Source organism: Phycodurus eques, chromosome 20 (genome assembly GCF_024500275.1).
Source record: "Phycodurus eques isolate BA_2022a chromosome 20, UOR_Pequ_1.1, whole genome shotgun sequence".
Taxonomy (NCBI): domain Eukaryota; kingdom Metazoa; phylum Chordata; class Actinopteri; order Syngnathiformes; family Syngnathidae; genus Phycodurus; species Phycodurus eques.
The window spans coordinates 8,115,164-8,691,879 of record NC_084544.1 but is presented as its reverse complement, the minus strand read 5'-3'; the positions used below and the strand labels follow the sequence as shown (position 1 = coordinate 8,691,879).

The window sequence follows — 576,716 nt, the reverse complement described above, 5'->3', positions numbered from 1 at the left end:
TTCATTGGATGTTTCTGTTATTTTCCGCCAACTTTCCAAGCATTGTATGGAATTAAATGATTTTTGTCTGTGTGTGTTTGTGTGTGCTGTCTGTCAATGTATGTGTGAGTTTGTGTGTGTGTGTGTGTGTGTTTATGACCAGGTATTTCTCTCTGCTGGAACTGCTTGTTAAACCATTTTTGAAAAACAGGTGCAGTTTGTCTGAATGACTTCTCTGTTTTCCGCACCACTCACCCCCTTAAACCTGTGTGTGTTTGTGTGCGTGCGTGTGTGTGTGCGAGCGCGTGTATGTGCTTGTGCGCAAGCTTCTAATGAGCACAACCTCAGCCGTCATGTCTGACAGCCGGCTTCCTGACAACACACCTAAGAAAACACGCACTGGTGCAACACATATGTGTTGGCGCATGCAGTCTCTTACACAGAAACACACAAGTATATACGCACACATGCATTTTTAGAGGTGCACGAGTGTGTGTGTTTGTACGAGTAAACACTCTCTTTGGAAAACGACACAGCTCACGCCGCTGACAGATGAAAACATGACATCTCCAAAGTGTCAACATTTTAGTGGCTGCCCTCCTCTGATTGATTGTCGTGTTTGGCGAAGTGACGGAATGAGGCGATGGAAGCTCAAAGTGCAAGATAAAGACCCCTTTCACGCTTTAAGTTTCCACATGTAAACAGGCAACAGGAACACAGTACTTTGTCTGGTTAAGCGCAGATTCGATGTGAAGACTGCTGTTCCCAGATGAGAGCTAATATTCGCAATGCAACGAGTATTTGTGATCACTTTATGCCTGGGTTGACACAGGTTGATGAGGTTGTTTTCTTTAGCTTGCGATCATTGTGTTTGTCACGGTCAAGAGGTTCTAGGTTCGAATCTCAGCTTGTTTGCTTGCATGTTTGTTTTTTTCGGATACCCCTCCCAAATCATTGAAGAATAAATGGTCAATGGGTGTGAATCTGAGTGGTTGTTTTATGGTTTGTCTATACATACAGTATAGACTTTAAACTGTATGTATCCTGTGACAGGCTCCAGCACACCCACGGCCCTAGGAGGACATACACTGTATAAAATGATCAGATTCTAGGCAAAATTGTATCGTATTGTATCCTTACCCCCCAAAAACAATATCAACTTGACAGATACACAATTAATGGTCGGTACACTGTTTGCTTGACACTTTGGGCCGAAAGGCAATGCTGCATCGCACACAAGGACTGGGAGAATTGCCAGGAACAGGAAGTCACTCACTAAGGAAACTTTATCTGCTCATACATTTGGTGAATTGGTTGAATTGGACGCCGCACCCTTCACTGTCAGGTAGTATAACCATGCGACGGCAAACCTCGATTTTCCTTTTTCAGCCTGTTTGTAAGCATTCAGTAACCCCCGCCTCGTCGTGGTTTGCGATTCTCAAATTGACCTAGTCATCATCTTTATGGGGAACGTGCTCCTGAGCTATTTGTTGAAAAACTCCCCTCTTCACCTTTTCTATCTTTTGGAACAAGATGGCAATGCAACATAGCGATAAAGCCCTGGCTAATAGGAAAGTAGTAATTGGTGTCAAGGAAGTATGTTGAAGAGGTGCATCTCCACTGGGAATCCAAAATCTTTGTATAAATGATTGTGGGATGCTTTGTGAAACTGTAAAAGGCGAATGCTGGTCTGTTAAAGGCTCTAAATTGTTCTCTCAGTGAAAGAAGCTACAGGTTGAAATTACAATAGGCCGGTTAAAAAAGGGTTAAAAAATGTGCAAGGATCCCTGATATTCCGGATTGTCTCATTGTGAATTTAAAAGAAAAAAAAATAATTCAAATTAATATATCACACAGATGGGAAACGACAGGGCCCGTTCGATTAGAACTGCCCATCTGTTTGGAGTTGAACAAATAAAGGGCAAAACCAAATAAAACAATCCTCACACGCTGATGCTATGCGTAATGCGTGTGTGTATGATGGAAGCGGAATTCAAACAGACAAGCGGCCATTGTTGCTCGGCTGAGAGAAAACAGCCATTTTAAAAATAACACGCGTGTATTTATTTGGAAGCAGAAGTACACTGTCAATATTTTGCCGAGCTGCCTGATTTACAAGGCGTGCACCCCTGCTCCAACAATAATTAATAATCGCCGCCATGCGACAACACTGTACTGGGTACGCCTCCATAAAACTAACGCAGCATCATACAACAGGCCCGGCAGTAAATCCTCCCTGATGTCCTTCATAATGCGCCATTTCTTTTGAAAATGAGATGACGATTTATTTCAGAGGATGCTTTTTTGAAAAAAAATATTTTTTAAATAGTTTTTTTTTTTTTTTTAGGAAGTGGTTGCGCGGACCCTCGATGTAAAATTTTTTTCAGCCACGATAAATTAGAGCAGAAAAGCGTCTGTCAGTCAACCCACTGGAACACAATGGGACATCCTGGTCCATGGCCAATTCCCATAAGGTTAAACGATGCTGATCACAATAACAAATGATAAATGTCCTGTTCACATAATTTATTTGATACCGTACCTGACATAAATTGAAATGGAATTGATTTGTTTACTGACGGAAACAAGTTGAAGAAGATGAGAGGCTGTTTTAATCATTGTATAATTAATTCATTACGTATCATTTTATTGTGTCTGACCCTAGTGGTTTCCCAATGGATGTAATAATGTTGATCTGTACAAAGAGCTGGATTATTCAGAATCCGAATTCATCTTTATTTTGCCAAGTATGTCCAAAAAACACACAAGGAATTTGTCTCCGGTAGTTGGAGCTGCTCTAGTACGACAACAGACATGGAACATCGTTTGAGAGTATATTATATCCCATGTCCAGCTCAGATAGACGGTATGATCCCCCCCCCCCCCGAAATAAACGCCCTACCCCATTAAGGAGACATGCATCCATCCATTTTCTCGACTGCTTATCCTCATTTCGCCCCACTGACTTTGGCGAAGAGGCAGGGTACACCCGGGACTGGTCGCCAGTCAACCGCAGGGCACAAATAGAAAATCATTCACACTCATATTCACACATTGTGAACAATTTAGATTCTTCAGTTAACCCAAGAAACATGCTTTTAGAGTGTGGGAGGAAGCCCGAGTACCGGTAGAAAACCCATGCAAGCAAGGATTCGAACACTTGTTTGTTATTGTGTGGATCTGCGCATGCAGCAGACAAATTGCCAAACCCAAATGGACTGCTATCGTGTTGACAACTTCACCAAGAAAGCAAGCATGTGCTCCTAATCTAATATTTCTAATATTAGTGGAAGTTAGTTAGTTAGTCCTCACCGCATATCCGTGCACTTTCAGTGCATCATTCTCCGAAATCACATCATTGGGGAGCAAGTTTATTTTTAAGGGTAATGTTGTAAAATTAGTTTCAAATTATTTTAAAGTTTTTTGGGGTCTTAGGTTGTGGTATAGGGTGTTTACGGTTTAAACTGCTGTGTTAATATAGGCAATTGTAAATGTTTTTATATGGGGTGTTCCTGTGTATCTTATTTTAGTTTTATTATACTGTACTCTACAGTGTTGAACATCTATATATACTCAATTGATATTAGTTTTTAGCCATTTTATGTGGTAGGAGTTGATATACTTAATTGTTTCCTACTCATTGGAGCTCATCACTGGTTACCACGGTTACCACATCTCCCTCACTTGTAGTGCTAGAGCTTCTTGTTACTTTTAGAGACTCACTCAGCAGTCCATCAATGCATTAAAAACCTCGGGAAGCATTGCATTTTTATTCCATTTTAATGCAGCGTATTTGTCACCCGCATCCACAAAAAGGTGACACTTGCCAGGTCATATTGCTTTTTTAAATGTTTTTTCTTTTTACTACATCTTCTCTTGTATTTACCCGCCAGTTGTTGAATTGTCTCATGATAATAGGAAATTCCGGAGCACTTTCTGCGGCAGGCGATGGGGGAAACACATCTGCTGTTTATCAAGAAGCAGGGAAAAAAAAAAATGTCACCATTCACACACACAAAATGCCAAGAAATGCTCCCAGCTCCATCTATATTGCAAAATATGCTGAGCCAAGCTCCCTGTGTTCAGATTATAAACTGCTGCACTGAATGTGTGTGTGTGTGTGTGTGTGTGTGTGTGTGTGTGTGTGTGCGTACTTCATACCTGACCTCAATTGAGCTGCTGCTCGCGTCTGAATGGTGGGTTTATTTGTCCTTCACTTGTTTACATTCACAAAAGTGACACAACAACTACTACTCTTCCTTTTTACTAAACAGCACATCTTATCATAGCAATTGGCCTTTTCTGGAAAGTGTCAGTTATTGTTTATTTGTTTTGGGGTTTTTTTCCGGGTACCAGTCGGTTTCTGTTTTTGTCGCCATTACTGTTGAGTGACGATACAGACTGGTACATTAGCTTCTTGCGCTAGCCAATTGATAGGTCCGTTTAGGTTTAAAATCAAATTTTTGAAGGGGGGGTTTAATAATAATAATCATAATTATCATAATAATCATCATAATAACTTTAAGTTGTCTTTTTTTACCTTTTATGACTACCTCCTACTGGCCTGCAAAGAAATGTCATCATTTCTTTTTTTATGAAGACAATTTTTACTTTGTATCATGTGTTTTATATTAATAATAATTATTATATAATTTATATCTGTGTGAGATAGACAGATAAATATTTAGACCATTACAAACTGTTATTTGTATACTATATTTTATGTATTATAAAAAACATAAAAAATATTAAAAAGATGTGTTAAATATTTAATTAAGTTATGATGTGCATCATAATTTAGATATTTAACAAATATTTAAAAAATGGAAATAGATATAGATGAAATACGAAACACATGACCTTTGTGTTATTATTTACATTACACCATGAAAAATATAATTAGATTAATTTGATGAAATAAATAATAAAATGATTAAACATGACAAAATAATGACACATTTAATTTGTTTGTTTTTCATAGGAAATCGGACATTTTTTTTTTTTTTTTACTTTTAAAAAATTATTGTTCGAACAGTATAAGAGGAGATGACAACACATCCTTCTGACTGGTCGCTTGCTACAGATGTCTGGATTGTGCACTTTTTAAAACATATTTGTACTTGCAAATAGAACGTATTGTTTGTCTTTTTTTACTTTACTTGCAAACCCCCCAAAAGGCTCCCAGTAAGTAAGAATAATGCACGGAAACATTTTAATGATTTAATGGCGTCACGCCGTCCAACTTTTAGTCAAAAGTGTAATGAGTCAATGTGTTGAGTGTGTCTGTATCTCACCAGGCTGCCTTGGCTGCCAACTTCTGCCTGTGGCACCCAATTTAATCATTGTCCCACTTCACATGGCCTGCTGCGAGTTTGCGTGCGTGTGTGTGGAGCAGAGCAGAGTAATTGTGTTTTTATTGTTTAGGTGTCAACAATTCATGGTGGGCTTCATATTTGCATATTGTTAATTTCTCCCTCTCACTGGGGCCTGCTGTCTATCTCTGCATGGGAGTGTGTGAGTCACAGAGTCTCACACACTGTGTGTGAGTAAGATTGTGTGTACGTGTAGGTGTGTGTGTGTGTGTGTGTGCGTGTGCATGTGTGTCTGTGCGTGATATTAAAGAGAGCTGGGCCAATTTGGACTCTTGCTAACCAAAACAGCAGCACTTAAACAGTCTCTCAGATCTCTCAGATCGTGTGGAGTCACTGTAAACAACTTCAAGATGACCTCACGTTGTGTGTACATTGTCTTGAATGACAATTACAATCTTAAATGCTGTGTGTAGTCCTGAGAATGCTGTTCCTCAGCTGTCCTTATCAGACCTCCATGACTGAACGGGAACCGTCTGGCGTCATTCCCAAGGCGCTTTGACTTGGACCTCCGCGTCCGCTGTAGAGGCAATTAGCCGGCGACTCGTTGCGAGTAAATGTCACCCTGTCTGCTACTGGCCTCATTAAATAAAACCTTAATTCAGACTCCGCACTGTGCACTTATTGCTGGGGACTTAGGCTGGATTGACAGTATACTGCAGTTCCAATTTAGTGTCGATATCAGAATTAACGGGTAAAACTGCAATATGTCCATTTCGCCACCAGATATGGCAAAGGACTCCTCTGTTGATGACTTTCCGGACATACGTTTTGAGGTTGTAGAAATAGCATGTGAATGCTGCGGCGTAAGAACTGAAATGCTGTAAAATGAAGTGAAATGTCAGAAATGTTGTACTAATATCATAAGAAATGTTAGTCAGTTGAGGATTTTGCATCTTGCCCCATATTTACAGCATGTGCTATTTCTATTGAGAATTGGTGAAATGCTAACATGCTACAAGCGATTATGCTAACATAGCAAAACAGTCACCTGAATTTGGCAAACAAATGGCCTGAATGAGCTGGACAATTTGAAGTTGAAATGGTTTGTACAGGTGGAGAAATGTGGAAGGTTCAGGTAAATTTGTCAAAATTCTCTTTTTTCCCCCACAATAACTTGGCACTTACTTGAAATTTAAAACTAGCCTGTTATTTGTGTGTGTGTGTGTGGGGGGGCGGTGCTGAAGCACCCCTACAATTTGAGGATCCCCAAATTTTTTTTCAACTTTGTCATTTTTAAACAGCCTAAAAATGTACAATACCACACAGTACTTGGTTGAAATGTAATAATTTAACAACAAAAATACAGCACCACCCCTGTTACTTAAAAGTGGTTTGCTGTACCTAAACAGAGAAATATGCTTTCTTCCAGTGATATTGTGTAAGTACGTTGATTAAACCAGCATATGTGGCACATTTCTTAACTTCAACCACACAATACCAACACATTATTATCATTAACAGTATTCATTTTAGCTGCATTTAATCGTAGGCCACTGTTGATGTTGTTAGGTAGGAGTTAGCTGACATTTGTTCTCGCTTGGAAACGTTCAAGATGGTCAGACAGTACGACGGTTCTCTGTTTGAATTGGAATGAGTGAAGTTTATGGAGTCCCGGACATGATGTGAAAAATAATAAGCCCATTAACATCATTGCTCCTTTTAGGGCAGAGAGAAAGGAGCAAAGAGAGGATTTCACAAATTAGTATTCAAAGTATTTATACGAAACTCAATTTCTATTAATCTGTTTTACATGTTGTGCATTGTGTTTAAAACAAACAAACAAAAATGTCCTCAAATAAGTCCAAGGTCCAATTTTGGTACTCGCTATAGGGGGCTGTTTTACTCTCGAAAAAAAAAAGAAATACTGTACTGTCAAAATGTACTTAGAGGTGCTGCTGTATCAAACTGAGTTGTCTCCCCCAGAAATTAGGATTACAATATTCTTATTTTAGGTTTCCAATTCATTCCTCTATTGCTGGGGCTGAACATTAAAATAACAAAAAGTGTTTGAGCTTTTTTTTTTTCTTTCGGAAATGTGGGAATGAAATTGTGTTTAAATGTACAAAACAGTAACATTGATATTACCTTGCCTAAACCTCTGATCCTAGAATCACCTCTGACTTGAAGATTAAGACTTGCGACTTAATTATAACTTGCACTTATGTGACTGACTCCCACTTCTGGCGACTAATATCGCCCACAGAAAATGAAAACAATACCCCGCGAGGTGCGTTGCTGTCACCGACTGCCATAATATTTGGGCCGACAACAAACCCGACATATCGTCGTCATTCCACCGATATTTTAACGCGCTTCCTTTGTATGTACGCATGAGTGTGTGTGTGCGTGTGCTCTTTTTGGCTAAATATGTTTCATAAAGTTTGTTCATAAACTACATTATTCACAAGCGAGCCACAAACACACGCACACACACACACACACACGCACGCACACACACACACACACACACACACACACACACGAGGGAGACAAGGATGAGGAGGAAAAATCTTATCTTCAAACACTGTAGCTTCCAATCCTATGAGATTCTTGTGGTGCGTGTGTGTCTGTGCGTGTGTGTGTGTTCTTTCAGATGTGGTTTTGTCGGAACAGAACAACAAGCCTTTTTAAGTTCCATACAGAAACTCTTCAAATCCCCAAATGGATTGATAATTACAAACAGGATACAAATTATATACTCTATATGTATATGAATGCGTGTATGTGAGGGGTGTGTATATGTGTCATGGGACTTGAGCTGAACATATTTGATGAATTTAGAAGGAGAAATAATTACAAAGGGCCCATAGATATAGTCAGATTTGCATCGTGGGGATGTGAAAAACATGAAAGATGTGAAGAAGAGCAGCGAGATGCTCAAATATTCTTGGAAAGGGAACAAATCAACAACATGAATATGTTCACAGATTGAAAGGGAAATATGATGGGCGTGGGGGGCAGGATAGTTGCGTTTCGAGGCCCACCCGGCTTGAATGGGCCTGTAACACAATGATGAATTGCTTTTCCTGTTCATATCAAATGTGTTGCCACAAGAATTTAGTAGGAAATGTTGCACAAAAAAAATGGCACAAAACCACATCGGGATGTGACTATTGACCAGAAAACTGAGTGTCACTTCGCCTGAGCGACCCCCCGCACTGTAGAAAATCAACTCCACGCCAGCTTCAACAAATGTGGCCCATGGCTGGCATGTCACAATGGAAATGTTACATTTCACCTCAAATTCGCTGTAGTCATTTGTCAGAAATTATAATTGGGTTAGGAGTTATTTATTTACTGTGCAAAAACAAGGCCATTAGAAATAACTTGGAATGTCACAACCGACTGTTTTTTTGTACAAAACCATGCTAAATTCTTACGTTTAATGTCACTTATTTGGATAGTTGTCCTTGTTGTCCTTTTAATCTTTACTGTACTTGACATCCAAAAACAGAAAAAAAATGACAAAATGATGCACAAGTAAAAAGGTCTAAAAATGTTGCAATGTACATGGCAGGTCAGTAGTTGGCATTGTCATAAGAACCAGACTTATTTTAATCTAGAACAGCTATGAAAGAATTGTTTTATTTGGTGAAAAAGTAGTAAAATTAGGTTGATATTTGTCCTATTAGGATTACTATCATTTGTTGTCCCTTGAATTTAAGCGTGCGTGTACGCCATGATAACAAAATTAAACCTTTTTTTTTTTGTCAAAGCAATCTCCGTTCCAACAGTTTTGTTTTTTTTTTTTTACTTGAAGTTTACTGTAAATTTGAAACTTAAAAAAAGACAATTTAACATTGTATAAACACAAAAATGTTCAACCAAACCACATAATTTCATCAAATAAAAGTCCGCTAGCTTAAAGTGAACATTTGTGAAACACAATAGACAGACTAATGGAAAATAACTGATGTCACAGCAATTATAATCCTTCAAACAACTGCTACTTTAACGCACACAGAGCAGCAACACATACAAACAGGGCATCCAACAATACTCACTGGCATGTATTCTCTCTGCTCTGTGGGAACAATAACAACTACTGGAGTTAAGTTGGGGACCTTCTCTCCTTCTTCTTGCTTCTTAATTACGCTGCATCTCTCTAACCAATATAATTTACTAATACACTGCTTTCAAGTGACATTAAAAGGTAATGTGTAATTTATTACATTTTGGACTTCACCCTGTAAATTAATTTGGGAGATTGTGGAGGTTCCACCTTTCTGCGCTGGGGGCAGCAGGTGTATGCGCACACGCGCACACACACACACACACACACACGCACGCACACACACACACACACACACACACATACACTTGTCCTCTCTCCCTCTTGTACACAGCACAAAGACATCCATCTCGTGTGTGCGGGGTCCTTAAGGCCTTAACTTGTTTGCTGTGATGGAGTGTTGCACACCTCTGTGACTTTCTCGTTTTTTTTCTGTCTCTCTTCTTTATGTTCTCCCTCGCCGCTCTGTTCATCACACACTTCCTCTCCACTTCTCGCTTTCTCTCTCTCTCCTTCCGTCCTGCCACAGGCACTCATACTTATATCACGGTTGCAGCATGATGCTGGGAGGTTGTAATCATGCGCCTTCTTCCTCAAATAAATGCCACCAAATGTCAAGCAACTGTGATTATCACTGACAAAAGATTCAACTGTTGATAAAAAAACAGCAGCACCTACAGAGTAAGTCTGATAAAGTGTAGAGTCTTACCGGGTGTTGCCACCAAGTTCCCTGCGCAGTAAAATTCTTGCCGTTTTTGCTGACAATTTTTACTGTCGGAATATAATTTGTCCTTATATAAGTGTGTTTTAAAATGGACTTTAAAATATAAAAATACAGTTTTTATGCACACAAACTAAAATTTTAGCTATGTATTATTTAATCAAGTTTTTATATTTGTTACCTTTCATTTATACCTATGTCTGGACTCATTAGATAGATAGGTACCGTAATTTCCCGTGTGTAATGCGCATCCGCCCCCCCCAAAAAAAAATTGTCAAAAGTCAATAGTGCGCATTATACATAGGTATAGGGGCAAAGGGAAAACATTTTCACATTTTATAAATGTATGCTACCATCTAGTGGTTATGAAAAAGCTGTACACTTTCATTCCAAAATGCCACAGCCACCTAGTGGTTATGAGAGAAGTTTACACTTTCATTCTAATACGCTACCGCCACCTAGTGGTTATAAAAAAAGTGTAGCATACACTTTCATTCCAATATGACAGGGGTAGTATAACTGCATATATGTACTGTTGTGCTCATAAGTTTATATACCCAGGCAGAATTTGTGAAATATTGTTGTTTTTTTAAACACGACTGATGACTGAACAACAACCATCATTAATTTCTTTATGGTTATGTTTTGTTTAATGATGATGCTTTTCTGAAATGCTTGACCGTTAAATTTGCATCCCATTAAAATAAAATTAAATGTGTTTCACCTGGTCCTTCATGTTTTCTTTAAATAATTGTAGCCATCTTACAAATTCTGCGTGGGTAATCAAATATAGGAGCATGACTGTGTTTTCTAATTTACTAAATAAAAGTAGGGTTGTGAATTTCAAAATAAGAGCAAGTAAATAAAAAAAAAAGTATTACGTGTTCAAATAAAGTGCTTAACTTCAGAATAATTCTTTGGAAAAAACTAACAAAATACAGATAATGGATAGATATATATCAATACAGATGCATTATACATAGGTAGAAGGTTTTTCCAGAATTCTGATCAACTTTGGGGATGGGTATTATACATGGGTGCGCATTATGCATTATGCACAAGAAATTATGGTAAATAGATACGATCCGGCATCTCCCCCTAGTGGTATGCCAAAGAATCACCGACTAAGTACAGTTCAGTTGTATTTAACTTTTAAGTTCAATCCACTTTCATTTAATCTTTTAGAACTATTTGGTTTTAAATATTTATGTAGGTACAATTTTTATTTAACTTTTATGTGCAAAACATTTGAATAAAAAAAACTGTACTTAAATAATGATTTTATTGCCCAGTGCAGTTTTAATGTTCAAACTGTGCATAATTTTATGATGGCTTACATTGATTTTAAATATACTTTTTGGAATGAAACCTCTTTCTTTCTCTTTTCTTGATGAACACCTAGGACTACTGCACTATGGCTTTTTTAATGTACTTTGATGGTACTTGGAGAGCAGAAGTATTTGTTTGGTGGTAATTGTTGTAAAAAGTTGTAGTTAGATAGGTAGATGGATAGATATTTTTATGCAACTTTATTGTTAGATCCCATTTAAGCTTTAATATTGTGTTGATTGACATTCCATTTGTTCAAGTGTCACTCATTGTTGAAGATTTCTTCATCATTTAAAATATTTCTTTAAGACATCACAAATAGATGTGATCTTAGATGTTGATCTTAATGGCAATATCCTTGTGAAAATTTATCCATCAAGTTATTATATGAAAATCTTTAAGCCAACCGAAAACACCAACATAAAAACATGCACAAACATTGTTAAGATAGAGAACACTTGCGCTCACCCTAATTAAGTGAAAGAAGACTGAATATTGTTGTAAAAACAACAAGTTTGTTTACAGTTGAAGGGGGTTTCATTGCAATTGTGTGTTTGTACTTTGCTGGAGGCCGTGTTGCAATGCTCTGATTTACATTGTTTGTGTATATGTGTTGCGAGAGAAAATTGAAACCATTTAAATTGGAGACAGCGTATTGACGATATGTAGAAGGCGCAGAGGGAAACAGTTTCTTTTGCAGCAGCAGAGAGCTTTAAAAGAGTCAAAACGCATTGACCACCCAGCACTCGCTGTCTTTCAATACTTCTTTTTGCCTCCTGTGTTGTTTTAATTCTGTTCCCCTTCTCTTTAAATCCACCCCGTTTCACCCTCTTGTCATCTAAAGCACGCTTCTAAATCCTTTTTCTATGTCTGCCTTGGGTTCTTTATGTTGCCACGTTATCCTAAAGCCACATCATCAAACTGGTATGTAAATGAAAATAGATTTTGTTTTTTTTTTCTGGGCCGGAAGCAAGATTTCCCTGCCACTCTTTTCTATGCTGTATCAGCACAAAAATAAAAATCCTCACGGCCGGTGTGTGTGACACCATTGGACGCAAGTGGGCAATAAATAAAAATATGCACAGAAAGCATCTGCACAATTGTATTTAAATTAAAATGCATATTACACGTGACAACTGTAAGGGGCACCCTGGAGTATTAAAACAATACCCTACAAAATGTATTTAACAAGTCACAAATATTTTCCCTTATGACAGTGAAAAAGAAACTGAATTAAAACAGATTTTGTTTTCAAATTACAAAGGCTGCCTTAAATGTCACTTTCAACTACACATTTATAATAAAATATATTTTAAAAGGTACATGTATTTGCATACCAGACACTAGCATAAAATAAATATAATTTAAAAAATAATAAAACATGTAAAAAAAATCTATTATTAACATATTGCCTATCATAATGGATAAAGAGAGGAAAAAACATTTTCCCAAATTCTTAAATAAATTATTTTAAAATGCTGAAGAATTTGCCCCATGACACTTCTATAGAACATTGAAAATGAGTATTAAATTACATTAATGTGCATTTGACAATGGATAGCTTAAATGCCAGTTACACTTCACAACTATAGAGGGAACCCTGTGGCAAAAAGATTTATATATATATATATATATATATAGATAGATAGATAGATAGATAGATAGATATGTGTGTGTTGTCACCCCCCTTATGTCACTGTAATACAAGTTAAACCTACTTACATTTTGGCATAAAAATGAAATGAAATTAAAGTGCATGTTATGATGTTACACTGTAGAAGGAGTTGGGGAGGGGAAAAATATACATACTATTCTAAATATTCTTCCATTTATAATCAGCTGTATTTAAAAAGTTTGCCCTTATGAAACTGGAATGATGTAATTAAGTCAAAGTATTTTATTAATAATGCAATGTCAAATTAAAATATGGGTTAAAACAAATAAAAACCTAATACAATTATAACATTAGTACATTTTCCTTGTAGATGAATTAAGTGTTCATCTCTATCCATCCATCCATCCATCCATCCATCCATTTATGCATCCATTCATCCACCTATCCACCTACCTACCTATCTAATGAAATTCAAACAATTGCACAGCCATGACACTTGAATATAGGTTACGAAAAAGAAAAAAATAGAGGAAAAATAATAGCCTTTCTACTTATTAATAATTTAAAAATACTTCAATGTTACTGGTTTTTGTGTGTGCCCATAGTGTAAGGCCACTGGCATGTCTTTTTGCTCTGATCCGCCCATCAAGGAGAGCCTGGTGGAAAATCCATCTGGATCACACGGAACTCACACAGGCACACACACACACACACACACACACACACACACACACACACACACACACACGCACGCACACACAGTGTGAAGAAATTTTTTTGTTGTTTGGAATTAGTGCTAAATGGGCGTTAAAATCGACACAAGACCACAAACGCAATGAACTGAGGGAGGGGAAGAATATAAAGTGGAAGAACACTATACATACGTATACGCACACACACACAATCGCACACACTCACGCGCACACACAAACAGCCACCCTTTGATTGGCAAATCTAGAGCTAGAAAGATCATTGAGACACAACTAATGTACTATATGTGAGTATACACTGTATATGTGTGTGCGTGAGTGTGTGTGAGACCAGGGTTTGGGGTGTGTCTTTTTGAATGGTGTGTAAGTGGTGGTGGGGGGTTGGAAGGATCTGGCATGGCGTGCTAGTCATTTCCCTTCTAGACTCAACATCACACACTTGCGCACGCATGCACACACACACACAAACACACGCACACACACTGACTACAAGCGTTGGAATATCATTACGGTAAGAGCTGCAGTAAGCGGGCCCCTGACACAAGTGGCCCTTTGTTCCAATGTAGACACACACACACAAACGCACGCACCCATACACAAAGTCAGGCCTTCCATATCGCCAATATATAATTGCAGCTATTACAAGTGACTCAAATATAACTTTACATGTCTTCTTTTTTCCCCCACCTCTTCCTGTCCAAGTGCTCCGTGTTGAACAAGAAGCATTTGAAAGTTTGTGTGCCATGGCATAATGCTGTATAAACATTACCTCAACTAACGAGCGGTAACTGCTCGCCTATGTAAGTGTGTGAGAATGTGTGTATCGGTGTGCGTGTGCGTCTTTAACGTCACTATTTGTACAGACGGCCTTTTGTTCACATGACTTTCGCTTCAGACTCTTAGTGATGTTGTTATATTCCTGTTTTAATATCTTTAAATGTCATCGTCTATTGATAAAAAAAACATCCATATTTCCACAAATAGTGGTCGGGGGTGTTTATTTACTCAACTGTAGATGTCGGGAAGCGTCTATATGGGAGACTTACAGTTTTATGCATTTATTTAATAATAGTAAACGATGTCGCTGGTACATTACAATGAATGTCATGTGAAACTGGAGTTTGAAACAAGTTAAAAAGAGCGACGAGGCATCCTTTGCTTAACTAAAAAGTTCTGTAGCTCCCAGTAACATAATCATGGACGCACGTGACATTGCGAAGTGACCACGTATCAGACTCGAACACTAAACATTGTTAAGGATGTCGTCTCTACATAACGTCATTAATAATGTGCAGGGAACAGCAGGGTATAATACGGACGAAGTAATACTCCACTTTGATTCAGTGTATAGCTAACTGGTTGTACATCAACTCACTGCGAACAAACAAATCAACAAATTAGCTAAAAAAAAAAAAAAAATTCAGAACCCTAAAAAATGAACACGTTTATCAACTGCCAACAAATTAACAATCATACTAATTGTGAATAAAAGAAGTAACAAATGAACTGAGAATAAAATAACACAAATGAACAAATAAGTTAAATAATTGCAAACAAACAAATGAACGAACTAGCCAATTTATGAGCTATGGACAAATGGACAAATACATTAGCTAACAGTGAACAAACATATTAACAAACAGCGAACAAACGAACAGATTCACCAATTACATACAAACAAACAAATGAACTGTGAACAAACAAAATATTTAACTCACTGCAAACAAATGAGCAATTTAGATAACTGGCTGGGGACAAATGACCAAACTGATTAACTATGAATAAGCTGAAAAAACATGTAAACGACTTACCTACCTAAGTAGCTAGAGACAAACAAACAAACATATTAAAGCAAACAAACACATGAGCAAACAAACAAAATAATGAAGTAAATGCGCATGAGCAAACGACCAAAGTCACTAACTCTGAACAAACAGTAATCCAACAAATACATGAATTAATAACAGTGAGCAAACTAATGAACACATTATATAAACTAGCAAAGGACAGCGTAAAGAATAGAAGTGAACAACACCTCATTACTAAACGTCAATCACCGTCTGTCTTGAGGAGTGTCTTTGCCAACTGGTAGCTGCGATGTGTGACGCTTTCCTCCATGCTGACACACACGTGTATGTTATTATGTCAAACATGGTTGCACTTTTGTCTGCAACATGATCCTGTGTGTGTGCGTGTGTATAACACCATTCTCTCGCTCGTTGCGTTCCTCCTCGGCCAGTCTGCGTGACAATGCTTAACACAGACAGCAAAGTCACATGGATTAAATACTGTATGTACAGAGCTAGGAAGGCCCTTGGTAGAGCCGAGACCTCCACCTCGGCCAAACAAGCGTTATGTTTGATCGAGAAAACAAATCATGATGCAGTGTAATGTAGTTCCGCTCCAGTCCTGTAGGTGTTGCTAATGCTCTTAAGTGCAAAGTGCTGGATTTGGTGGATAACTGGCCCCATGTAGTCGCCATAAAAGTGAAAATACATTTCTCAAATTGCACATTAATCCAGATCTGCACCAAAATCCAATGGCTTCTTCCTCTTCTTGTGACACCACTTTCCAAATTTTTGTTATTTAAAAAACAAATACTGAGGGAACAAACAACAAAAGGAACAAAGGAATGAACAAACAAAGACACAAAGGGTTGAACTAAGGAACAGACGACCGAAAGAACAAATAAAAAACTACTGTGAACAAACTGATGCTTGAACACTAACAAGCTAACTTGTTTGGTAAGCAGCTACTATAGTCAACTAGCTGCGGACAAATTAACAAAGCATCAAATAAAATAACAATCTTTTTTTTTGCTGCAAAAGAATGACTTAATAAGCTACCTAGCTAGCTGCAAACAAAAAAAAAACAACCCAAAAAACTAACAAGCAAATTAATCTTATAACTAACTCGCTGGAAACAAAACAAAATGAACAATGAATGGAATAGCATTATATGTAAGCATTTAACCAAGCAGACTTTTGGTATTATATGGTTTGGTTGAACATTTTGATGATGAATGTTAAATTCTCTTTTGTTTTATGTGTCAGTTTTATCTTGAACTTCAAATAGGAGTGACAAATGAACAGCTTGAAGCATGCACACTGCCTCTTATTTGGAGAGCTGTGCCAGCAAAAGAGTCTTCTTTTTGTTTCCTCAAAGTGATATTATACGATGCTCTATTTTTTGACAGCAAGCCAGTGAGAACAGGTGTTAAGGAATACATTAAAATGTGTGTTTCTTCGTGTGAAGCTCGATATCACAGATTTTAACCCATTGTGGGGAGGTCTGGTACGTATCTCTCGCGATAAACAGGGTTTCACTGTAGCTAACTGGCTACGGACGAATGAACAAAGTAGCAAACTAAATTACAAACTAACCAGCTTCAAACAAACAAATGAATGAAAGAACTCACTAACTATACACCTAGATACAATTTTAAAAAACTACCCAACGACCTCCAAAAATGAACAGAGACGAATGAACAAGTTAACTAAATATGTAACAAACAAAAAAATAGCTTTGAATAATAAATGAATAAACTCGCAAACTACCTGAGAACAAAGAGAAAAATAAGGAGTTAATTTGCTGCAAATGAACAAAACAGTAATTTAACAAATGATTTAATGAAAAAAATTTACTGACCAACTAACAGTAAAGAAACTAGCAAACATAGTAAATGACAAATGCGCTCCTGTTAGTGTTTGAATGCACACAACAAGTCTACGGAAGACAAAGTGACTCGTATTATGTTCACTGTTGATTAGTTAAGTGTTTGAAATGTCTCTTTTATTTTAGCTGTGACTTTATGGAGTGGATATCATTGCTAACTATGCTAGATAAATTGTCTCAGGAGTGCTTTTTACTTCTTATTACACAACACACTGCACTCCCATTTAATATCCGGAAAGTGACAACCCTGATGAATTTGTTTTATGCAAGTATGTGTGTTTGTGTGTGTGTGTGTGTGTTTGTGTGTATGTGTGTCTGTAGTTGACATAAGAAAATGTTTAGAAATATTTAATAATAATTTAAACAATTATAAAGGTATATTACATATACTGTATACATAATATACTTTAATATTACTATTACTATTTATTTAATATACTTGATATGTAGTCAATATAAATAATATATAAAAGTAAAAAAGTACAGTATACATTTATTATATATAATATATACATTCCTACTGTATTTGTTTGAATTAATTTTCAGTATTTTATATTGAAAATAATACAACAAATAAAAAGTAATAAAATAAAAAAAGATTTAAAATAAACATTGAAAAAATAAGGTAAAATAAGTAAAATATAAAAAATGTTAAATATATAATATTTAAATTAAAAAAATATTCAGATCAAGAAGATCAAAATCTGTTGTTAGAAATTGTATAAATGTCTAAATAATGTTATGTTCCTATGTATTTTCCAGCCATAAGATTTTAAAATAAGTCTGTTTTTACTGTAATTACAACCCAAAAAAATTCTTGTGTGAACATGCTTGTTTATTTTGCCTTTTTTTTTTTTTTTTTTTTTGGTTACAATTGTGCTGTCAGATGAGGTGATTTAAGGCCATAGTTTAATTTTGCGTCTGCTTAAATCATCCCTCTCGTATCATGGTGTCAGTAGCAAACAGGCGGACTCGTTCAAAATAAATAAAAGCATTTAAAAAAAAAGAACAAATGCAGCCTCGGAGACACAATTAACCTAATAGCCCTTCCCTTTATTTGTCATTCCCTGAACAAGATGTTCTGCTTTACTTCCTGTGTCTGCTTCTTCGCGGTGGAACATAGCACAGAAACACGACGTGTGACATTACTTTACTTCACATAACATCAAACATTCATGTTATTAATACTGTACTTTTTTTTAAGATTGCACTTACTGAGAAATTATTTTGTTCTTTTACCAGGACCCAGAATCTTCCCGGTTCAATGCAAGCTCTGGATGAAGCTATGCAGTTGTCCGCATAGTCGGCTGAATCCCGGAAAAATTAACACCACCTCAGTCTTCGGCTAGGTAAGCATTGTAGGCTATTTGTACTGTATAACTACAGCAGTGATTTCCAACCTTTGTGGAGCCAAGGCACACATTTTACAATTGAAAAATCTCACGGCACACCAACAAACAAATATGTCACAAAAAGTGGATACATTAATTACCGTATGTACCAGGCCATCTAATAGAATAGCATTTATTTGTTCTGTCTGTCACTATGCCTTACTGGAATAAATAGATGAAGAAGATACATTCTTTTTTGTAAATAAATAATTTTTTGAGCAATTACATAACATTTTATAATTTCCCACGGCACACATGAAGAGCACTCATGTGCCCTCCCGGCACACTGGTTGAGAATCACTGAACTACAGTATATACAGTAAGTGGATGAGTTACTATTCGCAGCACTAGCAAGCATAGCCAGCTAAATGTGTCACTCTCTAATATTGTCGCCCTCTAACTAATTAACTAATTAGCTAAGTAACTAGCTGCAAACTCACACGCCGAATGAAAGGATTGGCTAACTAACTGCCAACAAAAAGATGAACAAACGAACTAGCTATCTAACAGGCTAACTAACTCCCTGAATGTACGAGATAACCAATTAGCTTAGCTGCTAACAAACAGACAAATAAGCGAACTAGCCATGTCACAACCTAACTAACCGCAAAGAAACAAACTAGGTAGCTAACTACTAATTAGCTCACTAGCTGCAACCAAACAAAATCAGAATCAGAATCATCTTTATTTGCCAAGTATGTCCAAAAAACACAAGGAATTTGTCTCCGGTAGTTGGAGCCGCTCTCGTACGACAACAGACAGTCAATTGACAGAGAACACTTTTGAGACATAAAGACATTGAGAAAAACAGTCACTGAGCAATAAAGGGTTGCTCGTTATCTGGTAATGCCGGTACAAATTTATTATTATAATTTTTTTGACAATTGTGCAAAAAGCCTCAAGCACTTAGAGCAGTTCGAATGACTAATCTCGCAATAGTCCGGTGCATTGACCATTGTGCAAAGGGCGCCGAGACTTCAAGGAGTGTATGCAGTTTAAAGTGACGAGTAGCGCGATAATCTGGGACAATGTCGATTGTGCAAATGTTGCAGATACTCCTCAGTTAGTGTCCAGATGCTACTCTGGCATGAGTGGCCAGTATTGGTCAACAACAGATATGCAAATAGTGCAGCGTGGCGAGACTACTACAGTGTGTGCACGAGTTTTTGTAAAGGGCACATTTTTCAATTAACTTTCCTGAGATAATGCTGGTGTACAAAATTGTAGCCGTTGAGTGTACGTAGCCGAACGTACATTTTTTCCCGTGTGTGTGAAAGTGATCACACTGATCTTATACAAGCTTTCCGGGACGAATGAAAATGAAGGTTGAGCGTGCTCATACATAATGGCTCATTTCCATCAATAATAATTCTCCGTGGTGGCCGTCTGCATGTTGCTGATCGTATCCAGTGCTTGTGATGGAAGATCCGACTGTATTACATTGCCACTGCACATCCGGCATGCTAACAAGCACTAACATGTAAGTACCTGTCTATTCAATTTTGTCTTGAGCGCTTTTGGGTTTAAAAGAGGCCGAATAAGGAGCATTTAAAGTGACTTGCTCACATTGGTGCAACACTTCAACATGCAAGAGAAAGGACATTCACAGGAGAGTTTTAACACTAGAAAACCCAGGGTTTTCTTACTCCTGCTGCAATGCCTAGAGGACAGCCCAAAGGCTCTGTGGTTTAAAATGAACAACTCAACGGCCTACAATAAGCCACCTTTATTTTGATTAGATTAGCGGTACACAGACGTAACACGCGTAAAGAGCTTGACTGATTGTCCAAAGGCCTCTTTACACTCCCGCGGTCGCACGTCCGACAACGGCCGCATTGCATCACGTGAGCGCCGAATTGCCTCGAATTGCCAAACCCTCTGCGTAGTTTGACGCGCGCGCGGCAAATATTGTTGCTGCGCATCGAACGCCGCGGAGATCATCTCTCGTGATGGGTCCGTTTTAGTCACATGCTGTGATGACGTAGTCAGCGTGCCCCTTGGTTCTACATACCATCTACGCCGCCGCCTTCTCGATCGATTTTGCAGCATAATTAAACGTATCATCTGGTCATCTTGGTCCATTTGTTCTAGCAGACACTGTTGCACGGTCACCATTGTTGTTTTGTTCCTTGTTACTGAAAGGAAAGTAAAAACGGCTACCGGAAATGGCCCCAAAAAAATGCAGAGGAAACTCCACCCTGTGGTGTCCTAGCCGATACCAGGCGTAGCGACACCCCCGACTTGGAGTTGAACTGCAGCTTGGAAAAGGAAAGGTTTATCAAAAAAAGTTTTGGTCAACACCACTTTGTGTCATGGGTGTGTGTTCCGGTTGTTGTCTTCCCCCTGTCTCGTACACACCTGCTCCTGAGAGCTCGTCACCACCTGTGCCTCGTTCACCCTAATTACCCCTTGCATTTAACCTCGTATCTCATTCTTTCTCGTCGCCAGTTCGTTGTACCTTCCAGCATTCCTTGTTTCCACGTCACAGACTCACAGTAAGACTAGACCCCTTTCCGATTATCGACCTCGCCTTTTTGCCTCACGTTTTTGGAGACTGTTGCCTTTTTTGATTGCCTGCCTGTGATTCGACCTTTGCCGTATATTAAACCTCTCTTTTTTTAAACTGTCCATTTGTTTTGGAGTTGTGCATTTCTGGGTCCTATTCTCTGTTCCGTTCATGACACCTTGTATGATATTGAAAATAGCATAGGCAAGTTGATGATTATTTTTCATAAAATAATGTCGAAACAGTCAACAGGCCTCCCTCCTATTTCTTCCGTAATCCATATTCAAGTGGCCTTGTGCAAAACTGCCAATGACATTTTGATTTTCCAATATGGTTTTATTTAATTTATTTTGAAGTGCTTCATTGCGGTACGCTTTTTATATTTTTCTTGATAGCACTACATTCATGTGTATATGAATGGTATGGTTTATATATATATATATATATATATATATATATATTTTTTTTTTTTTTTTTTTTTTTCCATAACCATGCAGCACTTTGTGCGACTGTGGACATTGTAAGTGTGCTATATAAATAAACACAGAAAATCCTGGTGAAAACTACAAAATAAGAAAATACGTTAAAAAAATAGATATAAACATTGATGGAAAATGTAAAAGCAGGCCTACTGAGTGTGGTGTGGCGGAAGGGTCGGTTTCGGCGTGAACGATGACTGAACAATAGACCCCAGATGGATAAATAACTTTCTTACGGCACATAGTAGTTTACTTACTCAGTCAACTAGAAAACGAAGATGCAGAAAGTCTACAGCACTCAGCAGGCTTTGGATTTGATCCTGAACCAAGTCAACCCTTGTGACTCTGATGGAGAAGACCTTGCCCTTGAGCTGAGTTCAGACTCAGACATTTCTGCTGGTAAGGTTTCCTCAACATCCTATTTTCATTTGCTGATTATGGCAGTTGTGTTTTAGGAAAAGATGAAAACAATGCTATGCTAAATCAATACAGAGGAAGCATACTTTTCGAATTAGAATTCAAATGCTATCTTTGTGTAGATTTCTAACCTTGGTTTTGGTTTTTCTAGCTCACATCATATTTCATTGCTCACAATCTAAAAAATATGATCACCCTACAGATGAGGAGACTTCACTACCACCAGAAAAGAGGTCGACTGGAGACACACACCGGGCCAACAGAGAAGGCAAAAGACGGCACAGTGTGGCGCGAAGATAAAGTCGGAAGGCATCTCTATCACAGCCCAATTGAATCTTACGCTGCAGATGGAGAGCCAACTGTGTTGGTCAGAAGAACAGTGTCGAGTCTTGGCATGCTTCGAAAAACCTTCGGTGCAAGAACAGTCACGTCACTGCGCTCTGAGTTGATTGCTACAAGTACACATGTGGCAAATGCAGAAAGGAGATGGCGTGGCAGCGCCAAGTATGTTCAGACAATGTAGAGGGTTGAAGAGCTCACTCCACATGCTGCACAGATTTGTGTTTGTATATTTCATTGCAGTAATTTATAAGTAAAGAAGTCTTGTTTTAATCTTGTGCATCAGCAATAAATCCCAACAAGAAATGAAAAACAAACTGTCGACCTCTTAGAAGGGAGAGGAAAATATTTTTTTTTGTGATCACAAAAGTGGAATTATTAAAAATTGTAGCTCGTTGAACACAATGCTGTGAGAAACTATTGTACAGTAGTTCTATACTGCTACCTCTTTCTCGTTACATTACAACACACTGATTTTGATAGAAATTACTGGCTGCACACTTACACAACACTGCATACTTTTTGTTTGATACATCTAATTACAGGTACATGCCCAAATCTCCTTATAAACATATAGTTGCATAACACTTGGTCACACGGACACAACAAACGCACAAAATATCACCACGGTACATTCGGAAATCCAGTCCGACGCTCTCACCGTTCCCCGAGATTGTGTTTCTCAGAGACAGAGTGAGCTCCGTTTTCTCTATCTTTACTCATGAACGTGTTGGCTATAGGCAGGGATACGTCAGTAACTATAAACTATATGTTTATAAAAAGGTCTGGGTGTGTATCTGTAATGGGATGTATCGAACAAAAGTGTATGCAGTGTTGTGTCAGCATAAAGCCAGTAAGCCCGCCTGTGTGGAGTTTGCATGTTCTCCCCGTGCCTGCTTGGGTTTTCTCCAGGCACTCCGGTTTCCTCCCACATCCCAAAAACATGCATGGTAGGTTAAATGACAACTCTAAATTGCCCGTAGGTGTGAATGTGAGTGCGAATGGTTGTTTGTTTGTATGTGCCCTGCGATTGGCTGGCAACCAGTTTGGGGTGGACCCCGCCTCCTGCCCAAAGAAAGCTGGGATAGGTTCCAGCACGCCCGCGACCCTAGTGAGGAGAAGCGGCTCAGAAAATGGATGGATGGATGGAGGTATATGGCACACTGACCTTCGGTTGGGTAAACCTGGTCTGACCCAACCTATCAATACCTACCAATCATAAAAGGAAAAATGGTTTGTCCCAATACTTATTTACATTAGGTGCACATTACTTCATCGATGTTTATAACTCACCAATTAGTGATCATGCGCATTATGGTGTGTTCGCGCCGGTGAACACACGCCTGAAGGCTCTCGAATTAATTTACCAACTTTGCATCCATCTAGGTTGTTGACATGGCAACAAACACAACAAGGTATCCTGAAACACTGATCAATTGGTCCCTCATCCAACAATGGATGAAAATAAGCAGTTCTGTAAGTCCAATGGTAAATTAAATTTGCAAGCAGTGGTGATTAGGCCCTCACGCCCCCGTTTTTCTGGCGAACCCTCAAAATGTTTTTGATCCCAAGCTCCGCCCACATTAGAAGTCATAGGCTAAACATTGGCCGAATTCTGTCGTCGGAGTTCACCTGAAATGGCTGTTTCAAGCCAAAATGACCAACTTCCTGTTTGGTTTTGAGCATGGGTCCTTGAGACATTTTGCTGCATCCTCCTATGATAGACGTGCACTAAATTTCGTGTTAGAGACTGATTTTTTTCTAACTTTCCAGGAGGTGCGAATGAGTGACTTTTTGGGGGGTCGTGTTGTGGACACCTAAAATCCCTACATTTTCCCCAGGATACAGGTAAATGGAGATTTTCAAACGTGATGAGCACCCCCAAAAGGAATGGAACTCCATTCAGACAAGGGCTGTAATTCGTGATAAGTAATCATTGCGCTCCTGTTATTTAGGATAAAGAGCCTCTGCTTGTAATTAGCCCATCTCTACCAAATACCCCAGCACCCCCCTCCATTGCACTCCCGCTTGTTCACTACTCTTCACTCATCATCATCATCATCACCATCAAACATTAGGATTCTGCTCAGCACTGCACTAAGAGAAACGTCCGTGGAAAGTCCATTAGCGGCGCATAAAAGCACTCTGCCTAATTAGGAATACACATCCGCTAATGTTCCGCCGTGGTGAATTGGGATGGACGGACGGGGAGTTGTTTTTATAAAGCCGTCTTGGAGTTAATGCAACAATTTTTTTCTAACAATAATAAAAAAAACAAGGTGAAAGTAAAATATTTCTCAAATATGATGTTAAGTAATGGTTGCCATTTAGTTTGGTTTGACGGATAATAACAGATTGTATTACTTCAAAGTTAGAAAAACGCGCCCTTCCAAAAGTATTGGAACAAATCCTTTTTTGTTGTAGACTGAAAAAAATGGCAACCATTTGAAAAATAAGAACTTTGTTGTATTCTTTTTGCCTTTTTCATTTTAACAGTGTTCCACTTTTTTTTTACACCTGCATGCCAGCTAAGAACAGAATATTTCCATTATTTCTTACGGTAAAATGGTTTCAAAATCCCAGTGTTTGACATCTGGAGGTCTGACATTGGATGGTCCCTGGAAATGGAATATGAATTGAAAAATAATAAAGAAGGGAACAGTCTTATCTAATCCAATTAGTTATTATTCAGTATTTCTTACCTCGGAGCCTTTCATCCTTCTGCTTCTCATGGCTCTTACGTCTCTCTCCTCATCTCTCTATTATCCAATCATGCATTTGTGTGAACCTCTTAACCCTCTGGAAGAAGGCACAAAGGCTAGAATACTGGCTTTCTGCAGCTAATTGGATAGACAATTGCCTTTTTTTTCTTCCACCTCCTGGTTTTATTGGTGCCTCATATGGATGTATTCCATTTCTTTTTCCATGATTATTCTTGTTTTGTAAATTCCAACATACTGAATACTCATTACCTAAAGGTGTTCTTTTCACAATTTTCAACAATGACTTTAGTTAAAATGTTCTCGTAAACCCATTTCCGAATGAGTTCCAATTGCCTCGTAACAGAAAATTGGATATTCCTGAGGTTACGAGGTCGGCTCGTGATTTGTTTGACATTTAGCTCAATTACTGAAACTGGGTCTCGGTCCAGAGTCGGCTCTGGACGCCGCCTACATCCACCCAAAAACTGGCAGCGAAAGCCATTGGCCTTTTTTGACATTGTGCGGTTGAAAGAAGTCAAAACTTGTGGCAGCAGTCTGGTGCCAGACACGGCTGTAATGGGAACAAATTTTCCCTGAGAAAGAGACCATTAATCACTGTTTACACAGAACATCTGAAATTATGAGATGTGGAATTTTGAAGAAAGCTTAGTTCAAGCTATCTACACCGCTTTCTTTCTTTCTTAGTGACTATATTATTAAACTAAATACACTGTCAAACAGGGAATGGGTATCTTGCCAAAGCACCCCGCCTGCTCACTTCATCATTTTGTGAGTTTAATTAGCAGTGGTGTTGGTGACGTTTTCAAACCAAAAACAAACATATTTTTAGTCATTGTGTAATCATATGAGGACAAAATAACTTCAGTTCTAGAAAGAATCACTCGCGGCCTTTAAGTTGAAGTGAGTTTCGACGCGGTTTGTTGCAGATAGATATTTGAGTAAATTAAGTGATTGGTGATCTGAAAAGTAATCTTGGATCACAGTGACAAAAATAAGCACAGATCTAGAAAGCCTTCATCTAGGGCTTTAATTTGATGTTCCGAATGTCTTGTGTGTTTTGTTCCAAGGTTTTTGATCCTTATATGGGAGTTTGATCATCGTGATTGGTGACATTACGTCGTCAAATGAGGACATAAATCCAAAATAAGTGCATCTAGAAAATCTCAATCACAGGTTTTAATTTCATGTGTGACTCAATGTGGTTTGTTGCAAATACTTTTTTTTTTTTTTTTAACCTTAACCCTGATTAGATTTGACCTAGGCGGTCCCCTGAAAGTCAAGGTCAGTCACCAAACAGCAACTAAGTATCTAGCGTCCTACAATTTTTACACCAAGTTTGGAGATGAGCAGATTAGAATTGCAGAGAAATTGAGGAATTTTGTGTTTGACATATTTGACCTTGGTGTGACCATTTACTTGGTCCTTAACCTTGATGCTTTGGCCCGTGAAAACCGCTGAAACCAAATAAACTGTAAGGAGAATATCGATCTTTAGTTGTTGATTTTTGACCATGCAAGAGTGAAATAAAAAGCAGTGTTTCTCAAAAATACTGTGTTATGGTGGAGGGAATCCATTAAAATTATCATTTGACCATCTGTGCCCGACATAAATCCTTGTTATGGTCACCCTGCAATTTCATTATAACTCTTATGTGAGGCTGTCAATGCCTTTCGGGAGGAAGAGTAGTGGTTGGGAGGGACGCAGGAGAAAAAAGAAAATGCAAAGTCATGACAGGGCTATAAAGAACGGTAGCGGCAGTCAATGATCCATGGTGTGCCATGACTCAGCGGTATCAATCACGACTCAGCGGTTCAGCAAAGTACGATGTCGCATGCGAATGGACACACAGGACTAAAGGTTAGAGTGTAAGTAACTCCGAAAAAAGCTACAGACAGCAAGATGAAGAAGCAAGGAGTTTGTGACTTAGCAAAACTGTGATTAAAACACATACTAGAAGGTTACCAGGGCAACCAGACCACCAAACAGTCAAGTTCAGTGGTTCTGTACTTTTTTTAAGCTTACGTTAGCAAAAACCTGTTGTGACCCAATGTCCTTAATTTGGACTAAACGGTGAAAAGGTGTTATGTTAGGTGAGCCCTTGGAAATTGTAACAGTCCGACAGTTTCAAGGAAAACCATGTCCGGAGTCCTAATTGATGAAAAATTTATATAATCATAGGTTGATTTTTGTATATTCTTCCATAACATTATGCGTGTCTCACACTTGTTACTTGCTTAAAACTGGCTATCTATTGAGTATGTTTGTGATTGGGGCATTGTTCCTGTTTGATTAAATCAGAGGATGCTGAAGTCAGAGAGGACCTTCTTTCTGGGACGTGAGAAGAAAATGGTAGTCAGATAGAGCAGCGGCCTCCAAGCTTTTTTTGTGCCACGGACCAGTTTCACGTGAAGGCCTATTTTGACGGACCGACGTAAAAACTAATTACATAAATTGTTACATAAAACTCACTGTTACGCTGAATGTAGTTTTAGTAATTAGTGGGTCTCTCTATAACGAGCCGGTCCCATTTGGGGGTAATCTTTTTTTCTTTCAGTAAATTCTACAGGCTTGTCCGTTCGTGCCGAGTCTATGTGCCGAAGCAGTTTTGATGCCTTTATTACCTCATATGTGAGTCTGTTGCCACATATTACAATGAGCGGCTTGCGCGTGCAAAGTTAACTAGCAATAAACCTGAACCATAAGTAGGACTACTGATATTGTCTGTTCAACAGCTTCCTTTTTCTTTGCAGGCTCTTCTGTCTTATTATCTAACGTGTTCCCCTTTTCAAAGAAGCTCTCCAAAGATGTTTGTTTTTTACTCCTTTGGCTAGCTAGCTTGTGGACTTACTTTATTCCTGTCTCGCGTTACTGAGATGAGTTTTGACAGAGGCGCAGGTGATTTTCAAAAAGATAACTTCTTTTTGACCCTAGTTTCAACCCTAACTCCAACTCCAACCCCTGACCGTAAAGGCTCTTTTAGACTGCACTTGGTTTTCACGGCATGCACCATGGGTTAGGGTACAGAGACGACTTGCATGCCTGTATTTGACGCCGGTTGTTCAATGAAGTAACTTGGTGCCTTTTCCCACTGATCTGGACATACATTAGGCCGCAGCTCGGCATTATGGATTTGTCATTGTTACAACAGAAAGCCCTGGCAATACTTACAATGAGGAGGAGACAAGTAACAGCTAAAAAAGGAAATGGGTCCATCTGATTCTAATGGCACAGCAAGATCTGGGGCAGTTTCGGCTCGTTGGTGTGCTTCAGCTCATGAAGACCGCTTAAGCATGAACTTCAGGTTGTGCAGGGAGCAGTTTCTTTATTACCGCATCACGGGATGACATTTGTCTTGAGTCGCAGAATTCGGGAGACCGGGACACTGCATTTCATGTGACACTAACCCAAACATAACCTTCTAACCATAACCCCTAACCAAAGCTACAATCCTAACCCCAAACAAGGAACCATAACCCCTAAAACCTAAACTCTTAACTCCAGAGCCCCAAACACTAACCTTAACCCCAACTAAAACCCTTACCCTAACGCCTTCAAAAGTGTTTAACGCAGACTATTTTTTCTTAGTGGCTGGCGTCACCTTTAAAAACAACCACTCACCCCACTTCATCTTCTTTATTGTTTTTTTCTTCCGATATGAACTCGTCTTCTCTGGCATCCCACTCACACTGTGTTGTCCGTCTTGCTGCAACTTCTTTTCTTTTTCAGTTTCCGCGGGGAAACAAACCTCGAATAATATCTTACATTTTTCATTCCTCATCTCGGCTGCTCTTTTTTCCTTTTTCTTTTTACCCTCAATTTGATGCCTGGAGCCAAAGAACATCACGGGATTCATGAAACGTGCACACACCGCGGAATGTGCGATTACAGCCACTCCCTTCTCGCGGCTTGGGAATCGACAGATGCGATCGTACCTCCGTCTCTGCAGAAAAACCCTTTGTCATTTTTTTTGGGGGGGGGGGCAAATTTTACCATCTCGCTCATATTTCTGTGTTTCCTCTCGCTTGTCTCATTTGGTGTTATCACTCCCTCCCTCCTCGTGTCACCGTCGTTCTTTCCAGGCCTCCTTCTTCTTTTCTATTTCCCTCCCCGGATGCTCAGAGGAAATTCTCTCCTCTCCTCTCCCGAGTCTTATTCATCATTGTCGGTGTCTTTCAACTCGAGAATGCACAGTGAGACTGCAGACTAAAAAACGAAAATTCAAGAAGCAAAATGTGTGTAAAGTTTTTTTTTTTTTTTTTAATAATTACCATTTTTGGGTAAAGATTTGCCTCAAACGTGCAACAAAGGATTGACTCCACAAGTGTGTTTTGGTTTTGCTTTGGCTCATTTGTTTGACAGACAGGCACACTTATATCCAGAAATATCTATACAGTGCTGCAAGGTGAAATATCACTCTGAAAACACCTTCCTGTTCCCTCGCCATCTTCAAAGCGTGAGTAGGTTTGCTTTATGGCCTAACCGTGAACCCAAATCTCTAACCATAAACCTAAACCTTAACCATGAACTCAAATTTGTAACACTAACCCTGAAACCTTAACTCTTGCCCGTACCATTTACCCTATCCCGGAACCATAACCAAGTACCCTAACCCTTAACTCAAACTATGAACTGAAACTCCCTTACCATAAACCCAAACTTCTAACCCTTACCATGAACAATGAACCACAAGCCTAATCGTGAACGTCATAGATGGGCTAACAAAACTCACATCAATGATATTGTAATTATAAACCTTTAAACAACTTATATTTGAACACAAGCAGTAGCAACACATGCACACAGGCGTAAATTCTTTCTCGTATGCAAACAACTCTTTTTACAACATAGTTGCAGTCTTTTCTGTGTTTCACCATCAAATATTAGTATGTCTTTCTGTATTATACTGCCCCAGGTGGCTAAGGTGTGCTCACCAGAATGAGCAGCACAATCCTCATGATGAATCCTCATGATGCAGAAATGGTTTAATTTTTTACATTCAATTTAACTTTATTATGATGTTTTTTTTTCAAGTGCAATACTGTAGAGTGCTATTTGTCTGTGTAAAATACATGTTATGTGGGCTGGAACGGATTCATTAATTTTCCATTCATTTCACTTAGGAAACATGATTTGCGATTTGATTTTTGAGTTACGAGTGTGCTCATGGAACAAATCAATCTCGTAAGTTATGGCACCACTGCATTATGCAACTTCTGTTTACACTTGCATGACAGTTTTACTTTAACTCAAAAACCTCTGAGAGCAGAAATGGCCAGACAGCAATGAGACAGGAAGAATGTAGAGTACAGCGCTCTCCGGGCGGGGAGGATTGATAAATGGACTTCATGCATCGTCAGATGAGCTAAGATGATGGATGGCCATGGTTTACAAGACAGCAACATGTGTGGAACACACCAGTCAACTTTGGTGTGCCTTTGCCATGAAAACCAGCCAACATGAAGGGTTTTAGCTGTCTTTAATCCAGATACCCGTATTGCATTGTAAGAGAGAAAGAAAAGTGTATATATATATATATATATATATATCTCTATGCTATCATCTTTCTTCAAAGTGTGGGATGATTCATAACCACTAATATGACATTGCAGTCTGGGTTTTAGTATGCATGACAATATCACATCATCACAGATGTGTGGCATTCAAGCAGAATGGATTCATTTGATGTGTAATCAGAACGATTTTTATTGCAAAAGCGCAGCCGCTAAACAACGTAATTTAAACCAATCTTTTGTCTCCTCAGTGAGCACAGAAGGATACCTTCGGGGGCAAAATGCCAGGACTGAGACAGACAGCTTTGGGATTGGCAAGTCTTTTTCTTTTGCAGATAATTCAATGAATCCGGGAATGGCCTGTGTATCTTGTCTGGGTCTCAAACTCCTTGACATTGTCGTTGGTGTAACGGTCAATGATGCTACAAGAGGGTGTACAGTATGGTTCTTATGGATTCTTAGTGTAACGTCTCAACAAAGGTTTATTTTCTATTGAAGCAGCTCTAAATAGACATTTCTGCCTATTGTGATAATAAAGGATTGTGATACTCCCTAGATGAACGCATTTCTTGTTGACACATCCTACAGAATCTTTTTTTAAAAACCTTTTGAGGTAATGCACCAGATTACCATATTTGGGTATTTCTGTATGCTCTAATTAGCATTGGGAGTGTGCGTCTTCCACTCATGAAACAAACTCCTCCCTCAAACAGACACTTCCCCTTTTGCATCAGAAAAAAACTGTAATTATTCATTCATAAATATGTTGTTCTCACTCGAACATAAAACAGTTTACTTCTGAGCCCATTGCTAACCAAAACAGCAGCACATACCAAAGCATATAGACAGTGCCTCGGTTCAATTGGAGTGGAAAGGCGTATGAGTGGCCTCTGTAGCATTACAGATAATATTGTGTTATGCAGAGACTGCATCTTTAAAGACGATTCACCAGTAGACTCTGACGTGGTCACCCCACTATGTTGTGTGCGTCCAAATTTATGCTGTTGGGAGCAACGCAACTTATTTGTTTCACCTTGTCTGCCTCTTTCTTGACATTTCGCTGAATTTATCCCCAAGTTGGGGGACTCTAGTCACTCGAGTCAGACTCAGTTCACCAATTTTAGAACTTGGGACTTGCCGGGCTAAAACTTATGAAAGTCTCATCTTGACTTTGACTTGATGCTCAAATTAAACATTAACAACACGACTTGACAAATCTTGTCTCGTTACATTTGAAAATCTGCATTTTCAAGATAGTGTACCATTCGTTTTGGCTTTGAAATCACTTTTTAGTATGTATTGTCCTGAGTGTGAACCGAGCGACCAACCAGTATGTTGGGATGCAGCGTGCAGATGCCAAGCTCATTAAGCAAGTATCATGGAGGGAGCACTAAAGATGAGTACATTAAAGTGATGTTTTTCAAGAAATCGAGAAAAAGAATGGCTGCAAGCAATGCTGGTAACTCAAATACAGTATAACAGATACAACAACAACGTCGTCTAACTTCATCCGTCACTGTAAAACGCTCAAAGACAGGTAAGACACGTTAACTTCACAGTTTAGCTCACCGATACCTGGTCAATCATGAACTAAGTTTCATGTCAGTTATGCGTTTAATTGAGAACACAATAAAGTAATTGACCATACGGAAAATGTGATTGTGAGTGTATTGTTAGAGCCGACAATCGCAAGTAGACAACCTGAGTGTCTCGTGTGAATCTATGTTGTCATTGAGCGAGATTTTATGACTGATGACTTGCTTAAACCAAATCATGACTTGATTTGCTTTAAATTTAGTGGAGGATTAGCTTGATTTTTTTCACAGTAAATTGGGACATCAAGGTTAGGACTTACGGTACATATGACGTACAAATACAGTATGTGACTTGCTCCCACCTCCGGTTGCCTTCAAGTAAGACACCAACAGGCCGTTAGAAATAAAAAGATCAACTTTGCGGACAAGACCAAAAGACAATATAAGCCTTGTCCGGGAACTGAATCATATTGTTAAGTTCTAATTGAGGAAAATGTGACGCCGCCGTCATTGCGTAAGCTGTCGCGCACACCGAGACGAGCTGGGTTGGCAAGTTCTACTCTTGAGGGCGGTTTATAACCCTTTGCTGATCGGGCCACTGGATTGGATTCCCACTGCCGCGGCTTTGATAGCAGCATGTAAAAAAAGGAGGCGGGCGGTGGCGTGTAGACATTTGGCACCAGCACGACGACAGAAGAGCATGTCGGAGCGGGAGACATTGTGGTTTTTCTCTTCTCATGGATATATAATCACTTTAAAGAGGATGTTTTTTCCCCCTGCAGTTTTGGCTTTGATGCGCAATCAGATTTGGGGCTGCACTGTAATTCCGCGTCTTTGTGTGTCCCACTAAAGTCTCCCTGTCACCCGCGTTTGATGTGGCGGCACACTGGCACATTGTTCCAGCTATTGTGCCAAGCAGAGGGGCGGAGGCTGGGGACGGAGATAGATGAAGGGCAGGCTTGATGTGGCACGGAGGCCCCAGTCAAGTTGGGGCAATCTGGTTGTAATTGACATCCACACTGGCAGATCTGGAATTGTCATTAGAACAAAAGAGGGGCACCCGGGGTCTGACGATATTCCGGAATGACCTCCAAAACTTTGAGATAGGTGTACAGAGAACCTCCACCTACTGTATTTGCTGTTCAATGTTCACAAATTATTATTTTTTTCCTTTTTTTTCCTGTGGAACCTATCCTCACCCATTTATTTTTTTGCTCTTTCTGCATTGCCCACAGATGCTACAAGTCCTGGATAATAGGAAAGTAGTATTATTGTCAAGAACGTTTTGTTGAAGTAATACATCACGACTGATAGACTACGATACTTTGTATGTTGGGGATGAGCCAAGTTAAGCCTGGGTTGTTAGTGGAAGTTACAGAGAGTCTTCCCTTTATATGGATATAAACGCCCACTTTCAGTACATTCAGAAGGTAGACTCCAGCTTGGTTTTGCGCCTGTTGGTGCCCTAAATCCTCACTGTCTTCGACCAGCTGCCTCCTTTCCAGCTAGCCAGATGGCTACTTAGTCGGATGGCTACATAGCCACGCTGTGTTGGATCAACTTTCTCCTATTCGTTCTGCAGAGGTCGCCGTCCACCTCGGCGATGGCTCCTTTTAGGATTCGGTTGTGACGCTGCCAGGAGTATCCAAGGAGCTTCTCGGGCTAGACTAATGGACGCCTCCTTGCGCAGAGCTCTCGGTGGAGGGTTCCAAGCTACAGCTGCGTACATGTGCAGAAACTATGCGCACGCATTGGCCATATACAAAGGCGAAAAGTCGTAATTTTATTATTTTTTTTAAAGTAAATGCGGCATGGCAGAAGTTGCAGCTCTTGTCAGAATGAAGTAAGTAGTATAATATTCTTTTTGTTGTGATTTGAATCTGAAAATTCTGATTCAGTGTTTTTTTTCGGCAAACTTGAATGCCAATTTGAGTCACCACCGATTCGTGAACATCCCTGGTAATTACGGGACAAGCCAAAAGTCACAACACAACAACTGTTGTGTTGTATGTGTGCATCTGCTATTCCTTGACCACATGCGAGGGCATTACAGTACCTTAATTGCTCCATTTTTTTTCCACTTCACTCGAGATGCACCATATCTGAAGCTCTCTCGTAAATAATATGATGGCTTGTAGCATTGCCAAAAATCGACCAAGCAACGGCTCCTAACTTGATAAACTCAAACTGGGACAGTGTTAAAAAAAGCTAGCTGTTTTATCTGTGCTGTGTCGTCATCAGAAATACCATACGTTCATGTTTCTAATTATTAATTTTTTTTTTTCGATTCCATTGCGCTCACGTTATCTCGTCTCTGCCTGTTTATCTTCAGCAGTGACTGAAGCTCCTCAGGGAGCACTATGGATAAAAAAATTTTTGGGATGACATTCAGTGATGAGCTCACTGTTATTATCAGTTGAAGTGGAGCAGGCAGCAAAAACAAGCAGGTCAGCCTATCACGTTTCTAATAGTATAACTGGAAATGCATGGTGGCAGACAACCACATTGCATTCTGCAGTGCATCTTTTGGATTTTCTCACGCATCCCAAGTGAATTAAAACAGCGTTAGAGGAAGGAGTGTTGCTGAACCTAGTGGGGAAATTGCTGGATTGCAGTTTAAGGGACTTCTCAGATGTGACCCAACATTTCAGAATTCGTCAAAATTGAAACACGCCCTATCAGATTTTGCCCATGTTGAAATCTCAAGTGCTATAATGGGTGAATATGTACAGATTAAAATTGCAACGTGTCTCACACAAAAAACATTGACAGATGATCAACTTCAAATTAAATAAGCAAAATTACCATAACTATTTTTGCAGTATGAATGCCACAACATTTTGCATGTCATTAGTCTGTAATCTTTCAGTCCTGCTGTTGCTGTGCAGATTTTTCTGAAACTGTGAAATTCGCTGTTATTTTTATTGTTTCTGATTTAGTTAAATTCCATTTTAAAAACTGTAGCAAGATTTTATTTAATATACAAGACTGAAAAACCTTTACAATCCTCATTTTATTCTTATTTAATTTTGCGTTTATTGTTGTTGTGTTTAATGTTTATTTGTTTAGTTAGTTAATTAGTTTAATTAATTTCATGAATATTTTTTTAACATTTTACAAATTTAAAAAATTTAACATTTATGTTTCATTGAATTATTTCATTACATTTTTAAAAAGTTTAAAACATTTTAAAAATCTAAAACTATTTTCATGCAAGGTATTTCATTATTTAATTTGATATCGAATTGTCCATTTTTTAAAATTTAGGTCAATGGAATTTTTTTTGAAATTTGTTTTATTTACTTGTTTAATTACTTTCATGTTTTATTTTTAAAATGTAAATGTAAACATTGTCATGTCATTGTCTTGTCAATGCAATTAAAACAATCATAATCGAATTTGTTTATGTAAATTTGTTGTTTTATTAATGTTTTCAATTAGGAAACAATGATCAGAACATGTTGAGGACATTTTAAAAAGTAACTTGCTTGTGAATCGAACTGGCGCCCTTCAAAGTACTGGGCACGCACTTGAACCCTGAGGAGTGTGTCATTACAGCTGGGATGCATATTGAAAGTGCTAAAAGTGAGGAAAATGGTGACTGTTTTTTCCCCCCCCTTGACAGTTGAAAATAAGATGGTGCCGGCACATGCTTGATGTCTCATAGAAAGTCAAAGCATTGGGAAAATGTCACCTGTAACAATCAGCCATGAGTGTGCCGTGCGTGTGTGTGTGCGCGCGTGTGTGTGGGATCCAATGGTTCAATGGAACGTTGAAAATAGAAAGTCGCGAACGTGTGGCACGGAGATAAAAGACGATGACGAGGCGGTGAAAAAGGAAGTGCAACAGCTATGACGGCCAAACACAAAGAGCATAAATGAGCCAAAATGGAGAGAGGGAGAGATATAGAGCGCAGGAGAAAGAAGGTACGAAAGAAAGAAAGCGGTGAGGAGATTGATGGAGCCAAAAAGCCGATTTCTTGCTTCATCTGCTCTGCATTACTCTGCAATCAGCACACACACACACACACACACACACACACACAAACACACACACACATTGCAATTAACACACACGCACACACACACACACCCACTGCAATTCAGGTGCAGGTTACTGATCAGACGCTGTCATCAGCTACACGCTCTGCATACTTGTGTGTGTGTGTGCGCGCACACACGATTTGATAGGGTGAAAGGAGCTCATCCTTGCATTTTTCTTGAAAAATAGAAACTTTTTCCAGTGATTTAAATAGGATGTCAAGTTACAGTATGTGCCACCCAAAGGAAGAAAACCCTTCCCACACACATGCACACACACAGTACAATGGAGGTGAAGGAGGTCATCCTGGCATTTTCTTGAAATGTAGAAAACATTTCCCGATGATGAAGATTACATGTTATGTACCATACGATAAGAACACAAACATACTCTAATTGGGATGAAGGAGCTCATCCCAACATTTTACTGAAAAAAATAAATAAATAAATATCATCGCAATTAAGGTTAGATGTCAGGTAATGTGTCACACAAGGATAGAAAGACAAGGAAAAAAAAGACACTCTCTAATGGGTTGAAAGGATCTCATCCTTACTGGAAAATCTTAATAATGTCTCAGCGAATGAGGTGGGTTGTTACATTGTGTGCCACACTGACAAAAAAAAGACCGGAATAAATGCACACACACACACACACACACACAGTTAAATGGGGTGACATCTTGTCTTAGCATTTTTCTTGAAATATTAAAACTTCCTCACGATTAAGTTATGCGCCGCATAAAGACAGAAAGACAAGAAAACACACACACACTGTGGCACATCATTTAAAGGAAGATCTATGAAGGTGGACAGCATTTCTTACATCCTCAAATGAGGATAGAAATGGAAAATGACACTCTACATTTGTTTTCTTTTAACTTTTGATAATAATTCAACCTTAATCAATAAGTGTATTTTGAAGGCACCTCCCAGTAAGAGTACACTCCTCCCTAAATGGCCTCACACGACTCCCATAACAACATCTACACTATGCGCATGTTAATGCTCTCAAGGAGTTGATGTTATTGATGCAATCAGCAGTAGTGTCTCCCACACAAATGAAGCGTCATTCATAAGTGCCGCCAATCAGCCAGTTGACTTCATAAGCCAGCAAGGCATCAAAGAGGCTTTCAAACGCCTCATGAAAACAGCCGGCATTGCTTGAAAAAATATATACAAAAATTGGATGTGAGCGTAATGGCAGTCGCGGACATTATTAGGCCTCGCAGGATTTTTTTATTTCATAGGACAGAATGATTGTTTTTGTTCCAGTGTGACAAAGAAGCCATTTAGTTAATGCCAAGCTTCGTGTGAAAATAAGACGTTTAGGTTTTTGGCATGGCTTCTGATGGGAAAAACATCTCTTTGCTCCCAAATATTTTCCCACCCACAAGTTGGGACGAGCCAGACGTTGACCCGTAGTTGAGTGTTTTTCACTGTTTAGACTGAACGCCAACGCCAGCGTTTTGAAAAACATCCACTTTCACACCTGTTTTCAAAATTAGCAAAACGGCGTCATATAAACAGGAGACCAGAATGACACATCCTGTTTTCAGGGTTGACTGACCCTTAAAGGAGACATAATGCCTTCTTTTGTTTCAATTCATACCAGTTTCCTGGTGTCTTTCCTTCCCACACACATTTCTATCTTGCGAAATGAGCCTGTTTTGAGAGTGCGGCTTCGTGTCATGCAAGTGAGCGATTGTACAACACCGCCCCTCAACTGCTAAGCCAATGGCGAGTATGGCTTTTGTCGACATGAAAACCTGGGTCGAGCTATGTGATTCAGCAACGACAAGCGAGCCCAGAGTGTGGGGGGCTGGGGGGAAGCAAGCACCCTTAAAGACAATACAAGCATTTTCACTCGTGGAGGCAGCACTTCATACACTACACTGTGTACACATCACCAACGACCTCATTACCTCACCCACCGCAACCCACCACGTCATCTTTTGAGCAATAATTATATGCCTGTTATTGGAAGCTATTAACTAATGCTTAGCTGTGCACCCAGCAAAACTCAATGCAGCTCTGCTTTTGGCTTTGACATGAAACAGATCCCTCAATTAGATTATGTCCGGTGTGACAAATAAAATACTTGCCGGACAACAGCAATTGCTTTCAACACAAAAGACGCCTCTGTTCCGGCTCTGCCGCTACCTTCGAATCGTGTGCGTTTACAACACTGGTCCTAGTACAGAGTGACTGAAGAAAAAATATTTTAATTGATCATCAGTGTCAGAAAGAAATTTTGATTTGAAAATCAGGTGCAGCCGCCTGTGCCTCTGTACACAAGTCAAATGGCACGTGTAATTTGTAAAAAAAAAAACTAAACAAATGTAATTGGAGAGCTTCTTCAGAAACGGTCAAATTATGAGACAGAGGAAGAGCATACCCGTTTCCAAGAAGAAGGAATCTATATTTAAGAGATCATATCAGCAGTCCTACTTTAAATATGGGCTTGCAAATGAGGCAATAAAGCCTACAAAACTGGTAAACAAAAGTACAAAATACCTTGCTTCCATTTCCAACATCCTATCTTTGTGAAGAGGGATTTTCTGCAGTGACAAAACAAAAATACGGAGTAGACTGTCATTACCTCCCGTTACCCAAAGATGGGACTGGCTCGTTGAAGGGAAACAACCAGCACCCCCACTAATTTCGACAACCACATTCAACATAATGGTGAGTTTCATTTTGGATAATTAATTTTTTTTGTTTTTTGTTACTATGATCCAATTGGAAAATTTTGCTTGCGTGAAATCAGTCTGTGGCGCAAGATAGGTCTGGGACCCCCGGTTTACAGGCTGTGTCTAGTCTAGTCTATTTCAGGTGAGGCAGTGTTGCCTTTCGTCAGATGTGAACGATGAAAAATCAATGACAATTCGACATGGCTGATCGTTTAACAAGGAACAGGTGGCAGGACGTGATTGCAGGCGAGGAGCTGATTGGTTTCGGGGCACAAAACGCGAGCGAGATGACAAGGACTGATGCAGCACAGGTGCAGGGGGAGGGGGTAGAAAAACAGTGCAGGGTTAAATAGACTACAGCTGTGTCTTGATTTAGGGGGTGCGCCCTTCGAATGAAGGTTACGTGGTACATGTAGGAAAACCATGTCTTTGTGAGATGTTCTTCATTGAGTCACATGCGCCCACCATTACCTATATACCTCACAATGCTAGCTTGCTACATGTTAGCAGTGCAAACATAAATTGTAGGGCTTTAAGGTCCCCTGAAGAAGCAGTGCCTCCATAAAACAAGAAGGCTGACCTGAAGGCCGTTTATGACATTATCATCCTTCAAATCCAGGCTCCAAGAGGCTGCCAAGAATAGAAGCGATATGTCCTCCAAAAAGCTGCATTTGAAAGAGTATGTGAATACAGGCCTTCACACTGTATTATTACTTCATCTGCCTGCATTTGTGGCCTCCGGTGGTTCAATGGGTGTTGACGAAGGATTGTAGCAGGATTTGGGCTGCATTTGAAGGAGCCTTTGAATCAGGGGTCACCAACAGCGCATGGTCGCCCGCGAGGACCACTTAAGGTGTCCGCGAGGCATGTTCTAAAAATAGCACTGGTCACGAAATGTTTTTTTTTTTTGTGTGCTTAAAATTTGGAATCAGAATTGCTTACATTAATGTAATTTTTAAAATAACGTCGTATAATATAAAAAATTTAAAAAAATATATTTTATGTATAACGAACTCTGACCGCAAGTCAAAGTTGATGTGTGCGTGCGGTCACCTCACCGCTTACCTGATACAGTCCAGTTACTCTTTGTCTTTTAAAGAAAAATGTTTGTGTCTTATTTGCGGGACGACTGTTGTAATACCAAAACGGCACAATGTGTAGAGATACTTCAAAACTTGTCACGAAAGCTTCAATGCGAACTACCTACCCGGCAGCGCGTTACGGACAGAAAAGGTCCGTTTGTTAAAGGCAGCTTTAGACAAACAACAGACTTTTTTCACGAGACCGGTAAAAAAAAAATCACAGAAAGCAACTGAAGCCTCGTTCAGAACTTCACATTTTTAGATAAAGAACAAGAAAGCCTTTTCGGATGGGGAGGTTTTCAAAGAAGCTATGATGATTGTTGCTAACACAATGTTCAAATATGAGAAGCATGGTCCCAACTTGGAGCAAGTACAATGGCTAGACGAGTGTCATCTATGTCGTAGAACGTAACAGAGCAACTGGACCAGGATCTCACGACATGCAGGTGGTTTAGCATTCAGTGTGACGAGTCGGTGGACAGCGCCAGCACAGCTCGGTTAATGATATTTATCCGAATGGTGTTTGATGATTATTCTACAAAAGAAGAACTCCTGGCACTTCTGCCACTTAAGACAACAACAACAAGGAGAATTGACATCTACAGTGTGGTGAAAAGTTTCTTCGTGGAGAAAAAGGTGCCATTAGAGAAGCTGGTGTCGGTGACAACAGACGGACGGGGCCTCAGCCATGACAGGCCGGCATGCCAGCTTTATTGCGCAATGCAAAGGTGATCCAGACTTCCCGAAGTTTCTCCACTACCCCTGCATCATTCACCAGCAGGCGATATGCGCAAAAGTGACCGGCTTTGATCATGTGATGACCCCTGTCGTGAAGATAATAAAACCGCTCCAAATCCAAACAACACAGGATGTTTCGTGTGCTATTGGAGGAGTTGTCCGCAGAATATGGTGACCTGTTACTTCACACAGAAATCCGATGGCTCAGCAAGGAACGAATTCCGCAGCGTTTTTTGTCACTTCTGAGTGAAATCAAATCGTCCATGCAGTCCAAGGGGGAAGACGCATTGCTGCTTGAGGACATAGAATGGACACTCGCGTTTTTAACAGATTTGACTAAGAAACTGAACCATTTGAATCGTGAGCTGCAAGGTAAATGTAAGACCGTCGCTCACATGATAAGTGCAGTAAATGCATTTAAAGCAAAAGATGAAACTTTTTTCGGGGCATTTACAGAGCAAAGAAATGCTGCACTTTCCCTCTCTGCGGTCAGTGTGAGATGACAATGCTTCTGCACGTGCAGCTTTGGATTAAGCAGTAAAGAAGTACTCCCAAGTCATAAACAGACAAGGAGAGGAATTTGAAGACAGGTTTTGTGACTATGATCAACTTGAACCATGTGTGTCATTCATTACAAATCCCTTCATGCAAGTAGACATGACAACCACTGCTGAGCAGCTAGGTGCTTTGTTGAACTTGGACGTTGGGCAGATAGAGATAAAAATCCTAACTCTACAAAATGACCTCCACCTCAAAGCCCATCGGTTTGGTGCAGACTGAAACCTTTGGTGCCTTGTGGACAAAGAAAAGTACAGTTGTGTATGCACAGCAGCTATGAAAATTGCCTGCTTTTTTTTGGTTCAACCTATCTATGTGAATCAGCCTTTTCCAACATGAACTTTATCAAGAACAAACACAGAACACACCTGACTGATGCACAGTTACAAGACTCACTCAGAGTTGCAGTGTCAAATTATACACCAGATTACAACACACTGGTGAACAGAATGCAGTGCCAGGCCTCCCACCAACATAAATGAGCAGACAAATCACGAAAACATCATATCAATAGTGCATTACGAATATTGCACAAAATGTTGCCACATGTTCAGAATGGACTTTATAACTTGTGACAAGAAGATGGATGATGTCTTTGTCCTAAAGATTTGATAGATAGATAAATGTTTCTTGTTTAAACATGTTTTTCTTACCATTATTGTGGAAAAAATTACCATTGATATGTGAGCAGTCTCTTCACATAGTGTTACTACTACTGCTATTCTTTTTATTAATTATTACGACTATAAAGTGATCCGTGCAGTTTTGTTATATATAAGTTTGCCGTAAACAGGTCATATAGCCCTTCACACTGCTGCTCACGACGTAGCCCACAGCCTTCTCCCAGCACTACGAGTCTTCTGCCTTCAAATGGTGCCTCTGAAATAAAACGCAGCAAGCAAAGACTCTTGCAGTGTGTCATGAACGGAACAGAGGCTAGGACCCAAAAATGCACGAGACCGAAACAAATGGACTGTTTCAAAAAGAAAGGTTTAATATACGGGCAGAAGTCGGTACACAGGCAGGCAATCCAAAAAAGGCAACCGTATCCAAAAACGTGAGGCAAAAAGGCAAGGTCGATAATCGGAACAGGGTCTCGTCTTACTGTGAGTCTGTGACGTGGAAACATGGAATGCTTGAACGCGACGACAAGGTACAACGAACTGGCGACGAGAGAATGAGACACGAGGTTAAATGCGAGGGGTAATTAGGGTGAACGAGGCACAGGTGGTGAAGATGCTCTCAGGAGCAGGTGTGTACGAGACAGGGGGAAAACAACAACCGCAACACAGAGTGTGGGTGACCGGTCAGGATAGTAGTGGTGTCCTCCAAAAAGCTACATTTGAAGAACATTAGTACTTTATGCCTTCAAGTGCATGTTCAGTGGGTGTCTGTGCAGGATAGTCTCGGTGTGTCATGAAAACTGCAGTTGAAGATGCCTTCGACAATGAATTATTGCATCATTGCCTTCAAATGTGGCCTCCATTGGGTTGGTGGTTGCCTGAAAAGATCCAAAGTTCCAGTGAATCCTCCTAATTCAAAACTGCATTTGGGCTGCTGCTGATGGCACCCAGAGTTATGACATTTGCCTTCAAATACGGCCTCCAAAGGATACAGCACGAAGAATCTTGGGACATGGATGACCATAATGTATTGTTGCAGTGTTACTCCCAAAAAGAATTATTTGAAGTATTTGAAGAGCCTTCAAATTAGGCCTTCACTCGGAATTATTTCGTCTTCTGCCATTAAATGTGGCCTCTGGCGGGTTGACGGATGGCCACGAAGGATAACAACAGTATATCCTCCAAAAAATTAATTTTGGTAGCCCTCCAAAGGCTGCAGCAACAAGCAAAGAATACTAGGATATGGGGAGCCTTTGAATTAGGCCTACACACTTATATATAACATCTTCCTTCAAATGTGGCCTCCAAAAGGATGCAGCACCAAAAATCTGGTATGGTGGTCGTGAAATATAGTAGCCGTCTTCTTGTCATCGGAAGGACCCTTCATATAAGGCCTTCACACAGAATAATGGCAATGTCCGCCTTCAAATGTGGCCGCTCCCTCTAATTGGAACAGCCTTTCTTTATTGTCCTTGAAATGCAACCTCTAAAGGATGCGGCCCTGGAATTAGGACACAGCTTATTTTTTTTGTACAGCTGCACAAGATCACTCAATTTAGTCCCAGATGTTTATTTCCAGCTTGAGTACTTCAGTGTTGCCTCTGCTCGTCATCCTTTGTGAACATACCCCAAAAAATATCCCCCACGCAAACTCTTCTTCCACTTGTTTACCAAAAAACTAGAAGTCATCTGATCAGGGTTTTCTGTCATTATCGGAGCTGAAATCCCCACAGCGGAAGCGAACAACATTGCCTGACCTCGGCGTGTACAGTTCAACCGGAGCTAAAGCAAAAGAACAACAGCAACTTATGCAAGACAAAATGTGTTTCAATTCTCAAGAGGCTCAAGTACTATACCTGTAAAAACAAACAAAAAAAGGCAGGGGGCAGTCTTTAGGGGTCAGTGTGGTTCGTTGTGGCATTGGGGAGGAAAGAGACAAAAACAAACAAAATCGAGGGGCACACAGTCAAAGAAAACAGAATAGAGACAAACTTTAAAGCGGTTTTATGAAGACAGAATGTGGTGGAGGGAGGCAAGAAAAAAGCAGGAGAAACCTTTACCACAGGGTCATCCATGTTTACCGTAATTTCTAATTATGTTTTGTTTAATGATAATGCTTTTCGGAAATGCCTGACAGTTTAATTTGAATCCCATTAAAATAAAATTAAATGTGTTTCGCCTGGTCTTTCATGTTTTCTTTAAATACTTTTACACATCTTACAAATTTTGCCTGGGTAATCAAACATATGAGCACAACTGTGTGTTTTCTCATTTACAAATGAAAAGTAGGGCTGTGAATTTCAAATTAAGAGCAAATAAACAAAAATAAAGTATTATGTGTTCAAATGAAGTGCTTAACTTCAGAATAATTCTTTGAAAAAATTAAGAAAATACAGGTAATACTTCATGTTTTGATCATATGGGTAGAAGCAAAATCATGCATTGTAAAAAGGCATTATACACGGGTAGAAGGGATTTCCAGAATTTTGAGGCCAACTTTCGGGGTGCGTATTATACATGGGTGCGCATGATACACGAGAAGTTACGGTACATCTTTTAATGTCTGGTCAAAAGAACACACATGCACGCACACACACGAATAATAATAACGATAATACAGTAATGCATTAACAAAAACTGTTATTGTAAAAGATGTAAAAGACATCAACAGGCTGCAAAATTACAAAATTTTGGTGAGGTCAAAAAGCTTAGTATTGGCACCAATGTGACGAAAGACACCCACAGGCTGAAAAGACCCTGCTCTCATCAGAATTTAGTATGATTTTGCACAAAAAGTACACAAATGACGTTTGTATTTATTTCACACAAATTTTCATAGTCATACATGTCTATTGTCAAAAAAACAAAAACTTACCGTTCCCCTTTTCAGATTTCTTGTTCTTGTGAAAATGTAGTACAAGTTTGCACAAAAAGTTAAAGAAAAAAATAATAATAATAATTTTGGTCGCTTCAAAAAGCTTACAATTCAAACTGATAAGAGTAAAGACATCCACGGGCTGCAAACAAACCTGTTCTCATGAGAATTTCGCACAAAAAGTAAAAAATAGAATTAAAAAAAAAATAATAATAATCACTTAAAAAACTCTACTATTGACACTTACAGTATATGACTAATAAGACATCAACCGGTGAGAATGAGCCGTTTGATTTTGTTTAATATCGTGCTGAACATTTCTTGCAGTGTCCTACTGTTGCAGCAAAAATGTTAAAGAAAATAAATAAAAACAAATATTTGAGACATTGAAATATTATTTTTTATTGTTTAAAATTCATATATTTCATGAATAATTCTTAAAAAAACGTACCTGTTTTTGTACTAAATTATGTGTCTACCGTATGTATTATTATTGTTTCTATTTAAATGTCCGTCATAAAATTGTGTGGAAAAGAAGGGGTTCTGGGTGAATGTACAGTAAAAAGAAACAGTATTAAGCAGAAACTATTTCTTCATGATTTGAAAAAATAATTTTCTGAGTCCATATCCATCAATAGATCCACAATTAACTTTTACTTTTACCGCAAACATGTTGGTTCCATTTCCTGTTCTGCATGCCGTGTGCACTGTGTGCCTCTAAACTCAATCATGGTTCTAATAGTTTGGAGAGACGGGCTTAGATTTAGAATGAATAAAAACAGAGGCCCCGAGAAAACATGTTTACATTTGTGGATGGTTCCCGAATTGAATGTGACACGTGTGGCATGAGGTTACATTGTTGTCAATTTAATTCACAAATGAATTTCTCTGGGGAGAAAACAAGAGGGTCATTTTGAAGTTTGGGGAGGTTAAATCAACGTTGCACGGGTATATTGAAAATGCTTCTTATTGAACATTGGACCACTTTGGTATTTCTTTTTTCATTGTTATTATTTTTTTAACTTCATTTTGTATTCTGTAAGCTGTCCACTGACGGTGCAGTTTCTCACAATTGAGAATGCGTTTGGGCTAACTCAATTTTTGTCATTTTTAAGTTAAGTGCAGAAATGAATAGAGAAAAAGGCATATCTGTCAGATGAATTCATACATTTTGACATACAGGGGGGCAGTCCTTTATTGCACTCAGCACTTTTCGTGATTCATTAGTATAACACTGGGGCAACTCCCATTTCCAGGATGGCCACACCCATGAAACCAGGCTTTACCAGTTTCAGGTATTGTTAAAACAATCTGAAAGTAAGTAGTGCTTTTGCTTGGGTGCCAGCGCATCTGCATGCTAGTATCAGTCAATTTTATCATGTCATGAAATATTGATGGATTTAAAATATTTTATGTTCAGTGCAACAGTGGTCTACGTCCAAACCAAAGAAACTATCCAATCTATGAAACCTCATATGATGACAGTACCTCAGTTGTTGATAAAGGTGCAAGCAATATAATATATCCAAAACAGGATTTCAAGCCAGAGTTCCGGGTTAGCAAGGAGATTTTCAAGCCAGGTTTACGGATTCAATTTCGGGCTTCAAGCCAGGGTTGGGGTTTCAAGTTAGGGTTTCAAATTTGGGTTCAAGCCAGGGTGAGGATTTAACGGTAGGGTTTCAAAGTAGCATTCTAGCTATGGTGTCAAATTGGGTTTTATGCAAGGGTTGGGTTTTCAAAGAAGCATTTCAAGCCAGGATTTGGGTTTCAAGGACTGTGTGGTGCGTTTGAGTCCATCTATTTATGCAGTTTGACTAGAAGGAGCACCTGAATGAAGATCTAGACTTCTACATTTGCTTCTCACGCTTGCTGTGCACATGCTTGTAAATGTTACAGATTTTCATCCTACCACAATATCGTAACACGATAATTTTATCAGCGTTTCTATGAAAAATATAGTTTTCATGGGAAAAAAAGCAAAGGAGAATTTCTTGTTCTCGTTGGTGTGTGTAGACAACCTCAGCTAAACGTAGGCAAAACTGTTTCCTGTGTGTGCAACCACACTGCGAGTGTGAAAATGGAAGGGTTGCAGGGTACACACATCATTTAGCAATTACAGTCGAATACCCCCCCCCCCATTTGTATTTTGATCGGCAATTACAATGTCAGGTATCATTTACGCTGCACACTATACAGTGCAGGCAGCGTTTTTTCACACACTCGATACTATATCTAATTGCGTGTTGTCGTGGGAGGTTAATTATATACTTGAGATAGGCTGCATTTTTTTGTGTGTGTGGGGGGGGGGGGATTAAAGGCTTGGTGAGGTTTTAGCATATTATGTCTGTGTCGTGTGATGTGCAAACCCAAGCAGGTCCAGTTGGATGTGATGCTGTCTGAACACAGAACGATCAAGTCAAACACACTGAGCAGATTTCCGCACAATGCTTCAAAAGAGAATTTAGTAGGAAAAAACAACAACAAAGTGTCTGGCCATATTTCTGGGGTGAACTTTTGTAATTATTCTTTAACTAAATACTATAATAATTATATACATTTGTAATTATGCCCTTAGATATGTCATTTTTTTCTATTACAGTGCATTACCTTTCCTACGAAATACCACTAAATTATCATGAAATGAAAAGATCTGGCAAAAATCCCCATTTTTTTCAATATTTTCTCTTGAATTGGGTGCAAAAGAAATTAGGTAGTAGTCCATTTTCTACTAAAAGAATGCATTACTTTTTCTACAAAAGCCTAATAAATTCTCAAAAGCCACAATTTCAAATGATCAGGCAAGGAAGTGTTTAGTCATTACAAAGTAGTAATCCCCAAAATAGATATAATTTTTCTAATCATTACAATGTATTACACTCCGTACAGAATCCTACTTAATTATGAGGAGTGCAAAAGATCCGGCAAGGATTTTCTCCTGAGAATTGTGGGCAACAAGAATTTTGTGGACAGATGTACAAAAATGCTGAGTGCTATAACCGGTTTATGAATTATAGTTTATTTTGGCATCTGTGGAGTGTCTGCAGAGCAGAAAACTCTGTATTTACATTTGCATTTTTAAACGTTACGGCTTTGGTTAAGTCAAAGTAAAAAGGAGTAACCATAGAAATCTGTATGTTTTCTACTAATTACTCTTCATAAAAGTATTCATGACAGCAAAAGCTCAAGTTGGATGAAAAATTTTAAGTAGTAATCAAATATGCATTAATGTTTACATGTTTGTAAATTTGCTGCAAAACACTCCACAAAGATGGTGGACAGAATACAGTAATGAAAAGTGACTACATATGTATTACTGGACTTGAAAAGATGAATGCTGAAAAACACCCCACAAAGATTACGGGCGTGCTTTGCAAAAATATGTTTGTCCATGAAAACACATTGATTAAAATTTGTAGCAAAAAAAAAAAAAGAAATAAAATAAATGCTTATTGAGATCACCCCAAATATGTCAATTTTCTACTAATTAAAGTTATTATAATAAATAAAGTTAAAATATAAATTTTTACATTTCTGTCAATCTGTCAAAAATGTTTAATTTCATCAATCATCATCAAAAGTTTGTCATCACAGATACATAAAGGCCATTTCAAAATTGCTCCAAACTCTCAGATTTGTGTGTCTGATGCATTGAGGTGTGCTGTCGAAGAGAAAACGTAATCATGTACAAAATTGTCTTGGTCGGCTGGCGCGCTGCTCGTGTCCATCCGCCCGATCGCCCGCCGTGGCGCGGAGACTATCGTCTGCATCAGCGTTGCCGCCGACCACGCTACCTCTTCGGGGTCTTGTGCGGTTCCGCCGGCTGAGCTCCATTTCGCCAGGCACAGATTCAAAGTGCCAATTTATGAACGTAATTTGTTCTGCGTGCACATTTTCCATAGTGTGCCGGCTGTGTTTGGATGTGTGAGGTCTGCGTATGCATGTGAACCTCTACTTGCTATTCATGCTATTGTCCCCCCTCATCATACTTGACTTGCACTGTATGCCAGAGTCTATTAATCCTCTACAATTTCAGTTTAGCCTCTCGGAACACTGGCCTACTATATTATATGAAATTATTATATGATTCTATACTACAACCCCAATTCCAATGAAGTTGGGACGTTGTGTTAAACATAAATAAAAACAGAATACAGTGATTTGCAAATAATGTTCGACCTGTATTTAATTGAATACACTACAAAGACAAGATATTTCATGTCCAAACTGATAAACTTTATTTTTTTTTAGCAAATAATCATTAACTTCGAATTTTATGCCTGCAACACGTTCCAAAAAAGCTGCGACAGGTGGCAAAAAAGACTGAGAAAGTTGAGGAATGCTCATCAAACACCTGTTTGGAACATCCCACAGGTGAACAGGCTAATTGGGAACAGGTGGGTGCCGTGATTGGGTAGAAAAGGAGCTTCCCTGAATTGCTCAGTCATTCACAAGCAAAGATGGGGCGAGGTTCACCTCTTTGTGAACAAGTGCGTGAGGAAATAGTCGAACAGTTGTAGGACAAAGTTCCTCAATGTACAATTGCAAGGAATTTAGGGATTTCATCATCTACGGTCCATAATATCATCAAAAGGGTCAGAGAATCTGGAGAAGACACTGCATGTAAGCGGCAAGGCCGAAAACCAACATTGAATGCCCGTGACCTTTGATCACTCAGCGGCACCGCATCAAAAACCGACATTCATGTGCAAAGGATATCACCACATGGGTTCAGGAACACTTCAGAAAATCCAGCAAAAGCCATTTATCAACAACACCCAGAAACGCCGCCGGCTTCTCTGGGCCCGAGCTCATCTAAGATGGACTGATGCAAGGTGGAAAAGTGTCCTGTGGTCCGACGAGTCCACATTTCGAATTGTTTTTGGAAACTGTGGACGTCGTTTCCTCCGGGCCAAAGAGGAAAAGAACCATCCGGACTGTTATGGACGTAAAGTTCAAAAGCCAGCATCTGTGATGGTATGGAGCTGTGTTAGTGCCAATGGCATGGGTAACTTACACATCTGTGAAGGCACCATTAATGCTGAAAGGTACATACAGGTTTTGGAGAAACATATGCTTGTTTATTGGCCTGGTGTCTTGATGTGCCTTTAGGGGGCGTGGTCTAATGAGTGATGTCAGGAGCTGGAGTCAGAGTTAGTCAATTATTTCAGTCTCAGCATCAGGTCCTTGTGAATGTTCTCCTTTTTGTTTGTGTGTTTAACTGCAAGTCAGTAAAATAATTATCTGAAACTGCTTCAGTGACTGTGGCTCTTCTTGCCCACATGCGAGGGCATTATGGTACCTTAATTGCTCCTTTCTTATTCACTTAACTCAGCTGTATCTGAAGTTTGCTCGTGATTGAAATTTTGGCCAGCAACACAAAGCAAAAATGAACCAAGCGACAGCTCGTAACTGGAAAAACTCATTTATTGGGGCACTTGTAAATCAACGTAACACTGTATACAAAAATAATTATTAACAGTAACAGTTTGAACAGTCTGAATTGTTTTGCTGTAAAAAGACCAGTTTAGCAGCTGTAAATTGCGTTTGCACCACTCTAGTTTTAAAATTCACGTTCGCATGATGCTGCCACACAGCCTAATTTGTTATGGAGCAGTAAGCGCAAAAGAGTGCATAAAAAACAGAGAATGTCCAAAGTTTGGAATAATTTCAAACTTAGAAAAAGAAGTGCAGTGTGTCTACTGCAAAGCAGAACTGTCTTACACGACTGCATGTTTATGGTAAAGTAAACATCATTAGCTAATTTAATACACCCGACCACCACTAGGAATTCTAATCTCTAATAGGTGATGAAAGATAGATGCAGCCGCAGATGCACTTTCAATTATTTTATTGAACGAACGGGAACAAAATAAACATGTAACAAGCACATTCACACACTAGCTGGACGCCCAAAACTAATGCTCGCCCAGAGGTACTCAACCTGAGCCAACAACAGCCAACTCTACACTCTCATTCGCTGACTCCCATATCACTTAACAGGCCAAGCCCCACCTTTAAAAGCTACACACATCCAAAGTCATAGATACTACAGTGTAAACAAAGGGATGGTGACCCAAAGTGGACAAAAATGATACCTGCACCTCACATGCATATTTTATATCGGTATTATGCATAAAGCCATATCATCGCTACTGAGTGGATTTTCATCTATCGCAGATAATAAACGGGGGACTAATTTAGTACCAAAAGCATATTGTTAGCCAGAGGCTGTGCTGCACTGTATTTGTTTACGGAGTAAAGATGTGGCGAGAGCTTGTGGCAGTTCCACTTCCACTGACAAACGTTACGGAATGTCCGTATCTTGTTACAAAAATCACAAACGCTGACTTGTTGTGGCAGTAACACCGATTGTTCCGGTTATTGGGGTGGTAAAAATGTCATATTTGAATTTCATACATTAATTAGATGAAATAAACACTCCCCCCCCCAAAAAAGAGAGGAAAAAAAGGTGCTGGGGCAAGCTATTTTATTACTCCCCCCGGCTGCCGAGCCGTGGAGGCAAAAATTCTGTTTGCGTCCGGGGTCAACGCATTGTAGGTCACTAATCATTGTGTACATGCTAGCGTATAAACTCACCAAGGAGTGGGTAGGAAACAAAGGAAAAGCATGATGCTAATTGCGAAACTATCGTGTCATGAAGTCGCAAAACACCAAAATAAGTGATTGGGGGATACAGTACACTTGTCACATACAGTAGGTGTGTCTGGAACCGCATTATAGCAGAGAGTAAGTTTGAACAACAAAATAACAAGCCAATTAATACGCGTCTGGAGATATATATATATAATAATTCATCGCCTCTGAACAGGAAATGCATTAATATGTCACTGGAGACGTCATCTGAGAACGGGGTCACGTTAAAAGTATAGTATTATTAATAATAAATATTTATAATATAGCCTCCCATAATTGGGAAATTTCCATCATATCAGTAGCAATAGTGGACATAGTAAATCTAAGTATATATTATAAATAGCATGCAAGAGAAGACATCTATACAAGTACATTCACAAACTTAAAAAACTATTGTCTAATTCAATCTATTAGCAAATAATTTGTTTGTTTGCAAAATACTGCTGTTTTAATTGACTTTTGAGATCTGATTAATCTGATTTACTCGACTTTTTTTTTAAACCAAGGTTGAAAACAGAATTAATAAAGGCGAATTAATCCATCGGCACAGATATTTTTGACGATGGCACGTCGACATCCCATATACAGTACTACGATTCAGGCTGCAACTGCATCCGCCATTACAACGTTGACGCAATAAAAACATTAACACAACAAAGATTGAAGCCATAATTTGTCAACGATTACGATTAGAGAGTGATGATTATGTTGTTCAATTGAACAGTATGCAGAATTATTTTAAATCCTATTACATAATAAAATATGGAAAATTCAACGGCGGCACTGTCGCCGACTGGTTAGCACATCTGCCTCAAAGTTCTGAGGACCGGGGTTCAAATCCCAGCCCCGCCTGTGTGTGGTTTGCATGTTCTCTCGGTGCCAGCGTGGGTTTTCTCCAGGCACTCCGGTTTCCTCCCACATCCCAAAAACATGCATGCTAGGTTGATTGAAGACTCCAAATTGCCCGTAGGTGTGAATGTGTGCACGAATGGCTGTTTGTTTGTATGTGCCCTGCGATTGGCTGGCGACCAGTTCAGGGTGTACCCCGCCTCCCACACGAAGATAGCTGGGATAGCCGCCAGCACGCCCGCGACCCTTGTGAGGATAGAGCGGTACGGAAAATGGATGGATGGAAATTCAATTTGAACAAATTGTTCTGGAAGTGAATTTCTGTAGGTCGGCAGCTCTGTTTTTGCCTTGACCTTCTTTTATTCAAAGTAAATAACCAAAAAGCAGGATATCCAAGGAGAGAAAAGGCATTAGAAGCCCTCATTAACACAAAATAAATGCGCACGTTGCCGAAAAAAAGTGGAGATCATTATTCCCACTGAGCGATCCCTCTTCTCAGTAATCACCCCGTCATAAAAGCTGTTGGATTTTGGGCTGTCAGACTTAGCGTGATAATTAGCGAGCGTGCGTGGAGCGGAGTCGCAGTCACAAATGACGCATCGCATGCGCAATTTCAAGCTCTCGAACACAATTGGCGTGACACGCCGTAAGCATGTTGCTCTGATTAAGCGTGTTTGTTTTTCGAAATGAGGCCGCGAGGGCCAACGGGACGATGTCAAACAAGCCGTGACTGATTACTTACACAATAGAACTTACACTTGAGCGCGTCCAATAGTCATCCGTGAACGCAAACACATCTGGAAAAATGTGCAGGAATAACAAAAAAAAAGAAAAAAGAAAGACCAATTACCGTAAGTGCATTGAGTTTTCCAGATTTGAGTATAACAAACTATGACACAGACTCAAAATGTCTGCAGTGTAATTCTGTTGGCAGCGTATTGCAATACAGTACAGTTCTGTACATTAAATTCACCTCAATTCAGCTTTTCATTCCAAAGTCAATGTTCTTTTAACTGAACAACATAATGTAACATAATATGTAAGTCATTTAAAAAAAATTATATATGCTGCATACACACACACACGTATATGCCGTATATATTTACTGTACTATACTGTGTGTATAGTGGACCCAGAATATTCAGAATTCGGCATTCGTGGATTCAACGACTTGTAATTGCGTAATTGTTTTTGCGGTATCTATCCCCGTTATTCGCAGAAACCCCCGCTTATTTGCGGTATTTGTATTTTTCCGATCCGCCTGCTTATTCATGTTTTTAAAAAATTTTTTTACACGAGACCCCCCATCCCCTGTATTTTTTCTTTTTTTTTTACGCCCAGGGTGGGTGGGGCGGAGGTGGGCGGGGGGTATACAGTGGGAGGCCACTTTACACATAAAGAAATAGAAAGATGTTGAGTATCCGTTCAAATGAACAAAACAGCTTAGGACAATGAACAAAGTAAAATTAAATCAAATCAATATGTATCCCGTATCAAATTAATATGTAAAATATACAAAAAAATAATAAGTAACCATTTGACGCTTGAAAAACAAACAACTAAATAATGAAGTAAAAAAAATTAACTAACTGAAAAATCCGGACCATAACTAGCAGTATCCATTCTAAATTATGTAAATAATTTTGCATCCATCATTTCACCAAGTGACATTCTGTTTTTAATACAATGAAATATATACAAAAAATATGATCAACCCAGGATGCCTTTTTTTAAATACAGAACATCTGAGATTTAGTATGTACTTTTGCATCCTTCATTTCTGTAATTGACATTTTATTTTTAATACATAAAATAATATATTCTGTAAAACAATACTTAATCAACCCAAGGATGCTTTTTAAAAAGTAAGGAAAGTAAATGAAAAGGTACAGTAAAAAAATAAACAGCCATCCTGAAATTTTGTGAAAACAGTACTTTTGCATACTTTATTTAACCTGGTAATTAAAATAATAATAATAATTAAAGTACTTTTAACCAGTCCAGGGTGTACCCCGCCTCCTGCCCGATGACAGCTGGGATAGGCTCCAACACGCCCGCGACCCTCGTGAGGAGAAGCGGCTCAGAAAATGGATGGATGGATGGATGGAAAGTACTTTTATATATCGAAACACAACCAAGCCAATGACACTTAAAAAGTGACAAAAAATAAAGTTGAAAAAAAAAGGAACAAAACTAAAAATGAAGGTAAAAAGCCATCATTTCACCAAGTTCTAAAACAAATGCAAAACAACAAAATGACAGACTTGGTGAAGCAGCATGTGGTTGATTACACAAGAAATTCACACGTTGCTACACTCTGTTCCAAGTAACTGTCAACAATGATGTTATAGTTATGGTCAGGAGTTGGCTCGTGTTTAGTTGAATTGTGACAGCAGCTGACGTGTTTTTCAGGAGGACTTGTGTGCTGCATTCCATGCATCTGCTCTGTACCATTTAGGTTTAGGAAAGTAAATGCGTTACTGTCCTTACACTGCTGTCAGATCCGACAAAGTTTTTCCTCCCTAACAGTAGCTCTTCCTTTTTTTCTCTTCCCATCCTTTCACACCCCCCCCCCCCCCCACCCCCCTCACTTTATGAGATAGCTCCTAAACCCTTAAAGCTACTTTTCCGTAAAAATTCCCTTTTATTAGAAGTGTTCCGGGCAGAGAAAGTAGTAAGAGAAGCGCAGAGATAGCTGTAAAATAACAAGAAGAAAAAAATCAGGATTTTGTGTGTTTTTGGTTTTGACTGTGGTTTCAAATTTTTAGATACTCTCCAGGACGTGTTTAATTTGATCTGTCTGCCGTGATGGATGAGTTGGAAATTGAAACGTCATTGCAGCATTTGTCACAAGAGACAATATGTGTGACTAAATTCACGTTCCTCTGGGGCGACAAGAGAGACAGAAAAAAAAAAGATCATAATCTCATCGACATAAATATTGGATTATTTGCCAAGGCTATAAAAGTACTCCCCCTTTTTTTATAAGCAAAATTTGCTCATAACGCACCATGGTTTTCCTAAGAATGTCTAATGAAGAATGAACTGAGAAGTAATATGAAACAGACAGAGTGTTTCCCATTTGTGACATTTTGTTATTGTTTGAACTGTTAAGTTCCAAATACAAAGGACTGTATTGTATAAACATCACAAGAGAATGTAAAGAAATAAACTGATTTTAAACATGATAATAACTTTGCATCATAAATGTTGGATTTGTGCCTTTAAGGGGCGTGGCCTAGTGAATGATGTCAGGCTCTGGAGTCTGTTTGGCCAGTTACTCGTTCAATGTGAGTGTCTGGCCGTTAGTTGTGGCCTACATCAGCTTGTTGCGACTGTTTTCATGTTTTATTTGTGTGTTTGACTGTTTGTCCCTTTCAATAAAAGGCCGAAAGTGGAGCGGTGACTGGGGCTCTCTTTGCCCACATGCGAGGGCATTACACCACCTTAATTGCTCCAATTTGTTTTACTACACTTGAGCAGCAATGTATCTGAAGCTTGAAACAAAAATTTTAGCTCGAAACACAAAGCAAAAAAAATCATCCAAGCGATGGCTCGGAATTCGGAAAACTCACTCTTAAGTCAGGGTGCCATTGTGATTCTAATTCTTATATTAAACATAGATGCACATGGTGATCACAAATGTGTTTACTTGGAATGTTAAAAAATAACCTTGCGTAATGAGCCACATGCTGCTTCACAAAGACAAACATGCTATTTACTGATCATATAAGTAACCTCAAACTAAATCGCAATGACTTTGCAAAATGACAAGCATTGAAGTCTATTGATGTATTTTCTCACAAATGATAATGACACGAAGGACGCGAAATACTTCGCTTTGCTGTGGTCTACCGCAGAGAAGAAAAAAAAGGTCCTAATTATTCCTTCTGATACCACATGTTCCATGTTGTCTTGTAGCTGGTATAACAACAACATCAATGCCTTAATTATCATGCGAGAAAGAAAAAAAACAAATCCTTTATTCATTCGCCTTGTTTTGCAATCAGATCTTCTAACAGTATGGCAACCATCTCACCAGAGGCATTACATAATGCCAGGGCTGCTTCTAATGGCCGAGGCCATTAAAGCAGACGCCTCCCCGCGGTGCTAAAGGCCCTGCTCTAAACACACACACACACACACACACACACACACACGTAGATGCACACACACGGTAGTGTTATGAACAAAAACATGTTAAAAACCTTCCATGATCTCACCAGTCATCCCCCGCAGAGTTAAAAGCTTGTGGAGGAAAGTTTTTTAAATCCTTCCTTCCTTCCTTCCTTCCTTCCTTCCTTCCACCCCACTTTCCAACCTTCCATCCTTTATTACTTTCTTCCTTAAATAAGTTGATTTAAAAAGTGCGTTGCAACTTTTGGCCCACCCTGTTACTCTATAATAGTGTTGACTTTGTCATACTGGATTGATGTGCCAGCACAGAGGCACCGTGTCCCAAATGACCAACCCTGTGGCTCATCAGCATAGGAGACCAAGCCAACTCAAGTGTTGTTTGATTGCAGGGAGATGCTCTGGTTTGTATTAAATTAAAATACATTATTATTGACTTTGCCATCTTCTACTGAGCTGCCTGCATAGAGAGACGCATGCACCGCTTTTGACACTATGCTACCACTTTGTCCAAAGTTCGGATTGCAGTGCTATGGTCATGTCATTTTGCCCTTCTGGGGTGGCATCACAAACAAACAAACAAACAAACAAACAAACAAAAACAAAAACTAACTAAAATGTCACAAAACTGTAATTTTTTTCTCAAAACTTTGACCATTTTCTAAATTCGTCAGGGGGTTTGAACTATTGAGGATGCGCTGCACGCTCACAGCGTGAGAAAGTGTTTTTTTTTTTTTTTAATGCCCAGTTTACAAAAAGAGAAAGTAAAACAACTTAGGGTGGCGTCTCATTGTGTCATGCATGGGCCACTCCTGTGTCTAAAAATTTCCCTACAAGACGTGAGCAATTAAAGATTGTCTGAACAAATAACAGTTGGCATGCCTTAAAGTACCACTAAGAACAACACTAGCCCATTAAAATATTCCATCCACTTCCTTCTATTTTCTGCTGCTCGAGTTTCCGTAAATTCAGAAAAAGGCTGTATAATGATGGTATTGTGTATCTTATGGTATTAGGTATCCTATGTTGTTGAAAATATTTTTAGATAGGAATTGTGGGATAAGGTAAAACGTTGCGCACTGGGGGAGCTTCACAAAACATAAATCATTTCGAACCGAATCAATTGGGTTCGATGCAAACCGTGAGTCAGGTGCCTTTTCCTCCGTAGTCCATCGGGAGCCCTGCATGGCAGCTGAGTGGTTGCCATGTTGTCATGAGTGTGTCTCTTTAAGAGATTGCATTAGGCTAGAAGTGATTTGGTATGACCTTTAACAATACATTTATGTTACTTTAAGAGTTAGTTTTTATTGTAGTGGTTTTGAAATAGTTTTATTTGTATCATGAGTTTCTGAGTGTGTGTCTAAGATTGTCTTTATCGTTTAAACAATACATTTGGTAGGAGTGTTTGTCACTTTAAGAGTCAGTCTTCATTGTGTTGGCCTTGAAGTGATTTAGTATGAGTTTATCATGAGCTTGTCACTTTAATATTCAGCAGGTGGCAAAAGTACTCACTCCATACTGAAGAAGTACAAATATTTGTGCAAAATAAGTGTTTAAAAGTAGAAGTACTAATTCAACTCAATTAGTAATGTTAAAGTAAAAAAAAGAACAGACTCTAAAATGAATTTTAATACAGAGATATTTTTTTTCCTGTCAGTTATGTACAATACACATTTACATAGATGATTTGGCACAAGGAAGAAAAAACTGCACACAAAATAGTTTCCCCTCTTTTATTAATTTTTTTAGCGCTTGTACTGAGAAGACAAAACAGAGACTGGACACGCCATCAAAACAAGGTGTTCCCATAGCGTTGCTAACATTGTGAAATGACAACAAAAAGCTAAATTAGCAAATACCAATATAAATGTACTGTATATTACCAATATATAAAATAGACCTCACTGGTATGGTTTATTTTCAGATTTCAGAAGATGGAGAATTCTTCAAAGCTACAAGCTAGAGGTTTTTCGGCGAGCACATGACACAAAACATTCGCCACAAATCATTATAAATCGCATATCCGTTGCGTCATCGTTTTTAATGCTCCGTGGTACACCTTCAGCTTTATAAGTCTCCACGATCTCACGCAATCAATCGGTCAATCAATCAAAATCTTAACCGTGGTTGACTTTGCTTTCCTCTATTTTACATCTTTTTTACATCCCGTCGTCATCTGCAGACGTTGACAATAGTAACAAGCCTATTTTGTCAAAATAACGAGTAGAAACAAAATGTAAGAAGTAAAAGTAAAAGGAAAAATACGTTCTCAACTAGGGTACCATTATGTTATCAATCTACTTAAGTACAGAAACAAATAATTTGTACTTCATTGCTTCCCACTACTGAGAGTCAGACAATAGTTTTAAATAGTAAAGGCAATTTGGGGATAGCATACATAGTTTTCCATTTGAGAGACCCCACAACATATAATTTCAATCAAAATCAATAGGGTTTATCCAAACCGTGTGTCAGGTGCCTTTTCCTCTGTAGTCCATCCAAAGCCTTGCACCACAGCAGAGTGGTTGCCTGCAAGGCATGCCCTTTGTTAATAGCAACGAAAAGCAGCATTTGAAAAATGTCCCGAAAAATCTAAATATGCCATGCTACATTTCTATTAAAGTCACATTAGGAGACACATGATTGAATAGCTGGTGTTGATAGAGTTCTAACAGTGTTATCTTCTCTTGTAGTCATTGATCCATGCTTAAATCCATTTACAGATGAATATTTTCATCACGCCGGCACATTTGCCCTGTGGCTATGTGCTTAGTGATACCAGATAAGAGTTATTAATATGTATGCTGTCTGCTCTCTGATCAGTGTTTGCTGGGAAACCGTGTTTGGCTCCAATTATACACACTTTTATAAAGTTATATTGCCTGAGGTTGAGATTTAAAGGGTGAAATTATCCTGTTGTACTTTTTACATGATTTTACCTTGTGTTTTGATGAGACAATTTTGCATGTGGCTTTATTGAATATATTTCTTATCTTTTACTTTTCTGGGAGATAATCCTGTTCAGCAATTTACTGAGTCTCTCTCAAAGGTATTTGAAATAGTCCAAAATTAAACTACAATACATTGCATCAAGTTAGATTAGTAATGTATCGGTGTGCAAAATTAGTGTTTCGTTGAGTCAGTCTTTGGTTTAGTAAGTTTTATTAAGTTGTATGCATCTTTCCTTCAGAGTCAATCGTCAATGCGCTCTCTTAAGAATCAGTCTTCTTTTAGCCTTGCTGTGATTTAGTTGGGACTTTTTTTTTTTTTTTTTACTTAGTGTTTGTCACTTTAATAGTCCGTCTTTATTTTTGTGGTTTTGAACTAGAGTAATTTGAGTTATCACTGAGTTTATGTGTGTCTGTTCAAGAGTCAGTCTTTATTGTATTTGCCTTGAAGTGATTTAGTAGAAGCTCTATGAATGAGCTTTTCATGATTGTGTGCCACTATGAGTCAGTCTTTATTGTAGTCTTGAAGAGATTTATCACGAGTGTCTCTTTAAGAGTCAGTCTTTGAAGTATGTCAGGTTGAGTTGTACTGATAAGGTATTTTTTTTTCCAGTTCATTTTTTAAAAATTTTCATTTCATTTTGACAAGTACAGTTTATGGCAAATGCTACTTGGGTAAATGTAGCGGAGTAAATGTAGCGCATTACTACCCACCTCTGACTGTGGCTGTGAACAATGAGTTTGTCATGGATGCCTGTCTCTTTAAGAGTCATTATTTAATGTATTAGCCTTGATGTGATTTATTATGACCTTTAACAGGGACTTTTGTCATGGGTTTGTGTCTCTGTCAGCCTAGTTTTTTTGTTTGAGCTGTATCATTGAGTTTGATATTTGGGCAGTGCAGTGAGCAGCTGTGGCCCAATGGTTAAGATCATCACCTGCCACGGTGGGGGACCAAGGTTCAAGACCCTGACCGGACCATCCCCTGGACTCATGGCTGTGGTGTCCTTGAGCAAGACACTGCTCCCTGGGTGCTTCAGCTCCCCCCTGTCCCAGTGTGTTCCACTAGCAAGTATGTGTGTTCACTGTGATGGGTAAAATGCAGAGAACACATTTTTCAATAAAGGTGATTCTTTCTTTCATTTAAAGAATAATTCTATTGACGAATAGCTAACATGTATGATATGTTTTGCCTCTCAGGGCAGAAACTTCACCGGGTGCGCGCCACTTGCGCTATGTGCTGAGGGCAGAAATTCAGGTTGCTAATCAAAATGCATCTTTTGTTTCACATGATTTCAAGATGGCAGTTCACAGTGAAGTTTTCAGTGATTACTTCTTAGAGGATAAATTGGTCGATAAGTGGCCAGACTTTTCCTCGTCCAATTTCATGAATAAAACTGATACCACTGACAAAATAATATTACTTATTCATTTATTTTTCTATCTCTTGGAATACCTGCTGGCGATGATCCGTTTTTTTAAATCAGAAGATGTTACGTCATTTAAGTAGTTATAATCTGGCCACATATCGACCCATTTATCCACCAAGATGTCGATGCTAACTACTTCGCTGGGGGCCGCAAGCTTGATATCATGTGAATGGAGTCTGCGTTTTGATTGGCCACCTGAAATTCTGCCCAAAGCATTTAGCTCAAGTAGCGCGCACATGATGAGTTAATATCAATACATGCTAGATGTTTGTTTTAAGGCCTCCTGAGGCAGAGTATTTACCGAAAACTCCACACACATGGCGAGCTATCTGCTTTTTTTTTAACCAGATAGCGCCAATGTGTGGCAGACTTGAGAGTCAGTTTTTATTTTAGTCATTTGAGTTGTATCCTTGAGTTTTTTCGTTTGCGTTTGTGATTTCGTGTGGACCTGAACAAAATGATTGTCCTGGGTGCCTCTCACTATTTAACTCATTCACTGTTGTGGACGTTTAGATTTAGCAACTGGAATCCAAACTTTTACTGTCATCAATGTATGTACTTGTCAGGTACGTTTTTCAGCAGGTCGGTGTGGAAGAGGGTCTCCACCAGCTTGTTTGTGAAATTCAGGGCTGTAAACCACTGTACTGACTAACAGATCCTTGTAAATGGCAGGGTTGCATCACTTTGGGTTTGAGATCCGCACAGCTTTTGAGTAGAAGATAAAGATTTAAGGGTGAATATCGGCCTGTCACGTGGATTATGAGGGAGAAAAATGCTAACGGGGAAGTCTGACAAGTTAAGGCACCTTAAAGTCGAACAGTGTATATGTATGATATAATCTGAGTATGTGTCGCGGTCGGTAGTAAAAAGTGTGTTCCAATCATGAAAAAAAGATGACACATTTCATTGAGTGAATGATAAACTCGAGCAATGCAGTAAATCAGCTTCGCTCATGTCGCGTTTTATAGAATGTTGTTCTCTTGTTCGCTGTTATGAATTTATTATTTTGCCATCGAATGCCCTCTGTTTTGTTTTTGTTCATTTATAATTTGAGGTGTCACAAAAACAAAAAAAATATTAGTGTAAAACTTACGTTTTCGCAAAAAGCTTGTTTTTGCCAAAACCAATGCTTTGGTCAAACAAAAAATGCTATAAACAATTTTTTTTTTTTGCTCGGTGAAGTATAGTCTAATCTCTCTTTTGGTCGTTTCGGTGTTTTTGTTGTCACAGAATACAATATTCTGTGGGTCTTGAAAGATCAGTCACAATGCTCTGAAACAGATGCCAATATGGGGGACGCTGCTTTGAAAACGACCGGCAGTGAATGAGATGATGTATTAATGACTTATTATGAATTTCAACTAGTAGTAGTTAGTAGTTTTTCATTAATTTCTTGAAACTGTATTGATGAGTTTGTAATCAGTGCATGTCTAAGAGTCCGTCTTCAGTCTATTAGAAGTTATTTAAGTTTTTAAAAATTATTATTATTATTATTTTTAATACTTACGTGTGTGTCACTTTAAGACCCAGCCTGGTTGGAGCTGTTGCTTGACTTCATCAGTTGGTGTCACTTTAAGAATCAGAATGTATGGCCTGATCTGATTTAGGTGGACTTAGAACAATCAGTTTATCGTGGGTGCTTGTCACTTTGCTTTTCATTGTCCAGGCCTGTCGTGGTGATTTCGCGTGGACGTGAACAATAAATTGTGCGTGTCACTTTAAGAGTCCGTCTTCGGATGACTCCTTGTTGATATTAATAGAGCTGCAGCTGTGTCTTCCTCGTGTGACGTCATGACTCCGGCGAAAACGGCAGAGCTGTCCTGTCACAGCAAAAGCGACAACATCGCCATTCCGACCTAAAAATAACAACAACAACACGGTAGCTGCTCCTCTTTTGTCGGGTCGAGTTAACAGGGGATACGGAACGAGAGACCCCCCCCCCCCCCCATCCCGCTTGGCGTGTTCCACCGCGTTCAAACTCTTCATTAAAAAAGCAAGAAAAAAAAAACAACGAATCACCCTGCACGACATCATCAAACAACATAAAAACCTACAAAGAAAGAGACTAAGCAGCCTTTTTTTCCTTCGTCGCTAGCCCCCGCAGCTAGCCTCCATCTTTAGCACGGAGCTAAAAAGAAGCTAATGTTCTTGTTTTCCGGATCAACAGGTAAGAAACGCACTCAAAACTGTCGCAATGGCGTAAAAAAAATGCAATTAGGCGGCGGGGAGCCGCCGAACTGCCGGTCCGGACCGGGACAGCTGTGTTCGCCGCTTTTATGACAACCGGCGGCCGCTGGGCGACTTATGTAACTAACGGCGAGCCGCTGGATGAGGGAGGGAAGGAAAAAGAGAGAGAGAGGAGGAGGGAGGGAGGAAAGGAAGAGCTTTGAATTCACATGGCAGCTCACATTTTAGCTCGGGACAGCAATACAAAGTGCGCGAGCGAAGGGGGCTTCTGGTTCGGGAGGAGGGGGTACGACTCGGGCTACTACCGCTTGGCCGCTAAAGTGAGCCGGGGAGCCCGCGGCGAGACCAGACGAGACACGGCGCTCGGACAGAGGCGGTTGCGGTCGCCTCATAAGTAGTAGGTTTTTTGTTATCTATCTCCTGTTTACTTTTAGGGGACTTGTTAGCATTTATTTTTTCCTCCCAGTCCGCTTCGTTGTTTACTTTGCGTTCATTGATAACTTTCTGTGTGCGTAAACTGGATGAAAAGTGTTGGAAATGGTGCGTTCACGGATCAAAGCACTTGTTTTGCACCGCTTTCATTGTTAGGGGGCGCATGTTAGTTGACCCCCCCCCCCGTACCCCTTATCAGCTTGTGTGAAACTTAGTACATCCTGATAATGTTTGCTGCAACTTTGGATGGTGGATCGCGAGAAGCCTCTTGTTGCAATCAACTTTGCCCAAGCCCCCCCGCTAATACCACCTTCACTAACCTAAGCGCCCCCCCCCCTTCTTTCCCCCCTTGTGGTAAGGAAGTGTGATGTTCCTTTGAGATAAGGGAGCCCGGGGTAGGCATGACAACTCTCTGGGGAGAGCCGAGTATGCGAGGCCAGCACAATGAAGCACACACTGCGAGGAAGGCTTTTTTTTAACACAGTCCTTCCACAGTTCTCCAGCCCCCGCTTCACCCCCTTTAAAAAAAATTAAAAAAAAAAGTAATACAGAATTGCTCGTGTGCGCGCCTACTTTTATGCATAGATAACCTTCAAGAGTTTTTTCAAGAGCTTACTGTACCTCACAGTGACCCTACAGTTGGAGGAAAAGCAAGGGCTTGGCGTCACAGTGTGAATGAAAAGCATGTTTTAACACATTTTGTGATTGTATCTGAAATATAAAGAAAAAACAATTTGCGTTGTTTTTTGTCTTTTCATTGAACAGTGACAATACGCATCCACAGGGTAACCCATCTTTGTGGAGCTGGAAAAAGTTTTGACCTAAGTTTCAGAAGCTTTAAATCCTGAAAAATACAACCTTAATGTCAAAAGAAAAGCATGTATTTCCACATTTTGTGAGCTTTAATTTGGATCAGAATCACAAATAAAATACATTTTTGGTGGTTTCCATTGGATAGTGATGATCTGCATTTGTGGGTTAACCCTGTTGTTTGGGGGAAAAAAAAAAATTGGTTCAGTAACTTAAATCCTGGAAAATTAGTGCTAAAATGCATGCAAATCATTTATGATGTGTACATTTTGTGAATTTCATGTTGTCATTGGAAACTCAGACAGGCCATTTTTTTTCATTACATAACGATGCACATCTGCATGTTAACCCTGTTGAATTGAAGTTTTCAAGTAAAGGAAAAAAAGTGTTAACTACCTTAATTTCTGGAAAAAGTTGTACGAAGAACCATAGTTTGATGAAAATCATATATAACCACATTTTATGAGCTTTGTTTTTATACAAAACAAAAGTCAGAATTGTTTTTTTTATTTTTAATTTTTTTTAATTAGGCAGCGAAAAAATGTGTCCGTGGGTTAATAACCTTGTACAGTAATCATGGAAAATTAGTACCCAAAAAACAATAGTCCAATGAAAAGCATGTATTTCCACGTTTTGTTTGCTTTTAGTTTTGATCTGTCAGTCAGTTTTATTCTTCATTGGAGAGTGACAATACACTGTGTAGGTCAACTTTGTGGAGTTGAGAAAAAGTTATGTTATGTTTCAGCAACTTAAATCCTTAACAGACGCATAGTGTCCAATAACAAGCATGGCTCTCCACATTTTGTGATTTTCTTTGTCTGAAATGCAAAAGGAAAGTCATATCTTGGTAGTATTTTTCTTTTTATCTGACATTGGCAATGAGCTTCCATGGATTACCCCTGTGGAGTTGGAAAGAAAGTTGTCAAGTATGTTTCAGCATCTTTTAATTCTCAAAAATGAGTTGTAAAAGACATAGTGGTGAATGAAAATATGTCAGGATTCAAGAAAAACATTTTTTGGTAGTTTTATCTTTTCACTTGAGAGCATTTGTGGGTTAACCTTTTAGAGTTGGAAACACACTACGTAACTTAAATGCTGAATTATTAGCAGTAAAAAACGGCTGGTCCGATGAAAAGCATGGATGTCCACTTTCTGGACGCTTTCTCTTTCTGTCTGAGATGTAAAGAAAAGTCACATTTGTGTTTTTCTTTTCATTTGGACAGCGATGGCGCGCATCCACAGATCGATGTGGTGGCGAAAAAGTATTTTCAAGTATTTTTCAGCATATTTTAATTCTGGAAATATTGTACTACAAAACATAGTGTCCAATGAAAAGTACATTTCTACATTTTGTGAGCTTTTTGCTATCATCAGAAATGCATAGAACAAGATTTTCTGTTGTTGATTTAATAAGACGACAATGGTACACAGTGGGTTTACACTGCAGAGTTGAAGAAAAATTTGATTCAGTATCTTAAATCTTTGCAGATTAATACTAAAAACCATGTCCAGTGTGTCCAATGAAAAGCGTGTGAGATTTTTGTTTGTATCTGAAGTGCACATAAAAGCCAGTGTTGATTGTTTTTCGTTGGAAAGCAATGGTACACATTTGTGGGTTCACCCTGTGGAGTTGAAAAAAGCTATAAAGGGTGTTTGAGCAATGTTTGCACTATAAAACACATTTTCAAATGAAAAGCATGTATCTCTGCATTTTGCGAGTTTTATGTTTTTTGTCCAAATTAAAGAAAAGCTAATTTTGGTTGTTTTTCCTCTGGACCGTGATGATAAGCATCTTTTGGCTATCCTGGTACAGCTGAAAAAACGTTTGGTCCAGCAACTTAAATCATGAAAATGTAGTGCAAAAAAAAGACAGTGTCAAATAAAAAGGATGTATCTGTACATATTGAGTTTTCTGTTGTTATCCGAGTTGTAGACAAAAGCCAATTATGGTTCTTTTTGGTTGAACCGCAAGGATACATAGTTTAAAAGTAGGTTTCATCAACTTAAATCCTGGAAAAATTAATACTAAAAAACATAGTTTCCCATGAAAAGAATGTATGCCCCCAATGTATCCCCACATTTGGAGAGTTTCTCTTTGTGTCCAACCTCAAGAAACGTGAGATTTGTGTTGTTTTTCTTTTCATTGGACAGCAGCGATATGGAGTCTAAAAAAGTTATAAAGGGTGCTTCAGAAACTTAAATACTGGCTTAATTAGTACTAAAAATTAAAGTGTCCAATGAAAATAATTGTATTTAAATATTCATATTTTTCTTTCTCTATTCGAGACGTAGAAAAATCATCAGTTAGCTCAGATTACACATTTTTTTGCTTGATTAAAACTATTCTTTTTAAGCAATTTACTATATTTGTTTTATTTGCCTACAGTTTGTAGGCTGATATCTCAAACACAAAATAGCTTTTACACTAATTCTTATGAAAGCAAAAAATGACTTGCATTGTCCTGAAACCTAAACTCAGCTATTTTGTATATTTATTTTAAATAATAAATTGTGGGTACATCTCCCCAAAACCTTTTCATGTTCTGTGTAAAAATACCTACATGCTCTTCATAGGACACAATGTTGTAACGTTATTGATATAATCAATCAAAAATCTTTTTAGATTGAAATACCACCAGATTGACTTAGTCATAGCTCCTCAGGGTCCTTTGCTCAGTCAGCTTTTTTTTTTTTTTTTTTTTTTAAATAGACTTCGTCAACTGTAGCTTAACTGTTTTGCACGTTTCACAGTGTCCCGGTGAAAATCCACCACCCTTAAAGTATCTCTGTATGTAAAATATTACTCCCCATCCTCTTAGACACTGGATATTATTGTCTCACGGCCTTGTTCGAAGCCACTATTAAACCTCAAACTAGTTGACGACCTCTTAAATAGAACGTCTGCTTATAAAACTCTTTCCCGTATGTGTGGGAGAGAACACAGCACTTTTGTGTGTGTGTGTGTGTGTTTGTATGTATGTGTGTGTGCGTGCGTTATGGAGACAACCACGGATTACTCATATGGCTGCAAGATGTGAAGCCTCTGCGGTACAACTCGGCTGAGGAGAAAGTTTTCTGGTCGCGTGGGAGAAAAGAGCGAGGGCCTCGGACTCTGGAGCGAGGAGGGGAAGTCGCAAGCGCTGGAAATGTATCTCGCCGTCGTTTTATTGATGGTTTGACGTGCTGTACGACACGGAGGAACAACTTTAGTGATTTTGCGGGCTGCCGCGCGTTTGTCTTTTGGTCGCTTCTGAGCAGCTCGGCGTTACGGGGGGAGGACGATGGGGAGCGAAAGTAGACATTACTCCTGGCCCGTGCACCATTTGAGGCTGAATGGTGGTGACCATGATCCCGTGGAGCTTCATGAAGTACGCCACTAGGTAATTCGCATCTGACAGTATGTATTTAAACAAGTTTGTCATTTATGTAGAAATTTTTTCAAACTTTCCAGCAGGGCTTTCCTAACTTTTTCAGCTCAATCGCCAAATCAGAGCTATAACAGAAGCACCGGCTTTGATCCGGCTGTGCCTTTCACACATAATTCAGAGAAGCGAGATACTACCACAACGGGTTGGGTTTCCATGCAGCGGTGTGGCATCTCGCATCAGATGATTCAGGTGTGATGTTACAAATGGAATTTTCACTTCAGGATTATACTATCTGAAATGATCCCAGTTACCTGTATTATCACAATATTGATAAAATCATTATTTTTTAAATTATTTGAATACGTTATTTGAATGCTAAAAATATACAATTCGAACTTGTAAACAGCAGCAACCATAAAACATTTTCATGGATCCAAGATGCCAGAAAATTGACTTAAAATAGCTAACATGATAATACTAAAATAATGACGTGCTTTGATGTACAGTTTTGGGTGGTCGCAGTCCTCTTTTCTGGTTTGCATCTTTTTGGTTACGGCAGGCGCCAGGTGGGAGAAGCCAAATAACAACTTCCACTCTGAGAAAAGCTAAAAACGGTAGTATTGATAATTGATTTGAAATGGTAATATTAACCGTCTGGTAGATAATCACAGTTAATCGGAAAACAGTTTTAATCCCTATATGACAAAATAATTGTCGGATGGCAACGATACAAAACAACAGGCAGGAGATGTGGGTGTCTGGTGCTAAACTTCACAGCCCCTAATACCCTTAATGCAGTCATCGTCCCAACTCTTGTTAATGCTCTGTTACTACATCCAAAGCCTGAAAACACTGCCTTTTACAAGAAATTTCAATGTTTGAGTAACACTATTCTCTAACAAAGTCCTGCTGCTGTTGATGATTCTGGTGAAGCTCCCTGAAAACCATCAGAAATACACTAAACTGCACATTTATTGTGACAGGCAAATGCGAATGACTGTGGTGTCCTGTTATTGTTTCTTATTTGAATTAGTGACTATTTTGTGGTGGTTCTTGTTGTGTATTTTGTTTCTTGGATACCAAACCGCCTCTGGGGGTCATTCTTAATTATTTAAAAAAAAATATGATTGAAATCCATTATGTACTATGAACATTTGTAGTTTGTTTAACAGTTATGTTATGTTCTAATAAATAAAATACTGAAGCCTTCTGTGGGTTCATTTTTTGAAAGTTTGTTGTGTTAGGTGTTCTGGATAATTTCACAGTTTAGTTGGGGGGGGTTTGGAAGCACATACCAACAAATCTGTCGAAAGACCAAACACAATGATTTATTGTAATCATCTTTTCTGGTGACGTGAAGCGCTCGTGCGCGAAAAATTGGAAACACCATTTGTTCTTTGATAGCACGATTCTGATATACAGGATATAGTCTATTATCTTTACAGTTGTCTGCTGACTATTCAGTCTTATTTTCCGCTAAGAAGTAAAGACGGTGGTTTATTAGAGCGATCATCTGATTGAACTTAGCACTGTGGCTCACATAAAGGAAAACACCGATTTGTCACGGCTAGTTTATTTTTAGAGGAAAAAAAGTTGTGAGGTGCATGGCTCTGTCGCACTCACACTTGGACTCAATTGTTTCAACATATTTTACGAGCTTCCCCCCCCCCCAATCTTATACTGTGTAGCATATTTGCTCATTATAATAAGTGCATGGATTCTAGGTTGTCTGGGTCCTAGCAGTCGTATTTTTTAGTTTTTGTTTTTTGTGGAATATGAGACAGTTTTTTTTTGCTCACGCTTTGATCTCAGAGACTAAATAATCCTCCTGTCACGACACCGAGGAAACTGATAAAAGTGGCGGCTGAGTGGATTTAGGCGTTTACAAGTGCCAGGTGATGGCAAATGGGTTACAAATGCCCTCCTTTTTGCTTCTGAACTGCTCTATAAAAGTCAGTCGCACGAGAAAGCTGGCATCTTATTGTGTGGACTGGTTTGTCTCCAATTTTCCTTTCTTTTGCCACAAAACGTTTTATTTTTTTTGTTTTGGGTGATCAATCACTCTATACCCACATTATTAGTTCACATAATATTTGTGTAAATCACATTCTTGCTCATATGAGCACCCACAGATTAAGGTGGTTGCATCATCAAACTGCTAAATCTGAAAGAATTTTCATGAGCTTTAAATTTGGATTTAAACCAATGACCAAGTTTAGTCAAAGTGTATAGATAAATAGAAAATGCTTAATTATTGTAAAAGTTTTTCTGAAATATTTATAAAGTGAATAAAATGATCAGGTTAAAACATGTTCTGCAAAAAAAAAAAAATGTAATAAAATCTCTCCCTTCACTTTTTCTGAATTCTTTCCTGGTATTAATCAATATATAACAACAATGGTATTGATATTATCAGTATTTGGATGCTCATCACTACTTGGACATGTACAAGTAAAAGCGAACTACATCAGAATCATGATCAGGAACTTAATTTATTACTTTCCATATTTAGCCCTCTTAAATACCTAAAAATAGAAACAAATATTTGTTATTATATTTTGTCTTATTTTGGGATTTTCCGGTAGATGTAATGATCTCAAATTCCATCCATCCATCCATTTTCTGAGTCGCTTCTCCTCACTAGGGTCGCAGGCGTGCTGGAGCCTATCCCAGCGATCATCGGGCAGGAGGCGGGGTACACCCTGAACTGGTTGCCAGCCAATCGCAGGGCACATACAAACAAACAACCATTCGCACTCACAATCACACCTACGGGCAATTTAGAGTCTCCAATTCATGCATGTTTTGAGGATGTGGGAGGAAACTGGAGTGCCCGGAAAAAACCCACGAGGCACGGGGAGAACATGCAAACTCCACACAGGCGGGTCGGGGATTGAACCCCGGTCCTCAGAACTGTGAGGCTGACGCTCTAACCAGTCGTCCACCGTGCCGCTATGATCTCAAATTATTAATTAAATTTGAAATAGAAAGATCCTTTCATCCCTTTTTAGATTCCCCCCCCCCATACTGTGGGTCAGGACCCAAAGTGGATCAAGTCAATTTTTACTCTGTTGGCAATTGACAGACTAAAGGGCTGCAAGTTATTTTATTGACTGTTAATCCGGCACACATTTCTTGGCAAATTCCTTTTTGACTCTTGGCTGTTGTAATACATTAGCGTGTGTTTTTATTCCTTCAAAGTGTAGGTCTCGTCTCGGGCTGAAAAAGCCAGCGCTGCGTAGCGTTAAACACTGCCGTCAATTAAAGCCATCATTGCACAATTAAGATGTTCATTTGGTGTTATGAGTCTGTATTACAGGACTCAACACTTTCCCATGAGCGCAGCCACCTGACGGTAATTTCCTTCGGTTTTTCCCACATTAAGCCATCAGACAGAGAGACACTGAAATTAGCTTGGAAAATGTGACCGAGGCGTAAGTGGCCTGGATGTGATCTAAGTTGTAGGTTTCTTTTTGTTGGAACCCGAAAAGCCTGATGGGGAAAGTACTGAGCTATTTTTCTCCTCAAGTGCTGCATTCTGCTCATTTATTTCAATTGAGGACGTATCTGTTTGCTTTAATGCAGGTACATCTGGCATGACATGTAGCAGCTTGCAGGATTAGGCGTTCACTTTCAAGAGCTGATAATTGGTCGTCTTTTGTTGTTTATCATTGGTTGAAAGCAGCTTTTTCTGCAGATATCTTTCTAGTCTGTGGTGCACTTCAGTTCAGCTAACAATGGCATGTTTTGGTCAACCCTTTTCTTGTCCCATCCTTGTCGCCAACATATCGATATTCTGATGTATAATATTGTGTTTGATACAGGATAGATACACAACTCTCAAAATTATTGCTAGTTCAAGTACTTTTTGACCAGGTTTAATCTCACTGCAAATGAGATTAAGCACTGAAAGCAGGTTTTGTTCTGTATTATACGCTTGCACTCAATAATGCAACGTACAACATCCAATGATGACTGTGAAAAAAAATTATGTATCAGCTTTATATCGGACTCAGTTTATCATATTGAATAATGTTATGTCTGCTTGACATGCAGGACGAGATGAAAATGTTAACCCTTTTTCAGACCCCTTTTCTTCCACTACATCGATTATCGCACTCATGATGTGCAGTATTTTTGTGATAATACCCCGCATTCCCACCCCAGCCCTTAGTGGTACTCCAACAATGGAAAAACAGAAAAAAAGTTGCGTATCATACTCAATTGATCTGGAGTGAATTTTGTCAGTACAAACAAGGATTTCCCAAACTTTCCTCTTCAGCATCCAAACTTCTAAAAACATACAATATATTTCACACAACAAAGAGCACAACTGATAATTTTTTATTTTTTTTTTTTACCTACAATGGTTGGGTCTGGAACGCTTCCCGCACGATGAATAGGGGTTCACTGTACATGGTTTCGAACTTTAAAGTTTACAGGTGGTCTCAGTGTTAGAATGGTACATGCTGAAGAAGGGGCCTCATTTCAGCTGCTTTTTAAATCATAGCTCAAACACACAATCACACACAAACGCTCAACTCCATTATAGCATTGTAGTCTGGATAAAAACATCTGGCGACTGTTTCAAAGTAGTATTCTCTCTGAAATGGGCAGGTCAACCATTCTGTCTACGAAACAAGGACCAGACGTTTTATGTTGTCCAGGCTAATTGTAGCTCCGATTTGTAACGACAGTGTTTTTTTTTTTTTCTTTTTTTTTTTTTTTTTTTTTTTTTAAATAGAGCTGAGCCGGCTGGTCGGATTTTCCCGGCTGGCGGCAGGAAGAGAGCCAAGGGATGCGAAACCCTCTCGGCTTGCCTCTGGTCCAGCTTGACATATTGACTGAGACCCTGAGAGAAAACCCAGAAAGGCAGAATCTAGGGGAAGTTGGAGCAGATGCCCTCAGGCCTTCTCTTCACGGAACATGAACTTTGGCGGAAGTTGGTGGCCCACTAACTTGACATCTAAAAGTAGATCCTTAGATTGCATTTTATACAATTATAAATTCTTCTGATGTAGCTTTTTCTTTTTTTTTTTCTTTTTTAATATAATTCCCCCAAATTCCTTTGTGTTTGGAGTGGACTGACATCAAAAGATCAATAGGACGGAAAATCCAATAATTATGCATTTATCTCCATCTGGGTTGGAAACACAACTCATAAAGATTTTTAGATGAGCCAAATAATTGGAGCAAGTAGAATTAAAATAGATGACAGTGAACAAGACTAATATTTAGTAACTGCGTCAAGCCTGTGAGCCACTGACATCACCAAACATTTGCTTTTCTGATATTTTGGCAGGCTTTTACCGCATCCTCTTTCACTTGTTCCATTTGGGGTGGGGAAGGTGGTATACTCCCTTCAGGACTCCTCTTTAGATTGTAAAAGGGATTATCGATATGGTTTAAGTCTGGAGTTAGATTTTGTCAACATCATGAAAAGCAGCACAATTTTAAAAGATAACCTTAAATTGTTCTCTAACGCTAAGCAACCAGTAGAAATGCAGAAAAATCTTGGATCTGTCAACTTCTATTTGCTGGGTAACGTCACACCAAGTTTAGTCCGGAACTCATTGCACATTTGTTAGTCACGAGGAAAATATTCAACAAATTGTTAAATTTACTCACATCTAAGTTAGGATGGGCATAATAACCGATTCATTGTTGATCGCAATTTTATTGTTTTTTAATTTACGTGTAGTTGATTAATCACAACTTGAAGCAACTGTGGCAAAATTGTCTGGCCTACTTGGTGAAACGAGCAGAGACACTTTTGATACAGTCTCTCAAGAGTTTACCGTCTCAAGATGAACGAACGTCTGCTATGGTCAGCAACTCTTCCTGACTGCTCAATGACTCTGGCATTGAAGTAGGAGTTCAGAACCTTCAGAGAGAGCCCATTAAAAAAAATATTCACGAGATTAATTGATCTTTAATGGCTATCCCAAGTGTAATTTGTAATTTATGTTGGCCCTTATACTGGCTGTTAATGGCATAAGGGAAGTGAAGTTTCTTGTTGACCTTCTGAAACTCTGATAATTTGTTTAAAAACAGTGTTTGCCAAAACTTTCCGACAGGACAGAAGGCAACCTTTCTTCTGCTCACCGAGAAGAACAGCTCCTAATGTGGCCAATTACCAATCACTCAGTTATGTAACCATTAGCTGCACTCAACACTAACAATGACCACAGCAACACTCATTGCTGTGTTGTGTGCTGTCTCCACTTAAGAGGAGTTTTAATATGTGCAGCAAACTCCTGCTTCGTGGAGGCGGTTTGTCGAAAAGAAAGAAGAACCGCAATGAAAACAAGCATTAACCACATTAACTATTGAACTGGCTGTGATGCTCAGGATGTGATTCAGACAACCGCGCATCAATGGACATTTTTTTATTAGCTGTCGATAATACGGCCTGAGCCTGTTCTCATGAGAATTTGGTAGGAATATGTACATTTTGACAAAAGTCTTATGAAAATAATACACACTAGTGCTACTCACTTTAGATTTATGGCAAAGTGTAGTGTTTTTGTTGCATACAGTGCAAAATGCAAGCTGCTTTATTGGTGTTTGGTCATGTTTGTGCTATGTGGTGTGCTAGTACACAAATTTCCTGAAAATATGTCTAGTTTTTCTACATGTTCCTCGTCATCCTACTAAATTAAACTGGCATTAAACCAGTTGTGTTGGGATAGTATTCCAAGCATTCATTGACATTCTTTTAAACTTTCAATAATCTGTGCCTGTTCTCATCAGAATTTAGTAGGAATTTGTATATGGTGAATAAGTCTCTAGCGCTGAGCACTTAGGGTGATGTTTTGTGTGTTTTTTATTTTCAGTTTGTCATTTTTGTGCAGCATATGGCAGCGGGACACAGATGGTTTCTGTAAATCTGTCGAGTTATGAGCACTTTTTTTTTTTTTTTTTTACCATTTTGTATTAAATTAAATTGCCATGTATTCAGACAACCCCTCATCAATCAACATTTTTAACTCTCAATAGTCTGAGCCATTCTCTTGAATTCTGTTGGAATTTGTACATTTTAACAAATTTAACAAATAACTCTCTAGTCTTAATATTCTCTTTTGCTAACCACTTGGAATTTACTGTCAAGTATATTATTTTTGTTACAAAATGTGGAAAATGTCAACTTTTCCCACTGTAGTTGGTCATATTTGAACAGTGTTTCGCAGCAGGACATAAAGTTGTTGGACATTTGTCACATTTCGAGGACTTTTTTGTGCAGTTCCTACTAAATTACAACAGTACTCTTGTCTTGCTTTTTGTTTTAATGAGTTTTACAGTGTGTGTTTGTGTTTGAAGTGGGTGCATCGATTGGATGTCAAGCGGGGTAAGGGGGGTGGTCCCCCCAACCCTTTTTTGAAATGGAAATGAAGTGGGGGGCACACATCTGGTGGTCTTTGTGGTAGGAAGACGAGGAGGGCGGTCAGGGTGCGAGGGATTGTTTGGCAAAAGAGGGAGTGATGAGGAAGGTTTCCTTTTTAGTAAGGAGGGTGTCAAGAAGTAAAAGAAAATGAAGGGAAAGCGGACATCCATGTTGGCTACTTGAGCGTGGACCTCCGGGAAGGACAACGTGTGGGTAACACAAACATTAAGACCATTAGGGGAAAAAAAGACAAATCTGAGGTAGGAAGAACGGAAGGGCAGATGGACCAGAAGGAGCTCATTAGCATAGACAGGAGTGAGAGGAGGAAAAAAAGAAGGGGGGGGTTACCACTTGCTATAGTCCAAAACTTTACAGCTGACAGTTAAATTTACTCGCGTGTGTGTGTGGGGGGGCGCGTTTGTTCTCCGACATGGCTTTTAGGATTTTTACTGTTTCACACACACAAAGTTGTCCTCTCGCTTGTCCGCTGAGGCCGATTTCACCTCACGTGACAATCACGCACTCTTTCTCCTCTTTTAAAACAAAAAAACAAAACAAACCATCATTTGAATGATTAGATTTGATTTAATTCATAAAAAGGAAATACTTTTACATCGGCGAGTCACGTTATTTGATATTTACTGCATTCAAGGGGACCGTTTACTGGGCTTAAGTAGATTTAAATAAAATCAAACGAGGCTATTGTGACGCAAGCTAATTCCTTGCGGTTTAGAGTTTCCCCCCCCCCAAAAAAAAATAAAAGTGAAGTTTGAACAAAGTGCAACGTACGGGGGAAAAAAGAGTTGATATTCCCGTGCTACATCTTTTTTTTTTCTTTTCTTTGTTCTTTTCATTTTATGGCAAATTACTGCACTGCAACTCGGGCAAAGTGTTTAATGTTCCACTGTTTTAATTTCTGAATACGAATGGAGAAAATGTGTCAAGGAAGTGTCGCGGGCAAGAGGAAACGGCGTTGGAGCGAGTCTAAACCATAGCGCCATTAGAAGTCTCTACAGATGATTATGCAAATGTAATCTCCTTAATAACCACATCCGATGAAGCATCCATTACAGTTATTTACAGCCCACTCTGCCTCCCAAAAATAATTTTGAATAGACCGAGCTTGCTTAAATTCAGTGCCGGGATGCTCAAATGGAATTAGTCGGGGTGGCGTAGCATAATATCCAATGGCAACTGCATGGACTGCACCTGGTTTGCGTTTTTTTGGCAATTTGTGGAAATAGTTACACTAGAAATGGAGGGAATGAGCATGCTTGTATAAAGTTCTGTCTGGTGTAGAAATGGGAGTAATAATTGATTAATTGATCCAGAATTTAACTTGAACGTTCAATTTAACTTGAACGTTGATTTAACCGGGTCTTGAAACATTTTTCCATCCATTTTTCGAAAGCACTTGGCTCAGTACACCGTGGACTGGTGGCCAACCAATCACAGTGGACTGCGGAATATCTGGTGCACCTTGGACTGGTTGCCAGCCAATTGCAGGGCTCATGCAGACAAACGTTCACATTGAAGGCCCGGTCATATTTTCCACTTTGTGTGTCTACAGCCCGCGTTGGACTCCACACGGACTGCAGATGCACACGCGGTTCCATTCATACTACATTTCGGGGTTCATGTCGGCACGTGTTCTACGCATGCCCATTGGTCCATGCATCCTCGCAACACACATACGCATGTAGAATCCAAATGCTGGCCCCGTGAAAGTGAAAAGAAACAGCTCCTGTGTTTGTTGTAACAGTTTGGGATTGTTCATGCCAGGAGTTTTGAGCCATCTGGCTATCTTTATTTTTCTTAAAATGTTAAACATAAAGACGGATATACCGGCAGATCTCTTCACGCAAGCATGTGGTGAAGCAGGCACCATTGTTGTTGTTGTTCATTACTCTGGTGCATGCGTGATCGGCACGCTTCATATGCATTCCGTCCGCGCGGTCACAAAAACTGGGCGGCACACGGTCCACCACAGAAGGGTCCACACAGGGGTGGATAACAATATTTACATCCAGCGATGCCGCTAAGGATTACAAAGTAACGCGTTACTCCAAAAATCCGCCATCTTGAGTATCGAGCAAAGTAACGCGTTACTTTCCCCGGGAAAGTAATTAGACTACAGTTACTTCTTTAATCCAACAATAGTTACTTTTGCATCATCACCAAACAGTAATTTGTAGCTGGTCATTCAAACAAAGAGCAGTCCAAGTGAACCGAGACGGGCCTTTTTTCCAACGAATAGAAGAAAGCGATTGGGAAGTGATTGTTGATTCAATGCACAGTGACAGTGCAGTACCATAAAAGTGCAAAGAAATGCACAATTTCACTGTCACCACACTATTTTTATTTTCCTTAGTAAAAAAGGTATTTGATTGTTTTTACTTTTTTAATTACACATAAAGAATACAGTTTTACTGGCGTGTTAACCGCTCAATGCATTGTGGGTTAATTATTCATACCGAGTGCACGAAGGACTGACTCACTGAAGGACTTACAATACTTATCTTAAATAATATTTACAATGAAAAGTGAGAACTCTCAACTTCGTCTGTGAGCTGGGAGAACGCGCTCCATGGCTGACGTCACGTAGTAGAAAAAAGGTTTTGTCGCTCTTCGCATCAAAATTAATGTAGTGGGAGCAATGATGTGTGTGTGTGTCACTCTCACGTTTACGTACACGCACGCACACACAGTTGCTTTCATGGCCCACAATCGGCAGTGTACTGCGAATGGTGTGCTTGTTTACATTTAGGAACTTACTGTATTGTGTTGGAATGTCAAGTTTGCACTAAGTTGCTGATTTAATGTGGCTTCAACTACACTAATATTTTAAGTTATTGCTTCATGGGGATGACATCATTCTGTAACTTGTGTGGTGTACATTACCAAGAAATGGGCACGGTTAAGCTAATGCTTTTTTTTGCACTGTGGATAAGTGATATTCCTGCCACTTGGCAGCTGCCGAAAGTAACAAAAATTTTACTTTTTTCTAACGTACTTACTTTTGAAATCAAGTAATCAGCAAAGTAACTGTTACTTTTAAGCTCAAGTAATCAGTAAAGTAACAAAGTTACTTTTTCAAGGTAACTGTGGTAACACTGTTTACATCACATGGATCAACGCGCACCCTGCAAACACACAGACGTGGAAAGTATGCATTGACCTTCACACTAATGGCCAGTTTGGGGTCTTCAATGGACCATATGCATGGCAACACATTAAAGGTCCCGTATTTTGGCTATTTAGACCTCCATAGAGTGACTCTCTAACATGGACTTAGTATAGAAGTGTCAATTTAATACAAAAAAAAAACACACCTCATACGAGTATCCAGAAAAGCCCCCTCTGACAGCTCCTTCTGTTCGTCCCAGTTTTGTATCTGCTTTGTCCATATTTGTCCTCTGATTGGTTGCCTCGGTGTAGAAAACCCACTTGTGAGAGCATGATGGCTTGGGAGGGGAAAGGGAAGGCAGAGATCTTCCCTTATGATGTAGATAAGGTTGAGAAATTCGAATGACCTGATTTCACTCCTCTTGGCAGAAAAACGTCTGGAACTTATAAAGGTATGCGTGGATGTCTTAAATTCATATTTCACATGTTTACTGAGGCGCCATAGAGACGATTACATTCCAAATATGAGAAAAAGTTGTTTCCCATGTTGTCACCATGTGTTTTTCTGGCGACCGGAAGTTATCACGCTGCTCTACCCCAGACACAGAAGTTATGTGTGCATAGAGTCAATAAACCTGATAAGAATGTTTTGGGAAGGTGCAAGAATGCATCCAGAGAAAACTCCTTAAATTTGGCCCGATTGTCGGTATGTGTTTGTACCCAGTTTTGGGTTTTACACTTACAATTTACAATCACTCAGAGAAATCTGTCAGACAATCACTCAGGATCTTTTTGAGACATCCAATAATTGGACCTTTTCTGACTTTGTCAAAATGCTCAAATTTGGCCCGTTTGCCAGTACATGTGTACCCCGGTTTAGTTGGGTGGCTTTAGAATTGGAACTCACAGCCCAAGACTCGAGACAGTGTGACAACTTCTGGCTCTTGAGCGAAGAAGCCCGGTCCCGAAATTGACATCACCGAAAAAAAAAAAAAAAAAAACACCCCCACCCCCGCTCCCGCTCCCGCTTCCCGATAGCGAAGAAACGGCGCTCCGTTCGCTCCTGCAAGGGAATATAAAAGTCAACATTGTGGCCCAGCAAACGTTCCGCTGCGTCTGCGCGTGTGCACGTTAAGTTTGTCCAGATACATTTCCCGTCAGTCGGAGAGGGTGGTGGTGGTGGGGGACTGCTTCTGCAGGAAATGTCCGCTTCTTCGGGAGTGGAAAAGTGTGCGTGTTTGTGTGTTTACACAGGCGGCAGAGTTGGGTCGGTGCATGTGCGCTACATGGCTGTCTTTCTTTCTTTCCCTTCTTTTTCTGTAGCCGGCTTGTGTGCGAGTGATGTCATATTGGAGCTTAGCCAGACAGACACAAATGCACGTGTGTATGTGGGTGCACTTCTAAAGCATCTTATATACCTGGTCGCCTTTGGCACGTGGACATCTTGTGTGTGTTCCTCTGGCATGACTTTAGTTTGTTTTCCATAATTTTTGGAGGGGAAAAAAAAGACAGACAAGGCACAAGAGTCAACAATCAACATGTTGATTTATGCCCGCTACGAGTTCCCTCCGTGACGCTTACAACTACTGCTAAAAAAGTTTGTTCTCTGTAATTTTTTTTTGAAACGTGAGTGTCTCAGCCATGTGGAGATACCTGTTGATTTATGCAGCCTGCCTGCATCGCCAAGGATGAATACACGCTCTGTCTGGCTGGGTCGCCTCAGCAGCCACTGGCACAACTAGACATTATTTGACTATTCTTGTTTGAGCAACGCTTTTCTTGAGCTCTGCCGGGGATATGTCTGCTTGTCTGCTAATATGCTCATATAATAGTATTCCATGACTTTAATTTGATTCATTATTATTATTATTTTTTTTGAGCAGGTTGCACTAACAGGCATGGCCAAAAACGGGGTCTTCGCTGTCTTTAGTTTGTGTTTTCACACTTGGGCTTAAATATAGTTATGAATGCTATTAATGGGGGCATATTGTGTAAAAATGACTTTTAATTGATTGTACACATAGATGGGTCCGTGGCGGCCATGTTAATCAGAATCAGAATAATCTTTATTTGCAAAGTATGTCCAAAAAACACACAAGGAATTTGTTTAATAATACATTAAACGCTTTATTGTCGTTCACCTCAAGATTAGACTTTACGCCAATCTGATCAGTGTTATCGGTATCGACCGATAATTAGCATTTTATGCTGATTGGCTTTCATGTCATAAGTCGCCCATCCGATCAATGACATCATCGATCGGCTCCGCACAAGACATTTAACTCCATGTCTTCGTCGCGTATGATTCCAAAAGCTAGTGTATTTTTAGCCTTGTCACGTGTCTTGTTGCGCAGTACTGTAACTATCTGACGGCCATTAAAGTTTTTTCAATCGTGTCGGTGAAAAAACACGTCGCCGGTGTGGGGCTATTTTGCGGCGTCTCAGACAAACAACACGTAGGTTATTTGCAGTCTGTGCACAACTGAAGTACGTTGTGCGGAACTTCATCTAAAAACACAACAAATTTGATCGAGGACCTGAAGAATGTACACAAGGAGCATGGGGAAAAAGCAACGCAGCATGGGGAAAAAAAATAAATACAAAAAAGTCAAACGGAATCAAACTCTGGACAACACCCGTCCATATAGCTGGGACAGTGAGAAAGTGTCATTAACAGTATTTATTAAAGTAATTTAATTGCAATAAAATAATTTAATTACATTAAGTTAGCACCCATTATTTCTGTCATGTAATGTTGATATGACCTAAACGTATGTCAGTGGCCAATCCTTGAATGCCCCCTAAAGGTCATTGGTGTTTTAACTTTTGTCTAAAATGCTAGAGAATAATTTGAGCTGAGACGGAATGCCTGCAACCCTTGTGAGAATAAGCTGTACAGAAAATGGATGGATGGATACAGTATACAGTACACAAGTATATACAATAAATGAACAAGTCATGTAAATAGACACATTGCTCCATCTTGTGGTCGGATCGGTGATCGGTTATCGTTTTTTTTTTAAACTTGCAGATTGGTAATCGGCCCCAAAAATCCTGATCGTGTAAAGCCTACTCAAGATATAATCCTTTTGATGTCAAGCATTCCTGAAGGAACTGGTCTTGTTAGTACACAATTTATAATCTATAGTGTGAAATTAGGCTCAACTTGTCAATTTGTCAGACGATTTTAACATTCTTTTGTCGAAGGCCGTGTTTCTACATCACACCAAATATATTGAATTGTAAACTACAGTTGTATATATCCACCTCTGGTTAACAGCGTATACTGTATTGGTTAAAAACAAAGCCTCCAACAATTAGCCAGAAAAGATTCACTTGTGACTCTCATTTATATAATAATACCAATCAGAAACGAATGAAATATTTGATGGTTCATATGTATGGGGAATGTACAACTAAAGAGTTTCATGTTGTTGTTTTTTGTTTGTTCTTTTTCAGAATCAGGATTGAAATCATTTGATATCCTTGGTTGACTAAGGGAAGAAATGAACAATCACTGAATTATTTCTAAATATTTTTTAGAGAAATGGGACTTTTGTCTGAATATTCTGAGATCCCGTTTTGACTACAGCTATATTGAGAAGAATAATGTTGCCTATTATGATGTAATAGTGTGGCTGTAGCTTAACTTCCCATAGCTGACATGTTGTCATTGTATTTTTCTTTAGACGTCAAAACAAAACAAGCTTAATTACTTCTTGTCCATAATTATCCATTTATTCTCTGTAGCGCTGTTTATCCCAGCTGACTAGGTGAGAAGCATAATGCACCCTGGACTGATCGCCAGCCAATCATAAGGCACATATAGACAAATAACCATCTATGGACAAGTTTGAGTCTTCAGTGAACCCAACAAGCATGTTGAATGTGAGAGAAAGCTGGAATCCTTGGGAGAGAACTCACAGGAAGGCCCAACCTGAGATTTGAACCCAGAACCTCAGAATTGTGAGGCAATTAATTGACACAACATCGTTTTAAATCTTACCGATCATTTACTCGATTTGTCCTCCCAATTTTTCTTATTTCGCCTTTTCCCTTTACTGGCTTCTGATTGGCTGTAATGGCCAACAATTTAAGAGTTGTTACCACCCCTTGTTTTTACATGGACTTGAAAGCCCGCTAATATTTTTTATTTTTGTGTTCTTTGGATGGGTAAAGACTACTGCTCCCTGCATTGTGGATGAAATATATTTTTTAATTCTGGGTTACATGTGGACTAGATTAGCACGTGCCAACTAAATGTTAAGGTGGTAACTGTACTTTTGGGATTATGTGTGTTGTGCACCTACACATGCCTTGATGCTTTTTTTGCACGCGTGAGCAGGGGTCCGCGGGCAAATGGGTGTTTGCATGTAATCGCATGCGTCAGGCCGTCATGAATGGTGCGTTTGAGACGGAGCGGAGTGTGGAGTTCCTCCGGGCCGGACCAAATTGGAAACTGAAAAACAAACAGCCCCCTCAAGTCAACCCCCCCAACCCCGTCTGCCGGCTAGTGGCGTGGCCCAACCTGTCTGGGACAATGTAGCGGCCTATAGTCGGACTGGACCACACACGGTTGTGGAGCACAGGAGGCAGTTAGCTGTACTGTGGTGGGAAGACATCTGTATGTATGTGTGTGTGTGTGTGTATGTCTGTGTCCTGGGCAATCATCACAAGTTGGAAAACGGAGCTCAGTGACGGATTGATGGGAAAGACAGTGATGGAAAGAGATTTGAAAAGTCGATGGAGGAACACGAGTGGAAAGGATGGAGATAAGTCACAGTGGAGAAGGCGGATAAGGAGAAAAACAGAGGCACTGTGATTGAGTAAATGAATGAGGGGCCGCGAGACCCAGTAAGGGCTCTGCGGGGAAAATATTCAGACTTTCAACGGGAAATAACCCCCCCCCCCCCTTCCCTTCATTTTTCCTGTTGTGAGTGCTGCAATTTTTCTTTTATAAAAGACACTAATGGCTAAAGCTATTTTGTGGTCAAGCTTGCAATAATTGGAAGCTTGTGTATTTGTATGAAACAGCGTCACACAGCAGCTCTTATAGTAGATAGGCTTGAAATAAATCTGACAAAACTCAGTGATAAGACAACAACGGAAAGGTCTAAAAATGTCATTTTCAGATCAATTTCTAGTTTCTGATTGACGGAAAGGCTTTAGCGAAATTTATACTGAGCTAATTGTATGCTTCTCCATACAATTAGCTCAGTTTGCCTTTAATTGTTGTTGCATCCTTTCCACATATGACGTTGCTCTAGATTGTCTAATTTTATTTTCGGTGAAGTTTTCTTCTTGAAATCTAATTGCATTTGCCTTAATTGCTATTGCACCAATAACATTCCACCTAAAACATATTCATAGTTCGGATGGGAAGGTCTGAAAATTACTGATTTTCAGCTTAGTTGTTATTTAGCCTTTCCCACGTGACTCTCTTCCAGTTTGTGATTGGCAAAGATTTTCTTTTTACGAGGTTGTCTTCTCCTTAATTTGTATTAACTGTTTTTTGCCTTTTCCACCTATGACTGTCATTTAGACTTTGAATGGCTAAAGTAAGTTTTCTTAAGATATAATTTTAAGTTTGTTTTTCTTCATTTTGCCGCAATTTAGCAACATGACAAGTGGCTTCAATCTTTGTGGAATTTTCTCAAAAATACAGAATGAGCTCTTCAAAGGCCTCTAAAATCCTCCATAACAAATGAATTCAAGAGATAACTATTGATTACTAAAGTACACAACCTATTATATTGCCCACACTGCATTTCTCACCAATTATGTTGGATTTGCGCCCAGTCGACTTTTTATGGCAAGTGACGTCCTTTGAAATGTCACAGTAATTGTGATGTGTGGACTTGGAGAACCCCTTGGAATTTCGGCCCGTACCAACATTTTGGTGAATATTTAGACTGAAACTTGTCAGCTAATCCGAGAAGCAGTTCCCGGAGTAGCAGAAAAGCACAAAGAGTCGAGAGGATATGTTGGAAAAATAACAATACTTTTTTAAATCTTAATTTGAAGGCATTTTTGACCAAATTCTCTATCGGCGGTATCACACAAAAACATTCCCCCAAAGGACACTTTTGCACTTTTGATTTCTAGCACGATTGTACAGGGCTCTGTCCCCACTTCTATAGGCATCATCATTAGCCTGGGGAAGTTGCTTTGGCAGTGAACCACAGCTTGTTGTTATTGAATGTGTGAAATTTCTTTGTAGGTACACACACATCTTCACAGAAACTGATATAGGATGTGACATTGTACGAATATTCAAGCAGTTTGCAAGTTGAACTTTCAAAGACTCTCGTCTGTGCAGTCTAAATCGTCATTGGTCCACTTCTTCACTGTTTTCAGCATAGGCTTCTCACATTTAAGTTTGTGCCTCTGCGTTGGTATTAAGTGAATTAAGCACTGATCAGACGAGCCCGGAGCTGCACGGGGGATAGCACGGTATGTGTCCTTTAGCGTGGTATAGCAATGGTTTAGACTGTTGTTTTCCCTGGTAGGACAGTCAATGTACTGCTTGTATGTATTTAAGGAGTTCGTGGTTGAGTTGAGCTTTGTTAGTGTCCAATAATAATGAGGTTGAAAGAAGCCAACTCCCGTGGCAAGTAGAATGGCTTACAGCTCAAAAACAGCGACTCCCCCAAGTCCGGGCTGCAGTGCGTGTATTGCTCAGAGATGACAGTACACCATTTTCCGTTGATATAGAAGCATATTGTGCCGCCTTTTGTTTTCCCCGATAGCTACGTGGCGCAGTCCGCTCTGTGTAGTTGGAAGCCCGGAAGCATTACGGCGCCATCGGGGAGGGCGTTCACATAGCTATGTCTCCGTGAACATCTTTACTGGTCATTGTGAGAAGAGAAGATGGAACTCGTCCATTTTATTGGGTAGAGAACGTAGATTTGCAAGGTGAATCGATGTGAGCGGCATTCGGAATCCTCTCTTCCGGAGCTTGACCTGCACTCCGGCTCGCTTTCCCCCTGTGGTGTCGCCTCCATGCGCCATAGATCACAGCTACTCCACCAATTAGTAACTCAGAGAAAGAATGTGTAAAAGTTGGTGAAAAAAAGTCCGGTGTAGACTCCATAATGTTTAGCAAGTCTTCCCTTGTGGAAATAAGTCACATAATGTCTCCGAAGATGAACAAAAAACTAGAGCGCTCGTTACCGAGGCGACCACACGGTTAGGGGCCATGACGTGTGATGTGTGGCTTTATTGTGAAGTTTATATAGTGTGCGTTCAATTTTGCCTGATCAGTTTGCCTGATAACAATAACACAATTATTGTGCCCACAACCTTCTACCAAAAACATTGAGGTATTCATAATTCAGATGGGAAGGTCTGAAAATTACTCATCCTTTTCAACTAGTTATTCCACCAATGACTTTCTTCCATCTTCTGATTGGCTAAACTGGCCTCTTTAGTTGTGACGTTTATACTTGAGATGTATTTGTATGCTTCTCTTTTTGCGCAAAAAAGTTGTTCTGTGGTTAAGCTTACAAAAACTGGAAGCATGTGGATTGTGTTTGTGTGTAACAGCAGCTCTTTCGGTGGACAGGTTTGAAACAAATCAGACAAAACAGAGCCTTGTGTTCTCACTGATATCTCAACTTCATAACCTTCCAGTGTCATTTTGTGGCCCGAAAACACACTCGCAGCGCTGCTTTGGCATGGGAAGGTCTGAAAATGACTCATAATTTCTGTAATGACTCATAATGCGCTTGACGTTTTTGCTGGCAATCTTCTGTTTCTCCTCCAAAACACTCCATATCCGTTTTCACATAATGACTCGCTTGCCGTCTTGAATGGGCGCTGCCCTCGTTTTCTATCTAGTCCAGTGATTCCCAACCAGTGTCAGCCACATTAGGCTCTTCAGGTGTGCTGTGGGAAATTATCAAATTTTACTTAATTGCTCAAAAAAGTCATTTATTTACAAGAAATAATGTATCTTTGTTCTTCTATTTATGGGAGTGAGGCATAGATGACAGATAGAACAGATGAATGCTCTTCTATTAGATGGCAGGAAGTACATACAGTAATTAATTAGGCTTTACATGATCAGGATTTTTGCGGCTGATTTGCGATCAACGAGTTGAAAAAAAAAACGAAAACCGATCACCAATCCGATCACAAGATGGAGCAATGTGTCTATTTAAATTACCTGTTCATTTACTGTATATACTTGTGTACTTAATTGCTCAAAAAATTATATTTACAATAAATAATGTATCTTTATTCATCTATTTATGCCAGTGAAGCATAGTGACAGACAGAACAAATGAATGGTCTTCTATTAGATGGCAGGAAGTACATACAGTAATTAATGTATCCATTTTTTTTGACATTTTTGTTTGTTGGTGTGCCGTGAGATTTTTAAATTGTAAAATATGTTCCTTGGCTCCTTAAAGTTTGGAAATCACTGCTCTCGTCAGATCGTGTATTCTAATCAGTCAGGTCAAACCAACATTATAACATGACAGAAATAATGGGTGCTAACTTACTGTAATTAAATTACTTTGTTGTAATTAAATTACTTCATCCACACCGAAACTTTACAGTATCATTCAACAGAACGGCGGCATGTTTACGTACAACCGTTAGCGCTAGCTTGCTAGGCTACATAATGTTTTTGTTGCCTACTCGCGAGCCGTATCGTATTAAAAGTATGAGAACATACCTCAAGCAAGCCTTAAATGAACGTCCTCTCCTGTCCTGAGCACCGGTGACCACCAACACACGTTTTTCCCCATTTTGTCCTTAGAATACAGTCGGCGCAATCCAGTCTTGTTGTCGTCGCAACGGTGACGAGTGTATCTGGTCGCATTTGAGTTGACAAGTTAAAGCCCAATGATCGTAAAAAACGGGATGAGGTGGTATCGGAATACCAGATTTTATTACAGTCGCAATCGTGAGAGCAAATTTATCTTGTCGTCTGATCGCGGGCATTACGTGTTGTCTGTCTCAGACATGTTGGCTGTCCCACACAGCCGGCATGATTTTATTTTTTTTTTTTAAATAACTTTATTGGCCGTCAGACTTTTACAGTACTGTACATTTTTGTCTAATTAATCAATAGACTAATCTGTAGAATAATCGATTCTAAAAATATTCAATAGCTGCTGCCCTTGTACAACACTTTTGGCATCATATTAAAAAGTACTTGAGGCTATATTGATAAGTATTGGGCAAAGGCTGTGAATGTGATTTTATTTTATTTATTTATTTATTTTTTTCCTCCAGTAAAGTTGTAAATATCCCCCCAAAATGTTTTTCATGTCGTCATTATTAGGTGTTGTGTGTCAAATTCTGAGTGAAAAAATATTAATGATCATAATATCTATTTCGACAAAAGCTGTTGTTTAGACACCTGGGAACTGTTTTAAATTGTGACAATGTCTCCTTTGAACTTGACAATGGGTTTTGGGATTGCCCTAGCCTATTTGTTTAAAGGAATGTAACCTTGGCATTACACCACTGAACGTGAGCAACTGTTTTCCTTATTTAATGGCTTGTGCACGAGCTGCCGTATTTAGGCCATCTATCGTAATAGTTTTGATTTACCTCGAATGTCACAGACTGCCATATTTTGATGGCGTCTGGCTCTCGTTTGTGGAATAGATTCGATCTATCCGTCTACGCTGCAGTCGCATTTTCACCGTGGCACAAAACTATTTTTCCTTACGTCGCACTGACGCTCAATTTGAGAGTCTTGGGGGAAATTGTTTCCCGTAAGATTTGGACAAGACGCCTGATGTAAAACACCACTGCATGTAAAACCTAAACCTATTTATTTTTCTTCCTTGTTCCAGGTGCTTAAGGTGGCCCTTTTTAAAAATAATTTTGATGAGGATCTAAACCAGAACTGAGACTGGACCGCCACCTGTTTTAAAACCTCTCCCGCGGATCTACAAAATGCTCCACCGAGCTACGACGTCTAACAGCAACAGCAGTGGCGGACCGGACCGAACGGATGCTTTGTGGAGTTTAAGACCCTTCTAAAGCCCCACCCAAAACAAAAAATAAAAATAAAGCTCAAGGTTTGGCCGCCATGGACCTGAGTGGAGTTATGTGGGCCTGCTGAGAAAGGAGCGCTTGGATTTTGTGTGAGCTCCACTCCTGCTTTTTTTTTTTTTTTTTTCTCTCTCCTGCTTCGTATTATCAGCGCGGAACCTCCGGGGCCCAACTGAGCCACTTGAACAGAACCGATGCACAGGCCCGGAATCAGGCATGTTGTTTTTATAACCTGATGACCAGCAGAGGTAAGAAATTTCCATGTATTTTTAAATACTCCTACAGTACCATAAATAGTAATCTGATGAATGATTGTTAAAAAAAAAACAGAAAAACAAATTCTCCATTACTCAAATTATATGAAAAATCCCTTTGTTTTTAATCCCGAAAAATATTTAATATACAAATAATCTGCTGTCTGCGTGTGTATGTATCTAATTAAAGTAGGGTCATTAATAATAACTGCAGTATGAATATTGATATTCAGCATTAACATTTCATAAACATGTCATAGAAATTAATTCTTTTTCCCAGTGAGTACATTGAAATTACATGCATATGAGTAATTTCTTAAATCTCATTATCACTGAAATTTATATTAATTTATTGTTGCAGCTTTTATATATATATATATATATATATATATATGATTTATGTTATAATAATACAATTAATAATACAATTATTATTATTAGTAGTAGTAGTCGTCGGAATTATTTTATTTTTACACATTTCATACCACTCAGAATTTTTACAATTTTTTTTCAGTTTTAATTTGGCATTCCTTAAAAGACCATTTCTTGAAATATCTGTTTTTTTTGGCTTATTTGTCAGTGCGTATCCACCCATCATATTGAATAGATAGTAACATCGCTCAATGTTATTACATTTTGGGATGAAAGTTAAAAACCTTGCTGGAGGTCTGCCCTAAAAGCAAAAAAACTAAACCAACTCAAAGCAAGACTTTTGATGACTTTTTCTGTCATTGTGTGTTTAGATAAATGATTAGGACAAGCCTGAACATATGGGATGGGATAGACACAAGGCCTTTTAAGCTCATGAGTGTGTGTCTGTGCGTGTGTGTTTGTATGTTTTTCATTATGTGGTATGGTGGCTTTTGCTCGGTGATGTTATTCAGCGGGGCGGGTTGCTTTTAACCGCTTGATGCTTTTAGCTGTGGTTTACGTCTGTAACTGTCTATGCATGTGCATATGTGCATGCGCGACATGCGCGTGCTCGCATGTGCGTGCCTGTGTGTTGTGGTACTGCGACAGCTTTGATGTTGCCCGCACGAGTCAGATTTGGAACATGTTTTTGTATCGTTCTCGAAAAAACAAAGGAATGCCAAGTGGAGGAAATTCAATGGAGTCTAAAAGTGAAGATGACCTATCATTCAAAACACACACATACGCAATCAAATACACGTTTCTGATGTAATGGGAAGGTGATATGATCAGTGCGTCATCTCTGTGGGACTCTTGGAGAATATTTGCGTGCTGCTTATTGTTTTTGCCTACATTACATCTCAGTAAAACACAACATAAATACAGAGTGGGACTGCAATTCGTTCCATCATGCACCGATTTAGCCGATTGGAGCTTCAGAGGTGCTTCAAAGAGGTATGTGCCAAACTGCCCCAAGATAACGTGTGCCAAGCTCATGGTATCATATTCACAAGACTAATTGCTGCCCAAGTTGCATCAAAGAAAGTATTAAGCAAAGTCTGTTAATACCTATGGACGTGATTTGTAATAAATTTGAAAAAAAATTACAGGATAAAAATGAATTTAATCCATTTTGGAATAAGGCCGTAACATAAAAGGTTACCTCACAAATGAGGTACCAAAAGATGGGTATCAGCCACAGTTGGATCTGAACAATTTAAAGAAAAAAAAAAATCTTTGTTCCCAAATTAGTCCCTTTCTCCCAGGCAACCTGCTCTGGCATACGGTAAACTTCACTCATTTCTTGTCTCATTATGTTGACACATTTCCGATCCTTATCTTGGTGTATACTATCTTTCTTTCTCAAAATGTAAGCTCACCCATCTGTGTCAATTAAAAGAGGGAGTGGATAGTCATCCAAAATGCCAATTTCAGTGAGTGTGTATTGCGTTCTATTAGGGGGGGAGAATGGATTTTATTGGAATTTAGCGTAAGTCACCAGGAAAAAAAAAAAAATTGTGATTACCTCGTCACCCTGACCACACAATTCCCTCTTGTTGCCTAAAATTCTGTGATTTATATAGGTTGTCTTCTCAGAGAAAAACTTTTGTCACATACAAGGTATTTTATACATTTTATTTCCCTTGGAGGAAAAGTCCATCAACTCTTCAAATGACCACGTTATTTTTTTGCTCTTTTCTCAACCAAAATTAAACATTTACACTTTTATACTTTATTTTAATTTTATTTAATTGATCTAGTTTAGGCGGCACGGTGGACGACTGGTTACCACATCCGCCTCACAGTTCTGAGGATCGGGGTTCAAAACCCGGCCCCACCTGTGTGGAGTTTCCATGGTCTCCCCGTCCCTGTGTGGGTTTTCTCTGGGTACTCTGGTTTCCTCCCACATCCCAAAAACATGCAGGATAGGTTAATTGAGGACTCTGTGTACGTAGGTGTGAATGTGAGTGCAAATGGTTGTTTGTTTATATGTGCCCTGCGATTGGCTGGCGACCAGTTCAGGCTGTACCCCGCCTCTCGCCCGAAGATACCTGGGATAGGTTCCAGCACGGCCGCGACCCTAGTGGGGATAAGCGGAACGGAAGATGAATGATCTAATTTAGTCAGTTTTCAACCAGTATAGAAAAATAGAATAATTATCTTCCTTAGCGCTTCCTCTACGCATGTTGCCATTTCGCTATAAGATAGCATACCAACTGTTAACATTTTAGAAACAGTTGTTCAAAATTGGACCTTTGAAAGACTTCCTATTTTGTTGAGGACAAAGTTAAAAACAGTTCTATTATGGCAAACCCAATTTATCATAATAAATCCTCACAAATGCAGGTTTTGCTCATGGAACAGTTTGCATGCCCAGTTAAAATTCCCGCGTAAATGTTTGCAGTTATAAATGTACCGCTGTGTTAGTGTAGCTTATTGATAGACTAAGGTGCATTCCAATGTACGTATAAAATTGGCTTCCCCACCACCACTGCGTTGACAAATATGTGCCACTTTTATTTACTTCCAACATTGCAGCTCTGCTTAGCATTCATTTTTGACAATGTCTCCGTCCGTGTTGTGCAGCTTTTGCTTGAAAATGTCTGATATTCACCCAGCCTAGCTTTAAAGTCATGAGCGGGGAAACGTTGCGGGGGGCGGTATTATGTAAATTATGCACACTCTTCACAATCCAGGTATATTCAAAACAGCTAAAGGATTAACTTTGTTGTATGATTTCCCACCTAATGGATGGGCAGGCACTCCAGGTACCCAACTATTTGTAAACAGGCTATTAAAGTCAATTTTCCATTAAATGTCCCCATTAAAGTGTTCGACTTTGGAGCGCCCACTGTAAGTTACCATTTGCCGTCAATATAGTGCAAAAAACAACCGTGTTTCTTCAGTGCTGCATAATGTGTGTATGGAAGAAGTGCCAATGCATCATTCTGTAGCAAGGCCATTAACCCTCACCACGCTCACCTCCACGCTCAATCTCTGAGTAAACTATTTTTTAAAATCTTTGTCCCAGAAACAACAATTATTTTCCTGACGGAGGCGTCTAAATTATACAGGCAAAGACGGATAAAGGCGTCGTCGCCAGACGTCACCGCAATTAATGACTTCATTTGTTAGTTTGCTTATGATCGACTTGTTTAAAGGACGTGGGAACAATCAAGCGCCGAGATGACAGATGTGCGTTTGGCGTATTGTGAAGTCTGCGTGTGATTTCATAATTGATGAAGTCACTCACATGGAGTGAGCACAGCGCAGTTGCATTGTGGTCACCATTACCGTGAGTTTTCCTTGGCCATTTGTGCAGTTTGTGGTTGGTGGGACATCTATCTTGTTGGTAATTAGGGGACAAGAGCTCATATAAAGCATTAGTTTACCTTTTTTTTTTTTTTTTTTTTTTTTTTTAAATGCAGCCAGTCCGACATGTTTGTGAAGTGTATGGAAATGTTTAGCTAGAAACGTGACCTTGTGATTAGCTGTTTGTTCGATGAGGCCATATAGCGTTATCAAGATTCTATTACCTTTTATTGTTTGGCAACCTGCAAAGCTCCTATTTTATGATTATTCTTTGAACATGCTCTCAAAACCACATCTACTATCCACTTGATGATATTCATCCTCAGCTGCAGCACAAACCAGAGGACAGTTATTAAATATATTCCTTTCTACTCCTAGCTTAAGCGCGGTACACACATACTGGTTTGTTAAAATTTTAAGTGATTTTTAAAACTTGAGAGAACCCACACAATGAAGAAAACAGTCTCCCTATGTTCCTACTGGTCTTATAGCGTGTGGTGTACTCGAGATGACCATCACACGACATCATACAAATTACCGTATCTCCGCACCCTCAATCGTCAATCTCCTCCCACCAAACCAGATGTCTTGTCGTATTACCAAGATAGACCTGTGAGAGGGCAGCATCGTCAGGTCGGTGAATATTGAACAGGTTTAACATTTACGATTGTCAAGCCTTACCGTTTTCTAAGCAGATGAGAGTGATTTTCGCCCACCCAACACATCCCTCACCATAGGATAATCGCTCAAGATAATCTTTCAGAGACATCTGAGAATCAGGCCTTTGTTGACTTTGATTTGAACAGAGGGGAAGTGCTCAAGTTTGGCCTTATTGTTGGTATGACTGTACCCTGAACCGAACAACCAAGTTTTTTTTGTTTCTTTACACAATTCAAAACTACCGTCCTGGCATGCATGTTGCAGTGTTTTCAAGTTTTACAGGTCTGCGCGTACAGTGAACCTCCGCTATTTGCAGGGGATAGGGACCAAGCCCGAACTTTCCATTTCATGAATAATTGACTGCTCTGCTTAAAGTGATCATTACCTATATTAATAGTTTAAACCATAAATATATGACAAACTATGATCCCAACATGATTTTAAACGTTTACAAACATCTTCAAACATTGCTGTACCCTTAGAAATACAGTGTAGTAAACAGCTTACAAGCTAAGCATACAATATAGTGGGGCAAAAAAGTATTTAGTCAGCCACCAATTGTGCAAGTTCTCCCACTTAAAAAGATGAGAGAGGCCTGTAATGTTCATCATAGGCATACCTCACCGATGAGAAAAAAAATCCTGAAAATCACATCTGATTTTTAAAGAATTTATAAACAAATTCATCCATCCATCCATCCATCCATTTTCTGAGCCGCTTCTCCTCACTAGGGTCGCGGGCGTGCTGGAGCCTATCCCAGCTATCATCGGGCAGGAGGCGGGGTACACCATGAACTGGTTGCCAGCCAATTGCAGGGCACACATAAACAAACAACCATTCGCACTCACAATTTAGAGTTGGCAATTTACCTACCTTGCATGTTTTTGGGATGTGGGAGGAAACCGGAGTGCCCGGAGAAAACCCACGCAGGCATGGGGAGAACATGCAAACGATTAGCAAATTATGGTGGAAAATAAGTAATTGGGAAATAACAAAAGTTCATCTCAATACTTTCGTAGCGGACATGCCACGCAAAAGATGCCACCCAGCACCCCAGCCTCGCACTACCGCCGCTCCCCGCCGAGGAGTCTCCAGTCACACGCAGACTCTAAACGGATCAAAACCATAAACTATCTTCAACAAGACACGGACATTTGCTTTCCCATGCCAACGCTAAGTGAATCACGGCTGACTGGCCCTTCAAAGCGGAGACCCATGGATGCTGAGTTTGCCCCCGGACGCTAAATTAACTCCCTACCAGTTGAAGGATTGCAACAATAAAGGTGCCTCCACCCTGCTGAGTAATGGCACTTGGGAGTTGGAACAGGCAACGACACCCACGGACGACGGAACGACACTACAGACATGGTTTCATAAGACAGTCTGTGACTCGACTGGGAGTTAATATTGTAAGAACTTTACATGAACGCCACTAGTGACTATTCCTGCAAGCTTGAATGTCTAACGTCGAATATGTTGTTAAATGAACCAGATGTAATGTTCTCCACACCACAAAAAATTTGAAACATTCATTACAGGTATGAAAGATGATGAGCGTGGAACAATGCAGGGTGAGGAGATGGTCTCGTTATCTTAAATTCAATAATGAATTTTTTATTCCACTGGTTTTTAATCACAAAATAATCCTAAAATGGAAAAATAACGCGAAAGGGTAGTTCAGCCCCTCGGTGTTCGCAAAGGTGGTAGAAAAGGAGGTGGGGGGTAAACCCTCCTTGTTGACCCGCTCCGGGCATAAAAGGGACCAGAGCTGGGATTAAAAAAAAAAAAAAAAAAAAAGCTTTTGGGAGTTTTGGTGGAGAAGTTTTCGTTTCCACCTCGCCGACGACTGGGCCAGGCAGGACGGCCACCTCACCCGAGGTGGCAAGGACACATTGGTTGATCCCCGGCTGCAGCTTCCTGCAAGCGCTCCGAGCCACCCTACTTGGGGGCCCGAACTCAGTCCGAGGGGACGGAGGCGGACGGCTCCAAACGTCTAGCAAAAAGAGACACCTGAGAGACGTCCTGCCTGGGAACTCGTTGGCCTCCTGCTTTTCCTCCTTGTTCCCTTCCGTCGAATCCACCTTTTCCCGGTACGGACCGGACCGGCCGAACACTCGGGAGCCTGACTCGCCTGCCTCAAACGTGTTCCAGACACTTAAGTCCAACATTGCGGTCTACTAAAAGTACGGATGAGTGCATATTTGGGTTTATATTAACGAGACCAGGAGTCCTCAGCCATACACATTCACTACACGCCCATTCTGCTCATTTCACATCACAAATCCCTTGCTTCGCCAATGTTCGTCTGTACCTTGTTTGTTTTATGTTTATCTGTTTTTATCCTGTAGAAACCCAATTTTTTAATTAAATTTTCTATTAAATTCACCACTTGCATTGATTATGTATGTGTTTGGGTTCGGAACGAAACCTCTAGAAAGTCTAGAACTCAACGTTTCTAAACTGTAGCCACCTTCCGATAAGAGACCAATTATAAAGGTTTGTCGTCATTTCGCCTCAAGTTAAACTTGTAAAAATATGACGTGGTGCCCCTCATATATATCAGATATCTTGATTTATAATGCTGTAATTTAAAATTACGATAACCCGGAAGTGACGCAGGCGCCGCTTCCAACTCATCGTTTCCTTCTAAATTAAGCACAATTCTTATGTCACCCCATACACGCTACATTTTGTTATATACCCTTTGTTGGCAATGACAGAGGTCAAATGTTTTGTGTAAGTCTTCATGAGATTTTCACACACTGTTGCTGGTATTTTGGTTCATTCCTCCTTGCAGATCTCCTCTAGAGCAGTGATGTTTTGTGGCTGTCGCTGGGCAACACAGACTTTTAACTGCCTCCAAAGATTTTATATGGGGTTGAGATCTGGAGACTGGCTAGGCCACTCCAGGACCTTGACATGCTTCTTACGAAGCCACTCCTTCGTTGCTCGGGCAATGTGTTTGGGATCATTGTCATGCTGAAAGACCCAGCCACGTTTCATTTTCAATGCCCTTGCTGATGGAAGGAAGTTTTCACTAAAAATCTCACAATACATGGCCCCATTCATTCTTTCCTTTACAGAGATCAGTCGCCCTTGTCCCTTTGCAGAAAAACAGCCCCAAAGCATGATGTTTCCACCCCATGCTTCACAGTAGATATGGTGTTCTTTGGATGCAACTCGGCATTGTTGCTCCTCCAAACATGACAATTTGAGTTTTTACCCAAAAGTTCTATTTTGGTTTCATCTGACCATATGGCATTCTCCCAATCCTCTACTGGATCATTCAAATGCTCGCTAACAAACTTCAGACGGGCCTAGACATGTACTGGCTTAAGCAGAGGGACAAGTCTGGCACTTCAGGATTTGAGACCCTGGCGGCGTAGTGTCTTACTGATGGTAGCCTTTGTTACTTTGGTCCCAGCTCTCTGCAGGTCATTCACTAGGTCCCCCCGTGTGGTTCTGGGATTTTTGCTCACCGTTCTTGTGATCATTTTGACCCCATGGGGTGAGATCTTGCGTGGAGCCCCAGATCGAGGGAGATTATCAGTGGTTTTGCATGTCTTCCATTTTCTAATAATTGCTCCCACAGTTGATTTCTTCACACCAAGCTGCTTAACTATTGCAGATTCAGTCTTCCCAGCCCGGTGGAGGTCTACAATTTTGTTTCTGGTGTCCTTTGACCGCTCTTTGGTCTTGGCCATAGTGGAGTTTGGAGTGTGACTGGTTGTGGTTGTGGACAGGTGTCTTTTATACTGATAACGAGTTCAAACAGGTGCCATTAATACAGGTAATGAGTGGAGGACAGAGGACCCTCTTGAAGAAGTTACAGGTCTGTGAGAGCCAGAGATCTTACTTGTTTCTAGGTGACCAAATAGTCATTTTCAAGCATAATTTGCTAATAAATTCTTTAAAAAAATCAGACGTGATTTTGTGGATGTTTTTGTTCTCATTTTGTCTCTCATAGCTGAGGTACACCTATGATGAAAATTACAGGCCTCTCTCATCTTTTTAAGTGGGAGAACTTGCAGAATTGGTGACTGACTAAATACTTCTTTTGCCCCACTGTATAAAGTAGCTGTACGTGCACGTCAATGAAGAATTACTGTAGAATTACTCATACTCATAAGCACAGGAGTTGTAACAATGGTGCCGACGCTCCTTGGGCCACCTGTGATGGTGGAAAACGGCACTGGTTTGTTGGCTGAGGTTGGTTTCGATGCCCGTGATTAGTTGTAGTTTGGCAAAATTACGTGAGCCAAAGCAGCTGCAGCAAACATGGGTGCCGCCATCTTATATAGCCGCTGACTGTCAGTCACAAATCTAACACAACTGCTGTTAGAGTTGGGATTGTGTGTGTGTGTATGTTTGTGTGTGTGTGTGTGTGTACGTGTACGTGTATACACCGCCTACACACACACAACAGCCTTCTGCTTTCTTGAGGCAAGTTTGGTTGAGTGGACAACTCGTTATTTTGGCTTGCGAAAGTAACTGTTCATTGTCTCAGTGAAAGAGACTCCAAATCAATAATTTACATCATGTATAATACATACAAAAAAGAAGCAAATAATTTTAACTTTTTTGCTACTGTACAGAAAACCACGAATTGGCGGGTTTTTCTGCAAATAATGGCGGATAGGTTTAAAAAAATAAATAAATCTGTGAATAGGTGAATTCGTACCACAAACAATCACAAATATGTGGTGGTCCACTGTACTCTTATTACTAGGTCTTTACCGTGTAAAAATAGTCAAAGTGATCACATATGACTGACACGTGTTGGCCGAGCTAATGTTGGTGAGATTTCTCCCTGACTCCCCTTTAGGAACATCCATTAATTGGATAAAAAAGGTAACAAGATGAAGCGGGGCCAGTGGGTCCAACCGAGATTTCCGAGGCCCGCTCCATTTGTCTCCGCCTGTTTCCAGCCGGGCTGGGCCTGAAATGCCTTAATCAGATTAGGCTCGAAACCAGCCACATAGCCAACGGGCGAACAAACCCGACTCATGGTTCAGCGTCAACTCTGCTCCCTTAGCCTGCTCTTGCATGCTGCGTTTGCCTCCCAAGCAATTACATTATGTGTTGCGACTCGCTTCCGTGATAAGCCGAGCTACACTCCCTCACCTGCTTGTATGTGTGCTGCCACGGGGTGTTTTGTCTTTTTTTATTTATTTATTTTTTCGCTTTCTGGCTACCGCCGCGTGCCGTGGCCAAGCGAACAAGTGTTAACAAGCTCCCCGCACCCTGTATTTATTTAATCCATATGCCAGTGAGCCATACAGCTGCTGCAAGCGCGTCTGGGAGGAAATTTTTGCAAAGTCAGCGCCACAGCGTTGCAGAGACTGTTGGTTTTCCTAAAGGAGTTAAACATTTAAGCCATATTAGTTACACATGAGCATTTTTTCATACCGTCTCCCCTTGTGTCCTGACATTATTGAAGGCGTTTGGCATAGAGCTTTCAAATACACGAGTGCTGTTGGGTTTTATTGCATATTTTTTTCATTTTCTCACTCTATTTGTTTTATTGGAGGCAGGGCCAGCCGAAAAATAAATAAATAAATGAATAAAATAAACAGGGATGCATGAGAGTCAAGGAAAGTTTGCAGGCATCACATACAATAAAAACGGTGGTGAAGGGATGGTGCTTCCATTAGCCGTGGTAAGCCGTCACCTAAAGTATCCAAACTTGTTTGAATGATAAAAACAGACAGGAGATACATTAATTTTTCTTTTATCCTCGTTAGGGTCGCAGGTGAGCCTCTCCCAGCTGACTTCAGGCGTGAGACGTGGTACAGCCTGGACTAGTTGCCAGGCTATCTCAAGGGACATAAAAGACAAACAACCATCACTCTCACATTCACACCTATGAACAATTAAGTCTTCAATGAGCTTAACATGCATTGTTTTTTTATGCGGGAGGAAACAGGAGTACACGGGAAAAAGCCAAAGAAACAGTTTTTTCTTCTATATAAATTTTGGCTTGTTTTTATCCACCCTAAACAAACAAACAAACAAACACAAAGTAAGTACCCAGGGATAGGCGTTGGATCTGATTTCCCGTATCGACTATGGTGGATCCATAAAATGATCAGCTAGTTATTTTTAATGAACACACTCTATCAAAAGTCAGTCCAGCAAATGTAATTATGGTTGAATACTGAAGAGATACTGACTTGGCAAGCCCGGGTAAATTCAATATATTCACTTTCTGTCAGCCTGTAAGGTTGGTAGAATCCTTGTGAATGTTCTAAACTCCTGTTTCCATGCCAGCGTTGTCTGCAGCAGAATAATGACGAGGTCTGTGTGGCTGTAGCACTTTGCTGTCATCATATTGTTGTTCTTTGGGTTACAAAACTAGCAGTGCAATCCATTTTGCCTCAAGACGCGATTAATCAATTCCACACGGTTCCTTAATCCGGGCGTCCAGCTACACAAATGACCGAACGCGTTGCCATGTTGTTGAATGTGGCGGCTGCGTACTCCCCGCTATTCCACTGCCTGCCAGAGCCGGGTGGTGGAAGTTACTGGAAGTTTGGATTGCTAGTTTGGAAAATAGCATGGAAACACATATCTGCTTTGAAGAGCCACACCACAGCCAGCCAGTCATTCACTGCGGATTTTAGTTTTTTATTACCTTACTCTGGTATATTAAAGATGTAATCATGCCAGTACAAGCTAAAGATCAGCTGTCTTTATGAGCGTGCGTATAGGCCTCTATTGGAATATTAAATTTGGTACCAATGGATAGTTGCCCTAGAATAACTAATGCAGAATGTGAGTGTGCGAGTGTGGTAATCTCTATGGCAGGTTCCTTGCCATTAGCGCACCACCGAACAAGGCAGCAATTCATTCAGCAGATTTTAACTGTGTGTGAGTGTGTGTGTGTGTGTGTGTGTGTGTGTGTGTGTGTGTGTGTGTGTATGTGTGGTTGTGTGTTTATCTGGATGACAGGTTTCTAAATGCAGTGTGTGTGTTGTTTTTGGAGAATTGTTTCCGTGCGCCTGTCTGCACCATATGGCCCTATGTGGAAAAAGGCCTCTTTAGGGGTTTGTGTGTGTGTGCGCGCGCGCACACAGCGGTTGGGTCTGCCCAGAGTTGAAGCTGTAAAAACAAAAACGTCTTGAGGAGGGGGGAAAAAAAAAAAAAAGCTGCACTCAGAGCGATGATGTCAGATGCTACCTCACTCACTTCCACTCACCACCTAAAGAAATCATAATGCTGGATTTCACACCGTCACTGTCACACCTCAGTTTTTTATACAGTCCACAACAGCAGAAGGAGAACTCGTTGATGATTTTGTTGTCCAATAGGAGTGCTACAAAATATTAGTCATATGATATGAACAGGGGCGGCACGGGGACAACTGCCGAGCACATCTGCCTCATAGTTCTCAGGACCGGGGTTCAAATCCCAGCCCCGCCTGTGTGGAGTTTGCATGTTCTCCCCGTGCCTGTGTGGGATTTCTCTAGATACTTTTCCACCCACATTCCAAAAACATGCATGGTAGGTTAATTGAAGACTCTAAATTGTCTGTAAGTATGAAAGTGAGTGCAAATGGTTGTTTGTTTATACCAGTTCAGGGTGTACCCCGCCTCTCGCACAGAGTCAACTGGGATAGCCTCCAGCACGCCTGTCACCCTGTGAGGATAAGCGGTATGGAAAATGAATGACTGAATGACGTGAATAAATATAATGTGCATTTCAGTACTTTCAATTCATCCCTGCTTAGATAAATGACAGATGAAAACCAATGTTTTAGTACGGCTTTCATAGGCAGTAACAGCCAGTTCCCCAATACCCAAGCGCGGCCAGTCCTAAGGAAGATCACCCACCATTGTAAAAACTATGCCAAACAAGCCATGCGTGTGACTGGCTGTGGTGACCGGGACAAGCCGGTTTATTTGCATGTTCTTCTTGTGCTTTCACAGCTTTTCTGCAGGTGCTCCGATTTGCTTCCACATCACAAAGATATGCAAGTTAGGTTCATTGAAGACTCTTATTGTCGATGGCTGTTGAGCAAGAATGGTTGTTTCTCAATGTATATTATTATTTTCTGTATTTACATTAGGACCCCCTCGAACACGATGTGCTGCATCTGAGGGGGCTATCCTAAATAAATTGAAATTGAAATATGTGGCCCTTGCAATTGGCTGGTGACCAGTCGATGGTGTACCCCGCCTCTCGCCCATTGTCAGCTTAGTAGGCTGCAGCCCACTTGTGACCCTAATGAAGACCAACGCAAAAGAAAGTGGATGGCTTTCTGGATACTTTTTTCGTGCTAGTGCAAAGTGTGACAATCTGCTAAAAGCATGATCGCTATCCATGCCATGGTGTCCACTAATCTGAGGCTAAACAGCACTGTTTCTTTATGGAGTAGCATATGGCAAGAGCAAAAGGGAGTTACACTTCTGTCCCTTACCTAATATATTCTGTGTGGGAACCCATACGCTCTCTGCCAGACAGACAGATCTGAATATATATACATGTACCATTACACCCATAGTGAGAATATTGATATCCTTGGCAACAATATCTAAATATCATCTCTCCAGTTACTTTGAAATTCCGACCCCTAATTTCCAACACTTGCTGAATATGTATTTTCAAGCCCAGTTTATCCAGCTTGATAGTCTTTCTTACTTGTTTTTGGCTTGTTCCGAAATTATCACTTTGGTACACCCCCCCCGCACATACTTTCCCCGTGTTTTCTTTGTGTCCATTTTCCTTGTGACTTTCGGTTTATTTTGGCGTAACAGTCGGGGCAGTGGTCGCTTTTCCCGAGACCTGTGAACAATCAACGTCTCACACATGCAGAATCACTTGAACGCATGCCTCGTTGATCGTCATGTGTTGACAGATATAAGCAGATCCATACACACCCACAAGAAACCTGTCTAACATTTACAAAGCCTTCTTAGAACTTTGATTCGTAAGACAAATAGTCCAAAAACCTGGTTTGCTTAATTGGTTCTTATTGCTTTGTCCGTAACATGTATAGAAGTCAAGATACCAGTCATAGATTTACTTCTTACTTGAGTGATTATCAAACTCAGACTATTAGGTCAAACAAAGGCACGCAAAAGCGGGTGTTTAGATGCAAAATCCTTACAGAAGTGGCTGACTAACTCAATTTGTATTGTAACAGCTCCAAGAAAGGCCTTTTTTGTTTCTAATGGCTGCTCGTTTTGGTCTAGTTTCAACATGTTCCATTTAATGTACAACATCTGTTGGGAGAACAACCTCTCGTTTTGGTGGCTCCATCAAGTTTCCGCAATGGACTGCACCCCTCACCCCCTTTAAAAAAAAAATACAAAAAAAAAAAATACAAAAAAAGTGGTTTTAGTCTTCAGGTTAACATGATCACAGAAGAAATTCTTTATTAGGCCCTTGGAGGGGGAACAATTATTAAACACTCTCATTACAAAATGAAAAGCATATATCTCCTGATTTTCCAAGCTTTTTATCCGGAAACAACAAAAAAGACTGTCGACTTGCACGAAGGGCTGCCCATTGCCTATGTTGCTGGGGATCCATTGCCTTGCTCAAGAGCTAAGGAACCAGCCCCAAGCACCAGTTAGCAAACACTGGTCCATAGGGATGCATGGAAATAAATGCAACACTAAAATCCTGCAGCCAACTAAGTCAAGTCAAATGATCTAGCGCCGCCTGTCGGATCAAGTCAGGTAAAGCCGTACAAGGCCTAGAGTTTCTCTGCGAACCCCCATGGACTTTAATTCACGCCTGGTTGTAACACATCTGATTGGATCTCCCATGCAAATGAAGAGCAAGGAGGCAGCAAGTCAATTGTGCTTATTGCCCGTTGATTAAAAAGGAGAAAACCGTAGCTGCGCTTCAGGCAAAACCCGATCGCCTGGGGCGTTTGATGCACTTGTAATACATCTTTCAGCCAAGTGTAAAAGTCAAATCAAACGTCGTGTTCATGGTTCAGCCAATAATCTTCTCCCGTTATGCCTCTGCATTCTAACAGCACACACATATGGGAAAACACTCTGTCTTGTGGCCAAAATAACCAGTGGTTCTCAAACCCTATTGGCCATAGTTTGGTGGTCAGCAAAATTTGTAATAAATTGCCATATCATTGAAAAAAAGTGCATACCTACATTTGAAGCCCAACCGTTCGTGGTACCATTAGCTTGCTCGACTACATAACGTTTTGTTGCCTGCTTGCGAGCTGTATCGTATTAAAAGTAGGGGAACATACCTCAAGCAAGCCTTAAACGAACATTCTCCTGTCCTGCGCACCGGTGACCACCAACACACGTTTCCTCCCATTTTGACCTTATAATACAAAGTCAGTGCGCTCCACTCGTGTTGTCATCGCCACGGTAACGAGTGTATCCGGTTGCATTTGAGCTGACAAGATAAAGCCCAATGATCGTAAAAAATGGGATGCGGTGGTATTGGGATACAAGATTTTATTGTAGTAGTCTGACATAGAGCAAATTTGTCTTGTAGTCTGATCTGGGCATCACGTGTTGTCTGTCCCACACTGCCGACATTTTTTTTTTTTTTTTTTTTTTTTTTTTTATTATTGGCCGTCAGATATTTCCAAAACTACGTCAAAAGACGCACGACAAGGCTAAAAATAAAGTAGCTTTTGGATTCAAATATACTGTGCACGATGGCGACGCGGAGTAAATGTCTTTTGCGGACGTCATTGATCGGATCGGCGAATTATGACATTACGCCGATCAGCATAAAGGTAAAATGCTAAATATCAGCCGATACTGATCAGCCCGATAAAATCGGTGTAAAGTCTAGTATGATATCCGTGAGCAAAAATATTGCATAATCACGGTATTGCAATTACAACTCTAAAATATATTATTTTGAAATGTTTGGGTAAGTAACAAACAACCTTTTTCAATTGAACATGAGCCGCAGTTACATTGGTAAATGTAAACGTAAAAAATCAAAAATGTGCTACAACAGTAAAATTACTCAGAAAATTAGTAACGACTTTTCGGCTCTTCTCTGCTTTGTAAAGTAATGTCAGAGCGGAAAGGACAGACAGTGTGATAGTTTTCAACCGCCATCTGTAATAACTGAAGAAAACTGATTTTTAATCATTTACTTCATTCCTCCTTTACTCTCCAGAAAAGTTTTTTTTTTCATACTGATAGCGGCATCGCTGTTTTTTTAATTTATTATTTTTATGTCATTAGGTTTTCACTTGATTTCCATTGTGCTACACAAAAGAGCAACATCCATCTCCTCTGACCTCGCCAAACTTGCACCATCCCCGCTTATACACTGTGGATTTTCGCGATAACAAATTCCTCAGGACTTGATTAACGAGAGGGATCCGACTGCGGCCTCCTGTGTCTTCTCCCGGCGTGAACTCTCATCTCATCTCTGGCTCTCTCTTTGCTCACAGCGGTATCTCAATGCAGTCCCGTGTTCTGCAGCCACGTCCAAACATTTACATTTCTACTTTCAAGTGCTGTTTATATATGGCCCTTATCTGCTAACTAGCACGCACCCGTGCACATTCAGATGGGGACAGCCGGTGAATCAAGCCTCTGTCGTACTGACATCAACACTGTTGCTATGTCCATAATAGGACAGAGGGAGTAAAAGAGAGTGCCACATAGACACAGGGAGGGGAGGCAGATCATTTGCCACCACAGTGTTTTGTGGTGAGGTGACGCATGGAACTTTGGGGACTTTAGCACTCAAGATTTCTTTTCTGTCTCGTCTGTGCTATAGAATAGCACCGCCTGGGAGATTATAGGTGCATGTAGGATAAAACCACACCATCAAGGTGGGGGGCTTCCACTTGCTGAAGCAGGAGACAATAGTAGATTGTGAAGAAAAAAATATTAGCATCCATAAAGAAATTCAAAGCATTGATTTGTATTTTCACTAGTGGAGGCAACACTTTATCACCGAGCTGCAGAATTCATTGCATTTGCGTATGTGCCACTTGTCAGATAATATACAGTAAATTGAATCTACACATCCAACAAAAATCAATGCCACTCTGCTCAATTTTCTTTAAGTCCCTTTAAAGTTAGGTGCTACACTAGTTCTGCTAAAATGCAGAGGTAGAAGTTGTAAAGCAGGAACATCGTATAATAAAACTGTAAATGTCAGCGGGTAGTGTAATTCTCTTTCCTCTTTGGAAGGTTTGCAGGCTGCACCCTCAGCCTCAGATTGAGGACTCGATTTGTCATCCTGACCCTACTCAGACGATCCTGACCCTTTGACATCCCCGTCCATCCAAAACGAGACAAAAAGGAGAACTCTGCTCCAGGGATCTGTGGAGTGTCACACCAGTGCGTGATGGGCCCGGAATTTGACACTCGCTATCTGCTTATCTGCCTGAGAGAGAAAGAGAGCAAGAGAAAGTCATGGGCCCTCGGTGTCCACGTGTAGTCTGATTGTTATCACACTGTTTGACTCCCATCTGCTTTTAAGGCAATGAATTCACATCTCCCCTTCCTTCTGTTGAATCTTTGTCTTCCCTGTCCCTTTTATCTGACTGTTTAATCTTCCGCTACTCTCACATGGCACAGTCATCTTCTGTGTTTTTTAGAGATTTTGTAATTAGCGGTGAGACACCAAATGCTGAAATGCAGGTTTGGTGAGTCTTATTTACAAGAGATTGTTACCTCCGTCAACAATGACTGTAAAACTCTGAACCATGATGGGAACCCTCAGGTGAAATGTTTTATTGTCTGTAAACCTGCAGCAAGGATGCATGTTTAGCTCCCTCCTTTCACCTGCACATCTGAACTGTTGCGGCTTGCTTTGCGGTTGCATGATGGCATGCAAACAAATCAGACGGCTAGCGAGTGATTGACAGCGGGATTAGTCGTGTTTTTTAAATTTTATTTATTTATTTCATTCTGCAATCGACACCCGTGTATATTAGAAACGATACAGCCAAGACTGTCGGGTGATGGCTTGCTCACCGATGACGCATCCGGTTGTCAGTTATCCAAAACATGACAAAAGGGGAAGCCTCAACCAGCACACCCATCTTATCATCTCATTTTTTGTGTGTGTGTGATTCATCAGCGGCATAAATCAGAGGAGGATCAGGGCGAGGAATAAAAGGCAGAGGGGAGAGGTTGTCAACAAAAGATAGTCGATGAAAAGATTAAGGGTGCAGTAACTGCTGATCTCAGCAGTGTAATCTTGTGCATTTGTGTGCCAGATCTGTGTGTGCGCGATTTTGTTTGTTCATATCTAAGGGCGTACCAGCAGTTAAGACGGGCGTGAGAACAACAGATTGCATTCCTTTTCCATCAAAGATTGCCTTACCTTTGTCTTCATTATGACTCCACACCTATTTTAAATGAGCAGGGAGGTAACATGATTCATCCAAGTGTCATTATACAAGGTGAGGAGATGTCCAGTCAGTCAGCTGGAGAGAATACATGAAATCATGCAAAATGTTGATGATGTGGTCCCCAGTTTATGGCCCTGTATTTGAAAGCCATTGCTGGGGGTTCTCTGTTTACAAGAGTTCCGTTACTATAGCAACGACGTAACTCAAATTTGTCTGAAGTCCTGCTGCATACCGAGCAAGGTGGTCGAACGTGACTTAAGTCGACCATCGTGAAAAAATGTACAGTTGACGACTTTTGCTGCACGGCAAACGATTGAGTACTGCAGATCTACCGACGCGGCGCAATGGTAAAACTGTGACCATGTATTGGGGTTAGAGGCTACATATGCAACATTCTGTACCGTATTATGTTTTATTGAACCACAAAAACGTGGTGGGATTGACAAGGTAGAAGCGAATTGACACAAAGACCAGATACGGACGACAGTAATGAGGGACTGGATATTTTGAGAGGCTGTTGGCAATGATCGATCACCCCATTCACTGACTGCACCTTTGTATTTTGGCCACAGACACTACTTGCTTTGCTTTATAGCCACAGGTACATATGAAATTATAAATATAGTTAATTGGGCAGCTGGGTCTCGCTTATGCTTAAAACCCGGCAACTTTTTTTGAGCGAAAGCTTGTGCATTTTTGATCGGCCGTTACATCTGCAACATTGCAACAGTGTTCACACTGTGGTCAGCCACACTTGAAAACTAATGCCTTTGTCAAATTCAGTAGTAAAGTCATAATTACAGTCAATATTTGTATGACGAACACTTCTATGCCATAAATATAAAACTATCAAATGATAAACAGTAAGTATGGCGGAAACTGAGAGTGTCTTGTGGTGCGTGACCTGTGCTGCGTGACCACCTGTTTCTACGCAAACTAGTTTATTGCGCGCCATTCGTAACCTTGGAATATCGTCTATCAGGAGGACCCCCAATTCTTACTGTAACATCTATGAGTAGTTAAGATTTTCCTATCCGAATAAACATAAAAACAAATAAAAACAAAATAAATGCTTACCCCTCGTCAAAGTTAACAAATCATTGACTAAAACAAGTGCACATCTGACAAAATGACCGAGGAAAATTAATTGCCGTTCCAGAAAAATGAAATGAACAGGAATTAAATTTTTTTTCACTCTTTGTCCTCAGATTTCGGGGTCAAAATCAGTCTCTTTTCTGTTCTGAAATGTATATAATATCGGTTATACAGTATCTTGTAACTTGCATGCATGCATTTTTTAAAAAGGACTTACACCATGTTTTTGTGTCTTGGATTGTCATAACTGTTACTATCATTGATTTTCATCACCTTATTTATTTATTCATTTTTACACCACGCTATCCGTGTGCTGTTTAGTTCCCGTAGGCGGGGTCAGAGTTCTTTATAATCATCAGCTCTTGGCGTGCATGCATGTCTGCATGTTTTTCAACATTTTTGCCGTTTTTTTATTGTTGTTTTTTTTTTTGGTGAAGGACAGAGGAAATGAAAGCTCAAACTTAGGCCTCCGGGGCTTTCTGAACTGTCTCTGTGTCCTTCTCATGCATTTTTGTATCCATGTGTTTGTTTGTATTCTACAAAACACATGTGCCAGGAAGTGATTGGACCTAAGTGCCACCACATCCTCTCTTCCTTTTGTATGTTTTGTGTACCTAGTGTTTCTTCTAGCCTTTTGTCACCCGAGTTGGGTCACTTTGAGGATTTAATCAAGTGGGATTGTGCTAAAATACTGTAAATTATTAGCAGCGAATAGGGGAAACTAATCCTTTCAATGTGGTCGTATCACAAAGGATTTAATCATTAATTGCAATCACACATACTCCAATGAGAGAAAATTATTCAGGCCTGATCGATCCCTATTGGATGATTGTGTGTGTGTTGCTTGTTGCAGGATTTGCAACCATGTTTACATGCTCCCAGTAGGTGTATTTCCCTTAAACTATGGCATCATTGCATTAATTTTTCTCTGTTTTACATAAATTTATTCTATTAGCGGGGTCAGAGCATGTTAAACCAACAGTTAATACATCCATGCATCCATCAATGGGAGTTTATGAGCTGCCTCAGTGGTTTTGAACCTCCACGTGTGTGTGTGTGTGTGTGTGTGTGTCTGTGTGTGTGTGTGTGTGTGTGCGTGTGTGTGAGAGAGAGAGAGTGGGGGAGAGAGATCCGTACAGGTGGTACTATTGCTTAGCCGTGGCAGCCTATTTAACTATAATTACATGCGCTCATTGTGTTAGTAAGCACTTTCCTCATAGTTACCTCGAAGGTTGAGTGCCCCAAAGGCGACATTATGCATTTTATTCACAATTTAAAATAGTTCCCATGTGTCTTAATGTCTTAGTAACATGTCATGTCTGTGACACACATTTGACAAAATTCCGCAAGGATTAGGAATTACAGCACAGTACTCTGCTATTTATTTATTTATTTTTGAGGCCTTGTTTGTAATCTGGCAGTCCTGTTTTATGCAACTGAGCCACTGCTCACCCACCCCCTAAAATGCAGGGCCAATGCCAAGTACGGCTTTCATTACTGTGTCACAAAGATGCGAGTGGCCACTACTAGCCCAGAGTGAGAAGAAAAAAGCGAACACCCATAAAGACAGTAAAATTATTTGTATTTTCTAGACTTTACACTGATCTGATCGGCCTGGTCGGTATCGGACGATAATTAGCATTTTATGCTGATCGGCTTTAATGTCATAATTCTCTGATCATTGATTGGCTCCGCGAAAGACATTTACTCCGCGTCGCCATTGTGTACAGTATATTTGAATCCAAAAGCTGGTTTATTTTTAGGCTTGTTGCATGTCTTTTGACGTAGTACTGTAAATATCTGACAGCCAATAAAGTTATAAAAAAATAAATAAATTGGTCTTTCACGATTGCACTACTGGAATAAAAGCTTGTATTCCGTTGCCACCGCATCCCGTCTTTTAAGATCGCTGGCTTTATCTTGTAAACTCAAACGCGACCGGATACACTCATTACCACGACAACAACAATCGATCGCGTTGTGTGTATTATAAGAACAAAATGGGGAAAAGCGTGTGCTGGTGGTCACCGGTGATCGGGAGAGGACTTTAATTCAAGGCTTGCTTGAGGTATGTTCACATACTTTTAATGCGCAAGCAGGCTACAAAACGTAATGTAGCCTAGCAAGCTAGTGCTACATTACGTTACATAAAGTTGTACCGGCGTTCTGTCGAATTATGCTCTAAAGTTTTGGTCTGTGTGAATTAATTTAATTACAATAAATTAATTTAATTACAGTAAGTTACAAGCACCTATTATTTCTGTCATGCTGTAATGTTGGTTTGACCTGACTGATTAGAATGCATGACCTGAATAGAGAATAAGTTTGTTGAAGATGCTTAGTATACAGTACACAAGTATAAACAGTAAATGAACAAGTCATTTAAATAGACTCAATGCTCCATCCTGTGATCGGATCGGTGATCAGTTATCGTTTTTTTCAACTCGTTGATCGGCCCCAAAAATCTTGATTGTGTATAGTCTAGTATTTTCACTTGTGCAGCCAGCACTTCATCACCAAGCCAATGAATGGCACTGGTCAATTTGTGTAGCAGAGTTTTCCGCAACCTTTTCGAAGCCAAAGTACATATTTTACATTAGAAACGTTGTACAGTACTACCCCAGACAAAAATGTCACAATCGGTATCCTGAAATACTGATAATCTTGTCTAATTGTACTCAAAATGGACGCTGTGAAATCTGGGCCTGTTTCATTGGAACACAAAGGTATTCTTATGTTCTAGGAATGGCATCAGGTGAATGGTTAAATAGTACCTTCTGCCATCCAGTGGAAGAGCATTTAATTGTTCTCCCTATCACTATACATTGCTGGCATAGATAGACGAACATACATATATTATTGTAGTTAATAAAATAATAATTTTGGGTTAATTTTAGTGAAACTGGATCATTTACAACACAATGGTTAGGAATCACTGGTGTAGCGGTTTCACTCACAAGCAAGTATGTGCTGCTGCTTAGAAGCTAGCACTGTTAGTGTTTGCTAAACACTACAGCTCTGCTTAGCCTTTGGTTTAGGGTTAGGGTTAACTTGAAATTTGGCACATCTTCCGCCCAGCCTAGCTGTCACTTGATAGGTGTCAGAAATTCTGTTGGGTGATATTTTGACTGGTAGGTCGCAATCCAACAAAATTCGAAATTATTCACTCTCATATATTTTCAGAAATAGGCTTAGACTATTGACTTTAATTGTCGTGTCAAGCTTTTGAGTCCATCTGTTTGACAAGAACGAGTATTGAGTGACCGTATAGACTGCTCCTTTAGACTCTCATGCTAACCACAAGAGAGATGCCTTTTAAGAAAAAAAGGGAGGTGACCACACATGCTATATTTGATCAAATTCACACATTCAGACAGCATATGCGCTAAAGACTCTAGTGGGGGGAGTGCTGTCTGTTTTTTAGTGGTTGTGTGTTCGTGTGTGTGTGTGTTTGTAAAGTCAAAATCCAGACAAGGGGCCAGGCTATTTAGTCTTATAAACACTCAGGTCACAGATTATTGAAATAACAGAAGAGATGCATTGTCTGGACTTTGTCTTCTGTTTCGTTATGTAACTGAAATACCGTATTTTCACGACCATAAAGCGCACCGCATTAAAAGGTGCAGTCTCAGTTACGGGGCCGATTTCTCTATTTAACACATACATAAGGTGCACCGTCTTATTGGGCGCAGGCATGGTAAAACATACGCTAGCTTAAAACATACGGTAGCATGCATGCACGCTAAAACAATGTTTTTAAAAAGGCAGCGGGAGCAAAACGGTTCGGTTGCACTTGATTGAAGTATTTAACAATGTACTCACATTATTTTTTTATCAATCCTCATCCACAAATCCATCAAAGTCCTCATCTTCTGTATCCGAAATGAACAGTTGGGCAAGTCCTCCATCAAATACGCCAGGTTCCTTCTCGTCATTGTCTGAGTCAGTCTCGTTGTCGTGCGGCTTCTCAGAAATGATGCCGGCTTTTCCGAAAGCTTGAACAACAGTGCAAGCAGACACGTTCGTTAGCCCAGGCATCCACGATCCATTCACAAATTGTGGCGTAACTCACCCGGCGCTGCCTCCTCGTCTTAGTAAATCTGTGTTCGCCATTTGTCATCCATCGCTTCCACGCCGCTCTCAACTTCACTTTGAACGCCCTGTTTACACGGATGTCCAGCGGTTGGAGTTCCTTCGTCAAGCCTCCCGGAATGATGGCAAGCTCCGAGTTATTGCACTCAGTCAAATGGTGACCGTAGAGACGCTTCTCCCGGCTGTTCTCTGCTCATTAATCCATTGCTCAAGTTGGTCTTCCAACTCGGGCCACCTCGCCTTGTTTCCGCGGAAACTCAGCTTCGTCTTCTTAACTTGGTGAAGCTCGTTTTCCTGCTTCCTTCACTTGCGAACCCTGGATTCGTTGATCTTGAATTCTCTCGCGGCTCCTCAATTCCCATGTTCCTCTGCGTAACTAATAGCTTGCAGTTTAAACTGTGCTTCGTAAGCGTGTCTCTGCGTAGGTGCCATTTTCGGGGGTCCTTAGCCAAACCGATGCATATACCGGAACTATATACCTACTGGGGGCGTGTCTTTAGCGTCCTCTGTCACGCGCACCCTTTACGTCCGCATGCTGTCCTCAGCCTTCCTCTATATTAGCAGCGTGTCGGCAGGAAATGCTCCCAGTCAGTCAAGCGGAGCACTCATTAAAGTCACACAACAACATTTACAGATTTTGGAGAAAATTTAAGACTTTTAAGTGCGCCTTATAGTCGTGAAAATATGGTACTCCCAACTCACTGAGGATAGCCATTGTTTGTGTGAGTGTTTATTGTGTACGCAGAGCAAACGGCGTATAACGCAGGCGTTGATGTGGTAGTCAAGTCATTTTAGATTATTTTTCTATTTGGGGAACCTAGGGGTCATATTGAAATTACAAGTCTCTTTTGCAAGGAGATCCCTCAAAATGGCCGCATCGGAACGGTAAGAGAACCCAATGAAGTTTGTGTATTGATGCTGGTCAACGGTGTGTATTGGTCTTGTGGCTTTCCTATTTTTAATGAAGTTGATCAATATTAAATTCTTTGAAGTCAGTATAGCCTCGTTGTAATTACACTAACTGGAAAAGTGCTTCAGGGATGACTAATAATGGTTAGATTTGATTAAAGTCCAACCAGAGTCCCCAAAAGAGTAGTCTTACCTCTACAACGCACTTACACACATACCGAGGTTTGCGTCAGGATAAGGCAGGAGCCCGAACGAGGTAAAAACGGCAGCACTATGGGCGGGATGAATGAGTGTGGGTTTGTATGATGGATTAATTGAGAGCGACGGATGAAAGATGGAGTGATACGGAGTGGGTGCGTTCACAAAAGAAGTAGGACTGGAAAGAGAGCAATTTAGTAGTCGAGTTTGATTTTTGAGTTTGATTTGCAATTTAGTAGTCGGGTTTGATTTGAGTTTGATTTGAAAGGTCCTGAAACCTCCTAATGAGTTAAGACATTTATGATGACACTTTTGTCATACTGTTACTCCACTACACGTTGAAATTGGCGGCGGAAAATAATCTTTGTGTGTGGTCTTCTGTGTTGAGACTGGAGCACACCATACACAATACGACCAAAACTGTTAAATGCTGTCTTTTTTATTTTTTTAATCCTCATGTGTGGGTTCTGTAGAAGATAATCTTTTAAGAATTTAAAAATCCTTGTGTGTGCACCAGGCCTGAGTTTATTTGGTTGGTTAACCATCATCAACTGAAAATTTTCAAAAACCTTAGTCCCCAAAATATAATCTCGGCCCAGATGCTGATTAACAGTATACTCTGACAAATCTCCAATGGCGGAAGATAATGAAGAACTCATATTTTCCAAACAATAGTATTTTTTTCCACAAAAAAACTACACTGCAACCAACGATATCCTTTTGTAACTTACTTGTTTTTCTAAAAACAGCACAGCTGAGACTCAGAGCTTAACCTCTTAAGCTAAATTTATAAAAGTAAAGTAACCCAAGCCTGTTGATTTCTTTTTGATAAAAGTCCAGATACAAACACTTGCCTCAAATAAAATGCAATTGCAGGGATGCAGAGGTAATGATGCACTGTCATTATTTGCTTTTAATTTGTTTTGCAACCAATTCAGGTGACAGAGTAGTTTGAAATCTATTGTGGTCATAGTTTAAAAATACTTCACTACTTTGCCTCATTGATTCAAACTCAACAATTGATCTTTAATTATCAATAAGTCACACCCAAACTTGGACAGAGTGCGATCCGTTCTCAAAATACAACCCTCCCTTGTCTACTCCTCCAGTAACCAGCGCTTGTGTCTGATTCCCATTACAGCTTGGCTCGAGTTCAGGAACGCATATGTTTTGTCTGTCTGGGAACAAAAGCATACGCATACATTCATATACTGCACTTTTATTAAACTTTTTACTTCAAAGAGTGCTAACTTGAAGTGTCAAGCCAATGTATCCATGAAGTCCCATCAGTAGGGCATCACGTAATCACGTGTGACAATGACGTCTAAATAACTGCTTTGTACTTTTTGAGTAAAGCCCGTTTTCCCCGGAAAACACAAGCCGTAGTAGTACCAGACGTGGGACTAGGCCTGTCTGCAAGGGTATTCTGCAATGTTGAAAGGGGTGTGTGTAGTTTTAACACCCGCTTTGTCCACCTTGTGTTAAAAGCAATTATTGCTGTCTGACAAGTATTATATTTGTCACACATTTAGTCCTGGGATTGGGATGCAATGCCGCTGTGTAAAAACTAGGCTTTACACGATCAGGATTTTTGGGGCCGATCAGTGAGTTTAAAAAAAAATAAAATATATAACCGATCACAACATGGAGCAATTTGGAGTCTATTTATATGACTTGTTCATTTACTGTATATACTTGTGTACTGTTTTCTGCGTATCTTGTCAGGTCATGTATTCTAATCAGTCAGGTCAAACCAACATTACAACATGACAGAAATAATGGGTGCTAACTTTATTGTAATTAAATTACTTCACACACACCGAAACTTTAGAGCATGATTCGACAGAACGCTGGTACAACCGTTAGTGCTAGCACTAGCTTGCTAAGGCTACATTACGTTTTGTTGCCTGCTTGCGAGCCGCATCGTATTAAATGTATGTGACTATGTGACTTTATTGGAGTAGTTTGACATAGTGCAATCGTGAAAGACCAAATTTGTTCAGTCTAATCCGGGCATTACGTGTTATCTGTCCCACACCGCCGACATGTTTATAAAAAACTAAACAAAACAAAAAAAAACTTCATTGGCTGTCAGATATTTATAGTACTACGTCAAAAGCCATGCGACAAGGCTAAAAATTAACCAGCTTTTGGATTCAAATATACTGTACACGATGGTGACGTGGAGTAAATGTCTTTTGTGGAGCCGATCAATGACGTAATTGATGGGATCGGCAAATTATGACATTAAAACTGATCAGCCGATCAGCATAAAATGCGAGTTATCGGCCGATACCGATCAGGTCGGTGTAAAGTCTAGTAAAAAGGCACTTAGCTGCAGCAGTATCTTGCATTGCTTTGTTGTTTGAAAGGCTATGGTGGATGAATGCCATGGCCTTCTGCTACTTGTCTGATTCGACAATTTTGTTTCAACTCTGTGTGAAAGAGGAGATGAGTTTAGCCTGGGTTGCTCGTGGAAGAAATTAGGAGAAAGCATGTGCATGGAAATGCGCTCTTGCAGTGCATTTGTTCAAAGCAAATCAACTGTAAGCCATTTATTTTTAAGAGTGATATAAGATGATTTTGAAAATAAAGCATTTTGGGATGATAGTTTGTGATATATTTACGGTTTAAACTATTAATATCGGGAATTAAATTTTTTTGCAGGTATATCAATTACTCACGGCGCGGCTTGGTCCCTATTAACTGTCGTTTTTTTTTTTTTTGAATAAAAAATTTAAATCCTGCATTTTACTTGATGGTGGCATCTTTTAAAATGAGTTCCGAGAAATCTTAAACATCACCTAGTCTTATTTATAAAAAAAAAAAAAAGAATTCTCACCATTTTTTTCTTCACCGACTTTGTCATTAAATGGGGAAGTTGTAACACTCATGTCAGCGTATCCCTCAGCGGTCATTATCATCCATTTTAGATAATAGTCCCATAGGCTAATTTACAATGATGGAAATAATGAAGCATTGCATTTATCCTACCTGTCATATCGCGGGGCCGCTTAGCGTTGTTTTTTTTTTCCGAGGGGGGGGGGTAATTGTAGCGAGCAGCAGTTGCTGATATGCAGTGAAGTCAGTATGTTGTGGTGGCTTGCACCTAATTGCAGTTGATAGTAATAGTTCCAACCTGTGCATACAGCCTGAAGCTGTCGATCGGTGGTCCTAAGTAGGTGGACGCCGGTCTGGATTTGAACACAGACATCATTCTTTAGGAACCTAGACCCATAAATTAATTATTGAGACCAATGCTACATAACGATTTGGGGAAATATGGTAGGCTAATTTAAACCAGTGCATCTTTTGTGGTCATTCGGGTTATAAATGGTAGCACACAGGAAGTAAACAAACCACATCACATGCTTTGTAGCTCCTCCCACATGACACGACTCAGCCAATCAGATATCTTCAGAGTGGCTTTGTGAGGCAAGCAAGAGGATATTTGTGAGGCAGGCAAACCGCTTGTCCTCGTTCACTGCAAACAAATAATTATGTATATGTCCTTTTAAAGTCGGGGGGGGGGGGATAATTTCTTCTGAAGGCTTATTTTTTTCACATTTATTTTGGGAATTATTTTTTTATTTTTATTTTTTTTTAAATTTTCCAATACCTCCCCATACATGGAATATTAAACCTTGGAGTGAAACAATAGGCAAAAATGGAAGCAGAAATTTCCATCATTTAAAATATCCTACACCTATTTTTCACATCACACCCATGCGCACACACATAATAAATGTCATTGGGATGCTACAGAATTGTATCTTTTTAAGGGTTTATTTGACAACCAGTCAAACTGATTTATAATTTGGCATCATGGTGAAGCAGTGGTTAGTCTGCCTCATAGTTTAGAAGTTCTCTGTTTGAATCTTGGCTCACTTCCATTGGTTTTCTCTCCGTACTCCATTTTCCTCCCACAAACATGCTTTTGTTAACCGAAGTCCCTAAATTGCCCGTAGGTGTGAATGTTGTTTTTCTGTATGTACGATTGACTGACGACCAGTCCAGAGTGCACTGTGCTTCTCGCCAAGCTAGCTGGCATTGGCTCCAGCAAACCCGTTGCCATATTGAGAACAAGCAGTATAGAAAATGACTGAATGGATTTTTGCAGTTACTGCTATACTTTGGCATAAATGCGTCTTCCTGTAATTGGCATGGAACATCAATGTTAGCAACCAATTGGGTCTGATTATATTCACAGTTTTATTACCCTCATCTTAACAAACGTCCGGCAGATGGAAACACAGTTTGGTCACTCGCAAGCTCCTTAAAGTCGAGACTTTTTGCGTCATTGCTTCACCACAACGAAGTCGTTTTCCACTTTGTGTGTGTGTGTGTGTGTGTGTGTGTGTGTGTGTGTGTGTGAGAGAGATGAATTCTGACTTGGGTGTGGTGAACATCAGATGAGATTTTCCTCTGCTCCCCACACTCTATCTCACACACACACACACACACACACACACAGTTAGTGCCAGGGCTGGTCGAGGCGTAGGCCCTGGCAGACATAAATTACTTTATTTTAATAGTTGCATGGCTAAGAGAGTAGGAAAGAGTGTTGTGGATTCCACAAAGTACAGTCTGTTTGTCCGTAACGCTTTTTCTGAATTTATCAACCCATTTTATATAACAAGCAGTACTGCTAGTTATACACTATTTAGCATATAGTCTATTCTTATGCATTTAATGTCTTGTTTGTTGTAACATGTAAACGTACTCACAAAGAGTGTGAGTCGACAGATTGACTTAGTCTACAACTCTACAAACTGAAAAGAATAACTGTAGTTTTCCTTGGTTACATAGATACTGTATTATGTAAGAGATTCCGAATGGCGATACCATTGGTAAAGTTGGCAAAATATCACTGGTATTGTAGCCCAAGTTTTCACTAGGCACATACAGTAGGTATCTGGATGTATACTAAATGATTTTCTTCTACTGATCCTGATCATCATGCAACTGCTATATAGTGATACGTTTTCTATCGTTGGTAAAATGCCGCTTTGATATCGTATTGTAAGTTTTCTTCTGTTAGAGATATCGTGATGTCTTCTTCCCAATATATCAGTTATGGGAGAAAGACTGTATCGTGGAACCGGTTACATTTCTGTCTTTGGCAGAATATTGGGAGGATATACAGTGGTACCTTGACATTAGGCTTTACGTGATCAGAATTTTTGGGGCCGATCAGCGAGTTTAAAAGCCAATAACCGATCACAAGATGGAGCCATTTGTCTATTTAAATGACCTGTTCATTTACTGTATATACTTGTGTACCTAACTGCTCCAAAAATTATATTTACAATAAATAATGTATCTTTGTTCATCTATTTATGCCAGTGAGGCATAGTAACACAGAACAAAAGAATGATCTTCTATGAGATGGTAGGAAATACATACAGTAATTAATATATCCACTTTTTGTGACATTTGTTTTTGTTGGTGGGCCGTGAGATTTATCATTTGTAAAATATGTTCCATGGCTCCATAAGGTTGGAAATAACTGCTCAAGTCAGATCGTGTATTTTTGTTGCCTTCTTGCGAGCTGTGTCGTATTAAAAGTCCGTGAACATACCTCAAGCAAGCCTTAAACGAACGTCCTCTCCTGTCCTGAGCACCGGTGACCACCAACACACGTTTTTCCCCATTTTGTCCTTAGAATACAGTCGGCGCAATCCACTCTTGTTGTCGTAGCCACAGTAACGAGTGTATCCGGTCGCATTTGAGTTGACAAGGTAACGCCAATGATCATAAAAAACGGGATGCGTTGGTATCGGAATACAAGATTTTATTGCAGTAGTCTGACATAGAGCAATCGTGAAAGAGCAAATTTGTCTCGTAGCATGATCCGGGCATTACATGTTGCCTGTCTCAGACGTGTCGCCTGTCCCACACCGCCGACATGTTTATTTATTTATTTTTTAACAACTTCATTGGCTGGCTTTACAGTACTACGTCAAAAGACACGCGACCAGGCTAAAGATAAACTACCTTTTGGATTCAAATACACTGTGCACGATGGCAACGCAGAGTAAATGTCTTTTCTGTCATTGATCGAATCGGCGAATTATGACATTAAACCCGATCAGCATAAAATGCTAATTATCGGCCGACACCGATCAAGCCGTGTAAAGACTACTTGACATACAGGTTTAATAAGTTCTGTAACCAAGGTTGTTCCAGGCCCCCAAAAACAAACTTTTTTAAATTAAATGTCTTTTTAAATAAAGAAAATAGCACTGTATTGTGAAATATAAAAACATAATAAAATAAAATGTGAAGAAATAAGTTTTAAAAAGTGGTACATTTGTGTGTTGATGTGCCTTTGATTGGCATGGCCTATTGAGAGATGTCAGGAAGTCTCCTGACAGTGTCAGTTAGGTTGTTGTTTCTCCATGCAAATGTTTTCATTTTGTATTTGAGTGTTTTACTGTTTTTTCATATACAGTAAACAGCTGACAGTTGCCAACTATGGCTGCCCCCCCCACCTCCACTTGAGCAGCAGTGTATCTGGAGCTTGCTCGTAAGTCAAATTTCGGCTCGCGTCATAAAGGAAAAAAAACGACCAAGTTTGTACCTCCGCAAACGTTTAAGTTGCACTATTCTATATTGACTCTCACAATCGCCTGCTCGTGATACCATTGGTATTGCTGGAAATTATCGCAATATCATATTGTGAGTTCCTCTGCAATTTACCACCCTTTGTGTCCATGTAGTCCACAAATAAAAATAACACACCACTTTCTCCATCTTCTCAGCGATGGTGAGGAAGAAGAATCCCCCTATCCGCAGTGTGGGAGGTGAGGAAGAGGAGGAGGAAGAGGGGAGGAGGCCAGTGGGTGAGGAGGAGGAGGACGGCGAGGAGGATGAGGGGCGTGTGGGAGCCGAGGCCGACCGAATAAGCCGCCCCTCCGAGCCTGAGGAGCGAGTCCGGGCTGATGAGGAGCCCGACGAGGAGGAGGAGGAGGAAGGAGAAAGTGAGTGCATTTCCTCGTCTCTCTCGCCCTCATCTGTCGGCAACGAGGAGCGAGGTGGGAGGAGGGGTGGAGGAGGTGGTGGAGGTAGGCCTTCACGAGGAGGATTGAAAGCGGCCGAGTCAGATCCCGCAGACAAGGCGGGAAAAGCCGTGCCCCCCGCGCCGGACGCAGGCAGGGAGGAGTCGGTCCCGGACACGCCGCCGCTCTCCTCCAGCCCTTCCCCCAAGCTGCAGGACTTCAAGTGCAACGTGTGCGGTTACGGTTACTACGGCAACGACCCCGCCGACCTGGTGAAGCACTTTAGGAAGTATCACCTAGGACTGCACAACCGCACACGGCAGGACGCTGCCCTCGACACACACATCCTGGCTCTCCACAACATGGTGCCCCCGCACACACCTCTAGGTAACTCCTAGCTTGGCTTGTTTTGCACCCTCTTTGTGTAAAGTGGTCGTAAACAACACAAAGTAGCAAGTAAGACAGTGTGTCCATGGGGTTTGTCAAAGGGTAGTTCATTGAAAATGCAAAAAAGGATGTGAACAGCCCCTTTCACACCACCTTCCTGCAAAATCAAAGGCATCATAGTAGAGCCTTAATTTATTCACTTTCAGAAAACTCTCCCAGAAACTGTGCCTTTCCCGTGTCGGCATGTTTGCGCATCTGTCTATCCTCTCTCCCTTACACATTTTTGTCTTTTTTTCTGAAGACCGTCTTACGACAATTTAGTAGGAGAGAGTTCAAAATGTTCACCTGCCACACTATATGGAATGAGCTACTGTAAGTGTAAAATTATGATGGAAATATTTCTGAATGGGTCATATACTGTAATCCCTTTAGCTAAGATAATTTGATTTAAGAAACAATATTTGTTTTTAATAATTAAAGACAGATCTTAAAAAGAAACTACACATTTCTGCACTTTATGGTGCAAAAGAGTTCAAACAAACACAAATAGTATTTCTAATATTATACATATATGATATACAGTACTATATATTAATATACTGTACGTTAGATGTTATCGGCATCTCCTGGCTGTCTTATGCGGTCACATACTGATTCATTTCCGGTTTTCGGACACGTGTGCTTGCTGTGTAGCTGTTGTATTATTTTCTCTCATGGCACTTAATTGATTTAATTTGCTTTTCATAGTTGATTACTCTGCTGTAATGCAGTTTCAGACAGATTTCTGTTGAAAGTGTACTGCATCGGCGAAGCACGTATTCTGGGATTTGACTATTTTACATTTCACTTTCGCTTACCAGTTACGATGGCCACTCCTTAAAACAAAACAAACAAAAAAAAAACATAACATCCAAACTATTTGGGATTTCGTTCTATTTTCAGAGGTTGAAGTGGGCATAGGTAGAGATGTTTTGGTGACGAATGGTGGTAGTTTCGTGACACTAAGCTACGATCAGCTGTTTCTGTCATGAGTGCATATGAAGAGGAAATCTCTTAATGTCCATAAAATAAAAATTTAAAAAATTAGGGATTTCGTTCCGATATTTTCAAATGGGGCAGGGGGCATAATTAGAGATGTCTGAATAAATTTTGGTCGCAATTCTGTAATATTAAGCAACAGTAACAGCAACTTTAACAGCAAAAGTTTTTACATTATGCGTAACCTGTCCCGACACGGGATTAAAAAAAACAACAGAATTACTTTAGCGCATGCCCACAAAGAAGAATATTTCTTTGAAAAACAAAAATACGAAATAAAATATTAATAATACTTAATGTTTTGAGGATATGGATAGCAGCAAATCAGTGTTGCTCTTCATACAACCCCAATTCCAATGAAGTTGGGACGTTGTGTTAAACATAAATAAAAACAGAATACAATGATTTGTAAATCATGTTCAACCTATATTTAATTGAATACACTACAAAGACAAGATATTTAATGTGCAAATTGATAAACTTTATTGTTTTTAGCAAATAATCATTAACTTGGAATTTTATGGCTGCAACATATTCCAAAAAAGCTGGGGCAGGGTCATGTTTACCACTGTGTTACATCACCTTTTCTTTTAACAACATTCAATAAAGGTTTGGGAACTGAGGACACTAATTGTTTAAGCTTTCTAGGTGGAATTCTTTCCCATTCTTGCTTGATGTACAGCTTCAGTTGTTCAACAGTCCGGGGTCTCAGTTGTCGTATTTTACGCTTCATAATGCGCCACGCATTTTCAATGGGAGACAAGTCTGGACTGCAGGCAGGCCAGTCTAGTACCCGCACTCTTTTACTACGAAGCCACGCTGTTGTAACACGTGCAGAATGTGGTTTGGCATTGTCTTGCTGAAATAAGCAGGGGCGTCCATGAAAAAGACGTTGCTTGGATGGCAGCATATGTTTCTCCAAAACCTGTATGTACCTTTCAGCATTAATGGTGCCTTCACAGATGTGTAAGTTACCCATGCCATTGGCACTAACACAGCCCCATACCATCGCAGATGCTGGCTTTTGAACTTTGTGTCCATATGAGTCCGGATGTTTCTTTTCCTCTTTGGCCCGGAGGACACGACGTCCACAATTTCCAAAAACAATTCGAAATGTGGACTCGTCGGACCACAGAACACTTTTCCACTTTGAATCAGTCCATCTTAGATGAGCCTGGGCCCAGAGAAGCCGGCAGCGTTTCTGGGCCTTTGCTTTGCATAGTAGAGTTTCAAGTTGCACTTACGGATGTAGCGCCGAACTGTATTTACTGACATTGGTTTTCGGAAGTGTTCCTGAGCCCATGTGGTGATATCCTTTACACATTGAGGTCGGCTTTTGATGCAGTGCCGCCTGAGGGATCGAAGGTCCCGGGCATTCAATGTTGGTTTTCGGCCTTGCCGTTTACATGCAGTGATTTCTCCAGATTCTCTGTACCTTTTGATGATATTACGACTGTAGATGATGAAATCCCTAAATTCCTTGCAATTGTACATTGAGGAAAATTGTGCTTAAACTGTTTGACTATTTCCTCACGCACTTGTTCACAAAGAGGGGAACCTCGCCCCAGCTTTGCTTGTGAATGACTGAACAATTCAGGGAAGCTCCTTTTATACCCAATCATGGCACCCACCTGTTCCCAATTAGCCTGTTCACCTGTGGGATGTTCCAAACAGGTGTTTGATGAGCATTCCTCAACTTTCTCAGTCTTTTTTGGCACCTGTCCCAGCTTTTTTGGAACGTGTTGCAGCCATAAAATTCCAAGTTAATGATTTGCTAAAAACAATGAAGTTTATCAGTTTGAACATTAAATATCTTGTCTTTGTAGTGTATTCAATAAAATATAGGTTGAACATGATTTGCAAATCATTGTATTCTGTTTTTATTTATGTTTAACACAATGTCCCAACTTCATTGGAATTGAGGTTGTACATAGGTTTTCCTGATTTAAAAATTATTATTATTTTTTTTTCGTATTTATTGGGGGGTTTTTTTAGGTCAATTTTGGGGGTGTGCATTATGCTCAAGAGGTATTATACATGGGAAATTATGGTAAATGCCCTTTCACGCCACCTTTCCTCCAAATCAGAGGCATATTGTTAGATTTATTGGCCTGTTCCTTTCAGACATAACTCACACGTCTGCATGTTCACAGAAATGTTGCAGCTTCACGCATGACATAATTATGTGCATATAGCGCCAATAGTTTTCCACACAAAGAGCCATGGGCAGTGCGTTTCGGGTGTCAAATGTCCCGCTATTCCCTTGCATACAGGTGGCGTTCCGCCTATGTAACACCTCTGATATATTCCACAGTCATTTCTGTTCTGTTGTAGTTACTATGTATTTTTAATCTGCAACCTTTCACTGATTTTGAGGATTATAAAACTGTTGCAATTCAATGTCAGGTTGGTTGTAAAAAATATTAAGGCATGGTTTTAAAGGTATGACATTTTAACTTTAAACAACATTAATCACAGCGTCGTATGGCATTTTCCACAAGTCACATTTTTGCTCGCAGCCGCCCTTTTGTGGTTGTGACCCGTCCGTCCATCCTTGTGTCTGTGTTTGCAGTCATGCAGGCAGGAGAAGGGCCCAGGAACCAAGCCAAAGAGTCCGGCAAGAGCAGGCCGGAGCTCCACCATCAGCAACACAGGACAGTGATGATGAATGGCACATATGACATCCAGGTGAGGATGACCCCCTGTATTACTTGAACCTGGTCTGCCTGGTTTCCAAGCATACTGACACCATACTGATCACCACCGCTGGTCATTCAATGGTCGTAATTGCATGTTAATGTTAGCTTACCCTGTTGTTGTGCCCGAGCTCTGGATGATGCAGGATTACACTTCAGTCTCAAATTTGCTGCAGCGCCTTTTCACTCCTTGAAATGCCTCTCCTTACTTGGGATCGACGACATAATCGAGTGGAATTGTGTCGATTGGATTGGAATTTATTGTTCATAAATTGTGTTGAGAAGCAATTGGCATCACAGCAAGCGTTGAACATTCAGAAATGCTTTTCCGTAGACAAATTCCTAATTTGTGTGCATCTCTTTTCAAGTGACCGATGTCACTATGTACATTGCTTAACGAATGTATCAGACTTCCACCTAATGCAAGCTTTATTCCAGAGCTGCTCTATATGGAAATTTCTCTTCCTTCTCTAATGGTTAATATACCAGTATATGGTATAATATTTAAATATAATTGTTAGTGTTTTTCATTAATTTTCAAAATTACTGTTGAACGGAAAAAAAAAAACCTTTCTTGAACAGTACTTCATGATGCTGATTGGTCACTTTATAACAGATGGTCTCATAAAGTTAAGCACTGTATGTATTCCTAGTTAATCAATTTTAACTGTAAAGCTACCTCTTTTCATAAGAATGGGGTCAACGATAAAGAGCATTGAGTGTACATTAACAATCGAGTTTTGTCTTAAAGGATTAGTCCACATGATCTCATGTTTGTGTTTGTGTGTCAAAATTCAAGGAGTTTCCTTTGATTTCACAGTAGTCTGCCGTCGCTAAGGACCCAAAGTCACGTCACTGGCACAAACGCGTACGCTCACAGAATCATAAATAGAAAATCCAGGCCTGTTTATGAAGAAAAGCGAAAGTTGTGCTTGGAAAAAAAAAAGGAATGAAAGGAGTCTCTATTCTCTTATTCCCTCACTCACTCTTTCTTGTTTTCTCTCCTGCTCGTGTTTGGAAAGTTCCATGCTGTCGTTTGCTAAAATGGGATTCCCGGTGAGCTTGTGAGATTTCAGCAGGAGGTGGGGGGCGGGGACACGACAGTAATTGGGGGAAAAATTTATAAAGATAAAGGGTTAGTGAATGAGGCGTCGAAGCAATGGTCAATGCAATGAAGCAGCTGCCAGACAAATTTGGCGCAGCTTTTACTTTAGTTTACCCATTACCAAACTTTTCAATTTGCGTTTCATCCAACTGTCTTAGTACTTTTCCCTCACCTTGTTTCGCCCTCTCACTTTCAATGTTTTCCCTGTCGATAAAGATTTGCAATATGGTGGCATTGATTGTTGATTCCAAGTAGTTTGCTGTCTAAAGTCCAAAACAGGTCTGTCTATGGGAAGTTGAGCTTCACCCATGCTGCTCATACCCTTAGAAATCGTCTGATGAATGAATGGCCTTTTGGGGGGCCTTAACATGCACAAGAACTCCCCCATTTTTTCAGTCATGGTGAAAATGTACACACATTGCCAAAAGTATTTGCTCACGTGCCATGACTCACATATGATTTTAAATGATATCCCATTCTAAATCCATGTGGCTTAATATGATGTTGAGCTACCCTTTGCAGCTATAACAGCTTCAACTCATATGGGAAGGCTTTCAACAAGGTTTAGGAGTGAGTTTATGGGATTTTTTTTTGCCCATTCTTCTCGGAGCTTATTTGTGAGGTCATACACTGATGCTGCACGAGAAGGCCTGTCCACTCGAAATCAACCCAAAGGTATTCTATCAGGTTGAGGGCTGGACTGGTGCAAACTTGTTCGTCTTTATGGACCTTGCTTTGTGCACCGGTGTACAGACACTTTTGGATGAATTAGAGCGTAGACTGAGAGCCAGGCCTTCTCGTCCAACATCAATGTGTAACCTCGCACATGCACTTCTGGAAAAATGGTCATACATTCCCATAAACACACTCCTAAACCTTGTGGAAAGCCTTTTCACAAGAGTTTAAGATGTTATAATTGCAGAGGGTGGTATGATGTCATGTTTCTGGTTTTAAATTCACAATTCTAACACTACATCTGGATTTTCCAAAAGTCTTTCTTTTTGCACTGACAAACTGCCGCCGCCGGACCGCCTACTGCCGCATGAGACCGCAGATCTGCTCGGAGATAAATCCACGTTGTACGGTAGTAATGTCATTGTAAGCCCCTGCGCTCCCGATCCAGCCAGCAGCAGCACGTTATAATCACCTACGGTCTACGGGGCCAGTCTAATAAAAAACAGATGGGCGTCAGGTTTCCTTGCCTCGCAACCGTGGCCTCATCCCATGGAAACCTGCCCTGGAATATATGTTAGGGGTTTGGTTAGTTAAGAGTTGCAGCAGCATTTAATTGCAACTACATACAGAGTGTGTACGCTTAAGTGCTAAGAGGCATTCATTTTTGTAGCGGCACAGTTGTGTTTGGCTCACAACATGCATCCTCAGAAAAACTGCCACATCAAATCTCTGTCATTCCGGTTAACAGGGTTGAAGGGGAATCGATATAATGGCAGGATGGAACGAAACGAGAAAATAACTTTAAACTGCAACTATTATTTTTTTATTTTTGCTATTGACGATCAGAATTTATCTAGAGAATGTTTCTTTCTGAGATACATTTCTATAGTCAATAAATAATTTTCGCAACAATTAAGTGAAATTGGATCATTTCCCACAGCACACCTGATGATCTCTCTCAACACACAAATGGTGGTTGGGAATCACTTTATTAGATCACCCGTCATAAAACCGAGAATAAACCTTTCAGCATCATGAAGTGCTTTAATGCAAACTCATTTTGAAGAGTAATGAGGATTATTTGTAAGCACTGTATGTTTTATTTTAGTTTTTTTTAAAACTAAACCAGGCTCTGGATAAAGTCACAGTCATTTGCATAGTCAATTGAATCTCCTCAACCTGCACCAGAATAAGCAATGTACTTTGATTAGCCGTAGAATAATGGGATGCTGTTCCTAGCTTGTTATGTAATATGTAACGCTAGCAGGCTTGGCTAGCCAACTACATGCGCGGTCCTGGTTGCAACTTTTGTATCGGCGTATTAAATGATTGTAATAGTAACGAGAGAGCGAGCCAGCTTTACAGGAACAGTCTTGTCTCCATCATTGGCAATATGCTTTAGCTTCCATGATTTCCTTGTGCCATTTTGATATGGTAGATGTAACCTTCAAAGGCAAATTGATGTCAGATATTTCCATTTTTTTTCCACCCAGAAATTTGATAAAATTTCTCCATGAATCCCAGACGGCTGAAGTGCCATGTTGTTTCCGAAAGTTTCACATTCTTAGCAACAGTATCGTAGTGGCAGGTTTAGCCAAAGGAGTACTTGATATTGATAGAAATTTTTCCATTCAACAGGTTACATTGAGTGGCGCACTTATCGGAATCGGCCGCAAGACCTCCGATTGCCAGGGCAACACAAAGTACTTCCGCTGCAAATTCTGCAACTTCACCTACATGGGCAGCAGTTCAGTAGAACTGGAGCAGCACTTCCTGTCCTTGCATCCCAACAAAGCCAAGACCCCGCCGGCCACGCTTCTTCTGACCAATGACAGCCAGGGCAAAGGGAGGAGTCAGATACTGGACGGGGCGGAGCGAGTGTCTGTTCGAGCGGAGGATGACTCCTTGGTAGGGTATTCCATCCCCATCCGGGCGGATTCATCGGGCTGGCCGGTGGAGGGTGCGCGGGCGTACTACTGGTGCAAGTTCTGCAGTTGGAGCTGCGAGTGGTCGGGAGGCTCGACCAAGCTTTTGGAACACCATGAGCAGCGGCACAGGATGAACACGACGAGCCCTAATGACACCAGAAGGGAAGGCGAAAGAGAACACGTGTTGTCCAAAAGTCGCAAGGATCTGTCATCCAGTGGTAACCAAGGTAATTTAAATGACATGAAACTTAATGAAATGCCCACCTGTAAGAGTCAGGGTATGTAAGTATGTATTTTGATATTGTAAATTTCCATGTTTGGGAAAAAAAAGGAAAATGAAAACTACTGTAATAATTTGTTACAAATATGGTTACGACTGTTCTCTTTCACAACATAAATTTAAGAATATCTAAAAAAGAAGCGAGAGAAGATAAACAGAAATAGAGGAATAGAGAGCGACAGAGAGAGACGGGACGAGGGAGCGAGAGAGAGAGAGAGAGAGCGAGAGCTCAATAAATCAGCGAGGCAAAATGCAAATCCATGGGAAACAGGTACAGGGTCATTAGAGTCACAAGGTACAGGGTCATTAGGTGTCACAAGAGAGAAGAGCCTATCCCAGCTGACCTTTGGACACTTTGGTGGCCAGTCAACATTTCTAAATAAGCCCAAACTTTTAGTATACTGTAAAAATAGAGAAATCTATCCATCCATCCATCCATCCATTTTCTATACTTCTTATCCTCACGCGGGTCATGGGCGTGCTGGAGCCTATCCCAGCTATCTTTGGCCGAGAGGTGGGCTACAGCCTGAACTGGTCGCCAGCCAATCGAAGGGCACATAGAAACAAACAAGCATTCACACTCCCATTCACACCTACGGACAATTTAGAGTCTTCAATCAACCTACCATGCATGTTTTTTGGGATGTGGGATGTGGGAGGAAACCGCAGTACCCGGAGAAAACATAGGCAGGCATGGGGAGAACATGCAAACTCCACACTATTTGAAACCCGGTCCTTAGAACTGTGAGGTAGATGTGCTAACCAGTCGGCCACTGTGCCGCCTATCGAAATCTATGTATACAAAAAAACCCAATAAGGACATTTCTAAGTGACCGCAAACCTTTGAACGCTAGTTTATATAAAATAGCATTTTACTCTAACAATGAGACAACATTCTTGGCCCCAGACCCTCAGATTGAAGAGTAAGAAAACGTCATAGTGTCTTACCATACCACCCAGAATAATCTTGGTATGTTTTGTTTTAGTTTTTTTAAACATGATACAAAATGTAATTTTGCAATATTTACTGTATTGTGAGAAACAAGTACATATAATGTCATCATTTGTACTTTAAAAGGGAGCGACTTAATAGCTACTGTTGGGTTGATTGTGTATGAGATAAAGCTTAATTCAAATAGTCATTACTATGAACTTATTTATTAACCCTGTTTTGATTCTACTTTGGAGTGCTTATTTTTTATCATGGAAAGTATTGGTCTTTGCAATTAGCCTATTGTTTTATTATTAATAAGTGGTCTCACAGTAACGTCACAATTCTGCATCAATTCAAGAGTCTAAATAATTGTAAATTGAATCGTCAATGTCTGAATCGTATTTGAATTAAACCATGACGTGGCAAAATATCTACGGGTATTATCATGTAACCCTTCTGTCTTGATGTTCTGCCGTTAGCCTCATGCCCTTCAAAAATCTCCAGCATTCTAATCCTGCCAACTGGATGACCTTTTTGCCGAACACGACATCTGTCTGGTTCCCAGGCGATCCGAACAATGGCGACACTGAGGCCGTGGTTACCAGCTACAACTGCCAGCTGTGCGACTTCCGATACTCCATGGCACACGCCTCTGATGTGATCGTGGTGGCGCCGTTGCTGCTGCACTACCAGCACAACCACTCCATCCACCGATGCTGCATCCAGCACTGCATGTACTGTCCGCAGGGCCTATGTCAGCCACACAAACACTTAGGAGAGGTGAGTTGTTTATTTCAGTTGTTCTCAAACTGGGGGGTAACTTGGGGGTTTGATATATATATATATCTATATCTATCCATCCATCCATTTTCTGAGCCGCTTCTCCTCACTAGGGTCGTGGACGTGCGGCGGGGTACACCCTGAACTGGTTGCCAGCCAATTGCAGGGCACATACAAACAAACAACCATTCACACTCACATTGACACCTACGGGCAATTTAGAGTCTTCAATCAACCTAGCATGCATATTTTTGGGATGTGGGAGGAAACCGGAGTCCCCGGAGAAAACCCACGCAGGCACGGGGAGAACATGCAAACTCCACACAGGCGGGGCCAGGGATTGAACCCCAGTCCTCAGAACAGTGAGGCGGACGATAAATATATATATATATATATATATATATATATATATATATGCGGCACGGTGGTCGACTGGTTAGAGCGTCTATATATATATATATATATATATATATATAAAATAATATTAAAAAACCTTTTTAGAACACACTTTTTAAAGTATTCCTTAGTGCTTGTTCTCACTGTCTTGTTTGCACAGTTCTCCAAATTAGAAGCAAAACATGCTTGCTTCAAAAAAAACATGCTTGCTTCAAGCATGTTTATCAAAATTTGGTATTCGCTTAAAAATAATAATTCGCTCGAGGGTTCAGAAAAGTTGCTGTGTTGGCAAGACCAACTGTGCTTTTGTAAACTAGCTCCTTTCTGTTCACAATCATGCGGTTAGTGGACGCTGTGCACGTCTGCTCGCGATGATGGATAAATATTGAATTTAATTCAATTGAATTTGTTGAACTTCCTTTCTATCTTCTTCTTCTTCTAATAGGTCATGAATATTTAGGTTGAAATGTTGCAGAAATTATTTCCATGGCGTTGTACATGGTAGTGATTTTTAATCTGCGTTAGAGTTAAAAGGGGGGCCTCAGAAATGAAAATTCTCCCCCATTAGGGATCCCTGGAGCCAAAAAGTTTGAGAAACTTAGTTTAATTCGTAAAGTTAAACAGACGCATCCGTCTTTCTTTGTCTCCCAGCAGCAACATTGGGGGTGGCATGCTTTAGATGATGATGCACATCGATGCGACTACTTCGATATTCCTTGCTTAAATGAAATATGCAACACAATGGGCATTCCAAAGTCTCACTGGAGATCACGATTCTTGCTTTTTTCCCCCTTCGTGAATAGGTGTCCCACCCTTTTGCGTGCCGGAAGCCCACCTGTCCAAAATGTTGTGCCAAGCAGCAACATTGGGGGTGGCATGATTTAAACGATGATGCACATCGATGCGACTACTTCGATATTCCTTGCTTAAATGAAATATGCAACACAACGGGCATTCCAAAGTCTCACTGGAGATCACATCATTCTTGCTTTTTTCCCCCCTTCGTGAATAGGTGTCCCACCCTTTTGCGTGCCGGAAGCCCACCTGTCCAAAATGTTGTGCCAAATTCCCCCCGTCCGCCAAACAGCAAGACACAGGCGGCTCGACGACTCCTCCTCATCCCAGAAGCGACCCTAGTGTGACATCTGCTTCGACCGTTCACCCCTCGAATCCTGTTGCCTCACAAGGTAATTAGTTTGAATGACCAGGGAGGACTTTATGATAATTCAATAAAATAGAATTGGTTTACAATAAAGTTTCAAGTGGGCAATACCAGCACACAAGAATAATATAGAAGAATAAAAAATATCTATGTACCAGACAATGAGAGCACCATTTTCTATAACTATATGCATATAATACATGCTGTATATGCAGAGGTGAATGGCAAACTGTACATGACTAAATATGCCATATACAGGATACAGATGTGAACGCTAACAACAGCAAGAATAGTCTTTACACAAATCAATAATATATACATGAGGCATGAATAACAAATTCAACACCAGCAGTGGATGAACACATTCTTACAGTGTACTATATATGTAAGTGAACAGCAGCAAGAGTAGTCAGCAGCATTTTATCACTTGCATCAATAAGTCTATAGCTAAGGGGTTGAGAATGACACTCGCAATGCTATCAGCATGAAGAATAAACAGGATACTGTAGTACACACAGAGATTTGAAAAGTAGTCAGTCGGTCAACATTGTATGTCAAAAAAGACGATACATATCATAATATAATGATGATGATATATGCAATAATATCAGTATGAATAACATACTACATTTTTGTCAAATTGAGCAGCAGCAATGTAGTTAAAACGATGCGTATCCACCAATGTAGACAAATTAGTAAAGCATTTGAGAATAAAATATGCAAAAGATAGACAAGACATTAATATTTTATGCATACAATAGTATATACAGTATCGCTGGTGTCAAGGCTAAACCACCCATGTCCAAATTCGGTGAATTAATTCTTTAAGAAATCTATATTACAGCTCAGTCCCCACGTGGAACTGTTATTTTTACAAATTACTTAAGTGTTGAAAATGGCTTTCTCTCTTTGACAATGAAATATTAATGGCTCCACATACATGCCATTTTTACATTAAAAAAATATATATTTTTTTTGTTTTCTGAAAAGTGATGGTTTTGGAGATGCGAGGATTCTGCCTGATGCCAGCGATACGCAGATGTCAGTGTGACTGGCAGCAAGAATAGTCAGTAGCATTGTATGTAGTGGAATGAATGTGATTGCGTGTTCTCAGGCGTCACCCACCTGTGCGACCAGTGCGCCTTTGCCACCGCCGACATCGACGTGCTGCTGCAGCACTACGACAGCTGCCACAGCCTGATCAACCTGAAGGGTGCGCCGGCGCATGTCAAGGCCGAAGAACAGGAGGGCGGCGGCAGCGGACCGGACAGGGAGATGGGCCGGGAGTACTCGTGCACCAAGTGCCACTTCATCACCGAGGTGGAGGAGGAGATCTTCAGACACTACAGGTCAGCTCATGTTGACGTTTTGGATGTGTTTGTAGTCCTTTGAATTGAAATTCAATACATTGTTACCTTGAGTTTCGGTGCCACAACTTTGATTGGTCCATTTAATCTGTGTTACGAGCCAAAATTAGAGTTTGGGCTCCAGATAGGCCGTCGCTACAGTGAAGTAAAAAAAAAAAAAAAAGATTGGTTTGTAGTAGTTGTAGCTGCTGTACCTGCTTTTAAGGGGTAGTTAGTCAGTCCGGCGCTAGTACTTAAGCATAAGCGCTCCCCACGGAAGTGGCCATTTTATGATTATTATACAGTGGTGCCTTGAGATAAGAGTTCAATTCAGTGACCACACTTGTATCTCAAAACACTATTATCTCAAATCATCTTTTCCCTTTGAAAAGAATGGAAATGCCATTAATCCGTTCCAGCCCCCCCAAAACATTTTTTTAAAATATATTTTTCCTTATTAACAAGGAAACAATACACTATAATCAAAAAAAGAAAAAAAACACGCTATAAAACTGTACTTTATGAGAACATAGATTAATAACTAAATAGAAATAATGTAACATAGTACTGCTACTTATACTACTACTGTGACTCAGTAATATACTTTGTTACAATTTTTTTGTAGAAGATAAAGAATATATGCTTGTGAGTATTGTTATATTATCTTTCTACATGTGTTGCTCCACTGTTTGTGTTCAAATATCCTTTGCTCAAAGGGCTGTGAAATGCAATTATCGATACTAACCGTTAACATGTCAATTACGTTTTAGTCAATTACATGTTAGCATTAAACTAGCGGGCCATTCTTAAGGCAAAAATATGTGTTTATTTGAAATCTACATGTAATTCTCTGTTTTATATTTCTTTTGACAGTAAACTTCAACTGGGAGTGGCATTAAACAGCATGAAGCCTCTTTATTGATGAATCGTTCACTAGTTCCCAAACTGCTGCTTATTGTGGAGTCAATGAGTTGGATTGACTTCACTGCCACCATACAGTATCTAAAATTTGCGCTCGCAAGTCAAAGCAAAACATTTGGCTGAATGACTGGTCACACGTAGCTCAAGGCACCATACTCCTAAGTTTCAAGGTGTTTTCTTTACTGTTTCTGTGCAGGCGTGTCCACGCGTGCTGTCGCTGTCGCCACTGTGACTTCACGGCTCCCGATTCGTCGGCGCTCCTCGACCATTTCAACTCGGCCCACTGTCACGATGCCACGCTGTCCTCACTGACGCCCTCCCTGACGCCGTCGGCCAACGGCTGCTCGGCGCCCTCCACCTTGGCCATCAAGGAGGAGAGCAAGGGGGATCTTCGCCTCCTCTACTCACTGGCGCCGCCTGAGGGACGCCTGGCCGAGGGGGGCCGCGAGGAGATTGTCAAGAGCGAGGGCAGCGAGGAGAAGGAGAGAGAGCGCGAGAAAGGCTGGGTCCTCGGGGAGACGAGAGGCGGCGAGCAGGCCCACGGTCTCCTTTGGGTGCCCAAGGAACGCATGGGACCCGAACCCACCCTGTTCCCCTCACCTCTGTCCGTGGCGTTCGTTTCCACGAACCACGAGACCTCGCAGCAGAAGCGGGGTGGTGGTGTGGCCTCACCCAGCATGGTCTACCTAGGAGATACCAAGTCCTTTTTGGGAGATGCCAAGCTGTACGGAGGAGGGGGGCGGCCGGGCGGAGGAGGAGCCGCCCCCAGCGGAGGGGAGAAAATGAGCCATATGACGTCTCAGCAATACACAGGCAGTGGAGGGAGTGGAGGGGTTCAGGAGGTGAAAGGAGGAGCTGCTAAAGAAGAGTCCCAGTCGCTGCTACGGGTAAGCTGGAACACGTACACAACACTCTTCCTCGAAACACTTTTGTCATCCTTTTATACTACTGTCAATCATGCCACACACTTTTCCCACTTCCACAGTTAGCTTTAGCTGTAGCGCGCTCACTTCATGGCTACACTGTCCGCATAGCAACACATCCAACCCGCTATTACCCCTTTACAAACACTACTTTTTGGTTACTTATTATATACAATCCGGAATATTAGATTATTACAACAATCTTATTACTAGTTATGTTTAATATTTGTATTATAGTGCTAAACTACATATGGTGTATATGTATGTGTATTGCTGAATTGTTGGCACTACACTTTTATTACTTAATGATAATTACAAAAAGTAATCATCTTGTCACATTTTTTTATTTATTGCCAAATAATTAATTTACTGGCTTTCACTGCGGTATTTGTATCAACTTTATAATTTTCTATTAAAATTATATCTGTCTTATATCTATGTCCATTGTTAGTATATTTTATTAATTTATCATATCAGTTTAATTATCATATTTTTGCCTCCAAATTGTATCTTTTATTACTACTATACATTATTATTTTCAGATTTCTAATAATATAATGGCATTTATTTTCTTTTTATTTAATTTAAATGTAAACACATTTTGCTAAATGTCTGAAATACTGGTGATACAGTAATACTTGGATTGTGTCTATATATATATTTTTAATTAATATATTACACATTAAGATTACTTATTGTAAGTCAAATAATACATAATAATAATGCCTGTTTGTTAGTGCAGTATAATACCAGATTTTTCATAATTTTTTGTCCCCAAAGTTAGCAGATATGCGTCCTCACCCAAAGAACAAAATTTCCTTCTTTCCGTCACCTGCAACGATTAACTTAGACCACCATATTTATTCACAGTGATCAAGTGGACAACGCCACGCGGTCGCCTTAGCGATGACGGAAAGGCAAACTTTGACAGTTCCCAGGGTAACCCACCCTTCAAGTTCCACTCTTGCGGGTGGGGGGTGGTGGTGGGGGTGGGGGGGGGCTTCTGAATTCTCAACTGATCTCATGGACTGGCAGGAGCGAGATTGCGGTCCGCCACGGTCGCAGAGCTTATTGGCTATGATCGCATTAAGTCAGCATAGGCCCACATGTGCTGTGTGTGTATGTATCTGTGTGTGGGTGGATATAGAGTCATGTCATATGGACATGGCTCCATGTAAGTGGTAAAACTGAGTGTGAGAATGAAGCTCATGGAGTGTCTGAGAACATATTGAATACACTGTACTGGCTGTTTTTTATTATGAAGTGTGTGTGTGTGTGTGTGTGTGTGTACGCACATGATGTGTTGGCAACCACTTGGCAGACAGGCAGGGTGTGTCAGAAAGGAGGTTTACTCATTTTCTCGGGTGGGGCAGAAAGAAAGGGAAGAACATTTAGATGAGAAGCAATGAGGCGAGTCGTTAAAAGAAAAATTAACCCATTCAGAGTCACTCCGTGATCATGTTTCCTTCGTTGTTACAATGGAACTGGCAAAACACCCCAAAAGTGCCACAATTTGGGGTGCAATTTGGAGAAATGTGCCTCAAAAGGTACAAGAAATTCACAGCTCAAACAATCATGTGTGACGGTCAATTCAGTGAACTTTGATGCTTGTCAAAGAGCCGGAAATGGATCTAATTACATGGGAAAGTGTCTGGCAGCACAACACACAATTCATTTGAATACATAGTGAAAGTGAATATACTTTAAAATAATTTACTGTATTTAGAAGGATTTTGTACAAAAAGTGATTGAAATGAGTAAAAAACTGATATTCTATTTTGCTTCCGATCCATGCATCCTTTTTCTGTTGCGCTTGTCCTCATTAAAGTCGTGGGTGAGCCTATCCCAACTGACTTTGGTTGGCAGCCAATTGCAGGGCACATATAGACAAACAACAATTCACCACTCATAAACACCTATTGACAATTTAGAGTTTTCAATGAACCTAAGATGCCTGTTTTTGGAATATGTGAGGAAGCGTTAGTTGTTTTATACAGTGGTTAGGTACCTTATCATTATACCTACGTGTAGAGCTGTTAGAAATGTTAAAATGTTGCTCAGTGAGCTTCTGAATGTGTTTTGGAAAGGTTTTGGGTGCTCAGTATAATATGATCAATACAATTCACCAAGAAGACGCTAATGTAAATAGCATGTATCTTCGAGCAGAATAATTCTCTTTATTTTCTTATTTTAAAAACAGTAAGGCTGTATATGGCTTCATATTTATGCATTTTGAAAAATGATATTCGTAAATCCAAAAACTGTGAAACTCAAGGTAGATGATTTTGATATTAGAAACAGCTCTCAGTATGATACAATGCAGTTTTACACCACTGCAAACCACAAAATTAAATATTGTTACTACCTCTCCTACGGTGTCAAACACAGCTTTTAGTAAGAAGTGTACTAGTTTGTTGGCATGTGTGTGAAGGTGAAGCAGAAACACTGCAAAGGTGACATTATTTCATCGCGCCATAAGTGATCACACTTGATTGCTTTATCTTCACTACAATATTTACTTTGTGTTTCCATGGCACACACAAACACATACAAAAGTATGTTTTACGCTCCATATGCACGCACGCATGCCGCTGCTGAGTCATCATTTTGCGTCATTGTCGTCGGGCAGGGCAAAGGACTGGCATGAATATTGCATCATTTGAGTTTTTTTGTCTCGGCTCAAATTTCCCCAAAAATATCACTTGCCATGGCAACAACCGAAAAACTAATACAAACCCTGACATAACTTTTTTGTCATGTGTTACTGTCAAGTGATGTGTTATTTCAGCGAGAGAGGGAGCCTTGGAGCAGGCTAAACTGTGAAGGAGGGAGGACAAGAATGATGCATGACGAGATTAAAAACAACAAATTGTATCTATTCGTGATTATTTTTCCCCCCTCCCTCTGTGCGTTTCATGCGTTATTCCCCAACCACCACATCGACCTGTCTCTGCCTGCCATTTCCCAACTCACCTGATTGAGCCAGATCAATAATCAGCCAAGACCAGGAGAGGAGAAGGTGTTTCTTCTTAAAGGGCCATATGGTCTTTCATTGGATTGTTGAGACATTGCACCTCCTATTGGCTTTTTTTGCGTGTTGATTTATTACGCTGATATCAACATTTGTGACTTTTTGTCTCTCTGACTAAATTAATGAGCTCAGGAGGTTCTTCATGCGTGTTTTGGACAAAAACACTTTTCCACTGCGCGGTACCAGCTCGGCTTACCTCAGTTTGAGGTGGTCTGGTTTCCTGCTTCCAAATTCAGCTAGAAACTGTAAAAACCACATTGCATTAAACACATCAGTCGGAACAAAACACCGTAGCACATCAAAAGAACAGAGCAGAACCTTGTTCTCCTGTACAGTGGATAGGGACCGGGCCCGACCACGAATAGTGAAAATCTGCGGATAATTATAATGGCATTGGAAAATAATAATAATTGTGAATAAATGGGTATATACCACCAATAAACATTTTCAGGGTTGCCCCGCCCCCAAAAATGGTTTGTTTTTTTTTTTAATGGAAAAAAGGTCCGCGAATAACTGAATCTGCGGGTGCCGAATCACGGGTGTGGAGGGGTCCACTATATATGCTTCGGGCCTGTGTTTTTATTTTGTGTTTGTAAGGAGACATGTTTTATTTGAGAGTAGACTAAGGGCAAAGTCCAGCTAAGTAGAGACGATGTACACATCAGTCATAAAAAGGCGGGCTAGCAAATAAACTCCTGTTAGTGTATTTGTTTCTGTGTATGTGAAGTTTTATTTGAGATGAGACTAAGGGCTTGAAAAAAAATGGACCACCGTAGCCAAGTGGAGACTGCGGAGTACAGCCTTTGAAACTGAAAAACACTGCATTGAACGTATCAGTCCGAACGAGACATACTAACGAACAACCACAATGGAGGAGATCAAGGTTCTGCTGTATTGGTTTCTCGGCTTTTCCTAATGAGACAAAGTGCTATGCAAAAGGAGACTGTGGAGTATACTGTGGCAGAGCAGTTCTACACTTCGAAGTATTACTGCCAAAAATTGAAGGAAAAAAAAAACACGAGAAAATTGAACTCTACAGCCAAGTGGAGACTGGAGTATGCTACTGCAGTGTCCAGAGTGACTCCATTTCTAAATAGTCCCGTGGGAAACTGCAAAAACCACGTTGCACTGAACACATCATACAGAAGTAGACATACAAGCAAATAACAAACAGTGAAGAGGATCTTATTTGAGAGAAGATTGATGGCAAAGTGCTGCAAAATGGAGACTGCGGTGGATAATACAAGCCAAATGTCTTTAGGATTCAGGATTTAGTTAAGTTACAGGGGCGAAATTGTAGATTCACTATGTTCAACACTGTTTATTTCTGCGAGAACCCCAAACTCCGGACCTCCCTCAGGGTTTCGCCAGCTTCCAGCATGGCTCAAAAGTACTGGGACGGGACATGCAACCAGATCAATGGCCGTGTATGCTTTCGGCATATCAGAGGAGAATTTCATCAAAGTTCTTTTCGTTTACATTTGTGCCTGATGGAAGTAATTATGTTTAAAAAAAAAAAAAAACGACACACACAGCTGTATTTTACATAAAGTTCTCATTACTTTGCGTTCCATTTCCCCTCGTCTGTCTTGCATAAATCCATGTGTGTGTATCCATCTGTGCAACTGAGCCCCCACTCTGCTTTTGTACTTAATTATGTGCGTTGTGTCCCCACATTTACATTCCATCTGAGCGTGTGTGTGTGTGTGTCTTTTGTAAGGAAATTAAAGCGTGAATTGAAGTTATTTTCCGTACTGATAATTTAACATCCCGTTATATCCGCTACAGGAAATTGTGGAGCTTATGTCTGTGTGTGTATGTGTTTAATGGTAAAACTAAAGTGATTTTTGCCACCAAATGAAGCGACTTCACTGTATAATTATTAAAATAAAGTAAAAAAACACTCACCCAATTAAAGAAAGCGAAAAGGAAGGTTTTTGCTGATAAATACTGGCACATAGTGCTGTTTTGAAGGCATTGCTGTAGCTGAACGAGTAATAGGGACCAAGACAGTCCTGTCGTGAGTAATTTAAATTAAAACATAATTGCTAATTTGGAATTGTGACTTGCACTATTATCCCAAAATAGTTTAGCAATTAAGTCATCTTACAACTTTCCCCTTAAAAATAAATGGCTTACCTATTATTGTATTTTGAGAAAATGCCCCCAGGTTCATATGTACATCCGGTGAAGACACTCTAACTGCTTCCACTAACAACCCAGGCTAAACTTAGCTCCTCTCCGACATACAAAGCTTGTCTCTAAGTCGAGGTTAATCACTTTAACACATTCACTGCCATTGACGGCTTTAGAAGTCAAATATCCATGTTAACTGGGAGGTCTGGCAGTGAATGAGTACAATTGTTCCTTGACACCAATGTCTACTTTCCTGTTACACGTGGCGTTGGTGCCATCTTGTGGCATCTTCGACGATTGCGGAAAGCGTAAAACAATGAGTGTAAATCCAATTTCCTGTTCTATGGTTGTCTTGAGTTTCCCTCTGTCATCACTGGTACCCCTCTGTGGTGCTTTCACAAAAAAAGCCAAAGAAGAAGTAAGACTTACTAACTTGCCCAAGTATTGAAGCTTTAATGTGTTTTGACATGTAGCATATATTGTTACAATGTTCAGACTGTTGTGGGACCAGTTGGCCAATTTTAGCTCAGAATGGCTCTCATCCAAAAAGGCAATCCTTGTGAAACACACACAAAAACACACACAGAGGTTTGTTGGACTGTTCTGTTTGTTGGTGCAAGACGGTCACATTTCCCAGGACGCACTCTCAAATAAACACGGTCAGGCTCAGAAGGAGAAGAAAAGTGTGCGTCTTGTCTGTGTGTGGCGGCTAGCTGGCTATATGTTAGCCTTTGAAACATCCCCTGCCTATGCCTAAGCATTGCAGCTTAAAAAGGAAAGGTAACCTGCGGTGCAACAAATAACTCTTTTGAAGACGAACATGTACCTGCCTAGCATTGTGACAAAAGGGTAAGGATGGAAACCTGTGGAATAACCTGGGAGTCTTTCAAAAGGCTAACATGTAGCCACCTAATCGAGGGACGTAAGGGTATAAACAATTTGCACCACCAGGAAGTCTTTCTAAGGCTAACATGTAGCCCCCTAGCATGGTGACGTAAGGGTACGGGAACTTACGGCTTCACCAGAAATCCTTCAAAGGCGAATATGTAGCCACGTAGCATGGTGACATAAGGGTATGTAAAACTGGCACAACCAGGAACTATTTCAAAGGCTAACATGTAGCCACCTTGCATCGTGATGTAAGAATTAGGAAACTGGAGGCGCAACCAGGAGATCTTCAGAGGCTATATCATATATCCACCTAGCATAGTAACATAAGGGTAAGGATTGATACGTGCGGCACAGCCATAAAATCTTTCGATGGCGACACCAAAGGTTTCCGGACGCTTGCATCACCATGTTAGGTGGCTATAGCTTAGTCTTGCCATCATGCTGGGTGGCTGTCCCTGGCTATGTCACATGTTAGACTCTGAAAGATTGAATGGTTGGTGTTTTTACCTTAATGTCACCGTGCTAGGTGTCTATACGTTGGCTTTGGAACCATGCTACATGGCAAAATGTTTGCTTTCAGAAAATGTTCTCGTTGCCCACAACTCATACCTTTAAATAACCATGCTAGTGGCTGTGTTAGCCGCTGGAATATCTCCTGGTTGGTTTTCTTGCTACGTGGCTACACGTTAGCATTACTCATATTTTAACAAATATTTATAGGTATTAAAGTCCCTGAAAGTTTGATTGAGGATGGTATTAATGCATCTTGCAAAACAATAGTGACAACCTTGGCTAGTCCTAAAGTGACACAGTTAATAACTTCATGTCAGTACTCTGTAATAAGTCTCAAACAAACGCTACCCATCCGTTTTATTTTATCGGCATAGAGAAGTACAATGTAAATTGACTTTAAAACTCTCGGGACGACGCTCTTGGCTTGTTTTATTCCCTGTCCCCGTTGCCTTGCTTCCTCCGACTGGTTGCTATGGTGATGTTGCCAGCTGAGGTCCAGCGTGAAAATTTCGTCCGTGCTTCTGGGGACTCCTTGAGCAAGTCCCCCATTTGCTGCAGGGCTGCTCGGAAATTAAGTTTACGTCACAATGCAAGGTGGCTACGTATTAGCCTTCCAAGGTTTTCCTTGTTGTGCCAAACATTTCCTTACACTTATGTCACCATGCTTGGTGGCTATGTTAGACTTTGAAGGATTCCCTGGTTGTGCTACCAGAGCACGGGGATGCAAGGGTAAGGGTGGAAATGTGTGACGCAGAAACAAAATCTTTCGAAAGGCTAAAATGTAACCACCAAGAATGGAAACCAGCAGGATTTTTTTTAAACGCTAACATATAGCCATGTAGCAAGGTGACATAGCCAGGAACAACCACCAAGCATAATTCCAAGCTTGTGGAATCTGCTAGGTCGCTAGCAGCATTAGCTTCCAAAAGCTAACCTGGCTGTGTTTCCTTATCCTTATGTCACTATGCTAAGTGGCTACACATTAGCTGTCAAATGATTTTTCTGGTTGGGTCATGGGTTTCCTTACCATCAGGTCATCATGCTAGATGGCTACATATTAGCTTTTGAAAAACTACCTTGTTCTGCCATACAGCATGTTGAAGTAAAAGTGGAACACTGCTATATGTTCGCTTTTGTACTGGTTGCACAAGAGGTTTCTGTACTATTACGTCCCTATGTTAGGTGATTATACGTTAGCCTCTGAAATACTTCCTGGTTGCCATAACAATGCTAGGTGGCTACATGTTAGCCTTTTAAAGGATTTCCTGGTTGCGCCACAGATTTACTTTTCCCTGCGTCAACATGCTAAGTCCTTCATTCCGGTAGTTCCTTGTTTGCTGCAGCGCTGCCGGGAATACCTCCTTTTGGGAAACAATTTAAACTTAGCATCTCTTTTGACTCGTCCTATTTATGAGGGAAAAAAACACAGTCACAGATCCGATCCAGCATCTAATTACCAAGCAGCGGTTCACGTCTCACAATATTGTATCATGCGACAGAACGAGTTTGACGTGCGCCTAACACCCATGTCACGTCGCTGCTGGCGCCCGGCCCGGGCCTCCGCCGTGGCTCTCGGGCCGGGCGCCATGACACAGATGTTCCACCCCGGCCGGCCAGGTGTTTTTCATCGGGTCACCACGGCAACACTCAAACACAGCGGTTACTTTAGCTTCTTGCTGTAATTTAGGCGTTTACATCAATTACTGTTAGAATCAGCTCCAGTGAACATGTGTTCTTTTAGTATGGCTTTTTCTGCTCCTTCGTCTCGGTGTTGTTCGTCCCTCGCTCTCTTTCTTTGTGTGTAAGGCAGGAGCGATTCACCACAGGCTCTGTGCGCTTGCTTGCGCGTGTGTGTGTGTGTGTGTGTGTGTGTGTCTGTTTGAGTGTGTTCACACATGGAACTAATATTGAGGCCAGATGTTCATTTTGCTACAACAAGACCTCTACACGCAATATTAGCAAGGTATACACACACTCACGCACACACACAAACACACACAGGCAGTACATAGCATCCTGGCAGCACTTGTGTAATTAGGAAGCTGATTGGTTAGATTAAATGTCCATCTGACCCCTGACCAATAGTTAATTTGACACCCCCTCCTGCCTTTTCACCATCTTTTCTCCGCTTCCTCCACCTCAACTCCTGACTTGACATCCTTTCACACAATCAACTGACAGTAAACGGTGTCTGACAATTGATTAATTTAATGTATTATCAGTAAGTGCTGGAATTTACATCATAGTAATCAGCTGCGTATTTGAGGTTCATCAATCCATCCATTTTCTGAGCCGCTTCTCCTCACTAGGGTCGCAGGCGTGCTGGAGCCCATCACAGCTATCATCGGGCAGGAGGCGGGGTACACCCTTAACTGGTTGCCAGCCAATCACTATTCACAAATTCACCGATTTACATTTTGTCTGTGTAAACTATTCCCAGCTTTTCACTGAAAAAAATCATCTTCAAGAGACAGGACCTCCCCCTGTCAAGACAAACAAGAGTTCAGGGAGGTGTGCTATAATTTTGATCTTGGAGTATTTTGACAAAAGTATGTCACAGACATTGTAATTGTTTGCAATAAAAATGCACAAGTCTCCTTTCAGCTGTTGCTGCTGCCTCATTCTTGTAAGAACCCCCATTTGCTGAGTCAGGAGCGAACTAAATTAACTTAATCCGTGAGCTGTTTGCTGTCAATCCCGAGTTTGGGGTACAGTGATAGGGAAATGATCCCTACTGTGTATAGTGAAAAACCACATTAATTATATTCCCAAAGCACATCACATTTCAACCAAATCTTATATTTCCCATAAAAAGAAATACCGTATTTTCACGACCATAAGGCGCACTTAAAAGTCTTACATTTTCTCCAAAAAGGACGGGGCGCCTTATAATGCCTTATGTGGGCACCGAGTTCCAACATTTATAAATGTTGTGTGATGAGCGCTCCGCTTGCCTTTTATTTTTTTTATAGCATTTCCTGCTGACACGCTGCTTACACAGAGGAAAAGCGGACGTGGCTGAGGACAGGGGAAGGGTGTGTGAAGTAGGATGCTAAAGCCACGCCCCCAGTAGGTATATAGCGCCGGAGTGTTTTTTACTGCTTGACTGACTGGGAGCATTTCCGGGGTGTGCATTGTGCAAAACAACATCCGTTTGGCTAAGGACCCCCGAAAATGTCACCTACGAAGAGACACGCTTACGAAGTACAGTTTAAACTGCAAGCTATCAGTTACGCGGAGGAACATTGGAATTGAGCAGCCGCGAGAGAATTCAAGATCAACGAATCCATGGTTCGCAAGTGGAGGAAGTAGGAAAACGAGCTTCGCCAAGTCAAGAAGATGAAGCTGAGTTTTCGCGGGAAAAAAAAGAAAAACAAAATGCGGAAACAAGGCGAGGTGGCCCGAGTTGGAAGACGAACTCGAGCAATGAATTAATGAGCAAAGAACAGCCGGGAGAAGCGTTTCTATAGTCACCATTCGACTGAGTGCAATAACTCGGAGCTTGCCATCATTCCGGGAGGCTTGACAAACCGCTGGACATCCGTGTAAACAGGGTATTCAACGTGAAGTTGCGAGCGGCGTGGAGGCATGGATGACAGATGGCGAACACAGCTTTACTAAGACAGGAAGGCAACGGCGGGCGAGTTACGCCACCATATGTGAATGGATTGTGGATGCTTGGGCTAAGGTATCTGCTTTGACTGTTGTCCGAGCTTTCGCGAAACCAGGCATCATTGCTGAACATCCCCCCGGCAACGAGACTAACTCTGACAATGACGAGAGGGAACCCGGCGTGTTTGTTGGAGAACTTGCCCAACTGTTCATTTCGGATACAGAAGATGAGGACTTTGATGGATTTGTGGATGAGGATTGATCAAAAAATAATGTGAGTACATTGTTAAATACTTCAATCAAGTGCAACCGAACCGTTTTGCTCCCGGTGCCTTTTTAAAAACATTGTTTTAGCGTCCATGCATGCTACTGTATGTTTTAAGATAGCATATGTTTTACCATGCCTGCGCCCAATAATACGGTGCGCCCTATGTATGTGTTAAATACAGAAATAGACCCCATAACTGAGACTGCGCCTTTTAATACAGTGCGTCGTATGGTCGTGAAAATACGGTAAATTGTTTACAGACGATTTGATAAAAAAAATAAAAGAAATGAAAAGCGTATCAACCCAGGCTAAATGTAACTCCTCCCCGACATATTGTACAAATTCTCTGTCAACATGTACTTCAACATACACCCTTGACACAATTACTACTTTCCTGCTAGCCCGTGCAACCATTGTGAAATGGTCGTCAAAATGTAGCAAAAAGACCTATTGTGCAAGGAATACCTCCAGTTCCTGGATTTGCATTGCTTGTCACGACACAAAAGCTGGAAAATAACTCAACCACAGAAAAAAAGCTATGTCAGCAACAAATGATCTGCCATCATGCACCCTGAAATTGTTTTGTCAGTCATATGGACAAATTCCTACGGATGGAAGAATTTTTTTATCAGCAAAATCTCTCTTTTTCCATTTTGCACAGACACACAGTGTCAAGCCATCATCGTGACATGCTAATCCACCTCTCTTCAGACACACCCTGCTCCCCCTCAAGAGCCCCGTGTGTGTTTGTGAGCAAGTGATACCATGGCAACCCTGGCCGTCCAAGGCCCTGTTGGCAAGGTTGCAACACTGCCCTGGTCACGCGCACGTGCCTCCACACTCTGCTTAAAAGTGTGGACGACAGAGTTTCACTCTAATGCACACTAAGAGGCGCACATGCTTGACAGGATGTGAAAGCTTTTTCTTCTCTCTGCATCTTCCCGAACTACTACTCCCCCTCATCCGCATCCCCTGTGAGGTCTTCACTCATTAGGAATGCTCGCCTGTGTGCAAAGTGGGTTTATGAATTCTGCTCCATGGGCGCGATGCAACTTGTATGCCCAGATTCTCCCCAAAGACTCCTTTTTTGTTCTCCCCCCTTCTCTTCAGCGCAACAAGATTGCACGTTTGAAAAAATATATATTGTTTCGCTCTTCTCTGGCATGTACAACGGGAATATATGAAGGATGGCTGCTTCTCGCCTTTAAAGGATTGATGAAAGCTGGAAAGATCCTTAAGTTATTCGAGGTGCACATGATGGTTAAAGCTGTTTGCTGACATGGGAAAATGATGATGGGCAAAGATGATTCCCAAGCAAAGCTAGGAAGCACAAGCGCATCAAATTAAAACAAACTGAATATGGCGAAGGTCAAACACAATCTGAACAAATTTAAATAATCATAAATCACCTTTTTAAGTAACATTTCCAACAACAAGTGTAAAAACAAGTCAACCACAGCATTGCTATACTTATTAATACATTAAAATTAAGGCAGTAACACCAGAAAACAGTGTTTGGTAATTAATTCAAGACTACCGTGACATCCACAAAAGTTTCACAGATCAAAATACTACTACCGTAAAACCCCCAGTAGTTGTCCAGGTCAAAAGAAGGCTACTGTAAACCCCACAAAAGTTTCACAGGTTAAAAAAAAAAAAAAAACGACTCGCTAATATTCTCATATTGAAATCAGATTTTCATAACTCTCTGGTTGCACCTGGATAAATCATGACTAAACAAAATAACCCCAAATTTCAGCAGGTAAAAATAAGATATACGATGAATAAATAATAATAAATAAGTATACCACCCTAAAGACTACTGTAACGTTCACAGAAGTTGCACAGGTTAAAATGACGAATGGCAAGTTTGAATGGTTAAAAAAAAGAGTGCTGTAAATCCCCCAAAGGTTGTGCAGATTTAAGTAAGAGTACTGTAAATCTTCCTAAAACTACAGAGGCTACCATAGGTTCTGCAAAGTTTGAACATGTTATCAATAAGACTACTAGAACGCACACAAAAGTTACACAGGTTAAAATCGGTTTTCTGTAACACTCACAAAAATTGCACAGGTTAAAATAAGGCTACCATAATTCTTCCAAATAAGAATATAAATCCCTCAAAAGTTGTGGATGTTATAAGAAGAAATCCCCCTAAATGTTTTGCCATTCAACATGGTGCGTAAATGCCTGAAAACGAGTTGTTGCAAAAGCCGTGTAATATGAGGCCTTCATACAGCAAAGATAAATACACCCGCTTGCATTTTGTGATCACTCGCAAATGTCATTTTGCTTTCACATGTGAATGATGACTTTACAAGCCCGGTTGAATGGAAAATGCATTTTCCAGCTCATTTGGATGACATTTTTTTTGTTGTTTTAATGAAAACATATTAGTGTATTTTAAATTGCTGCCTTCTGTGGGCTATGTGTGATTATGGTGTTAGTCTCCATCAATGCCGCCTTGGTTTGCGGCTGTTTTTGCGCCATTTTTCGATGCCGTGTCATCACTGCATATGTTTGGCGCTGCTACACACACACACACACACACACACACGCGATTATACAGACTTCACACAAACAGTCATGTGGTCAGGTCTCCAATCTCCATCTATCCTGGTCCTTAATGGCCTAGGTGCAGTGGAACAATGGCTAAATGCCCTTTACTGTGTGTGTGTATGTTTGTGTGTGTGTGTGTGTGTGTGAGTGAGTGAGTGAGTGAGTGAGTATTGTGAGTGAGAGAGAGAGAGAGATTCTAAACTACTGTGCTTACATGTCCTTGAGCATTTCTTTCAATTTCTCTTTAGAATCGTTGACTTTGCCTGTTAAAGTCCCCATTATTGGAATTTATAGCAATGCTTGACTATGCTTTCATTATTGCATTCAAAGAGCTTTGTCTTTCACTACTTGTCAAGATAAACCCGTTTTAAAAGACACAAACCCCCACCATAAGTAAAGCCGTGTTATTCCTTTAATCTAATGTGGCTCACTGATCAAGAACAACTCTCTCCTTAAGATTTGCATATGTCCAATGACAACCTACTATGTCACACACAGGAAGTATCTTTGAAGGACTGTATGTACTGGTGTTAAATTATTGGCATTATAAAATGTTACACAGGGTAAAATAAGACTGCTCTAAATGCCCAAAAGTTACAGGTAAAAACAAAAAAGGCCCTAAATGCCTAAAAGGTTCTGTAGGTTAAAATCCGACAACTGTAACTTCAACAAAAATTGCATAGCTTAAGATGAAGCTACTGTAAATTCCCCCAAATTTGTGCAGGTTAAAACAAGACTAAGGAAAAGTCCCCAAAGGTTGCTCTCTAAAACAAGACTACCATAAATACCACCAAAGTCACACTGGTTAAAATAAGACTACCATAAATCCTGAAAGTTTGGCAGGTTAAAATAAGGCTACCATAAATCTTTGAAAAGTAGTGCAGGTCAAATTCATACTACCGTAAATTCCCTACAAGTTGTACTGGTAAAAATGAGACAGCTCTTACTACCCCAATAGTTGGGCACGTAAAAATAAAAAAAAGAGAAAAAAGTTGCATAGGTTAATACTAGACTACCATAACTGCTACAAAAGTTGCACAGGCTAAAATTAAATGAGACCACATTAACATAAGTTCCAACGCACTGAAAATCCTCAATAAAGAGGGACTATATATTGTGTTGTAGTTTTACCACTCCTGCATGCTTTGAACACATTAAAGCTAGTTGAAACACACCCATAGTATTCTTTACCACCTGTTTTCACTCTCTGTGTCGAAATTGGAGTCTATCATATAGCATCACTTTGATGAAACGAAAATAAACTTCACACCCGCACAGTTCTCTAAAAGGCAGAGAACATATATGCCTTAAGCTGTTAATTTATCACTCCCAGTTGAAGTTTACTATGAAACTGACACATAAAACAATAGAGAATCGAACAGTGTATATTTAAATACCAAAATGTTCACTTGCATAACATATAATGCGCTAACGGACTAACGGAAATAAGCCTAGATGTTATGGTAAGTATACATCTTCAAATTACTGCTACTTTAACACACGGCGCAGCAACACATACAAACAGAGCATACAACAAAACTCACAGGCATACATTCTCTCTGCTCTGTGAGAACAACTAAAATTAAAACAGCAAAACATATTTATTACACTGAAGGGGTTTTATCTTCTTGTTGTTAATCATGCTGTATCTCTACTAGTAGACCTCAGAGCTGCCCCGCGTGTTGTGGTACTACAGTACACTGAAGTCGCGCAACCTGTATATTATAGCACGGCTTCACTGCATTTATGTACGTGTATGCCATCCCACTTTTTCTGTAGTTCATCAACTCCAATTCTGTAATAAGCTTGCATGTTTAGGTTCACAGTGGGCTCTTGGGGCTTATGAGCATGCCCTGCAAAGCACATGTGGAGGATCATCGTTATGTAAAGCCCTCTGTTTGCACCAGCGCCAGGATGCCAGTGTTCTATTACCCTGAGACCACCGCCAGTGAGATGGTAATCAAAGAGCGAGGGGGAAAGACAATAAAGACTGAAGGATGATGTGGGAGGGGGACATGAGGGAAGAGGGCATGGGGGGACAGGAAGACAGAGAGAGAGTTCGAAGCAGCTGCCAAGCTTTGAGTGGGGTTAAGCATCACCACAAGAACAACCTAATAAGGTCTGAAACACACGGGCTTGGCAAGTGTTCTCTTAGTAGCTCGCCTCTGCCCCCTGTGAGGCGACGCTTCGCTGCGAAATACTGCCGAGGAGTTTTTCCCCACCGTTTCGGCCTTTGATCACCAGCATTTGCAAATCACGACGACACCCCCCATGCAATCATCGCCCCATCGCTCCTCGCTAAGATGCTCCAGATGTGCGGCAGCATCACCTGGTGTGCTTCCAACTGGGATGCACAGATGCAAGCACACACACTGGACAAAACACCATGTATGAGGGAAAAGTTACATTTTGCCTGAAATTCAATGTGATTATGTATGGTCTATTTTGCCTTAAAAAAAAAAACATACTTCGGCTCCCATATTCCAAAAAACATGCATGTTAGGTTCATTGAAGACTATATGCTCAAGGCGTGAAAAAAGCTTGCTGCAATTTGTCCTTGACTTCTATTAGTTAATATGATGGGTCAATTATTGAATTGAATGGAAGTTATTTCAGTCAGCATAAGAAACTTGTCACACATTGTATAGTTAAAGAATACCTGCTCGAAAAGGGCTTTCTTCTGAAGCACAGCATATAAATACATAAACCCTTGTTAGATGGATAGTAACTTTATTCCTGTGAGAGAACTTAAAAGAGTTCCCACACAGAACTTATTAGGTAAGAGACAGACTACTCCGTAAACAAACACAGTGCAGCTTATCTTGTGGCTAGCGTGCATCGTGGCTTGTGATATACTTTTGGCAGAATGTTAAACTTGTTAACTGCTTTGAGCAAATGTAAATATCAGTGCAGCATGGGAAAAGGTGTAGCGCGGTACAAACACAATTTCCAAAATAGTACATTTGCATGACGACAGGCTCCCCGGTCTTGTTTATCTTGAAGAACAAAGCATCACTAATTCCATTTTGTGACATCACAATTCTGTCATTCAGTGTTATTTGCGCAGGGCTATAATTTCTAAACAGATTTAATCTAGTGAAATGCTTGAGTTGACGCGATGGCGTGGTTCCCTATTATGCCCTCCAATCTGTTTAACCATTATTAAGCCTTACATCTTGTACCTGTTAGGACTCGTAATAAGGTACAAATCACATTGTACTGGCTGGGCCAATAAGTCCTGATCTAGTTTTGGCACCCGCAATGTACGACTTCATTTATTTCTGTTTGTAATTGCGTTTTGTCACGTAAATGCCTCTGTGTCTGTCATGGCCATGTGTCAGAGTGTGTGTCCCTGTGTTTGTGTGTGTCTCCATTTGTCAGTGTGTGTGACAGTGTGTGTTTGACCATCCGTCCATGTGTGTATGTCCGTGTGCCTCCATGTGTCCATGTCTGTTTGTCTGTGTGTGTGCTTTTGCCTGTGTGTGTGTCAACATGTCTGTCCGTGTGTGTATTTGTGTCTGCATGTCCATGTATTTGCGCTTCCCCGTGTGTGTATCAATGCATTAGTGTTGGAGTCTGTGTTTGTTAATTTGTGTGTCTGTGTGTCTCTTTGTGTCCGTGTGTGTCTGCGTGTCAGTGTGTGTCCATGTGTGTCTTTGAGTTGTCTGCATGTACACGTCTGTGTGCCAATGTCAATGTTTGTGTGCTTCCATTTGTATCCGTGTGTGTGTGTGTGTGTGTGTGTGTGTGTGTGTCTGTGCGTTCGTGTGTCAATGCGTGTGTGTCTGTGTTGGCGTCCATGTGTGTGTCACTGTCTGTGTTCATTTGTGTGTCTGTGCATCAGTGTGTGTGTGTGTGTCTATTTGTCAGTGCGTGTCTCCATGCATCAGTGTTTGTGTCTGAATGTGTACCTGTGTCTGTATCTGTGTCAGTGTCTTTCCATGTGTGTGAGCCTGAGTGTCTATGTTAGTGTTTTGTCTGTGTGCGTGCGTGCGTCTCCATAGAGCAGTGATTTCCAACCTGTATGGAGCCAAGGCACACCAACAAACAAAAATGTCGCAAAAAGTGGATACATTAATTACTGTATGTACTTTCTGCCATGTAATAGAAGAGCATTTATTTGTTCTGTCTGGCACTATGCCTCACTGGCATGAATAGATGAACAAAGACACTTTATTTCTTGAAAATAATTTTTTTTTTGAGCAATTACGTACAATTTTATTATTTCCCACGGCAAGCCTGAAGAGCGCTCTCACAGCACACTAATGTGCCCCGGCGCAATGGTTGAGAATCACTGCTATAGAGTGACATTGTGGAGGCCATCTATTTTTAGTCTTTTCCCAGAGGCATTTCTTCTAAAATGCATTCTTTTTTTAATCAATTTTTTTGTAAGAAAGCCTAAAGAAACTAGCAGTGAAATAATCGCTTTTGAGCCATTGCAAGGCTAAGTGAGGAATGAAAGTGGACAATCCTGCCTGCTAAGTAACTAGAGAAGGAAAAAATGAAGCTTATCATTTTGCCACAGTATCCAGATAGTAAAAATTAAATGACACAAATAGTCTTCTGTCGCTTGACATGCAGCCCTGTGGAAAACCAAATGAATAATGGGTGATGGAGTTCCTCCCCGAGTGCCTCCGCTCGCTTTATCACCGGTTAAGACGATAGATGAAAAGCTGATAGGAGAATGGCAGAGACATGTTGGACTCTTGCCTTTTTTTCAATCCACCCCCTTTCTTTTTTTTTTTTCTTCTATTTGCCGACACTAACACGAGTCGCTCCTGATGTAAGACACATGTTCTGGCCTACGCAGCGTGTCCGCGGTTGTTCAAACCAACTTTATCGCTCCATCAGGTCGCAGACAAGGAACGATTCATTCAGTGGGCGGAGGAAGGGGGGGGGGGGGTCGCCTATGTGTGTGTGTGTGTGTTAATAAAACCTTTGGAATGTTGTAGATTAGATAAAATTGATGTAAAAGGTCTGCATTGATTTGCTATATGGAACTGCGTATTCCTTTAAAACAAACTTCTCATATTTCCTCAAAATAGTGTCTGTAATAGACACTGTGTCTCAGTAATTTGTCAGGTGGGTCATTTACTTAAGACCCGGGTTCGGCAAGTTTTCATGAGAGGCTCGGGTGAATGAAATTCAGGGTGTCCCAAAAATCACAAAATCCTTTGTATTTCATTTCAGGTATCATTTGGACTGACGTGAAACCATCAGCATTTGACACCTTAGACTTTGCAGTTTTTGTAAGCATTTTATTTCCTTGCTCATGGCTTTCCACTTGACATTGGAGCAACGTTACATTTCCACCTAGCGAGAAATTGTTTCTGTTCCTGACTGCAGTTCAGCGCTGGTTTGAGAAGCATTATGGCTATCACACTTCTGCAACACGTAGTACAGTTTACGCTTTTCATGGCAAGTTTCTCGAATTAGGATCTGTTCTTGACAAACCAGCAGAAGGACTGTTACTATCACTACTGATTAAACCACAGAGCAGGCGTTTGCACAAAGCCAGGGAACGTCGATCCGGAGGGCCGCACTGAAACGCATCAACAAAAGCTCGATTCAGCGGATGCTTCGGAGAGTGACAAAGCTTTGGCCGTTCCGATTTTAGTTGTTTAGCATCATCATCTTCATCACCTTTTGAAGCCTTTCTTTCGAGAAACTTGCCATGAACAGCGCAAATTGTACTACGCATTGGAGCAATGTGGCAGCCATCAAGCATTTCAACCTGGTGCTGAATTGTTGTCGAGGACAGAAAAACCACTTGCCAGGCGGCAATTTTCTAGTGTTACATGGTGAGCCATGGGCAAAAACTATAACTACTGTGTAGGTAGTTTTGGGGCACCCTGTAGCAGCCTCATTTTCCTTTCAGGAGTGAAAGTGGCAACTGTAATCATCTCAATTCACAGACACTATTTTAGTTCACCAACATAAATAGCTGAGTCCTTTTGAACTCAGCTCTTATCCAAAACAGCAGCTACTACTGTCTCGAAAGTCTCGGACAACATTACCTTGTCATAAAGTTTGACATGTTGCTCCACAAAGTTTGACATGTTGCTCCACAATGTTGGTTTATGTTCCTTAGTCTGAAAACTCCACTTTTACTTGAAATTGGAATAGACCTGTAACATTGTTTAATATGGTTGCAAATAAAGGCCTTCCTCCCTTAATAGATGCCTCCTTTCATCTGTGGTTGAATAAATGAGTGCCCCCGGCAGATGAAAATTAAATTTTATCCACACAATGGGAATTCATACAAAAACTCAAGCATTATGATGGGATTTTCACCAGGAACCAAAGATCTTTGATAGCAAAATTAGGTTATGGTTTGTTTATTGTCTCTTCCTGAAAATCAGGAATAAACTACAACAAATCCAAGATTTATTGGGATTTGACATTCCTGTTTATTGATGTTCTAAATATGGCTTTCTGAGCATTTTATTTATTATTATTATTTATTTTTTTTTCTAAGGGGCTCATGAAGAACACAGTGAGGAAGCTGCAGTACAGGAGAGTCATTGGACTATGTGATTGAGACTTGAAGCCTAATAAGTGTAGCTTTTGAGCATTATGTTATGTACCTACCAGTTTACCCTTGTCTCTTAAACCGCATTCAGTACTTTCAATGGGAAATTCAATATGACATCTTGTGGGAAAAACTCCCATGTCAAACCCTAGATTTTTTTTGAAAACATTCTGGAAAAATATATGTCAGTCGAACTGTCATTACGTGTGATGTCTACATTAATTTGAGCGACTTCAGTGTGCATTGTTTTTGTTTGTTTTTGTTTTACGTGTGAGAAGCTTATCGTGTTTGTTTTTGTTTTGCTTGTGAGAAGCTTATCGTCCAATTTTAATGCAATCTGTGCCCTAAACAAAAGGATTTTGATAGCATCTTAATAGTACAATAGTGGAACACTTGCATTGAACTAACATGGTTTTGTCAAGGTTCATCTTAAACACACAGAACACATCTCTATTTAGATTCTCCAGCCAGTGTGTGTGTGTGTGTGTGTGTTATTGATAGTATGTGCGTGCTGTCAGATGGACTTTTGGGAAATGAAAGCATTTTATTTATTGATACCATATGATTAAAAGGTATTTATAACCGTCTTCTGTATATGTGTGTTTGTGTGTGTGTTTGGTATAATGACAAATCGAATGGAGGGATCAGAGCAATCAGGTTTGAATGATTACTATGGGAGCGAGGGAGAGGCTTTGGACTTGGCTAATTCTAACATGGCGATACAATAACAAGAGTATTGCATCAGTTGTCTATCAGATCTTTTATTTATCATTCTTGAACTGCAGCGGCTCATTTCAGTCCATCCCCTCTCGCTCCATCATTTGCCGCCTCTCAATCTTGTCAGGACGGCCGCATCAGTGCCAATAATTACAGCCTTCGATTACGATACGGCCTTGACATCGTCCCCCCCCGCTCGACTGTTTCAACGCTCTGTTTTGTGATTCAGAAGAGACTTGGAGTCCCAGCCAGCAAAAACTTCATCGTTATTTAGGGCACCCTTTATGTTGTCAACACTTTTATAGACCTTCTTCGTCACTTACTGTAAGTGGAAGCATTTTTTTTTCACAGCGGTTTGACGGGATGTTATGTTGTAGTTTACTATAGTGGAAAGTGCTTTCATTAATAGTAGACTTTACACCGATTAGCATTTTATGCTGATCGGCTTTAATGTCATAATTCGCCAAGCCGATCAATGGCGTCATTGATCGGCTCTGCAAAAGACATTTACTCCGCGTCGCCATCATGCACAGTACATTTTAATCCAAAAGTTAGTTTATTTTTAGCCTTGTCGCGTGTCTTTTGGCGTAGTCCTGTAACTATCTGACGGCCAATAAAGTTATTTAAAAAAAAAAAAAAAAAAGAAAACACGTCGGTGATTGTATTCCGATACCACCGCATCCCAGGGCTTTATCTTGTCAAGTCAAATGCGACCGGATACACTCGTTACCGTGGCGACAACAGCAAGAGTGGATCGCGCCGACTATATTATGAGGATAAAATGGGGAAAAATGTGTGTTAAATAATGTTAATATAATATATATGTATGATATACTATCTGGGTGTAACTGTACAAATATTCATATTTGTATGTTTTGGTCCAGAGCATACTATTTGACTTATGAATTTAATTTGTTTTGTGACCAAGCTCATGATTAAATTTACTCATATAACAAATAAAATTTCCCCACTGAAATAAATTGAAATGCCATTTGTTCCAGGCTTCAAAAACACTTTTGTCACGTTTTTAATGAAGAAAAATAGCACTGTATTGTGAAAAAAAATATGAATATGAGAATATGAAGAAATACATTTATTATTTCAAAACTAGTATGTGTGTGTTGCATGTGTGCCTTGAAGGGGCGTGGCCCAGTGAGTGACGTCAGAAGGTGGAGTCATTTTGGTGGGTCATTTTAGTGTGAGTGTGTGCTCCTTGTGAGTTTTCTCATTTCACATTTGTGAGTTTTATTGTTTGTCCCGTTGAAGACGGAAAAGTGCATTGGCGAATGTGGCTCTCCTTACCCACATGTGAGGGCATGAGTATCTTAATTGCTCCAATTTTGGCTCACAACACCAAGCAAAAAAATTACCAAGTGACAGCTTGTAACACAAAAATGTTTTAAGTTGGGGCAGTAGGGGGAAGTAACTCAAGGAACCTCTGTATTAGGTAAGGGACAGTTTAGGGTTAAGCCCGGCCACTCTGTAAACAACTCCAGTGGCGAGCGATATACTACGTCAAACATGTTTGAAACAGCATCAGTATGATGACCGACATTTTATCTTTATATATATATATATATATATATATATATATATATATATATATATATATATATATATATATAGTGTATTAATTCAGACTGTTACTGTTGCACTAAACTGCAGCATTGTACATTTCCTAAAAAGAGCTGTCATATATTTTGAAATCGTTATAACAATTTGCCATTAGCATTTTGCAGTTTTTGTTTGTTATTTCACGTTTAAAATGTTCTCTTGTGGCTGTGAACGATATAGAGATGAAGTTAGATGAATTGCTAAGAAGGGGTTTGGCCATGCATTACTGTTTTCTGCCTAGGATGACACAGAATATTTGTTTTCTGTCAATGTCATAAATACACTTTTGATACTTCTCTCAAGGTCCCAGTTTACATGAATTTTGGTATTATTCGCTCTTGCTTTCAACACAGAGTGGTGGGAAAAGTGCTTGTTGGGTGTTAAACAACACAGGTCTCAGCTTTCTGCCATTCCATTTTCATACCACCAGGGACAAAGAAGTCATGTTTGAGGATAATGCAAAATAATAATAGATAATGCTTCCAACACAACAGGGCGAGAGAAGTGAGCGTCAAAACTTATCACCCTTGTCCTGTCACACCACTTTTCGACATTTACACAGGTGTCCTGTGTAAGGCAAATAAATCCTGACTTGAATAGGCTGCTGTCACAGTTAAAAAAAATAAAAATAAATAATAAAACAATCTCAATCGTAATTTTCCCTTTTAAAAAAAAAAAAAAAGAAAAAAAGTATGCTTGTCATTTTGACTGATTTGATCTGAGGTATTTTGGGGTTTGCAAGTGATTTTGCAACGGGACTCCCCAGAAGAGTGTCTCTGTGTGTGTGTGTGTGTGTGTTGTACAAAAAAACCGAGTGTCTACATATGTTCCAGCACAGATTCCAGCCTCATAAATCACTTCAACTGGTGTTCAACAGTCAATTTCTTTCTCTCTCGCGCTCTCTTTTTTTGTCGTTCTCGTTGCCAACAGGGAGATTTGTGCTCTGTGTCTCTGTTGTGCAGCATTAGCAAACAGACAAAGAGAACAGAAGGAAAGAATGAGGGAGGGAAGGAAATTAAGGAGGAGAAAGAGACAAAAACAAGATTCCCTGAAATCAGCCTCCTACCTCCATTTTGTGTGTGTGTGTTATCTGTTCCTGTGTGTCCGGATGTCGTCCAGATGTGCAGCGAGCTACACTTGGTCTGCAAGGCTGAAGTGGGTGTGTGTGTTTGTGTTGTGTGTAGTAGTCCAACAGTTTACTGCCTAGCTGCTTGAGAGCCAAAAAGCTATCGCTAAGCCGCTTGTCTGTCTTCATCCAGAATGGCGAGCTCCTCGTTTTTATACTCACACATTTGTGACGGCCCATTTTAAATAAACGTCAATCTCTCCCTCTTTTTTTTTTTTTTTCTATTTCAAAATCAAGAGTTGTCTTATAGCATTTCATGCAGGGCGAGTCACATTGGATGCTCCCTATATGGTTTGAGCCACTAGAGGGCACATTGTCATTGAGAAAGTAACATGTTGACTGTAGCCACTTTCATACTGCATGTAAAATCCATCAATTTTCAACCTTCAGAGGTAGTATCACAGCTGTAACAGAGGCTGCATGAGACCTGTGTATCAGTGTGGAAATGATATGGAGTTTGAAGTTTAAGCGGACTCTGACATTTCCCGCCAAGTTATGTTGAAAGCAATTGCTGCATGGATTTTACATGTCACACCTGACTATTAATTTGATTGTGGTTTGTGTGAAAGCAAAAAGCTGCAGTCATATCCCACTTCGCTGGGTACTGTGTAAAAGGCAAAGGCGGATGCCATGCGTTCCGTTACAACTCGACTGCGGCAATTTTGCAGGATGACTGTGTAAAGAGGCAAAGCCACACTTGCCGAATAGCGGAGGAAATTGAATGTGTTGTTTGCGTTTGTAGCTTCGTGTGGCTACTTTTAATATCGTCCCATCCGCCCTGTGTTGGGTTTCTGTGGCTCTGCTTGTGTTTGAAGTGATCAGTATCAGTTGTGTTTGCTCCTCTCCAACCTGCAGTGGCCCTCATTGTTTGTGTTTGTTTCCTCTGTGTGGTAGAGATGAGAGAGACGATATCACAGGGGGATAAAATAATGAAAGTAAAGTTTCAGAAATAAGGGGTGAATCACAGCTTTTTGACCCTCTCCAGGTGCAGCCACAGTCTCTCTTTATGTGGAGGAATTCGGAAATAGTCTCCCTTATTTATCATCTGGAAAATGAACAATCATTTTTCAGTAATTAGTTTTGCTTTATCCCACAAAGGGCATACTTTGCATTCACAGTCATCTGTCTATAGCCTCTTTCACACTGGCCAGCTCAGCCGGCATTTTCCCGGCCTGCTCTTCTGTGTGTCACCAGTCAGGGATTGAATTCGGCTACGCATTTGCCGTCTTCCGACGTTGTGTCAGAGGCGTAAGAGCAAAGGGTAGCCAAAGTGCGAAGTTTAACATCTCATCTGATGAGACATCAAGTTTAACATCTCATCTGTTGAACCGCTCCTTTGATTCGGAAGCAAGTATAGTTGTCACACAGATGTCTCTACGCATTTAGTAATGTTAATGCCGTAACCTGCCAAAGGTTTGAACTCAACCTTTACACGTTAAAATCTCTAAGTTTGAGCATGTCACAACGTGAAAGCAGCCTAAAGACAGTTCGTGTCGTAGCTGACTAAGGCACCAAAACTGAGTGAAGTCCGAGTTGAATGAGTGAACTTTGTTTTTACCGCAGACCGTTTAGGCACCAACATTGCTGGGTCACAATGATTTGCTGGCAGCCATCAATTAATGGAATAAATGCTGTATCATGGCCATCCCCGTATGACAACTAGCACCATAACTTCTGTTCAATGTCATGGTAACAACTCGACTGAGAACAATCTCTTTGAAGAGTCTTGGCGCTCATATGCGTGTGCTTGCATTTCATTATTACGAGAGCGTGTTTCCACTCTGTCGCATGATGTGAAGCCCTTACAACAAAATTGTACCTACCAGCAGTCATTTGTTCACTGCCTGTTCTGCACTCGCTCTCTCTCCATCAAGTTTACTCGGCGTTCTAGACGCATCTCGAGTCCTTTTTCTCGATTGATTGTTCCGGGCCGGAAGAGGAGACGCAGGGGAAGCAATGAGTGATTCACCGCAATTGATTTTTTTTTTCATTGTCTTGTTTTTAACGCAAGCGAACAGTCCAAGGTATACTCCGCCTCTTGCTGATAGTTTGCTGGCATAGGCTCCAGGTTACCAGCAATCTGAACGGGGACAAGCACTATAGACAATGGATAGATGAATGTTTCTAAACCAGTGAGTTTGACAATATTGGCAAAAAGATTGGACATTGTATTCAAAAAAACCATGTTCGGCGGAATGGGTTTGTTTGAATACAATGTCCTATTCGGATTTTTTGATGCCTCAGTGCCTTTTGTACAAACATTGAGTCTTATCTCTGCCAAATAAAATCAAATTTGCTTTTTGAGTAGTTCAGAAGCTCTCAATGCAGTCCTAATCTGATCTTGACTGCAGCTCTCTCGATTTCTTATGGTAAATCCAATTTTAACAGTTTAGGTTCTAATTTGTTCTATGTGTTCCCTATGGATCGATGGTTCCCCATATCCCAAAGAAAATTCTTGATGAAACTTTGATGGTTTCATGATTTTAAATATGTGACTTATCTTAGACACGCTGACTGTTCCAACCAGCTGTCATTATCTCCGAGTTCAGTTGTTGTGACTGGCACCGCAAAACAATTGCATGATCAAAGCCCATGAGAAGACATTCTGTAAATATCTGTTGATTTTATTAGATTTTTTTTTTTAAAAAGCTCCCGAGAGAGGAGGTCAGTGACAGAGCGAGTTAGCAGATTGCAGAGATGAGGGGACATTACAGAAACTGTCTTAAAGTAGCCCAGTTCCATCCTGCCAGTTTTTGTCTTTGATTGACGTGTTCGACGCGACGTCTTTGGAGGTGGCGGGGCCCTGCTTGAGGCGAGGCCAGGTTTGATGGTTGGATATGTTTGGCTCCGTGCCTCGCATGAAGACGCTCTCTCAAGTCCAATTAAGGCCTCAGACGCCAAAAGACTGCTTGTTCTCAGTGCCCGATTTGGACGCCCATTTATGTCAATGTGAAGTGCAGCGTGGACGATCTGTCAACATTCTCACAGCGTTGTCTGAGTAACATATCGGGTTATCACATGTGGCTGTCTGGTGTCAAAGGCACAAAGATGACACGTCGATTACGCACTCCAGACGCGCGTAAGCGATCCTCCGAGGCTAGCTGAACTGGTTGGTTTGTCGCGACAGCCAGCACATGACCGACAACAGCCCAATTGTGTGTGTTTGGGGGGGGGGGGCAAGAGTAATTCCAATATTGATGTATAAGGCTCCATCTCCACCCTGAGGCTCTTTAAAAGTGGAAAATGTCAGAAAAGCCCCCGGTGGGTCGCCCACTTAGTGTCAGTTGTGCTTGAGTGCTGACATCGACTAGGAGCTGCACTTATTTATGCGTTAAATATGCAAAGACTACGTATGCATTACAGCACAAGGACGGCTAAGCATTTATCACCTCTTACGACTTGGCAGTCAAGTATTTCCCAAAAATGTACCCCAAAAATAGTCACTTCATACAAAGCTTAAAAACATTTATTTGACCACCACCAATTATAAGGTTTAGTGGTTGAATGTTATGCTTGATTAATTTCAGACTACCTCAGGGAGCTGGCTCAAATTTAGGTCTAAAAAGGTGAATTGAGTTTGAAAGTCTTCTTTTGTGTTCATAATGGTTAAACAGCAACACCTCCCTGAAATTGAAAAAGTCCACTAAAAGCACTTTGTGATTCTCTTCTCATTCAGGTCATCTAATCTATTTGGTAAGAGCACATTGGGTTCCAAATTTACTATTTTTTCGCTCTGTGACAGACAAAAATGAAGAAACGGCACCAAATTTATATCATATAAATAATTAAACCTATAAATGATGATAAACAGGCCCTCACACCCCCTGTTTTATGCTTCGCCCTCAAAACAATTATCAAACATTTAACAGCGTAGACAAAAAAAAAAACCTTTGGAATTTAGCTTTACACACAGGTCTATTATACCTACCTCTGGTACAAACCTTGAATGTCACTCAAAAGGGCTTCTTCAAAACAAAATGGCAGACTCCCATTTCAAGTTTGTGCACGGGTTCTTGAGATTTTTTTTTTTTTTTTTTGCGTCCTGTGATGTTAGACATGTCCAGCAACTTTCATGTTTGTCTACTTTGTCTTCTAAGTTTGCAGGTGACTGCTACTGGGTGATTTATTTATTTTTATTTAATTTAATTTTTCTTTGGGGGGTGTTGGGGCATGTTGAGACCCCAAGCAAAGATGATTCATTCATGCTCTTTCTAAAATATAGTCCCATTTAATAGGGAATACTTTGCCTCTAAAACTACCATCTTGCATCTTGCTTGCCTGAGGCAGGCTTTCATTAAAACTGAAAATCAGAAGAAGCAATTTGAGATGGTCATCTCATCACGTGTGACCTTCGTAAACTACTCACATGCATTCCGAGTGATTGTCCATGTTCAGCGGTTTCTCCCGGCAACAAATCCGCACACCCTCTAATTCCCTCGCCATAAATAATAATACGACTTCATCCTGAGACCGGTACGCACACATCGCCACCTCGCTTTGCGCCTTCACACACGTACAACCCGAATACCTTGTTGATGATACAAAGCAGCATCTGTTCAACCAACCGAGTGACTGACCGACACAGCCTAGGGACGTTGTCAGCGCACAGTCAACACCTTTTGTCAATATTCAGACGATTCCACAATGCACTTGTGTTGAGGCTGGCGTGAAAACACAAGCGAACTGTCGCTTCCACAGTAATGCCGGTCAGAGGTCGGAGTCTTTCATTAATTTCAGGCGGTCTTTATAACTGAGGGGGATGTCGGTGGAGATGATTCCGTGATTCGGGACACTAATCAATTTTTAAAGTCACTTTGTTGTGTAGCCACTAAATCCTAACCATTTGAATTTGATAGCTGTTTCTTTCAAGCAAAAAAACCCCCCCAAAAAACGACTTAAGACTCAAGCTCATTATTGCACTGTTTTAATAAATCAAGTGCTGACAACGTTGGATACTGAACATAGAGATGTCAAAATATAGAATTGTGAAAAGATAATTTACAATATAGGTATTACTGTATTTTCCGGACTATTAAGTTGCTCCGGAGTAAAAGTCGCAGCAGCCAAAAAATGCATAATAAAGAAGGAAAAAACATCTGTCGCCTTGGAGTATAAATCGCATTTTTGGAGGGAAATTTATTGGATAAAATCCAACACCAAGAACAGACATTTCATCTTGAAAGGCAATTTAAAATAAAAATAGAATAGAGAACAACAGGCTGAGTAGGTGTACGGTATGCTAACGTAACACATTCAGCTAACGTTACATGACGCATAAACAACGAACTGAGAACCTGCCTGGTATGTTAACGTAACATATTAACAGTTCTTATGGTAACTATAGCATAAAGAACATGCTAACAAGTTTACCAAACCATCGGTGTCACTCCAAATCACTAAATCCAATAAAATCTTCATCCTCGGTGTCACTTCTAAACAGCTCCGCCAACTGCGGAGGTAGACGATGAGCCGTTTCCTCTTCTACGTCGCTTTCGTCAGACTCATTGTCAGTTGCAGGTACAGATACACAGGCCGAGAGCGCCCTCTTGCAGTTGTCAGTGTGACAATAACTTGTGATATTATATAATAATGTGTTAATAATTTCACATATAAATCGCTCTGGAGTATAAGTCGCACCTCCGGCCAAACTATGAAAAAAACTGCGACTTATAGTCCGAAAAATACGGTATATCCATGGACCGTTTGTGCGGTTTGTTTTAATCAACCAAGTGTTAGCTCCATTTTTATCAAAATACAGAATTATATCTGTGGTATTAAATCTATGAATGTTGTACAATCACTGAATCTTGACCGATTGTGCTAATTTCGTAGATGTTATTCATCAAGCAAAGAAAAGGCTTCTGAAGAAGGTTGACTTTTTTTTTTTTTTTAATAAACCACATGCTTATAACCTTGAAGAATGAACAGTGAACTGTGAAAAAAACTGATTTACATTTTAGGTATTAACTCCATGTGTTCGTTTGTGCTATTTTATCAAGTTTTCCAATTAGTTGTAACACTGAAGAATCTAAACAAAATCCTTAGCATTTGGACTAATTTTCATTGGCGTTCCTTTCAAGCAAAAAAATAAATAATAATAACAATATTATTATTTTCTCATGAAACTAGAAGTATAGAGCTGATTTTTGTAACTTTGTTTTAATAAATCTAGGGCTAACCTTGGATAATAAATGTGGAACTCTAAAAATATCTTTCGTTTTATATTGTGTTGTTTGTTACCCCATAATAAGCAGCAACCTGAGTCACAATCCCTGTTTCGTCATATTATCACTGGCAAAATATTGCAATAATATTGTATTTCCAGTTACTTAATCTGCTATCCATCCTAACGTCTCATAGTTACCACTAAATCGTGACTGTTGGTGCATCTTACATAGACGAGCAAAAAAAACATTGAGCTGATTCTTTAGTTTTTGCAAACCAGTGTTAACATCTTTGGAAAATCAACGCATAACTATGAAAAAATCTTTCAAAATACTGCATCATCAAAATCAAATTGTAACCACTAATCCTTTAAAGAGGGGGGAAAACATGTTCTCTCATTATACAGTTCAGAGTATTTTCCATTTGTTTTGTCAGGACTTTGATGAGTTGGCCCGAATGAGCTAGCTAGCCTTATCATTTGTCCTTTTGGCTTCAATTTGATGGAGCGCATTGATATTGGTGATACTTATTGGTCTGCACCAGCCCCGCTCATCTCCGGCGCTCACCCTGGCTTTTAAAATAAAAAAAATACATCAGATGGTTGAGTATTCTAGAACGTAGGGCATTTAAAAACACATGCAAATTAAGAATGGCTATACAAAGATGTTTCTGGAGTCGCAGTTGGGTTTGGTGTTGCTGTGGGTGCTGCTCACGCTCCACTTTCGCTGCGTCGTCGTCTGCTAATTATTCACCTTGACCTCCTTGCCCACTCACTGCGCTCATTTCCCGCTACCGTGACCTGTGGCACCATCACAGCCGCCCTCACACACTCGCAGTACGATCGGAAAATACACACTTTTTCACAGCACTGAGATAGGAAGAGACTATACTGTAAATGTATGGTTTAATTTTTTTACCTACTTGCGGAGGTTAAGGATGCCTTTTTTCCTTGATCATCCGTATCAACAACAGCAACTATGCATTACTATTTATGATTTTTAAAGGGATTTATTGAGGTGCAGCTCAATAAATTGCAATATCTTACAAAAGTAAATTTAAGCAGTTCATTTCAAAAAGTGAAACTAAAACGGCTTCATTAAACACTTAGGAAAAGCCTTTACTACCGACCTAATGTTTTTTTGAGATGGTGAATTCTGGTTTTAGCTGGAAGCTATAATCATCCATCCATTTACTATACTGCTTATCCTCATTAGGGTCGCGGGCTGATGGAGCCTATCCCAGGGTGGTACACCCTGAATCGGTCGCCAGCCAATGGCAGTGCACATAGAAACAAACAACCATTCGCATTCACATTCACACCGACGGGCAATTTAGAGTCTTCAAATAACCTACCGTGGGTGGCATCATCCTGGTTGTGTCCGCTGCTGGACGGGCTCGCTGGCTTGACACCCCCCTTGCGGGTGGAGGGTGCCAGGCCCACCCTTCCTCAATGTGCCGGCTCAGTTTATACTAACATGTCAACTCACAGGTTCTTATAGGTGTTTAGACACTAAAAAGAATCTCACCGCACCACTCATCAGTAGCACTGCCTTGCTCATTTCTCACATTTCTCACTGTCCTCTCTCATCTTGCTCTCTTGGTTTTTTTTTATTGCATGTCCTCACCGGATGTTCAGCCCCCCACAAATAAGAACACGATTTGACTGTCGTAACGTTACTTGTGCTCAAATATCTAGACTAACTATTGTTCTGCTAGTGGTTCGCACCCCTATTTCCCTTTATGTCCACTCTGTCCCTTTATTTGCACAATCTTCCAAAATGTCTGTGAAAACGTATTCAAAACAACAAATCTGGACTTTTCCAAGTGAAACCTCGATAAAATGGACACCGATATAACTGATTAATTTTGTTCCGTACAGTAATATAGGTGTATATGGGTAATTTGTGGGTTTTTAAGTTGGTCACAAATGTCAGCGTTCTGTTGTGATGCATCACTTCTTCCACGCTGTCCAGCCTCTTCGCACATCCTCTGTCTTGGTCATAGCATTAATTGGAGAGAGAGTCATTTGGTGAGGCATACAGTGCACTAGGTCATTTCGAAGTTTAATATTCTAAAGTGCCATACATTACACGCTTTTGGTCGCATCCCTCCTTCCTTCTCGTTGTTTCTGGCTTCTCTTCTTCTCAATCATTTTTATTTAACAACTTCACCCCTCCCGTTCCCATTTGCTTCACGTCCCTCGTTTGCACCGCAATTAGGCAAATCTTTGCTTGTCCAAGGACGTTTGGAAATGAAGACATACGACTGGCGGTGTGCGCACCTTGTTTAACGCGCCGCCGTGTCAAACAATTAGAGCCGCAGATGTTAGTGTCAGGCTGGCATGAGCTTACATGCTGGTGTTCACAGCAGTGTTAGTCTGTTTGTCAGGTCAGTTCTTGTTATTTTTTGACGTCTTCATTCCTGATATCACAGCCAATTTTTCCACAATACTATAGCAACAGTACAAGGGATCGCTTTTATAATCTGCGCATCCCTTCTCAACTGGGGTCCAAAAACTCTCGGAGGGCCACAAAATTATTTGCAATAAATTGTCGTATCATTTCAAAAAGAACAAAAAAACCTAATATATTTATGAACTATAATCACATAAATCAGACATTCCTGCATGAAATATATATATATATATATATATATATATATATATATTTTTTTTTGTTTTGTTTTGTTTTGTTTTGTTTTGTTTTGTTTTGTTTTGTTTTGTTTTTTGCAAAAGGCGTATTATTACAGGAAGTCTTATTTCTTTCGAGAACAGAAGTCTTATTTTTTTTAGACTATAGTCCTTATTTCTTTAGTGAATAGAGATATATTTTTCAGAATAAAAGGTGTAATATTAGAGTAAATTTATATGACAGCATTTCTAATCCTTTTTTGTTTTGGTCATTACTTGTAGCCTCAGCATGGCAATGAACTTGAATGACTATTAAATCTGAAACTCTAATCAACTCCACAAGGTCAGTCTTGTGATGAAGGCTCTGGTATGACTGCAAAAAGATAGATTTGCGTTGTTGTCTCTTGAATAATTGTTAGCTGAGAATCACTTCTTGCACTGGGCAAAAATCGATTATAATAGAACTAACGAGAGAAGCACATTTTTGTATGAAGGTACCATATTTCCTCAAGTGCTTCATCCACATAAAACAAATAAACTCCTCCCTCAAATATATGGCTCTCTTTAATGAGTAAATATCTGTCCATAGACAACATTGTTCACACAGGCTTTAAAAAGTTAGTTGCTGAGCCAATTCAAACTGTTGCTAACCAAAACAGCAGCCTCTATTGAGGAACACATACTGTCAGATTAATTTGTGTTGAGTTTTGCACAGCATTGAAGATGGTCTTGGGTAACATGGAGACACTTTTAACAGAAATTAGCATTCCAATCATCTCTTGACAGGTGGTCAATCCACAATGTTGTGTGCGTTTATGTTCCGGGGACCTAATTATACATTATGGCCAATCTGCCTTGGTCTTTATTTTGTTGTGAACTCCACCTTCACCGGACATTAATTGTAGCAAAAAGGTAAGAGTGTTTCATATGATTCCAGGCATGCGCTCCCAAATTAAATAAATGGCTCTCCACTAATTGACTCCTCACACCCATCTGAGATTTCCGTCACAATATCATCATACCGGCTTTTAACAGCATGTAGTAATGGCGTTTCCTGGACCCGAACGGGTCACCCGGGGGTCCGCAGTGTGGGAATCGACTCGAAGGTCCATTCTCAGATAAACAAGGAAAATAGAGACTCAGACAGTTAATTAGTTGTTTAATGCCAGTGGATCAGGCCGCAGGTAGTAAGGTTGTACATGGAATAACTTCCTCTGCTCATGTTCTTTCCCCTCTTGCTCGTTTTCCTTTAGGGGCTTGTACAGTAATGTGAGAAGGGGTTAAGGTTGCAATGTCCTGGATAAGTAAAGCGTGTTCATGTCAACCTAGCCTTCTTCCCAGGATGAAATATGCGCACTACATTTCTCACCAATCCGGACAGTTTGAAGTGGGTCACTGTTCTCTAGACAGCATTTTCAGAGAGAAGGGGTTAACATTTCAGACGCTGAGTAATATGTTCCTGACCACATGCAGAGACTCACTTGTAGTGGTCACCATAGGAACTGAACTCGTCGTTGTAAAGTGAGGAGCTTATGTCTCGAAATCCTAAACATAAGCTTTTCCCTTTTGTAGCATATTGTTGCCCCCTTTTTTGTTCATTTTTAAGCTTCATGACATCTAATCTAAAATCCATATGAGGGCATTTATGGCTTTTTGGAAATATGTCACTTCAACATTAGTAAAATGTCACATGCAGATTCCCCCTGAGGTTATCGCTTTAGTGCTCAGGTTTAAGGTGCTACCACTGGCTGCCATCCAACACACAAAAAAAAAAAACCATCAAGTGCGTTTGCTGATGTGCTCTTTTGAACCACTTCCCCCGCTCTAATGTCGAGCTCGCCCGGTGGTGGCCTCCTCGTCAACCGGCCTGGGCCTCGCTTTTGAAACTGTCTTACGTATATCGCCACACAGCCTTTATTGTTCTGCAATGAGATTTACTCTTAAGCTCCAAAGAGAGAAGGGTGGGGGGTTCTGAATGTGCTGCAGTGATAGCATTTGCGCTGCCAGTCCAAAGCCTGCTGGTGTGCTCTGGTAAGGCTTGCTTGTGTGTAATGGAGCGCAAGGTAAACGGGGGACAAACACCGGCCGTGTTCAATATAAAAAAAGAAAAACTCTTTCAAGCTCCACTCGCTTGTTTACAAGTTTGTTGTTGGACTAACCACCGCTTAATGGTCGCTGACACCAAACTTTATTTATTTTATTCTGAGGATTGTCCTTGATACAGATGCATACAAATACACTGTTATGTTATTTAATGGCTATTTATGTCTTCATGAAAGTTTGGAATAGCCATATCAAAACCCTTTAAATGATAAATGTGTTGTTTGAGACCTTGCTTTAGCCATGTCTTAGCCTGATCTAAAATCAACCTAAAATACTGTAATCCATTGATTCCTCACCACTGTTTCACTTAATTTGTTTGATTTTTGTAATTTATTTACAACAATTAAACTATTTGTTCATCTATATATGCCAGCGACATATTGTATAATGATAGGCACAACAATGAAATGATTTGCCACGACATGGCAGAAGGTCCAATTAACGTATCCACCATTTGCCATTAATTAGAAAAAATAATAATTGTGTTCAAATAAAGAGGCCCAGATTGAAGTAAATTTGTGAGTAAAATGAGACGATCATTGCAGTACAGTTGCCCATTTGCAAATTCCCACATTCGTAATTTGTTTTATTGGAACCTATCTATCCTCTTGTTGTTGTTTTTTTGCTGAAACGCTCACCTGCTCTGTGTCAAGGAACTACAACCCCAATTCCAATGAAGTTGGGACGTTGTGTTAAAAATAAATAAAATCAGAATACAATGATTTGCAAATCATGCTCAACCTATATTTAATTGAATACACTACAAAGACAAGATATTTAATGTTCAAACTGATAAACTTTATTGTTTTTAGCAAATAATCATTAACTTAGACTTATGGCTGCAACATGTTCCTAAAAAGCTGGGAGAGGTGGCCAAAAAGACTGAAAAAGTTGAGGAATGCTCATCAAACATCTGTTTGGATCATCCCACAGGTGAACAGGCTAATTGGGAACAGGTGGGTGCCATGATTGGGTATAAAAGGAGCTTTCCTGAATTGCTCAGTCATTCACAAGCAAAGATGGGGCGAGGTTCACCTCTTTGTGAACAGGTGCGTGAGAAACTAGTCAAACAGTTTAAGTACAATGTTCCTCAGCGTACAATTGGAAGGAATTTAGGGATTTCATCATCTACGGTCCATAATATCATCAAACGGTTCAGAGAATCTGGAGAAATCACTGCATATAAGCGGCAAGGCCGAAAACCAACATTGAATGGCCGTGACCTTCGATCCCTCAGGCGGCACTGCATCAAAAACCGACATCAATGTGTAAAGGATATCGCCACATGGGCTCAGGAACACTTCAGAAAACCAATGTCAGTAAATACAGTTCGGCGCTACATCCGGAAGTGCAACTTGAAACAAAGCCATTTATCAACAACACCCATTTATCAACAACACCCAGAAACGCTGCCGGCTTCTCTGGGCCGAGCTCATCAAAGATGGACTGATGCAAAGTGGAAAAATGTTCTGTGGTCCGACGAGTCCAAATTTCAAATTGTTTTTGGAAATCGTGGCCGTCGTGTCCTCCGGGCCAAAGAGGGAAAAGAACCATCCGGACTGTTATGGACACAAAGTTCAAAAGCCAGCATCTGTGATGGTATGGGGCTGTGTTAGTGCCAATGGCATGGGTAATTTACACATCTGTGAAGGCACCATTAATGCTGAAAGGTACATACAGGTTTTGGAGAAACATATGCTGCCATCCAAGCAACGTCTTTTTCATGGACGCCCCTGCTTATTTCAGCAAGACAATGCCAAACCACATTCTGCATGTGTTACAACAGCGTAGCTTCGTAGTAAAAGAGTACGGGTACTCGACTGGCCTGCCTGCAGTCCAGACCTGTCTCCCATTGAAAATGTGTGGCGCATCATGAAGCGGAAAATACGACAACGGAGAGTTAATGATTATTTGCTTAAAACAATAAAGTTTATCAGTTTGAACATTAAATATCTTGTCTTTGTAGTGTATTCAATTAAATACAGGTTGAACATGCTTTGCAAATTGTATTCTGTTTTTATTTATGTTTAACACAACGTTCCCAACTTCATTGGAATTGGGGTTGTATGTTGAATTTATTTGAAGCGCTTCGAGACAAACTTGCTTTTCTGGCATCTTGGTGCCAAGGAACAATGTTGAAGTGAGTTGTGGAGCTTCGTTTAGATTTAAGCTGTGCTTTTCCATCATATTGTGGCATTTAAACCATCAGAGAGGGCTGTCAATTACAAGCAGATTGTCGCAAATTTGTGAGGCTCGTTCACTATTCCCAGCGAATAGCGGGGGTTCACAGTAAATAAAATATATTATTTTGTGACATTTTTGTTATGTCTTGTGCTGTGACATGTTTTGAATGTAAAACGTGTGTTACCCCAGTAAGATTGGGGAAACATTGCTCTAATGAATACCGTGCCCCAATTTGTCACAGTCATCCACTTAAGAAAAATCATCTTCTCCCTGAAATAGACACCTCTCTTTTCACTTCATGAACAAAACATGTGAACTGTAATCATCTCACTTAAAAACACCCAGGGAAATTAAAATATTTAACTGCTGAGCCAGTTTGAATTCCATTTCCAACTAGAAACAGCAACACCTACTGAGGCACATAAAGCTGGGATACTCTCCAACTCACCCATGACCCCAATGGGGATAAGCGGTATAGAAAATGGATGGAGGAATTATTCTAACAATGCGTTAAAACAAATAATGGCCCATCTGCAGTTGAGTAAATTAAATTGCTGTTTATTTAATTATATTCCACTTGACAGCATGGATTTTGGCATGCACATTACTGTTATTAACAATAATTGAAACGTCAACCATGAATCATGGTTTCACTGCTACTTGTGACAAGTTTGAGTAAACCATTATCACGGTCCCCTGAAAAGCACGGTTGTCCAATTGTTGTGGGTGTTATTTGTTTAATATATATAAAAAAACCGATTATCAATAATTATTCACATAAGCAACACAAGTTTGCTACAAAACATCCTTTTGGCCTCATACAGTCAGTCATCTGTGATGCTCATGTTCAACTGACAAGATAACTGACAAGATAAGAGTGGTCCCTAAACATGGCCACATATGGCTTTTATGACACTGCAGAATACATTACGCTGACATTAATGCAGAATTCAGGCACAATTCTAATCCCGTCGGACATATAGCCAGACAGAAGTGACGGTTTCCCAAGAAAATTTGCATATAATGCCGAGGCCTTGTTACCAAGTGGGCTTTCTCTCAGGATTACACAATGGACAATTTTTATGAGGGTCTCCTTGAGCTCCATTCAACAAGGAAGCCATTACATTTTGGGACGTCCATAAATGCTCTTTGTAATGAGAATTATTGGGGGGGACAAAACAAAACACATTGTTGCCTTCATTTTTACACTGTATGTATTTTGAGCCGTTTTCTCTTGGTTTATTTATTTTACGGGGGTTGAATATTTGGCCATTTTGTCGCAAACCCGCATTTTCCACGTTTTTGCCCCATTTCCAATACCCCCACCAGGTTCCCTATATCCTGACCTTCAATGATGGCACAAAAAAGGCACTTTTTCTGTCTCAAGATTAATTGCCATGGCCATTTTTTGGCAGGGGGCAAGAGGTCCTGGAAGTCTTCACACAAAACTGTGGAGTTTTGTTCCCAAGTTTTTTTCATGGACCTTTTTTTGGGCCAAGTGGTCCAGGAAACCTTCCACATAAGGAGGCCCCAGCTGGACCCTAAAATGGGGGAAAAAAAACGTTTTCTGACTAAATGTTAATGTAAATTCTTTCCATCTCGGTTTATTCCTGGAGTGATGTCAGCCACGTTATTGATTCCAGAAGGCAATCACCACATGATGGTTGAGCGACATTTTATCTGTTCTTCCTTCTCCACGCCACACTAATAGTGTCATGTGTGTCGAGAACCTATCAGGGGAATTTATCGCCCGGCTGCTGTTGAGCCATGTCAGTTTTTTGTAGCGCAAGACCTGAGCTGTTTAAGTCCTTTTGCGATAGCAGCAGCTCTCGACATATAATATATACCGTATTTTCGCGACCGTAAGGCGCACCGTATTAAAAGGTGCAGTCTCAATTACGGGGCTTATTTCTGTATTTAACACATACATAAGGCGCACTGTATTATTGGGCGCAGGCCTGGTAAAACATACGCTAGCTTAAAACATACAGTAACATGAATTCACGCTAAAACATACGCTAGCATGCATGCAAAACTGAGTTCGGTTGTACTTTATTGAAGTATTTAACAATGTACTCACGTTATTTTTTTGATCAATCCTCATCCACAAATCCATCAAAGTCCTCGTCGTCTGTATCCGAAATGAACAGCGGGGCAAGTTCTCCATCAAACATGCCGGGTTCCCTCTTGTCATTGTCGGAGTCGGTCTCGTTGCCGGGGGGCTGTTCAGCAATGATGCCTTGCGTTTTCCCGCTTCCTCCACTTGCGAACCATGCATTCGTTGATCTTGAATTCTCCCGCGGCTGCTCGATTCCCATGTTCCTCCGCGTAACTGATAGCTTTCAGTTTAAACTGTGCTTCGTAACCATGTCTCTTCGTAGGTGGCATTTTTGGGAGTCCTTAGCCAAACCGATGTTGTTTTGCACAATGCACGTACCGGCACCCTTCCCCCTTTAACGTCCGCATGCTGTCCTCAGTCACGTCCGCCTTTCCTTTATAAAAGCATCGTGTCGGCAGGAAATGCTCCCAGTCAGTCAAACGGAGCGCTCATCAAAGTCACACAACAACATTTACAGATTTTGGAACTCGGTGCACACATAGGGCGGGCCCCATTATAAGGCGCCCCGTCCATTTTGGAGAAAATTTATGACTTTTAAGTGCGCCTTATGGTCTTGAAAATATGGTATGTATGGTACAGTATTTGTTGTGCTCTCTTGTCTCTTCTGACTTTTTCACAGTTATTAAACGGTCTGCTTTGCCATTTATTATTGAAGGTGGCTTTGTGCAACTTCTGGTTTTCCATCTGTCGTGTTTGTTCTTACCAGAGCCTGCGTTGGAAGTACAGTCACATCACCTTTACATCCATTCAACACCAACCTGATGATTCCATTAAGTATGCACAGTAGTCTTAAGAAGAAGCATATGCTGGACACACAAGCAGTTGATGGTTGGTAACACGTACTCTCAACGGTCGCGTGATAGATGGCTCCCAGATGCAGCTTGGTGCATGCTGGTAAATTAGTGTCTTGTTATCTACCAAGAGCCGCTGTTCCATGTGTGCAGTAAATAGACTGATCCAACGTATGGGATATTGGACTTGTCTTTACGGAATTTAGTTAATTCATCCAGCTAGTAGTTTTTGTGGCTGATTAAATAATGGCTGATTTAAAGCAAGGCGTTGTATGCTTGTGTATGCTCCAGAGAAGGCTTTACTTTCTCTCTAAGAAAATCAAATGTAATTTCATTCTGCAAGAAAAGCCTCTTTTTTCAAATCTATTGGAGACTGACAGGCGCACTGATCTCTTTTCTGTTGGAGAAAAATACTGGATTATTATTTTATGGACAAAAGAGCTCCATATTTTTATCATTGTGCTGTTACAGAACTATCGTCAGGAACTACATCGAAAAGTGAATGACTAAATTGTGTATTGCTGTGGCAAAAGTTAGGATAGGGGATATATTTTTGAAACGTGTAAACAAAACAATTTATTGCTGAGTTCAAATAACTCCAAGTGTCATGAACGGAACAAAGGACAGGACCCAAAATGCATGACTCCAATTCAAATGGACAGTTTCAAAAAGAGGATCCCCCCCGAAAAAATTGTTCTCTTATGTTAAAGGACTGCAATAATAAAAAAATAATAACATTGGAATTACATTATTATTATGATTAATGGCAATAAAGGACATCATAAAAAACATGACATACATATTCCTCAAAATTCATGTGATGAGCCAGCTTTTAAACTCCTAACATGTCGACATATATTGTCCATGCTATACGTTGTTGTCATAAAACTGCCAGCCAGAAAATACGTGTGCTTGGAAAAAGAAAACGTAAAGATCACTGACTGACTCTTTTTATTTGCCCTCTGACGCAGAGTTGATTGCATTCCATGCCCTTTGAGCCTCCTCGTCACGTCTTTTAATATATTAAATATGAGAGTTTTTCTCCTAATTGCTTTTTCAGAGTCAGATTAGGTATTTTCAACTAAGAATATTTTTTTAATACCAGGATGTTTGTAAAGAATGTAATTTCCTCCTTCAGGTTTTGTGTGTTAGGTGCAAATTGAAGGGCTGATAAATAAGTGTCGTTTACACCCTGAGAGCTAATTACAAGCTGAAGCAATTATATTAGTCAAGACAACGTTGGGGCACTGAAACCACACACACACACACACACACACACACACACTTGTGTTGCTGATGCACCCCAACATCTGTGAACAAGGCTGCGCTTGACTGTGGCGGGCACTGATGATTGCAATAGTGTGTATGTGTGCGTATGTGCATGCACGGAAATAACTTGACATCTAATTTTTATCGTGGGAATTTCTCTTTGTGGGGACATTTTGGCAGGTTGACACAAAAACAGCGTGTGCGTGCACACTTTTTATCTGGCACATAACTTGATAACATGATATTTGTGTGTGTTGGTGTGCATCTCTCTGTCTTTCAATCATTGTGTGTCAAAAACCATAATGTCCCTCATGCACTGGGGGGACGTTTTGGTTGGTGCACATGAGAACTATGCTAGGGTTTGTGTGTGTGTGTGTGTGGGGGGAGTGTAACACACAAAGATGGCTAGAGTGCTAGTAACAACGTGACAAGATTTCCCAAAAATGACAGTCTGAAAAAATGCTGAGTCTGGTTGTAATGGCCACTTCTACCTCAGTACAACGTACCAAGATTTTTCGAAGATCTGAGGATAGATTCCGGAGAAATCCAATGTTTTTGTGTCGAAAAAAAATGGCCTTTTTAAGCAACGTTTTTGTATAATATAGTTTATTGAAAATCTGGTCAAAAAACGCTTTCAACTTAGAATAAAACCGTATAACTTCACTGTTTCACAACATATCTCCTCGACTGTTTCGCTTCATCTGTGTGAATAGTGCCAAATGGAACATTTGTGAGAAGACCAGTGTGGGCAGTAGAATAGTTCATGTACTTTTCGTAATTGTTTTTTCGTGAAGTTATTTGTCATGGAGGCTTTTAGAAGCATTAGAATTAGAATTAATTTTAATTTTTATTTTAGAATAGTTTTTTTCACGTTGCGAGTACACACTGGAGTAACCAAAAATTGTACTCAAGAGGTCTGCCACTTTACAATAATATATAAAAATGAGTCCTCCAAATAATCACTTAAGTAAGAGTAAATAAGTATTCGGTGACCTACTGAGTAACTTTTTTTTTTTTTTTTTTTTTTTTTTTTATCAGAGCATGAATGTAAAGTGGACAAAACTATAAAATAGGAATGTGCAAATTCAGACGTTGACCAACAATTTCCCTTCAACGAAAGCAATAATAAATTAAGCCTTGATAAAGTAATGTGAATTGAGGCAAAATCAGTCACAAGAAATGGTCTGCAGTAACAGCACCCGAGGTGTAAATCTGACAAACCAGGGGACAGAACAATACTCGTGCGTGTTTGTGTACTCTTGCCTTTTTATTTTGGTTGGGCATATATTTGACAGCCCACCTTTACCATGACACTGACAGTTCCACACAAATAATGCCATGATTAACTGTGTTTCTGTGTGCGCACTGTTGTCTTTTTATGTTTGTGTGGCACAATATCTGATGTCCCACTTTTATTGTGTGGACATTTATCTTTATGAGGGCATTTTGGTTTCACTCAAGAACAATCCTTGTGTGTGCACGTGCATGCGAGGATAGTGTGTGTGTCCGTCCATGGTCCCATACGGAGGAGGGGCAGCTGCATGGCCATATGCAAGTAATTTGGCTTGCGCAGAGAGAAGCTAAATTCTGACGACAGACACATTGTTGGGCTTGCAGAGGACTACACAACCACACACACACAAACACACGCACTTTGTCTCACACACTCAGAGAGGAAGTGTACATCAGTCAATCACCTGGCTCCATCTCGCTACATGTGGTGACCGTATGGTGTGCGCACACACGTGCACACACACATTGAGAGCGTTGCCGGCGAGAGGATTTGGATCTGTGCGTGGTCCCATGTCAAAAAGCAACACATGTACCATAAAGAATCGCAATATTAGCCATGTGCTGTTTATTCCATACAACATGTTTGGAACAGGATGTTTAATCATCCCCACATTGACTCCGAGAAGGGTGGACGCAGGCTTTCCAGAATAAATAAACATCTTAGTTTGCAAATATTTGAACTGTCTGATATTTTGTCGGTGGAGACTTAAAAGTAGAATGAAGGAAAACACTTCAAATCTCCTCTGCTTGGCAAAAAGGTTCATGTCCTATTTTAAATCAATGTTGCTAAACAGTAGTAACATTCAACAAACAATTTGTGGCCGATTCATCGTCTTCAACATGCGACTGTCTAAGGGTATTTGCACACCAATCGAAATCTTTGCATAGTAATCGAAATGTACCAGAGCAGGCTGCTACATGTGATCAGATAGTCATGTCTTTTGACTCTGTAAAGCATCATGTGGCTTGTTCCCCAGGGTTTTTTTTGTTTTTTTTTGGTACGCTCTATTCCCAGTCACTATTAACAGTTAGTTGTTTTGACCAAGAGGTGGCTTGGGTCGCAGCAGATGCTGTTAATGTGAACACCTTGTATACTGCATTCCATCTCTACTTCATGCAAGTTCTCCCCTTTCTTGCGAGAAATAAACAAAGAATGTGCTTTTTGGTTTTTTTAGAGTTATAGTAATAATTACCACAATATGCTGTGAAGTGAGGTCTCAAAAGAAATATTTGTTTGTCAACAAACAGTCGTCCCTGCACAATTTTACCACATCCCAAATTAATTGTGCTTATTTATATATATTTGTTATTTTTTTAATTAAGCCCTAATTGTCAACTTTGTTATCCAACACATTAGCCTAAAATCCTTTATCAAAGGTATTTGCACAAGAATGGGCATTTCATTAAATTACCTTCATCGACCATTAGGAAAATTAACACTCAATTAATTGATTAATTGCATTATTTAAAAAATAAGTATATTTTTTGAAAGCCAGCCCAGAACTACTATATGCTTAGTCTGTCGTCTGTCATGCTGCCCAGTTCGTCAATTTTCCATGATGTTCCCTTTAAAAAAAAAAAAAAGAGGTTTTTTTTTTTTCCAGTAGCATGTAAATAAAATCTATGTAGATTTTAAATCTATTTGTTGACCAAACTGTATGAAATACTTAACTATACAGTGAATCCAAATCGACTACAGGCAGATTTGCCTTTTTTAAAATATATTTTTTTTGCCATCCCTACTTCATCATGAATAACAATAAATTTCCATGGGGGGAAAAAACTGAAAATGTTGTCGTGCTGTGGCCACTGGGCCCGTCTGCTTGGTAGCTGGCGGCCCCCCGAAAACAGATGCCTGTTGGAAGATCGGCTTGTGGCTCCATCTGCAACAGCTCGGAGAGTCCAGAAAGGTCCCGAGTGAAGTGAAGGCGCTTTTGTGAAAATGTTTTCGCACCGGCTGTGCCGAACCCACACCCCCCACCCCAAAAGTATGCTAAACTCTCCACTGTGTCGGGAACATAAAGATGGTGGTGTTGAAAGGAGAAGGTCCTGGCAGACAGTCAACAAGAAGAGAATGCCAAAGATGGCATGCAATACAAATTTAATTTTAGGCAGTTTATGGAAGTGAGAACATTATGAAGCTGTGCTTTTTCTTGGAAGAACTAAATAGACGTCGATGCCATACAGTACGTGGTAAGCTACAGCGGTGCGTTGACTTTCAAAAACGCAACTTTGCAACCACGGCTTGGTAATTTGTTTTGTTCATGTTGCGAGCCAAAATTTGAATTACAAGTGACCTTCGGACACAATGCAAAAAGTGAAGAAGAAAAAAACCCGCAACAAACTCCGAGGTACTTTCAGAATCATATTTAACGGGACAAACAGTCAAACACACGCAATGAAAACACTCGCAAGGAGCTTGGACAAGATAGAAAGACTGAAATTAACTCGTGTCACTCATTAGGCCACGCCCCTTACTGGCACACATCAACAGACGAATACTACAGTGCGTATGCAACTTTCAACTTAATAGAGCTGCTGAGAACTAGAGTGGGCAAATTCATTTTTAAGTGCAGAAATGTATAGAAAAAAATATATCTTTCAGGTGAGTACTACTAGTCTATATCGTTTAGTCACAATTTTGACATACCGAGCAGTCCATGATTGCGCTCAGCACTTTTCCTGATTCATCAGTGCAACAACTGAGCCAACTCCCTTTTCTAAGATGGCCGCATACATGAAACAAGGGATAAAGTGAGGATCAGAGATTGATAGAAGACTCTGAAAGCAGTGCATCTGCATGCTATTATAAGTGAATGTTGCTTATCATCTTTCATTAAATATTAATAGATTTGATGGAAGTTTGGAAAAAACTAAAATCTGAGGAAAACCACCATTTCTGTAAGAATGAGTTTCCAAAAGAAGTCATCATTGGTATATAAATCACCATGATATAAATTCCCCACATTGTTACTGCGCCATAAAACTTTAGATCAATCTCTTGCAAAATGTTAAAAATTTAGTTATCCCACTCTAGTTTTCTGTGAAACTTGCACTTCATTGAACCAATTTATTTCTTTATATGTACACTGCTATTTTTCTTTATTTAAAAAAAAAAAAAAAAAAAGAACATTGATTTGATATGTGAGTAAATTGAGTTCCAATCTTAGAACAAAGGAAACTTGTAAGCCAACATACCACAATATTTTCTATGAAGAAGAGTCAATGTAAAATGAAATTAGGAGTGGAGATTGATGAACTGGCATAAAAGCGAGTGACTTTGTTGGCGTCCTGGAGGAGAAAGGATGTGGCGCCGTCGTAAAGGTGGTGACCTGGGGGATCACAGACTTAACGGGATGGAGAAACGCTGTGATTGGCTCATTACTGTGATGAAGCACATTGCCATGGCGATTGGCCTGTTCACCTCACCCGCCACTTTTCGATGCACTGCGTTTGTGTACTAATATACTGTAATTAATGACCTGAAAAAAAATTTCAAACTCCTCGAACATCTTTAATTTTTATTCATCCGTGTCTATGTTCACCCTCTGACATTAATCTCGTTTTCTTTCCCTCATCTTCCAGCGGCGAAGAGGCAGCGGGGTCTTTTGCGCCAACTGTCTGACCACCAAGACGTCGCTGTGGAGGAAGAACGCCAACGGCGGCTACGTCTGCAACGCCTGCGGCCTCTATCAGAAGCTGCACTCGGTAAGTCTACTACAAATTGAATTAAATATTGATCTGTTTTTGCATGGGGGGATCCATCCATCCATCCATCTATCCATTTTCTACCGCCTAGCCGGGGTCGGGTCGCGGGGGCAGTAGCTTTAGCAGGGACGCCCAGACTTCCCTCCTCCCCAGCCACAACCCCAGGGATGTCAGATTTAATATTTTTGGACAATCCAGGGTGTGAGTGATTTTTGGGGGGTTTCTGTCTATCTAGCTATCGTGTTATCAGTTGATTGGGCGATAGAAAATCATCCATGGTACAAATGGTTCTTGCACTGGAAATTGGAGCACGAGAAATCAAATCCATACTGTTGGAGAACTGATCTGTACTGGACCACTTGGGAGAAATGCGGCTAAATTGCGTACTGTCCCCAGAGAACTATACTCCCTGGTGGAAATAGTTATCAGTGGTCTGAGGCTCCAATAGACTGTGCATCCGTTCATCTTTAGCATACCAAATAAACACTGCAAATTGCGCTCTCTTGAGGTCCGTTGCACTGCGAATCCTGCTCCGGAAACATAATATTGTGAAAAGTATATTTGATTTGGCTGCCGGGAAGTCGCAGACCTTAGTCAGCTTCCTCGGGAGCGCGAACCGTTCCGGCGTGATCCGAGCCGATCAGCCGTCTCCAGCCTGGGGAAAGACGATGGAAATCCCAAACTTAATTAGACGGCATGAATTACAGATGAGATAACGACACTCGGGTTCCGGAATCAGCCGGCTTTCGAGCGTGGATCACCTCAGACATGCTGTTGTGGAGTTTGGAGTCATTTCACGGATCAGTACGGGTTTGCATATTGACTTTTTAAGCTGCCCTTGTTCAACTGCAAGGTGCTTCCAGTGTAATAAATCGCATTGTTGATTTAATAAACGCGCGGCTTGCTTGACAATTACTGAATGTAGCTCATAGTGAAATCCAAAATGGGTCAGGAAGGGATTCTTATTGGGTCACTGATTGTCAGAGTAAAATTGGAGAAAATTGGACGAGATCCTTAAAAGCATAATAATAATTAAAAAATCCAATTATCATGAAAGTATGACAATATGATTCAATTGTATTGAATGTGCCATGAACAAAATAAACAAGGTTACTCTATTTTTTAAATTTATAATTAGTATTGTTGTGATGGTACGCCGAAAATCACAATTGGGTACGTACCTTGGAGTTTTAAGAGTGCAATAATAATGATCTTTTAACATTAAAATTTCCGTTTGATTGAAGATCTTTCACATACTGGTGTAGCAGCAATTACAGAAACAAAAAAATAGTTTGGTTATTCCTAATGCTGTTGATTGGAGTTTTTGTTTCTTTGTTAAGCCATGTTTATGAAAGAAAAATAGGGAAACGTCTTTAAACACTAAAAGCATTGGATCCTATCTGAAAAATGTATCAACATTTATTAGAATAGTGTCCGAATTGAGAGGTCTTCAAGTTTTTTATATCTGCCTTGTAAAGGATCTTAAATTTGACTTCCATAAACCTGGATATACCTACGAAAGCAAATTTTGGGGGGAACAAATGAAGGCCTTCTATTGTTTATCATGATTTTAATTTACAATCTATACAGTATGTAGCTATAATGGCAAAAGATGATCGATTCTAGTTAGTTTGGGTCCCACGGAGGATCTAGAAAAGTCTGTTAAATGCCCCTTGCGGATGCGCCAGGTTCAAAACTGCCACCGTCATCCCATTCAGGCTCTCCCTCCTGGCGGTTGCGGCGACGGCCATATTTTACATGGCACGATAAAGGTTTTATTTGCACAACACACATGGTTAGCGAGGATCGCTGCTAGTAAAAACGCCGGCGTAATGAAGGGAGAGTTATGAATATGGAGTCACGGGCGCGAGAGGGAACATGTCACCGTTTGTCTTCACTCTGTCAACCTTTTGTCGCCTCCGTTTGTTCACTTTTGAAATGGAAATGCTTTCTATTGACGCCGTGCATCACGTTTTGCTTCTCCTGTCTTTGCCCACTCAACACTGACGAGCTTCTTTTGACTCTCCATGCACTTTCATTAAGTTTACGTCTGGTTCATTGAAGATTCTAAATTGTCAATATGTGTGAATGAATGATTGTTTGTGTGCCCTGTGACTGACTGGCAGCCAGTGTAGGGTGTAGCCCGCTTCTCACCCAAAGGTCAGCTGGGATAGGCTCCAGCGCACCTGTTCCGCTAATGAGGATGTCCTGTAGGAAATTATTTTTTATTTTATTACATTAAACATACTGTAAGTGCATGGTTTGACAGTGACAAACCATATCTAAATGTCAGAGATATTGTTTTTTAATGCAATATTACTATTTTATGTCTCTCTACCTCTCTGACAGTTTTTAAAAAATATATTATTAGTTAGATTAAGTGTGTAGCATAATCACAGTCAATGTATTAGTTTGACAACTCTTGACAAAATTTACAGTCATCGTTATCAGATGTAATCACTCCCCCTTGTGGTCGGGGTAGGAACTATTCATTAATATATGCAAACATGAAGTTAGAATCTGGTAGGACACTGTGATAGTAGTGAGCACGTCTGGCCCACGGTTCAGAGATCCAGGTTCGACTCTAGGTTTTCACTGGGTGCAGCCGGCTTTTTCCCACATTCCAAAAATGTGTTAAGTTCCTTGAAGACTCTTAAATTCTCTGTAGGTGTGAGCATGAGTGTGAATGGTTGTGTATCGATATGTGCCCTGTGATTGGCTGGTAACCAGTTCAGGGTGAGCTGGGCTGGATGCAGAAAAAGCCGTCTTCGGTAGAAAATAGATGTCACGTTCTGACATTGTTTGTTGTGTGTTGCAGACGCCCAGACCTCTGAACATCATCAAGCAGAACAACGGCGAACAAATCATCCGCCGGCGCACCCGCAAACGCCTCAACCCGGACACGCTGCCGCCCGACAACCCCGCCCCAAAGCAACAGCGCGCCACCGGCGAGGAGCGCATCAACGGCGACGAGTCGGACAGGAGCTGCGCGTCGGTCAAGAGCCAGCAGCAGCCCTCGCCGCGCTCACGCTCGCCGCGCTCTACGCAGGCCTTCCTGGCTAACCAGACCCTGGAGATCCACCGCCGCATGCCGCCGCTGTTGCTCCCGTCGCACCCCGCCTCCTCAGAGGTGGCGGAGGTGCTGGCCAAAGTCGAAGCGGGGAAAGTCTGCTCCGGCGGCAGCTCGGAAAGAGGCAGTCCTATCGAGAAGTACATGCGGCCATCCAAACCCTCCAGTTACTCTCCTCCGGGCTCGCCGATAGAGAAGTACCAGTACCCCTTGTTCCCCGTGCCTCTTCCCCTCACGCTCTCGGCTGACTTGACGCCCGAGTCCGACTGGCTACGCTTCTGGACCAAGTACAAGATGGCCGCCGCCGCCTCCGGCATGAGCAACCTGGGGAGCGCGGCGGCTCTGGCCAACAATGCGCACTACCTGGGGGCCATGGTGGCCCCGGTGCAGCAGCACCACCCGCAGAGCTACGCGGTGCCTTACTGCGCCTCCCCATACTCGACGCTCCCGCCGCCGCCTGCCCCGGCCCAGTACCCGCCCCCGCCTCTCCACCCTCAAACCTCATCGTCGTCCATGGAGAGCGACGCGCCCTTGGACCTCGCCATACGGCAACGGGACGCCACCGATTGCGCAGAAAAGAGGAAGTGGGAGTCGCCGTCATCCGAAAACGGGAAAGGTGAGGACGAGGAAGGTGTCACCCGGCGGGAGGCGGAAGACGGCAAGTCGTCCGCCCGCGCCTCCGCGGACGTCGCCACGCAGGACGAGCCAAGCAACCGCTGCCTGCACTGCGCCATCTACTTCCTGGACGAGGTCATGTACGCTCTGCACCTGAGTTGCCATGGCGACCAGGGACCCTTCCAGTGTGGCTTCTGCCTGCACGTTTGCGCCGACCGCTACGACTTTACCACACACATACAGCGCGGCTTACACTGCTCCATGGACAAAAAGACGCTGGTGACGGATCAGAATGACGCCACCGTGGCGCCGGAGCATCTGGTTTTGGAGCCGGGACATCGAGCTTTGGAGCCAGAGCATCCGGATTTAACGGCCAAGAATTTGGATTTGACGCTGGAGCATCTGGATTTGACACCAGATTTGACCACAGGGGAAAAGGATGAAAGCGGTGACGGTGCAAAAGACGACGATTCCCTCAATGACGCCACAGATGGAAGTGAGGAAGGCAGCAAGATGGCGTCCGACGGCGGCGACGAGCCTGACAAGGAGAACACGGAGGCTCATTGATAACCCTTGGGAACATTGGCGCACGCTCCCGAAGGTGAGCCGGAGCGCACAACGGAGTTAAAAAAAACAACCAATAACAACAAATGCATCCCAATGCTGGAATAAAAATTCCCCTGCGAAGAGCTGCAGGGACGGGGGAAAACTTGCAGGCAACCAGAACCATTTTTGATGGTATCAGAGCTGCTTCACAGCTGTTACAGCGGTACAACTGGCACACATTCTGACTCTGCTGTGGAAAAACCAAATCTGATTTGGACTCGGTGGAAATGCGGTGTCAAAGTGGATCAGCCCGTCTTCTGCTGTTGGGCTTAAAAAACGGACTTCAAATAAATCTGCCTGGCAAGACTATTTGTTTCGGTGTGGACGTGGCTGCCTGAAACCAGTCGAAACTGGTGTAAAACCCAGAGCCGAAGTGTTCTCCATGTCCCGTGTGGTCAGAACCAAGTGACTTTATTTTCTACCTTCCTCCGTGCCATGATACTAGCTACGTGCCTGGCTGCCTTTGCCTGCCTGATAATAGAACAAAACAACAATCTATTAACCGCTTAACCATTTGTATCCAATAATAATAATAATAATAATGATACTAATAATAATGTTCTAGTACAAAAACATGCAATTTCATACACTTTTCTTACATGATATATTATTTTGTAAGGGCAAATGTTTTTTTTTCAGGACTTGGTACTACAAAATTAGTGTTTGTTTTTGTTGTTATGGAAATGGTACATGGAACATTGTGTGTATGAGAGTGTGTTTTTTGTCTGTGTGCGTGTGTGAGGGTCAAGGGCGCGTCCGTCCCCGATCTTGGATGTAAACAAAATTAAGGTTTGCTATTTCAGTCCTCAGGGGTCACGCGTGTTGCACACCAGCCCGCCTGCTTTTTATTTTCATTTGATTGTTGTTATGACTATTTTTGAACATGTACATTATGTAGCTGTCGTCATTATGTTCTCACGTATAGGGGGTCCTCGATTTACAACGGAGTTCCAATCTTACGGCGATGAAGTAACCCGAACTTTTTTTTCGCAGATTAGGACTTCGGTCAAGTACAATTAATTTTTTCTTGTAAAATTACGACTTTATTCACATGCAATTAGAAACTTTTCTCTCACAATAGTCCAATTTTATTCAGATGAAAAGACACCTTTATTTGTGGAAAAGTGTTATTCTTCTCTTGTAAAATTTACTTTAGGCTTCTAAAATCTTTCAAAAAATGTTACTTTACCTCTAGAACCATGTAAAAGCGTGACTTTCATAAAATTAGAGCTTTTGGAAATTTACACCATTTTCTTTAGAATTGAAATCTGATATCGTCTATCACTAGTGTTGTTATCGCAGTTGTGAAGTCATAATTACAGTCAATATTTGTAGGAAAAACACTTCAATATAAAACAGTCAAATGGAAAAACAGTAAATATGATTTCTTCTTCCACTATCTGTAACCTCTTCATGTATCGGGACCATCGTAAACCAGGGACCCCCACATAGTCCATGTTCTCTCTCTGTTTTTTTAGGTCACTTTTAAGTGTTTAACGTTTGGGTTATAATCAGTAGTCAATGTGCTACAGGTTACCTCCTCAGTAGTATTACTGATGCATTTTGTAGTGCAATCACTCCCCCCCCCCCCATTCCCACCTGCTTTATTTTTTCTGGCATCTATTAGATGCCTCTCAGTTATTTATCATCAGAATATTTTTCTACTTCTCAACTGTTTACATTCAGAGTTGTGACTTAACCAGGTTGGGGGAAAAAGAAAAACTTTACCTGCCTTGCTGCCTTAGTTACAAAAAAAAACAAAAAACAAAAAAATCACCATAAGACTAAAATGAAGGAAATAGAAGCCTTTGAAAGATATTTTTATATCCCTGAATGAAATCCCGCCTAGTGCCTGCTCACACTTTTTTCTACTCAACGTTTGTGTCTTTGACTGGATTTACGCCACAGGTCCAAGTGCCCAATTCCGATTGAATGCCAAAATCCACGCACATTTTAAGTGACGCATAGCCAATATGGCTGCGTTGATATTCACTGAACACATGAATCAACCCGTAGACACCAAAATTGCACATCGATAAGTCAACAACATAATACATAAATGATACAAATACTAAACACTGCATCGTGTTTAGTCGCCGTGGCCTGACTTTTCTCCCCCATTGATTTCAATGAGGGGAACCTCCACATTACTCCACAATATTTTGCTTATTTGGTGATGGACACACCTCCAATGTAGCACCTTTAGACCATATTGTGTTAAATGTAGTTTAGATTGGCATTTTTTCCCCCTCACCCATCTGGGTTCTATGATGGCCATTTGTGTCCACCTCGCTTCTTTTTAATGCACCATTTTAGCTGTGTTATCGCAAATGTAATGACGCTTTCCAAGGGTGGGGAATTTTGTCTGATTTGATCATTTTCAACATCAGCTCTTTAAATGTTAATAATGTACTGTTTACATCAAATTGTACTTTCAGTTCTTTAAATATGTTAATAATATACTGTTTACATCAAATTGAACCTTTTGCCTCTATCGTGGCCACTTTTGCCCGACTGAAAACCATGAAAACTTAAATTCTTGAAATTCTTATTTATTGGATTGAATCATGTAATTTAGACAATGTTAGTTTAATTCTAGACTAAATACTTGAAAATGTTTGTTTTTTGTGTTGTCTACCAGGTTACATAATTTATCCAGTTTTTGGACAATTTCATGTCATATTCTTAGTTTTTAAAAAAGAGGCGTTTAATGGCTTACTGCACTCCAACGGAGCAAATTAATCATGCAATTTTGATTGAAGAAATGGAAGCGCCCTCTGCTGGCTGTAGTAAATAAGGTGGTACTGCACTTTGAGGTGGTTGTACAAGCTGTACATTGTGCAGACAAACTGGAATTTGAATGGTTAAAAAAATTAATTGAATGGATATTTTATACTAATGACAAGAACAAATGGGGGGAAAAACTATGCAGTAAAAGAAACAAACACATTTAAAGGTTTGAATTACTGACTGTCTTTATGTGGCCAAAAATGGCCACAAACAAGATGAAGATGAAAGGATCATAAAATTGAACAAGGCCCAAGGGTGAATGTTTTTGTTTTTCTTGGTAAGAAAACTGATCTGTATATTAGCATGATTCACACTGACGAGGTATAGCCAATCTGCACATTTACACTGCACTCGCATTATCAGATGGATTTATCTTCTGATCTGAAGGTATCAGAGTCCCTGTTTTGCTGCCATGACTCGTTTCCCAACTGAGCAAAAAATTCCAAAATGTGTCACTTGAACCATGAAGCGTAAATCCAGCCTTTGCCTCAAAAAGGTATGTCAACAAAAAGAAATGCTAACCCATGCGATTTTAAGGAATATAACCATCTTTCTGTGGGGGCATTATATTTTCATATTCCAAAGGATCAAGTAGACTTGTTTTCAGAAATCAGCAGGGTTGATTTTCTGATCATTCTTATCTGGTCTTATTTTCACCTCAGTTAGCCATGATCTCAAACAAATGCTAGAGCCCTGAAAAAAATGTCGTGGCCAAGTATCCATTTTAGCACAGTGCCCACATGCTGATCATGGTGGAGGCGCAGCCAGGATGGCACCCATGTATTAAGTCAATCACACCTAAGCAGTCGTGAAGCCGACATCTGCTCAGCAAAAACAGATTTTGTTTGCTCAGCTGGAAGCCGAACGTGGTGATTACACACATTTAGCTGGTCACCACAATTTAGCAGGAAATGGTACAAAAAATAAAACAAATCACTTCAGCATTTAGGGCTTATTTGTTGCAACATTTATCATAATTGCAGTAGAAAAAAATATTCCAATTTTCAACTTTGAATTTTCCGATATTGAAAACATGCCTTACTTGAAATTGTTTGTTTTTACAGTTCAAAGCAATATTAACAATCAATTTAAAAAGTTGAGGCCTTTATGAAATTTCGAGTCCAAGAGAAGGTTCTGATGCCAAAATAATTCATCACAAATAAAAATCCATCCATATTTCCTTTAACTTGCTGTTAGCGGGTTTAGAAAAATGTTTTTCTCAATTTTTCATCAATCCGCTGCACCTGCACGGAAGTCTTCTAGTGCCCCACTAGGCTAAGTGCGGCTCACGTAGGATATTTTTTATAAAAAAGGGAAAATTCCTCCTTTCAGTCTTGATTCACTGATTGAAAATTGAGAAAATTCCCACTCTCACCCCGTCGAGAAGTTTCATGAAATTGGCACTAGTCGTGGAAAAGTCAACAACTTTACCATCGTTCTACTAGTGTGCTGAATTGTTTTACTAGTGAGCACAAAGAGTGTACTAGTAGATGGACCTTAAGCTGCATATCAAGGATATCAAATAAATACTCAAACAGCTTTCCATGTGAATGTGTTACTTTTTGGATGAAATCCTACTAAATTGTAAATACACCCGGTCAAGGTCGCACTTCGTTAGCTGCTTGAAAGTCACATGGTCTAAAAAAAAAATAGCTCGAATCCAAAGTTCGCCTTTAATTTTGCAAAAAAAAAAAAAAAAAGGAAAAAAAAAAATCCTACCATGTAAGAATGACAATAATTTCAACTGTGGAAAGTGAATGTGTAGCTCTTTTTTTTTTCTGCAGGCGGTCACAATGGTCATGTTTACAGTGCCGTGAAAACGTATTTGCCCCCTCTCAAATTCTAAATTATTTTGCATAATTTCCCCACTTTAAGATCGTCAAACAAATGTACATATTAGACAAAGAAACCCCAAATAAACATAACATACAGATTTTAAATTGTGATTTTAATTATTACGGGTTACCTGGACCTGTGTGAAACAGTAATTACCCCCCCCTTGTTAAATCATGAATTAACTGTGGCTAAATCACATTTAATTAAAAACTGTGTTCATTTTCACTGACTGAACCCAAGCCTGATTACTTCCAGACCTATTCAATCAAGAAATCACTTCAAATGACAAAATGATGGCGCCCAAAAGAGCTCAAAAAGCGGCAAGAAAATGCCACAGAAATTTAACAGATGAGAAATGAAGTAATTTACATCTATTAGTGTGGAAATGCTTACAAAGCCATTTCTGAAGCTTAAGGACTTCAACGAACCATGGTGAGTGCCATTATCAACAAATGGAGAAAAACATGGAACAGTGGCGAACCTTCCCAGGAGTGGCCAGCCTACAAAAATTACCCAAACGACTCATCCAGGAGGTCACAAAGGTACCCAGGAGAACATCTGAAGAACTGCAGGTCTTCCCTGTCGCAGTTAAGGTCGGTGTTCATGACTCAATAAGGAAGAGACTGGGCAAAAATGGCATCCATGGCAAGAGTTCCAAGGCGCAAAACCACTGCTGACCAAAAAGAACATAAAGGCTCATCATCTGCAAAAAAAAAATCAAAAATCTGATTCCCAAGACTTTTGGTAGAATATTCTATCGACTGACAAGACAAAAGTGGAACTTTTTGAAGGTGTGCGTCTCGTTAGTTATAGTGTAAATGTAACTAACACAGCATTTGAGAAAAAGAACCTAAGTCACTTGTGGTAGTGTGATGATCTGGGGCTGCTTAGTAAATGTAGGACCTGGATGACCTGCTGCGATTGATGGAACACTGAATTGTGCCCTTCACCAGCAAATCCTGAAGGAGAATGTTCGGCCATCAATTCGAGACTTCAAGCTGAAGCACACTTGGGTTCTTGCAGCAGGACAACGATTCAAAACACACTAGCAAGTCAACTTCTGAATGGCTTAAAAAATGAAGGTTTCAGAGTGGCCAGGTCAAAGTCCAGACTTTAAGCCGATTAAAAGGCTGTGGCATGACCTTAAAAAGGGTGTTCGTGCTTGTGGCTGAATTAAAATGACTGTGCAAGGAAGAGTGGGCCAACGTATTGCCAGTTATTCAAAGTGCTTGATTTCAGTTGTTGCTGCTGAGGGTGGCCAAAGCAGTCAGTAGGATGAGGGGGCCAATACTTTTTCACACAAGGGCCAGGTCGCTTTGAAAAGGTCTTTTTCCTTCATAAATACAATCAGCTTTAAAAACAGCATTTTATGTTTATTTGGGTTATCCTTGTCCGACATTTACATTTCATTGATGATCTTTATCAGTAAAGTGGAGAAACGAATTTGAGAAGGGGGCGAATACTTACTTACAGAACAGTACGTTTTGAAAATGTAGCAAAGAAATGAAGTGACAGGGAAAGACTGGAGGGCTTCTTTTAGGGCACCACAGTCCGACAGTGCTGTTGGTCTCTGACTCTGCCCACTTTGGTCCGTAAAGGAAGCCGTTGGGAGACGCGTCCAAGTACAAACAACTGGAATGAGTCGCAAAACTTTCGTGCGGGAACGCTTTCGAACCACCTCCAGATGTTGTCGTTTTCTTAATTTTTTTTCAGTCCGCGTCGATAAAATTCACATGGATGGCATTTCACATCAACGTTTACATTTAGGCCCTTGAGTGTTTTAGCTTTGTATGTCCATACAAAAGGTTGCGATTTCACTTTTCATTTCGTCGCGAAGGGACGACACAAACGTAGCTTAGCATGCAGCCAACGGTACGATCATGTCAAGAAGGGAGCTTAAAAAAAGGCCAGTTTGGTCGGAACCATGCATGGGCAAATGTACGTTTAATCAACTTTTGTTTTTTTTTGTTTTTTGGTAGAATTTTTGTGTATTCCTTTTTTAAATATAAAACGGGATCGTTTTTTTTTTTTTTTTTTTTTTTTTCAAGGTAGTTTTCTGTCATGTCTTATTTTATTCTGTTATCTTTCTGTAGGTATTTTTTAGGTTTGCAAAAAAAGGTATTTTAATGACATTTGGGTTTTTTGGGAGGAGGACAAGAAAAAGTTTGTTACGCAGATAAACTTGAAACAAATAATATTGATCATGATGATAATTAATAAAAGTAACAAATATACTGATGATGTCTTGTCGCCTCTTGATTTTCTTGCCATCTGTGCTTTTGTGTTAACTCTTAGCATATTTGATTCCAAATAATTTACCAAGACAAACTTCAGCGTTCCAAACCTTTATCATAGTACATGCTAAGCTAAGGTGGACACACAGAATAGTACTTTAATCTTTACTTGTATCAAGGCTGAACTGTTTAACAAAAGTGAAAGCAACGATAATGTTTGTGTTTTGTTAGTTTACCAGATTACTTGCTGCTGTCCGATACAAACGGATGGTGGCCATTCTCATGCAGGGGAAAGAAGACAACAAAATAGTTGCAATGTTGTTTTGCTCATGCTACATGCTAAGCTAAGGTCCACAATACAGCCCTCCATTTTCCGTACCGCTTCTCCTCACAAGGGCCGCGGGCATGCTGGCGCCCATCTCGGCCAACTCTGGCCGAGAGGCGGTGTACACCCCCGACTGGTCGCCGGCCAACCGCAGGTCCACAATACATATGTTGCAAAAACACTAAGTTAGCAAACAATAGTGCGCACATTTCTACTAAGGTTGAACTGTTACGATAAGTGGAAAAATACTTGGGATTTGTTGTTTTGGGAATGCCACACGCTAAGCTAACTGAAAAGAAAATACTTTTGTTGTCCTTATTTGTTTGGTTTGGCATTTTTAAGGTTCATGGAAGATTATTTACCAATGGATAAATGCCTATTTTGATTCTTTGTTTCTGCACCCTTATCGGAATCTTCACCAAAATGTAAGTGCTTCTTCCCTTTTAAGTCGTCGTTTGAAGTTGGGTAGTATTTCCATAATTAATCAAACAACCTCCTAATACAATTCTGTTAGACTTTCTAATTCTTTCTATGTACGTTTTCCATAATAAGTGCACTTCTATCTCAAGTGAGACCTTGCATAACCTCAATGTTCCTCACATTTGCTAAATAATTTTTGGTTTCCCGGCACGTATCGCCCCTGTGAGTCAGGAACTTTGACAATCAGTGTTGCTGGAGCCATCTTAATCTTATGTTTGGTATTATCAATTTATCGGTGTGTTTATTATATGAGCATTGATTAGATTTTATTAACTCGGCACCTAGAGTGAAATTAAGAGGCAGCAGGGTATCATTTGTGTGTGTGTGTGTGTGTGTGTGTAATGATGATTTAGCACAGATAGAGGTTGTCAGACTGGAATACTAAGCAGCCTGGTGTCTTTGCACAGAGGTCATCACAGACCGATGGATCTGCACATAACTATGAGCATGCTCAGCAAATTAATATGTAAGATAAATAAAAATTGGCTCTATCCTGCTAGAGCAAGTAAACGGTATCGGACTAACATGCAGTATATACTGTACACGCATGAGCAAAAATGTAAAAGGAAATTATTCAATGTGGACTTTTGGATTGAAAAATTAAAATGTAATTTGTATTAAAGCTGTTTTGAGTGCAGTTGTTTCCTGTCACCACTTAAAAAAAAGGAAATAATTAAAATGTAAGAAATTTAAAGAAATAAAAATATCTCATCCAGGATAAAATGTTTGTTGTATAATTACATGAAATACATACAGTATGTAATTTTCTCTAAAACAGTTTGCGTTCCCCTTAACTGCCAATTATAAATCAATTAAAAAAATCAAATCATTATTCGAATATTATTAATGATAACCAATACATCATATACTGTATTAACATATCACTGGTGTCGAGCAGAAACCTTGCATCTCCAAAACTGTCACTTTTCAGGGAGCCAAAAAAGGCAAGTTTGATGATTGTGAGTGCAAAACATTTTCAACAGTTTAGATTGGTCAGTAATTTGTAAAAATAACAGACCCTCGTGGCAACGGACTAATATAGTAGTATTGATTTGTGAAACAATATGAAATTGACCAAATTTGGACATAGGTGGTTTTGGCCCAACGCCAGCGATATGAAACCGTTCATTCTAAATGACCAAATTATTACGTAAAAATACATTTCATTTTCTTTTAAGACAGTTGATGCTTCAGAAAAGAATTCTAATTAAAAATACATAACTAATACATTGTTGCCTTTTATTCTGTGACCATGCTCTTGACTCAAAACCTTCTCAACTCATCTTCCCCCATTAAAATGAATGCTAATGCCATGAATCCGTTCCAGCCTGCCCCCAAACAACAAAAATGCTGCTTTGTATTAAGAAAAATAGCACTCTATATTATTGTACTTTATAAAATCATACAGTTATGACAGTTAAAAATACTGAAAAGAATGAAACAACTTTTGCCACATTTATTTATTTTTTGCTACAATAAAATGGACATTGTGCTGCTCCTTGTGGTGCCTTGGTCACCTGGGGGCAGTATAATACAGACAGATACACACATCAAGAAGAGTGGCACAACTGACTCCTTATGCCACTGTTGTGCCACTGTTGCTGTTTGAACTTCCTCAAAAATAAACGGTGTGCAAAAAAGTGCAACCCAGTGAGTATTTACAAAAATGTAAAAAAATCCAGCAAAAAGTGAAAAATACTACCGGTCATCTTTAGCGTTCAACTTGGCACGCGACGCAATGTACCTTTTCAAAACCCTTAGCCCCTCCCACTGGGCATCACATGGTACAGTGGAACATTTATCTATTTATTTTATATCTATATCTATTATATCATTTTAAGCATATTTAGTTCTCGATACAAATTCCCACATTGATCCCACAACAAAACCTCTGGTCACCTGACCTCCAAACCTGATTGAATGGGCTTGGCAACTACTTCCATATTTGGACGTCCTGCTTCCTGCCTGGCGCGAGCTGATTGTGTCGCGTCAACGGTGAGTGCAAATGTTTGTTTGCGTCAAAGTACGGCACAACAATGCAACTGAAACGGTTTCGTTTCCAGGTGACACTGCAGCCAAAAGGGAGAAATGAGTGTCTCAACGCAGCTCCTTCCCTCAGGTAGGCGCTACCGATCAATGCAAACTAGAACGAGCAGACATTCCAACCGCTTCTTCCCTCTTGCCGTCAACTTCTTAAACAGCTCACCTACAGTTCCATTCCTGTTGACTAAAGTAAAAGACAGACCTGTTTGTCGTGCGCGGAGCAACGTGGCTGCAGCGAAGGATATGACATCATTGAATGATTCTTATTTTTTTTAATGCCCTTTATCAACTCCGAGGCAGGGACTGTTAATAGTTTGAAGTTTGGATTTGTATTGAAGGACATTCTTCTTTTTGGGGGTTGCTTTGTTGTTGGCCTTTGAAAAAAAAGATTTCCATCAAAAAGAGAGGTCGTTGCAGATAGATAAATACAAGATGGAGAGACAGAAGAATTCATCTTATCTAGTTCAATAAAAAAACAACAAACAAATACCACTTTTGTCTTTTATCGCAAATTGGCTTTCTCGTGTTGTTAATATTAAAGTTTGTTTATTGCAGATTCAGTGTTTAAGCAAAACGTAAGATGATAAACTTCAACGCTACATTTCTGCAGAGAAGGGAAACATGCACATCGTAGTGATTTTTCATTAAGTATTGAGTTTGGCCCGCAACGTTGTCCCAATTTTATATTTTGGCCCACAGTGAATTTGTGTTTGACACCCCTGCTTTGGACCATTTCGGGGGGTGGGGGGTGGGGGGAATCTCAAGAAGCCTTGCAGTAAAAGACACACAGGAAGTCTGCCACTTTGGATTGAAGCAGCCATTTTAGAGTCATTTGTGTGCCATTTGCAAAATGTATTTGGTCCCAGAGAATTTGTCTGATTGCTGCCAAATTTGAGCCGCATACACTGGACGGAAGATAGTTTATAGCTTTTATTTCTCGAAAAGACAAAAAGTGGAATAATCTCTGTTTATTGACTGATGGATCCATCAGCGATCCCCTTCGAGACCACCGACCAGACAAGGGAGTGTCCATTTTGTTAGCACGGTGAGATAAGTCCAGCTCCTCTGCCCTAAAAAACAAATGTCCGCAGTCTCTGAGCTCAATGATGGGCGAACACATAATCGATCATCCTTTGGGCCATTTTCCACATGACAAACAAGCTCCAAAATGTTGATTTATTTACTTTTGTCCTGTCATAAACAACTTTTTTGCTGTAAATTTCCATTTATCTTCACCATTACTGTCTGCTGACTTCTGTCTGCATGCAAACAAAAACACACGATGAATTTATTTCCCGTCAGGCTACTTATTACCTGACAAGTCATTGTGAGAAGAGTACTTGGTTACTATGGCAACACACACCGTTGCTGTACCGAAGGGCTCAATGGTCGAAAATTGATGATTAGTGTGTGCGATGTTGTTTTGCTCAACAAACCACATGAGAGATAACACGAGTCCCATTGCATTGGATTAGTGTTTTATGTTTTGTGATATAATGTTGTGTTATATGATACAGTGGTGGCTTGAGATACAAGATTTAGGGGTTTTTCAAGATGCGAGCCGTCGTCGTATAGTGGCAGTGACTTCAACGCGCTTCACAACAGACAAAGACACTTTGAGCAACAGCTCAAAGTGTATTGCCACTCCCGATTGAAGCGAAATGTCAAACTAAAATACAAAAGAACAGAATTACATATTGTGTATTGAATACAATCACAGAACTTTACCTGCCACTAGCTTAATGCTAACACTTAATTTAAAATGCCACAGACAGGCATATTTCAACATTAGATTTTTTGGGGGAGGGCCTGGAACAAATTAATGGAATTCCCACCCATTTCAATGGGGAAAGATGAGTTCAGTGTTTTGAGTTACAAGCATGTTCACGGAATGAATTAAACTCTTATCTCAAGGCACCACCATATATATATATATATATATATATATATATTTATTTTTGTATTTTTTTTATTACTGTATTTTACTTAATATTTGATTGGTTCTTTTTTGTCATTGTAAACACATTTTATGATATATTAAATGTATGTTTTAAAGATTTAAATACTAAACATTTTATTTTTAATACATTTTTCATTCATTATTTTTGATCAACGCAACATTTGAATATTTAAAGCCGTAACCCTAACACACGCGCGCGCCTGCGCACACCCACAGGAACAAGTAACGCTGTCTATCTGTAGCAGCCTCATAACCTTTAAATATGAGCAAATAAGTCTGCAACACAAGGACACACACGCGGCGCCAACCTGTAATCAATGGCCATAAATCACAACACACACACACACGAACATGCCAGGTCTACTGCTATATATTCATAAACTACATATGAACCGACACACACAAACCACAAAGGTTACGTCTACACACACATCTGTCGTTTTCCATGATGATGTGATTGATGATTACGTTGACGTTGCGTACGGTTCATCGAACACACCGTATCGATTTGAAGTGTGTGTTTGGCTGTGTGTGTATGTATGTTGTCTGTGTTTGTATGTTTGACCTTTTGCCAGTGATTAGCATCAAGGCGTGCTGGGAATAATCATCGCGCTGTCAATCACCGGTGCAGCGGCATCAGCACGGATGTCGGAGACGTCTGAATGGCTGTGCCGTTTTCTTGTATTGGCACACGTCTTAGTGAGTTGTACACTTCTACTTCATGGAACTTTTCTTTCCCAAAATAAATTCTAATTACAAATTTCACGCTGTGTGTTTAAAACTACCACACAACTCTGACTTCTGCTAGTTTAGGCCTAACAAACAATGCAAAACGCCAGTGACATGCTAATTGTTAGCAGTGATAATCGCTGCGTTAGCACCCTTTGGCAATGGATATTTGACAACGATACTCCCAGGCATATTTGATTTAGCCTCTGCAAATACAACTATTACTGCATTTTACTCAGCCACTTCAAGTCGTTGTGAGTCTTTGTTTGTCTTCATGACTGTTTCATACTGCCCCCGCTGGCCAACTTGTATACACCAGGAGTCGGATTGAATTAATCATGATGCATGAGCTGTTTAATTAACATTCCATTTAATTATGTGATAACTGTTTTATAAAGTAAATACTATAGAGTTACATTTTCCTGATTTAAAACCACATGGGAGACTGGTTAGCACATCTGCCTCACAGTTCTGAGGACCCGGGATCAAATCCGGCCTCAATTGTGTGGAGTTTGTGTTCTCCCCATGCCTGCGTGGTACTACAGTAGAAAAATCCAGTACAACTACCTACCTTTATGAATATAATTTCTTTTCAGACAAAAGTTCACATTAAAAATGTCATTTTGTAAAAACCTTTTTGTATAATTTCCTACTGAATTGTTTGCGGTTAGAGCGTCTGGCTCACAGTTCTGAGGACCGGGGTTCGATCCCCGGCGCCGCCTGTGTGGAGTTTGCATGTTCTCCCCGTGCCCGCGTGGGTTTTCTCCGGGCACTCCCGTTTCCTCCCACATCCCAAAAACATGCATGCTCGGTTAATTAAAGACTCTAAATTGCCCGCAATTGCGAATGGTTGTTTGTTTATGTGTGCCCTGTGATTGGCTAGCGACCAGTTCAGCGTGTACCCCCACCTCTTGCCCGAAGATACCTGGGATAGGCTCCAGCGCGCACGAGGCCCTTGTGAGGATAAGCGGTACGGAAAACGGATGGATGGATATAGCGCAAACAATGAACAGCAATATAACGGGCGAAGACTTTCCTGGTAATAATGTTTAATAATATCCCAAACATTAGAAATGAACTCCTCCCCCCCATCTGCAGTTGAGTAATTGTTTCTATCATTTTGATTATTGGGGCACGTTATAGAACGAGGGGCTCATCTGGCTCTCGTTTGAGACCCGTAATGGAGCTCCTAATGTGTCACAAATTGAAAATCTATTTGCATTACCGACGTCATAAATATCAGATGCTGGAATGTGTGTGTGTATGCGTCAGTGTACTGTATAGCCGCATTACATTTATATTTTATAATTTATAGCCTCGCATTGCCATTGTGCTTGTTCCATAATTAATGCATAGCGGAGGATGTCACCATTATAGCTTTATTGAATGTTTGGGCCCCAGTGGAGCAGTAGCACTGGTTATGAGGGGGGGGTGCGTTTGTTTTGTTGCATCCAACCTCCCTCGGGGCTAATACACATTTCTCATTTCATGTGGCCATCAAAGGTAAACTTCAATAGACCACAGGCACACATTCAAGCACATACATGCCCGCTTTTCACCAGAACTTCAGGGCCATTCACTTGTGAGTCCAGCATGCTATTAGCATATCTTACAAAAGTCGACTAATTTACTAGAAAACCCCCCCAAAATTGACCACGTCTTTGTGGGTAACAAATTCTTCTTCTTTTTTGTGCTCAGGCCAAACGAAGTCTAATGTGAACATATTGCTTTGGCGCCATCTTGTGGCATCTATATGCAATTACAAACTTTTGCGGGTGGCAATTACTTGCAGATTTTTGCTATTCGCGGCAGGGCTCAGTCACTGTCCCTAGCAAATAGCTGAGAAACTCTTATTAAAAATTAGTCGGAAATCATCAAAAAATAAGGTAGACTATGTTAGAGGGGAATCTTACAAAAAAAAAACCCTAATTGAGCAGGAAAGTGTCGTAAAAAGTCAACTTATTTACTTGGATGACTTTAGAGAGTACTAATTTAAATAAAATCTTACAAAAATGTGGACTTATTTAGTAGGACAACTTACAAAAAAGTTGACTACTTTAAAGGGAAATGTAAAAACAAAGGGAACTAAATTGAAAGGAAATCTTAAAGACCAATTTAATAGGAAATTGACAAACTTAGAAAAAACTTTTTTTGACAAAGATGTTGACTAATTTAGGAGAAATCTTACAAAAAAAAAAAGTTGACTGTGGAACTCTAAAAGGAAAGTCTCGTCACATCAGTGAAACATCAGCACTACAGTACAAGCCAGTCATTAGCCTAGCACGCGTGCGAGAGCATGTGACCATGGCAACTAATTGGCAGTGATAAGCCACACACACACACACACGCTGTTTCCAAATCCCGAGTGTTCTTGGACTGACTAGCATCGTGAATCACTTGCTCTTGCTGACGCGGAGACTATTTACGCCGCTCCGTCGGCCACACCCGATTCTGCAAAACGAGTCACAACAGTGCGGCCGTTAGCCGACCATTCAAATGGCCTCATGGGCGTGACGCGGGGCACTTGACCCGTGTTTACTCGCCGATGCCCGTCACCTGCCAAAAAGCTCCTAAATGCCTGTGCTGTTTATTTTCAAGGCACCAAAGCGCACTCGACACTTTGATCTCGTCACACTAGTGGAAGAGCGGAAAAAAAGACGAGTCGGCAGAATTGCCTGCTTGGCTGCTTGCTGTTTGGCAGAATTCATTAAATAATAAATTGGCCAATGGCTGACAAGATTTGAATGCTCTCTTTTTGTCTTTTGGGGAAGAGTGATCCACTGCACCACATAACATAGAACAAGGTCCTGTTTTGCAGCCTTTGGTAAACTAGCTCCTCTCTGTTTTCTCTCGTCTTCATCGATTAATCACCCAGTCCGAGTTGCACCCTGACGCCCCTCCCTCCCCAAAAATGTAAAAAAAAAAATAAAAAATTTCTTCTTTTGTTTTTTTTCCATCTCCATCAGCTTTGGCTGATGCCATCGCTATTCATCGCAATTGGAAAAAACTATTGACATCTGAGATTGTCTCCACATATACATTTAAATACATCCGTTTTGCAATTGTAAAACTAGTCCATTGACAGTCTTTTTTGCATATTTTTGACAAGCATTTTTAAAATTTTAATATGTAAATATCAATTTAGTTTTTATTTTTAAAACCTTTTTACACCACTGCTCCATGTTTTCTTTGTAATGTTTTATTTTCTTTCATTTAGTTTTCTATATTTAATTTATATTTTATATTTGTTTGCATTAAATGGGTATTTTTAAATCTGATTAAAGGGCTACCTGAGCGATTTCCTTCATGCATTATTAAATATAATTAAAGAAATCCACACTTGTTCAATTTAACCATTTATTTTATTCTTATTCAAATTGTTTAAAATGTTTGTTTTATTTATTTTATTTATCACCCCAGCCAGCAGCACCTGCTGAATTCTGTCATACCAAAATGTTTAATTTTATTTAGATTTAAAATACAGCAATTCACAAATAGTCATCACACAACTGTGTATTGTAATTTTTTATGCATTTTGTAGTAAATTTTTTATTATTGTTTTCATTTGTTAATTTGATTAATTTAGTTTTTGTGTGCCATCTGCTGAATCGTGCCCTTTGTGGGAAATAGCACGTGTGATACCTCAAGTGAATTTGTCATTGGCAATAATAAACACATTAGTTGGCCCAACAATCAGGAAGTGCAGCCCCAACCCACAGCACCTCATATCCCCTGGAACTGATGCATAATCACAGGTGCACATACTGCCACTGCAACACATAAAAATCCCACTTTAATCATCTCCCCCGCCTCGCTCCTAAATGTAGAAAACAAGCACTGGCGGCCCACGTGGCCTTTTTCCTTCCCCTTTTCCCTGCCCTCATTCAATATGGAGCAATCAAGGGAGCCGTAACGCACCAGGACACGCCGCCCCTCGCCGACTTCCTTGTATATGTCATCCGGATTTAAGCGTCCTATGCTCTCGCGTTCCATGAAGGAATTTGCAGCACCCTGCGAATGTATCGTAACCAGACCCGCTTTCAAATAATTTCGACATGAAGGCGCAACAGTTTTTGAAATGAAATCCTCCATATGCCAACGGTGCGAGGTTTCGGCAGCAATGGAGGTCTCTGAGCAATTAAAATGGGCTTAAAGGGAAATATTAATTATGTCAGTGACTGGAGGCATATAGATTGGGCTTTTATTATTTTTTTTTAATTTAATTTTTTTTTTTTTTTTTTGCAGGCAGCAGAGATAATGAGGTCTGAAATTCACACGTGTCACGTGTTAGCGACGTGACACTTCTCAGCGATGAGAGACAGATTACGCAAGTGTTGCTGCAAAAAGTTGACTCATTTAGTAGGAAATCTTCCCAAAGAGTAGACTCATTTTGTAGAAAATTTCAGAAAAATGTCAAATTTTGTAAGAACTCCACCAAAATGTTGACTAATTTTGTAGAAAATATTACAAAAATGGCAACAAATGTTGTAACAAATCTAAATGTCGACTAATTTATGATTAGTTGACGACACCAATGTTTTGGAGCACATGCTGTTGCATCTGTCATAGTTTTTTTTTTTTTTTTTTTTTTTTTTTTTTTTTAAATCACCGATGATGATTGTCAATAGCATTTACTAGTAAATTATGCAACAACAAAAAAAAGTAGAATCATTTCAGGGGAAAGTAGGATAAGTTAGTCGGAAATCTTACAAAAAAAGTACCTGGAGATTCGTTCTGTGGGAAATCCTGCAAAAATGTTTACATAAATGTCGACTATTTTAGATTGATTACACCAGTGTTTTGGAGGATGTGCTGTTGCACCTTTCATAGTTGTTCAGTTTAAAAAATAATAAGAATTACCCCCCCCCAATCACCGATGATTTTTCGTAGTAAATTGTGCGAAAAAAAGAAAAAAAAAAAAAGGAAATCTTACAAAAAAATGTAGTTTAATCTTGTGGGAAATCCTGCAAAATACGTCATCTAATTTTGTGGGAAATGTTTAAAAAATGTTAACTAATTCAGATTTTTATTTTTTTCAATCACCGATAATGATTGTCAGGAGTATTTGGTAGTTACCTTAGCACAAAGAGAGTAGACTAAATCTAGAAATCTAGTTGGGTAACAAATCTTTTTTTCTTTTTCGGAAATGCAAGCGGAGGCATGGCTCTAACGGCCGCGTTGATTTCTCAAATCCAGTGTTGGCGGTCATGATGACGGATGACTGACGTGTTTGGACTGTTTAAATGTTTGACAATTTAACATGCGGTCCGAACTGATCATTTTAGAAAGTAGGAGTAATACAGATGGAGTTTTGAGCTCTGCCAAGGCCTGTAAAAGTTGGCATGTGCTCAGCTTTTTTTGAAAGGTAGATGTATAAACGGCACCGACACAGAATTGGTGGCATGTTGACCTGGCATTTTTATTTGTTTTACCTTCAGAGGGAATATCAGTATGTTGTGGCACAACGAATGCGCCGGTGGGCATCTCTAAATTCAGACTTGCTTCTAAACTGATTGCTTAAAAAGCCAAAGACAGATACCTGATACCGAACACGCGCGCGCGCACGCACGCACGCACGCACGCACACACACACACACCTCACTCCCTCCGAGGTCTCATTAATGTATAAAGTGTCCCCCCGGATGGTTGTCACCGTCCCTCTTAATTGACCAGCGCTCGTTAGCTCGTCTGAACCCGAGCCCTCCGTAGCGCCGTTTAACGAGGGGGGAGCGGAGGTTGGGGGTGTAGGAACAGAGAGGTGGTGTTTGGCGGGTCATGACCTGCGACACCGGAGTTCCTCCTTTGCAGGATGACACACACACACGCACCCACACACATCCAATTATTCAAGGGTCAAACTCTTAGAGGCGTAGAACTCTTTGTGTCAAGAGGTCAGATAAAAATCAGAGTGAGACTCCCACGCTTAGGTGCATCAAAGATCTTCTCTCTCTGGCTACAGCTTTTGGTTTTGGTTTTTAGCTTGAAAATAGTTTGTTGCTAACTACAATTGCCGAGAAGAAACAAACACAATTAGTCAACTCAATAGATACATTTACATTTTGGAGAAGAAAATGTCAAATATCAAATTAAAAAAGCAATAGCACAATTTTTTACAAGAGTAAAATGTGAAACACTAAACTCTGAAACATTTAGAGAGAAGAAAACAGAAATAACAACAAAAAATTACATTACAAATTGAAAGTTACAAAAGTAAAAGCACATTTACAAAGGCATTTAAAGTAATTAAGTAATTAGTAAGAAATTAAAGTAATAAAAACATTTTGGGTAGCAAAATTGGAAATCTTAAAGCAAAATCACATTATGAAATACAATTTACAAAAGTAAAAGCAATCTCTTATGGATGTAGTTTTTTCCCCCCAGTGTAAAAAATGTATGGATGGATATAAAAAAAAAAAAGCAGACTAATTCAGTCAAAACCCTAACAAAAAAAAGACTAATTTGCAAGAAATCTTTCCTAAAAAAAAACAAAAGTTATTTAAGGAGGAAAACTTACCAAAAGTAGACTCATTTTGTCAGAAATGATACTGAGAAGGTAAACTACCTTCGTAGGACATAGATTGAAAAATGTCGATGAATTTAGTTTAATCACATCACCGGAGCATCAGGCAGGACGAGCTACCTTTTAGCCTCGCACGCTACCAGGAAATCCTACAAAAACAAATTAAGAAATCTGACAAAGTTCACAAATTTAGTAGGAAATCGTGACAGTTGGTGTTTCACGTTCATGTCATTTCTTTGTCATTTTGTAAATGTGTCTTTACTTTTGTACAATTGTACAAAAGTAAAAACGAACATTTAGTTTTTTGCCAAAGGTAATCTCTCCGGTCATGTGACGAGATCAGACGCAGCCAATTTTAATTGCTTCCCAATTTGTCATTTTGGTTCCAAATACTAATATTCGAGTCAGATCTGAATGATGCATGCGTGTGCAGCGGAACTCACTGTGTGTTTGTGTGAGCGTGTGTGTGTGTGTGTGTGTGTGTGTGTGTGTGTCCTTGGAGGTTGTGTTTGTCTTTGGCTGTTAATCACTTTCACAGCTCAGGCTGCATCTGATTACTCGTATTTGTCTCACACGCCGAGACGCACATCATCATCATCATCGTCATCATCACGGGTGAACATTATCAGCATCCTGCTTCCATCTTTTCCATCTCTCTGGTTGTTTTGGGATAATCAGACCCACAGCATCCGACCCCCCGACCCCCCCAATCAAAATCAAGCCACGGGGATGAAACCCACGAATTGACTCCCATCTATGGAAAGTTATCTAAGCATTTATATGATATTCAGCGTAGGTTCCATGTACTAGTATGCTCTTTGTCCTCACTACTAGGAGAACTTTGGCGTACCAATAGGACAGCTGCATATTACGAGTGAGGCAACTCTACTGCAACTAGTAGGGTCCACGTGCCTATTAGTTGAGCCTAGTAGTGTTACTAGTGCAGCGCAGTAGCTTACTAGTAAGGTGCTGGATGTAGAAACGCAGCCTGAGAGCGTACCTGAGACTTCAAATGGGCTCAGCATTGATGACGGGCTCCTTTATTAATATTATTATAGTCTGTGCACATTTTGCTTTATTCCACTCACGGGTCTTGAGAAAGACACCCTGTGTCGAAAGTTCGAATGTCCATGTGTGAACAATAGCACCTCTCGACTGAGGTAATTGCACTTATTATCCTTGTTTTCTCATGAGAAAATTGAGACCATTTGACAATAGTGCATTTATCTAAAAGAAGAAATCTGAAATGAATCCAACTCGATGCCCCTTTTATGAAATTCCCAATGTGTGAAAACACACGAGCGATCCGCGGTGTCGTCACCTCATGTGGACTTAGCGACCTTCGCTATCACTGAGCGAGTAAATGGCGCTGAATGTGCATTCTGATAGCCTCGCTTACCTTTTAAATAAAAAGACTTTCTAACGGTTTTGGTCTTTGCCAAAGTAACTACACGCTCGGCTGCACAGTCACCATAAGCAGAAAATAGACGAGCGGGGGATGACGCGCCTACACACACGCGCACACACACACACACACACACACTAAAAGGACAGAAAAACAATTTCCAGACATTTCTGATGATGCAGCATAAACTTTAATTGAAATCTGGTTGGTGAGAAATGCGCGCACACAAACAATGAAATTCCCCAAATAGTATAAAGCCGAGGGCGTTTAGTTGCTCAACTGCAGGTTGGGGTGGGGTGGGGTGGCATCTAATAGCAAGGAGGTGTCTATTTGGAGGAGCGTCTTCACTTACATTTTTTGAAATAACATGAAAGAATATCAAGCTCCCGAGAGCACACGCATGGATGCACACAACATTGAGGAGTGTTCGCAAGATTGTGGAGGGTTCATAATGCTGCAGGGTGTTCACAACATTGTGAGCATTCACAACATTGTGTCTCCAGCTTGGAGTGAGGTCTTTATTTGTAGAAATGTATTTTTTTTTGTTAAAAAAAATAAATAAATAAAAAGCTCCCCAGAACATCAACATGGATGCCCACAACATTGTGGAACGTTTGGAACATTGGCGGATTCCCTATGTTGTGGACCGATCGCAACATTGCGGAGCGTTTCCAACGTAGTGGGGCGTTCACGATATTGTTGAGGATTCACAACATTACGGGGTGTTGACAACATTGTGGGGCGTTCACAATTTTGTGGAGGGTTTGCGACTTTGCGAAGGGTTCACAACGTTGCGGGCCGTTCGTAACACTTGATCGTTCTCAACGCCGTTGAGGGTTCACACCAGTGTGGCTCGTTCACAACGTTCCGGATCGTTGACAATATTATAAGTTAAGCTCATGTAAACAATGTATCCTCGAAAGACTGCTGAATATGTCTGGGCTGCTCTTTTGGTTGGCAACCGAATTCGAGTGGGCTCAAGCGGTAAGATTTTCATTGTCCGTGTGTGAACTGAGATCCGAACAGTTCGCTGCATGCTTCTACTGGAGGAAGGCATTTATTTTTCGGAAGCGGCCAGAGCAGCATGCGGAGGCTTTTGGTTGTTCCTCCAGCCCCCGAGGAGGCCGCCATATCGGTTGGAAACGTCCGTCTGAACATTTGCTAGATGGGCGTTCGCCGGGCGCAGTTTGTTGAATAATTCAGCGCGTCATTTGAGGGAACGATGCGCACGATATCCATTTGTTGCCGGCGCCGCATCATTATCACCTCATCTCCGCCGAGAGCTGAGCGATTCCGGCGCCCGGTCGGTCGTTGTTTGTTGTTTAATAGCGGCGTCGCGCTCGCACGCGTATGCACGAGGCCGCCACTGTTGTGCCGTTGGCCGCGTCTGCTGGATTTGCGCTCATTTTATCGTGTTCATTTTCTCATATGATTTGCATGAACTCTTACTTTACAATGAAATGTAGCATTTGTGGCATTTTAAGCCCTGCCTGTCATCCATTTTTGTGCAAGCGGGCACTTTTTTCCCCTTCAAACTCGAATTATAAAAAATACATTTGATGTGTGGATCGCTTTCAGATGATTACCATATTTTCACGACCATAAGGCGCGCCGTATTAAAAGGTGCAGTCTCAGTTACGGGGTCTATTTCTGTATTTAACACACACACACAAGGCGCATCGTATTATTGGGCGCAGGCCTGGTAAAACATACGCTAGCTTAAAACATACGGTAGCATGCACGCACGCTAAAGCAATGTTTTTAAAAAGGCAGCGGGAGCAAAACTGAGTTCGGTTGAAGTATTTAACAATGTACCCACGTTATCTTTTGATCAATCCTCATCCACAAATCCATCAAAGTCCTCATCTTCTGTATCCGAAATGAACAGCTGGGCAGTTCTCAATAAACACGCCAGGTTCCCTCTCGTCATTGTCGGAGTCGGTCTCGTTGCCGTGCGGCTCCTCAGAAATGATGCCGGCTTTTCCGAAAGCTCCAACAACAGTGCAAGCAGACACGTTAGCCCAAGCCTCTACAATCCATTCACAAATGGTGGCGTAACTGGCCCGCCGCTGCCTCCTCGTCTTAGTAAATCCGTGTTCGCCATTTGTCATCCATCGCTTCCACGCCGCTCGCAACTTCACTTTGAGCCTCCCGGAATGATGGCAAGCTCCGAGTTATTGCACTCAGTCGAATGGTGGCCGTAGAGACGCTTCTCCCGGTTGTTCTCTGCTCATTAATCCATTGCTCGAGTTGGTCTTCCAACTCGGCGGGCCACCTCGCCTTGTTTCCGCGGAAACTCAGCTTCGTCTTCTTGACTCGGCGAAGCTCGTTTTCCTGCTTCCTTCACTTGCGAACCACGGATTCGTTGATCTTGAATTCTCTCGCGGCTGCTCGATTCCCATGTTCCTCCGCGTAACTGACAGCTTTCAGTTTAAACTGTGCTTCGTAAGCGTGTCTCTTCGTAGGTGCCATTTTCGGGGGTCCTTCGCCAAACCGATGTTTTTTTTTTTTTTTTTTAAATCAATGCACATACGGGCACAATGCACATACGGGCGCTATATACCTACTGGGGGCGTGCCTTTAGCGTCCTCTGTCACGCGCACCCTTCCCCCTTTACGACCGCATGCTGTCCTCGGCCACGTCCGCCTTTCCTCTATATAAGCAGCGTGTCGGCAGGAAATGCTCCCAGTCAGTCAAGCGCAGCGCTCATCAAAGTCACACAACAACATTTACAGATGTTGGAACTCTGTGCACACATAAGGGCGCGCCGCATTATAAGGCGCCCCGTCCATTTTGGAGAAAATTTAAGACTTTTAAGTGCGCCGTAAAAGCGCACGGTGGATGACTGGTTAGAGCGTCGGCCTCACAGTTCTGAGGAACCGGGTTCAATCTCCGGCCCCGCCTGTGTGGAAGTTTGCATGTTCTCCCCGTGCCTGCGTGGTTTTCTCCGGGCACTCCGGTTTCCTCCCACATCCCAAAAACATGCATTAATTGGAGACTCTAAATTGCCCGTAGGTGTGAATGTGAGTGTGAATGGTTGTTTGTTTGTATGTGCCCTGCGATTGGCTGGCAACCAGTTCAGGGTGCACCCCGCCTCCTGCCCGATGACAGCTGGGATAGGCTCCAGCACGCCCGCGACCCTAGTGAGGAGAAGCGGCTCAGAAAATGGATGGATGGAAGTGCGCCTTATGGTTGTGAAAAATAGGGTAAATGTTGTAACCATAATTAATGTAACTTATATGTGATTTCATACTAAATTAGGGTGTTTCCTTTTTTTAGAATGTGCTATAACACTGATCGTACTCCAGTAGAAAAATCCAGTACAACTATCTACCTTTATGAATAGAATTTTTTTTTTAAAGACAAAAGTTCAAATTAAAAGAAAAATGTTATTTTGTAAAATCCTTTTGTATAATTTCCTACTGAATTATTTGCTTGCTTTTTTTCTTGAACGGTTTGTTGTTGTTGTTGATATGAAACTGATCCAGCCTTTTTTGTACAATTACAGTACATGCTAAATTATTTGCTTAAGTTTATTTTCTTGACATTTAAAAAAAGTAATATTTTTAAAATTGCTTAAATTATCCAAAGCCTCAAATCTTAAGACAACCTTAACATGAAGTTTTCTGGATTTTCAGTGGTCCATGTCAGCCATTTTTGAGTAGGGTATCACAGCAAGTTGCCTCATTTTAATTTGTATTTATTTTTAGAGGGTGTGCAGCGACTTTTACATTAATTAGACCCAAAACTACCAGTAATAAATAATAATAAGGGGATGTAGAGGCACTTTGTACATATGAGAAAGTAAAAACCCTAAAACTAACTAAACGTTTTGTAAGATCCGCGACTAAATTTAACGTGTTGCTGTCCAGCTGATGTATTGCCAATTGTTTATTTCTTTATTTACAAAAGACAAAAGCCTTGAGTTGTCGCTTTGCTAGCCAGAAGGATCATATTGCATCCCCACATCTCTGTGTGAATTATACATTTTGCTCCTAAAAGGAAATCGCAGTTCTCACACGACAGGTCACTCAAACTCGTCGCCGCGTTTAATAATACATATTCCCCCGCGCCGCCGATCCTGAGTAACTTTGTTGATTGTTTCGTCTGTGCGACGCAAGACGACAAGATGTCCTCACATGGCTTGTTTTGGCAAATGCGTAGAGGTGATTAAGGTACAAAGGAGGTTACCTTTGTGAGAGAGACACAAAATGCGTACTATTGGAGTAATGCACTTGCAAGGAATCGGCATTACGTAGCACACAAGTAACAGAATTCTGAACAATCAATTCATCGACTGGTAGTTTCAGTGGGATGGATCATCTCTCCTTGAATGTTCTGAACTCCTGTTTCGATGCCAGTTTAATGCTGACCCCAGGGGTTTTTGCCGTAGTGTGAATGCAGCCCAGGGGTGGGCAAAGTATACCCCGCGGGCTATACACGGTCTTTATTCCGGCCCACCGAGTATTTACATTACTGTAATATTTGTTGCATTATTCAGCCATTTTTCACCATAAAATGTAGTTATTCACTTGTAAGTAATTGGTTAATTGTTTTATTGTAAATAATAAAATAAAACAATAGCAGTAAAAAACAATTGGACATCATTTCTAAAAAGTAATTTGATCAAATAATTGGCTAATTATGATTATGATTCACACAATTAAAATTAGATTGCATTATTCTGCTATGAAAGGTTTGTCCGTATTCTACATACACGTGTATTAATTTTTCCATTTTTTACTTCATCTATGAATGACGTTGCTCTTGTCCCCCAACTTCCCTTAGCGTCCTTAGAAAACAGACTATTTGAGACCAGAGATGCAATTAATCCACCACGGCCATCGATCCATTCTAAACTATGGAATATTATTATATCCCAGTTTGTATGATTCAACCACAAAAATAAAATAAAACATGTGACTGCGGTGTCTCCCTCCACCCTTTAGGTACATTACCAACCTAACGCTGCCAAAAAGTCTTCCATTATAGATCACAATGTCGAATTAAAGCTAATTGCCTGGTGGAAAATGGGTTGGACGTACTCTATAAGAATAACAAAGAGAGGAAAATGTATCAAGTCATCACTTGAATTGTGAAGTAGTGCTTGTTTGTTCTGTATGTTTGCTCCTGTGGTGCACATGCCTCGTGAGTCATTGAAATACAATATGGCAGCATGTACCACTGACAAAAGGCTGACAAATGAGAATCACCAAGCCCCGATGTGCTTCTCGCATTCCTCCTATGTACTGCATTTGTGTGTTTGGTTGGTGTGTGTACACACACACAGTATATTGTCAAAAAGTCTCAGTGGAATACGTGCACATGGGTCATATGGAAATGTGCATGTTTGTGTCATCCCGAGGACCAAGAGGTCACTTCGGAGTCCACACGCTCGGGAAAGCAGCGGGTGTGCATCATTAAAAGCAACCTGACAGGAAGAGGAGGGAAAGGTCTGAGAACTCAAGAGCTGACCAAAACAGCAGCACCTACAGATGCATATAAAAAGACTCCCGGGTAACTTTTAGCGTGGAGATATTTTAAATGAGTTCCCTGCACAGTGTTAAAGATGATCTTACGTAATGCGGAGATGATTGGCATTTCTGTAGACTCCACAATCTTGTATGCGTCCATGTTTGTTACTTATTTGCCTCATTTCTTGCCATTTGTCTGGAATAATTTTGTTTAGAATTCCACTTTCACTTGTAATATTTCCCAACACATTAATCCACCACGTTTGCGGTTCATTATTCCTGAATTCACCCATTTCCATTTATTTTGTGTAACCAAGCAGTTTTTATGCTCTTTCTGAAATGACTTAAAATGTCTCAAGATACTTGCAAAGTATCTTGAGGCATTGGTGTCAAGGAAGTAACGTGACAGCATATAATGTTTCTCAACTGAGAATACAAGCTTTTGTGTCAAAGAGGAGATACGTTTAGTCCGGGTTGTAAAGGAGAGGTTATTGAGTGTATTTGCCGCATGTGGACGCACGCTTACTGTGCATTTTTTCAAAATCAAATCATATGTTAAGCCATTTTTTAAGAGTAATGTTGTAGTTGGTATCAAGGAAGTCGGTTGACGTCGTACATCTTGACTATGAGCTTAACATGACGGCTCGGAGCTCAATTTAGCTTGGAATGTTAGTGAATATGAGGAGAGTCTTGAGTGCTCACTCAAGACTCTCCTCGCCAGTGCATTTTTGTCCCCCTAATCAAGTTATTTATTTTTAAGGGTCATGTTGTAAGATTAGTTTGAAATGATATTAAACTGTTTTGGGATCAAATTGGGAGGTATAGTTACAGTTTAAACTAATTATATAGGCATCACTTACTAGTGTGTTTTCACTATTTGCGGCAGTGCCTGAAGGATTATATTTCGATGCAACTCTGCATAATGGTGCATATCTGGGAATTACTTTACATTTTGGGTCATTGTAGCCCACCAGGTCAAAGCGGATGAAAAGAAACTGAGTGGTTGTTGGCAGCCACTTTGTAATGCGGATTGCTGCCACCTACAGGACTGGAGTGGAAGAGTATCACCTGAAACCCTTGAGTTCTACGTGTCACCTGGGAGCCAAATTCATATTTCAAAAGCAAGAGCAATACTTCGATATGAATTCTGAGTCCGCTGTCTTTTCGGGATGCCTGCGTTCATCTTCCGCCTGCTCAGAAATTCCCAAAGACGTTTGTTTGAGTTCGCCTTTGAGCAAGGCGGGACTTCAAAACAAGCGCGTGGCAAAGTCGCCTTATGTCGTCGCTCGCAGAAACGCCATCCTTTGCCGTAGTGTGAAATTCAGATCTTGCGTTTAATATAATCTAATAATATTAATATAGTGCATTACTACCAAAATCATTGACCCTATTAACTCTGACATTGATCTGGATGGATTTGTCACATAATGTGATCATCAATGTGATCGTCTAGTTAGCCAAGGTCAAGCTACTACAAATTCTTGCTGCTATCAAGGTTTATCATCTATCAAAGCGAGACTCTCATTGATTTTTGTTTGATATCTGGTCACATGTTCCTGTGACATTCCGATTGTTGAACCGTTCGTCTTCGTGCTGGCAGGAACTAGCGCATTATTGATTTTGGAAGCCTATCTGATACAAGATGACTCATTTTTTGTCAAATTTCAACCAGGATCCTGAAAACCTTTGGGGATTGTTGATCTACGGTGCTTAACAAATTGATTCGACCACCACCTAATGTAAGGCAACAGCTGTCCTAAGTCAACAGCATTGCTAATTACTGTACTTAATAATTGTTCATGTTTCTGTAGAGGTTAATACAACAGTATATAGAAGCTCTTTAACTCAAGTTGTATTTTTAAAGCGAAAATCATTGACATCGACAGAGCAACTGGTCTCTGCTATTTTGTGTATTAAGTGTAATTCAGCGGCTTGGTCATGAAGTGCTGCCTCAATGAGTGAAAATCCAGTAAATTGTTTGTGATTATGGGTGCTCATTTTTTAAAAATTATCTTGACACTGGGATGCCGCTTGCCTCGTGAAAACCCCCCAGCGCCACCCAAAGTCATTATAAAAAGGGGGCGTGGCGAGTAGTGGCTGATTTGCTTGATTTGCAGAACTTTCAGCTCAAATTCCAAATTGTAATTCTTGATCCTTGGGATATTTATATGAAATCAAGTCACAGGCATGTTATTAAGACTTAGATTAAGATTTAACATTTTAAAAATGCACAATGTCTTTTAATGGCTAAAAACTGTGTCCCAACATTTTTGTCTCTATAGTGTATCAACAGAAGTGTGTTTTGCGTAGTTGTGTTTGGCGTCTGGAGGCAATCTTTGCACGAAGAGCTTCTTTCCCTGGGGGGGGGAAACATGGAGTCCAACTGCGCTGAAATGCAAGCGATCGTCACGGGACTCAAACAGGGAGATGAAAGCATGGCGGCACAAAAGGAAGCATGTTTGAACTTCTCGTGATTATTCCGCATGCAAAATTATTGGAACGGCTCATCATCCATGCATGCGTGCTGTATGTTAACAGAGCCTGGTGCTTTAGTAGGGCACTGCACGCATTGGATGGGAAACAAACCTAAAGATACAGAGAGGCTGTTCTTTTTGGATTGATGCTCAATTTATGTTTTTGCAATAAAGTTCATCTAAAGTTGTTTGGGAATAAAAAAAAAGAGAACTTCAACTGTGTATTTTATCAACTTAATGCAAGCCGTTTAACAAAGTAGTAATAGCGTCGGGTTCAGTTGAGACTGAAGAGGAAAACGGCGGGCCTCCTGCCGAATGGAACTCTGCCCTCCATCATGCTCTGATGTACTTTGATGTCATTTGACGTTACGTCCTGACTCCCGCAGGAATAATCGGGATATTCAAAAACCATCCCTCATCTTTTGTACGAGCAAATCAGTCTAGGATGAGGACGTTCAAACCGGTACGGAGTGCTCTGCAATACTCGTCCGAAATCTTAACGAGCGCATTTTGTGTTCCAGACTCATTAAAACATATTAGTGTCATGGGGAGACCCAAAGCGGACAAATTTAGTCTCTTAGTGTCGGCAGTCGGGTCGCCTCGGACATTCCAATGATTTTGACCCCCAATGTGAATATGTTGAGACCCTGATGCTCATTACATCACATTAGTCCCTCTGTCATGTTGGGGGAAAAGACAGTCAAAGCCAGTTTGGATCCTCACCTGTGGTTTCAGGGTATTATCACACCTGTGCAGTCAATTGCTGCCTATTCGCAGTTCCCTACTCTCAAATTGACCCATTTGTGTTTTTTTTCCCTCTCCATGGAGCCTATCCTCAGCTGTTTGCGCTCTTTCTATAATGCTCTAAGACACCACAAGATCGGGCCAAGGGCCTAGCTAATAGAAAAGTAGGAATTGGTGTCACGGAAGTATGTTGATGTCATACATCTTTTTTTCAGGGTAATGTTGTAAGATGAGTTTGTAATGTAATGATATTAAACCATTTTAAGATATTTTATGGTGGTCATAGTCCGTGAGATATGCTTCATTGGTTAATCGAACACTCGAAATCGTCCGTAAGTGTGAATTGTTGTTTGTGTATTTCTAACTTGCAATTGACTGCCAGCCAGTCCCGGGTTAACGCTGCCTCTCGGCCCGAGTCGGCTGGAAGAGCTACAGTAACATAGTGCCATAGTTGCCTGGGACCCTAATAGAGACAAGTGAGATGGATGGATGGAACATTTCTACTTTTTTTTTTTTTTTTTTTTTACAGAGAAAGATGAAAACCTTTTCTTAAAATGATCTCATTATCCACAGATTTGACGAAAGTGAGTAGTTGATTCACCTTTTTTAATGCACCAGTAAGCCCCAAAACATAAAGTGTGAAAAAAATGGAAACGTTCTCAGTGAAGAAAATGAGCGACTCTCAAAATCCTCTTAATAGCTTTTATTTGTATTAGGAACACTGGTGATTCTACAGAGGCCGAGTGACTAGGCAAGTGTTAATAAGGTGAGCCAATGTGTGTTTGGATATAAAATGTTTACTTCCTCATGATGTCTTACGAGATTCGGCAGTATCTCCTAGCTTTTTCCTCCTCATTGGACTAAATTCCTGCCACCAGTGATCCTGTGTCTAATTGTGCTGCCAAGAGGGGTTCACCTCAGATCATTGAGAAGTGGGATGATTATCTTTATCCCCCCACTCTTCTCTCACGATTTTCCATTTATTCGACACTCCTTTTTTCTGATTATTTTTGTCTTCTCTCTTCCTCTTTCATATATCGTTCTCCCTCGTTCTCTTCCTGGCCCCGTGCTTTGCCCACCCTCCCCTCCATCTTTCATTAATCACAATGTCATTCTCCTATAGAAAATGCAGTTAACAGACAGATGACTGCAATCAGCTCTGGTTCACACTTAGGTCACCCGGCACACACATAGAGTGTGTGGTGTGTCTGCGTGTGTGTCTGTGTGCGCACAATTGTGTCTTATAGTACGGCCGTGACTGACGTACGCTCTTTCATGAGAGATGTGCAATGCAGATTTTGTTTTTTATTATTAAATTCCACACTAGATTGGATGGCACATCATCTGCATAGGCCAGAAATATTATAAGGGCTCGTGTCCTGATGAATCCTCCTCTGCTCCGTACCATAATTGAAAGATGACTCGTGTTGCGCACGTAGTGGTCATAGAGCTAATGTATAAAAATCCAAGAATTCTGGACAAGGGGGAGGATAGAGCAATAAGTGGCCATAAACGTACAAAAAAAAAAAGAAATACAGTAAGGTTGAAAGAAGAAAGATTTGCATTCGTACACAAGGATTTAGTAGTTGTTCCATAGTTATGTTTTACACCCACAACTAATTTAATGTATTTATAGTGTTTACCCAGGCGGTGATTTTAAAACAAGCGTTTCAGGAACTAAAGAAGAAGGGAAAAAAAGCTGCGATATATTTGTGTGTAGGTGTTCCACAGGTCCACGCCCAATACAAATGTATTGTTTTAGAACGTATACCCAGATAGAGATTTTAAATGGAGTATTTCAGGAGCATGATGATCTCATCTTTTTACGAGTGACATTTGGTACAATGAAGTTCAAGATTCCAAATTCACGTTTTTGGATGCGAACATGCTAAATTGTTGAGATTAGATTCACGCTGCGCAATTCCGACTACAGGGTAAATGTAGTATGAGATGACGACGGGAAGAATGAATCAAGAGGCAGGCGATAATGTACGGAAAACAAGTATCACTCCAGTAGATCCGATGTGACGGATGGACGAGTGCAAGCAAAGAAACATGTAGATGAGGGGAGGCCAGATATAGAGATGAAAGGGGGTACAGGCTGGGGGTAGTGCAGGCAGACAAACAAGGAGAGAGGTTTGCAGCTGAAATGCGTGATGGGAAACTATCAGGGCGAATGTGGCCTATACGAGCAAAGATGAAGTCATTTCCGCCGCGCCACACAAATTGCTTCTTCGCGACAAGCGCTACAACACAAAGGGCCAGTGGACATATTGGGAAAGCAGGGATTTCATCGGCATCACCAACAAGTATCAAGACAATGGGATAGATGTATGTGGTTTGGTGTAATGGAGTCCCCATGCGAGCTTCACTGCTGAAGGAGTGGCAAAATGAGGCAGTCACAACATACAGTACAATGTTTTGCAATTCATTAGTTTGCACGGCGGTGTGAGAATACGTTGAAACATGGCACAGGAAGGCATATTCATTTACCAACATGCTGACTGATTTGTATTTGATTGTATTATGGCCTGGAAGTGTTTTAATTTACTGCAATTATGACTTTACTACTGTTAACACAGGTTAGTGATCGACTACGCCTAGATCAAACTTGTGGACAAATGTGTTACATCGCCGCCATAGAAGTGAAAGTCTGGTGCTATTTGGACAAGACTGACGACATTCTAAAGACAATTAGTAGGGACAGAGGACAGAGCCCTGTGGAGCACCTAAACACATCACAAAATTCAGCCACTGTGCTTATTGTGGTGTATTTAAATGAATGTTTGTTTTTTTTTTTGCTGATGTTGATTTAATGTGCATTGTCCTAATCAAATAAACAAAGAAACGCAAATAGACAACTGCTTCAGTTAAGCACATGAAAAAGAGAAGGTAACGTTCAATCAACTCAATATTTTTGTGTTGAATGAACAAACCACAAGAACCTGTTTGAGACAAAAATGTTTTCCCCTCCATTTCTTTGTTCATGTCTTGGATTTATAGTCGTTAAATTTGGCTTCCTTCAGCACCTTGTTATTGATCCGATTTTATGATGAGCATGAGTACTAAAAATGGGTGGCCTAGAGTCCTGAAGAGGAATAAATGAGAGAGCGGAAAAAGTAAGCTCGGAGTCGTGAGGTGAAAATGCACCGGAATCCGCACGTGACGAGAGAGGGGATGACATGACACATACTGTATGTCAGCGCCGTAATTGAAAGCTGCAGAGTCAAAATCTGGAACAGAAAGAAAGAGTGGATGGAAGAAGGAGGCACAAGGTCATACGTGCCGGGCTCGCTGGTGAAGGAAGGAAGGAAGGAAGGAAGGGTGATAGGAAGTGAGGGAAATGTCGCATTCAAATCCTGCATTGTAATACACCTTATTGAAAAGATCCGCCCAGGGATGGAGGGTGAATATGTTAAAAAAAATGCACTTGTTGAAAACATTGTGACATTTTTTAAAGAACTGGACAAGGGAGGAAAAAATGCTGAAGCTCAGTATAAATAGACTGTGAATCTATATATATTTATGTTTTTAGTGTGCTTGTCACAAGATATAAGTTGATATAAGGGGGAAATAAAGTTAAATGATATAGAATTGACTAAAAAAAGTCAGCTTTATGAAATATTTAACATCTACACCATGTCTTTGTGTTCTTTCCTTCATCCACTACTAATTTAATGTATTCAGAGTGTACACCTAGAGAGTGATTTTAAAGTGAGCAGTTCGTGATGTTCTGAAAAAAGAATCAGTTGTAATATTTTGAGATGAAGAAGTTTTTTTTGGATAAGAAGCAGGTCAGAAAATGACTTTACTATTATGTATTCTAGCTCAAACCAATTCAATATTTTTATAGCACAATCATTGCAACACTTGTACTTTTACATATTTCCCCATAGTATGATAAAAAACAAATATATTTTGCGTGTATGTCCATCCATCTATTTTCTGTACCGCTTATCCTCACTCGGGTGCCACGTGAGCTAGAGCCGATCCAAGCTGACTTTGGGCGAAAGGCAGGGGGACACCTTGAACAGGATTTACATGACAAAATAGTGTATAGAGGGCTTGTGAAATGTAATGTGATGGGACTCTGTATTCGTTTTGCAGGTGCTTACATTTTGTGTGTCAAATACTCATTGGGGCCGGAAACATTCTAGGCTAAGAAGTAATTTTATTTCATCGTCTAAGTTGCTTCGTTGCGTCTGCATTAATGAATAGGTTTTAGATATACCAAAAATACAGAATAACACAAAACTACAGGGCGACTAACTGTGTTCTTTCTCATCAATTCAATTTGTGTCAAATGACTTGAAGACACTATTAAGGAGGTGGTAATGTAGCTTCAGGTCACAGGGAGGACAAGGAGATGAAGAACAAACCCGCTCCACCCCAGTTTTCGTCTTTTCTTGGTCCCAGCCCCGTGATCCTCTTGGGCTCTCGCTCCTCTCATCGTCTGCATTAAATGTTAAACAACATACATTAGTAAAGATGGCTGAATGATCCTGAGCGTGATGAAGACGAGAGATCATGACCACTGGAGCCGCAAGGCACTTTTTTTGTGTGCGTGTGTGTGTGTGTGTGAATTAACTGTCAGTTTTAAATACTGAATACTACTTGGGTGAATTTTATGAAGTATTAATTCCATCTTATAGCTTACACTGCATCCAAGAATATTTGTCTTATTTCTTGTCAAAAGTCTCCACTAATCTGATTACACTTAGTATAAGACAAATCAACTAAAAAGGTAAATCGCTTTTACACAATCTTTACTTAAAATAAGTAGAAAAAGTATTGCTAGTGGATTTTCTTTTTTTAAACAAGTAAACATTTCTCTGCCTTCGATTTTCTGTGTGGAGTTTGTATGTTCCCTCCATTCTTACTCGGAATATAGAAGACTCTAAATTGTCCATAGGTGTGAATGTGAGTGCAAATAAAACTTATAAAAGCATGCTTTTCATTGGACGATGTATGTCGTACCTGCACGGAGGCCCCCAACATCAATGAACAAAAAGGAAACGCACTAAATCAAAGACACTGACCACAATATTGTCGAAGTCAGCGTTTATGGCATGCGCTTTATTTTCCGAAGCGGCTTGCTTAATATGGACATCAATCACCGAACATGCGGTTAAGCTGCTTAAATCCCCGTGAGCACGTGGCCCGTGAGCATCTCAGCGGAGCGAGTTCGATGACTTTGTCAAAGCTCGCGTGCATCCAATAAGCAACAAAGTGCACGCTTGCCTGATTGTTTGTCCTCCGGAATTCCTCCTTTGTTCCAAAGTTGAACTGACAAGACATGCGAGGGGAGCTTAGTGGGGGCTACATGCTGCTAATTATGAGGTTAAAGCTTTTAATTCGAGGGTTTTAGTGGCGGGGCTTTTAGTGATCAAAAGCGTTATTATCAAGCTTGTGCTGCCGAGTTGCTGCAGGGATTGTTAATTCTGTGCCAGAGAACATACAGTCACGACCTGCAAGCTGATTATTGCCGGAGTTATTTGAAGTGATGACATGAATTTACCTTTACTGTCACAAAACAACCTGTACACGGGTGCACATTCACAATGCCAACAGTCCTCATCAGTATCGCCCACTAACAAGTTTGTTGGGCCTGCACACACTAAATAATAAACAAATAATAAAGAGGAAACTCTGACATCGTCCATCCTTGTTTATATTCAGTGGACTTTTTTGTTTGTTTCCTTTTCTTTTTTTTAACTGCTTACATTGTTTACTATTCATTTGCCCCAAAATCAATGAATATAATGGCAGCAACTTAAAAATGTAATCAATTTAGCAAGGAGTATGTAAAACCAGGTTGAATCCAGATCTTGAATCAGATTTCTGCTTTCATTTCATTTTGATTGTTTCAGCCTTGGTGGAGGTCTCTTGTCCATTTCCCGCTTGTGTAACCGCCTGTAGGAATGCCACAATGGGAAACGAGTTGTGATAATTGAGACACCAACAGCAGTGTCATTACAGGGAAGTTCATGTGCAGCGGAATGCTAAAGCATAAGCCAACTCACACGACTGCGACTCCAAAAAGTCTTTTTTTTTCTTTTTTTTTTTAAATCTCATTTCAGAGCACTACACTGTATATGTGGCTGCTGCTGTTTTTTGTCCTGCTAGGTGGGATGTCAAAAATGATGTTATGAGCATGCTAGATCGCAGACACGCCCACACTACTTTGCTGAACGTGAGTCACTAAACTCATAGTCTGGTGATCTGCGATGTTAGGGTGCTACGACTGAAGTATTTCTGTTGTTTTTAGTTGTGTGCTGTCACCAGGGCGACCGGCCGGCCGGCTTGCCGTGGAGCGTTAAAGACCATTCCGTCCTCGCGGGAAAATAGATTGCCTTCCCGTCGGTTCACCTGTGTCTGCCTCGGTACACGGGGGCCTGCTGCAGACCTTTATTTGTCCTCCAGGGCCAATTCATTCTTCTCTCTTCGCAATAAAGACGGAGGCAGCAACAAGCACGCTTGGAGATGGTGGCGGGTGCAAAAGAATTGATTAGTTTTGACAGATGGTTGTCTGCGATGAGAAGCACATTGCAGGAACTTAAATTCAAAGTGCAAGAGATCATGCGTACTGTCAGATGGAATAATACTCAAGACAAGCGCCTCCCTTTTCCCCATCTAGAAATAAAACAACGCGTCGTACGTGTAATTCACTTCAAGAGAGCGAGAGTTAACTGCTGAGCTGTTGCTAACCAAAACTGCAGTGCCTACCGAAGCATGTGACCAGTCTCTCGGGTGATACAAATTGCATGTTTTCAACAAATTCCCTGTGCAGTATTAAAGATGTCATAGCAGACGACCAGCGTTGCAGTAGAATATGACGTGGTCGCTCCACAATCTTGTGAGTCCTTCTTTATATACTTCACAGGTTTCCTTTCCTCCTTGCATTTCTCCAGAAGTAATTTTTTCTTTTTTGTGTTGCAAATACTTCTTTCACTTGATGTGTTTGAATATCGGTGACATTGTTTAGAATAATCTAAAGCTGAATAAAGAAACACCCCACATACAGCATTGCTCCTATAAAAATGAACATCACTAATTCAAATGGCTGCGTTTTGGCTTTTGTGAGCATTACAGTGCGAGTCCACTCATTAAAACCCAATTTGGATAAAACTTTGTGGAGCGTTTGAGATGTAATAAAACTCCCTGAAATGATTAGGAATCATGAAAAACGGATTTTTAATTGCGCTGTCTATCCTTCGATGGCTAACGCAGATAGAACAGTTGTCTTTGAAATCCAGTCGGAACATAGACTTTATTCAAGTCCTGTGCTGGTTTTATATGAGTCAATATGAAGCGGTTAAGAAAGGGGAAAAATCCTGAAAGGAGCTGCCGTGAAAAACATCGAAATGTTTCTTAAAGGGGCAGTTAACCCGTAACGAAATCAAAATCAACAGATGCTAGAGAGTTTGCAACGCTTGCTGCCAAATTTGCCATTTATAAGATGAATGGGCAAGGCTAAATTGCAAGCTGCTGCTCCTCGTCCTTCTCAAGGCCTTGAAGTTGACAGTCAAAAAAAAAAAAATTATAAAATTGAATCTGAAAAACAGAAAGTTGACATTGAAAACGAGATTGAAAAAAACAAAACAAAAAACAAAAGCACTGACACCAAAGGAAGATGAACATAAATAGGAGAGCTGACGACTTAATGTGATGTGAGAAAACATCATCATGTAAAATTATTGGAATTTGTTTATGCTTCAACGGTTTACCCTGTCTGACTGCAGGATTTTAGCAATGTCACTGACTTTGCAAAATATGATTTTTCATATGACTCAAACTAATTGTAATGAAAATCCACTCAAGTGTAAAACTGGAGAAAATGATAGTTTTAGCCTTTGTGAAATGTCAAAGATCAACTCCACTCCATAATACGAAACTTATAAAACACATTTTTTATGGCTCCCCATCTATGAGACCGTAATTCTAGTCATCAGGACCTTCGCAGTAACCAGGAACAACGCATACACTTTGGTGGATTTTTTTGAAAGGCATGTTTTTATGGCTGCTTTTCATACGTGTACATGATGTTATTTATTTATATTTTTGCAAACACGTGTATCCTGGTGAAAATATACATACACATTTTATGGGTCTCCAGCACAACCCCCAACAACAACAAAAAAAACGGAAAGGAAAAAATCAGCCCGCGACACCATTTACTCAATCAACATAAAAGCCAGTGAAAATGTTTATCATAACATGAAACAAACGCGCCCCAAGTTAAATAGGAAGTTGGCCGTTTTGGGCAAATTGGTCATACTTTGACAGAAAAAAGTTCTGGCGACACCATTTCCAACAATCAACACAAACTTTATCCTCAAGTTGGCCGTTTTGGGGAAATTCCCACACTTGTACTTTTAGGAACTCCTGACCGAAAAGTTCCGTAAGTGAGCCCCAATCGAAAGCGGGTTTCATAAACGGATGGACGACGCTAAATGGCCAAGCTTTTTTTTTGACTGTGGCTTCTAATTTGGGTGTCCGTGTCAAAGTTGAATGATGATTTCGGCAATTTGCGTTGAAGAAGAGGCTACGAGGGCCGTTTTGATAAACGTATACATGAAGTGTGGTTATACGCCGTCCTCCCTCCTCCTCTCCCGCTGCCTGCTCCTGGCCTTGGTCTGCCTTTCACAGCTCCAACCTTGCGCGGATTAGGGCTGGCTGAGCGGTCATACCATGAGAAGTCTAATCCATCATTAAGAGACAAGAGAAGTTTGGCAGGATTTAAGAGAAGACGACCTGAAATGTAGCGTGACGTGCCGAGAGCGACATGCAAATGTGCCGCAATAGACGCAAATGGGAGTAGAGCCAAAACGTGTTCGGATATGATTAACCACTGCGCTCCTTGTATTATTACCCTTTTATGCTAAACGTAATACACCCGCGCAATCTCGCGCTTCAATACTATTTCTCAGGCAAAAATCATATACTGTAGGATAATTGTCAGTTTTGATTGAAGCGTTTATTTTTGTTCGAAAAAACTATGTCTTTGCACTGGTGTTTTCTACAGCATGTCAGTAGAATTGGTTCCTGTCTCTTTCCAATATCTGGCAGAGATGCTAACCACTACGCCACTGTACTGCCGTTATTTAAATATGTTGGTGTTTTATTCGTAACTCAAATCTTACCTACTGTCGATGATGGATGAATGCTAGTCTGCTTCCTAACTACTGTAAAGGTGCCCTTGAGCATCTTAATGTAACTCAAAAATATTGCAAAAATCGCCTCAAGGTCTAACTTCATCCACAACTACCCAGTAAAAAAACAAACAAAAAACAAATCATCTTTGGGAACATTTTGTCACCTGGAGCACCTGTACCTGTTATGACTATAATATCGAATGTCCAATTGCATTGTCATGTTTTATTGATGTAAACACAATGCTTTTAATTATTCAGCTGTGCCATTTACATTGGCCATTTCCATCCGTGCACCTATGTCTCTCTTCTGTTGTTCTCTCCATGTGTTGTCATTTTGAGTGAAACGCAGGCACCGTCAATAAACGATGTCTGGTGACAGTCCCGTTGTTGTAAAGAACATAAGTCTCACCCAAGGAAGAGCTGTTCTATTAGCCTTGTTTATAGGCATAATAAAGCACGGGGGTTGCCACTGTGGACTTGTTTATAGGCCGCAAACTTGACAAAGGTTAGAAGGATTTTGGAAGCCCCTTCTCCACCCCTGTGGCGTTGCGTTGCACGTGTGTGTGTGTGTGTGTGTGTGTGTCTTTTGGGCATCAGTGAGAGTATTGTGCATGTGAGCCGTGTCACAGTGTGGCCTTTAGAGAAAGGTCGGTCCGTTTGGAAGAGGAATAGAAAGATCACGCCACGGCAGACACACATGAAGCGGCCCCCGCGACATAGATCCAGCCTCTACGACAAAGAAAGGGGACATTGTTGACCTTTATCTATATGTGTACATCTATGTACCGTAAGTATGCTGCATGTCAGGGAAGCGCTATAATTGACAGTACTGCTATGTAAGGGGGCGGGGAAGAAGGGGTGAAACATCATCTGCTATTTTTGTGTCCTGTCTATTACTATGTGTGGCTCTTGCTGACCTAGGATCAGTTACTAGTGATAGCATTTTGACTGAATGGACCAGGGTCATCCAAACTTTTTTCTTCGAGGGCCACGTCCAGAAAAAATCTTAGGCTACTTTGTCATTCTTTGACTTTATTAAGCAAGCTAAAACCAATCCTTTTGGCAAATTATATACAGTATTAGTTATTTTGAAAATCTGCTGTATCACATCTTTTTTTTTTTTTTCCTCTTTCCTTTTTCAAAGATGATGAGGCCAATAGTTTGGGATTTCTCATGATTTCAGAGTGTCCCCCAGCCCTGCATCCCACCAGAATAGTTCCGGCCCTGCCCTGAGCAGCTTTCCGTATTCAGAACCTAACAATCATTCAAGCAGCGTTTTCATGAGGATCATAATTAATCGTTAACGTGATATGTTTACAAATTTACAATGTGACAGACAGAAAGTGAAGGAAAACATTTCTGCCTTTGAAATGTAATTATCTTTATTCCAGTGGAATTACAAATATAATTTGTTTCAGTTGTAAATAGTTTCTTTGCATGTCTAGAACAGCTATATAGAATATGAAACCAATTTATTATTGTTAGTAGTTGTAATGTGTGTCGCACCCACAGGGGACGTGGGCATCGCCACCCCAAACTCTGCGGATACAAGTGCATGAATGGACTGCTATTGCATATTTAGCAAGAGACAAATTCTTCAGAAAACATGTCAATCATGAAACTTCATTTCGGACACCTAACGGTAAAGACATTTTGGCATTAAAAGTTTGAAAAGTATTACTTTAGAATTATGTATTTATTTATTTATGTATTTTTTTCTGAGGAACAATTATGACCTTTTGATGCCAACTGCCAATAATTCAAATACTCACATCAGTAAAACAAATCGATTTTTCAAAGGAAATTCAGTGGGCTGTGTCTTTACCGTTATTGATCAAATGTTATGAAAATGAGCCATATCTCCTTTAAGGACGCCAGTAGCGCTGTGAGTGAAGGGCAACCTGGTGCACATCTTTGCTACTCATGTGAAAACTTTTTCCATGAAATTCCCCAGATTTACAGTCTAAAGCGGATTTGCAAATCGGGCTAGTCGACTAAGATAATATCCCTGTCCAGCTTCTTTTGTTGTCCGGAGATGAGGCCTGGTGTTGTCACTTGGATACATGCCAAAAATCCATTGCCTCCTCTCCCTCCCTCCATGCCTCCTCCATCCTGCTCCTTCCTCATTAATCGTCTCTGCTCTCCTTTGCCGCATCACTCCATTCCAGCTCATTTCTTAGTCAGATGGGGCTTTGTGAGGCAGAAGGTCACAGAATTATCACTCTTGCATACGCACAATCGTTCTCTCACTCACTCATGGATTCCCCCCCCCCCCCCCCCGTTTTTTATTTTTATTATTATTATTTTTTATTTTTAAACACTAACCCACATGCATACATTATTAAATATCCCTTTCCTTCTGACCTGTTGTCTCAACGACCGCTCTGTCCTGGATGCACTGCATATATTTTATTTTCTCTTTGATTTCATATTGGCTGGAGGAACACGCCGTGGTGCCTTTGAGCAAAGCATTTCACTCCGCATGTGTGCTCTCCGGCAGTCCGTTACAGTTGCATGACAGCTAACTTCGCATTTATTTCATGGACAAATCAATAGAAGTGGTGTAGGCTAACTGCCAGTGATGGGCTGCTCCTTAAAAGGGTCGCGCAAAGGTTTTATTGGACAGCAGGTGTCGCGGTTATTAAAAGGTTACGCAGATGCTAATACGATAGGAAGTTTTTGCACGGTTGGATGAGGGCTTCAAATATTCTTATTTTCTCGAGCGCTTTTCCTTGTTTGGGTCATAGGTGTGCTGGAGCCTGTTCTAACTGACGTAGTTGACAGTTGGTATGTTGAAATTGTTTCAAAATAATTTGTTACCTTTCCTGTTTTACTTTGGAATGCACTTCCTCCTCGTTGATTGCTTGCTTTCACCTGCTTGACTGGCATGGCCGCTAGTCGACAAAGTGAGTATTGTGCCCCCCTTTATTTCATCTCATCACTTTTGTGTTCAGAAGCAGCTGTTTAAATAGCACATTTTCTTTCCTCACAGTACCTTTCGTATCAAAGCTCACCTACAATAAATATGAATACACATTATGTTAACAACATACTGTCAAATAGGTCCTCGTTGATTTCGGATGAGCAGTGTTTGATGCCCACACTGTCTGTGATGTATAACTAAGTCATTCATCAATAATTATAAGATTTTTTTTATAAGTAATCTCAACTATGGTTTATGAATCGTGACCATATTTTGGTGTATAAACTCAACTGACAAACTTTATTTTATTTATTTATTTTTACCTCTTAACGCCCTACTTATCGTTCATATCCATCTAACTATATCTAACCTAGGCAGTACTACCGACCTACCTACCTTAATCTAACCTAACCTAATCTAGACAGCCTGCCTGAAATGTTTTTTTTTCCAGTGAAGTATTTAAGTGTATTTTATTTTTTGTATATTTTTTTTCATTTTTTTTTTTCATAAGAATTTCATAAATTATACTATAATACCGAATGAAAAATAACACGGACCCTGTTTGATGTGATGTGAAGAGTTCTATAATTAAATAACAGAATTTACATTCAAGATGAACTGTTTTAAATTGTGAAGGCAGGGATGGGCAATTCACAGCCCTGGAAAAAAGGCCACCAAAACGTTTGACCCAAATGATTGCATCATATGTTTTCATAAATTTAGTGTGGCCCTTGGACTTAGTTTCACACATATACTGTATGACGTTCTCGCCAGCTTTGTCTCTGGGGTTCTAAACCATGATTTCGATGCTACCAGTTGCAGACAATGAGTAAATAAATTTTCCGGTGATGCAATAAGCCGTGGGAGTCGTGTTTACTTCCTGGCTTCACTTTCCCTCCCTCGCGTGGTCATATCTGCAGCGGCCCGCCGCCTCCTCTGTAATTGAAAGCTGATTATTATAAGAAGTGAGGCCTCGTGACTTCCCAGTGCGCCTTTATACACAATAATGTTGTTTACTCTCCGCCGCCGCCGCCACCACTCGTTAGCAAACATTCCTGCCGCCGCCGCTTGTGGTCTTTCACAGGGGGTATCCGCCTGCTCGCTAACGGAACGTTATTGGCATAAAAGACTCAGACCCACCTCTGCCTCCTATTTATAGGATTACAATTTCCAACATGTATTGTTTTCACAATATAAAACTGTTCACAACATGTCAAGAATTACAGAAGACTTTTCAGTCTCTTTCTCAAGACCTCCCTTGACTGTGCAGTGCGGCCTTTGGTACCATGACAACTCGGGATGGCGTCTTGTCGGGCCCCTGAGTCTAAAAACCTGAGTTAAAGCATACAGAGAAGCCCAGTTTTTTTTTTTTTTTTTTTTTTTTTGCTGGGGATGCAGTGCAGTATGTTCCTGACCCACTTGCAATAGCAGGTACTGAATCTGTGATGCTGAGAGACTACATCAAAACATTTTGAAATAGTTTTACCGCTCCATCACATTTAAACTTATTACAACACTTTTCAAGTATTCCTTTGCCCCTGTTCTCACACTTACTTACACGGTTCTCCCGATAAGATGCAAAGCGTGTTTGCTTCAAGCTGTTTATTTGTCGGTCCCTATTGAAGTTTCCTGTAAAACTGACACATACAACAAAAAAAGAATCAAACATTGCATATCAACACCAATCCCTCAGAAGAGCGCATCACTTTTTGAATTAACTTTTTTTTGTTTTTGTTTTTTTGCAAAGTTTTTTAATTGATTATTTTTTGCTTAATTTGCCATTTTGTTGTCTCCATTGACGGAAGCTCACTGAGCTGCATTAGCTGATTTGCACCTGATGTTCACTTCGCTGTCACCGCCGTCCTAATCTCCATGGCGACAAGCGGCATCCGGCCACACGCCTTGATCAGACAACGGCCGCATTCTTCTATGTTTGCTGACACGGCCTATGTCGCCATTGTGTACTCTTTGACATGCGACACAATGTAATGCAAAGAAATCATCTGATAGTGCGGCTCATCCACCCATTTGGCATGCGGTAGCTAAATTATAGATAAAAGAATACGATAGCGGCGCTAGATGTTGTCTCAGCAAAGTGATAGGTCCTTCACGTCCTTGATCCGACTTCCAAGATTCAAAGACATTTTGAATAATTCATTTTATAATAATAATAAAAACAATCTAAAACAGTTTGCAAGGGTTGTAATAAGATTTCAATGACATAGATTTGTCAAAAATGATTATTAAAGAATTATTGCAGCAGCCCCATCGTCAAACACCTCCAATACCAATAATATATGTTGACCACTTCACTGAGCAATAAAGTGTGTGCTCGTTATCGCTAATCTTTGCATACAACAAAATTCAATGCAGCTCTGCTTACCGCTTATCTTTGACATGATTCTGCAAGTGTCGCCCAGATATCGTTTCAAAAAAATAAATAAAATGCGGATCTTCGTTCAGCCTAGCTGCCAAATGGTTTTGCAGAGAAAGCCTGTTTGGGGGCAGTATTATGTAAATTAGCAGACTTTGCAATGTTCCAATTTTTTTTAATTCATAATGCTCTGAGACACATTTTTAAAAATAGAAAACTCAAAAGATTTATTTGGTTGTTTGATTTCACATTTGATGGGTGGGCAGGCTTCCCAGAGTCTCTGCTATTTCTATACAAACAATAAAAAAGTCAGTTTTCCATGATATATGCCCAATACAAAAATAAACGTTTTCCTCATACGCCATTGATTGATTTTATGATATGCACACCTTAAGAACCCTTCTGATTTAGAATTTTAGAAAACTGTTTTGGCATCTTATATTCCATCTCTTTATCGGTCACCATTTTTTGCCACATTGTCTGACTGATGCGAAGTTTCATTAGTACTGGTTTCAATTGGACTCCATACTTGCCGTGCAGTTTAGCATTTTGTCATCTTCTCCAGCGTATCTTCCGACGAAGGCGATATGGAAGTAATTGCCGCAGTGGTGCCGAGACACAAGTGTTGCGTGCCGTTGCCTAGCAACAGGCAACCCTGCCATTTCCTTGCTACGCTCTCAAACTCTCTTTTTTCCCAGCGATAGCTTCTTAAATGTTGTCTCCTCACCAAAACAGCGGAATGCAAATCGCAGTGGCATATCATTTTGTGTGTGTGCGTGTGCGTGCGTTTGCGTGCGTGTGTTTTATCGGAGCAGCCGAGCAGCGACGCTAATTGGTTTCAGCTGAGAGAAGTAAGACAAGAGCTTGGGATACACACAAAAGGTGTCAGAAAGTTGCAAACAACCACACGGCATCCCTTAACATTGCGGCGTCGCTCGGCTGGGTCCAAACTATTACAATCGATGATATTATACACACAGAGGTGGGAATCTATTGTCAGCTCACGATTCTGTCTGCTACGATTCAATTCGTTTAATGATTATCGGTTAGCTCAATGTGCCTTGAATCGATGTGCTTTTTTTTTTTGCTCGTTTTCTTACTGTGCGACTCCTTCCTTTCAAAACGGTATTTTTTTTCTTGTGACCTGTTCCATTCGGGATCACCACAGTGAGTCTGTTGCGTAATTTGTTTGGCACTGTTTTTACACCGGATGCCCTTCCTGAAGCAACCACCTTTTTATAATCCTGGCTTGGCAAGCGGCAGCGGCTGGGTATTGGGGCGCTGGTTAGGAATCGAACTCACGCTGTGTGCACAAATGGCAGCAGCAGGCACAACTCCACTACCAGGCTGGTAGTGGAGTTGTGCCTTAAAACAGTACTTGTAATGACCCACATTCCCATGATTGTTTACTTCTGTAATCTTACAACAAAAAGGAAAGGGATGTGTCAATTACAGCCAACATTGGCCAACAAATTCTTCTCATTGCAATAACCCAACTATGATGTTTCAATTGTGTGTATTCCAATGATTGGCAATTTGTCAAAACTGATTTATTGTACCACAGTACTAGTCAAGCTTATGTCCACGGTTTACGATAGAGTTCAGTGCCTCTGGTGGCGACGTAAGCCGAATTTGTCATGCTGCAGTCTATCACTGACCTATGGGAACGCCACAGTGAAGTCATAATTACAGTAATATATATATATATATATATATTTTTTTTTAAAATAAAAAATACTTCCAGGCTAGAAATATTAAACAACAAAATGGAAAAAAAAAAAAACTTAAATTCAGCAGAAATGGATGATGTATTCTTATGCCGCTGTGCAAACCTTGAAACGTCGTACGTTAGGAACCTCGTAAACTGTGGACCGCTTGAAGTAATTGCTTTCGTCTCTATCACGGTCTGATCATGCACAAATCCATTCGCACATCAATAGTTTAGCTGGACTGGATTTTGCATCATGCGTCTCACTGACTTAAATATGTATTCATTGTGCTAGCAAGAGGAGTGATTTATGCAACGGTCTCTATCACATCAGACTTTTTATTCAACCAAAGGTGTTATAAGTGAGTTATTCATTTTGATGACTCAAATTGGTGCGGTGATTCCCATACGTAGTACTTATTTACTAGCAATACACTCATTTATTTCACAGACTCCCGGGTTCTTGAGTCATTTAATGAGGAAGTTCAGGTAAATCTACAAATAAAATGACAAAAGTATGACGCTCAGGAGAGATCTACTTGCTTCTTGATCGTGTCTGTGAAACTTTATTTGCGCTCACAATTTTCGTTGCACTCATTTTCACCCCTCAGTGTATTGTGTTTGGTTTGTGTTTGATAGGAGATGGTCTGCCTCATCTCTGTGAAATCAGGAGGCCGTGCTCAAGCACCTGTAGTCAGAATTCCACACACACACAAACCGCAGCCTCTCAGGCACTCTTTGCCGCGAGGCGGCGAAGGGGGAAGGAAGAGCGAGCGAGCAAGAAGGGAATTTGTAGTTGAAGTGTTTTTTTCTGGCTTTTCCTCCAGCGGGCTTCACTCTCCATCCCACACGGACACATTATACACACACACACACACACACACACACACAACACAGAGTTGTAAACAGTCTGCTTTTTCTCGCACAAACACACAGAAGTCATCGGCCGGAAACGACTTTGAGATTATCTTTCCACAACACTTTTACTGGCACAGAAAGCAAACATTTGTCAGGGGATCAAGACACAGTTAGGGTTCATTTATTGTACTTTGAACTCATTATTTTATGACAACCAATGAAAATCTAACAGTATAAACACTGGTGTCATTAGCTTGTGCTACAACCACCCATATGACACAAGATGTTCTTGATGAGATGTAAAAGGTCATTTATTTTGGCACCACAAAAAAAACAGTTTTGAAAAATACTGTACATATGGTGAAATCCATTGAACACAATCCGTTCTGGATTTGTTCAAATTTTACGATTAACGAGTCGACGCAGTGCCATAACAGTGCCATAACAATAAGTTGTCACACTAAGTTACCTGGCGTAACATGTCTATCATAACATGACTCATGAAAAATTCTCAAGGTACCATGCCCCAAATTGAACAGAAGGTTAGATATTTTGGGAGAAATACTTTACTCAGTTCGATAATTATTTTTAGGATTCGCCATGCGAAAGACTGTTTGTTATTTTTGTTCCTGTTTAATATTTGTGACTTTTCCGCAAATGACTTTTTTTCTGGAGTGGTTAAAAATGGCTTATGGTTTGGGCTTATAACACCACAATAATTATTATTACTTACCTATTAGTCGACACGTATAATTCCAGTTTGTCATTGTGCCTTGATTTTCATCAGGTTTCTGATGGGCTGAAATTATTGGGCTAGAGCGCCAGATGTTGCTGCATTTCGCTGTGTTGCTTACATTTGAAAATTGCTTGCATGCTATTCAACACGTGTATTAGTGTCTCGGCAAGATTAATTTCAATTGGCTGTCGGTGCGTGGTGTTGGTGCGCATACATAAAAGCAGCGTGCAAATGAACATTGAAGTAAAAACCGTGCTTGAGTCGGGGGGCCCCCAATTAACATTGACATTCATTGCACTGAGCCCGATAAACTTTGGGCATTGATCAGGGAAAACAGCCAGAAGACGAGACCGCTTCTCCAACCTGCAGGTTCAGGGCTAATCCCTCCATATAAATCTCCCAGACACGGACTTGGAAATCAGCGCTTGACCAGCCCGCTGTGGGGTCTTCACGGGGTAATATAGATGAGTGCATTCTGATCAGTGCTGAGTGTGGTTGGGTGTAGGGGACTGTAAAACTGGAGCTGTCCACTTTACTACATACCGGCCTGGTGGCATATACGGCAATGGGGTCCCTTGCTATGAACATGCAACCGCATTTAACGTCATGCACAGGTTAGTATTGAGCGGGGCACCTCACTTTTAATGCCCTAATACGAAGATAAAATGCAGCGTTATAATGGAAAGCCACAGTTTGCTGCAGCAGCACTCGGCGTGCCAGGCAGAAGCAGTTGAATCTGCTCTGACCTGACATTCAGATCTGCTTCCAGAATGACAAGTACACATTCATTTGAAAGGCGATGTTAAACCAATATACTGCCTGCAAGGTTGTGTATGTTTGTATGTATGTATGTATGTATATATATATATATATATATATATATATATATATATATATATATATATATATATACACACCTAAATCCTACAGAGATGGAAAAAACAAGGGGAGGATGGCGCTAGGGTGGGGTTGCGGTGATAGACGCAACAGTGGTGAAAGTGAAGATGAGAGAGAGGTGTTTTTAGCGAAATTAAATTGTTCCTCTGAGTGACTCGGGCTCTGGGCTCCAACCTAATGGTGATGGATGGTGCACGGCTGTGATAGAATGCAACGGCACTCGCAATGCACTCCTGAGGCCCGACAGATGGCTTTTAATGCACACTTTGTGATGATGGGAGTGGAGAGGGAGGAGCATGGTGATACAGTAATTCAAAGGAAGGAGCCTGTGTGTTTTAATGACCACCCAAATGAGACCAAATCTCTCTTGGTGCTTATTTTGTACATAGATTTTTATATTATTATAATTATTGTCATTGAATACCATAATAAGTACCCTGTTGAGTTGGAATAATAGCAAATCCAGGATACCATGCTTGAGGGAGCTTGTTGTTGTTCTCCATTAGAGAAGAATGAATCCCTCCGTCCGTCCATTTTCTATCGCGCTTGTCCTCATGAGGGTCGCACCTTGAACGTTTGCCTGTCAATTACATGTACACATTGACAAACAACACTGGCAAGGCCCAGGGGTCAGATCCGACCCACTGCATCACTCTACGTGGCCCACGAAAGCATCGAATGTCTACTTCATGTTTCTTGCTAATGCGTTTGTTCTTGTCATTTTGGCAGAAAATCCGCATGAAAATAGCAATTTTTCTTTACTTTTAACAGATATTATTTTTCAACAAATCCCTTAACGTAAATTGAATAATAGTAGTAAATTGAATAATATTTGTCACAAATGTCACAATTTTCCATGACTTCTGATTTCAAACTCAATTTGTTACCAACAATATAAACAACAAATACATGGGCAGTTGTGCATGCAATATGATGAGGTGACTACATTTATACAGATGGTAGTGGAACAGGTTGTGGTTACCAATTATACCAATTGAAATGCTGAACCATTGTAAACCCGACATCCCGTATGGCGATGAAGCGCATAGAGCTGAAAATGAAACTTTTTGCGACGTTGTAAACCGTGGACACACACGTGTCTTGGCTGCTCGGTACAATTTGGCAACAATACAAGAAGTAATGTACAGTGTGTTTCATCACTCTCTGCACGCACGTCGCCACTTGTCCAGCCAGTTACCTGCAAAGCCATTCTCTCTCTGTGTCTGGCTTTTTTATCTCCCTGTGTAATTCTCTCTCCCCAGTGCGACGTTTCTCCCTCAATCTTGCCCTCGTTTGCTCTCATCAGTACCTCAGACTCTCCTTGACATTTTTCCCATAATCCTTCACGGCCAGGAAGTTAAGCCCTGCGGGGGCTGGGCTGACATTTAGGAACTGCTTTCCGCGCTGGATAGCTGAACGCGAGATTTTCACGCAGACACATACACACACACACATGCAGTGCGCAGCATGTCTAGGTATAGACTTAATCCGCTGCTCAAATATGGACCCATGGCAGACTTGTGCTCGGAATGTAATTTTTTGAAAGACTTTGTGGAATATTAGCCATGCAAGCCTTTTCTGTGCAAAGGTATTGCTCTGTTGCACCACCTCTTGGCCATGGAATAGTTTACCGATCATGTGAGGAGAGCATTTTTCATCTATTCTTGATGTGTAACGAGACCTCACAGATGTGGTTTCCCGAAGCGAGGCATACACTGTGTAGTTCTAAAAGTTGTTTCTTAATTCCAACCCGCGCTGTAGGAGTTGATGAGTGAAATACTCACACTAGAAGTTCCGGTCTTCACATTTCCACTTAAATTTTGCCTATGGCAGTAGCAGCCTTTCAAATCATTGTCTACTGTCAAAACAAATCAAGAAGACGGCCGGTTGAACTGTCTGGCTACCACTGCGAATGCTAAAAAGAACTCTTCTACACACGACGATTTTGTCAATTTCTGCTACCAATCTGACTGTTTGTGGACAATTTTACCTCAAATTGTGATTGTATAGTATCATGAATGTAAAAAGAGCAGAAATAAATGTATTTTGATGGAAGGGGACCTTTTAAGCTTGTTTTAGACACTTTGATTTTAGCCATCTCCAGTCCAGTTTTGGCTGTTCATGTACAATTTTGTCTCAGTGGCTATATATTATGAAAAATTGGGGTTACGCTGTGGTCAGGTTAGCTTCTGAACACGAATGCTAACCATTTATGTTACGTGACTCACCTCCAGCTCCATTTCAAACACTGGCATGACATGTTCGCCAAACTTTCCTCTTCTCATTTATTTGAAAACATCACCATGACAAGCGCCAAATGTTGGCTCACCGTCGCCATGACAACAACCTGACCACTTAGAGCCCGTAGAGCACATTATATTCACGATTCAATGTACGTTCCATTCCAAAGCGTGAATAATTGTGAAAATCGATGATGGAGCCATCTGACGTCTTGCGTTGTGGTTTGCTTTCACCTTAAAAGACGGCAAAAGTTATCTTGTGTAGCCTCGGTCTGTTCAGAACAAGATTTCAATTGAGTGAAGTCTCCGTCGTAACTCTGCAAGGAGACCCGTTTTGCCTGAAACCATCTGATTGTTGTATGACCGACCGGTTGGGAGCTGCCAATCATTCCTTGTGCCTCCTCGTACACGGCACGACTGACAATCCACGGGGGGACTAGAAAAGTGAGTTTCAAGTTGTGCTTGATACGGGCTTAATTTGCAGTGCTAGCCCATCTTAATTAAAACCCAGGTTTTCAGCCTTTTGGGGTTGATGGATTCCCTTGTGTCTCACCTCTTTCTCTCTGCCTTACCTATTGATTCTTCCATCCTTCCGGAATCCCAACAGCTTTCTGGTTTTACTCGTAAAGGTTTATTGGAAGCCTTTCTGAGCGTGTGTGTTTGTGTGTTTCATCCCTGATTATCTCCCTGCCTATCTTCGTCCCTTCCCTGCTTCCCCCCTTGCTGATCACAGCCTGCGGTCATGAAAAGTTTTACAGATGTTAGTTGGCAGACCTTGTTGTTGGGGTTTCCGCATGTGTGTATGTATATATATATATATATATATATGTGTGTGTGTGCGCTCTGGCAGACCTTGAGACCCGTCAGCAAGTCAGAGTGTCAAAAGAGGACACTGGCATCCTGCCTAACCCCCTCTCCTCCATAGCCACACTTGCCTCTAATACATACAGAATTCGCAATGGCTGGCAAGCTAATTGGATGGTCTTATGTGGTTTCCACATAGCAGTCGGCCCACTCTTGCTGCACCTGTGCTGCCTTTTTGCCGGCGGTCATGCCCTGGATTGTTAGCCTGCGGAGTCACTCAGCTGGAGGCCCTTCTGTTTGCACACGCCATAGATGTCTGGAAACCACAAACTAGAGTCAGATGCTTAGACCTTAGGGCTTTTTAGTTGGTCAAACAGTGCCCTCCCATGCCATTTTGACATTTTTGGCTGGAAGGGCAGATGATGATTATACCCTGAAAGCGCTGCCAAGATTTGATTTGTTCTGGCATTTTTCAAAAAAAAAAAAAAAAAAAAACATCCCGGCCATGTTTTGTATGTGCATTTCATGTCTGGATTCACACTGCAGGTCCCCAAAGTACTGAGTTCTTATTTAGTGTGTGCGTGCGTGCTCGCGTGTGTGCGCGCGCGTGTGTGTGTGTGTGTATATATATATATATATATATATATATATATATATATATATATATATATCATTTTATATTTTAAAATGGTCACTGCATCCCAACAAATGTCACAAAAAGTATATTGTTTATGGATTGTTTCAATATATTCTAAAATAATAATGATCTCATCACAATTTCCTCCTAAATTTACGTGCTCCGGAAATCCGGGTCTGTTTAGTAGAACACAAAGCTGCTATACTGATATTTAATTGTTCTGCCTGTCAAAATATTTATTTGGAGCAAATAAAAAAATTTCGGACCAATTAAGTCAAGTTGTATAATTTCCCATGGCGCAAGTGATGATTTCTCACGCACGCTGTGCTCAAGCAGTGGTTGGGAATCATTGCGCTAATCTACTATATTTATACCATTTCTTAATGGTCTAAGCGTTCACAGTATCTTTGATTTACCACACAGAGCAATAAATCATACTACCACTTGAACCATGTAGTCCAAAACCAGCCAAAGGGACACAGTCCAATCAATATGAAATTCATCAACCCCCAAACACGATGCTTTGGTAAAAATCTATGATTAATTGGGGTCGTGTGAAATTAAAACAAAGCTGATCAGGTCTTCCTATTTTTACCCAATCATATCTTCCCAGCTTTCTAGGTTAGAGTGACATGAAAATGTCAGCTCGCCCTTCTTCTGGGCACCGAAAAATGCTCAGCACACATTGCTCCATCTCGTCATAACTGCTGCTTCAAGCCTTTTTTCTTGTCGCCCTCATCATCCACTATTCCCAAGTTGAAATTTGCTCCGCTGAAGAAACGGGACAAATGAAATGAGTTGTGCCGCTTTGAAGACAAGCCTGAGCTGCATTCTAAAAGGAATCATAATGGTCGATACAAGTTCACTTTAAGTTGATTTAAATCAAATCTGTTCGATGGTACTCATGAAATTGATTTCTTGGAAAGATAAAAAAGGGATGAGTGCGGCTAGGCTACCGTGCCAGCCGAGCAGCGCTTAAAATGCAGCAGCAGGAGTCTCGGAACCTTCACGAAAACTGATTTTGCAGCCGTTTCAAGTGGACTTTTAAACAACATTTGACATTCTCTCTAGTTTTGTCAAATACTGGATACCACCACTGCTGGATATTTTGGTTCCATGCCGTACCCTGCACAAAAACCGATTGTGCCTTGCAGCTCAAACCACCAGGGCATGAATGACTACGCCAGGAAGGCTCCCTTATTTTAGCACTAAAGATTGCTATACTGTACTCCACGACGCTGGTTGGCTTCCAAGTTTGTTTTATTTTAAAAGAAAACATGTTCAGTGAAGGAATTCATAAGAATACATTTTCACACGTCACAAAACGGGACTCTCACTTCCAGTTTTACTTACTCATTTTCATTGGATTGTTTAATATATCTGTCTATTTTTCATAGGCGTTTACATTACAGTAAATTTGACTACTGCATTAGCATAGGTTAGTTTTCAGACTTGTTTACAAATTCCGGTTATGTGGTCGCCATAGGAGAAGGACTCCACTGGAAACCAAAGACCCCCTTTGAGTTTTGTTAGTTTAACAAAACTAAAATAAACGATTCCATCTTTAAAGAGCCTTGATGTAAAGGAGTGGTAACAGGAAGATGTTTACCAAGCAATATGTTGCATTTGATCAGTATCACTGAAATGTATTCATGTTCTATGTGAGGCCATGCATGATGACTGTTCTACTTTGATCTATTCATCTGTCAGTGTTGTACTATACGTTTGCCTGATCCAGCTTTTTAAGAAAAATTAAAATCCCAAACGTGGATGACTTTATTCTTTATTTAAAACTGTGGCACACCCTTACTTTAAGTTAATGTGACATCTGCACGGTGATGTGACCTTCCTGTATGAATGAAACAATTTCCTCAGGGGGCAAAATGCAGTCATCACTGTCCCTTTTATAATGAATCACTTTTGTTTATGTCGCCCGCTTTCTCCTCATATACGTTTACGCAACCTGTTCTGTCACGTTTTTTCCACCGGTCGTCAAATTGCCCTCATTTGGCTGTCGGGAGAGCAGATGGCAGTGATCCATATAAACCTGGTTAACGCGGCAGATTCTTAATGAGGAAAGACGTATATGCACACTGAAAGAGAGAGACGTCGGCAAAGAGGGAAAAAGAGGCTCGATGCAAGAAAGAGGATTAGCAACATGGTCGCAGCGCTGTCGGACAACGTCTGCAAAGTTAATACCTCGGAGGAAATGTCTGGCTTTCAACATTCTCCTCTAAAATGTGCCCTTTAGATTTTGTAGCATATTGAAGACTTGGCAGGAGGCTGCGGTGTAGACACATACTGTATATACAGGTACATTAAGTTTCGCGCTGTCAAAAAGCCTACCGCAAGGCCTTGTGGAATGATATGCAGGACAAAGCACATAAGCAACAAGGTGCACGCTTGATATCGAAAGTCATTTAGTTGTATGACATAATCGTCCCGATTGCTAGCCTGTGCACGACAGCGCCGTCTCCCGAGTCGTTCTCCTGGTGTTTATCAACGTGCTGGAGTGACTGTAAAGGTCTGACAACAACAATGTGTAATGGGTTCTGGAACAGTCATTACTTTTATCTTCCATTAACTGACTGATAAGGTGAGAGAGACAATGTTTTTTCAATTTATTGTTGTGGCGCCCGTAAAACCAAAATAACTTCTCTCACTCTTTGCTTAAACAGACTCACAGGGATGTGGAACAAGCGTTTCATTCATGCAGCACCAAAACAAAACTGTACTGTAATTGTTGTATGGCTGGGATTAGGGCAACCAACTCCGGCATGGGCAACAATGGTTAAAACCAACTGTAGTATAAATGACAGGGAATATAACCAAATGTAAGTATTGGTTACAGTGAATAATATGAACTGCAATTTGCTTGATGGCTAAAACCAACTGAAATGAACTTCAGTATCGTTGAAACCAACTCTGGTGGTGATGGGTTTAACCAGCTACAGCATGAGCCACAATAGCTTAAACTAACAAAAAGTGTCAATTGCAATGAATACACCCTAATGTAATATTGGTGGTTATGGTTTAATTGTGTTATGGGTTGCAACTCGCAAAGAGAAAAAAAACCTTCAGTATGGGTGACATTTGGTGAAATTAACTTTGGTGGTGATGAGGGTAACCAACTCCAGTACTGGTCACAATTACTGTAGCCAACTGTAGTATCAATTGCAACGGATACAAACAACTCTAGTAGGGTGGAAATGGTTAAAGCAACATGAGTATGGGGCACGAGAAGTAAAACAAGCTAGTGATGTAATGTAAAACCAGTTCTGGTGTGGATGGTGATGGGTTTTAACCAACTCTGGGATGGGCCACGGTGCCTATCGTTGCATCGGTCATAATGAGTAAAACGGAAGTTAAACTGTTAAACTAAAAGTGTTTGCTGATGGGTTTAACCAGCTCCAGTGTGCGTTTCTCCACACTGCGCCGGTTGCACTGAGTAAAAGCACATCTGGTATGTGTGGTTATTAGAGTAACCTAGCTTTATTATGCGCTACAATGGGTAAAACCAACATTCTCAATAAGTATAACCAACTGCAGTATGACTGGTGATGGATGAAACCAACTGTAGTATGGCTGGTTATGAGTTAAACCAACAGGTAGGGGCCACAATGGCGAGAGCCAATAGCATTATTGGTCCGAAAGAGTCAAAGCACCTGTAGTAAGGGTATTCTTGTTGAAACCCACTTTAGCGCTGGTGGTAATGAGAGCAACTTTATTTTGGTCTTGGTGGGTAAAACCAACTGCAATATGGTTTACAATGACGAAAACAGATTTCAATGTATACAGTATACTCTAGAGTCTAGAATATACTCAGTATAAAGCTCTTTCGTGGTAGTAGGGGTAACCAACTCTAGTATGAGCACCCGTGGCCAACACCAGCTGTAGTATTCGTGATATCGGGTGAAGTAGTGAACTGCAGTATCAGTCACAACGGATAAAGATCAACTGTTGTATGGCTGGTTAAAATCCACTTTTGTACTGGTGGTAACGGGAATGACCAACTGCAGTATGGTTGCGTTTAACCAAGTTTAGTACTGCTGGTGATTGCTAAAAGTGACCATTGTATGAGTGAGCAGCGGTAATGGCGACAAACCAACTTGTGATGGACTCAACCAACCTTTGCATTCTTGAAGGACATTTTCTCTTAATATTGGAAACCAATCCAAGGTTTCCAAGCCCTGCAGTGGCTGTAGAGGAAAGTTGAAGATGAAGGCTAATTCTTTTACTATCCTCTAACTCCAAGTCATTGAAATAAAAATGTTGTTAATTGTACGAACAAAATGAGTGCAACGCATCTTTCGTTTTTTTCCTGTTCTCATTTGATTAAGGTGCTCTTGCTACGTTTTATAGTCTGAACGGAAAGCCCAAGGCATCCGCGGAATTGAGTTGATGGAACCCTAGTGTCTGAGATCTTTAATGCCCAGACTCTGCGGCTGGGATTTACAGTGCGGCCCCATGGGGAGTGAATAAATAAAGTCCCCCTTTGGATCTGGTATGTTGTACTGTCTGCTATTGTTTCCCTGGGATTTGGTTAAACTGCAGTGGCCATTATCGAATCAAAGCGCGACTCGATACTTTCATCATGAGATGAGACAGCGACTCTGTGTTCAAAAGGGGCTCGCCATGCTTTCTTGAGCAGTTGTTTTTACAAAAATAAGGATAACAATATAGTTTCCTTCATAGCGAATAGTTACATTATACAAGTTTAGTATCTCCAACAACTAGTTTGGGGGACTTGAAAGGTGACCCTCGCGTTCCAAACCCCAAGTCCTTACAGATGAGCTACTGCCCCACACCCCAATTCCACTAATAAATGTAAAACGCAGAAGATGACAGTATGTCTGTGCAATTGCCTCCCGTTCCCTCTCTGTTGAATACTTTTACTTTAGTTTAATTTAGTTGTAATATACAGTGGTTAACTTCACTTCACACAAGTATATTTGTAAGGAATGCTAAAATGTTACTTAATTCATTGCCTGTACTATTTAAAGAATTTACTGTACGATGGCAGCAGTTTTATCCTCGAACAAATACATTCACTTATTACATAATTTCCTATGGGACAATTAGTTTTTGACTTTTTTCAAAGTCAACCAGCGCCAGAGAATGTATTGTGTTCAACTTTTAGCAGCAAAAAGAATCATTTTGTTTTAACCCTACATTTAACACAGGAGCCAAACAACTCAAGCTCCTCGAGTCAATGGCTTTTCTTTTGTTTTCTGAAAATTGCTTCTTTAGCTTGGTAAATGCCAACTACTAAGTACTTCGCTCGCTGCCTGCAGCCTGTCTGTAAAGGGAAGGATGTGGGGGGTGAATTATTTATACAAAATATATCTCGACACTCTCCAATCTGGCACCCGCGAACGCTGCTGCTAATGTCGCAGCAGGAGGAGGCCACTGTAGGCAGGGCCAGGAGTTAAAGCCTGGCGGCGGCTTGACAGCGTTGTCACCAAAAGAAGGGTGAAGGACATCGACCTGCGCAGCAGAGAATTTTGCTAACGTTCTTTGCTCAAGCGCTGCCAGCAAAGTCCGGACTCAGTCCAAATTTTAGAGCTGCAGTACGGGCTGCGTTCAGGCTGCCATTTGTGAGCCGGTTTGATGCTGCCAGCCCTGCAGCAGACTGAGCGGTCACACAAAGAGGGAAAGGGGCTGCAACGACGTGATAGAACATTATTGCTCACGTAAATGCGCGAGAGCTGCCTTGCGACGACAAGCCTTTCCTTGAAACAGAACAGTGACTGCTTTAATCCATTTTCCTGCCCTTTACCTGCTCTCCTTTAGAAGTATACCCTTCACTTTTTATCCCCCCCAAAATGTTAATCTGGTCTGCACGCACACACACACACACACACACACACATTTAAAGAGAAAACTTTCAAGATAAGTGTGCCCCTTCTCCGAGAGCTGAAATTGCTCTCAGCTGGGAGCAGCTTACTCTGAGGATGTCGCATGTAGAGGGTGTGAAACCGATAAAAATCCATTCCATTGAATTCCCCTCCCAGCCCCTTTCTTTTTCCAACGGGAGTCACAAAACATGTTCTTCATTTCAAGCACTAATATTTGTCCACTCACCTTGTGTGCCAAACAGCAAGGCGAGGGATGATAAGGCGTCGATGAAAGCCCACGAACGACCGTGATGTCCTTGATGAGTCCAGCTGGGAGGTAGTCACAAATCTTTGCGTGAGCTTTAGCACCTCAGTCAAAAGTGTACATTTGTAAAGGACACTTTCTTTTCACTAATAGTATTTTCCAACCTTTATAGAGGCAATTCATATATTTCTCGTTCGAGAAATCTCACCACCAAACAAAAATGTCACTAAAAGGGTTTACAGTGAAGCCCAACATATTTGCGGTTCAGCATTCATCAATTTGCGTATTCACAGATTATTTTTGGAATTTATCCACTTATTCACTGCCGAACTTGTCTCTTCGCTTTTTTTTCCTTTTTTTGTGCCAAAGCATTTACAGTATTATGATGGCGCCATCTGGTGGGTTCCTGGCATTGTTGTTAGGTTTAATTCATTAATAGTGTTTTTATTTTTGTCTATGTTTGAGATGCTCTGTTTTGTTGACGGTCCTTAAATGCACCACATGTACAATAAAATATGTCCAAGAAATAGAAAATATAGGTGTTCTTGTTTGTTGTTTGGGTTTATGTGACTGTCCGCGTATGCAGGTGTGCACTTGTCGTATTTGTTCCTTTCTTTTTAGAGCTGAGTTTTTATTATTTATCTCTCTGTGGCTGCTTATGTGATGTTATATTATGTGATGATGAATTTGAGTGTCTTTTTAGTTTAATCATTGACTGTAAATTCTTGCTTCCATTCAGTGTTTACTTTGAGATTTTAAGTGCTTTGCCGCCATCTTGTGGCATCTATACGCAATGTGTCAAATAGTCGCGACTTTTCGCTATTCGCAGCAGGGCTCAGTCCTTATCTCCTGCGAATTACGGAGGAAGAATAATATGAAGCAGTATTACTGCGATACAACAGTCTCTGTGAAGCACAGTTTAAAACGTATAAATAAAAAGCAGCAAGCATCATCATAATATTAAAACGGGACGCTGGCAACATTATGGAGCGACCGCATGTCAGCCCATAGGAAAAATTTTTTTACACGTCCAATTATGGAAGATCATACGCTGTGCAGGGAATTCATTTACAACATGCAGTAATTCACCTCCCTTAAATTAATCTTGGGTGCTGCTGTTTCGCTCAGCAAAAGAGTGCAACTGGACTCGGCAGTTAACTGCTTAATTTCTGTGTGTGAAGAATAGTGTCTATGACTAAAATATATACTGTTACGACTTTTTCATTCATTATTTATTTATTTGTTTATTTTTTTTTTTTTCTTCCTGCTAGAAAACCTTAGGTGTCTATTTGGGGAAGGTGTAGTATTGGGTTTAAGTGGATGACACACCTGTCCATTTGGCCACTTTTAACTCAGGGAAATACAGGAAGTGTGTTGTGGAAATAACACTTGTGAAAGAAAGCTTTTGATCAATCGTAGTGGAGTCGACTCTGTAAAAACTACACTCAGTACACCATGATGTAAATCACAGATTTTGGGTTTGATACCCTAAAATAGGATCCATCCGTCCAACCAGTCGTCCATTTCCTATAGCGCTTTGTCATGAGAGTAAACATTGAACTTGTTGCCAGCCACGCGCAAGACACATTATCATGGCCCATTACAAAACAACCATTCACACCTATGAACAATTGATAGTCTTCTATGAAAGTAACATGCATGTTTTTGCAATTTGGGAAGAAGCCAGAGTAGCTAGAGAAAACCCGCGATACTGTATCCTGCTGCAAGAATGAGCACTGTTACTGATCGTGTATAGACAAAAGGATGTGATGCCTTTTATAACGACTAATTGAAAACCCTTCGTTTTCCCTGTGTCTGAATTCTTCCTCTTATCTAGACACTTTCACTGAGATGGATTTTTTTTTAAGTGTAATAAAAATACATTATGCTCGATTAAGATTACTTTACAGGTGTTTAAAACCCCCTAGTGAAGATGATTAGGTGTAATTGTCTCACATAGTGAAGACCGAGTCTTTGTGTATTACACTGTCCATCACCAAAACAAAGATGGCTCAATCTCTTAGGGACTCTCTTTCATTATTCTTATTTTTTTTATTTGTATTGAGTGCTTTGTTTGAAGCTGAGCTGCCGGACGACTGGTTAATTGAGTAGGCGGACGCCATCACTACATTACAAAGTGACTGGAATACATCTAAGGAGTTTTTAATGAGGCAAATTATCGCCGTCAATCGGGGGAATAATGAAGTGTGAACAGAGGGAATCTGCAGAATTTGTGTGAATCAATTGTATTGCAGTGGCACAAATGAATTTTAGTTAAATGGCACAGCTCCGTCTCAGTTGCACGGAAACAGAAACTGGGCAACGTGAATAAAAAGGATGGGCTCCATGTGAGGAAGGATGAATCAAATGGCGTGTGCAGGTAAGATAAGTAGGGCAAACTGAAACAATGGGTGGATATTAAGGCAGTTAGACATTAGCATGGGGCCAAGTAACTTGTACATGGTTACACCATCTATCCAGCCAATCAATAGTTTCATCCCCCAAACCACGAGTTTCAAGCGTGATCTCTTAGTAGCCAGATATACCTGCGAGAGCCAGCAACGTGACGCAGGGGAAATTAGCTATTAGCTTCCTCTGATTTTTACTGTGGTAATATACATTCCATTGCAACAAACACTTGCCATTCGCAAACTGTAGAATATATACTAACTGCGAAAAAAAAAAACCATGCCTATCTCATTATTTTGTGGTCTTTCGGTAGTGTCCTAAAAGGCTACGCAAAGGCACCATGCTCGCAGAGGCTGATGGCTGGCAGGCTTGACAGCGAACAGCAGCGTGATGGAAGATTCCAGTAGATGTCGCACAAGCAAACGATTCTTCTTGTGGAGTTGAGGCCCAAGAAAGCAGGGAGGTCAACTTCTCCAGAGAATCCATAGAAAGGCCCAGATAGCGATGGGCAGTGCTGGAAGTTAACATTTGATCAGCTGGTAACTGCTCAACTATAAAGATTGTCGTTTGTGATGATGTGAATTTAAAAGATGTCATTATCACTGACATCAGTGGCAGTCTAATTTTCTTTGGTGAAAGACCAACCATGACCTTGTCAATCTTAATGAACATTGGGAAAAAATAAACCTGCATGAATTGGAGAAAAAGTAATATGCTTCCTTTCTTTTAACATGTTTTCAGTGTAGTCTGCCTGGTAGAAAGTGCGTTACTTGTAGGAGTTTTATTCAAGAAGGTTTCTATTCCATTGTAAGTTAAAAGTAGATTTTAAAACAATAGTCAAACTGAGTATTTAGCTATAATACAGCAAAACTTGTTTAAAAGATGCAGTAAGACGTTGCACTTTAATTTTAACGTACACTTTGAATCTGAGAGTTTACATGCTTTCGTATGTGCTGTTGTTTTGGTTAGCAACAGAGTCCAAATTGGCTCACCAGTAAACTCCTGTCCGGATGTGTATGAATGGCTTCTGTGACTTGCCAAAATCTGTGCGTAGGTGTTTGAAGGAGCTGTTTGCTTTTCTTACTTGGAAAGATATGCTTCCCTTCTTTTGATATTATTATTCAGCATTTCTGCGGTTGCTTTGTCTGGTACAAAGTGTATTTCTTTGCAGGAAACTGACAAATAGAAATAAACCATTTCCATGTTGTTATTGGTGCCGCAGAAGGAGGACAATTTCTAAAACTGTCTCTCCTTCCAAATAATAAGAGTGATTGATTCTAGCACACACACATACACACACACACACACACACAAAATAAAAAAAAATTTTTTGAATGTGTATGAGACACACAAAGCAAGAGACGAGTAAATTATTTTTTCCGATGATAAGTATTGTATTTGGGGTTTGCCTTTAGGGATGTGAGCAGTCATCTACAATCAACATTTACAACTATAATCCAAACCTTTGTGTTTTGTGTGAAAACGGTACTTTTAGGTAAAGGAATGATTGGCCTGTGTTAGTTCACGAACCACCCATTTGTGTGCCTCGTGTACATATTTCATCCTCCTTTATGGCTTGTTGCACTCCCAGATTAAAAGTCAGGACCATTGTGCTGCAGAAGCCGTTAGATATGTGTACAATCAACTCCAATTGCCTCGCAGAGTTGCTGTTGCACACTTCATGTCCGCACAGGGCGGCAGTTTGCCACCGCCGCCTGCTGCCTGTCATCACTTTCAACATCTACATGGCCCATTACAAAAAATATTAAATTAAATAAAAAAAACTAAAAGGAAAAAGTCAATGGGCCGCAGGGCTTTCTGCACTTCTTGCATCTGGACCGCGCAGGTACACTTTTGCCGTATGTAATCTAATCCGCTTCCTGCATAGCAATGACACTATTTAAATTCAATGCACATTGATTTGGAGCAGCAGAATTGTTTGAAATAAAATGTTCCAAAGGGTGAAATGTTGGGTGGCAAAAAGCTTTCCTCTCATCTCGATGGGCTTTGAGGGATAAGGCAGGGGGGGAAAAAAATTCAGTTTGAGGGATAGTGAAAGCCTTATAATGTATGCTTAATTTTATGAAAATATATTTTCACTTACCAATGATGGTCACAGCAGCAAGAATGTAATGTACTAAACAGAAAAAAATATTAGACAACTTTAGCATATGTTATATGTAGATCTATATATATTTAACGCCTGTATGTTGAAGCGGACAATTCAATTTAAAGAGTCATTTATGTTCCTCTCAGATTATAACGTTGCGTAACAAGCTAAAACGACATTTCTACAGAGCTCACAATGCAGTCAAAGCATCGAGGCACTGAGATTTTATGTTAAAATCAGCATGATTCTGAGATAAAATGTCAATGTTAAACTCACAATATTGACCTTGCACACACAAAGCAGACTGTTCAGCGAAAATATACCTTGCATCTGCTCAAAAAGACCATCTATACTTGATTCATTAAAGCAAAGTGGAGCATCTGACAGTTCCTGGCAGAGAGGAACATTGACCACTTCGTACAGTAACTTGTCATCACCTCGGGTGTGTTTGTGTTGACAACCGGCCATGAGACAGGACTTCCAATCGATTTGCATCGTACACTCCCTCGCAGCCAATTCAAATTCCATTTCAAACCACAGCACGGACACACACAGCTTGTACATGCTTGGAAACTAAGCGATGTTTTATTCAGAACAATCCAGGAGCCAACAGAAAATGCAAATATAGATTGTTCCCGCCCCGCAGCCGAACACATCCTGCATACTGTGAGATGGATCGTTTTGTAATGTAACTTTGTAAGTGTGTGTCTTCCTCATTTTGCCTTTGCATGGCATTATTCAAATGAAGAATACTCAGTGGGTATTCAGGGCAACTTTGTTTTGATGGACTTAGCTGTAGGTGCATGGTGTTTATTTAGTCTCAAAATGTGTGCACGTTGGAAACCAGGCATGGCAGAGTCTTTCCGCCGCATGTATAAGAGTGGACTGCTTTAACACTATCCCTCATCGCATTGACTTTCCAAACCTTGAGGGCGGGTGGGCATCGATGCTTCTTTCAATAGCAACCATAAATTTTAATGGCTGCCGTTGATGCAGTCTGCAATCCGTCTGAGAACGTTTGTTTGGCATCCATGTTAGAGCACTGACGTTTCTGAGCCACGTTTACATAACAACAACCTCGTAAAATGGGGACTGTTGCCACCTGCAGAAATGTCTTAAAACCTCTCTGAATAACTAATATATGCAGTACATTTAGACTAAAGTGGTACAGTCATTGTATACCCTTGCTGAAGAAGCTTTATAAGCTTGAATGGCAGGGTTCTGCCATTGTTGTTAAGACTTTGGTACACCATTTTCAGTATTTACTGTAGTGCCATCTTTTTCCAAACCTTCAACTTTAAAACGCTTTTGCACATATTTGTTTTCAGTTTCCAAAGTTGTGACGTAAGTGAACGACCAAAACAACGCCAAATAGAAGTTTTACAACGTTTTCTAAGTCTTTGGTAGGCTACCTGCCCTAATTTGGACCACAATCTCCCAGTTGTTATGCTTAGCTTTAAGAAAGTAGACCATTTATGAATCATTAATAGCCGAGTGTGCACACATTTAAATCAACCAAGTTCATATTGCTACAATATTTGGACATCCTCCTGGAGAAGCAAACACGACAACAGCGCTATGTTCTCCCATTGTTGTTTCGACAAGCAAACATGCTCGCGCTGGTCCTCCACTTTTTTTCTTTTTTTTAAACAGTCAACCATTTTCAACGCATTGACGTAAACTGTAACGCCATCATTTTCAAAATACATGTTTTTTTTTCAGGTTACAAAAATGTGGTTATGTAATCAAGGTCATGACTTCTATGTCAAAATGAACAATTTTACAAAGGTTTCTTGGTCTTTGGTAGGCTACCTGAACTATTTTGGACCGCACACGTGCAGTTATTATGCTTAGTTTTTGAGACAGTAGATGATGTCTGAATCATTAACCGTCCAATAGTGCAACATGGCTCGGGACATTATTATTGGAATTCCTGTTTGTAGCAAACACATTAATTCTTTTGCATGAACACATTCAAAACCCAAACCAAACAAGCTCATCTTTCAATGTTTCTCCCATTCATTTAGTGATGGTGTACGGTTCATGTTGCAATGGAGCTAGACTGCAAGCCTGCTCATCGTGTTGCCTCCAGCTGTGTGCCTTTTGATTTGAATGGGCCCTGCTAAGAGTGGAATTTCAAAGTCAAATCTTGGTTTCTCCAAACTAGAGAATAATGCAAACACTCTTGTCTTGTCTCTTGTCTTTGTCCGTTTTGTACCGCACACAGTGTATTCTATTTTATTTCTCGGCCCAGTTTGTTATTACCTGCCAACAAGAAGTTAATGATTTTGGCGGCATTTGGTGCGTCTGTGAACATGAGAACGCTAAAGGTTTTCGATTTATCATTGTCATTTGTTGAAGTGGTAATTTATCATTCTCAGATCAGCTTTTTTCTCTTCTGAGTTAAAAATTGTCAAGGTCAAGGTTGCAATACCTCTTACTTTAAAGCCACAGGAATCAATGGAGGCCATTAGTGAAACCAACCACCGTCGCATTAGGCAGGAAATGAGCGACCTCGTCAAAGGTTTGCGCTCTACCTATACTTGTTAATGTATTAGCTAGATAAAACTAGCTAACTAGCTAATACATTAACACCTACCACATCTCATATTTGGCAAAGAGGCGGGGTTTGACAGAAACAGACGATCAATCAAGAACTTCACTCCTATGGAAAATTTAGAGCTTCCAATTAAATCAGCTCAGATGGTAAATTGACATTTTCTCAAGAGGAAAAAACAACAACAACATTGCAGTAGCCAACCCAAAATAACATCAAGAGTGAATTCTAGTTCAGGCGAGCGACTAAAGCCTGCTCACTTTCTCAGGTGTCAATCACAGCACCACTTCATGTCAACTGTCACAAGACATATTCATCAGTAAGCACAGCTGTGCATGAATTTAGAGAGGATTATTTCGACTGTATTTTACCTGCTGTCCACTGTGCTTGCTGAACTTCGAGTTGGAGCATCAGCTCTTATACTGTAGTTCGAGTTCTTGCGGTGTCACAATTTTGCCTGTGATCTAATTCTATGAATAAAGTCTTTTTTTTTTTTTGTTGTCGCCAAAATGCATTATCGAAGGACAAAATATAACTTTTTTCTCAGCTATGAATTTAAATGATTTTTGAAGACTGACGACAAATGAACTTCCTCCACCTTGAGGTCTCTGCTGGAAGTGAATCATCGTTTTTTTTTTTTAGCCATTTGTCATTTTGAAGGGGTACACTTTGTGTTTGGTGTGATTTAAAAAAAATAAAAAATCCTTTTGTTTCCACCGTTTCTGTGATGGCTGCAGCTCCATCACACATGCATCAGTGATTCTCAATACATCTCTGGTGTGACTACTCAGAACCATTCACGTTATAACAAATGGTGTCTGTCACAAGTGGAAAAGTAAACCTCGGGGTCTAACCCGGCCAAGTATACACTTAAGCCAGACCAAAGTCACGTGACTGTAATGTATCCATGAGCAATGCTGAGTGTCCGGCTTTAAAACCGCCTTAGTCCTTTCATCTAGCCTGATATGATCTTCCGAGCCAACAACTGAGCAGAAGAGCCGCTTGAACTGTTAGATTCAATGTCAGCCTCTATGGTGTACCAACCCATGCCCTCCCTTCAAGTACTGGCAACTGCTTTGTTCAGTCCAGTCAAGGCTGGTTCAGAGGTTCTTTGCGAGGGTTTAGCGGCAGAATAACGGTTCAAAAACAGCCACCCGGAGGAAGGAACAGTCGATAAAATCTCCTCTTTGTTGTGCAGATTTCTCAGTATAGTTTACCTGTGCGTCTTAAGTACAGCTCCCTTGACGCACTCCATCTTCGATTCTGACTAATCCATACCTTCCATTACTTGAGATCTTATTTTCACCATAAATCAAGGTAAAATCAATTTTCACATAGTTACCATCAAATGCTGTGGAAACAATAAAGGATCAACATACAGCTCATCACATAATGTATAAGTCTGAAAAACATTAGGGGTTGTTGGCCTCTGTTTTTTTGGGAATAACCTGAATTGATTGTTTTCATAGTCATTGCCTGGCACCACACTGACCAAGCGGTTAGCACGTCTACCTCACAGTTCTTGCTTTGCATCTCAGTACGAGCCTTCCTGTGTGGCGTCTGCATGTTTTTCCCATGCTTGCATGGGTTTTTCAGTTTACTCTGGCTTTCTCCCACCTCGCATCAACATACATGGTAGGTTCATTGAAAACTGTAAATTGTTTTCATCAGTGTGAATGTGAGTGTGAATGTTTTTTGGTCTATACTCTATGTGTCCCGCAATTACCCTGCCTCTTGCTCAAAGTCAGCTAGGATAGGCTTCAGCTCACCTGGAACCCTAATGAGGACAAGCGCTATAGAAAATGGACAGATGAGTTTCGTTAGTGTGTCTTCACGCATTTCCTTTTAAGACTAACTTGGCTTCCACTTTGGCCCAATCAGTGGCAAAATGTTACATATACTCTTCTCTTCAGTGTCTGGAATAGAGCAGGATAAGATGAATGGAAACCATGTTCTCTTGTTTGAATCAGTGCTGCAGACATTGATCTGAATATAGAACTGCTCCATGTTCTTTGGTTATGGATCAAATGAAGCAAGTTGATAGCAGTAATGAGGAAATAAAGTAACAACTCAATTGGAGCTGCATAATGGAAATTGTGTACGTTTGTAATATGTAGCTATAGAAATATAGATTGGCCTTCAGAATTGACAGTAGCGATCAGTTTCTGTGATTATGGCAGCTCAGTGAAAGGCCAGCATCTTGTCACAAAATGGCAAACTGTACTGTAAACAGTTCATACATGCCAACATTATCATTTACCTTCTTCACCCCTGTATTGTCTTCAATATTATGCCCGGTCAATTAGAATGGATTCTGGCTTTCAAGATTTACTTCTGAATTAGGTGATAGATGCAGTGTTACACCGACCTGGCAGCATAAGCGGAGAGGCGAGGACAAACTGTCAGTGTTTGCTCAGTTGGAACGGGATACAAAAGATTTGCAGCTAACACCGTACAAATATGTTTTTATTCTAAGATGAAAAGCTTCACGCCCCCCGAGGGAGGCCACAAAATGACGCACCCACTGGCTCGGACTGAAAAGGACCGACGCGACCCGACCACAAAGAGAGGCCAGCAGTTGGCGACCGGACACGAACAATCTGGACCGATCGGCCTGCCGACGCAACAGTCTTAGGCTCGGTTCCTGGTTCTCTGTTCTTTTTGGATGGACTACAATTGCAGGCCATTTTTATCAGTTACTGCTGGTCAAATCTTGCCCACTTTGTCTTCACTCTTTTAGCTGAGGTTCAACTTAGTTAAGATGTCATTCTCAGTTTGGTTTTCCCCAATCTGTTCTTGTAACACCGACTTCTTGATTCTTTCTGCCCACGGAGAGGAGTGAGGCCGTACTTTAAAAGCTTCAGATGAAGTTATAACTGCCTTTAAGTAGGAGTATGTCGACCGTGCCCTGCAAGTATGTGTGCATCTTGTTAATCCTGCACCTGCTGACCTTTACGTGCTGCTGATCCTCTTCCGTTCATTAAATGATTCGAGATATGGCTAAAAAACTGTTTTCTCGAAGGAGAAAAGATCTGTTGTATGACTCACTCAGTGGCACCGAAGCTACGAATTGTACGATCAATTAGCTTTATGTGCACATGATTCATCATCAGGATTCCCAGCTCGTTATGTTAATATTATCGTCTGCTCTTTGGCGGCGACACCGCTGTCGTCACAGCTAAATTTAATGCAGGCAAAATCTGTTGCTTATAATGTTCATTCGTTAACACTTTTCGAGCGGTATTTAAGTAACAATATATTTATTACTGATTGTAGCTTTCAGTGGCTTAGAACTGCGGGAGTTGTCTTCTCTCGCCCCCTTTTGATGATTTGGAATAATTGTGGCCTAATTGTTCTCTTCATTAAATTGAAAGTAATAAATTGGACCATCCCAAACACACGCACGCATGCACACACATAAACACACACACCCCAGCTGTAACCTCTCTACTCCCACATTCAAAAACGCTTCTTATTTATGAGGCTGCGACTGACAGTTTGTACATTGGAGCTGGATTAACGGCCCACTGCTACCAAAGGGGTGAGATGTAGATGAACTGCTACAAATTATTTCCCGGATTAACTGGTTGAACCTTTAGATTGGAAACCCCCCAAATCCGGTGGAGAGGGACTGCTCCTCCGTCTTTTCACTGTTATCTGGCCTCTTGCGATAGAGGATAAGGAAGATAAATAAATAAATACAAAAAAATACTTTACTCCTGCAGACAATATGTGAGATTTAAAAGTAAAGTGTGATAAACAGGATTGGAAAGGATAGACCAGAACTGAGAGAAACTCATAGAACGATAATAATTCAGTCTAGAATGGCGGCACAGAACATTTTATCACTCGTTTATTGGAAATTATGAGAAACACACTTACCTACACACGATGCTTCCATTTCCAAAAATACCCGAAGGATTGCTGTTGCTGATTTAATACAAATGCACATTTTGAAGACATAGGAAGCCTATGTATATCACTCATAACAAAATCAGTTAAACAACATGCTAATTATTTTAGACTTGTATTCAGCATTCGCATGTACATATGTATAAATGTATACGTATAAACACTCAATCCTTGCAAAGAAGTGTGCAGTGGACTCAGCCTTTTGAAACAATCTTAAATGCAGCACATTTTTCAGCTGAAGATATTTGTCAAGTTTCTTTTCTGGACCTTCAAGGTTCCTCCATTACTTGAAGGAGGTCTGACAGTGACAAAATATATTTGTCAGCAAAGCAGTCTCTGCTCACAAGACAATTTGTAGGATTTCATCTGAAATGTAATATTTTGTAGTTGGTGGTAATGGCCGTTATAGTAACCGTTCATAAGTTAACTGTAAGGTCGTGTCTGACTTGAGGGTGGCTAGTTGGAGTCCTGATAATATATTGCAGAGTCGTCTCTCAAATATCCATACGCTCTCCTTTATTTCTCTGCTGTTTGCTCTTTTTGTACAGGCAGGGCAATATGCTGCTTCCTTGACAACTGTTTGTGGTTCAATGAAAAAAAAAATAATAATAATACAGTACAGCATAAGTGGCGGCTGAAAACATTTCCCGATAACACCAAGGGTCAAGCGCCTGGTGTGCGGGTGTGAGTCAAAGGCCGTCATATGTTTGCGATTTTACAATGCAGTCGTGTGCGGCGTGCGTAATATACACGTGTATATTATCAGTAGATGTTTAACAACAGTATAGGTATAACACAATGCAGTAACTTTGAACAATTCCCTCCCAAGTTACAAGAAGAATATAACACTACAGACTTAAGATATTCAAGAAGAGTCGTGCAGTCATGGTACTTGCGGGACTCGACTCGACATGAACAGCACATAAATTTCTGCTCCCAAACGCTCCTCATATCATCCATGTATGAGTTTTACATTCTTGATATTGAACCCAATGACACCCCTCCCCCTCACCTCATCAAATGGTGTCTGTCTATATTTTTTTATCACGCTAGCCTGGGTGATTTTGTCTCGACGTGTGAAAGCAATCAGTCAAACCTGTGTGTGCGTGAGTGCGTGTGCGTGTGTGTTGGCGGTAGCCCCCGGCATCTTGTTGAATAGTCAATGACGTTGCCTCTCTTTGTGCAATGAGCCTCTCCACAGTGACAGATACACAATCATACACACAATCACACACACACACACACACACACCAACAATCTGTCTCTCGACGTACCCTCCCCGCAAGCGAAAATGGTTGTAAACAGCCAGCTGAGGACAAACAAATACTGTCTGCCTTGTTGTGTATGTTTGTTGGAGAGTGCGAGCGTGATTGTGCATGTTTACGAAATGGGAACCACAATTCCCGTTGACACCCCGCAGCCCCCAACCACCCCCCCATGCGTTGCAGCCTCTTGTCTATTAGCTCATCAGTGGCTGTCCCATTCGAGAACGGCGCTTCGCTTGAAAGTGATAGAAGACTTTGCTTCGCATTGGTTCGTTAGCATCAAAAAACATCCAGACAATAGGATTGCATGTCTGTTTAGTTCCAGTTCCAGACTGGACACGAACATGGAATGAGCTGGAATTTGAATAGTATCTCCAATACCACCCTCTTTTTCTGTTCTTACTTGCACCCAACCACAAATTGCTCTTTGCAAAAGAAAAACCTTTGTAATGACAGATAGTGTCGTGCGCTGAATCGTTTTGGTTTAAAGGCGACCCTTGATGCTTACCCTATCTTCTCTGAGCGTGTCTGAAAGCAGATTCATGGCTACAGATCTTTGCATGAAGCTGGTGTACCCATTGATATTGTTAGTGAGTTTAAAATGGTCTAGAAATGTGACTTTATGGGCTTTAGTTGTTGACCACTGCTCGGCAGCTGTGAGGTTGCAGGGCTGGTGCAGACAAGGACCCGTCAGCACCCTGCTGTGAACAAAGTTGATACCTTGCTCTTCCTCACTTGAAGGCAACCATGTCTATCACATATATGTTTTATATTTCACTAGAGTCTAGGATCGGCTAGCACAGTGGGTTGAAGGTTAGCACCTCTGCTTCGTAGCTCTATTTGAATCTCATCTCCGACCTCCCTGTGTGGAGTTTGCATGGTCTCCCCATGCTTGCGTGGGTATTCTGCGGCTACTCTGGGTCCTTCCCACGTTTCAAATACAAGCATGTTAGGTTAACTGAAGACTCTAGTTTGTCAATAGGTGTGAACACGAGTGGGTTGTTTGTCTGTGTCCTGCGATTGACTGACCAGTCCAGGTGTGACGTCAGCTGGGGTATGGTCAACCTCACCTGTGACCCTAATGAGGACAAAATGAAGAAAATGGATGGATGGCGAGAGTGCAGGTTCTTTTCATTTTTTTTAGCATTCACCAGCATGTAAAACCCACTGGAAGAGTCTTTGTCTCTCATATATTTAAAGCAACACTTGCTCGGGTGGGTGGAGAAGCGGGGACAGCGCTTACACCTGAAGCGCATCGTCTTTAACAGCTACGCTAACACGTCGGCGGCCTCTTTCTCCTCCCGCGTCACGACAATTTATGGAACGCTTGTTCAAAACAAGAAAACAACAGTCACTCCTACTCTGCGTCCACCAGCCGCCGGTTGTCAAGAGATACGGCAGGTTTTAAACACCTTCCACCGGCGCCATTTCACATTTGCGTTTGTCAACGGTCCAATGCCTCCGAGCAGCGAGTGTTCCTGCATGTGTTTGCTTACTCTCCTTAAGAATCACGTTTCACTTGTCTCCACGGTGGGAGTCTGCACCATGGCTTGGGCAACCATTTTCCCTTAGTACCAGGGATTCAAATCATTCTTACAACATTTTTCATTCAATAATCTTTGATTTTCTATTTGCCATCGTTTAAAATATGAACATCTGAGTAACTACATGTCCTAGGCAAACAACATTCAATAGATTTATTAAAATTCCAATAACATATTCAAACAGATTTCACAAAGACACTGATTCAATGTCAGCTGCAGTTTAGCTATGCAGAAGAAAATCAGTGGTAGCTAGTGTACTGTGATTTTATGTATTCACCCAGAACAAACATTACATTAAAAGTAAAAAAAAATTATCTTGAAATTTGAGATAATTTGACCCAGACTTGACTTTAAATCTTATTAAACCACGAAATTGTGTCAATATCTTTGCAACACCCTCTACTTAAGGTTGTGGAGTTGCTGAAGTCCATCGTAGTTGGACTTGTTCAACAGTCATTCGCAGGGTGAATGACGCTTTGCCAAGCCACTCAGAAATGCAAACTAACTGATCATGGTGTTGACCAGAATGGATGTCCACTTTTCCCCTGGTGATCCTCTGTCGAATTCAATTATATTATGTCTCCGAAGCCCAAAATATTTGATTGTACATAAAATGCGGAGACTGAAAGCCAGGCTTTTTCGCCCAAAATCATTGTATAACCTCAAAATGCGCATCTGGATGAATGGTCGAAAACAATGACTAAAAACAATCCTAAAGCTTGTAAAAGGCCTTCCCAGAATATACGGAAGGCCTTTTACAAGCCGTAGTTGGAGGTGTCATATCTGCAAAAGGTAGACCGTCATTTTAAACTCTGCGGATTAAGATTGGGATGTCACTTCGGTTCTGATCGCTGGTGGTGGGTGGAATCCTCTCGTCTCCAAAACCATTACTTCTTCACTTCACTGTATTCACTGTACATTTCACTGTATTATCTGTAAATAAATAGTATGCTGATGTTACATTTTGCTACTTACGTGAGGCCTTGTTACTATCCTTGGTGCTAACAATCTTACCTACCTACCGAGGTTAGCTACTTGCTCCTGATTGCAACTTTTTTCTGTATTAACGGATTGTGATCGTATAGAGAAAGCTAAATAGAGAGCTCGCAGCTTTAAGAGAACGAGTAAAACAATTGAGCGTTGATTTATGCTGTCCAATCTGTACATTAACTTCCATCTGTATTTGTTTTGATTCATTGCGGTCGATGGAACGTTCTAAGAAAAACTGGAAACCATTCTGATTGCTTCTTGCTGAAATGTACTTTTTCTAAAAAGATGGATTGTATTTCTCCGGACTGACTGTGCAAGCACCACGTTGGTTTCAAAATCTTGATGGACTTAACAATAACAGTGGTGTGGCAGCCTTAGAGACATGGTCAATTGTAAATGAACCTTAGACCGCGCACTGAGCTTGTCAGTTGCATGAAAGTCAGCTGAATCTACACACTACCCATGGCCCATGTACATCATTTTATGGTAGTGAAGTGACTAAAACATGCTCTTTCCTCAGCCTTGAGACTTCACCCGCTGCAGGCTTCACTTTTGCTAGGATTCCGTTCACAGACGCCGCAAATGGCATCGACTTTAAGGCAAGAACAAAATAAATGTTCCACCTTGACCGCTTACAAAGTCGAGGAGTTGTTTGACTCAAATGGGAACGCATCAAACCAAAGCTGATCGCTAGTACCGGGCAATTGCAACCGTAATGGCGGTAAATAAATGGGCTGTTGGAAGAGTAGAGTTCATAAATTTAAACTCATTTGACGCAGCGGTGTAGCACTCTGCAGGCTAACAGCTTCCGTCAGCAGCATCACTTTAAACAAGTTTGCAGCATCGGAGCACAAGCATATAATGCATTATATTATACCTTCCTCTCTTTTTTTGCCTCCTTCTCCCTTCGAATCCAAAACCCTCATGCCTGTCCACTCGCTCTCATTCTTCTTCCCCTCATTTTGTTTTAATTGGCTCATTCCTCCCTGCCTACCTCCTCCCATTCCTCGTCTCATCCGATATTCTTCACCCGATCTCAGCGTCTGCAACCTCCCAGCCCTCTCTTCTCGCCAATCCCCCTCCAGCGTCTCTCTGCTCTCCTCCCCGTCATCTTTTCTCCTCTCTTTCCCTCTCTTTATCTCTCTTTCTCTCTCTCTCCCTCTATCAGGACGGGAACCTCACACATGGCTTATTGATTTCTCCAAGCAAGAACGAGGAGCCGTTAGAGGGAGGCTGACAAAAGCTTCACACTCGAAAAAAACAAATTGTAGGTGAACATGTGTGCACTAGATCTGATTATTATTATTATTTTTTACATTTATATTTTTTTTTTTAACTATGCGGACGATAAAGCAAAGTGTTACGGCAAAGATGGTGCTAAGATCAGGTTGTTGCAGGCGAGGGTGGAGGGAGTGCTTCTGTAGATGGCGGAAGAGAGCTACATGAAGACAGCGCACGCACAAACACACACACACACACACACACACACACACACGATGGTTTACGTCCATTAATCTCCTTACATTTGCATCGATACACCTGTTTGGGTATTCCTTGATGAGATTCATTTGTTTAATTCAGCATAGCACGCATGCATAGATTATTCGGAACATGCATGCATTACTGCATAAATGAATGAATCAAAAGCAGCAGCATCAATATTTTATTCCCAAAATGATTACACCAGGGAGCGAAATCCACTGTTAACTTGATTGGTTTAACTTATGAAGCCTGCAAATATTCATTCTATCTGGTCATGTGTCTGATTACCTTTATGCTAACTGACCCACCTCTCGCTTCCTTTGTATATATGGTAGGCCTATGTACACTGTTACTGAAAAATCATTTGTGAACATTTTTGCAGAAGTTCTGAGTATCCAAATTAAGGCAATTCAATCATGTACAGGGGGTCCACGTTTCATGACTGAGTTCTATTCCTACGGCAGCGATGTAAACATAATTTGTATGTAAATTAAAAGGCACCACAATCTATCACTATATTTGTATAAAAAATACTTCTATATCATGAATATACATGTATGGTCTTTGAGCGCCGAAACGTTGTGTGTCAGGACTGTTGTAAACCAGCGTCTTTCATCCCTGTCATTAAAACTCACCTGATTACCCAAAGGCTCAGTTAACTCCACTCGGAGAATCCTTAATCACTCGACCGTGAGACCCAAAAAAAAATAAAAATAAAATAAACATGTCTGTACGACCTTGCAGAAGGAAACCGACCACATGCCATGCAACGAGTAACGGATGCTTGGCGATGGCTTCTGATGTGACAGCCTCCACGCGGGCTGAAATTCAAAATCGACACGTGCGCGAAAAACAGATACCCAAACAATGTTGCGTCATTTAAAAAAAAAAAATAAAATTACAAATCGTCTTAAAAGTTAGCCCTCGTGTCATGCAAGCAACAGACACATTGGATTTCCCCTATTCAACTTTTTGTGAAACTATTTTGGTTTTGAATTCTGACACGAAAAAGGTCTGAAAAGTTTTCTTGGGTCTGCTAAGGAACAGCCTATTATATTTTGTTACAGAGCTTGAGGACTTTTTTTTTTGTTCCCACATTTTAAGAAATATGACATTTTGTCTGTCATTTTATGTTTTCACTGCTGCTGAACTTATTTCTAGGAGCTTTATGGAAGGGTAGGCCGTGTACCAAAGAAGCACTCGTTCAATTTTGGTGCAGCTCTTCAGGAATATTTTTTCTTCGGACTTTTTAATGTTGCAGTATTTTTCTGCCACTTTTTGCAAATTACAATTGCCCAGGATGTTTCTTTTCATTGCTGCAGGATTATTTAATTAATTTTCTGATGAAGTGCTGCCTCCACGGGAGAAAATGCAATCCTGTCTTTAAAGGAGCTCGCTTTTTTCCTCTCTCTCTCTCTCTCTCCAGCCTTTAGGCTGGCACAAGTAGCCACTAGAAAGCCCCTTGCTCCGCCTCCGGTCGCCATGGTAACCCAGTCAGGGGATATGGTGAGCAGTGGGTTGATGACAGAGGACAGGACTGCCCCCTCCAAGCAGGCAGACTTCAGCTGGGCTTGAAAAAGAGTATTAAGTGTACTGTAATATATTGAAAAAAGAATGTAAAATATTAGAACACTTTTTTTTTGTCACTGCCATTTAGTCAGATTACTATAAAGTAATTCTACTGGTTTCTAGGATCTATGTGGAAACCCTCCCCTCCCCAAAAAACGTTCAAAATCGTAAAACTTCACTTTTGCACAAGGCAGAGAAATTTTCAGTCAATATACTGCGAAAGACACAGTAAAGTGTTGAATTGGCTCATGATAGGGATATCATTGTACACCTTAAGTCTTGAAATCCATTTCCAGTCCAATCCTTGTCCTGTTTGACTCTACATGCATGCAATGCTGCATCCCTTCCACGGCCAATCCCCTGACCAGTAGTCACACCCACGCACGTGGCTGGGGAGCTTAATTCGCCACCAACTCCCAAACTCCTTCCTCTATTGACTTCATTCCACAAGACGAGCAGCAGAGGAGGAGGAGGGCAGCGGAGTGATTCGTGCTAGCTCGATCCGTGCACACTGGTGTATTATTTTAATTTTTTTGTCTCCTTCCACCTCTCGCCGGAGCGGTTTTAATCACGGAGCTGCTCGAATCGCGTGCGACTGACGCGCCTGACTTACGACGCGGGAGCTTCCGTGGAGCACTTGAAGGCAACATCTCGCACCAGTCAGGCAGCCCGCCTCACATGCTGGAGGAAGACGTGGCAGAAGGATGGAGCGGGATACGGCTCCACTGCTTCTTGAGTAGAGGTTATTTTTTCCCCCTTTGGTTTTCAACCCTGGGGGACAACTTGAACATCAAACGTCACGGTCGATCAGATGATTTCATTTTTGGGGGGACCAAGAAAAGAGTGAGGCTGAATCTTTTGCGCCACATCAGGGAGCGGGATGCAACAATTCCCGTAACCTCCCTTGAAGAGGAAAGAGTAGAGAAGGCTGTGAGGGGGTTAAAAACACAGAAAAAGGATCTATTTATTCCTTCTTTTTTAGAAGCAGGGGGGGAATACCAACCATCAAGGGAGCTTGGATGCATCCCAGAGGAGGAAAAATGTGGATTTGACACACCAAGTCTTCCTCAACATTGATGGCCGATTTACAAGTCACTTCTCATCTCGGCGTCAAGCGCCATATGATGGATTTATTTAGTCTATGTTAAACGGAGGCGAAGGAGGAAGAAAAAACTCACGCAGCCCCCATCCTCACCCCCTATCCTCTCGCCTTTCCTGTCTCTCCATCCCTCCCTTTCCCCCCTCCTCCCCACCCTTCCCGTCTTCTGGATGTGAAGCAGCATGCGGCCCGGTGAGAGCTCAGAGGGCTCGCGCTCACCTCGCCGCGAAGGATGCGTCGGAGCCCGCACTAGCGGCAAGGAACGCCGTCTGACGGGAGGAGGAGGACGACGACGACGGATGAGCATGACGGACGGAGGGATGACGGCGCGCTGTCTCCTGTGGATCGTCGTCCTCGGCTCGCTGTGCACGCACGCGCAAGGTACGGATGGGATCGGGCGCACGCACGCACATGCAGGGTCGTGGCACTGGTTGAGCGCCCCCACCCACGCTTCTCCCACATCGACCTCATCCTCTTTGCTTTGCTGCTTCTTCAATATGTATGCATGGGCTGTTAAATGGGAATTGGTGAAGAGCTGTTGAACTGGAGCTTCTTCTTTTTCTTTGCCCATTTTCTGCTTCCCTTCCTCCAAGCCTTCGCCTCAATACAGCCATTGAGCTGGTAGCCAATAAATATTCTTGCGGTAGCTCTTGAGCTGTGGCGGTGTGAACGTGAGCTGATTATTCCAAATTCTGTGTGTGCGTGTGCAAGTGTGTGTGTGTGTGTTGTTTATAGCAATCATCTCCCAGCCTTCCTTACGCAGCACTTTCCTCCCATAGAGGCAGCTCAACCTATTTCAATGTAAATTTCTTATATAATGAACAGGGTGCACCCCCCCCCAACCCCCCCTATACTTTTTCCTTCTAGCCTTCTGCCCCCCACCTTCCTCTCCCAAGTGGAATCAAATGGTCCAATATTCAATGTGTGGCGTCACATCTTCCGGTTGTGATCACCCAAACTCATCCCGGCATTACAAGGAAGATGCGTAATGGTTGGGTGGATAGAAGAATGGACCGGCACCTTGGCCCGACTTTGAAAACTTGCCAGTAGAGGGTGAAAGAGGAGGAGGAGCTTGTACAGGAAGTTGGTAGCTAAACGCTGGATGGCGCTGAGGAGCGTTTGTCACTGTCACGGCCAAGGGGAGGGCGATGCCGTTTGGAGGCTCACTGAGGCAAAGAAACGAGAGAAAAATTTCCGCTCAGCAAAAGAGCAAAATTTGCACGCCCACAGGTGCTCGGAAGTCGTGAAAAGCCTCAACTGTTACTACCTGACTGAGTTTGTTCAATGACGAATTAAGACATGGGCTCCTTGAATGAGCAAATAGCATCATACCATATCTTGAAGCCCAGATATGGTATGATGCTATATTAAGAAGAATTTAAGGATACCATACCTTATTTTGATGTGATCGTTAATATTGAGGGTGCTCAAAGAATACAAGACTTTTGCTTGGAAGCCTGGAAATATCTAGACCAAGGTGAGGAACATGCGAGTGGTGGGCCATGTGCGGGCCAGCGAGAGTATTTGATCTGGCTCACCATGCGTGTCTATTAACAACTAAAACCTCAGGAACTGTGAAGCTTACCAAATGACACAACACATTAAGTCAGTAGTCTAGCTCCTGCATGACAAAGAAAATCAAATGCATGTATCTCCTTTCAAGGCTTTACACATTGGAGATAATTTCTGTGAAAATTGGCTGTTATTAGACTACAAAATGTTTGTTCAATTGTTGGAGAAGATTTTTTAAAATGAAAATCTTTAAAAGTATTTCTATATGAGACCGTTACAAAACCTGAAAAGATGCCTCAACCTAGTCTAGACTCTAGACTGGCAAGGCAGCGCAAAGACACTAAGGATAGGATTCCCTCGAACACGTGAGATCTAATTTGAAATGCTGCGTGGGCCAGCGAGCCCTGTCACTGTGCTCCTCGCGACCCCCCAAAGCCAACTGGAAGGAGGAAGGAAAAAAAAACATTCACATTCCAATTAAGATGAATAAAATGTCAAAGGTAAATGGAGAAGTTGGCAAAGCAGCCAAGCAAATAAAACCCATTAAAAACGCTGAGCAAAGAAAAGGTAAATAATAAAAGCGTTTAATCCTTGATGACATTGCCGACATTTTGGTGACATCATTGGCTTATCGTACAAAAGCCAGGAACAATTTTGGCAGGAGTGAATGAATGTAAGGGATAGGCAAATATACAGAGTTGCAATTCACTTTTGAACCACAATGGGGGCACTCATGCTGACCCTGCCCCAAGGCCAAACAATCCTAATTTGGATCAGAACCCAATTTTACACCTTTACATCGGGAACAACCTCCTGCCTGCCTGTATGGCTGGCTTTTGTTCTCAATAGTACACCGGAGTCACTTTGTAGAAAATTGGTTGAGTAGTTTTTGTATAGTCCTGACAGTCATGAAAACATTCTGGATGATGGTAATGCATTAAGGAAAACACTGAAAACGTGATGCTAGCAACTGTCATCAGAAAAAGAGTTGTTGAGCCAAACAAGTACTCAATTGGCCGATAAAACAGGACAAATGGAAAATGTCTGAAAGTTAACAAAAGTGAAATTCCTACGGATTTCTACCAAAATTGAAAGTGTTTTTACTTGGATTTTGCCACAAATTCTCAGAAGTGCAGAGAATCGTTTTCGCCCAATCTGATGAACACATTCAAGTTGTTCCTTTGGATCGCTCACAAACATTTATTGCTATGTTATGTCGTTGATAAACAAAGTAGCAGTTACAAAAACAAATTCATTTCTGACAAAATTTCTCATCATGAAATAAAACATATAACACGAATGACAGCAAACTGAAGTTCTTTTGGCTCTCCATGAAATGTTTGAATATTTTCCTTGGCCGATGCACTAACTCTCCATGAAGTGTCAAATAGATGTGGGTTAAATAGTTTTTGCCTAATCACAGTCACGAATAAAACGAGTAGTGATAAAAAAAAACACATCATAGTTGGTGATGGTAATAAAGAATACTGGCAAATAATCATTCATGTAACATTAACAAAAGTAAAAAGAAAATGTTTGTTCTGATCGCCACCCAAATTTAAACGTTTCTTTGGCCTTTGACCGCTGTCCAAAGGTAGTTTTTGCATAATTTGGGTTACAAATAAGATAGCCATGACGAAAACAAATGAATATTTCATCTTCCCCAATGTGATTTGAGACAGTTGCAGCATATTTTGTTAGTCATCCTGTTCTTTCTTTTTTTTTTGTAGAAGCATTTAGATTCAGATTATTCCGCCACAAGGTACATTCAAAATGTCTCCTCCATGTAAAAGTACCTCCGAATAGACAGGATTTTGTCATTTAAAAATGTATCTTTTTCCTCTCTGTTTGCCTTCTCTCTGCCCCCACACCCTCCAGAAGCTTAATTTTCAAGACGCTACATTGCACTTGCGCACCAAAAAGTCAACCCCCACATATCTTTCATCGTCTACACTCCTTCAACAGATTATCCACATGTCCAAAGCACCCAAAAGATGATTTAAAATAATAATAATAAATAAATAAATACATTTTAAAAAAGATCATTAAGCTTCGATTATTCGGCGATATTAAATCGGATATGTATCCGACGCAAGTGCTGTATGGACGCTCAATGGGCACGCGTCTGACCTGTACGTCATCAAAAAGGCGACAAACGTCACAATTGTTGGCCAAAGCAAACACGTAGACGAAGGAGCAGAAAACAGCCAGTGGCAAAAAGAAGATGCTTTCGCACTGATAAATATTTAAGAAAATGTTGGCTCAGGTTGCACGGAATCTTTGAAATGACCACAAATGCATCACGACGAGACCTATGCGACTTCCGTCAACACGACGTCTCGCGGCTGTGCGCACGCGCAGTGCGACGTCCAGTTTTGTGCGCAGGCGTGTGACGTCACGGATCCTGAGCAGAAGCCATATTTGTTTTTGTAATGTGAACGACTACATAAAAAGATTGAATTGAACAGAAAATGTGAATTGGGCATAATGCCCTGCCGTGTGAACGTAGCCTTAGTCCTGGCTACCTACCGACTGATTCGTGTCTGGCACGTGACCGAGCAATTAACCCACGTGGTTCAAAATTAGCATTTCCGTCCATATTGGCGAGGCGTGAAAATGTACGCTTTGTTCTTTGCGGACGTGGCTCGATTGAATCTTTTCTGTCATCCCAGGGCGGGTAATTGACCGCAGGTCCTCGCTGTTAAATTGGACGGGCTGTCATGTGTGGTGAAGCGCTACTGCGGGCCATCTTTTTTGTAAGCCATGGCTGGATATCGAAGATTGATTGGCGCCGGCGCATGCTTATGGATCATCGATTGATGTCGTCCATTAGCGTGCCGTTGCTAATCAATTACCTTTTTTATTTTATTTTATTGGTTTAGAGTCAAGCTTCTGGGTAATAACTTTGGTCGGTAATGGACTGATATTCTGCTGTGAAATGATGGCTTATGGGCGAAAAAAACGTGATCGTACGTTTGGACTTCTTGTGTACACAAAGACAAGCACATCGGCATACGCTGAATTCCGTGGCTTATGGCAACCCGCTCCGAGAGGAAGATCATATACTCTAAATAGTGCAGCCGTGCCGAGGAGGAAGAGACACATGGCGCAGAGAGGGGAATTGGGGGATAGTGAGGCAAGCGTGCCTGAGGAGGGCTGCGTAATATAAACTGGAGTGTGAATGTCGCGGCCAGTGAGGAGGCATTCGTGATATTAATGGCCGCCTCAGTGCTTGTGATGAATACTCTTGAAACATCGAGAGGGTGCACTTGCTTTTACACAGATGAATTATCCCTTTAAAGTCAAAAGTGAAAATGGTGGCTGAGCGACCCGTCATACCCTTTAAATTCCATCGGCTTCTTGACTCCACCCTGAAGAATTGGATTTCATTGGTACAGAGTTTAAAGATCCGTTGAAAATGTACTGATTTAATCCTTATACCTCAGCTTCATCACATGGCTTTCCATCACACTAAAAATCAAAGAGTTGTTCGGATGTACTCAAATTTTGGATTCTTGTCCACCCAAAAAGAATTAGATTCAATGAGTAACCTTTAGCATCCATAGTGTTCTTGATTTGACAAACAAATAAGTTCTGAAATTGATTGATTGCAGGAGATTGGATGAAAACTCACTGCAGGAGGGGTGACATGGACAGAATTTAATCATTTGACCTGAACAAAACCAATTCTGTCAGCCAATTAATGTACTGCACTCTCTGTAGTTACCGCGCCACTGCCGGGATGATGGCCAAAAGTGGTTTCTTCTGGCTCCCCTTTTGCTTTAAAAAATCTAACTTTCCTGAAATTAACTTGCTCTTTCTCAGCCTTACTTTCATGGATGTAACGTTGCTGATGGTGAACATTTTGCTAAATTGATATATTCCACATGAACACGTGCACACGTAATTTTCTCATTGGATTAAGATCTTCCCAGATACAGATCTAAATTCAATTAGCCCCCATATCCTTTCAAAAAAAAAAATCATATCTCCTCCGACTCTTTGGATGATGGCTTCCTTTGGTATTAGTGATGAGAGGGCATGCCACCTGGAGTCACTCCATTTGATTTCCATTAAAGTCACAGCACCTGTTTTCTCTCTCCTCATGTTGTGTGTTGTTTTTTTTTTCCTTTGGTCAGCTCCGAAGATGGATACTTACAAACCGGCCTTGTCTTGTTGCATGTTGCTTTGCCCTCCCCCTAAAAAACCCCCAAAACAAACAAAAAAAGCAGCTTATCACTGCAGGTTCTCTCCTTTATTTAAGAACTGAGGACCAGGTGGTGTCATGCCCTTTTGGAATCACTATTTGTTATTCTTCAATGAATTCATTACTTTTTGGAGGCAACAACATGCCTGAAAACCAACCAATTTTTGTAAGCCCATGTATCGTAGTAACAACGTATTTTGTCACTGATTGACGTGGAATTGAGTGCTTGTCTATTATAACAGGATGCATGAAAAAGGAACAACTCGAAAAGGAAGTTGCCCACGTTGGTTTGAAGCATGGTTGGAGTTTTGGGCAAATTCCAGGGCTTGTATTCTGAACTTTTATGAGGGAATTCACCCTCATGAGCCCCAATCTGAATGGGCTTCCGTAGGCAGATGGGGGGCGCTTAACTGCAAAGCTTTTTGTGCCGACGTCTCTCTTATGTGGGCATCAAAGTTTGATCATTTCAAAGATTCACCAAGAAATCCCATACCAAGTTAATTTTTTTTTTTAAGAGTCCTGAAATGTCCATCTCTCATCAGGAGCCGAGTTTTTGCATGTACAACCCCTATTCCAATGAAGTTGGGACATTGTGTTAAACATAAATAAAAATAGAATACATTGATTTGCAAATCATGTTCAACCTATATTTAATTGAATACACTACAAAGACAATATATTTAATGTTCAAACTGATAAACTTGATTGTTTTTAGCAAATAATCATTAACTTAGAATTTTATGGCTGCAACACGTTCCAAAAAAGCTGGGACAGGTGCCAAAAAAGACTGAGAAAGTTGAGAAATGCTCATCAAACACCTGTTTGGAACACCCCACAGGTGAACAGGCTAATTGGGAACAGGTGGGTGCCATGATTGGGTATAAAAGGAGCTTCCCTGAATTGCTCAGTCATTCACAAGCAAAGATGGGACGAGGTTCACCTCTTTGTGAACAAGTGCGTGAGAAAATAGTCCAACAGTTTAAGGACAATGTTCCTCAACGTACAATTGCAAGGAATTTAGGGATTTCATCATCTACGGTCCATAATATCATCAAAAGGTTCAGAGAATCTGGAGAAATCACTGCATGTGTAAGCGGCAAGGCCGAAAACCAACATTGAATGCCCGTGACCTTCGATCCCTTAGGCGGCACTGCATCAAAAACCGAGATCAATGTGTAAAGGATATCGCCACATGGGCTCAGGAACACTTCAGAAAACCAATGTCAGTAAATACAGTTTGGCAGCTACATCCGTAAGTGCAACTTGAAACTCTACTATGCAAAGCAAAAGCCATTTATCAACAACACCCAGAAACGCCGCCGGCTTCTCTGGGGCCGAGCTCATCTAAGATGGACTGATGCAAAATGGAAAAGTGTTCTGTGGTCCGACGAGTCCACATTTCAAATTGTTTTTGGAAATTGTGAACGTCGTGTCCTCCGGGCCAAAGAGGAAAAGTACCTTCCAGACTGTTATGGACGCAAAGTTCAAAAGCCAGCATCTGTGATGGTATGGGGCTGTGTTAGTGCCAATGGCATGGGTAACTTACACATCTGTGAATGCACCATTAATGATGAAAGGTACATACAGGTTTTGGAGCAACATATGCTGCCATCCAAGCAACGTCTTTTTCATGGACGCCCCTGCCTATTTCAGCAAGACAATGCCAAACCACATTCTGCACGTGTCACAACAGCGTGGCTTCGTAGGAAAAGACTGGAGTTATTAGACTGGCCTGCCTGCAGTCCAGACCAGTCTCCCATTGAAAATGTGTGGCGCATTATGAAGCATAAAATACGACAGCGGAGACCCCGGACTGTTGAACAGCTGAAGCTGTACATCCAGCGAGATTGGGAAAGAATTCCACCTACAAAGCTTCAACAATTAGTGTCCTCAGTTCCCAAACATTTATTGAATGTTGTGAAAAGAAAAGGTGATGTAACACAGTGGCAAACATGACCCTGTCCCAGCTTTTTTGGAACGTGTTGGAGCCATACAATTCTAAGTTAATGATTATTTGCTAAAAACAATCAAGTTTATCAGTTTGAACATTAAATATCTTGTCTTTGTAGTGTATTCAATTAAATATAGGTCAAACATGATTTTCTAATCGTTGTATTCTGTTTTTATTTATGTTTAACACAACGTCCCAACTTCATTGGAATTAGGGTTGTATGAGCGTGACACCAACTAGAGCCTTTGTATATTTTTAGCATACTTGGCCACTAATGATTGTTCTGATTCTGATGTGTGTCAAGGGTTTTAGGACTGCTGTGTCACAAAAGGTTTCAAACCCAAACTACAAATTTTCCCCTTCACTGTGGGCCAGCGTGTGCGAGAAGAAGCGAGAGTTGTGACAGGACATCTCTTGGTTCGTGACTTTCTCACAGTTCCCTGAATATCTGACAGTTCCCGGTCCAGAATAACATCACATTGCTGGAGCAACCTTCAGTACTCACCTTACCTGGCTCCTTGGGATCATTTTCCCTCTTTCCCAGGCTCAAGGGGATTGTTAAGGCCAGCCGTTTTGAAGACTTGGGCAACATCAAGATGACCAGTGACGAAGTTAGCTTTGGAGGAACCTGGAAGAATCCTTGTGGGTGTGCCAGAGTAGGCTTGGAGAGTGCATTAGACTCCAGGAGGAAGGGGAAAACTTGTCACCTGGATTTGAAATCTATTTTGTGACAATCCTAGAACTTTTCTGATACACTTCATACATAATTTATATCGTATGTGGGCACCTATGAATGTCTTGTCTCGTACTCGTGGTTCGAAATGGGAAGCACTGAAAACATCTGTTCGTTTTGGTAGGAGACAGCCCGCATGATTCTAAAATGGCTTCTTCAAACCAAGATGGCAGGCAAGGGCTCCCGAGAGTTTTTTTTTTTTTTTTTTTTTTTTTGGCGGTTCCTCTCAAGATAGACATGATGAACAAATTTCGTGTTGCAAAGTAAAACTGTTTGAATTTTTGGATCCACTCTCCAGTCCGTCGTTTGCACGTTTGCTGCTTTCCTCCATCCAAGGACGTGTTCTTTTTGTCACGCAGTGTTGTCATGAGTACAATTCGTGTAATGCTAATTCGTCTTAAGTGAATGCAAAAAGACAACAAGGCTTCCTGCAGGAGCCATCATGAAATATGGCAACGATTAAGAGTGACCAGGAACGGGGTGTCAGCGAGAGTCCACAGTATGAATCTTCACGTTCTCGCTTCAACCAAGTTAGTCGTGTTTTGTCTGTTTGAGTAGGATTGTGCAAAAACTTCTGATTTGCATTTCAGGGCCAAGACGTGCTCGGATTCACTTTTTTTCGGTAAGAAACCTGAAAAGGTTGAGGATACAGGTATTTGTTTTCGTTTTGCTAACACCGCAAGATGAGAGGCAAAACTTCATTTCTCATTCTTCATAAACATCTTTGCTGCAGATGGGGCCACACAGCGACAGCGGTTAGCATGGCTGACTCACAGTTCCGAGGTTACGTTATTCTCGTGCTTGCGTAGGTTTTAGTTGGGTCCTCCGGTTTCCTCCCACATTACAAAAACATGCAAGGTTAATTCGAGACAAATTTTTGTCCGTTAATATGAATCTGAATGTGAATGGTTGTTTGCCCATATGTGCCTTGCGATTGGCTGTTGTATAAATGACAACCGGGATGATAGACAGGGTTATTGTACCTTCTGCCCTCTAACGGGAGCATATGTCATTGTTTTGCCTGTCACTATACGTTGCTGGCATAGCTAAACGAAGACATACTGTAATTCTGATTAATAAATCGTAAATAACTGGAAAAGTAAGTGAAATTGAATAATTTCCCATGGCACACTCGTGTGTTGGAGTCACTGCTGTGGAGGGACCTGTGTAAGAGTTATCCTGTGTAAATTTATCTTGCGTTATCAGTGTTAACGCTTGTCCGCTTCATTTCAAGTATAAGTCAATATGGATAGACTAAATTCCTTAAAGTGGGTGAGATACTCTACGCACACACACATGCACGCCCACACGACCAATCTCTCCGTCCTCCATACCCTTGTCATTATTGCAAAAGAGGTAGACAAGACACGGACATGTTGTCTCTGCACGTGCCTACGCACACACACACATACATGTAAAATAATAAATGTACAAAAATATTCAGGTCACTTCAAAATAGCACATCCCCGAGGGCGTGACCGCAAATTTGCACGCATATGCATAGGGGACAGGAGACAAACACTGACTTTGTGATGGGAAATTAACATAGACAGACAGTTTCATATCCAGCTGGTGCCTCCTCTTTCTTTGTGTGTGTGTGTGTGTGTGTGTGTGTGTGTGTGTGCGCGCGCGCATTGTGGAGGTATTTTGGGTTCCTCACCAAGTTGAAACACAACTAGAATTGTGGAAGGTATTTGCTTGAAAGTGGCCATGCATGTAGAAAAGGAAGAGGAGAGACGGATGGACGCGTGAAGGGCAGCGTCGGTCAAAGGTTCGATGCCCGCTGACAGCTGGAGTCAGTCTCTGTCAGGGTGTCCTTGAGTTAAACACCCACTGCCTTAATGATGGTGTGCTTCCCGCTTCTCCAGCCCTCTTGGGAAAATACATGACAAGAATTTCTACAAGACAAAGTCCAGACTTTAAACTTTAATTCATTAAACAGGAGGAAAGGGTTAAATTACATATGACCGAATCCCACAAATATGCTTGTTTGCTCTGTTTGTTGTTTAATTAGCTTGTTAGTAAGCAGAACTACACAAAAACTATTCAATAGATCCAACTAACTTTTCAGAGCTTCCTCCAAGGCCCCACGGTCCTAAAATACAATATGGAGCCTGGAACACAAGAAATCAGTTATGTGGGGTCTCAATCTGACCACCAGGGTGCACTATGTACAAGGAGTACCGGTACATACAGTAGATAAGAGACGTAGAAGAAATAAGCGACGAACAACGTTTAATCTGGATATACGGTACACATAGGGTTCTATGTTACCTCCATGTGTTAACTACAAAACAAAGTGAGTAAAATGAAAGGCAAGACTGCTTTTTGAAAATACCACAAGTTCTCAAATAAAAGTGTGACAGGACACCTAAAGTGATACTTTATCACACCACGGCTTACTTCTCTTTATTTGGGGTCCGTGGCGGCCCGAGTGGAGTTTAGCATCCATTTTACAGAGCATAATTTGGAGTCTGCTAACAAATTGTCATCCGTGTGTACCCTAAAGTATCTCCACACGGCATGGCTCCTACTCCACCTGCTCGGACGTTACATATCAGGCTGGTGAAGTGGTCGCGGTGTGTTAGTTTCGGAGCATTTATTTCGAGTACAAGTAGGATTACAAACATATTGCGCATCGCTATCATTTCCTACTGAATCCTACTTACGACTCCATTTCCACACTGGATGAATGAACACCATCACAACCGCTGCTACCATTCTAACTAAGACACTTATAGTAAAAGCACACCCAGTGGTTTCCACAACAATTTCAACAAATCCCGTTTTTGCAGCAAGATGTTCCACAAATAATCCAAATCCTACAGTTAAAATTGTCCAAAAGCAATAAGTAAAGCCGACTGTGTGCGCAACGTATGCCGGTCATGCTTCCACCGACTTTGCTATCAGTCTCAGGAACGCTTCCTTCTGCGAGCGATGGTGTATTTCCTGACTGGCTTTTTCTTTATTCCGGCCTTTGGAGACATTTTGTGTTCTTATGCCATGTGTCTCTCTACGTGTGTGTCTGCGTGCGCTTCAGTCAGTTCCAGCGCACATTCACCCCCCCCCCCTCCAGGCCCTGTCAGGCTGTTTGGAGGTGCACTCAGCTCACAGCTTGAGGCTGCCGCTGTCACTTTCTTACCTAACATCCCCTCTGTCTTCTTTTGGATGGGATTGAACCCATCTGTGTCAGGACACAGGAATAAATACTTCTATCATAATTAGATTTGGACTACACTGTGAATAATGTTATTGGCAGTAGTTGAATGGTATTCATTTTGTATTTATTGTGGTTGTAGTTCGCATTGCTGCATCACATAATACCATGAATAGTTTTTTTTAAGTTAAATTTGGAGTTACATCTTGCATTGAATCCTATTAGATGTGCAGGTGTACCCAATATTTTGCATACTAACGTTCCCAAACGATTTAAAGACATGCAACCCCCGTTCAAAGTCCCGTCTTTGCGATTTGTCCTGTAAACATGATCAAAACGTGACAAAATAAGCTTGGCCTTCATAGCCAGATTTTCTTGCTGAAATGTATTTGTTGTTTTTTTTAATAAAATCTTACAGAGCTAATGGTGACGTTACACATTTTTATTACTTGAAAAACACAATATAAATGTGTCATTATCATAGCAGATGGCTATTACACTTTTAATGCCAATCACGATAGTTTAGGCATATCATTGGAGTATGAAAAATAAATATTACAACATCTGGCTGCAAAACAGGCTGAACTAACAACCAGAAGGTCAGACAACTATGTAATTAACATAAATGAACAGCTGCTTAATTATGCCCTAAATGGAATTCTTGGCGTTTGTGTGTTTGCATGAGCGTCCCGAAAGCTGCTCTCCAGCCCCACAGGCCCTTTTTCTTGTTTTTTTAAAATTTATTTTTAATTTTTTCACGTATGTTGTCACTCTTCACGCTCGCCATCCCCCTCACCTGCTTGGTTTTGTGGTTCAGCGGGTCAGACAGCGAGCAGATGCTTTCACGGCGTGACTACAGCCAATACTGCGACACGCTTACTCCCGTTTGCTCATTTCACACACAAGCAGTTTGTCCCAGCGCTTTTACATGGGAGTCGAAGCTAATTGTTTAACAGCACATTGTGGGCTTTTTTACATTGCAATTTGTGGCTCTGGGTTTGTTTCCTCGCGCAAACAATTGTAATCATTCAAATGTGTTTGTCGTTGGCAAAGCTTACCTCGCCATGCGCTTTTTCTTCATGTTCCTTTCAGTGCCAGTGTTCCTCCACGTTTGTTGGGATTGTGCGGGGGGGGGAAACATTTAAAAAGACTCTTTAGATTCGAATGCAAGCCAAAAGATTTCGTCTACCTTCTTTTTTTTATTAGAAGGTTATAACCAACCAGTGCCATTCTCTAGCCAGTTTCCTTTTTTATTTGGTAATTGGTACAGCAATTACAGTGATATTTCGAAGGTTTTCAGTCCAAACAAGAGTCCACAATGTCACCATCATAACAGCTTTGAATGTACAGTACAGGCAATTTTTATTTTTGTTGAGAAAAGGTCAATCAACACAGAGAGAACAGGAGCAAAATAAATAAAATCAAAAAAATGTAGCCACCTAACTGGTGGCTAACGTAGCAGCCTTTAGCTTCACTTCGGGTTTCTCCTTGGCAAACGGCACAAACAGATTGACTCAAATGCAGGAAATCAGTCACAGAAGTCACGAAATTAAAAGCCTTTTCTTCACAAACTGTTGCCGCGTCCTGTCAAGCCAATGGGAATGGGGACGGGGACAAAAACAGGAAGTACAAACCTACCAGATTAAAACCAGTAACCAACATTTTCTGCTCAGTTATCCACTATTAAAGTATTTGGGACACCTGGAATGTGAAACAATGTGTATTCTTGTGGATATTATTCTTCTCTTACTAGCCACAAAATCATTAATGGCATCTGCACGGATGCCTTAAAACGGGTGCCAAACTCATTTTTGTCACAGGCCACATTGTTGTTATGGCTTCCCACAGAAGGCTGTTATGACTGTGAACCCATATAAAATATTGTCTCATATAATGACATATACACAACAAATTGATGGATAACTAGTTTTAAAATCGGAAGTCAACAAAAAAAATGTCAACTATTATTACATTTATTTTAAAAAGGTGATTAGTAACATAAAATGCTTGCAATATCTCAACATTATACAAGACAACAATTTTGGTATTTTCACAAGAAACATGAAGTCGACACACATGATTTGCTTTTGCGGGCCATATAAAATGATGTTGTGGGCCGGATCTGGCCACCAGTTTGACACCTGTGCCTTAAAAGCTCCTGAAGTCTCCCCCCCAATAATAAAACAATTATTTTTTATTATTTATTTTTTTGGGTCAAGGTAAAATTGGTTGGCTTCGCTGCAAAAAAAGTAGATCATTCCACTTGTCGCATGTAATAGCCCAAATTCATCCCCGGATAAATCACGAAATACTAAATGTCAAAGCCACTTTGGCGCCGCTGCCACAATCTGCCGGAGGTAATTTACTGTATATTCTAAAACACAATAAAAAGGAAATAAAAAGGCTGCTGTGTTTGCTCGTCATTATCCCAAATACCTGGTAGCGGCTCAGCTCAAATGAGTTTACCCGATCAAAAGACGTTGGAGCGATAAGGAAGGGGGAAATAAAAAGGTTTTGAGTCGGACTCGGAATCAATTCAATTCGGCGCACCGGTCTCGGCGCGTGTCACCCGGGCCAAATCTTCTTCTACTTCTGTGTACTTTATCACCGCTCAGTGTTCATAAAACACTTTGGTGCTTTATCCCTTTTTTGTCCTCTCCATAAATCCACTCTCTTTTGCTTTTTGTGTGTGATTAGAATAAACAAAAAGAACAAAAAATTATTGAACGATTCCTAAAAGTCACTTAATCTTCCATAGCTGCCTCTTTTTTTTTTTTAAGCAATGAAAGTATTTGAATGTAATTCAGTCGCTAAAAGAAGCACAGGAACTGGCACCACCGAAAAACCTTTTAAAGGAGACATATTTAGCAATTTCCCCCCCACCCCCCCCCTCATAATTTTAAAGTTCCAAATGTCTTAATAACGTATCTGTGACTTCGTTCAAAATAACCCAAGCATAAAAAAATTACAACATATTTTAGACCGCTGCAGAAATTTTAATTGAGGCAATTGATCTCTTGGTTGTTTAAACATTTTACCTTAAATCCAAAAGGCTTCTGCAGTTCTTAATCTTATAGGTGTGAAGTCCACCTTGGACTATTTTCGGAATAAGGCAACTCACCAAACAGTTGGTTGCGTAATTTCACACAGTTTCTCAACTACTAGTAATCAGTAATCCATTTTCTGTAATATGTCCCCGCTTGACCCAAAATGGATTGATTCTCACAGTAATGACATCCCTACTGAATAGGTTCTTTTGTGAGGTACTTCATTGGTTTGATTGTCTGCCAGTGCTTTGGCTTAGAAGCAATTTCATTAAAGGTACTGCTCTATAGACCGCATGCTGGATTTCATTGTGTTCATCTCAACAGAAAACAATTTCGGGGACGTTTCCGTGAATGAAATGCTTCCTGTGTGCTTCCCAATTGCTGTAGTTGACTTCAATTAGGGGCCTGGATGCGAGTAGATACACCCGCAACCTCGCTGCCTGTGAAAAGTAGCGTGCGGTGAAGATTCTGCAAAAAAAAAAAAAAAAGTAATTGTAAAATGTGTCATTAGCAAGTCATCATTGAATATAATAGCTGGGAACGTGTTAATTGTTGCTCGGGGAATTCATTTAACTCACACTAACCGGTGGCTGTTGGCAAAATTGTGAATAAACACTACTGATTACAGAGGTGCCAAATCTTGTTGTGATGTCTACAGTACATAGTTTTTGTTTGTTTGTGTTTTGCATTTATTTGCCAAGGGGAATCAATGTTTACATTTTGACAGCTTGATGATTTTGTTGTGCTGTACAAATGATTAAGGGTTATTAAAACAGTACAGAAACATTGATTGTCTACAATCATTAATTTCTTGGTTTTCTATCAGGCTTGTTCTTTTGGTATCGTGGATAACTGGATCCTATCGCAGCCTGGACTGGTTTCCAGCCAATCACGGGGTACGTACATATAGACAAAGAGTTTTCCGCAATTATTTTCAAATCTGTACAGTATATTGCATTCAGAAACTGAACTCTGAATTTACTTTACAAGGTCGTAAGTACTTGAGGTAATCGGGAATAACAATGCGCAGGTGAGGATGTCACAATCAAGACAGGACACAGACAGACATGACACCTATAGACGTATCGTCTGACTGTGAAGGATGACTAATGTGCTGCTTAGTTTTTAACATCAATTAAATTGGACAATGTCACATTGTCTATGATATAAAACAGCCAATTATTTAATGTCTTCTATCTCATCTTCCAGTGGTGTGTTTTTATTCCAAACAGGTTTCACTATTGATTTTATGCAAAAAACTGCACGTGTGTTTAATTGGACGCATATGAACATGTGCCTCACTCTACTGGTTTATTTCAGTTTAGCAAGACAAGTGGTAAATCTCCCTGTAATTACAACCTGAGCAGCCCTGACAATTCTTTTTTTTTTTTTTTTCCTTTTTTTTTTTAACACCAGACTCCCACAGGTAAGTGCATGTATCCGTGTGTGTGACAGTTCTTTTGTCTTATGGGGATGAAACAGCTGGGTACGCCTTGCTAATTAACTCGAAAACCTCATGATCACCATTCGCTGGTGTGCTCGAGCTGACACAGGGAGGGAGAGTCAGGAAGGAGTGGCGAAGTGGGACACTTCGCATGGACAAATGTTTATTTACTGCTCATCCTATAATAGAACACACAAAAAAAAGCCTGGGTTTGTTAGTGTTCCGACTTCGCTAAACAATTACCTCCAAAACGCAGAATGGAGAATCACTGGGTAAATGCATTGAATTCAATTTTAAATTTTCATAATTTTTGTTTTCGTCTGTTTCCAAACCCTGAACCAATCTCTGTACTGTTGTTTGCTCCAAGGTAAGCAATGTACTTTGCAATGTACAGTGTACTTCCCAGCATAACGGTATCATGTTATGACCGTTAACCAAAATGCTAATGTTACGCTACCGACATGAGACCTAGTTACCATCCGTAGCCCTTTGCTAACTCTTTAGAGGGCACCAAAAGGTTAAATTGCGCATTTTGTTTGGCTTTTTGTCACTTTTTTTGCGACACTTATTCCAAAACAAGGATTAAGAACACCGTAAGAAGAATATACCATGGGAGTTTTGTGAACTAAGCAACATTGCATTCCATGCTAAAGGGTTACATGCATACCGATAATTGGGCCTAATTTGACTCTTCCCCCCTTCCGATCAAATTCAGCAACAGCCCGATTTTTGGGAGTCTCTCAAAGATTATCCTGAGCGATTGTCATATGGTGTGGGGTGTGATCAGCGTGATTATTATTATTATTATTTTTTTACAAGGGTTAGGGTTAGACAACGGGTACGGCAGGCAGTCGTTAATGTTCTTATGTTCAGTATTTATAATGGTAAATCATTTTGCGTATTCAACACCGAGTTGGGCCAAGCCACAGACTCTGTAATTGTGTCGTGAAAACGCAACGATAGCCAATCAGGAAACGACCAGAAGCTGGCACTGTTGCCAGACACAAATCGAGAAGCAACTGTTTATCTCGAGTGTTTGTATAACGTGTTTCACAAGTCATTCACTGCAATAAAAATGATGAGATGAGTTTACCACCGCAATGTAATTACCAGATAAGATAACAGTTACCCAAGCGTTTTCCCTCTTTTCTACTACTCCCTCTCACAGTTCAGTCTTTGTTCTGAGACCAGACTTCTGGTTTTGGGGAGCAGACTCATGATTGACAATGTAGATATTGTTGTGCGTTAACTCTCGTCTAAGACTCGAATGTCACCTTACCTGTCGTCACTTGTTATCAAAGTCAATTTAGGGTTTTTACATTTTGACAGTGTTTAGCTTTGTTCTGCACATGTGACCGTTAGAGATGTTAAAAGGTGAGGTGCATTGCCAACGTCCTTTTCCAAGACACTTCTATTATTGTGATAGTAACAGATTTTTACACTGGTAAATAAGAACCTAACCCTAATACAAGTTCATTAAAAGCATTATCTGTACAGATAAAGCTTTATGATGGTGACACCGTCAATTTTTTACATGACCAAACTTTAAGCCGTTTAATGTCTGTAAACTTAAGTGTGAATCATTTTTTTTTCCTCCTCCATTTCAAGCACCGTAGAGGATAGTTCATTGTTGAGACTCACGGACATAAATATGCAAGCTGTGGACCACGTATGGCTCTCAAGATAGATTATCGACGCCGCCAGTTCAGCTAGCGAGCATTTTCTCTCGTTCTTTCAACATCGTGCACAAAGAAGATGGATGAAACAAAGTGACAAATCCACACATGGAGCATAATTAAGACCAGTTGAGATGTTTGTTTTTCTGTAACTGACAATCCAATTATGTGCAGCAATTTTGTTGTGTCTCTCAAAGGCGGTACATAATGGGCAAAAAACCTTTCCGTCACAAAACAAAGACAGTCATTTCTGGCAACAAAATAACAAACGTAAGGCTGCCGAGCAAAAAGAAGAACACGACCACGGCGAATGCGTCGTCATATTTCCGCAGGCGAAAGGCCACCCCTGCCACGCCGCTACATCCAGTGTGCGTGCGCTCATGTACTCGTGTATGGGTGCTTCTGTGACAAACATGTAATGTCGGGTTTATCTGACTGGCTCGCCTTGGTTTTGACCTTACAAGCTTCTAGAAGTCTGCCTTCAAAGGTCACGTAATTCAGTGGGGATATGAACACACTGCATGACACATTTTATACCATGCTGTCCATATTGACTCTTAATTGTACTTTGGATTGCTATATACATTTTTTAAATTTTTCATTTGCACTCTCAGAAAAATGACCCATATTTCTCCCTCCCCACACAGCCCTTTTTGGGCCACTAATCTATTTTGTTGACAAGAATCAAAGTGGATTACTGTTGGGTTTTAACAGTAGCAGGACACTCCATTTAGATTAGCTACTTGAAAACTAGAAAGTAGTTCCTGGTCTCTCGGTCCATCCCCCCCGTAATTGTTGGATTTAACCCTTTAGAGGAAGTATATTATGGAAATTTACTTTTTTATTGCTTGTTTACCAATAGTCGGGTCTTTTGAGTGCCTGCCCCCCCCCCCCATCAAGTGCAAAATTACACAACCAAGTAAATGTAGTTATCTGCCCATTTCTGAAAGTCTCCGTAACCTATTATCAATTTTTTTGTTGAACTGTGATGCCACCAGCTGGCCAATGTACATCAGAACCACACCCTCATAATTATTCATCGCCCATGATGGGGCAGCTAAACTAAGCTAAAATCTGTAATTTCTAAGTAACAGCCAGACTACATGGAAGTACTATTATGTCAAAGTCAAGAACAAAGCAGAGCTGCAGTGTTAAGCGTTTCAGCTAACAGTGTTATTAGCATTAGCTAAGCATTAACCGGCACGTACCCGAATGTTTGGCAGTGTTGTCGACACTGCGACACGAATTGACAAGTTTGATTCAGTGGTTGCTTTGTGATGAAGTGCCGCCTCCGTGAGTGAAAATGCTTTTACCGACTCACCTTTTTTTCAACACGCTTTGGGATGGTAGTAGCTGTTCACCTCGTTGCAACCCCGTAGCACTCAACCCCCTGGTCGTCATGGTAACAAAACTCATTCACAGTTTCTCCCACAGTAGAAACGGACGGGGGTAAATACTGGCTCATTTCAATGAGAGAGAACCCACAAAACAAGCCAAGTTTAATGGGGTTAAAAAAAAAATCAGGGTGAAAAGAGGGGCATTGTGACAAAAGTATGTCCAGAGGTGGGTAGTAACGCGCTACATTTACTCCGTTACATTTACTGAAGTAACATTTTCCATGAACCGTACTTGTCAGAGTACTTTAAATGCACCGTACTTTTTACTTTTACTTGAGTATTTATGTGAAGAAGGATCAATACTTTTATGCCGTTACAGTGATTGACATGCCGTTCGATACTCTTATTTATTAATTCTTGCATGCGCGCGTCTATTTTTAGACTCCATCTTCGACTTCCCCATAGGGTGCCAGTTGCGCCAATCGTTATTGTTTGACTTCAATTCACCAATCAGACGACACAAGGCAGTCACATGACTGCGCACCTAGCCTTCGCGAGCCAATCAAAATGACATTTTTTTCACCAATCAGACAACACAAGGGAGTCACATGACCACGCTCGTAGCCTTCGCGAGCCAATCAAAATGACTCATTTTGGGAAAAAAAAAAAGATTCGCCCGACTGTTTATTTTACAGACTCCAAAAAACAGCTGCTTTATCATGCAGCTCTTAAATTGTGACTGCCCAAACTTGGATATTTCAGCCCACTTCTAACTTGAGAAAACACTTCGCAGTAAGTTGCAGATGTTTCTATTGTTGTTTTGGCAGTGGATATGGCAAAATTAGCACTATCCCATGGTGTCGCACAAGCACATACACACACAATCAATAAGTCTGTTCAGCAAACAGATTCTTCATGAAGTCATTTAAGCCAATAAAGCAAATAATGTTTCTGTAGCGCCCAAAGAATGTGTGGTTGGTTTTTGGGCAGTTAAAATTTGAAATGGTAGCAGGTGTGTTTCGACTCCCACATATTATTATGATTTTTTTAATTTTATTTGATGTTCATGTTCTGATTAAAAAAATAATAATAAGCTGAAGTTACTCACAAGTTACTCTTGAGTCGTTTTTTTCATTGAGTACTTTCTTACTCTTATTCAAGTAACTATTTGGATGACTACTTTTTACTTGAGTCATATTATTCTAAAGTAATAGTACTCTTACATGAGTACAATATTTGGCTACTTCTTCCACCTCTGAGTAGGTCACACTCATGTTGATACACCTGGAAACTTTTAAATAGTTTTAAAAATGCATAATGTTTCCTTTTAAGATTCTACATGTTTTGGTTGATGAGTTAGTTGGTGTAGTCCATCCATCCATCCATCCATTTTCTGAGCCGCTTCTCCTCACTAGGGTCGCGGGCGTGCCGGAGCCTATCCCAGCTATCATCGGGCAGGAGGCGGGGTACACCCTGAACTGGTCGCCAGCCAAACGCAGGGCACATAGAAACAAACAACCATTCGCACTCACAGTCATGCCTCCGGGCAATTTAGAGTCTCCAATTAATGCATGTTTTTGGGATGTGGGAGGAAACCGGAGTGCCCGGAGAAAACCCACGCAGACACGGGGAGAACATGCAAACTCCACACAGGCGGGGCCGGGGATTGAACCTGGGTCCTCAGAACTGTGAGGCTGACACTCTAACCAGTCGCCACCGTGCCGCCTAGTTGGTGTAGTGTTAGAATAAAAAAAAAAAAAAAATGCTGTGACTTGTTCCCTGATTATCGGCGTTGTTGGTCTCTTGCAGGATGTAGCCTGTCCCTCACTGCAAATAAGACGCAGCTCTATTACTAGCTCATGAATGTCAAGCTCATCGCATAATAACATTGAGTCATAAAGCCAATAAACCGCCTACAAATTCTTCCGTTGTTATGATTGAAAGAGAATAATCACCCTTGACGTGCTTGTGTGTGTTGTATTTTATTTATTTTTAGTCTGGAGTCGAAGCAGCTGGCTATTTATGCGTGTGTATAATGGTGTCGTCACAGCACGTTGCTTTTCGTGTCAGACAGCAGCGTTGTCCTTTTTTTTTGCCACTCAGTTACTCCACGTGCCCGCAGGGCGTCACGGCTGCGAAGGCTGAGTGGCTGTCGGGCAGCCTGAAGATTGCCAGTTTGATTCCCACAATCGTCCGAGTATCTCGGAGGAAATATTGAACTCCCCAGTTGCTCCCAGTGCCATGTCATCATTTTAAATCTCTTCGTTGTGGCTACACTCACTTATATATATATTTTTTTTCCTTCATTCTGTCCTGTCTTCCCTTGTGATTTCTGACCCTAGAACTGTTTTTGTAATTCCTTTCTTTCCCTTCCGCTCGAAAGCTGTTTAATTGCCACTTTGGCCCAAGTTTGACACAACACAATTGCTCACAATAACAATAACGTCAAGTCAATGAAAACCCATAAAATAAAAAAAAATACCACTGCTCCGCATCATTTTTCAATCTCGAGCAATGTCACTGGAGATTTAAGAAAACTGCTGAATTAGAGCTGATCCCCAACACAAACTAGCAAGTGTGTACAAAAGGCATAAATCATTTTTAAAAGGCATTTTCCACAGTGTCGAATAATCATTCAGAAAGCTTAATCAGTGTATGGGGGAAAAACAACAGCTTTTTGTGTCTTGGATAAATCAAGTAAAATTTCACTAAACAAAGGGAGTCAGGTATGATAGATGATATTAAATAATTTAAAAACCACTAAGAAATAATTGGTGCTGCTCTCCTGCTCCACCTGCAGATGTGGAGTGTTATTTCCATGTCAATGTGGTCACAATAATTCAACAGTGGTAAATGTGCATTTGTGAAATGGCATGGCCCCGCCATGGAAAATTACCAATGTAATTGTTTAATGGTGAAGCAGATGAGGTTCGTTGCACAAATGTTATTTACATTACATTGGTATATTTGTGTTCATGAGGTGGTATATTTTTAATGTAAGCGTGACAGTAGCTGCTATGTAAGTCTGAAGACCTTTTTACATTTGCTCTGTGCAATCGCTTCTCTTTCTTTGATACTTTTAGTTTAAGGTTAAATTCCTTGTAAGTTGGGACGCAACCACTTTATAGTTTGCTCACTATGGGCGGCACAACTGGGATTTGCCTCATGGGTGGCTTCCCCTTTGTTTTTGTTTTTTGCACTCTGATGCCTTTCAAAAGTTCAATCGGGATGAAAAACTTTTTCATGCCACTTTTATTTTCCCTTTACCCTTTATTGGCCTTGTCCGCTCCCAATCCACTTAGCGATCGCCTACACAGAATGCCTTTCAACAGTCCCCAGACACTGGGGGACCCTGCACTTTTATTCCGTTGAGGTTTGCGCATGTAGGAGGAGAGCTCAGGAAAGCTTTCTTTTGGTGGTCTAACGCGAAATACCTTCCACAAAGCAACAAGTCTCACGTTCACATGTTTACAGTAAATTGACCCGTTGTTCCGTATTCATCTCTGGAATGTTGACTTAAAACATTTTGCTGTTCACTGAATGTTGGATTATTTGGCCAGATTTACACAGCAGGTCAACGTGCCCAATTTCAATTTAGTGCCCATCACCATTTGCAGCTACGTGTTTCAATAATCAGCAGCGACAACATGGAGGTAAACCTAAGTAAATAATGTATTACATGTTCTGTTTTTTTATTTTATTTGCTCTGACACCTTACTTGTTTACATGCCTGTAACCTTGACATTACTCTACACCCGACTGCCATCAGAAATATGTTTTCTTATTGAATAATCCATATACCTAATTAACTATATTTACCCATGACTACATATGGGAACCACTGCGCCAAGCTGTCTGAGTAAATAACTCATGACTCAATAACTAATGAATAAAAACTGATATTAGGAGGAGCAGCGCGTAGCCAGAGGTGCTCCTCTCTCCAGTCCAATGAATACACGTTGAAGTCCGTTAAATTATAATCTATACATCGCTTCCATTTTCTTCAATAAAATATAATGAAAGTGTTTTGTTTATTCATTTGAATGTCATACAAATACTGTTTTAAAAGTAGTCACATGGGAATCGATTCTGATATCTGTCATCAAATCTAATAGGCCGATCGTAATCCAATTGAATTTTAGTTGGCAACAGATTCTCACCTGATTTCTGAGCCCTTTTTTCCCCCACATTTCAAAGACGCCTAATCGCAATCTGAAAACATTCGATTTCCAGCGTTTTCTTTCTTTACACTGCCATGACGAATATCTAAATTGTCAAAATTATCGCTCGAACGATGTTGAACCAAATCCAGTCTAAGTGGCCATGTCCGCTGAAAGCATGTTGTTATTCCTGTTAAACTCGGAGAGTCAACTGTTTTAGAGCGATACTGTAGAGAGCAGGGGTGTCAAACTCAAATTCACGGTGGGCCAAAATAAAAAAATTGGGACGTCGCGGGCCAACCTCAATATTGAATGAAAAATCACTGCGATGTGCATGTTTCCCTTCGCTGCAGAAATGTCGCGTTAAAGTTTATCATATGACAACAACCTTACATTTTGGTTAAAAGTTGAATCTGGAATAAACAAACTTTAATTTTATAAGCACATGAGGAATAAAATTTGCAATAAGACCTCAGTGGTATTTTGTTTTTTGTTTTGCCTTTAAATAGATAAATAGAAGCTAGAGAGACAGAATAATTCATGTTATCTATCTACAACTACCTTTCTTTTTGATGTCAATCTTTTTTCAAAAGCCAACAACAAAATACGCCAGAAAAATAAGAATGTCCTTCAATAAAAAAATCCAAACTTCAAACTATTTACAGGAGTTGATAAAGGGTTTTAAAAAAACAACAACACATTAATTAAATTATGTTATATCCTTTGTTCCAGCCACATTGCTCCACACGTGACAAACAGGTCTGTCTTTTACTTTAGTCAACAGATAATCTGCCTCCCACCTGTCTTGGAAGTTAACCGTTTTCCATCTTTCTTTTGGCCATTTTTGGGAAAGGGAAGTGTAAATTTGCTCGAGGAGACTGGTAGCATAGTTGCTAAGGACTGCAACAGAAAGGGAAGGGGCGCTCGCCGGTCTAGGCTGATGGGCCAACACACTAGCAAAGCATTCTGGGATTTGTAATATTAGTGGCGCATGTGCTACATACCGGCGGGCCAGCTCTAATACACATGATTGATATGGTCTTGCGGCCCAAATATAATTACATCGTGAGCCAAATTTGGCCCACGGGCCCGATTTTGACATATATGATATAGAGCCATAAGCACTTGACAAGGAATGGGTTTATAAAAATAGGAACATGGACTTATTAGAAACCTTTTTTTCTGTTTGTAGTAGTTGGAGTACTTGTAGTAAGATTTGGAAACCTCCCCAGCGATTGCTCGATTTCTGAAAGCTGCACCTGGACCCCGGTATCGGTGCACGGAGCACGGCTAATGTATAGTGATCCCTTGGTTAAGCCCTTTATCGCGGCAATTAGCGGGATGTCTCTTAACGGCCAGAGGAGAAAAGGCTTTAAGAAAGGCCTGTCACGGTTAGGTTATTTGAAGGCAAGGGAGGCAAGGCAAAAATGTGGAGGACCCAAGTGCAGGGAAGCAGGGAGGCAAGGCAGGAGTGCGGGAGTCTCAAAAAATAATATTTCATCTCCAAAAAAGGGGCGAACATGGATAAAGCAAATTATACAAAGTCCCACAACAGATAACCAAAGTAACAAAGAAACACTTGAATAAACCAAAAATGGAAAGAAAACATGACTGCTGAGTAAGACGTGGAACAGACCGGGACAATGATACCTGACAATGACAATGAACCGACAAGAACTGAACGAAACCAAGGAACTAAATACAAACAGATTGACGAGACAACGAGGCCTGGACAAGACACGAGTGGCTGGAGAGAGCTGATTGGTCGACACAAGGTAGAAGGTTGACGACAGCAGGTGGACACAATAACCAAATGAGCACACGACTAACATGGAACGCAGGAAAACATGGAACAAAACTAAACACAACCCAAGCCAAAACACAGACCATGACAGGGCGGTGTGAAGGAGAAGCTTGAATGAGGGAAAGTTGACGGCTGGTCGAATGAGTGACATGTGACGTAATAATAAATAATAAAGGCCCAACAGCAGATGTCAGGGATTTTGTGGCTTGGGTACTGGAAGCTACTCAACATGGGTTTAGCCAGACAGGTCAGATTTGTCTGATCCTGATGTCTTGTTTGAATGTGGATGTCATAACCTTATTTCGATGCAACACACATTTTAAGGTTACGACCGGTGTGCAGTACTGTAAGAATATCACAAGACTTTGACATTTTTTTTATGGCTTTGCAAGCCGATGTTATCACTGTATTTAATTCACAGTGGATAGCAATAATTCTGAGGTTCCAGTTTTGAATCTCAGCTATATGGAGTTTGCATGGTCTTGTGCTTGCATGGGTTTTCGACTTGTATTCCGGCTTCCTTCCTCACGCCCAAAACATGCATGTTAGTGAACTGAAGATTCTACATTGTTGAATTTCAGTATGAATGGTTGTTTCTCTATATTTGGCCTGCAATTGTCTGACGGCCAGTCCTGGATATATTCCACCTTTGGTCCAAACTGAGCTCGAGCTCACCTGTAAACCAAAGTAAGACAAATATTTATTGAAGAAAAACAGATGGATGGATTATTAGCAATAATTCTGGTGCAATGATGTTGGAAACCATTGAAATGTCATATATTTTGATCCACATAACTAGTTAAAAAAAAAAAAACATTTTTGAAAAAAATATATTGTTACTGTGACTGGAACACATACAAGGTTCCAAGGTTAGTACAACAATGTTAGTACAATACATCGTCTCAAAGCTTCATTCAGTAACTGCCATACTTGCTGTTTTTCATTTGATTGATTTGGATTTATGACTTTTAATTCCACCTCCACTGCTTCTTTAGCATATGTTAGTGAGATACTGCGGCGTGTTATGATTAAAGTCCAAATTCGGGTTAGCAACGTAACACCATTGTACACTCCACCCCGCGGCCTTTTGTTACCACAAGTAGACCCTTAAGTGGACCACACGGTCAAGCTCCTGCACTTTGTTTTTCACCATCCCCTCCCTCCTGACTGCGCTCATCAACTGTAGGGCAACGTGACTTTTTGTTGCTCGCTGCTTTGGAATCGCTAAGCACCCCCGGAGCTCTTTAGAAAAGACAGCTCTCGTCGTCAGAGAATGTTGTGGAGTTATTAAGCCCCGCCGTTCCAGTCGCACCTCAATCAGAGTCGCTCATGGTGGCGGTGCCAAAAAGTCCGCCGGGGCTTTCGGTGATTTTGCTCAAGGTCGTTTCGACGCGGTCAAACTGGTTACTGTCCATTTGCGAGATAGCTTCGCTGCCTCGTGAGCTGTGACGGGATGACAGTTTAACTGGTCCACCCAGGATCGCTGGCCGCCCGTGACCCCACTGCGATGATGACTCATGGGAGCGCAAACAGCTTTGAAGATGATGTGGATTCATTCATGTACTAACAGGACCGTTGTGCTGCGGTGGTGGATTCAGCCTGGGAGTCCGCATAGTTAAACTTAAACTCTTGCCAGCATGATACGTGCATTTGCATTTCATTTATACACGCAGTATCTCACAAAAGGGACGACACCCCTCACATTTTTGTAACTATTTTACAATACAATATAGTTTCAAATTTTGCTACAATTTACAGGTATGCATAACAGTGTAACTTTACTGTTCCCTTTAAAATAACTCATCAAAAAGCTATTCAGGCCTGAACTGCTGGCGGTGAGTACACCACTAAGTGAAAATGTCCAAATTGGGCCCAATTAGCCATATTTCCCTCCCGTGTCTTGTAAGTTGTTGCTCTTACAAGGGCTCTTGTGTGGATGGGAGCAAGTGTGAAATTTGGTGTTAGCGCTCTCACAATCTCTGTGGTATTTCTTCAGTCTTGTCCAATGAAAAGATGATATAAAATACAAAATTGTGAGAAATATATTCGTTTTTGTGACATATTACTGTATTTATCCTGAATTGGGTCAGAAGGGAACAATTTATTATTATTATTATTATTTCACTTAAACCGCTTAGTTGTTGGCCTTTTATCATACTCGTACTCGGTGAAACACAAAACAAGACGAGCTGCAAGTGGCTAAGAGACAGACAATGTTTGCAAAATAGGTACATCACATTGCTGTTAGCGCACATGCTAGGCTTCTTTCGGTGTGTAACTGTGATAAGAGTTCATAAGTGTGTTTACTCCTGATGTCACAAAGCTCTAATGCACCGTCTCCAAACTGACAGCGTCTATGCAAATTGTCCTAAGGGACGTGCTGTTTCGCTCTCACGCACACATAAACACACATTTGTTTTCACACGCCACTACTTGAACGCGAGTCACATTGAATGAAATGCTCAGCAGCATCGGAATGTGCACAATGGGACCAAAGCACCCCCATTAGGCTAAAAGATAAATCAAACTAATGAAAATTTTGTAGAAAAATCACACAAGCTTCATGTTATAAATACTCTGAAGGTGATTGCTTTCCAGCAGGCACCATGTCTCTTGTGAGAATTTAGTAGGAAAATATTAGAAAAGTCACTGTGTGTGACTACTTTTGAGTAAGCAATATATCCTAAGATATAAGAGTTTTTGTCGAAGATGGCATAAAATGAAAGTGTGGTAATTACTGTATACTGAATGGGATTCATTTCCAGCAGTCAACATGTCCTCATGTGAATTTAGGAGACAATTGTGCGAAATGACTAAATGTGAGCCCTTTCCGGCAGGCAATGTATCATCACGACAATGTAGTGTCAAAAGTGTCAAAACCTTTTTAACCGGTAACAAAATAGCGTGAAATGTCACAATATTTGACTACTTCGCAGCAGGGAATATGTCCTCATGTGAATTTAGGTGAAAATAACACAAAATGGAAGCATTATTTCACCGAATGGGACTGTTTTCCAGCAAGAAACTTGATGAAAATGTATTTATGTATATATAAATTTATGGAACAACTGGCCGACTGGTTAGTGCGTCAGCCTCACAGTTCTGAGGAACGGGGTTCCATCCTCTAAATTGCCCGTAGGTGTGAACGTGAGTGCGAATGGTTGTTTGTTTGTATGTGCAACCAGATCAAGGTGTACCCCGCCTCCTGCCCGATGATAGCTGGCATAGGCTCCAGCACGCCTACGACCCGAGTGAGGAGAACCGGCTCAGAAAATGGATGGATGGATTGATGGAACAACTTCATGATAAAAAAAAGTTTGCATGGTTTCAGACAAAAATGAATGCATTTTATGTTCAGTAGAAAATGCACACCATTTTTTTCAATTTTTTTTCAGATTCCTGTTTTTTTCCCCCCCAAATCTTTCACATACCACGTTTGCTATTTTTGTAGATTGTGTTGAGAGGACACTATTTTTTTCTCTTAGGGGCATTCCTGGAAAATCGATGGATGCGAATAAAATGCTTATATTTTAGTACGATTTAAAAAGAAAATCACAGATTTTCCATAAATGCTATAACTTTGTCAAAAAAATATGATAGGATTGTTTACTGGGTCTGTGTCAAGCTATTAGCTGACTATTGAATGACAAAAAAAAGTGTAACTTAATTTCAACTAAAGTTAAAGACACCATTTTGGCTCATGTTGAGATCTCAGGTACAGTTAAAAATTTTTTTTAACATGATCCAAAATTGCCTCTGTGCTCATAAACAAATCTGCAACGGACGGCCGTGAATCATTGGGAAGAAGGGAGACACATTGGATGGAGAGATGGTGAACAAGGGCCGTACATGAAAAGTAAGGGGAAACAGAGAACAAGCAAAAAAAGACAATAATAGAGAGGCAGGGGGAGACAACGGCCCTTATCAGTATGTTGCAGGAGGCCGAAAGACGCAACTGGGGAGTGTGTGTGTACATGTGTGTGAGTGTGTTATTGAAGTGACTTTGGTCAAGTTCAAAAAGTGGAAAGTCCATCGGAGAGACAGGCGTAGCGAGAGCCATCGTTGCCATCATCCTCCTCCTCATCAATATGTGTGTTTATACAGTGCAAATGCCAGGTGTATTTTACGTGGTCCCGCATTTGTCAACATCCGTTTGGCATGTTTGCGATGAAGATTGGGGGCCTGGAGGAGATTCAAAGTCTGACAGCCCAAGAAATCGATGTGGACTTATCTCTCAAGACTTCTGTTGCGCTTTGCATCAAATGAGCCAATGAAGCCAGTAGCTGTTGACCGCCTTGTCTAAGTTTCATATTATTTCATTGGACATACAGTATCCTCGGCTGTTGTGTGATGGTATCTGCTCTCCCAGTAGAAACTATGCTCTTAATAAACCCTACATGAAGGCTGTGAGCACGATTCATGCATTACTCATTGACAAAATACAGGAAAATGTTCTTTTGTCCCATGAAAACAAAAGTGGAGGAAAAAGTCCAGTACTTTACAAATTCTAACTCAACCTGTAGGTCTCTTGTATGTATTTATAGATTACGGTGCTATTTTTATGTGATTTGTTTTATTTAAAAACATAACAAAATAATGGCGTTGATTTTTGGGGGCTGGAACGTATTAAGGGCATTTGAATTGATTTCAAAGGGGAATATTAATTTGAAATATGACTGAGTTTGGTCACGGAACAAACGAAACTCAAGGTACCACTGTATAAGCGCCTGGTGGAGATATTTACTAGGATCGGGCATGGTGACAAATCAAGTCAATCAACATGAACAGGAGTTAGGGTCGTCCTCTTGCCTTCTCATCCAATTAAGACTGATTGAAAAAAACAGAAACTGTCAACTAACATCATTTGAATATCTGCGAGTGGGACAATCGCTACCAGACGCACCTCCAGTATTTCATAAATTTGCTGTGCCAAAAACCCTCTTGTCAATCATGACAAACATATCCCCAAGCTGAAAACAAGTGTGGGTGTGAGCTTGTTTCATTTTAATGACGTTATTTGGATTGACGGGGGACTTTTTAAAAATAAGTCTCAGGATGCCAATTGCATGCAATGCAAACAAGATGAGAGAACACCGCTTTGGGAATCTTCCATTTATAGAAGCGCGCACAGAGATGCAAAGATGGTGCCTTTATGATGATACTGTTTGATTTCTCTTACTACATATAGGGAAATTTCATTTGAAATCCATCCATCCAGAAATGGTGCTTACATTTCTACTAAATCCTTGTGAGGAACCATAGACGACTGGAAAATCTTAGACATGACCCATTCCTATAACGAGTGTGACATCACGTGTGGACGAGCCTATCTCCGCGTTTGAATATTGGTTGCCATGGAGAGAATAATGCAATTCTGTTGTCGGCGGCTTTATTTTCTCCGCGAAATGGTCTTACGAGCCAATAAAGTTAAAGTGCTGGTTTAAAACATTTTGCCGACTGCTGTTTCCCCCATGTTAGAAAAGGGCCGCCCGGTGACTCACCCACCGTCGATTTACACTAACACACAGTTGAGTTTGTCGAATCATAAAAGCACTTTCAGTCACAAACAAGAACATGAATGTCCATGTAATACATGGAGTACGTACTGTACTGCACTTCCACCTAACTGAGCCGGTCATTGCTAGCGCCATGTGCCTTATGGACATCAATATTGTCAGTGTGGGACTAGAAAGTGATGTCAATGGGGTTCATTCACACTCTCTTACCCACCGACAACTCGATTCATATCCCCTGCCTTTTGATGAGCTTACACATACACACACACACGCACATGCACGGAGCTAATTAAGCGGCATCATTATTGTCAGCTTATGTAGCATATTCACTACTATTAACTACATGCTTTTCTTTCTTTATTGGAGAAAACGCTAGCTTGACTTGCACTACCGTTTACAAGTATGTATGGGGTCAGAGGTTACACCTGGGGCGCGAATTCATTGAGCGATTGATGGCAAAAAAATCATAGTAGCGGTGATAATTGGAAAAGCTACTTCCCTCAAAGTGTCGACTGTCACGCTTTCCACTTCCCGACCTGTTGAACTCATTGACTGCTGTAGACCTCTATATTCATTCACTGAGATGCAGTCGTTTACTGCTACAGACATATACGTCAGGTATATTTTTCATCAGGTAGGTGTGGAAGGGCGTCTCACCCAGCTTGTCTGTGAAATTCAGATTTGTTAGCCACTGGCATGACAAACAGATCCCTGTAGGTCAGGGGTGTCAAACTAAATTTTTGTCACGGGCCACATTGTTAGTACAATGACCCTCAGAGGGCCATTATGACTTTGTAACCATATAAATGTTTCATTGCGTCATGAAATATCAGTGGACCCCCACATACTCATGGTTTTGCACTGCAGAGTTATATACTCGCTGATTATTGTTTTTTTTCCAATTGCTTAAAATTATTTTTCAATTCTTTAAAATGTTTAAATGTTTCTTTTTTCCCCCCCCCAAAATTGGCATCAGTTATCCGTGAAGTTTTGCTAGTCATAGTCTGGCCCGGTCCACACAACAAATTGATGGATGCTTCGATTATACATGGAATATCTCAACGTTGTTATTAAATCCAACAATTTGAAATGTTGGTACAGATTTTAGCAAGAATCATAGAAGTCGATTCAAATAATTTGGTTTCGCGGGCCACATAAAATGGTGTGGCGGGCCGGATGTGGCCCCCGGGCCTTGAGTTTGACGCATGCGCTGTAGATGGTGGCGTTGCATCGCTTCGGGTTTGAGATCAGTGCAGCTTTTGAGTAGAAGATAAATATTGGGAGGTAAATCACTGTGTGTCATGCTGGTATGGTGGCCCAAACAGGTCACAAAGGCTCAATAGACTCTTCGTACTGTCAAACTATGTTACACTGTTATATGATAGTAATGAAGAAGACCTAAACTGGATTTTGTCATGTTGAGGCTGATCTTTTTGCTTCTAAACTTTGCTACCCGCCTGCGTATGTTCTTGCGTAATGTGCTCGCATGACTGACTTTTTCTTCCCGTTTATAATAAACTTGGCTTGTTGCTGCCTATTTGCATCACCAGTCCAAAAGATCTTCACATCTCTCCTGCTGCTTTTGATCAAAAAAGTGCAATTACAATCAGTATCATAGGGGAAAGCTCGCCCCGTAGACCTCTCCTCAGATAAGACGACCTCTATACATGTAACGCTGAGTGATTTTTCTCACTGTGTTGGCTCACTACGTGGCTGGTAAAAGGGAAGTACTCAAGGTGTAGAGAAAAGAAGGTTGATACACGGCTACAGTGATTATTTACCTACCTTTGGGTGTGCCGTTGATGCCATAGGTTTCCTTTCTGTGAGTGCCTCACCGCTCATGGAGCTTAGTTAGACTCCAGCTCACTCAAAACCAGAAAGACGACAAGTGGGAAAGAAAATGGATGGATGTCACCATTGTGGAAGTTTGCAAAATACAAAAAAAAAAAAAAAAAACACGAGGGGCATCAGCTAATGCCGCTTTATCTTCAGTGTCAACCTGTTCTTACCATATTTTTGATTGAATTTTTTTCTGAGACCATGTCCTTTTGCCATTTCAAGCTAGTACTTTTACATTTGACAGTGTCTGAACGGGTCTAATTGTATTTTTTACAATTATTCCCAATCAAACATGGATGACTTTTGAAGTCACAAAATTTGTTGGAATCCAATAAGGTGTAGTATAGAACAACCTTTACAACAGCTAGCGATTCGGTCATATACATATTTTAACCCTATAGGAAATCCAGGCTGATGTATCCAAAACCGTAGACTGGAAGCCGCTAAAGGCTATAATTTATTCAGATTACAAATTCACCTATTAATCATCTGGTGGCTTTGTTGAGAAGGGAACCCCCCCACCCCTCCCGGGGAGTCAGCACTGATACAAGGCCATATGAGAATCATATTGGATGAGGGACCTCGGCAGCCCAGCTGGACCGATGATGCGTTTCCTTGCATCCATGTGTGCATGTGTTTCTGTTGAACCCTCAGGTATCGGCTAGCCTAGTTTTAGGTGACGCGTGCACACACTTGAGATAGCATCCACCTCCTGAGGGCCAATGTTTCGCTGACCACGAGTTGTTTTCCTTTCATGTAACGAGCCTGTGTCTTGGGCCTGAGCTATTTTCGGTGTGTTTGTATACACGTGTGTGTGGCTTCAATATAGCCACAAATACTGACTCGTAACGAAGAAAAATAGTCGCCGAGGCAATAAAGTTGGACTTTTCTTTTTTGCATTCAAACAAAAGTACTTTTCATCTTGGCATCACGTTTATTCTGTTGGCCTTTTGCTGCACTGTTTGTGTTTCCGCCGTTGTGCCTTCATAGTGAAACGCTGCCCCCTCTCTCATTATTTGTGAGCCTGTGTGCGTGTGTCTCTTTGTGTGTGTGTGTGTGTGTGTGTGTGTGCTTTAAGCAAAGAAATATGGCCGATGGGTCAATCCTGCTGACCTCATGCCGTTATGCCTCTTCTCAATTCTTTTTTTTCGGCAGAGCACAAACGCCGACACGTTGACGCCCACGCAAGCTCATCTTTGATTTAGTGAGAGCGCGATAAACCCCTCGGTAAATATTCATTAACTTTACTCTCAGATTTACATGGAGGGCTGGAGTTTGGGTGGTTATAGGAGGAAGCGCCGCGTGACTATTTGTCGACGCTTATCAGGCAGCACTCTCGACTTGTTTGTATTGTATTACCAACCTATCATCCCACTATCCAACCTGTCTATTCCCCAACCAAACCATCAATCCACCAGCATATCCTTGCCTCCATCAACCAATCCATTTGTCCCCTCAACCAAGTCCTCATTTCACAAACCATCTACGCCCTCAACCAATCCATCTATCCACCACTGCTTCTGTCCTGCAAACTATCCCATCCATCCCTTTAACCAACCACCCAAAGCAATCTATCTACTAACCATCCATCCCCCAGCAAATCAATCTATCCCCACAACTCATTTATCCCTTCACCAAACCAGCCAGTCCGCCGACGAGCCCGTCCTTCCACCCATCTGAGTTCATCCATCCATCCATCCATTTTCTGAGCCGCAACTGCATGTTTTTGGGATGTGGGAGGAAACCGGAGTGCCCGGAGAAAACCCACGCAGGCACGGGGAGAACATGCAAACTCCACACAGGCGGGGCCGGGGATTGAACCCCAGTCCTCAGAACTGTGAGGCAGACGCTCTAACCAGTCGAACACCGTGCTGCCATCTGAGTTCAAATACACAAAAACACAAGCCTGTTTTCTATTAGTTTCACTGTATTTCAACTCTTCAATATCTGTTTCTGTTGAGCTACACACAGCGTTTAAATTGTCAAAGGTGTTGCAACCAATAAGGATCTGTTGGTTTCGTCATCGACTTGTTTTGTTTTGCCACCACCCAAACGCAGCCAAATACACACCCCTTCCCGCTCGATTGCTCACCCTTCATTATGTTTTACTTTGTCCAATTACTGCAGTTGAGTTCCTGAATTCTTGTTCCCGCTATTTTCTGCCATTACCGCTTACCGGGGCTTGCGTTCACCAGCCTCGCTCTCCATGACCTCGATTCAAATTTCACCTCTCGTGCCCTCGCCTGCCAGGTGGCGCTCTTAGCACCTTGCAGCTAATGCATGTCGACTTACATGTTTCATGTGAGCATAATTGTGTGCATATCACCATGACTTCATGTTTGTATTGTGTGTGTGTGAGAGAGAGACCTTATGGCACCCCGCCTCTCTCTATCTTTCTCTTTGTCCTCAATTTCCAGGCAAACCATTTGCTGTTTCCTTTTTTTTTGTCTCCCCTTTCTCTTTTGTCTCTTCTTACCCCATATGTGCATCACTCTCACCAGGTGTATTTTGTTGCGCTTGAGGCTAGTGTGTGTGTGTGTGCGTGTGTGTGTGTGTGTGTGTGTGTGTGTGTGTGTGTGTGAGCGGTATAGAGAGAGCAAGAGAGAGAGAGAGTGAGGATGCCCTACTTCCAGCAGTAAAAACTACAGGAGGGGAATCAAATGAACTGCAATCAAGACAATTACAATAAAATCCTGATGCGGGAAACTGTAAAGAAAAGAAAAGAAAAGGTTGTGCACCTTTTGACTGTGCGTCATTGAGTGCGGTTGTAATCATAATCGTGAAGGACGAGCGCACCCCCTTCCTCCCTCCCTCCTTCCCTATATTCCTAAGGCGTCATCGACGCTGCTGCAGAATCACTTACAAGACAGCTAACGCTTTTACAGCTTTAGTCGTTCATCGTACGATACGGCGGTTACGATGCTCCATTCTCGACTGCACCCCTCTTCAACAGAAAAAAAAACTTTAAAATTCCCTCCAGCAGCCACATCAAACGCAGCAGTTCAAGAAGGAGCGAGCTGATCGCCTTTATCGTAATTCATTCATCACGCGTAGCGCAAAGGGGGCCGGTTTCCCCACATCCCAGCCCGAGGGAACGAGAAGCGGCCAATCGGCGAGAGTGTTAATTAAATAGTCGGCTTGTTGTCCAATCACCGGGGGTGTCGTTTGGCCTCGGCGGCGGCTTATGGATCGGTCGACTTGTGGTTACCTTGTAATGAACCAACAAAGAAAGAGATTAGCTCGAGCGTATTGCAAACACCACAAAAGGCAAGGCGGTAATAAGGAACATGCGAGCAGGAAGAGAGGGATTGTTGGTTGTTAGATTTCAAAATAGTTGCTCATAAATCCAGGTTTTGACGGAGCAAAAAGGTTATGATTTCATCATCATTCAGTTTTGGTGCCGAAATGCAGTTACTAAATAAGATTTGTTTAATTCTCATTGAATAGTGCACACATTTCGGTTGTTGGATGGAGTCAATGATTTGGTTAGGCTCTAAATTAGGATTACTTTAATTTTGGAGGTCTGTGATTGGCAACAATTTCCTTCATTTCTGAATAAATAATGCTATTAGATTCAGAAGTTTGAAAAATGCTCGACTTGGAGTCATTCTATTTGAAACAATATTCAGGTGTCATCAAAAACTAGATCAGAAAGGCTTCCATTTTATGAAATTAGCCGTCCGATCTGAAGATGAGGCTTTCCTAAGGTGCTATGTACCGTCTCCATTATGCTGCGTGATGTAACCCAGAGAAATAACAGTGATATGAGGAGAGCTCGCAATGCTCAGCATATCAACTTGTTTACTCCTCGCGTTCCTTCATCTCTACTTCCTCCTTCGCCATTTTCATCAGTTCGCCACCCTTTGCACCGCCTCTTGTTTCCAACTTGGAGCACACCTTGCAACGTCTACCCACCTTTTTAGTTCATTTATCTCCACCATCCCTTTTTGTTAGCCACCTCTTAAAGCTTTTCAATTTCTCTCCACATCATTACTTCTTCTCCTCGTCCTCCCGCCGCCACTCTTGTAGTTGGATGGGAGAGATTGAGAGGAAAATGAGATTGAAAAGCGGATTCAAACTCGGCAAAGGGTAGATCTAAGCCTTTGGGGGAGGAGGGGCATTAAAGAGCAGGAGAGTGGGGGACTGTGAGAAGACGATCTCGGGAAAGAGGACTCAGGAGAGTAGCTGAATTAAATAGGAGGATTCAATCGAATTAGCATTGAATGGAAACACAGAAAAAGACGGTGGGGTCCTCGATGGAGCATATGTGAATTGACTGGTTCATAAAAGTGAGTGTCTGCAGTCGACACTGACTACCATGGACTACTGTCACTCACGAGCCACAACAATATTGCATCACCTTCAAGTTCCCCAGTCCCAAAGTTGCAAAGTTTGGAGGAAAAATATTGAAAATATTTGGCATTCATAAGGGTTTTGCTTTTGTCACACAAGGATTAGTGGGAATAATATCCACTGGAAGTTACCATAGTGACTTAAATCACAGACTCGCGCAGTGTCCAATTACTTTTGAATGTTTCACTGCCCTGATCGCCAGTAGTCCTGTGGATAACAGCAGAAGTGTTGCTTCTGTAAAGCCATTTTTAGCGCCGTTACAGCTTTTATTTGGTAGGTTTTGTTCAGTAAGCCCTCGGCTTTGTATGACTCTCGAGCACAGCAGGTATTGAACAGCTTTTTGTGGTTTGGATCTTCTTCGACCGGTGTGGTGCATTTGAGTCCAACTGTTTGTGCTGTTTGACAAGAACGAGCGATGAGTGAAGATTTAGACTGCTTCTCGCTAACTAAATAACCACGCTTTTCACTTCCAGTGGTCAAAAAGTAGTTTTATGTGGTATGATTAAACACTTTACCTTAGTGTTTGATTTTATTTTATACGTGTGACAATATGAAAAAATTTGTCACGTTTATTACCCATTCTCATTAGTCATTAAAGTTAAGCAAGGTTTTTATTAACTTTAACTGGTTAATATGAGGCTCATTAATTTATGCTTGTATGAAAATTAATCACGCAAAAAGTTTACTTCAAACATTTCCTTTACAGCTAATGAAAGTGTTATCACGAAGACAGTTTGGGCTTCGGAACAAATTATTCCCGTGATCATGATCTCAATAGGAAAATTTCAATGATGGAAAATATTTGTGGTCTGTAGTACATGATAATATTTGAGCTAGTCAAGGCAGAATTTGTTATTGGATTGCTTTCAATTTATGCAGGTATTGTCGCCGATAAGTATATTTACCAAAACTACGTGAAAATCCACTCCTCTGTCCCTGCTTTCATAAACACAGCAGGTATCACTTCTTCAATCAGCAGACGATAATGCTGGCAAGAGCGCCCGTGTCACACAGATGCCACATTTCGCTTCATCCTTGTCGAGCTGTCGCACATCCCAAAATCATTGGCAGCTGCCGCGCCTTCGCCGGCCAAGTTTGCAATGCCGAGGTTGCTGGCAGAGCAACAGTAAAAACATTTTTTAAAAATGGTCGACGTTTGCCGAGCCTTTCTTTGGTGACGTCTGCGCATCCCTAAAACGCAACACTTTCGCTATCGACAAGTGGGTATTAATTAAGCGCACGGTGAGGGCCTCTACTTGATAATTTCGGGATTGACTGCACCTGCTCACTTTGTACTAAGAATTAGCAAAACAAAATATGTTCATGCAGTGACCATTGTTGATTTAGTCTCAACTTGTCTGCTGTCTGACGCACTTATTCCCAAACATTTTTTGGTCCGAATATTATTATTCAAGTTCTTCCCATGTCTTTCTTTAATTCCTGCAAGTGTATGATCTTTGTTTTTGTTTGGTAGTGTAAAATGAGATTTAAAATGTAGATGTGCACCTTGGCTCAAAGGCTGGGAACCACTAAAAGAACAACCCGGCGTATGAGAAATTGAAATCCATGCTTATAGCATGGATTTATAGCATGGACCAATGGTTAAGATCATCGCCTGCCACCGTGGGGGACCTAGGTTCAAGACCCCGACTGGACATCCGCCAACATCCCCCGGACTCATGGCTGTGGTGTCCTTGAGCAAGACACTGATACCCCGAAATGCTCCCCGGGCGCTTCAGCTGCCCCCTGCTCCAGTGTGTTCCACTAACATGTGTATGTCTTCACTGTGATGGGTTAAATGCAGAGAACAAATTTCGTGTGCATGCATGCATGTTCATGACAATAAAAGATGGTTCTTCTTCTTTATGGGCAGCATTAGTCTGCTCAATACAACATTAAAACGGGAGTTCAGAACATTCAGACATTGTCCTTTCCATAAAAACAGAGTTTTCAAATGCCCATTCCTACTTGTAATAGTAATAGTTGAAAGTCTGCTAATGACAACATAACAGTTGACAGATGTGGTAAAGAATAATATTCCATTCCAGTCCTATAGGTGGCAGTAATGCGGAGCTTATGGATGAAGTTTTGATGAAGGTTTTATTTCTTTATGGACGGATTCCTGACTCCAACGTTCCCTGAGTTGAGAAAACTTACCCCCCCCCCCCCACCCCCCATCAAATTACTACCCATACTTAGCTTCCGAGATCAGATGAGATTTTGCGTTCTGCGAGTAGTCCAGTAATTACATTTTCAGAACGAATGAGCCCCATGGTTCTTCACCAAGCCCACAGACAAAGTCGCTATTATCTGATCGAATGTTGCAGCCTGCTCTCTTAAGTTTGTTACAAATTGAATATTTACCAATGTGACTGCAGCAGAAACAGACAGATTGAATCCAGCCAGTCGATGCAAGACTGACACACACTGTTTCAGCTGTTCTGTACATGTAAACAATGATATTGCACACGTCCCTTAATAAGTGGCATACAGCCACTAAACTGGAACTGGAGATGCCGCTTTCTCTTAACAGACCTCACACCACATGATAATCAGTCAGGATAATCTCTGAGGCGTCTGACAATCAGTCCTTTGCTGACTTTGATCATAAAGGTGCATTCAGGCACAAATTAGGCTCCTTTATTGGTAGGTGTGTACCTCTCTTCAGGGCTAACTGGAAGTTGAACCAGTCATCCTGTGACCGGTCAGCCGTCATCTCCGCCGCAAGAATTTGCCGAACAAAGCGAAGGCATTCATCTCTCACGGCGAGCTCATTGGCAGCCAAAGGAAGAGCGACCTTTTGTACTGGCTGTCTCCCCAGGTGGCTGCACACGTGTGACTGAAAACAGTCTCCAATCTGAAGATGGCAACCACCTTGTAGATCTTGCTCTTCCCTCACTTGATGATTTTGGGGACCATTGGTACCTCCATGCATCAGATAGTTGTCTGCAATTGATATTCTGTACACTATGTGTGTGGAACATTAAGCCCAATCAGTCTGTATCTGTTTGTGACTCTGATGTTTTGATACGATTGGTGCTTTTCCAACCTCCTTTCCTAATTAAGCTTTTACAACAACTTCAACTGTACAAGAGTCCATTACTATTCATGAACGGCAAGACAGGGAATGGGCCTAAGAGGAAAGGGACAGGAAATAAGTGTAGTCGTGACGAGACGGGACCATCGACGGAAAAGAAGTCGACAGTTGGCTTTCGTGCAACATCCGCCCTAAAGCTAAGGCATCTAAATTAGACAAAAAAATGTCACAGGCTGTCTAGGGATCGCGTTGACAGTAGGTGAAACTTTTGGCTACATTTGGCATGATGGACTGACTCGACTGGGAAATGTCAGCAGGCTCGCCTGCGATAATTGGCAAGCGAATCGTAAAACACATCTTTAATGAACTGAGGCGGTGTTCGGAAGAAAAAAAATAATGCAAAAAGCTAGTTAGTAAATTAAGGCAGATCGCAGAAATGACCTATAGCGCAAACTATAGCTTGTCCCGGTACCAAATGGCATGCGGATAGGTGGTGGTTGGGGACCACTGATTTAGATCACTCTGATTGGACGCTTCATTAGTACCAGGACATCATTGCAGATTTTTTTTTTTTTTTTTACAATAATACTAATAGAATCTGAATGAGTAGCTCATTAGAATATGACCAAAATATGTCTATTTCAGCAAAGCCGCCGACTCAAATCATGTAACAAAGGCAAGCAGAGGACCACTCACACTTTGTTTGCTTAAAAGCCTTCACAGCGCCTTCCAATTAATGCCAAACTGCTCGTTATTTATTACATCGCTGACTGAATCGCTAATGAAATGGAGCTTGTTCTAAATTAGCCCACTCGCGGTCCCTGAACATATTTACAAAGACTTGTTTTTAAATGTTGTTGTTAAAATGTTCATCATTTTAATGTTCACCTTAACCTTTTGCATTACAGGCTATTTTTAGTCTCCATTAGAGGCTTTTTCACTTTAAACCATTTGGGGGGGAAAAAAGCCTCGAAACGAGGCAATAACCTCTCTTCAATTATTTCGGGTTTTAGATGTCTACTTTTAAATTTTAATTTTTTTATTTATTTTTTTTTCCATCCCCTGACCGTAGAATTGGCTATTTACTCAGTCAACATACATAATAGCATCTAGCATCCAGGGAAAATCTTCCTATCAAATAAACTCCTCACTTTGTCCCCTTGAGACTGACCAGCACCTCTCCCCACATTTTATTGCATAGGTAACAGCCTAGCCCAGCGTTTGCTAACCAAAACAGCAGCACCACAGATTAATTCAACAAATTCACTAAACAGCATCATAAATGATATTGCGTTATGTGGCTATTTTACGCTGATAAGCGTTAGTCACTTTCGTTGTGACGCCACAATATTGGTTGCCGGGCCCCACGCCATGATCATATATTAATATAATTTTGGACTAGGTATTAATTATTTAGGATAAATGATTAAGACATAGTTTAGGACTATCTGATTGGAGGCTATGTGGCATGGTGGTTGACTGGTTAGCACATCTGCCTCACAGTTCTGAGGACCCGGGTTCAAATCAGGCCTGCGCGGGTTTTCTCCGGGTTCTCCGATTTCCCCCCACATCCCCAAAACATGCTTGTTAGGTTAATTGAAGACTCTAATTTGCCCGTAGGTGCGAATGTGAGTGCGAATGGTTGTTTGTTTCTATGTGCCCTGCAATTGGCTGGCGGCCAGTTCTGGGTGTAGATAGGCTGCAGCACGCCCTCGACCCTGGTGAGGAGAAGCGGTACAGAAAATGGATGGATGGATGGATGACTGGACGCTGACTACGTGCTTATCCTAATCTGGATAATCGGTATAAAAAATGACTGCTGGTTCTTTCTGCAGTTTGAATGAATAAGAAAATACAATATACATTTTAAAAATGGCCCCAGGTCTAAAATCCGTGCTAAAAATAGATTTGGGCACCTCTGAAGACGTTGACTCGATGCTAACCCTTGACATTTATCCTTAAGAGTGACTCACACTGTTGAAAAAGACACACACGTACACACAGATGTGGGACACACACACACACAGAATTGCGTGGAAACACACAAACATGGTCTTTGCGAGACCTTGTGGTTTTAACGTGAGCTGTCAGCTCTGCCACATTGTTGTGACTCGTTACATGGGCTAGTGCCGCGAGCATGTCTCTTTGTGGCAAAAATAACACTTTTGTATACATGTTATATAGCATTGAGAGAGAGAGAGTGTATGTTTGTGTGTATTGTGCATATTTGACAGGACCAAACAACACAGATATGTTTTGGCAACAAATGTATGAAATCAAAACATATAGCGCATGCCTGTAAAAAAAAAAAAAAAGCAGTTTTGGCATTACCGTGTCTCAAAACACATACAGTAGAATACACACACTGATGCCCACAAGGCCGATTAAATCAGATTTGTTTCAAAGAGAATTTAAGTCAGCGTGCACAATCTCGAGAGGCGATCGCGCAAACGTTCCAGTAATCGGCCCCATCTTTGTCCTCCTCCGTGTTCCCTTTTCCCGCTTCCCGCCGTTTCTCCATCTGCGTGCTCCACAATCTGATCCAGGTCCTTTCCCGTGACCACCTCTTCTCTGCAGCACGGCGCTTCGGAATAAAACGGATAAATAAAATATCATCCACCCCCTCGGGGCGAGACGTCATCTGATGTGTGGTGATGCTTTTGTGGGCGACATGCTCACACAGATTCTTGAAGATGCTTGAGTTGTGATGTTGTGATTTCAAGCTTTCAAAAGTGCTTTAAAGTGCTTGACATTAGAACACGTTCGCCACAGAAATCCGACAGAGTCGTTCGCATATTCAGTAAATGGGCATATTATAGAAAAGAGACTTTGAATTGCTTGTATACAAATAGTTGGGGCTCTTGAGTGTGAAATGACACAACAAGTAATTTTTTTCTCAGAATGTGTTTGTAAGTAAGCCATTCAGATTTTTTAAATGTCCATAATACCACCTCCACATCGAGTTTTCCCACCTGTGACCTGACAGCTAGCCTGGGCAAAAATCTGCCATTTTATATAGGACCACACAGAGGCAGCATCATGTCAAAGTCAAGCCCGAAGCAGAGTTGCAGTGTTGTTGGATGCACATGTCAGTTAATAATCTTTTCCCCCCAAATGTCTCTAAAGCAAGCCATTCACAACTGCTCAACTGTTACATCACAGCTCGTCTAATTTCCATATTACTGCCCCAAACAATGTTTCTTGGCCTGTGATTTGACAGCGAGGCTGGGCAAAAATCAAACTTTTTCACGGAGGCACTATCATGTCAAATTGCATGAGACAGGACAGCCCCCTCAAAATATGTGCTCTCGACAGGGCTATTTAGACATGGTTATAATTCGGTTATTTATGTCGAGCCCACGATTCTCTGTCTATGTACTTAAACCACCAATGATAAAAAAAACATTGTTGATACCAGGTGTCTCTAAACGCTGCCAGAGCTGCCCTTCAGAACGCATGCTTCCTACATTCACTTTGTTTTGATGACACACAAAGCCGAAAGCCGATTGCAAATGATGAAAGTACATTTCATGATGATGCACGATCAACAATAAAGGATTTATTTATTTATTTATCCCCCCCCCCCCCCCCCCCCCCCCCCCCAATATCTGTCCAAGTGTTTTTTTGCACTGCCTGCAACTGTAAAAGCCAGCTTGCTTCTGCCTTCAGGATAATCAGTAAGGACAAGGTATGAAAGCGACATAGTTGTCTCATTAATATTCTGCCTTTAGAGGTAGTAGCAGAGCCAAGTGAGTTGTGGCATTGTCCCGCTTTGCTGAGTTCTTTATTAAATGCTGTGGAAATTCTGTGTGAAAGACTTTTTGGCGTACACCGATGAGGGCGGATGGGGGGTTGATTGCCTGCGAGCAAAAATGCTTGATCACCATTTTTTTTCCATATTGCACCATTGACAAGAAGAGAAGACTTAACCTGGGTCACCCATTCTTCTTTTGAGGAGATCTGAGGCAGCATTTAGACTCTTTGAGATGGCGGTAATGGATGCAGGCGTCCATATCGCTCACTGCCTGCCGTTCGGTCCGCCTCATGATGTCTCTGTGCTACTTTTGCTTTCGCTGACAGGCCTTAAAAAGTTCCGTCTTTAAACCGCTAATAGTCTGACACTCATCCTCATGTTCGCTTCTTTACCTCCAGCCCGACTATTCTCTCCATCAATTGCAGCCATTTACACGTCTAGCACCTCACGCCGCTGCGGGCGACGTAGCATGTGCTCTCCAGTGATGTCGCTACATGTGAAATGCGTGGGTGCGTGTGTGTATGTCAATGTGAAGAGTCTGAAATTAAAGCTGCTCATGTGAATCCAAACTCACCCTCTCACCCAATCTGATAATTGCATTAAGTCTCTATTTGAATATACGCTCATCACGCTGTGTAATTCTGCCTGTTCCGCCGTGTCCTCGCATGTAATTGAAATGAGTGCGTAATGAATGCATATATGAATAAGACTTGACTTTACTGGCATCGCCATAACAAACACTTGACCTCGAATAGAGCAAAACGTGGTGGAATGACATTTTTTTGATCATATTTGAATTTAATAGGTTTCAATACAAAAATGTTGCGCTATTAGTAAAAACAAAACAAAACAAATCCTACAGTTTTGCAGTTACTTCAAATCTGAGAAGAATAACAACCTCAAGAAAATATTTTCACAAAATGGGGATGATTACAATAATACAGGGAATTCTCAGTACGCTCAACTACTGCCGTACTTATTGTTTTTCATTTGATTGTTTTATATCCATAGCCGTAAAGTGTCGTTTTCCCCCCATATAAATATTAACTGTAATTATGACTTTACGACAGCGGTACTGTAGGTTAGTGATGAGACTACCGCGTGTTCCCACTTACCTACAAATTGGGGTCGCCGCCAAGGGAAGGAAACGTAGACCGGATATCCCATTTAAACAATAATTCTGGTGGTCACGGATGCTGTGATGATGTGATGCTGGGCAGAAATTGATTGTTGATTTGTCATTTCACAACGCAAACTAGAGTGTACTGCGTTTCACCATCAGAAACGCTGTCGATGCGCTCTCAACTCGTTTGCTCTCGAAAGAAGTGACCATTGTTGGTTAAAAAAAAAAAAAAAAAAACATCTATGGAAAAAAAGAGAAAAAGTATCACTCAACTATAAGAATATTTTTGGGGTTACTTAAATTTTAATGACATTCATGTACTAAATGAAAACAGCTTTTATTATTATTATTATTTTTTTTTTTACTAAGTAGAAGCAACATAGTCAATTAGTTGATTGCTAAGAATTCTGATGCGGATTTGACTGTGGATGTATCATGTCTTGAAATACTTGGTTTAGTGGACAAGCGCCGGCACTGTTGAGTCACTCAAGTGTATTGCTGTCTCAGGACGTGGAATTTCATTATTTTTTTTTTAAATTGTAATAAATAAAGTGATGATCTAGGCAAAATGTTGAGCAACCAGCAAACGCTGCAGATTCCGTCTCACCTGGTTTACTGTCTAAAGTATATGCATTAAAACAGTATTAGTAAACATATATTATATAAATCAATTATAATATAGTAATAATAGATAATACATTGTCTATTGGGAACACACTAATAAAACATAATAAAATAAATCATCTTTTATACTTGATCCCTTTGGTCCTTTATAAAAGTCATCACTGTAACAAATGATCCCATTGGCTCATTTTCCAAAGGTTTTGGCTAATTGGCATCAGTGGAAGGGTTGAGGGTTTTAATGAGAGACTTTTATTGGCACTAGTTCTTCAAAGGGGGGCACTTAGTGACACTCAGCCGATGTGGGAAAGTTATCTCATTAGTATTTGTGTTTTTTCTTTTTTAATTTTCACAGGTACCTTTTTACACTGGCTAAATGGTGCTTTTGTGTGGATATGTTTCAGAGGGCCATTTAGGCTTCAAACAAACAAGTCGAAATGGCTCCCAGCCAAAATGGGGGAGCTATTATTCCCACGTGTGTTTTTATTATAAGCTGCTACCCTGCATACTCACTTGTAGTACTTTTTAATGTTACTGCAGCTCAAATTGCCGCCCCTACTCATTTTGTTTTTTTTTGTTTTTTTGTTTTTTGACCAAGACAGCACTGTCATGGAAACAGGAGTTCAGAACACTAAGAAAAATTATTTCCAAAAATAGCTCAGATAGTGTAAATGCCTCCTCTCTAATTGACACCATTCCAGTAGATGTCTGCTTTGCGAAGTTGAGCACCATCCATGTAGACCAACTCTATGGCGCAACTCCTTTGGGCACCGTTATTTAACTTTAATTTTACTGTATTTTGCCCAATATGACACTGTCATGGAAACAGGAGTTCGGAATGGACATAAAAAAAAAATATTTAAAAAATTATTCATTGATGAATGAATTTTCCCCCTAGTCAATCAAGGAAATGTAATGCTGATACTATACTATGAGTACTTTGCTCGTTTCCTATTTTTCGACAGAGAATGCAGCTAAATCCCTCCGCAAAGTACCTTCCAGTGCTCTTGGAGGCTTTGTTTCCAGTTGAGCGAGCAACGTCTTGAGGGCCAACCCTCGGCCGGTTGCTCGGCGCACTCGGAACAGGTGTTCTCCGCAGGTGGGCATTCTGACGTGATTAAGTTAAGTATGCAAATTGGCTAATTAAACAAATAATCATTTCATCAGCCCATCCTGTAAGCCATCACGGTCAGCGCGCAGCGCCGTCCAAGTTCTCATCCGAGGAGTTTAAATGCGAGAGGAAGGAAGGAAGGAAGGAAGGATGCGGGAACAAAGTGGAGGGGAAAATGATGGATGGGAGCGAATGAAGGCTAGGAATGAACAGATGCGTGGATGCGGCTGAAGCTAACTTTTTGCAAATCCTCTTTTCAACTCTCCAAAAACCGGCGGCAGTTCTCACAAACTAACCTTTTGTCTTTCTCTGATGTGGCTCTTTGCCATTTTTCGGTTGATTAAAATGTCACAGGGGCTGAGAACAGCCTCCCCACTGATTCTACGCTTAAAGGAATAGCGATGTAGAATAGCCACAACCCACTTATCCATTTGTGAATAAAATGCTGAATGTTCTCTTGTTAATAAGATGTCACACAAATGTAAATAATCTAGAAATGGTCGCTTTGTTTCAGAAGCAGTCAGGAAGTTGAAATCTCGAGCAAAGTCAATCAAGAGATCTGTTTAAAAGTGAATCTTAAAATACTGCAAGTATACTAAACTATGTAGAAGTGCTAGCTCAGTCAAACAAACTAGTCTTGGTTGTTCACCAATGGTGGCCTTGTATTACCATTGTTTAAATTAAATTTAAACGATTGTTTTTGTTCAGTGTTGTGAAATTGACTCCAGATTGCTTAATGCAGAATGGTTATGTGTGTTTAAGTGACTTTAAGTGAGTTTAAGTGAAATCTTTAGAGATTTGTTTCAAAATACATCACACTTGTTAAAATGTATTGCTGAAACGTGCAAAGACTGAGCCCTATGCATTGCTCAGTTGTGGAGATATAGCATTAAACGGTTTTTCATCATTCCCGTTGTCCTGGGCGTGGCTAAAACAGGGCCCAGTGACGCTCCTCCGCCCCAGCATGAGTCGCCTCGCCCACACTATATAACAACTTAAGCACCTTCATTCACATCAGTGGTTAGTCGACACAATTGTGACTCACAATCGTGAGTCGTGGGTTTGACTGGGTCGGGAGGGGGGTCCCAGTTGGCTCAGGCGGTAGGGGCGATCGCTTGGCGTGTCGGGGGTCGCCGGATCGATCCCCCCTCGCTCGTCTTTTTCCCCCCTGGTGTGGTGAGTCGTGGGTTTGACCCACCACACTCCAGCGAGGGAAGACCCCAAAAACCCCAATAGTCCACTGGCGTGGCTGCTTTAGAGTGCCTCATTGTCGGCCCTGAGAGCTTGCACGTCATGCAGAGAAAGTCTAGAAGTGTAGAATGGAGATGTTGTTATGGCTCTAAAATGATAAATCAGGAATTGTTAGCTCTATGCTGAGGGAAATCTCTCCTGCTTGTTTCCTACATCACACGCCCACGACATACTTCTAGTTGTCGTGCGTTTCGGCTGTTTCATGTTATCAGTCGGCAACAAGTGTTACAACATGGTAATTAGCAACCAGGCGAGGCCTTCGCTTTAGTCTGCACGTTAGCATGCATGTTGAATCTTTCCACGCATTTGTCACTTTCCATAAATGTCTCTCCTCGTATCCCCTACTTGTTTCTCGGCCTCCCTCGGTCTCTCTTTAATACCATTATTGGAACCATCAGCCAGAGTGGTGGCATTTACTGGCCCTGAAGCTGGCCCACTCAGACAGCCTCACGCGCACATGCGCACGCACGCGCATACGGGCAGGCTGCCCACTGCATGCTAAGCTAATGAGATTGGCAAAACAGCACATTCCCAATATCAGCAGCGGCACCCCCCCCCCGCCATTACACTTTTCCTCCTTCTCAAATGTGCACAATGGGGAGATTTACGCCTTGAGACGAGAAATTGGAAACACCCAAAAGACGGGTGTCACACAAGGAGTACAAAAATAAGGATGTGTTGGAAGGGGAACATGGAAGCGGGCATAATGACCTGGCAACAGACTATGTAACCAGGGATGACTGAGTATTACACTAAATGACCGTGAAATTAGTTTGCTGCCTAAACGGGTTGCGGTAGACTATTGACTACTTTGAAACAGGAGTTCAGAACATTTAAAGACTAAGAACATTATTCAGGCAGCAAACACATTTAGTCAAATAGTCACCTGAGAAACCATTTTTACAACCCCAATTCCAATGAAGTTGGGACGTTGTGTAAAAACAGAATACAATGATTTGCAAATCATTTTCAACCTTTAATTGAATACACTACAAAGACGAGATATTTAATGTTCAAACTGATAAACTTGATTGTTTTTAGCAAATAATCACTAATTTAGAATTTTATGGCTGTAACACGTTCCCAAAAAGCTGGGACAAGGTCATGTTTACCACTGTGTTACGTCACCTTTTCTTTTCACAACATTCAATAAATGTTTGGGAACTGAGGACACTAATTGTTGAAGCTTCCTCGGTGGAATTCTTTGCCTCAGTCCATCTTAGATGAGCTCGGGCCCAGAGAAGCCGGCAGTATTTCTGGGTGTTGTTGGTAAATGGCTTTTGCTTTGCATAATCGAGTTTCAAGTTGCATTACGCATGTAGCGCCGAACTGTATTTACTGACATTGGTTTTCTGAAGTGTTCCTGAGCCCATGTGGCGATATCCTTTACACATTGATGTCGGTTTTTGATGCAGTGCCGCCTGAGGGATCGAAGGTCACGGGCATTCAATGTTGGTTTTCGGCCTTGCCGCTTACATTCAGTGATTTCTCCAGATTCTCTGAACCTTTTGATGATATTATAGACCGTAGATGATGAAATCCCGAAATTCCTTGCAATTGTACATTGAGGAACATTGTCCTTAAACTGGTGGACTATTTTCCCACGCATTTGTTCACAAAGAGGTGAACCTCGTCTCATCTTTGCTTGTGAATGACTGAGCAACTCAGGGAAGCTCCTTTTATACCCGATCATGGCACCCACCTGTTCCCAATGAGCCTGTTCACCTGCGGGATGTTCCAAACAGGTGTTTGATGAGCATTCCTCAACTTTCTCAGTCTTTTTTGCCACCTGTCCCAGCTTTTTTGGAACGTGTTGCAGCCATAAAATTCAAAGTTAATGATTATTTGCTAAAAACAATCAAGTTTATCAGTTTGAACATTAAATATCTTGTCTTTGTAGTGTATTCAATTAAATATAGGTTGAACATGATTTGCAAATCATTGTATTCTGTTTTTATTTATGTTTAACACAACGTCCCAACTTCATTGGATTTGGGGTTGTATTCTTGAATGGTCATTTGCCAAATTTTCAAATTTACTACTACCTACCGCAACCAATTTTAAGGTAGCAAACAAATGTAAGGTTGCTTTAGTTACGAGAACACTTTTAGTCTGCAATTGTAGGCCTGCAAACTTTGATATAAACTGACTCTTTCTACCAAAATCTGTTAGGCAACAAACTAATGTCTTTGCTGCCTGCTGCCTAGTAGAAAAAACAATGTTCACCTCCATAACATCGGAAACACAAAATTTAGTCCACGTGATCGAAAAATTTAATTTGCAATCTTATTCCAGCCTTGAACCCTAATTAAGCCTACTTCGTGTACATTCCCGTTGGATGAAGTCATTAGCAATTTCCTCCATTTAAAATTTATTTATTTTTTTTCCATTCCTGCAAGTCTGCTCCCAAAGAACTCTTGTTTCCTTCACTGTGCATGAAAGTATGAGTGCTTTAAATTGTTCATGAAGTGGCGGTGACCCACATGAAGCTGAAATTGTAATTGCGGGCGAAACACCGAAAACTGAAAACATCTGAATTAAACCTAATAGAAATGTTGCGGTCGGTCTTTGGCAGTTGATGTCTAAAAACAGGTCATCTCACACTCGTCTGTGCAGTAAAATATGGCCAAAGGAGTGAAAACAACCATGTTTCATTAACGTTTACAGGCTAGACTTGTTTCGCCAGCATGTGCCACTCCTTGCATGAATGATGAACAGCATCAATGTTTTACTGAGTGGCGTTTAAAGTGTGTGTGTGTGTGTGTGTGTGTGTGTGTGTGTGTGTATGTCTGTATATGTGTGCGTGTGGGTGGGTGGCAGGGGGTATGCCACAAAGCAACAGAGTATTGTTCTATTTGGGCTACGAACTGAGCGAAAGTGTCCCCACGTTTTAAAATGTGCATAAATTAATTTCCAGGAAGTGACGGCTTGGGATTTTCAAGGTTTCCTTGTTTTGATGGTTGTTTGCAATTGTTTATTATTACATGACTCGCAGTTCATTTGGTTCAACATTGTGCCAGAATAGTCGACGCTGTAGACTCAAGAGATGAAATGCGGTTGCTGTCCATAGTCCTGAAATGCATTCATTCCATGAAATAGAATGGTGCGAGGGCCAGTTCACTGCTGCTTGCAGGTTTTACTTCCATTGACATCAGAGTGATTCATAGTTCAGTCATTGTTTCTGAATACATACATTACATACTGCATGTTTGAAAATACTCGCTGATATGTTGAGAGACTGATACTTACAGTATGTAGTATTATTAATGGGAAGATAGCATTAAACTGTTTTTTGTTGTTGTTGGAGGGGGGGTATGGCTAAAACAAGGCCCAAGTGCATCACTGGGTGTCACCAAACACTGGTCGCCCCTCTCCTATTATATAAGAACTTGAGCGCTGTTGTTCCGGTCAGCAGTCATCTGGCACAATTGCAACGTACAGATACTGTAGGTAGTTAGCTATGCCTACACTTAGAAATTGCATCTTGCTTTTTCATAGTCCGCTGGAGTGACCGCTTTAGAAGGCGGAAAAGCGGGGTGGGATGGCGGGTGGTGGGTGGGGGGATGGCTATGTTGGATGTCCGACATGACATTCAAATTTGGTAGGGTTGTTAACAACGCTTCTCTCGCTGGTGTATCAAATTTAGAAGACGTTAATAGTCTCTTTGCGGGGATTTTAATTGCAACTTAAGCCACCCAATTTTCATTCCAATCAAACGGATTGTTTAGCTATACTTTTATTGTTTCAAAAGCAGAAAGTAAAAATAGAGTAAGAGAAATAAAGTGGAAATAAGATGCAATCAATGATCTGAAATCTAAAACATCACATGTGCTTTTCTCAACCTATAATTAGAACAAACACTTCCGCCTGCACATTCATTATTTCTAATTATATATTTATGTTGCAACCACTCCTAAGTCGATTAGCAAAAAAGCACCTCTCTGCGGTACTTTGAAACACGAGAGGCCTTCTCATGCACACAATAATCACTTTATTGCAACTATTTCTTAAATAAGACTCAAGCACACGATCGGCCACTTTGTGACGTGTGACAAAGGTTAAGCGTGCGCCAAATCCCTCATGTCCAAGCATGCCCTGATTTACGACTGTGTGATCCTGTTCATGCAGGACGTTTGCATGCTGAGGTGACATTTGTACCGACAGTAAGTCAAGCTACAATGTTGTACTTGACATTTCTCATGGTAACACGCCGCAATACTTGTAAATGCAAAACGGTGTGACCTTATACTGTAGTTATAGTTAAGACTTGTTGAATTCAGAACTGAAACACATTTTGTTTTAGTAAAGCTTGATTTATTTTCATTCATTGGTATGCGAATGAAAGAGTATGCTAACAAACTCTGAATGATCCCTGATCCAGAAAAACATTTTCCTGCAATTTCTTTCAATTTATAAACTTCTATCATCGTGCTAGCCAGTGAATGTTTAATTAGGTTGAACATGCGCTCTGAATAATCTCCTTTTTTTTTTTTTAACTTCACTGTGATTTAATATCTAGTTCTGCCGCCTGAAACTTTGGCAACTAGCTGCAAAGTAGATGAAAAAAAAGACTTAGCAATTGCTAGATTAGATCTTCACACAGTTAGGGTCGTTAAAATGGACTCAAAAGCACTCTAAAAACAAACATTTCATGTGTATTATTGTGATTTCCCATTGTTATTCTGTTTTTACCAGGCATTTACAGAATTTATATAAAATGCAGATTGAGGGAGCATCTGTGCCACTTTTTCTTTTTAATAATATAAACACATTTACCCATAATTAAGCAATATAACCCGAGAGGCAGTGATGTTGTACTCTATCACAGCTGGGAGTCGATATGTAGGCATAAGGCCGCAGGCCCGAGCTCGTGCTTTTATACATCAAGCGCCATTTATGTATTAGTTAACGGTAATAAGGGGCAACAAATTACGTTTTGCAACAATTTACATTTTGTTTGTTTATTTAATCATGTATTTGGCTCCGACAACACTAATAGTTCCACACAGTGGCTTTAGCTGAGTTAGCTGTTAGCATGACATGTTAACTAGCGTCAGCGTCAACATTGACAATAAAATTGTAAACAGTTGAAGCTTGTTTTGGTGTTTTCACTTTCATAGAGAGAGTTGGACAAGTAGTCAACTTCACGTCGTCACGTCACGCTATTACGTCATTTAGTGGGCGCTCCACCCTGGGGAAAATGCGATTTATGTACACTCGTTAGGCGCGTTAGCATGTTGGCCGAGTGTCCACTCCTTTTTGTACACTTATCATGTCATTAATCTGTCATTGAATCACATGAGCACACCTGGAGCTTTGCTGTGACATCTCCGGGCTTCTCTCCTTCTCATCTGACAAATATTTAAAATAACTTACAACAACTTTGAATCGAAAAGGTATTTTTGAAATTATGTCAGTCTTTGCAATGCTAAATTTAGAAATGTATATGTGTGTGTGTGTGTGTGTGTGTGTGTGTGTTTCAAAGATTGACGATATCCCCGATTCTAAATCCCTTAATCGTGCAAGGAAAAACCCAAAACAAAACTCACGGGAGAAAATAAACAACCGGGCGAAGCAACCACAGATGGAGGGTTGCCCTTTTAAGGATGAGCAGGCTGCAATAGTTGTCAAGTGGGCAACATTTATCACATGTGTGTGACAAGTAGCTTCTATGAACTATTTACAATTACTGTAATTTCTCCTCTATAATGCAGACCCCCAAAGTTGACCTCAAAATTCTGGAAAACCCTTCTACCTATGTATAAAGCATTTTTACAATGCATGATTTTGCTTCCACCCATTTGATCAAAACATCACGTATTATCTGTATTTTGTTTTTTTTTTCAAAGAATTATTCTGAAGTTAAGCACTTTCTTTTTATTTACTTGCTCTTATATTGAAATTCACACCCCTACTTTTATTTAATAAATGAGGAAACACACAGTTGTGCTCATATGTTTGGCAGAAGATGTGTACAGTTCTTTGAAGAAAACATGAAAGACCAGGCGAAAGACATTTAATTTAATTTTAATCGGATTCAAATTAAACTGTTAAGCATTTCGGCATTAAAAAAAAGCATTATCATTAAACAAAACATAACCATAAAGCAATTAATGATGGTTATTGTTCAGTCATCAGTCGTATTTAAAAAAATAACAAAAAAAAAATAAATAAATAAAAATAAAATTTCACAAATTCTGCCTGGGTATGTCAACTTATTAGCATAATTGTACATATATGCAGTCATATGTACCCCTGTCATATTGGAATGAAAGTGTAGTTTCCACCTTTTTCATAACCTCTAGGTGGCATACTAGAATGGATGTACACAACTTTTTCATAACCTCTAGGTGGCGGTGGCATAGTGGACGAAAAGTCTACAGCTTTTTCATAACCTCTAGATGGCGGCATACATTTATAAAATGTGAAAGACCTTTTCATTTTATCCTATACCTATGTATAATGCGCACTATTGACTTTTGACCATTTTTGGGAGTAAAGAATACGCATTATACACGAGAAATTACGGTAATACCCCGTTTTCTCCCTAATGACAAAATTTGGCTCTTTGAGGGAGGCATTTATTTGTCATAATATTGCATCTATTTGGGGGACAGCTACTATTTGTGAAAACGGTAATTACTCTACGCAACCTCATTCACTTTGGACTTTGATATCACACTGGACACTCTTCTCAACACAAGGCACAAGATGGATGAACTAGCTTCCCGGCATATAAGAAGGGACGCACACAACATGTTGGATAGACCACAAGTCAGTGTACGATGTCATCTCCACATAATCTAAGACGTCAGGCCACATGACGCAAGATTGTCTTCAGTACTGCCGTGGAAACTTGTGTTTACATTATCCGGTAAATCTTTACACTTTAATTCACTTGAGAGATTATTTATTTAGCTCGGTAGGTGGTGCTGTTTTGGTGAGCAACATAGTTCAAAAGCGCCCACCAGTTCGTTTTTTTAACCTCTGTGTGTGAACGATTGCATCAATGACCTGAAATAATTACACTACCCTTTTCTTCCTGGTGTCGAAAGGTAGGTTTCTAGTCTTAAATGGATGATGCACCCGGTGATCAATTTCCTCCAGCAATTGTGGACATTAACTGAAAAAAGAAAAAGAGAGGTTTAAAAATATGTAAGCTATGATAAATCAGCTATCCAAGTGTTTCTGGAGTCCAAAGTGTCTTGTGTCTTGCTTTAATTGGTGCGCCACTTTGACTACATTGGCAGCCATTGATTTATCAATACAGGCATGTGCACAATAGCGCACCGCTACAGTGACCGATCACCAAGTCGAGACCGGCAATGGATTCTTTAAAGGTGATGATTAATCCATAAGAAGCCAAGCCCCGAAGACAAGCGTCTCCCACCAATTAGTTATGACACGGACACACTTGATGAGTCAGCGGAGCGGTAATGAAAATGAACAATTTGCCGGACGGAATTGGATTGAGTTACCTCTGGCCGCCGGAAGCTCATTACACAGATGGGAGAAATCTTTGACGCTATTGATCTCGGACAGAAAATGAATTATGATTTTTAGCTCCAACAACTTCGGACTCAGTACACAAGCATTAAGTTAGGTTTGTTGAGTCTAAACCAGGGATTCCCACATTGTAGGCTGTGAAATGGTGACACTAACCTCAACAGTAATTAGCCTGCCAATATTTTGGCTATAAATCAACGATTTATTTATTTATTTTTTTTAAATAGGGTGCCGGCACGTTAGACAACTGGTTAGCACATCTGCCTCACAGTTCTGGGGATCGAGGTTCAAATCCCGGCCCCAGCTGTGTGGAGTTTGCATGTTCTCCCCGTGCCTGGGTGGGTTTTCTACGGGCACTCCGGTTTCCTCCCACATCCCCAAAACATGCGTGGTAGGGTAATTGGAGACTTTAAATTGCCCCGAGGTGTGAATGTGAGAGCGAATGGTTGGTTGTTTCTATATGCCCTGCGAATGGCTGGCGACTGGTTCAGGGTGTACCCCGCCTCCCGCCCGAAGATAGCTGGGTTAGGCTCCAGCAGCCCGCGACCCTAGTGAGGAGAAGTGGTAAAGAAAATGGATGGATGGATGGACTTTTATAGGGTGCTAAAGGTCCGTGGTTTAACAAGTTTGGGAAACGCCGATCTGTTATTGGTACCTGAATGTTTTTTTGGAACAACTATATAGATTCCCAAATGATTTTGTGTCAGATAACTACTCATTTCTTGGCTGTAAAGAGAGTAGATATTGATTTCTGTGTCAGGATCTGTAAACGAGTGCATTGCGTCAAACGTTGTCTGAAACATGAGGTATTAACGAGGGAACCCCAACTTTTTGTCCATCGCATCGCCGCTGTTTGACTTTTTCAGTTCTCCTGCATTTTCTGTTAAAGCCATACTTCCCATTTTGGAGAGAGTATTGGGTAAATTTATATGAAATGTAAAGTGCTAGACATATTTCTCGAGAACTGTGGAAATGGAGTCATGTTTGTGCCATTGCACACTTCTACACTCTAACAAATTGTCATCTGAGCATTAGATTGGAACTTCTTTGAGGGGGAAAATAAATCTCATATTGTCCTGTAAAGTGTTTTGTTTTAGGAGGTTTGCTTCCTTCCTGCTGAGCATAACCATGCATGCCGAGTGTGTGCGGGCGTATTTGACAGCAAGCTTTTTCCCCCTTTTTTATTCAAACGATAAAAGAAGAAAGCAAGAACAGAGACAGAATCCAATCATTTGTCCTGGAAGCTGTGCGCTCGAGAAATAGTTCTGTTTAGTTTTTCCACTAACAGTGAAATTGAATATTTTAGGGGTCCCACCGACTAGTCGATACATCAATTTAGCGCTCGGCAATGATGATTATAGTTTGAAGTTGATTAATCACTAACACTTTTGGCATTAACAACAACAAACTGAAATCAACAGGTGGTCGTTCAGTTAGCATGGGTGCCTCAAGCGCAATACTTTACTAAAAATGAGATCCGTAGTGCAGTCAACTGCAATCAATAAATCACAATCGATTTCGACTATCATCACCTGAGCCTCGACTTCAAATAATCTGAAGCCGTTCAACCCCTCACATTGCACCTGCAGATGTTATATGTCCGTCACCGAAACATTGTGTCCAGTTTTGGATTTGACATAAAAAATAATGACAAATAAAGACCTAGAATAAGCTGCGTCTGCGGATCTGGCGGGGCACTGCCCCACTTGGCCCCAATGCAAGTGGACGGTAGCAGTGAAAGCTTTCAGAGAAATTGGTTGTGTTGTGGTTGCTTAATCCAAACAAAACGTTTCACTTGGTGGGGACAAGAATAAAATCATAATGTAACGTGTATCCTGGAAATTTACGTGTGTTTCGCCACTTGTAATCAGATACCTTGTGAAGCAGCATGTGGCTCATTGCCTGAGATTATTGTTGCACCCCTCCACATCATTTTAAAGTTGGGGGATTCTTAACAGGCATTGGAGAAAAATCAAGTTACTTCCCATGAAAAAATGGAGAATGTACTTTAGGAAACAATGTGTTTGTGTGCCACCATGCATTTCTTGTTACTGCTCCAGCCCCCCCCCCACACACAAAATAAAAATACTGGATTCCATTGGAAAGAGGCTAAATCGTGCAATTGTTATAGAGGAAGCACTCGAAGTCACAGACAGATTTTGGGCTCCCAAAGTACACATTGGGAATTCCTGAGTGTGCTTTAGCCTAAAAAGAGATATCTTATCAAAAATTGTCTTGTTAAGTGCTTATATACAAATAGTTGGGTCTTTGTAGAGTTCCAGCACACTGATCAAGTGTGAAATTACACAACCAAGTCAATCTCTTGTGAGCTGTCTATTTCCCAAAATGTGTTTTATGGTGAGGAGTCCGCTGCATTCACCACATGCACTGATCTGCACATTAATTGACAGTGCAATTTGGTGGCTTGGTCATAAAGTGCTGCCTCCATGAGTGAAAATACAAATGCTGTTTTTTTACTGTAGTTACGGGGGCTCACTTTTCTCTTCAGATTCTGGGCCCGAGCTCTGCCACCAATCGTCATAACAAAACCAGAACTTGGCATTGACACACTACTACAGGGTCCCAACAACCGATGTGAATTTTAAGTGTGCTTTAATTCTCTATATTTTTAAAAATTATTATTCTTATTATTTTAACTGTTCTAAATTGTGAAAAAATATGCATGATTTGTCTTCTTGAAGCCATTGTACTCATAAAGGTACAACGATGTCCCCATCCTTGGAGCATTTCCGCTGACGTCTGTTAAGCTGATGGCTGTCTTAAAAAATTAACGGAGACAAAATGTGATTTTGAGTCATGGAATCATTAAATCCTTCCTGGTGGAAAATAGGGAAAAAAAATAAAAAATAAAAAAGATGACTTGGATCCAGCATATTTAGGGCAGCGGGATTGTTGTATTTCTAATGACTGTTCAGCTTCTAATGGAGCCTGTTTTTTTGGGTTTTTTTTCAAGCAAGGCTCTGTCTCCCAACAGCGTAATGAGAGCAACTGTATGTGTGTGTGTGTGTGTGAGTTTGAGTGATTAAAGGAGCTATGCCTGCCATAAAAAAAAGAGACACATGGGAAGGGATGATTGTGGTTTTTAATACCTTTGCTTTTTGAATGTGCACTTTTTGGGGGTAAATAACCACTTGGATGAACTGTACGCCAGCCTCCACTTGAAGCTCCCAGCGACGCCGAAGAAGGAACGCCCGCTAAACATGTCCTCCCTTGGCTGAGACAGATGTTAGGAGATTCCATATTAAGAAGCACAGTAAAAAGATTTTCTTGCTTTGATTGAGTTGCGCTTGTGTCCCAACATGGCACCATTTCGCTTGGCTAGCCCAATTTGCTTTGCTTTTAATTTTCAAGATGTTTTGAATGAAAATAAGTCAAATTTGCCAGAAAAGATAAAAAAAATTTTAAGGTTTTTGAAGTGTCATGTCTTAATAAATGGACACATTTGTTCCTTACGACAATAAAAGTTTTGAAAGTGCAGTTTTTTTTATTCCACATTTATCCATCCGTCCATTTTTTATACCATCTTTTCTTATTAGGGTCACGGGTGAGCGGAAGCCTGTCCCAGTTGACCTTGAGTACACCCTGGACTGCTTGCCAGCCAATCGCAGCCCACATTCATCTTAACATAAGCTAATACAACTTTATGTTAAAATTTCAATTTGAACTACAGTGCTCATGGGGAACAAGCTCTGCTATCCATCCATCCATTTTCTTTGCCGCTTCTCCTCACTAGGGTGCTGGAGCGTATCCCAGCTGTCATCGAGCAGGAGGCGGGGTACACCCTGAACTGGTTGCCAGCCAATCGCAGGGCGCATAGAAACAAACAACCATTTGCACTCACAGTCATGCCTACGGGCAATTTAGAGTCTCCAATTCATGCATGTTTTTGGGATGTGGGAGGAAACCGGAGTGAATCGGAGAAAACCCACGCAGGCACGGGCAGAACATGCAAACTCCACACAGGCGGGGCCGGGTCCTTAGAACTGTGAGGCTGACGCTCTAACCCATTTGCCCACCGTGCCGCCCAAGCTCTGCTACGAATAGCGAAAATATTGACACCCCCTCGAAAAGGCTTAAAATTGCCTATAGATGCCACAAGATGGCAGCGAGAAAGCACTCCTTTTGTCGAAATGAAACTCTTCAACTCACTTCTACGTAGTTCGATTGCACCAAAAGGGCGGCTAAGCACTACTTCTGTCTAAAAGTAGCTCGTCAATTCCCTTCAACATAGTTCCTTTCCACCATAACTCCACAAGCTGGCGGCAGATCACAACTTTTATCTGACGGAAGCTCCTCAAATCACTATAGTATAGTTAATTGGCACCACGATGGTGGCAAAGCACTACTTTTGTCTAAATCAAGCTCCTCAATTCATTTTAACATAGTGCCTTGGCACCAAGATGCCGAAAGATGGCAGCAAATACTACTTTTATATAAAAGTACATAAAAAATTACTCACTTCACTTCAACATTATTCTTTGCACCAAAATGGCGGCAAAACGCTACTTTTGTCGGAATGAAAATTTTCAAGTCACTTCAACATAGTACCTTGGCACCAAGATGCCAGTGTGCGAAGAGCTGGGGTTTATATAAAGTGACTCGAGAGTAAATGTTTAAACTCTCCCAAATATATTTTTACCGACGTGTTTAAAAAGATTTCTTAAGGGTTAAAGAGTGCTCGTTTGTGATTCAACCAAACGCTTTATACGACGCAGGGGGCTTTGTCTCGAATAATAGGTCATATGTTACCATGGTGACATACTTTCATCTGAGTTTCCCTGGTAACACGCACACAACATCTTACCGAAAGGACAAAAGAAAGAGGCTTGTCTGTGTTGTTTTCTGTGCACTGGCTCGGTGATGATTACAATTGAGTAATCAATAGCGCCCCCTTCAGATGACCTCTGCAACTCATTACTTCCACCTGCTGCCAATCACTAAGGTTTCACTGCACTTGTATCGGGGTGCATGGCAGAGGGTTTGACTGATGAAATTGTACAAGCAGATTGTACAATCACTCTCCTATATCACACCGCTTCTCTCTTTATGAAAACTAAATAGATTTTCCCTTAAGTCCTAAAAGAAATGTATGTTTTTGTTGGCCAAACGTACCGCTCATCTGACCCACTTTCAAAGAAAGCACTTTAAAAAATGTTCCTTACTAAAGTTAAGTAGTTAGCCACCCGCCATTACCATCAAGGCCAGCATGCTGATAAAAGCGCACATTATGGCTTATTATTATTCAAATAGTACATTTGCTCGATTTTTGTGCCTGTTGCTCATCAGCCCTAAATGGTAAATTTGACTCTATTAGGATATCTGTTCAGTACGATGATGTGTAATTAGACGCTATAAATAATAATAATATAATACGCCAATGAACTGATAAGAATTGGGTAAAACTCAAATGGACTACTATGGGCTCATATTTATCCACCAGATGGCGCTACTTTGTCGCCATTCAAAGCATGGTGCAAAATTTCACATTTGTTTTCTGCGAGGGCAAGGTGCCCTGCTGAAATGACATGCGTGTCGCATGCTTGAACAGAAGTTATAAATTGTGAATGGGTTTTGTCTTTGAATGAATTAGCACTATCACTAATCACTTGAAAGGTGCTATATGAATCCAAGCTATTATGATGATGACGATGATGATTAAAAAGTTAACGCTTACTAGTAACATTTTCAAGAAGGGTGTAAAAATGTTTCTTAACAGCCTTTGTTCAGGCTAACCCTTTTTGGGTAAAAGCACGTTGCCAAAAAAGAAAAAGAAAAAGCTCAACACGTACACGCCAATTCTTTGGCGTGAGCTACACTGCGGCTGCGGCATCGTTTTGATGCATTTTGTTTGACTTTACAGGCACTTTTTTCCTGCAAAATTTAAATCAAATTTTGAACATGTTGAAATTTGAATATCTCGTTTTTTACCACGTCAGCCATATGTTTCCTGGTGACATCGTTTTCTATACACCTTTCCGATTGCAATTGTGTTTCTCAGTTTCAGCGTTTCCGCATCAACATACTTTTTACCCCCACTGCATTCCGTGTACCGTTCTCTAGTTTTTTCCTCTCTCTTCACTTATACATTGTCCCTCATCTTTATTCACATCCCCTTTCCCCCGCTGGTGATTGACATCCTTAGAAATTGATTTTCCGCCCTGTGTGTTCCTTCTGTCTTACTCTCTCGAGACATTTCCCTTATTTATCCTCCACCATTCCAGGGTATAGTATAGACCACCGTCTAATTCTTGGTTTGACCAGCGCTCTGTGACAAGCCCCGGGGGGATGTTTCAAATGCGTTTGGTTGTTTGGTTTGTTTTCTTTCCCCCAGTTTGGCCTTTGACTGTTTCTCTTCTGCCTTTGTTCTGTCCTTCAGAAAATCCCAGAGAAACAGCGTGCTTTAGATTAACATTGCATCCATGCACACACACCTAATTTAGCCCCCGGAGTTTTCTCTGACCTGAACCCCAATTGGACGGACGGTGGTTCTGTGTGCGCCGTGATGTGACTGTTCAGTTTGCTCCGCTCGGGTAAAGCCATTCGTTAATCATGAATGAGAGACTGTGAGATTAGACAGAATAGCCCCTTAAAGTGAAGCTGCTAGTTGGATGAAAGAGACGGACAAACAGGAGGAGGAAGAGGACGTGAATGGATTGAATGTGACCGGCGGTGCTCCGGTGGTTGATCAAAAGCTTGGTTTCTTCACCAAATGAGCGTATTGATCACAGGATCCGTCCCCCCTTGTGGAAAATGACAGACCTGATAATTGATTTCCCTGCCGGCTGTGTATCCATTGTGACTGGTTTAACGCATGCTCCTTGCTTCGCCGTAATGTTTGTAATCACCGGCGCTAAGAGCTGGCGACGTTGTGTTAGCATGTAGCCGCGCGATGGCCTATGAACCGGGATGGCGGGTATTGCTCCTCTTCATCTTGGGAGAATTAAACCGAATAGTATTTGCATACTATTACCATTACGATTCCATTTCCAATAACTAATCCAGTGTATCTTTGCTTTACGATGAAGAGCATGTACACTGAATCCCTGCTGTGAGTGGGGGATAGTGACGAGGCCACATGCTTGTGGAATGGACAAATTAAAAAGCATATATATCGGAGTGCATTCTTTTCATATCAGAAAGAGTTTTTCTGATCAAAAGAAATGCAAAACACAAGATTTAAAGACACATTATTTTTGTCAAATAAAAATAATATATATGTTTAAGATTGATCGATACTTAATTTCTCCACAAAGGAAATTCTCAGTTGGAGTCATTCTTACTATCCAGTATGACTCGTGTATGAGAGGATCAATGGTTGTTTTTGATGAAAAGGTCCAAGAAAAGGTACTTTCAATATAGTGGCATGTAAGATTTTAGTCTACCGTTATAGAAATGCTGGAAATAAATCTCCTCTGCCAGCTCACTTGCTGAATCACTTTTCACTCTAATCTCAAGACAACCAACGTTGGCAGTCGCTTGCTCGTGCGTCAGGTACATTTTGAATCCTACACTCACGCATTTGATATTTTAATTCAGAAAACATTTTTCTCCAAGTCAGTGCTCTTAACTGTATGCGTTTATTCATCACTATCTGAGCTATTACGGATGACGTTCTTACTGTGGAGAAGTCATTTAATTCCCTCTATTCAACAGTAAGGTTTCCGTCTTCAAGCTTCTTTTTCGTCCTGGGTTTTTTTGCTGAGCAGACGTGCTATTTTCTGGCAAAACCCCACCATTACTCATGAACGCCGTTGCATATATTCGCACGTGCCTATCCGATTCCTTCCGCAAATCTCGGACAGTTTGCCAATTAGTGTCTTTGTGTAAATCCTCAGGACAAAACTAGTTTAGGCGCACACTGCAGTTACTTCTTAAGTCTTCTCAAAATAGTCAAGAAAGTTCACGTCAAATTGAACTCACCGAAAAAAACATTTTACATTTTGTAGCGTCTTTTGTGCATGCGTGTCCAGACTTCTGACACACCCTCCGTGCAAAACCAGGCAATGGACTGTGCAAACACCAAGGAGGCGTGAGTCATTGAATTCTTTAAAGTTGCCTGTAAATCATGAAGCATGGAGTTTTCCAAAGACTTCTGAATGTCATTGAAATGCTTGACAAAAATCTTGCGCATTTTAATTATGAAAATACCTTACGTAGCAGATGTGACGTCGGTCAGTCGGGACCAAAACTAATGTAATTATGACGGAACGTGTGTTTGGAGGTCAGTCAGTAAAAAAAAGCTTGTGTCTCTGGCATTCTATAGATTAGCGGCGCACAACCTTCCTTACGCCACTGACCGGGCGATTCACTTTATCATGTAGTTGATCTGAGGACAGGAATAAAAGCAAATAAAAGCAAATGATTAAATATCGAATTCACCATTGTGCCATTGCGTTGACTGTAATTGTAATAGTGGGAGGCCTACATGTTAAAAAAAAAAAAAACTGTAAAGGCTTGTCTTGTCATTTCGGCCGCCGGCACCCATGTTTGAAGTAGAATCGCTCGCGGCACTTAATATTCTTAGGTAGTTTCTTTCGCCAATAAGCGTCACGACTGAAACACTGTAATAGCCGACTCATAGAGCCTCTTTGATCAGCTCAATAGAAATATTTTGTTCTATCTCTCTTACATACATGTGATAGCTTTCTGGAAGTCGCTTACAATGTATTGTGATGTATGTTGTAACTGAATTCAAACTTGGAGTGCAATTTGATGTTTCACCTTCATGGGGCGCTGGACTTGCTACAGCTTATGACGCACGTAAGACGAGAAGTGCTCGAGTCGGCTGGAGAATGTGGCGAAAGCCAGATTTGACATATTTTTGGGTTGCTCCACCAAGAGTGCCTATGTGGCATGAAGGTGCGTAAATGAAAGACTTGAGTGGATGGGGAAATCTGTGTAGTCAGAAAAGCGTGCAACGCGAAAGATTGCAGACCCCACATAGCATTCGAGGACTGGAAAGTGCATGCCGAAGCGTTCTCAAACCCTCATGTACATCAGCAAGCGTATGTTGAAAAAGCAACAAAGAATGGACCTTAAGCAGTTCTCAGAATAAAATATCCATCCATCGATTTTCTGTAACGTTTGTTGCAGGTAAGCTGCAATTCCGCCTAAAAACATCCGGACCAAACGATCCTTTAGTATGATCTCGCTTAACCCTCTTCTCGAATGAGAAGAAACAAAGTAATGTAACGACATGACTAAATGACACATTGAACAGCGTCGCCACTCAACACCTGCTCGGTGCAGTGAACCAAGTCACATGGGTCACGCCAGCAGTTAACAATGTTGTTGTTGTTGGGTGAGGAAATGTGGTCAGTTGAGGTTAGCGATGGCGAAATGAAGAAATGACGCGATGAGTGATGGGTTCAAACGGTTGAGGGCACCCGGGAATGATTATACACTCTGTGTGGTTATTTGTAGCCGTGCTTGTGCGTCTTTTATTTTGGTTTGTACTGCTTGTGTGTGTGTGTGTGTTGCATGCGTGTGTTGAGGAGGGCTGTCAGTTTCGGTCTGGCAGTCAGCATAATTAGAAATCTCTTTTACCCCTGTGTCCTCTTCATTCTCTCTCTCTCTCTCTCTCTCTCTCTCGCTGGCTTTCTTTCGATATTTCTCCATCTTGCTTCACCCGACGTCCTCCCGACCTCCTTTTCGCTACCCACCTCTCCTCGCTCTGAATGATGACTTTCTAAATCATCTTTTTTTCCACTTTCTAACGCACTGACGAATGTCGGGGAGGGGGCAAGGAGTAGGGGGTGGGGGGGAAACGGTCCTTTTGTCTGTTTGCTCTGCAGTCCGTCTGTCCCCTTTTCATCCGCAGATCCAATTTAATGACTCCACTTCATCTCAGACCAAGTCATCCTCTAATCTATTAAGTTCAGATGAAGCCCTGATGGACTTGTCAGCGAATCTGCCCAAGCATTACGTTAAACACAGAGAGGGGGAAAAGGGAAAAAAAACAAAAACGAGCAGTCTGCTGCTGTCTGCTTTTTGATGTTATTCCGGCCCGAGCGCAAGACGGTTCAAAGGCCCTCTTGGAATTGTTGTTTATTTTTCTTCGGATGAACAAAACATTTTGAGGTGGGTGGGGGTGGGGGGGGCTCTATACATGCTCAAAATGGCACCAATTTTTACTAGCGTGTGTATTCCGGTGAACATGTAAATATTTACACAGTTTAAATTGTTTGTGAACTGTTTTTCTTTGAAACAAACCCCAAAGGAAATCACTTTTTTTCCCATTAAAAACAATGACAATTCTTACATTTGGACATAAATGTATTTTGTTTGTCTGATGAAAAAAAAGCTTTTTTTTTGTTCTCACTGAAACTCAAAGGGTATTATGTATAAAGTACAAAGTACAAAAATGTTTGGGAAATCTCGTACAGCGTACATTAACCCAACACTAAATGTATATAAAAATATATTCCAATGGGTTTCTGTTGTGTTGTACATGGCAGTATTGATGCTTGCACGTGTCTCACCATAAAAATCTCTGTTCCCAATCACAGCATACTCAACTAGCACACGTTAAACTTAACTTGTTCCTCTGGACCCTCTTGCAGGTTTTATCTACACTTGCGGCGGCACCTTGAAGGGCCGAAACGGCAGTGTCGAGTCGCCGGGTTTCCCCTACGGCTACCCCAACGGGGCCAACTGCACCTGGGTCATCGTCGGGGAGGAAGGCAGTCGCATCCAACTCATCTTCTTGTCGTTCGCCATCGAAGAGGAGTACGACTTCTTGTCCTTGTATGATGGACACCCGCACCCGGCCAACTTCAGGACCAGGTAGGCCAGCCGTCATTCATACTTGAAGTTTGTAGGTCTCCCCGCATTGAGAGAACAATTGTATGTACAATGAACCCTTCACTAGCTTATGGATGTGGTTCTCTCAACAAACCTGAGTCCAAAATCTGTGCAAGGCAGTATTGTGTTGTTTGACTCATGGGCTGGTGGGTTATATAACATGAACAAATTAACTTCCTCGGGATATTTACTGGCTGGTTCCTTTGATTTATTCGAACAATGATTAAAATCAAAGTCTCATTTCGGTGTTATAAGAAAAAAAATTAGTGCGGAGAAAGTCAGTTCAGCTCACTGAGTTATGCCATCCGATTTGCATTCAAATATTGAAATAATTTTGCCGCCTCTACTTTTTTCGGTGGTTTGATTCTCAAAATAAGAGTCATGGCCAGTAGTTTCACATAACTATACATGATTGGGCAGGGATGTTTTTTTTTAGAAGCGCATATTTAAAGCATGAATACATCTAGAAGTATTTGGACAGTAACATAGTTTTTAGGTATTGATGATTTCAAATACCATCACAATGGCTTTGAAATAGGGTAGACATACAGTGTAAACAAAACCGAATGTAGCATGATTAAAAAGTGTTGCTTCCTTACAAGGTTAACTTGGTCCCTGAAAATGTAAACAAAATGGCTTCCTACATACGTACTTTTGACCGGGAAAGTAAGAAGAAAGAAACAAGAAAATGCAACCAGTCAGAAACGAGTTTGCTTGCCATGACTTAAAGTTAGACAAATCAAGGTAAATCATTTCAATGCGTCACACTGGCTGACGTTTCTCTCAGCGAGGTGTTCGGCCATACAGTACTGATTTGGAGGTTTATCCTCCTCTGCCTTGAGAAGGATTATAGCAATCTTTGCAAAATAAACCTTACCCAAAAACTCAAATACAATGCACCCCTGCATATGTGCAGGGTTTTCTTTCAACATATCCTCCGTTATTAGCTGAAAAACACAGCTATTCCCTGTTTTTTTGCAATCAGGCCAAAGCAATGCAAATATTACTTTATCGCCATCTTTTTTTAACGCTGGCCACCCAGCAACAGAGCCCAGATACCAGCATTGTGTGTGACCTGGGAGGTACAAAGAATTGTGTTCCAAAAACCCCAGCAAGTTCGTTGGGAGGGTACGCCGACGTTAAAAACTACAGATGTATATCAGAGCATAATCCCAGACTTTTTTGTTTTTTTTCAACTTGGTAAAAAGTTGTTTCGCAAGGTTATACAAACACCCGTGCACCACACACGCAGGAAATAGGTCTGGAGTTGCACTGTCCACATGAGTCAGCAGAATCAGCAGTTGATGGGGTTCACGCAAAGGTCCGATTTATTTCATGAGATTAGGCAAGACGTGGTTCTGAGATGAGGGGAAGCGATTTAGGTCATCAAGAGATGCAAATGAGTCCTCCTGATATTTTCTGGAAAGCGGTTCTCTCACCATGGAACGCTTTGGCTCGCATCTGTTAGAAGCCTGACGCAATCGGCTTTCTCAATCAAAAACGCGTTTAATGTTCAGTACCATGTGAAGCTGCCAAAAAAGAAACGGTGAACGGGGGGTTTGGTTTTGTGATGCCCAGGGAAGAGATAAAGCAGTTAAAAGGAAAACAAAAGTCAAAGACGTCCTGGGTTGACTCGTATTTCCCTGCTTAACACAGCAATTGACTGCATGCAACTCGAGTGGTATTTTTCCTTCTTTTTTTTCCCCCACAGCTTGCAATTACGATGTGAAGTCGGTACTGATGTTTGTATGTTTTACTGTATGTATGATTTCTTCTGGGCCTAATTGGTCACTTCATGGAGTGGCTAATGTGAGCTGTGAGAGAAGAAAAAAGGAGAAGACGACAAAGCGGTCGCTGTATAAAGAAAATCCATTAAATGTCATTTAATTTCCACTCTGAAATGTATCACTTTTCAAATAACAAAGGCACATTGAGGAAACATTAGTGCAAAAGGCGCTCACGGGGCTCTGTATGAGGTATACAGGCGAGTGGTACTAGAATTCTCTCTCTTTGTAGCTTACACACATGCAGTCTACACGGTTTAGTAGAAGGTTGAACTAATTAAGCAAAAAAATGTCTTATCGACAGTAACAGACAGTTAGAATAAAGGATTTGAAGTACTGAGTATGTAATCCCCACTTGTTCATAAAACTCAAATAGAGAAGGGTAAACGTAAGTGCAACCACTATTTGTAAAGGTATCAAACACAACTTTAGTCAGAGACATAAAATGGAAGTAAGTCGCTGCATGTGTTGGGATTCTGATTGTTTCAGAACGGTACAGCACACAGAATATATTAGGGAATGGGCATGAAGTGTTACTGTCTTGCGCTATAAGGATTTTGTGTCAATAAATACAGTGCAGCTCTGCTTCTGGGTCTTGGAAGTCTTGGCTTGTGATGTTTTTGGCAGTCCATCAAACTCTCAGCCAAAGCAATAACAAATACCATCTGGGTTTTTATGGCATAATAATCGCGACTGTTATTTGTTCACTTGTCTGCATTTCCAAAAAGACAACTGATGTTGCACTTTCCTAAAAATAAAAGGAATTAAGTTGCTGTATGTACTTTAAAAATCAATCTCTCATTTTATTATGTGCGTTATTTTGTCTGTTTGATCATGAGGGCTGCAACTAACGATTGTTTTAATAATCAATTAATTTGTCGTTTATTTTTTGGATAAAGGGACAAATTAGATTTTAAAATAATACATTTAAAAATGTCCATCCCTCCATTTAAAAACAGGATATGATTTCAAATCAACAGTGCCGGAAATCCACAAACATAAATTGATTATGATTCAGTTACTGGTTTGGTCCGCAGCATGTCACTTTTCCAAAGTAAAAGTGTGAATGTGTTGCAAATGTCTTATTTTGATTAAGCACAAGGATAATCAGTCTGCTTTCATTGCGGACTACAGAACTCAATAAAAACAATATTTACTGCTGACAGGCTACAACCCTCAGGATTTGGAGAATTTTAAGTTAAACGTTGTCTCTAAACGATGAACCGATTATCAAATTAGTTGTCAATTCAACGACTAATGGTTGCACAACCCTTGATAATCTTTCATTGAGCGGAAAATGTCTTCCTTGCATTTATTATTATTATTATTATTATTACATCTCATTCATCTGTTCCTGTTGACAAAAAAGATAAGCAGCTTCATGTTTTGGATATTATTCCCACCTTGTATCCAATGTGAACCGAACTGTAACCTTAAAACCGAGACGTGCCAAATCTCAGTTACAGGAGAACGTGGCAATGAAAACAAAAATCTAGTAATGACTAATAAGTAATGACCCTTGTAGCCAACGTAACCAACTACTGTATAGTCTTCTCACGTTGCAAAACAAGCCAATGAAAAATCCAAACACAGGCAAATATGTTGATGTCATCCATGACGGCGGTTCCAAATTTTTCCAGTTTCTCATTTACAGTGCCGCCATGGAGGCAATTTAGTGTGCTACCCAAGGAAACTTCGACAGCGGACAGTCGCCAACCTTTGTCTTTTTTGCGGCTTTAGAGGCAGAATTTTCCCGGAAATGTTTAGAAAATGTTTCCCCCTGAGGGACACCAAGAAGTATATTGTATATACAATTCATTGCACATATTCATGAAACAAGTATACAACAGTTTGTTGAGTTGCTTTATTTATCATAGACACTGCAGTTTCCTAATCAGCGTTCCATCTATTTATGAGTTAACCACTTCAATCGCAACAATTTGTTCTAATTACAAGTTTTCATCATGAATTAAGGGGCACCTCGCTTGTGCCGCATGTTCCGGAGAGTAGTTCCAAGCTGGCCCGCTGACAGCCACTGGTGCTTTGCGAAAAGTCTGCTTGGCCCACAGCACGGCAACATTGAGCCACTTTGATGAAAAGGCAAATTCAAGGATGTGGCAATTCAGCCTCATTATGTTTTTGGTTATGTGCTGATTTGTGTGCGGAAGATGGAGAAGTTACGTCGACTTAGCCATGCATGTATTCATGCGACTCCGGGGAAAGTCGCACATACGAGCCTCTCATGGGATTGACAGACGGGACGGGACGCTGTTTCCGCTCAGCTTTCATGCTAATTCAAGCTGACACATTTGCATAAAGTTTGCTGCATTCTTTACCTCCTCTCGTCTATCTCTGACTTGTGTTCTGCAGTGAATGTCATCCCGGTTGTCATTCGATTTGACTGGTGACCTGTTATTTAACCGCACACTAAATAGCTTTGGTAGAGATTCGGTAGCAAAGTGATCGTAGGGGAGATTATTCAAATTTAAAGTGCAACTATTCTCTCCAAGCACTACAGTTTTGGCTTTCCCACTGTCTAAAAGTGGTGAAAAATGATCACTTTTTTGGCTTGGCGGTGTTGTTGTTTGGGGGGAAAAAAGTAACAAATCTTTAGTTTTGTACTATACTTCTGTATGTCTAATGCCACCGTTTTGTGAGTGTGATATGCAGCAGTTTGGGAAAATAATTAAGAAAATTAAACCCGGTCATGGTTCGGTTCGCATTTGGTACATTCAGGAAACAAAATACAAAACTGCTTATATGTGGTGGACAGAAACATATTTAAAGACATTTAAAATTGGAAATTAACAGCCTAGCTATAAATTCTCCAATAAATTAAATCTGGAGGAGTTAAGAACATTCAGTGAGAAATTCGTCCATCCCATTAAAACAGCAACAACAAAAGCAATCTTCATTGCTTTTTCTCCCCCCCTAATTGATTGAGGTCATTTGTCAAATCCATCCATTTTCTGAGCCGCTTCTCCTCAAAAGGGTCGCGGGAGTGCCGGAGCCTATCCCAGCTACACCCTGAACTGGTCGCAGGGCACGTGCAAACAAACAACCATCCGCACCCACATTCACACCTACGGGCAATTTAGAGTTTTCCATTAACCTACCATGCATGTTTCTGGGATGTGGGAGGAAACCGGAGTGTCCGTAGAAAACCCACCCAGGCATGCGAAAACCCTTTTAAATTCCAGATGTGTGACTGTTTCAACAATATGTGTGTCTTTGTGCGTGCGTGCTTTAAACACTGTTCGTATTTATTTTTGCGCTCGTACAAACGCAATACATAAGAGGCTACTCTCAGGGGCCTCAATGCAAACAGGTGGTTGTGTTTGGGCGTCTGATTGTCTTCGATCCGCCGCGTCTGGAATCTGGCTGGAATCTTTGGAAATGCGTTTACAGCATCTGTTGCATGAGTGTCGCACGTGCGGCGAGCGCTTTGCAAAGTCAGTAACGTGAGGTTTTCGGCAAACTGCAGCTGGTCAAAGGCTTGTGGAAAATGGAAGAGGCAAATAATATTCTCAATGGAATATATAACATTTTCGTTTTCAATATAAACTCAAAGGACATATGTACTGAGCCTTCACCCTTCGAGTGTGTGTCCCTGCGCGCGTGTGTGATAAGGGTTTTCTAAGGAAGAATAACCAAATACTGATTGATAAGTGAACCTAATAACAATACTCAAAGGAGAACACTTCCACATCATCTATGAAAAACGCTGTTAGTTTAGCAACGTTTACAGAGTTAACATACAGTAACCCTTCCTGTATTACGTACGCGCTCTTATTCTGAAAGACAAAAAGGACCACTTCCAGTCGCGGAAGTAGCTGACTTAGTGATTAGTACACACGGCGACTATGAGTAAAACACCCATAATGCATTTTGGTGCAACAAGTAATGGATGATGCACTGGAGAGAGGCACTTAAAGTATAGCCGTGTGTCGCTACTCACTTTGTCTTTGACGCACACAAGTGAAATAAAACCTACTGTATATTAATATCTGATACACACGCTACCGACTGAGTCGTATCCTCCGCTTTCAGCCATAGTGACGGCCCCGCCCACGCACAAGCCATGTGAATGGAACTACATAACAAAAATACAAATTAACACAAAAGTCATACATGTTTAAGGCACCTAAATTACAGAGGGTAACATATTTTCCCTTAAAATGGATGACTTTGAGGCCTATCTCCAGGCTTCCTGTGTTTCGTTGGAAAGGAGACAAGTTGCGGTATACGCGTGATGGACCAACTGAAGCACAAACTGAAGGAAAACATTTTTCAGTTTGGGAAATCAGGCAGCCACCTCGCCGCCAGCGTCACACATACGATGAATGGGTTGGTGGACTGCGCGCTGCACTGTACACAGCGGAGCGAAGCTTACGGTCATACGACTACTCTGACAACGCCCGAGATCATCTGATCTTGGAAAGGGCCTGAACAGCTTTGGGGCCACAAACAGGCAACCGAAACATCCAAAGACATGCATGCAAAGGTCATTGAAGACTAAGTAAAGAGTCCGTAGTTATTTCATCATAACCATGTAATTTAAAATGTACACCAAAATTGACACTTTTGTTCCTCGTGACCGGCTGAAAATTATTCAAAATGGCATTTTTGAACCTCATGTGTCTTGAGAGTATTTTCATTTTGGACTACTGGCTTTGGATTGTGAATCTTTATATCTGGATGTTGAATGGTGCTACTTTGTCCACATCGAAAGCGTGCAGCAAAATTGCACACCATGTACTGTTTATAGTGGTTAGCACGTGTGCCTTACAATAAGAAGATCTGTGTTTGAATCTACCTGCCTTTAATTAAATAAAATCTATACTATATCAAATTGCCAGCTATTATTGTCAAAATTATGGAAACACGCTTTGTTGTTCTAACAGCAGGGACGGATCTAAATCTTGTCTTGTCACCTGTAAGAAGTTTTTTTTTTCTTTAATAATATAATTGCTTAGTATATTTGCATTCTACATTTGTTTGGTTTCTGTAGTGGTGAAGAAAACGCCACATCCTTAAAAGTTTGTACACCTCTGGTTTAAAGTCTTGAAGCCGTCATGAAGCTGTTTGCTGATTAAGTGTAAAAGAAACAAATCTTTCTTTGCAAACAGTTCATCATTTACTTTAGTCAGGGCCTCCAAAAATCTGCTTTTTTTTAAATTCACCCTGACAATTTACTGTGAGAAGCATTTTGTTGTTGATTTAACTGTGTCGCCCGGTTTCGAAAGCTTTCTTTGTTAGTTTAGCACTTTTGTTTGTTGTCATCAACGAGGAGTACAGTTGAGGTCAGTGGGAAAAAAACAAAAAAACTGGAGGAACTTAGAATTTAGAAGCCCTTAGAAAACCAATGAATGCAAGGATATATATGATGGAGTGTCCGTCTTTAGATGGGTCAACAGGGTGAACGACAAGGTTACTGGGGGCTAAAGACGAGATTGTTGTAGAGGGGAGAGGGCGAGGAGGTGCCTGCACTCTCCTACTAAGTTAAAGATGTCGTGATGTGCGTCTTCAATTGCGTTGAGGTGGCTCTCCCTCCATTTTGGGAGGGGAGGGCGAACACAATAGAGTGAAGAAGCGGAGCTGAGTCTAATGTGATGTATTACGGGCATTTTCATTCAGTGGACTGGTAATGGGAATATAATGTTTGTGGTTTATTTTGATTTCGAGGGGCCGCATTTTTTGTGACGTCAACTCTCACAATCTAATGAGATCCAATACAAGCGCCAGACGAGCCCACCTTTGACTAAGATTATAATACTTTGTTTTTGTCCTGTTTTCCACTTTCATGTAACTAAAAACAATAGGAGTGCTACATCCAGCTCGGGCTGGCCGTTTACTACATGGTTGTTTAAATGTTAGTGTCTTTTCCTTGCAAGTGTTCTCATTTTGTATGTTTGACTGTTCATCCCTTTCAATAGCAGTATACAGTATAAGAGTATATCTGTGACCGATGCTCCCTTTATCTTTTTTTCCACTTCACTTGAGAAGCGGCGTGTATGACGCTTGCTTGTAAATACAATTTTGGATCGCAACGTAGAGCAAAACAATTAACCAGCGATGGATCATTACAATATTAGAATTGAATTAACGTGGCAAGCAGTGACGGACGTGTCCTCGCATCCACTTTTTCATGACGAATCATCGATATGGTCATCGAACTTTGATGCCATGCGCCACTCGCATTAGAAGGCGTTGGCAAAACAGATTTGCACTTCCGTGTAGCCCAACTGTCTAGGATACCTGCTTCTGACTGAAGCTCATTTGGGTGAATTCCGTAGTTCATCAGGGTACGTCAGAGCTAGGGATGGGAAGTGATAACAATTTAGAAAAACAGATTCCAAAAGAATATTTGACCTGGTTTTGCAAAATACCTAAATTATAGAAACCCACTTTTTAGAAACTGACGACCGGTTCTCAACATTTTGATTTTTTGTTTTCTTCTCCTCACCCTTCCGTCATTTTCCCCGCATCGTGAGCCAGATCAAAGCTGAGAAGGAGGCGCTTTCAGCGGTCTGACCAGCAGCCGGGTCCCCGGTCAAAGCTAACAAACGATTCCTAGAAATCGAATTACTGGGAACCACAATGAGGATCAGTTTTCGATTAGCGTCACTAAACAGGATGCGCGAAAAAGTATCAAGGACCCCACCTGAAATTGAACAGGGAGTCGGCCATTTTAGTTGAAAGCTGCCATTTCCATGGCTCCTACATTGACAAATCCCAATTTTGGAATTCGGCCTAATGAGTCCCAATCGGAAGCAAGTATGACCCGCTTTGTCAGGTGTCTTGTGCCTCTTTACACCTCAATAAGTTGCACTCTTATTTCTCTCTGCAGGAGGAAACAAGGAGGTCACTCGCATAGATGCAACATGGTACAACAATGTACAAAAATAAACTAAACACAAAATACACACATTCAAAGGGATAAACACAAGGTCATGAAAACACTTTTGATGTTGGCACAATACATTTTGGGGGAGAATGCGTGGGGTGTGTATATAGCTGTATACGAAATGTGTATGTGTGGAGTTCTAATGGAGGTGTGTTTACCCGCGATGTTGTCATATTTCATCTCCTGCTGCATCAGTTTTGCCCTGCAGGGGGGTAAGAGGTTTTTGTGTGTACACATGAGTGTGTGTGTGTGTGTGTGTGTGTGCAACTCTTTTTTGTTTGTGTATATGAGCTCAAAGATCCACATAACTTTGCCGATAGTTTACAAAGATGGAAGAGAAGAGATAACAGGCCGATTTTATTTTACGAGGCACTTATTTGACTAGCGTCTTCCATTTTGTCGAGAACCAAAAAACACACAAATGAAGTGTAGCGCATTATTGGGGGAAGAATGATATTTGGTGACGGTCAACAACATACGCTTTTTTTTTTTAAATAAAGGAGAGAACATCTAATAAGACATAAGGAGAAGGTAGGTTTAGATAAGCTAATAGTTGTAATAGTTAATTAATTGCTAATAGTCAATGACCTCCAAATAATAAAGAAATCTCTTTTAAAAAAGTTATTAGTTCTAGTAATGGAAAAAATAATATATATATATATATATATATATATATATATATTTTTATAATAGATAACATGAATAGAATACAATTAAAATTAAATAGATCCAAAATAAAATGGAGCCTCTTCTCGGCCAAAGTCGGTCAACATAAGCTCCAGCTTGCCCTGTAAATAAGGTAAGCAGACCACATGAATCGAAAAATGAAATCAAAACAAATTGTTGTAGAAATATCTAATATAATAGAATCATTGTCAGGGTCAATAATTCAGAATGTTATTAACTGCATGTTTTAAATGTTAAAATAAATTTGTTCAAGTTCTTAAATTTTACAATTCTGTATTTTAAATATTTCAATGAGTGCCTTTGTGATTGACATGTATTTTTTTAATATATAAAAATATTTACATATAAACACATTGCTAAAGTAAAATAAAATTGTAGAATAAATGTCAATGGTGAAGGACCACTGATTATTAAGATTTTTATGTATAAATAATTAATTCAATTTAATAATTATAATTAACAGGTGACCCAGATGCCACTACCTTGGCAATAATGTACTCAAGAAAGACATGTTTGTAAATAAAATGCACAATCAATGTACATGTAAAATGAGTATAATACTACAACCACAATAACCCATTTTATATTAGTGAGTGGAAGTTGAGACTGTTACAAGGCGAAGTGAGGATGTTTGGCTGTCTCTGTCTACATGTCAGTTGCTGTGTTGTAATTGTCAAGCAGGAAGATGCAAGCTGAGTTTGTTTAAGGGGAGAGGGGGAAAAAATATTACTTCAGCGACCCCGTCTGTTTCGACTCATTTTACCAACGTCATTTATTCGCCGCCGATAATCGGCTCGCTCTCCTTTCAGCCGCAGATTACAGTTGTAATCGTGAAAGAACATAGTGCTGCATTCAATGAATGAGTGCAAAATACATCTGCCGTCGAGTCATTGTGGTCCTTTTTGCCGTTTATCAAAAATTGACTCCGGGTTGGCATTGTCTGCAAGATGTTTTGTTCTCCTACTTTATTGCTATCAGTCCGAACTGTTACAATGGAGAGAATCACCTTTCAGTGCTTGACGAAGGCCTCGTTTCTAATTTGATGACCGCTGCATAGTGTTTTATCAAAAAAGTATTTTCAAAAGCTTGTTAGTGTGATTATTGCGAGAGATGGAGATTCGAGTCATTGAGACTCAGATTCCTTGTCGACTCGAGTCACTGTTTCTGACTTCCGACTTGACTTGACCAAAACTAAAAGACTTGAAACTTGACTTGGACTTCTGAATAACTTGACAGAGTTGATCAGAATCAGAATCATCTTTATTTGCCAAGTATGTCCAAAAAAACACCCAAGGAATTTGTCTCCGGTAGTCGGAGCCGCTCTAGTATGACAACAGACAGTCAATTGACAGAGAACACTTTGGAGACATAAAGACATTGAGAAAAACAGTCACTGAGCAATAAAGGGTTGCTCGTTATCTGGTAATGCCGGTACATTTTTTTTTTTGACAATTGTGCAAAAAGATGCAGAGTCCTCTAGCACTTAGAGCAGTTCGAATGACTAATCTCGCAATAGTCCGGTGCATTGACCATTGTGCAAAGGGCGCCGAGTCTTCAAGGAGTGTATGCAGTTTAAAGTGACGAGTAGCGCGATAATCTGGGACAATGTCGATTGTGCAAATGTTGCAGATACCCCTCAATCAGTGTGCAAATGGGGCAGATGCTACTCTGGCATGAGTGCCAGTATTGGTCAACAACAGATATGCAAATAGTGCAGCGTGGCGAGGCTACTACAGTGAGTGCACGAGTAATGTATAATTGGCCCGACAGAAATGTGACAACAAACTCAGACAAAAGAATTTGGCAGCATGTTGCAATGGAATTGTAAATTAGCTGTTTAAGAAGTTGGGAAGAAGCTGAAGAGGGAAGAAGCTGTTGGAATGTTGGAATGTCTGCTCGTTCTAGTTTGCATTGATCGGTAGCGCCTACCTGAGGGAAGGAGCTGGAAGAGCTGGAGGGTCCGAGAGGATTTTGCACTCTCTTGTCTTAGTTCTGTTTGGTTTTAGCATTTTTTTTTTTTGCTAGACAATCAGTGATGAAAGTCCCTGATGATTATTGAAGTGGTGTTGAATTGCAGTACATTATTTTGAGAGGTGTTAGATATACTATATTTACAGATAAGATGAATTTAATTTAAGTGATCAGAAAAAAGGTTTGTTATGCGCGAACCTCTGGAGGTACACCTACCCTTCACTGTGTTGTGATTTAAAAAATCCAGCGAAAAGGTTCCTCAGCATTGAATCAGGAATGGCGGCGCTTGGCATACCTTCGGAAGGACAAAGATAAGTACCCACTGTTCCAGTTTTCATAAATATTTATTGCTGACTTTACATAATGGTGCACGGAACGAGCAAACACTAATTGGGCACCTCGTTGTAGAATTATTACATGGCTATGACAGGAATGTATGAAGGTATCAAACAACGATGTCGGACTATCTTTGTGACAAGATCCCGACAGGATTGTCGTCTTAAATGGGATTGTTTTGGATCACGGGACACTGAGAGCCAGCGAGCCAATATGTCTTGGATGACTTTCCCCGTCTGGTAAATACACTCGCAAGTGTGTCTTTTTGTGCATGCGCGTGTGTGTGTGTGTCCGTGTGTGTGTGTGTTTCCGTGTGTGTGTGTGTAGTGTTCCAGTAATCCCAGCGGCTGAACTGGTAATCCCCTCAAGCTGCCCATTAGCCTCTTGAGGCACACAGCCTCCGTGCGGGTCGTCACCCAGGTGTCAGGCGCGCGTTTCCCCCGAGGAGGGATCACTTTGATGAGCCACAGAGCTGGCCTCTACCCCAGCCTTTGCCGAGCCTTCTGACTATTGCAGGCGGAACACAGAACCCAGTGAAGGTGGGATATTGCAGCAACTGTCACATAGTGGCATGGCATCCCGCAATCCGACAATTAGGTGACGCCAGTATCTGCTATGATATGACAATTGCCTTCAGCAAAACAGGACGAAAGAAACTTGCCACTCATCATACACCCTGACACACAGGGTCATCGTGCATGTTACAGCTCTGATACTATCTCTGAAGGCGAGGGATTGCCAGTTTCCCATTTGTTTTCCAAAGGGGCAACTTGGGAAACTGGAACGGTTTTCGTGGGCCATGCGAACCTCAAATGTCTTCCATATTATTTATATCCATCCATCCATTTTCCATCCATTTAGAGTCTTCAATTAACCTACCAAGCATGTTTTTGGGATGTGGGAGGAAACCGGAGTGCCCGAGAAAACCCAGGCAGGCACGGGGAGAACATGCAAACTCCACACAGGCGGGGCAGGGATTTGAACCCTGGTCCTCAGAATTGTGAGGCAGATGTACTAACCAGTCTTCCACCACCTAATTATTTATATAAAGCATTTCATTGTTTTGCTTTAATAAACCGCTTCTTGTGTAGATAAGATATATTAAGAAAGAATATTTACATACTGTATCACTATTTAACTAGCTTTCACAAAAATCCTGTCTCCAAAGTGCATAGTGCCGACATTTTGACCACCAACTGCTAACTCACCTTAGCCGATCCATGTCGGGACTTCCAGATCGATAGACAAATAGACCCGATAGCATTTTTGTAAGTCTCTTTTTCGAAAAATAGAGAGAAATTTTGCAAAAATGTTGCCAATTTGGCAACACTGCAGACACATAAACTATGCCCTAGCTCGCTGCCTCGCTGATCCCGTCCACACACGTGCACATCAAAGTCAAAGCACCCATTTCAAAATAAAAGCACTGCATATTCTATGTTTTATTTTGACTTCATGAACACTGCAAGGGACGGATGAGGCCCACAGACCCGATTTTGCTGAGATCTGGGCTAGACATTAGAAAGTGTGTTCATGACCGTATAATTTATGGCCAAGTAGCAGTAGCGGTGCAGGCGTCTCTGTCCAGGCTACGCTGTACAACATCTACCTCAGTATTACCACTGAAGGTGGAAAATTGCCTGGTTGACTTGTTCGCCCCATTTTGTGTTGGTGACCTACGTAAAAAATAGGTTTCTGCAGGCTGTGTGGAAGGTCAAAACTGTGACCATAGAACCAGAAAATAAACTAATGCTGACTGTAGCAGTGCGGCACGGTGGCCGACTGGTTAGATCGTCAGCCTCACAGTTCTCAGGACCCGGGTTCAATCCCCGGCCCCGCCTGTGTGGAGTTTGCATGTTCTCCCCCGTGCCTGCGTGGGTTTTCTCCGGGCACTCCGGTTTCCTCCCACATCCCAAAAACATGCATTAATTGGAGACTCTGAATTGCCCGTAGGTGTGACTGTGAGTGCGAATGGTTGTTTGTTTGTATGTGCCCTGCGATTGGCTGGCAACCAGTCCAGGGTGTACCCCGCCTCCTGCCCGATGACAGCTGGGATAGGGTCCAGCGGAGAAGGAGAAGCGGCTCAGAAAATGGATGGATGACTGTAGCAGTAGTGATCCAGGTGTCTCTGTCTATAAAGCGCAGGTCCAGTATTTATCTGCCTTTCCCACAGAACCCAGCGAAGGCGGGAAGTTTCCACAACTGTGTGCGATTTCACTTAGCGGCGCGGCATCCCACAATAAGATAATTACTGTACGTGTCATCTCTTTCAGCATAATGTTAGCATCTGATTTGAAATGACAATTGATTTGAAATGTGATTAGCTTTCACACTCCAATCCCAGCCTTACACACAGCCATCAGCCCGCCTCTGTTGCAGTTCTAATAATAAGGCAGAAAATTGCAGTATCAAGTCCGTCCCCCATTCAGTGTCTGTGCAAAAATAAGTTCATTTTATTTATGTAGTGCACAAGTCTCACAAAGTGCTTTATATGATTAAAATACAGAGTTACAAACATTATACAAAACTAATCAAAACAATCAAGTCCTACTGGAATGCCTGCCTAAACAAATTGGTTTTTAACAGCTTTTTAAAAATGTATCCGCAAGAGTTCAAATGGAAGTGCATTACACAATTTTGGGGCAATGGACTGCAAGGCTCTGTCACCATTCGTTTGTAATCGTGTTAAAAAGAGCAATGGCAGGAAAGTGGAAATAAAGATTTACCAAATTGTTTCATATGGAAGATGCATTTTTTTTCTTTCTCCATTCAGCGTTTCATTCGGTGTTCTTTTCTCGAGCCTCGCGCCCACCCGACTTCCCACTGGATGTTTAGCGGTGAGCCGCGTGGGCAGGGATCGACGCGCCTGTCTCGTTATTGAAAGACAACTGCGTTCAGGCCTGAGGTTCTCCCGCATTGATGTCGATGTAGAATTCTTTCCTCGGAGCGTGATTCGCAAACGCCGGGTGACTCAATCGTATGGAAATCTTGCGGCATCCTCGACTGTCCACCATCTTAATGAAGGAATCTATTCCATGGTTTTTGTTCTATTCTTTTGGATTTGGATGTTTGGGTTCGCTAAGAACACGTACCTTGTACTTTTGCTTCCAGAAAAAAAAAAAACAACAACCACAGAACCTCCACCTCAGCATCGCGTTTATTTATTTATTTTTTCCCTCACTTCTTTTTAATCACGGCAGATGCGATAATTCAAAAGGCACTGAAAGTGCCACTATCAATGTGACATTTTAGAAAAAGCGTCTGGCTGGTTCCGCCTCCACCTTTGTTATCATTTTTTTGACTTGACGTTTATGCTGATTTGATTTCAGTGGAACTTAATTGCATCATGTCGTCCTCTTTGAGTTTTATTGATGACTCCTTTTTTAGACCATTTTATATGTCTTTGCACACCGACGTTCCTCAAATAGCAGCGGTGTTACAAATAAACACCTTATCAGGAAATGCAGGAGTTGCAGTTAACTGCTAATACAATTTGAACTCCCTTGCTAACCAGAACAGCAGCATCCACCGAGGCTCGTCTGGTGAAGTCTTATTGTGTGTTGTACACGAGTTCTTTGCGCAGTGTTAAAGAAGATCTCACTGGGGACGGCGTACTTAACGATGATTTGTGATGACCCTTTGACTTGCAGGCAAACATTTGAGATATGAGCGCTGCTCCCAGTGGAAGTTTACTGTCCAACTAAACATAAAGAAAAAATAATTTGTGTATTTAAAACAACAACACAACTTTGCCTTAAAGTCAGTTAGCTTAATGCTGACTTATAACTGGAAAAGCCACAGACTAACGAAAGGGCTAACGAATAGAATTGGCGTTGCCGTGTTATAGCCCTTTAAGCGACGGCTATTTGAACACAGAGCAAAATATGTCGACAGATAATATAACAATACTCACAGGCATGGTATATTATTTATCCTATGTGAAGAACAACTAATATTACTGCGGCTTACTGTAGAGCCATGTCCATGTATATCCATATGTCTGTGTTATATTGCCCCCAGGTGGCCAAGGTGTGCACACCAAAAACCGTTACATTTCTTTATATTTGATTTATGTCATTATTGTATGTTTTTGTAATGTACAATACTCGGTTGCATGAATATTGAAAATGTATCCTTTATCACAAAATCGCAGTATTGTGATATTATTAGCGATCTCGTACCCAAAGTTGCTCAGCGAATTCCCTGCTCCTTTGCTGTCGATAAGGATGCGTGGATTATTGTATAATCGCTGAATCATGATATTATGGTGTTGGCAAATATTGCAATATTGTACTAGGTACCACAATATTCTGTCAATCACTTATTTAGTACATAATATCCTTAAAATGCTACTGAATCCTGCAAAGGCAAGAGGCTCCCTAATGCCACCCTCATTAACAGGAAGAGGTATTTAGTACAACACTGCTCTTAACGCATCGTTAATCGCTCAGGTGTGTGCACATATTTACGAGGACGAGCGTGTTTAAAGATTTTGTGTCAGCGGCCTAATGACGTTGAAACGCTGCCACGGCAGCGGAAACCAATAAAACAGACCTTGCGACTGAAAAAGGTTCAGTTGTTTTGCTCCAGTATCCTAGCAGACACAAATACAAGAATTCAATTTAAAAAGAACGTGTCGTGACCTTAACACGCGGACAAAGCACCTTTGTTGACGTATCAATTAATCACCGTCTGTCACATGACCATTATAGACTCTTTCGTTACTGGACCATGGCATCCTTTTGTGCTTTCCTGTGTTTGTGTGTGCTTTGTAATGACCATTGCCATCCCCCAAATCTTAAAATGTTGTTAGCGCCACACTAATAAGTCTGCTTGTGCTCTGTGTTGTGTGTTTGCGTGTGTATGATTAGTATGCAGCAGTCGATGCCAGCCTCGAATTTTTAAACCTTTAAACAAGATGACAGAATGTGGCCCGAATGCCTTGGCTAAAACAGAATGCTCAGTGCCTCAATGATACAAAATAAGCGCATAACAAATATTTTGGCAACCACTTAGTGCAAATATGGAACAGCAGAAAGTAGCATTAATGTTGTTTTTGTGCAGTAACAGGTCTGGGGGAGCTGATGACAACTATACAGAGTCTGAAGGAAATTAGATCGGAGTTATTAGGTTTAGATATTTCTGCCACCAGTGGGAAACCATGAATTTCAAAGGTGGGACCTTCATAATGCACACGAGATGTTTGGTCAAGCGCTGACCTTGTGGAGTTTCGTGTTTTCTGTCAAGGCACCATGTCTTTGCTTCGCCCACACACAGTGACGCAAACTCAAATCACAGTTTAGCGTCCTCCATCTGTCTAGTGCACATGTTCCAACTTTCCAGCCAACGCAAGGATTCTTGAGATTATTTTCAACAATTAGTGTCCTCAGTTCCCAAACGTTTATTGAATGTTGTGAAAAGAAAAGGCGGTGTAACACAGTGGTAAACATGACCCTGCCCCAGCTTTTTTGGAATGTGTTTCAGCCATAAAATTCTAAGTTAATGATCATTTGCTAAAAACAATCAAGTTCATCAGTTTGAACATTAAATATCTTGTCTTTGTAGTGTATTCAATTAAATATAGGTTGAACACATTTTGCAAATCATTGTATTCTGTTTTTATTTGTTTAACACAACGTCCCATCTTCATTGGAATTGGGCTTGTGTGTGTGTGTATATATATATATATATATATAAAACCAAGGCGAGGGGTTTTACATGTACAGAGGGATATTATTTAAAATAAATAATAGAGGGATATTATTTAAAATAACTGTTACCGGTCTGCGGCCCAGCAGTCTTTCCCGATCCTTTTAATCCCCTTTACGTAGTCCAAAGACATGTTGCATGTCCCTTGGCTTCAATTGGTAAGAACACTTTTCCAAGCAATATAGCCAGATTCAGCGCTGTGATGATAGCAGGCGTCCATCACATCTGTTCCCAATCCCCCAATAGGCGAGCGATCGGGCTGATATCACGGAAGGGTTACCGATGTCACTCTCGTAATCATCCGATCATCCGCTGACCCTTAGAGAGCGTTGCAGTTGTGGGACAGGAGCACGGCCATGCGTTTTATTCCTTTTAATTTGCCACCTGTCTGTCGGAGCACAGTGCGAATGTCACTGGTTTTATTTAATCGTCGTATTAATGGCGTGTTTCGCAAACAGCAAGCCCCACAGAGTAGGCTTGGCTGGCAGAGGTGACACAAGTGCTGAAATTGTGTCGTTAAGTAGAAATGCAGATACCTTTGTTTGTATTTTGACTTGAACACGACAAAACACATTGAGCACAAAGTGTTTTTGGTGTTGACAACATCAAATAATGCTGTATTATCCAATGCACACATAATATTTTGAAGAATATCCTCACAAATTATGAACCACATATCTTTTGAAAATGTCAATAGCCTGTCCTTGCTTTTGCAAATGCGGTGAAACACAGACAGTTCTCGGGATTGTTTAAAACTCATTTGTAAACTCTATCCCCATTGTCCTTCAAAAAAACACATATACATGACTTGGACTCTTTTACTGTTTCGAGATTCCCTCATGACGTCATGAGGTGCGTGTTTCTGCGGGAACCTGTGCCAATGTGAGAGGAACACAGACAGTTCTCGGGACTGTTTCAAGCTTCTCGATATTGTTACCACTGTCCCATAAGAAATGTACACATTTATGTCGTGTATACAGTTTTAAGATTCCCACAAGTCCCACCATTTGCCTTGATTTAACAGACACTGATAAATCTGCAATCCATTTTCGTAGACATGTATGAACGTTGATCCGGAACTGATTTTGGTGTATTTTGGGTCGTTTTCGGAAAAGACACGAAATTTTAGGCTGCAAGAATGACATTTAAGGTATTTTCTTTATTGCTGTCAAATACCAAATTTGACCCGAACATTATGGGTTAAATATGGCCGTGGATGGGGAATATCTTGCTTGTCCGAATCTGTTGCCGTCATCATTAATCCGCCCTGGTTCACGTTCCTCCATGTCGCTGCTGTCCCTGTTATTTCTACCTTATCAGACCCCGAGATCTCTATCAATCAACATCTCAACTACGGTTGACTTTATTTTTATCTATGTATGTCTTTTTTTTTACGTAGTCAACGAAGGTTAAAAAATAATAATAATAATGAAAAAAAGAATCCTGTTTGGTCAAAGTAGCGAGTAGTTAGTATAGTAATACAGTGATTGAATTTTGTTACTTTCCACCACTGCTGGGCTGGCTGGATTTTGCTTCCGTTGAAATTAATTCTTTATGTATTAAATAAGTGGTGCGTTTTGCCGATATATAGTAGGAGTGGAGGTAGCATTGGCGTGGCCATTCATCACACTGAATGTTGTAAAAGCGTCCACTCGCATTTGCTCCACTTTGCGCCTGAATCTGGACTTGGAAGGACATCCTAAGTAAAAGTGATTTATGATGCCAAGCCGGAGAATATATATATATATATATATATATATATATGGGCACCTTCCTGATGAAGTTATTTGCCATTTACAAGGTTGATGTTTACATTTCCATGCAGCATTTTAGATTGGAATGCTGTTTCCAACTTGGATTTAGTGTTTTGTTTTAAGACATCCTAGAATCCTCCAATATGTAACTCTATTGTTAGGGATGTACATCTGTGTCATATGAAGAGATTTGTGTGTGTGTGTGTGTGTGTGCGTGCTTGTGCGTATGCATGGGCGGGCCCGATGTTGAGTGCCTATGTGTTGTTGCCAACAAGTCAGAGGTAGTTATTACCGTAGGCGATCCGCACTTGACTGCCGACAGATGCGAGCACAAAAGATTACAAGGAGGACACGAGAGCATGACATTTTTTTCCCAAATGCGTTCATGTGGGAAGGCTCCAACGTGAAATTAACCTGAACGACTTGCAGCGATTGACGCAAAACTGAAAGAGACAACATCACATAGTTCAAATGGAGAGATGCTTTGACGATGAAGTAAAATCATTTACATATTCCTTATAAGAATAGTGATGGATTTGATGTGCAATATAATAGGTGGTGCTGTGACGCCTTGATTTAGGAGTGCCCCAGGGTGATTTTGCACCTTGTCTTGCAAGCAAGAATGTGAGAGACAAGTGTGCATCACATCCAATACCGCTTGAGTAAAGTTAAAAAAAAAAAAAAAAAAAAGGTATTGTAACGCCCTTGCATGTGGGCCACGGTCGCCAATGCACCTTCACCCATTTATTGAACAGGACTGAATAGTCAAACAGACAAATCCAAAATGAAAACACTTGCAAGGAGCTGCTGTGGGCCACAGCTCATACCTAGACGCTCACATGTTTTTATGCAATTCAGTGCTGGTATTCTTTGTTTACTGTGTTGCATTATACAGTATCAACTGTGTTTTTGGACCGTGTTACAACCTGTCGGCCATCTTTGAGGTGTACATTGTTGACCACCTTGTTTGTGAGCTCTTTTGTAATACAGTGGTGCCTTCAGATACATGTTTAATTTGTTCAATGGCCGCCGCCTTAACTCAAATCATCTTTCCCCGTTGAAATGAATATTAATGCCATGAATCCGTTCCAGCTTCCCAAAATATAAATTAATAAGAAAAAGAACACTGTAATAATGTCATTTATAAAAACATACAGTATTGGTATACAGTATTAAAATAACATGGTTTTTCAAGATCAAACATTTTTGCTTCAGTTCAATGAATATTGTGCTTCTCCTTCTGGTATGGACGCTTTGGCCACCTGGGGACAGTATAATGCATACATACAGATATATGTGCAGACGGTCACAGCTCTTCAGTAAGCCGTAGTCATTAGTCATTCTTTGCAGAGGATGAAGACAACATGCCTGTGAGTGTTCTTGTATTATGTGTCTACATGTGCTGCTCCACCATTTGTGTTGAAATATCTGTTGCTTAAATGGTTATAACACAGTGACAGCAATGCTTTTCATTAGCATGTCTATGGTGTTTCCATTGCTTGTTCGTATTGAGCTAAGCGGAAGCCACGTGTTTGTTTCGCATACACGTTTAATTCTCTTTATTTCATGTTTAGTTTGACAGCAAACTTCAAATGTGACTGGCAAAAACTTTGTGAAGAATTGTTAACTACCTGGCAGACTGCCGCTCGGTGTGAAGTGAGTTTAGTTGAGTTCCTTGCCACCATATCGCGTTCATATCTTGAATTCTTGCTCACAAGTCAAAGCAGACATTGGCTGGAACGACTGCTTATAGCTTGAAAAACTCGTAAGTCGGGTCACTCCGCGTCCACCGTATTTGTTAATTGTGTTACAACGGGTCGGCCATCTTGTGTATTGTGGTACGACCACCATATTTGTGCGTGTTTACAGCCTGTCCCAGCGCTCTTGATGGCAAACCTTTTGTCCAATTTCCTACTAAATTCTCATGAAGTATATGACAGTTTTTTACCACCATCGAGTTTCTGACCTCCCACGCGTGCCTGGCGTGCGCGGTTTAATCCCTCGCCATCATATTTCTCCTTTTACATGCTCCCTCTTTCTCTCAGCACCACATCTAATCTCCGCTTTCCTCCCCCCCTCCCCGGCTCATATATCTCTCTAACGACTGTACCTTTAAGTCGCTGTCAGCCCTGACACCTCCCCTTTGAATGCCAGCGGAGGCATGCAATCTGTCTCTGCCTATCTGCCCAATACAGGTGTGTGTGTGCACCAGGACGCACGTCCATTTGTGTTCGCCCCCGTTCCTGTGTGAGTCCCTTTCACGGCATGTGTCCTTCCCCATGCCCGTCAAGTGTAATAGTAAGTGATGGGATAGCCAGAAGCCTAAACAAGCTTTAGCTTGGGGAGTGGGGGGTCAGCAGTCACTATCTATCTAACTGTCTCAAAGAGAGCGAAAGGGAGAGCGCGGGTGTGAGAAGACGGAGGTATACAACATTTATTATTAAATAGTGCAGGGCCGCTGTTTATGGATATTGTTGAAAATACCACCAGGAAAATCCAGTTTGCTCACGGAGGCTTGTCACAACAGTCCGGTGGGGGGGGGGAGAAAGTAATTACACCTGTTGATACTGATGGTGCGAGGCCATTTTATTTCAGCAAGGCAAAAGAGCAAATGTATAAAAGTCAACGGGAGTGTCGTGCCGCAATAGGTCGCCGATTGTGCAGCATTGATGGAGAGGGCAAGTTTCCATGGGGAATATATGTGGACTCTCAAAAATCCATCCATGCATGTTCTCTCCCATGCTTGTGTTGGTTTTATTTTAATTTTTCAGCTTTCAAAATAGTGGTGCAGGTAATCCAAAGAATTGTTCATTTGACGATACAAGCATAGCATTGAGCAGAAATTCTCACTGCGGAGTAGACTTGTCTCGTCACCTGTTTTGTTTGCCATTACTTGAACTGGGAGAACTGTTTTGGCCTTATTCCAAAATGGCTGCCAAATCACTGTCTAATAGGCAAACTATACTAAGTTTAATAGTAGTGCTTTATACATATTCATCTATATACAGCAACTTGACTGTTATGACTCTTTGTAGGCATTTGTTCATAAATACTAGAAAAAAATTAGTTATAGTAACTGTCGCTAATGGTGTAGTGTTTCATTGGCCTGACTTGGGTTCAGTTCCTGTCAGGGTTTTGTGGTAATGGTGGAAAATGTGGAGGATCCCAGCACAGGGAAGCAGGGAGGCAAGGCAGGATCAATTAAACATATGTATATTTATTATCAAAAACACAAGAAGGCATCCAAGACGTAGTCTAATCCAAAATACTAAATTAACAAAGTCCCAAAAATCAAGGATCGAAGTAACAAAGATACACAAGGGAAAAAAAACAAAAACACTCACCTTGACAGGAAACGAGAAAACTAGAAACGTGACTTGGAGAACCAATGATCCGACACAGACGGGGAAAAAAGCAGGGAACTACAGTAAATACAAATTGACAACATAACGAGGCACACCTGGACGAGACACGAGTGGGGCGCTGATTGGCAGACAAGCGAGACAAGAACAAGTGGAGACGAAAACCGAATGATTTTAACAAGAGACAGGGAAGCAAGACATAACATGAAACGGAACTAAATCTATTTAAAAAATGCAAAAGTCCACAAACGAAGACAATGACAGTTCCCACTCAGTGACACTGCGAATGTGTAACAAAGCGCCATGCTAATAAGAAAGATGATATTAACACAATAGATGAATAAGCTCCACCCTGATCATATTAATGCAAATGTTAAATTCTTTTTCTTTGGACCAGATTTTTTTTCGCCGCTTGGGTGTTTAGCTTGCATCGCTACTTGTCAGTCTGAGTCACAGCGCGTTCCCCTCTGAACCTCTGGGGCTGACAACGAGGTTAATCTGCTGTTCGACCCCCCGTCGGAGTGCCTCGCTTCCTTGGTGGTGGGGTGGGAGGCGACGGGGGGGTCACTCTGGAGTCTGGTGAACAGTACAAATAAGAATGACTATTGGTGCTAATAGTTGGTGTAGCATGTCTGCCAATTATGCTGGTGCTGCAACAGTCCACCGTGTTTGTGGACTGTTGCAACAAGTCCGCCGTCTTTGGGGAGTTACTTGGAGCGTGTTTGTTTGTAGTGACATCACTTCTGCCATGTTTGTAGTTTATTTCTGCATTCCCACCATGTTTGTGGAAAATTTGGCTAATTGCCCACCATGTTTTTGGACTGCGTCACAACCAGTCCGCCATCTTGGAGGAGTGTATTGCAGCGTGTCCACCATGTTAGTGGAGAGCTCTACCTCGTGTACCTTGTTGTTGCGGTATCGCTGCCATCTTTGTGGAGCATTTTAATTTCCGCCATGTCTAGGGATAATTTTTACAACACGTCCGCTATTTTTGAGGTTGCAGCATGTCCACCAAAATGGAGGCCGAAGTATTCACAGCTTTACAGGTATCAGTGTCGCGTCATGGGAAGGGGGAAATAAATGTAAACAAAATTAAAATAAGAAAAACAGTGTTGATCGTTTGCATATGGTCATATCCAGTCAACGTACTGTTTGCGCATGGCGATGGCAAATGTTAAGTGAGCTGACTGCTTTTAAAATTTGCCTGAAATTTGCCGCTGAGACTGCAAAGTGCGAGAATTCATTCTCCACTCTGACGAAAGTGTTTTTAGACCACAGGTGCACATTGCTCCGTAAAATAAAAGGACCAGTTGGTTCAGCTGGCGTTCGAGAGACGTAACCTGAAAATGTGCAAACAAGTGGATGGACACTGTCCCATATGGAAAAATGCCCACACTGACTGACCACCTACAACTCTAAAGTAGTCTAAAGCTAAGCCAATGTGTTTCATGTACCTTACAGTGCCCGCCATGGCATATCTATATAAGGTGAGTGAGTGAGTGAGAACGTTTTGGTCGATAGATTAGCATATTAGTTGTTAAGCAAAAACGAATACAGTGTTTGACTGATTTTTTATTTTATTTTATTTTATTTTTTTGCTATCTTAATGCTAACACATAGTGGGAAACAACATAGAAGGGCTGGCAAATAGAATCCATATGGTGGTATTGTAACGCTTCAAGCAAACTGATATTTGAACACAAACACTGCAGCAACACGTAGACAGATAATATAACCGCACTCACGGGCACACCGGATATTCTTTATCCTCTGCAAAAAAACATGTCTGCCTCCCACTGGCTGAGTCGCACACACCAGAAGGAGCTCCAATCATTTCAATGAGAAAAGGTGACTTGAGATATGAGTGTTTTGTGTTATGAAGGGGGTTCATGTAACAAATTAAGGTCGTATTTTAAGGCACCACTGTGTTATTAATTATTTATTGAGCGACAGAATTTGCTCCCGACCCCCCACACCCTCCCGTACTGACCTAATGCCCCTCCTCCCAGATATGCTCTGATGCCGACACTGGCGTGTGTGTGTGTGTGTGTGTGCGTGTGCGTGTGTGTGTGTGTGTGTGTGTGTGTGTGTGTGTGTGTGCGTGTGTGTGTGCGTGCGTGTGTGTGAGAGACTAATTTAATGGATGGGTCAAGGACTCGGCGTGTACACACACACACACACACACACACTATACTTTTATACTGTACATGTCACTCAGACACGTGCTATTAATCAATCACATGACTCCAGACCATGAACTTTGGCCATCACTGGAGGAAATAAATCAAGATGCACAGAGAAGCAAGAGGATTGATAGTATGACATTTCCTTAAAAAAAAAAAAAGAAATTGTTAGTTTATAATTAGAAGAGATTCATCTCTTTTTCCTCAGTCCCTTGCACATAGAATAACATGAGAAAAAAGACATAATAAATGAACGTGCTTGCCCTTGACTCTCCAGCCAACCTGAACAATTATGACCTCTGGACCTCCCCTCCTCCTCAGTGTGTGACTGTGCGCTGAGCGCTGGTGTCAAACAGAGTTTATCTGACGATTATTTGAATGCTAACGAGATGCCGCATGATGAAAGGTGGCGAAATAACAGACGCAGACGTTTGTGAACTCAGATAAAAACACCATTAATGTCCTTAACAAACAAAGCGTGTGTTTGTGTGTGACGGTAGAGCTGGTAAATTATGTGAGGTGATTCGAAGCGATAGGAAAGATGTCTGAATGGAGTGAACGGTTGCGATAATCACATGGATAAAAATCAAATATGTCTTACACAATCGGGAGGAGATTAAAATGAGGCTTGATCTTTTTATTATTATTTTTATAAATAGCAGTTAACAGCATTACAGGTTGAATAGTAGTTGTCAATAAAAAATTGTTAATCTAATCCAGTTGTAAATACAGTATACTTGCATAAATATTTGTCACACCAAGTGCAGTAAAACCACCATGACCAACATTTGAATAGAGTAGTGTAGTAGGCCTAAGTGTTCATCAAATAATGAGGCATAGGTTTTATTCCTTAAAATACCACTATTGATATGTGGACCACACTTGGAGTCAATCAGATGTTGGATAATTAAAGTAGCGCCGTCATATACAGTGCGGGATATCGAAAATCTGCGCGGGTATACCCCCGGCAAAATAAAAGAATAAATAAATCAAAAGGAAAAAAATGATAACGATTGTAAAAAAGAGGGAATATGTGTGTCTGTGAGTGCCAAACTGCAAATATTTGGGGGTCCACTGTATACGAACATAATGAAAGACAATGTAAGGAGACAAACAGATTTTATAAAGTGTAATTATTGTACTTTGGGACAAGCTGAAAGTTTCTATCACTGTCAAGAACTGTCAAAACCTCGGATAGTTTGCGTGTGAGCGTCCGGCTGGATTTGTTTGCCTACTAGATATAGCTCCTTGCTAGAATTTGAAGAATTTGAATGGACTGTTACAAAATCTTAGCAAGTATTCTTAGAAGAGCGGAGGCTGCTTTCTCTCTCTTTTACTACCTGTCGGCGCCACGGCCGACACGTCACAATACAGCGCCCACAGTTGCGTTGCTTGCTCAAGGACACCACTTACTGTTGTGGCTCAGTCGTCATGGTTACTTTGTGAGAATGCTAACGAAACAGCCACATGAATACGGGGTGAAAAAAGAACATCCCACTTCCATCCGGACTGATTTATGTCCCCCATAGCGACCCTGCACGCCTGCCTCGCTGTAAACCTCCTGCTGATTAGACGGCGTATTCAATCACACTTGACAACCAGGCTGCGACTTACTGTGCTCTTATAGTTCTGACTAATCTCATTTAGATATAGTTTCAAGCACAAAAATCTCAAAAGAGAACATTATGATTATTGTTAAGACCGTGAACCCTGTTTATTGTGGGATTGTTTATTGTTTATTATTCCAAACCCACTCACGAAGATCCGCGATAGAGAGACCGTATAAAATGTTGTTGTTGTTTTTTTAAGATAGTTCGACCCTTCCCAAATTCTTTGAAGACAGTTAAACTTATTAAATCACACCTAAAGTTATTAAAAGGCACGTTTTAAAGTATTCCATAGCCGTTCTTGGTCTTTCGCTCATGTAGTTCTCCAAATAAGAAGCAACGCGTGCTTGCTTCAAGCTAGTTGGCATGCCCATTTACTGTTTACTGTAAAATTGGCACATATAACAAAAGTTAATTCATCATTCTATATTCAAACACCCAAATGTTCAACAGAAGTCTGCTGGCTTAATGGTAACTTGTTCTTCAAAATGCCATTGTTGGGCTAACGAAATGTAGCATAAATGTCACATTAATTGTAAACCTTCAAGCTAGTAAGTGCTACTTAGCAAACACTGAACTGTATTCCCTCAAATAACGGCCACACTTTAATAGACGCCGTGTCCCAATTAGTCGCAGGGAGGGTCATCCACTTAATACAAATACATCTTTTTTTTTTTTCGATCAGGAAAGAAAAATGAATAGCAACTCTTTTTTAATCTGTTTATAGACGCAATTGCTCACACATTAATACTCAATTTCCGTTGTTATTTTAATTTTGTTGCGCAATTAATAAAGCACCACCAAAGCATGTAAACGGTATATCAGAATATCTGAATTCTGAATTGTGACGTCTTGTAAACAAATTCCCTACTAAGTATTTTTTTTCTTCCCTGTGCAGTATTAAAGATGGTCGTTATGAGGATTAACGTTCCAGTAGATGTGGTCGCTCCACAATGTTGTGTGCGTGCGTGTTAGTATTCCATGGAACTCCACAACTGATTTGTTCTGCCTGGCCAATTGCTGCATTTCGAGAACATAGCAACTTTTAATTTCCATTTTTTCAAAAGACTGACATGTGATTGCTCCACATTGTTGTGTGCATCTGAGTTTATGTTCTGGGGAGCTACATGACTTATTTGTTCTGCCCCGTTGTTGGGTGCTTTTTTGTATTAATTAAAATTTTCTTTCAATCTTCAAAACACTCTGACATGATTGCTCCACAATGTTGTGTGCATCCATAGTTATGTTCTGGGAAGGTGTACAACTTATTTGTCCCGACCATTGGTTTGCAGAATTTCTCAAAAATATGTTTATGACTGTGACATGATCACTTCACAATATTTTGTGCGTCTATGTTTATGTTCCATTGAGCTACGTGACTTACTGTATTTGTAGTTGCTGTCTTTCTTGAAGAAAGTCATTTTTTTTTAAAATGTTGTTTTCAAAATTTTTAAGATAGTCTCTTGTAATTGCTCCACAACATTGTGTGTATCCACATTTGTTCCACCCAACATGCAGTCTCTCTGCATTTCACCATAAAAATCCTTTGTGTTTAGTGGCACTTTCGCTTGACAGATGCGACAAATGTACAAATAAAGGTCTCCCCTATAATAGATCCCTCCCCACATCGGGACACTTTTAATAGAGAAATAAGGTAATGTACTGACATTAGACTGTACCGCAAATGTAAAATCATAGAGAAGCAGGACAATTTGTCCGTTCTTACACACATCATCCCCGTGCAAACTGATTTACGTTTGCTCCGAGTGGGGTGGGGGGTGCGGTGGGGGGCAACGCAAGTGTGAGCCAGGCGGGCCGTGAAGCTGATTTGTTTTGCTTACAATTGTGAAAAGAAACCTTAACCCTCACGAGGAGGATGGGAAGAAAGTAAATGGCTTTTGAATTGATCCTGTTACTTGCTCTGAAGGGTGAAGTTCACTTGTGTTTTAAGTCTGTGGGGGTCCTACTTAATGTTTCTACGCCCACATTTCTTTGCCTTTGACATGTATTATGTTCACATTTCACATTATTAAAAAAAAAATTATAATAAATAAATTTTTCACACACCCACAATGGCTATGAAGTGACAATCAAATGCAAGTGAAAGAAAGAGAAAAGGAGGCTGACAATCGCATTAGTGGAACTGCATGCTTCCTTGTGTGTGTGTGTGTGTGTGTGTGTGTGTGTGTGTGTGTGTGTGTGTGTGTGTGTGTGTGTGCGTGTGTGCGTGTGTGTGCAGTGCATCGAGTGAAATCACATGAGCACATGAGCAAGGAAAGGACAGGCTACCAGTGGAGTGCTTCCCCGACCACACACAAAAGCACAATATATAAAATTTAAAGAGAGCTGGTCACACACGCCTCTCCCTTTATGAGAGTGATTCCCATCCATTCATCATCAGTTAATGATCTTTGTTGTTGCGCACAAAAATGTTATTTGTTCATTCTCATGGTACAAAAAAGCCACGTTTAGTACAACAGGATAACCACACCTGAATAACAACATAAACCTGTGAACATTTATGTTGTTATTCAATGAGAAACTAGATTGCTCCTCTCTGCATTATAACATAACGTAATGTAACATCGTTTAATGTAGCATAGCGTAACATTCCATAAAATTACATTGTACGAGTGCAAAGCATTACATAGGTAGTAGCGTAGCACCTTAACATAGCATAACATACAATGACATAATGTAACACAGCGTAGCCGATCAGGGTGGAAAGCACCGTGTAGCATAGGAGGACAAGAAATAGCAACAATACGTAACTTAGCATACACATAGCGTGGTATTGCGTAGTTTAACATCATAGCATATCTTCGCGGAATCCTAACATACTGTATGTACTGCATAACACCGTGACATATACAGTCCCCTCCAAAAGTATTGGAACTGCTAGGTCAATTACTTTGTTTTTGTTGTATCCTGAAGACATTTGGGTTTCAGATCAAAAGATGAATATGAGACAAAAGTTCAGAATTCCAGCTTTTATTTTATGGTATTTACAGTAGCACATCATAACACCATTTAAAACTAACACAACACAACATAAACGTAATTGGCACATTGTCGGATGACTAAATCCATATTTCAGTGATCCACATTGCACCTTTGTAATATTATTCCTAACTATAAAACTCTACCTGGCATTCCAATTTATTTTTTTCCATGTTGTTTTTGCAACAAAAAGGGAAGTCATTGCAACCTTTTTTTTTTTTTTTTTTTTTTTGGTCACCTTGACCAAGACTGCAGGATGACACAACCACTAATACTTTACAATATATAATCCGACGCGGCTTGAAAGCAAAGGCCTTAAAGTGTCCTGCAATGATAACTCTAAAATAAAGATAGAAAAGTGCCTTTACTTATAGCGCCAAAGATCATTTTGAATAATTAATTAATGTTCCTGGGGATAAACAACAACAACAAAAGTATACTGCATAGTTGGCTGCATCCTTCGAAGACCCTCTCAGAAAATCCAACAATTGCAGCGTTGCCTTTGTGCACCCTCCTTGTTGTTTGCCTGTTTATATATCAAACAACACTGTGGGTTCACATCTCTATTGGCTTTAATCTTGTGGCATGATTTATTTAAAAGCCCCCAATCCACTGGCAGCTTTTATTGCCATCTCAAACTACCCCCCCCCCCCCCCCCCCCCATCCTCTTTTAAAATTTAAATGTATTTTCAAATAATGGAGAGTTGTTTGTGTTGTACCTCGGAGGCTGGCATATGAGGAGCACACACATCTAGTGGTGTAATAAAACCAGTTGAGAATAATAGAAAAATGATTTCCTGGAAGCCAATTTATGTATGCCGTTATTGTTATTCCACACCACTTCTACTCTTGGTGTAGTTACCAATTTTCTACTGGTTAAGCAAAATATCTTTCAGAAAATGCTAGATTTGAATAGCATCGGTACATTATTTACCTGCTTTTTTCCGCTTAATATTAATATTATAGGTGTTGTCTACAGTGTTGTTATAGCTGTGGCTGTTGTGAAAGCACGATATGAGTACAGTGGAGAAATGTGAATTCAGAAAGAGAGAGAGCGAGAGACCAAGACAAAAACCTGAAACCATAAAAATGCAAATGTCATTTTTATTTTTTAGCAGCTTTTTTCATTATTTTGTTAAATCCCCACTTTTGTTAATGTATAGGGGGAATTTTTTAAATATATTTTTATAATATTGCACATGATTTCCCAGTCATGGGATTCTGAAGAATTTGGGAGTGATACAGAGAAAACTTAAAATGGCAAAAAAAAAAACAATAATAATAATAGAAACTATTAAATTGGTAAACCAGTATATTAGCGCAAAAGACCGTGTTAATTAAAACTGATAAACGACGAACTAAGTTGTGTTTTTATGAGTTTACTTCCATTACGAAGCCATGCAGAAATGATATGAGAGTGTTGTTGATGTCTCTGTTTATTTGTTTGTTTTTTTGACTCTGCAGACTAACAGGTTTCCAGGTGCCAGCTCCGGTCACTAGCACTGGGAATGTCTTCTCTTTGAGGCTGACGAGCGACTTCGCCGTCTCCGCACACGGCTTCAAGCTCATCTATGAAGGTCAGAACGTGTCAACACGTTGGCATGTGTGAGTGTGTGTGTCTATGTCTATGTGTGTGTGTGCGCGCGCGTGTGTCAGTGTTTACAGCATCACTGTGAGAGTTAAAAAAAAAACACACACGAGGCAGGGGTCACCCCTATCTGTACGAGCAAGGCCTTCCATGAAATGTTGCTCTTAGTCAAGTCAACATTGCATTGGCTCAAAAGATTGTTTCTGTGGTGATGTATTGGCTCCAATGTGCTCACAAGATCCCGAAGAAGAAGCACAGAGTGAAAACGTGACAGAGTATGATGGCAGTGTGCTACACAAAAGCGGGGGGGTGTGGGGGGGGGGGGGGGTAGCACAGAGTGACTGTGACAGCAGGATTCTACAAGAAAAGCCGGAAAAATAAACACAGAGTCAGTGAGTGACAATGTGTGATAGCTGTGTGCTGCACAAAAACCTGAAAAAGAAGCAAAGAGTGGCCCTGACAGCAGTGTGCCACACCCAAGTCTGAAAAAGCAGCACAGAGCGAGATTGTGATAAGGCCTAACAGAAGTGTGAAAAGTTTTAGAAAAACAAGCACAGCATGATAAGGCCTGAGAGCAGAGTTCAACACAAAATCCTGAAAAAGAAGCACAATATTAGTGAACAATATTATAGCAAAAAAAATAATAATTGCCCCGACATAGGCACTAAGCCAACTGGCATTGAGTTACGCATCCACAGCATCCCGAAAGGCATCGTGTTGATCTTCCACCATATCAAAATGAGGGCCTCCTATCTTTCTCTTTTATTCCCAGTTCAATTTCTTTGAACAACGTCAGAGAAAGTTCTCCCAGAATTAGACATGTTCAGTTTTCAGCTTGTCACGGGTGACACTTTAATTCCTTGCCCACAGCGAACGGCTGTCAAGACGGGCCGGCGTTGTGAGCGATCGAGTCGGGCGGTAAGAGGACCGCACTGTGACCCAAAAGTGGAGCATTTTCAAGATGAACCCACTTACTGTAATAAGGACTCTCTGTTTGAGACGTAGGAGAAAAAGAAGACAACATATTTTTCTTTCCTCCAAGCCTTCGTTTCGGAGTTTGTGAAAATGGTTGGTTTCACGGTTCCTGAAGCTGAGCATACAGTGTGAAAAATAAGTCTGTTTCAAGACCGATTCCCCAACGGGCGACGGACAGTTGAATCGATTTAAAGTCTGGTTGAGCTCCAAAATGATTGATTTCATGGGTGTCCATTTTTTACTTGGCCTGGACAATAATCCAGGTCGTGGCCTGTGCTTTTTTTTTTTTTTTTTTTTACCCTGCTCTGTTATCATATAATTGTCATTTTTGATGTAATACAAAAGCACCAACCACTTTAGTTTATTCAAATTGACTAAATAATAATAGTGGGCTCCTTTTTCCCATCGGTAATTACAATGATCTCATTGCATACATCAGAATCAGAATCATTTTGATTGTGTTCTCAAAGACTATCATTTACCACGTTTTATCTCTCTTTTTTTTTTAAAGACAATATATGCAAATGGTATAAAATGTATAAATAATATATGTCCCAACAGATACCAGAGGGTCCCTAAAATAAAAACAAAACAAGGGATAGATTAAGTAAATGTTTAGTGCAAGATGCAGCACAGCGGACTGCCTATTCGTAGTTCACTACCACAAATTCACAAGATGTTTTATTAAAAACTTGAGCCTCATGAATGTGTCGTGTAGGTAGCAGCCATTCTGTCTCCAACTGGGAACAGGTCCAAATGACTCGTGTGTATGTGCAACAGGAGGTGTCATCTGAGGATTCCCCGGTTGTTTATACATGCATCAGCCGCAGTTCGGCATATACAGCATCCCATAATATTCACAGAGGAGAGCTATACATGAGCGGAATGATCCAATGTGGATTATTTTTGGCAGGTCCAATGTGTAATCCCCCCCCTGTTATCCCCACACTGGACGTATTTCAGTTTTTTCGATTTTGACATGTATTGTCTGCAACACTTTGTGTTTCTAGCAAAGAAACGAGGACAAATATTTGTTTAGTCTTATTGGTTTAGTATTCAAACGAGATTTTAGCTGGGAGGATTTTCAGCATGTATTGTACACTTTAATTAAAAAATAGATATATTTCATGATGCTCATTGTTATGTAGTGCTTACGTTTTCTTATAATTTTCTAACTTGACATTGTTTTAATATGCACTTATTAAAATAGACAGACATTCTTCTGTGAAACTGTTGCAGTACACTATAATGAAAAAAAAAAGAAAAAGATATTCACTACCCTCAAAAAGTTTGAGGTATATTAGGCTGTCGAGTGAATGAAATTTCAGGATGAACCTTACATTTCCTGTACAGGTGAACTTAATTTGACCTTCTCTAAACCCATTGAATACAAGTCCACCTGTTGAAGATTTCAGTACTTTTTGCACAACCTGCTATACTCTACCTAGAAACTGAACGACAAAACATTTTGACATCAGGAGACGAAAACGCCATCTAGCAATGGTCTGAAACGGGAGTGTCCCAGATTAGAAGTGGCCACTGATCACCGAGTTTCATCAGCAGGTTGCAACAGAGATACAGAGAGACTGGAAGAGTTACAGAAAAACATAGTAGCGGATGTCCTTTGACCTGTATTGTTCGATACTACAACTGTTCCGTGTTCTCTGGCTTCCTCCTCCATTCCCAAAACATGCAGGTTAGGTTATTTGAAGACTCTAAATTGGTGTGAATGTGAGTGTGAATGATTGTTTGTCTATATGAGCTCAGGGTGTATCCCGCCTTTCACCCAAAGTCCGCTAGGTTCCAACTCACCCACAACCCTAATTTGGACAAACACTTTAGAAAATGAATGGATGGAAAAATGAATTCAGTGGGAGTGTATAATGAGGCCCAATCTCTGGTGTGCCAAGGTAAATTAGCCAATTTGACTTACCGTATTTTCGCGACCATAAGGTGCACCGTATTAAAAGGTGCAGTCTCAGTTACGTGGTCTATTTCTGTATTTAACGCATACATAAGGCGCACCGTATTATTGGGCGCATGCACGCTAAAACATACGCTAGCATGCATGCGAGCATATGTTTTCAAAAAGGCAGCGGGAGCAAAACTGAGTTTGGTTGTACTTTTTGTATTTAACAATGTACTCCCGTTATTTTTTTGATCAATCCTCATCCACAAATCCATCAAAGTCCTCATCTTCTGTATCCGAAATGAACAGCTGGGCAAGTTCTCCATCAAACATGCCGGGTTCCCTCTCGTCATTGTCGGAGTCGGTCTCGTTGCCGGGGGGCTGTTCAGCAATGATGCCGGCTTTCGCGAAATCTCGGACAACAGTCAAAGCAGATACCTTAGCCAAGGCATCCACAATCCATAAGCGTGTCTCTTCATAGGTGCCATTTTCGGGGGTCCTTTGCCAAACCGATGTTGATTTGCACAAAGCACACACCGGCACTATATACCTACTGGGGGTGTGCCTCTAGCATCCGCTGTCACGCGCACCCTTCCCCCTTTAACGTCCGCATGCTGTCACGTTCGCCTTTCCTCTATATAAGTAGCGTGTCGGCAGGAAATGCTCCCAGTCAGTCAAGCGGAGCGTTCATCAAAGTCACACAACAACATTTACAGATTTTGGAACTCGGCGCACACATAAGGCGCGCCGCATTATAAGGCGCCCTGTCCATTTTGGAGAAAATGTAAGACTTTTAAGTGCGCCTTATGGTCGTGAAAATACAGTAATTGGTCTGAAAATTATTTTGCATTTGCTACAAATTATACATCTTTGTTCATCTATCAACGGCAGTAATATACAGACACGCAGAACAATAAAATGTTGTAACACTAGATGGCAGAATGTACAATAACTCTGTTCATAGAACAGTAATAAAATGTTGTTCAACTCAACAGGTCCAGATTGTTTATTACATTGGGACGAGATCACCTTAATTTCAGTATGCATATTCTAGTGACATTTTTGTTTGGTGTTGTGCCGTGTGATTTTACTCATGTAAAATATGTACCTTGGCACAATAACATTTGGGAAACAGTAGTGTAGTGGTTTACATAATTGAATTTGGTGCAAGCGGCGCGGAATTGAGTCCCCTCACAGCCCCCATTCAGACCAGTGATCCGTTCACGTTGGTGGAGTCCAGCCATGTGACACAAAATGGATGGATGGAGCCCACCTGCTTGGAAATATCTCAGCATGAGGTGTTAAAATCACAATGCCGTCAAGCTGGCATGAATAAAAATGGAGCAGATGAGTTGAGAATGTGGTCAAAGAGCACATAGGGGGTTCGTATCCGACATGCCCCCGGTGCCGACACTGTCAGTAGAGGTTATGTGATTAGAGGGACTCCACTTCCCACCTGGTTCGGGAACGCCTCAGGCACCCCTTACCCCAGGGGGAGAGTCCGCCCACGTTGGCGTGGGGATGATTCCTCGATTCTCTCCTCCACTGCATAGATTCTTGGAGTTAGAATGATATCCCTCATTTCTTGCTTTGAAGTCATTGTGGGATATCTACACATCCATCCATCCCCCCCCCCCCCCCGCCACACACTTTTTTCCTGTGAAGCCCGCCACGCCATCACTAATTCATGGGGCAGCACACATACACATTGTATTTGTATGCATGTGTGTGAGAGGGAGAGAAAGGGAGTGATGTATTATTTAGCATCATGTCAGAGGCGGTTTGATATTGTGCTGATGAGAAAGAATCACAGATGATCACGGACACACGCACGCACGCGCACACACGCCATGTTGAGAAATCATTCTTTTTGTTTCCTCCGTCCTCCTTCACCTTGTTCACTTGCCTTAAGTCCATTTAAAATGACACTGGCCAGCCTACAGCCTGCGAGGGCACCATATTTGGTCATCATTGGATAAAATGTCAACTAATCTCGGAGCGTCTCAGAATGTTCTGAACTCCTGCTTCCGTGCCAGAGTCGTATTGAGCAAAATAAGGCTGAGGGGAGCCTCCGAAACGCCATAGACGGGCTAACGGAAATTAGCATAGATGTTTCAGTAACTATTAAACGACAAAAAACTGCTACTTTACCACACACAGAGCAGCAACACATACAAACAAAGCATACAACAATACTCACTGGCAAATATTCTCTCTCATCTGTGGGAACAATAACTGTCACTGGAGTTCAGTTCGGGGCTTTCTCTGCCTCTTCTTGCTTTTTAATTATTCTGCATGTCTTCTGATAAACCCCAGTGCTGTCTGGCATTATGGTGGCACAACATGCTACTACACTAAAGGTGTCAAATTGTTAACTCGGGACATGCAGAAGTATTAAAAGCATATACCTGTATAATATAATTTTGTTTTTGGTTCTGTTTGGACAGGATTCCACAGAGTCAAGCATCAAATCCACACTATAACATAATTATTTTAAGTTAAGTGGGAGGTAGATTGCGTGTGCCAGGATCGAATGGGTAGTGTGGGTAAAAACGTTTGTAAGAGCCCAACCTGAACTCTAAATACAACCAAGGTTTAAAAGCATACTCAGCGTGTATTTTTAAGTGCCGTGTCATGTTCCTCTTGCGAGGGTGATCAAATCGCGTTATCAGTTGTGGTGACAACACTTGAGTGCGTGCTGGCAAAGACACTCAGTCATGTAATGGATGTGTCCTTTTCACTGACAGGGAGGCACAAAAACAGCATAGACAACTCTTGTGTTTTTTTTTTCTTTTCTTTTCTTTTCAGACCAAAAAAGAATAAGCAAACATCTCTGATGTTGCCTTTTTGGACTTTTGCTCCTGGCGAACATTTTTGTTTGTTGAATATTCAATTTGGACTTCAACTCCACTTCTCAGTACAAATAAGCTTGTTTTCTTGAGATGAAACAAAACAGTCAGCCAAAAACATATTAATATTGGATCTTTTGATCAAAGAATTTGCATGCAACCTTGCTATGAATAAAACATAACCTGTGATGGCAACCCTGCTTTGCTGGCATCCTTGACCTTCTGTGTTAATTGTCAAATTTAATCGAGTAAATTTGATCAGATGCAGTTGATGGACAAAAGTGATGCACAGAATAGCATGCGACCCCATAAGATATCTTGTCTTCCATTATCAGATGCATTGGTTTGGTTTGGAACGTGATTTGTGGCCTTTAAAGTATGATTAGTGTTGGTATGGGCGTTCATGCTGTCATAAAACCTTAATTAACTCTTCAGACAATATTTTGATTATACGGCTGACATTTAAAAACTGTTATACAGGTACAGCATTACACAGCTGGGCTAGGCTCTAGCTCATCAACAACCCTAATGAGGATAAGCGTTATCGAAAATATTATAGATGAATGGCTGGAACACTCAAACCCCAAAAACTGAGCATTGACATTCACTTTTTGCTTGAATCATCAGTGGAATAGGATACACAATTTAATTTGGGCCAACACTTTTGCTCACATCGAAAATGTGTGATTTGCAGATGTAAATAACGGGAGATAAAAGCTGAAATGTTACTATTATGCGAGAAAGGGTGTTATTTATGTGGCAATCGTAGGCTACACATGATTGTGGTCTGCCATAACTGGAGGCTGACTCTTTGTCAATTCCTGTGTTTCCCACAGACGAAGTGACTGATCTCTTTCTTCACCGCAGCGACGTACATATCTCTCACTAGCTGTTTTAGCACACACATCTTGTTTTATTTATCCCCCCTCCTTTTTTCACGTGTTTCTTTCATCTCTTCTTTTATTGCACTGTTACATGCGGCACACCGGCAAACACGCATGAGGCTGTGCACATATACGCGGGTGCGGCTCGGGTCATGCATTTCAAATGAGGGAGAAAATGTCAGCGCTGTCCCTGGAGACAAAACTGGGGGTGTAAAGCCCTTGATGCAAATACGGAGGTGTGTGTCCGTAATGGGAATGTTTGTTCGCCACATATTGCGCCAGGCGGAAAGTACACTTTTAAGTTACATCACAAAAACACAATTTCCCATTGGATTAATGTAGTTGTGGAGTCTAAAGTTTCACCATCATAATACCTTTAATTGTACAGCCAATGTTTTAAGTAGACTTTTAAGATGATTTGCCATATAAGTATAAGCGGGGGTTAATCAATGGGATCTATTATTTCATTTTATACATGAAACATGACCACTCCCTTAAAACAGACTAATGTCAGAAAGGCAAAAAAAGGTGAAAGTGTACAGTAATTATTTGTCTTCACAGAGATTCAGTCACAGGTAAGCTGTTTTAAGGGGTTTTATAACGGACTGGTGTCCTAATGACAGAATGTCCATGTATCAGAGTGACAACATAATAATGTCATTACAGTAAATGGATCTTGCCTTGACAGGACACTGATGATGTCTCACGTCCAAAATCCAATTTGTGTAAGCCTGAGAAAAATGTCTGCAAAATGTACCAAAACATGGTTATCGGTGTGGCACCTTGGTATTTTAATTTAAGTGTAGCAGGCGGCACAAACCAGTTTGATGTGAGCCAGATGATAGATTGACCTCATCTGAATGATGTTCACTACCTTTTGTAAAGGAATCATAGCCAACTTGAAAATGATTTATTGATGCCAAATTCAAGCCTGTCAGATGCTGTCTGACAATATTACAGACTCATTTGGAACTTATGTGTCCGTCTGTCTTGTCCTGTCCTACTCTGGCATATCTTGGCCGGTCTAGTCCAGTTTTGTTTTGGGTCGAATTAGTGTAGTGCGATATGGATAAAATTTTATACACAGTACCAACGCAGTAATTTTCTTTCATTCCGACAACGATATGTAGTGCAATGTGCAATGTTGAACACATTCGTGCGCCTTCAGCAGTGCCGTAAACAAGTATTTGCAGGTGATATAGCTGCAGTTACAGCAACCTTCCTTAAATGTTCATACAATGTTAGTGTAGAGTCCAAGGTGTAGGGCGTCTCAAGTCAGTCTTGTCACACAAAAACTCAGGAACTCATTCTGTCTTGGAGCACATGTGACAGTGGTCATCCGGCAATAATTGGCATCCATTGCACGTGCACACTGCACAGACTTTATTTATTGGCTCAAAAGTGACCCGCGTAAAAAAAAGTTACAGTCGCCTCTGTAGCACGTCATCCCTGCGGCCCGCTCTCGAGGCGTGACTAATCGATTTACGATCAATCCAACTGTTACACTTTGAAACAGTTGGATTAAGCCTTTGTCCATTGGTCATGCCTGGACTGTGAGGCACAAGGATGATGTAATAGAAATGAAATAGAGTGTTATTGTGTTACCGTCTCCATTAGTCTAGCAACAGGGCTAATACTATACCCCACACATCAAAATAACAATTTCAACAATAGAGGTTAATGTCGTACGGTAGATTATTTTAAATTTCGTACAAGATATACATCGTATATCTTGGTGGAAACAAAAACATAACAATGTAGGAGAACAAGGAGTCTCCAGTATTTACTTTTCAATAAGGAGATAAATGTCTTATCCTATCCTCTTGCATTTACTTATGTAAATATAGGAGGATCGATCGCTGTGGAGTGAAGATCGAATAGATGGTTCCATATGAGTGAAGTGATGAAAAACGGATGAATATGTGATTGTTGGATTACGTTTTGATGCATGGATGGATGAGAATTCCCGGTAAGGAGACAAATGTCATCCGGAAGTAGAACTAAAGGCAAAACTCAGCAATGTGCAGACTGTGGAATATAGTATTTATAGCATAGTTATAGTATGTTAGCACGCTTAGTCGTTTCTCGCCACATATCCTCAAATCATGAATATGGATGAGGTCACCATTTTTGCTAGAACCAGCACCTGGTAGTCCAAGGTTTTGATGATGGTTAGATATATATGAATAATGGATGACTGAAGGAATTGATGGATGGGTCAAGTGACTGACTGATTGATGGACGTTGTCATAACTTGAATGTTTGCAAACATCAGTCGACTTTGGCTCGAGTCTATTTTTATGATCCCACTTAAATGTCGACATGTTGAGTCACTCTGTGCACCATTTACTTATTGTTACTTGCAGAAAAAAAGCTTCTCCATTCATAATATGGCCACAAAAATCACCCAAAAATACAGTAAGCTTGTAATTTTGACCTATGAATGTAATGTTTATAGGTTTTGGAGAATGTGTCCTTGCATGCGAGTGTGTATTTGTCACTCAGCTCTCCGGGGGCTTGCCGTGACGTTAGTTTTAATAAGTCACACTGCAGTAAGTCTGCCTATTGGATACCCCCGCACAGATTGACACGCACATACTGAAGCTAGCCAAGCAACGCATGCAACTGATGGTGTTAACGCACACACACACACACACATGTACCGCATTTAGTCCTGGCCCTTACTCCAATAGACAGTTACAAGATACTGTAGGTCTTATGTAAGTGTTTTTACCACAGCAAGACATCAGTAGTTTCAAGAAGAGGAAAGCATTACGTAAAGTCTTCTGACAACCACCGCAGCTGCTGTCACACTTATAATAAACATGAGCGCCCTCGATTAAAAACATACAATTGTTATTTGGAACAAAGAGTGTAAAACAAAATAAAAAATCCTTGAGCGATGAGCCACATGCTGCTTCACCAAGATATTAGCTGATCACGTTTCAAATTGCTTTGGTATAATTCCATTACAACTACGAACTGTAATTTTCTCCATTCAGCCACTATTCGCATAAAACCAGGACTTGAACTTTCGGTAAAGTATTCACCAGAGTTGAACAGACTTCTGCGGGGACACACACACGTGCTGGGCATGTCTCTGCAGTCTCTAATGTGTACATGGCATACTGCTTAATGATTTACACGTCACTTAGCAGCATTAACCTTGGAAAGGCCACCGCCCCGCTGTCAGCGCGCTTGCTGTCACTTTCTTTGAGGACAAGTCAAAGATCTATCTGAAGTGGCTGCTGAAGGGAAGGGGGAAAAAAAACACCCTCCGGCGACCCCTAGGGGCGTCAGTGTTCATTACCGCCTTCACATCAAGCAGAGGGACTCACTTCAAAGGTGACGGTTCTTGGCAGGTGAACTTCAGGAAGGGTTATAAAGTTGTACGTGTCTCTCGCAAGTCTGTAAAGATTCAAGAACAATAGCGACCACGGGTGGGAATCTTGAAGTTTTCCCAATGGTATAGGGGATACAAAATTTGTTCTTGGTCTGGGATACTATATTGTATAATGACACACAACCATTCACATCGACTGTAGGACAATTTCAATTCTTCAATGAACCTAATGTGGGATTTCAGATTGTGGGAGTAAGATGCAGTACCAGGAGACAACCCACGTAAGCATGGGGAGAACATGGAAACTCAACACAAAGAGCCAAGGCCAAGATTTGAACACTAAACGTCAGAACTGGGAGGCAGACCTGCAACCACTATGCTACCGTTCTGCCCAGATTCATAATCAAACGGCCAAATAAAGGAGATCTATTGGACTGCAATGGAATCATGATCCTGTCAGTGTGAAAAATTCCACCGGAGAGGATAAAAGAAGACGTTGAACCTAAACTCCGAGACCAGCAGGCAGCAATCCCGCAGAACAGATCCCGTGCTGACCAGCCTAAGAGCTCCCCCTGCTACATGCTTGACTAAAAGAAGGCCTTGAACTGTGGGTACAAAGAGACAATGTGAAAACGACCAGATGCAAGATAAGACCCCTCTGCCTGGAGAGAACATCAGTAGAGACAGGGCTTCTGATCAATACAAAGAAGACAGAGCTCATGAAGATCAACGCAATTGGCAACATAACAGTCACGCTCAGTGGCGAGCCCATCAGGCAGGCGGACTCATTTGTCTTCCTTGCAAGATGTGACAGAGACATCATAGTCAGGATTGGTGTGCTACAGGCAGCTTTCACCATGCTCTGGGCCACCAGAGAAATTACAACAACAACAAAACTATCTCTTCAGCTCTGCCACCAAGTCAGTTCTGCTGTATGGATGTGAATGTGAATGGATGTCAGCAGAGGACAACAAAATAATAATGCAGCACAATGTTCAGGGTTTTGGCGGACTTGTCACCAGAGGATGAGCTTGTTCAGCAGAGTTCTCGACATGGGGGCGATCGATCTTTTGGCAAATTTGTCGGGGTGTGACTTGTTTTGGCAGCGTTACAGACTGGGTGTGATCAGTTGTTTGCTAACTTGTCAATGGGAGATTGGCTCAGCAAATTTAACGCTGGTGGGGTGTGATTCTTTATTCTCTGAAGTTATCGACAGTGGCTATGATCAGTTATTCCACGAGCTTGTCAATGGGAGGGGAGTTGTTCAGCAGAGTTATTGACATGAGGGGATTGTTAGGCAAAGTTACCAACAGTGGGCACAATCATTCTTCAGTGGAGTTTTCATATTTTCCCCTTGCTTGCTTTGTTTTTTTCCTGGTACCCGGGCTTCCTCCTATCTTTCCAAAACGTGCATGTTAGGTTCATTGAAGACAACATTTTCCATAGGTCTAAATGTGATTGTGAATAGTTCTCTATATATGCACTGCTATTGGCTGCCAAACAGTCCATTTGAGGTTTGACGCGAGACCCGTTTTAAAGTTAAAAACTGGGGTTGTTCTGCAAAATTGTCAGTGGGCCGGTTTGTTCTGTGAAGATTGTGGGTTAGGATAGCTTTGTCATCCATGCAAAGGTGAATCATAAATGGCAAGGTTGTTTTGCAGGTTGTTCGTCAAACTGTTTGACAATTGTTGTTCTGCCAACTTGTTTACGGGAAGTCAAAGTTGGGGGGGGCTTGCTCTCTTTGTAATAGCTTGGTGCACTACCCGAAGGCTTTGCTCCCACGGGTCCTCATGTATTAGCTGATGTCATGTTGCTCTTTAGACAGCAAACTAATCAGCAGAATAAAGAGTACATCTGCTGGATGCAGCCAAGTGCTGCACTCTATTTTGCCTCCATTGCTTCCAGGGCTAAAGTTGCACACAAGCAAACAAATGGCCTTGCAAAGTATGACTTTTTTTGTTCCTATCCTAAAGAGAAGGTACTATGAGGCTAACTTGCGTCAAGGTTGAGCTGTAACACATCCTCTCCATGGGACTGAACATCATAGTGACAATGGCTGATGGAATTCTGACACTAAAGCGAGGAAGACATTGAAATAGGAAAAGAGTGTGTGTATCCGTGTGTATGTGTAGCGCACGAAGAAGTGCCTCGTGCTATTGTTCAGCTCACAAGGGCCGCATTCATTTACTCAGCTCTGTTCAATGTCACATATAGAATCAGATCTTTTGGAAATCTCTTTCTCTCAGCTTTGTGGTGTTCAGTCTCTTAATAAATATTGATTCAGTTTTAGGGACATACTGTAGCTTTCCATCTGCATTCGCTAACCTCATCTGCCTCTGCACTCTCACTTTCCAGATGACACGGGTTTCAAAGTGTGCATGTGTGTGCGTGCGTGTTTCGCACACACAGCGATTTGCCATTGGTTGCAGGCTCCCTCCCCCAATTATCATTCACACCTTTTAATTAATACTGGAGCCTGATATTCACAGGATTCGAACTCACGCCAAGGCGGGAAAGATATTATCACTTACGGAAAGTTGTTTGAGCATTTCCTTGATGTTCTTGATATCCAGCTAAAGGTCCTTAATATTAGCCTGCATATATATCTATTATAACAGGATACATGAAAAAGTCCCATGCACCAAATGCACCAGAAAATCAGTCGTTTTAGTTTCAGTTTGACAGAATTTCAAAAAGTTTCAGTTTTCATAGAAATTAGCCTGTGATACCAGTTTCATCAATCAGCAAAAAATTGGGTGGACATGTACAGGATAGAATAATACGACTCACAAAAACTGCTGTATGATCCATGCACGAATTGGAATAGGAAGTCATTCATTTTGTTTTGGAGCAGCCATTTCGGGGCAAATCCAGGGCTCATGTTTTGGCAAATGCTTACAAGGGAATTTCCGCAAATCACCGCAGCAAGGAGCAGTAAACACACACAAAGTGGAACACGCTTGTCTTGTACACACACACACACACCTACACACACGCACATACACACGGGCTCATTGCCTACATGCAAAGAAGCAAAGTGAAGGTGGACGGCCTCTAATTGGGCCTTTTCGTGCGGCCGTGTGAGCGGTCCGATGGCTGTCATTATGTGCTCATTCACTTACAGACACAAGGAGGGGGTAATCAAATGGAAGTCGGCGCGTTGGGCTAACAACACGGACAATCTCGCTCGCCGTAAATTAGCTAATTGTGTCGGACGGCACCTCCGTCTAAAAAACGATCGACCCATTTCCAGCCATCACTCACGTGTCACCAGATGGTTAAGCTGCAATGTGATTGGATGATTGGCTGTCACTCAGGCGCCATTATTTATTCGTGTCCAGATTTTTCAAACAGGTGGCATTATCTAGCGGCGAGCCTAGATGTATTTATTACAAATGGTGATGCGGTCTGGTATTTTTTTTTCTTTGGACTGCAACTATTATAATTTTGTTATAGTTTACATACATCTATGTATACAGTGCTATTGCTAGGGTTATTATTTTTATTGTATTATTTTGTTGTGAAATGAAATTTTAAATCAGTACAATATATTATCATTAGATTGTCGTTATTTTATCATAAGTATTATATAAATAAGTCACTGATGGTGTAGTGGTGCACTCGCCTGACTTTGGTGCAGGCAGCGGGGGTTCAGTTCCCACTCAGTGACGGTGTGAATGTGAGTGCGAATGGTTGTGCCCTGCGACTGACTGGCGACTAGTTCAGGGTGTAGTCCGCCTTTCGCCCGAAGTCGGCTGGGATAGGCTCCAGCATCCCGTGACCCTAACCAGGATAAGCGGTGTTGAAAATGGATGGATGGATTATATAAATATATCTACAATCATATAATATGTAATAATACTGCTAATATGGCATTTTTTACAGTTATGCTATTACTAATATTAGAAAGATTTTTTATTGTATACTTGGTCAACTATTAGTTGATAGTCCATCCATCCATCCATTTTCTGAGTCGCTTCTCCTCACTAGGGTCGCGTTCGTGCTGGAGCCTATCCCAGCTATCATCGGGCAGGAGGCGGGGTACACCCTGAACTGGTTGCCAGCCAATCGCAAGGCACATACAAACAAACAACCATTCACACTCACATTCACACCTACGGGCAATTTAGAGTGTTCAATTAACGTGCATGTTTTTGGGATGTGGGAGGAAACCGGAGTGCTCGGAGAAAACCCACGCAGGCACGGGGAGAACATGCAAACTCCACACAGGCGGGGCCGGGGATTCAACCCCGGTCCTCAGAACTGTGAGGCAGACGCTCTAACCAGTCGGGCACCGTGCCGCAATTCTGATACCTTAGTGTACTGTTACTTTTATTGGTATTTCTTACGATATATTATTTACTTTATTCTTTGATTTGATTTGCAACACAATATCTACAACGGTGTGGTGGTTAAAATAAAATTAGTAGTATGAATAGTATTTTAGCATTTATTTGATATGTATAACGTAGTCCAAAATTAAGATTTTCAAAATGAATGAGCCATAATAGCAAAATTCATTTATAATGTTTACCATTCATCATGTTGTATTATTTACTTTATATTTCATTTGCAGCACAGTAAATACAACAGAGTGTTGGCTTCATTAGAATGTGTATGATAAATAAATAAATAGATAGATAAATGGCATTAATTTGATATATCATATTCTACGCGGACATTGACATGGTGAGACATTAATAATGAATGAGTTGTAATGGCAAAATTATATATCATTATGAATCATTATATAACTGATTGTTTGGCCTTAGCGAGGTCTTCGAAAGACCAGAAAGTAGTTCAAATGAGTTGGCCTGATTGAAAAAAACAACCTGATACTTTTTTTTGTTTGTTTTGACGATTTTATGTAGCATGTCTTTTTGCAGTACATTTAAATACAGAAACGTGAACTTTAGCCTGTTCTTTATCTGGGCTAAAGTTGCCCGCATTTCTTACCAACTTCTCAAACAGCTAACCCTGTGACAAATTGTTCACACGGCGCGCATAAAACATCAAGTTATCAACATTATAAAGCCAGAGTCCTGGTCGCTGCAGGGATGAAGGTGCAGTTGCTGCGTAATAATAAAGTAAAGACCGTGCGAGATGTTCACAGCTTTTTGCCCCCCGGTCCTTTGTTTGATCTCATCGAGCATTAGCAACACGCTAGCATGGGTCCAAACACATCTTCACAGCTGCCAGATGTCGTCTGATACAACCTCTTTATCCTCCTCCCTTCTGTTGCTGCCCCCATAAATACTGATAATTGCGTTTAATTACACCAGCGCCGAGGTAACCACAATCGAAGCTTTATTAGAGATGTTCATCAACCTGTCTTTGTAAGATTGCACCGGGCCATTGTGTGAAAGTTATTTGCTGACAACGCGGGTTTTCGAAACGCTACTTTGACCTTTACACGCTAGCGTGGCGGGTTAAGTTTAGGCAGATTGGATCGTAACGCTTCGAAGCCAAATATGGATTCATGCAGCCAAAATGAAGGAATAATGCCAAAACAGGATGTTAAACTCAAGTTGATATTGTATTAACGCTGGTTCCAAATGAAAAATAATGCAACCATCATGATAAAATTGTGTAGTACAGCAAACCGAGATAATAAGTAATTGAGGCAATTAAATAACAGTGGTTGACCCCCCCCCCCCCCCCCCACGAAATTGTTTAGAGTTTCCTATATTAATAGTTTAAACTTTAAATACACTGCAAACTGTGATCCCAAAACACTTTTTTTGTAAGCTTCAAAACTAATGGGACTTCTGTCATTTGTTATCTTGCGCTTTTAATAGCCATACAGCACAGCAAAAAACATACACATGCGGCAGACTCCTCGTAACTTCCGCTAACAACCCAGGCTAAACTTAGCTCCCCTCTGACGTGTACATAAACGCCATTACCCAACATCAATAGCAACCCACAGTTATCATTTTTAAGCAGCAAGCCTTGCAGAAGCTATATATTGGTACAAAGTAGCTCCATTTGGTGGATATATCAGATACAAATTTGACAAACTCCAACTTGTCTGTCCTCCTTTTGTTTGACATTTTGTGATCATATTTAAATAGCGGGCTTGTAAGCTAACCCCTCTAAGGCTTTTGGTGGGAAATTTGTTGCATTTTTCTTTAAGCAGTGACTCGCTCGTCGCTGCATTTATCTTCTCATTTAAAAGCCACACATCCAATATGGCCGTTATCTCTTTGAGTGTGTGTATGTGTTTGTGTGTCTGTGTGTGTGTGTGTGTGTGTGTGTCTGTCTGTCTGTTTGTGTGTGTGTGTGTGAGTGAGTGAGTGAGTTCAGTTCATTGTGGGGCATTATAATAATTTGCTTTTGAGCACACATCTGAATGACAGCTCGGCGCATACTTTATTAAAAGTGAAGGGAGGCAGACGTACTCCCACTGTCAATACCGCTAATATATCACAAATATTAGAGCTGAAAGCACTAAATGTCACGTCTTCTGAAAGGAAAAAAATCATTACAAACTTTTGCCGACTGCTGAAAAGTTTTCCAGCGGAGCTTATCAATCTGTTTGAGATGGATGTGTATATTGATGCAAAAGATGTGTGACTAAACCCATCATCATTTCATGATCTCACAATACTCAATAATCAAAAAAGCAGCTACAAAAAAAATCTCTTTATATCTTTCTGAAACCACTTTTCCGAAACAAGTCTGCATTCATTTAAAAAAAAAAAAAAAAGTATTTGTATTGAAAACCGAAGAAAATGATTCACTTAGAATGGTTTTGAGAGATACTTTTAGGGATTGTGGCCATCCTGGAATTGGAAAGGGAGATGGCAGCTATGGAAACAGTTCTCCCGCAATCCCCCCGAGGCTTGGTTCTAGTTAAGCGGCAATGGATGCAACAGTACACGGTTCGTTACGTACCTTGAGTTTAAGTTGTAAGGTTATTTTTCGGTACACATTGAGTACAGTGAGGGAACAAAGTGCAGAACATAAGTGTGTTTATTTTGTGTAAACAGGAACACTCCTAATGACATTTAAAATGAGACAAACAACTGCAAACTGCTCGTCGTAAATTCTCCCCCCAAAATGAAGGAAGGATTCGCTAATGCAGTGATTCCACACCACTCCACAAAAAAACTAAATATCCAAGTCCACTTCATTGTCACCCGCCACTGTCTGAAATTAAAATCGCCGATCAGGACGTACGCTAGCCAAAGGCTAAGCTGCACTGTATTTGTTTGCAACACACCTCTGAACCATACCGAAAACATCTGAATGCTACCGTAATGTATTTGTACACCTCGGGTGAGGGAGCAGCTCTGAGAGGTAGGAAGGGGCCAGGCGGGTGTGGAAGCATTTGAAAGCGAGAAGGAGTACTTTGAACTTGATGCATGGTAGGATGAGAAGGCAGAGAAGGTTCTGGGGCAACGGGGGGGGGGGGGGGGGGGGGGGCATGCCTCTGCAGGGGAAATGTGTGCGTGAGTTGTGAATACATTGGAGTTCAGTGAGCACTTTTGGAGGATGAGCTTTAAACCTTTGACAACACCACAAAAATAAAAAATAAAACAGGAATAAGTATAGTAAATACTACTAACTTTTTAAAGAAGTACAAAACTCAAAGGTGAGGCAACATTGGATTTACTGTATTAGCTGCTTTTTAATTTCTTTTCATTTTTTTTTTTCATTTCCTAGCATGGAAATACCATGAATCCTACCTGTTAGTGTTGCTGTATGCTCTGTTGCTACTCTGTGCGTGGTAGAGTAGCCGTTGTTGGATGGTTTAGTCTGCATAACATTTACAGGAATATTTTTTAAATTTTAGTTTGGTAGTGTGCTTTGAGATTTTTCTAATAAGGCACGATAAAGGTTGAATTGAATAGGAAGGAGGATTGCATGTAAATTTATGGGGAAGTTTCCATTCAGGCAAACTAAACTCAATATTGTTAACCAGATATAGGCAACGTATCAGACGAGCTGCAATGGAAATCCAGTGAGACTGCACTTTAAAACAAAAAGCTAGTCATACATTTTGAAAAATATTAAATTAGAGTGAACTTCAGCAATTTATGAGTCTAACAGTCTCTTTTTTCCCCCTGTAAGATTATTGAAAGAACAGTTGAGGAAATGAACACCCCTAATTTGAATATTCCTCCAAATGTGATACATTTCACGGAAAATGCATTCGAACGGATTTTCTGCTGGATTCATCCGTCACGCGTGTTAAATGGATCTTGCATGCGTTCTTGCGCGTTTTCTTCACATATCTGTTCTGTTGAGGAAAAAAAAAAAACAAGTCGACTCATCCTTAATCCAAGTTGGTGCTGACGGAGGTGCAAAAACTTCTCAAGTCATTGAATCGCCTCTGCTCTTTTTCTTCACATCATCCATCTCACTAAAAGCTGGGGAAAGCATGGGCACCGTTCTTACTTTTCTTCCATCGTTCCTTTATTATTTTTGTTCCCGTAACTGTAATTGCTTATCTAGGGAGAAATACAAGTCCAGGTAAACACTTGCCTGAGTGTGTGCGGTGGGGGTTAGATGACTGCAGCCCGGACACTCCGTATCTATGTGCGTGTGACAAATGCAGATCGGTCTACAGATGGGCCATAAAAGCAGCAGCTTGTAATGAAGCGACTGAGACCGGAATGATGGTTGTGGTGGACTGGAGAGGAGTGCGGGGGGGGGGGTAAGGGGTGAGGAAGTGTGAGGCAGAGATGGAAAGATGGAGGGAGTAATTAGAGAGGAAGAAAAGGTGAAGATAAATAATTGAGGGCGCGCAGCAGTAAACCACCGAGAAAGAGTCTGGCATGGCTGCTGGCGACCGAATAAAGTGTCGTGATGGAACTATGAAATATCCACAATAAACTCACAGATCAAAGACAGATTTACTTTCACAACGTAATGATACAGTGAATCCCCACTTTATCCCAGTTGATGGTGTTCTATATAAAACTTTTTTTATTATTATTTTACTCGTCCCCTCGCTTTAAAGGCATTGCTATTAAAAAAAAAAAAAACACTTCAATTTATTGAAACACGCTTTAAACTACAGTGGAACACCGCATATTAGAAGTCAACATTTGTGAATTGACCTATTCACAGCCTATCCCACATTTTTTTGGGGAAACCCCTGCTGCTTCTTGTTTTTGTTTTCTTTGTAACCAATCCCCTGCTTATTCACAATTTTGTTCGGGGACCTGATCCTCTGCTTATTATAATTTTATCAAAATATAAAAAAATCATGGCAATTATAAAATGAATGTCAATTATTCGTGGATTTTTGCTATTCACCGTTCACTGATCCATATCCCCCACCGATAGCGGGCATCCACTGTATTTCTTTGTGCCTGTCCACACTCTCTCATGCTGTCAAGAAATGGGAGACTATCGTATAACATCACTTTGAGGAAACAAAAACAGTCTTTTGCACTGGTGTCCAAATTAGAACCAAAGTGTGCTTGCTTCAAGTTGTTTATTTGTCATTCCTGGTTGAAGTTTACTGTTAAACATTGCACAGTATATTTAAACGCATAACATTTTCAACCCAAAAACTATAATAACAAAAGGCAAAATTCCGTCAACATTAGCCTAGAAATTTGCGTAGATTTTACAGTAACTTTGCACCATCAAACAGTCAAACACGCAGGGAGCAGTAACACATACAGAGTACACTACAATACTCACAGGCATACTGTATATTCTCTCACTGGAGATGACATTTTTTCTTCTTGCTGCTGAACTCAAGGCATGCAACTCTAAATTTGAACTTGCCTATACAGTATAATGTGAACGCCTGGAAAAAAATATGCAATCTAACAGGGGCGTTGTAGATAAACCGCAATATAGCGGGGGTTCAATGTCTTGTAAGAGAATAGGAATGAGAGAGATCAAACAACTGGAATGAGGGAATGTCATTTCATGGAACCCCGAATGGAAAAAGTGATGAAAGAATGTGGCGATAGCTCGTGTGTGTGTGTGTGTGTGTGTGTGTGTGTGTGTGTGTGTGTGTGTGTGTGTGTGTGTGTGTGTGTGTGTGTGTGTGTGTGGTATTAAAGGTGTCTCTGATAGGACGACAAACCACCACTAGCATCCCAATGCTGCGGGGGTACAAAATCAATAGGCCAACAAGTCGCAACCCGACATCCAATCATCCAGGGGCAGCCACAATGATGGATGACCCTGCATGTCTGCGTTGAGATAAGGGGGTCAGCGAAGGGTCCACAGCGACGGCATTCCCGCTAAAAGACTCCACAGAGAAGCTCGAACTGAACTAATTACTGTCCATAAAAGTATGTAATTTCCTTTTTTCTTTTTTTTTTTTTTTTTTACGTTTTTTTTCTGCAGCCGAGACTCGTTTGGGGGGAAATTTATCCCGGCATTAAGTCAATTACGTCCTCCTTTTCTCCTTTCCAAAAAAGTTTTAAGTGCGGCGGCCCTCATTAGCGGAGTAATGGATGCTATTCATATCGAGGAAGCTTTTCGGGAAAGGATGAGGGACGTCTCGCGCGAGTGATGAGTGTCTCCCTGGCAACAATAGCGAGGCGTCTCGACGTTAAATGAGCGATCTAGAAGTCATTAATTTGCATGATGGCGATCAATCGTCGCCGCCCACTGGCTCCTCAGCGGGGGTGGGGGGTGGGGGGGGTGGTCCTGTACTTACATCTATTACCATGTAATTAAACAACTGTTACATAGTAATTAACCATTGACATGTACATTAATAGTGAAGAATAACACATGCTTTCGTTTATTAAAATCAAGCCCTCAATAGAATAGCTTACATCGAGTACTGAAACGCCATTAAAAAAGGTTCTTTCAATTTAAATAGACCATAAACTTGACTTATTTGTCTTTAAAATCAAATTTCCTCATTGAAATGAATTGAAATGCCATTAATCCATCCCAGCTTCCCCAAAAAGCACCACATTTTGGGAGGGGTTACGTTTAAATCGCTGAAAGTGAATCGGTGACTGTCGCTCTCCTCTTTTTTTTTTTTTATTATTATTTTTTTTTAGTCATTTCACTGTTCGTAACTGAAAAATACATAATTCTAAATTGGGCCATGAGTAAATTATGGTACTACTGTACATGCTAACCTTGCCCGTACTGGAATGACTGAGGCTAACGGCCATGCTCACTGCGGCATGTTTAGAATTAACAAGGTGATAGATGTGAAGTATTCCTGTAAACTAGAAATGGTTAAAAAAAAAAAAAGAAGAAGCTCAAAACAGTTCTCATGACACATCATTGGGCTTCTCTGCACGGTGTGTGCGGCAATCACAGGAACTGAGACAAACTGGCCTTGCTCGTAACAATACAAACGTCAGCATCAAAATGCATCTGTGAACTAGGAATTCTAAAAACAACGCTAACAACAAAGCTACGTGCTTTTCTTAACTGAACGGCTCAACCAAAATTACTGAGACACACTAGCCTTGCTTATATGACACTAATGTTAGCTCTGGTGTCCGTGCTCATTGCAACGTGTTTTGCATTAAGATTCCTCTCAAATCGGAATGCTTATAGTGCTAACAACACAAGTATGCCTCTATTAATGCTGTGTGCTCACCGTACATGCCACAACGGTGTCACTGTTCTACTTCTGTCCTATTGGTGTCTTTAAACTGTCAAAACAAATAAAGAACAAGGGATTTTCCACCATCTATGGATGAGGAAGGCTAATGCTAAAATTGTTCACAACACACAAGTCTGGCTCGAACTAGAAAAGATTGACACTAACGTTAGCCATGGTGTCCGTTCTCGCAGCAACACGTTTGCAATAAGGTGATGTGGTTGGTTTTGAGTGCTGTGGCGATAAGCACAAGCCTTAACCACTAATGCTCCCTCGCAAGAGAGCTTCAGAGATCACCCAGCATCCTCTTTTCTTTCCCCAAAACAACCCATCTGTCTCCCTCCCTGTTGCCCCCTCAATCATCCCCCCACTACACCCCTTCGGCGCCCCGCTGCCCAACCTCCCTAAATCCAATGTGTCTGCACACTTTCATCGTTGTATCAATCATGCTGAAACTGTAAGAGCGGCGCTGGTCCCTGTTCCCCCATCAGTCTCCTGCTTTATAGCTCGTAGCATCCTCCCTCTCTCTCTCTCTCTCTCTCTCTCTCTCTCTCTCTCTCTCTCTCTCTCTCCGATGCACATCTAGCCTACAGAAAGTGTGTATACAGTACGCATCTGCCAGCAACATATGCACCAGTAAATGCATCTTGAGGGAGAAACATTAACTTTAATCTCAGCGCAGCTCCATCTGATAATTTACATCTGATTTGGATACATTTTGAGTTTTGTGGAGTTTTGCAGTGGGGAATGTCATCTTTATACTGTATGGTGTATACAGTAAAAATACATACATACCCCCAGAAACTGCGTCTGTCCGGACTTTGACAATTCAGAACTTTATAATTCAGCTCCCAAAGCTAGCTTCACTTATCTATCCATCCATCCATCCATTATCTGAGCCGCTCCTCCTCACTGGGGTCGGATGCGTGCTGGAGCCTATCCCAGTCAATTAACCTACCATGCATGTTTTTGGGATGTGGGAGGAAACCGGAGTGCCCGGAAAAAACCCACGCAGGGACGGGGAGAACATGCAAAATCCACACAGACGGGGCCGGGGATTGAATCTTAGTCCTCAGAACTGTGAGGCAGACGCTCAGTTAACCTCCGTGCCGCCTAGTTTCACTTAGCGTCATAAAATTCAGTAGGTGTGATTAGACCTCCAAAAAAGTCTGAAGAACCCATACCTGGAAAGACACAGGAAGAATATACGGTACATATATACTCACGGAAAATGCTTTTACCAGGCACCTTTTGAATATTCATATCCCGAAGCCAGATCCATCTTGGAACATGAAACTTGGTAGTTGTCTATTATTAGTAGACCCATAAAAAAGTCCAAAAAGATACAGGAAATCTGCCATTTTGGTTTAAAAAAGACAATATGTCATGTTGGCCATTTTCTGGGTTACTTCAAAGATGGACTCCCTAAGAGAGATTTTGTCCGATTGCGACAAAATTGACCAAATCGCTACTATGTGAAACATTTTAAAAAATAAATAATAATAATTGCTCGTGGGCGGAGAATGGTGGCAAAGTTTGATGACTTTCCATAAATCATTTGAAAAGGAAGTCCCCCACTGCAGCCACTAGTTTCAGACCTACTTTTCCCTCCCCTTCCTATTTTCCCATCTTGATGACATCTGACATCTTTGACTTGCGCCGAGGGATTCTGCTTTTCATAATGGTGCCTGCTCTCAGAAGACCATTTGCATTCAACATATCCTGCACCTTGACAGTGCTGAAATACTTGTCAAGGAGGGGGAAGAAGAGTCAGTTCCGTCCCAGCGACTGCGCTTTCCTCGGCGACTGAATCTAAAAACTTCAATAACATTTCTTGGCATCCGGCCGCTACGACCGGAGAGCACACAAATGCCCTCGCAGGACGTGGTGGTCCGTGCTGGCAGAGACGGCGGGACATGACTGCGGCAAACATCTGCTCGTCTTCACGGGCCTTGACTCCTGTTGGCAGAGTGTGAAAGTCTCACTTCCCACAGGGCCTCATGCATGGCACTTATCAGAACAATCAAGATGAATTGCTAATTATCATTATAATCTTATGCTATACCACCAGGATACACTTGATTTATAACTGCTTCAATTGTAAACATGGTCCAAAAATGTTATTCATTTTTTACCAATTACATTGTAGCAGACATGACACAGTGGCTCCCCACGGTTTGATTAACTGCAGCCTTCGAAGCCGCCCTGCTGTGACACTCCCACAACAAGACGCTTTGGACCCTAAAATAATTAGCAGGTCCCCTCGAAATCTTGGTTTACAGTCATCAAAGAGTCTTTTCTTCGTTTGAACTCACAACAGGCCAAAAGGGACCTGATCGACGATGGGATGCAAATACAGAAACAAGCGATTTGCTTAATATCCAAACGTGCGCGCAAGGCGCCAGGGCGGATTCTCATTTGATGTTTAACCAAGGAAAAATGTCTGTTTTGATATTTCACGAACACTGCAGAATTATTCCAAATGTATGCCTTGATGTCTGTGTCACTGTGTCAACTTTACAAACGCAGCTGTGATATTTTGAGAATTGTTTGTCTTGATTTGACTTCCAGCAGCATGAAATGTGATTTGAATTGTAAGCCAGTTGATTTGCCAAAACTAAAGTATAAACATTCCATGTCCTTGACCTGTGAGTAGAGAGAGTACCGAATTGAGGTTATTTTATATTAATTTATGATTTTAAACCCATTTTATCAAATTTGTAGACAAGATTTAAGATGATGGGAGTGGTCTTCTCAGTCCCTCTTCGACACGCCCGTGGCGCTCGTGGGTTTTCCTGCTCTTGTGTTTTTTCTGTCCTCTTGTCTTGCTGGCAGCTCGCCAGCCGGGCTGACCTTCGGCCACCCCCCCGCCCGCCCTTTCTTTGTTCGGCCACGGCTCGGTAACCGCGGGCCTTGGGTATAGAGACTCGATTTCCCAGCCTCTCCGTGGGCCGCCACTAGGCGATCAGAACAGCTACTGCGAAGGTACGCTTCCAGCCAAGCGGGATAACTCTGAAACTGCTCACTAGCCACGCAAAAAAGGCAGGAAGAGAGATGGTCCTGTTCTCCCAAGAAGGCGTGACGCACAAGAATTTTTCTTCTTCCGCCTCTTTCCTTTTTGTTTGACTTTTCTACATATGTTTTTCTTCTGCAACTAAATATGTCGCCTTGCTTCCTGAGCTACTTCCAGAGAGAGACTACGACCCACCAGCTTGATCCTACGGTCGTGAGTAGACGCGGCAAAACATTTGCCAGACTACAATATTAGTGCCTAATCATTTTGGGGAAATTACTAGCTCCAGACAAAATCTCAACTTTGTCCTCTCTCACTCTCTCTCCCGTCCGCACTGGACGCAGCAAATGCTCACGTTTTACCATTATTAGTGTTATTTTCTTTCTTTAGTTAGAACCCTTTGTGCTTCCCTCTAGATCCCTTGTAGATATTAAATATACTATAACATTCAACTTGGTTGTATTTTGTGTGTGTTCTGAGTTTAAGTAGGCCTCTGTCATCTAGAACTCAAAATATCATAAAGTGTAGCAACCTTCAAATTACGAGACTGATAAAAAGGTTTCTCGTCACTTTCCCTACATTTTATCCACATAAAAAGTGACATGGAGCCCCTTTAATAGGTATCATTAGTTTCATTTTAACAATTTGACTTAAATTTGACTTACGGTAAACCGGATGTAACGCAAGTGTCGCGGCGATCTTATTTTTTTCTCCTAAATTAATTACATTTTTATTTGAATTATATACGCTACAACAATGAACCACCCTTTATTGCAGGGAATAGGTTACAGATAAGGGAACATCTGCAATATAGCAAGACTATGATTAATATTTTTAAACAGTACTTTTAACCCTCCCATATGCTTTAAACATTTAAATGTATTAAAACACACTCTAAATGATTCCTGGGCACTTCTTCTTATGTTCTCACTGTCAAAGAAAGGGAAATGTATAATGTATAACATCACTTTATGGAAATGTAATTGAGACGCTCTTGCTCACACAGATCTTCAAATAATAAGCGTTCTTACTTCAAGCTGTTCCCAGTTGAAATTTAACAATTGAACATTATAAAACACACCAATATCTAACCAAACCATATAATATCGCCTAATATTAGTCGGATAGCTTCATGCTAAGGTATAATGCAGAACTCAATAGATGGGGTAAAGGAAATTAGCATTGATGTATGTAACATTCTGGAAGCGCTGTTTCTCAAAACTGCTTCACATCTGTGTTGCATTGACTTGACCAACTTTTGGAAAGTCCTTTTTACCTCATTGAGTCAAAATGGAAGAGTCCCATCTCCACCAGACTCCAAGTAGTTGCATGTGGATGTGTAGTTGTATATGCAGTGTTTCCGAATACTGCTTCACATCTGTGTTGCACAAAGTGGAACTTTTCCTCGAGCCCAGGAACAATACTTTACAGATAAAAATGCCGGGATTTACTTAATCTATGCTCCTCCGAGTTCCATTCCAGTTGTCAACCACTTGTTAATTGAAATCTATAAACCCTCCAGCGGGATACATTGTCCACATCTATGACCATAAATTTGCAGATGCTCCGCCCGGCTAAACTAACTCCCTCTCTCGTCGTCTCTACCCGCAGAACTTCACAGTACGTCCTGCGGGAACCCCGGCGTCCCACCCAAAGCGGTGCTAAGCGGCGGCAGGCGTTTCGCTGTGGGGGACAGCGTGCGCTACAGCTGCGTGTCCGGCTACGTCCTGGACGGCCACGCCACGCTCACCTGCGTGCTCAATGCCGGGAACATAGCCGTGTGGGACTTCCCCGCTCCCGTCTGCCGAGGTACACGCCGCCGTCCAGCATGCTTGTGTATGCGTTCTTGCGGTTGTATTGAATGAATTGTGAGAAAGGCCGTTCACATGCACGTGTGTGTGCGTGTGTGTGTGTGTGTGTGTGTGTGTGTGTGTGTGTGTGTGTGTGTGTGCGCACGTGCGGGCAAGGGTATCTAGGATTGTTGTCTTTGTTCGTCATGCCACAACTAATTTTACCCATGTTTCATGACACCTTTCCACCAAATTCCATTTGCTTGGCAGCATACACCTTTTGAAGGCCAAAAAGTTGTACAATGTATTGTTTTGATCCAAGGAAAATAATTTTTATAAGAAGATCCTTATTTCTGACAATGGGTTAAATCACCAATAAATCAAGCAACTTTCTGAGGCTAGTCTCTTGCTTTGAACATTCTGAACTCCCGTATCATTGCCAATGTCGTATTGATGGCGTTGATGTAACTCAACTTCCTATAGCAGACTTTCTGCTCTTCTATAGAGAGGGAATCAACAGCACCTCTGCAGGTGACACTCAACCCTAAAATGTAATAATCCAAACCATAATAATAACCCATAATCCCCTAACCCCAAAAGTTTTATTGTAACCCACCTATTTCAACACACCCTAATCACAATCCTAACCACTAACTCCATTCCCTAACTCTAATTCCAACACAAACCCTTTCAACCTTGAATGTTAACTCCTAATCTCTAAATGTAACCCCATGTGCCCAACCCGTAGACCCTTAATACCTAATTTTAACCCAAACGTGTGACGTCAAAACCTAACTCCAATCCAAACCCTAATTCCTACTCCTTACCCCCAACTCTAAACCCTTCATATCAGCACCAACCCTAACCAACATTTACACTAATCCTAACTATAACTCCAAATCATATCCCTAACCCCTAATCATAACCCCATACAACCCAACCCCTAACTCTCACCCCAAACCCAATGATCGGTCAACCCTGATACCAATCACTAATTCCTAATCCTAAAAAACAACCCCTAATCTTTAACTCAAATCCTAACCCCAAATCTTCCAGCCCTGAACTTCACTGAACCCCAATCCCTAAATGTAAACCTATGATCCCCAATCCCTAATCTTTAAACCAAACCCATAACCCTACAGCACACAACCTGTTTGATACTGATCAAAACCTTTGCTAATGCTTGTTTACTGCACACTGTACTACTAAATAAAAGTAATAAAGTAACAGGCCAGTGTTATGTGAAATCATCCTTGCACACAAAGTATCTGCACATTCATTAGGTGTTATTTACATGAGTCAAATACATGAGTCTACAACTCAACAAAAAAAACTAGAAGGCTTCCTGGACTCCCGCTGTGCCACCTCACCACCGAGTTTTGCCAACACAAAATGACAGTCGCACACAAACACAACCTCAGTATAATGTGATTAAAAGTGACTAGTGATGACTGAGTGGTGTCAAACCAAATGCTCACGATGAGTCACCAGACAGCCCCTCAACATAACAGGACCCTAACATGGTTTTTGTGAGAGAATCTCAGCGTGAAACCGATTCCTGCTCTCGTTTATATCAACCCTCAAGACCCAGCTATCCTCGAAATGAGTCCATTAATTGCCCGCATTCATCCGAAGAACACAGTGGGTGTCGATCATCGAGACATGTTGCAAGTCCCGGTTTCACGCCAATAGCGGGGGGTCCGGTGCAGTTGCAGCACGGGGGGGGTGACAGAACCGCTTGAACTTGACAAACAAGTACAAATAGGAGCATTGCATGTTTCAATACATAGACGGTCTTCCCTCTTGTAATTGAAGAAACCTAGAAGTGGCTGAGGAGGGTAAAGTGTTCATTCGGGGTTTCGTCTAATCGGGAACATTCACAATCAATTATCTGTCCCTCTATTTTCTGTAGCACTTGTCATTCATAAGCTCAGTTCACTCATAAGCACCATGGGTGAGCTGGAGTCTATCCCAGCTGACTTTGGGCAAGACGCACGGCGTCCACCCTGGACTGTTTGCCAGTCATTTACAGGGCACATACTGTCAGTCAGACAACATTCACATGGACAATTTAGAGCAGCGGTGTCAAACCTATCATCTTCGCAGGCCACATACTAGTTACACGAAACCCCAAAATTCACCATCTCTAGAAACTAGAATATTACCTAACAAACAATCAAGAAACCATGAACATGATTTTAATGGATACATTAGTCAAGAATGTGCCCTCCGAAAAGTATTTTCCCAAGTGTTTAATATATATAATGTATGAGTACTGAAGTCAATGGCATTTCCTACCGTATTCTAATTTATTGACGTGTACCTGTATTCTTTGTCTCCGAAAAACAACGATTAGACAGTTTAGTGAGTTACTTGGTTGTCTTATAAGTGTAATAGCTATGTACAGTGTGTCTGTATTATATTACCCACTTGTGACCAATGTGCTCACACCAGAAGGAACCCAATGAAAAAGGGGATTGAAGCATGAAATGGTAATGCACAGTTTCATTTTTTATAGTTTATGTAATTGTTAGTTATGTATGTTTTTTTTATGTGTAGACTGTTATTTTTCTAAATTAAAAAACATGTGACACAAATTTCTGTTGGTGTTTTTGGTGGGGCTAGAACAGATTAATGACATTTCTATTCATTTCAATGGGGGAAGATGATCTGAATGTTTTGAGGTGAGCGTGTCATGGAATGTATCAAACTCGTAAGTCAAGGCACCACTGTGAATTTATAATCGCTTCATCAGTATTACGTATCGGTAATTGACCCTGCATTTCCTTACTGAATGTGTTTCTAAGAATATGTTTTTCCAGTGAATAACAGGATAGGTTTTAAAAAGAAATCCCAAAAAATAATGATTCCTTAAAATACTTAAAGCGTGAACATATTAGGTTGACTAACACCCGAGAATGTCTCACAGTACTTGGCTATTTGCAAACTCCAAGTTAATATAGTTTAATGTCGTATTGAAGACACATTATCTCAGTATTTATTTATACAACTGATAAAGGTATTAGTAAACCAATATACGTTCCACCGATGTCAAGTTTCTCTGCATGGCGACGGAAGGGAAAGTGGATGGGGGATGTTGGGAGGCAGGAAAAGCCACTTGTCATTGGCGGATTAGTAATGTCTCTGTCACTCTTGTCAGCGAGGCTAAGAGGGGTTAAGCTACCACCGTGAACACAGGCCAGCGGGCGGCATGCTTTTTTTTTTATACATTTGGTCATGCACTAAATTCAAGTTATGACCGGTACAACCCGGGTAATCTATTTTTAGAATAAATAAATCAAACATGTTTTTTGTGTGTGCTTGGAACACAAATCAGAATATTATTTGGATCATGATGGTGGCCAGATGTTTTGCCGTCGCCATCTAGCGACACCGCTGTATGACCGGCTTTTTCACTTGAAGCTGATTGTTTTGTTGAACTTTTGTGCTTAACTTATGTTCCGTTATTTGCTGAAAAACTTACCTATTCGCTGTATTTGTACTCAGGCCGTACTTTGGCGCCATCTTGAGGGGAGGAGCTTCATTCCATCAAGCCGAAGCCTTATCTAATAAAAAAAAGTTATTTGACGCCATCTTGTGGCATCGATAGTTACAAACCCTTTTTGTGTGGGCGTCCAATACTAGCGGGGAAAGTACTAAAAATTAAACATTGAAGCTAACTGTAAACATAAATGTCATTCTTTTATCTTTTTTTAACATCAGATATCTTTCCACTTCTGCTATTACTTCTACAGTATATGTCCTCAATATTCAATGCAAAAACATTTACATGGCTGTCCCGAATCCATTATATATGTAATAAATGTTTGGTTGAGTTCATTAGAATCAGTCACTATTATACTTATTCTGCAGTAGGGCTCCATTGCGTCTCATTAGTCACTTTCTACAGTACATAAAGGCCGGCTGCTCTGTACAGTCCCGGCTCTGGATATGGCTGCTGATGCTGTTGCCATGGCGGCATGTGCTAATGAGATGATGTGCGGCAGCTGGAATCCTCTCACACAACCTGTTCATCAAACAGAGGCTCGCAACCTGCAGCTGCTTCTGTATTTCTTTCCACCCTTCGTTTGAATTTGCACAATTTTGGCTTCAAAAGAAAAGAACACTTTGGGGTTATAACCCTTGTGCAGTAAAAGTCATCAAAAGGCCTGAATTTTGGATCGGAAAGATTAACCTGAGTTATTATCCTGTAGTGTGGGGTGTGTTATTATTCCTCCTCAATTTGCTGGAAATCAGTTTGGCTAACAATCGTACTACTCCCAAGCCACCTGGGAGACGTAGTCTCTCCAGCAGGTCCTGGGTCATCCCAGGGGTCTCCTCCCGGTGGGACGTACCCGGAACACCTCACCAGGGAGGCATCCAGGAGGCATCCTAATCAGATGCCCGAGCCACCTCATCTGGCTCCTCTCAATCTGCAGGAGTAGCGGCTCTACTCTGACCGAGCTGATGACCGAGCTTCTCGCCCTATCTCTAAGGGAGAGCCCGGACACCCTGCGGAGGAAACACATTTCAGCCGCTTATATTCAGGATCTTGTTCACGACCCACAGCTCCCGACCATAGGTCAGGGTAGGAACGTAGATCGATTGGTAAATTGAGAGCTTTGCCTTTCGGCTCAGCTCCTTCTTCACCACAACTGGCCGATACAAAGTCCGCATCACTGCAGACGCTGCACCGATCCGCCTGTCGATCTCCCGTTCCATTCTTCCCTCACTTGTGAACAAGACCCCAAGATACTTGAACTCCTCCACTTGGGGCAGGATCTCATCCCCGATCTGGAGAGGGCATGCCACCCTTTTCCAACTGAGGACCTTGGTCTCAGATTTGGAGGTGCTGATTCTCATCCCAACCGCTTCACACTCGGCTCTGAACTGCTCCAGTGAGAGTTGGAGATCACGGCTTGATGAAGTCAACAGAACCACATCGTCTTCAAAAAGCAGAGATGCAATACTGAGGCCACCAAACCTGACCCCCTCTACACCACGGCTCCGCCTAGAGATTCTGTCCATAAAGGTTATGAACAGAATCAGTGACAAAGGGCTGCCTTGGCGGAGTCCAACCCTCACTGGAAACGAAACGGACTTACTGCCGGCAATGCGGACCAAACTCTGACAGCGGTCGTATAAGGACCGAACAGCCTGTATCAGCGGGTTTGGTACCCCATACTCCCGAAGCACCCCCCACAGGACTCCCCGAGGGACACTGTCAAACACCTTCTCCAAGTCCACAAAACACATGGTTGGACGAACTCCCATGCACCTCGAGGACCCTACTGAGGGTGTAGAGCTGGTCTTCTGTTCCACGGCCAGGACGAAAACCATACTACTCCTCCTGAATCCAGGATTTGATTTTCTGATGGACCCTCCTCTCCAGCACCCCTGAATAGACCTTACCAGGGAGGCTGAGGAGTGTGATGCCCCTGTAGCTGGAACACACCCTCCGTTCCTCCCAATCTCGCCCTTCCAGGTCTCACTGTCATTGCCCACGTGAGCATTGAAGTCCCCCAGCAGAACAATGGAGTCCCCAGCACCCCCTCCAAGGACTCCAAAAAGGGTGGGTACTCTGAACTGCTGTTTGGTGCATACGCACAAACAACAGTCAGGACCCGTCCCCCCCACCCGAAGGCGGAGGGAGGCTACCCTCTCGTCCACCAGGCTGAACGCCAAACAAAACTAAACACAATTAAGCACAAACATGGCAATTTTTAACTCATCTTAGTTGGGGTCTCTCACGTAATAATAATTTAAAAAAACAACTGTGTAAAAACGTCAGTATGTGTTTAACCTGCTTTCGATGGTATGTGCGAAAGGGGCTTCTGACATGGCCATTATGTTCTGCTGAGCTATGCGATGTATTCGTTCAACCTCGTCTGCCTTGGTTCTTTTGGTTTTATTGCCTTTCTCCGTAAGAGTCCATTTTATCTGATTTTCAATTCCTGTTTAAGGTGATATCAATTATAATATCCTGGTCACATTGTTGAATATTAATAAAGGCCTCCCCCTAAATAGACACTTGACCGGCCACAGTTTGTAGAAATATGGCAATAACAATAGCTAATTCATTTATTTTAAGTGGATATTTTTGGAGTAAACAATTTTTAATTCTGACTCCTTTGCTCCCTTGCTAGGTGTTTGCAAATGGTTCTATTTATGTGGCAGGTAGATAGCGGGCCGTGTTCATTTATAAGAACAATTTAAGTGCATGCGGAATAGTGTTTAGAACTCCATTATTCACACAAATCACACTCCCTTCCTACCCTCCTGCCCCTCCTCTCCGTCTTCTTGCCTCGTCTCCCGCAGATCAATGTAGTGTCTTGTAGTGACACTTGAAGTGGTCTTATCTCTCCCCTCCAGACCTGCTCACTGTTTTCTACTCAACAACTACACACACCCACACACACATTCCACTTTTCCACATATTTTATTTCTTAGCTCACCCTTTCTAATGTTCTCGTCTCTCATTACTGGCACGGCGGATGCTGTCTTAACAATCGGAGGGAGGGACAAGGACGAAATTTAGCCCTCTGTATCACGTAAGTGTGTTGGACAACCTTGGAAGTCGAATAAATCAGTTCAACCTGCCATTCATTCGGACCTTTGAATTGACATTGCCCCAAAGTGCTAGATAATAGTAAAATAGTAATTGGTGTCAAGGATCTCATCAAACCCCACCCCAGTCACTATCGGTGTGCCCCAGGGCTCCATCATGGGACACCTGCTCTACATTATCTACCTCATTTTTTTTAAAACTCTATATTCACTTTCATTGCTTCGCAGATGACAGCCAGCTCTACCAATCCTACAAACCAAACACATCATTCCCACCCTCACCTCATGCATGTTGGAATTAAACTCCTGGTTCATTTCGAATATCCTCAAACTAAACACAAAACTATCCTAATTGACACCAGATTTACATTACCCGAAGTGGACAGTTTCTCCATCCCAACAGAGAGTTTTCCCCCTTCCCTTAAGTTAGGAGTCAGAGTGTCATTTTGACAATCCAGTATCATTCCATTTTCATATCAACAACATAACCCGGTCAGCACCAGAAAACTGCTTATAAATAAAGGGTATTATTATTATAATAATAATTATTATTATTATTCATTTGGGTTATTAGCGGACGAAGTTACAGAGAGTCTTCTGCTTGAGTATGTTTTTGCTGAGTCGCTATTAAAGAACTCAATGTAACAAATAACGGACATTTCATTACTTGAGAATTTATGTTTTAAACGCACACTTTGAGTGCGTTTTTTTTCTCAATCAAATAATCTGTAAGGCATTTATTTTTAAGCGTAATATTGTGTGACTTGACTTTTTTTTAACACAAATAATGACTTGACTGGATTTGTTTGAAATTTAGCGGCGACATCACTCGCTTGATCTTTGTCACTCTGACTTGGGATTTGCTTGAAACTTGTAGGTTAAAACTTGGGACTTTGCATGTTACTCACTCTGGCAAGGCTTATTATTAGAAACAAACACCCTTTTGCATAGTTCTCATCACACCTCTTTGTTTCATTTTCAAAACTTTGCACCCAAACATAATTTTTTTTTCATCACTTTGTATGTTTGCATTTGGTAAATGTTTTTTTAATGCAGGTCCCAAGGCTGTAATGATGTGAAATCCCCCCCCCAAAAAAAAGCCCCCAGTCCTTTAGTTGTATTCAATCAAAAATGTACAGCTTGGAAAACCCAATTTGTTTAAAAATGAAGATGTGCTTGATGGACATCAGTAAACGCATTTTGGCAATAAACACAATTACACAATTGTATGTCTTTTATACAGTAGCGACTGTTGGAGTTAAAGCTACAACCAATTAAGTATCTTTTAGCGTAATCGCACAGGAGCACAGGCTCTGCGAGTGCGTTCCGGCTAAAACGCTGTTCATTTATTGATACGACCCATTCGTTTGTTTATTTATGAAGATGCACGTGGCAACAAGCTTGTAAAAGCACCACAGTAATGGGAGTTGGCTCGTCTAGTTTAACTGGAACGCGGCGCCACCTGATGCTGCAGAAAGAGTAAAAATCACTGTTAGTTCAATATACATACATAGCAAATGCATTATATATCGTCACAGCTGGACCATTTTCAAGCAACATTTTCAGTGCACCACGAAAAAAAAATAATTACATAAAGTGAGTGAGCACATTACACAAAAAATATATTTTTACTACAACAAATATAGACATTTTGCATAGTTGCAATGGAAACAATGTCATTTGTAGGTCAAAATTTGAAAAAAAAAAAAAGATAACATATGCAATGCTTCTTAAATAATAAAAAAGGCCACAATTTCTACTAATCATGCATAGAATTAAGTGTAAAATTTTATTAATTTTGCTTAATATTCCCAAACTCTCTGAGATTTGTCACATAGAGTGCTCCCCACTATTTGCGGGGGACACAGACCGAGCCCTGCTGCCAATCGCGAAAATCAGTGAGTAATTGACGCCACCCTAAAACGATTTATAATTGTCTAGAGATGCACCCAAGTTGGAGGCAAAGAACTACTTTCCTATTAGACCAAGTTATGGCCTGACTAACTAACTCAATGCCGCACCAATTCAATATAGTTCCTTGGTAACAAGATGGCACCAAAGCTATTCCTTTCTATTACACAAAGGCTTTGCTCTGAGTATTTCTGGTTTTTATTTGTTTTGAAATACTTAATTCTGACATTTTATGTGAATGGTGTTTTTCTTTTTTTTGTGTGTTTTTTTTTCTTAACTAACTAAACTATATATAAATAATTGGATTAGTTGGATTAGTGGCTGGATTTAATCAAAAATAAACAAAGCATAATACGTAGAAATGTCTTGTACATTTTTGCAAAAGCTTTTATTGTGGCCCCTCATTTGTCAGAAATTATGCCAGCATTGTATCAGTAAAAAAATTTAATAAATAAAGAAAACATTTTTTTTAGTTTTCAGGTTGTCCCACTACCCTTTAAACATCGGTCGACTCCATTGTGCGGTGACGGAGGCGCGTGCAGAAGGCTTATGTCAGATGCGCTTTACTTAACTGTGATGTGATTGGATTAAAAATGTGTTTACCGCGATGGCTCCTTCCCCGCGTTGGGATGCTGACGCTGCAATGCGGGCACACAATGCGGACACACAAGACGCACACACAAAGTTTTTGCTCACACTCTAAGACACAAAATCACTCACATGCAATCTCAAGCAGAGGAGAGTAGCACTGCTGGAGTCCGCAGGGACTCATTAACCACTAAATGATTCAGGATGTTCGCTCTCGATGTGTGTCCTGTGTGAATACAGATGTGTGTATGCAGTCACATTGCAGGGACAACACGACGATGTAATGAGAATTATTACATTTTAAGGTGGGGACTTACTTTAAGGGGAACAATTGGGTTTAGGAGCAAGGAGTAGGGTTAAGACTCATTTTTAAGGTTAAGTTTGGTGTAAGTAAGTCAGTAAGGTTTACTATACAAGACAATTTTGATTATGGAAAGGACCGGGGGAAGGCAATTGATCTGGTCTTAGAATTTTAACCATAAGGACATGAAGGTTTATCTTTTATCTTCATGTTTTATTTGTTCATCAGCAGGCGCAAATACAACCCCAACCGCGACTCAAACCATAGAACGAAGCTAAACCCTAAATCAGGGCTCCAGACTTGCCCATAAATGCTTGCATTTTGCCCCTAAAATCTGAGAAAGTTTTCATCGACTCGCGCGTGTGCGACAAGTAAATTTGTTGCTTTTAAAATAGTTTATGAAATATTTTGTGAATGCTGACAAACTTCTGCTCCACACTTTCTACAACTCCAAAAGAAGAAGAAAGGAGACAAACACCAAAGACGAAGAAGGCAGGCCAAGCGTGTTCTGCTACCCTCTGGACTGTTCATAAACTATTCATCTATTCAGATCGCCACACTCAGGGAGTGGCGGAGCGCACTCTGACCGCTCTGCCTGGGGAGACAGCGCGTCAAGTAGGAGGACGGCAGATTTGAATGACCTCATTCAGCATCCATGTAACGTGGATTTAACTCAAATCGGTGTCGTTCATAAATTCAAAGAAATGGAGCACGCTCTGCATTTCGGAACACTCGCACTCTAGAGCAGTGTTAGGGCGTCAGATTGAATTTCCGAAAGCACCCAATGTGTGAGAGCGAGGGGGCGAATGACCACGGTGATTGTCTAGCGTGTGGAAAGGGAATCTTTAAGGCCAAATGAATCACCATTTTGAGTGACTCTTTTGCGCAACACGAATGTTTTGAAAATCCAGTCCCCGAAGCCAGTTTCATTTGGCAGAATAAAATTTGAAAGGCGTTTCTCTCATGAGTAGAACCACAAAAAAATCTCAAGCTGCCATGCTTGAAATCCTACAGGGAGTCAGCCATTTTGGTTTGGAGATCCGAGAGATTTTGGCCGATTGCCACCAAATTGTAACCACATATAATTCATATTATATAGCACAATTACCAAAATCTGGGGGGCACTGCAAGCTCAACAAAAAGTCCAGTTCCCTTGATTTAGTATTTACCATTACCATGACCTGGAGAAAAAAGGAACACAATTTATAGCAAGCAAACTGGTATTTTTGATTGATATTGTTACTAAAAAATGACTTGGGCAATTATGCTATTAGGTTAACGACTAGTCAGATGGGCGACGCTTAATTGCAAATCATTTAAATTTTCGTCATGGTGTTTGGGCGGAGCATGGTAGTGAATTTTGATGGCTCGCTGTTACACAAAACTCAGCTCGACAAGATCAGAACTTGACCAAACATCTTGTTTGTGGAGTGTCTGATTACTATCTTGTAATGCGGTCAATGAATCTTAAAGGACAGTAACTAGTAAGATATCATGCATTACATATTTGGAATTGACACTACTTTTTTTAGTCGCGACATGGCTGCCTCCCCCGCTTCACACCTCTGTTCCTTTTTAAAATGTGTGACAGTTTAATGCTCACTAAGCGTGTCTGGCCTGCCAGCATGCACGCACACACGCACGCGCACACGCACGCACACACGCACAGACAGTTTAATCTGACAATCAGAGGGAAGCGAGGTGAGGCAGGGAAAGAAGTTGTACATCGAAAGATGGAGGGAAGGGGATTGAGGGGAGAACAGGGGGCGGCGGGGCTAAAGGTTATGATCAGGATGTGTCTGTGGGGAGCACTGGCAGTGGAAAACTTTATCAGGCTTCCACTGTCGAGAGTTTTAGAAATACAGTATGTGGAACACAGTCCGTAATGCTGGAGGACTTCTAATTCAGTCATAAAACCTTTATTAACTGTACAGGTAAAGTTTCAAGTAACATTTTAATTATGAACTGTCATGTCTCGGTGAATTCTAATTCATTTATAATTATGAACCCTCATGCTTATTGGGCTCGGAGATTAATCGATTTTATCGATGAATTTACGTGTATTTGTCAGGACTAGAAGACACTTCACCATGACATCACATGTAATTGCGGCTGGCAAAAGGCAAAGCGATCTCCGGTGGCTCCACTGCTAAGTGCACTGTGAACAGGCTTCAAATAGCTTTAATGATGATTTCAGCCTTCTTCATCTGACACCTACTGTGTTATTAATTAGCATTATGAAACGGTCTATGTGTAGCCATTTTGTATCACTTAATGATGAACCTCCATGCGCTTCTGTGAGTGTGTAACGGTCTTCCTCGTGTTTGTTTAGCATGCAAACTTCACACCTCCCCTGGGGAGTGGGACCCCGGCTGACTGACAGCTCTATCCCCGGTTGTCATGACAATGATGATGGATGTGTGTGGTTTTTTTTGTGGTGAGTACTGCAGAAGCCATTGTTATGGTGCTTCATCTGCATGCATAATGGACTTTTAGCTTAAAGAGATGAGGTGACACGGTTAGACGAAATGTTGCTCATGTGCTTTACGGATGGCGATTCGATGGAAATGTCCTTTAGGTAGGACGCATCGAATGATAGATGGGAACTGTAGCCACCTTGCAGAAAGTGCGTGTGAAGTTGAAATGAAAGACGAATCAGTGAAAATTATTTTAAAGTCTTTTTGGAGTTGGAGTCAGAGGTGTCTTCAGAAATAAGGTTTAGGGTTGGGATTGGCCATTCCCTAAGGTATTTGTTTAAATTAGACGTTTAGCTAAACTAGGATAAACAAGCAACAATATGCCAAATGATATGATGTGACATGAATACAACAATACACACAGACACACACACACTGTTCCGGGTTAGTGTCTTCTTTTTTTATCGCGTGTCGTCAAGCATGAGTGGTTCTTCCAAAGTGAGGCAGGCAATCATGCTGTTCACCTATGCATGGCATAGAGATACGACTTATTGTATTTCCAGGAAATAGTCAGTGTGGAGAATTATCTATAAAGGGAAAATTCACAGCATCAAGACTGGAGAAGCCATGTTCATGTTTGATTTTATCGATATACATGCCAGTTCCTTTCGCTTGCTTTTTAGGTGAAGAAATCAACATTTCAGATTTTATTTCCACGTTATCACGTCTGGAATGAATACACAATTTAGAAGATAGCACTTTTTGTTTGACCCCACCCTTTTTTTCATGTGAGCAAATGTATTGGAACATGTGTAACCTATTACAATGATTATTAGTTGCTCAGTGCACTTAAAACACCTCCCAAAAAAAAAAGGGTTGTAACTGTAATGATCTAATTTCATAGAACCTATTGGTAACACACGGACATTAACTAGTTAACTAGTGAGCCCATTTCAACACAATAGCAGCACCAAAGCAGATTAAACAGATTCTTAAGTGTGGAGAGTTCCATCCCCATTAAAGATGATCTTATGATTGTGAGGAGAGGATGACATTTGTATTTGTTTTATACCCAATTTTATTTATATTATATTTAATGAATTGTAATATATGAGTGATATTCTTGAATGTTGTTATGAAAATAATTTGGATAATAAAGGCCTTTGCCCCATCTGCAGTTAAGTAAATACTGTATAAACCCCTCTGGCCACTAATTGCGAAAATGCTGTAGTTTTCCAACTCGTTAAATGCATGCTTTTGAGATTATATATTTATTACTTCATCAAACAGGGCTGCCTTGTGTCCATATCGCGGGACTTTAAAACATTTCAATTCCTTGTAGGCCATTAATATTTTAAACACACATGTATTGAATATTAGAAGTGTGAGTAGTGTTGCATTCCTAGCCCACCCCCAGCGGACCGCTTTGGCAACATCAATAATTCAAAACGCGCACTAACTCGCAGACGAGCACACCGGCCTAGCCGCTAACCCGTTAGCAGATCATGCGGGGTCAAAGTCGGTCCACACACCAAGTTGAAAATGTACCTTTTTTTCCCCCCGCATGACTGGCGAGGGAGCAAGGAAATGGAGATAAATTCAAAAAATGAAAAAGATGAATGCAATTGACCTTTCAGTCATGACTCAGCAACATGAACAGGAGATTGTGGGTCGGTTACAAGTGGGATAAAATGGAGCGAAAAAAGACAAAATAAAGCACTTAAGGATGGTTCTCTTTTTTTATGGGTCTTTTATAAGAGTTCCTCCTGGGTTATTATTATAGGTGTGGAATAGGCATTGGTTAATGGTTATATATGTGGTCACCATGTTGTTTGTTAGTTATATCACGCAAAATCTACTTTTCTTCCAAACTTTGTGGAGGACGCATTAATTTTTACTGCGCATACATTTCTTCCCAACATTTTTTACATTCATCTTTTGGAGTGGATCCATGTAATTTTTCCATGTCCTCCACCATCATTTTCTTACCCAGACAAATTTGTGTCGATCCATGAATTAATATCCCTTTTTTTGCATACGTTTTTGTGGATTCTTGTTTATTTATTCTTTTTACATAAACGTGTGTGGTTCCATCCAGGATTTATTTATTTATGTATTTGCTTTTGTTTTTCATTATGGGTCCAGGATCAATGTGGACCCATGTTTTATTTTCTTTTTACATTAAATTATTTAAAGATCCATCTGGGATTTGTTTTCCTTTTTTTGTTATTATTTTACATACAAATGTATGTAGATCCAGGAATTTATGTCCTTTTTTTTAACATAACATGTTGGTGTGGATCATGTTTCTTTTCCTTTTTACATGAAAATATTAATTTTTATTGTATTCATTGATTTATTTTCACTTTTTGTGTTTTTCCAAAATTCTATTCATACATTAAATATTGGTTGAAATTTGTTTTGACCTCTTTTCCACAAAAAATATATATATTTTGGAACCAAGATGAATTTTTGCCATTTTCTGACTCGATAAATCTCAGATTAAGGATTATTCTATTTAGCTTTTATTATTGTATTGCACTTTCCACATTTTATTTAATGTTTCCTTAAATAATACACTAATCTGAATTTCACTGATTGGCAGTGTAACTCCAATTTAAATTGTTCCTTGCCCCACAAACGTCATTTTCATCATCATTTTAAAAAAATTAAAATGTCAATAATATGTTCGTGTAAACTAAACTGTGCAGTTGTCTCGTTTGAGTTAAGTCGTCGCTTACTTAGGCAGACATCTTTATTCGCCTTTTCATCCGTTATGACAATTGCGGATTGTGAACAAGCATCCTGCAAGTAAACGACAAGGCAGCTCAGCACACACCATCTGGGATTCCTATCTTGAATTTCTCCCATCAAACAATCTTCTTTCTCATTGTGTCTATCTGCATCTATCAGTCTTCCCATCTCCCCTTTGTCTTCCCAATAATCCCCCCACTCCTCCATCACCATCTTGATCTTCTTCGTCTCTATCCAATATCCATCCGTCTTGCTTCCTCCTCAGCTTCAGGTGGTCCGCCCGCCCACCCGCTTCCACTGCGACTTCGATTTGATTTTGCCTTGCCTCAAGCCCCCCACTTTTTAAATCATCCATCATCATCCCCCGTTTTCTTTTTCTGTCATCTCGCGTCTCCCTCGCTCGTCAAAAGTTAGCTTCGAGGGGAGCCAGGTTGTGCCTTTGGCAGGTGACTTTGTTACCGGGCGGTCCTTGATTCGACAGATAGCAGAGCAAAAGGAACAAACAGAGCAACATAACAACATTAGGTCGGTCCTTGTTCGATTTTACTACAATCAGCTTGTTTGTGGTCATTTGCTCCATTGGATTGCAGCAAGCCATTAAAAAGTTATTTCGGAAACTAAGAATATTACATAAAATTGCTCCCTTATCCAAAAAAATGATAAATCCTGTAATCTGATGAAAACATTAAAAAAAACTAAGTCTATAATAAAACCTATTTTACCAAAATGTTATGAATCAATCCTATAAATAAGAAATATTTTTAAAATTTAGTTTTCATTGGTTTCAATTGGCCAAAGGGGGCCAAAATTAAGACAAAAGATACAATTTGACACTAAAAGTATGTTATTGATACATTTTGTCAAAATACGAGGCCTGGACTTGTGGCAAATGGTACGTGGCAAATTATGATAGACATGTCCACCAATGTGTGTGTCAAAGAGTGAAACCGGTATCCAGAGCAAATGTTTTTTCTAACTTTCCAGTGGGTACCACTTGGTGAGTTTTCAGAGCCCCTAAAATACATGAATTTTTACCACGATACACATGCTTGTCAATATTTTTATGTTTTCAGGAATGTTGAGGTCCCAAAAAGGCAATTAATTGGTAAAAAGAAGAACAAGAAACCGTGATTCCAGCCAGAATTACATAGGAGATGGATGTTATTGTATATTATACTGGAAAGACTACAGGGTGCATTGCATCGAGAACTTGACAGGCCAGAACAGGAGTCTGGTCCTCGAGTCCTTTTAAAAATAAATAAATGATCACAGCTTGTCTGATGCCTGACAGGTTGTTTAAAAAAAAAAATAATGATACAATATGAAAGCTAAAAGAAGTTTGTTTTCTTCCTGCCACGTAGAGCAGGTTCAATAAACTTGTCAACAACAAAAAATAAAGCCACACAATTTATTTGAAAGTGACAATATAGCTTTGGTTTGCTGTCACTTTCCCTGCTTTTTACTTCCACGGTACATGAACGATTTGATGAGACGTATTAAAGTTGACCTTTTTTTTTTTTTTTTTTTTTTAATTTTTTTATTTTTTTTTTTAGTCGCTGATCACACTTACTTCTGTCCGTCATCTGGTGGCATTTAAAACCAGTCTTGTCAGGATTACAAAATGGCCTCCTTGCATACCTTATATGAGATGCCACTAAAATACGACGTGCCTCATCATTCATGCCTTGGCAAAGGACTAGCGTAGGTGCTTAAGTGGAAAGTTGCTGGTTCTACTCCTGGTTATAAACCTTGCAGAGTCCTTGAAACATGTTCGTGTCCAATTTAAAGAAATTGACAGGAAGAACGGTCAACTTGCAGCAAGATAATGACCCAAAACATACTATCAAAATAAAAGTTCATTTTCTCCCTGTAGTGGTAATCCGTGTTTTGTTTTTAGTCGAAGTCTATGAAACGAAGTAAAAAACTGTTAATAATGTTACAGTGGCTAAAACATTTTTTTACCAGCATAGTACATTATTTGCTTTTTAAGAATTTTTTTTTCAAATACATCCATCCATTTTCTATACCACCATTTCTAACCAACCACAGATGAATGACCTCACATTGTGACTTTTATCTGCATCTTTTGGGATACATTGATCAAATAAATAGGGCCTTATATGCATGCTTGTTGTGTTTATAATGACACATTACATACACCCTTTATAAACCAAATAGCTATAGCCCCGAAGGAATTACGAGGATTTTGACAATTTAAAAAAATCTCCTTTTCCTTACGTTGCGAGACGTGTGGCATTTATCTATCAAATCCTTTCTGACAGCATCTTATTAAAGGCGGCTGTACGAGCTGACAGCAATCTGCTAACAATTCTCACGTCGGAAGCGCGAGTGGCACTTCCCGCAGCATGCAATCTTGAATTCTTCCGAAGCGCTTTCATGTCGTGCATGACCTTTTTTTGTAAACGACAGTCTTTCTTCTCCTTCACACGCGCTAAAAGTTAATGGGACCCCCGGGATGTTACTTGTGACAACACATAATGCATCATGTGGTGATTAAAGTTGTGTTCTGTGTGATTTCTCTTTTAATATAAACTTTACTCACTGAACACTTACACGTGCTATGTATGAATGGTAAATGGAAGGCACTTATATATTGCAGTGTCTTGCCCAAAGATACTTTGACAGTGGACAGACAGCGCCAGGATTCAAACCGGCAACCCTTCGGTTACTGGACTACCCACTCTATCAACTGAGCCACAGCCAGCCATTAAGTGATGCAATACTGTAGACCTGGGTCAAAAATTTAGGTTTCAACTCCTTTTACCACACAAAACAGAAGTAGAAAAATACAACTCAAAAGTACGATTGCTAAAATCAATTGAAAATGAATAGTAATTTAAAATGTTAAATATTAACCCAATGTCCTGGTAAATGTTATATGAGATGATAAGTGAATGATCAGGCAACAGAAGCAAGGAGAACGAGCCAGATGGGTTTTCATGGAAAGACAAGCCCATGCATGGCATGTACCACTGACAAATTGTAGAAGTGGCAATGAGAAAAACATACCTAATACATAACAACTAGCCCTAAAACACAAGATCAACAGGGGGCTAGTGGTCATCAGACAGGACCCCAAGTGCAGGCTGTGCAAAGAAACCCGAGAGACAGTGCAGCACATCACAGCAGGGCGTAAGATGCCGGCAGGCAGGGCATACATGGAGTGCCATAACCAGGTAGTTGGAATAGTGTACCGGAACATCTGTACCAAATATAGACATGAGATCCCAGAATCAAGATGGCAGTGACCATCAAAGTTCATTGTGAACAACCAGGCCAAGATCCTGTGGGACCTGCAGATTCAGACCGACAAACCAGCCTGACACAGTCGTGGTGGATAGACATCAGAAGATAGCGGTTGCGATAGATAAACAGTAGCAGTCCAGGGTGATAGCAACATCCTGAAGAACTAACACGGAAACCTCATGAAATACCAAAGACTGAAGGAGGAACTTTGAAGAAAATATGGATGCTGAAGGTAATAGTGGTGCCAGTAGTGATTGGGGCACCGGGGGCACTAACCCCCAAGTTGGGTGGATGGAAGTATGTCGTTGATACTGTCGTGGAGACAAGTGGACCATATCCCGTCGGGCGGCGATGCGTTCAACTCCCGGCACACTACTATTTGCTTAAGATGACGCAGATGACGTTTAACACTCACCGATGACGGGGGTCTCTATCTCATGTTGTTTCATCCCCCTCATACACGCACACACACACACACACACACACACACACCATTAGACAACTCTAAATAATAGCGAGGGAGATGTGCAGGACGAAGAGCGGTAGAGACAATAAATAACAACAGTTTGTCATCGGGCTCATTTAGAAACTCTTCACAAGACCCAAATGAGAAAACAGGGGGGTGCTTGATTCATTCATCTTGATCCCCCTCCGGAGTTAGACAGATGCCGTCTTGTCTCTTTTGCTTTGTTTACCCTTAACTTGTGCCCTGCCTCTTATCATTCTTGTTCGCTGAGCTAATCCCTAAAGCAGCGGGGGTGGCATTCGCTCAACGACGTGGAGATAAATGAAGCATTAGGACCCAAGCGAAATGATTGATTTTTTTCAATCGCAATCGCTATCGTCGGATCGTTTACTGTGCAGGGAACATGCCAGCTCGTAACAAAAAGGTTCCAACGAGGATGGTGTCTTGCTGTGAGGTGTTAATCACGGGCCTGGTTCATGCAGGGAACCGCTAAAAAGTGGAGAACATCCTTTGACTTTTACACACAACCTAGTCAAGTGGTGTACGGTGTTCTGCCACTACATCGGGGTTTATCCTATCACAGATTTTTAATACTCCTGATGAACATTTGCCTTACGAAGATTGCGAAGATATGAACACTTCCGTGTTAGTTAAAAATGTTTTTTAATATCTCTGCAAGTCCAAATTTAGAGTCGCATGCTGTCAGTGTAGTACCATGTTGTCCGCAACATGCCAGGCAACACTGAGGTCTACTGGAAGAGATCGAATGTCCTTAATAGTAAGAAGAATAGGCAGAGAAGGTCCCCAATATGTCATTTACTGCCATGGACATTTACATTATATTAATAAACTTGTTGAGTTGACAAAGATTAGTGGGTGAATTTTGGCTTGTCACATTGATTATGAGGGAAATAAATGCCAACACGTTGGATGTCGGACAAGTTTAGGCACCTCACATTCGAACAAATGTATATGCATGGTATATACAGAGTATGTGTTGTGATAATTAGTAGAAATTGTGTGATGAGCCACTGCATGGAGTGAATGGCAAACACGTAAAAAAGCCACACGATCCATGCGGTAAGTCAGTACTGCTCACGGCGCGTTTCTTCGTTGTATATATGTAAATGAATACTTTTTTTTCCATCGAATGCCCTTTCTTAGTCTTTTTTTGTTTAATAGTTTGAAGTGTCACTGTAGCAAAACAATATTAGCGTCAAAGTCACTCTTCTGCTTTACATGTTACTTAGCTAGCTAGAACTAGAAACCATCTTTTTTTTCTGGCAAAAGAACAGTCTACTCTTTCTTTTGGTAGGTTCGGTGTTTATCAACGTCACAGAAAATACTATTCTGTGGCTCTTGAACAGATCAGTTAAAATGCTCCAAAACGGCTTTGCTTTCTCAGTGAATGAGTTGAGCTCCAGTAATACTTGTTTCCACAGAGCAGAGAGAACATACACGTATGCCTGTGAATACAGTGGACCCATGGATTCACCTATTCGTAGATTATTTTTCAAATATTTTTTTCTTCTTTTTTTTTCTTTTTCTTTTCTTTTTTTTAGGGTGAACCAACTCCGCTTATTCAAGCATTTTTGGGTTTAAATTTTTTTATTTTTTTTTCCAATGCAATTATAATGGGTGTCAGTTACCCACATATTTTTGGTGATTTGCGATCTGGCCCAGTCTCTATCCCCCGTGAATACTGGGGGTCTACTGTATTGTTAAATGCTCTGTATATGCTGCCGTGTTTGTTAGAGTAGCTGTTGTTTGAGGTTTATAATTATCTTAACACCTACGCAAATGTTCGTTAGCCGCCAGTGTTTGGCATTTCAAATTAGATGTTAGCATTAAGCTAGCAAACATGTTTAAGATGAAATTACATGGTTTAGTGGAACATCTTGGTGTTTCAATATACAATGTTCAATTATCTTCAACTGAGATATAAAATAAACCAAAAACAAGCCAGGGAGCGCTCTTAGCCACTTGGCCATGGCTGCCCAGCCCCAGCCCCATTATAGCACAATGACCGCAGCTGAGGTACTTAAAATTTAAAATAAGAACTACCGCTTTCAGTTCATTGAGCTCTATAAATCAGGGGTTAAGCAATATCAATAGCGGGAGAGCAAACAGTAGCGGCGTAATGACATCCGGATTTTATCTGGCTTGGAAATTGAATGTAATCGGGGTCAAACACTTCTACTGTTGGAATTAAAAACGGCATCCATCATTCAAGTCGTCATGTGTCTCCTTTGTATGATGGAGCGTACCATCGCTCTTCTGCCCTAATTTCGCTAAACGTCGGGCACGTTAGTTGAGTGGCAGACAGCAGCTGCTCCTTGATTTGTGGACAGATGGTGGGCGGCGCTGAAGGTCACCGTGCCGACTCTGTTTATGCACCAATGTGGCAGAGACGCTGTCACTTTTTCCGATGAGATGTAGAGCTGCCGAGCGAGGGATGGCGACCGGCGTGCTTATTGACACGATAGAATGTGTGAAACATAAAACACTGACTGATAATAAGAGACTCTGTTCAAATAACTGCAGTTATTCATCAATGTCACCTGGTTACAGATGGACATAATTTACCGTGGGAATATGTTCCAGACCCACCTGCAATAGGTGAAAATCTGCGATGTATAGAGACCATATTAAAAACATTTTACAACTTTTACCACTCCGACATTGTTTAAACACATTTAAACTGAATGAAAGACACAACTGGAAATAAGTATTCCTTAGCACCAGTTCTCACTCTCACGCTGTCAAGAAATGGGAGACTCTCGTACCATTACCGCACACATGGAGCAGCAACAAATACAGACAACATACAACAAGTGTATTAAACATTGTGTATTTATACACCAAAATGTCATTTTGTCAAATGAAAGTCCATTCGCTTAACGCTAACATATTATGCAAAAATAAATGGATGGGTTAACATACATTAGCATCGATGTTTCGGTAATTATAAACCTTCCAAATAAAAAAAAAAATTAAAAAAATGGAATGGGTTCTTGAGTATTTTTTGTGGACCTAGTCATGATAGTCATTTTTGGGGCTGAATGTTGAAAAGATTCAATATCTGCCTATAATGCCGTAAAATGATGCATTTACACCAGTTGTCTATTTAATGATTAGGACATATGAGGATTTTTTGGTGGGTTGGGGTTTGTTAAGAGGAGGGTATAGGGGCAGATGGTGTCAGATGGCATCAGGTTGCACGCTCGGTGTCACTCCAACTGGAAATGAATTCCCCCCCAAAGGAGGAATGTGAGGCAGACATCTTTCCTGGAAGTCACAAAGGGCAACGTCAGAGGGCTTCAAGGAGCTGCTGTTGAAGAATAACCCAGTGAAGTGTTGTTGTTGAAAATGGAGGAAAGTAAAATGTCATTAAAAAATGTAAATAGTTTCTGGAGGCATCTGACGTATTTACTCACTTGCTGGGGGTGGGGGTGACCACTTACACTATAATTTGTCAGGTGAAGAACAAAAATAAAAAGGTTTATTATGGAGAAATTCAGGAAAATGGCAATTAAAATATCCCCGGCACATAAACATTGTTGATTGATTCATATCAATTGAGCTACAGTACATCTTTGTAAGTCAACAAGGATCTAAGTTTAGCTGGGGTTATTATGGAGAGTCTATACCGCATTTTATTTTTTGTTCTGCTAAGTGGCTGTTGAAAAGCTCAACATCTGTAAGCCGTAATATTGATAATATTGATTTTGGTAAGATGAGTTTCAAATGATATGAAAGTGTTTTGGGATCATAGTTTGTATTTTATTTACGAATAAAACTATTAGTATAGACAATTATAAACATTTTTAGGAGGGTGGCGTTAATTATTCGGGGCAATTGTGTTGGTTTTTTGTTTTTGTTTTGTTTTTTAGCTTTTTGCAACAGGGTCCCAGTTCCTATCCCCTGGGAATAGTGGGAGTATAGTGTCAATCTGTTTGTCTTAAGTGAACTGATATAACAGGCAACTATTTGGGGCACAGCTTCCATTGGCTGGACGGCCACTATTTGAGGAAATGGAGGCTCGTGTCTTACACATATGTAGTCTATTTAATTATTCCCAACAGGTAAACTGAGGTGCTGCTCTAGACTGTTTGATGCCTATACATGGAGCAGTACCACACAATATGGATGGAGAGGTTGATGGATGGAGTGGATGGACATAGATAAGAGGGCAGCCAGGGGGAGGATGGATGCAGCCCAAAGACTGGGAGGGGAGGAAAAAAAGCAGATGATGTAGACGGGCGGTAATCCCTTCACGCTGACAGCGGCTGATAGAGGCCGTTGTGTTTTTGGAATTTGTGTGCCGGGGGATCTGCGATTTCACCGTGTGAGCGTCGCAAACAAGAGAAGGAGTTATGGGGGTTGTGATGAGGAGTGGAGATGTAAAATGAAAAAGTATTAAAAGCAATCAGCAGCAAGAAGAGCAAAGAGGAGGAGATCTCCAGGAAGCGCGCAGAGAGACAGAGAGGGATAAAGAAGGAATACTCCGATGACTGGGATATTGATGACAGCGCAGTGGGGGGTTTATGGTAAACGCAGCCGGGGATAAGCAGGCTAAGAAGTGGGGATCAAACTCCCCAATGCCACGTGAGAGGGAATGGATGGGAAGAAAACACCTGTGTGGAGATTTCCACGAGGATTCATTGTTGTTCATTGGTCACCAGGTCCACATTTATTGTGGGTCAGGTGCCTGAGATACAAATTGAATTGGTTCCGTGCCCCTACTTGTAACGCAAAAGACTCGTATCTCAATGAATGGAAATGCAATCAATCCATTCCCGCCTCTCTCTTTGCAATGTGTTTTTAATAGGGAAAATAGCACTGAGATATCGTACTTTATAATCCATAGAATAATGACATAAATAAATATAATGTCAAGAAATTAAACAGTTATTGCCACATTTTTTGTTCCTAGTTAATGGACATAGTGCTGCGCCTTCTGCCTTGGCCTGAAAGGTGGCATTTATTTAACATTGATTTATGCAACATTGTGATGGAACCACATGTCAGCATCTAATTGAATACTAATAATCTCCCCATAATACTGGTTAGGAAACATCTAAATTCTCCACACTTTTTACATGCTTCGGTAGGTGCTGCTGTTTTGGTTAGCTGCAGTTATAATGGACTCTTCTCTTGAACAAGTTGCTATCCTGTACTTTTGTAGTATTTGGACCTGCCACATAAACACTTGGAGGATGCCTTTTTGTTCACACACAAACATTAAAGAGTTGACTGCTGAGCACTTTGAATTGTGGGCTAACCAGAACAGCAGCGCCTATTGAGGTACGCAAAACAGTCCCGCATAGGAATTACTCTGTGGAGAATATTATAGACAATTTTCATGCTGAGTAATAAAAGACAATCTTACGTTGTGCGGCAATGGTTCCAGTAGACTCTGGCATGCGGTCGCTCCGTGATGTTATGTGCGATCTGAGATTACCACCCAGTGTTTCAAGGCCAGAAGGCAAGTAAGACGGTGGCAGTTGGAGAGGGTGTAGAGCTGTTTAGAAAAAAAAAAACTGTGGGAAAAGGTAAAGAAATGGCCAAACGTGTAGCCGTTGATGTGATGTGAAGATGACACACGCACACACTCACACACAACTCCATCTTTTGGGTCAGTGCTCGGACGCTGAAACACAAGTTCAGCCTCCTCAGGTTACCGTGTGCAATACGAATGCCTCACTAAAGTGCAGCCTGACAGAAAACAAAACTGACTTGCTGATAGATTAACTCCTGTTAGCCCCCGCCATGAAACCACAGTGGAAAAGTCAGTCGCACCATCTCCTATGTATCCTCCCTGTATGCGATACCCCAAACACTTTGATACCTATGAGGATGTTTCCTCATACAGCAAACCACAGAGGTGTCCAAACAGAAGGCAGCGGGAGTCGGATCAGCAGAGCTTTTAAGTAGAATATATAGATTGGGTGAATTTCGGCTTGTCACATCGATAATGAGGGAGAGACATGCCTATAACTCGGACAGAGTATGTACTGTATATGTAAGTTATAAACAGAGTTTGTGCGGCTATCGTGAGAAAAGATGATGCAGTTCATTGAGTAAATGATGAACGGCATGTAAAAAAAGCCACTGAGTTGGCGTTGCTTGCGGCATGTTTCTTAGTTGAATATCTGTAAATAAATTATTTTGCTATCAAAAGTTTGTTGTTTTCATTTTATTTTATTTGTTATAGTTTGAGGAGCCATAAAAGCAAAAAATGTTAGCGTCAAATTCAGTTTTCTGCTTTTTTTCTTCTTTGCTTAGTAGTCAGAAACTGGCGTTTTGGAGAAACCAACTCATGTTCTACTGTTCATTATTGAAAAAGCACAAAACAAACCTTTTTTTCGGGTGAAAGAAGAGTCTGCTCTCTTTTTTGGTAGGTTGTATGTTTATATTGTTGCAGAACATAATATTATGTGGGTCTTGTGAAAGATCAGTCAGTATGCTCTAAAATACCTGGAAATATGGGGAACTCTGTTTGTATTTATTTGGACTTGGTGCTTTGATGTGAAGCAAGAATAATATGTATGAACAATAAATGCTTTTTCCAGCATCATTTAGCATTGTGTTAGTTTAGGTTGCTGCACATCCACAATACATTTGACACAAGCTAAGACTGGATCCTAACACTTTTTATTTGCTGTTTCTTTCATCCCGTATCTTGTTTTGTTTTTCCCGACCTGCTCCTGTGATCCCGCGTCTATTCCTGGCTCGTTCTGTGTTGTACTTCCTGTCTGCTGTGCCAGTGTGTGCGTTTGATATGTTTATTGTGTTGGTGTCTTCTTTTTTGTTGTTGGTGGGGGCGGGAGGGGGTGCATTGCCACCCTCCACCCAGCCACCTAGAGGGTGTCGTGCCTTAATGTCGACACACCGATCTGCAATTAGTTTCATCCTTGATTGTTTCTGCTGGGAAATGTCCAAAAATGCACTTGCTGGTGTTTGTCTTCTGTCGGAGTATGTTGTCTACCTGATTTGCCTCCTTTATGTGTATATCTATAAATTATACAGGTATAATTTATATTCACAGTTGACAATGGTTTCTACATTGCATCTTTTTTCCACTGGGGCACCAGTTTAAGCCACCATTGTTAATAATACAACAACTGATCCCCCAGTGGAGCAAAAAGGTCCAATGTTGTCCAATGTTCCCCCCCCACCCTGTCCTCTGTATAAATTATATGTTTATAATTTATGCCGTTTGCACAGCGCCGATCCATGTGTCTTTATCTGTTACACAGCAAAACAGTCAATAGTCGCAATCCTTGCGAATAGCCAATTGAGGAGAGAGTCAAATGTCATTGGGTGACAACCACAGGAACTGCAGCCTAACACCCACTCAACCACACCCCAAATACTTTAGATTAGCAAGCTTGTTAATGCTACTTGTCGTTGATGAAATTATTAACAACAATTGGCAACCCCATTTCTAACATCGAAGCCATAAAATGTGTTGAAATGACTAAGAAACAGTTCGTATTGGGAGAGAGAAGGTGGGGTGTCGGGCTGTCTTGCCTGCTTGGTGTAGTGGAAATTAGTTTCCCATTCCATTTTTCCCCGAATTGACCCACCCACCTAAAAAAGAAAAAGAGAAAAAAAAAAGTCTGCCCTTCAATCCCTCCTCCTCCTCTCCCTAACCCAGGTTTTTCTATTTGTCACTCTGATTTGATTGACAGCTGAGGACACATGTGGGGGCACTGTGCGGGGCGGCAGTGGGGTGGTGACCAGTCCCGGTTACCCTGGCAACTATGGTAACCAGGCCGACTGTACTTGGATCCTATTGGCCGAACCTGGAGACACCATCTCTGTCGTCTTTACAGACTTCCACACCGAGGAGAAGTACGACTACCTTGAGGTGGAAGGATCTGAGCCCCCGACCATCTGGTAAGTGGCGCTTACCGTTATTGTCAAAGGTGTGCTGATTTCATGTTTGAAGAACCAGCAGTGAGATGATGGACCTTTTTTTTGTTGTTGTTTTTACATATACAATCCCTTATTCACATTTCAAAGCAATTTTTACTATTGGAAATACAGTGGTGATTTACGACTTGAATTTATTCCGTGACCACCTCGTAACTCAAAAAACTTTCCCCATTTAAATGAATGGAATTGCCATTAATCTGTAACAAAACCCCCAAAACACTGCAATTTTATTTGCTACATGCTTTTAGTAAAGAAAAACAGTGAAGCCGAATTTACAGCTCTTCAGAAGAAATTATTACATCACAACAGTACTTGGCGGCAGCTCATTTGAGCACAGTGCAATGGTGACACTTTCCAAGGTTTTTTAATATCTCAATCATACTTTTCCAATTCTTAAGTGCCAGACTGAGGGCTAATTTACAGCATAAAAAAACTATGATACAGTATCTGAAATATCTGACACGTAGATTGAATGACGTTTAAAGCAAACCATTACACTTCAGTGAAACAAACCATTACACTACAGTGAATTCTGCATTCCGGATTATGTCGCTGCCCTAGAAAACAAACTGTTGTGCACTGAGGACCCAACAACAAAAACGGTCCTAATTTGAATGACAAAAGTGTGCCATAAGACGCAATGAGTCGCCTCACATATTTCCCATTTTCACATGCAAAACCACTTGGCTCTATGATTTAATGACAAATGACAAGGGTGTAATGAGTCATATTGCGCATAGTCACCTGTGTACCGTTTCTAATGATCTGCAAATGTGTCACACAGCCTTGTTGATTTCAGTAATAAAAGGGTCAGTTTAGTATTATAAATCAAAATTTATGAGGTCAGCAGGCATGCGTATCAAGAGTAGACCCTCAAAAACGTCTCAAGAAGCCAATCCCAAAAATGGGTACTTCATTAACACACTTATTCTATAGATTTTGTCTGATTGCTACCAATTATTGACCGTGTATTCTATATGGGTGATGCTAAATTTCTAACTTTTTTTTTGTCATTGTCTATGGGCAGAGCATGGCAGTAAAATTTGATGACATACCATAGTAGACAAAACTGTAAGAATGCAGCTGCACATGGTCTTGAGAAGACCTCCCCCTCAGGAAATTCCGCCCCCAAAGACTGTTTCAGTTAAGAACATGTCATTTAGTAGACATGCCTGTCATGAGCTGACCCACAAAAAGTTTTAAGAACCCATGCTCTAAAACACAGAGGCAGTCAGCCATTTTTGTTAAAAGCACCTATTTGGGGGTCAGTTTGACCAATTACAGGGGTCCTTCAAGAACAACTTCCAAGGGATTTTGTCAGATTGCTACCAAACTCAAACCCGGTATACTTGACAGATGGACGATGCTAAAATGGGAGCTGTTTTAGTTTTCATCATTGTGTATGGCTTGATTACTTGCCATAAAACAGGAAACTCGAAGAACTGAGTCCCACAAGGTTGGAGCTAGATCAAACATCTCTTGAAGAGATGACCTTTGCTCCCCCTCCCCTCATCATGATGAAAAATGAACATTGTAGCATCTATTGGTTTGGATAAAAAATGTAATTAATTTGGGAAAAGATACGAAGGAAGGTAAACGCCTGCGTTTACTTCCGGATTAGTTCCATTTACGTTTTTACCGTTAAAATCAAACCAATTTTGTCTCATAGAGGCCACCACGTCACTTTTTATATGTATAAAATTTAGGGAAAGTGACGAGAAACCTTTTTTATCAGTCTCATAACTAAAGGTTGCTACATTTTATGAAATACGAGTTCTTGATGACAGTGGCTTACTTAAACTCAAAACACACACAAAACACAACCAAGAGTGGAAATTTATGGAATATTTAATGACATCTACAAGGGATCTAGAGGGAAACACACAAAGGGGTCTAACTAAAGAAGGAAAATAACACTCATAATGGAAAAAGAAGAAAAATAAAAGAGGGAAATAGAACATCGTGTGTTGGACTAAAGTTGAAAACGCGAGCGTTTAATGCGTGCAGTCCGGACAAGAGAGAGAGTTCAACGTTGGGATTTTGTGTAACGCTACTAATTTTCCCGAAATTATGAGGCGCTAATATTGTACAGTCTGGCAAACACTGTTGTGTTACTCATGAACGTAGATCAGCAGATAGGTGGGATGGTCTGTCTCGGGAAGCCCGGAGACAGGGTTGGTCGAATGAGAAAAAGGATGCAGAAAAATTAAACAAAAACAAGAGGCAGAAGAAGAACAATTGTTGTTCGTCACGCCTTGTTGGGAGAATAAGACCGTCTCTCTTCCTGCCTTTTCAGGGATTTCTTAGCAATTTCAGAGCGATCATGCTTGGCTGGAACCGTACTTGGTACTTTTAGTAGCAGCTGCTCTGATCGCCTAGCGGTGGCCCACGTAGAGGCTGGGAAGCCGAGTCTGTTCTCCTCCCGACATTCGCTTTGTCCGAACAAAAGGAAAGAGGAGGTGGGAGGGGTGGCCGAAGGCCGCACCGTAGCTGGGGAGCTGATAGCAAGAACCGAGAGGAACCAAGAGAGCTTGGCAGCAGGAGTCAGGGTTTAAATACCCAGGGGGCGTGTTCAAAGAGAACCAGACAAGACCACACCCATCGCCTTGAATCTAGTCTACAATTTTGACCAATAAAATGGGTTTAAAATCATATATCAATATAAAATACTCCCAACTTTGTACTCTCTACTCACAGGTCAAGCTTCTAGACTGACTGTTTATACTTTAGTCTTGGCAAATCAACTACTTATGGTTTAAATCACATTTCATGGTGCTTGGAGTCAAATCAAGACAAACAGTTCTCAAAATCTCGCAGCTGCGCTTGTAAAGGTGACACACTGACACAGAGATCAAGGCATAGATTTGGAATATTTCTGCAGAGTTCGTGAAATATCACAACAGACATTTGTCTTTGGTTAACAAAGAGCTGAATGGAAGTTCACGGGTTGCAGTACTCTCCAACGCCAGTGGGTGGCACCCTGCGTGCATGTTTGGATATGAAGCAAATAGTTCACCGGCGTATTTGCATTCCATTGATCTGTCCCAGCTTGGTCTCCCGGAGAGAGGATCCCACCTTTTGCCTGCTGTCAGTTCAAATGAAGAAAATGACTCTTTGATGACTGTAAACCAAGATTTCAATGGGACCTGCTAATTAATTCAGGGTCCTGTAGGCGTCTTCTAGTGGCTGTCTCAAACAGGATGGCTGCAGGGAAGAATGCAGTTTATCAAGCTGTGGCACCTAAAAAATTGGACTGGTCTTTAAAAAAAAAAAAAAAAAAAAAAAAAAAGACCAAAAACAGCCCCTAAATATTGTTTTATTGAGCAAAATTACGTTTGATAGAAAAGTCTAGCATCAGGACACGTACAAAAAATGTCTCAAGAACCCATGCTGTAAAATGCACATAAGTCTTCCATTTTGGTTTGAAGCAGCAATTTAGGCGTCGATTTGACCATTTCCACGGGTCCTTCAAAGACGAACTTGTCATAGAGGCTGATTACCACCAAATTCGAACCACATGATGTGTAACAGACAGATGGGCGACACTAAATTGTTAAACCTTTGCTTTCATCATTGCATTTTGGCACAACACAGTGGTGAAGTTCGATGACTTGCCATAAAAACCAAACTAATAACTCTTGAGAGTTTCTGATCTCATTAGATGATGCAGGCATACTGTCTCTAATCTGTATTGGATTAAGGGCGCCTGCTTGAATCAAACATCTGTAGTGTAGATCAAATATAGCATTAACATCTCCTGACACCCACCTTGCAGCCAGTTACCACTTTTTAGCCTTAAAAGAGACTCAATCCTGTGTTACGGCGCAGTCATTTCCGCAGAGAGGATGAGTCACGCCAACTATGTGTCAAAGTCCACACCGATCTTGCGGAATGGACTACAGCGCAGACCCAAAATCCCCCGTCACATTTATTTTGCAAATATGAACTTTTCAACCCAATTCCACATGGGGGCTCAGTTGAGATGTAAGCGCTTTTGTGTAGGGAGTAAACTAAAAACATCTCCCCGGAGACGTCTGGAAAGCAACACATTCCATCCACTGTTTAGCCTGAATAGTGCTCACTTCTATCTTTTTAAAAACAGTGACCTAAATTGTGTCAACAAAACATTTATGTGTATAAACCTATTTTTAGGTCACCCAAAAACACGGTTACAAGGACAGGTTTCCAAAAAGTCATATTTTTTATGGCATTGACATAATGTGAAAACCAGCATATTACCATTTTTCCGCAAATATTGGGCGGGGGTCACGGGTAGACAAAATTACTATCCATCCATATCCTTTACCGCTCCATCCATGTCCTTTACCGCTTCTCCTCACTAGGGTCGCGGGCTGCTGGAGCTTATCACAGCTATCTTCGGGCGGGAGGCGGGTTACACCCTGAACCCGTCGCCAGCCAATCGCAGGGCACATAGAACAAACAACCATTCACACTCACATTCACACCTACGGGCAATTTAGAGTCTTCAATCAACCTACCTTGCATGTTTTTGGGATGTGGAAGGAAACCGGAGTGTCCGGAGAAAACCCACCCAGACACGGTGAGAACATGCAAACTCCACTCAGGCGGGGCAGGGATTTGAACCCAGGTCCGCAGAACTGTGAGGCAGATGTGCTAACCAGTCGATCACCGTGCCGGCCAATATTACTATATTATCACAATTTGAAACTGCACTCATCATCTGTTAGCACACATCGCAATCTTCTCAAACAACTAATTAATGATGCCATCTCCACATAATCTGGGATCATCTTTAATTCTGCTCAGGTTACTCTTGGTATAATAAATAATAATGTTGCCTTTTTTGGTTAGCGAGAGTTTTAAAATTATTCAGCAGTTAGCAGTTTAATGAACAATAGCATCCATAAATCATTTACAAATGTTGCCTGTTTTTCCTGAAGGGGAGAGAAGGAGGCGTCTATTTGAGAGAGGCATTTATTTATTTAACATTTGACCACATTTAAGAATCAACTAGAACACATTACTTATAACTGCGCAGGAAACCCGTTTAAAGTCTTCACAAGTTTATTCACCTGTGATACTTTTTCATGCTTTGGTGTTCAAATGGTCTCTTATGTTGAACAACTTGCTGTACTGTGGTTTGCAGTATTTGGTAATTGGGTTACAGTTATGACTTGTTTTTATTTCCTCTACAGGCATCTATTGAGGGAGGTGATTTTTTTTCTGTTTTTGATTGGGGCACAGCGCTAATTAGCTGGACAGCCACGATTTAAGGAAATACAGTATTTATTGCTGTTTAATTTTCACCCAGACTTCACTGACTACAGTGTTTCAGGAAATCAATTACTTGGAGAGCAATTGATGAAATCCATGTTTAATGTATGTTCATCAATACGTTGACTTTATATTCAAGTTTGATCCATCGTTTCCTTGAAGTTCTCTGGCTACAACTCTCCTCAGGCTTCTGATTGGCTAAAACAACGTCACGGTTAGAGTTTACAGCACCACCTGCCAAAACCATCCACTTGGATACCACCGATGTGTACAGAGACACAAACAAACATGGTGTTTACAAAGAGGGGATGCATATAAGCAACATCGTGCACCTGCACATGAATGCTAACATGTCCCTAAAAGCTATTTTGAGGCCATTATGTCCCCCCAACCACCAGATCAATTCCACACTAATAGCCCGCGCTGTGATTGGATCCACATTGGTTAGCGCAATGGCTAATCAATACCTTAATTTGCCAAAAATCGATGAGCTGTTGGGGGCTATGAAATATTGTTGTGAGTGAACCATCTGACAACACACAAAGGAATTTCCCATTTGTTGTAATGGCTAGCTGCTACATGGGGTCAGATGATAATTGATTTGTCTTTAGACCTGGTAAAGTAGCATGTGCCTCATTGCCCAAGGTTAAATGTGTAATCCCTGTTTTTGGTTCAGAGGCAGCTCATGTTTAGTATAAGTGGGAAATTAGCTGCAGTGTTAGTAAGAAGACCTTGTGTAAAACCCTTGCGTGAACCTCATGTAGGCATGTAAGCAGATGCCACCATCTAATAATGAATCTTTCATGTGACTGCCATCCATCCACACAACAATTAGTTGATGTTTGTCCTTTGTGTTGTGTCCCCCATAAAAACTGCTGAGGCCTCATCTTGACGAAGCAGCTCTGTTGACTCTGCTCTTTACATCAGACAGCCTGGATTTCAATGAAATAAAAATAATAAAATCTGCCTCCAAAGCCAATCTCACTTTGCAACATGAAATTTGGCAGCCATGTCTATTATAAGTAGGCCCATATAAAACTCTTAAGAACCCATGCCCGAAAATAAACAGGGAGTTTGACATTTTAGCTTGAAGCAACCATCTTGGGGTCATTCAGGCCAATTCCAGGGGACGTTAAAGATCAGGCTTGTCCTATAGATTTTGTCCAACTCTTATCAAATTTGAACCACACTTTTTTGTCATTATGTATATTATGAGCTTAGCGGCCAAGTTTGGTGTTTCGCCATAAAACACAAAACTCTTAAGAACGTAGCTCCACAAGATAAAATCTTAATCAAACGTAATGTGTGATAAAGGCCGCACCCTTAAGAGATCCATAGTCACCCCCAACTAAAATAAACGTACAACTGTAACTGCTGGACGTCCGATTTCCTTCAAGCTTCATATACAGTGTTCCCTAGGCGATAGAGAAACCTGCAAAAATCTGTGATTAATTGATGACCCCACAAACAAAACTAAAAAGTTTATAATTGCCTTTGGATGCCACAAGATGGCTTCAGAGCATCCCTTTCCGAGCAGTGGAAAACTGATAGGACTGGCTAAATGATGGAGCGCTTCCTTCACTTCAACAAAGTTCCTTGACACCAAGATGCCACAAGATGGCGCCAAAGCAATACTTTGATATTAGACAGGGCTCTAAATACGCTAATTTGTGAGTTGTGAATATTCGTCGGAGCACTATACTCACATCAAGCCCTCTGTCTTGTGCACGTCCCAACTTTTACGGTCTTTCACGGGACGAAGGCAGAAGCTAAAATGTTTAGGTTTTTTTCCGCCAGCAATGTTCCCATTTATCATTTGCTTTGACAAAAGACAAAAGGTGAAATGAAGTCTACTGACTTTTAATGAGGGCACAATAAAAGCAATTATAAAAAAAATATATATCATATATGGCTACAGGATTCAAATATGCGACCTTTTTGTTATTGTACTCATCAAATGCTTTTCCTGAAACTGGGTCACTTTGTCGTTAAGCTCCTTGTTTACTGATTTCAACTGGAAAATTTCACGGGAAGAAGAAGGCAGAAACTAAAATGCTTTTTTTCCGCCAGCAATTAACAGGCAGCGCTAAGGGCCGCTGCTACTAATACCGTGACCAGCTGTGACAGTTAGGTGTTTATCAGACAACAGCAGTCTTTTGCACACACAAACGGCCTATTTACGTCCACAAACTTGATCTGTCAGCCTCCCTCTCATTCTTGTCTAATCAGTATGCGGCTGAGGGGTTACTCATGTCTGCGAGAGGAGTATATCAATATGAGCTAAGTGCCTGTAATCTTAGCCTAACATTACACACACACGCACACCCACGCATGCACACATGCATGCATTCGCGTGCACACACACACGCATTCGCGTGCACACACACACGCATTCGCGTGCACACACACACATGCACACACAATCACAATCAGTTGCCCTTGAAAGTGTGTTCCGTCTATCTGTTATCTGCCAGAAAGTAGCCCGCTGTTTAGTGATCTTTGTGCAAGTCTACTTGACAGCCCATCACCTTGCATGTGATTCTGCTGTGTCGCCACGTCAGGCTTCGATCACCCCCTAAAGATTTGTTATGAGCATCCCTAGAAATGAGCACTGACATGTTGTAGCTGAAGCCAGAGTTGTTTTAGTGACGTGTCAGACATCGAGGAGTCGGATTGACGGTAGTGGTAGCTCCAAAGATTTGCAAGTTGTTCCATTCACTATTATGAAACCATATAACTGTACAGGCAGTGTTTTACATATTATTCACTTTCGTAACTGCAATACAAGGGTAAAGAGAACTCAACTACTATATAATAATACTAAAATTAATCAAACCTAAAACCCTATGGAACATGTAATTTCTGCGTGCTAAAGAAGAGACAAGAACCTGAATAGACTGCAGTGAAAGCCTCGAAAAGCATGATACATTTGGTGACGCTAATGATAATGTACAATTTTACCAAAGTAAATCACTTCTAGAGCTAGTAAACGGCTTGGGAGATAGATTTATTTGTAACCAAACACTATATACTTTGGCGAGCAAAGGTCTTGAAACATTAACATCACTTAAGAACAGTTTCAAATTTGAGTTTTGCCTCCTAGTAGATGTAACCAACTGCCTCCTAGTAGATGTAACCAACTAGATGTAACCAACATCAACACCAGAAAGCGGTCTGTGGGTGGAAAAAAAGCAATTGAAAAGCTGAGAAAAGAGATTGTTCACCATGCAGAAATACAATGACAACCAAAACAACAAACGAGTTAATCAGGGGTTGGAAAGTGACTGGTTTTAGACCTGACAAGACAATCCCCAAATTTTAAGCCTATGAAGAATGATTTTTACCTGCAAAAAAGATGGCAAACAACATCAGAAAGAGGATGCTGTAAAAGCCTGCGAAGCGCAAAACATTTGGTGACATCAATAATGATATACCACTTTCAGGGCATTCGTATAATGAGGTGCAATTGCAAGTGTAACTAATGTCTCGCCCAATGTGTGCAAAATGACATCTGAACTGGCATAGACGTTACTTTGTATTCTCCTCACATCCTCAAAAAGGAACTACTGCAAAACACATCAGTCAATCTGGAAGTCACTTGGGAATCCATTAGTGGACTATTGGCCAAATGATTGTAAACAGGCTCAGACTGAGACTATTTCCCCCAGCAGGTTCAGGGCTCCCAACGACCTTCACATTTACCGAACCCACCTCCTTTTTTGAAGGGAGGGTAATCGGGGAGACCATTATGTAGTAATGCGAGAGGTGATGCATCGCCCAGAAAAAGGTGCTAGCAGAGAGGCAGGAGGGCGGGGTGCAGAATTGGGGTCCCCTGGGAACGAGTTTGGGGTGAAAGGCCACACGAGCCAGAGAGAAACTCGTCAAACACGGAACGCGAGAATACCGCAATTAGATTACAAGCGTGTAAGCAATTAAACTCTAATCCGCCACCATGCGACTTGAATGTAGCTTCTGTACAGGATTAGCACGTGTGAAATTAGGCACAGAATGGCTGCAAACGCGACCCATATTCTACTAGGTCTACTGTCTCTTGGGATCAGCTATTAATCTGGCAAGCGGTGTAAACATGAAGCTTGCGTTCGAAGGCTTGACATGTTGCCTATGGGCTAAAACATAAATACCTGCTATGCAGAATTGCATTGAAATGGTGCGTTAAAATGAATCGGCCTCTGATATGCTTCAAAAACACTTCATCAAACTGTTATTAAGGGGGGGGGGAATGGAAAGAATCAAAGTCAGGTGTATAATTTGATTAGTGTATGCTTATTCAATTGTAGTGTGTATGCAAAAAAAGTTGCAATCAGAACACATTGAGAAGGGAAATAAAACAAAATAGGTCACTCCTATGGCAAAACCTTTTGTTGTTTTTTACTAGCATCTCATTAAATTAATCGTGTGCCAAAATACAGTGTAGGGATTTGAAAATGTGTTCAATAAAGTGTCCGATTTTGATTGGAGGGACAGTTCTGACGGTAAATGGAGATAACACTGGACCAAGCCTGACAGCAAATAATTGACACTACCATAAAAATTAGTAGAATTACCTATATTAATAGTTTAAACTATATATATACAGTGGGGCAAAAAAGTATTTAGTCAGCCACCAAGTGTGCAAGTTCTCCCACTTAAACAGATGAGAGAGGCCTGTAATTTTTATTTTCCATCCACAAATAAGAACATAATTTGACTTTGCCACGTTACTAGCCAAGCCTGTCTAACTATTGTTCTATTCTGATTCGCACCCCTATTCCCTTTGTCTGTTCTGTCCCTCGGTCTATCCCCTAAGACCCTTTTCTCTCCGGCTGCATTTTCACTAAACATCAGAATGATTAAAAAAAAAAAAAAAAAAAGCAGAGGAAGTATTTCAACCTCCCCTGTTGGACAGCAAAACTGTTCCAGCACAAAAGGCATATAGATCCACCATTCTCCATGGCCTTGCAGCTAAATGACAGATTAAAAACAAACAAATAAATACATAAAAATAAACAATAAATATACCCCAAAAATGTTTTGAGGATTATGAATAGCACACAATGATATAATTTGTCTTGCAGCGTAAGAATACGGTGTAACACAGGACAAGAACCCATGCTCAGTTACCAATGGACTTAATGTTTTTCATTTACACCGAAGACTCCCTGGACTGACTTTTCATAATATAACAATATTATTTGTAACTGCAACCAGTCAAGCACGTTTCTGTCAATAGTCCACCGTCAAATAAACTTTAATGTAAGGCTTATTAATTATTGGCACTATAAATATGCATGGTCAACATCCTCAAGCAACATTTAATTAAAACACTATTAAAAATACTATATTAATTAAAATGAACTGCTCTGACCTGAAACCAGCTTGGCAATATGTTTTAAAATAGCTGAAACTGCCAGATTGTCTCTGAAAATATGAGATAAAGTGGAAATAAAATGTCTGTGTATGTTCTTGGATGCTTCTTTTTAGTGTCCTGCCAAAACGTTGTTAATGGGTCTCTTGCATCCTTTTGGAACTGTCTCAGTGGCGTAATTATAGCATTGAGATCATTTGAAAACATACATAAATAAAACTACTTTCTTGACCACTTGAGAACAACAGACATTACTTCTACCACCATGTTTTAGCTGTAATTTTAATACAATATAATTTTAATACAATATCATATATGATATTGTATTAAAATTATATCAATGAAGGATATATATTTATGGTAGTTACTTACTGTTGTATACTCACACCGGGTGTTAGCGTGTTTGCATTTTGATTCTCATTAGAAATACAGGTTGTACAAGACAACAGGACAACATGTAAAATCCTTTTACAGCATCTGTATATACAATATACGCAATAACTTTGCCGATTCAGATTGATCAGTTGCTACAAGTTATCTTACCAACTGTTAGCATTTTAGCTTTTAATCGGTACTCATTTGAAATAGTACAGAGTTACAGTGCAAGATGATTAATCTGCCTAAGCGCTTTCTCCACTCATGTTGCTCTCTTGCTACATTGTAGCACACCAACTGTTCGCATGTTAGCATTTTAACAACAGTACCTTACTATAGGGAAAGATGTAAAAGCCTTATCAATCTGCGTGAGTGCTTTCTGTCCTCAGGTTTTTGTCTTGCTACAGGTTTGCATAACAGCTGTTAGCGTGTGAGCATTTTAACATATAGGACATGACGTAAAATGCTCATAAATCTGCCTTAGTGCATTATCTACAGAGGGTGGTACTTTATGTTAGCATCACAAATGGTAGCATTTGATCATAAATAGGACATGTACAACAACAGGGCTAGCTGTAAAATCCACATTAAACTTTGAGTGTTTTTTTTCCCACCCAGGTCGCTATCATGCGATGTTAGCACAACAAATGTTAGGGTTTTAATATACATTAGACATGTACAACGGCAAGCCCAGTTGTAAAACAAATTTGAATCTGCCATAGCACTTTTTATGCACAGATTGTTTTCTTGCTATATGTTAGCATCCCAACTGTTTTGCCTACCATCTGTCAGTATCTTAGTCTTTTTATCAGTTCTTTTTCGAAATAATGAGGGCAACTCCGATACTGTGTTGCTAGGTTCTGTGTGAATTGCACAGGCCGATACATTGTACATTGTCAATTTTGTGCAATCTCTGCAGGAAACAGGTCACACACCTATGGGTGTTTTATCTCCATAAAATGCAAGTTGATACTCACTCAGCTCGTTCCGTTTTATGTTCACATCGTCCAGTTTGATACACACTCGCGTGCAGTAGTGTTTTATGTCATTGTCATGTTTCAGAGGAGGAAAGACGGTGGGGGGAGACACATTTAGATGAGATAACGGAGGTCGGGGTGTGTGAGAAGGTTTCCCGTTGTGAGATCTGATTACCCTCTGCCCACTTGAGATTGATGGCTAGTGACACACACACACACACACACACACACACACACACACACACGCACACGCACGCACACACACACACACACACACACACACGCACGCAACCCAGTCTGATGTCTCTGCAAACTGATTGATTACGGTTCCACCCAGACTACATCCAGCACAGCGGCATGCTTCCACTGTGTGTGTGTGTCTGTGGTGTGCGCACGCCTACGTGCGTGTGTGTGTGTGTATATGTAGGAGTTCCCACCTGTCTTAATTAGCGGAGGCTATTAAGACAGATTGCCTGATTAAATAGCATTCCCCCTACTATCTAATGAGCGCTTGCACAGTGCAAACACACGTGTTACATCGTAGTTTGGCCGAGTGGTGTTACTGTAGTCTCGTTCAGCAGCAGTCGATGCGGAAAATCGGACGTGGTTATTTAAAGATTGACAGATAAAATAGTCCAATGATTAAAAACAGACTAGTCATAGGACACTGGAGCAGGTAGCAGGTTGGCTTCTGTTAGCTTTGGTTAAGTTAGCTCAATTTTGGTTACTATTCTGTTTTTGTTAGTTTCCCCCCATTTTGGTTAACATTATTTTAATGTCCTTAGCTTGATTTTAGCTTCAGTTCTAATTAGCTCAGCTTCAGCTCTCTCGAATTCAACCAGCTTAGCTTCAAATAGCTTATACTCCAGTTTGCCAAGCTTCGTTTAGCTTGGCTACATCGTCAACTAAATTTTAGTATCATTATTTCTTAGTTTCACTTAGACTAGCTATAGGTGTTTTTGCTTCAGTTGTAAAGGTCCCATGTTTTGGCTATTTAGACCTTCACAGAGTGACTCTAACATGGACTTCGTATAAATGTATCAGTTTCATTAAAAAAAAAAAACGAACAAGCATCCAGAGAAAGCCCCTCTGACAGCTACTTCTGTTCGACCCAGTTTTGTATCCGATTTGTCCATATTTGGCTAAGACTGCCCCCTTTCCTTTGATTGGTTGCCTCCGTGTAGAAAACCCACTTGTGACCACACACGTGTTTATTATGTTGACAGCAACTGGTAGGCGGAGAGCTTCACTAGTGACGTAGATGAGCTTGAGAAAATTCAAATGACATGAATTCAGGCCTCTCAGCAGAAAAACATCTGGAACTCGGGAATGCATCGATGAATTTAGTTCATATTTCATGTTTACTGAGGCACCATAGAGCCAATATAACTCCCAAATACTAGAAAAAATTGGTTTGGCAAAATACGGAACCTTTACTTGGCATATCTAAATTTATATTAGCTTTAGTTAACATCGTTGTTTTTTGTTTTTTTTAAGCCTGGTGTAAGGTAACTTAGCTTCAGAGAGCTTAGTTTAGCAAGTTAGCTTGTCTTCAGCTCACCATCTTTTTTATTTTATCTATTTATAAGTAACCTACTTAGCTTAATTTAGCTTTGTGTTAGTTTAGTTTCAGGTATGTTAGTTCTTCAGTTAAATTCAGTGTTTTGTATATAAAGCGTAGCTTCAGGTGTCTCATCCTCAGGTTATTCATCCATCCATTTTACGTACAGCTTATCCTCACTAGGGTCGCGGGCATGCAGGAGCCTGATTGGTTGCCAGCCAATCGCAGGGCACATATAAACAAACAACCATTAGTCAACCTTTATTCACCTTAGGTTCAGCTACATCTTCTTCAGCTAAGCTTTGTAGTCATTCCTTCTTAACTTCTTACCTAGGTATTTTTGCTTCTCTTTTTATTGGCACAACTTCATCTATCTTAGCTTGAGATAGCTTAGTTTTGGTTAGCCTGGCTATGGGTAACTTGGCTTCCCTAAAGTTTCCTTAAAGCTTAGCTTTAGCTATTTTAGCTTCAGTTAGCTCAGTTTTAATTAGCTGAGCTTCATCTCTCTTTACTAAAATAAGCTTTCCGGTTCGGCTATAATTGGCTTAGCTTAGCTTCAAGTTGCTTCAGTTTGTGTTATAATAGTTGTCTGTTAGCCAAGCTTTGAAGTACTCAGTTAGTTATGTTCCAGTTCAGTTCTCATCTCAACAAGAGTTGCTTAACAGCTTGTCATAGGTTGTTCTCATCTTTTATTAATATATTGAAGTCCTAGTATCGAAGCGCATCATCTCCGATTGTAGTCCGCCCCTGCTCTCGGAGACGTCGCCAAGCACTTCTTCTGTGACAGCCTTTCATAGCCTTTGCTGTACCTAGGGAGAGCGTGTCATTGCGAACGCAAGCCATGAGCACAGATTAATGATTTAATAATGCTTTTGTCCTCATGGCGGAAATGAAATCTCCGCTTAGGGTCCGCTCTTGTTTGGTTTTAGAGCTGTGCTGCGTGTGATGTTTTTAGACTGTTCTCATGAGGATTTATAATAATTTCAGACAATAAAACAGAAGTGGTCAATAGAAAGCAAAAATTCTGACGCTTAGCCTGCATGCATAGTTTCACGTTAGCCAAACTTCATTGATTTAACTTCACTTTAATCATCCTAGCTTCAGGTATCGTATCCTCCAGTTTGCCAAGCTTCTTTCATCATCATTTATTTTTAGCTCCATCTTACGCTTCAGTGAATTGCAGTATCTTACGTATCGTATTGCAACTTAGTTCGAATAGCTTTGCTTCAGGTAGGTATTTAATTTTTTTGGCTTTAGTTACTGTGGCTTCATTTAGCTTAGTACAGTTACCATAGCCATGATTAACTTAGTTTTGGTTAGTGTTGCTTTAGGCGTTAGATTAGTTAAGTTATATTGGCTTCATCTAGCTTTATTGGTTAGTTTGGGGCGGTACAGTGGATGACTGGTGAGCACGTCTGCCTCACACTTCTGAGGACCGGAGTTCGAATCCTGGCCCCGCCTGTGTGGAGTTTGCATGTTTTCCCAGTGCCTGCATTTCCTCCCACATCCCAAAAGCAAGCATGGTAGGTTGATTGAAGACTCTATATTGCCCATAGGTGTGAATGTGAGTGCGAATGGTTGTTTGTTTATATGTGCCCTGCGATTGGCTGGTAACCAGTTCAGGGTGTACCCCGCCTCTCGCCCGAAAATGGCTGGAATAGGCTCCAGCACGCCCGCGGCCCTTGTCAGGATAAGCGGTACAGAAAATGGATAAAGTTTGCTGTGGTTAGTTACCTTGGCTTTAGGTAATGTGTCTTAGATTATTTTTGTCAGCTTAACTTTGACTACCTTAGTTTTGGTTATCTTGGTTTGAGGTTATGTGGTTAAAGTTAGCTTCGTAATGTTAGTATGGCTTCAGTTAGCTTTCTTTCGGTTGGCTTGGCTTCAGGTAATGTGCTGCACTTAGATTTGTTTAGTTAACTTTGCTTCAGTTAGTTGAGTTTGTGTTAGATTGACTTCAGGTAATGTGGCTTTGCTTACCGCAGTTTAGTTAGCATGGCTTCATTTAGCTTTGTTGTTGTAAGCTTGGTTTCAGGTAAGGTGGCTTCAGTTAACTTAGTTGAATTAGTGCTTAGTTTCAATTAGCTTAGTTTTAGTTAAGCTTGGGGTGGCACGGTGACCGACTGGTTAGCACATCTGCCTCACAGTTCTGAGGACCTGGTTTCAAATCCGGCCTTGCCTGTGTGGAATTTGCATGTTCTCCCCGTGCCTGCGTGGGTTTTATCCGGGTACTCCGGTTTCCTCCCAATCCCAAAAACATGCAGTGTAGGTTAATTGAAGACTCTAAATTGCCCGTAGGTGTGAATGTGAGTGTGAATGATTGTTTGTGCCCTGCGATTGGGTGGCAACCAGTTCAGAGTGTACCCGGCCTCTCGCCCAAAGATAGCATGCCCGCGACCCTAGTGAGGGCAATCGGTATAGAAAATGGATGAATGGATGGATGGATGGATGGATCATTAGCTTGGTTTCAGGTAACGTTGCTTTGGTTTCCTTTGTTTTGGTTAAATTGCCTTAATTGTTTTTCGTTGAAGGTATCTTATCCTCAAGTTAGCCACACTTCATTTGTTTAGCTACAGCTACATGTTCAACTGAGCTTCGGTTAGTTTTTGGTATCTTAGGTATATCTCAGTGTGGTTTATTTGGCTTAGCTTCAGGTAGCATGGTCTTGGTTTTCTTGGCTTCCTTTATCTTAAATAGAGTCAATGCCAGTTACCATAGCTTCAGTTATTTCCACTTCTACATGTTCGGAAATGCACTCCACGCGTGCTTTGTACACTCCGGACCATTCGGAAACTCTGAGCATTGTTGGAATGGGCTGTTCGTTTATTCAGAGCACCACACTGGCAGTGCTGGAGCGCGGTCCGGCCTCTCTGACTGGGCGTCAGGCAGGACGAGCATAAAAGCTCTTCAAACAACTTGTTCAAGCAAGGCAGTCGTTCGTAAATTCAAAGAAAAGGAGTGCGCTCTGCCTTTCAGAACACTGCACTGTCAGAGTAGAGTTAGAGCATCGGATTGAATTTCTGAAAGCATCCTTCGTTAGCTTCGATTAATGTGGTTTAAATTAGTTCAGTTAGTTTAAGTTTAATATAGCTTGGTTTTAGTTGTTAGTTTTTTTTCAGTTTCCACTAGCTCAGCTTGATTTGCGTGGGTTACAATTAGTTTAGTTAGCTTAGTTTCAGGGATTTTTGTTTCAGTTAGTTTGGCTTCAGTTAACTTAGTTCAATTAGCTTAACTCCGGTTACCTTTAGTTTTTGGCCGGAGCACTGCCACTAACACTGGACAGGACACTTAACCCACTTTGCCTACGAATGAATGTGGTTGGATGTCTGGTTGTATTCAGAGAGGTGGTAGGTGCAGAGTGGCAGCCACACTTCTGTCAGACTGCCCCAGAGCAGCTGTGCCTACACAAGTAGTTTACCACCACCAGGGTGTGACTGAGGAGTGATTGATTAATGCATGAAATTGTAAAGTGTCTTTTTGTGTCGAGAAAAAGCGCTATATAAGTATAATACATTTCTATTATTAGTTTTGGTTAGCTCACCTTAATTTATCTCATCTTTAAGTGTAGGTTTCTGACATACAGTACTTGAGTTGTAAGTTGCCTTTACTCATCGGCCATTACCCTCATTCTGGGAACCTTTGCACTAGCTTCTCGTCAACTTTTTTCTCTCCCTTTTGCAGCCTGATTATACTGTCATGCTGCAACTTTATGCACTCAACATACACAGCTCCACCCTTGCTATAGATTTAGGATTTAATTCCTCTTTTAATATTAGAAGGGCTTAAACATGCACACAACCATACTTTTAATGATGCACTGTGGGTAATGATGCTGTCGCGAAATTGAAGCGATGGCGTCTAATTTTGAATATGGAGTACATTTGTTGGCAACCCGTCACAATTATTACTCAGGATATGGAACAGGCAGCGGTTTTAATCCATCACAAGCGCTCGCAAGTCTCGTGGGACTCTGGTTGCTTTGTCTCTTTTTTATTATAAATTCACAGCATTAATGTTTTAGAGCCAGTGCCTTTAAAAAAAAAAAGAAAAAAGACACAAAGCTAACATCACATTTCCCCGTTTTTACATTTTTATTTAACTATGTCTTCTATATTTGCATTTAGTGAAGGTAGTCGCGGGGGTGGCGTTTGATGGACTGCCAACTCCACTAGCCAGGGTGATATTTGCTGGGTCAAATCCTCCCAAGCGAGCAGCAGGGGAAATCTGAGCAAGAACTAAGAACATAAATGATCATGCTACTTCATTAAGTGCCATTGGGACACTATGAGCATAGTGTGTATAATAATTATAATAATAATGATGATCCGAATAATGATGATGATAATCATCATAATATTCGCTTCCTCTCACAGCGGGAGAGCTGTACAATCAGACAGTCAAGCCTCTCTATGTACTTTAATCGTGTGACCAGAATTATATATTGAGACGTAGTGAAGCAGCATGTGACTCATTACCCAAGGCTATTCTTGCATACTGCGTTCCAATTAAATGTTTGAAGACCTTTTAATACAGTGATTCCCTGTAGGACGAACACAATGTTCCAGAACCATCCACAATAGGAGAAAATCCGCAATGTAGAGAAACGATAAAAAAATCGATTTTTAAAAATTATTTTAAACCTCCTACACGCTTTAAACACATTTAAACTTATTAAAACGCACTTTTTAAAATATTTCTTAGCACCTCTTCTCACTCTGTTGCTCTCACTGTTCTCCAAATAAGTGAGTGTGTTTGCTTCAAGCTGTTTACTGTAAAACTTTCACATAAAATGAAAAAAAAAAAGAATTAAATATTGTATATTTAAACACCCAAATGTTCAACCAAACTATATAGTTTTGTCTAATGAAACTCTGCTCGCGTAATGCTAACATTATTATGTGAAACACCATAGAAATGCTAATGGGAATTAGCATCCATGTTACAGTTATTATAAACTTCCGTAGCAATGCTACTTTAATGCACATGAGCAGCAACACATTCAAACAGCATACAACAATAATTACTAGCATATATTTTTTTCTGTTCTGTGGGAACAACAACTATGCTGCATGGCTAGTAAGGGACCTTCTCTGCCTCTTCTGCTTGCTGTTTTGCTGCTTCTCTTCCAGTAGACCTCAGTGCTGCCCTTCATGTTATAGCACATTGTGGTTCTATACTCAAGGCATGCAACTCTGAAGTCAGACTTGCCTGTATTCTGTAAAAACTCCAAAATAATGGCTTTTGGCAGTTAAGTAATAAGAAAATTGTTTGGTTGTGTGTCACAGGTTGTCGGGGAGCAACATGCCGTCGCCCGTCGTCAGCAACAAGAACTGGCTGCGGTTGCATTTCGTCACTGACAACAACCACCGGTACCGCGGTTTCAGCGCACACTATCAAGGTGAGTGAGCACATTAGTTTAAACATACACACACAAAAAACCTTCGACAACCCTATCATAAATAAATGTATTGGTGTACATTTGTCTATTCGTATGGTAGCCAGGCTACTCTCAGGTTTACCAAGGATGCCGTAAGATGACTGGACCATACCAGTACCATTTATATTAGTGATGGCTTGGGGGGAAGTTTCCATCGTGACGTAAGCGAAAAAGAGTGTAAGAGTGTAAATACTATTGTAATGCAATCCTATGCTAGCGTGTTACTTCCTGGTTCATAGACGATATTGCAAAACAGTGGAAACCTACCATTTCTATTTATGGATTGGGGGGATTGTTTTATAGTCGACAGACAAATCAAATAAATGACCCTAACAAGTGAAACAAAATGTGGGTTATCATTATTGTTTGCATTTGTCCAGTTACACTGTATGGTAGCAGGCTACTTCCTGGTTCACCAAGGATGACATAAGCGCTAAAAAGCTGACAAATAAAATACAAACGACAAGAATGGTGTTCATTTTTCCAATTGTATGACAGCATCATACTTATTCTTGGGCGATGACATAAGATGACAGAACCCTACTGCTTTTTTCGTTTTTCTTTACCATTTTCATGTGCCAGGTGCATTGATTGAATGGAGAATTTACACTTTGTTTTTTGATGAATGGCGTGTGCATGAGGAGGCATGGATTTCATTTAGCATCACAAAGGTCTGCATGGTTGTTTTTTTGTTTTTTTATTTGGCTGTAGATGCGAAGTCATACAAACATACTATTCTAATGTAATCCCATTCAATCTTCAAAGGTAAACTTGTTGTTTCTTTTTTATGATTATTATAAAAGTGATGGAATTGCGTCAGTGGAAATGTCATGAATTCCTCTTCCATTATTACAGCCTGCTCAGTATCATTGCGTTCGATCCGTGCATTAATAACACCCGTGAGCGGTGTTAGCGGCTAACACTGACAGATTTATGGTCCCCTGTGGGAATACTCCAACCTTTTTAACCCCTCTTTTTTAAATAAATGTTGGCCTCAAATGTACCCAGCTGCTCTCAATGTAAACTAATTTATTTTTTGGGAATTATTATGATTCCTCAGTGCGATGGTCTTGTATGATTGGTTATGAACGCATATGGTGCCTCACATATCTGTCAGTTTTTAATTTGATTCAAACCACCCGTGGTTCTACTAATGATTTAGATCCAAACCAAAATGGTGGATTACGATTGATTTATTGATTTATTTGATTGCCCTACAATACAAAAATGGCAAAGAACATTTTGGTAGTTCCTTTTGTTAATTTTATTTATCTTTATCTTTATATTTTATCTTATTTATATTTGGTTATCTCTGTGCCTTCTTCCTGATTGGCTGACAGACAAGCTGACCGCCTCCCCACGGGATCAGCTTAATTGATCCTGATTGATTGCCTGATTCTGTTTTAAAAGGTTAATCAGGGTTGTTAATGAAGTGTTGCGGGTGGGAAAAAGTTGCTTGATTAATCGAGAGCTGGTTCCCTAACGAGGTAACAAGAGCTGTCAGTCATCCTTACTGCAAATATTAGGATTATTGATTACTGGGCTTCATACGCTCACCAGCCACTTTATTACTGTGCTAAACACTCGGAAACGCCAAGAGTTGTCTTTTATATGCTTTTCTTTGAAAAATTGTGCAGCGTAATACAGGGAATGCGGTATACAAAGTATTCTGATGAACACGGCAGATGCTGTCACCCTTACCCTAAACAAGAGTTGTGATTACAAACATACAATTGCTATTAGTTTCTTCGAACTGGGAGTAAACAAATGAGGCCCAAGCTGCTTTCTGTGTTAATAACCTTCTTGCATGAGGTTATTTCTGTACTCCCTGTTCCAAGTAACTGTAAACAATTGTTTGTCATCACACGAAAGCTCATGTGTATGTCACCAGATGCAGTGTTAGAAAACCTTGCATACTGCATTGGTTGTGTCTGCTCTCCGCGATATCTTCTCATCTTGAAGGAAGTTATAATTTACTCCCTGTCTTTAATAACTGCAAGCAATTGTATGTTTGTGGTCTAACATTTGTGGAGAGGTCTTTTTTTTGTGACAGCAGCTTCTATGTTAGTCAGAAGATTTGTATTGCAATCATTTGCTTCTGCTCTATACAATATCTTCACTTCTTGCAAGAATATCCCTCTTGGGTTTTCCAGGTTTAGGCTTACTGCAAGAGGGGAGGTTGCAGAAAGCAGAAGCAAAGGATTGCAATACACAAAGTCTAACAGAAGCTGCTGTTGCACCTATACTAAACATGAGCCAATTTGTGACTACAGCATATAATTGTTTCCAGTTACTTGTAATGTTGAATAGAAAAATAAGCTCTGCCAACTAGACTAGAGATTGTATATTAGAGAAATTGGATAGAACACACTTTAGGCAAGACCTTCTGAGTAGAAAGGCCCGTCTAACTTATACGTAACACACTGGAAAAATTATTTTATCAAAACAAGTACAAAAAATTGTTCCTAAAATAAGTGAAAATAAATCTGCCAATGGAACTAGTATAAAATGTCTTGATAAGATTCTTAAAATAGGATGGTAAAATATAAATGGAGTGCACATTAGAATCAGAATCATCTTTATTTGCCAAGTATGTCCAAAAAACACACAAGGAATTTGCTCTAGTATGACAACAGACAGTCAATTGACAGAGAACACTTTTGAGACATAAAGACATTGACAAAAAACAGTCACTGAGCAATAAACAGTTAATAGTTATCTGGTAATGCCGGTACAATTTTTTTTTTTTTTTTTTTTGACAATTGTGCAAAAGATGCAGAGTCCTCTAGCACTTAGAGCAGTTCAAATGACTAATATTGCAATAGTCCGGTGCAATGACCATTGTGAATAATAGAATGATAACCTGTTGCTGGAAGACAAGATTGCGTAGAGGAGAAGTTGCTTAGCGCAAACGATGGAATGTAGTACACAAGGTGTTCTGACCATCTCATCGACTGCTGTCTCGCCAACATGAAACATAAACCACTTTGTGTCTGCAAATATACAGTTGTTCGTAGTTAGTTGGACATTATCTGAATTTCCACCGCCGCGCCCATTGGTCTCTCCATTCTAATGGTGGATGTTATTTTAGTTTGGTAACAGAGTATCATAACAATTAAACTTTTTTTCCACCATTCCAAGAGACAACGTGAGCAAATGTACTTTGGCAGGTTGTCGTCGCTTCCCTAAGACACTCACTCCGAGACCTCCCAGGGAGGCTTTGGCACTGCCAGCTAGATGGTCAGACTTTCTTTGCTCGTTTGTGTGTATGTGTGTGTGTGTGCGTGCGTGTGTGTGTGTTTTAAGCCATAGGAGGTGAGCCAATTGGCTCGCATAACCAGCTAATTGTGGCTCCGTTCCCCAAATTGTGAAACGGTGAATTAGACAAGAGCGGGGAAATGATGACATTCGGCCAGGCTAGCTTGGCTTTGTCTTAATATTTGTCCTGCTGTTGTCAACTAGTGTATAATGAGCATATGTGTCCATGTGGGTGTGTGATGGATGGTTTGTACAGTGTGTCGAATCGCTTCCAGCCACAGGGTCGTAATTCTAAATAACGTTTATCTACTTGTCACTTTCACAATGCTTAATTGATGGGAAGACTTTGGACAACAATGGTATATTTGCTCACTGGTCCCAATTATGATTATACAATGCTACATATGATAATAATGATGACAATGTTGGATTTTTGTGGTTGTAGTTAGTGATGTACACCTGCATTGCTGTTTGTAATTGTTTTACTTGCTTACAAAAATATTAAAAACTGTTATATGAGTGGGATGCAATTCTACATCGCCATGCAAATATAATAAAATAAGAATATGATTAAATGAATAAATACAGGCAGCATGGTGGAATAGTGGTTAGCATATCCACTATATAGTTTTGAGGTTGGGGTTTCGAATCCGGGCTGTGGCCTTCCTGTGTGGAGTTTGTATGTTTCCCCATGCTTGCGTGGGTTTCTGTTTATGTTTCCTCTCACATTATATAAACATGTATGTTAGGTTTGTTGAAGACTCAAAATGTTCCATTTAGATGTGAATGTGAGTGTAAAAGGTTGTTTGTCCGTATATGCCCTGCAATTGGCTGGTGAACAATCCAGGGTATGCCCCACTTCTCGCCCAAAGTCAGCGTGGATACACCCGCGACCTGACTGAGGATGGATTAACAGATAATTAAATACATTTTACATTTAATATATATTAATGTATATGGATACATTTAAAAAAGATTAATATATGAAAATATATAAACTCATGTACAATTAAAATAAATGCATTTTAAAGACTTAAATATGTATGTAATTAGTAAAACATAATTTGACTGTATTTATTAAGTATTGTAAATAAGATGACTATGTAAATGTAATGTAAATGAGATCATTGCAATTAATGCAGTATTACACAACTGGAAAATTATGTCACATTTCTTATTATTTGTCATTGTCATAAATCCATTTAAATGTAATGCTCATATATTTCCAAAATTGTATTATATTATTTTTATAGATATAATACTACTCCACAATGAGATATTTGTTTTTATATATTCTTGAAATAAAAAATAGACAATAAGAATATATGAACATTCATTTTGGCCTAATATACTAAATAGTATCTAGAATTCCAGATACTATACTTACTGTAAGATTATCACTTTCAGTATAATACAGTACAGTTGTACACCACAATAAAAGTTGCATTATAAAATACATGCAAAACAAAAATAAATACACACAAAAACTGATAGAAAGATACATATTTTAAATAAGAATAATATTATGATGAATATGATATTTTTCCAGTCATGAATACGGTAAAAGCCCTGAGGATCATGCAGTGCAGCTTGTACAGACAGCATTCCATCACCAGAGACAAGTAAGTAAAGTAAATAATGTGCTACGAGGCCTTGGCCTTGTCAATTACTATTCCATCTATAAGGCTTAGATCTTTTTGAATACTAGCCTCCATTCAGACAGCCTTAATAATGCGCTGCACGGCGGTCCTTGACACGCATGTCACTTGCTACCGAAGGCATGGAGTGTGGAGCAGGTTACACGCGGTGCAAGGATGTCCTTCGGCAAGGGGTGCGGTCATGTGTCACAATAGAGACAGCAGGAAAACATGTCTCACTGGTCATGCTGAAGAAATGAAAGTAGCTGTCAGGAATTGTGTTTTATTCTATATTTGTGGCATTATAATAATAATAATTATTACTATAATTATTATTAGTCGTAGTAGTAGTAGTAGTACTAGTAGGAGTCAGAACAGTGGACCAGGAGTCAGAACAGTGGACCAGCTCTACACCCTTGGCAGGGTCAGGTCAAGTGGAGGAGTTCAAGTATCTTGGGGTCTTGTTCACGAGTGAGGGAAGAATGGAACGGGTGATCGACAGGCGGATCGGTGCAGCGTCTGCAGTGATGCAGACTTTATATCGATCCGTTGTGGTAAAGAAGGAGCTAACCCGAAAACCGGTCGATCTACGTTCCTACCCTCACCTATGGTCACGAGCTGTGGGTCGTGACCGAAAGAACAAGATCCCGGATACAAGCGGCCGAAATGAGTTTCCTCCGCAGGGTGTCCGGGCTCTCCCTTAGAGATAGGGTGAAAAGCTCGGTCATACGGGAGGGTCTCAGAGTAGAGCCGCTGCTCCTCCACATCGAGAGGAGCCAGATGAGGTGGCTGGGGCGTCTGATTCGGATGCCTCCCGGACGCCTCCCTGGTGAGGTGTTCGGGGAACGTCCCACCGGGAGGACACCTCGGGGGACGACCCAGGACATGCTGGAGAGACTACGTCCTTCGGCTGGCCTGGGAACTCCTCGGGATCCCCCCGGAAGAGCTGGATGAAGTGGCTGGGGAGAGGGAAGTCTGGGCGTCCCTGCTAAAGCTACTGCCCCCGCGACCCGACCTCGGATAAGCGGTAGAAAATGGATGGATGGATGCCCTGCTTGGATGTTGTCGTATTTAGCATTTGAGGCCTCAGGGCAATTACACAGAAGGGGGAAAAAAACCTATTAAGCGTGGATTAATTATGACACAGGTTTGATCTTTTATTCATGTACGGCTCACATCCAAGCGAATGCACCATCGACTGTGGATGAAGATGCATTATTCGCAGGCTACGGTGGCGGCTCTTACTCATTCCCACTGGTAAGGGGAATAAAGAAACATGAATTCCATTAAAGCCAGGGAAGCAGCGCTTGTGCAAGTTGTCAACAGGCTCACAGTTATAAATGGTGACACAAATTTTACAGTTCAGGTTCCCTCGAAATAGGTCAACTTCTGTCATTACCATTGGCCGGAGTTATTCATACTAGAAGAGCAAGCGGGTGAGTCACACACGCTAGGGTGCTGTAGAGAGTGGTGGAACAGCTCATCATATGTGCAGAAATAGAAGTGAGGCTGGTTATTTTTGAGAACCTGTTCAGGAGTCAGTCGGCCTTGGTTAAAGATAACAATTCTGGCATAAAATGGCTGGCTGGAGAATGAGCCCAGCCCTGTAACTGTGGGTTCTGCCATATTTGAGTCCAAGGAGAAAGTCTTTGGAGTCCATAATGGTTACAATTTTGCTTTATGACTGCAAGACTTTGACTCTAACAAGTAGCTCTAGTTGTACTGTGGGCAGAATTTTTAGTGTTCCAGGTATGTACAAGCAAACAAAGTTTTTAGAGTCCTGGTGCTCCCGGTCTTGCTTCATGGCTACAGACCTTACACTGGACTCATTTGGCCTCAATTAAAGTACCTTGGCAGCAGTATCCTCTTTTAGGGAAGTCAAAAGACGCCATGCAGAGTAATTGAGTCCCTGAGCCAGAGTGTTTGGCTCCAATATTTTACATTCAAGGGCTATGAGACCGGGAGTTTTGTTGCTCCCTGTCTTGCTTTATGATTGTGAGACCATGGCATTAACCTTAAATGTAGACTGGACTTTTGGTGCCAATTCCCTGAGGGAAATTGTCAGATCTCTTCTGTAGACATTGTTCAAGAACTCAAAGACATCGGAGACCGAGCATGGGGTGTAATAGACTCCCTGAACCAGAGTGTCGGCCTTCTACATATTTACATCCGATGCCCAAGTCTTTAGAGTTCTGGTGCTCCCAATGTAGATTGATGACTGTGAGCCCTGGAACTAATATCCCTTATAAAAATTTGTTTATAAAAGCTGCCATGCACCTGTGCAAATTCGAAGGCTCAAAAAATATATGATTTGGTCCATGTTCAACAACATTAACATTGCATTGGGGAATGTGACGGTTTAACGGCGCGAGCGGAACTAAAAACCAGGGAGAGATTCCGGCGTTCTACCGATAAACTCACAGATTTTAAAAGCACCAACTTCAACCTCCCTGAAATCCCCCGTTTCTAAACCTGTTAGGCGGACTTAAAAGACGAAGTGCTTATGCGCATTCAAAAGAAAATGCGGCGTGCAGTCATATACAAACACATGGAAAGAGCTGCCCCCCCCCCAAAAAAAAAAACAAATTGCAGGGGTCTTTTAAGGATGTATGAAGGCGATTCTAGTGTCCTAATGGCATATGCTCTGCTAAATACTACATAATGAAGTAATAGTGACTTAATAGAGTTTTCAAAATGTTTCCAAACAGAGCTTTTTTTTCAAGAAATCCTGATAATGTGTATTTATGCGTCCCTAATTTCTCCTTTATTTTAGTCTTTAAATGCATATCAGTAAATACCTCTCACCATACAGTATATTTGCAGTGGTACCTTGAATGAGTTTTTCAAGTAACAAGCCCTTGCTTTGTCTTTAGAGTTAGAGTTAAGAATGAGTTTCAGATACGCTGCCGCACGAGTGTTTTGAAAAAAAAAGGAGAGCGACTGTACCAGATCTAGTTTCAGCCATTTATTAAATGGGATCGTCCCCCCAAAAAATTTAAAATGAAAACACTTGCAAGGAGCATGGACAGGGTGCTTAACACTGAACTAACTGTGTAGTAAATCTGACATCACGCACTAGACCACGTCTGTCTGTCTTTCGTCTTATTTACACTTTTAAAAAAGCTGTTTGTTTCTTTACATTCTCTTTTATTGTTTTTATATTTTACAATGCATTGCTATTTTTCTTAATTAATAACATTTTTTTAAAAATGGTCGTTTTGGGGGTGCTGGAACGGATTAATGACGTTTCAATTTATTTTAATGTGAAAGATTGATTGATTATTAAGTAAATTGAGTTACGACCTTGGTCATGGAACAAATTACACTCATAAGTCAAAGTGTACTTGGTGTGTAAGGAGGTTTTGTCCCACGCTTAAGTGAGAGGTGCGAACAATCTGGTTTCCTACCCAAGAGCCACCAATCACATGCCTTCTTTCTCGTCATCTTTCCGCATGACCTATTCATGAGGTTCTGTCTCTGCGGGGTGTTGGGATTGACTCTTAATGAAAGGACGACGGCGCGATCTGTCAGCCTGCCACCATAGCAACCGACCACTATAACCATTAGTCAGTCGAAGAAAAAAGAAAAAATTGACAAAAGAAAGGCGAGTGCCGGTACGAAAACATTATTCAAATGTGCGACACCTTCGGGGAGTGAAATAGTACTGGGTATTGTTGAATCCATGGTCTGCACATACATTATGCCAGAGGTCCTCAATAGGAGGACTCCGTTCCAGATCTGGACCCAGACAGTACATTTACCAGACATATTGTTCAGATTGGATCCTTTCAACAGATTTACAGTCCTGTGGTTCGTCGCTTTACGACAGTGGTCCGTTTAGAATGCGCCATAGCCTATTGCTAACCTAATTTAACACATTTGTAACGCTACCACAGTGGACTTAAAAATCGACCAGGAAAACACGTGACTAAAGTTTACTTAACAAATAAAACATTTATTAGTTAGCCACTCCAGGCAGTAACTTCATTTCCAAGGGCTGAAAAGGTTTGGCACAAAAATACTATACATCAATGTGACTATATCAGATATGATTGGCATACTATTTTTAATAACTTAAGATGTCAGATGTCCCTTAAAGTCAATCAAACATCAGACATAGTGTTAAATAGCAATCAAGATCAATGAGGTGCTTGCTTTGACAATTATCTCTGCAACATTTTCATACAATCAACACCACATTTTACATTCTTTACAGTGGGTACAATACCAAAAAAATGTTCTAAGCACTCTAATTTACACCCAAAAATGAACAAATCAAATAAGGCGCTGTACACTAGAGTGGGCTAACTCCATGTTTGTCATTTTCACTTTAAGTGCAAACACAAATAGATAGAGGCAAATCTTTCAGATTAACTCAGTCACTGCCGTGGACGTTTTTTTTCTCTCTCAACTGTAATCCAACCGGTTACTGTCATTGACAAATATGATCTTGAAGCAACTTTTTCAACGAGTGGATGTGGAAGAGGGTCGCGCCCAGCTTGTCTATGAGAATCTGTTTTTTAAACCACTGTAATGACTAACAGATCCCAGTAGATGGCGGCGTTGGATTTTAGATCAGCACAGCTTTTGACGAGGCGGTGAATCTCAGCTCGTCTCGCTTCTCTCGATTATGAGAGAGAGAAATTCCAGTATGTACGAAGAACATACAATTATATTGCCACAGAACAATATTTTGATGTCTTGGAAATTCAGTAAAATTGCCCTAAAGCGGCTGGCAATATCGGGAACTCTGCTTTGAAAACGTTGATACTAGAGTAAATCTAGGTTTAATTCCAATTTTGATATGTAGGAGGCACTCCTTTATTGCAATCAATATATATTTTTTTTTTTCAAAGCTTGGTTGCCAGTGCATCTGTATTTTAGTATATGTGAACATTATTAATAGTCCTTCATGAAATATTACGATTAGTCAGATAGACCACTTTTACAATAAACTTTTAGTGGCAGTCATAAAACTTAAAATTAAAAAAAATATATAAAATGACAAAATAAATAGTTAGCCCACTCTATTTCTCAGTGGCTAAAATTAAATTGAATATAATTGCCTCTTTTCCTTAGCCATGGCAGCTAGTATTTGCTATCCTCACTTGGCCATGTTAAAATGTGCTAAGCCCAAATGTTGTGAGTTAAGTAGTGCATCTTTGTGTGTCTGCCTAAATAAGTTATTCTGAGAACGCCATGATATAATCATAAAAGATCTGTGGTGTTAAAATGACTTTCCTCCAAATAAAAAACGTTTCAGCCCTCTGGGTGTCTGCTTGCTATTATGCTCTGTTTTCTCTTAAGAAGTAAAAATTCACCTAAATTGTTCTTAAAAAGCATCAAGCTAATATTAGACCGGGGAACAGCTTCTTGGTACATGCGTCTCGACAAGTCTTGAATTAAAGGCAACGTTTGCACAAATTTAATCCGGTTTGTGTTAATGTTTCTTTTAAATCAAACATTTAAGCCAATAAATGTGGTTTAGTTCAATACATCTGGCCCTCCATCTACCGCGAGAACATCACCATGGGGATGTTTAACTTGAATGCATATTCACACAGGTTTTAAGACACACACTAAACACAGCCAATGAATTAGCTCAGGTGAATACAAATTTGACTAGTTTGCAGATGAATGCATGTGGCAAATGGGACATTTTCTTGCGCCAAAGCGAGGGCGCACATCTAACGGCTCCATTTTTCTTGTTGGACATAAAGGCGCCTTTGGAAAGTCAAGATAAAAGCATATGATGTGAAACGTGCCATTGGCTTCATGCATCATACACAACAGCAAATGGATGTAGAAGAATAAATAATTAATTGTAATTGTTGGGGTTTTGGTGAGATATAGTTAACAAAGCATGGATCAATTTACAGAGACATTAACTCCTTTATAATTGTTGTTTATCAAATGCCAACTGACTACACCAAGTATATTCAGTTTTGAAATCCAGTATATTTTTTAGATTTACATTTTTTTTTTTTGTATCTTGTATCTGTACTTTTCAGTGTTTATTTTATGTATTTATTGATTATCATAATATTGCAGATACATTCAATGTCTATGAAAATCCAATATTTATAATTATCATTTTTATTTTATTGTGTAATTTTATTTAGTTTTATTTTACTTTGTCATTGTTTATTTTATTTATTTATTCATTCTCATTAATCCAGGAATATTCAGTATTAAAATCCAATACCTTTCAATGTCTTTTACTTCCATTTGTCTTGTTTTCATTTATTTAATAAATCTGCCATAACGGCAGATATATAATAGTCGGTATTCTGTATTTTTATTTTTTTTTAATTGTTTTAAATTGATTTATTATTTCATTTTTTAGCTAAAATGTCATGATGAAATTGGGATTTGACCTCATTCTTGGAAATGTGTTCATAGTCAGTGTTAAAGCTGTATTTTGTTGCATAATAAGCGGAACGGAAGATGAATGAATGATTGAATGAATGAATGAATGTATCTTTCACCCTGGAGTTTACAAGACAAACTAGGCTGGTCTCCCAAGAATCAGGAATGGTTGAATGGAGATTGTTGTTGTTATGACACACATCATCAAATCTTTGCAAGTCGAGCCAACCCAACACAAGCGCCAATTTTCTTGAACTTCTTTTGTTGTTCTCTGAATGTGGCAGCAGGACACCCTGACATGAAATTGATGTTATTTTTTTGCCTGTCATTGTCTGTTTAGCGTGCCACTCTTCCTTCTCTTAGCATAGCGTTTGGAGAAGAACCGGCCACTTTTTCCCCTCCATTCCTCGCTTGTCTCTTGCTTTATTATTATGATTCTTATTTGGACCTCTTTATCCAGTCTGTTCTGATTTCTTTCTTCTCTCTGTGTGTTTTGTTCTCTTCTGCAGTGAAGCGCTCAGTAGATTTTAAGTCGCGGGGCGTTAAATTGTTCCCTGGCAAAGACTCCGGCGGCAAGTTTTCAATCTGTGAGTTTGCATCTTAATGTCGCTGTGGCTAATGAACTAACGTGTGCTGATGGCCTTACTTTTTCTTGTCTCTTTTTTCCTTTTGCCTGCTTTTTGCTTCTTAAAAAAATGTCTTTTCAACACTTAAGTGCCTCCAATTTATTGTGCCTTATGTGAACCATATTTTGTTTAAGCACAAATATGTTGAAAATCATTTTTTAGAGTGACGTGTTTTGCCTGTAAAAATGTTTTGGGTTTTTTTTGCATATAGATTTATGATCACAATGTCTCAGTTTATGCATGTGTTTTCTTCTAATCATGAGCACGGTCTTTTCGCTAGCTCGCTTTGTGTATTTCTTCGCCTTCATTTTGGATACTGCCTTGCATCACCTGCTGCTTGCTCGCTGCTTGTACTAGTGACCAGGGGGTCCTCAATTCATGATGGCGTTCCGTTCCTCTAGGCTCATCCTAAAATGTCTAAATCTGTGTGGTAGTCATGATGCGCCTAAGCAGCATTTATCCACTATTCGTGGGGGAACGGCGCATAGAAACAAACAACCATTCGCACTCACATTCACACCTACGGGAAATTTAGAGTCTTCAATTAACCTAGCACGCAATGTTTTTGGGATGTGGGAGGAAACCGGAGTGCCTGGAGAACACCCACACAAGCACGGGGAGAACATGCAAACTCCACACAGGCGGGACCGGGATTTGAACCCCGGTCCCCAGAACTGTGAGGCAGATGTGCTAACCAGTCGAGCACCGTGCCGGCGCCTTGACACTAAGATACATAAATTGGCAACAAAGCACTGTATGACGCTCCCTAACTCCCTTCGACATAGTTCCTTGGCACCAAGATGTCATAAGTTGCCGGAAAAGCATATACATTAGAAAGTGCTTTGACCTGAGTACAAAACAACGAATAAGTGAGTTTTTAAGCCAATAATCGAAAATAGGTTCCCAAAAATAACCCTGGTGTGAGTAGTGAACCGCAAATATGTGGTGGTACACTGTAAAATAGCGTTTTGTTCCAACGCTGGTGATGTAACCCAAATTTGTACGCAAGTCCGCAGTTGTCTCTAACAAACCTATTCTAATACAGCATTTAAGTCACAATTACACTATTTGCATGAAAAACACATACAGGCCATAAATATAAAACAATTCAATGCTACAGTAGCAACTGCATGAGCTCCGTCATGAACTGATGACCATCTTTATATGTATTTTCCCAAAAGGTTCATAAAAACACCACCAACTCAATGGATTCATTCACAAGAAAGTGAACAAAAAAAAATCTGAAAACTGAACAAAATGAATCAGTATTTCCAGGTTTTTCTTGTTCCGACTTCTTGATTTAATTAAATCTGGTACACTGGTTGGTCTAATTATACACAGGGGTGAAAAGGTCAAATTGCGAGCCTTGAGTGGGTCAGACCTCTTTGCCAAATGTGTCCACTGTGTAATTCTTGAGCATATTGCATCAAGTTGTGATCCATTCTAATTTGAAACAAGAACTGCGGCAACACTATGTATTCATATGAGTTTATAAGAAAATGTCTGTAAAATGAAAACAAACATCAATAAGAGCCATGGATTCATTAATTTATAAAGTGCCAGAAAACTGCAAAAAATACTAACGGTACATATTTCCACATACTCCTGTGTTCTGACTCCTCGATTTAAATAAATCCGGCACACTGGTTGGGCTAATTATATACCATGGCAAAATTATAACATTGTGGGCAGCTAATGGTTCACAAGCCATTTGACCATGGTCGGTAAAGTGAAAATGGGCGCACTGATATGCTTCCATGCGGGGGAAACAGCCTCTTGGACATTTAAGAATGAGTGTGGCATTCTTTTCTTTTTTGTTAGCGAGCTCCCAGTCATTGAAGCTGTCAGCGGCCACTTTCATCCCGCATATTTTAGAGTGCTTTCACACACTACTTCTTTTTCCACTCCCTCGCTGCTCTCCAACACAGACATGCTTGCTTTAAGACATATTTTTGTATGTAACCATCATGATGTGCGCTATTATTAACCCTTTCACTTCACTGACACTCATTTTGGGTTCCGTGGACAGTGACAGGGAATGGCACACTTCCAAGGACGCACAATCATTCCAGATGCTTGAATAAGAGAGGGCTCCACATACGCTCGCCTGTGCTTTTTCACCTAATTCATTTCAAAACTTTTCCCCCCATTAATTTAACTCCTAACCTGTATTAGTGAACTGTAAAAAAAATTTTTAGAGGGTAAGAAAAATAAACAAGTGAGATAATATCATTGCACAATTGTGCACACACTCTTGGAACTGGCAATGTGACTGTGAATTACTCAATCACATACAAAACTATGTTAAATGAAAGTCAGCACATACCTGCCACCATTTAAACTGCCTCTGATTGAAATGTAAAAGTTCTTCTAGTAGGAAAATCTGGCCTTTGAACAGGGGTATGTTGACCTTTTATATCCACTGTAGGGTATATATCAACAATCATATCAGAGCTTTTAATTGGCCCAAAGATAAGGTTCGGATAAGTAATTGGTTTTGTTTGTTTGCTGTATTGGCACAACAGTTGACAAATTTAGGATAAAGCGATATGACATAATTTATTGTAAATTAATTTGCGGAACCCCACGTTACGTTTCACATACCTGCAAAGGTCTGGGAACCCTAGTTTGATAACCACTGCTTCACATGGCACAGCTGTACCTAATGTTGTGTCCGATGCGGGATGAGTTAGTCAGCACAGACGCTCAGTCATGTTCCTGACAGGTCGTCCAGTCACGCTTGCACAGATGTGAACAGTTTCAACACTGATTAGCACACCCTTGATTGGGTCAGATGTTAATTTTCTCCTTTCCGACTGGTTTAGCAACCAAAGCGAGCGTGCACGCGTGTCGCACGTATCCGCTGTCGTAGTACGTGTGCGCCTCTGTGACGTTGTTTACGTGCCTACAAGCCAGTCCCTCTAGCATGCGCCGTTTGAAGAGTCCATATGGTCAAATTAGCCGCTCCAGCAAAGCAGCAAACTAGCCTGTCGGCGAAACAACACAGGCAACCACCTGCACCTGCTGAGTGTACACTGACTGTTTGTTAGCTGGCCACACCACCTCGAACAAAAATTAAACAAAGAAATACATGCTCGTAATGTAAATGTCAATGCTGCGATGCTAAGTGTCCAAAACATGGACCATGTGTCAGCCAAATTAGCGGGATTGTTGCCATGACAACACACAGTGCGACTGATTTGAATGTCATCGGTATGGCAGATAATTAGCCAAATAGTAACGTATCAGACATACTGGAATGTTCGTTGTTAAAAAGTCAGGGGGCTTCAAATTAGCAACTGAATTAATTTATGGGTGTGTTTACATTCAATGAGGTGTTAAAATCTGAAGTAATTAGTAATTATTTTGGAAATTGATTAAAACTGTTGTTTTGGTCATTTGGTTACATGACAACGGTGTTTTTCGAAGCTTTGAGTGTTAAGTGGAGGCCAAGTACCCTCCCAAGGACTTCACAGTCAAAACAGTAATGGCTGTAATACTGCTATTTTACCAATTACTGTTTCCAACGAAGACGCTTACACTTCCAAAAATCTTATTTCACACATCACATACGCCAAAATAGATGTATGGCTGGTTTCAGTCGGCAGTTACAACACATGTAGGCAAAATTGTTGGTACTCTTCTGTTCAAGAAAAACTAAATCACAGAATATGATCTTAAAACATTTCATATCATTTCATACAACAATATCCTTTAAAAAAAAAAAAAAAAAAGCTTACAGATGAGTCTACTTAAGAACAAGTTGACCGCAAATGTGCATATACATGCACATACGGCAAAGACTCTCTGTGACAACCCAGGCTAAACTTACCTCCGACCTGACATACAAAGCTTGTCTCTCAGTCGGGGTTTCAGAAAGAGGTTTTTTTATTTTTTGGTTTTTTGGTTTTTTAGCAAATAGCGAGGGAGGTTCCAAAAAATAAAAAATAAAAACGTGAAAAGGTGAATTTGTGAATAGTGAACCTCAAATATACGGGGGATTATTTGTGTTTGTCCAAATGCGAGAAAACAGTTTAAACCAGGAGATAAGACAAGAAAGAACTAGTGACAATGTATTCTTTACAAAAACAGCAGCTCGTCTTGACAGTCACTTCATAGAGAACGGAAGTCACGGGAGGCGCTCAAACGGTGGCAACACAACAAACCGACGCACCACCCAAGTCGCCCTCGGCGTGTTGTTACGCCTCTACCGCGTTGTCTTTGCCTCATCTCGTTTGAATCACTGTCATCACCTTACAGCGACATCTCATCGGCTTCGCTCTAAAAGACTACATATTGTTTTTCTGGCTTTTAGAAGTGGGGGAAAAGTTCCAACAAACATCGCCGCCGGGTTCGCTGTGACGGACCTCGTGCGTCTTCATGAAGTTTTGCCGAGTGAAGTCGCTCCCAGGGTTTCTTCCCGAAGCCGCGGGGTACCAGAATACAAACAAGACTTAATCCGATCACGAAGAATAATTCCATTGTAATACCATGACTAATTTAGCTCGAGCTCAATCATAACCTATTTTAGCTTCATTAGGTATTGTTATTTTTAACAAGTAAAGTTATTCGTGTGATCTTAAAGTTACTACGTTAGTAGAACGTTCCTGAAGGGAGAACGTGTGTTGGCGTACTACAGCACAAACACAACACACCATGGGGTTGTTACTTATTCACACACTGATATTCCAAAGGTTTAAGAGGGGGAAAAAAAAACAAGTTTTGCACTATAATCTTGCCTTGACGCGGCGAACAGTACTCTCTAGGCAGATGCTTTTTTGTTGAATGTTTAAGGATTTCATGTTGAATTTTTTAGAGCCAAGGTACCTGTTGCTGTACTTTTTCAGTTACTTTTTGTTTTGTTTTCTTTTTTAGGCTATGTCAGTTTTGATTCATGCCAACACAAATGTAAAGTAGAATTAGTACTACTACCAGTAGAGTACAGACTCCATCAAGGCTGAAAAACTTTGTTGACACGGATGTATACCGTATATCCATATACAGTGGACCCCCTCACTTTATTCATGGAGGAACGGTACCGAGCCCGGCCGCGAATAGAGGAACTCTGCGAATAATTGACGCTATCTTATGAAATTGTTTTTGTTTTTTTACCCCCCTGCTTGGCCGTGCATGAACAGCTAACTCTCAAAACCGTATTTGCAAGGTAAATTCTTTGTGACTCTTGACGTGTGTCCCTGCTTGTCCACGTGTCCTTGTAGTAAATGAAGGCGGCGTGCGACAGGCGTCAAACTCCTGCCCCGACCCGGGAGAGCCAGATGACGGTAAACGCCACGGCAACGACTTCAGGTACTGTCTGCGCTAGCTGTGGCGCATTTCAGCTAAAACGCTGGTATTGTAATATTTACTGAAACATGCATTTTTCCTGTGAACTCGTCTTCCATTTGTCATGATTCCGCAGCATTGGCAGCGTGGTACAGTTCACCTGCGACGAAGATTATGTCCTCCAAGGCAGCAAAACTATAAGCTGCCAGAGAGTGGCCGAAGTCTTCGCAGCCTGGAGTGACCACAGGCCCGTCTGCAAAGGTAAACAGCTGGATTCAGACAATAGAAAAAAAGCTTGATGCTGCTCAAACGAATGCTACTGTGTATTTAAAAAAAAAAAAAAAAGAAGCAAACAAGTAAATTCATTATCCAGCTGCCCTGTCTCATGCATATAAACCACTGCTCATCCCGACCTTTACTACTGTGGAGCGAGTGGGCATCCAACAACATTGCAGCTCTGCTTCGCTTTAGGCTTGGACATGACAGTGTTTCCATGTAGTCCAACCGTAACTTGCAAGAAAACAAAATGCTGGATCTTGGTTTGTTATCTCCTCTCTGCTGTGTGGTGTGTGAATGAGAGTACAGTTTTGTGTTGACCAGGAGCGGCACAGGGGTGGCTCCTGATGAGTGCCTACTCTTGCTCAAGCATGTACAACTGTGCGTTCAACAACACTACAGTTCTCAGTTTAGTTTTTTTGCATACAAATCCAACATTTAAAGAAGCATCCTTTTCATTGGACAATGTCCTGTCTCGTGCATATAAGCCACTTATTAGCCTCACCCCCTCTACTGCGTGGTGTGCCAACAAGAATACAACATTACATCACCATGGAGAATAGAGGTGAAGCTAGGGGGTGACTAGTGGCTACTTTTGCTCAAGTGACTACGAGTGTGCATCCACCAATGCTGGAGCTTTCTTTGTTTTGTTTTGGTTTTTGCATAAAACAACATTTAAAGATGCATGCTCTTCATTTGGGAGCTATCCTGTCTCATGCAAATGAGCCACAGTTCACACTGCACCCCTTCTACTGCGGGCAGGGTATTACTTTGCGTTACCATGGCAACCGGGTAGAGATAGGCGTGGATGTTAACTAGTAACTAGTGCACATTATTATTACTACTACTACAACTAAAGCGGCTGCACATCCAACAACACTGCAGCTCTACCTCGGTTTAGGCGTTGGTAGTGCTTCTGTGGTGTAGGCCAGATGTCGCATGTGAAAGAGGAAAATGGTCGATATTTGCAGAGTCTAGCATTTTAGTTGTTTTTATGCTTAATAACTGGACAGTAACATACTTTTCATTGGACCGCGACAGTGTTGCAGTTACATCATTTATTTATTTGTATGACATTTTGGCTTTGAACCATTCTTCACAACAAAATTATAAAATACACCCTCCGGGTAATCACTGCTTTGGTCAAATTGGCTCCAGTTTGACACTCGGCCTGCTTTTCTCAGGTTACCGCTCGCGTATAGAAGCAGCGTGTCACGAAGACGGAGAGCGTCTGTCACATTAAATGCCAAAGTCGTTTGTCAACGTCGGCCTTGCCGACGGTGTCGCACTCAGGGCTACAGACACATATACTTGAAAATATAAGGAAACAAATATGGGGTGCATGTCCCTTTGTGGGAGAATGAAATGCATTATTTCATCACTTGACTGATAATAATTCAGCAATCAAACTCAAAGAATGAGGTAAGCATAGTTTGGGATAAGAAGGCAATTGGACTGTTCCATTCTAAAGATGTTAGGACAGTCTTTCCCAAACTTTTTCAGCTACTCATCACCTCTCAACAGAATTGGCGCACCCCCCTCTCCCCCGGAAACCCTGTAAAAAGAAAACATTTGGATAAGGAGACAATTTAGAGAGCACATCTGGATTTTTACATACAGTACTTATTTAAAGACTGACTTTTCGTAACTTTTTAACCCACCCACCCTCTTCAACATCCCAGCAGAGTTGGTGTGCCCCCTCTCCCCAGCAAACATCTGGATAAAGAGACAAGTCATAGAACACTTTAGGACCATTCTTACTTTAGGACTTCATTCCCCACACTTTTTACATCTCGACAGTTGGCGCACCCCCTCTCCATCACGCTCCCTAGGGGGGGAAAAAAATGCATTCAGGTAAGGAGAACATTGAGAGTAAAGTTTTGGACTATTCTTACTTTAGGAAAGCCTTTCAAAAACTCCTTTCAACATCCTTTCCCGAAAGCGTCTTAAGCCACACATCCCCTTAAACACCCTGGGCAGAGTTGGCGCACCCCCTTCTGGCCCAGACTCGGACACGTGCTAAGAACATTGTTCTTTAGTTCGGAGTTTACAATATAGAAGAAATTTGATATTAAACTATTTTGTTTTCAACATACTAACAGAGTTGGCGCACTCCTTCTCCCACGCACACTATGAAAAAATTAAAACAAAATGTGGATTAGAGGTCGGTTGACAGAAAACATTTAAAACATACAATAATGTTCACATTTGTCCCAAGCTACGCTGTGACAATATCCCAATTACAGAAAACATGCAATTGCTATTTTTTATATAAGACTGGAATTTGACTTTTAATCTTGGGCAGCACCAAGGTCAGGGATCATCAAACAGTTTTGACTCTTATGGACTGACTCCGCTAATACAATCTCCTCGTAAGTAAAGTTAATATAAGTCCATCCAAATGTTACGATACAACAGCCTCCCTCTGTTTCGGATGGGTCCACAACAATCAACCTTGTTATCCAAGTCATTATTCGAGATATTGCACTTCTCGATTCCTTACGATTGGCAATTTAATATGTTTAATGCCTGTTAGAGAATCATCATCATCACCAAAGACAAAATAATGATCATTTAAACGCCTGCCATTAAGTCTTAGGCATGATGATTGGTTAAGCGTCCTCCCTCCAAGGAAGCCACTAAGTTTAAGAACATTATGTAACAGTGATTTGTTTGCAATAAAGAAGCAGCATTATGAGCAACTGCACAGCAGGCAACTTTGTTTGACGTGACAAAGTGCTCCGTACCGCTCAGCATTTGTTGCTTAGTAACAAGGCTATTATGTGCTTGGCATATAACTGCATATAACATTAAACAGCCATACTCTTTCATGTGTGTGCTGCGTGTCTGTAATAGGGGTCCAAGACTGCAACTAATGTCACAGGTTGGTACATACCTTGGTTTCCAGATCACATTTTGGTTCACATTTGGAGCAATAAGGCATCCAGGGGCCCCTTACAAGGGAGAAATTAAAATAGCAAAACGGCAAAAAAAAAAATTTATTACGTAGACAATTGAGAGAAAATTTCGGGTCCTTTCATTCATACTTCAGGACTATCTTTGAAAACTTTTTGAGGCCTGACACCCCCTTCAACATCCCAAAAAAGTAAACAATTTGATTCAGCTGAGAGAAACCTTTTGACCAGGGGTCAGCAATCTGCGGCTCCAGAGCCGTATGTGGCCCTTTCATCCTTCCGTTGTGGCTCTCTTTGATTTTGGAAAATAATGAATATTGAATCTAAATTAAAATGTTTGTTTTTCAAATGTAATTATAAATTTGAAGATTATGGTGCTCTTGTAAAATTAAAATACCGTTAACCATTTTTTGTATTTTTCTGTCCCTTAAAATATGCGTCACCAGCGCCAATGTGCGACACCTGGCGTCAAGTTTTATTGAGCTATCCGAAATGGCTCTTTGAGTATTAAAGGTTGCTGACCCCTGATTTAGACCCATGCATTCTTACACACACCCCTTTCAACATCTCAACACAGTTGGCGCACTCCGTCTTCCCCAAATAAACACTTGAAAAATTGCTGCACAGACTTGAGAAACCACGTATGGAAGATTCCATTGTTACTTTTCTACTGCCTTTCATAAACCGTTTGACGCACCACTCTGTCTAACACAGCCTGGAAAATAGCTAACATTTGAATGGGAAACATTTGAGAGAAAAATGTGTCCTTCCATTCTTACTGCAGGACTATGTTTGATTAGCTTTTTTAGTTATGCACCCCCTTCAACTTGCCAACAGAGTTCTCGCACCCCCTTTACCATCCTCAAAAAAGAGTTTGGGATATTTTTAATTAAAGTTTGAAAATCTAAATATTGAGGAAATGATGATATTTAACATTTTTTTTTTAATTTGTGGGCATAGTTGGTATAACCGGCACGGTGGTAGACTGGTTAGAACATCTGCCTTAGAGTTCTGAGGACCGGGTTCAAATGCCGGCCCTGCCTCTGTGGAGTTTGCATGTTCTCCCCGTGCCTGGGTGGGTTTTCTCCGGGCACTCCGGTTTCCTCGCACATCCCAAAAACATGCGTGGTAGGTTGATTGAGGTCTCTAAATTGCCCGTAGGTGTGGATGTGAGTGTGAATGGTTGTTTGTTTGTATGTGTGCCCTGCGATTGGCTGGCGACCGCTTCAGGGTGTACCCTGCCTCCCGCCCGACGATAGCTGGGATAGGCCCCAGCAGCCCGCGGCCCCAGTGAGGATAAGTGGTAAAGTAGATGGATGGCTGGATGGATAGTTGGTATAACTCTCTCCCTTCCACCCCTCAACAACAACAAGAAAAAGCCAAATTGTGGATTAAGAAACAATTGAGAGAAGACATTTGGACCATTCTTACTTTAGTTGAACCTTACCATTGCAAAGCTAATTTACAGTATATGCTGTAAAATGATTTTTTAAAAAGCCCCTGCACTGTATATATGTGTAAATCCGATGAATCTGAGTATGCCAGGGTTGCTTGAAGGGCAGCATTTTCATAACACTGACAAGATTTTACAGGTATTTGAACTACAGGCAAGATCAGTCCTTCCCAAGCAAGTATACACATAGCAAATTAAGCCCTCCAGGTCAAAATATGATGCTTTGGTGGATTAGTTAAGGAGCATCGCATGGAATATTGAGTGCATTCCGTTTGCCCCCTCATGGTGGAAACTTTAATATGCAACATTGGAAATCTTTTTTTTTTTTTTTTTTTTTAATATGTAGGTGTGACGCTAATAGACTCTTTACATCTAGCAACCGGGCTTGTCGAGATTAAGATGCCATCCGAAACACCGAGCAGCCTCGCCAACTGCTCCGTTATACCACAAACGCACGTCTTTCCTTTCGTCAATTTTAGCTGAGGTGCAGCGCGGTGGGCTTAAATTGGTGCAAATGCGACGGCATCTGTGGGAAAAAAAAGGGGAATTGTGGGCGGATTACGCTGTCAGTGCAGGTAGCCTCACAGGCGGGCTCCGGTGAATGTAAATGTCACATCAGCTCTTCTTTGTCACAGAAGAAGCTGAATGGAGCCAAACAGGGATTTGATCTTCAAATCAGTTGTACTACCAAAGACGTTTTCCCCGCCTCCCTGTTGCGCTTATTTGACTACTAGAATTTGACTCTGAGTGATATACAGTACGTTGGACACATACAGGAGCATTAGTTGGAAAATCCATGAAGCCATCTTCCAACGCATTATGGTTTAGAGAGCAAATTAAAATTACAATAAAATACAGGGAGATTGGAGCCAAATAGGGATGAATAGCAAAAATCCACAAGTAATTGACGCCCACACAAAAACGTTTGTAATTGTCTATATTGGAGATGCCACGACATGGTGGTCAATCATTTTTTTTTTCTTTCTGTTAGACAAGGCTATGGCATGGCTACAGCATAGACATGGTAACTTAGCATAGACATGGTAAATGCCACAAGATGGCAGCAAAACACTACAAGAAGCTCCTCAACTCACTTTGATGTAGTTCCTTGGCACCAAGATGCCACAAGATGGAGCCAATTTTGGCCTGAGCACAAAATTATCAACAGGTAAATTTGCAAATATGCAAGGGACATTTTGATACCAAAAACAAAGCAATTATTGCAAACCCACATGGGACAAAGTGCGATGACAGCTGAGGGTTGACCTTTTTCATCCACAGCACCCCATGAGTAACATCGTTAGAAAGGAACATTGTTTTGGGAGAACATCGGGCCAGCTTATTGATGAACAAGCTCATTCGGTCCAAACCTGCAAATAAAGTCAGCGTGGACAGAAAGTGTGCTTTCGTCACACAAGTAAACCAAACTAAATGGGGAGGAATTGCAATAAAACAACAATTATTTAGTAGCTCTAAAACACAATGGGAATAAACAAGGCATATCGTCCTTCTGTCCGCTCTGACGACACTTTTTGGAGGCAGACGGACAAACATAGCGAGTGTCCATGTGGCATGTTGATGAATGGACAGATGGCAAGACCGGCGAGCCAAAACTGTGTGTGCGAATGAGTGTTAGTGTGTGCATGTGTCTACACTTCAGGGGGGTGTTCGGCTGATCTCTTTCAATCTCCAGTCTGAATGAAAGATGCCTCATTGTACATGTGTAAAAAAGAAGTGAATCACTTTCTCCTTCGACAAGCTTTTGGTGGGCCATTTACAGTCGGCCGCCGGGACGCCTTGACGGCTTAATGATGTCATCAATCAGCCTCCGAGCCTATTGGTCCATACCTACTTATGTCGGCGGGCTGCTTTAAAGTGCTCGTTCGGGAGTACCTAGGACTGAAAAAGAAAAGTTTTATGATATTAGATTTGAAACTTTTTCATCATTCACAGACAAGCTCAAAAGCTTACTCTGTAACTTCCTGTGTACATTCTTAAGGTATTATTTTTGCAAAAAAAAAAGCCAAAATAAAAGTGATTCATTTGATGCTGTGATGCAACCTCAAAGACATTGTTTTCTAAACTACTGCAAATTAAACAATGTTGAGGGTGTTTGATTGTAGTAAATGTCATTAATCATCCTCAAGGTTTTCATCATTCATTACCGAATAAAAAACGTCTTCAGCTAAAAAAAAACAACAACTGTCAAACACTCGCCAAGATGTCCCTGTAGACAAAATCATTCGAAGTGTTTTTCATCCAAATATGAAATATGTTTGTGCTGTTTGACAAGGAGCACTGAGTAAAGATGTATACTAATACGTTAGCCTCGCTAAGTGACTGATTCAAAGTATCCCTTTTTCAGCAAGCTCAGAAATTGTACAGAAAACCTGACATTCATAGCTTGTATATTTTATGGTCTAGCACTGGACGAGTGAACATGCAAACCTTCAACAGTGGCAGCCCTCTAAAATATTCCACAAAGATAGCTAGCACGCAAAAACAAAATTGCCATTGTTTTTAAGTGCTTGCATTTGAGTCCATCTGCTCATCTGCACAGAATGAAGCCTAGCCTCTAGTTAGCTAGCTGGAGAGTTATGTAGACCGTTTTCAACAAGCTCAAAATTGTGCAATTTTTGAGGGGGAGAATGTCCCAAACACTCATTGATAATAATCACAAAACATTCCGGAAAAAAAAGTATTTTCAGTCCATCTGTTTGTGCTATTCAACAAGAAGCACCACCGAGTAAAGATGTAGACTACTACGTTAAACTAGCTACTTGCAAGCTTGGTGGCTGATTCGAAGTACCACTGGCTCTAAAACCTTTTCCAATAGCTCAGAACAAGAACAAATGTCCAAACACTCACAAAGATGACCCTATAGTTAAAATTCCCAATCTGATTGTGTCTGTCAGTTATAGCTAATTTGTTAATACCATAAATATGTTCTTGTCTTGCACCGGATGAGTGCATACAACTTCAGCAGCAGCTACACGCTCCAAAAGTTGCAAGACCTTCCACCAAGATGGCTGACAAGGTGTGCTAAAAACAGAAAAATGTCCCCCAGCTTTTTTGTGGGCCTTGGTCAAAAAAAGGAACACCCAGTCAAGATGGAGACTACTCTGTTAGCCTCGCCACTAGCTAACCCTTGCCGATTAAAGGTACCACCGTAAAGTAAATCGCCAACTCTAAAACTTTTTCCTCATTCAAAAACGTTACTCATTTTCTGAAATGTCCCAGGCACTGGGAAGGACGAGCCCATAATTAAAACCCCTGGAGTTTTTTTTGGGTATGTGTCCTAAAAAATAAAAGATTGCCTTCCAACGCTTTGCCTCAAAATGTAGATGAGCATACCTGTCGGGCTTACTTATGATGTCCTTTAAATTAGATACTTTCTTCCTAAATAATGCATTCACTTTAATTACACTTAGTTCCTCTGATGGTGAAACGACTATCCTAAATGAACAAGTTGAAGGTTTTGATTAACTTGATTTATGTCCTGTAACATCCCAAATTAAATTGCTTTGCTCGACTCTATTTAAATACGCATAACGATGGCCTTCTGCCTGTGTTCTGTATTTATTTTGTCCGTAGTTCTGTCCTGGAAGCTTATTGGTTTGGATCAAACATTGCATTTGCAGTACCGCAAAGAATGATGGGGGTAATGCCTGCAGATGGTGCTGTGCAGTGGATGCTCTGGATTGTCAATGATGGACAGAAGCTTGGTCAGCATCTTCCTTTCAGCCACAGATGTCAGGCTGTCCATCTCTGCCCACAACAGAGCCCCCTTCTGCCTCTCCAGTAAAACACAGTTTGACTTACGAGACTCACTTTCCACACGCCTCTTCGTGTAAAAAGCAATTTCCGCTGTTACGCTAATGTCGCCACACGTTAGCCGCAGTGGCTGTGTGAACACGCACTTCGCCGATTTCTGAAAGAAAAGTACGCTCAAATAAATACCTGCTTTGCACTCGATTTTGCTTCAGCTGCTTCAAGACACAATTAATCAATTCTACTGAATTGACCAAATTCAGAATGCTCGATTGTTGTGCCCACCATAGAAAGTGGAATGACTCCCTCACACAGTAGATATTTACCATTAGGGATCATGAGCATAACAGACCTTGATTCCCAATCAGCTCTGTGATTAATTCATACCCGGGAAGTCTGTTGGGCGTCCTTGGTGTTGCTGTGCAGCAGTTGGATTAAATACAGTTCCCTGGTGAGATGTGTGGAGTATGGGGGTTCAAGGACGCTAACCTCGAAGGCCAGATCCCTCGGTGAGAGAATGTGAACCTTGAGAAGCACACATGGGGAATCAAACGTCTTTTCTGCTAGAGTGGAGAAAACCTTGAGGACAATTCTCCCAAAACATGTCAAAACAAAATGTTTTGTGTCCATAATAATGCGTTTGGTCAATACCAGATCTTTTCTACTCAACCTAGAAGTCATGGGAGTTACCACTGCCTTCACGGCCAGCAAACATATCATGGAAAACAGAAGGTAAAGAGAAATATATGACATGACAAGACAAAGAAAAAATTATATACTCACCATTTAAAAATATTCCCAAAACAAACAAAGTGATGTGCCAGCAATTGACTAAAAGATGCTAATTTATCCAATCATGTATGTTTGATTCATGAATCGACCAAGGCATGCTGTCAAGCAAGGCATGTTAATGTTCATAGCTTGGATATTTTCCCCTTTAGAGTGCATGCAAAACCCTGGCAGCGACACCCTCTGAAAATCACAAAACATTCCACAAAAATGGACGACACGCTGTGCTAAAAACAGTATAATATTGTGTATATACACTTTAGATTGCAATCAATTTTAAATGTTGAACAAAAACAAAACCGCTAATTTGTGAATTAAGCAATGCAATTTGGAATATTGTGCGATAAACAACAATATAGTAATAGCTTGAATATTTTCCCAACTAAAGTGTATACAAAACACCATCCAAAACAGCGAAACATTTCACAAATATGACAAACAATGACAACAATAACACACTGTACTAAAATGCTACAATATGCATCTGAAACACTTTATATCACCATTGTTAATGAGTGTTTCTCAAATATTTTCTGTGGGACTGTGATCTAAGTCTCGTTGTTTGTGCTGTTCAACAAAGAAGTAGCACTGAGTGAAGATGTAGAATTCCTTCATTAGCCTAGTCTAGCTGACTGATTCCAGGCGCCACTATAAAGTTTAACTTGTTTATTTAGCATGGAGCTATGCTAACAATGTTCAATGAACCCAGAAATGTGAATATTTTGCTACTAATAACAGTGAATTTCCACCCCACACTAGTTATTTATAGAACAATTGTAGATGCAGGCTGATAGACGGGAGACAAAGTTCAAGACCAGTTATGAAACAGTGATATTTCTTTTCATGCCGAATCACCTCATGGCACGCCGATGGGGTGACCATGCGTTCAGGCCGCCCTGATTGAGCTGTCAAACTACACACATGCACACATTGTCACATGCAGATATACTGTGACACACTTATATACACACACACACATACGTGTCGGTGTGAGTGTATGGATTGCTGTGAGCCAAACACCAGAGAAGGTCAAGGGAAGATGCATTGCGAATAAGAGGAACAATCAGTCAGGGGCCAGTTGAGGTGAAGCTGAGGAACTGAGGGCCGCCACGACACACCTGGGGGCTGTAGATCGTCTTAAAGGGTCTTTTATTTGTCCCGTGGAGCACTTTAAGGACACATATTCCAGGGAAAAAAAACAGCCTGTGCGATGAGTCTATAAACTGGTGTTTTTTGTTTTGTTTTTTCACCGTCAAAAACTGGTGGGGTACCAAACCCTTGGGTTGTGATTAAAATTGTTGTGTATACAACACAAAGGGCTCTATTTTCATGACTAGCGAAAATCTGGTGCGGATTTATGGTGTAGCTCTGCGAGGAGGAAGCTTAGATTGAGTTGTCGTAATTTCGCAGACACGCATCGACAGCGGATAAAAAAAAAAAGGTGTCTGTGTGCGTGGGAGTGAACACAGCCGACTTTATTGGCCGCCAATTAAAGCAGCTTCTTTCATTCATTCCCTTTAAGTGAGGCGCGATGACGGTCTCACACCGAGAGAGCAAACCGTGCGTGACTGGAGCATTGTCACTTGGCCGATGTGGCAAAAGACAACTTGAATAAATTCAGTATGACCTGGTGATAACCCCAGGTGACTTAAATATGTTCAAGTATGTACAATATCTATCCCCATCCATGGACGATTAATTCGTGCATGTACTTCCCTGTCCGTACTTGCGTGCTGGCCAGTGAGGTGATTAAAAAAAAAAGAAACAAAAGAAGGCTAATGATGATAACAATGTGTTCAATGAATTGCTTTTTACAATGATTCAGAGGGTTTGACGCGTGTTGTCACATATTTAGTAATGACTACACTCATTAAAATGTGGGCCAAAGGGTCTGCTGCCCCAAAAAAGCAGAGGAAGGAAAGGGAGATGTGACAGAACATAAGTCAGACAAATGTTAAAAACGGAAAGAAAAAAAATAATTTTAACTTTAATTTCATAGCTGAATCACTACTCTGGAACACTACTTTTGTCACCTGAGGCACATCTGCAGGATCTTGTAGAGGCACCGCCCTACTTGCCTCTGATGCAAACTTTCCCGACACCACTGGTTGCCTTCTTGTTTAGAGTGGTGCAAATGTAGAATTTTTTGAATGAAAAAAATTGTTTTTGGGCTATTGCTGCACCATGTAAACAGTTACTTTACCCACGATATAGTATGTGTGCAAGCCCCCCATTGAGAATGTATGAGATTTGTTATATGTGAACGTTGGCATTATTTTAATCTTTTTGCGTCGCTCCTGTTCCACTAGCTGTGAGCCACGGGGACAAACTAATTAAGCAACAAACGCCGCTTCAAACCAAGCAGAAAATAACCTCCCGACTCGATGCGGGACGACCCAAGGACGGAGAGAGCTGCGCTTCTCAATTGTTACAGGATACGCCGCCTAAATTAGAGTTTATTTGGTGTGTTCACGACTAGCGTGTCATTTTCACACTGGCTTTTTATATGATACGGCTGTGAATTAAAACGTGGAAATTATTGCACATGTCTGTCAATTATAAAATGAACTCAACCACTAAACAATCCATCCATCTATTTCCTTTGGCACTTGTCCTTCTTAGGGTTGCGGGGGAGCCGGAGCCTATTCCAGCTGACTTTGGGCAAGAGGCGTTACGCCCTTGACAGATCGCCTGTCAATTGCTAGCACATATAGACAAACAACTATTCTGCCTGACATTAACAGCTTTGGACAGTATATTGTCTTCTATGAACCCAGCACGGCTGTTTTTTGGGTCGTGAGAGGCAGCCAGAAAAGAAATATATAAATGCAAACTTCAGACATGGAAGGCCGCTCAGAACTTCAGAACTGTGAGGCAGACTGCAAGCTCATCGTGCTGACCCACTCATTTAATGTAAAACATACACAGAAAACACTCATCACAAGCATATGGCAGCTAGCTAGCAGCTAAGCTTCACTCAGTGTTCCTGCACAAACTGACTAAAAATCCACACAAACTGGACAGAATATGCAGAAATAACCCTTTAATGCTGTCTAAAATGCAGTATATTGACCGGCACATGGCTGCTCACCAATTGCCGGCTAGCTAGGTGGCAGCAAAGCTAACATAGCAGTCTATATCTTCACTCAGTGCACAAACATAATGCATGACAGTCGTCACTGTCTAGACAGAAGTTGCAGAGGTAACCCTTTGACGTTGGCTCAAATGAGAGACAAGTGTATGGCAGCTAACCAGTCGATGTCTAACTAGCAAGAAGCTAACGTAACAGTCTACATCTTTACTCCAACACAAACTGACTCACATGCAAGATCGTATTCACAGAGTGGACAGATGTTGCAGAGTTAATCCTTTGAGGCTGTCTCAAATGAGGTCCAGTAACAAGCATATGGTATTATGGTAGCTAACTAGTCGGTAGTTAGCTAGCAGCTAAGTTATCAGCAGTCTCTATATTCACCTACAGTATAAGAAATCACCAAATGTCTGGAGAGACTCCTCCTGTCTCACATCAAGGACCCTCTTCCCAATAACCTCCATCACCATCAATTTGCGGACAAAAAGGTCAACAGAAGACGCAATCACCCAGCACTCCACACAGCCCTCACACACCTGGATAATACTTACACCTATGGGAGGAGGCCATTTGTGGATTTAATTTCTGCATATAATACAGTTGTACCCCACAAACTGGTTACAAACCTGAGCAATCTGGGCATCAGCAGCTTACTGTGCACCTGGATACGGGACTTCCTCATTAACACACCCCAGGATGTCAGGATGGGAATCACCAACTCATACACGCTCATCCATAACACGGGGACACCACAGAGCTGTGTCCTCAGTCCCCTCCTGTACTCCCTATTTACATATGACTGCTCTCCTATTCACCCCAACAACACGATCGTATAATTTGCTGACAACATTGCCCTTGTGTTAGTAATCAGGGACAATGATGAGTCAGCCTACAGGGAGGCTGTATGGCATCTCTGGTGTTGGTGTGAAATCAACAACCTGGACCTGAATACAGCCAAGACGAAGGAGATGATCACGGACTTCTGAAAATCCAAGATTACGGAGGACACCCCCCTCTATATTGATGGAGAGGAGGTAGAGAGGGTGGACAGCTTCAAGTGTCTTGGAGTCCACATTTCCACAGACCTCACCTGGTCATTCAGTTTTACATAATTGTACCTTATTTCAACCTATTTCTTTTTATTATTATCAGTACAATTAGTTTGATTTAAGGGTTTGGTTTATTTTTCAATTATGTTTTATGCACGGCTACTTGTTGCTAGGCAGAAATGACCAAATTTACAGCCATGACTTACACACCAAGGTGGTACACTTGGCTGTGCCCTAGACACTAGTTCCTAATTGTCGCTCTCCTAGTTGGTCTGTAAGTCGTTTGACTCTCCATGGATGTCCAGAGTAAATCGCCGCAGAGCGTATCCCCATCAGTCAATAATGCGACTCCGGCTAATCCTGTGGTATTCCGCACCCAGTCGTCTCCAATTAAGTGGGACTAGCGGAGGAGATGTCGGTGACCATATCGATAGTTTCTTCCTGACTCCTCCGTTTGTGTGCTCTGCAATATTCAGCTGGGTAAAAGTCTGACGATATACCATTGTTCTGGTTTCACAGTCAAGACCTGCGGCAGTAATCTTCAGGGACCGTCAGGGACCTTCACATCGCCCAATTTCCCGATTCAGTATGAGAGCAATGCACAGTGTGTTTGGATCATCACGGCGTCAAACCCCAATAAGGTAGGTCTCTCTTTAGTTTCTTAAAATATCTTTTTGTCCTATTTGTTTGTAATGCTCCAGGGCTTTAGGATACTGTATTTGTAATAGTCTTATTTTAGCCTGCACAAATTTGGGGGGAATTTTTCAGTCTGTTTTTAAACCTGCCTAGTTTTGTTGGGGATTTATAATAATCATATTTTAACGTGCAATTTTGAGGGGAATTTATGGAAGTCTTATTCTAATTGGCATGTATTTGGGGTGGGGGGGTTTGGGGTTCATGGTAGTCTTTTGGTGGATTTACAGTACTCTTATTTTAAACTGTGCAACTTTACAGTAGCCTTTTTTTTTTTTTTTTTTACCTTTGCAACTTTTGGGAGAGCTACAGGGGTCTTTCTTTCTATTTTTGAGGATTTTTTTATTGATTTATACCCTTACGACTTTGTGAGATTCTATTAGTCATGTTTTAACCTTTTGTGGAGTTTATGGTAGTCTTATTTTAACCTAAGCAATTTTGGTGGGATTTTGGGAGTTTTAACCTGCGCAATGTCTGGAAGATGTACAGTGGTCCGATATTAACCTGTACAACTTTTGAGAGATTTATGGTACGGTAGTCTTACTTTATTTCTGGAGGGTTTACGGTAGTCTTGTTTTCACCTGCAACTTTTCGAAGAATTATGGTCGTCTCATTTTAACATGCCCAACTTTTCAGAAATGTATATTAGTCTTGTTTAACATATGCAAGTCTTGGTGGGTTTATGGAAGTTTTTTTTTTTTTTTTTTTTTCCCTGCAACTCTTATGGTTGTCTTATTTTAACCTGCCTAACTTTTCTGAGATTTGAATTGGCTAATTTGAATCTGTGATTTTTCAGGATTTTTATCCATGCAATTTTTGGGGAGTTTCTGTCGTCTTATTTTAATCTGTGCACCTTTTGTGGGACTTTTGATTGTTTTATTAACCTGTGCAGCTCTTAGAAGATTTATTGTAGTTTTACTTTAATCTATGCAATTTTTGTGAAATAGTGCTAATCTGGCGGCACGGTGGGGTGACTGGTTAGAGCGTCAGCCTCACAGTTCTGAGGACCCGGGTTCAATCCCCGGCCCCGACTGTGTGGAGTTTGCATGTTCTCCCCCGTGCCTGCGTGGGTTTTCTCCGGGCACTCCGGTTTCCTCCCACATCCCAAAAACATGCATAAATTGGAGACTCTAAATTGCCCGTAGGCGTGACTGTGAATGCGAATGGTTGTCTGTTTGTATGTGCCCTGCGATTGGCAGGCAACCAGTTCAGGGTGTACCCCGCCTCCTGCCCGATGACAGCTGGCTCCAGCACGCCCGTGACCCTAGTGAGGATAAGCGGCTCAGAAAATGGATGGATGGATAGTGCTAATCTTATTCTAACCTGTTTAAATATCCATTGACGTCCACTGATGCAGAAACACAATGCTAGTAGCTTGTCTGTCCAAGTTAGGATCCACTGTAACTTTAATGCACATACAAGCATGTACACGAATAGATCGCTGATGTTTTAAAAAAATGTATAATGTCACTCGATAATAATTGACAAAGATTATGTGCTGATCATAGACATCCAGTTTGGCTCTATGATTGGTCAACCTTGCATGACTGCCTGGATAATGGAGAGCCACAATTGCTCAGTTTTATGTCCCGAAAGGAATGCCATTGCTATTCGTGGAGTGTATGTTGCCGTGTTGCTGTCGCATCACAAACGCAATAGCTTTTGAGTACACACACACGTAACACAGGTTCTCTTGAGAAACTTTCCTGTGAGTCTCCTGTTTGATATAGGTGTTAGGCACTGTGATTAATAGCCCATAATTACATATAGTTTCACGTATAGTTTAATGTTCAACATTATGTCGTAAAACATGCCAGACAGCGCACAAAATTACACGCGCTGTATTGCATTGCATTAAAAGTGCCATGAACATTTAAATGTAAACACAACAGGGGCACAACTTTAAGTCTTATTTTAACTTTATTTATTGGATTTACCATAGCCTTACTTTAACCTGAGCAGCTTTTGGAAGTTTTATGGCTGTCCTATTTTAACCTGAACTGCTTTTGGGGGGATTTACGGTACTCATATTTTAACCTGCTCACTTTTGGGTGATTAATGGTGGTTGTGTTTAACCCTCTACAACATTTAGAAGATTTTGTGGTAGTTTTATTCAGCCTTGTGTAGGTTTTGGGGGAGTTATGGTAGTTTTATTATAGCTTATGCAACTTTTGTGGAATTTGAGGTTCTCTTATTTTAATTTTAGCAACCTTTAGGGGATTTGCAGTAGGTTTAGTTTTACCCGTGCAAGTTTTGGTGCAGTTTTTTTTGTTTTGTTTTTTTAACAGCAAAATTTTGAGGGACTTTCTGTCATTTTATTTTAGCCTGTGCAAATTTTGGGGGATCTACAGTATGTAGTATTTTGTTAATCTGAGTAATTTTAGGGGAATTTATGGTAGGCTTATCTTTTGGGGGGATTTTCATTTGTCTCATTTTACCCAGTGCAACTTTTATGGGATTTACAGTGGTCTTACCTTAGATTGCACTACTTTTGTAAGATGTATGTAATCTTATTTGATTGTTTGTACCTAAATTGGCTTTGCTAATGTAAATATAATTTTAAATATAAATGCTCTCAGTAGAAAAAAAAGCCATAACTTGTTTCATCATGAGCTGTCAATGCATTTCCGTGCGTCAATGACAATAAAAATGAAGACATTTTAATACAATCCGCAAAGCAGCCGATGATAAGGAATGAAGCGTGAGTGACAAATCCTTTAATTTCACTCCTAATATCCTTCTTTCTTCATTTCTTTTTTTACATCCTGGCAGTTTGTTTCTTTCCTTGTATTCATATTGGCACGTGAATTAAAAATTAATCATGTAAAAACGCAATATGTAAACGTACCATACTGCTCATGGATTTTGTATCGCTGCCGTCACTCAAGTGTCATCGCTTTCCCGCCGGGGTTCAATTTGCAGAAGATTCCGGAAAGCTTTTAACGCCACAGAGCATCAGTCAATCAAATGGAAGGGATACTTATCCGACGTGTGGTACATTATGAAAGTTCAGAAACAATAAAGTAACTTTTAATGTGAGTTAAAGTACGAAGTGACCCACTGCTACTATGTACTTAGCAAAAAATTATACAAAACGTGCAAAGATTATACAATTAACATAATATTAGTGTCCATTTAAAAAGTGTGTACTCTTGCTCCACATCATTTGTTTGACTAATTCATCTAAAACTAATATAGAAATAAAATTTTGCATTTTATTTTGCATTTCTTGGGTATTTTTTATTTTTATTTTGGGTGATGAAATAAACTAATGTAAAAAAAAAAAAAAAACATTGTACAATGGCAATGATTTATTTTTTTTATTAATTCCGACCTGTATTGTTTTATAATATGACTTTTATTATACCAAGTACCATATATATTTTTCATTTGATAATAAAAAATTTGTTAGAATTACAATAAATCATTGATTTGACACAAATAACATTTACAAATAACATTTACATCTTTGTATATTGTTTTTTTTTTGTAGTTTTTGGGCAAAGAAAGAAAAATATATGTTTATTTTGTATTTGTTTTGGGGGATTTTTCAAGGTTCATGGGGTAACTTAAATATTAATATAGTGGCATTATAATAAAATATTTTTCAAGCTGCCCTACATTAGTTTCAATTAATGCCACATTTAATTTTGTGTGGATTTAATATTACTAATTATAACATAATAATACTGCTATATAATGCTAACACTAACTAATACTTATTTATACTTTTATAATTATTTATACTTATATATTATTAATTCTAAATCAAGATTACAATGAAAATGTGAATATATTTGTAAAGCCTTGATAAAACATTTTTTTGGTATATTTAATTAAAATATTTCTTAGATTTATTTATTTATATTTTGGCGGCATGGTGTTCGACTGGTTAGAGCATCTGCCTCACAGTACTGAGGTCCGGGGTTCAATCCCCGGCCCCGCCTGTGTGGAGTTTGCATGTTCTCCCCGTGCCTGCGTGGGTTTTCTCCGGGCACTCCGGTTTCCTCCCACAAAAACATGTATGGTAGATTAATTGACAACTCTAAATTGCCCGTAGGTGTGAATGTGAGTACAAATGGTTGTTTGTTTTTTTGTATGTGCCCTGCGATTGGCTGGCAACCAGTTCAGGGTGTACCCTGCCTCCTGCCCGATGATAGCTGGGATAGGCTCCAGCATGCCCGCGACCTTCGTGAGGAGAAGCGGCTCAGAGGATGGATGGATGGATACTTATATTTTATATTTCAGGTTTTTGGAAAGTTAACACAACTGCCCGATACTTACTTTTTCAAGATGCATTTCAGCGGCAAAACTGCAGATTTAAGCATGTTTTACAAACATTTTAATCCAACTCTAGCAAGTTTAATAGCTGGGAGCGTATTTGCAATGGCTTGCTGTTAATGAGCACACTGATGGGTGAAGGAGGAGCAGCTTGTCGAGGATATTGGCTCTCCTGAAAAGGAAATAAAAAATGAATACCAGCATAATCTGAAAACCAAGAAGAAGAAGCGAAAGGAAGTTGTCGTGGCACACACTGTGCATGGAAATGGTCCCCACTGAATTCTCCTCAATTTTCTTCATTCAGGAGCCCGAAACGATCAAATTACTAAGAAAGGAAGAGGCGGATGTTCCACTCATGCGTCCATCTCTGGGAATGAGGAGCGCAAGTTTTCTTCACGCCGACCTGTCCTCTCTTGTTTCTTTCCGTCCCCTCTTTCTCCTCCCTGCCCGGCTCGGGTTAAGTGTTAATGGCCTTCTATGGCTCTCTGATGTTATTGCTTCATTTAGTTAGAGCAGAATGAGCCTTTCGAGCCAATTCATTCCCCCTCTTCTCATTTAACCTTGGGGATGGCGGAGCAGCAAGGCCGTTCGCGATGCCACCTCTTTCCTCTTGGTTCTTCTTCATCCTCCCACTCTCTGTTGCTCTCTCACTTGGCTTCTCACTCATCTACTTTTTTCATGTGCTTCCCTCATGGCCTCTCATCTGCCCCCGTCGCTGTCGAAACGCGGCGAGGCTCAACCATGCGGCCGACATGTTCAATATTCACTTGACACCATCGGTGGCAAGAGTACTCACATTTTCTACTCAAGTAAAAGTACAGATGCTTGTGTGTAAAACAAAAAATAAATAAAAATAAAGACTTGCAAAAGGCGTGGCACAGTGGACGACTGGTTAGAGCGTCTGCCTCACAGTTCAGAGGACCCCGGCCCCGCCTGTGTGGAGTTTGCATGTTCTCCCCGTGCCTGCGTGGGTTTTCTCCGGGCACTCCGGTTTCCTCCCACATCCCAAAAACATGCATGGTAGGTTGATTGACAACTCTAAATTGCCCGCAGGTGTGAATGTGAGTGCGAATGGTTGTTTGTTTGTATGTGCCCTGCGATTGGCTGGCAACCAGTTCAGGGTGTACCCCGCCTCCTTACTATAAGTAAAAAAAAGTACAGATTTTCCCCAGATTTTTCCCTTCTAGCTTTTGCTGTTCTTTAGAACAAACACAGTAGAACAAACACTGGTATTTCATAAAAAAGTGGAGAAAACAAGCTCATTGTGAAGAGGAACATGTCAAGCAGAGTGACTTTGATGCTAATATTTTTTGATTTTGCGACACTGCAACGTATAAAACAACACCAAAAAAAAACCCCACTGAGAACAGGCTTTTGGAAAAATTAGAATTTATTTACAAATATACAACTAGGAAACACGCTGTGAGCGACGCTGATTCACCGCAAGGCTCGAATTGAACATCAGTGGCTTCTTTCACATAGCCTTGGCCACTCCATGAACTGCGTCGTGTTTTCTCACGATCACACACTTTCTACTACCTACTACCTACACATATTCGGTATGCTCGAGTGTGAGGTGCCGAAACTTGTCAGACTTCCAACGTGTTGCTCTCCCTCATAATCGACATGACAAGCCAATATTCACCGTCTAATATTTATCTTGTTCTCAAAAGCTTTGCTGATCTCAAATCCAAAGCGTCGCAATGCTGCCAGCTACAGGGATCTGTTAGTTATTACAGTGGTTTACAAATCTGAATTTCAAAGACAAGCTGGGTCTCTTCCACGCCGACACATTGAAAAATATAATTGACGAATACATTCATCAGTGGCAGTAAACGGTGGGATTCCAGTTCACAAATATAAACGTCCATGGCAGTAAATGAGTTAATTACGCTGCATCTCTTCTAGTAGACTAGAGTCCTGCCTGGCATGTTGCAACACAATGTGGTATTACACTGAAAATGTGCCCTTCTAAATTCTTGACAAAATTCTGGGCACTCCGGTTTCCTCCCACATCCCAAAAACATGCATTAATTGGAGACTCTAAAATTGCCCGTAGGTGTGACTGTGAGTGTGAATGATTGTTTGTTTGTATGTGCCCTGCGATTGGCTGGCAACCACTTCAGGGTGTACCCCGCCTCCGACCTCCTCAGAAAATGGATGGATGGATGATATAGTGGGGCACAAAAGATGAACCGCGATTACAGTGGTAGTTTACTGTATTCTTCAACCTGCTTTACATCACTGACTCTACCACCCGAGCTACCCCCACCTTATATTTTTCGCTGCCACAACTGAAGGCAGCGCTTCATCATGCAGAAATCCAATTCTGCCGGCTCATTGGTTAGCGGCCACAGACGGATTGGCGTAAAGTGGGAGCGCGGCGACCAATTAGAATGGGAGAGGCGGAGGCGGGTGACGGGTGTTTTCCCAGTGAAAACGGCGGACCGAGAGATTGGTGCTTGCATTGGCCGCCTACAATTAGAGGGTAGGAGAAATATGTACATGTACACTACACCGCTAGGAATAACAGCATGCACGCTTTAAAAGTCCGTACTACATATTTCATGGCAGCCATTACGCACCACCCCTCTCGCTATAACCCGCTTGCCGTCCTGGTGCACTGAAGTTATGTTCTTGCCGTGTTTAATGCTGTGTGAACTGTGCTGATGTGGCCTCACGGGGTCTTGCATGAAGGAGCTTTATGGCTGCACAATCATCACACCAACATCTCCCAGTAAAGGGCGCCACTCGAGGAGGATTTGGTATCCCTTTCAAACTTGATTTGAACCTCAACGCTCTTGGAGTAATTAATGTAGACTAATTTGTAGTGCACGTTGTTGCATCTTTATCATCATTAGGTTGCTCTTGTTTAAGTCAAGTGTAGTCCATATTATTTATGTTTTAATACATTCAGACTTCACATTGCCCGAGGTTGTTCTCGTATGTTCCAAGTAACACTAAACAAGTGTATATTTATAAGCAGGAGGCTCTTGTTTAATGTTTTAATACTATCTTTATACATCATCCCTATGGAAAAATGCTCGAGATGCGGGCTTACAATCTGTCCACTTTGTTTCATGCCGTTTCAGCACCAAACTAATTGCTGGAAGCTACTGTACATCGGAAAACAGAACAACAACAAAAAAAACACTCATTGGTGAAAATCCGATCAATACCATTAACAAGCCAAATTAGCGTAGCTAACGCTAAAGTTGGACTGCATATAACTTGGCATTGAGGTCACGTCAATAGCTCCGCTCTTTAACGGCAGATTTAAGCCAGGAAGATGCTTGTGAAGTCCACAAGCGGGATATTGAATCTGGAAAAAATTCCCTTCAGCAGCAGAGAGGAAGAGAGAGAAAGTCAGAAAGAGAGAGCAAGCGAGCTTTCAATCCCTCCCCGAGGGTGAAGTCAAGTTTGAAACATTCTTACACAGTTCTCGTGCGAGCATCAAAGATGTGCTCATTATTAGACCGCCCCTCCTCCCTTTTTTCCCGCCGAGTGACCGTCATCTTTCTCCTTCTCGGGTTTCCTGTTCTTGTGTCTCTATGGTCTCACATGAAACAGAAAATGTTGGTTGAATAATTCCCGATCAGAGTTTTAGTAGCTTTGTGCTTCTCTTCTCCTTGATACATTCATGAACTCTTTGGGGCAGTCCAAATCCCAGTAGACCTCAGGTCTTTTTTTTTTTTTTTTTTTGACTCAGTGATATCATGCACACAACTGAACTGATGGACATCTCATTCCTTTAAATTTGCACCACATCATATTATTTAAAAATTAAAAACAGTGGTACTTTTACTTACGAGTGCCCCAACTTACGGGTTTTTCGTTACGAACAGTCACTTAGGGTTAGTTAGGGCTTTTAAAAAATTTTTTTTTTTAAATATTTATTTATTTTATTTTATTTTGCTTTATTTTTAGCAAAAAATTAACATACAGTTGAGCTTCAGGCACTCCGGCACTAGATTGGTTTTGCTTCTTTTATCTAATCATAGGTCCTAAGAAAGTGAATACTGAGAAGTGGATGATCCCCAGTGAATTAAAGCTTTCAATTATAGGAAACATGAGCGAGGTGTGCATGTAGTCGACATATGAAGCAGTATGAGCGTAGTACTTCTATGATATTAATGTACTATACTGAAGCAGAAGGATTGGATAAAGGCTATAATGCCATTCGCCATTCCCACTGGGGAAAGTTGATTTGACATGAGTTATTTAAGTAAGTCAAGGTACCACACTAGATTGTCTTTTGCACTCTAGGTCATCCAGATTAACTTTGAGGAGTTCGACTTGGAGATTGCCTACGACACGCTGACCATTGGAGATGGAGGGGAGGTGGGGGATCCTACCACCATCCTGCAGGTGTAAGTACTATTGCTTTATTTCCCGCTTCCGAAACGGCATTATGAGCAGCGATGATGGTCTCATTACAGTGGTGGAAATTAGCCTTTAATTTCCAATTACAATGAAATGTAATGTCTTTGGTGTTGTGCAGCCTGTCGGGCAGTTTTGTCCCCGACCTGATCGTCAGCATGACCCACCAGATGTGGCTCCACTTGCAGTCGGACGAGAGCGTCGGATCTATCGGCTTTAAGATTAACTACAAAGGTAAGTACACAAACTGACATGTACATATACTCGCAAGGAGACAACATCAAAATGTGGACAAATATATCCACACAACTGAGCATCCTTACTAGTACTCATCCATCCATCCGTTCACAATACAGCTTATCCTGTTCAGGAAAAAGGCAGACTTCACCCTTTTATCGAGAGAACCATATTACTACATGTCCTTCCGTATAGGAAACCTTATAAATATACATCCTCCTATGTACAAGTACGCATGACACTGCCTTGGATGCAACCTCACAAGTGCACATTGTAGTATGCAAGTAATCAGAAGTACACTACCTCTCAAAATCATGAATAAACATCACTAGGTTACATCCTCACAAGTAAGTAATGGTACACTTACAAGTATACTTATACTACAAGTATACTTACCGTAATTTATCGTGTATAGTGCGCATTGTTTCACCAAAAAAATTGTCAAAAGTCAATAGTGCACATTATCCATGGGTATAGGGGCAAATAGAAAAAAGTTTCACATTTTATAAATGTATGCCGCCATCTAGTGGTTATGAAAACGCTGTGCACTTTTGTTCCGAAATGGCACCGCCACTTAGAGGTTATGAGAAAGGTGTACACTTTCATTCTAATATGCCACCGTCACCTAGTGGTTATAAAAAAGTTCTAGCCAACACTTTCTTTCCAATATGATAGGGGTACGTATGACTGCATATATGGACATTTGTGCCTATAAGTTTATATACCCTGGCAGAATTTTTGAAATATTGTCTTTGTTTTGTTTTTTTAAATATTACTGATGACTGAACAACAACCATCATTAATTTATTTATGGTTATGTTTTGTTTAATCATAATACTTTTCTGAAATGCTTGACCGTTTAATTTGAATCCCATTAAAATAAAATGAAATGTTTTTCACCTGGCCCTTCATGTTTTCTTTAAATGGTACACATCTTACAAATTCTGCTTGGGCAATCAAACATATGAGCACAACTGTTTTCTCATTTACTAAATAAAAGTAGGGCTGTGAATTTCAAAATAAGAGCAAGTTAATTTTAAAAAAAGTATTAGTGTTCAAATAAAGTGCTTAACTTCAGAATAATTCTAAAAAAAAAAAACTAACAAAATACAGATAATAGTTCATGTTTTGATCATGCGGGTAGAGGCAAAATCATGCATTGTAAAAATTATACATAGGTAGAAGGGTTTTCCAGAATTTTGAGGTCAACTTTGGGGTTGTGTATTATACATGGGTGCGCATTATACACAAAAAATTACGGTACTTCAAATTACAGTTCCTCCCTACGATACGAATTTAGAGTAACCTACAAGTACAGTATCCTGTTCACATTATTCCGGTTAGGTGTTTGTTAAATACTGTATGCATCCTCAAAAGTGCTTAGTCTCAAAAGTGCTTAGTCTCTCTGAGTGTAAGACCTCACATGTACAGTTTCTCACAATTACATAACCTAACAAGACAACAAAACAACAGACTTCCATGCGTTAGCAACCTAGTCAGAATATGACATCACTGAGATGCAACCTCACAAGTACCAATTTGCAGCAAAAAAAAACAAGTCTGCATCCTCACAAACACACTCCCTCAAAAATTTACATCCCTGAGTGAACAACCTCACATGTACAGCATGCTTTCACACAACTCCACCGCCTTAGAATTATGGATTTCCACGCGTTGGCCTTACTAAAATGCGACCTCACAAGTATATATTCGAAACAAGTATGCATCCTCACAAGTCGACAACCTCTCAAATTTACATCTCCATGAGTGAACAACCTCACAAATACACATCCTCATGAGTAAATGCCCTCACTAATATGCATCCTCATGTTTTCGTTTTGTCTTTTATTCTGTTGTCATCCAGCAAAAGACCTGTCCCTCTTTTCTTTTATTTGCTCCTTTCATTTTATTCTTTCTTTTCTTTCTCTCTTTTTCTTTCACTCCCTCTCTCTGATCCTCTACCTTTTTTTCATCCCTCTGTCTCCATTCATCTATTATTAATGCCAAGTTCACCTACCAGGCAACACTTGGACTATGCTGCCAGCTGCGGGGCACACATGCCCAAACGCACACACACACACACACACACACACACACACACTCACTCACGTCCCCCGCTATAGATTTGAGGCAGCACTGCAACATTATTGACATAAAGTTTACATTAAAGATTCAGTGAGTTTGTGCCCACACTATGACTACAGCCATTCGTCATCTGGGCTGCACAGTCCATACGCAGAACTTGAAATATGTATCCATGCCACACTTTATATTTAGCTCCTTAGTGACATTACATTTGCAGCCTATATGAATACTCCAGCCAGACATATACTAACACGTGTATTAATTTGCATTTAAGGATTTCAGCAGGCTTAATATCACCCAAAAGCAGTACTGTCGTCAAATAAAGCTATCAAATATTATACTGGCTTGAGGTGATATTACTCTCTAAAGTGGTTAATATGTAAAATCTTAGACAGATAAAAATATAATATTACTACACCGTAATTTTTTAGGATGTTCCCCAATTTCCCGAGTCTTAATTCTGTCTCATCTGAGATTTTATTTGACGTGTTCTTCATCTGGTGTTTTATGGCTTTAATATGTAATTTGTTTTATTAGTGACAGAGATGTCAAGGTGAGGTTTAACAAGATATGGTGACCATCCTTGTAAAGGGTAGGCTTTCTTTATTTTTAAACATAATATTTACATACAGTATTTGACTATGGTGACGTACTGATACATGCTCAAATTGATCAATTCTTGCAAGCACTTGTTTCCCGGTGAAAATGTATTTATCTTAGGGGTCCCACACCATTCCCCTTAAACTCATTCAGTAACGCCCCCTGGAAAGTTAGAAAGAAAAAAAAATAGCCCTCGACAACAGTTTCACTGATTGAGAAGAAATTTGGTGGCGATGTCTATTGTATTTAAACTGAAACAGCCATTTGGGAGGCAAATTCCAAGAATAAGGGGCCTGGAAAGTTTAATAAAAATCAGCCCCTGACACTAGTTTCCTCAGTTAACACAAAATTGGGTGGACATGTCTATCAAACTGTAACACGGCACACTGAAAAGTCTTAAAGGACCATGCCCAAAATTGAACTGGAAGAAAGCCATTTTGGGGGTGAATTCCATGAAAAAGGGTCCTGGAAAGTTAGAAAAATTGCTGCAAACACCAGTTTAACTAACATGATATTTGGTGGATATACCTAATGTATATTGTGAGAGGATGCACACAAAGGTCTCAAGGACCCATGCTCAAAATTGAACAGGCAGTCAGCCATTTTGCTTCGAACATTTTAAGTGACAGTGAAGGCTCGTACTTTGGCAAACTCCTACTAGGTAATTCACCCAAATGAGCCACAATCGGAAGCAGGTATCCTAGATCAGTGATCCCCAACAACACTGTGCCAATACTTTGCTTTTCGTTTCGACATGATATATTAGTGTTTATATATAGGGCTACTCCGACTGTCACTTGAAAGTGACTCTGTATCTTGATCCTGCCTATCTGCCAATTAATAGGCGGAGAAACGCTGTGTGAGAGCTGTATTATGCATATTAGCTCAATAGCGATGTCACAATACAGTAAAATTCAAAACAGTTCGGTCACAGACAGACTTATTTAATTTCACACTGAAGGGGTAGGGAGGCACTCTATCGACACAACCATATAATTCCGTAAGCCCCCTCTTTAAGGAAGAATGTGGTCGCTCAACATCAACGCTGGCTTGTCCAAAATAATAACAACGATGCCCACAATATCATCTTTAATAACGAGGAGCTTTAGTCTGGGACAGACCAACCAGATCTAATTTAATTTGGCACTTGGTGTATAATTCGGAGGACAACAAATCTTTTATAAGCATTGTTGCGCTCATTAAGACGCACTTGTCACTCGTAAAACACGAACACGCACAAAAAAGCCTCACCCGTGTGAATGCGTTTGGTCCTTGAGGGGCCTCCAAAAGTGCCGTAGTGAAGGACCCTAATTGTGAGTATCTTAAAAATTATGCTTTGTGGAGCACAGGAGATACTGAATTATGACTTTATAAAATATTCAGTCATGGCATCACTATCAATTTTACTTGTGCTATTGAAGTAACCAGCAAAGGGAAAACGCTGACTTCATCACAAAAGCGTCAACAGGATGTGATTTTTCGCTCGTTAATTATGGTCCTGTGGTAATAAACTACCAGGAAGCACCAGTGATTCTGCGACTGAACACAATTCTGGCTTATGTTTAGAACATTAGCTCGTGTTTCCCTCAGACTGACATTATCTCATGGTGCCGCCTTGGTAAAAATGGTAGTGTGTATTTCCGTCATGGTAATGCTAATATTAGCTTGTGATTTTGACGTGAAATTGTGTTGTGTTGTGCTAACATTAGCCTGTATTGCTGTCATTCTGTGTACTGTAGCTCGTGAATTAACCATGTTCATAACATTGGCTTGTGGTGCTATCGTGGTAACATTAGCTTATGCAAAAAAAAAACACCTTTAGCTTGTGTTGCCATCATACTAACAGTAATATTAACTTTTGTTGTCACCACCTTGCTAATAATGTTAGATTCTGTTGCTGCCATACTAACAAATTTCGCTTGTGATGGCAAGATAAAAAATATGTATTAAAAATGTGAAAAATTGTCAAAAATATTATTTGATTCAATGGAGGAACATGCTGATCCTTTGGGCAAATAAAGACAATAACATTGGTGCAGGGAAGAAAATGATACAGGAATCTTTTAAGGACAGTCCACATGTGGAAGATGTTGAAATGAAATTTTTAAAAGCCAATTTGGAGATCGCCGGGCAGTGAGCGAGCCTGCGGTGTAGGAGTGTAAAAGCACATTTTCTGCCTGGCGACATGTCCAGAGCAAAGAAAAGACTCCAATTATTACATGCGGTCCCAACATCCAGTTTAAGCAGGGCTTTCCAGGACTCACACCATCTATGGCTGAAACCATACCAGCACATTCTGTGCACTTAACAGCAAAATAAAGCCACCAGGAAAGGGAACTTTTTTTTTTCCTCTGGCTTTTGTAAAAGGTTTCTTGTACAGGTTACATGATCAAAACGATCCCTGATCTCGTAGACCTGCAAAAATGACTGCAATCTGCAAATTTGAAGATTATGTTGTACAGCAATTTCTTTCAACACAACAGGGAAATGATTCTCAGGTGTTAAACTTAACACCCCTTTCCAGGGGTCTTCCCGCTTCTGAAAAGGATATGATACTACCAAAGGTTACAGTATTATATCCCACAAAATAGAATAGAATAACCTTTTATTGTCATGAACATGCATGCACACGAAATTTGTTCTCTGCATTTAACCCATCACAGTGAACACACACCTGTTAGTGGAACACACTGGAGCAGGGGGAAGCTGAAGTGCCCGGGGAGCATTTTGGGTTATCAGTGTCTTGCTCAAAGACACCACAGCCTTGAGTCCGGGGGGATGTTGGCGGATGGTCCAGTCGGGTCTTGAACCGAGGTCCCCCACGGTGGCAGGCGATGAGCTTAACCATTGTGCCACGGCTGCCATATTGTAGGTTTCACCAATATGCTACATTGATCCCAGAAAAGGCAGAATATCTGCAACTGTGTGCTCTTTCACACATACTTAACTGAAATCAAAATGATACCAGATGCTGGAGAAATGAGTATCAGGTGTTCAACTTTGCAGTTCACCTTTTGCACAGTTGTTGTCCCACCTCTGTTATGGCTCTGATACAACCTCAAAAGATGGAAAAAAGAATGGAATATACAGTAATCCTTTGCTATATTGCAGTTCACTTATTGCAGATTCAGTGCCTTGCGAATTTTAGATTTGTTTTCTTTTATTTTTTTTTAATTTCATTGTAGTGCAGTTACTTCAATTGCACATCTCTGTCAGTTAGCTTTATTGGTTCTATGATTTTTTTTTTGGGGGGGGGGGGGGGGGCGTAATCCCCGCAATAATTGAGGATTTACTGTACATCACAAAGTGCGCCGTGGCGTCTTTCACAAAGAGTCCAATATAAAATACCAGATGCGGGAAAAGTGAGTGTTGAGTGTCAGATCTATGTCCAGCCAACCCGGCATTTACCATTTACACAACTTGTGTTTGTTTTCGGTTTTATATTATTAATACTGCCTAGGTCACAATATTTCCATGTTTGGTGCAGTGCAGGTTAATCCTGGCGTTTTACAGTCTGTGGGTATTCCCTGCCATCCCTGTGAATTTGTTTTATGATTGTTTGACTTAATCTCTTAATGCATCCTGGCCTTTGTGTGGAACGAGTAAAAGCACAGAAATGGGCAAAAACGGGCGGTTCATTGCATGGAGTAAAAGCTTAGAACGTGCAGGTACGCGATGCTTTTAGGCATGGCCAAATCGATCTCTCAATGGTCACAAAAGCAGCCTATGCATTTTTTTTTTCATTTTTTCCCCTGCTCCCCTTTGCCAAAATCTCATTATCCTCCCAAAATCTATTACCCTTCCTTCTTGGATCTTTCAGTGCCATTTTATGCCGGTTCACGTGGAATGTCGTGTTCCCATGAAAAAAAGCGGCCCGGCGTGATGGAATATTATATGAGTGGTGAGAGGAGAGTAGCTGGTGCAATCCCACGATACGTTGATAGAAAAAAATGTACATACTGTACATGCACATCGCAAAGATGCCTTGTTCTACACACAACACAATGGGAGTGTGTGTGTTGACTATAGAAATGTCATTTGTTCACTGTACTTGTGTGTTGGGTGCTGTGATTGGTGGAGTCGGTGCCTCTCATAAAGACGTGTCATGATGGAAATTAATGCAATACATCTCAAAACACACACAGAAGTATACATACAGCAAAAACGCATCATCCCCCTCCCGTCCTGTGAATAATAGTGAAAGTGGGAACACAGTGACAGAGGAACGCCGGGCCAAATAGATTCCAACAAATGCCATCCACCGACTTTTTCGAGACTTATAGCGACAGGGTGGAATTTCACACAGATTCAAACGGGGATCCATCTCACCTTATCGCTTGAAGGGCAATGTTAATTCCTTTAAAATGCTGCGCGGGAAGTGATGGATTCAAACCCGGAGTAGTTTGTCTGATGCAGCAAACGCAGAAGCAATTCTTTCCACACTGGGAGAGTGACACAACTTAAGGTGACGTGTAAATGTACCGCGGTGAAGTAGTGGTTGGCATGGCCGCCTCACAATTGAGAGGATCCAGGTCTTGGCCTCAGCCCTACTTGTGTGGAATTTATTCCCTCTCTTAACCTTCATGGTCTACAAACCATTTGACTAGTGCTCCTAGCTCTCGTTATACATTTGCCCTCATACATGAGTTGGGGAGTTAACAAGGAAATTACTAAAATCTGGTCACTTTTTATGAAACCTATATCGTCTTCTTTATTGGATTTAGCACTTTGGCCTATGTTGCCTGAAGCTACATCATTGCAATTTTGTTTTGTCAGCCATTTCGCTCACAATCCTTGATAATGTCTATATTTTGTTGGCTCTCTTTTTATAACTCAAAAGAAGTGTCGTACTGCCAAAGGTTTCTCACACAAACGCGTAATTTTTAACCAGCATCCTTGGTCGCTTGCCCATGCAAAAGGCGACTAACGGCGAGTCACACTCTTAAGTTATTTCCCAACACCGCGTCTTAACTAACGTGAGGTGCCCCACAAAAAAAAGAGAAAACGAGGAGGCGGCGGACTTTTTTTTTTTTTTTTTTGCCCCCTGAGAGGAACAAAATCCACAAACGCCTTAGCCCATCTCTTCTCCCCCTGTGGTTTGTTTGTGTGTGACTCCCACAGCGAGGTCCCAAAAGACTTTTGAAGGAGACATACTATTCATTTTTGGTTCACAGTTTAAAACAGTTCCCAGGTATTTTTGTCTAGAAACCATGAGGACCAAGAATTGAAGTATACCTTTACAGACCCTATTGTCTTGCTGAAATTAGCCTGTCTCATGTAAGTGAACACCTGTGTAATGTATCTCGGCTCATATACTGCTGGGGCAAACGCAGGTTTGTTTCGTTACCAGAAAGACTCGGGGGGTAGAGCCCTAACTACAGCGGCTTCAACTTCAGTGTAGAAAAAACAAGCATCTTTGAAGACCCTTAAAGCATTTTCACTTATGGTGGCAGCACTTTGTAGAATACACTGTGTGTATGTTGCATATCTGGCTATATCATCAAAGACAAATTCCCACCATGCCACCACATCGACAACTTGGCCAAGAACTAAAGTAACCACAACTTACAGAATCAGAAATTGATGCTGTTGCTAACGCTAATCTGTGCATCCAACAGAACATAATGCAGCCCTGTTTACCTTTTGGCTTTGATATGATAGCTGTGGCGTCGCATGCGTGCGGGGATGTGGGTGCTTCGGGTGCTCGTGTTTCAGACTGTGTAGTTGCTTGAAAGTGGCTCTGGATTTTCACCCACCCAAGCTGGCCATGTCATTGGTAGGGAAACCCAGTGTGGAAGCCAGCTATTGCGTAAATTAGCCTAGGAGTGCAGAACAACTTGCTCTCAGACACATTTTCAGAAATAGGCAGATGAAAAGATACTTACATGGCTGTTTAATTTCAGACTTGATGGGTGGGTAGGCACTCCAGAGATCCAACTAGTGATCCCTGTTCACCGCAGGTCTTATGTTCCAGCTCGGTGGAAATCTGTGATATAGAGAGACCATATTAAAAACTGGTTATTTGTATACAAGCTATTGAAAAGTAAATTTTTAATATGTCCCCTTTCAAAAATGAAAAACTAACAGGTTTGTAATACAAAAAAACTCACCAATGGTTTCGTGTCTTTCCAGAAATAGATAAGGAGAGCTGCGGCGATCCCGGGACGCCTCTCTACGGAATAAGGGAGGGCGACAGCTTCCTAAACGGCGGCATCCTGCGGTTCGAGTGCCAGTTTGGGTTCGAGCTAATCGGCGAGAAAAGCATCTCCTGCCAGGACAACAACCAGTGGTCGGCGAACATCCCTATATGCATATGTGAGTATTCCCCAACTCTTGCCGCCTGCTGATAACATTTAATCTGACCAGTCGCCATGGTGACAGAGTTTACCACAGCCTGGAGCAGTTGATGACCGGTGATGATGTGGAGATTAATATTTAACAGGAAACTGCTGCGCGTTTTCACCACCTCCCCCTCCCCAAAGTCCCCTGCATGTCCAACTTCACAGCTCCCTCCGGAACCGTCCTCTCGCCTGACTACCCGGAAGGCTACGGCAACAACATGAACTGCGTGTGGCTCATCCAGTCAGAGCCGGGCTCACGCATCCACTTGGCGTTCAACGACTTCGACCTGGAGGCGCCCTATGACGCGCTCACGGTAAAGGACGGCGAGACGGGCGACGCCGCCGTTGTCGGCAGATTCTCGGGCGCTGAGAGCCCGTCGCACCTGACGTCCAACACCAACACGCTGAGGCTGGAGTTCCAAGCCGACCACTCCATGTCAGGGAGAGGCTTCAACATCACCTATAGTAGTATGTGATGGTTCTTTTCCCTTTTTTAAAAATGAACATAAAGTCATCATGCGCCATAGCCTATCACAGGCAAAATTTTAATAAACTAACTGAAAGAGTACTCATCATGGTACATTCCATCTAAATAAAGTCAAATGACTTGCCTTTTGGCGAAACAGGAATGTTTTCACTGCAGTGCTGTCGGGAGTTGAACTCTCAACTTTTAAGGCCTTTTTTTCCAGGACATCTGTTTGTCTTGCACTAGTAGTACTACTACGAATAATACTACTAATTGTCACAGTCCACTGAAAAGCATTTCCAAACTTTGCACCATATTTTTTCATTTTTGTACAGAAAGTGTTACGTAATGTTTCAAAAACTACTCATTTTTTATTTATTTTTTCATCGCACAGAAATTCAAGAAACTCAAGCAGCACCTTATCCCTACCGTGGCTTTGATGTTATTTCCCAAACATACTGCAGTTCCCTATGTCATATCTTCTGCATCTAGCTCATAAACACTGGCGTAGCATTTGATTATTTTCCAGGCCACTGCGCTCGTCATTTTCTTTCCCTTTTCGGAACCGTTTCAGAGTCGGGACAGGACTGACTTGTAATATGATGAAGTGGACCGTAAGCCCCGAAGCGGGCATGCTTGCATGAATTTTATCAGCAGCCCGCTTTGCTTTGCTGGAGTCCACCCAAGCAAGCAAGAAGGCATTTGAGCAAAATCCTGAAAAGAAAGAACTGGAATAAGGAACAGACTGATTACAATTAATCAACGTGAAGATGCCTGCAAAATATGAATTTTATAAAGTCTAATTATATTTGAAACCACAGTCTCTCCAATAATTATCCCAATTCTATTCGTGTCGCCTTGTAACCTTTCACCCCTAAAGCGTTCGGCCACAACGAGTGCCCAGACCCTGGGATTCCAATAAACGCCCGCCGCTTCGGAGACAGCTTCCAGCTGGGGAGCTCCATCTCGGTGGTGTGCGAGGATGGCTTTATCAAGACCCAAGGAACTGAGACTATCTCCTGCCAGCTGGAAAGAGGAAAGGTCATGTGGAGCGGGCCCATCCCCAAATGTGAAGGTAAAATATTGTCTCACAATCGTATGCCCTTGAAATATTTTCTTGATCGATTACGGGGGACAATGCAATAAAAAATATATAAATATATATATTTATATTATTTGTAAAGGGATGGGACATTATGAGTGTTCTGATCTCCTGTTTCGTTCCCATGGCAGAGGCCTGCAAGGAGGTAGTACTTCACTGATGTCATGTTTTTTTTCTTTCGCCAGTAACTCAACTAGTTGAGACTGAATCAAGTAGTGTACTCATTTTCTGTCTTTATCTTCTTAGAATATTATAGTTTTTAAGACTATAAAATAAATTTACAATGGAAGAATAAAAATAATGGATTTTTTTTCCTCTGTCATTGTAGATAATAAACTGGCTAGTGATGTCAAAGTTGCAAGGAACTGTTCACTAAACAGCTGTTCTTTATTATCAAGAATTTTAATATGCTTTGTTACAAAATAAACTCCCAATTATTTAAATATATGTTGATATTTTATTTTTAATTTCCTAATTTGCTCTAATCTTAAATGTGTAGAATTTATCTCAAATCATTGTTGAAAATTTTAGCCTGGTTTGTGAAGTATTTTATGGCTTTAGTACTTTATTTTTTTCTAAAATATATTATTTTAATGATTTACTATTCCTAACTGCTTAGGATTTATGTAAAAACAATGTTTTGGGGGCAAAATGTAATGCGTTTTGAAGTGTTTCATGGCAACAATTTTGCGTGCTCTAAAATCTGCAAGAAGCTAATACCAAAAGAAGGAATATTTAGTAGGATTTCTTACAAAATGCACTCTAATTAGTACAAAATTGACTTATGGTAGGTTATTTAATTGGTATTAATTTCAGTGTAAAAAAAAAAAGTGCGATAATCTGGGACAACGTTGATTGTGCAAATGTTGCAGACGCTACTCAGGCACATGAGTGGCCAGTATTTGTCAACAACAGAAATGCAAATAGTGCAGAGTGACGAGACTACTACAGTGAGTGCACGAGCAATGTATAATTGGCCCGACAGAGATGTTACAGCAAACTGAAGACAAAATTGGCAGCATGTTGCAATGGGGAGTTATAAGTGGTAAGTTAACTGTTTAAGAAGTTAATGGCAAGAGGGAAGAAGCTGTTGGAATGGAATGTCTGCTTGCTTTAGTTTGCATTGATCGGTAGTGCCTACCTGAGGGGAGGATATATATATATATATATATATATATATATATACACACACACACACACACACACACACACACACACACGCACGCACACACAAATGCACTCCAGTAATTGACATTTTTTAGGTCAGTTGAATTAGTAACCCTAACCGAATTTATGTGAAAGCAAAAATGTTTTTGAAGCATTTTCGAGCATTTCTAGCTAGGTTCGAGGTGTTTTGTGGAAAAACTGGCTCATACTGTACACCTTTGCAGACTATTTCTAATGAAATGGTTGGAAACAGATTTTGAACAAATTCCAGTTTACTGTTAGATTTGCCAACACTTGAACTGATAGTACTATTAAGGTCTTCTGCTCATTTCAGCTATTGTCCTTGAATAGGAGCCTTCCATGTCACTGGTTACATGAGGCTGCAAAATGAGTAGTTTGTGCGAAGTGGCAAGCTGCAGGTGACGCCGAGATGGATATTTGGATTTGGGCTTTAGTCAGATTGCGTCCATCCCTCATGCGCTCCCCCAGCGTGAATTAGTGTTACGAAAAACCAAGCAACTCCGCCACTATCCATCTGCTGCCGTGCCGCCACTTGTGTGGGTGGGTAGTTATGTTCGGATCCAGGAGAGGCTGCGTGGAAATCTGTCCGGCACCGGAGGGATCAGAATGAGCTTCTGTCCACTGTAGCGTCTAACAGTCGGTGGGGGTCATAGGGAGCGTGTAGTGCTCCCAACTGGACTGGCAGCTAGGATGACTTCACAATTCATGGCCATTGTCCTCTTTCCTCATCCAGCCCCTTGCGGTGGACACTATTCGGCCCCCAATGGAGTGATTCTGTCCCCGGGGTGGCCCGGTTACTACAAGGATTCCCTCAGCTGCGAATGGGTGATTGAATCAGAACCTGGGCGATCCATCAAAGTCACCTTTGACAGGTGAGTGGTGTAAAGCACTGCTATGAATCAGTCTGATTAGGATAATACAGTACTCACCATCAATCAACAAAATTGCTGTGGTCCATAGAGAACTTTTTTTCCAGCATATCTCAATGATAAATTCCAATGGCGTTCAAATGATACCTTATCCCTCAAGCCAATTATTCACAAGCACTGTGCCAGGGCACATTAGTGTGCAATGAGACCTCATCGGGGGGAAATTATCATATTACACTTAACTAGTTCAAAAATGAGTATTTACTACAAATAATGTATCTCTTTTTTGTCTATCTAAGGTCCAATTGACCTGTGTATCAACATCAACTGAACACTGTTCAGTGAAACAGGCCCAGTTTTGACGCTAAGTAAATTTGTGCATAAATTGAGAAGACATCATTATTTCAGTATGCAGTTGAACAGTTCTAACACAAAAGCAGTCATCTCCATTTTTTTGTGAATTGAGTCAAATAATATATACATATATATTTTTTCATAGTTCCTGTTCCAGATTAACTCATGGCTAAACCTAAAACCATGATGTCATTTCATCACACAACCAGACAACTCTAAGCAAATAATTTTCTTCAAAAACAGACCACCATTTTCACATAACTTGAAAATTGGACTGAGTACGGCTTTTGTTAACATGACAATTGAGGCCACAGCTCGGGCGTGGTTTCTTTTACCCACCAAACACTGTAAAAGCTTCGATTGGATTTTCCTTCGTTGAGGCAGTACTTCATCACCAAGCCGCTGAATTGCACTTTAAAAATTGGGTGCAGATCCGTGTATGTGGCACATGCAGCGGGCACATACTGTAGTCAAACAAACAAATCCCTTTGCCATGCCAAATTTCGTCTCACTGAAGGACATATTTTCAGAAATGTGCAGCTCACTAAATATTTACTTAGTTGTATAATTTCACACTTGATGACTGGGCAGCCACTCCAGGGACCCAATTGTATTTGTATCGAAACAATTTAAAAAGTATATTTTCCACATTATGACCCTTTGAACTGTATCCAATCGAACATATCTCATTCAGTCAGCCATATGTTCATCCCGCCTCCATAGATTAAGGCTCTTTGTCAAATAATAATCAAACTCTTTATAAAACTGTTTATCGATCCAACCATTTTCTATATTGCTTGCCCAAATTAGTGTCATGAGTAACTGGAGCCTATCCCAGCTGACTTTTGGGTGAGACCGGGCCGGGCACATATAGACAAACAACCATTCACAATCACATTCACGCTGATAGACAAGTCTTCAATGCATGATTTGGGAATTGCTATGAAGCCACTAGAAAACGCCTGCCAGCACAAGAAGAAACATGCAACCTTTGCATGGGAAGGGCAGAGCGCAAATTCAAACCTGGAACCGTTAACCACTTTCACTGTGTTGCCCTACTCCTGTTTAATGCTATGCAAGTAATTGCATCAAAAATGCAACATACACAAACCCCTTGTCACAAGTTGAAGTCAGCACTCTAAATCTTTCCCCGCAGATTCCAGACAGAACTGGGTTATGACTTCCTGGAGATCCACGACGGCCCCAACCTCCTGTCTCCGCTGGTGGGCTCCTTCAACGGCACCCAGGTGCCTCAGTTCCTGTTCAGCAGTACCAACTTCCTCTACCTGCTCTTCACCACAGACAACAGCCGCTCCAACGCGGGCTTCAAGCTATTATACGAGAGTGAGTACAAAAATACAGTGAACTCTGTTGATAGCTGGGGATACATTCCAGACACACCTGCAATATGTGAAAATCCACAGCATAGACTATACTGTACAGTAGAGAGACCATATATATTTTTTTTTATATAGTTTTACCCCTCCCACAGGCTTTAAACACATTTAGATTTATTAAAGCACACTTTTTAAACACATTGTAAAGATACAGTATTTGAGGACACAAGAAATTGCAAGCATAAAATATAGAAAATACTGTAGGTAATGTAGTATCTGTCTGTTTGATATCTACATTTAAAAGTCGGGGCCTGTTGGGGTGTTGTGTGACTTCGGCATCAGAGTGGGTGTGAACTGTGAATGACAGCAGCTCCCGTGTGATTGTGCTCGTCATTGTTGTGTTTTACTGTTCTCCAAGCTTTCAATAAAATGTTTCAGCAACTGTGCCTCTCCTTTCCCACATGCGAGGGCATGAGGAACGGTTAATAACTCTACTGTAAAAACCCATTAAAAAAACACTGTAAACTGCCGACTTATTCAATATATTGGGGATTTCTGCAGAAGACAAGTTCAGTGAATCCTCGTTAATAGTGGGGAGATATTCCACACCCACCACACACTGTTGTCTGCAATATAGATAAAAGTTGTTTTTTACTAGTTTCAAACACGCTTGACACTAATTTAAACTTAGTGCAGTTCATTCAACCAAACTATATAAATTCTTCTAACAAAAGTCTGCTCGCTCAGTGCTAACATATAATGTGAAACCCAATAGACAGGCTAATGGAAAATAGCATAGATGTTACAGGAATTCTAAACATTCAAACAGCTGCTACTTTACCACATACGAAGCAGCAACACATACAAATAGAACATGAAACACAAAATGATCTGTATGTTCGAGATGTCTATATACTGTGAAAACCCATAAAAAGTGATCACACACTGTAAAATCTGCATTATAGCGGAGGAACACTGTGCATTGACCTAAAATAGCAACAGTGAAGTACAAGCCCTTAACTGACCTCAGAGTGAGTGTTTGTGATCACAACGGTCGCCCACCAGACGTCCTTTTCGATTCCTTGACACCTTCTCTTAGCGTTCACCGGGATTATTTTGTGTTCCAGGCGTCACAGTGGACAGCTACTCATGCCTGGACCCCGGCATCCCCGTTAACGGGATCCGCTATGGACACGACTTCTCCATCGGTTCTACGGTGTCGTTCGGCTGCGATTCGGGCTACAGGCTGAGCCACGAGGAGCCCCTGGTGTGCGAGAAGAACCACTGGTGGAGCCACGCTTTACCCACTTGCGATGGTAAGTAACGCACGGCTTTTCTTTTTTGCAGCGGTTGTAAATCCTGGCAAGTGGTAGACTGTTTATCACCTTTGCTGGGTCTTATTTACTGTATATACAAACTTTTGAGGACCAAGTGCACATTTGATTTCTAAAAAGAAGAGATGAGCCAGGTCATTTGTAAATGAAGTCAAAAAAATAAAATAAATAAAAACATGGTAAAACGTGTGTGTATTATATGAACAGGTATACTATATAGATAACATAATCCATTCAAATGTTTACATTTTATGACTTGTAATAAATGTAATTATATAGAACTATTTTATCTAATAGGATATACAAAAATGTTAAATGTATAGTTACAATATTATTTACATTCCTCAATTAAAAAAATGAATGCGAAAGTGTATTGGAAATATATATACATATATAGATATATTTTTAACAATTAATCAATCAATCAATTTTTTAGTACATAAATCCAAAAATACTAAATGTATACTGAAGCCCGCATATTTCATTCATTCATTTATTTTCCGTATCATTTGGGTCAGCATTTGCACATTCACCAATTCAAGGATTTTTTTTTTTAGAGGTTACCTATTCTCAGTTGTTATTATTATTTTTTTTTTCACTTAAAAACTCCCCTATTCACTGTTTTTGCGCGCAGGCCAAAGCCGTGTGTAATTTAAAAAATATTGCTTTGGGATCATCTTGTGGTGTCTTAGTGTCTTGAAGTCAGAGGAGCTTCATTTAGTAAGCCCCAAAGCCTTATCTAATAGAAAAATGTGCTTTGCCACCATCTTGTGGCATCTTGGTGTCAAGGAACTATGTTGACGTAAGAGGAGGAGTTTCATTTAGGCAGGCCATAGCCTTGTCTTACAGAAAAAGTACTTTGCCACCATCTGGTGGCATCTATAGCCAATTACAAAAGGTTTTTGTGTGGGTGTCATTTACGTGTGCATTTTTGTTATTTGTGGCAGGGCTTGGAATAGCGAGGGCTCACTATATTTGTAAAATTGGATATTTTATAAATATGTATTCTACAATAAATCAATTTACCAATTATTTAATGAGATACATGAACATAAAATACATTTAGTGAACAAATTTTTCGCTAATTTATTCAAATTATTATTATTATTATTATTCAAATATTACAGGATTCTCAATAATGTAAATGCTCAGTTGCCCGGATTAAAGAATGGAAAGAATGGAACAGGCTGTATGTGGCCCCCAGGCATTACTTCTGTGATTTACATTCAGAATTTCAGAGACTAAAAATATGCTTCCAGTTCAAGAACACAAGTTGTAGAGTGTAAAAATATCAACATGCAAGGTTGTTTTTTCTTCTTCTCCTCCTCTAGGAAGTTGAGACAAAAAAACACACAGACAATTGAAGTGCACTTTCCAATCTTTACAACGCGCCACACACCTATAGTGCATTTTCATTACGGTTTTATGCGAGACACCCCCGGTAAACGTTCAATATGTTTCTACATGTTAAAACCCCTTGTAAACGTTTCATGTTTCCATGCGCTGCACACCTAGTAAACTTTGATCATGTTTCTTTGTCACACACATCGGTAAACTTTTAATATTTCTGCACGCCGCACACCCAATAAACTTTCACTGTTTCTAAGCATCACACTTCAGCATCAACTAAAGTTTCAATATGTCTCTACAAGTCAGACCCCTTGTAAACACTCAATATGTTTAGATGCACGGATCATCGCGCAAACTTTCAATGTTTCTCCATATCTAATAAATGTTCTATATGTTTGCTGGTCACTCCCCTAGTAATATTTGGATGTTTCTATGAGCTGCACCACTAATAATTTTCCAATACAATATAATGCTACGTTCCACACATCGCGTGCATCTTCAATGTTTCTTTGCCCTGGACTCCAGTCAACTTTCAATGTTTCTTAATATCACACACCCACAAAACCTTCACTGTTTGGATGCGTCACACCTCAAGTAAACTTTCAGTGTTTCTATGTGTCAGACATCAAGTAATGGTTCAATATGCTTTTGTGTTACACCCCTATTAGCCTTTCAGTGTTTCTCTGTTCTGCACTTCCAACGTTTCTTTACTCCGGACCCTGAATAAACTTTCAATATTTCTGTGCGCTTTACCCCGAGTAAACTTTTAATACATGTATATATTGGGCACACATGGTAAGTGTTCAATGTGTTTCAATGTGCCTCACGTGCCTCATGTTTCTGCTGTGTGTTGCACCCTAGTAAGCGTTCAATATACTGTGTTTCTTTGCACCGCACCCCGAGTAAAATTTAAATATAGTGCTATGTTCTGCACACGTAGTAAAATTTTCAATATCTTTGCGCCGGACCCTGACTACAGGAAATTTTCAGTGTTTCTGCATTGCACTGCTAGTAATTTTTCAAAGTTTCTGTGCGCCATACCCTAAGTAATCTTTCTAAGTCGTCATCTATGTGTTTTCAATGATACAGTACATACCCCTAACACATTTTCAGTGTTTCTGTGTCGCACCCTAGTTGACGTTCAACATATGTATATGCACCGCACCACTAACAAACAAATGTTCTGTACCCATGGAAAATTTTGACCTTTCCATATGTTTCGTTGTTTAGTAAAAGTTTACTTATTTGAATTTTTTTTTTTTTAATTTATATCGCGCTCCGAGTAAAATGTTCCCACAGGCCCTCAGTAATATGTAATTTAAAGATGAAGAATGCAAATTTGTGTTAAATCGGAATATAAATATTCACTAAATACTAGAAAATAGGGCAAATGTCTGCTTTTGTATACATTTTTAAATGATGGACAACTTTACTAGTTATTAGAAACCAGTCAAGGTTTTGTTTCTATTGTAACGATTGAAAACCAGGCAAAACTGACTGACTGGAAATTCCTGATGCTTTGTTTAAAGAACATGTCTTTCCAGCTCTCTCGCACGTCAATGTGAGCTGATTGATGCAATAAGACTCTTTTTCTCCATGTGACGCTAATTCGACGTTGAGGGTCGCCCAAGAAAAGAAGCCGAGGACAGACATTGGAGCTGACAGCATATATTGAAGCCGAAGCGACGGGAAAAAGAAAAAACAAACAGAAAGAAAACTGAAAATAATCAGAATCCAAATTTCTCACCCAGCTCAGCATTCAATATTCAGAGCTTCCTGGCAGCAAAGTATAAATAAGTAATGTCACGGTGCATTGCAGGCGTGCAAGCTAGCATTGGAGCACAAGTGTTGGGTCTGTGCCTTTTTGTGCTACGTGGACTCATTGTCACAACTTGCTCAAAGTTGTTTTTTTTTAAGCAGTTGATGGTTTGCTGATTGTGTTAAAAAAAAAGTATTGCAGGGTCGAGTCGGAACAAGCTGGGGCTTTGTTGCAGTCTGAGCATGTTTTCAATATCCTTGTCCGATTCTTTGTGCCTCTCTCTTTGGGAGTTCCGTGATAGTCTGTAACCCTCCACAAGGTCCTTCTTCCAACTGCTACTTTGCAAACTTATGACACAGTGGTGATGGGGGCCAAACTTCTCTGCCGGCATTGCAGTTTTTAGGCTAATGGTATTTCGGCGAGGGCTTTATTGCAACGGAAATGACTAGTCGACTTGTCCGACTGTAAGACGGAGCAACTGGAGCGAGCTGCATTGGAGCCCCGGCCCATATGTCACATGGGTATGCATAATGTTAGCAACGCATCTTTTTCAGAAGGACCCCTATCTCAACTAGGAAGCGCCTAACAATGTGTGTGGCTGAACGCCGTCGGTGTCATTGCGGAGTTATTCTGCCTTGTAAAATCCATCCATCCATCCATTTTCTGAGCCGCTTCTCCTCACTAGGGTCGTGGGCATGCTGGAGCCTATCCCAGCTATCATCAGGCAGGAGGCGGGGTACACCCTGAACTGGTTGCCAGCCAATCGCAGGGCACATAGAAACAAACAACCATTCGCACTCACAGTCATGCCTACGGGCAATTTAGAGTCTCCAATTAATGCATGTTTTTGGGATGTGGGAGGAAACCGGAGTGCCAGGAGAAAACCCACACAGGCACGGGGAGAACATGCAAACTACACACAGGCGGGGCCGGGGATTGAACCCGGGTCCTCAGAACTGTGAGGCTGACACTCTAACCAGTCGGCCACCGTGCCGCCCTTTAAAATCAATAAATAAAATCACTTTGCCTTGAAATTTACAATCAAATCAAATACATTGTTACTGTGCTGGTTTCCCGAGTATCTGTACTTGAGTATTTATTTTTTGGGCTTATTTAATCTACATTTGATTTTCTTTATTTTACTTTTTACTTTTACTCCCTACATTTGAAAACACATACAGTACCTCTCCTTTCAACTCCTTACTTTATCAAAAAGTGCTTGTTTTTATTTTTTCAATCTCCGCAGATGATGATGTAAAAAAACAATAAATAGAGTGGGGTAAAGTCCCAGGAAGAAATTAATTTGTTTGGAAAGATACACTGGGGTGCAGGATGCAGCAGATAAATCTCTGAATGTCTAGACAATGTCCAGGACAGACCAAAGCAACAGAAAGAATACACTGAGGTTGTCCTGAATCTTAGATTAGCTCATTTAGTGAGTGGAATGAGGTTGTTTTTTGGTGCTGATAAAAAGACAGTTGTATGTGTCGTCTTATTTTGTCCTGATCTTGTATCCATTTGTACTTAGTTTTCAGAGTGTTGGATGACTGCAGACGGTATCTGATGATACTAATTAGCAAATACAGTGAAGCGCCCTTCTGAAAACATCTCGCCTGTTCATTGAGCTAAGGGACAGTAGGAAAAGCCTATAGCCTTTAGTTTTGGAGTTTAATATGTACTTTTTATACACAACTATATGAAAAGAGAGAGACTGTCATCTCGTGTAAACATTTTGATATATTTCTGTGTCGTGCCCGTTGTGAACTTTTTGTAATATACTGTACTTCTACAGATATTTGTCTCACTCCTAGTAATCGTTCAAAGTTTCTCTGCGCTGCACCCCAAGTAAACTTGAAGTACATTGCTTCACCTGTCGTAAATATCAGTGTTTCTGTGTGCCATACTGCTAATAAATGTTTAGTATATTTCCAGGCATGACACCCGTACTAAACATTCTATTTATGTCTATGTGCCGCAGCTCCATTAAAGTTGCAATATGTTCTCTTGTGTTAGTAATTAAAATAAAGTTTGCCCCTAGTAGACCCTTCACCCCATCTGCAGTTGATTAAATGAACTCACTCCACCAATGGAATGTGTGTGTATACTAGCTGTTTTCACAATAAATATGACACATCTAATGCATACATTATACTGTATCTCACATCTGTGCAGCTCTGTGTGGTGGAGACGTCCGAGGCCCCTGGGGCACCATCCTAAGTCCCGGCTATCCCGACAGCTACCCATCATCGCTCAACTGCACCTGGACTGTGGAAGTCAGCCACGGCAAAGGCAGGAGTCAGTCTAGTGTTTTGCGTACAGCCACAAACAACACAAAAGCTAACATTTATGTTTCGGTGTGTCCGACAGGCGTCCAGTTTCAGTTCAACTCGTTCCACCTGGAGGACCAGCACGACTATCTGCTGGTCACAGAGAATGGGAGTTTCCTGCAACCCCTGGCTCGCCTGACCGGCAACGAGTTGCCTGGCAACATCAATGCCGGCCTCTATGGCAACTTCAAAGCCCAATTACGATTCATCTCTGACTTCTCTATTTCCTACGAAGGCTTCAACATAACGTTCACGGGTAACGTATCTCAATGGATACTGTATTAGCACGTTTGCATTGGGTCATAGCCATCTCTCGGTAAACACAATTCCAAAGCATGTCAAGCCATTCATGGTGTAGTGCAGTGTTTCCCAACCATTATTGAGCCAATGCACATACACTACTCACAAAAAGGTGGGGATAATGGGCTTTCAGGTGAAATTTCATGATGGATCTAAAATGCACTGTAACCTTCAGAAGTGAGCTTAATGTGACCTTTTCTAAACTTTTAAAAGTACATGTCCAACTGTTCAATGTTTAAGTACTTTTGTTGTTGTTCTCTCACAAGGAGCTGAACTTGAACTGCAATGGACCAATAACATTTCCTGGTTCAATTAGAATTGGTATTTAAACAGTTCTCTCCATCACGCTGATCACATTTGAAAATTATATGACCAAGACTACACCGAACAATTGATCAACAGTACCTCGCCATTGCAAGGTTTCAAACAACATTTTCTCAGAGGTAGCTTAGAGTGATACAGAGTGTCATAACCAAGTTGCAACAGAGATACAGAGAGACTGGAAGAGTCACAGAAAGGTATAGAAATGGACATCTTTGGAAATGTTCATGAAATGAAATCTGGGCCTTTTTAGTTAAACAAAGCGCGATTATTCTGTATTATGAATGGCAATAGGTGGATACACAGTTTCATTGTATTGCAAAGATAATCTCTTACGGCATAAACGTTGGAAATCATTGGTGTAGAGTTCTGTGTTAAATGACACTGTCACCTCTGGTTGCAACAAAGTACCTGCCTTTATTTATATAGAGCAGGGGTTTCAAACTCATTTTTGTCGCGGGCCACATTGTAGATATGTTTTTTCTCAGAGGGCCATTATGATTGTAAAACCATATCAATGTTTAATTGCCTCATCATACATAACAACAAATTGCCTCATCATACATAACAACAAATTGATGGATAACTAGTTTTTAAATCAGAAGTCAAGGATAATGGTTTGTTCAACTATTGTTCAAGTAACTGTAAAAGGGGTTTAGAGGCAAAACATGCTTACATTAGTTCATTACTATTTATTACATATGAATATACAAACATTTGGAACAGATTATAACAAGAATCCTGGAAGTTGACACACATGATTTGCTTTCGAGGGCCACATAAAATGATGTGGCGGCCGGATCTGAGTTGAGTTTGACACCTGTGATATAGAGCCTTTCACTACGTAAAAAGTATTTAAAAAAAGAAGAAGAAAAGCAACCAATAAAATCCAAACAGGGAGCCAAAGAAAAGCAGCTCTGAATAGCACAAAGTTTGGAGCCTCAAAAGAATCATTAAGTACCAGGTTGAATGGTTGTGGTCACCCGCAGAAGTCTTCTACGTATCAAATAACTGATGCTGAGATCGACTCATACGTTTCTTTCACAGCAAATAACTGCGATTCATTATGAATTTAAAGATCATACTTTATAGGGCGAGTCATTTCCAACAAAAATGCATTATTGAGTCAGCATGATACAACTGAAGGGCCCATGGCAGTCATAACAGTCGATAATTTTTTTTTAAATAGTACACAGCGAGTGACAGCTAAAAATACACCGCCACATATCCTGCTGTTGCAAGTCCGCTTTGGAGGTTTAGCGTAATTTCTGAAAAATAGTGTCTGACTCAGAGTGCCTTCTAGCAAATAGTATCGTATGAGAGACTTGGATATGAGATGGCAACCACAAACGTGTTCAAACCTTGGCTCACGGTTGGAAAAAAAAAATAAAAATGCGGCGCGAGTACATAGACTAAAAATAAACAAGAATGGCTGATTGAAATGTCTGGCAATACACATGGCCAGATGTAGTATTAGGAACCGATCACTCAGATTTTGGAGTCCCTATGAGTCCAGGGTAAAAAAAGATATAAATCTATGTGAAAATATATTTGTCGACTCTCTAGCACAGTTTGGCCAATCAGCAGCCTAGAAAAGCTAAATGAAGTCATTACACGTCCTATCATTAATACATGAGATGATGTTGCACAATTCAAGCCAAAAAAAACTTTTTTTATTACCGGCCTACACAAAAACCAAGCCTGTGGACAAAGCAAAGCTAAAACCTAGATTGGTTACAGAAGTGGGATCCAGTGCAGTATAATCAGGCCCAGATTCACCTCTGTGTACATTTACATGACAATAACCAATTTCAAATGTAACATCATAAACTTGAAGAATTGTTAATGGGCTTTTTATGAGGCAACATACTGTAGAACTGTGACTGGAATGTCCTGCAGGGTTGTCATGGAGACCAGCCCTTGTGTGCTGATATGGGTAATGTAATGGCCTCACACTACAGACTTAACCCCACAATCTCAGTTTTTAAAGACAAAAACCGTGCAGGTAGCTGAAAGGCAAAAACACTAAGAAAAAAACAAGCTTGACGACAGAAGCGGCATCCATTGCAGTGTTGTCAGGCCCATAGTGACTTCTCACAACACAATGGGATACATTGTACATGTAATTTTAATAGATAACCAGCATATGTTTACACCACAACAACCTTGTGAAAAAAGTTTTTTTTGTGTTTAACCAGTTGCCAGGACATTATAATTAACCCTGTTATATTTAAGAACTGTTAATGGACTTTGATTGCTTCAATCTCAGTCTAGACTCCGGGACATTTTCCCGCCTTCCAGATGGCGTCGACTGAATGCCGGAATGTCCTGCACTGGTGGTGTCACAAGACATCTGACGCGCTATTTACTAGCGTTTTGTCTGTGGCGACTTCTGAAATGTTTTTAGTTCACATGCCGCACTACAAAGCCCTTCCACTTAAAGGCACAGAGATCTCTAACAAACAGTTTATGTACATTTTATGCTTGTTCTGAGTTTACAACTTGTTTAATTTAATGATGGAGTGCGATAATGGTAAGGATAATGGTCTTTGTCCACAGAGTACACGCTGGAGCCATGTGAGGATCCCGGGATGCCGCGCTTTGGTCGGAGAAACGGTTACAGCTTTGGCATCGGCGACACACTGTCGTTCTCCTGCAATATGGGCTACCGCCTGGAAGGGGCGCCGGAGCTGATCTGCTTGGGGGGCGGCCGCAGGATGTGGAGCACGCCGCTGCCGAGATGCGTCGGTATGTGCACGGCCCTACATTTGACACCTTCCATCTGTTTAGATTGTCCCCGAGGTGGAATTTCTCTGGCTATTCTGAAAAATACAGTACATATCTTGGTTTTAAGGTTACAATTCAGTTTTTATTAGGTGAGCAAAGGCAAAAATTTAACACTTTTTTTTTAAACAGCCATTAAAAAGTCCGTTCTCCATAATATAAAACATTTTGATGGTAAATTAATAAACAAACCTATATTTACTATAGCAAACGTCAATCAAGTAGCCCTTTAGCTTGGATGCTTGCTTTACGTTCAGTGTTATGCTGACATTCAGCGAACCCCCTCAGAAAATGGACCCAGAACCCATTTTGATTCCTGATCCGAAGTTTGGGAGAAGCTGCCTCTTTAGGCCTTTCCGATTTTGTTGCAGAAAACATTTGATGATAACTTGATGATGACTAACAATCATATTAGCGCACTCATTCCAAGCGAGCTGCGCAATTTTGTTCTTCGATAATTAGAATCCACTTAGCCATGGCTATGCTATTAAGCGTGATAACTACATTTGATGCACATTAGCATTAGTTTGAACTCTCTCTCTCTGCATTCGCACAAGGACTTTCCATATTTGATTGAACTGATTCAGCTCTGCACGATTTTCTGCAACTGTGCGCTTACCAGTGCAAGTGCAGCGTTTAGTGGAAAATCGAAAGTTACAGCTTGGTGAGGTTTGTGCGAGGGGCGACAGACCGTTTCCAGGCACATTGCTTGGCCTTGGACAGCTCATGGAGCGAACCAAAACATGCAGCTTCAATAGGCTCCAACAAAAAGTAAGCTGCAGTTCAGTTCATGGCGCGTTAGGGTTGGGACTTTTGACTTTTGGAGTGTTAACATCACCCGACATCTATTTTAATTAACTAAAAGAGTCTCCTCGCAACAGATTTCGGGACGGAATCCAATATGTGTCTTTTTGCACGCCTCCGCAGCAGTAGCGGAGCCCGTTTGCTTTTTTTGGCCAGATTCCGCGATCGCGTTCAACCTCGGGACCCAATCAACGGGATGTCTATTGGTAGGGATTACAGCATCAGAGCAAACACTGCAGATGTTGGCCATAGATCAGTGAAGATATGCTGGCAACGCACACACTTGGAAAACTGTTTTGGAGATGAAGGTAACTGGGGAAGTAAAATTTAAATCACGGTCTTGCCTCGACAAGGGATCAGCACAATGGGAGCATGTGTTTATGCATAACAATGAATTATAACAATGAACAATGAAAAAAAAATCTGCACAAAATAGCTGATACCTATGCCATTTTGGCCAAATTGTAGGACTTTGATGAACTCCTGCTCGGGAATTCGTCGAACCGATCCTCAATTGGGAGCAGGTATGCTCGATGAATGGGGGATGCTAAATTCTGAAGCTTTTTTTTGCCATTTAATTTGAACGGAAATATTTTTATTATTATCGAAGAAACGCTAGTATGAAAACGGTGTCGTTTTAGAATGGTTTGTGCTTTGCCGTGCCAGTTTGTCACGATGGATAATGCAAAGTGACGGCATTGCGTGGCAGTTTTCGTCCGGCGTTCGCGTCGCTATATTTACTTCTTGTTGCATTGCTGCACGGTGGCGTAGTCAAATAATCACAACTCTGATATAGCGTTGCTAATGTTCAGTTCTTTTTGTTGTTGTTTTCCCCAAGCATTTAGTAAAGTGGAATAGAAACAATTGAATCCATCTTTTTGGGGGGCATCTTAGATAAGAGAGCGCTGCGGATTTGCCTTGGTAGTCTGTGTTTGTTGCTCCCAAGTAGGTCAAGCAGAGGGAAGTGGTGTGTTTTTAGACAGCATTAAAAGTTCCACTGGCTCCTTCTTTCCCTTATATTGTTCCCTGCAATTTTCCACACATTATCTTCCAATTGTGTGGGAGGAGGGGGGCAAATGCGAAAGAAAAGGGGGGCAAAGTGAGAGTGATTGAAGTAGGTGGGGATAAAAGAGCATTATTCATAAGGGGGTCGACCAGGAGGGAAGGAGCACGAGAGGTGGGGTGGGGGGGTAATTTTCTAAATGGAAAGCTCTCGCAATGTGATTTATTGACAATATGACTGCTGTAATACGACTATTACACCAGTAGCGACACAGAGGCGGGGTTTTTGGTGGTGCATGTGAGTTGGGGTATTAACAGGAGAGGCTGATACAGAGCAGAGAGTGGGTTGTGGGGGCACGTGTTATCCCAGCAGAGTGGGAATCTGGAGGTAATTTACTCATTGGAATTGCACTGGTGTCTCATTTTCTCACAATGGAGGTAGATTGCTGATGGCACAGCACTTAAGCCCGGTTATTAAATTAGGCACACACAAATTCACATTAGGATCGTTCTGGGGGGAGGTGGTGGAGTGATCAACATATTCTTAGAAAAGGAATAGATTGAAAAATTATATAATGCAGTGTACCACCACATATTCGTGGTTTGGCATTTGCAAATTCACCAATTTTTCACCTGTTCTCTGTTTTTATGCTCAGGCCAAAGCAATAATTGTGTTTTAATGGCACCATCCATCCATCCATTCATTTTCTACCCCTTATCCGAGGTCGGGTCGAGGGGGCAGTAGCTTTAGCAGGGACACCCAGACTTCCCTCTCCCCAGCCACTTCATCCAGCTCTTCCGGGGGGTTCCCGAGGTGTTCCCAGACCAGCCGAAAGACATAGTCTCTCCTGCGTGTCCTGGGTCTCCTCCCAGTGGGACCTGTCCGAAACACCTCACCAGGGAGGCGTCTGGGAGGCATCCGAATCAGATGCCCCAGCCACCTCATCTGGCTCCTCTCGATGTGGAAGAGCAGCGGCTCTATTCTGAGATCCTCCCGGATGACCGAGCTTCTCACCCTATCTCTAAGGGAGAGCCCGGACACCCTGCGGAGGGAACTCATTTCGACCGTTTGTATCCGGGATCTTGTTCTTTCGGTCACGACACACAGCTCGTGACCATATGGGAGGGTAGGAACGCAGATCGATCGGTAAATCGAGAGCTTCGCCTTTCGACTTAGCTCCTTCTTTACCACAATGGACCGATATAAAGTCTGCATCACTGCAGACGCTGCGCCGATCCGCCTGTTTTAAGGGCACCATCTAGTGGCATTTCAGTGTCAAACAACGGTTGAAGTGAGTTGAGGAGCTTCACTATGACAATAGAAGTCCTTTGCTGCTTTTTTGTGGAATCCTTCGGCAATTACAGTAGCATTTGGGACGGTCGTCAATTACTTATCCCTATCTTCCGCAAATGGAGGGGCGGTTCACTTTACGGTATAACCATATTTAAAATAGAGTGGGATAAACATACTCACTGTACAAAAAAGCTCAAACAAAGTAAAACTACTCACCCTGTGTAATATGTCGCCTCCATATATCATACATTAATCATTTTATTTTAAGTACAATTTTAACATTCTTAACTGTCCTCCAAGTACATGGAATTAACCACTGTACCGGTACAACAAGACTGAAATTGCTATAAATTTAACTTCTCACCCTATGTGATATGTCACCACCGGAAAACATAAGGTATTTTAAATTTGACACACCGCAGAGAAGTGTTGTTAACAACACTACCAAATATGGATGATTAAGAAAATCGTAACATAGATAAAACGATGTTTGAATATTGTGAAAAAATTAAGAAAAAATTAAAAATTAAATTAAGCCATTGTCTCTGCTCTCAAACATCGTGAGTGTGTCTTCTGAATGTCAGAGTTAATCCTTTTAACTCTATTTTGTTTGACTTTTGAAACATTATTTTAAAACATTTGTGTTTTTTATTAGCCGAGTGTGGTTCCTCCGTCATGAACAACGAAGGCATCCTGCTCTCGCCCAACTACCCGATGAACTATGACAATAACCACGAGTGCATCTACAGCATCCAGGTAAATAGCGGCTAAGTCACAACTAGACCTCGGGTTTTGTGTTAATTAGCGTAAGTAGCAGCAAATGAAAAACCGACCATCATGAAACCATTATTAACTGTTCAGGCAAGTTAGCATTGTGTATAAAGAGAAGCTAAAACCTCTTCAATGAAATAAAACTAAAATTAACACACCTGACAGACACATAATAAGGAATTTTAATCAGCTATATAATTTATAAATCATTTGTGGTCGCATTGATCTTAGCGTTAGTTGGGTGCTGTTTTACGTAGAATATAATTTGAGCTATTCTGGTCGTGAGCATTAGCTGTTAACTCCTTCATCACAAATACTCCTAAAACAATTCCTGTCAATACAATTTTTAATTTGGATTTACAAGCTACATTTATTATACTGTATTCTCAAGACATCTACATACAGTTGTTGTTTTAAATGGAATATAGCCAGAAATATAAAAATGACACAATGCAGTTATCAGCTTTATCTGCTAGTTGCTAAGAGAAGCGAGGAGGTGCTTCAAGGCAATTACTGTTATTCTTCAGAAATTATTGTCAATATTATTAATCATTATTTCATGAAACTTAAGCTTGTTCTATACATTATTGGTTCACACCACATTACTAGCGAAAATATTTGTTCTTGTTGCTAGCAAGATGTTATCATTAGAAACCGTAAATATCAATTTTCACTTGTTTCACTTAGATTGTAGTGAAATATCTATGTTCTATTTTCATTTGTTTAATAACCTAAAATATGTACTTTAGTTAAAAGAAAATAGTTTTGAGTGTAATAGCGCTATAATTAAACATCATTAGATGGAATTCAGTCATGAGAGTTAGTTTCTAGCTGCTAGGAGGTACTAGCTACCTTGGCACATTTAATTCCAGAACAATTCCTAAACACTCTTGAGTTGCTAGTAATGATGGCCACACTTATATTATGAAAACCTAAAAATTCCTGGCTCAGGCACTCATGGCAGCTTTGCTTGTAAAGCTGTAATAGCTTTGTTTTGTTGGTAGCAATCATTAGCTTTTGAAACGTGAATGTCTCATGGTATTTACAGTTAAAAAAAATGGGGGGGTGAACATAGATTGGAAAGTTAAACTCTTTCCATGTCGCTAAACAGGTTCAGGCCGGGAAAGGCATCAACATATCGGCCCGAACATTCCACCTGGCCCAGGGGGACATACTCAAGGTATGGACTTCATCAGAGGCACGTTAAGAAAAAAATAAATCACAAGTCCTAACCTTGTCGTCTGTGCTTTTGTCTAAAATTAGATTCACGACGGCAAAGACAACACTGCCCACGTCTTGGGAGCATTCACAGCCACGTCCATGCTGGGCCTGACGCTTATCTCCACCTCTAACCACCTGTGGCTGGAGTTTTACAGCGACCCAGAAGCTACGGGGGAAGGATTCAAACTGGTCTACTCCAGTGAGTTCACGGCAATTTCTTTTAATATGCGTTGGTACTCAGTGCGTATCTCGGGGCAATCGCGTACAACGGTTTAGCTGGGCTGTGTGGCCTCATAAATTGCTATACGGGCATGAACCACGTTCCGAAGATGGTTGGTGGCAGGGGTATTCGAGGTGAGGAATGGTAGAAAGTGGAGTCGTTACTTTTAAGGACTGAAGGACATATATTTTACTTTCCAAAAAACTCAGTGGAAAGGATGTCTAATAGGTGTATCATGCCTTTCTTCGGGGTTCTGATTGGCTGATGATATGGCTTATAGGATTTATTTTGGTACCTATTGCCTGAATGTGGTTCATTATGGGTTTTAAATACTTTTTAAAAAAGTTTTTTAAATGAGTGAAACAACAAATATTGATACAACAATGTATTGTATCACAATACAATATCCATTAGGGGTATGACGGTATACGCATTTGAACTGGGATTTTCCAGTACGGAACATTTGATACAGTACAGAGGCGTGCCGAGTTCCCACACGTAATATTCGGTGAGAGGCAGGAGCCATACGAAGCGCCGTAAACAAATACAGTGTAGCTTATCATTAAATGGCTGATCATGATACTGAAACTTAATGTGTAATAGGAAAAATATTGGAATATCATACCATGGGTTACCCTGTCATTCACCCTTGCATTCTGCATTTCTGATGCTTTTCCAGGCTTTTTATTGAAGTCTTTTTTTCTGTTATTGTTTTGTTTTTGGTCGGGTTACTTCGTTCAGTCTCCTATTTGGCAGGTAAAATGAATGCTCTATAGCAGAGGTGTCAAACTAATTTTCGTTGCTGCCAATTTGTAGTTATAGTTTCATTCAGAGGACCGTGATGGCTTTGAAAACCATATAAAAAATATACAATCACCTCAACATATTACATACAGTATACAGTGGAACTCCGCTATTTGCGGGGATAGTGACCAAGCCTGACCGCAAATAATTCATGCAAAATAATTGATGCTCCATATAATTGCCATTTTAAAAAGGTGACAGTTTCCCCCCCCCAAAATCTGTAAATGAGATTAATTTGTGATTGCCGAACTGCGAATTTGGTTGGGGGTGGGGGGGGGGCAACCATGCGTAATTGCCCCCTCCATTTGAGTATTATGTACGTTTTTAACAAAAAATTAGATTTGAAATCAGAAGTCATGGAATATAATGTCAGGAAAATATTAAAGTGTCGCTTTTGTTCAATTCATGTAAAGAAGGGATTTCGTGAAAAAAAATGTTTTTTTGTAAAAATGGTTATGGTGAACAAAACTGCAATTCTTTGCCAAAATGAAAAGAACAAGTATTTTTAGCAAATCATAAAATAGACACACTTTATTTGCTTTAGTGGGCCACACAAACTGATTCGGCTGGCCAGTTCTGGTCCCCTGGCCTTGACTTTGATACATGTGTATTATAGGGATTAGGTCTAGAAAATGACTTGGATGTGAAATTTTGTTCAGTAACCATATTGTGGCATCTTGGAGGCAACGAACTATGTTGAAATGAGGAGAGGGGCTTCAATCACAATGGAAAAGTAGTGCTTTGCCGCCGTCTTGTGGCATCGATAGGCGATTATGAATCTTTTTAGTCCCGATTCACCATGAATAGTGGAGGCTTACTGTAATCATATTGCTCTGAAATTTCAGCCACTCTAATGCTGTTTTTTTTGTTTTTGTTTTTTTTTGTCCATTCCGCATCTCTGTTGCAGGTTTTGAGTTGTCTCACTGCGAGGACCCTGGCGTGCCGCAATTTGGCTTTAAGGTCAACGATCAAGGACATTTCTCTGGCAGCAGCATTACGTACCGATGCGAGCCCGGCTACACCCTACATGGGGCCACCATGCTCAAGTGCATGACGGGCGAGAGGAGAGCCTGGGATAACCCCCTTCCTTCCTGTATCGGTATGTTGCCATGGCAGCTTATTGACACAACTCTTTATATCCGGTACCAATGTATGCATGGTAGGTTGATTGAAAACTAAATTGCACGTGGGTGTGAATCTGAGTGCAAGTGGTTGTTTGTTTATATGTGCCCTGCGATTGGCCCTCCACCAGTTCAGGGTGTATCCCGCCTCTCGCCCGCAGATAGCTGGGATAGGCTCCAGCAAGCTGTACAGAAAATGGATGGATGGATGGATGTTAATATCAAACAGCTATTGGCTTTTGGCTATATGGCTTTTTGGTACTTTGGTATCGATACTGTATCATAAAAGAAAATGATCAAGATAGTTTTGTAAAAGAAAGTGATACATCACAATACCGAAATGTTATCATTCCTTAAATTCAAACCAATGGGGACATGGGGAGTCAGTATGTAATGGTAATTGGTAGGTGCTGCTGTTTTGGTCAGTGAGTATAATGTTTCTATTTTTAAGATAATATAATATGATATAGGCAATTTATACATGAAACTAGACAGTCTGATATATGCAGTGTAAATCCACTTACTGGTATCATGTGGCTCCTTTGCAAACATGTTCAGTCATCCGTGTTTTGGGTTGTGGGTTCACGTCTCCGGGTTAAACCACAGCAAACGGCAACAAAAATCAGGGTGACAGCTTCGATAGCTGCAAATGCTTCGAAAACAGATGGCCGGAATAAGCAGAACAACAAATGTAAAAGTTTAAAGAACATTTTCTCTTCCTTCATCCGTCGGGCCTCGATGCTCTTGATTTGAAATTCAGCTTAATAAGCCTCCTCCCTTCTCACTATCAATAATTGAATGCTCATAAAACCGAGAGTCGATATTCTATGACTTTATTTTTTAGCAGTCGCATACTATGACTGCAGCTAAACCTCCCTGTGTTAATGTTATATTGCTTCTTTTTTTATTATTACCCCTTTCTGTCTTTAACACCCCTCAAACCTTCGATTCTGTACTTTCTATCACTTTTTTTAAAAGCCGGTGGTGGACTCTGAAAATTGTTCCTCATATTCAAGCTAATATATTCCAGTGAGGAAGGGATGCCGCTGGGAAAAAGGAACACACAGGCAACAGAGAAGAAGCGGAGATGGGATGGAGATTGTGGAAATATATAACTGAGAAAGAGACAAAGATTGAGCAGGCGATTTATATTTTGTCATGAAATGGGTGGTGCTTTCCTCCAAGAGGAAAGTGGGCTCATAAGTATTTTCTTTACTCTGAAAATGAAAAAAGTCTGTAAATTGTTAGCATCCCCCTCATATTTTGCCTTATTTGTTTAGTGGAGATGGCAATGTTCTAGTATTTTGTACTAAAAGAAAAACATTGAACTTGAAAACAGTAACAAAATCTTGAATGACTCGAAAAGAAAAATATATGTAAATAATTGTTCCTGATGCTTGTAATGATCGAAAATAGTGAAGTTATTAATACATAAATTCCAGATACCTCTATCTGTCGTTTTGACTCTTCAAAATTATGTTCCAGATATCTTGAGTGAAAATGTAAACTATGCATTCAAAATGTTATTACGGCTACTCGGAAAGATGTTGTTGATATCTGCAATGTTATTTCCGGATAGTCAAATTTAGCTTTTAAACGTTAAGTTCGCTTGCCGTAGCCGGCAGCGCTCACGGGGCATTTCGAGCAAGTGGAAGTTTAAGGTGTAACTTTTTAGAGTGCAAGATTTGGGGATTAAAGGGGTAAAAGGAAACACCGTTCGATGTCCGTTATATTTGTATTACCATTATTTGTAGAAAAAAAGCATTTTAAAAATTCAATGCCTCCTCTCTAATCGACGCATTAGCTCCCAAGTAGGCCAATATTTAAAGAAATTTTTGTTTGTGTTAGCCGAATGCGGTGGACGTTTTAAGGGTGAGTCTACGGGAAGGATTCTTTCTCCTGGATACCCGTTTCCCTATGACAACAACCTGAGGTGCACCTGGACCATTGAGGTGGACTCTGGAAACATTGTTAGGTAACAAAGGACCGTGACGGACAACTCTCTCCCACAGAATCTCTCTTTTAATTAATTATCTTTTAAAGAATTTTTAAATCCCTTGTACTTTTTTTTTTCTTCTGTTTTTCTGTAGCCTTCAGTTCCTGGCGTTTGACACTGAGGCCAGCCATGACATGCTGCGGGTTTGGGACGGACCGGCCGCCAATGAAATGTCTCTGGCAGAACTCAGCGGGTCACTACTGCCTGAAGGCATCCACTCCACCCTCAACACCGTCACTGTTCAGTTCGAGACAGACTTTTACATCAGCAAGTCCGGATTCGCCATCCAGTTTTCCAGTGAGTAATTCCCGTCTCCTTTAAGTATAACCAATAGGGAGCATATTTTTGTCAGATTTAAACAAGGTTCAGATATTTTACTGATGTACCCATCTCTGTGCAGGCTCGGTAGCAACTGCTTGCAGGGACCCAGGGGTGCCTATGAACGGCACCCGCAGCGGCGACGGCAGGGAGCCGGGGGATTTGGTGTCCTTTCAGTGCGACCCGGGATACGAGCTCCAGGGGGACGACAAAATAACCTGCATACAAGTCGACAACAGATACTACTGGCAGCCCAGCCCACCAGTCTGCATCGGTGAGAAGTCCTACCTTCAAACGTGAGATATCAAGGAAAACGATGATTGATTATCTGTGTTTTAGCTCCCTGCGGAGGAAACCTGACCGGCTCCAGCGGCTTCATCCTGTCCCCCAACTTTCCACATCCCTACCCGCACTCAAAGGAATGCGACTGGCTCATAGCCGTCAATCCCGATTATGTCCTGTCGCTCGCTTTCATCAGGTACCAGTTTTTCTTGACAACTTCACCCATCTTTTGTTTTATTGGTGTAGTTTATGGGTATCCTTTGGAGAGTGCAAATACAGCAAAAGTGCCAATTTTTCCAAAGTTTAAAGAGCACCAAAGTTGGTGAAATTTATACCCAAGCTACAATAATTCCCTAACCTTATCTTGCCTCTCCTAAATCCCTACCTGGCCAGTTTCAACATTGAGCCAAACTACGACTTCCTGTACATCTACGACGGTCCCGACAGCAACAGCCCTTTGATCGGCAGTTTCCAAGACAGCAAACTGCCGGAGAGGATTGAGAGCAGCTCCAATACAATACACTTGGCCTTCCGCAGCGATGGATCCGTGTCCTATGCCGGCTTTCACCTGGAATACAAAGGTACAGTAAAGCTATCTCCGAATCATACTGGACTGTTAGCAGGATGTCTTGTAGCAAATATTAATTTGTCATCTTGCTTCCTCTCCGTCCAGCCAAGTTGAGGGAGTCCTGCTTTGATCCGGGAGTGGTGCTGAATGGGACCAGACTGGGATCAGACTATAAGCTGGGCTCGACTGTAACCTTCTACTGCGAGGCTGGATATGTTCTGCAGGTACATGCTTGGATGGACAGATGAATGAATGACAAAACGGATGGATGAATACATGGATTGATGGTCGGTTGGGTTAAATCGGTTGTAAAACATTCTTAGTTGATTGTTTGGAAGGGTTCATAATCAATAGGTTATTCATTGATTTCAGTTTTTTTACTTTGTTATCAGGGTTACTCTACTCTAACCTGCAGCATGGGAGATGATGGCAGACCCGGATGGAACAGGGCATTGCCGAGTTGTCAGGGTATGATCGCTCGTTCTGGTTAACACCCACCGAAAAAGAGATTCCACCGCTCAACTTAATTGACTTCTTCTGTAAACTCGCATATCTTCTGTTTTCAGCTCCCTGCGGAAGTCGATCGACAGGATCGGAGGGAACCGTTTTGTCGCCAAACTTCCCTCGAAACTACACAACTGGACAAACCTGCGTCTACTCCATAGCTGTTCCACGAGAGTTTGGTGAGCATCTGAGAAGATTTTGAATTATAGTTCGGATATCTAAAGATCCAAATACAATATGAATTGGCTATCTGCCACTGCGATGGCAGTGAAAGCGGAAAGATTGGATCTACCCTGTCAATGTGAACATATAGTGGAATATAGGCCATTAAATATGCTCATAAGAGGAGTGTATCTTAAACTTTTTTTGGTGGAAAAAAGCATTTAAGATGCATAAAAACATGGACACCACTGACTCTCCAAATATCCAAAGACAATAGGTTTTCCAACTGTTCCCTACAGTGTACGAAAAAGTCTCTGAACTTGAATGTTTTGAGTCACACAATTCGGAATTGGAGCTAAAATTCCAAGAAAAGGGTCCAAATATTGAAAAAGAGTCCAAATTCCAGTTGAAAGAAGCTGCACTCTCTGCTCTTTGTGGTGGCACAGTGGTCGACTGGTTAGAGCGTCAGCCTCACAGTTCTGAGGACCGGGGTTCAATCCCCGGCCCCGCCTGTGTGGAGTTTGCATGTTCTCCCCGTGCCTGCGTGGGTTTTCTCCGGGCACTCCGGTTTCCTCCCACATCCCAAAAACATGCGTGGTAGGTTGATTGAATACTCTAAATTGCCCGTAGTTGTGAATGTGAGTGTGAATGGTTGTTTGTTTATGTGTGCCCTGCGATTGGCTGGCAACCAGTTCAGGGTGTATCCCACCTCCTGCCCGATGATAGCTGGGATGGGCTCCAGCACTCCCGCAACCCTTGTGAGGATAAGCGGCTCAGAAAGTGGATGGATGGATGGAGTGCTGTGTGTACATTAATGAGGAAACAAAATGAACTTAAATGATTTTAGAAAATGGCTGCAATATAACAAAGAGTGAAACATTTAAGGGGGTCTCAATACTTTCCGTACCCACTGTAAGCACAAAATAAAAATTGGACACAATTGCATCTAGCTTCAGTTGTTTTAATGAAAACCTAGTTTGTCCGATATATCCGATAGTGAGACAAATGTTACTGATTAATCGTGTGATCAGAATTTTTCTTGCCTCTTTTAAACCTGATTTTAATGAGATCATTTTAGACTCCCCCAAATCAGACCTCTGAATGTTTTAACCTTCATGTATAAAAGCCGTGGGGATATAATAGCTGATCAAAAGATGCTGGCTGGCCAGTCATTTCACTCCAGGTCAGGGTTAATCAGTGAACTGGTGCTGAAAGATAAGGCAAGTTTCTCTTTGATCTGGTCAGCTTTTGTTATATAACACGACTGATGAGAGTAGCAATACTTTCTTCCATTTTGGATCCTTCATTAGGGCCACGCATAGACCATTAAGTTTTTTAACTAATTGGGCCAACATCTTCCACTTGTTTTATTCCTTCCTGCCAACTTATTGCTTATTGGATATACCCCACATCAACATACGGAATCATAATTGAGGCTGAACGTGTACGTGAACTTCATTCATGACAGTACAATACTGTACAGTACAGTACTGTTGGTTAGACACTACAAAGTACAACTGACATCAAACCCGGAAGTTCTTTTTCAGTTATAAATAGAGATATCATGGAGTAACAGCACCCTCCATTTTATACATTTCCCCCACAGTTGCACCTGGTCAAACTTCAAAATTTGATTTGCTTTCATTAGAAATTTTCTCCATTGAAAACAATTGTAATTGGAATTAAAGCTGCAAGCACCAAAGATTGGACCCATTTTGATGGTGGATTCTTGAAAAAACAACTAACTTATTCACTGCTTTTGTGCTCTAGCCGAAGCCATGTCTAATTTAAAAATATTTATTTGGTGCCATCTTGTGGCCAAGGAACTATGTTGAAGTGAGGGGAAGGGCTTTGTTTAGTCAGGTTGTAATAGAAAAAAGTGCTCTGCTGACATTTTGTGGCATCTATAGGTAGTTAAAAATCTCTTTAGTCAGGCGTCAATTTCTCAGATATTTCCGCTATTCGCCACAGGGCATGGTCCCTATCCCCAGCAAATAGTGGGGGTTCAATGTAATGAACTGTGACTATATAACGGATTACTGTACAACTTTCAGTGTGTACGAACTTTAAGGTGCCTTTGCATATATCACAATGACTAGCAATATGTTGTTTGACAGCATATTAGCTAACCGGCTCTGACTTGAAGTCAGTAATTATTTGAGACTGGGTCCAATTGTGCCCGCCGGCGCTGTGTATAAATAGCAGCTCTTCTCGAGACCATCAATGGTCGCACGTCTCATTCCATTTAGCGAGCAGCGTTCGTTGTGTCGCCTCCGTGAAGACGCTTTTAAAGGAGAGGAGCTAGCATTTGCTCGGCCTCCATATTCAAGGCCCGATCTTCCAATGCTTGCTTGTTTTTGTTGTTGCTGTCGTCGCTCATAATAGATCAATAATAAAAACTGCAATTTGTGCTGTAGAAGGTTACTTCTTGAAATGATGACACCCACACTGAAAATGAATCGAAACGTTTATAGAGTTCTCATCCCTCATACATACAGCCTTGGTCAGTCAGCCTTCACTAGTTTCCTTTTTTTTTTTGAGACACTGAAAAGATTTTCGGTAATTTTCCATCCTGTGTATAAACAAGGCTTGCAACTAAGAAGTTAATAATTTGGGATATGAAGAATCCTAACAAAGTCAAAATCCCCAGCTACCAATCGTTGCTATTTGCAACCAATGTCTTTTTATCCGATGACTCCGGTTTTTCAAAGCTAACTTTTTCCCTTTTTCACTATCACGGTAATTCCCCACATATTTGCATATTTGTTCCCGAGTACATTTGTGATTTGCTACCCAAAAAGTCCCCTATTAGTGAAGCTTTTACTTTTTATTTTTTTCATCTATCCTTTGCTAAAGCCCTGTTTAATAAAAAGGTTTTGCTTTGGCGTCATCTTGTGGCATTTTGGTGCCATGGAACTCTGTAAAATTGAGGGGAGGAGCTTCGTTTAAGCAGGCCATAGCCCTGTCTAATAGAAAGAAAATGCTTTGCCGCAATCTTATGGCATCTATGTGCAATTATTAACCCTTAGGGGGTAGCGTCAATTACAGCAGGGTTTTGCTCTTTCCGGAACACCCTAAGAAGGAAACACTGTTGACGAACTTTAGTATGTGCATCCCACAAAACTCAGTGCTGCTCTTCTTACCTTTTGGTTTTTACATAATACTTCTGGGGCGTGGCACCCAAGGGAGATGTGGGTTTTTTGGCATGATTGTGTTTCAGACAATGTAGGCTGTCTTGAAAGTGGCTCTGGAGTTTCGCCCAGATTAGCTGATTATGCCACGGGCAGGAAAACTTGGTGTGTGTGGCAGTAATATGTAATTTAACCAAATTAAACTGTCACAATTCAGCATAATTCAGAATGTCTTGCTCCCAGACACATTTTCAGAAACAGGCAGCTAACAGAGTATTTATTTGGGTGTTTAATTTAACACTGATGGGTGGCCAGGTGCTACAGGGACTCAAATATTTGTATACGAGCACTAAAAAAGTAAATGTCTCATATATCCCCTTTATTTAAGTGCCCTTTTGGAAACAAGCTTTCTTTTGGAGGATTTGTTTGGGTTTGAGATTCATAAAAAAGGAAGTGGATGGTCCGATGCCACCTCTTTGTGAGCATTATTCAAACATGAAATAAGCTTCTCAATCAAAGCGGAGCCAGCGTTATAGTCAAATTGCACTTTTATTTATTGATTCTTTTTTAAAGCAAGACCGTTGACCTTGTCGTTGTCAAACATCATGTTTAATCCCATATGAGATGCAGGACGAGACGCAGCGCGGATGTATGCGTAGTCGCTGAGGCCTGACTTGAGCGTTAGTCATCCATATGGACTCCTACGGCAAGAATTTGTGTGTACATTTAACTCCTCTTTATTGTGGGGATACGTTCAAGACACACCCATCAAAATCCTCAATTTTTTTTAAAAATAGTTTTATCTCTTCTACATGCTTGAAACACACTTTTTGAAGTATTCCTTGGTGCCTGTTCTTACTCTCTCGCTGTCAAGAAATGGGAGACTATCATATAACATCACTTTAACGTAACAAAAAAAGACTCTCCGACTCTCACAGTTCTCCAAATAAGAAGCAAAACGTGCTTGCTTCAAGCTGTTTATGTGTCACTCTAAATATCTAATATATCAGATATGTTTTTTGGTAGTTTGCACCATAGATTGCGAAGTTTTTTTTGTTGTTTTTGTTTTGTTTTTGTTGTTCTTTTATTTGTTATCAACTTACCTTTGCTAGTGGACTATTTATAGTAACCCATTCAGAAATACTTCCATTATGATTTTTACACTTATGTTTATATCAAGATATACAGTTCCTGTGAAGAGATTCAATTTATACCATATATAAATTATAGGCCATATTGCCAAGCCCTAAGTTAAACACCAAAATATTATACCAACCCCTGTAATTTTGTCTAACAAAAGTCCACGAGCTCAAAGCTAACACAAATGTAAAATGCTAATGGAAATTAACATAACTGTTATGGTTATTATAAAACTTCAAACAACTGCTACTTTAACACAGGGGAAAGCAACACATAAGAACAGAGTACACAACAATACTACCAGGCAAATATTCGCTCTGCTCTGTTGGAACAACGACTATTACCACAATGTGGTACAACATTAATCCATCCATCCATTTTCTGAGCCGCTTCTCCTCACAAGGGTCGCGGGCGTGCTGGAGCCTATCCCAGCTATCATCGGGCAAGAGGCGGGGTACACCTTGAACTGGTTGCCAGCCAATCGCACTACACATACAAACAAACAACCATTGGCATTCACATTCACACCTACAGGCAATTTAGAGTTGCCAATTAACCTAGCATCCATGTTTTTGGGATGTGGGAGGAAACCGGAGGGCCTGGAGAAAACCCACGCAGGCACGGGGAGAACATGCTAACTCCACACAGGCGGGACCGGGGATTGAACCCCGGACCTCAGAACTGTGAGGCAGACGCTCTAACCAGTCATTCACCGTACTGCCGGTACTACATTAAAGGTGTGCAAATTTGGACTTGCCTGTGTACTGTAAAAACCTGTAAAAAATAATAAAAAAGATTGCTTAAAAATCTGCGAGGGGCTCACTGAGCACAAACTGGTCTTGATATTTGTTCACACCCCTCCTCATGTATCATTACAGACATCACTGCAGCCACACGTAACACATACAGCTTTAGTTTTTTCCGGATATTATATAGGAGTTTTCCCATTCTACTGTGGTAACTTTCATCATATACCAAGATGGAGAAGAAGCACTGTCCTTTAAGACGTTAGCTGGTAATTCACGACCAAGTGCCAGCAGCTCCTGCAGCCCAGATTTGATTTTAAAACCGACGCTAAGCCTCCTGATGGCTCTGTTGTGCCAACAGGGCTTGTGGTACATGATTCACGGGCTACCACATACATTCTCGAGTTTGTTCTTTTTATATTACTACTTTATCCTTGCGAAACTTATGACTTTTTCACATAAGAGTAAGGCCTGACTTCAGTGTAAATTCAACTTTCTTGTAAAATGATGATTTTTTTTTCCCCCCTAAAATTATGACTTTCTTGTATTCGTTCAACTTTGTTGTAAAATTATGACGTCATTTTCCTGCATTTTTATGATTCTCCTTTTTCTAATTTTCTTGTAGACTTTTTGGGAACCTATCATATTTATGCTGAAAAACTCACCAATCTAATATAAATGTATTACCTTGATGCCATCTTGTGGAATCTAGGTACCTAGGTACTATGTTGATGTGAGACACGCCATAGCCCTGTTTAATAGAAAAGTTGTGTTTTCCCGCCATCATGTGGCATTTATAGACAAATTTAAATTTATTTCAGGGAAGGGCGACAATTACTCACAGGTTCTCCCTATTTTAGCAGGGCTTGGTCTTTATCCCCCATGAATATTGGGGGATCCTTGTCATAACTATTTCTCCAAGAGCAACTTCATTATCCTTAGAGACTACTTTTTTCGTAGTGGTTCAACTTCTGTCTTGTAAAATTCTATCATAATATTTCACCTTCATTCTTGTGAAATTCCGACTTTATTCTTCTCAAATGGCACCTTTTTGTTGCAATACAGTATATTTGTTTGTAAAAATACGGAAAATTACAAAGAAATCTGGTAATATTGCAACTTTTTTCATAATATTAGCAGAATTAATCTGAAATATGAATGGATTAAATACATTTTAAATATTTAATAAATGTTAGTAAATGGTCTTTTTTCTCATAAAAATTTGACTTTATTGGATAACTTTTTGTTGTAACATTTAAACTTTATTATTGGGAGAAAATGATGACATTATAAAATTGAGATTTTTTTTGTCATGTAAATTTACTCTTGAAAAATGTATATTACTTCATTTATGACTACTACGAAATTATGATAAGGATGTTAATATTTGTTTAAAATTACAACTAAGCTTTTTTAAGCTAATTTCTCTTCTTAACACAACTGGTAGTAGTAGTCATTAAATGTTTTCCTTTTTTTTCTGTAGCGCTTATCCTCACTAGGGTCGCGGGCATGCTGGAGCCTATCTCAGCCATTCGGGCGTGAGGCGGGGTACACCCTGAACTGGTCGCCAGATGTTATTTTCTATTTTTTTATCTTAAAATTAATTCATTATCCTCAAATGTTGGAATCTTTCTCATAAATTACAATTTTCTTCTTGTAGTTAATTTATTTTGGTAAAAGGAATATTTTTATCTACAATTACTGAAACTTTATTTTTTTATATAAAATATACTGCGAATAATTTTTTTTAAATTATTCTTGAAGAGTTGATTAATTGCAAAATAATTGAACCACATTACGCAAAATGACTTTCTCGTAAACACATTTCTCACATAATATTAAAAAAGATAAGTTCTTGTAAAAATTACTCCTTCCTTTGTGTAAAATGGTGTATGTTTTTTCTTTTTTTTTCTTCTAAAATGGTCTAAATGGCATAAAATGGTATAAAAGGAGTCTGATTGTACCTTCAAGTGTGTGTTGGCTATGCTAGCACAGGTCAAGACAAGGGGACGTTTATTTGATTATCTTCAAAGTTGGCTCTAATTGGATTTTCCAGGTTTATTGTACCCCTGCGGATTTTGACACGGAATAACATGATTACCCTCTCTTTTCACTTGTCCTTTCCCGTCAATCCCCTCCATCCTTTTTTCAGTCCTCTTTGGTCAGTTTGTGCTCTTCCAGACATCTCTGAACGACGTGGTGGAGATCTACGACGGGCCTACTCAGCAGAGCACGCTGCTGTCATCTCTGTCCGGGTCCCACTCCGGTAAGGACTGATGGATGAGTATGCTGATGGATGAAAACGTTGTGGAGGTGAGGGCAGGAGGGGTAGGCGTTGGAAACGAATGAAATGTTATCTCGTTCCAGGAGAGTCGCTGCCACTCAGTTTGGGCAATCAGATCACCATTACGTTTACGACAGTGGGACCGGAAACGGCAAAAGGCTTCCACTTTGTCTACCAAGGTCATCATGTCAAAAAAAACAAAAAAAGCACCCACTCAACAACTTTATAATGTGATTTTATTGTTATTGTTATATTATTGAATCTATCAAAAGTAACGCCTTCCTCCATTTTCCATTCACCAGCCGTGCCACGGACCAGCGCCACACAGTGCAGCTCGGTCCCAGAGCCGCGCTTTGGACACCGCCTGGGCAACGATTTTGCGGTGGGTTCTCTGGTCCAGTTCGAGTGCAACTCTGGCTATGTCCTGCACGGCTCCACTGCCATACACTGCGAGAGTGTGCCTGACAACCTGGCGCAGTGGAATGACAGCCTGCCCACTTGTATTGGTAACTGTGCATCTCCAAAATGCAACATCTTAGTAACTAACAAACTAACTAACTAATAATCAAACTTTATTTTTGTAAGATTATGATCTGCTTTATTATTTTAAATTACAACTTTATTGTATGATTTAAGTTTTTGGGTGAAATTTCAACTTTTCAAATTCCAGTTTGTACAACCCCAATTCCAATGAAGTTGGGTCGTTGTGTTAAACATAAATAAAAACAGAATACAATGATTTGCAAATCATGTTCAACCGATATCTAATTGAATACACTACAAAGACAAGATATTTAGTGTTCAAACTGATAAACTTTATTGTTTTTAGCAAATAATCATAAACTTCGAATTTTATGGCTGCAACACATTCCAGAAAAGCTGGGACAGGTGGCAAAAAAGACTGAGAGGGTTGAGGAATGCTCATCAAACACCTGTTTGGAACATCCCACAGGTGAACAGGCTCATTGGGAACAGGTGGGTGCCATGATCAGGTATAAAAGGAGCTTCCCTGAATTGCTCAAGCAAAGATGGGGCGAGGTTCACCTCTTTGTGAACTAGTACGCGAGAAAATAGTCGAACAGTTTAGGGACAATGTCCCTCAATGTACAATTGCAAGGAATTTAGGGATTTCATCATCTACGGTACATAATATCATCAAAAGGTTCAGAGAATCTGGAGAAATCACTGCATGTAAGTGGCAAGGCCTAATACCAACATTGAATGCCCGTGACCTTCGATCCATCAGGCGGCACTGCATCATAAACCAATATCAATGTGTAAAGGATATCACCACATGGGCTCAGGAACACTTCAGAAAACCAATGTCAGTAAATACAGTTCGCTACATCCGTAAGTGCAACTTGAAACTCGATTATGCAAAGCAAAAGCCATTTATCAACAACACCCAGAAACACTGCCGGCTTCTCTGGGCCCGAGCTCATCTAAGATGGACTGATGCAAAGTGGAAAAGTGTTCTGTGGTCCAACGAGTCCACATTTCAAATAGTTTTTTGAAATTGTGGACGTTGTGTCCTCTGGGCCGAAGAGGAAAAGAACAATCCGGACTGTTATGGACGCAAAGTTCAAAAGCCAGCATCTGTGATGGTGTATGGGGGTGTGTTAGTGCCAATGGCATGGGTAACTTACACATCTGTGAAGCCACCAATAATGCAGAAAGGTACATACAGGTTTTGGAGAAGCATATGCTGCCATCCAAGCAACGTCTTTTTCATGGACGCCCCTGCTTATTTCAGCAAGACTATGCCAAACCACATTCTGCATGTGTTACAACAGCGTGGCTTCGCAGTAAAAGAGTGCAGCTACTAGACTGGCCTGCCTGCAGTCTAGACCAGTCTCCCATTGAAAATGTGTGGCGCATTATGAAGTGACATAACGACAACGGAGACCCCGGACTGTTGAACAGCTGAAGCTGTACATCAAGCAAGAATGGTAATGAATTCCACCTACAAAGCTTCAACAGTTCCCAAACGTTTATTGAATGTTGTTAAAAGAAAAGGTGATTTAACACAGTGGTAAACATGACCATTTCCCAGCTTTTTTGGAACGTGTTGCAGCCATAAAAAAAGTTAAAGATTATTTGCTAAAAACAATACAGTTTATCAGTTTGAACATTAAATATCTTGTCTTTTCTAGTGTATTCAATTTAATATAGGTTGAACATGATTTGCAAATCATGGTATTCTGTTTTTATTTATGTTTAACACAACGTCCCAACTTCATTGGAACTGGGGTTGTAAATGAGTAAATGACGGACAAACTCGGTTTTGAGCTAGTTGTGAACAAACATACAAACAAAGAAACTAGCTAAGTATCGAACTAATTGGAAACAAACAAACAAGCTACCTCAACATTATAGTACTAATGTTAGCTAGCTAAGCTAATGAGGTTATCTACTTGCTCCTGATGTTCAACATTTTTGTTCCAACAGATTTTTAATGATTTTAATAGTACATGAAAAAATGAAATAGCGAGAAAACAGACACACTAGCTATCTATTAAAGCTAAAGATAAATGCAGGATCTGGATAAAGCTATGAGGCTATCTGCATTGTCTGTTGAATCCTTTAAAAACACTCTTTTGTTTGTGGCGCAATGTACTATTAATTATTCTATGTTGTTGTTTGCCTATTAACCAAAACTCTATGCAGTGTTGAAAGTAATGTTAGCCAGCTAAGCTAACAAGGCTAGTTGTGTTCCTGGTTTGTATTGCTTTTGGCATTTGAATGATTGTAACAGAAATCTCCTTTGTTTTCCACCACTCAGTTCCCTGCGGAGGTGTGTTGAGCTCCCGTCACGGGACCATCCTGTCCCCTGGCTACCCGGAACCGTACGACAACAACCAGAACTGTGTGTGGAAGGTGTCGGTCCCTGAAGGCGCTGGAATCCAGGTAACTGACCTCGCATATCATTGACTTAAAAATTGAGCAAGCTGGGACGTCGGGAGAAGATAAGCTTATTATTAGGCAGGATGATGGATGTACGTGGACGGATAGTTAGCAAGCGAGAGAGCATCCCGACATGAGCCGATAGCATCTCACGCTAAAAAGATAATGGCTGCTTGTGCGGTAAGCAGAAGCACTCTCGTGACAATGCAGAGATAACTATTTATTTCACGGGTGACAAACCAGCTCTGATCAAGAGTGAAGAACAGACACGAAATACAATACATTATTCCACAGTTTCTTAATGTTATTTATTCACTGTCTTTTATTTTTGTCTTTTCTTAGTTAAGTGCAAAAAGTATTTTCGATTTTCTACACACAAACTTGAATTTGCATTAAAAAAAAATTCTACTGTGGACCCCTGTTTAGGGATTCACGAAATTCTTTGATATAGAGAGACCCAATAGAAAAAATCTGATTTTTTTGTTTTTGTTTGTTTGTTTTACCCCTTTCACATGCTTTGAACACCATCCGCCCATCCTGCCATTTACATATTCTGTTAAAACACACTTAAACCTATTTAAACACACTTGTTGAAATTTACTATAAAACAGACACATGAAACAACAGAAAATTTAAAATTGCATATTTAAATGCCAAAATGTTAAACCCAACCATATAATTTTGTCTACCTTATGTCTACTAGCTTAATGCTAATGTATAATGTGAAACGCTATAGATGGGCTAACAGAAATGTAACAGCTTCCTTTTTTTTTCTTTATAAAATTACAACTGTATGTAGAAATATGACTTTTCCTATAAACGTGCAACTTTATTCATGTAGAATTGTGACTTCCTCATGAAATAAAAACATATTTCTTTCATAGAATTGTAACTGTATTCATATAAAATTATGCATTTCTGCATAAAATGTTCACAATAACATTTTACACAAACGTGTTACAAACAAAGTATATGCATTTGTCTTGTGAAATTGCAACTGTATTGTCATAAAGTTCCGCATTTTCTCGGAAAAGTATGCCTTTTCTGTAAATGTATCTTCATTCACATAAAATTATGCACTTTCTCATAAAAACTGCAACTTTTCTCATGTAAATGTATGTCTTTTTCTCCTAGAATTACACCCTTTTCTTGCAATATTACAACTGTCCTTTTAAAATTGTGACATTATACACGTGAAATTATGGCTCTGTTTTGACTTGAGACTTATTTGTAGTAGTTTGTTATTCTTGTAAAATGAAAAATAAAAATTAGCCCATTATTACGGTACTTTTGTAAAATGTGTTTCTCATAACCTGAACCTTTGTCTAGGTTCAGGTTGTGAGTTTCGCCACGGAGCACAACTGGGACTCTTTGGATTTCTACGATGGCGCTGACAACCATGCACCGAGATTGGGAAGCTACTCCGGTAAGACACTTGTTTCTTCATGGTAATATTCGCTGAAAGCGGACTTGGTGGGTACAAGAGGAGAAACACAAGTTTAAACATACGACAACGTCGCATATGCCGTTGACCCTGTTGTAGTTGGATTGGCTACAAACAATATACACATTGCCTTTATTGACACCATGAAACAGAATCAGTTATAGTTACTTCTAATGATGTCTAAGTTTTTATTTAGTTAAGAATACTGCAAATGTACAGCTTTTAATGAAATCCTTCCAAAATACTCATTATTTATCATAAAACTCACACCGTTAATTTCGCTGTGTCATCCATTATTCATTGAGGAAGGAAAAAATATCTTTATATATTTATAACGTTCTGTCATGATAATAAATGGAATTTCCTGTGGAATGGGGAAAGGAACAGCAGGGAGGCTAATTAATTCACCTCAATAGCGCCAGCCAATCACATCCATCAGCCCACGAGAACAACAGCACCAACAGCAACAAAAAACAGGGATGCCCTCACATTTAACCGTCAAACTGGCTGAAAAATATCACAGCGCAATATTAACTCGGATGCGAAGAGGTGACATTTTAGCACTGAGTAGCTCATCGAAGGTTAGCATTCCATAACATGAAAGGACATCACGAGGCAGAAACACGGTGAACTGTTACAGCTTGGCGTCAGAAATGTTCTTACTTCTCAACTAGGTCAGGTCAACATTACTGCTATCAAATGAAACATAGGCCTCAAATTAAAAAATTAAAAATTAAAAAAAGTGATACCTTTGCATCTTCTTCCAAAAGAGAGATAGGGGGGAGGGGGAGTCTTTGTTATGTTTGCTGTCATCAGTTTCACCAGGTGTCTCTGTCTTTCTTTCTTTCTTTCTCTATTTCTGGCTTTCAGGCACCACCATCCCACCACTGCTCAACAGCACATCCAACAACCTCTACCTCAGCTTCAGCTCTGACATCAGCGTCTCTGCTGCTGGGTTTCACCTGGAATATACAGGTATCAGCCCATCAGGACCCAGTGGTGACTGCATGAAGGGGCTCAGGTAGCACTGCCCCACCATATAATATTGGATATTGGATTCTCTATAAACTTTGTTGCATGATGCTGGCTGACTCCCAGGTTTGAGACAATTGTTTAAATATTCCAATTTATACAAGCCTTAATCATTAAAGACTTTCAAAGGGCTTCTTCCACAGTTCACAAAAATCAACAACATCCCCTGGTCAAAAACTCAGAGAAAACCAAGAGACTAGTTACACACTAGGTGTGTGAAACGAGGGCTAGACAAGTAAGACACAATCATTCTATTACTGCATGTATGCCTTATTTTCTACATTTTTATGTCATTTTACAGATACAAATGTAAAAGTGTGACTTTCTCTGCGTTCTTTCACAAAATAATAACCTAATTCAGGTAAAAAAATAATAATAATTCTCACAATATTGCACCTTAATTCTCATCTAATAAAACAAAAGGACCTAAAAAGATTTATTTTTTTTGTAAAATTGTAATTTTATGGATGCAAAATTAATAATGTATGCACCTTTTTCCTCAGAGGATGGTGATTTGTTATTGAAAAATTACAAATTTCTTTCTTATAAAATTACGACTTTTTCTTTTTGGAATATTGTGACTCCATGTAAATGAATAATTTTTTTCTCAGAACATTTTATTCGCCTACAACATTATCTGGTAATATTTTTTTCTTCATTCAAACTACGGTTCCTAGCGAAGCAATAGAGGTGGAAGTATAGCCATTACAAAATTAGGCCTTTTTCTCGTAAAATTGTGACTTTATTTGCACAAAATGTCATTTTCAGCTATCGGTTTGGAGTCATGTCCAGAGCCCCAAACTCCAAACTACGGAATAAGACAAGGGGATCGTTTTATGGTTGGCGACGTGGTGCAGTTCTCCTGCGAACAAGGATACTCTCTCCAGGTAAGCCCACACAGACTTTCTCTTTCATTTCTAATCCTTTATCCTCACAAGAGTTCAAATTCATTGTTGTAAAATAACTTTATGCATGGAAAAACGGAGACATCATACTCATAACTCTTCTACTTTATAAGACAATGAGATTTATTGTAGGCAATGGATTAGTGCAGTTCTCCTTGCGAGCAAGGCTATTCTCTTCAGGTGAGACCACACGCTTATTGCTGAAGAAAAAGAGAGCACATTAAAACACTCAGTTATTAAAAAAAAATGTTTAGTGTCTCAGCTCCTTCTCTCTTTTATTAATCCCCTCGGCGGCACAAAGCAAAAGTACTGAAAACAGTGAATCAGAGGGAAACATCACTACACACACACTGCAATCAATAATAAATGTCTCTACCTCATCTCTGTGGGTGGGAGAAATTGTTCTATTGTAATTAATGAGGTTGACTATGCTTTCAACCGTTTTTTTTTTTGTTTTTTTTTAAACATTTTAGGGAAACGCCCACATAACCTGTATGCCAGGACCTGTTCGCAGATGGAACTACCCGGTGCCTCTTTGTCTTGGTAGGTAACACATTATCCTGCTTACCGGCCAGAAAAGACGCCATGTCTTCCATGTGTACTCAAATAAATACCTCACCTCAAATACAGTGCACACCTCCTTTTTGAACACCCATCCATCCATTTTCTAAGCCGCTCATCCTCACAAGGGTCGCGGGAGTGCTGGAGCCTATCCCAGCTATCATCGGGCAGGAGGCGGGGTACACCCTGAACTGTCCATCCATCCATCCATTTTCTGAGCCGCTTCTCCTCACGAGGGTCGCGGGTACCCTGAACTGGTTGCCAGCCAATCGCAGGGCACATATAAATAAACAACCAGTCACACTATCACTATCACACCTACAGGCAATTACAGGCAATTCAATTAACCTACCATGCATGTTTTTGGGATGTGGGAGGAAACCGAAGTGCCCGGAGAAAACCCACGCAGACACGGGGAGAACATGCAAACTCCACACAGGCGGGGCCGGGGATTGAACCCCGGTCCTCAGAACTGTGAGGCAGACGCTCTAACCAGTCGTCCACCGTGCCGCCTTTTTTAACATCTGAAGGAAAAAAAGACGTCAGTTGAAAGCCCTCCCAAACATTTCAGTCATAAAACAAATAATAGGCAACTTTGCCGGAGTGACATTTCATGACAAACGTTTGTTTTTCTCTCATAATTTTTCAACTGGCGGCATAGTGAACGACTGGTTAGCATATCTGCCTCACAGTTCTGATGACCGGGGTTCAAATCCATGGCCCGCCTGTGTTGAGTTTGCATATTCTCTCCGTGCCTGCGTGGGTTTTCTCGGGGTACTCCGGTTTCCTCCCATATCCCCAAAGCATGCGTGGTAGGTTAATTGAAGACTCTAAATTGCCCGTAGGTTTGAATGTGAGTGCGAATGGTTGTTTGTTTATATGTGACCTGCGATTGGCTGGTGACCAGTTCAGGGTGTACCCTGCCTCTCGCTTGAAGATACCTGGGATAGGCCCATGACCCTAGTGAGGATAAGCGGTACAGGAAATGGATGGATGGAGGAATTTTTCAACTTTATTAAAGTATGATGTTTATGTCTTTTCCATGAAATTTGAACTTTCTCCCAGTGATAGTTCAACTTTCTTTTTTCCATATAACTTAATTTATTGAAGATTTTAACATTTTAATTGTTTTTATTTTTTTTTCTTAAAATTTTATGTAAAATATTTTTTTTTTCTTGTGAAATTTGAACCTTAGCCTTATGATGTGACATCATTATTTTTCATCATTATTAAAATTTTAGCCTGTAAGTTGACTGCTCTGTTCACGTAAAATTATACTTGTTTTCTCGTAAAATGTTGATTCTCTTTGCAATATTCTGCTCTTTTGCTACTGTTAACCTGTTAGCATTTTATCAATTCTTATTAGAATTGGTAGTCAATTACAGGCCAAGTTGTAAAAGCCTAGAAAACAAAATTTTAGCATGTTAACATTTCATTAGTTCTCATTCAAACTACGGGTACCTAATTAACACTCATTCATGGCCATTGACAGCTTTTGAAGTCAAATATCCAGGGCAAACAGTGAATGAGTTAAATGGGATTATGTAAAAATCCTTATTGATCTGGCGTTCTTTCTGTACACAGATTGCTATTTTGCTATATGCTAGCACACCAACTGTTAGCATGATAATGTTATATTTTATTTATTTAATTTCTTTTAACCTGTCCTGTTCCCTGCATGACCATGCAGAATGGTGGATCTGTATGCCTTCTGTGCTGGAACAGTTTTGCTGTGCAACAGGGAAGTTTTAAATACCGTTTTTTTTTTTTTTTTTTAATTAAATGCAGCTGGACAGAAAAGGGTTTTAGGGGATAGACAGAGGGACAGAACTGACAAGGGAAATAGGGCTTCGAACGACAGCAGAACAATAGTTTGTGTAGATATTTGACCACAAGTTACAACAGTCAAATTGTGTTCTTATTTGTGGATGGGGCGGGGGACACCCAGGACATGCAACAACTCACCGAAAGGACAGGAAAAGAGAGGACAGGACAGGATGTGGTAAATGAGCAAGGCAGTGCTACTGAAGAGTGGTGCAGTGGGATGCTTTTTATAGTTTTCTAAACACCAGTAAGAACCTAAGAGTTGATATCTTAATACAGTAGAACCTGTGTTATTATTAGCGGTCCCAGCACTAACAATTAAAACCTGTAGCATGTCGATGGAACTTATTAGTGAATGAACACCATATCACATGCATGTTAGTCAACTAGTGTACGGAGTTTCTGAGCCGGCACATTGAGAAAGGGTGGGCCTGGCTCCTTTCCGCCCGCAATGGAGGGCCAAGCCAGCGAGCTCAAGAGAAATGGGAATACCCACCACCCACCCTATTACTATGATTACCAGGTCCCCGACTAGCAACCATTATCCCAGTACCGTGATCAAGTGTGGTGGGGTGTCTTGCATTAAAATTGGGGAGACTGGTGGGGGTGAGACGAGACGGTCATGGAGCAATGATGACCCATTACCGTCCCCCCTTCCCAGGCCAACCAGCTCCCCAAAGGATGTGCGAATGTATGTGGTGCATTAAAAATAAGCGGCGGAAAGGCATGGCGAGGCAGAAAGCAGCCCGGAGTGCTGAAACACTTGGCCGTGTGTCCTCCCCAACCCAACACTGCCCTCCCCCCACAGATGGGTGTATGATGCATTAAAACTGGAGGTCCAGCAGGGCAGAGAAGGGGGACGACCAGACCGGAAACCAGCACAGATGTGCCAGTACCCGGCCCGGACTCCGCCTCATCATGCCTTGTGCCAGGCCCCCAGGGGACCCTGAATGATAATGTTTTATTGATTCTCATTATAAATAGTACTGGACAACAGGGCAAGAAATAATATCCGTAATCCTGAATGCTTTCTGTACTCTGGTTACCATCTTGCTTCATCTTACCTTATCAACCATTAGCATGTTAGCATTGACTCTAGCATAGCACATAAGCACAACATAATGAAGGTTGTTAGCATGCTTGTTGTTAGCGTTGTTAAAATGTCCGTTTCAGCTTTTGAATAATGCAAACAGCAATGGTGGAGCAATGCCCAGCGTGATTAGCTCTCAGTGTGAGTGAATTTTAAAGGCTGTGGTGGGAAATAAGTGCTCTTGGTCAGCGTGATTACCCATGAGCTGCCACTGATGCATCTAAATTGGATGTTTATCTTTGACCTTGCGCTGCAAATTAATTGGATATCGCCCTGCGTCGGTTTTTTTGAGTGAGTGTGACGGGGAATCTATTGAAGACTCCATTTGCATGCAAAAAACAACTCAAAAGGTCCTACGTGTTATTATTTTTTATTTTGTGTTCTTCTTGTGCGTCCCCAGCACAATGTGGTGGGTCCCTGATGGACGTAAGCGGTGTGATCCTCAGCCCCGGTTACCCTGGCAACTACCCCAGCGGATTAGACTGCACTTGGACCGTAAATTTACCTGTCGGCTTTGGTAAGAAACGCTTAAACTCTTTTTTTATTTTTTTCCCCCCGTTTTCCTTTAGCGGTACATTATAGTGTCCCACAGAGCAAAAACTGGGCTTTAAAAACAAGGAAAAAAAGTGAAATTACTCAAATTATGTAATATTTAACTGTTGCACAGTGAACTGCCGATAGTATACGAAAATTTTAGTTGGCAAGAATTAAACAACAAGTAAACATAGCTACCCTTAAAAAAAAACCCACTGAAGTTTCAATAGAATAAGAAAAGACACTTACCTTTAGAACTTCACGTTTTGCAGCGCCATTTCCATAAATGTCCCAAATTGCTCCTGGGAAGGATACTAAACCCACAGATTAGTATTTCGTTCGCATGTTATACCTATTTTTTGGCCACAAGCATTTTGTGCACATATTGTGGACACACTCTAGTCGAACAGCTGCTCACTAGTAATGCTTTCTTCCATTGCTGTCGTTTTTGCACTCTAGTAGTACTACTACATGTTCAATTCAAATAAAATTTAATTTTATTTAAATAGGACTTTTCATACATTAAAATGCATCACAAAGTGCTTTACAGAGATAAAATAAATCAATTAAAATAGCAGGAAATATAAAAGAAACCACCCCTCCCATCACGACATATACTATAAACGCAGACACATCCATGTAATTATTATTATTTTTTTTCCCATGTCATGCCTGGGTCTCTGTAGTGAATCTCATTATGTTTTGTTTGTATTTGCGAAGGCATTCATCTGCAGTTTGTCAACTTTTCCACGGAAGCCATCCACGACTACCTGGAGATCCGCAGCGGTAGCCTAGAGACGGGCTCGGTCATCGATCGCTTCAGCGGTCCGCTCATTCCCAAAGCTCTGTTCAGCACCACCCACCAGACCAGCTTCTTTTTCCACAGCGACTACTCACAGAATAAGCCAGGCTTCCACATCACCTTTCAGGGTAAAATTATACACTGTCTTGTTCACACCGCTGATCAGAGACGAGAAACTCATGGAGGTCACGTATCATAAATCTTCGACAAAAAATGTCTTTATTCCATGTGAATAAAGTCGCAAAGATTTTGTCATTTTATTAGGGAAAAAAAGTCATTGTAGTTCATCATGTTCAATTATGACTATGATTATCATGATAAAATTCTATTCTATTTTATCTCGTTATAGTTACACTTTATTCTTGTAATGACTATTGACTTTTATTGCCATTTGTCGCAAATGTACGATTTTATTTACATTTAAACTTTACCATCATAAAATGAAGACTATTCTCAATGACAACTCTCATAATATTCAGACTTTATGCATGACATTAAAATTACAAAATATCAAAAATAAAATTAAGATTTTTTTTTCCACTTTTATAACTTTTTCTCACAGCAGTTTAAGTTTATGATTGTATGTAATACTCTTACATCCTTAGCAACTTAAAATCAGGACATTTCTGTCACAATATTGTGACTTTATCCTCATATTTAGATTTTAACTAGTCAAAGACAACACAGATGATCAAAACCGCAGCCAACTCAGAAACCTGGTTATTTAATTCATACAATTTATTTCACGATAACTTAATTTCTGGGCGGCTGATGACTAAAATAATGAAGATGTTCATATGGGCCATTGAAAATAAAACAGGTCGTGCCTGCCGGAAATTATGCGCATAATGAACCACGGGGGTGTGGGGGGGACTATTCAATGATGAGTTTTGTTTATTCTCTCTGGCGTAGGAACATATTATTTTTTTTACCAACTTTAAAATTTGCACAAACAGATTCAATTTGTTCAAGCTTCTCATGATTAATGTGCGAGTTATTCTGTCAAAAAATATATATGATTACCAACTCCATAACATGACTTCAGTTTGATGTTCTTGTGCAAACAGGATGGAGTGAAGTAGTCACGCTAATGTGACATTTTAGAATTGGTATTTCTCTCCTGATTTTTTTAGTTGAGATCATAGATTGAAAGGCTACAATTTGACACAATTCAAGCTCTGATACCATCACATGCACCATTTTTTAAAAACTTTTTCTCCATTTTTCAATGGTTTTTGTTTGATTTAAAATAATGACATGACAATATTCTCTCCTTAGAGTTTTTTCATGGATCTTTCTTTATAGTGTGCTAAAATCTGAAAATTTAAAATATCTAAAAATTTTTTGCAAAGTGACACCATCTCTCAATATTCTCAAGGAATTACATGTTATAGTTATTCTTATACCTACACATTTATTTTTTCCCAAAATGTATTCTCGTAACTTTTCTAACAATATTGCAACGTTAATTGTCACTGCCTTTTTTCTTGTAGACTTTTTTTTATGTATCGTAATATTGTGAAGTAATTGTCATAATATTTAGACATTATAGTTAAAATCAAGAATCCTAAAATTTGGGATTTAGTGTAATTTGAATATAAACATCTTTTTTCAGACTTATGCATGTTTATCCTTTTATAGGCCAGCTATTAACATACTTTTTTTTTCTATAATAATTGACTTTCATGATGGAAGAAACCACACCGTTCTACTGTCTTATCATAAGACATTGTATTCGTTTAGTTGACCAAATGTGGTTCCACAAACTAATTGGCATTGGTCCTGTATCTTTTACAGCCTACCAGCTGCAGAGTTGCCCAGACCCCCGACCTTTCCGTAACGGCATCGTGATCGGCACTGACTTCAGTGTGGGGATGACAGTGTCCTTTGAGTGTCTTCCCGGCTACTCCCTGATCGGGGACGCTTCCCTGACGTGTTTGCATGGCGTTAGCCGTAACTGGAACCACCCGCTACCACGATGCGAAGGTAAAGGGGTAAAAAAAAACAAAAACAGGACTTATTAACTAGATAATAAGTGCATAAAACCGTGGCAATAGTAGTGTAATTAATATCCGTTCCATTACAGTTATCTCAATTTTCAGCCCTACCTGTTTTATATGCATAGCGGTTCCCATTCAAAACCTGACAAACGCAATTTTTATTAAAACTGTTTGATATGGAGGAGCGCTGCAATAAAAGTGGAAATAATGGAAAATGCAATTAGGAAAAGCGCGTGTGACCTGTAGCTTTATATATATATAAAAAAGATTTATTAGGAAAGGCACTAAAAGGAGTGTTGTGATACAACTGCAGTTAATTGCAGAGGAAGAATAATATCAGCTAGCTATAATAGTCTTATTTTATTAGGACTTTTATCCAAGTACCGTTCAAGTGGCCATTTTGAGGACTTCTGCTTTTACTGTATGTCCCTTAATGTCGATTATTCCCTGTTGTGATGGTAAAACAATACCAGTAATACAGCTAAACACCAATGGGGAGCTGCAAAATTTGAAATAAATATAAATGTTGATGAGATTGAAGGTAGCGCGTGGCTTAAAAAGTTTAGGAAAGCGTATTACCCAGTGGTCATAACACTAAAATGTCCATAATGTTTGCTATTATCGCCCCTAACAGCTCTTTGTGGTGGAAACATCACCTCACTAAATGGAACTATTTACTCTCCCGGTCACCCTGAGGAATACCCCAACTTCCAGGACTGTGTGTGGAGCGTGAGAGTCCCACCTGGACACGGGATCTACATCAACTTCACAGTGCTGAGCACAGAGCCTATATATGACTACATCACCGTGTGGTAAGTTGCCATTCTGTTGCATGGAATCATCACAGCTATTATGTTTAATATAGGGTTAGGGTTAACCCTTAAGATAAAATTGAAAGTGGTCCGGTTACGATGCATCATAACTAAAGAACTTTAACGCACCTTTTTCTTTGCTGGTCTGTTTGCATCTTAAAGATGACCATAAATGTCAGGCTAAAAACGGACAACCGTAAATTCCCCCAAAATTGTGCATTTTAAATGCAATACAAGGCTACTGTTAAAGTTTGACTGCAACTGCCATAAAATTGACAATAGTTGTGCAACAGAAAACAAGAATAAAATAAATCTCAAAAAAGCTGCAGAGCTTTAAAAAGGACTTCTGTAAATCCTGCAAAAGTTGTGCATCTTAAAGAAAGACTACTGTAAATCTCACAACACAGGGAAAATTAAGACTATCGTACAGCCCATGGAAAATTTGACTACCATTAATCTCACAAAAATTGTGCAACGTAGAACGACTACAATAAATGACACAACAGTGGCACATCTTTAATACAGCTACACGAGAGGTTGACCATGTTGAAGATTATTGTAAATCTTACAAAAGTTGCACAGGTTAAAATAAGACTACCGCACATTCCACAAAAGATGCCCAGCCTAAAGTGAGACTGCCATAAATCTCAGGAAACTTTGCACATCTTATAACAAGACTTGCATAAAATCCACAAATGCTGCGCATTTCAAAACAACTCAACCATAAAACTCCCCCCAGAAAATGTCAAAAGTTAAGGTTTGACTGTGACTACCATAAATTTCACAAAAGTTGTGCAACTAAAACAAGCTAGCGCCACAGCTTTAAATAACACTACTGTAAAACCGACGAAAAGCTCTACAGTGTATGATGAGACTACTGTAAATCCCATAATAAAACAGGACTACCCTAAACTGTGAATCCTTAAATCACTTTTTCTGACTTTTAGAACTTTAAACCAGATTGTAAACAAGACAAAAGTTGTGCAGGTTTTAACAAGACTACCCTAAATCTCATGAAAGGAGCTGAACTGAAAATTCACTTTTTTAGTTTGTTTTTTTTCCCCCCCAAGGACGTCCACTTTAATGCCTTTCTGTGACTTTTCCAGTTTCTCTATATCTCTGCTCCAATGTGCTGATGACACTCTAAGCTCAGTGGCCACTTTTCCCTTTTAAAAAAAAAATTCACAATAGCTCCTTGTTAAAGAACAGCAATTTGTGCAAAACGTACTCAAACACTGAACAGTTGGACATGTGCATTCACAAGTTCAAAGAAGGTAAAGATAAAGGTTCGTGAATCTTAGCTTCATCCTGAAATTTCACCCCAAAGCCCATTATCTAAAATTTTTTGTGAGTAGTGTACATCCCAAATTGAAAAATTGTAAAATCTATCACTAAAAATGTTTGACTTCTGTTCTGCGTTGCCTTGCAATTAGCTAGTCCATGTTCCCGGGAGTGTTTGGCTTCATGAAAATTGCATTTGTGTGAATGAATTGCTGAAATCACACACAGAGAAACACATTGACACTTGCATCATCACGCCCGCTGCCATAAAACCGCCTCTTGGCGGGGAGTGCCGTTTGCGTGGCGGGAGTGCCATTTTTACAGCAAACCTCCTCGGATCTGAAGCCAGATGCTGGCTGTCGAGTTTGACTGCTAATTGGTCTCAAACCGGAAGCGATCATACAGTATATGCCGAATCCTCCCTTCACGGTATGCATCACAGTTTAAAAGCCACAACGGAGGCCGGCTGAGAGAACTCCTAATGTGGATCACTGGGAAAGGGATGGTGTGTTCCCCCCACCCCGCTTGTCACTTGTAATTAGCCTGATCCGGAGTCGCTCAAACAACAGAGGAAGGGGGATGTCATGATGATGCTTTTTAATCACGGACAGTTGGTAAATTCCACCTCTGCAGCCCGACGGGAGGTGCTCGTTGTGTTACGCAACGGGCCTGGCGGTTAACAGATTACTTCCTGTCTGGTAGTTGTGCTGACTGAGGTTACGGTGGGAAATAATCTCCCTAGACACCAATGACATTTTACGCTCAGGAGTTCTCCCGAAATGGCTCTTTTAAACCAAAATGGATGATTCATTAAATTTCACGCATGGGTCCTTGAGTCTTTTTCAGGCGTCCCATGTCCACCAAATTTCATGTTGATTAGTCAAATGTGTTTCATGGGCTATTTTTTTTTAAACTTTTTTTTTTAATTTTCAATTGTCAAACTTTGACTGCATTGGCAAAAAGGCTTGGCAATGCTGCGTCACCCATCTTTTCACGATACCTGCTTCCAATTGAAAGTCATTCTAGCTAGTCTTGCTAGCGTCAGACCATAGCATTATCATTTTGAGCTAATAACAGCATACCATTATTTGACAGTTGATACGTTTACCTTGAAGCAGATAATTTTTTGACAGATCAAACTATGCTTCTAAATTAGACATTTGACTATAAAGTTAACAATGAATTAATGAGTCTGCTACCTAGCAAGCTTTAAGATAGCGCCCTGTTTAATATTACAAATTGAAAGCAATAGACCTGTACATCCAGGAGCATATAGTTAGCCTTATTAGCTCAGCTAGCCAAGGTTCTTTGAGCCGTAATAGTAACTAGGAATTCCTAATATTTTACAGATAATAAAAAAAAAATAGATTTATCTACAGCCTGCATTTATCTCTCTAGTTGAGCAAAAGAATGAAAAACATCTTTTAACCTCGCAGAATAACATGATCACATTTTCCAAGAAAAGTCTCTTTGCAGTGAACAAAAAATGAGTTACCATGTATTACAAGATCAAAAGTGTAGAAAAATGTTCTACTTTGAAACATAATGATATTTGTGTAGTTGTTGCATGAGGAAAAAGCCCCAAGCCAAAAATCCACAACGGTCTTTGGCATGTCATTCTTTTAAACTAACGACACCTTAATGAGCTCCAATGTCCCCACGACGCTGGCGACAGAGCCAATTCTATTTGAACCCTCGTGTCATCAAGAGACATAAAAAATATGCTTGCTTCCAAGCGAGTTTGTATTTGGTGTTTAGCTACTGCCAATGATAGATTTTGAGCAAACAAACCTTCCAAGGTTATTTTACGTAGTAGGAAAATAACAGTAAAATGTCCATGGACCTTGTCTTTACGTATGTTCTTTGGCGACATCCTCACAAGGGTACTTTGTCCTGATCTTTAGCGGAGTGCTTCCAGCTTTTGTCTCGTAAATATTATCCAACCTCTTCTACTATCTTTTCTCGCCCATTTCCTGACAACAAATGACCACTTAATGAGGGCAATAACTGCATGTCCTCTCCCCCAACATTCAGGGAAGACTTTGCAAACCAAGTTGAAGCTGAGTTTTCTGTATTGTTTACTGCAGGGATGGCCCAGACCAGTCGTCTCCTCAGATCGGCCAATTCAGCGGCAACACGGCTCTGGAGTCGGTCTACTCCACCTCCAACATCATCCTCGTCAAATTCCACTCTGACTTCTCCGGAGCTGGGTTCTTTGTTTTGAGCTACCACGGTAAGCGATGATGTCGTTAGTTGATTACTTTGATGTTTTCCTGTTGTTGATGTTGTGGATTATTCAGTTTCATCCTTGTTAGTTTACCTGAAGATGTGCCTCTTGTAGGAAGAGAGGGTTGAAGCATGGCTCTAAAAAGAACAATTTAAAGTTAGGGTAGATCGAAACTTAGCCAGGTCTGAATCACTTGTGCCATCTGCTAGTTGTTAACAAGTAGTGAAATGCACTTTTTTCATAACTGCAGAGCCTATTTATGACAGCAAACTTTGCCTCTTTTCCTCCATATACCGGTATTTTTCTCATATCCTTGACTGCCCGTTAAGGCAGAAAACTAAAATAAAACTGGGCTACATTTACTTGCACTGTCTTATGGCTGTTCCCAGTTGTGAAATGAGTTTTTGCCCCTTAAACTACAAATTTCTCCCAAACTAATTCTGCTTCCCTTTCTGCATATATACTTCTAATATCATTTACAGCCCGTTTAGGAAGACAACTAGCTGGAACGGAATTGTGTTCACTGTACCTTATTCTGATTGTTTTCAAGTCAAATACATGTTTTCCCTTCATTCCACAAAGAAACTGCATCTCACTCTCTACAAATGTACAAGTATGCCACCATTATAAAGGAGACTGTGGACCAGCATCGACCATTACAGCCACGTGAACACCTACACATAACCAAATCCACCAACAGGATACTCGATACTTGTTTTGAGTGATCACCAGTGATGATGACTCTAACAAGTGCAATTTGTCCAAAATAATTCACTGTAACGGAGTAACTGTTGTGCTTTACTACATACATTTGGTAACTTGTGCCTTCCTTGGGCTGTTTCCAAGTACATTTAAAATGTTCTTCTTGTTCTGCATATCTAAGTATTTGACTTCCCATTTAGGCAGAAAACTATTTTAGAATTACTTGTGCCTTCCTCTGGTTTTCCCAAGTAGAGAAATCCTGTTTTTCCTTACATGCAAAAAGTTACCCAAACACACTCCCTGTTGTTCTCTGCATATAAATTTGTTATAGCTTTGACTGCCCATTAGCAAAAAACTAGTTGCGCCTGAGTTACATCCACTTTATTCATTATGTTATATTTTGTCCAGGTCAACTCACCTTTCCCCCCCCAATTCAAAGTGTTTCCTCAAACAAACATCGCCATGCCCTCTGCAAGTCTATTTGTAATATCATTGACTGCCTGTTTAGGCAGCACACTACTTACTGTAGGCCGGAATTACTAGTGCCTTTTTTGGCTGTTGCCAAGAAAATTTTTACCCTAGGTTCAAAATGTTACCAAAACCTTGCTTGACTCTCTGCATATCTACTTATGTCATCGACTTCCCGTTTAAGCAGAAAACTAGTTGGTCCCCAACGTCTGGCTGATACCAAGTTTTTACAGTGAATTTAGTTTTTCCTTACATTTGAAAAGCTCACCCAAACATTGCCTGCGTCCCCGTGTATCTACTTGTAATATCCTTGACTGCCCGTTTAGGCAGAAAGCTCGGCCATGAGAGGGCACAATTAACAATTAAGATACTGTCAACAAGTGGTGGTTTTCTTGCTCGAGGACCACATTCAACACAATTTGAAACTAAAAGTTTCTTGTGGCATTCCATTTATCTCTGAGATAGATATGATGCTGCTTTTCCTTCCTCCGCAAAAGTTGCCTTTTGGGGCGTAATTTTTAATTAAACACTAATTTCTTGTGACGTTACTGACTCTGTTTATCATTCACAGCACAGTTTTTCACACACTGGCGCGTGGGCATACACACACACTCACGCATGCACACACACTTACACAAACACACAGAGATGCAGGTACACACACACACACATTCATACATATACTACACATGATAATCTCCCGTCCTCTCCTTGCAGTTGTATCATTTGTGTCTTTCCAGAGTTTTCTGTTCATCGCTCCTCCATGCAAGTGTATTTTATAGTTTTTACACTTTTTCACACAGATGTCAGGCTCTTAATGAAACGTGCTGGCAGGTTATAGCTGTCGAAAACAAGATCAGTCCCATATGGTGGAGCGTTTTGAGGTTTTTCTTTGAGCTCATTGGTGGATATATACTGTGCCTTGCAGTTGGATAAAAACTAGGACACTGCTTGTTAGTGTTAATGTGCAAGAGGTGAAGGTGCACTTAATAGTCATACATACTTCAGATTGTACAGGTGTACCAAATGGTTTGACCAGTGAGTGACTGAAATTTCTTTTTTCTCTTCAAAATGTGCTCAATAGCAACTTTCAGAATTTTTTCAGGATTCAGCCCCCAAAGCCATTTTGACTTAACTGCATTCAATTCAAAGGTTGGAATAAGCCATGCCAGAAAAGATACAAGAAGCCTGCCATTTTTGTTTTAAATTATCATTTTGGGGTAATTTTTTCATCTTCATTTCCAAGGATTCTTGAAAGCGTAAGTTGTCCAACAAATGTTGTCAACTGCCACCAAATTTAAGCCCTGAAAGCCAGGTTCACTCAGTAACATGAAAGTTAATGGCCATGTCTATAAATAGTAGACCGACAAAAAAGAATCAAGAGCCTATGCCTGAAAAGACACAGGAAGTCTGCCATTTGATTTGGTCATTTCCAGGGATCCTTCAAAAAAAAAAAAACTTGACCGAGAAATTTTGCTTTGCTTTATTTATTTATGTATTTGTTTGTTTGTTTGTTTGTTTTTATCATAAGTCGGCCTACAACCTCGATCCACCTCATGTCTCAAGAACCCATACTCAAAAAGACATTGGAACGAATCCATTTTGGCTTGAAGCTGCCATTTTAGAGTCATATTGGCATTGTCCAGGGGTCCTTCAAAGATGATCTTAACCGTGAGATTTTGTCAGACTTCAACCAAATTTGATCCCTCGAAGGTAGTTTCACTTAGCTGCATAAAATTTAATAACCATATCTGCAGTATCATGAGAAGGCACAGAAAGAATAAGCAAGGTCCCATACCCGAAAAAATACTGAAAGGCTGCCATTTTGTTTTGAAGCAGCCATTTTAGAGCCTTGTCGGCCATTACCCTGGGTCCTTCAAAAACTAAAATGACCGACATTTTGTCTTACTGCTACCAAATTTGAACCACGTAAACAAGACAAATGGGCCACCCTAAATTGCGAAACCTTTGCGTGTGGGTAGAGCATGGCGGCAAACTTTGATGACTTGCCATAGAACGCTAAACTTAACTCCACAAGGTCAGCGCTTGACAAAGAAGCGTAGATGAAAATGTTTTTGGAGGTTAGTGAGCTCTATGGCTGTTTTTAGGGATCTCATGCACACACATAAATAGTGCATAGATAAATCTGCATGCTTTTTATATGCACGAGGGCAGCAGATACTTATTGGCAGGTCTCATTTTCATCGTCAATTTCATCCTAACTTACAGCGCTCTCTGTATTTTCTCCCTCTCCCGCTCGCTCGTTGAGTTACTAAGTGATCTATGGTCAGGCAGTCATATCGATTACATTCCCTCAGCCTGGTGGCTCTTGCCTTTTATGATTCAAGACAGGCAGTGTATTTGTGTGGCCACTCATGCTTCTTTGCTGACCTAACCACACGCACATAAGGAGTTCAATCGGAAGGTTAAGTAAAGCATAAAGCAAAATAAATGGTGCGTTTGAGCTGTACGGTGCCTTCTACATTCATACGTTTTCCTTTTTGCTCCCCTTTCCGTTGGTGTGTGTCATCCATCTTGCAGCCTACCAATTAAGGGTCTGCCAGCCCCCTGCGGAGGTGCCCAACGCTGACATGCTGATGGAGGACGGCGAGTTGGAGATAGGTGAGCCATCCGTCCGTCTGTCCATTCGTTTTCGCCGCCTCCAGACATGTCACTTTGATGGCAGGGTGTAAACGAGACACTCTGAAGTCCACAGAAGACAATTTATTTTCAAAGGAGACGCACAAATAACTGGCTGGGCGACAGCAGTATGCTGGCACAAGCTGTATTAAAACCTTCTGCCGTTAAAAAGAGAACAATGTTCAGTTTTCGTCAGAGAGGTATTCATTCAACTGTATTCTTATTTTTGTATAAAAAGAAGTCAACCACTAAAAAGATGCAACTCACGTATCTATTTTTTTCCATTCTTGATTGTCATATAAGTGTAACAACAAGTTCACAACCTAAAAACGGCAATTCAATAAAACACGCTACCTTACAGTTGTATCTAGTGGAAATTTTACTAATTCTAGATTTGGTTGAAGTCATTTGGTGACTAATGAGTTTAGAGGATAATGCTAGTGAATAACGAGCAGTTGACAAGGAAATTAATTACAAACATTTAATTCATGTTTTAATAAAAAATAAATAAATAAATTGTCAGCTGGGGCTTACCAATTCGGCTTGTAATGCTTGCAGCAAAAAATAGCAGTCGACAAGTGCTTTTTCACATTTGTCGTAGAAAAAAAGTAATGAAAAATAAAATAGTTCGTCATCATCTAGGAAGTTAGCGGCTTATGTTAATGGTTAACATTAACAGTCGACCTTTACTGAGCTATAATGAGTTACATTTGGGTTCTCACACATTTTTCCCACAGTTTTTAGGCTCATTTTCCCTAAAATTCTGGGTATGAAACAGTGTAGTTGTACACCACTACAAACTACAGAGAATGTTAGTTTTCTGTTGTGTAGGTGTACCTAATGAAGTGGCCAGTGACTGTACTGTATGAATAAAGTTAAATGTACATGATGTCATCGCCTTCTTCACACTGCCTTAACGTTGCATCCTATTGGCTTTTAGGTGACATCATTAGCTACAGGTGCCATCCTGGATTCTCATTGGTCGGCAGTGACATTCTCACCTGCCGCCTGGGAGAGCGGCTACAGATGGACGCACCGCCTCCAACATGCCAAGGTCTCTGTGTGGAATTTGAAATACCACGCCTATGAGAACATTGAAATAAAAAATACTACATTTTTGTTTTTTTGTCTACAGTCCAATGCCCCGCCCATGACGTGCGATATGACTCGTCGGGTGTCATCCTGAGTCCGGGTTGGCCTGAGAGCTATCCTAACCTGCAGATGTGCTCGTGGAGCATCAGCGTGGAGAAGGGCTACAATGTCACCATCACTTTTGAAAGCTTCCACACGGAGAGAGAGTTTGACGTGTTGGAAATTTTTGATGGTAAAATAAAGTTCAATAAACTTAAAATATCATGTAAATAAACTAATCTAAACATGGCTGCATTGACATCCTATGGACTTAAGTCTTCGGACATGATATAGCCCTGCACTTTGTGGAGATTTGTGGATTCAGAGTTAGGTTAGGGTAGGTTTCAGGGTTAAGGTTAGGGGGTTATATTTGGTGCTTTGGGTAAAGGTCCGTCTCCTGGGTTCGCATTAGTGTTTTGTTTAATTTCTCTGCAGGGCGGTAATGGGCTTGTTTTTCAACATTATGGCATTCCATCAACATCTAATCATCCAAAAATGTCTTAGAAATATGATGAATTGTTATTCACTCTTATACTATCTCATACTATTTTTTTATACCAAATATTTCCAACATTTAGAGAAATTTATTTGAACTCCCACCTACTTTAATTTGATGAACATGTATATTAGTGCTTGCCACTTTGTACCCCCAATGGGACATCTCTGCATATAAAGAAGTTTATCAAGCCTCTCCCCCTCTTCCACACCCCAGGTCCGTCGGTTAACGACCCAACGTTGGCCACGCTGAGTGGAGACCTACCGACGCCCTTCAACATCACCACCTCTGGGCACCAGTTCCTGGTGCGCTGGTCGTCGGACCACGGCACCAACAAGAGGGGCTTCAGAATTTGCTATGTTGGTGAGTACCAAAGTATGTATCCCGACTTTATCTTACTACTAATTAGCTTTATCGTATTGCATGGCAAATAAGCTAAGAGGCAGACAGAAGGATGAATAGTTCCCAAACTGAGGATCAGGGCCCAAAATGGTTCCCAAGAGAAATGTTATTGTCAGATATGTTCGGAAATTCAACGCATAAACCAACAATCTGACAATTAAAAATAACTTGAGCACATAAACCTCACTTCTGACTGCCTCTCAAGCAGTTGAATACATTGTGTAACGGTCGCTCTCCGTCCAAATGAAGCCTGCTGAGCACAGATGGTCCCTGTTTTTGGACAGTTGGATGAGAACTTTTTGTCTGCTGAGGACCCTTGCCCGTGTAATTCGGTTTTATTCAAGGAAGTTTTTTGACAGTGAAGGAGAAAATGATAATTGTAGGACCTGCTTTGTTCCTCCGACCTTTGAATTCCTGCTATGGTACGTGATGAATGACAGTCAGAGCAGATGTCGATGACGTTCTCGCTCGGTAACTCTTGTACAACAGAGAATAATTAGTTTGAACTCAATTATTTGCATAAAATGTCAGATTTTCATGTGCAAATATAAGGTACATCATGTATATAAAAATGCAGCCTTTTTTTTCCTCTGTTAGCTTCTAAATTTTCTGGTTAAGGGTTAGAGGTTGGGATTAGGATACAGTTTAGGTTAGGGGTGGCAGTTAGGGTTTCGTTTGAAGTTTTTTTTTTATGGTTAAAGTTCCTGTAAAGTCAAAGTAAATGTCTTATAAATTTGACACACCACTTAGAAAAGTCTTGTTAACAACCATTGCAAATTTGAATAATAAAAAAATGGCCAAGTACAGTAAATAAACTGAATGCGCTGACACCCCGCCCCGCTCAACTGTCAATCAAATTCAACTACTAAGACCTGGAAAAATGGATGCTACGTCGTCTAGTATGTTTTTTATGCCTACACATAACTACATGTGTGAGCCGTAAAAATATATCCGCTTAAAAACTCCGGTGGCTGGTATGTAATCCACCGGGCTGTCGCGGGGCTTTTCCATCCTGCGAGAACGAGGCGACAAAAGGTGAAAAGCAGTTTAACGCTACTATCTCCCCAATTGAGTACAATATTTGCACGTTTTCAGCAATTAACTTCAAACATGTCAGAATCAGAATCATCTTTATTTGCCAAGTATGTCCAAAAAACACACAAGGCATTTGTCTCCGGTAGTTGGAACCGCTCTAGTGCAACAACAGACAGTCAATTGACAGAGAACACTTTTGAGACATAAAGAAATTGACAAAAAAAAAAAACAGTCACTGAGCAGTAAAGGGTTGCTGGTTATCTGGTAATCCCGGTACATTTATTTTTTTTATTTTTTTTGACAATTGTGCAAAAAGATGTCCTCTAGCACTTAGAGCAGTTCGAATGACTAATATTGCAATAGTCTGGTGCAATGCCCATTGTGCAAAGGGCACCGAGACTTCAAGGAGTGTATGCGGTTTAAAGTGACAAGTAGTGCGATAATCTGGGAAAATGTTGGTTGTGCAAATGTTGCAGATACTCCTCAATCAGTGTGCAAATGGATCAGATGCTACTCTGGCATGACTGGCCAGTATTGGTCAACAACAGATATGCAAATAGTGCAGTGTGGCGAGTGTGTATAATGTATTCACAAACAAGTCTCTGAATTCAACTGTTCATGGTCTTTCAGGTTGAGGTTAGTGACTGGGTTTCAATTGGGGTTAATCTTGGGTATTGGGTAGGGTTCTAGGTTAGGGTTAATGTTAGGGGTTCATGATTTAGGGTTAGGGTTACTGTGAAGGTTTTTTGTTAGTGAGTGAACTTCCTTCTAAATAAAAGTAAGCTGCCCTCCAGGAAGCTTCAGGCTATGCAACCCGTAGAGAAACTTGAAGTCAAGCATTTTAATTGTTTTCCCCACTATGATCTTGAGCTGTTTATGAAGTTAGTGGCCCCTTAGGAGGCTTCAGAGCCGAGATGATGCAAATAAGATCTTGTTTAGGTTGGAAATCACACAGTCACTGAGGTGAAATATGTTTTAATTGCAAAAAAACAACAACTAATTGTTTAGCTCCATAACCCCTGATAAAGAACATGAAAATAAAAAGGGACTTGTTTAAACTACAATAAGATCAAACAGGGCCAGCAAAGATCTGATAGTCCAACTGAAAGTCTTACGCATCATTTAGCAGTTAGCATATTAGCGTCATTGCAATGTCATAATGTTAATGATAATAAGCTTCCAGGTTTTTAGCAGTAACATTAACATTTAAGTAACATTCTTGCCTTTTTTTAAACCGCCTTCTTGTCAGTCATTCTCATCACGTGACTTCAACTCAAAATGTCGCTTTTCGGAATTGTTCTGTGTAGCACTGTACTGCTCCACGCCGGACTCGCCGCTGCACGGCTCCATCTCATCGCAGACCGGCGGCCACGTCAACAGCGTGGTGCGCTGGGCGTGCGACCGCGGCTATCGCCTGGTCGGCAATGCCACCGCCACCTGCCGCCGTACGCCACTCGGCCACCACGCCTGGGACTCGCCAGTGCCCGCGTGCCAAGGTGTGTGTATGTGTGTGTGCACGTGCGTCTGTGTGTGTGCGGGTGTGTGTGTGTGAGTGAGAGAACATGCTGCATCTCTTCCATTAGACCTCGGTGCTGCCTGGCATGTACATGGTACTACACTGCAGGCGCACAACTCTAAATTCAGACTTGGGTGAGTACTGTAAAAACACATAAAAAAATTATTGCTTAGAAATCTGCGATATAGCGGGGGGCACTAATGATGAATTACGATATAGCAGGGAAACACCATATTAGCATTTTAAATACCTTTGGAAGAACAATACACAAATAATTAACAAATGTCACAACGTAAATTAATTTAAAAAGAAGTAATAAATGAATAAAAAAGGAATTAGTATATGATAAAATGAAACACAATGAACACAATGAAGTGGAATGAAATTAAAAAATGTAATATTAATCAAATATAGTACAATAACTTCCTTATGCTTTCCATTATATTGTCATTTTAAATTATTTTGGAAGAACAATACACAAAGAATTAGAATTGTGTAAAATAAAGGAATTGAAAAGCCAAATAAAAACCAAAATAAAAAAGTCTGCAAGAGGGTGCTGGATGTACAGACAGTGAGGCTGGCGTGTCACACGCGCTGCGTGTGCCTGTGGTTGTGTGCATGCAAACGATTGACATCTGTCGGTCACGCCTTTTATCGTATCTGATACGCTGTTCCTGGTGCGCCACGGTAAGTTGTAAATCAATTAGAGCATTAGATCGGGCCACAGAGGGATGATTTTTCAAACGATCATAATATTCTACTGTCAGGTCATACAGACAGTTTTAACGTTCTATATATGACAAAAAGTATTTTATTTTATTTTATTTTATTTTTGAAAACGGTAAACTATAACTTTAAGTCAGACTATGAATTATTAAGTAATAATTTATGATAAAAACGGGTAATACTTCATAATAACGTAATGATAATAACAACTTAATAATTAAAGGTAAATTTTAAAAAATGCAACTATTTATTAATATGTAGTACCTAAATAGATACACATGGAATAAAAACTAAAATAATTCAAAACATTTTATAAGTGATAAACACACAAGAAAATTAAACCAAAATCAAATTTAGGCCTATACTCAAATTTAAAAAAACAAAATAGAATCAGTATGGTAAGGCATTCACACTTAAATAAAAAAAAAAAAATGTTTTTTAGCCAACTAAGAAACTTCAATTTCAATTCTGATGTGATTAAAATGTACATAAATAGCACATCTCACTGTACGTCATCTGAGAACAGAATGCAAACTCTCATTGTAGTCGTCCTGTACCATCTGTTTTCATCCCAACCAAAGAACACATCAAACCAGCATCCTTGAAAGATGTAAACGGGGCATTAAGTCCACATCTGAACCACTGTCTGTTTGTGTGTGTGCGTGTCTTTCTGTCCTCCCCAAGCTGTGTCGTGCGGAGCCCCCAAGGCGCCGACAAACGGTGGCGTTTTAACAGCTGACTACTCGGTGGGAACTCGAGTCTCGTACTTCTGCAACGACGGTTACAGGCTCTCCAGCAAAGAGCTGACGTCCGCCATCTGCCAGCCCGACGGGACATGGAGCAACCACAACAAAATACCACGGTGCTCAGGTTGGTGCATCAAAAACCCTATCGGCACAACCGCCGTTCGTTCCGATACGTTTATCCATTGGTCTCTCTGGTGTAGTGGTGGTGTGCCCCAGCATCGGCTCCTTCTCACTGGATCACGGCCGTTGGAGGATCGTGAACGGCTCGCACTATGAGTACAGGACCCGCATCGTGTTCACCTGCGACCCGGGCTACCACCGCTTAGGACCCGCTCACATCAAGTGCCTCCCCAATGGCGTGTGGAGCTGGAATAACGAGAGACCGCACTGTCAGAGTGAGTCGTCGTGTTTTAGGCTTTGGATTATGGTTACAGTTGGGGTTGGGTTTAGTGTTAGGCTGTCATTTAGGTTTGGGGGTGAGGTTAGTAGTTAGGGGTTTTAGTTAAGCGTTAGGGTTGATGTGAAATTTAAATAAAGAAAAGGAGGCTTGGGATCCTTGGAAGTCAGACTTTTCTTCAAGAAAATATTTATTTAAAAAGAAAAAATTATATATTTTCATAAAAATACATATTTCAAATATGGATCCATCTAATAATTTTCGTTGAGCCCAGTCGGGTCCACTGTTTAAACACCTGTTACTCTCCAGGCCCATGCTTTATGGTTTGTGGCAAGTCTTACATCTAATTGTTTGGTTTTAAGTCTTCCATTTATTTACACCTATTTGTGCATAGGGGTCATAAATGTGAGGGTAATGGATAAAAGCTATCTCCGAGTGTTGAAATGCTTATTTTTTGTCTGCATCTCTGTCTAAAACTAGTGAAGTTATGGTGAGGGTTTCTTTTAGAGTTCGGGTTGAGGGTAGTGGTTAGTAAGTTAAAATACAGGTAAGCTGCACCCCAGTAGGGTCCAGGGTAAACTAATGTACCCTGCAGAAATACTGGCTTACATCTGACTGTGTCTTTCCGATTTTTTTCCTGCAGCGATTGCTTATACTGTATTTGCGCATTGTCTTTGTCAGTCATCTCCTGCGGCGAGCTGCCGTCCCCACCTAGCGGCAAGAAGATCGGCACGCAGACGACCTTCGGGGCGACAGCCATCTTCGCCTGCGACGCCGGCTTCATGCTGGTGGGCTCAGCCGTGAGGGAGTGCCTGTCATCTGGGCTGTGGAGCGGAACCGAGTCGCGCTGTTTAGGTACGTAGATGTAAACGCTAATTAGTACATCACAACTACAGGAAGCTCTCCCTTTCTTTTGAGAGCAAGTTGTATGTTTCTCGGCTGTCTAATGAGGACGGGTATTAAAGGGAACCGAGATGACCCCCCCCCCCATTCATCTGCTTCACAGCTGCTTCATTCTCGCCTTGACCTCACAAGAAAACCTTTCTTTCTGCCGTACGACAACAAAAGAAACAACTATGCTAGGCACTGACAGATGTTATGGCACCGAAGAGCTGTTTGGTGTCTCATAAACAGCATTTGGATTCAATACGTGTTTTTATTTTCCATTATGAAAAAGGCTTAGCTAAAGATAAATAAAAAGAATTGAATTTACCTCGAAGGAAAGCGCTCCCTTGTCCTTGGTGGTTTTCGCTTGTACCGCCTACTCGAAGAGACAAGGTGTGTGTGGGGGGGGGGGGGGGTGACTTGAAAGTGTTTTACGTGATTCGACTCTGGATGTAATGTTTATTTGCAGATTAGAGACCGTGTTCAGGCCAAGTTCACATTTGCCTGACTTTCTGAAAATATTCCACAAACTTTACTGCTCTCGAGTGTTGCAAGGTGCAATGTTTCCCAATTGTTTTTTTTTTTTTTTTTTTTTTTTTTTAATAAATAAAAGCTTCAACACCCCCTTTGATATCCCACCAGAGTTCTTGCACCATTCCCAACCCCCTGGTGTTGAATCACAATCAAAACACATTGCAAATAATTATTTATTATATCAAACTGCTATTACAGTTTTTTTAAATTCCATACAACCACTGGAGGTGTCTGTGCATCACAGTTTAGAAATACTAATTATTCATAACTCTATGCGTAAAGAAGGAGCTAGGCCTTTAATAGTCAATACAGTTAGTGTCAGATTTTTTTCGAACCGCGCACCTCCTTATAGATGTCCCGACAGAATTGATGCTAATAATCTGTCATGTGTTTTGATCATGATTAATCATGATAATACTCATGTTTAATCTCTCTTTCCTGTTTAATCGTGATCAAAACACATGACAAATTATTAGTTATTATACCAAACTACTATTACGCTTTCAATCTCACTCACCCCCTGGAAGGGTGTGTGCACCAAAGTTTAGGCTGGATAAAAGGAAATGCTAACACCCCCGAACCACACTATAGTAGCAGCTATAGGGATGTAATATTATACAGTTCATCATTGTGGCTCTGTCGTGTTGCAATGTGCCATTGTTACCTTTTTATTTTGTAAAGATGCATATTATAAATCATCATCAAAACACTTGATACATTATTAGTTATTATACAGTACCGCCATTTTACGTTTAATTTTATACACCCCCTGGAGCGGTCCATGTGCCACAGTTTGGGAATTCCCAAACAAGGTAATGGGAAATGGTGACTAGTCGTAACTGCATGAGTGTAGAAGCAGCTGGGGCTCTCTCTTCTTTATGGCTCTCGAGTGTTGAAGGATGTGTGCATCATAAAATGTGTGGGAAGGCAATGCAGAGCAATTTTTTGATGGCATGCTTCATAGTTAGGACTCTAGTGGGTAGCATGTTAACACCTAGATCAGCCTTTCTTAGACTTGCGCACCCCATTTGACATCCAGACAAAGTTTGCAGGTTTGCACCCCCCCTCCCCAAATACTCTCATGTTTAATCATGATCAAAACACATGTGAAATTATTAGTTATTATACAGAGCAAATGGCAAGTGAAGTTGGCGCCAATCATTCAAATCAACACATCACAATCATCAAATTTGACTGCAAGAATTCCTTTGTAAACAATGTATTTCATCATCTTTCATTTGCTGCCACACGTGTCACTGAAGCAAATGTGATCGCAGGAGTTGAAAAGGACAACAATCAATCTAATTAGCCAAGCCCGTCTTCAAAAGAACATGTGCGCCTCCTTTTTTTTCGCCTTTTGGAAGCAACACAAAGGACTGCGGAGCATCTGTGGTAATGCTTGCGGGCCAATTGACCAGCTGAGTCTTTTTAAACTGATAAATAATTGCGATTTTTGACGGAGTCCCTACTAGTTTGCAAAAGTAGAAGGCTTGTTTTGTACTCTTTGACATTAGATTTGTGCTGCGTGTTGATGGCTTGCAGAGAGGCTACAGCTTCTAAATCAGGGGTAGCCAACCAACCATTCAGTTTTAGTCCATTCATCAATTTTCTTTTGCGCTTGTTGTCATTAGGGTCATGGGTGAGCTGGAGCCTATCACACCTGACTTTAGGCTAGATGTGGGGTACACCCTAGACTGGTCACAGCCTAATTGCAGGGTACGTATAGACAGAAAAAAAATTCATATTCACTCTGGAAAATGGATTACTTAATAGACTAATAATAGTCTTAAATGAATCTAACATGCATGATTTTGAAATGTGAGAGGAAGTCAGAGTACCCGCAGACAACCCACGCAAGCACAGACAGAACATGCAGAGATTCAAGCACAGAACCTCAGAACTGTGAAGCAGATGTGCTAACCTCTAGTTCACGATACGGCCCTGCCATTGATGTCACATCTGTAAAAATGGGATGCAATCTTTCATTTTATGAAGTGAACATTTGTGGTTGAAATGTTTTGGGACTTTTTCTAACAGTTCCTCTCCAATCTGAATTGAGGAATGCATTGTACGATGGGCCAGGTAGCGGTGGCTCTGGCTCTAAAAAAAAAAAAAAAAAAGCATTGTCTGCCTCGCACCCTCTCCCTCCTCTACGTTTTTGTCTGCTTGATTCCCAGCCCTTTCGCCATTTATTTCAGAGGTCAAGTTGCAACCATATGCATTAACTACTAATACTAAGAAATAAGTCTCAAGTTGAGATTTTAATATTTCTACAGAGGTAGCCGCTCTAATTTCCACAGGTAGGGCATTCCATAGTACTCGAGTCAAAAATAGAGATTGATCTAGAACGTGTTGACTTCTTTTTAGTTCTCTAAGTCGCCAAAAGACCAGCATGTTGCAAGCATAAGGCTCGGGATGGAACATAAGGCACCACATAGTCAGCAAGATAGGAACGTGCTAAGCCATGTAGTATTTTATAAAGTAACAAAACTTAAAGTCACATTTCAAGTGGTCTGGGAGCCAGTGTAAGTTGGCCAATCAAAATGTGCAAAACCAAAACCAAACAGGCACTATAAACAATGTCCCGCTTCGGTGAGGTGTGTCTGGAAGGCAGGGGCAAAATAAATTCTCTATTATATATAAATGCTCTATTATTATGCCTTCGTGCAAAAGCTAATGATTTGTTGGCTCGCTTCCACAAAAACATAGGTGGCCCTTAAGGAACAACGGACATGGGGTCTGCAAAGCACTCCATTATAAAAACAATGAAGATTTCTTCTGAATAAGATCAAGCGTTTTATTCACATGGTCCGTAGAGTACTGTTTTATGTACCGATAGGTATGACTCGCCCCAGGTACTCGCAACCAATGCTATGCTACACTATGGCACGCTACGCTACGCTACAGTCCGTGGGTTTGCCATCCCTGTTCTAAAGTCATAGCAGCCTGGAATCCCTGTTCCCTAATGTCACGGCAAATAAGCCTTGAATTTAGTTGTGTGTGTGTGTTTGTGTGTGGGTGTGTTTGTGTTGCAGCTGGTCACTGCGGCATCCCCGAGGGCATCGTCAACGGCCAAGTGATTGGGGAGAACTTTGGTTACCGCGACACAGTGGTGTACCAGTGCCTGCCCGGCTTCCGGCTCATAGGCTCATCGGTTCGGATTTGTCTCCAGGACAACCAGTGGTCGGGGCAGCTTCCCATCTGCATACGTAAGGAAAAAAGAAACAATTGATGAACCTCATCAAGCTCCTCGGAGGCTCTGTCTCCATGACAACCTTTTGAGCCGAATGGGCGCCGAGCTCTTAAGACGACACACGGCTATGCAAACATTGAACCCACAGCAGAGGCTTTATAAACATCCATCCATCCATTTTCTGTACCGCTTTATCCTCACAAGGGTCGCGGGCGTGCTGGAGCCTATCCCAGCTAACTTCGGGCGAGAGGCGGGGTACACCCTGGACTGGTCGCCAGCCAATCGCAGGGCACATATAAACAAACAACCATTTGCGCACACATGTAAGAGCAATTTAGAGTCCTCAATCAACCTATCATGCATGTTTTTGGAATGTGGGAGGGAACCGGAGTGCCTGGAGAAAACCCACGCACGCACGCACGGGGAGAACATGCAAACTCCTTACAAACTCGAACTCTGGTCGTCAGAACTGTGAGCCAGATGTGCTAACCAGTCGGCCCACCGTGCCGGCGCTTTATAAACACGTTATGTTCAATCTGTTTCATAAGAAACATCCTCATGGGGTGCTTGAACACTCACTAAGGTACACCATATAGTACATACCATTGTCATACAATGTACCATGATTTCTTGTGTATAATGTGCACCCATGTATAATACGCACCCCGAAGGTTGACCTCAAAATTCTGGAAATCCCTTCTACCTATGTATAATGCATTTTTACAATGCATGATTTTGCTTCTCCCCATATTATCAAAACATGAAGTATTGTCTGTATTTTGTTAGTTTTTTCAAATAATTATTCTGAAGTTAAGCACTTTATTGGAACATGTAATACTTTCTTTTTATTTACTTGCTCTGATTTTGAAATTCACATCCCTACTTTTATTTAGTAAATGAAAAAACACACAGTTGTGCTCATATGTTTGCTTACCCATGCAGACTTTGTAAGATGGGTACAATACTTCAAAGAAAACATGAAGGGCTAAGCGAAACGCACTTAATATTATTTTAATGTGAGTCAAATTAAACTGTCAAGCATTTAAGAAAAGCATTATCATTAAACAAACCATAACCATAAAGAAATTAAGGATGCATGTTGTTCGGTCATCAGTCGTATTTAGAAAAAGATATTTCACAATTTCTGCCAGGGTATGTAAACCTACGAGCACAACTGCACATATATGCAGTCATACGTTCCCCTGCCATATTGGAATGAAAGTGTAGGCTACACCTTTTTCATAACCTCTAGGTGGCGGTGGCATATTGGAATGAAAGTGGACAGGTTTTTTATAACCTTTAGATAGCGGCATACATTTAAAAAATGTGAAAGTTTTTTTTTCCATTTCCGCCTATACCTATGTATAATGCGCACTATTGACTTTGAACCAATTTTGAGGGGGAAAAATGCGCATTATACACAAGAAATTACGGTACTTGACTTGAGGGAACAACTTGCCATGCACCCTTTAGTCTGTTTTCATTTTTCAGTTCAGAACACAGCAAATGGACTCTGGTCCAAATCAACGCGTCGGTATTCTCGGTACAGTTCCAAACAAACACTTTTTTTGCATAGTGTATAGAAGTATTTATTGTGCCTCACACTCAGTTGAGAGTTATTAAGAATAAATAGCGAACAGTACTTTTTCTTTTATAATAACAGCCTGTGCACATGCATTTAAAGTTTTGGCAAAATAATCATCATAATACAGGAACCTCACCTCCTTCCTTGGCCTTGGGACCACTCATCATTTTCCACAATTCGGAAGACATGCTTCGACCGAAAAAAATGACCCAAAAGTAAACAAATATGATTTTGAAATGTTAAATGAATTTGTCCTTAAGTGTAACAGTTTTATTGAGCTTGTTTATGTGGGAAATCTCTGGGCCAAAAATAATTTTTGCAGACAAATTATGTCGTATTAATGGAGATAGTGGCACACGCAACACACGTGTGCGTGTCTGATGATGTCAAATGAAATTTGTACGCACAAACTTCTGATTCTCCCTGATTAAATTGAAAGAAAAAACATCCCAGTATCTCCCGTCCTCTCTCGTCAGCATTCTTCGCTCGTTTCCTTCCCCTTCCCACCATCCCCCTCCGCTTCCTTTTGCCGACTGTCTCCTCGTGCGAACGTCAAAAATAGCCTGGTCAGCACTCAAACTTTTTAAGCAGCCCCATTGAATCAAGCCAAGGGATGAATAATTACCACGCCAAACAGCAGGACACTCAAAACCAGCACCAGGGGGGTGGCAAGGGACGATATATCCTGAAATGACATCCGTAAATTGCCTGTGGGGCCCTCCGCCACTCTGTACTGATGAAGGAGATGAATGTCTATGAATCAGGGCCATGTGAGCCTTTTTTCTTTCTCTTTTTTATGTACTTCCAGACATCAGCTTCTCACGCCGTATAATTAGTTTTTCTCGCCGAGAAATCAATCAATGTAATCGAAGGCGAAAATGGAGTAATGCTTAATGAAAAACCCAAACATTTATGGCACGCTTCTGAATCATCAACATGTCTTCATAACAACTACACTTGCTGCTAGTCGCTTGCTTTATTTGGACATCCTGAAGTAAGATATACCTACTGTACTTTGGTCCTTCGGCGGTTGAAGGATCTGTTCTGGCACAAAATGGAAAATGGATTTTGAAACAATAATAAAAATGTCTTAAGAGGCAGCTTAGGTTTAGCAGAACATAAACATGGAGACATATAGCTTTTTGGAATGACCATGTCATTACAGTAACGGTTTAAAAATATTGTCTTTGATATGGTGGAAAGTGGAGTTTTAAAACAAAAATAAAAATGTCTAACATGCAGGCTCATAGTATTGTGACTCCCCGAAACATTCACTGGACAGTGGCATGAGATTATGAAGAAGCCACGTCAGTCTATTGGGACGCAAAAAGATCAGTTTTCAGACTGTGCAGGGAAATCATTTTCAACGAAGTGAGAAGCCACACTATACTGCTACCGGAATGCTACTGCAATGCTAATTGTCGTCGCCACATGACATAAGACATTATTTTCACACTGCGCAGGGAACCTATTTACGACATATGGTAAGACTCCACACAGACTGTTTAGGTACCTTGGTAGGTGCTGCTGTTGGTTGGCAACAGAGTTCATATGGTCTCAGCTGTTTGTTTGTAAAAGTGTCGATCATTATAATCTTACAGCAACTTATTATTTGAGGAATTACATTATTTGAGGAGATGTTGTCTTATGTTTTGCCCCGCCCACACACCCCTTTAGCCATCAGCTGCGGCCATCCGGGCAGCCCCATCTATGGCCGCACGGTGGGGAACGGCTTCAACCTTAATGACGTAGTAAGCTTCGTGTGCAACCGGGGCTACGAGATGGAGGGGCCGGCTCGTGCCCACTGCCAGGCCAACCGCCAGTGGAGCCATCCGCCCCCGACATGTAAAGGTGGGGAGAAAAGTTGAGTGTATTCACCCCTAACTGTACTTATGACCAACATTTTGGATAAACCATTGTATGTCACCGTAACCAGCATCTTCATTTTACCCTAACCCTTTTGATTTACCCATCAACAACTCTATTTGCCTTTCTCATTTTTTTTAAGGCTTGTAGGAGACTTGGAGGAGAAGTGAGCCTCTCTGGTTAATGCCAAATAACACATGCGTTCGTCTGTGTGTGTCTGTTTGTGTTTGTAGTGGTCAACTGCTCGGACCCAGGCATCCCGGCCAACTCCATCCGACAGAGCAAAATTGAGCACGGCAATTTCACCTTCGGCACGGTGGTGTTCTACGACTGCAACCCAGGCTACTATCTGTTTGGCTCACCCGTGCTGAGCTGTCAGCCCACCGGACAGTGGGACAAGCCGCTGCCCGAATGTATAGGTAAGGAATGACGCACTTGCAGTATACGCCATTATTCAATCAAAGTTATGGAACTGGAAAGAGCATTACCCTCAAATGTTCCGCTTTGTAGGTTTTACTGTGATAAATGTCAATGTATGTATTGCACTTTAGCAAAAATGTAAGCAAAAATGTAAGCATTTAAAAGATGCACTTCAAGGATTTCAAGCCCCAGGAAGAGTGTATGCAGGTGATAGCAAATATACTAACACCTGCTCCTTTAGTTTTTACTCAACGCCAAAAGTTAACACAACCCATGTGAATTTATTGCCTTTACGCTCTGTTTCTGGGAGGAAAATGACAAAGGGGTGACACTTGCCATCATTGAAATGTTATCCTCAGTGTCCTGCAGCCATATTTTTTATTTAGACTCCATCAATCAGCTTCTTTACAGCCTCTCTCTCTCTCTCTCTCTCTCTCTCTCTCTCTCTCTCTCTCTCTCTCTCTCTCTCTCTCTCTCTCTCCAGTTGTTGACTGTGGCCACCCTGGCTCTCCCCCAAACGGCATGCTGAGCGGAGATAAGTTTACGTTCGGTTCGACAGTTCGATACTCCTGTCTGGGTGGGAGGCAGCTAAAGGGGGAGTCGTCCAGGATGTGTCAGCTCAACGGGATTTGGAGCGCCCCCATGCCCTTCTGCTCAGGTAATTAATGAAATATAGTACACACAGCCTATACTGTACATCAGCCCAATAGATGGAAAGGAGTTGGATGTATGGCTGGACGAAGGTCCGCTACCAACATATAATGAGAAACGCCTTGGACATGCTAACTGAAATTAGCATTGATGTCACAGTAGTTACAAACCTTCGAACAACTACTTTTTTAACACACATGGATCAGCAACACGTTGTGTACAAACAGAGCATACAACACACAGGTTTATATTTTCTCCGCATGTTGCAGCACAAGATACTGTACTACTACACTGAAGGTAGGCAATTTTAAATTCAGACTGGCCTGTTATGCTATAAAAGCCCATAAAAAATGTCACTTAAAAATCTCCAATGTAGCTAGTAGGGGTGCAAAAGTTGAACCACGATATGGCGGGGACTCTCTGTGATATATACATTACACAGCATGTATCAGGCCTGAGTATGCAGTCCTCAAACAAGAAAAAAGTAATACAAAAAGCATTTATTATGAATTATCCCTGCACGAGGATGAAGACATTGAGGATCTCGCAAAAACATGACAATATTATTGTCATAAAATTCGGACTTTTTTCTCCTAATGTAGCCGTGGGTTTGTATTGACTTTTTTCATGTAATAAAATCACTTTTTTACTTTTTTTTTTTTTTTTTTTACTTTTTTCTTAATATTATGGCTTGAATTGTCTCAAAAATATTGACAGCATTAACACTTAGTTATTTTGCAATTGTCTTTTTAGTTTCATATTTTTCTTGTTGTGTTAAACATAAATAAAAACACAATACAATGATTTTCAAATCATGTTCAACCTATATTTAATTGAATACACTACAAAGAAAAGATATTTCATGTTCAAACTGATAAACTTTTTTCGTTGCAGCCATAAAATTCGAAGTTAATGATTAATGAAAAACACAATAAAGTTTAAAAAACAATAAAGTTTATCAGTTTGAACATTAAATATCTTGTCTTTGTGGTGTATGCAATAAAATATAGGTTGAACGTGATTTGCAAATCATTGTATTCTGTTTTTATTTATGTTTAACACAACGTCCCAACTTCATTGGAATTGGAGTTGTACTTAATGTACTTGCATAATGGATGACTGTGAATGGCCCTGGCAGAGTCGCGTACGTGTCGCTCGTAAAGCAAACAAAAATGCACTCAAGGAGAAAAAAAAGTCCATGTTGGAATGCAAATCATATCTTTGGCCCAAAAAATGAAGAATGTAGTTTGGCCTCTGAAGTTCCTTGACTGAGTGTTTCTGTTTTCATTTAATGGAATTAATGGACAATTTTTCATTGGCTGGTCTGCATGCGGACTGATGTCAGTGACAAATGATAAACAACAACGTGAATGGAAAGTTTGTGCTTTTCATGGGACTTTTTTTATTAAACCAGTGTACTAATGGGATAATGTGATGATTTGTACATCACAATATACTATAGCGATCCTCTGATGAGAGAGCAAAGTCCTATTACTAGCACAAAAAGGACAGGGAAAAAAGATGCAGTTTCATCTTGTATGTGATGCATAAAATGCAATGCATTTTACTTGAAAAAAAAAAGATGTAATATTTTGGGAATAATGTTATAGTTTTACATGGAAAAAGTCATTCAAAATTGTGATTTTGCTCACAAAGAATGAGAATAATGTTATAAAATTACAAGAATAAAGCTGAAGTATTATGGAGAAAAATTTCACTATTTTACAATAGTACAATTATATTATTTTCGTTCCAATTAATGTAATGTTTAACCTTTGTTGAGATGGCTTAGATTGCTCAAAACCCATATTGGTAAAGGTCAATACATTACTGCCAAGTAATGTCGTAAATGTACAGTAGTACTAAAGTAACATTTATCATTTAATTGGTGTGTTGTGTGTGTGTCTGTGTGATACATTTATGTGTGCGTCTAAAAGCATGCACACACATTTGTCTGGCAGAATTTGCTGAGCGTGCAGGTTTCCAAGGACAAGCAAAGATCACACACAAACACACACTTCAGCCGCCACTTAAGTTCACATGCACACACACTTTTGACATTCATACTTCAATGTGCTGCTTTTGTTTGAGGGGCCATCAGGAACATAATTTAGGATTACCTCTCATACACACTACTGAAACATTCACACAAACAAGATAAAAAAAAATTTACGCTCTCTTACAATGCTGAAACATACTAGTGAAATGCTCTCATAGGCCCTAGTGGAACACTCTCATACACTCTACCAAAACTGCACACCTAAAAAATGTTTTGCTCATGTACACTATTGAAACACTCTCACACACTCAACTGAAATGCTCTCATACACACTTCTGAAATGTTTTGCTCACATTCACTAGTGTTTCATTTGGCTATGAGACGTCTCAACTCTAAACTTAATCTCTAAACTCTAATCTTAACTCTAAAACATCCTCGTGTAAGAGGATGTTTTAGAGTTAAAACAGAACATTAATTTTTTTTTCAGTTTATTATATGACTATTTCAGTTTGTGAGAGCATTTCAGTCATGCATATGAGTGAAAAAGATATCAGTTGTGCCAGTGAGAGTGTTTCAGTAGTGTATATGAGAGGTTATCCTGAAATATTTCCCTCAAGGCCCCTCATACCTCTACTGCCTGTCTGACATTTCAAATCCATTGTGTTTTTTTATGGACCATTTTAAGTGCAGCGTTTGTTTTTTTTCCCCCCCTGACACCCAGGTGACACGACCGGCTCCTGCGGCGATCCCGGCATCCCGTCCCACGGATCGAGGGAGCAGACAGATTTCCGCATCCGCTCCAAGGTGTTCTTCGGCTGCACGGAAGGCTACGAACTGATCGGCTCGGCCGAAAGGATGTGCTTCCCCAACGGGACGTGGTCCGGAATGCAGCCATTCTGTAAACGTAAGAGGAGGAAAATGTTGGGAGTAAAATAAAAAAAATCATCAGAAAATAAATATTCAAACTACAGATACCTGAAAAACTATTTGTTCTTCATTACTTCGTTACTACGACTGGGAATGTCTCTTAAATGTTCATTAATTTGTTTTCCAGCCGTCCAGTGTGGTAATCCCGGTACTCCAAGCAACGGCAGAGTGTTTCGTCTGGACGGGACCACCTTCTCCCACTCTGTTACCTACTCCTGCATGGACGGCTACCTGCTCTCCGGCGCCACCACCAGGCTGTGTCAGGCCAATGGGACCTGGTCAGGAATACAGCCCAACTGTACCAGTAAGACATCTGATACTTATGTTGCATATTTTCTATAATAGTATGCAGTGCTCCCCTGCGTATTTGCCATTTGCTACTCAAAAATTCACCTATTTATGTTTAGTTTTTTTTTTTTTTTTTTTTTAACCTATCCACCGTCATCAGCTGAACAATTCACCTATTTGCTGTTTTTATGCTCAGACCATAGCCTTGTCTAATATTAAAATATTGGCTTTGCGCTAGATTGTGGCATCTTGGTGCCAAGGAACTATGTTGAAGTGAGGGGAGGAGCTTTATTTACACAGGCTATAGCGCTGTTTAATAGAAAATTTGTGATTTGCCACATTTTGTGGACTCTATGGGCAATTATAAACCTCAATTTTTTTAAATGACTGATTTATTTATGGTGGCACGGTAGACGACTGGTTAGCACATCTGCCTTACAGTTCTGAGGACTGGGGTTTGAATCCCGGCCCCGCCTGTGTGGAGTTTGCGTGTTCTCCCCGTGCCTGCGTGGAATTTCTCCCACATCCCAAAAATATGCGTGGTAGGTTGATTGAAGACTCTAAATTGCCCATAGGTGCGAATGGTTGTTTGTTTATTTGTGCCCTGTGATTGGCTAGCGACCAGTTCAGGGTCTCTGGCCTGAAGATAGCTGGGATAGACTCCAGCAGCCCGCGACTCCAGTGAGGATAAGCGACTCCAGTGAGGATAAGCGGCAAAGAAAATGGATGGATGGATGATTAACTATATAACAAATAAAAAAGAACACCTAAAAATAGCTCAACTATAAATGAAACAATGTGAATATTAAAAATAACAATAATTGGTAATAAATAAATTTACAAACAAAATAAAAGACAACAAAAGCTAAACAAAAGACAAAAATGTTATAGCAAGAAATTAAACAAACAAAAAATGTAAAATATAAAAGAAATGTAGAAAATCCATGAACAGAAATGACATAACATATGACCAAAAATATATACTTATGAACAAATGCAAACTATATTTACACTAGAAAAAATATATATGAAATGTAAAAATGATGAATACAAATGAAAAAAAAATAGATAAGGCAAATATTAACCACAAACAAACAACAATAAATTTACAAAGTTAAACTAAAACTAGATTAACTATATATAAAACTACATATATGCTCCAAAAACAAGTAAAAAATCTATAAATTATATAAAGTAAAAATAAAGAGGAAAACAATTATGTCATACTTTTGTTGTTAATCAATTTAATAAAAAAGAAGGGGGGAAACACACAGCCAAAAGAGTCATAAATACGTCGAAAATGTCTAATATAACAATAGTGGATGCTCAATTAGTAAATTAACTTTCCTGAAGTTCATTTTTTTGTTCCTCGCTCATCATTTAAACTTAAAGCTGCTTGGAGGTAAAAGAACAAGCTTTGTGTTACTTACAGGAAATATTTACTATTAAATCTTTAGCTTTGCAGTCCTGCCAAGCTGCTGATTTGTGATCATTAGGCTTCCCCCGACTCCCAACCATCCTTTAAATTATTCTCGTCTCTGAGTAACTCCTCGGCTTTTCCGTGCTGGTGCCACCGACGTTAAAGAATGACGCAGGTGGCCTTAATCGGCCTTCACCTAATTAGCTTAATGAAATCTAGGAGAGGGAGCGTCGGAAAGTGTAAAATGCCACATCCGCAACCAGGAAGAAAACATTTTCATAAGCTCATGGGTGAGAAAACACTCTGTGTCATGCCAAGACGAATAGATGTCAGTGGCATGAAACATTTACATTATTGTCAAGTTACTGAAAAAGGTACACCAGTGGATCTCGATGCAACTTACTATGCTTTCCACATGGGCATAAAAGTGTAAAGAAGAAAAAAAAATACATTTGAGAAACTAAATCAAAGAGTTTATCAAGTCAAAGTTATGAGGGATTCGTGTTTTATGATAAATCATCAAACTTTACCTCCCACACCCTACGGTGAAAGCCACCAACTGTCACATTTTAGCATTGGCCATCTGTTGGTAAATCTGCTTCAAATACGGTGTCCATTGGGTGAATTCCCCGGAGGAGTCCAGGTACGACTTCTGCAAATGGTCAAAAATACCAGAAAAACGACACCTTCAAGCCAAATTGTCCGACAACTTGTGCATTTCGGAACATGGATTCCTTAGGCTCACCTCACATCGAGCGATGCGGCCGAAAGCGACTAGGGTGGAACATGCCCAAAAATCTACAGTAGGCAACTCTTCGTCGCACACCAAGTGATTGAGCACTGCACATTGGCCGACAGGCTGCAATTTAAAAACTGCAACACTGTATCAAATTCTGAGTCTCTACATATAATATACTACTACACTGTATTATTTTTATTTAATTGAACCACAAAAAAAATGGCAAAATTGTCAAAGAAGAAGCAGATGGCTACAAGGAGGAAACACTACACAATTTTGACATTCTCAATTTAGAGTGTACTCACTTTTGTTGTCACCAGTTTAGACATTAATGGTTGTGTGTTGAGTAATTTTAGGGGACAAATATTTCCACTGTTGTACTAGTGGTACACTGATTATTTTGTCATCCCATGAAAAAATATAATCAAATATGTACTGCATGTTAATGTGATGGGTATACTCACTTATTTTAGATACTTTACGTGATCGTATTACAAGTTTTTGAGTTTTTTACATAAATTTAGGACTTTATAAAAACTCAAATGGCCTTTGATAGGATGAAAGGTCCCCCACACCGGACTTATAGGAAGAAGATGACAGGACATCTATTTATAGTCATGTCTGCATCCAGTGGCAACTTTAAAGGAATTTTAAATACCTATTAGGCTATGAAGGACAAGGCTTTATAGGTACAGTCAAGGGATAATGTGATTCCAAAGAGAGTCCCAAGACAACCTCGGCCGCTCCTAGTATCATCTGACTCGAAGCCACTAAAGGAAATTAGATCCACGCTAATACTGGTGGAGTTAACGGACAGGGCCCTAACTCTAACTCTACTCCTAAACCTAACCCTCATCTTCTCTATTTTGCAATTTCCTAGTGATAAACTGCGGGGATCCTGGAGTTCCGGCAAATGGCCTTCGCTATGGAGAAGACTTTACCATCGGCCAGAACGTAACGTTCCTGTGCCAACCCGGATACAGGATGGAGGAGGACGGCTCGCCTATCAGGACGTGCACTCAGAATGGGACATGGAGTGGGAATATGCCCATATGCACAGGTAATGGCCAGCACGATATCACGATATTTTGCCAACAATATACAGTAATGTAAATGGTATTACGATAGTGTTTACGAGGTAATCAATATATTGGAAGAAAACCATTGATGATAAATCATGATATGTATGTAACTGAAAAGAACTCAATATATGACTGCGTTGTTTTGCTAACAATAGCAATTGTATCACAATACGACAATTGCATGATCATCGATACATTGTAAGAAAATCATTGATGCTACATCATGATTGCTGTCTAACTGAATAGAACTCACCATACACGTATCACGATGCAGTCATTGCGTGGTAAGCTGTGCTTTAACCAAAAACATCACCTACATAAGTTGCAATCTCTTTGTAACGGAAAAAACTCACACTAGGATAACATCGCATTATTTCACCAATGGTATCACGATACGGCAATTACACATGAATAGGTATATTTTTCACATGAAATTGTCAAAATTGTTAAGGACTTCCACATTATGGATGTCTCCAGTTTGCCTATCCATACTTTAACATAATAGAAAACTGGACATCACAATATCAATAATTTGTCCCATCACTTGCTTGTCTAATATATGTAACTTAATACTGATGCTGATATTGCATTAATTCGCCAACAATAACAGTGGTATCACGATAAAACAATTACACGATCATCGGTTTACTGGAAGTCAACTTTCAACGATACAACACAATATCTATGGAACTGAAGCAAATTCATGATAAATCACATTATTTAGTGGATTCGGGGATTCCATATTAAATTAAAGAAAGCATGCGATACAGCATAATATCTATGTAACAGAAGAAAACTCACAATATGATAATATTGCATTATTTTGCTAACAATATACTGTAAATATGTCACAAGACAGCAATTGCATGATAATTTATATATTGAAATCTACTCTACATTGCAATCTCTATGTAACTGAAGAAAAGTCACCTTATGCTATTATTGCATAATTTTGCCAAATATAACGGTATCACTATACAGATAATCACAACAATCGACTATACATTGTGAACTCGATGCAACGGAAGAAAACCCAAGATGCAATAATATCGTATTATTTTGCCAGAAAGAAAGCTCACTATACAATATCACTGCATTATTTTGCATTTGATCAAATAGTATTACAATATGCTGATTGCAAAGTAATAGATATGAAGGAAGAAAAACAGACAATACATCATGATTGGCATGTAACTGAAGAAAACCCACAATACGATTTTAGCACATTAGTTTGCTCGTGATACCATCAATATCATTGGCAGCGATTGCGCAATAATTGATATACTATAAAAACACATTGGTGATACATCATGATAGCTGTGTACTGTAAACTGAAAAAAAACATGGGAAACAATAATGCATTATGTTGCCAACGAAATCAATGGTGTCACCGTATCATAATGCCATTGACATGACAATACATTCAAGTTCTTTCTACCTTTCTCAACGGCCCCTCTCCCTTACTAGCCGTGACGTGCCCGACACCCCCCGCCGTCAGCAACGGGGTCCTGCAGGGCAGCGACTTCGAGTGGGGCAGCAGCGTGAGCTACAGCTGCTCACCGGGCTACGAACTATCCTTCCCGGCTGTGCTCACCTGCGTGGCCAACGGTAGCTGGAGCGGGATGCTGCCGCAGTGCTTACGTGAGCTCGTGACCCATAATACATTTCATCAGCCATGCAGAATCAACATAGTAATTTTTTTGGTATGTTTTTTTGTTTTTATGCACAGCCAAGTTTTGTGGTGACCCCGGCACACCGGCAGGTGGTTCCCGAGAGGGCCGGAGTTTCATCTACCAATCGGAAGTGACCTTTTCCTGCGCCCCGCCGCTCCTTCTGGTCGGCACGACGACCAGGCTATGCCAAAGTGACGGAAGCTGGAGCGGTACCCAGCCACGCTGTATAGGTAACGATTATGGTTTGTTTGTTTTTTCATTGGATGCGGCGAAAAAATGTTTAACGCAAAACTTTGTGGGTCGATATAAGGAAATTATTCTACTCTGTAATGTGGGTGCTCTCGCTTTATGGAATTTTAACTAGTTTGTTGTAATCTATAGCTGTTGAATAATCATTACCATCATCGTAAGCCTGTTTAAAAAGCCTTTTAAGTGTAACAATTTTGTCAAGCCTTAGTAAAGACATTTTGGTGAGAATCCAGTGGAGGTGCACATGATGGATTTTGTATTTTATTTTTTTTGCTGAATAATTCATGGATAAAGGGGTGGATCCAGAAATGTTTTTTTCCCTTTATTCCCCTTTTTTCTTAAAACCTCAAATCATTGCATTCTGTTTTTATTTATGTTTAACACAACGTCCCAACTTCATTGGAATTGGGGTTGTAATTTCTCAGTGAATAATGTATAAATATTAATGACAAACTAAAATTTGCCTTGGTGGAGGTCTGCACTCTACTGTTTGTAAATGAAGTTTATTTAATTATTGTACATAGCATATACAGCATGTTTCTATACACACAATAAAATCCATTAAACGTGTGCCATTGGTTAATATAGAATCAACTGAATTTTAGTGAGATTCCAGATAAAGGTGCAGATCCGGGAATATTTGTTATCCAATTATGTTGATATTTATTTCACGTTTCTTAATTTCATAGTGAATATTGCATGGATTTCATAACGGAGACACAACTAAACCCTCAATTCGGCTTGTTCAGCCTTAGTGGAAGCTGTACATCAAGCAAGAATGGGAAAGAATTCCACCTACAAAGCTTCAACAATTAGTGTCCTCAGTTCCCAAACGTTTATTGAATGTTGTTCAAAGAAAAGGTGATGTAACACAGTGGTAAACATGACCCTGTCCCAGCTTTTTTGGAACGTGTTGCAGCCTCCATTGATTACTTTGTGCATTAGTTAGTTACAAGCTGATGGGTGCTTTTTAAGAAAACTCTTCCTATTTGTCCTTAACCGAGGTCATATATACACACATAAACAGGCAGTTATCATCTGCCTCATGCAACTGGTGCCCCCCAACCACAATCATCTTGCTTTGTCTCACAGCAAAGTGATAATACAGTATCAGAGAGCAGAACCAGGTCTAATTTCTTATCCTTGCACTAAAACAAAAGATTATAGGTTATCGTTAACATACAATACATTTTATAAGTGCAAAGGCATGTATTTTTCTAACAGTTTGCTTTGCAGTCTGCTTTGCCATTGAAGTGTAACTTTAATCTATTTGAAATTGTGATATACAAGGAAGCGCATTGTTGTTTTGAATGTTTTCAGGGTGCTGACAGATGACGGCGTGGGTTTGTCACACATTATATATGTTTGGCTGCGGATGCTTTAATTCCGACGTGTTTGTTGCTCAGTGGGCAGCCGCTACCTATCGCCACTAACGCCGCTGTCTCATATCCCTCTGCTTTAACGATCTGGGCAATTAAGGGCCCACCCACGTGTGGCGTTTTTGCATGCTTTCGCTCCCAGTTAAGTCGGCTGCTGCTCATCAAAGCAGACGTCACACAGACGTAACAGGAATAGTAACGGCGGAGGACTAGCCAGACATGGTGTAAATGATGGCATGGGATAAAAGACCGTTCACCGCTCGATTTTTGGTAAGGAAGAACGAATAGCGTCTACTTTTTAGCACACTGAGCAGTAATCATCTTTTCAATGCAGTCCACACTAGAAGAGTCTTCATGTTAGCTTAGCTTTAGCTTCCCAGGGACTTCGACTTAGACAATGATTTGTCCATGTTTTAAAGCTTTTTTTTTCCCTGAGAAGCATGGTTTGTGACTTAAAAGTAAAACAAGTAAAATTTTTGAAAAGAAATGTGGTCCCGAAATAAAATCGTAGTGCAGTGTTCTCCTACATATTCATGGTTTCACCTTTTTTGTGAAACCTATCCTCCGTTATATAAAAGTATTGCTTTGGTTTCATCTTGAGGCATCTTATTGCCAAGGAACTATGTTAACGTGAGGGGAGAAGCTTAATTGAGACAGGCCATTGCCCTGTCAAATAGAAAGCCAATACTTTGCTGTCATCTTGTGGCACCTACTGTATAGCCAAATCGAAACAATTTTAAGGTGGGTCGTACTCCCATATTTTTGCAAATAGTGGGGGAACACTGTTACTTAGTGCTCGAGCACAAACAGATGGACTCAAATGCATCAGAACAGTCACAGAAGACTATCATGACAATGAACCAGGCTGAGTTAATCCGTCGATGCTGGCTGAAATGAGGTCTAGTGAGGCACGCGGGAAAACGCGTGCGGCTCCCGTTATTTAGTCAAGGGCTAAACACATATGAAGCTTGGAGCGCCACTTTGCACACTGGCGTGATTTGCGAGCTTGTGCTTCAGTGTCAAGCACGCGCTGACTCATCACTATGCCTGAGTGTTGCTTTAATAACACACACACTCTGTATTCTTTGACGCTCTCGTAGGAGACTCCAAGTGGAATTGTTGGGACAACTCAATGCACACACACACACTGCTGCGCAACTTCAGTCTTTGTGTTAGGATTATGTAAGCAAGGAGAACTGGAGCAGAGGTGAAGGAGAAGACGGAAAGAGGAGGAGGACGCATGAGAATGAGGAGAAGGAGGGTTGAATTAGTGAAGGGGAGGAGGAGAAAGAAAGGGATGGCTTCATGAGGGGAAATAGGGAGGAGGAGAACAGGAGAGAGAAGAATAGAAGGAAAAAGGTGTTAGGGAATGAGGTAAAAAATAGTGATGGATGTGAAGATGATAAAGGAAAGAGAAGTGGAAGGGGAAAGAGCGATGGAGAGGAAAAGTTGCATGTGACGTAGAATGGTGGAAAGAAAGGTGACTGAGTCGCAAAAAGGGATGAGAGGAGAAAGAGAGCAGTTGATGGAGGGGAAGGAGAAGGAAAAGAGAGGGAGGTGAATCAGGAGAACAGGCAAAGAAAAGGAGGTCAACGAGTAGGGAGAAAGAGTGAAGTGAAGGAGAGAGATGAGTGATGGAGGGAGGCGAACGAGCAGAGGAAAGAAGGCAAAGTGTGAAGGAGTAGAAAGAAAAACGACAATTGTGGATGCTGAAGGAAAGAGTGATGAAGGGAGGTGAAGTCTGGGATGAGGTGAAAAGGGGGGGAACACACAAAAGGCAATCTTTTCTTGTGAGACCTTTTTTTGTATGGGAGGTGTGAGAGTTTTTTGGGGGCGTGTACATGAGAGAGTTTTTGGGTGAGCACAAGACATTTTGGGCAAATGTGAGTTTCTTTTATGAATGTGAGATTATTTTGTGAGTGATTCATTATGATTTTTATTATATTATTATTATTGTTGTGATTACGTCATAATTAGACATGATTGTGAATAAGAGAGGGTTTTTTTTGGTTAGTGTGAGAGTTTGTTTAAACATGAGAGTTTTTGGGGTGAGTGGAAGAGAGTTTTAGGAATGAGGTTTTTGTTGAGGGAGTTTTTGTGATCGGCGAGGGTTTTGTGTGTTTGAGAGATTTTTTGGTCAATGTGATAGGTTTTTTTGATGAATGTGAGAAATTTTCTTGGTGAATGGGACAGTTTTGTTGTTGAGTGAGAGAGGTTTTTGGTATATATGTTAGATGTTTTAGTGAATGTGAGTTTTTTATGAATATTAATTTTTTGATGAATGTGTGCGTTTTTTGGTGAGTGGGAGAGTTTTTGGGTGAATGTGAGCGGTTTTGGTGTATGTGTGAGAATTCTTGGGTGGGGAATGTAAGAATTTTCTTTGAGTGAGTTTTTTGGGTGACTGTGAGAGATCATGTGAGTAAGAGATTTTTTTTGGGTTAAGTGTAGGAGGTTTTTGGTCAGCGGGAGTTTTTGTTTGAGGGTGGTTTGTTTGGTGTGAGATTATGGTGTATGTTAGAGGTGTTTTTTCGTTTGTTTGTTTGTTTGTTTTGAGTGTGAGAGAGAAGGTATTTTTTGTATATATGGCACCTCAAGCATGCTGGTCCTCTTCTGCTTCCTCTTGTTGCTCGGCTTTGCGACAAAACACTGCTGCCCCCTGCTGCCGGGCCGGTATGAGGCAGCCTCTGTTGCCATGACAACATGGGCCAGTAGAGAGGAGTGAGGACATAACGCTTGTTTCTTCTTTGCAGAGCCTACCAAGACTAGCTGTGACAACCCAGGAACGCCCAGATACGGATCCCTCAACCGCACCTTTGGATTTAAGGTAACACCGTGAACATCCATTTATATAAACCTTTTAGACTTTTTTTGGGGGGGAATTTTTTAGATTTCTTTTTTGCGTGTGAGAGGTTTTCTGGTTTGAGAAGTTGTTTTGAGCGTGTGTGTTTGTGTGTGTTTACGTTTTTTTGCTGAATGTGTGAGATTTTTTGGGGCATTTGAAAGGTATTTTTTGCTGGTGTGTTTCGAGAAGGTGTTTGGTGACTAAGGTTTTAACGTGTGATATTTTTTGTGGGTGAGAGTTTTTTATGTGTGCCTGAGATAGGTTTGGTAAATGTGGGAGGGGTTTTTTTTGGTTAGCGTTTTTGGGGTAAGTGTATGAGTTTTTTGGTAGTGTGAGTTTTTATGTGAGAGTGTTAATTTGAGATTTTTGTGTGAGAGGTTTTTTCAGGTGAGAATTTTTGTGAGATTTTTTTGTGTGTTTGAGACGTTTTGGTGAGTAAGGTGTTTTGATGTAGAAGAATATTTTCTATGTGTGAGTTTATGAGTGCGCATGACAGTTTTTTTGTTCAGTGCTGAGCGATGTTTTTGTTTTTTTTCTACGAATGAAAACTTTTTTGTGTGTGCAAGAAAGGAAAATGTAACAACTCTGATGTGGCAATTTAGCAGGATTTTCATGTGAAATGGAGAAATAAAATGAAATCTCCATGTGATCTCCCAGGTGGGCAGCGTTGTGTCCTTCCAGTGCCAGCCAGGTCACCTGATCCAAGGCTCCTCCTCCAGAACTTGCCAGCCAGACCTGAGATGGAGCGGGACGCAACCGGAGTGCATACGTAAGCGTCCTGTCCAACGCCGTCCCGTCACCCCGAGCTTTTTGTCTTGTCTAACTCTTCCTCTTTGTTTTCTTCCTCCCACAGCGCACGCTTGCAAGCAGCCGGAGAGCGCGCTCCACGTGGACGTGGTGGGCATGGACCTGACGGGCTTCGGCTACACGCTGGTGTACAGCTGCCAGCCCGGCTACTTCCTCGCCGGGGGCTCCGAGCACAGGGTCTGCAAGAGTGACGGCACCTGGACCGGAAAGATGCCGATATGTCGCGGTAAAATACTAAGTACAAAAACTACATAATGATGATGCACTTGAATGAATAAATTAGGAGAGCATAGTATGAAAAATAAAATAGAATAACAACCACCAATTATTTAAAGAATAAAATGAATAGGCGTAATAGGTACAAATAACAAATAAAAACAAAGCATATATATAAGTAATACATAGGATTAAAATATTTACAAATAAATACAAAAATAAGTCAAATAAAACAAGATAACCTTTTAAAAAGTATATAATCAGCCCTACCCTATGGGGGGCACAAGCCAGTGCAAACTGTAGGCCGGTCCCAAGCCCGGATAAATGCAGAGGGTTGCGTCAGGAAGGGCATCCGGCTTAAAACTTTGCCAAACAAATATGAGCGTTCATCCAAAGAATTCCATACCGGATCGTCTGCCACCGGCGCCGTCAACCTGCAGGGCGCCGTTGGAAATTCAGCTACTGTGGGGCGAAGTCGAAGAAGAAGAAGAGGTGGAAAGCGGGTTCTCTGGCAGAAAGAGAAGAGGCAAGCACAGAGCCGAGAACTAAATGTAGGGACTTTGAATATTGGGACTATGACTGGAAAATCTCGGGAGTTGTTTGACATGATGATGAGGAGAAAAGTTGATATATTGTGTGTCCAGGAGACCAGGTGGAAAGCCAGTCAGGCTAGAAGTTTAGGGGCAGGGTTTAAATAATTTTACCATGGTATAGATTGGAAGAGAAATTGAGTCGGGGTTCTTTTAAAAGAAAACTGGCTAAGAATGTCTTGGAGGTGAAAAGAGTGTCAGATCGAGTGATGAGGCTGAAACTTGAAATTCTGGGTGTTATGTATAATGTGATTAGTGACTATGCCCCACAGGTATGATGTGACCTAGAGGTGAAAGAAATTCTGGAAGGAGCTACACGAAGTAGTTCTGAGCATCCCAGACAGAGAGAGAGTCGTGATTGGTGCAGATTGCAATGGACATGTTGGTGAAGGAAATAGGGGTGATGAAGAAGTGATGAGTAAGTACGGCATCCAGGAAAGAAACTTGGAGGGACAGATGGTGGTAGACTACTTGGTGTATCTTCTGGCAGGAAAGGAGAGAAGGAGACTTGGTGGTGGAACCTCACAGTACAGGAAATCATACAAGGAAAAAGGTTAGCTAAGAAGAAGTGGGACACTGAGAGGACCGAGGAGAGGCGAAAGGAATCGTTGAGATGCGACACAGGCCAAAGGTAGAGGTGGCAAAGGCCAAACAAGAGGCATATGATGACATGTATTGCAGGTTGGACACTAAAGAAGGAGAAAAGGATCTATACAGGCTGGCCAGACAGAGGGATAGAGATGGGAAGGATGTGCAACAGGTTAGGGTGATTAAGGATAGAGATGGAAATATGTTGACTGGTGCCAGGGTTGTGCTAGCTAGATGGAAAGAATACTTTGAGGAGTTGATGAAGGAGGAAAATGAGAGAGAAGGGAGAGTAGAAGAGCCAAGTGTGGTGGACCAGGAAGTGGCAATGATTAGTAAGGGGGAAGTTAGAAAGGCATTAAAGAGGATGAAAAATGGAAAGGCAGTTGGTCCTGATGACATTCCTGTGGAGGTATGGAAGCATCTAGGAGAGGTGGCTGTGGAGTTTTTGACCAGCTTGTTCAATAGAATTCTAGCGCGTGAGAAGATGCCTGAGGAATGGAGGAAAAGTGTGCTGGTGTCTATTTTTAAGAACAAGGGTGATGTGCACAGCTGTGGGAACTATAGAGGAATAAAGTTGATGAGCCACACAATGAAGTTATGGGAAAGAGTAGTGGAGGCTAGACTCAGGACAGAAGTGAGTATTTGCGAGCAACAGTATGGTTTCATGCCTAGAAAGAGTACCACAGATGCATTCTTTGCCTTGAGGATGTTGATGGAAAAGTACAGAGAAGGTCAGAAGGAGCTACATTGTGTCTTTGTAGATCTAGAGAAAGCCTATGACAGAGTACCCAGAAAGGAACTGTGGTACTGCATGCGGACGTCTGGAGTGGTAGAGAAGTATGTTAGAATAATGCAGGACATGTACGAGGGCAGCAGAACAGCGGTGAGGTGTGCTGTAGGTGTGACAGATGAATTTAAGGTGGAGGTGGGACTGCATCAGGGATCAGCCCTGAGTCCCTTCTTGTTTGCAGTGGTGATGGATAGGCTGACAGATGAGGTTAGACTGGAATCCCCATGGAACATTGATGTTTGCAGATGACATTGTGATCTGCAGTGAAAGCAGGGAGCAGATGGAGGAACAGCTAGAAAGATGGAGGCATGCACTGGAAAGCAGAGGAATGAAGATTAGCCGAAGTAAAACAGAATATATATGCATGAATGAGAAGGATGGTGGGGGAAGAGTGAGGCTACAGGGAGAAGAGATAGCAAGGGCAGAGGACTTTAAATACTTGGGGTCAACTGTCCAGAGCAATGGTGAGTGTGGTCAGGAAGTGAAGAAACGGGTCCAAGCAGGTTGGAACGGGTGGAGGAAGGTGTCAGGTGTGTTATGTGACAGAAGAGTCTCTGTTCGGATGAAGCGCAAAGTTCATAAAACAGTGGCGAGACCAGCCATGATGTACGGATTAGAGACAGTGGCACTGAAGAGACAACAAGAAGTAGAACTGGAAGTGGCGGAAATGAAGATGTTGAGGTTCGCTCTCGGAGTGACCAGGTTGGATAAAATTAGAAATGAAGAAATGAGGACAGCCAAGGTTCGATGTTTTGGAGACAAAGTTAGAGAGAGCAGACTTCGATGGTTTGGACACATCCAGAGGAGAAATAGTGAGTATATTGGTAGAAGGATGATGAGGATGGAGCTGCCAGGCAAGAGAGCTAGAGGAAGACCAAAGAGAAGGTTGATGGATGTCGTGGAGGAAGACCAAAGAGAAGGTTGATGGGTGTCGTGAGGGAAGACATGATGGCAGTTGGTGTTCGAGAGGAGGATGCAGGAGATAGGCTTCCATGGAAAAGGATGACGCGCTGTGGCGACCCCTAAAGGGACAAGCTGAAAGGAAAAGAAGATAATCAAAAAAATGCTGAAACCTCAGCTAAAATATCAAGGGGGAAAAAAGATTTTAAAAATTAGAATGCCTAATGATTTTTATTTAAAAAAAGATACTAAAATACTGAAAAATATATTTTTTAGGAAAAAATAAATTAAGAAAATTAAACAATAACATAACTATTGTGGGCGGCATGGTGGACGACTGGTTAGAGCGTCTGCCTCACAGTTCTGAGGACCCGGGTTCAATACCCGGCCCCGTCTGTGTGGAGTTTGCATGTTCTCCCCGTGCCTGCGTGGGTTTTCTCCGGGCACTCCGGTTTCCTCCCACATCCCAAAAACATGCATGGTAGGTTAATTGACAACTCTAAATTGCCCGTAGGTGTGAATGTGAGTGCGAATGGTTGTTTGTTTGTATGTGCCCTGCGATTGGCTGGCAGGGTGTACCCCGCCTCCTGCCCTATCTGATGATAGCTGGGATGGGCTCCAGCACGCCCGCGACCCTAGTGAGGAGAAGCGGCTCAGAAAATGGATGGATGGATGGATAACTATTGTGATAGTAGCAGTAAAATAATTTTTTTAAAAGGACATAATCAAATAAACTGTTAAATACTCAGGAAAGCATTTGGGGGGGGGAAATAACTTCAAAAGTAATAAATGCTATATAGAGGCGGGGTACACCCTGAACTGATTTTCAAATTTAAGTAAAATGAAAAATGAAAATATGAATAGGAATAGCAGACCCAATTGAATAAAAAAATAAAGCAAATGAAATATGAATATTTGAATATTAAGAAAGAGGTAATATTAGTAGTAATAATAATAAAGTACAAATAAAAAGACCAAAATAAAATGCAAAATGAAATAAACTGTAAGAAAGAATATTGAAAACTATATGGGAGAAATTATATGGGAGAAAACATTTGAACCATTAAAATATTATCAAATGCTAAAATATAAAGTAATGGAATTCTTTATTGTAAAATACGATAAAAATATCAAAATACAAAAAAAAATTCCATCTAAAATTATTAGTCATGGATTATGGCCTGAACGGGCTTGTTGCAACCCAGTTTTATTTATCCATCCATCCATTTTCTGAGCCGCTTATATTCACAAGGGTCGGAGGAGTGCTGGAGCCAATCCCAGCTATCATCGGGCAGGAGGCGGAACTGGTTGCCAGCCAATCGCAGGGCACATATAAACAAACAACCATTCGCACTCACGTTCACACCTACGGGCAATTCAGAGTCTTCAATTAACCTACCATGCATGTTTTTGAAATATGGGAGGGAAAACCCACACAGGCACAGGGAGAACATGCAAACGGCACACAGGCGGGGTCGGGGATTGAACCCCGGACCTCAGAACTGTGAGGCAGACGCTCTAACCAGTCGGTCACCGTGCCGCCAGTTTTATTTTTATATTCATTTAATTTCCCCCCCCCCCCCCCCCAAGGTTCTAAGCAATTAGTGCTAATCATCTGACCAGCACTGAATTCTAATTTTCTGTCACCTGCTTCAATAGGACATTAAGCGTCCGTCTGGCACAGTACCATATTTTGTACCAATTTCCATGTCATCAGTGGCCGCCACGTAGTTAATGGAGCCAAATGTGTATTCATCTACTTTGTATGCTTTCAGCTGGAGAGAAGAAGAAAGCTGTGAAACCAGCAATGGGAACTCCGAGCCCCAAACTGAATGGTTAGTGTGGATTCCACTTTGTTCTATTCAGCCAGAAGACAGCATAATGGTACACAGGCCACAGCCGAGTGTGACCACTGCTTCCTTTTCTGCCGCCATGTTTGTTATATTAATTTCTAAAAAAAAAAAAGGTCACCATTTTGGAGAGGAAATAAACACCTTTAAATGTGAAGTCACAGCTGTAACAAATGTTTCGGTTTAGCGCCAACTGACAGCATCTTCTGCTGCATAATAATTAGCTATTTACATCACACTGCATTTAGCAGATTTCACAGAGGGTAATATTTTATTATGTTGCAGCTACACTATATTACCACCATAGAATATAGCTTTCTACTTTGGGTGAGCTAAATTTTATTGATCAACTGTAGGGGCAATGAATGTTCAATCTCTACTCAACTCTTCTCCACTTTATTTATGCAGCACTTTAAGAAAACAAACACAGCTGAAACATAGTGCTGTACATAAAAAAAAAAGCAAGATGTCAAAACAGTGAAAAACAAAACGGAAGTTAAAAACAATTACTTCCACACATCAGTAAATGTGCTTTTCATGTATTTGTACAGTATATTTTTTAAGAATGTGCAAATTCATATGTTTTAATCTAAAAGGTTGGATAGAAAGGAATTATCACGATTTCTTTTTTTTTTTCTCATTTAGTTTATGGACAATGTGAACGTATATTAATCAATATCAAAAGACATGGAGATATGCTTGCACCAGATTTAGCCAGCTAATTTCCATCTGTAGTCCGGAACCAAAACCAAACTCATACTGTAAAAACCCCAAGGTGGGGGTACACAACCACTAACACATTGATAAAATATACAGTAAAATACATCACAGATGAAATTATTAAAACATATAGTGTGAGGATTATGACAATGTGAAAGCAAATGTAAAATACCAAATTTAGAGTGTGAGAGCAATGTTAACACTGACGTGTTCGGGTTTAATACCAACCATGGTAATTCAGAGTTTCAGGGAATTTAAAATTGCAGAATATTTCTTAAATATCAGCGATGATAATTTACAGTAACAGTCTGATGGTTTTTATTTTTTTATTATTTTTTTATCGGGTTCGGGTCAGCGGCTCAGTGGACAACTGGTTTGAACATCTCCCTCACAGTTCTGAGGACCCGGGTTCAAATCCGGCCTCGCCTGTGTGGAGTTTTTATGTTTCCCCGTGGCTGCTTGGGTTTTCTCCAGGTACTCCGATTTCCTCCCACATCCCAAAAACATGCATGGTAGATTAATTGAAGACTCAAAATTGTCCGTAGGTATGAATGTCAGTGTGAATGGTTGTTTGTTTATATGTGCCCTGCGATTGGCTGGCGACCAGTTCAGGGTGCACCCCGCCTCTCGCCCAGAGTCAGCTGGGATAGGCTCCAGCACGCTCGCGACCCGAGTGAGGATAAGCGGTTTGGAAAATGGATGGATGGAGTTAGGGTCACTCCGTTGACCATTTATGCAGGGAGAGAACAAGACAGCAACGTACTCAGTCAAAGATGACAAGTTTGTTTGTTAATTGCTTTGTTGTTGTTTTTTTTTTTTTTGATTCACTAGAGAATGCTGATTATAGTTTTAATCACACATAAATGTTTTATCGCTTTTAATTAATTTCAGGCACCACATCAAGCACGGTGTAACTCATTTTTTCAATTACAGTATTATAATAATGTTTTTCTGTCCTATTTCAATTAAAATGCAAAATAGTCTTAATTATTTGTTCAAAAAGAATTGCACACAATCGACCTAAATCTTTTTGATCAAACTAATGGTTACAATGCCTATTGACATTTTGACTGCATTATCTGAGGCACTGAGAAGTATAGTGGGCTAACTCACTTTTTGTCACATTGCAGGAAAGTGCAAAAACCACACTGATGAATCAGGAAAATTTTAAAAAGAGTGCAATTTGGGACTGCCCTTGATGAATTTTTCTCTAGTCATTTGTGCAATTACCTTAAAAATGACAAAAAATTGAGTTAGCGCACAATACTTTTTCAGTGGCTCATATCATATTGAATCTTTTATATCTTAACCGTTTGTCTCCCTATTCTGCAGTTCCCGACGACGTGTTCGCCCCCAACTACATCTGGAAAGGCTCATACAATTACAGGGGCAGGAAGCAGCCCATGACGCTGAGCATCACCAGCTTCAACGCCAGCACGGGCAGAGTCAATGTCACACTGAGCAACGGCAACATGGAGCTGCTGCTGTCAGGCATGTATCGCATGTTGCTGCTGGCTATTGGACATATATACTGTATATACTATATAGGAACATGCTGGACCATGTTGCATTTATATGGGGGAGAGCACATGTAGGATTAATTAGTTAGAAACACTATAGTGTGTCTTCTGTTCTTCTCTGACATTCTTCATTAATCATGTCATATTAAACAAATACATGAAATAAGGAGAAGGGAAATAATTAAATATTATATATTTTTTGTTTAAAAGTGCCTTTCACAACACCCCAGAATAACATGCATGAACTAAAACTAGAAAAAAAAAGTGAGTAAAAACAGTGTGAAGTAAATTAAACATAAAAGCAGAAAGACGTAAACTAAGAAGAAATACAGGACAAAAAAAATACAAGTAATAGTAAAAAAGACAAGAAAGTACTAAAAACTAAACGTAGTTAAAATATTGCTAAAAACAATAATGCACTACAATAACACCACAGTAACGTGAAAAATATACAATAATAAAGAGTAAAAGAAAATCAGAAAGAAAATAAATAACAATAATAAATGTTGTCACCTAAACCAAAAATACTAAATTCTAAACAAGGCAAAGATATTACAAATGTAAAAAAAAAAAAAAAAAAAAGAGGTAAATACACAATCATAATATGATACTAATATATGAACAATAAAATTAAAGGCCTAGGCTTCAAAATACAGTACCATACTAGGAATAATAAAAATGAATGTTGAAATTTAAAGCAAAAACAAAAAACTGAACTAAAATATTAATACTTTTTAAAATAATAAAGTAAATAACTATACACAAAAAATTGAATAAAATACAAATATTTGACGATAATTATGAATGCATATCATAATTAAATAAAAAATAATACAGCTATTACTTAACCAATTTCTAATAGTAAAATATTTAAATTGTTTAAAATGTTCGTATTAATATCTGAAATAAACTTACTGTTAAATAACTGTTTAAAAAAATAGTCATTATAAATACAGTAAAAGAAATGGAAATTACATCTGTAATTCTTCTCTGAAATTCTATTATGCGCTGTCTCCCCTCCTCCAGGCCTTTATAAGACGTCTGAAGCACGTCTGCTGCTGCTGATGTATCACGTGAACTACGTTCAGCAGGGAAATCAGCTCAAAGACTCAAACATCTCTCCGGCCAAAATCATAGAAGACTCGTGGACCATGGATGGATTTGTAAGCGTCAGTGTGAATACGTACAGATACTTATACAGTAATCCACTGCTATTTAGTGGGGATAGGGTCAATCATTTGACCAGTAAATACACCACTAACTAAATAACTTCAAACTCGTCTTACAAAAAAAACTCTTATAAATCAAAGGCTTACTGAGGATTGATGGAGAAAATTCCACCTGAAGTGTACATGAACGTGTGGTGAACTCTCCATGACAACTCTGGCTACGTTTAGCTCCTCCCCACCATACAAAGCTTTTCTCTCAGTCGAGATGTATCACTTAAATATAGGGGTATATCTTGACTTTTATGTTCAGTTTGTTCCATAACCAAGCTCGTCACTCAATTCTCTTGTATATCGAATCAGTTTTCCCTATTGAAATGATTCTGTTCCAGCCCCTCAAAATCACCAATTATTATAATTTTTTTTAATGAAGACAAATAGCACTGTATTGTATAAAACCATAACTAAGGGTTGATAACATGATAGTTTGAACCCAAACTTGCTAAACTCTCGTTCAAACCATCATGTCATCTACCCTTAGTTATGCTAGTTATCACAAAATACATAGGGAAGTCTGCGAAACTGTTTTCTGGGTTTGGTCACGAGTAGTTGTGCTCCCTATTGCAACATACACAGGGGAGTCCCCTAAGCTGTTTTCCGATTTTGGTCACGAGTAGTTCCGCATATAGCTGACACAATGCACAAGGGTAGTTGTGACAATATTCATCAGTACTGTGTTTAGACTAGTGGGGGCACACACATACAATGTATTCTTGCTTTTTTACGCCTTTTGTTTACCTCCGCATTACCGTACTATCCAAGTCCATCACTTTTTCTTGAGTGAATTTATTTCCTTTTCCAGGTGTCAGCCGAACCCGACGGTTCCAGTTACGTATTCCAGGGTTTCATTCAGGGAAAAGACTACGGACAGTTTGGACTCCAACGACTTGGTAATTTTTCTTGCTGAATGGCTTGATGGTGATGATGATGAAGATGATGATGACAATGATGAGTGTGAAGACTGACATCCCGCTTGCTTTGCAGGTCTGAATATGTCGGAGAGTCAGAATTTGCATCCGCCTCAGCTTGGCACCAACAGCAGCTCGGTGGCCATCGCGATCCTGGTGCCTTTCTTCGCGCTCATCTTCACCGGGTTCGGCTTCTATCTCTACAAACAAAGGTTTGTACCGAAGAATGCTTTAATTGTACGTGACAGGCTTTTGGCAAAATAGCCCAAGGATCAACAGTCACAGGAAACTTTCCACCTATTGTTACGCGAAATTAGCCACTGCTACTAAGCTTCTGTGGGGCCAACGCAGAATTTGGCTTTACTTACCATTGTGTGAAGAATAAAGTGATCCCCCAGAAAGACAGTCAAGTCAGTTTTATTTACGTATATAGCGCCAATTCACAACAAAAGTTATATCAACACATGTCAGGAAATTGGCCATTTTGGGCTAATTCCAGGCCTCTGATGTATTTTGACAAACTCTGACTTGGGAATTCACCTAAATGAGCCCCATTCGGAAGCAGGTATCTTGTGGGCTCCCTCTTGTTGTACACCAAGGAATCACTGCCAAAGTACAGTTCACTTGTATTTAACTTGTAAGATTAATTCATGTGCATTTAATCATTAAGACCTGTTTGTTTTAATTTATTTAGGTAAAATTTTAATTTAACTTTTTTGTTCAATACATTTTAATTGAATTATCATTTAAATACAGTTGTTTTATTGTCCTACAGTTACAGTGTTAAAACTGCATAATATTACAGTGGCTTGCAATAATATTCGATATTTTTGGGGGGAATAATACTATCTCCTTTTTGGGACTTGGTGTAAAACGTTTAAGAACCACTGTACTCGGGAATTTAATTTGAACCCCAATCAGAAAGACGTACCCTACATAGACAGATGGGTGAGCTACCTTTTTTTTTTTTCAAAGGATGGCATCAGGATTCGCCATGAAAAATCCGAAACCTAAACTATTGAACAAGTGACATCAGGGTTGTCGGCAACTCATTCGTGTGTGTTAGTTGACACTTTGTCTTCCATCCCTCCATCCATCCATTTTCTGAGCCGCTTCTCCTCACTAGGGTCGCGGGCGTGCTGGAGCCTATCCCAGCTGTCATCGGGCAGGAGGCGGGGTACACCCTGAACTGGTTGCCAGCCAATCACAGGGCACATAGGAACAAACAACCATTCGCATTCACAGTCATGCCTACGAGCAATTTAGAGTCTCCAATTCATGCATGTTTTTGGGATGTGGGAGGAAACCGGAGTGCCTGGAGAAAACCCACGCAGACACGGGGAGAACATGCAAACTCCACACAGACGGGGCCGGGGATTGAACCCGGGTCCTCAGAACTGTGAGGCTGACGCTCTAACCAGTCGTCCACCGTGCCGCCACACTTTGTCTTACCACTTATTATCAATAATGGCTCCCGTGTTTTCTTTGTCACACAGGACCACGCCAAAGACCCAGTACACTGGCTGCTCGGTCCACGAAAACAACAACGGGCAGGCTGCCTTCGAGAACCCCATGTACAACACCACCGCCAAGGCGGTGGAGGGGAAGGCGGTCCGTTTCGACCCCAATCTCAACACAGTCTGCACTATGGTCTGAGGCTCCATGACGGACAGAAACCGGAACGGAAAACAGTTCCCGGCATTCAGAATGGTCTTTGCCGCTCGGTCTGGAATCTCTATTTGCAGAGTGTAGCAAACGTTTTTATAACATAGGGGAAAAAAACTCAGAAGCAAAAGAAGGGATGAGGGCAGCCCTGGAGACGGCGTCCTTAATCCTGATTGAATGGCGGATTAAAGTCAAAAGGGAGCCCGGGCCCCAGTGGAACAGATGAGAGGAGGATGAGGCTGACTCACAGAATGCTTAAACCGCTCCTTTCCCATTCCGGTGGACGGAAAGGGTGAGCAGACGCAGACAACCCCGAACTGAACTGAAAGTCAATCAGCAAATCGTCTAGAGAAAAGCGGGAGATTAAGATCTTCAAATCCCTTCACTGCTAATCAGAGCAAACCTGAACCTTGGAGCTGTTTTTGGACTGGCAGATGTTCCTGATTCAGTGAATTCCAATGGACTCTGATGCGAGACGGACTAACAAAAAGACTGAGACAGACATTCTGGCTCTGGTACTAAAGCACATTGGACAGGAAACACGTCCTGTCTGCCTCGGCGAAACGGAGAATAGGACACTTGGACGGGATCAGTCGAGACAGAACCTGCGGCGGAGCGCTTTAAACGCCGCCGCCGCCAGAACTTCACCAGAAGCAGGGTTTGCTGCCCAGCGAACGTGGACCGCCGCCGTGGTTCCACTGTGATCCTGCACTCCGCGAGTGCTTCCTCTTTTATTTGTTACTACTGCAGAATCTTCTGATCTGTAAATCTATTGCGAATATATATACATATATATATTCGGGAGTGGTCACCACCTATATTTTTGTGCTATATATAAATATATATATGCCAACAGGGGCGAGGCCAGACAGATCATAGCGGCAGATTCTAACTTTGGGTTTTCCGAAAAAGAGTCCAACAACCACATTTTGTTTGGGGGGGGGTGGGGGGGGGGTATTCTACACGCGTTAATTTTCCTTCGTAGAATATGAAGTGGCACATGTTCATCGCTTTTTGTGGTCTGGTTGTCGTCACAGTTGAGATGCGAGGTTCCACAATTTCTGTTGCAAAGGATTCAGGTGATATGAGCCCCTTTAACACTGGCCTTCTGAGATGGCATTTTAACACCAAGACTCACTGCCTGTGCTCTTTTAACTGTCACTGTCGCCCTGCATCTAACGATTTGAACACACGAAGCCACAACAGCTGCGTAAACGTTATTTTAGAGCTAATCTTTTGCCTATACTTTTTGGCAGAGACGAATCATAGCAGCAGATTAAAATGTTGGATTTTTTGAAAGAGATATTTGACAATTGACGGGTTTTTTAAAAAACAACTGTGAATTTTCCTCATACAATGTGACATCGCACACATTCGTCGTCCTTTGTGGTTTGTTTATCGTTAGTGTTAGGATGCGAAGTTCTTTGATGTTTCCTTTAAAAATTTCAAATTTGCAAAGGATGCAATTGGTTAGAACCCCTTTCACATTGGCTGTCGACGCTGGTTTATTCCCCTTTTTTGAGTTGAAAGCAATTTTCACTGTTGCCCAAACATCAACATGCATCTCATGATCTGAAGCTGAAGCTGTAACGGCTTTGTGAATCGGAATTGTCAGTACCCTACGTCGACGGATAAAATGCGCACCGATTTGCCGGGAAAGTAGTTTTGAAAGGGAATACTGATGGAATCCAGTGAATTGTACCTGGATAGTTCTGATTTTTAGAAGTTTTATCATTTTGACTAAAGTTTCAGTTCCCTATGAAATATCGGATCTACAAAGTCATTGTTGTCCATCCAACATATCTTTGCGCACAGGTCAGTTTTAGTTGGATCGTGTAGAAATTTGGTGTTTGTAGTAATACTTAAGATCTCAACTTGGGCCAAAACTCTAGCTTCAATTTTTATTTTTATTTTTTTCCTTATTTTTTAATCCTTTGTTGAGCAACTTTATCGTAAATAATTGGACACATTGTGGTTATCTCTGACAGTGCATTTCAAGAAACTTAAGCCTTATTATTTCTGTCTAGTATTCCTTGTCTAGTCGGGATTTTTTTTCCTACCAAAAATATAGTTGGAAGGTTTAGGAAACCATACGTAACAGTCCAACACAGTTCCTCCTAATTGTCGGCCTTAAAATGAGCAACGAGTCATGCTTTTTTTGCAAATGGGTCAGTCAGCTTGATGGTTTTTCTCCTTCGTTTAATGAGTGACACAGTTGGCAAAGATATTGTTTTTTTTTTTTTTTTTTTTTTTTTTTTTACTTTAAGATGTCCAAAATGCCAAAATGACTTGAAAAAATATGTTTGCGGTTGACTTCATCCACGCTCATTTGGACAGCCTGAAGGGATTGTTGTCGTATGTACGTTGTTGTTGTTGTTGTCATGGTTTGAGTTGTGTTTTTCACAATGGATCTGACACAGTGCCTACCAAATAACGAACATTTTTTGGGACCCCGCCACAACAGGGATGCCCCCCACCCCCCCCTCCACCCACACTTATCCCAGTTTAAAGGCAATTTTCTCCCCCTCCAAGCCACAAGATTTTGCCAGTGACTGCAATAAGATTGATTGGAAGATTGAAGTCCTTCTTTGCCCCTCTCCTTGACGGACACTGGAAATATTCCCTATTTGAAAAGAAAAAAAAAATACAGTTAAATAAAATACACCAGTAAAGTGTTTTGTACAGAAATATATTTTTATGATGAAACTATTTGTAAAATGTAATGAATCTATTATGTAAATTTTCAATGCAATGTAAAATTAAAAAAAGGCTACTTGCTTTTGTAATTAACATGTATTTTTCATTGTCTGCTGGGATGTCGGGTTTCTGCTTTCAAAAGTTGCTTTTGGGTTAAAGTGTGACTTTGAAAGAAAATAATACAAACTTGCACTCAAGAGGCCGAAGACATTGTTTCTATCTCACCTTGAGATAAAGTCCCCAAACTTTGGCCTGTTCATTTACTCTGGAGGTTTATATCACCCAAAGTGCAACATCATTATTATTATTTTTGTTGCAGTGCCTTTTCAGACATTTTAACATAACACACAAGAAGTATAGTTAAAAATGTTTGTCACAAGTTAAGTTTTATTCACCCTACGGAGAAAATTTATGCTGCTCAAGCACTGAAAAGAAGAAAAAAAAAGAAGCATCTACGAATTTGACATTTGATTTCTTGCTTTGACAGATGATGCTTATGCCACATATAACATTCTGAATCAATTTGGCTGTTGCTGAGAACAAAAATTACAATCCCTGGGAGTTTGGGGAATGTAATTTGGCAATTGATACTGCTCGAGTGCTGCGAAGAAGCATCGACGAACCTGATATTTGAGGTTTTGCTGTGACAAACACTTGCCGTAAAGAATCCAAAATCAATTCAGCTCTTTATGAAAAAGGAGGGGGGGGGGGGGGGACTACAATCCCTAAGAATTTGAAGGTTTGTTGAAAATGGATGCTGCTTGAGCACTGAAAAGAAACACATCTACCCATTTGACAATTGACTTCACGCTATGTCGGATGAAAAACACGTGTCATATATCATTCTAAATCCACAGCACTCCTGTTGACGACCAGAAAAATTCCAAATCTATTTGGGAATAGAGAAGGGAATCATCTTTTAATGGATCAAAACAACTTTAAAATATGAAACATATACAGTACACACAACCAGAAAAAGTTTTGTGTTTGTCAATTTGCGGTGTGAAACTGGGGAATTGTATGAGTGAGCAATTAAAGCAATGTCCAAACATAAACCACTTTAAAACAGTGTATAAATATATGCTGAAAAGGAAGGAAAGAAGTGCAATTTGTACACAATTGTACGTACTTAGGGAAGAACAATTGAATATGTGGGGGGCGGGGGTGTAGGTATAAATGTACCATAAATCCCATAAATATGTCTGAGGTCCATTTCTATTATTTTTTAGTACTCACTACAGGGGGCTGGTTTACTCCAGGGGAATAATAATAATAATAATTATGATCAGATTTGATGGTTTAGTAACAGCCTTTCGCCCAAAGTGTTACGCTTTCCTTTCATAAATGATGAAATGAAATTGCGGTAAAATGTACCCAACAGTGAAATGTATCTTCCCCGGCCAGGAGCTCAGCACCACTAAAACTCATCCTAGGACCAATTGAACTATAATTGTATTATATAATTACTGTATGTTG

General features: G+C 40.6%; 2 protein-coding genes across 8 annotated transcripts; both read left to right on the top strand.

Annotated features, from left to right (window-relative positions):
• The first annotated feature begins 18,749 nt into the window (after positions 1-18,749).
• On the top strand, positions 18,750-190,488 carry trps1 (trichorhinophalangeal syndrome I). Of its 7 annotated transcripts, none has more exons than XM_061664806.1 (11): positions 18,750-18,762; positions 88,057-88,506; positions 119,272-119,895; positions 123,506-123,621; positions 127,048-127,564; positions 129,117-129,331; positions 130,740-130,914; positions 132,004-132,238; positions 133,353-134,043; positions 179,217-179,339; positions 182,158-190,488. In XM_061664806.1, exons 2-11 carry the CDS (start codon positions 88,494-88,496, stop codon positions 183,589-183,591), a joined length of 4,143 nt encoding a protein of 1,380 aa, XP_061520790.1. In that variant the 5' UTR covers positions 18,750-18,762; positions 88,057-88,493; the 3' UTR covers positions 183,592-190,488. The 7 variants fall into 7 exon arrangements, with proteins under 7 accessions (XP_061520790.1, XP_061520791.1, XP_061520789.1 ...); XM_061664807.1 differs by lacking the exon at positions 18,750-18,762 and adding an exon at positions 60,590-60,630; XM_061664805.1 differs by lacking the exon at positions 18,750-18,762 and adding an exon at positions 62,739-63,101.
• A 69,209-nt stretch (positions 190,489-259,697) lies between these two features.
• On the top strand, positions 259,698-575,333 carry csmd3b (CUB and Sushi multiple domains 3b). Its single transcript, XM_061664276.1, has 72 exons — positions 259,698-260,396; positions 325,738-325,960; positions 356,743-356,855; positions 382,999-383,196; positions 409,146-409,353; positions 428,212-428,324; positions 440,137-440,214; positions 445,473-445,560; positions 445,673-445,797; positions 459,400-459,521; positions 468,121-468,224; positions 468,356-468,468; positions 477,289-477,471; positions 477,639-477,965; positions 478,844-479,038; positions 480,987-481,125; positions 482,633-482,820; positions 483,941-484,129; positions 489,429-489,545; positions 489,624-489,839; positions 492,764-492,952; positions 496,744-496,844; positions 497,971-498,039; positions 498,123-498,279; positions 500,012-500,203; positions 502,074-502,200; positions 502,316-502,518; positions 502,622-502,813; positions 502,879-503,017; positions 503,215-503,402; positions 503,495-503,613; positions 503,782-503,857; positions 503,956-504,072; positions 511,225-511,338; positions 511,440-511,535; positions 511,659-511,862; positions 514,139-514,263; positions 515,590-515,686; positions 516,575-516,679; positions 517,505-517,623; positions 518,115-518,184; positions 521,517-521,633; positions 522,371-522,580; positions 524,250-524,438; positions 525,087-525,264; positions 528,633-528,778; positions 532,484-532,564; positions 533,523-533,636; positions 533,718-533,906; positions 534,426-534,572; positions 536,954-537,142; positions 538,573-538,758; positions 538,835-539,029; positions 539,713-539,886; positions 543,486-543,659; positions 546,906-547,079; positions 547,328-547,513; positions 547,999-548,172; positions 550,886-551,068; positions 551,219-551,395; positions 554,419-554,598; positions 556,088-556,261; positions 556,350-556,523; positions 560,672-560,745; positions 561,421-561,532; positions 561,617-561,796; positions 566,430-566,489; positions 568,557-568,715; positions 569,771-569,907; positions 570,773-570,860; positions 570,955-571,090; positions 572,375-575,333. The coding sequence occupies exons 1-72, from the start codon at positions 260,198-260,200 to the stop codon at positions 572,532-572,534; spliced, it is 10,854 nt and encodes a 3,617-aa protein (XP_061520260.1). The 5' UTR covers positions 259,698-260,197; the 3' UTR covers positions 572,535-575,333.
• Positions 575,334-576,716: the final 1,383 nt, after the last annotated feature.

Excerpts from the sequence above, each read along its gene's own strand:
- trps1 (XM_061664806.1), top strand. Across the intron at positions 119,896-123,505 it reads GCCCCCGCACACACCTCTAG|TCATGCAGGCAGGAGAAGGG; the intron begins GTAACTCCTAGC and ends CTGTGTTTGCAG. Across the intron at positions 129,332-130,739 it reads CACACAAACACTTAGGAGAG|GTGTCCCACCCTTTTGCGTG; the intron begins GTGAGTTGTTTA and ends CTTCGTGAATAG.
- csmd3b (XM_061664276.1), top strand. The coding sequence starts at position 260,198 with ATGCGGCCCGGTGAGAGCTCAGAGGGCTCGCGCTCACCTCGCCGCGAA. Across the intron at positions 516,680-517,504 it reads GTTTCACCTGGAATATACAG|CTATCGGTTTGGAGTCATGT; the intron begins GTATCAGCCCAT and ends TGTCATTTTCAG. Across the intron at positions 539,030-539,712 it reads CGAGAGACCGCACTGTCAGA|TCATCTCCTGCGGCGAGCTG; the intron begins GTGAGTCGTCGT and ends TGTCTTTGTCAG.